This window comes from Canis aureus, chromosome 10, assembly GCF_053574225.1.
Source record: "Canis aureus isolate CA01 chromosome 10, VMU_Caureus_v.1.0, whole genome shotgun sequence".
Lineage (NCBI taxonomy): Eukaryota > Metazoa > Chordata > Mammalia > Carnivora > Canidae > Canis > Canis aureus.
This window is the reverse complement of record NC_135620.1, coordinates 37,371,740-37,809,589: the sequence shown is the minus strand read 5'-3', so window position 1 is coordinate 37,809,589 and position 437,850 is coordinate 37,371,740. Positions and strand designations below refer to the sequence as shown.

The 437,850-nt window shown below is 38.3% G+C and overlaps 2 protein-coding genes, 1 long non-coding RNA gene, 1 other non-coding gene and 1 pseudogene across 22 annotated transcripts; 3 read left to right on the top strand and 2 right to left on the bottom strand.

Annotated features, from left to right (window-relative positions):
• Positions 1-6,185: 6,185 nt before the first annotated feature.
• CCDC171 (coiled-coil domain containing 171) lies at positions 6,186-410,079 on the bottom strand. 15 transcript variants are annotated; one of them, XR_013387817.1, is made up of 28 exons: positions 409,615-409,904; positions 399,290-399,448; positions 387,639-387,774; positions 378,442-378,616; positions 372,903-373,093; positions 370,310-370,441; positions 357,266-357,412; positions 336,809-336,901; positions 332,089-332,249; positions 318,568-318,706; positions 300,681-300,783; positions 284,995-285,101; positions 283,165-283,254; positions 281,933-282,133; positions 279,158-279,325; positions 277,360-277,548; positions 261,477-261,981; positions 259,939-260,055; positions 232,293-232,519; positions 231,623-231,805; positions 227,939-228,124; positions 192,212-192,357; positions 189,871-189,925; positions 173,043-173,174; positions 146,302-146,454; positions 12,842-13,011; positions 10,932-12,352; positions 6,186-7,216 (listed from the first exon to the last, which is right to left on the bottom strand). XR_013387817.1 is itself a non-coding variant. In XM_077912034.1 (28 exons), the coding sequence occupies exons 5-28, from the start codon at positions 387,741-387,743 to the stop codon at positions 106,709-106,711; spliced, it is 3,918 nt and encodes a 1,305-aa protein (XP_077768160.1). In that variant the 5' UTR covers positions 387,744-387,774; positions 395,068-395,117; positions 399,290-399,448; positions 407,740-407,794; positions 409,615-409,902; the 3' UTR covers positions 105,221-106,708. The 15 variants fall into 15 exon arrangements, 12 of the variants coding, with proteins under 12 accessions (XP_077768166.1, XP_077768160.1, XP_077768157.1 ...); XM_077912034.1 differs by lacking the exons at positions 6,186-7,216; positions 10,932-12,352; positions 12,842-13,011 and adding exons at positions 105,221-106,921; positions 395,068-395,117; positions 407,740-407,794 and having other exon boundaries at positions 409,615-409,902; XR_013387815.1 differs by lacking the exon at positions 6,186-7,216 and having other exon boundaries at positions 7,233-12,352.
• On the top strand, positions 18,257-30,503 carry LOC144321653 (uncharacterized). The gene is made up of 3 exons (XR_013387246.1): positions 18,257-18,536; positions 28,168-28,233; positions 29,998-30,503. It is a non-coding gene; the product is annotated as an uncharacterized LOC144321653 (long non-coding RNA).
• Positions 55,519-97,124, top strand: LOC144322234 (uncharacterized). 5 transcript variants are annotated; one of them, XR_013387818.1, is made up of 6 exons: positions 55,519-56,767; positions 64,414-64,633; positions 87,003-87,115; positions 87,737-87,857; positions 91,309-91,397; positions 97,047-97,124. XR_013387818.1 is itself a non-coding variant. In XM_077912042.1 (2 exons), the coding sequence occupies exons 1-2, from the start codon at positions 56,214-56,216 to the stop codon at positions 64,469-64,471; spliced, it is 612 nt and encodes a 203-aa protein (XP_077768168.1). In that variant the 5' UTR covers positions 55,519-56,213; the 3' UTR covers positions 64,472-64,883. The 5 variants fall into 5 exon arrangements, 1 of the variants encoding a protein (XP_077768168.1); XR_013387820.1 differs by lacking the exons at positions 91,309-91,397; positions 97,047-97,124 and adding an exon at positions 88,048-90,671 and having other exon boundaries at positions 55,519-55,830; positions 56,116-56,767; XR_013387819.1 differs by lacking the exons at positions 91,309-91,397; positions 97,047-97,124 and adding an exon at positions 88,048-90,671 and having other exon boundaries at positions 64,414-64,504.
• LOC144322839 (U6 spliceosomal RNA) lies at positions 391,411-391,507 on the top strand (annotated as a pseudogene).
• A 21,378-nt stretch (positions 410,080-431,457) lies between the features above and the next one.
• Positions 431,458-431,560, bottom strand: LOC144322856 (small nucleolar RNA U13). Its single transcript, XR_013388470.1, has one exon. It is a non-coding gene; the product is annotated as a small nucleolar RNA U13 (small nucleolar RNA).
• Between the last annotated feature and the right edge of the window lie 6,290 nt (positions 431,561-437,850).

The window sequence follows — 437,850 nt, the reverse complement described above, 5'->3', positions numbered from 1 at the left end:
CATGAGCAGGGGAAAGGGCAGAAGGAGAAGCGTGCTCCCTGCTGAGCAGGGAGTCTGAGGTGGGGCTTGATCCCTAGACCCTGAGATCATGACCTGAGCCTAAGGCAGACGGTTAACTGACTTGGGCCACAGGCACCCTGGGCAGAATTTCTCAAAGTTCCCCCTACCACCTGCCCATTCTTCCCTCTCAGCCTCCAGATGTCAGCTGGATTCTCCATTCCTAGTTAAGTCACGTTCTGATGAGATAGCATCTTGTTCCCAACTCCTTAGCCCTCACTGAAGTCAAGGCCCATTTCTGGATTTGATCACCATTCTCTATCAAGTGCCGAGCCCTTTGCCTGGCATACGGTCCATGCTCAAGCAGTTTGCTGAATAAATAAATCAATGAATCGTTAGATGAGGGCTTGGATGAATGCACAAGTGGATGGGTGGATAGATGGTTGATGGATGGATGATGAGTGCATAGATGAATGATGATGGGTGGAGGATGGAACTCCAGTACAACTCCATCTGCACCCTGCCCATGTCCCCAGGATCTGCCTTTCCGAGGCCTGTGTTGCTTCCATGCAGGTTACAGAAGCCCAATCAATAGGTGATGGTGCTACTGGATGTTTGTGATGAATGACTGCGTTGGACCTGAGAAAAGCCAAGAGAGCAACCAAAGAGAAGGGCTGGGACGATAAAAGGCAGAGAGGGTGAAATAGGTCGAGAGGCATGCTGCCAAACAGACCACGGGCAGCTGGAAGAGAAAGGCAACAGCTTTGGGGGCCCGAAGGAAAGCCAGAGGGAAGCGGGACATGGACACCAGCAGTGGGGAGGGGGGAGGCCACTGCGAGGGGTAGTAGTGGAAAAAGAATTTACATTATCAGGAAAACCAAAAGTAGGGACTTCTCTAATAAGACTGTAGGGAGGCGAAGGTTGAAAGCAGGAGGCCTTTCAGAGGAGGAGAATCTCAACCAGAAAAATGTAAGGAGCAGAGAAAAGAGAGACAAATGCTGGCCTTTCAAGGTACAGAAGGGGTGCCCGGTGTGAGAAAGCCAAAGCCACAGCTGCTCTGCCAAGGGAGGAAACCTTAGGAGACCCGCCCAGCCAGAATCTTGAAGTCTCAGACTTTTTCCACCTTATGAGCTGTAAATTGATCTATTCAGTTAGAGAAACCTGGTTTTTATTGAGTAATTTCCTCTGAACGACCTCCAGTTTTGAAAATGTCCCCAAAGTTCTCTGACTCCCCCCTCCCCCCGCCAGGTCCCTGCGTCAATGCCCGTAAATCACGGGGAGGGGAGGCAGCCCCCCTCACTGCTCGCCGGGTCCCTTGGCTAATCCTGATATGGCACCGGGTCCTCCTAGTGCCGAGACCTCAGATCTGTTTGTTCTGCGGCCAGTTCCCGGCGTGCACCTCGCCGAGCTCCCATCCGGCAGCTGCTCAGGAGCCCCCAGCCACAGAGGGCCTTGCCGACTGGGCTGGAGCCATGTCCTCTGCCTGGCCTCGGTATCAAGGAAATTTCTCAATTTTTCTTCCTAGCCCTCAAACGGGGCCTCTTGCAGATGCAAACAAGGGGCTCTTTATGGGAAGCATTGTCCGTCACTTGCTTTTGCCCTGCATCTTTTATGCCAACATCCCTCAAAGCGCTTTCACAGACAAGTGTCATTGTCTCCCCCTTACAGATGGCACCGAAAGGAAAGTGCGGGAAGTTAAGCGGTTCAACAAAGGTCGTTCAAAGAGTCAGAGCAGAGGTGGGAACGGGCCCGAGCTCCCTGCTCCCAGGCCCATCACCTGCCCGCTCCCAGGCCCAGTGGGAGACAGCCAGCATCTGTGAGCACCCTTCCCACACCCTGGCAGCATGCACCACCCCCTCATCTCTGCTATTTAAAGCTCAGAACTAAACCCCCGTCTTCATAACCAGGACCGCACAGACCTTCGGGTGGAGGGGGCCATGTTGCAAAGTTAATTGAACGCCAGCAGACTTGCCAAGAGCCAGTAGGGTGGGAGGGAGGCCTGAGACCCCCTCAGGAGGTGAGATGCAGGCGTCAGGCTCGAAAAGCAATTGCATTACCTGTGTGTGGCTGAGATTTTACTGCCCGCTCAATCTAAAAGTTAGCAAAGTAGTAATCAATGAAAAGGAAATATAATTGAGAAGATTAAAAGCTGAGGGTAGGTATGGACTGGGGAGGGAAGTGATTGCTAAAGAGATCCATTTGTATAATTCAAAGGTCGATGCCTCTCATTAAACTCACATCTCCAGACACTCAGGGGATGAAAGAGAATCTCTCCATGCTGACTGGCTGACACCTAAGAGTTTCCTCTGGCCACTTTCAAGGGCAGCATGAGGCCAGAGGGACAGAAGAAACTGTTGGAAAGAGACTTTAGGGGAATCCATAAGCAAAAGAACATTTGGAGAACTGAAACACAAAGCCAGGTCTTCTGACCCTTTTAAAACCATCCAAGTTTCTTTTAGACCATTAAGGCTTATTTACATGATCCAAATGAGAGCTGAATCTAGAACTGCCCAGGGATGTTCTAGACTGGTACAAGCTTACCTTCTCTGTTTATATCCACACCCACCCTCACATGCCCACATTTATCCTTACATGGAATGCATGTGTTTTCTGTAACTTTGGGTCAGTAATGGGCCCCGGCTGTCACGGCATGTTTACCTGCAGAATGACCAACTACATCTGTCTCTGAGACAAGCAACAAGCTTGTTCCCTGAACTCCTCCCTGGAAAGGAAGATACATAGGAGTGTGTGTGTGTGTGTGTGTGTGTGTGTGTGTGTGTGTGTGTGTCTAGAGTTCCAAACTGGGATTTTGGTGCCTTGGGGTCCGGAAGGCCAGGTCACGCCGCCCTTCCAGGACACAGGCACCAGAGCAGACAATACTACAGTCTGCCTTCCTGCCCTTGCTCTTTTTCTGTCGTGTGTGCCAATGTGACGTCCAGTGTATGCTGGTCTCTCTTGTCCCTTCATCTTCTATCTTCGCTGCCTGCACCAGGAGCCCGTTCAAGGATGTTTTGGATGCCACAGGATACAGATAGAGCTGCCAGATTAGCAAACATATTTGTTTACTATTGCTACCTAACACATTAGACCACAAACTTGGCAGGTGAAAACACAGATTTCTCTCTCAGTTTCTAGAGTGGAGCGCGTGGCACCATATGGATGGGCTCTCTGCTCAGGGCCTCACACAGTCTCAATCGGGACGGCCAGGCTGCCACCTCTCCTGAAGCTTGGGGGGCTCCTCCCAGTTCTTCCAGAGTACTGCAAAAGTCAGTTCATTGTGGCAAAGGACCAAGGTCCCTGTTTTCTTTCCAGCCATTAACTTGGGGGAGTTCTGGGCTCCTGGAGGCCAACCCTGATCCCTGCCATGTGGTCTTCTCTGAATATACCAGTTTACTCTTTCAAAGCCAACAGAAGAATTCTTGACTTCTTTGGATCTTGGGCTTCTTTTTCTTTTAATTTTTCTTTTCTTTTTCTCCACTGGGTGTGGAGCCCAATGCAGGGCTTGAACTCATGACCCTGAGATCAAGACCTGAACTGAGGTCAGGAGTCGGACACTCAACCAACTGAGCCACCCAGGCACCCCACGAATCTTGAACTTCTTACATCTCTGGCCTCTAGATCTCAATTTGAAGAGCTCATGTGGTTAGGCCCAGCCCATCCAGATATCCTTCCTTTTGATGAACTCAGAAGTCAATTGATTAGCAACCTTAATTACATTTGCCATGTCATGAAACTTAATCCCAGGAGCAATGTCCCATATGGCCCCTGGTTTTCACCACACTCTAGGGGAGGAGGTGATACAAAAATAGGGGTCATTAGAGCACCTTTAAGAATTTTGCCTAATACAACATATAAAACTCAGGATGCCCAGTTAAATTCGAATTTCACATGAACAACACATTGGTTTAGTATAGTTATATACCAAACAATATTTGGGACATATATACTTAAGTGGCACTGGTTGTTTATCAAAAATTCAAACTTATTTAGGCATCCTCTATTTTTTCTGGCAATCCTAGATGCAGAGCTAAGGGGCCTCTGTGCCACGTAAAGGCCGAGATTGGCTCTCAGTAAAAGAAGGCACTTCCTTTGTGAAGCAAGCCACCATAGAACTTTCTTCAGCTGGGAGGCCTGTGGTGATAAGAGTGGGCCTCCGTGGCCTCGTTTCTGCAACACCACTCTTTCTGCTTCCTCCCCCAGCTCCCTCAGCCCACAGCTGTCAACACCCTGCAGACGCACACACCCTGCAGAGAGCTGTTCCCAGGCCATGTGCACGAGTGGGACCTCAAGGTCACCACAGAGGCTCACTCGTCCAGAATCACAGCCTGCTAGTGGGCGGGGTGAGGGGTCAGGAAGGGAGCTGGGGGCACCAGGGCAGGCAAAACCCATCACAGGCTCTCAGCCCTCTGCCCTGTTTAGAAGATTCCTGCCCCTCAGAAAGCTCTTGCCCTCAAAGTGAGCCCTACAGGCTCCTGGGGCCAGGGAAAGCTTCCCTCACCAGCAAAGGAGTTTTCCTTGTGAGCCATGCTTGGCTCTCCTTGAGGCCGCTCCAAACCCTTGCCAGCAACACTTCAAACTCTGGCCAGCCCAGTGTTACATTTTAACAGGCCAGGCCCTATTAGCCTGATCCTAGGATGGGTTATTCTTTCCAGTTTTCACTAACAAAAATCCCCTTTTATTTGGACACTCAAGTGGCCTCTAGGAACGAGGCTTTCATGTGTTGCCAAAAATGTTCGGATGCGGCAGCATTTGTGTGTGTGGCCAATTACATCGGCACCTCTGGGGTTGATCCCACAGGCCTTTCTCAGGCAAAATTCCTGTGAACTTCCAGCAGACCCCCCACCCTTTCTCCTGAGCTCTATCTGCAGGAGGAGGCCCTGGGCGGCTGGAGATGGGCTTTGCCTGGAGTTCTTAGCCTCCTGAAATCAATCTGAGTGGGGAGAGTGATTTATATGAGCACTAGTCAATGCATTATTAGAATTAATATCATTATTTTGCTGCTTCCCTTTTTAGGTTTTTCCTCTCATAAATCAATTTAGTTCGATAAGATTGGGCTGAGTTTTGGCTGCATACAGACAAGAGTGTTCTGCGTGGTAGAGCAAGGACCATTTGGTGAGGTCAGACAATGCCTCCATTGTTTTCTGATTTATTGAAAGCTCAGGTCTTGCTAGTATTACATGCACTCGTTGATGTTTTGCAAAGCAGGGATTAGTAAGATTTTTTTTTTTTTTGACCTGAAAGCCATCTCCATACAGCGCTGGTTTCTCAGAGTCCTGAGTTTGTCATAAGCTGCCTTTTCCACAGCCAAGTAACGGCCACCAGAAGGGTGGGTGGGTGTTTTTCTAATCATTCTTTCTTTCCATCTTCATGTTTAGCCAACACACACACTAACTTGTCCCATGTCTGTTCTGAGGTTCCTAACTGCCTGCAGAAGAGGATCTATTTCCATCTTTTCCTTTATCATCATACTGATTACACATCCTGGTGGTGCGATCTGTCTGGTCGATGCTACCCTGTTGCCAAACCAGCGCGGGCTGGAGTCTCCCACCGGAAGCCCACCAACATGGGCATTTGGGGGCATATGCGTGGGGGCTCAGATTCCTTTTCAATTGGCTTCATGTGCCTTGTGCTAATGTTTACTGCCTGCTTCTCAGAAACTTGTTGCAGAAGTCACCAGGGAAGACTAAGGTATTTTTCTTACAAAAGGGACAACATCAGAAAGGCTTAGCTATAAGCCTTCGAGAGGAATTCAGAAATACCTGATTTCTCTCCCAGTCCAATCAGGCTCACTTTACCTCTTTTGCCTACTCCAATCTTTACCCTGGCATCTGCCACCCACCTGCTTAACCCACCTTCCCAAAGTTCCATGCAATAGCTTTTGGTGCCAGGACTCCTTGCCTGGGGGCTCCTCTGGCCCCTTTTCTTCTTGGTGCTGGACATGATGCTTAGAAGAATGAACTCAGGAGAATAGGGTGCATTCCTGCCAGCACACACCAATGTTCCTACCAAGAATTTGGATGTTAACCCTTTTGAGGGTGGCCGCAAGGCTGGTGGGGCTTTGCTTTATTAAATTTAGCAGAAATTTATGTTAGAGTAAGTCTCAAAGACATGGGGTTTTCAAAGCCAGGGTCGTATATGTAACAGTCACCCCCTAAATAGTTGTTGAATCAACCAATTTGTTTTTTGTGGGTTTTTAAAAAAGATTTTATTTTATTATTTATTTGAAAGAGAGAGGGAGAGAGAGAGAGAGAAAGAGAGAGAGGGGCAGACTCCCTGCTGAGCATGAAGCCCGATGCAGGTCTCAATCCCAGGACCCAGAGATCACTGACTACCGACTGAGCCACCCAGGCACCCCTGTTTTCTGTTTTAAGAGAAATTATTAAAATAAAATTTAAAACTCCCTCTCCCCCCACCCCTCTCATACCGAAGAAAACTTTCACAAGTAAGGGTTTATCGCTGTCTCATTGGTGACAATCTCATGTCAGAGCTACAGAATGGGCCCTCACTTCCCCAGGCAAGGTTTGGAGCTGGGAATTCTCAGAGTAGCCTTAATTTGACTGGAAACATAACATGCCTACATGTGAGCACAGCATATTGTACCATGATTGCTCCCCCAATCCCAATTCACACAATTTCTCTGGCTAACACGTGCAAGTCTATTTCTTCCAAGGGGGGACATTACAAAGGAAAATGAATCAAGAAATTGCTTTTGGAAATGGAAAGAGATCTTTAAAATGTTGGTTCTGGACTGCACACCATTGAGACAGCAATCAAAGGTGGCAAAAGCTTGATTAGTGGTGTTACAAGTCAGGGCCACTCTTACTACCATGTAATTCCATATTCTAAGGTAACAGGTTTCATTTCATCTATGTCATTAACACAGTATTCTGGGAAGCTGACACATTATTAGCCCCATTTTACTTATGCCAAAATTGAGGCTCAGGGAAATTAAGTGGCTTGCCCCAACACTCAAAGGTATGGACCAAAGCCAGCGTTCTCATTTTCCTTTGAGAAACGCTGTTCAGCATGAACATATTTTTATGTTTAAATAGCAGCACTTATTTGAATATCCTTCCAACCAGGCTTTGAAGTCCTTGGTGGCGATGATGATGATGACACTGATGATGATGATGATGATGACAATGGAATCCATTTATTTTGATCCACTACATTTCAAATATGTACTATGCCTGAATGTAATGTAGTCTCCAAAATGACCCTGTAAGTTAAGGTAATATGATTAACTCCATTTTATTAATTAGGAAAAGAAGGACTCAGAGATGTTGATTAACTAGTCAAAAGTCACACAGCTGAAAAACAGCCAACTTCTGATTTGGATGGTGCTGTGTGTATCCTCAGTAACTATTAGATTTCGCTGAACAAAATATTTGGTTCCAAGGCTTAGGCAAACTGTTTTCATGTCTTTTTCCCTCTACAGCTCAGATTTTCTTTCTCTTCATTTCTCACAGTGGGCATTTCCACCTGCTACCCCATATAATATTTTGCAATGTGAAATTAACTAGTCCCAACACAGAGTTGACCATCTGGAACATAAGGCACGAGCTGCAAAGGAGGGCAAAATGTAAGCTTCTCTCTCTCTTCCTCCCTTTCTTTCTGTCTCTGTCTCTCCCTTTCTCTCTTAATAGCTCCATTTGAGGCTTAGTACTGTCCTACCTTTGGCTTCTCAATGATAGCATAGATCAAGGCCACTAAGAGAGACGCACCTATTTACTTCAGTAAGCCTCCTTGTAAATGATGCACCTTTTATACGATGCAGCCTTAGCAAAGTTGGCTGTGAAAAAATCAGCAGAACAAAGAAATGTAGAGTCATGCCTCAACCGCTGCAATTGTTCATGGATCATTCCAGATAAGGATTCATTCTTTTTTTGAAATTGCGGAGTTGCTCAGGAAAATCAGGAAAGTTGTGTTTAGCTCTCACATCGGAAACACACTAGCTGTGTAGCTCCAGGCTATGTAATTTTACTGAACATACTTCCTCATCTATAAGATGGAGATAATGCTATTCTACTTTCTGCTCCTAGAAGGATTAAAATATACTATTCTGGCAAGTAGAAGGTCCTCAACGAATATTGCTTTCCTTGGGGAATATGTGGAATATAATTTGGCTTTATCTCCAAAATGAAAGGTTATAAAAACTGTGAACATTAACTCTTAGACTTGTGTCTTAACACAGGGAAGCATTCAGAACTTATTGGTTATGGGGGATTCAGTTTACCCTTTCACTAACCACAGCAGCCCAGCTGTGAGGACCAGCCTGGGTGCTTTACCACCTCTAGGCCCAAAAGTGGTGAGGAGAAGGAACCTCGAATTTAAATTCTAAGGTCTGGAAGAAGAGTGTCACAGAGAGAGACCATGTTGGAAAGGGGCAGTAACCTCAGGTGAAAGAACTAGGGGAATAAATATCCCGAACTTTCTCTCTTCCCTCCCTTCCATATCCTGCAAGGGTCTTCCATTGGACGAACTTAACAAGAAGCCCAAAAGCAAGGCTTCCAGGGAGCACAGTAGGGTGAAGAGGGGTGAGCAGTCCAGAGGGGTAGGGAAACCAGGGAGCTCACCTTGCCTAGCCCATGAGCCCAATGGTCATGCATCTTCAACTTCCTGCAGCAGCATTTTATTCTCTTTTGGGTCTGGAGTCACCACCCATTCTAGAATAGCTGCAAGTTCCAGGTATGGGGGATGTAGGATAATTGGGGCGTGGCTGTCGTTTTATGCAGACTTCCAGGCTAAATCGTATTTTCAATCCTCATTCCATTTTCCTTCCTTTCTTTAATTTACTGTGGTCTGCTCTACATTTTATGGAGCTATTTTAAGCATACACAGGAGATCTTCTTGCCATACACAGGGAACAATCAATGTTCTCACTTAATAATTCATTCTTTCATTAAATGCCCCCAAGTAATTAAATAAAACATTAATAAATTCCACACTGATATTTGCTAAAGTTTTGTTTCTAGAGAATTTTACCTGTTGGAGGATATGCTGGGACCATGCTTCACTATTATGAACAATGAAACAAGGAAGCCTTTACAGCATACAGTCACAAAGTCCTAATTTCATCCTAACAGTTATCAAATGCCTTCTGAGATATTTTATGGACGTTGCATCCAATACTGAGATGGCTCTAAGAAGTTTTAAAGGAATCAAGGTTCAGGGAAGCTCAGTGTCTCACACTGGATCACATCAGGCAGAATGAGACTGGGTTTGTCTGGCACCAAAGCCTTGCTCTTTCTGTTATTCTCTGGCCATTTAATCTTTCTCATGCTTCTATGGGGAAGTAGTTGATATGGAAAAAATATCCCAGTAACTCACAGAGTTGTCCGTATTTAACTGTGTGAGTAGATATGTGCGAGTGTATGTGGGTGCACATGCAAGAAAGAGAGAGAGAACCAAGTGTGGATTTCAGAAGCTTGAGAAACCACCTCCAAGGAATGTTCTGAATGGATGAGAATGAGGAAGGGGAGAAAACTGGCAGAAAATAGGATCTTCTGCTCTCACCTCATTCCCTTGAGCACACTTCCTCAAAAGAAGTTCAGCCAGCATTTTTCCACCAGCCCAAATGTTTATCTAAACTCTCCAAAGAAGCCCACCCTCACTGAAGGTGATGGTGTCCTGGCCTTGCTATGAATCATTAGGAGGCACAAATGCTCCTGAAAGGGCTTTCACACTAGTACTGGGATCACATTCCTTTACAATAAATTGTTCTTCCGATGACCTCCCTGTTAGCACGTTTCTGATTGTTTCACATCATCCTGTAATATACTTCTTTGCTTTCACATTAATTTTTTTAAAGGTGTGGATTGATGCTAAATCTCCTGAAGGTCCTCCAAATGCTAGGATAGTCTCTTTGCTTAGAGAGAAATGTGCTCATTTCTGTACACATCCCCACTGCTCCCCAGCCCACACCCTAGAGAACTTCTCTGTGGAGTAATGGTCCTATCGGTCCCTCTGTGGTCTCAGTAACCCCTGACCCCTGCCCCTCCCTCAGACCCACAGCCAATCAGTCATCAGGTCTTGTTGGACATATGTTGTGAATGTCTTCCTCCTTTCTCCAGTGACCACCATAGTTTAAGCCCTCATCCTCTCCCCTTTGACACACACTCCATGAAGTTTTTTGCATGACTGAAAAAATGAACCATTTTGAGAAAGCATCTCTTAACCACCTCTCCACTCCCTATCCATGTTCCACTGAGTCACTAGCATTAACTTTGAAATATTTAGATTTGATCATTACAAATGCTTAAACTACTTCCAAAAGTCTCCCAATTGTCTAAAAGAATATTCCAAATACTCTAACCCAACATGACAAGGGCCCCACCCTCCTTGTCAGGTGCTCCCCGCAGCCTACCACATTCCTTATTCACTTATGCCTCCCTGCCTTTGCCCACAATGTGCTTTCTCCCACAATGCTTATCATCCTACTTCTCATCCCACCTCCTGCATTGGCATGAATACGTGGTGAAGATCACCACTACGCTAGGAAGACTGATTCAGCTATAGCTAGAGGAACAATATCACTTATTATACATGTGGCCAGTAGGGAGCACTCATGTATGGGAGGTGGACCTAAAAACGTGACCCATCCTTCTCCAGGCTCAAGTTATCTGTGATATTTGCTATGTTGCTGTAGGAACAAGGAGAGGACAGGCCTATGTCCATGGGCTCCTACAGTGACCTAATTCTTTGCTAGTTCTTTCTGGCTTTTGATAACACAACCCTAAATTATCATGCCAGTGCCCAAAGGAAGGGGCAGAGGGTGATAAAGGGAACTGGTGGGCAACATCAGACAGAGGGACACAGAAATTGATGCACTTCTTGTAAAATTGCTATCCTGACCTCCTCCACTCTTTACTGGAAGCATCCATTGGAATGTACATGGGATCGGCGCAGACTAGAATAGTTCAAATGTTGTTTACCTGCAGAACATTTCCTTCAAAAGAGATCTTGGGAGCACTATAAGAATAAGTCAGATAGAAATGCAGCTGGTCAGTGCAGGGGAGCGAGAGTACTTTCTGGCCTGCCCAAATCCCTCTCCACGGTGGCCTGGGAAGCCCCCAGGGTTGGAGCCCAGTTGGAAAGCCCCTGGAGAAGACCAGTATCAGATGGGTCTGGCCATGAGAGAGGACTGACTCTCCCCCAGGCCAGAAGGCCCAGTTGGGGAGGGCACAGGAGGTCCCATTACAAGCTCTGGTTGAGTTTTCTGTATTAACTTTTCATCGAAGAGTTCTAACAAAGCTGTGTTTCTTTTACCTTTGCAGGTCCCTTCCTTGAGACGAGACTATGGCTGCATCATTTGTGGCCTGCGTGTGTTGTGTCTGGTTCCCGTGGTTTGTTTTCTGGCTTTGAAAACGAAACCGTTCATGGCTCAGAGATGGAAAGCAGACCACGGTTTGTCAGCAAGGCCATTCGTCATGTCCCCCAGAGGGGGCTGTGAACTCCTGCAGCCTTGTGCTCTGCCAGCACGCAGACCACCCATGTGGTGGAGCTCGGAAGGCCACCAGGCAGTGCTGGGCATGGGGCTCTGCTACCCAGCTGGCCTGAGGCCTCAGCCAGCTCCCAGCTGCCCCCCAGGACACAGGTCTGAAATCATCCAGTGTAATGGTCCTTGGAGACCACATTCCACCTGGCAGTCCAGGTCTCTTGTAGGGTGAATCTGAGATGGGCCCAGGGTAAACTTGAAAAAAGGTCCAGCATGACAAGAACTTCTCAGATCTGCCTCAGAGCAGAGCCCAGTGAGGAAATCACTTTACTGCTCTGTTAAAAGTTGTTTGGCTATGTTTAAGCTGAACTCTTTTGTTTTTTACTGTTCTGCAGAAAGCTAGTTGTAAAATGCTCTGACATACAGCAATACAGCAAAGAACTTCTGTTAGCAAATGTCTGCACCTGCTGGGCGGGGGGATCGAAGGAGACATGTGGAGGCATCCTTGGAAAGAGGAGTTCTTGAGGCAGCTGTCCCGGGCATGCCAGCACTTCTCAGCAACTCTGCCTGGCAACTGACTGAAGATGCAGTGGTCTACGGTGGCCCCCCAGACCTCTGGGGCTGGCAGCTTGCAATCTGCGCTCATCACAAGTTTCACAGGTGACGATTATGCAAATTCCTTTGAGAACCAGGGTACGGAGGCAATGCTGATGACAGGACTCCATGTCTGGGGAATGTCTTCCATGGGAGCCCAGCAAGGTGCTCTTGTCTCCAGGGAAGCAGCCCTGGCTGCCTCCAGAGCTGACAGCAGGGCCACAGAAGAGGAGCCCGTTGGCTTTGCCAGGTTGTATCAAGACTGAGCATAGAGCTCAAGCCTCCTGAATCCATAAAAGACTGGTGCAAACATCCCATGTCGACCTGGAGAAACAGCATAAGACAAAAGGGAAACTAACTGTAATTGGGCTGAGTGACCAACAAGTTGAATCTAAATGTATTTAAAGCCTTGTTCCCTCTGATGCATTTGTTCATTTTTATACCGAGTGATCTCTGACTTACATTGTAATTTTAATAAAGATAAAGCTATAATAGAGAAAGCATGGAAGTATGTGTTTTCTGGCTTTCTCACATCTGAACTACTGAATATCCTATCTCATTTGTCCTAGGCATATGAATCCAAGGTGCTGTACCATTCACCCAGGGCACACTCCCAAGTGCTTCCCTTGCAACTACATGGCTACCAGGCCCACAGTTGATCCAGACCCCAGAATTGATCTGACCTTTCAGGGCTTCCCAGAACATTACATCCCGGAAGTAATAATAATCCTAGCCCTCCAGTCTCTCTCCGACTGATCCCTGCCCAAGAAAGCCCTCAGACCAGGCCTGTGCTCCAGGGACTGGCTGGGTTACCAGTTGTCCCAGACCATTTGGCGCTTTGTCAGCTCCCACACTGGATGGTGACTCCTGAGTCAGATTTCCCAACTTCATGACTTCAGCATGTGTGGCCGAAGGGACTGGGCAGTCATGCTCTCCACAACATCTGGCATGCTCTGTCTCTTGGGCTTCGTCTTGCAAATTTTCTAAGGAAAAAAAAATCCTAATTATCTCATTTTTTTTTCTTCCCATTGGGTACAATGGTGAGTTTTGGTAGGAGGAGGGGATGTTGGAAAAAAAAAAAAAAAAAAAGCTCTTACTTCATCCTGTGTATTATCTGTTTTTGAAATCCAGTGATAAAGATGTATGTGGGAGAGAGGAGGGCTTTTGGGTGGAGGACGCATTCCAAGACCTAGTGGCCTGAGCAGTCAGTCAGCCAGTCATATGTTACCACAGATGATTTATATGAATACGATCAGTATTCCCCAGACTGGGGGATGACCATCACTTACTGTGGCCAAATCTCCTTGGAAAAACAAAGGAGAAGAGCAAATGGCACTATCAGTGTGAGGAGAAAAAGAGAGTTTAGAGAGCAAGTAAATGATGAAATGGGGATTAAAAAAAGTAATAGCCAGAGGGAAGAACCAGGAGACAATTCTCCACCTCACAAGAATTAGTTTTTTCTGTTTTCCTGATAATCTCTCTTACTTTTAAAAGAAAAGATATCTTTCTTCATTATATTAATGCCCTAGAAGTGCTTTGCTGCATCAGACATTTTGAGAACTGTTGATTTAGGAGTCTCTCTTATGTTGGGATATACAACTCCTAGTCGATGTCTGAAATTCATTTAGACTTGGTAAAGGCTCAGTGAGTAACTGGAATAATGAATATGAATTTTTTTTAAATTACCTTCACTAGTGAGGGAAGTTTTTTGCTTTGGGGACAAAATAGGTTAAAGTGAGGCCATCACTGGCTTCTTTTTTTCTTCATTTCTTATTTCCCTCCTTTTTCTTAAGAGAGTAATTTTTAAAGAAGATAAAGACCACCAAGTGGCAAGTAGCTCCCCCACTCATATTTGTGGTCATCATGGAGCCTTGGTCTCAGGCATTCTTGAACAGAGTGTCACATGTAACGAGAATCAAAAAAATGTCTTATGTGGATACAGGCAATATCCTTGGTGGTCAGCTGATAACTCGGCATCAATGCCACTTCCTGCTACATTCTCCTCTGTATCACAGTGGAGAAGCCTGGAAACACATTTCTCAGAAATCTTCCCCTGTATGTTCGGATGCTGGGATCTGCCTCTCAGAGGTGCTTGCACAAAGTTTGGAAGCCTGAGCTCTCCCTGGAGACTTCCAGGAGATGCGTGGTCAGTCAGCAGATGCGAAGGTTTCCAAGAAAGCTCTGGAGAATCACCTGCTCCAGAGTTATAGGCCAGTGCAATTCCTGGAATTGAAATAGTGACTTCAGGGCAAGCTTTTGAGAATTACCCACTCCAATACTGCAAGGAGCTGAGATCAGCAGCAGCAGTTTCCTTTACCTTCCAAAAGTTTTGTGAGCTTCTGGTTCTCTGAATTAACACAATTACTGCTTATAATACCTAGAGTGGCTTCTATTTCCCTGACCAAGCTCTGAAAAATGCAGCATAGGAGTGGGATGAGATCAGTTAGGGAGGAAGTGTAGATAAAGAGGATGAGGAAGCATGGAAACTACCTCCTACCTCCCCCTGCCTGGCACTGCCCTCCAGCTCCATGGGGCCAAGCCAGGTGGCTGGTAGACCACCTCTGTTGCTCCTCAGGGTTAAATAAAAATGGCACCCAGGACTACAATTTACTCTTTCCCTAACTTAAAGCAACAGTCTTTAAGTATCCTGCTTTTCAGATTTCAAACATTAATAGCACAACTTCTGGAATATATTGATTCAGAGTTAAAAGGAACTACCCATGTCCAACACTCACTCAATGGAATATCCCGTAAGAGCAGAGTAAGTCAAGTAGACAAAGAACATTTTGGTCTCTTTAGTCTATCATTAATCTCAGCAAAATCGACTGTTTACTCCTGAATACAATCCCTGCACATGCACACATGTGCGCGTGTACACACACACACACACACACACACACACACACACGCACAACATGGTAAGATCACCAGAGGGAGGGCTGAGCACTGCCAGTATATACAGACACTCAAAATTCTGTTAACTGAATGAGTTCTCAAAATCACAGAGAGAATTCCAGGACATAGGGTTTTCAGGACAAAACAATCTCTTAGATGCAGAAAGAACATTGAAACTTTTTACTTCTTCCATGGGAAAGCTAACAACACCAAAAGATCTTTCCAACACCTGAAGCTAAAGAGGCTTCTTGTTTACAGGTTATGAATTTCTGGATCTCTAAGAAAGAAAGGAACGTGAAGCTATGTCCTAGAACCACTCCCACCCTTGCCCTAAGAAGTATTTAACAACATAGAAACAATTTCACAAGTATGCCAGCCAGAGTACCCCAATAAACAGTTCCTTCTAACAAAGAGTTATTTAATATCTCCACAAAATATTAAAACATCAATGTCAAGAGCAATACATACAGTATTTTGGAATTACCCTAGAGTGCTGTCTCAAACTTTGTTTCTTCCTGTGGTAAAAGAGAGTAGAACGTGGAAGCTCAGAGTTTGCTCCCTTGAACTGGCCACTTGTAATTTGCTTTGTAACTTGGGAAAAATCCCTTTGCTCCCTTCAGTTGCCTTTCTTCAACTGTAAAACACAGATAATGGCATGTACCCTCCCATCCCCTAGGACTGTTGTGAGGATAGAATAATAATAATGTCTTAGAAAATAGGAATACTTTGGGACACCTGGGTGGCTTAGTCTGTTGAGAGACTGACTCTTGATTTCAGCTCAGGTCATGATCTCAGGGTCAGAAGATCAAGCCTGTGGCAGGGTCAGTGATGAGTTGGCTTGAGATTCTCTTTCTCTCTCTCTCAAATAAATAAGTAAATAAATAAATAAATAAATAAATAAATAAAATCTTTTAAAAAAGAAGTAAACGAAATCAAATATTTTCAGCATAGAAACCATTACTAAAATCTTGTGTTCCTGATTATAGTAACCCTATGTAATTGCTCAGATTTTAAGTTATCAACTTTTAATGACAAAATAAAAACCCTTGATAACGTATTATTGTGGCGTGGGAGTGGATAGTGATTTTATTCCACTGATTTACAACTAGTAAATCTGCAACCACGCAACATGGCCATTGCACACCCATACTTACAAATGGGAAAGTCCATAGCAAAATTGGAATGGCAACAGCTGGTCTGTGAGTATGAGATTGGAGTGGACCATGTCCTCACTAATAAATGTCAGCTTGATTTGAATTACTTGCTAAAACACAGCATAGACAAAGCCAAAAAGGAAAACCAAAGCTTTCTCGATAAAATGGAATCCCAGAGCATAAATAAAAGATTCCACCTGAGAAGAATGATTTATTATCTCTCACTCAAGAAAAGGATGCTCAGTCCATTCTATGTGACCACATCTCTTAAGCTGTTTGCTACTGGTTTATAAAAAGCTCATGCATGTGTGTACACAAGCACACAGACACACACATACACCCCCCACAGACTTATTAGTTCAAATAAAAGAAAAACTAGAAGTTATACATTGGTTATTTGAAATGAAACTAAGAAAGTTTATTCTTTTCAAGAATTGATACTTCTTTGCCCCCCCCCCAAAAAAAAACAAATTACCCAACACCCAGGTCAGAAACAGTGAAGAAGTTTACATTGGCCAAAGAGAACTTGGGATTCAGGCCACCAGAGGTTACCAGTCCTTTGGCATTAAAGCAAGGATGTCACATAAGAAAAAAGACTGAATGTCTAAAGCTTGTAAATGCATCATACCAAGCATGAAGATGTGCATGAATTTATTCTGCATCAAACTAGTTTGGACCATATATGATTCATGTTCTTATAAACTATAGCTATCTGATAAATGCTGGAAATAATTATCATTTTTATTAATATCATTATCAATATAATTATCATGATTATTATTATAAAATAATAATCATTTTATAACATTAAACCCTTCATTCTCCAAGTTCTCCAAGCTTCAAGAAATATTACACGCTGTGAGAATGTTTACATTTTTGTGAGAAAGATACCAAATACCTTTTCTATGAGCAGCCATCTAGAAATGAAAGGCCATAATGTATTTTTTCCTTTTTTTAAAGTTATACGTTGAACTATTTTCCAACATAATTTAGGCAGTTTTCCAAATCAACATGAGATTTTTGAGGATTTTTTTTAAAGGTTGTTATAGTTTTGTTCCACTGTTAAGATGTGATCAGCTCACCATGGATCACCACTATCCTATCATTATGATAAGTGGAACTATTGGGATAAAACAGTACATCAGTGGAGAAGTCACTTGAGGGCTCAATGATCAACTCTGTCTTCCATTTAGAAAAGCTGATCGAGAAAAAGCCAATATTTCATTTACATTATACAAACATAGCTGACAACCATTTAAAACTTTGGTTTTCTCTCATGCAAGCTCACCTAAGGAGCTCTACCATAACTGGCAAGAATAGAGATTCATATTTTCTTAAACGTCTGTTTGACTCTCACTTAGAATGAGAATGTTTGACTCTCAGAGGTATAAATAATGAAGAAGTCAGGAAGAGTAGGAACACCTCTGTTGCTCTGAAATTCTCTCATTTGGCCCTTCTGCATGTATTGGCTTTATCTTCAAGCTGGTTTCCTTCATGATCGCAACTTGGTTGTCAACAGCATTTAGGGCTGTATTCTTCCTTGTTCATGTTCATCAAGCAAGAGACAAAAGCTCTCTCCTACTTGTGAAATAAAATTTTTTCCCTTAAGTCTTATTTGGCCACGTTAGTCCCATGGCCAACCTTGGATCAATAGTTGCCAGGAGACCATCAAGTGTGAAATGTCATAAGCCCTGATTCCCTAAGTAATGACCAGCAAAGGAGATTGGGTTGGTATCTCTGGCTGAACCAGGGATTTAATCCCCTGAAACCAGGGACAGAATGAACCTCCCTTGAGTTATTGGGCTGCATTATATGTGGTGATAGAACATCTGAAGAAAATCAGATAATTTGTTAGGAGAAAGAAATGGAAAATGAATGCTAGAAAATGACTGACAATGTCCATCTTAGAACTCAATGGGCTTACCAGGAAAAGTGGTATGAAGAATTTTGCCACTAACGGTGTGTCTCGAATTTATGTGGGGTGGTGGTCCACCTTTAACAGAAAGAGATGTTTCTAATTATAACTGCGTATGCTTCTACCTACCCCCAGGAAAACAGATTCTAATTTCCTTAAGAGAGAGGGCTGCAAATAAGTTCAAATAGCCTGATAAAACTTTATCAGAGCGTTATAAGAACTGTAAAATCAATTGAAACAAAGGCATTCCCCATATCAGCAAAAACAGAGATAGTAGCTACTCATTCAGAACAACAAGAAATTGCAGGAAGAATATAGTGAAATAACAGCCAAAAAGCCCAAATGCTTTCAAGAAGACAAAATCACCCCACCATAGGAAAGAAGGAGACTGAGGTGGCTTTGGGAGTCAGTATTTCTATTAGATAGAACTCCTAGCTGAAGATGTGAAGATAGCTGCTAAGAACACTTGCTGAGCCCTGCTTTCTTTCCCAAGTGGAGAACAATGTTTCCTATTAAAGAATATCTTCCAAGAACATCCCCAAAGGTAAGTGGATTAGATTTCCCTACTCACTGTACCACTATAGGCAAGCTATAGAAGAGGAGACCTAGTAGCACCCCTCTTGGGTAGATCAAACTTGATCTTGGGTAGATCAACAAGGCATGGCCTCTTCACCTGCACATGCTTCAGTATTCCTATTTTGGAGCTAGAGAAAAGGAGAAAGGAAGCAATTAAGGACCTTACAAAAATCAAAGAAAACTATGGGCAAACCAAATTTTTTAAACTGGAGTATAATACACACCAACATAAACACACACACACACACACACACACACACACACACTACTGCCTGAAATTTTCATATCACTAAGACCAAACTGCTGGGCTGAAATCATCTTGAATTAGGTAGAAATGATAGAACCCAGGAGACTACTGCCCACAACATACTCCAGTGAAGAAATCCACTATACAATGATAAAAGGCCATGTATTATAGAACAAGATTCAAGCATTCAAGCAACCCTGATAGTCTAAAATGCTGAGGAGAAGAAAACACAACAAAATGATTAGGGGTGAATGCAAAGTCCATTATTTCCATTGAAAGACTCAACTCCACCAACAGAGGGATACCTGCTTAACAGCTATGAGTTTTGATTGGGTCTGTCGGTCGACCTCAAGTTTAATATGCGATCATTAGTGTAATGTAACTTCTTTAAAAATCAATATAATATTTAGATCACAGAAAGTGAAAACTTCACCATTTTCCAATTGGATCAGACCACATCTGGGTTTCTGGATAACTGTGGTAAGTTAATGGTGATGCTGACAAAGTAAGGCATATTCAGAGGAGGGTGCCTGAGAGAGTAAAGGCTCAGGTAGCCATGTCATAAATGTAAGAGAGAGGCCATGCTATAGTGTTGGAAATAAAGTCCATTTGTGTTATCCAGAGAGCAAAGACCGAGGCAGCAGACTTGACTCATGTGTAAGAACAAGAGGACACCATTAAGTACCCTATATCACATGCATGAGAGGCAAGAAGACAGACCCTAGAGCCAGTGTGCCTCGGTTTATATCCTGACTGTCACATACTGACTCTGCAACCTTGAGTGGGTTGATGAAACCCTCTGCGCCTGTTTCCTCATCTGCAAAACAGGGGTAATATCAGCCCTATGCCATGGGATTCTTAGAAGGAATACATGAGTTATAAGAAAAGTACCTAACACTGTGCCTGACAAATCATAAGCACTGTATAAATCTTTGCTGTTAACACAAAGAGCCAGCTTTTTCATAAACAGAGATGTCATATGTTTTGGTTTTCTAAGGCTATTACAACAAAATAGCTTCTGGGTTGCTGGGAATCTTTGGTGTTCTTTAGTTTATGGAAGCATCAACCTGATCTCTGCCTTCATCTTTGCATAGAATTCTCCCTATGCAAATGTGCCTGTCTCCATATTTTGCCTTTTTATAAGCAGGCCAGTCATTTTGGATTAAAACCCACACCAATGACCTCATTTTAATTTGATTATCTATCTCTGTAAAGACTATCTCCAAATAACGTCATACTGTGAGATGCTGCAGGTTAAGACTTCAACATACGAATTTGGAGGGACACACTTCAAGCCATAATACCATGTCACTGGAGATCTTAAAAAAGAAGCCAGATGATCAGAAATGTTGCTGGTTTCATCCTGCAATGCAGCTAATTGAGGACATGCTTTTACAAAACAACTATAGGGTCAAATCAGGACTCCCAGCATGCAATTTAAGGTACAATAAAAAGCTTGATTTCCTAGCCCACAGGCCTGACTTGGCCTCACAAATTACAGTGGTAAAAGGACAGAGCAATATTGCTGTTACTCCCTTTGCCCATTTTCCTGTAGAGATAATAGGGGAAGTCTCTTCCTATTACTCCCTCAAGGCTGCCTTCTGGCTTCAGCATTCTTTTCATTCCACAAGTACCAAGCTTTCAACAAAGTCGCACCTGGGGGAAATAATATTCTATCACTTCTCCATCTTCATCTCATTTCATCCCCCCAACAATTATAGAGACCACAGACATCATATAGTTTCATTCTTGTGTCCACATGAGAAAACTGAGAAGGTAAGCTTTTAATCTGAGGTCATGTAATTAATTAATGGCAGTGCTATGATTAGGTTTAAGCTTCCTGATAATCTATCAATTGCAAGTCGATTTATTGAGCATCTCCTATTTGTTGGCACTGTGCAAAATATTAAAGATTGAGACCCGCTATCAGTTCAACCAAATCCCTGAAACTTCCAGCATTGAATTAGAAGCGACATCACTCCAGGCCAAGTGGACTCCTGTCCACTCTTAACTAAGCCATGATCATCAAAGCTCTCAGGACAGTTTTTTCTTTATTTTGGCATAATTACATGTGGACCACCCAAAGGCCTTCACTTCAACCTCCTACTGTAAGTAACATTTGGAAATGTTATTTCTCTGCTCCTTGCTAGAACTGATCCCTCAATATTTGCTATTCCTCGGCAAGTGTTGGAGACTGTGTTTTGTCTCTTCTTTCTCCTCCGACAGACTCATACCTTGGAGAGGATGGTACTGTCATTTGAATTGGGCATCTTGCCACAGAAAGCGACGGTTTAATTTTCCCGGACTCTAAAGCCACTTCTACTCCTTAAACTCAGGTTATCAACAGGAAAAAAAAAAAAAAAAAAGCAGGTTGTGCCGTCCCCATTTATCCAAGGGCAGCCTTATTAAGTGAATGTTAGCAATCAGGTTTGTTATATAGCAAACAACCAAAATACAAAATTTCAGGGGAAATCAACAAACAGCTGGGGTGTTTTATTTATGCGTATGAGGTTTTTGTTTGTTCTCACACATCAATGAGTTGAGAGAGGTTCAGCTACTGATGTGGTCTGAACTTGGCTGGGCTTGGTTCCAGCCTGTGGGTTAGTTTAGAGCTCCTCCACATGTCTCTCACTTTCCCTGGACCAGCACTTACCTGAGGTATGTTCTTTCGATAGTAAAAAAGTAAAGTACAAGAGGGCCAACCCAATCTCACAAGTACATTTCAAGCCTATACTCACATAACATCCACAAACCTTCCATTGGCCAAAACAAATCACTTGGCCAACCCTAAAGTCAAAGGGTGGGGAAGTACCCTGCACCCATCATGAGGCCATGTAAAAGGTGTGCAGGTGTTACACTACTCCAAAGAAGTGGAGGTCAGACCTCTAATTTGACCTGCCCCAGTAAGGCAAAAGACTGCTTCTTCAGCTTGTCCATGATGGCTCACCCACTATCACTCACTAGATAACCTCCCTTCCAGCAGCACAGAGCTTTATCTTTGACCATGGAGCTATCTCACCTTTTCCTTTCCTCCCCAGATTCCATGACACCTCTTTTTCAAAAGCAGTTCTTCACTTCTCATGCTGTTTTATTAAAAGCTTTCTGGCAGGCTGGGAAGCTGAGGAATCCCACCTGCATCTAATATATGATAATTTACTAATGCAACCCAGCACCGTAAGCTTTTTTCAGCAGGTTGTTGGTTGCTTGTTGCATTGTTGTTGGCCAATTTCCAAAAATCATAATCAGAAAAGGAAAAAAGAAACTATTGAGAAGATGATTATCCAAACATCTGAGCCATCCTCCATCCTCCTGGTAATGAATCCATATTGAGTGAGACTAGCATTTGGAACAATAACATCAGAGGAAAAGAAAACGAAAGATTCTCGTTAAAGTAAATAGGTCCTACAAGTCTATCTTTGCAGACCCACAATATGGAGTCAGAGATTTAGTTGTTCACACCTCTCTCATATTTTCAGAGCCATTAACCAGGGTGGACTTGTCAAGGTTTCAACATTGTAATTGTTTAGCTCTAAATTTCCCTGCTGGCTTGGGCCTGAGGTTTCCAATAACCACAGGCAAAGGCAGAAGTCAAAATAGATAGTGGATGGAGGAAGGGAAAGAACCCAGCATCAGGATTTACAGAGGTGGGAGGGCCGGGGGTGGTGTGGAAAGAAGGTAAAGGCTGCCAGAGGCAGAGCTGCTGAAGAGCAGGGCACAGGACCATGACTTTTCACTCTCTCAAACTGTAAGTAAGCTTTCTACTTCCCAACACAATGAAAACAAGCCTGAGCTGATGGTTCCTTCTCATATAACCAACCTGGAAGAACCACAGAAATAAGAAGCAAAACTAGATTTCTGAAACTAACATAAAAATGATGGGGAACCCCTTGGTAGACTGAATATGTGTTGGGGACCAAGCTGGGGCAGTGAAGTGAAGTGATGAAGTGATGAAGAACATGTTGAGGGGAAGTTCTCAAGTTCTGCTCCTGACCACATTACCTTTGGAGAACAACTGCCTGCTCCACTGTGGAAAAGAAGCTGGCAGTGTCAGCCAAATGGGAGGTGGGTCAAACCAGGGCAGTGCCAACATCCTGCTGGGTGAGGAACTGATGAAAAAGTGTGGATTGGCCAGCTGGCTTTGAGCACTCATTCCTCTACCTCCTCCGTGCCCCTTCACCTCAGAATTGGTGGATCACAATTAAACGCTGTGTTCTTCAAATTGATTTTGACTTCCACTCACAATAAGAAAACACATTTTACATGGTGACCCAGCATGTATACAGCCCTGTACAAATGAAAGTTTCAAAAACAACATGCCTACTGTTGGGATGCCCTCTATACTTTTCAACCTAGTCTAGTCTAGTCTAGTCTATTCCAATCCAATCCATTCTGTTTCTTCTCCCTCTCCACCCCTCATTATCCTCCTCCTCCTTTCTTTTGTCCATCCCTCCTCCCTCCCCACCCCACCCCCATACTCACTACATTGATTAAATTATCCATAGAGATAATTTCCTTCCACTTTTTCAGAACATCTAAAGGAAGATTCTGACCAAAGTTGTGAATTAATGGAGAGACAAAAATTGGGGTGGTGACCTTGAACACTGCCTTGAAGGTCACGCCTGCCTCTCTTCTAGAAGCGAAGTTTGAACTTCTCCATCAGTGGAGATTACTAGACATAATAAATATTACCCCTAAAGGAAGAAACAATTTTACTATAAAATGCTATCCTCAGACAAATTATGACTTCTATCTGGATACTCAATAGACATATTCTCAAGCAGGTTTTAGCAGGTTTGCCATACAAAGAATTATTTAGAAAATTCAAGTAAGAGGTACTTGGGTGGCTCAGTGGTTGAGTGTCTGCCTTTGGCTCAGGTTGTGATCCCAGAGTCCTGGGACTGAGCCCCATGTCAGGCTCCCTGAAGGGAGCCTGCTTCTCCCTCTGTGTCTCTGCCTCCCTCTGTGCATCTGTCATGAATAAATAAAATCTTAAAAAAAAAAAAAGAAAATTCAAGTAAATGTAAATCCGATAGACTGCCATAAGAAATATGGGAAATAAAGGAATTCAAATAATTTAGTATAATTAATTGTTACCTAAAAAATTAATAAGCAAAGAAAAAAATGTATATCCATAATAACCCAGAACAAAAGTTTTAAACAATATCAGCAAGGGGATGGCAGAAAGGGATGGATAGCAAAAAGATATGAGAACGTGTTAACATGTTCAACTTGTTCAATGTGAGATTATAAATGGATGATAGGTGATAAATAATAGAAAGATGATAGATAGATGGAATGTTGGTAGATCTGAGATAGTTAAGGGGATAAATAAAAGTATAGGATAGACAGAGACTCTTAGATTAGCTAAAAATGGTTTTCTCTTACATATCAACAATATATAGTCTATGAAAGAAATTAAAAGAAAACACAAAGTTAAAGGATGAAAAAAAAATTCAGGGAAAATATAAATCAAAGGTCCGAGTATCAATTTTAATATCTGACAAAGGAAATCAAGGCAAAAAAAATAATATCAAGAACAACAGGGACACCTGAGTGGCTCAGTGGTTGAGTGCCTGCCTTTGGCTCAGGGCATGATCCCGCGGTCCCAGGATCGAATCCCACACTGGGCTCCCTGCATGGAACCTGCTTCTCCTTCTGCCTACATCTCTGCCTCTCTCTTTATGTCTCTTGTGAATAAATAAAATCTTAAAAAAAAAAAAAAAAAAAGAACAAGCACAAACAACATAACCATCATTGGGATATGTGAACCTCACAATATAAATTCAATATATATGAAGTAACAATGATTAAACTAAAAGAAATAGAAACAAGACAGCCTCCCTCCCCCACCAAAACAAGCATAAATGATGTAGTCACATTTGCCCTTACAGCATTTGATGGTTTCCTGCTGTCTCCAGGATAAAGTCCAATATCAGGGCTTGAGAGGCCCTATGTAATCTGGCCTCTTTTACCTCTCCATCAACATTCTTCATACCTCACTCTCTTCAACAAGTTCTGTGATCTTTTTGAATTTATTTTTATTCTTCATATGTGTCTTCTCTCTCTTATTCAAAACCATAATGTTTACTGTTCTAACTGTAACATCTTCCCTGCCTCTTCACCTGCCTATCTCATATTTATCTAAACTATGGTAGATTAGATATTACTTCTTCCACAGAGCCTTGAAGGTACTTGTCATTTCATAGCACTCCACTCACTCATAAATTTCCTGTTTGACTGCCTATCTACCTCACAAAATTGTAAGCACTATGAGGAAAAGACAGTGTCTCGGGTCGTCACTGATGTACTTCTAGTGCCCAGGACACTGAATGACAGAGAAAGGAATTGAAAAAAGTATTTGTATAGTAACCGAATCCAAAGGGCGGAGGGGCATTTGTATAGTAATAATCCATTATTACTGGATTATATATAATCCAATATAATGGATTATTTTTTTATTTTTTGTTTTTTAAAGGATTTTATTTATTCATTTAGAGAGAGAAAGAGAGAGAGCATGCAAGCAGGGGGAAGGGCAGAGAGAGAGTCCCAAGCAGACTCTGCACCAAGTGTGGAGCCCCACGCATGGCTTAATCCCATGACCCTGAGACCATAACCTGGGCCAAAACCAAGAGTTGACCGCTCAACTGACTGAGCCACCTAGATGGCCCATGGATTCTTTTTTTTTTAAAAGGAAATTAGCTCAACTTCTGGCTCAACATGGCAGAATTAACATGTGCATTCATTTCTGTTTCTGCCCTGTTTCTGCCCCCCTCACAGAAAACTTCACTAAAATGCCAGTAAATTAATTTTTTGATGAATATATCCTCTAGAACAACAAGAAAGTTACTGGAGATAGCTTATTAAAGTCTATAAAAGATGAAGCCAGAATGAATGGTGTTAGTTGGACATGGAAACCAGTAAGAAGCAAGATCAAAACACAAAGAACTGGAAAGGCTCAGTAATTGAAGGCACAGGGTGTTTCAGAATACAGGGGTTTGACTATACAGCTAAAAACAAGTAGATTGATTGAAGGTCTTTATGAAAAATGCAGACACCTTGCCACCTCCTCATCTAGCCCAGTGATACCAAGAAGCCACCCTATACCCAAGCAAAAGAAAAGATGTTTACACTGTGGCTAGATTGTTCTAGAAGGACTCAGAACTTAGAGACAGGTAAGGCAGAGAGTAGAAGTGAGTCGCTATATTGAAAACAAGATTAAATGAAATTTTGAAACCCATCCCTAGTTACTTCCCCACTTTGTTTGCCCCATCTCAGACTGGTGACTGGAAGGGACAGTTGCTTGCAGAAACTGACAACTCCAGTAGAAAAGTCTATCCTTGTTGATGATAACAAATCAACTGCCACATCATGATTTGGTGAAGTCCACCAGTCCTACCTTTGCACCTGCAGGTTTTTCCATTAGCTTCTGGTTCCTGATTTTTTTTTTAAGATTTTATTTATTTAGTTCAGGAAGAGAGTGACAGCATGAGCAGGAGGAGCAGACTGGGAGGGAGAGAGAGAATCTCAAGCAGACTCTGCACTGAGCACAGAGCCCAATGTGAGGCTTGATCCCTGGACCCTGAGATCATGACCTAAGCTGAAGCCAAGAGTTAGATGCTTAACTGACTGTGCCACCCAGGTGCCCGTCCTGATTCTTAAATATGCATAAATATAAAATATTTCTACTCTTAGGCACTTGAGGAAAACTGCTAACCTAAAAGAAAGAGACCAGAAAGGAATTCAAAGACAAGGCAGGAAACAGAACAAATATTTATTTTTTAAAAATTATTAATATTCTAAGAGAGATAAGAGGAGATTCTATACCCATGAAACAAGAGCAGAGTGCCTGTAAAAAAGATTTTCAGCAAATAAATAAGAGCTATTGGAATTTAAAAATATAATTGACAGCTTCTCTGTGGGCTGGGACACAATAATATATGTAAAAATAAGCTGTGTTTCACCCAAAATTGTCTGTTTGCTGATCTTTGCTCAGACTTCCTAAACTATACTTGAGTATGCAGATGCCTTTCTGTGCAGGGTGTGCCATCTTGGAGAGGAGGCAGCAACCCTGGTCCTCCTTATCCACCCACTCTTAATTCCTCATTGTGGTCTTAGTCTCAGGCCCAGTTTTTGTTCCAAGCAGTGTCACCACTGCTATTCCCAGAGACCCTCAGGCAAATAGAGATCAAAATAGTTGTGTGCATAAAAGAGACTTGACTAGAAAATGACACAGACTTAGAGAGGTCAAGTGACCTGACCAAGATCACATAGATAAGGGACACAGACAGTAAATCCTAAGTTTCCTGATACCTCCCATTTGTTTCCTCATTCATTCCTGGTGAAATATGTAACAGTGACAAGACTTATGGAGTGTTCTTGCACTTAGGGAGCTCACAATCAGGTGAACAGAAAATGAAGCAATCAAAACTGTTCCAACTGATGCTGAGCTGGAACTGTCCTCAGGAATAATGTCCAAGAAGGGTGTTTTGCCTGAATTGAGTCCTAGTGGATAAAGATGAGAAGGGAAGGAGATAGGGTCAAGATAGAGGTGAGAATGACTACTGTGCTTTAAGGGATGGCACTTCAGTGGTTCTTGAAGTCTGGACAGCCAAGATCAAATGTAGTCACAAGAAGAGTTGAGACTGAAGCATCATCAGGGAAGAACCAGATCTGCCAAGAGCAAGTATGCCATGCTAAGGAGCCTAGACTTCCACCCACAGCCAGACAATATATACACTTTCAGAGTTTTGATCAGGTGAGTGACTCTTTCCCACCATATAATCCATTTATTGATATGGATTCCAAAGGTTACAAAAATATAAGAAGGGAGAGACCATTGTGAGGTTGGTGATTAGGCCTGAAAGAGGCAGATGATTTAGGTGAATGGAAAAAAAAGAGGGAGGACCAGTTGGAAAAGGAGGCAGTAGCACAAAACAAGGTTGAGAATGAGAGTGTTGAGTCCAAGGAACAACCATAAGAACCCTCTCTCTCCAGGAAATAATAAAAGACAAGGAAGAGGGTAGGACGGGTAGGGCCAGTTGAGGAAGACACCAAATTGAGGAGGTTAGACATGGCTCAGCATGTTGGTGCTACTCCAAACTTTCTCCCCAATGATGGAGGAAAAGGAACCCCAGAACTCTTGGGTAGTAGTCAGACGTAGACTTCAATAATCTCAGAACTTCTTTGAAATCTATGGTTCATCATACAAAACATGAGTTTTGTATTCTACTTTACAGAAGACTGATATAAAAGATGTGTTTAATTACTTGCTAGTTAAAACACAACTTCCTATACCCCCAAGAAATCCTGTAGGAAACTAGTAGTCTAGAAAGATGCTCCTGTGTCTTTTCAGGTCTCATGAATGCCAATTCCTGGGGGACATGAAGATGCACACGAGTGAGAAATCCAGTTTCTTCAGGTGAGCTGTGAGGTGAAAGAGGTATTTGAGGAAGCTAAATAAACTGGAGTGTGTGGCAGTTTAAAATGAGTGTTAGGAAACCAGGTAAGAGGTTCTTGATATAACCATGATGAGATTTGAGGCCAGAGGTTGGCAGTGGATGGAGAAAAAAAATGACACACACAGAGAAATTTTTGAAGACTTGATGGATGATTCAATATGAGGGCAGGAAGAGAAGAAGGAATCAAAGACAATTGTGACTTTGAACTAGGGGGACCAGATGCCAGGGCTGAAGAGGAGGATATTGAGAACACACCAGCTGTGCATGTCCCTGTGCTTGAAGCACATGTGGAAATGTGTCATAGATGGCTGGACTCAGTGAATAAGACCCAAGGTAGAAACATGAAGGTGGGCATGGGGCTTATTTGCATTGAAGTCATAGTTGACACCACAGGGTGGTTGGAAGCCTGAGTGAGTAAGGGGAAAGAAGGAAACACAGAAAGTTGGGGGTCTCAGCTTTAGGAGAAATATGTAGATGAGTAGTGGAAAGGGAGAGAGGGGCCTCCAAGCAGGAAAGAGGAAAAGGCATATTGACCATTAGATACTACACTTCCGATTACATGTAGCAGGAAAAAACTGGATAACGAAGAAAAGGGGGAAATTCCTTGGTTGGTGTACCAGAAGAGTCCAGGTGTAGACCCTGACTTCGAGTATGACTAGAGTCCAGTGCTCAGATGACGCCATCAGAACCCTGTCTCTCCACCTTGTCACTCTTCCTTTTCCAGTGGCTTCACTTGGAGGCCGACCTTCTCATCATGACAGCCCCCAGAACCTCCACGCTTTTATCTTCTCATCTCAACAACCTCAGATGAAAGAGAACTTCTCCAGCCTCAAAGTTCCAACAGAAATTTCGAACAGAAGTTTCAGATTTGGTTCTGATGGGACCATCCTAGTGCATGGGCCCATCCTCAAACCCAACACGCTGGCCAGAACTGGGGCAGCCCCCCCAAGGGTCTGAACCCAAGCTTACATGAACTAAGCCCTGGGCAATGGGGCTTCCCCAAATGAAAGATGGTTATGGAACTTCCATAAAAGGAGAGAATGGATGTTGTCAGAGAGGCAGAGAGAGGGTCCACTGGGAGAGGGGAAGGTTTCAAGATGCTGCGGGTGGAGAGTGGCCAAAACACACACCTCCATACAAAGGCCAAAATGGGGGCAATCGAGACCCCACTGCACCGAGATAAACAGGAAATGGGGTGACACCTCTCCCCTCTACATCTTCACCCTGCCTTAGTAGTGAGTCTGAGGACAGTGAAGCCCCATCCCAGCTGTCCTCCCTCATGGTTCCCAGCCTGACACCCAGAGCCCCGGAGTGCACATTGTCCCCATCACTACACCTTTCCAGAACTATGCCATAGCCACTCTGGTTGAGGACCACCAGCCTCTCTGGCAATGAGAAAGTCCCTCTGGCTTTAGAAAGCAGCTCTTGTAATATGAGAGCCAGGTCCTTCCTGGCTGGACTTCCCCACCACACACATCATTCAATTCCTTCTTTCCCAGCAGGTGAAAGAACCACCCCTCCTCTGTCCTTTGCCTCTGACCCACCAATTGTTTGCTGAGGCAGGACCAGTGACTCTCCTTGGATGGACTTCAGATTTCCAGTTCAGCGGGGGCTGCTAGGCTGAGATTTAAGCAAGGATCCTGAAGGGCTCATGTTATATGAATCATCTCCCTAGCGCCCGGAGACATCAAACCACACTTTATCCCTCACTCTTTCTTTGCCAGCCGCTTCAGCTCGTTGGCGTTTAAAGCAACATCCCTGGCAGCAGCTCATCTGGAACATCCTGGCCCGCTCCCTTTTGCGTGATAGTGAGCACCCTTTACTGCAGAGAGCGATGAAGAGAGAGTCGGATGGACAGATGGACAGGGAGAGGGGAGTCCCGCAGACGGTACCGATGAATATGGATTTGCAGCATCTGCGGGGGGAGGCGGGAGCCATGGCAATCAAGTCCAATGCTGCAGGAGCTCGGATGGACCGACAGGAACTCCCCCTAGGAATCCGAGTGGGCTCTTTCTTGTGTGATGTTTTGAAGCATGTCAGCATTCCTGGGCACTGTCAGCCTCCTCCAAATGACCCGAGAGGGGCTGTGAATAGCAAGTTCTCACCGCCTTGGGCTGTGCGGAGGGAAATGCTGGGAATACTGTTTTAAAGGCTTCCTCTCGCTGTGAAAATCACAGCAGAAATACCTCATCCTCAGCTCCCCATGTACCCTTGAAGATCAAGGGGCAGATAAGCTAATCTATTATAAATTCTAATACAGCACAGTTCCCTGACCAGAGCCTCTTCTTCGGTGCCCCGAGCGTTTGCCAATACTTCATCCAAACCAGTTCCCTTCCTGGAGGCCTCTCTCTGTTCCTCCCACTTGTGCCAAGAGGCACCTTCTCTATGCCTGTGCTCTCAAAATGCATCCATGCACGCGGATATACACACATGAGCACACATGCACATGTACACACACACACAAATAAAGCTGGACCCTGGTCTTCCTTCCAGATTTATGACCCTGCCTTACTCAGCCTGCCTTAAAATGACTATTTTTCACTCTCAAAATGTTTGAATCCCACAAAGGGATGCTTAAAAACACCAAAATGGTAACACACATGTGCGTGCACACACACACACACACGCACATATACAAACACATGTCAGGGAGACTCTCAAAGCTTTTCTAGGAGATATTTGTTTCTGAAAACCTGTCTTGAGATTTCAGCCTCATTCCTTGCTCCATGCAGGCCTAAGTCTCCAGTGTCATAAAGGCAAATCCAAGGCCAAGAGCAGCCACTTCTCTGAGCTGCACTGTTCATTTCCTGGCAGCCAAGAAGTCCACCTTATTTGTTTGGAGACCTCATACAGCCCCTTCAATACCTGTTCAGTCTTAATTCTCCCTCCTATAAAATGGGCCTAATAAAGACCACCAAGCGTCAGGCTGTGGGGATTCAGATATTAATATTGTCAGACCCTTTTGAAAATGAACACATGATGATCACCATTCCACCCTGGCATTCTGAGCCAGGAGGGAGGCAGGGCTCAGTCTGACCTCAAGACACTGTCTGGGTGAGCAGTTTAAGAAAGGATTGTAGTCTAGTAACTGGGTATGAGAAAAGAGGAAACAGCCCCCCAAAAACTACACTTCAAGAGGGATATACTGTATGATTCCAGATTTCTACTGTACATAACAGTATTCCTCCAGGAAAACCCCTTTACAAAGTGTGCCGCATGCCAGGTGCCCTGCTTCGTGTGCATTGGTTCCTTTGCTTCTCTTACCCGCCCTCTGAGGAAGCACGATCACGAAGCTCTAGGTTAGAGATGAGGAAGAAGTAGCGGAAAAGCTAAACAAGCGATGAAGCCAGACTGCGCTTTGAACCACAACAGTATACATCATGAGCAAAGGCGTGAACAAGAGAGTGTGCATGCATGCATGCACAAAAAAGGGCTGAAAGAAAGCACGGCACGGTATCTGGTATTTTAAGAGTTACAGGTGGTAGGATTACAGGCAATTTTTTTTTCTTTCACTATAGTATCCAGATTTTATCTACATGTCCTCATTTCTACAGCGAAACATATATTGCTTTTATAAGAATAATTTTTAAATGTTGTTTTGAAAAAAGCACCTGCCATTTCTGTTTCTCCGACCACTGTACTTTTTCCCCCAGAGCAGCAGAAGCAAGCAGGGCCCGTGCTCACACTGTCAGGCTCTAGCCATTCCTCAGACACAGAGAGCAAAACAAGGCAGAATGATGAGAAGACGTGAGTAGGCTGTTCAGAAATGGAATCATCAAGCAGTCTCATGCGCCCCAAATCCACCCAAGCCCCTGATATCAAGGGGACAGTACTAGGGACACAGTGGGAAAGATAGAAAGGGACCTCGATGAGGCCAGGAGACCAGACTTCTCTCTCTTCCTCATCCTGTGCTATCCAAATAACTTCTTCACTATCCCACCCAGCTTTCTTCCTGCCACCTCTGAGGGCCTCTGGCTTCTAAGATAACCATAAGAGAGCCTGATTACGTGTCGTGCTCTTCACATATGTGGCCTCAATCCCTGCACACAGCCATTAGAGGAACATGTTGATATTCCCATTTCACAGATGGGAACACTGAAGCTCCAAGACTCACTACCCAGCCCAAGGTCACAGAGCATGGAAGCCACAGAGCTGGGCTGCAAACCCAAGTACATCTGACCCCAGATTTCAGAGCTCTTTTTGAGCTGACGGTGCCACCAGATGTCTCACTCCATTATTTCAACTTTGCTCTTATGCTCTGGGTCAGTGGTGTCGGCATTATCATCAGAACCTTGGGGGCTGAGCTGGGCGTGAAGTGGCTCTGTGACTCTTACCCTGTTTCACACCTCGCTTTCTTTATCACTGCAGGCTCTCCAAAGTGCCCCGGGGCCTCTCCAGCTTTCCAAGGTGAAGGGGAGCCAGGTCCTCAGGAAGAGTGCTGGGCTCTTGGGCACCCACGCAGAGCCAATCGCCCATTAGCCCCTAGGTGTGGGCCCATAACGTTTTCCCAGAACGGACCGGAGGCGGGAGGGAGGCGCAGGCCGCTAGCTCTTCGGCACAGGCAGCGATAATGGAGAACGTGATAAGCTGTCACTCGAAGCCAGCTCGGTTCTCTGAGACTTAATGGTAGAATAACACAATAGGGTCAGACTAAAAAGGTTCCCTTATGAAAATTTTATCAGCAACTTTGGTAAATGGCTCTGGGAAAGGTGCTTTGCTCCCAGGCAGACCTGGGACCCGATTTTACAAGGTACAGGCGGCCTGCATTGCATCACCCCCACAAGATATTAAGGCCACTCAAATTGAATTAACACCAAATCAAGCCGGTGCACTTAACAATACAAATGCACTTAAGGGATGCCTCAGGATGATTTGTGACGAAAGAAAGCAAAGAAGAAAACGGCCTGCAAGCCACAAGGGTGGTGTTGTGTGTCATATACAGGAAAGGCCATAAGTAGAACTTAGAATACCGGAAAACCATGAACTTCAGGGGCTCTCAAATACCTTAGACCCTGCTGTAAAGTAGGAGGCCACTTTTGTGGTATGCAGAAACAATTGATAAATAAATTACAGCCGATTTTCTTAGTGGCGCAGTCTCCATTACCTCTGACAGCGGCCTCGCTACTCTGCGAAGATGATCAGAGGCGGATAACGGCCTATCAGGTAGCGCCCCGGGAAATCCTTCGCCGGTTGCCAGGTCTCTTCGTGACAGCAATGACACGAAGATCCTCCGCGAGAGCCCAGTGATGAGAAGTGACAGCCTGTCAGGCTGACCGTGACAGGTCCTAAAAAGAATCAGCTGAAAGTATCCCTGGCAGGTGGAACCCCGGAGTCGGGCCTGGCCCTTTGGTGTCTCTCCTGTCCCCATCAGCGTTTGTCGGCACATGTTTTCCCCTCATCTGTCTCACTCCCTGGCTCTCTGTCTCCCTCACTTCCCTCTTCTCAGACCCCTCCTCTTACCTCCTCCCCTCCCCTCTCAAAAATACCCTGTCTACTGAGCTGGAAGACAATTTGGCCATCTTCATAGATGAATGGCTCTTCTGAGATTATCTTGGAAACTTGGATACATTCTGGACTTGAGAGAATTCAGGGGGAAAATATGGCCTCGCTGGGGATTCCTTTCCATCAAGTGAAATACACACAAAAGCATGCTTTTGTTATCCTTCCAGGAAAGAGCTGTCTCCACACAGGGTCTTACTCTGAAAACAGGCTCCATTTAGGTTGGGGTGGCCTCATTTTGTCAGCAGTAAAGCAATTGCTCGCCGAGTCATAAGGTGGCTGAGAAACTGGGGCAGGCAGGTTCAATTTTTCACCACCGAGAAAGAAGTTCTCAAACAAGTAAAAAGGACCATTTCTAGCTGCTGTCATGCCTCAGTTGGGATTGCTCATGCCAGGAGGTAAGCATTCCCATGAGGGAAGCTGGGTAAATACAGAGGGCTCTATGCCTTGAATGAATGATTTGGGCCCTTGCTCTTCAGCCGTGTGACTCTGAGTGAATGCCTTGACTTCTATGAGTTACACTTTCTCCTTTAGTAAGATAGAGACGTTTGCGCCTTCTCTAATGTCCTCATGGGACCCAGCAAAAGTAATTACAGAAAAGATCTTTAGAAATTAGGAACCATCTACAAACATAAGGCATCGTTATGAGGAAAATCATCTACAAAATAACACGTGCAGATGCACTTCTTACAAAGACAATCCAGGGTCCCAAGAAAGAACATGCATACTACCCCTGGTTTTCTGTAACTGCGAACTCCTCTCAGATAATCAGAGAAGAGCAAACAAACATGAATGAAATCCATTGAAATCCCCAAACTTCACTGTACCAATGACTTTTTAGCTTCTCCCAAATTGAACTTTGAAGCCAAAATAGTAATTTGTATAATTCCTGGCAACCAGAGAATTGCCTCATCTTCAGATCATCCTCACAGAGACTGTGCCCCAAGTGGCAGACCATGTGGAGGAATACACACTCCAGAACATACCCTCTTCTGTGTACTTCACCTCCACTCTGAGCATCTGGAGTCTCTGCCCACATTCTATTTGGGCACTGGCTCTATTCCATTACATGATCCCATATATGCTTAGGAATCACAACTTTCACCATTTGCTTCTTACTTATCATTAGTCCTTTTCCTCAAATAACCTTCTCTGAAGCTTACGACTCATTATTCATCAATGATTCATCTAGTCAACAAGTACTTATGGAGTGTTCACTTATTACCAGTATGGTGTGTGGTGTCAAGAATGCAGGGGTCCATCAGACAATGTTCCTAACTGAAGGAGCTTACTTTCTGCATCACTGGCCCTTTCTTTTTTTTTTTTATATAAATTTATTTTTTATTGGTGTTCAATTTGCCAACATATACAATAATACCCAGTGCTCATCCCATCAAGTGCTCCCCTCAGTGCTCATCACCCAGTCACCCCCACCCCCAGCCCACCTCTCCTTCCACCACCCCTAGTTCGTTTCCCAGAGTTAGGAGTCTCTCATGTTCTGTCTCCCTTTCTGATATTTCCCATTCATTTTTTCTCCTTTCCCCTTTATTCCCTTTTACTATTTTTTATATTCCCCAAATGAATGAGACCATATAATGTTTGTCCTTCTCTGACTGACTTATTTCACTCAGCATAATACCCTCCAGTTCCATCCATGTCAAAGCAAATGGTGGGTATTTGTTGTTTCTAATGGCTGAGTAATATTCCATTGTATACATAGACCACATCTTCTTTATCCATTCATCTTTCGATGGACACCGAGGCTCCTTCCACAGTTTGGCTATTGTGGACATTGCTGCTAGAAACATCGGGGTGCAGGTGTCCCGGCATTTTATTGCATCTGCATCTTTGGGGTAAATCCCCAGCAGTGCAATTGCTGGGTCGTAGGGCAGATCTCTTTTTAACTCTTTGAGGAACCTCCACGCAGTTTCCAGAGTGGCTGCACCAGTTCACATTCCCACCAACAGTGCAGGAGGGTTCCCTTTTCTCCGCATCCTCTCCAACATTTGTGGTTTCCTGCTTTGTTAATTTTCCCCATTCTCACTGGTGTGAGGTGGTATCTCACTGTGGTTTTGATTTGTATTTCCCTGATGGCAAGTGATGCAGAGCATTTTCTCATGTGCTTGTTGGCCATGTCTATGTCTTCCTCTGTGAGAGTTCTCTTCATGTCTTTTGCCCATTTCATGATTGTATTGTTTCTTTGCTGCTGAGTTTAGGAAGTTTTTTATAGATCTTGGAAACTAGCCCTTTATCTGATAATGTCATTTGCAAATATCTTCTCCCATTCTGTAGGTTGTCTTTGAGTTTTGTTGACTGTATCTTTTGCTGTGCAAAAGCTTCTTATCTTGATGAAGTCCCAATAGTTCATTTTTCCTTGTTTCTCTTGCCTTCACGGATGTATCTTGCAAGAAGTTACTGTGGCCAAGTTCAAAAAGGGTGTTGCCTGTGTTCTTCTCTAGGATTTTGATGGAATTTTGTCTCACATTAAGATCTTTCATCCATTTTGAGTTTATCTTTGTGTATGGTTCACTGGCCCTTTCTTGACCTCATCTTTGTTTAGTCCTAAAATGCAGCTAAGCTGAGCTCTCCTCTCTAGTGAGAGAAGCTTCTCGATAAATTGGAAATAAAAAAAACAAAATTTGTGTTATGCAGAAGCCTCCACTTATATGTAGCTAACCCCATGCTTCAGGACTATCAAGTAGAATCTCTGCTTCCCTCACCTGGACTTCCACAGACTCATACATGCTTCTATTGCATAATATTTTAAAATATCTGTTTACCTTCGGTCTCTCCCTGGCATACTCGGGTCTCTTTAGGCTTAGGCACCCGGCTCATCTTACTCATGCCTGAGTCCTAAGCACATATCTCAAGGCTTGGTACTTAGCTGGTATTCATTAAGGCTTTGTGGAAGGAAGGAAGGAAGGAAGGAAGGAAGGAAGGAAGGAAGGAAGGAATTTTGCTTTACTTTCTCTGTCCACAGCCTTCCCTCCTTTCTTCCTATTTTCCTGTTGGCTGCAGCCCCAGCCTGTGATCCAGGGAGGCAGTATTTCTCAGTGGTTATCAACACAGTCTCTCCTTGGGGTGTTTTGGGGTTGGCTTCTATTGGCTTGCAAGAACAAATTACTAAATATTCAAGAATTTTTTTTAGTTGATTTTAAGCTGCTGATGACTTGAAATTCGCTATGGTGAGAGTATTCACACAATGGAAATCAATAAATGGTGCACATCAAGATTTAGGGGCTTGTTTTTGCTTTGTTTTTTTTTTTTGAGAGCCTGTTTGTGTGCATGCTACTGCTCTTAGTCGACCTGGATTTGTGGTTCTGCTCTGCCACTCACTAATTGTGTGACCTTGGACAACTTGCTTGATATCTTTAATACTGTTTCCTCATCTATAAAGTGAAGGTGATAATTATGGCTTCACAGGGTTATGATGAGAATGAAGTGACCTAATGTTTATAAAGTGCTTAGCACAGCTCTTCATACACAGTAAGTGTCCAGTAAAAACAATGTGTTAGTATTCGTATTCATATCCGTATTATTTCCTGGCTTTCAGTGAATGCATTATTTCCATCCAATTTGTTACACCTTTTTTTCTTATTGTCCAAAGGATCTGTGACAACTTAAAAAGCAAAAGCCATAAAATGGAAAATATAAATTAAAAATCAGGAGAAGGAAAAATAAAAATTATAATACAGAGTCAAAATTACACCACTACGTCATCCAACTCTATGACTGCATAGACTCTGACAGACCAAGGCTGACAAGAGTGTTAGTTGGAACATTTTAAGGTGTTGCCAACACAGCCACAGAGTGTTAGAGTGAAAGGGGCCTCAGTGATCTTCTGGTTTCATCCCTCACTTAGTAGATGGAGAACAAGGTGGGCAGGCAGAAAGAAATCATTTCTTGAGCACTTACAAGCACAACGGCAGGTACTTTCATTCTCGCCTTCTCCATGGCACCCCATTTTACAGATGAAGCCATGGAGATAATGGAAATAACAGGCTTTTCCTAACACCACCAGGCTGGTAGTGGCAAGACTGAAATTAGGATCCAGATTCCCATTTCCCAGTCCACTCTCGTCATCGATCAGGGTACTATGCTGGTTCCTCAGTGCAGGAAGATCCATTTTGTGGTAACAGCTTCCTGAAGATCAACCAGTCTCTCAAGATCCAACAGAATCATACTCAAATGGACAAACTGCATAGACTGTGTGATGCGGGGGACTTCCCAGGGAATTTCCTGGGTCTGACTGTGACATTTGAAAGAATGATCAGCAGAAGCCCACTGCTAAGAACAGCTGCTCCGGCACAAAACACACCCTCGTCCTGTGTTGGCTTTGGAAAACAGAGCTCTTTTCCTACTTCATATTCATGTGAGATCTATGCAAAAGTTCAGATCTTTTTCTACTGTCCTTATACTCAGATTTTTCCCCCCTAACTTCTACCAATAGCTTCAGCTTCATTCTTCACAGAACCTTCTGTGGTTCATAGGCGCTGAAATCAAATCTTTTTTTCCCTTCGTCTTCCTTCATCCGAAAGCAGCACACAGCCAGAAAACGGTTAAAAAGCAATCAATGTGATTGACCTGGGAGGACAAGGAAGAAGGTGTGTAATCCACAAAGTGAATGAATCCACCACGTATGGAGAGTTGAAAGTGAGGTCTCATTTATTAGGCCACCACCCTTGTTTGGCGGCAAGCAGGCCGGCAGCCCAGCCTGGGGGGTCTCTTTTTATGGGGATCATGTTATTGCCCTCAGAGCTGTAGCTGACCTCACACCAAATAAACACGTCAGTCACTTCTCAAGTCAGTGTTCCCAGGTGTGGGCACAGAGGCACCATGCACAGACCCTTGTGGCCACCACTCCCTTTTCCCCACCTGTGCTCAGAAATGGCTCTCAAAGTCCTAGTGTCCGTGCTAGGACGAACTGGACCTACATTGCCATCCAAGTGGCAGGGCAAGCCACTCACCTTCAGAGAAACTTCTGGATGGTAAAGAAAAGTGGAAAACCAATACACAATTACATACAAATTTTCTATTATAGCCCTCAAAAGTTAGGTTGGGTACTATTTCTTACTCCTTCTTTTTCAGTTTTTCTTAAATGTGTTTTTTATTATTTGTTTTTCATACAGCAGAATTAACCACTCCAGACTTAATCCCAGGTGGGCTTAACCACAAGCATAATTCTGAGCCCCATCACTCTGCCACCTGTTTGGGTGAGCTTGGGTAACACTGACTCACTCTTTAGGTTTTTAAATGAGGCAAGTATGATTTAAACACACACACACACACACACACACACACACACAAAGAAGCTCTGCCACCAAAAATCAAAGAGAACCTCCAAAAGCCACAAGAAAGCCAGTTCTACATGCTATTTGTGTTGCCTACCATGTGGAAACCTTTCCAGACTGTTCCTCTCCAGACACTGATGCACTCATGTGGGGATGTCTATGGTTGGTCTGTAGTTCCTCTAGAAGATTCATATGGATTCCAACTCCCCCAATCACTGCCTCTGTGACCTCAGACCTCAGGCAAGTCATGTTGACCTTAGTCCCTTAAAGGTAAAATGGGAATATTAAAACCTGCCTTACATACTTCCCATTATAAGTACAAATGTGCTTTGGAAACAATATGTGGTAGAGAAATGGCAGCTGTTATTACTGCGATAGGACCAAAAGTGAGATGAGTATGTGTTTCATCAGGTAAAAAAATGGGACACTCGGTTCCGGATGCACTTCTTTTGGCACCAGCAGTGAGCCCCCTCTGGGGATGGGAGCAGACTGACCTGCCTCCACATTTGTGGGAGAAGGTTCCATCCTGGGAGGGAGGGAAGCAATGCATCAGGGGAAAGCCACAGCATACCCATTGTCCAGGGAACCAACCTGAAACCACACCCTTCAGAAAATACTGGGTAAGCACCCTGAACTAAAAGAATTCAAACACTTGGGCTTGCTCTGGGACTGTGCTCCCAGGGCCGATCCTGCCTCAGAACTTCAGTGGGGGTTAACTTCTCTTGTTACTTGAGAGAAATAGGAAGCACAGGTGAGACCATCATAACTTTATTCTGAAGGTGAAACAGCAGCTCTGATTTGGCCTGTGTTTTATTCCCACCTCTCCTTCAGGCTTTACCTGAAGTATCCCAAGGGGAACAGGGCTGAGAGTTGGTGTCTTTGCAGTCTGTTACAAGGTCCTTTTGTGTTCTGCTTCTCAAGCATCTAAATTTATAACTTAAAAATACAATTGGTGAAGCACCTCTTCAAGCAGAAGTACCATTAGGATCCGTTACCTCCTCCTCTAAGAAGGGGGGAGAGGCACAGACACCCACGTGGAGCAGGCCCTCACGCTTCCAAACACGTCTGGGCCCGGTGAGGGTGGTCCATGCAGGCTGGAGGGTAACACGCAAGGGGCTGAGGAACGAGGGAGGTACGAGGCAAGCGAGTGTTCTCACGGTGGACGGTGAGGGGAGAGTGGAAGGATGTGGTCATGGGGAGAGAGGAAAGAAAGATGAATGGGGCCTGAGTCAGTCATAGGCTAAAACAAACAGGAAGGTTTTAAAGTGAGATTTGAGGAGAGGAAGTGGTTCTGAGCAAGGGAGGGAGAGAGTTCCAGAGATCTGTCTTGGAAAAGAGCTACTCTTCATTTTTTTGGATAGTCCTCCTCATGTGAATATTTCTTGGCTGTTCTGACAGACGGGTGAACCAATTTTTTATTATTATTATTTTTTTAAATCACAACTGGCTCCAACCTTTCCCTAGAACTTGAACCAAAAAGGATTGAGACTTGAGGTCTGAAAAAATTCAGTGGATTCATTTATGTTAAATTGTACTCCTGTCTGCTGCTCTTAGCAAACACTTGGGGGGCCACCGATGAAGAGTGTGTGGGGCGGGAGTGGGAAGCACCCCGGTGCCTGCTCAGCTGAGCTCATCTCTCTCATACTACTGTCCACTGTGCCTCAGCCATCCAGGGAACGTGATCCCAGAAAAGCTCAGCACATTTCTAAATCTACATCTCTAAATCCCAGATGCAGAATTATGATTGGCTAACTCCAAGAGGGGCTACGTGTGGGAGGGAGGGAAGACAGATGGAGTTTCGGGGCTGGGGGTCCACAGTAAGCTCACATGAAAAGACAAGGGGTTTTGTGTGGCATTCCATGGAGAGCATGAAGACACAGACACAAATAAAGGGCAACCTTTGATAGATGTGCAGTGCCTTGCTTTCTGCAAACTAATCTTCAGACAGTTCTAGAAGCCAAAAAACAAAAACAAAACCAACTAACCAAACAAATAAAAAAGGCTTCATTGAAAGGACTTTTAAAAAAGCAAATATTTCCAATTCCTTTGGGAAGACCCCTTCCCAAGACAGTTTATTAGAAATTGTTCTGTCCATATTGTGAAAGATGATAAAATCCTCTGGGCTTCAAGAACTAAGAGGCTTTGCCTTTGCTTCTTGTCTCATGTCTTTGGGAACTGAACCATCATGGACCTGATTTTTTACATCTACAAAGTGGGGATAACAAGCTTTGTCCTAACCTCAAAACCTATTACTTACATGTTTTGAACTTGTGTAAAGATCAAGATATGTTTAGAAAAGAATATTTTCATAATTGAAGAAAGTTGTTGCAGAACAACTACTATGACATCCAGGTGATGGTTTCTTTCTAGTCTGAAACTGAACTCAGGTACAAATAAGCTTAATGCTGGATCATTTTTCTATTGAGCTGGAAAAGAAACCATTTAAATAAAAGCCCCAACGTTTTTCTGTGCTGTGTCCATCGTCTCTCTTGTGAAGTCAAACTCACTCCCACACTGTGTAATAAAATTTCAAAACTTGATAATAGTAAACACATTTTAGATACTATTTTAACAGCTTTATTGAGATATAATAGATATTTCTTATTATTTTTGCACTTTAAAACAGCACTGTCAAATAAAGTAGTCCCTAGGCTCATTTGGCTACTAAAATTTACACTTCATATAATTTAGTACAATTAAAAATCCAGTTCCTCAATCACACTAATCATATTTCAAATGCACAGTAGCCAGTGGTTATGGATTAGACAGCACAAATATAGCCTAATCCCATCATTGTAGAAAGTCCTACTGAGCAACACTGTTCTAAAATAATATATACTCATACAAAAATTTGGAAAATATGTAAAATGAAGAAAAAGATAAATATATTTCTTATTTTCCTATCCTCCAGTGAACACTATTATTAATATTTTGGCAGATTCTTTGTAATGCTGGGGTTTTTTTCCACACATCTGTTTTGTTTACATTACATGGTTTTGATCTATTGAAATGCAACGTGTTATAGTCTGCCTTTTACACTTTAAAATATAAGTACTCTTCCAGGTTATTTTCTGTTTCTCAGAAACACTTTCAGTGGCTGCAGAATACTTCATCAACTAGAGGTACCATTACCATAAAAAGAGCACAGGTGTACATTTTTTTTTCAATAAAATAAAGGTAAAATTGAAAACTTGCTAGCATTTGCTGGCTTCAAAAGGAACCAAAGAAATTGCTTTATTTTAAGGTAGTTTCTGGTCATTCATATTTTACTAGAAACATGCACAAAATCCAGGACCAGCTGACTGACGTCTAGGCATACTCCACCTGAAGCAGTGGTGGCTTCCTCTCTCTTCTTAAGCCCCCCAAAATGGTAGAGGCCACTCGAGTGTCATCACACATGAGAGGGCCCATCTCCCACTATGTTAGAGCTGTGCTCAGCAGATGCTAAGTCAGGGCAACATGCTGCAGAATGAGGATAATCATCCTGAAATTACACATTTCATTTGCCAAAAGCTAAAGCCAAAGGATTATGTTCTCGAAGAGCATTCTCTCTGCAATATACCATGAGCATCGCAGGGCTGATATGAGTAGCTGATGAGGTGATTTACCTGAAAGGGCCCCACACAGTGCCTGGCATACTCTCCAGCGAGCTTCCAGAACCTTCACTCTCCTGGTTCTCCTTCTGCACTAGCTGTTCCTTCTCCAATCCCTTTGCTGGATCCTCTCACATCCTGAACTCTGAGTGCCCAGAGCCCCAGATTCTGTCTTTGGACCTCACTCTGTTAACATTGTCTCCTGGGCTGATCTCAGCCAGCTTCGTGGCTTTAACAACCCCGGGGGACCCCCAAACTTCTCTCTGCCTCCTTACCTCCTCTGATCTCCAGGCTCATAGACCCACCTGAACAGCTCCTGTGAGCACGTCAAAATTAAAATGTAATTCTCTCCATCAAACAAATGAACCTGGGGGACAGATGAAAATTTTTCAAGAACCTGGGGTCCTCCTTGCCCTCAGCTGTAACGTCCAGTTCATCATTAAATCCCATAAATTCTGCCTCGGCCCGGCTACCTTCCTCCTAACGGGTCTCAGGGCCTGGCCTCCACATTCCCTCTCCACCAGGGTGGCTCCACCTGCCTCCCCCTAGAAGTGTTTGAAAAATACACGGAAGGATTTAAGGTTGTCACAATAATGCTCGTGGCCGCTAATTCCGGGGGGGTGAGTAACCTAAATGCTTAGGATGGTCCCTCATAGCTAAGTGTTATCTCCCTTCCCTCCCCAAATGCCAATTGCCCCCCCACTGGGATGCCCTGAACCTGTGTGATCCTTTAAAACTAAGTCAGCTACAGTTTTGCTATATTCAAAGTCTCCTGTGACTCCCCATACCACTAGGATAAAATCCCAATTTCTTACTAGGACCTCGGAGGCCTCCGATTGCACCCTCACCTTCCAATCCCCACACTCCTCAGGTGCTCCCTGCCCACCACACAGAGCCTCTTGCTCTCCCTGATCCGGGCCTTCACACTGGCTGCTCCGTCTGCCTGGGGAGTCCCATCTGGCCCTCTCCCTTCTGCAATCAGGCTTCTGTCAAAAGTCACCTCTTCAGAAGAACTGTCCCAACTCCGCCACTTAGTATAATGGACCCTAACCCCAGGAGCCTGGCTGGCTGCACCGGACCCCTTTACTTTCTTCCTCTTTGTTAACATCTATCTACTTCTTTACCTGTCATTTGTCCCCTCCTCCTGAATGTCAGGAACTTGCTGCTGGTGGGTGGTGTCCTTGTTGTTTTCCTTCAACAACTCAGAGGAGGCTGAGTCTAAACTCCAACTTGATGGAGGACAGAATGGACAGAATGACAACAATGAGCAACCTTAGGGAGCGCTCCCCATCTGCCAAGCTCTGTTCCGAGCCCTTTACAGGCATTGCTTGAGCTTCCAGAAGCTCCTATAACAAATCACTACAAACTTAGTGGCTTCAAACAACACAGATTGATTATCTTACAGTTCTGCTGGTCAGAAGTTCAAAATGTGTCTCCCTGGATTAAAATCAAGGTGTCAGTGGGGCTGTGTTCCTGCTGGTGGTTCCAGGCGCGAATCTGCTCTTTGCGCTTTCCAGCCCCTAGAAGCTGCCTGCATCCCCTCACTGTGGCCCTCTCTCCCTCTCCCTCTGTCAGCTCTTCTGCCCCCCACCTGTATAGGACCCTTGTGATGACACTGGGCCCACTTGGATAAGCTCAAGGATCTTCCTATCCCAAGATCCTTAATCACATCTGCAAAATCTCTTTTGCTACCTAAGGTAACATGTCCAGAGATGAGGATGTTGGCACCGTGCAGGGCCATGATTCTGTCTACCACATTAACCCACTCACTCTGGACTGTTTGTACTCACTACACCTCTATGTTTTTTCCACACCAAAACCAAGTCCTCTGATTCCCTGGGTTCCACTTGAGAGTCCTTTGGTTCCATCTATCCAGACCCTATCTATCTACCTGATAGGATCAAATCCCATGGATTAGGGGCTCCATTCTAAAGACTGCCTCCATTTCAAATGCCAGTTGCAAATCCTACAATGTCCCTGATACTTCTGACTGACCAGCTATAAATTCAATTCACAGCCCCCTCCTCGAGTCTGATAATTTGCTGGAACAACCCACAGGACTCAGGAAAGTACTTTACTTATTACCAGTTTATTATAAAGGATACGATTCAGAACCAACCAAAGGGAGGAGCTGCAGGGAGGGCCAGATGTGGGGGAATGGGCACAGAGCTTCTGTGCCCTCTGCCCTTTCTGGGTGCACCACCCTCCCAGCAACCCAGAAGCTCTCCAAACCCCCCAATTTAGGGATTCTTGTGGTGGTTTCATTATGTAGATAGAATGGATTAAATCACTGGCCATTGGTGATTCACCCAATCTCCAGCCCCTCTCCCTTTCCAGGAGTCAGAGAGTGGCAGAAAGTTCCAGGCTTCTAAATAGGGCTTGGTCTTTCTGGTGACCAGATCCCATCCTGAAGCTGTCCAGAGGCCCACCAAGAGTCACTGTAGAACAAAAGATGTTCCTATCACCTAGGAAATCCCACGGGATTTAGGAGCTCCGTGTCAAGAACTGGGACAAGGAGAGGCTGTTGAGGAGAGGATCTTTGGAGAACACAAAAGATGTTTATAGGGATTCACTATGCCTGGACTGTCCCTCCCCACCTAGCTGGTTTGTGAGAATCCAATCTAAATGTCACCTCTCCTGGGAGCCCTCACTGACTTCTGAATGCAGATACAGACTCCCTTCTCCTTCATGCCAGCTCTGGCTTCAGTGAGGATTTGTCCCACATGATAGCATTCATCACAAGGTAGCGATTACTTATTACTGACCTTTCCCCTACCGGCTAGAGAGCTCGTTGAGAGCAGTCTCAAGGTAGCAGGACAATGGTCCTTAGGAGGCAGTCCCAGGAACTCTGAGCAGGTTCACCCTCTCTGGCCACAGACTGGCTGCTGTCTACAAAGTCAGTATCAAAACCAACCTTCAGTATGCAGGCTGGACCCTGGGCTCAGATGTGGATCAGGAGAAAGACCACACCCCTCCATGAGCTCAAAAATAGGAAGGCCTCACCAGCACACTTTGGAAAACAGCACTGAGCCCCAAAGAAAAAGGAGGACTTGTTGCAGGAGGCAGGAAAGGGCAGGGTCAGGCCAGGCTACTGGTGCTGGGAATCAATGCCAAACCCTCTCCCCCTTGACAAAGGCCTGCTCAGCCCTGGAAGTAAGATGCGAATGCTAACAGGGGCAAGTAAATGAACGTGTCGATGATATGAAAGGCAACATACCTGGGGGAAGAGATGTCCAGATTTACACTCATCTGTGGACCCAAAACTATTCTGATGGAATAATTTTGAAACCGTGCCTTAAAACTCATCACTTGAAAAAGCTTGTGAGCTGAAGACTCGCAGCCACGTTGAGGCAGCCAGCATCCTGAAGGCCTCTGCAGGCGCCAGATTCCCATCAGGAGCTTCCTCTTGCCCAACAGCGCAGCACTGGGGGTTCAGCCTTCACAGGTAACAGCAGCGGCTATCACCACGAGGGGTGAGCACTGCACTTGGGGGGCAGGCTGACCAGCAGATTGCTTTTTGGAGAACAAAGGGGTGTGAGGAGGAGAGGCAACATTTCCTGACTTATATCTGCACCAATTACTCCCCTAGATTATTTACATCCTCACATCTTCAAAATAAGCAAGCCTACGGCTGCCCCAGTGGCTTAGTCAGTGGAGCATCCAACTCTTGGTTTCAGCAACATTCGGGAAGAGCGGAAGGTTGTGAGATTGAGCCCCACATCAGGCTGTATGGTCAGCGTGGAGTCTGCTTGAGAGTCTCTCCTTCTGCCCCCCCCACCGCCAAATAAATAAATAGATCTTTAAAAAAAAAAAAAAAAAAAAAAAAGCAAGCCTACAACATAGACAAGAAACTGAGGTTCAGACCAATGCAGGAACTTGCCCAAAGGCATAGAGTAAGTGGCAGAGCTGAGGTGGGAACCTTACTTGCCCTCACTCCCCCAGACCCTTCCCTGCTCAACACACTCTCCCACACTCCAGAGACACTGTCATGAGACAATGAGTCACTGTCATGACAATTCTCACAGTCATGAGAAGATGCGAGATGGTCAAAAGGTGCTAGGCCCTGCCTGAGGCTCGGCAGGCCCAGGCCCTGTTTCAGGCTTAGCTAGTGGTGAACTGTGAGCAGGTCCCCTGAGTTCTACAGATTTAGGTTCCTCATCCACCTGGAGATACCCTGAGGTCTCCAAGAGGCCTCCCAGCCCTACATTACATGATCTTCGGAACTCACACCCTTCAGTGAGGATTTGTCCAGCTACAACTCCGAGAAGAATTATCCTCGAGGATATGAGACTCAGAATGTTAAGACTTTGCAAATGTTACCATTCCAGCAACAATGTGTGCACAGAATATTCTTGGCTGGGGAGGGCAACATTCGGGAAGAGCGGAAGTCTGTCTGTCAGCAGTGGGCTTAAATGTGGCTGAATGGTGAGTGGGGTGATGCAAGGGGGAATCTGGAAAGGTTCACGGTCTGTTTGAAAAGAAAAAGGGTTTTAATGGGATATGCTCACTCACTTTGGACTTTAACGACCTCTGGAAATATAACTCAGGAGGAAGGAGAGTTAAGGAAGAGGATTTGGGGAGGAAACAGAGAGGAAGGAGAAAGTGATAAATACAGGATAGATTCAGTGCCGGGGGTCACTGAGCACCTCAACCGGAGGGAAGAGTCTACCAGCGAGCCAGTCCCTGGGTCGGAAGGCCCATAGCTGGCTCTTAAGATGATTGTAATGCCAGCAACTGGATTTGAAAAGCAAATATTTCATTTTAAAAATTGGAACGCTTGAATATAAATAATGCAGGTCTGTTAGCTAACCCCCGTGAACCTCAGTTTCCTCACTCCTGGTATGAAGACAAGTCCATACCTCATAGGGATTTTTATGGGAATAGAGTGGGACGCAGAGTGGGATGGCACATGTGGAATCCAGCAGCGCCTTTCACCTGGAAGTGCTGTCACTCATTCAGGAAAAGGTAACAGCCTCGAGGAGCAAACAACATCATGGCAGCAGGAGACAAGGGCAGCCAGGCTGTACAAGGTCAGCTTAACACAGTGACAGCCACGGCGACACAATAGAGAAGGTGCAGCCTCCTCACAGAGGCTTCCTCCCTCTGCTGGCCTCTCGAGGAGAGGAGCATGGGGCTCTCCACCACCCTAAGACAGAGGGAGCTCAAGGCGGTTTTAGTTAGAAGAGCAAAGAGATGTGATATCACTCGTGGCCCAAGAGGATGAGTATAGTGGAATGGTCAAGAATTCTGGCTTCCAATTGCTGAGGTTGGATTCCAGATCTGTCATGGCACACTCAAGCCAGGCAAGAGGGGAGTTTAACAAAGAGATGTTTTTTTAACCAGAGGGTTGGGCAGGGTTTAAGAAAACAGCAGAGGATGGGGTGGTGCCTGAGAGTTGGTCACGGCAGATAGCTATCACCGCCACAAGACCCCAAAGGTCAAGGAGTGGCTGGCAAGTAGAACCCCAAGAGATTTTCCGTAGAGACGGGAAAATCAGAGCAATCCCACCCAGGCTGAGGATGAGCAGAGGATGAGCAGGGAGAGAAAAAACAAGCTGGGACCCTCCCGGGATGGGATACAAAGCAAGGCCTGGAGCCTGCTGGCTACCATCAGACCAGAACCCAGCACATCTGCCCTTCAGTGCGAAGCTGTGGCCTAGATCCTTCCTTGAAATCACTGCTAACACTCTGTTACTGAGGTTGCAAGCCTGGAACTATCTTCTCCTTTGCTAAAATGTGGCATTTGTGGCTCACCGCTCACCCAGTGCCTCCAGCTCACTCTCCAAGGTGAGCCTGTCCAAGAGGACCTCCTCACCTCCCTTCCCTGGCCAGCTCTCTCCTAGAGATGTCTGTAGGGGGTCCTGGAGCAGAACATGAAGGACCCACCCTGGCCTGCCAGCCTGTACTTTTTCTGGCCAGCCCCAGCTGCCATACAGAATGCCATCTGTATACAATAAGGGCTCTGCACATTCTCCACCAGTTCAGTCACTCAGAAGTGTGTCCTGGGAACACTCTAGATCCTTTCATTGTGCTCCCGAGGAGGCTCACAGGACAGAGTGGTGAGTTCTTGGACAGGAGGCATTTCAAGCTCCGCAGCCAATGTCAAAACTTGATGAGTCAATTGGTGCTTTGCCCAACTCATAAGAGCTCAGAGCTGGAAGAGCAGAGACCCAAAACTCTGTTCCTCACCCAGGCACGCTCCATGTGTCCATTCCCCCTGGGGGCCTTGCCTCCTGATCCATGCGCCAGTGCTGGCAGTGTGCTGATCCTTCCTGTGTCCCCACTCCCTACCCAGCCCAGAGCCAACAATTCTGCGCCACAGATGAGGAACAGGATGCAGTAGTAAGACCATATGGTGAGCAGAGCTCTTCCACAAGTGTCACCTTACTTCACACTCATGACAACGCTGGAAGTCAGGCAGTAACAATGATGGAGAACCTTCATCGACCTCCTAAGATGGACCAAGACCTATTAAAAGTACTTTTTATAGATGACTCACATGTGTACTGTTGGTCCCTGTTTTTCACTTGGAGAAACTGAGGTTGAGAAAGGCCAGGTAATTTACCTGAGTCACTGAGATTTGAGCCCAAGGCGTACTGCCTCTAAATCACTCGGATAGTCACCCTTCTCAGGTAACAAAGGACTTGGGACGCCTGGATAAAGTACTCACAGTTCATTCAGAAAGTGGTGGAAATGATTTTTTAAATTTTAAAATAGAATATGATGATGGACATATTGCCTTTTGGAAAGAAGAGTCAGAGAGGGCTCGGAGGAGGGAGGTCAGCGTGGAAGCCATGGTGATGTTGGAGGGATGAATGAGCAAGGCTACCTGCCTTAAAGCAGCGGGAGGTCACAAGGAGGAGACAGATCTAATACTGGAGGTGGAATGGGCCCTATTGGGTGGGAGATTCTGCTTTGCAGGTAAGTGTGTTATCAACTGGAAATTGATCACGGGAAGGGGGCAGATCCGAGGGCCTTTGGAGCGAGATCAGTAGTTCTATTTGAGACTTCTTGAATTCAAGGTACCCACAGAATAATCAGGTGGCAATGTCCCCTGTATGGACTGAATACTAGTCTCTCCTCCCAGATTCCTATGTTGAAACCCTACCTCCCAATGCGATGGTATTAGAAAGTGGGGCCTTTGGACAGAGAATAGGATTACATGAGGTCATGAGGGTGAGGCCCTCATGAATAGGATAAGTGCCATAAAAAGTCACCAGAGCCCTGCTTCCTGTCTCTGCTCTCCACCACGGGAAAATACGAGAGGTCAGCAGTCTGCGGTCTGAACTCGACAGTGCCGGGACCCTGATCTTAGATTTCCAGCCTCCAGAACCATGAGAAATAAATTTTTGTATTTATAAACCACTCAGTTTATGCTATTTTTGACATAGCAGTTTGCCAGATTGCTCCCTCCTTGGCTTCTAGAAGAGGGGGCAGCAGACACTCCAGAGCCCAGTGGTGGTATATCCCCTCGGCCTTCTCATCTCAGTGCATGCCAGCCAGACCTGTGATGGTTAGCAGCTGTGTCTTGCCCAGAGGTCCCTGTGGCTCTCATGGTTCCAAACCATGGGCCATTTTGCCCCCACCCAGGGGGGGTAGTTGGCACCATCTGAAAACACTTTCGATCATCACGTGTTGGGTGTGTTGCCACTGGCATTTAGTGAGTAGAGGTCAGGGATGCTAGTGAACCTCCTCCAATCCTCAGGGCGGCCCACACAACTAGGAGTTCTCCAGCTCCAAATGTCAGTAGCACTGAGGTCAAGAAACCTTTCCCGGCAGGATTAAGACCCGGTTGCCCATAGTGGTCACTAGCTTGGTGGCCTCTTTCCTTCCCTTCCTCCCTGCCCCACTTGTCTGCTGGCATCTGCTGGAACCCTCTCTCAATAAGCCATTTGCCCTCAAATCACTGTCTCGGGTGTGCTTCTGGGGGCCGCAAACAAGACAACCCTCAAGCTATTTCTGGTCTGGGTAAGCAGATGGAATCTATCTCCTATATGCCACTAGAAAGAACACTCCCCACCATGAGGGGGAAAATATGTTTTTAACATATTTATGGAGAAAAGGCAGAAATCCAAATGAATGTAACACAAACGGTGACCTCTTAGGACACAATGCACAGAATACCAAGATGAGCAGACTGGATCTGGGGAGAGTCCACCCCAGCTTGTGTCCTTGAGGAGCTGAGTTTGAGGGAGGCTCACAAAGCAACAATGAGGCCGACTGGCAGCAAGGAGAAAGGGCTTTCTGAGAGGAGAACGTGCCCCTATGGGCGCTCCCCAGATTCCAACCCCAGGTCGCAACACCCTGGGGTTCTTTCCCTTCCAAGGCCAGGTTCATAGAGCACCCTGGGAATTGTAAACACAACCATGGAACATTACAGAGAACGTACAGGGCCCAAATGTCCTCCTCCCTGTGCACTTCCTCTTTGTGGGAGGGAACAAAATGGCTGCAAATGTCTCCAACGTGAAGGGAAATCTTCGCTGGTATCACGGCCAGGGGATTACATCTGCCTACAGTTACAGGATGTATCACTTGCAGAGAATTCCTTCCACAACATACTCAAGGACCAAAAAAAAAAAAAAAAAAGTATTAAATCGCCAGCTAAATTTGATCTATATTTTTCATTGTTTTTTTTCTCCTGTGGTTTTTCACCAAAGTCCACTTTGACAAGCCATTAAAAGAAAACCCTATGTATATGAGCAATAGATTTAAAAAGAAAAAAAAAAAAAGAATGTATCAAACAACCCAACGTATACAATTTGGAAGAAGTAACCGGATCCTCTGCTCTGGCAGGCCATAAACTGGGCTAAGGAGGGACATTGTTTTTCTTTTGGTCCTTCTGCCAAGTTAAAAAGGAAGTTGGAGATTAGAACAAAATATTTCAATCAAAAATGAATCCTTCAATGAAAGTTGCTTGATCCCCTTTGCTACCACCCCCTGCCTCCCTTCCCCCTTATTGGAAGCATATTTCTCTTTGAAAAGAAGTAGTGTATTGTTGCTGAATAGAAGGGGGACAGCCCACTGGGGAGACACATCGATCTCATCATTTTAAAAGTGGGAGATAAATGACCTTAGGCCTCTTCCCAATCAAATGCTGTTTCTGCACATTCTCAGAATAAATGGCACGGTTTTCCCTGGTGAGCAGCGAGTGCTCTCCCCATAGCTGGGTCTGCCTCTGCTAGCCATGCATCCCAGCTCCCGAACAAGCCTAAGTGCAATTAAGATGGATACATCTGAGTGCTGCCAGGGCATCACATCGTTCTTGGAAACTCAAACAAGACCTTGACTCTTCCTAATGGCAAACTTATAAAATAGCCCTAGTATTAAGATGCAGGATTTTGACTTCTTGAAAGCTCCCTCAAATTCACTATGAGATGTGGGTAGGTAGCTTAGGTGCCTCAAATACTACCATAGGAAAAGATCCAAAAGAAAGGTAAGGAACAGAGCCGTATGTGCTTTCCAAAGACCCTCTTCCACTGCATCCTGCCAGTCTCTCCTCAACAGGATTCCATTTTTTCTAAGTAAAAAGGAATATATTTTTGAATTTTAATTCCAGTATAGTTAGCATACAGTGTTATATTAGTTACAGATGTACAATATAGTGATTCAACCATTTTTAAGTGTTTTATAATCATTCCAGTATAGTTAACATAGTGTTATATTAGTTTCAGGTGTACAATACGGTGATTCCACAGTTCTATACATTACTCAGGGCTCATCGTGATAAGTATACTCTTTATAGGTGACATAGGTGATGGGCATTAAAGAGGATTCCTATTTTAAGTGGCCCAATAAATGTGGTCCTCTTGGTACTGAGCCCACTTAATAATGTTTAAAAGAACAATGCAAAGCAAATAATGTGGTAGGACTCTGACACCAGGTCCTGCTTAATAGAAACGTAGCTCAAGAATTTACACAGGAAAAAAACAGCAAGAATGTGATTCTGGAAGAATTCAAGCAATTAAGAACTATTTTATTAAATCGGCTAACATGTTTGTAACTGGCCAGGTTCTATACTCTTCAGTATAGTCACCCCCATGATTCTTGCTAAACCATTATATCCATTGCTCTTCAACAATCTCAATAAATGTTAGTAATGTAGCCAACCGATATGAATTAGACAGTCATAATAAATGCTAGAATTATCAAAGATATTAAAATGTAAGGGTATGTTATGGCATTAATAACAGCATGACAATACATAATAATGGTTTTGATCTCCAGAGCCGAGAATGAGTTATATTCCACAATGGATTTTACAATAAACATTTGCAAATAATATATATTTTGATAGTGAACAATTACATAGAGCTAATATATATCCTGATTTTTCTCCCCAACCTCTCCGGCTTCACCATCCTGTGACCTCATGTATTTCGATGCTAATCTTGTATCAGAGATGACTCGAGGTATCACACTTCCCTAACTTAACACCTACGCAAGTAACCTGGAAGCCTGGCATTCCCCCTTGCAAGTGCTAAATATTTTAGGAGGTTTTAAAACTGGAAAAAAGCATCACCATTAAATGATCCTTGTTAAACCCACAAACAGGCATCTGTGAGCAAAAGCCTTTTCCATGATCCACCCTGCTCCCCTATAGCATGTATTCAGCAAAAGGTAGTCACTAGTTTTGCCCAATGTGTGTGTGTGTGTGCATGCACATGCACACACTCGTGTTTCTCCTGCCTGAGTTTCAATGATAAGATTAGAAATGATAACAAAAAAAAAGAGCTCCAGTCCCTTACAGCCTAGCCCCTCTTTTGTTCTTAAATATAAACCCAATGCCACCCTCGTCCTTACACAAACTTCAGGTCTCCATATCCTTTCTAGCTCACCTGCTTGATAGCTCTTGATGGCACTGATTCAAAAAAAATCTGTATTAACATGGCTGTGTCCCAGGGACTGAGCCACATGCTTTGCCCCAACATTCTCAGCTAGTCTCTGTTAACACCATGCCCTTGGGGATTATAATTCACTTCATTTTGCCCAGGAGGAAGCTGAAGCTCAGAAAAATCAAGTGATTTGACCAAGATCTCTAGGGAACCAAGTGCCTTCAACCTCAGCGTAGCATCTGTGCCTGGGAGTCCTTTCCTGAGAGTGCCATCCTGTCTGGCCTATGGAGGTTGTCATTTGGGGGTTGGTGGTATCACTCTTTCCACCGGCCAGCATCCTCAAGCTCTTCCTCACAAGGACTGTCCCCCATCACTTTGTCATCGCCTCTCACTCACCTTGGCTGGGACGGCCTGTCTGTCTAATTTAGCTGCCTCCCTGACTATTCATTGGGCCTCTGATCCACTGGAGGCCACATACTACCAACCGCTATTGCAAGGACACTGCTTGGACCCCCTCCACGTTCCCGAGAGCCTTGCTCCACCACAAACTAGCTGTGTGAGTCTGGGAAAGTCATTGGAACTTTCTGACAATTTCTTCACATTTATAATAGACATAATAATCCCAGCTCTATCTCTGGAAGAAAACTCAAGTGGAGATTAAATGAGACTCAGAAAGTAGGCTTGGGGGAGCATAATTCTCATGGCAGATTTTATTGTCTCCAAAATGCCCCTGAAATGCAAATTTTCATCTAAATTTGCTCAACATGTGGGGTTTCTGGATCTGAATCCAATGCCAGATTTTTCCTCTAGTATTTCCCCTTCTGCCCACAAAGAATAAAAGTTGGTCAATCAACTTCTCCCTGCAAAATCTGAGTTCATAATCTGTGTTCCAGAAGGTGTGGCCAAGAACTATATTCAGTAATAAGCACTGCATTTTTCATTTATGAAATCACCATTAAAGGAACTCTCCATAAAGAGTCTTTCTTACTTTTAATACCTAAAGATCATATTTAACTAATCCAATCTTCATTTTCTAGGTTGTCATATTTGCTGAGATGATCAAAAATAAATACACAAGTAAATAAATAAGTAAGTGAAGTTTTGGAAGCAGAAAGTTGTTGTGAATCCCAGTGCCCAGACTGCTTCAGATCAAAATAAATACCCAGAAACCTTCAATGCCTCCCCTTTATCATGCAGTAAAAATCCTGGCTCCTTGGCCTGACTTCCCAGGCCACTTCCAGCCCTAATCTACCTTTCCCTCCCAAAGTGCCTCTCCTCCATGAACTATGTGCTTTAGCCACTCTGGATTATTAGGTCACCTCCTTTAAAAATCCCCTTCATTCTCCTTCTTTGGCATTTCATTGAGGCCTCTGCCACTAAAATGCCTCCCCCTCTCCTCTTGACCTAACGAAATCCATGTAGTTCAAACCCCCACTTCTTCCACGGAAGCTTCCATGGATCACCTTAGTCTAAATAGGTTTCTCCTTTCCCTGAGCACCTGGGGCAAGTTCATGCTCTTACCCACCAAGCCCTGCCTTCTGACTAGTGTCCTCATGAACCATCATTAAACATCTTTACTTTTTCTAATTATTATTATTCTAACATTTGGTGCCCTGTTCTGCCCATCTACCCAGAGCCAGCAGATACACACTTCACATACAGTAGCCACTCATTAAAAACCTGATACTTAAATTTGACCCACATGCTGGCAAAACTACTCTGATCAAAAGAAATCTTTCTCATGCATAAAGCAACGGAATTATAGAAATCCACCCCATTGAATATTTTTGGCTACAAAGGAAGGAGTATCTTTCCACAGTCTCAACAGAAACGGTGCATGTGAGTGTGTGTTTGGGGTACAGAAGTAGAGAGAGGCTTGTTAATTTTAAAGCCACATAGCATGTTTGGCTAAGACTGAGACTCCATTTGTGTATTTCAACCACGTAAAATACACCCTGGGATTCTGGACTGAGAAAAATAGCCATATAAGGAGAAAACAAGACATTCCCTATAGCTGCCCTTGTAAAACACTCCATGATTTAACCCTCTGCTCGGACAGATCCAGGCTCCTGCACTTTACAACTGCCAACAATCAGATTCCTGGGAGGAGCTCAGCCTGTGACCTGCACCAATGGGCACGGAGGATCACAGACCAAACCGGGCAGGTCACACACGGGGCAGCATGACCAAAGCTTTGGAGCCGCCTGCCTCTCTCCGGGCCGTTTGTCGTCCCGGCCAGGGCAGGCACCGAGATGAGCTGCAGCCCAGAGACAACTCTAAGGGGCTCATTAATCCTTCTTTCTTTAAGAACACAGGGATCTGGGGTCTGCCTCCACCTTCCAGGTGACGGTCCATCAATCTGCAGAATCCCTCCAGTGAGGTGGTGTGGGGGATAGGGAAGGGGAGATCAGGAGAAGAAAAGGGGCTCCAGGCAAAGCAGCCAGCGGCAGGAGCTGCTCAACCCCCACCCCCACCCCCCACCCCGCCCCAACAGCGCCCGTGGCCCCGCAGCGCAGCGTGCGCCCGGCTGGGACCTGGGCTCCGTGCAGACGAGGGGCTACAGAGCCAGGGGCCCACAGAGAACCCTGGGAGCCCTCAATTCACTCTCTTCCTCCTGACTGCGCTTAGTAACAAACCTGAGATGCGGCTTTCTGCATGGAAACACCGAGGTCCTGAGAGGTTCCAACGTCCCTCACGTGCAATGAATGGGGCTGTGACTGGGAATAATGACAGGAGCTCTGGCTGCCACTGCTCATTTTCTTCGGCTACGCGGTCTAATCATTTCCCTTTTGGCAACAGACCGACCCCCCGCCCCCCCAGCCCCCAGGCCCTGCGCCCACGCACCGACCAGCCGGAAACGCGACTGTTCCCGCCTCCGCCGACACTATTTCCCAAGTTCCCCTGCGGCTCCGAGGAGCCACGTGACTAGGGGCCAGTTCCGCCCCGGAAGTGAGCGGAGGTCACGTGCGCGGACGCTGAGTCGCGTCTCTGAGAAGGAGCCCCTCGCCCTTCCGCTGCCGCGGCTGGCGAGTGCGGGGAGGCCGAGGGGGGCGGCCGAGGAGGAGGCCGCTGGGGGGCCGGGAGGAGCAGCGCCGCCTTCCCGCCCGCTGCAGCCCGCCTCCCCGTGGATGTGCGAGGGAGAGAGGTGGGCTCGTCCGAGCCGCTGGTCTTTTCCGTGGCTGTGTGGCCGCCGGCGAGCGTGGGAGGCACGCGGCTTGCTGCCGCGGCCGCTGCGTGTGGAGGATCGTGCCGGAGCGGCCCGCAGCGGCGGCAGAAGCAGGTGGGAGAGTTCACGGCCACGCCGCCAGCCGTGGGCCGCGGAGGCCCGCTCTCGGGGAGCCGGGAGCCGGGAGCCGGGCCCTCCTGGCCCTAGGCGTCCGGGGGCGGGGTCAGGTGGAGGGACCCTTTGAGCTGGAATCGAAGCACTGCCTAGGCCCCGGTCACTGTCATTACAAAAATGACTTCTTCACATCGTCTTCCTGATTTTTAGAATTCGCTTTAACTCTCTGAAGGGTCGTGTAAAAATGTCTGGGACGTACTTTTCACAGCTCCTCCTGTGAATTCAATGTTCGCCTTTTATTTGAGGCCATGAGGAATATATTAGAATTGTTGTATTTCGGAATATCTATCCCTAATCGTGAATCTTGCCCTAAATTCTGGTACAAATGGAATTCTGTTAACCCTGCCCCCTTCTTTTTTTAGCTTGGTAGGTCTTTTCCCATTCCTTCACCTTTGTTCTTTTCTCTACCCTTCTGTTTTACATGAGTGCCATATAAACCACATAGATTATTTTTTTATCAAATTAGTCTCTTTTAACCAACACATTTAGTCCATTTACATTTATTTAGGATTTATTTCTGCCATTTTATTTTGGGCTTTATATTTACCTTGCTTACATGATCTCTGCTTTCTTTTTTCCTGCCTTTTAATGGACTAATCAAGTTTTCTTTTATCCCCTCTACTGATATAGTCATCATACATCTCATTTGTATGTCTGCATATACATACAACCCTTTTGGGTGTTACACTAAGGTTTTTATCATACTTGACTTTAAAAAGTATAAAATAATTAAACATTTCTACCCACCTACCAATATTCAGAACTCCAATCATCTCCCACTATTCTTTTTTTTATTATTATTATTATTTACTCATGAGACAGAGAGAGAAGAGACACAGGCAGAGGGAGAAGCAGGCTCTATGCAGGGAGCCCGACGTGGGACTCGATCCGGGGTCTCCAGGATCACACCCCGGGCCAAAGGCAGCGCCAAACCACTGAGCCACCCAGGCTGCCCATCTCCCACCATTCTTATATATCACTGGTGTTCAACATTGCAGTTCCGCATTGTTTTACACCCTTAAAATCTGTCAACATTATCGTTATTTTCCACAGACAGGGCCTGTTTAAATTTACTGCCCTTTCCTGAATTTCACTTCTTCCTTTTTGGTTCAGTTTTCTTCTACTTGAAATAAATCCTTTAGAGACTCCTTCATGACAGCCTTTGTTAACTAAAGCAAAATAGAATTTTGTCTTTGTTGTTGAATAATAATTTAAATGGATATAGAGGTGACAGTTTCTCTTACTCTTTTGGGTATATTGCCTTATTGACTTTTGGGTTCTGTTGTTGCTTTTTGAAAAGTCTGCCTGGTAATAGTATTTCGTTTGTAGGAAATATGTCTTTTCTCTGTGTTTGCTTTAAGAATGTTTTTGGTTTTGGTGTCCTGCATTTTCATTTTAGTGGACTCATGGTTTGGATTTATTCTCAGTCAGCTCCCGGCTTGCCATAGCTTCCTGAGTCTTACTATCTTTATCTTTCAATCATACGATTTTATATCTTTCCTTTTTGACTGATTCTTCTCCATCATTCTCTATTCTGTATTTGAAAATCATATTATTTCCCATTCTATCTTCCATATCTTTAATTACTCTCTCATACATTCTGAATTAGAATGAGACTTCTCTTCCAGCTCATTAATTTTCTCTTTAGCTATATCTAATCCATTAAAAATAATAACTATAGTTATTACTTCTTTTTAAAAAATCATTTTTTCTTTTTCAGATCTGTAGTCTCTTTTTACATGATATCTTACACATTTATTATGTTTTAAATTTCTTATTTTATGTCTCTAATCATTTTAAACATATTTGTAGTCCCTCTACAATAGATCTACTATCTGAAGTTCTTGGGAATCTAATCCTGATACATATTCTATCTGTTATTCTCCATTATGAGAATTGTTTCTTAATATATTTTGTAATTTGGGTTGGTGAGCTTGTCTTCAGTGTGGCTTTGTTTATGGGAACCCTCTGTGGTCTGGGCTGAGGGTATGACTCAACAGAGAGTTTTGTGTTTGGTTCATGGCTGTATGACATCATGGCCCATAATCACATTTTTTGTTAGTATCTCATCTCAAATATTTCTAGACCACATATATAGCATAAATTCAAGCCTCAAAACCAAATAAGGTCTTAGGTTCTTGGTTCAGAATTCTTGTTTCACTACTGAGAGACTTTTCTTTGTACACAGATTTCTGGATAAGACAGATACATTTATTTGTTCTCTCCCTGTGCTGATGGCTTACTTGGCAATGCCTGCATGTGGCCCATCACAGAGGCCACAGAATGTAGGTCTCAGCTTTCACAATTAGTTCCCTTTCCCATCCAAGCTCCCAAGATAACCAATGTAGTCTCTGCACCTTTAGGCTACATGTGGTTGGCTTATCTTGGGTCAGGAATCCACATCCAATGCAATAAGCTGCAAACAGTAACAGGGTTTCAGAGCACTTAAAGTTGGGCTGTTTTTGGATAGAGAATTTATCTAGCAAAGAGGCCTGGAGAAAGGAAGGAACTGATCATTGGAGGAAATAATTAGCATCTCTGCAACCAGTAAGTTTTCTCCAATACTTCTCTTGTGTAAACTATGCTCTTCAGTGATTGTTTAGCCTCCATTGTGGGCATAAAGTTGTTAAAGGTTAGAGTCTGAGTTGTAACCAGGGAGGGTGCCCAGAAGAGATCAAGGTGAGCGTGTTTCTGCATAACAGTGCAATTTGTTTTCAACTCAGATTACATTTGGAACTTACTCTTTCACATGGCAACCTGGCCCAGTGGCTGATATAATAGATATTCAAAAAATTTTTGTTGGAACAAAATATCAACACTTCCTCCACTCTGCAATAAAGAGATAAAGCAGCACATGGAGGCAGTAGGCAGAAAGTATTCAAAGAGAAACAGAAATCTCCAAGGCCATGCTAAGGAAACAAGAAATCTTTTCCAGAGAAATAAGTAACTTGAAGCAGGCAGTTAGCAAGGAACGCTGGAGGAAAGTAATATCTCTAAAGGCTTAGGATGTGGTATGGATTTTGAGTTAGTATATAAACCAAGATCGAGAGTGTTCTGCAGTTCATTAATAAGAGCCCTGTCACAGGTGGTGACATCCCACACAGACCCTCACAGCAGGGTATCACCTGTGAACATGGGAGTTACACTAAGATAAAGCACACCCTACAAAAACAAAGACAATTCTCTTAGGCATACCTACAAAAGGAATGTAAGGGGAAGGAACTGAAAAAAATGTTTTTAGGGGAACCACTGTGGTACTTTTTTATGTATATAATATCCATGTTAATTATGCATTAAGATATGTGTGGTTCAAGTTGTCCTTGGGATTCCTTCTTACTATTTCTTTTGGTTTCTGTTTTTAAAACCCAAGTTCAAGCATCTCTCCAAATGCTATTATAAATAGATATTTGAGGGGCTCCCTGGGTGGCGCAGCGGTTTGGCGCCTGCCTTTGGCCCAGGGCGCGATCCTGGAGACCCGGGATCGAATCCCACATCGGGCTCCCGGTGCATGGAGCCTGCTTCTCCCTCTGACTATGTCTCTGCCTCTCTCTCTCTCTCTCTGTGACTATCATAAATAAATAAAAATTTAAAAAAAAATAGATATTTGAATTAGCTGAGAGCTGCAGTCAAAATTTGTGAGCTGAGAAAGCATTCCCTTACAGAACGCTGCCATGCCTAGGATTCCTCTATTCTGAATATACTACTCATCAGATTGACCCTCCTAAGGAAATCTCCAGAATTTATTTTGTAAAAGTCTTAGGGGTGGCCATCTGGTTGAAAGATGGAGGCCAACAGACTTGATTTGAAACTGTTTGCATTTTTCTACTCAAATTGTGTCACTAAGGTGGGCTTGTGGGAGAGGAAGGTTAGACCCCATTGCCCAAGCTAGCCTTTGGTCCCACGGTACCTGAACACCGAAGGGAGGACTCTACATGTAAAAACTTTGGAGAACAAAACCCATAGCATGAGAAAGATGATGGTTCGTGCCAACCCAGGGCACAGAGAGGCTTTGTTGGGCAAAGTTTGGGCTGTTTGGGCTTTTCAGAACACTCAAAACACCTGTTGTCCAGGATGGGGGTAATCTCCATCTTGGTGGTGAAATGCTGAAACCCCTGCCAATGCTGATAGAACTCCTAACAGGATGCTTCCTTGATGAATTTACTAGAACTCAACTGTGTCACAGATACGAAACATCTCATACTAATCATGACCTCCACATTGAACCTTGGGTTGCTTTCCCAACAGTAGCTCCTGCAGTTGTTCTCAGATGAAATCAAATTACTGTGGAAAAAATGTGTGAGACCGCCCTTCCCACAACAGGGTGAAAAGGGCAGCTTCCCGGGTTACCACACGTTGAAAAAGCTATCTCACCAACCTACAGGTGGTGTTATTCAAGCACAAGAACGTGTGGAATGTGTCAAATGTGTGTGTCAAATGTGTGTCAAATTAGGTAGCCTCCCTCCTGAAACCGTTAAATCTTTGCATCTCATCATAAGGGGGGGGGGGGGGGGCGGGGTTCACAGAGGGGTTGTCGGTGGGAACCCAGCAATGTATCAACTGGAACCAAACATCTCACTGCAGAAACAAGGAGGTGCTTTGCAGTGGCCAAAAGAGAGGGACCGAGCCTGGCACATTAGACCTTCCTTTAGTAGTTCTTTCCAGAAATGCTCTGAGTGGCAGTTCCCCACCTTTTAGCATTCCCAAAAATATTTAAGATAATGAGACAGGCACTTGGACTTCAAGTTTCTATTAAGGAGCTTTAATGAAAAGACTCTTGTGTGTATATTGAGCCCCCAGAACTCTGGGACAGCTTCCGGCTGGAAAATGCCATTCCACACCCTCCTCCCCCCGGAGCTCTCTGGGCTGGCACCACAGAGACACACCTGCCGTGGGGACCCACCACTGGATGTCAGCCCAAGGTGTGAGTCCCAGGACATTTCCTGAGTCCTCATTTGGCTTTCTCACTCTCTCTGTCTGGGTAATTGGGAGAAATAAATGAGGTAACAACGTCAGGTGCATATTATGCCCTTCCGTTCCATGATCCTATGAAACCCAAGACAAGGTCTTGCAGTGGCTTTGTCATTACCCTGCGCAGTGGGCACTTGCGTTCTTGTTTGCCCGGCTCCAATTCCCTCTTTCCCTGATAACAGCACCTCGGTCTTTTTCCTGGAGAACCTCTCTGCCATTGCTCATGGTTTGGGTGCCCTCCTCTGGCCAACAGCTGAGAACATGACCCAAGCCAGACCAAGTGGAGTTGCCCTTCTGGGAATGTGGATCTCGGGCAGGACCAATGCCAGGATAGAAAACTTTCAGAGCTAATTAAAGCTGGGCTCCAGGCCCCAAAGAGCCTGTCCATCAGTTCCAGCTCTGCTGCATCCCTGCAGTTCACCCTGACCCTCACCCCTTCCTCGGGTTCCTGGAGCTACTGCCTACCCTCACATTAAATTCCTCCTCCACCTCTCCAAGCCTGGTGGACTTCTGTCCTTTGCAACAATGTGTCTCAGCTCCCCTTTCCCTGCACAGAAGAAACCAATTGCCAAGTCACAGTAACTGAGGTGGCAGCAGGATGAGAAGTGAGCCTCCATCTCAGCAGCCTGTGCCCCCTCCACTGACCCCTCCTAGGACTCTCCTCTTGGCCCCTCACCTTCCCTCCCTGCCACATCGTTCTGCATTCCACATCATCCCAGCTCCCCAGCCATGATCTATTTCAACCCTCAAGTCTCCTTTTCCTTTGGTACCAGGTTATTTTCATAAATCTTTCATTTTAAAATAAATCTCAGTGTCTCATTCACCACAACATTTCTAAAATTCATTCCTCTGCCCCATTTCTCTGCCAGCATGCTCATTCCAGAGGAGGGCCCTTCCCACTTGAATGTTGGCAGCATCCTGGCCTCTTGGCTTCCTCTTCTGCCACCTTCCTCTCTCCCAGAGAGAAAATGAGGTTTGGACTTGGGTGGGTTGAAAGCCCATCCATGCATGCCATGCATAACATTCCCTTCCTCAGCACTGATGCATTCTAAGACAAAAAGGCCTTTGATAATGTTTCTCTCGGGGCCTGTTTGGCACCATTTTGCAAATTGAGAGACATTGGCTAAGTTCTTCCTGCTGGAGAGTAAGCAGTGGTCACCAACAAAGGGCAAGCTCAGTCACTACCCGGTCTATAGACTGCCTATACAGCTGAACCCCACAAGTCACCACATCCTCACCCAACTCAGGGGTTGAAGGCATGAGCATGGTACATGGATGGTATCTATTCCACCTAAACATGTTTTACCCAATCAAGCCACTACAAAAATGTCCCTGTTTGGCAGCCAGGGATCATACCTCCCCTCAGGAAGTGGTTACATATTAGAATTCAGGGTACCTCTTACAGCTGGGAAACACATTCTATGGGCTGTCCTCTGGGGGCCCATAAGGAATTCACACCTGTGATTAGGTTAACTGAAGGTCCGATTTCCCTAAAGCCCTGTACAGATCCAGTTGAGAGAGCAGCTCTCTGGCAACAAACTGAGATTTTTAGAGAGAAATAGTGGTACAACAGATTCGGGTAATTTAGCATATCACAATAAACAGTGTGACTAGAACTAAGCTAGCTATTGCCGACACACACAATGAAGAGTGGTCTACCTATGTACAACCTAACCCCTATCATTAGATTTGTACTGAGCATTTTGAAAAGTCTTTCTGGTGTGAAATATTGAATTGGCTATTCACTAGAAATATCCCATGCTATTTAAAATTAGATTAGTATTTTACTTTTGTGTGGTATTCAGAAATAGCATGTTGTACAATAGAATTACCACATATGTGGAACATATGTTCTTGTTCCAGTTGGGAGAAATTATTTTTATAAATGCAGGCTAGAGAACCTATTTTTAAATGAATTCTCTTAAACTTAAAATTCATTTTGAAGCTAAGGCCCACCACCATTAAAGAGGAGAGGGAGGGAGGGTGGAAGGAAGGGAAGGAAAGTAAATAGGACAAAATTCAACATCTACTTTCATGGCCATGTTGATATTCAGTGAGTTCTCTAAAGGATCTCATAAATTCAAGGCTCCAGTCTCAGAGCTAGGTTTGATTCTCCTCCTTGTCTCCAGCATACTCTTGTGCCCCTGAAAGTTGAATCATGGGCCGAAATTTCCAGTATTTTCCTTTTCTCCCTTCTTTGAAGTCCATTAATCTTCATGTTGATTTTCCCTCCACCCTCTTGAAAAAATGTATGCGTCCCCAAGTTGGAGAGCCAGGAGCTGGCACCTTGGGACGAGATCACATGGAACAAGAAAGGCAGGAAAGGCAAGCGCCTCGCCAGTGTGGTGAGCCACCACCACAAACCATGGCTGGCATCTTGAGAAGGGAAGTGAGTCAGTCCTCTGAGTTCTGTGGTGACGAACCCCAGAGCCTCTGTCACCCCCTTCCCTTGCTGTGGGTGCACGCCTGACCAAGCATGGGGCCTCCTGCTGGGATGCAGGGCCAGACAGATGTTCTTTTGTCCTTAACACAACCGTGCAAACTGCTGCTCTTGAATATCAAGTGTGGTTCATATTCTTAATCTAAACCCACTTTAAATCAATACATTCTATTTCCAGTAAAGAGAAGTTGAATAATACATGTCGACGGTGGACTGTGTACTTGGAACTTTTCTGAGGCGACTTCAGAACAGATGGAATTACTATATATGTACGTACATATGAAGAACAAACGTGTATAAGTAAGCATGAATCCGTGCCTTTGAATGATTACAACTGAATGAATGCAACAGAATGAATCTCCTCAGCCAAACACTCCATCCATATAAAAAACCTGCACGTGAGTATAATGGCCATCAAAAGACAGACTGATGATGACACTAGGTGTCTGAAGGTAACTCAAATTGCCAGTCCCTGGATGCCTGGGTGGCTCAGCAGTTGAGCATCTGCCTTAGGCTTGGGGCGTGGTCCCAGGACCCGGGATCGAGTCCCAAATCAGGCTCCCTACATGGAGCCTGCTTCTCCCTCGGCCTATGTCTCTGCCTCTCTCTGTGTGTCTCTCATGAATAAATAAATAAAATCTTTAAAAAAAAATTTCCAGTACCAATTGGCAAACAGAGCATAGTCTGATTAGTTACACAAAACACACACATACCCCAACCACTGAAACCTCAGAATCTTACCTGATTCTCCCCCTCCATTACCTTGTGCACTCATTTGATTCCCCAGTCTTGTTCAGTCTAGTTCTCATATTTACCTCCCTTTTTCCCTCCCAGCTATTTCAGGCCGTCTTGCTTCTTCCCCAGATTATACCAATGGCCTCCTTTTGGGCATGGACACTGCCTTTAAGAGTTCACCAACATGGGCAGGGCTGTCCAAGGATAGCACTCATCCCACCGCCTCTACTCCCTCAACCATAACAGACCACATTAATCAATCCCAGTGCCTTCCACATGGCTGCACAGCCCTTTGGAGCACAGCCCTCCAAGGTCACTACCAATTTATCAGCGTTCTTCTGCAAATGGAGTCTATTTACCATCCCCATCTAAGTCCTTTAAGACAAAGTTCTTCAACTAGGACTGAGCAGCAGCATCCCAGCTGCCTGAAAAACATGTAAGCATGAAAAATGGGCATTTTTAAATGGATCACGTGTGATTTTTTACATATATTCTTCATTGAGGACTAAACAAAATGAAGCCAAACCTGAACATTTTTGTCCCTTCCAAATCCTCTCTCTTGCCACCTGCTGCTTTACAATCTTCCCTGGTTCCTATTCCACAGCTACAAATCTTGTGCTTTCCCTAGCCAGCTCCTAACAACTTCTGTTTGGACACAGGTACATTAGTCCAAGACAAAACCAAGACAGGTATTACATCCTCCAAGAAGTAGATGTCAGGGTGGGATTCGATGTGCAAAGCTTTTCTAGGGCAAAAGCATGTGAGAGAAAATGGGAAAGGAGCCAAGAGAGGCTGGCACAGCTGTCGGGCTGCAGGGCAGATCTGACCCCATGAAAAGGAGAGAAAAAAGGTGGGCTGAAGCCTCCCTGACCTGCAGTGCAGTCCTATGGCAGCTTCTGGAGGTCCTGGAGCTAGTCACCCTGCAGAGGAGTCATGTTCTAGCATCCCTGCCGAGCTGAGTCACTGGTTGGGAGGAGGTCACCACTGAAGCCTCGACCAATGAATGACCCTCCTACACCTGGCGATCTAAGAGGTGCATTCCCAGAGCTGCCTCGCCAGCCACTCACTGCCAAATTTGACAAAATACAGGACACCGAGTTCAATTTGTATTCCAGGTAAACAAATTTTAGTCTAGTGATGTCCCGTGTTTTATCTGGAAGCCTTACCAGTAGCTCTTTCTGCATTAGGTCTCTGTGACGGTGCTCTAACTTTCAAACTGGATCTGTAATTTAGCACAGCCCTACCGAGTTCCTCCCACATCGTTCTCTCTCCTATGCTTTCGGCCTTCCCCCCACTACTCTAGGTCATCCTCTGGAAACACTCTTCTGGCCATGCTACTCTCCACCCGAGAAGCTGCCCACAGTTTCTTCCGATGGCTTTCAGAACGTACCTCTAATTCCACGGGCTGGTGTTGAGCCTTCACAACACTGATCCCCACTAACCTTTACAGCCCCTATGCTCCAATCAGCCCGGACCTTGGAGTTATCAGGACACGCTCTACAGTTCCAGACATCCTGCCTTTGTTCGCTCGAGTCCCCCTCCCTGGAATTCCCTCCCAGAACGCCTCCCCGCCCCCCATCTCCACATTTCCAACTTTGATCTGCACTTCAAGGCTAACTCAAATGCAGCTTTCTCCTTGAAGAGATAAGCTACGGACCCCACTGCCCCGCCCAGAATCCTGATACCTAAGGACACAGGAAGAAGCCGAAATAATATAGAGAGACAGGACCTGACCTGCCCTGAATGCCAAGCTTTCCATACAGAGTGGATTTTAGCAAACAGTGCTTCCCAGTTCCACGAGTGGCATTAACAGCAAGAGCTCTTGTACAACCAACAGGGTTAGTCTCGCTTAGGGTCCTGGTGCAGATGTTTAATTAATCAGGGCCGCCGTCCTTATTCGCCCTTGACTGGGTTTCCCCGATGATTACCCACCGGAAAGCTCAGCCCTTTAATGCAAACAATGTCCTGATTAGTGTTTTGTGCCGCACACCAGGTTAGGGGAGTAGGTCCTTCATTAGTGAGCCAGCCCGAACTGCAACGTGAAGTCCTGAAAACTCAAACCTCATTTCATACGCAACCATCTTCCCATTTTTCTCGCGTGTCAGCCCTTTCCATAACTCCCTTTCTTTCCTCCCAACTTTGATTTGGGGGAAGGAAGTTTGCACCAAGTGAATATAGAATAGTAAATTATTCTGACTTCGGCAGAGGTCTGAGGCTGACTTGGGTGGTGAAAATGCTCCCCTTCCCGCCGCGTCCCTGCCTCTCCACACTCAGGGGCCTGGGTGTGCCCTCCTTCTGCGGAAGGCACAGGTACTCGTTCACGCAGCCCCCTTACTGTCTCCCTCACTAGAAAGGGGGAGGAAATCGGAGGATGAAATGAAAACCTTTAAATAAAATATCATTCACACAAAGGAAAAGAATTTTCCTCTGGGTCATTATCAGTGGAAACCCAGTGAAAAGATAATAAGCACAAGATTCCTGATTAATTAAACATTTGTGCTCTTTGTATGCAATTATTCTGGGTAAAATCAACTCCGGGACATCTGTTTACTCAACCTTGGGCTGAGAAACCACCAAACTACCTCTGCTCTGTATCTCCAGGCACAATGTCAAGGCATAGAACTGATAGCTCATAAGCCTGAGGAATATGCCCACTAATTTTCTAGGTTGGAAACAGATGACCGTGCTACGCGAGCAATAAATTAGGAAGGCTGAGTAAACTCGTAGAGGGTTAATTGGGGAAATCTAAAGTGACGATATATTAATATAATACATATTTATCCACATACATAATCGTTTTATGCTACAGAGCAATTAAATGTAGGTGATAAACATTTTCATGAATGCTTCAATTAAGATTGCCTTTTATCCAGTGAAACAACATTTCTAGCTTTTTCCTTTTCACCCAGTGCCTCAGTCCGTTGGGGCCACCATAAAACATTACTGCAGACTGGGTAGCTTAGAAACAATGGAAAGGTATTTCTCACTGTTCTGGAGGGGAGACATCCAAGACCAGGGTGCCGCAAGGTCCAGTAAGCATCCTCTTCTAGGTTACGGACTGCTGACTTCTTGTGTCCTCACACGGGGGACAGTGGCAAGAGATCTCTCTGGAGCCTCTTTTATAAGGGCACTAGTCCCACTCATGAGGGCTCCACCCTCATGACCTAATCACCGTTCAAAGGTCTCACCTCCTAAGACCACCACATTGGGGATCAGCATTTCAACCATGTGGGGGAGACACAAACATTCAGACCATAACAACCAATAACTCTTATTCCCATAGGGGACAACTGCCCTCATAGAGGGCCCAGGACTTGGCTCCTCCTGGTTTAGAATAATCTCCTTATAGAAGGGGTACTCTAGGTTTAATTATATGGGTCTGGGCCAGTTTGAGATAGGATGGGATTAAGGCATTGTATTACTTTCTTGTAATAAATTACTATAAACTTAGTAGTTTAAAACAATGCAAATTTATTACTTACAGTTCTAGAGATCAGAAGTCCAAAATAATCTCACCAGGCTGAAATCAGCATGCAGATAGGGTTGTGGTCCTCCTGAGGCTCTAGGGGAGGATGCATTTCCTTGCATTTTCATGTTTCTGGGGGGAGCCTGTGTTCCTTGGCTCAAGGCCCCTTCCTCCATCTTCAGAGTGTATCACTCCCACTTCTGGTTCTTGTCTTCCTCTTATAAGGGCCCTTGTGATTAAATTGGGCCCACATAGATAATACAGGACAATCTCCCCACCTCAAGATCCTTAACCACTTTAGCAAAATCCCTTTTGCCATGTAAGAGAACATATTCACAAGTTCCAGGGATTAGAACATGGACATCATCTTTGGGGGACCATTACTCTGTCTGGCACAGACATACGTGAACACTGGAAGGCCTTTTGTGACTGACCAAGTGAGTTCCTTACTGATACTGAGATGATCAGTGACTGGAAGAGGCGGAGCAAAAAACAAAGCAAAATGTTGAAGAAGCAGTTGGTAGTTGCCAGTGAGCCCCAGAAATTCATGATCATCTGGGGACCTCCAGTTGCAAAAGGCTGAGTCTTTGAGGGGCTTCATGCAAACATCTTGGCTGGACTGAACACAGCCCATGATGAATTCCATCTCTAGCCTCACAAATTTATTTCTCTGGACCAGGCCACAGGTTGTGCTGCCCAAGTCATGGGGAATAAATTAGGATAGCAACTTCTAAGTCAGTGTGTCAAGGTTCACTGTTTCTCAGGATGTTAATAATTTGCCATACTAAAAATGCCTCATGGTCAAGTCCAAACAAATTTGAGAAAACACAGTGAAAGTCTAATATAATTAAATCTGAGTCAAAGAGATTTTTTTAAATTTAAGGATCTGTCAGAGTCTCAAGACATTCTTAAGAGTGTTATTAGAAGCAACAAACAATTCAAATACAATGCACCTCCAAATGTTCTGGCCTCAGAACCTCTTAGTAGCAGGGTACCTATTTGATCTTCTAGAACTTGGGTTCTATGGAACAGAGCTTGGGAAATGCTGAATAAGGATATTAACAGTTTAGATGATGATGCTCTGTCCAGGGTTTGATGAGGGCACTGGTAATTCAGTGTACAGAAGGTTGTTTACCGCTCATCAACCTCTTGGATGTGGGTGAAATGCCAGCACCCCAACATCTTACTCTATAAAGGCTTTTGCAGCAGAGTGGACAATTGAGCCAGCCGTGAGATTGAGGAGGACACCACACTCTATTAGAAGCATAACACTCCATTTTTCTTTTGTTCAGAGAACAAAGAGGCCTAGAAAGAGGGAAAGGGGCCCAAAGAAGTTTGACCATAAAAAGATCCTTTTATTTGCAAAAGACCTCAATTTCAGGTTCAGCCATGAAGTGTAGCCACCTAATGGGAATACAGAACAACTACTTTGTGTCTGAAAACACCCCTTGTTAAATGGCATATTTTTCCAGGAATCCAGACACAGGAAAGCAGTCCTTTGGGGGGGATCCCTAGCTGCATCTGGACAACAGGTACGGGGAAGGGGGAAGGCATTTACCCCCAGTCACTTGCCTCTCCATAGACCTGGTAGGCAAGGGCAGGGCACCCTTCAAAGCAGCCACAGTCGCCCAGCTTGTGGTCCTCCTGCTGCAGAAATTAACATGACGTCACCATCCTTTCAGTTTTGACAGGTAAAGGAGATGGCAGCAGTAAGGACATGTGGGAGGTCTCTGGATCCCTATAATCTCCCTTGAGACTTTCCTGGTACTCAGCCAGTAAATTTAACACCTATGGGAAATGAACAATAGTTTCTTTGTTTCGACGTCTATTAGAAGATGAGGATCCCTCCCCTCTGGTGCTTACTGCTGGGATGCCCATCACCTCCCTTCAATCACAACCACCCTGTCCGAAGCCCATGTGCCTCCTTGGTCTTGGTCCAGTGGACTGTCCTAATCCTCTCTCCCCCCTCAGGGTCCTACAAGAGCTAGCAGGGGAAGCCTCTGGGTTCCCTCCCGCATCAGTCAGGAGAGGCTCTTAGGCTCCAGTAACAGACAAGCCCCATGTTCCAGTTGTTCAATAAAGTGGAAGTGAACTTTCTGCTCATTCTGTCCATCTCTCATAAGCAGGGTGCTCTATTCCACATTTGCCTTACTAGGGCTCAGGTTCACAGAAGCAACAAACAATTCAAATACAATGGAATGGAGCCTGATGCAGGGCCTGATCACATAACCCTGAGATCATGACCTGAGCTGAAATCAAGAGTTGGATGCTTTACCAACTGAGACACTCAGGCACCCCTAGCAGCTATCATTTATTGAATATCTGCTCTGGGTCAAGCAATTTTATAATCACTTGATCCTCACACAATATGTTTTTGAGTTGTTTACTTCTCCCAGTTTTCATACAAAGGACCTGAGTCTTCAAGACATTAAGTAACTTACTGTAAATCTGGCATGTGGCAGAGACTGGCTTTGCTTCCTGGTCCATCCAGCACCCAAAGCCCCTCTTTTAACTTATGTGGCTTCCTCACTCAAAGAACTTTCTCTGATTTCTGAGCTCATTTAAAATCTTACAAAAATATAAGAATTAAATCAGTCACCTATTTTAAAAAACTGTCTTATTGAGAAGCAATATTAATGAAAAATATAGCAAAAAGCACATACCAGTTAGTGTGACACTAACATCCATTTTCATTCATCTTCTGGTGAAATTGCTAGCATATTTCCTAACTCACACTTGTGAGAAGAACTTTATTTGTTCAGTAATTCTTTATTTTCCTTTTTTTCCCCCAAACATCTCTTGACGAGTCTCTGCATAATTAATTCACATTTTAGAAGAGGCTTTTCAGTGCCAGAGCCCATTGAAGACTTCTGTGCTGCCCAGAAGCCTCTCATCAGTGACAGAGAGCTTTCCATTTGAGGTCCTTGAATTCATGCTCAGGACCAACGGAATGAATTCACACATTTGTAACGCTTTCAACTGAGTTAACTGCTTGTCAAAATATTTACATTTCCGGAATATTTTGATGTTTTACGGGGATAACGAAAGCAAATATTTAAAATCCAGACTGCTCTGGAAAATCCAAAATATATGGTAGTTATAGATTGTAACTGTTCCAAAACCACCAGTTGTGCTTTAGAAAATAAGGAACTCCCTCCTCCTGGTATTTATATCTTCTTGGTATAAATCAACTATGTTAGCACTGCCCAGTAGAAGGTTATTCCTCTTCCTATAAGTGACATGTTCCTAACTGGATCTCCTATCTCTCTTTCCCAGTGCTAACACCCTTTGTCTAAACCCAGTCTGCCTTTGCAGCTCAGTTCTTACCCCTGACTATGGGAAAACCAGAAACAATGGCTGAAAATACTCAAAGTCTGGGGGGTTGGGGGAAAGGCCTTCTGTCTTCCTCACAGCAAAATTTAAAGTCCCTTCCCTAAGGGATTAGGCTGTATTTAGAATGGCCCCTCCTCTACTCCCCACCCCTAATGGATGTCACCCAATTTACTTTCAGCAGATATTGGATGGGAACCATCAGCTCACTTAGATTTGTTCCTATCACTCATGAACATCTGAACATGTTCAATCCAGGGACTTGCCTCTGGTTCTTAGACAGGAGCAGCAGGAGAGAAGCGCTCAGAGCCCAGAACCCCTCCACCTAGGTATGCAGGCCAATATGGCGCAATTCCATAGAAGGGTTCCAAGTCAGCTCCCAAATGAAAGACTTTGGGTGGAGGGACTTTTGAAGGAGATTGCTAATGTTTTGTCTTTGCAACAGATTTTTATTCCCACTTTCTTAAACCAATCTACTACCTTTTAAGATTTAGTTGTGCTTCCAAAGAGCCCTCAAAGTAAAAGCCAAATAACCATAGCCAAAATCATTCAATCTTCTCTGCTAACTCAGATGACAAAAAGGCATGACTAGAAAGGGATTTCTCTGGAAAGGAATGTTGGTGGCCCTGAGTGATGTCTTCTGAATTCACATCAGCTCTGAAAGAAGGCCGCTCTTGGCTTTCCAAGGCCCCTCCCCATAATCCTCTGTAGCTCCCCAGGGTGCCAGCACCTTTCTGAAAAGCATTTTATGGAGAAGAAGTAGAACCAATCCTCCAACTGAGGGAGCTGGCAGGGAACATGCTTTGGGACATGACTCCACAGGGCGCCACTCCCACTATATTCTGTGTGAACAGGGATCCCTGGGATTATGCAGTTCTGATGGGCAAATTGAGGGTATGAAGGAGACTTCAATTTATTAATGATAATGTTTAAATGATCATAATTTATTTTTAAAGAAGTGAATGAATAAGGTCCAGTATAACAGGAAGAGAAACTATAACTGAATCACCAAACTGCTGTATTCAATAAAACAACTTATCTATTTTTTGTGCTCAAATATTCATTGATATGTGTACAGAGAAACCCACCTTAGACCTTCGGACCCCATGCAGTATGGAGCCAATGAGGTCATCCTCTGCTCTCCCCCTTTCGCCTGACCTCCAGCTGTGCTAAGAGTGAGGCCATAAGCTTCTTAGAAATAATGACATCATATCTTTGTCTCTGGCAGCTTCTTTTACAAGTTAGCCCAGGAATGGTTAGAAAATGACAATTCAAGGGCACTTGGGTGGCTCTGTCAGTTAAGAGTCAGTCTGACTCTTGGTCTCAGCTCAAGTCATGATCTCAAAGTTGTAAGATTGAGCCTCAAGTTGGGCTCCACACTGGGTATGGAGTCCTGCTTAGGATTCTCTCTCTCTCTCCCTCTGCCTCTCCCCCTGCTCTCTCATATGTTCTCTCTAAAAAAAAGAAAAAGAAAAAAAAGATAATTCATTTAAGAGGCCATGCAACAGGTTAACAAACATCACAAATGAGTTAAACATCATTCCATTCTGCTCTCCTTCTTATGGATCTTCCTGAACCCCAGAAGCTGGATTTCCACCCCAAAACTGCATTTATGGGACTACCTGGAAACTGGGGTTCCAGATGAGATTTATATTAGAAGGTGGAAGTGGGACAAGGCTGTGTTTTGTGCTCCTTCTGCAGTCTCCACTGGCAAATACTGCGGTGGACTGTGACCCAGTACTATGCTGAACTCTCAGTCATTGCAAGAGCTCACCCCAGGCCTGTTTCTTCTGTAAAGCAGGTAATAGAACAAATCTCCATAAACTGGATCAGGTGAATTCTATCTCCTGCTACTGAACCTGACTGATCCTAAGTTAATCCAACCCCAGTTATAATAGAAGAAATGAAAATTGGTTCTCAAATAGCAAACTACTTTAATGGCACTATTTTACACTGGTGCTGGTGCAATGAAATGGGTACTCTCAACAACACAGGTTGAAAAATAAGTATATGGTTTTTTAAAAAAATATTTATTTATTTGAGAGAGAGACAACATGAGCAGGAAGAGGGGTAGAGGGAGAATCAGACTCCTCACTGAGCCAGGAACCTGACATGGGCTCAATCCCAGGATTCCAGGATCATGACCTAAGTCAAAGGCAGATGCTTAACGTCTGAGCCACCCAGGCACCCCTAAGTATAAGCTTTTAAGGGAGCAATTAGGCAATAAGAATCCAGAACCTTAAGAAGTCTGTATAACCTTTGAGGTGCCTAAGTGGCTCAGTTAGTTAAGCATCCAACTCTTGATTTCGGCTCAGGTCATGATATCATGGGTTGTGAAGTCCACCCCATGTGGGGCTCCACATGGGGTGCCACATGAGGCTTCAGGCTGGGCATGGAGCCTGCTTAGGGTTCTCTCTCCCTCTCCCTCCGTCTCTCCTCTCACCTCTCTCTCTCTCTCAGAAAATTTAAAAAACATTTTTTAAAGTCTACAAACTTTGACCCTGGAATCCTTCTTGGAATCCTAATTTTAAAATGTAGAAAAAAGCTGTATGTATTATGAGGCCCACTGCTGCATTATTTATAATGGTTTAAAAGGGGAAACCAGCTAAAATTATGATCATATAAAGAATGTAAAATAATCATGTTCTCTCTGTGACTTGGCCATAGTCACATGGCAGTATGTTTACATGATTCTATTAAATTTTAAAATAAAAACATGACATTTTTGTGCAGTGTGGTGAAAACTATGACAAAACACAAAAATGCATAGAAAATGTAAACGCAATATGCCAAAGTGAAAAAATTATGTTCTCTGGGTGAAGAGTGTACACAGCATTTTTAAATCTCTTCCCTTTTCTGGTTTTGTTCCCTTAATTTCTTTAATTAAAATATACATTTATATATGGAAAAATAAACTTAAAAAAAAAGTTACTTCTAATGCACCAGCATAAAACCTTTTGTGGTTAAGTTTCTACTGCTCAAATTCATCATTCCCCTCCCCCATCATCCAATATTTATTAAGCAGACCCTTTAATGTCACAAGACTCTACTGCCATGCATTGATTTTTATGATCTTACTGGAAAACTGCTAGGTGCATAGAAAGGTATCTGTGCATGGTGTCTGCATGCACATCATATATCACTTCAGATTGCCAGTCAGCAAAGGAAAAACACCATAAACACTAATTTTTACTCCTAGATGGCTTAGTAATTTGCTAAATTTCCTTGTAATTGCTTCTAATTATTCATTACATTAGAGTAGAAGGTGGTGGCTATAAATTTTCAATGAAAACAAAATTTAAATACAATGCATCCAAAATGCCTCTGCAGACCCAAGTGGCAACCTTTTTTCCTTATTAGGGAAATCCGCCAGACACTGGCAACACATGCTGCTTCCTAATGTGACAGAGGAGACAGAGCCAAGAAAGGCACGCAAAGAGTTTGATGCTAGCTTTGTGAGGAGACTGCAGAGGCAGCTCACCACCCACGTTCAGGTGCGGTTGCATTTGGGTAGCTGGTCTCTTCTGCGGTGGCAGCCCTCACACATCCCCAGGACTCTCCCCCGTGAGCTGTCAGCATCTGGAGGTGTTTCAGAGAGAGGCTGGCATTTCTCCATTCATTCATTCCCTCTTTTTTTCATTCAGAAAATATGTGAGCACCTGCTCTGAGTAAGGCAGCATCGGAAACAAAAAAGACCCTCAAGGAGGGGCTTGAAGGGATGCGGTCTACAAGTAAAACACCATCACCCCAAGTGACGGATTGCACCTCCAGGGTGACACAGTTGTGGCACAATCGTGATGCCACCCAAGCCCTGTCCAGAAGGGCATCCGGAAAGCTTCACAGCAGAGGTGGAAATGGAACTGGATCTTGGAGGACATTTAACATTTGACAGTAGCTGTAGCCACTGTGAAAAATAGTGTGGCAGTTCAGCAAAAAGTTAAACACAGAGCTCCCCCATGATCCAGCAATTCCAATTCCAGGTGTACGCCCCACAGAAGTGAGAGCTGGGCAACACACGATACTTGTACACCTGTGTTCATAGCAGCACTATTCACAAAAGCCCAAATGGAGAAGGAAACCAGGGGACCAAGATGGGTGAGTGGATGGAGAATGTAGTAGCTCCATCTGATGGAAGATGATTCAGGCTTAAAAAGAAATAAAGCTCTGTCACATGCCACAACCTAAATGAACCTTGAACTTCATATGGACCAAAATAAACCCAATACAAAAGGATGAATAGCATATGACTCCACTTATTTGAGGTACCTGGAATAGTGCAATGCCTAGAGACAGCAAGCAGAATGATGGCCCAGTGGGCAGATGCTAGTGAGTGAGGGAATGGGGAATGAGGGCCACAGTCAGGGAAGATGGAAACCTTCTGGAGAGGGATGGTCGTGATGGTGGCACAATGATGAGAATGCACTTAATGCTGCTGAACTGTAACTTAAAATGGTTATAATGATGAATTTTGTGTTATGTATACGTTAACCATAAATTTTTTTAAATATTAAAATATTTGACAGTGTAGGTGCACCTGGGATCACTCAGTAGGTTGAGCATCTGCCTTTGGCTCAGGTCATGATCCTGGGGTCTTGGAATCCAGCCCTGCGTTGGGCTCCCTGCTTAGCAGGGAACCTGTTTCCCTCTCCCTTTGCCTGCAGCTCCCCCTACTTGTGCTCTCTCTCTCTCTCTCATAAATAAATAAAATCTTTTTTTTTTTTTAATTTGACAGTGAAAAGAGGAGGAAGGGCACTTAATGTGTAAAAAAAAAAAAAAAAAAAAAACAGCATGAGCCAGAGCACAGAAGGGGAAAAGGGTGGGCTCTAATCGGAACAGAGGATACCAATCTGGTTGCACGATAGTGGATGCAAGGTGTGAATTATCACGATAATAGTCATGGTCTATCCATAAGTATCACCTTTAAAGGGTGTTTCTGTGCTCTGTTTTTGCTAGCATTATCTCCTTAAGTCTTCTCAATAACCTGTAAGTAAGTACTTGATTATCCCAAAATTAGAGCCGAGAAATGGCTGTGTGACTCAGTGGGCCCGAGGTGACTGGTGTCTCTCTGTCCCCAGAGCTCACGCCACTGCTTCTGCCTCTCACAGGCAGTGCAAGAGAAGCAGTGGGTTGAACCCTTGCACAACAGGTTAAGAAGTTGGGCCTTAATGAGTAAAAAGAAGGGATCCAGGCAAGAATTTTGAGCAGCAGAATGATGTAAAGAGAACTATGTTTGGAGAATATTAACCTGACAGTGAGAGATAGGAGGCTAGAAGGACACTTGGAGGTTTTCCAGGAAATAAATCATGCTGACCTGACTGTAGAGGGTGTAATGAGAACAAAGAGGATGGACAGAGTCAAGAGGCATCTTGGAGAGCTTGCGAATAGCCTGCATACGGAGAATAAGATCATTCAGACATTGTCCGGGGGTTTTTAACACTGGGAAGAGTGTGTAGCTATCAGAAATTGGAAAGGGAAGGAGGGAAGCAGGTTTATGAAGGAAATCAGTGAATTGGAGGCATTTAGAGATGAAAATGCTGGCATATCTGATTGGTGGAGGTGTTCCTGAGACTGTTGGAAACGTAAGGTGTCAGACTTTAGCTTGAGAAATTCAAGGACTCAGGCAGGAAAACTCTGGCCTGCCAGTGTGAGATTTGGGACCGCAGGACTGAAACCCACTCATTCAAGCATTTGGGAGCTCCCAAGATGTGGGCTGGCTCCCGACCTGCTCACCCAGCCAGTCTACACTGCATCCATGCACACCAACCCCATCGATCAGCCATGAACAGATAACAAAGGAATAGCAGACCCTCGAGGAGATTGCAAACATGAATAAGAAAGAACAAACACAAACAAATGACCCCAGAGGAACTGGAGATAATTCAGTGAACCGGAATTACTTGCATTAGTATTCTGCAAGAGATTTGAGACAAAGTTGGGTCCATGAAATGAGAACATGCTTTTATTATAAAAGAACATCTAGCAGTTCATAAAGAAGGTTTTGAAATAAAAATGATCAGTGTCAGAGTAAAAAAATTTCAATAGAACATTTGTAGATAGGAGCACCTGGGTGGCTTAGTGGGTTAAGCATCTGCTTTTGGCTCAGGTTATGATCTCAGGGTCTTGGGATTGAGCCCTTAGTCGAGCTTCACACTCAGTGGGGAGTCTGCTTCTCTCTCCACCCCTCCCCCTACTCATGCTCTCTCCCCTTCTCTCTCAAATAAAATCTTTAAAAAAGAAAAAAAAATTGGAGATAAAGGCAAGGGAATATACCAGAAAGCAGACCAAATAATAAGACCTAAGACATAATAAGAGAAAAGAGACCCAGATGACTAATCCAGGAGGGCCAACCTCCACCCAAAAAAATAATACAAGAACAAAAGTTCATGAGCCTACATGTCAAAGGAGTCCCCTGAGTTCCCAGAACAAGGAACAGAAGAACAATACATCCTTGGAACACTTCTGCACCTAAGATAAGGAGATCTCCAAATCTTCCAGAGCTAAAAAGACAGCCCACCTGCAAGGATGCTGTGGGCATGGGAGCAAAGTGGACAGCAGGGCCCACACGTGAGACACCCCTCAAGTGAAGGTCCTAGAGGCCTGCCTGGGGCCACGCAGATAAAATTCCTCCTGTGCCAGGTTTGCATTCCCTCTTGCCCTGGTCCTAACTTCCAGGAGAGAACTTCCCATTTGTGGAGCAGTCTCGTGGGTCTGATGCCAACAGAAGGAGGGAGTGACCAGGGAATGGAGACTCTCTTTCCCTCACTTCATGGCCTCAGGCTCCCCAGAGAAGGAACAGTCACTGGAGACAAGGACCTGAGTCACCAGGGTGTCTGATGTCCATGATAGGCCTGTGACTCTTGCAAAGAGAAGGCAAAAAGCAAGGGGAAGGGTTGAGTTTTGGCTGAGCTTTTCACTGTTGTAATATCCTATTTATCTGTCTCCTCAGCTGACTGAAAACTTTGAGACAGCAAGGCCTGTATCTTATTTAGCATCTTGTACCGTGCACTTACCCCAGCCTGGTGCATTGTGCAATAAATGCTGAATGAGCAGACAGACGGATGAGGAAGGGACAAGTTTCTCCCTTTGTTCCAGAGAAAAGGTGACAGTGGCTGCTGGGCCTGCCTCTGGAAAGTATGCCCATTCTGTTCCATTATTAAAAAAAAAAAAAAAAACTGCATAATTGGGCTCTGTTGTCACTCTTAACAACAGAGAAGACCATTTTGCCTGTCATTCTTCAGAAAAATTGTGAATAATAAGTTCATATGGATTATTAAAACTTCACCTCTAAGAGAATTACACTGCAAAAAAACTTAAAACACAGCATTTTTTGTACCACCGCTATTCCTCAGATTGCTTCTTTCCTTCGCTTCCAGAACTGTCTTCCCGTGGCTGTTCAATGTCTTTATTAAAGCGATCTCTGCCTGTGGTTTTCGGAAGGCATTCCGAAATTGACCCTCCCTGTAAGGGCTTGGAAGCCCCAGATAGGGACATCTCTGACTAACTCGCTCCATCACTGTTTCCCAGGGATCCTACCATCCTTGATCTAAAGCCCTAAACTGGCCTATGAAGCTGCCCACCCCCACCCCCCAGGGCAGCATGTACATGGAAGGCCAGTGCTCTGCAGCCCACAGGCAACTATTCCCCTCTCATGATACGAGTTCTCAGCGTCTCACAGGGCCTTCCATCTCTCCGCACCTTTCTGTGCTTGGATCTAGATCCAGGCATTTCAGACCACAATTGCTGTTCCCCATGCACGCTCTGATCCCCCACGTTCCCTGGAGTGCTGCTCAAAGTCAATGACATTATCTGGTATCTAATGTTAAGTACAGAGCGGACCCTTCCTTAGAATTTTCACCTCTTGGCAGTTTCTTTTTTGCCCAAGACCCTGCAGTAGGAAGATGATGCAAGTAAATTGAGCCAGTCCTATTCTTAGAAAATTCTTCCTCTGTCTTGCTCTTCCTCTTGTCACTAGGTTGCTCCACTCTGGCTCCCTAGACTTTTAGAATAAGTTGTGACACCAAAGCCACAGTCAATAGTAACTTTCATTTGTCTTGATTTCTCCTCTTTGCTTATACTCACTCCAGGGACTTCAGAAGGGGCTGATGACTGAGGGTCTAGGCAGAACTTGAATTTGAGCATCCATGTCTTACTCATTTATGCATGTCTATAGATATGTTTGATTGCCTATTTCCTTGTGACATACCAAGCCACTCCAGAAATTTCACCTCCTTGGTCAGAAAAGACTCCTGCTTGGGGAGCCTGGGTGGTATAGTTGATTAAGTGTCCATCTGACTCTTGGTTTCGGCTCAAGTCATGATCTCAGGGTTGTGAGATGGAGCCCGGCATCTGGTCAAGCACAGAGTCTGCCTGAGATTCTCTCTCCCCCTCTCTCTGCCCTTCTTGCTTGTGCTTTCTCTCTCTAAAATCAATAAATAAATCTTTTTTAAAAAAGAGAGAGACTCCCCCTTGCTTTACCTACTCCACGTATAAACCTGCTATAACCACTGTCTCTACTACTTCACTTCAAATGTTATCTTCTCCTATTTCTCTTCCCTGCTAAAATCCACTTATTCTTATGTATGATTTTAGCAATATATGATGAAATAAGGGAGGTTGTCTCAGGCTGGGCCTCGAAGAGTCACAGAATTTGATAAGAGAAGATGATGGGAGAGAATGGGAGAGGGAAAATTGTCATGGTCCAATCTCTGATCTTCAGTTTTGAATAGTCTGAAGATGATGATGGGCTCATTCAGAAATGATTGATTCACAGTAACCAAACTTAAAAAAACTAATGTAAAAACCAGAAAGCTAGCATTTTCTGATTTTAATGGCATCTAGGACTTTCTAGTGACTCAATGGTCATGTGTACTCTTGAGGCATCCACCTTTCCAGGACCCAGTTGCCCTAGAGTATCAAGGTAGAGATCAGATAGTTGATGAAGGAGCATGTAATCAGAATGAAAGGAGTTGAACAATCTTGTGGGATATTTTGTCAAATTTCTGAATGGTCTGATGGACTATCCCTTCCCTTCTGAAAAAGTGTATCTGATCAACGGCCAGATGATGAATCCATTAATTACAGAGTCTCTCTCTCTTGAAGAAAACTAAATAACACCCTCAAACTCAGGCTGCCCAGTTCACTTTTCCAATTTTCCCTACACTGTGTCCCTGTCACCACACCTTGATTAACTTAGTAAATGGACTCCTAGCTGTTTTCCTCAGGGTGGTAGCAGAATATATATATGAGGGTGAGAATAGTCTTCCATTCAATCACTTAGATTCAAAGGTTTGTTGATGTCTTTGTATTTCAGCATTATAATGCTCATACTACATATTCACCATACTGAAAACTCTTGAAAAAATCTCTACATTCCTGTTTTCAGTTGTCAAAACAAGCAAACAAAAACCTCCCAACTTCCCACATCCAGAGTTCTAGTAGTATCTCAGTCATCACCTTGCTGTGTGACCTTGAGCATGTCATACGCCCTTTCTGTGTCTCCTGAATAATATCTGCATTGAAGGAGATGGGACCAGGTGATTCCTAAGGTCTCTTCCAGTTCTATAAATCAAGGATCTTATGCCTGTGGTCAATGTCCCTTTCTTAAAAATCAAATGACCATATAAAGCAATGGCTTTCTCATATTTCCCGGACAAATGAAAATTTGCCACAAAATGGATTGGAGAAGTTAGAAAAAAGGCAATAAGAAGGGGCATAAGTGTCAAGAACCACCTGGGAAGACAGGTTCTGGGCTCAACTGCATGTCTCACTTAGGTTTGGAACTGATAACATTTACCTACCTAAATTTTATGACTATCAAAAAAGGCTTTGAAACACTTGGATGAAATGTACCATATAAGGACTAAATACTCTAATTGGGCCTTTTCTGTCTCATTATTTGCCAGTGAAACTAATCCTGCTGATCTCTAGATAATAAGGGAATTTAGAAATAGAATTCCATCCTCAGATAAAATCCAAGTGTTCACCCTTGACCACTAATAAGTGTTACATGTATGAGAATTGAGGTGTTCCATTTTCCCTGAACTACAAAGCGTTTTGGTGGAGCTCATACTTCACCCCCCAAAATGCACTTTGCTAAAATGTTTACAGTGGAGCAGGGTCCTTGTGAAAGGGAGCTGAAGAGGTGAGGGCTGTGTGCAAACACACGGTGGGGAGTCTGGATGGGTTTACAGTAAGCGCAAGCGCCCCACTGGGACTGCAGCCTTTCACTTCTCACTAGGGGTGGGTGCAGGGGAGGGGGTCTGCCATTGACCGGGTGCTGCAGTCCCAGAAATCAATTTGACGCTAATGAGGGCTGCAGCTGGGAACAGAGGAGCAAGTGGGAGTTTACAGATGATGTATCTAGGCTATCTGAAGCCATGATGGAGGCACAAGAAATGGCAACCACCACATCTGTCCACTTGCCCTGGGAACACGGCAAACTCAAAGTTGGGTAATAGGAGCCAGCATCGAAGGCACAAAGCAGGGGTTGAGATATAGGCAGCTTTCCTGGTTGAAATGGAGGTTTTTAACTAATTTGTTAGCCAAGAGCACAACCAGCATCAGAGATGAGAAGCAAAAGAAAGAAATATGATTTTTTTTAAGATTACATGTCCGAGAACATGGAAAAATTCAGCCAGGAAAAGGCAAAGTAACATACTTAACAGCTACTGCTCATCTCTTGTAGACCAAAGATCACGAACTGATGACCCATAAGAGAAATCCTGCCCGGTGATGTGCTTTCCTTGCCTGATCTGGTGCTGGCTTTGTGTGTTGTGTTTTGTTCTGTTTTAATTTCAAAAATCTTTGGTGAGTTGAGTTATGAGGGCTACACGTTGTGTGACTCCACATGCATGTTCCCAGTGATGTGCTTCCCAGTTCACCAAATGCCCCATTTCTCCCTGATCCTGAACCACACATTCCTGCAGCTTGGATTGTCCCACAGATGTCTAACTTTGACATCCGATGTAGAGCATCGAGATTTCTTAGTAAAGCTAGGCGAGGATCTGTGGGCCAGAGAATGGATATTTTTGGTCCTGAAGGACAGTGCTCTGCCCTTGAGGATTGCTTGAAGCTAGGAGTTGCAGGAGGTGGCAGGCTCCTTCCCCACCCCGGAAGCCCTGAACATTAGGGAAGAGTCTGGCTTTGGGAAAGATGAATTGTCTAACTGCATCTAAAGTGGAAGGCAAACTAGGTGTGTGTGTGTGTGTGTGTTTGTGTATACACTCTATCAGCTTTATACATATCAGCTTTATTGAGATATAATTTACACACCATACAATTTACCCATTTAAAGTGCACAATTCAATGATTTTTAGTATATTCACAGATATGTACAACCATAACCATAGTCAATTTTAAACTTTCTCATCAACTTAAAAAGAAACTCTATATTTTTCAGCAGTCACCCCCTGCTCTGCCCACCCTAGGTAACAATTAAGGTACACTCTGGCTCTGTAGATTTGCCTATTCCGGACAGTTCATATAAATAGAATCACATAATACGTGGTCTTTTGTGGCTGGCTGTTTTCATTTGGCATAATGTTTTCGAGGTTCTTTCATGTTGCAGCATGAATCAGTGTTGCATTCCTTTCTAGGGTCAAATAATATTCCATTTTATGGATTTAGATTTTATTTATCCATTCATCAGTTGATGGACATTTGGGTTGTTTCCATTTTTTTGCTATTATGATTAATAATGCTATAAACATCCATGTGTAAGGTTTTGTGTGGACACATGTTTTCATTTCTTTTGGGTATATACTGAGGAGTGGGACTGCAAGGTCATGTGGTAACTCTGTGTTTGACCCTTTGAGAAACCTCCAGACTGTTTTCAAAAGTAGCTGTACCATTTTGTGTTTTCACTAACAATGTATGAAGGTTCCAATTTCCTCACATTCTCATCAACTGAGCTTGAAGCCTGATGAGGGGCTTGATCCTATGACCCCGAGATCACAACCTAAGCCAAAACCAAGAGTCAGATGCTTAACTGACTGCCACCCAGTCGCCCCATCTTTGTATATCTTCTTTAAAGAAATGTTTATGTGGGTCCATTTTTTAATTTGGTTATTTGCCTCCTTATTATTGAGTTGTTAGAGTTCTTATATATTTTAGATACAAGACTTTCATTGTATATATAATTTGCAAGTACTACTTTCCATTCTTGGTATGTCTTTTCACATTTTTTATAGTGTCCTGTGATGCACAAAAGTTTTTAATTTTGATGACATTCAATTCATCTATTTTTTGTTTTGTTGCTCCATATTTTGGTGTCATATTTACTATCCCATTGCCAAATCTGAGCTCACAAAGATACATCTCTATGTTTTCTAAAATTTTTATGGTTTATAATTATTATATTTAGCTCTTTGGCCCATTTTGAGTTAATTTTTAAATATGGTGTGAGGTAAGGGTCCAACTTTATTCTCTTGCATGTGGCTATCCAGTTGTTCCAACACCACTTGTTGAAAAGAATATCCTTTTCCCATTTAATGGTCTTGACCCCCTTACTAAGTTTCTTCTCAAGGTCATTCCTAAGTCTGTGACACAGATGTCCCCACATTCTTAACCTTCATAAATCATCCCTCTCTTTAACCTCAGGTAGTATAGTCAGAGTTCCAAGCTCTCATGGATGTATAAATACCATTCTTTTATCAATTTCTCCCAAATCTTCCTAAGAGCCACCAGGAAATACTTAGGTATCCCATAGGTGTGTCCTACTGGTCACTTGCCAGAAAATGTGGTCACCTCTCTCTCTGCCTTCCTATTTCTGCCATTTTGTTATGACTCTCTCCTTAGATTTCTGGGCCACAAGCATGGCCACAAACCTCATTCCGAGTTCCCAGAGCATGGCTAAGACTATGCAGTAACAACTAACACAATTTTACTGAAGGCATGGGGTAAGCAGAAAGAAACTACAACATAGGAGACATTGGGTATTGCTGTCCTAGGTTCCAGCCACCATGCCTATCCAGAAAGCATCACCTGGATATCCCCTACTTTTGTCCTCTGTCCATCATCCCAGTGACAATATTGGTACATCTCCCCTGATAAACATGACCTTCCCCAGTCCTCCTACTCACCTTTAGCCTAAAGGAGAAAAAACCCTTTTCGTTCTCTAAGTCACTCTCATTATGATCTCACAAAGATGTATTTCTGCTCATAGCAGGCATTTTTTATATTATTATGAATAACAGTTAGGCCCTCTGTATCTTGAACATTCCATCCCAGTAAAAGATCTGGTTTTAATTTTGCAAAACTACAAAGCTCACAAAAATGTCATTCCCAAATCGTAAGAGCTGTCTACACTCAGAGAGGAAGTCAGTGTCTATTTCTAGCTAAAAAGAGGACACTTCTGGTTGCTTTGAAATGCAGAGAGTCACCCTCCTATCCCTGTTCTACCCATCACAAAGGACATCGGGTATTGGGTACCGTCTCTGGAAACCCTATAACTGAACCTGGTGTGTCACAATTGCTTTTCCTCAGCTCTATTATTAATTCTCCAATTAGAAATATCCTTAAATAATTCTTTTAAAAGAGGGGTTTTGTTGTATTTCCAATTTGGGCTTCAAAAAACTATGTTCTTCTCTTGGATATGCTACCATTAAGCTTCTTGATCATTTCTCTTATGGTTCTTTCTGGTAAGTAAGTGCGAATCACTTTGTGGCTCTAAATATTGTCTTACCAGAGCAGAAAGGCAACCACATATATCAATAGTCAAATTGGTAGAAAATTGAGAGCACCCAAATGCCTTTAACAAGAATGATGGGAATATAAGTGCCACGCATTTGTGGTGTGTGTGTGTTTTTTTTTAACCCAGATAAACTTCTGAGTTATTTAGTCCAATATTATTTGAAAGGGAAATGGAACTGATTTTTAACAAAACATATTTTACTCGAACTGCTATAAAAATAAATTCGAGGAAAAAAATAAATCTTGAAAGTAGACAGTTAATGGTAATAATCTCCTAGATTTAAAAAATGCATTACAGGCAAATTGAATGCTGGCAACTCCGTTAAAAATAAATAATGTTCTTTTTGTTCCAAAACAAGAATTGATCTTCCTCAATTCTTCATTATTAAAATTCAAGAAAAAAATAGAACTATTTCCTATTCTGAGTAATTCATAACCTTGCATCCCAAGTGCTTTAACAGAGAGGCCAGCATAGGATAGAAACTTAAACACGAAATTGCTGAGTTACACAGGGTGGAAATGTTAATGTTCTCAAGTGTGAGTCTGTGCAGCTTTGTAGAGGTGAGATCTTTCTTACCCACAGTATCTAGCCTGGCTCCTCTACTGAGCAGACCCTCACCCACTTCCTGTTGATTTTATGTGAAAACCTGATAATTCTATAATATTCAAGAAGGTAAAAACTTCTTGGACTGAATATTTTTAATACCCAGATTGCTTGCAAGATGCTCCAGGCTAGCTGGGATTTGCAAGGATGCACACATAGGCCATCCCTGGGGAATGGACAGTGGCTATAATGTAGTAGTGAAAATCATGGACATGGATGTGTTTGCCTCAAAGGGCCCAGGATGAGGAAGAGGCTTCAGGATAAGGCCCCCAGGAATACTCAAATCTAATTACTAATTAACTTCCCAGTATCCATCCTCTCCTTCTTCTTTAGTAATAGGACCTTGATTTATTCAGTTAAAAGACACTACATCTGGTGGTGTAGTTGTTTAAACACCGGACACTTGGCTTTGGCTCAGATCATGATCTCAAAGTTGTAATCTCAGAATCCTGATCTCAGAGTCATGAGATTGAGTCCCAAGTCAGGCTCTACACTCAACGCAGAGTCTCCTTGAGACACTCTCTCCCTCTTCCTCTCCCTACCCCATGCACTCTCTCTTGCTCTCTCTCAAATAAATAAATCAATTAAAAAAAAAGAAAGACACTACATCTCATTACCTGTTCCAGTTAGGAAGTCAACAGAATACAAACCCAAGGGTTGTATGGAGCTTACAAGAAGCTTCATTTTTTTTAAAGATTTTATTTATTTATTCATGAGAGACACACAGAGAGAGGCAGAGACATAGGCAAAGGGAGAAGTAGGCTCCCTGTGGGGAGCCCATTGCGGGACTCGATCCCAGGACCCAGGGTCACAACCTGACCCAAAGGCAGATACTTAACCCCTGAGCCATCCAGGTGTCCCTCAAGAAGCTTCTTTAATGACTGGTTTGGGAGGTGCAACATTTTGCCTTTTCTCCCTTCCTTTTCATGCCTCCTGATATAAGGATGTGAAGGCTGTCATCTTGGACAATGAGGTGACCTTAAGGATGACAGGATGCTGAGACAGAAAGATGGACACTGACTCCCTGTATGAACTACCCTTGGGCTTCCTTCACTTGTGAGAGAATTACTCTTCTATCTTATTTTACCTACTATTATTTTTTGTTTTCTGTTAAGTGCGTCCAAACTCAATCCTAAGTGAAGTCAGGCAGAAAAGAAAGAGAGAATGAACAAAATGAAGGAGCAGTTATTGAGGTATGAAGGAAAACAAAGAGAATGCCACAGAAGCCCAGGGACAAAAGTATTCCATGAGTGAGTGAATGGTCTTAAGTGCCAAATCCTCCTGAGATGTTAAGCAAGGTCACACTAAAAAGTGTTCCTAAATATCCACTGGTGACTTTCATGAGACCATATAGGTTCCTGATGGAGGCAGAATCTGGTTTGCGGTGGGTTGAGTGACGAGAGGTGAAGAAATGGAGACCTCAGGTATAGATAAACCTTTCTAGAAATCTGGCTGGGAAGAAGAGGCAAGAGCAGAGCAGAAGCTGGAAGGGGGTGTGGGAATGGGGCCAAGAAAAGATATTTTGAAGATTAGAATGATTATGGCCAGTCTTATGAGGAACCAGATGACTGGGAGATGTTAGATATATAAAAGTGGGGAGGCATATCAGTCCTTGTCCAGAACAGGTGCTATGGCCCCTCGTTATAAACAAATACCCCCAACTCTCCTGTGTCTCAGGGAAAGCTCCACTCCAGAATGCACCTGACTCTCTTCATGCCTTCACCCGAGCAACCACCAGAGGAAGTGCACAGGGGAGCTGCTGGCTCCATGTAGGAAGCAATCTTCCCCAGGCTCTGAGGTGAGTACCTCACTTCCTCTCTCCTCTCCTCCCATCTCCACACTTACTCCCCACCCTCAGTCTGCCGATGGCCTCACCTCAACTTCATTGGAAAATAGAAAGCATTAAAGATGGTTTTTTTTTTAATTTTGCCACCTCACACTTTTTGACATTTTAAACAGTTTGTTTTTCACTCACTGTTTTGTCACAGAGACCCATCTCCTCCTGAGGCAAATCCAGAGACGCACACTGCCAGGAGGACGATCGCTGGAGGCAGACAAGTTCATTCTTCTGTTTTTGAACTTGACTTTAGAGACAATAATCGGGAGAGAAAGGTTTCAGGTTTCTAAATTTACAAACTATTTGAGTTTTATAGAGCCAGCAGACATATGGAAATGTGTGTGCATGTTTTGGGTTTCACAGTGATGGGGGTTGGGGGGGCAGGGCCATGTGCCCTTTGACTCCTACACAATGAGCAGTTATCCTGCCCCACAGCCAAACAGTGGCCCCATCCTGGCATTTCCTCCCTCGGCTTCCATCGTGAATAGACAAGGGCCTGAGAAAGGTATGGTTATCAGGAGTTCAAAAACCCCAGGAATGAGGGTCATCTGGGTGGCTCAATGGTTGAGCCTCTGCCTTCGGCTCAGGTCATGATCCTGGGGTCCTGGGATCGAGTTCCACATTGGGCTCCCCGCAGGGAGCCTGCTTCTCCCTATGCCTGTGTCTCTGACTCTGTGTCTCTCATGAATAAATAAATAAAAACAAAACAAAACAAAACAAAAAAACAAATGAGGATTTGGGTGATGCCATCAGGGGGTCACTGAGACCAGTGGAGGGGATAGCTGAGGGTAAGAAGAATCTTAAATAGACAGCGAAGTGGGGAGAGAATCAGTCTCACTGCCAGCCTGAGACCAAATGTGGCAACAGGGGCTGTTGTTTGCCACTCTAACCTCCCAAATTTCTCCCCTGAAAGTGAGGCCCATCAGCACCTTGGAAGAGCTACTATCTGAACCTACATGGGGAGGTGGACTGGACTCCAGTGGCCAAGGCAGAGGCCCAAGCTGACCTCCCCTCAGGAAAGACCTTACTGTTCTGCTGCCAGAAGTGCCTGAGTGAGAGCCTCCAGCTGCTCGCCTTGGGGATCCACAGCCGTGCAGGAGCTGAGGCCACTCTCCTCTGGGCAGTCTGCTGGGCAGAGTTGGGGTGCTAGTGGTGGTGACCTCTGCCCACAAGATCTCTTCAAACAGGCATCTAGAGCACCATATAAGGCGGCCTTCGTCTGATCCACATTGTGATTTGAGTCTCCTCCTGTCTAATGCTTCTTCCCTTCCCTTCTGTGCCTCTTACAGGTGACAGATCACAGACAAGGCTTTTCCTCCCCCGTCCTGCTCCCTCTCCCTGACACCCCCTTATCATTATTCTTCAATAAATGTCTTGTATCCCTAACTCAAATGCTGAGGGTCAGCATCCTGAAGGATCCAAATGACAGAGATGATTAAAGAATGGGAGATCCAGAACACCAGTGGACAACCCCCTCACCCTGTACCAATTCAGGATTAAGCCTGGTTGGTCATTCTTTCTCAAAGCATTATGCATTGGGTATTAGGTTCCATTTTCATTATCTGGTTTGAGCCGTTACTCCAATTTGCCTTCATATTTATTTAATTATGTAGTGTTTCAACTTATAAAAATAATGCGAGGTAGAATTCAAGCAGTAGAGAATTAAAATTATACTTCTATATTCCAATCCTAATCCCCAGAATTAACCATTAATTTGTGTGTCCTTCCAAACTGACATATGTTCCTATATACTAATGGGATTATAGGAAACATTGTGACCCATCCTGCTGTGTATTTTAAAATTAAAACTATTATTTTGGACTTATGATCATTTTTCAATATCAATATACGTAAATCTATTTCATTCTTTTTTAACAGCTGTTATAATAATTTAGTAACTCATGTCATTGAATAACTTTATTTCCAAGATTTGCCTTTTATAAATATGGCTGCTGTGAATCTCCTTGTATTTATTTTTCTGGAAAGTGATGCTCCCATGTTCTCGCCCATTTTTTATTGGAGTGTTTACTTTTTTCATATTGATTTTTAAGAGTTCTTTAAATGTTAAAGATACTGGCTCATTTTCTGATGCACGTTGTAAACATTTTTCTCTAGCTTTTTATCTTCTGACATTGCTTGACATATGTTTTTCTTTATAAGATTTAAAATTTGTACATGGTCAAATTTATGAGCATTTTCTGTTACGAATTTTAGGTTTGGAGCCTTGCATTGAAAGGCCTTCTCTATAGTAATAGCATGAAAACAAATCATCTATGTATATTTCTAGTATATTTGTAGTTTTCAAGTATTTAAATCTTTTCTTTTCTGGAGTTTATTCTGGCATAAGCGTTCTAGTTTTATTTTTTTCCAAATGACTGTCAGTGATTCTGATGTCATGTACAGAACAAACCATCTATCCTCCACTGATTTGAAATACCACCCTTGCCACATTCTAAATACCCGTAGTACTTCTTTATTAATAAGATTCTTGGTTCCTTTAGGATCCTTACAGAACCTTTGTTAATCGACCATATGGGAAAAAATGAATGAAATAAATAACAGAATTGAAACAATCACCTACATGTACATCAACAGGAAAGTTGTCCAAGGTCCTCATGGGTTTTACAGAGTGCTGGGTCAAAGGTTGAATAAGATGGTCCACACCTTCAGTGGATGCCAGGCAAGCAAGCAAGGGGGCATGGATCGGGGCAATGCAGATTCTTGCTGCCCTCTTACTGTGAAATCCTTCCCATTAAAGTTCCTGGATTTTATGAAAGCGTGGTGGTTTTTAATGAGTGCATAACTCCAGGAAAGCTTTGCACTTCAAAGCCTGTTGCTATTACAGCCGCTGCATTAGTAAAGTAAGTAGGGGGATCAGTTGCACACGAAAACTTTGAGTGTCTTATGGCATTCCTCTGCAGCAAGACAGCCTTTCTGAAGGTGATTGCAGACGGACATGGCCCTGCATCTTTGAAGTATACTCAATGCGGAATCAATTCAGGAACTCACAGATACTAGTTATCAGCTTGTGTTTATTCACATCCCAGAGAAGGGTTTAATTAATGTAATACATATTGGTCAATGCTTTGCTTTTAAACTTTACCTTTGGCCCATCAGCAGATCAATATGTATTTTAATCTTCTTCTGTTTTAGAACTGGTTTTAAGACTCACAGCAGAGGCCCAGATTTCACAATCATTAATTGCTATTATCAGCCCCTTTCATTTCCTAAACATCAGCAGTTTCTTAAAATTCTGCTTTCATTCCTCTACTAAGTTATCCCTCCTTGCTCCTCACTTGGTTCTGTAGTGTCTTTCAACCAAGTACAGAGTTTACAACTAGCCAATACTGGGAAGAAAAGAATGCCCTGAAATTCTCCATTGATTAGCTGATGTATCTGACCTCATCTACAGCTGCACACAAAACTCAAGAACTAGTCCAGCCACTTCTCAATGGATGCTGCCAAGTACTCTTCCAAGACTCCCAATGGGTTTGCCAAAGGGTAAGGGACTCATATTCTTTTTCTCTCTCTTTTTGTAAGCATCATCTTTGGATGGTCAGTTATTCCACATATCACAGTATACCTTCTTATTCCTAAATTGCCAGTATTTTCTAGTATATCAAAGTTGGGGGGTCAGGAGAGTCTGACATTCCCTCATTGCATAATTGGGGCAAATCACTTAATCTCTGTGGGTCTAAATATCCTCATCTGTGAAAGGGAGTCGCAAAAGAGCAGTGTTGGAAATTATGAGATAAATATGAGTAATGTATTTTGCACAGAGCCTGGCTATGAAGATACACCCCAATAGAGGACTGTCCCTATTAACAGTGTTCGTATCACTGATGTCCTGTAGACTAAATAAAGGGTACTGATTGAATGGAAGGAAGCAATCTGACTACACAGTCAGATGGCTTCCCTGCAAATGCATCTCTTGCTCAATTTAGGAAGGAAAGGAATTTGTATGATTCATCAAGACAACAACCACCAGTTTTTTCACTTGGTGTATTGCATTATTTCAAGCAAGACTATGTACATTCGCTATATTATAAAGCCTCCCTTCTTGTGCTGTCTTCAAACAATCTTTTGCATTTTTATAGTTTATTTTCTTCTAATCAAACATAAAAGTATAGATGCGCATGGTAGAAATTTAGAAATGTAGAAAAGTATAATGAAATACAAATTATAAAGAAAATTTAAAAATACTCATAATTCCACTGCTGGTAGTATTTTGGTGTGTTTTCTCTCAAATATGTACCAGTGTAGATATTTACATTATACACACATGGAGAGACAAAACAAGTCATTTCACATAGAGAAAAATAGGCTTGGTTCTGAAATGCAAATTCATTTGTTCAACAGTCCATAGTGGCTTTAAACTTAGCTCGACATTTGTTGTTGTTGGGTAAAATCAACCTCCTCAGTTCACATCTCTAAAAATCTGTGAGTAGAAAGTCAAGAAAAAGAGTAGCTTCCATATATAGTTCATGTCTTATTTTTTTTATAAACACCAAATCATGAGGACTTTGCAATGTCAGGAAGCACTCTATGAAGCCATGATTCTTAATGTGGACCATTATAGACCACTTATGAGTATAAAATTTATTTGGCAATCCTTTATTTTGTTTTTACAAATAACCTTGTGATGCATATCAGAGAAATCTTAGTATGCATATGGTTATTTCCTTAGGACAGATTCCTAGAAGTTGTATCAAAGGTAATGAACTTAAAGATTTTTAAAAAAGATTTTACTAATTTATTCATGAGAGAGAGAGAGAGAGAGAGAGGCAGAGACACAGGCAGAGGGAGAAGCAGGCTCCATGCAGGGAGCCTGACGTGGGACTTGATCCTGGGTCTCCAGGATCACACCCTGGGCTGAAGGCAGCACTAAACCACTGAGCCACCCACCCACCCAATCTTTGGGCTGCCCAAAGATTATTTTATATATAAGGTCAAATGCTTTCCAGAATTATTGTGCTTATTTACATACCACCCACAGTGGCACTATTACTGGCACAGAGTTATCATCATTTTAAAAATCCTCTCAGGCAGCCCTGGTGGACCAGCGGTTTAGCACTGCATTTAGCCCAGGGTGTGATCCTGGAGGCCCAGGATCGAGTCCCACGTCAGGCTCCTTGCATAGAGCCTGTTTCTCCCTCTGCCTGTGTCTCTGCCTCTTTCTCTCTCTCTGTGTCTGTCATGAATAAATAAATAAAATCTTTTTTTAAAAAATCCTCTTAATTAGATAGGCATGAAGCTGTATTTCATTCCATCCATTGTGGCACGCTTCCTGAGCCCTGGATGTCTGCACTTTCTTTGACCATAATAGGTGTTAGGACTTCAAATTACCTGTGGTGACTCACATTTGTTCCGGGGCCTGTGGCACTGGCATTATCTTTCTTGTCTTGTTGCCCACCTGGACTCTACTATTTCAAAGCCACACTGCCAAGTTTTGCTTGATGTAAGACTACACTGCAGTCTCTTCTGACACCAAGGATTACAGACTCCCCTGGCTTCTACCCCACAATGGATTAGAAACTTCAATGCTTCTGGATGGAAAGATGGTTTTGGAGAAGAGTTTCTGATTTCCCTACTTCAAATTTCTTCCTTATCTTGCAGTTGAGATAGAGTTGGCACAGTGGTGCTTAGTTTCCAAAGGCCAACACATACACGCATGCACGCACACACACAGATTTTAGTTCTTATTCACCTTTGGGTTTATAAACATAAGTAAAATGATTATTATAGACAGTTCTCATCTCAGGCAATCACATCCATCTCAATGAGCGGATTATTATGACTCCTTACACAATTATCTGGCTCAAAGAGATTTCCCAAACACTATTTATCCAGGAACAATTGCCTGTGGGACTTTGGGAGAAGTGAGGATCCCCTAAAAAGGTGCTAAGTACCTACTAAGCTGCTTTCCTAGCTATTCTTTACATACTCCAGAGATTCACACACACACACACACACACACACACACACACCCCAAAACTTATCACAAAACCCATGATACAAACTGCATAAAATATAGGAAATATTACATTATTACCTGGTCTCAAAACATTTGGAAAAGAGTCTGGGAAATAAGCTAAAAAATAGTAATAATGTCATATTTTAAAAAGAAAAGCCAGATATTCCTATGAAATTAAGCATAGAAGAAGAAAGAGAAAGGAGGAGGACTCTCGTTGACTTGACAAGCATTGTGTCCTGAGCACAAGAAGGGACAGACAACTAGGGGAAAGAGAGTAGCCATCAACACACAACCTTAAAAAGTGTCGATTATTTCATGGAAAAGAGGAGGAGGGGTCAGAACAGAAAATATCTCTATCAAAGAAGTAGGAGGCTAACCAGGACGGCATACTTATGTGGAAGCTACAATCTGAGCTTCAAGAAGCAGGAACTAGTCCACAGTTCAGTGCTGCACCAGAAATCAAGGATTAAAACTGACATGATTAGGTGGCTTTATGAGTCAGAGGTGACTTCAAGGAAGAACAGAAGTCACTGCTTTTTGAGAGACTTTTCTGGAGATGCCCTCACCCCCACCAGCACTTTCTTAGAGAATCCACCACATCTCCACAGGCTCTCCCTGGCACCTCCGCCGAGCTGGTGGCGGCCCACACAGAGGCCCTGCTCTCTGCGCACACAGATGACCTTAGGGAGGTGGGCCACAAAGACTCAAGGGCTCCAGGCTAAGCTCTTTTGGGGGTCTTAAACTGGAAAATTATGTGAACCAGAGCTATGGTGGCCATACCTGAGCCATTAGGAAATGGAGCTGGGAGAGCCAGTCAGCAGGGAGGGAGAAGCAGCAGTGGTGAGGGAACAGGGAGCTCAGACACAGATGAGAAAGAGGCCACGTCCTAACAAGGACTCTCTGCTTCCTTTGCAGGCCAGGTGGCACTCCTTGCCCTGGGGTTCCATGAATTATTCTGCTTTCCTTCCAATAATTTTCAGGGAGATTCAATGCCTCGTAATCAAATTACCCCTCATTGGAGACAGTGACTACTCTGTGCCATTTAGCTGTGTGCAAATATTCCCTCACAGAATGTTCACAAGAGCTTGGGAACAAAAAAAAAAAAAAAAAAAGGTGTCATTATCTCCCTTCTCCCTGAGAGGAATCTGAAGTACACGAGGTTAAATAACATGCCTAAAGTCACACAGCTGCTGAGTGAATCTGGTTCTAAATTCTTACACCATCACTCCGGGCCATAAACACAATCCAAGCTCAATTACTGCTGATTGATAAGAAGTCCTGAGAAGTGCACAAAGTCTATGTTTGTGCTATGATCTCTTCCTTTACATTAAGTTCTAAACAGACTCCCTTAATTTGCATTCTTCATACTGATGTATGCTCCATAAGAGAGGAAGTGTGCGGAGAAAGCCAGAAGCTTCGCCGAAGTCTGCATTCTCCGAGTTCGTGAAATAAACTACAACTACAATATGAACTTTATCAGAAGTTCTTAGAGACTCCAACAGAAGTACAAACCTTTTCAGTTATTAAAAGAATCGAAAGCTTTTTATTGTGCATGAAAAAGACAAACTCCTCCCTTTCACATTATTCTACTTTATAGTACAATTCCTTTGGCTGGGAGGAGAACTTCAGACACTTTTTCAAATAACCCCAACCATTTAATCTGTACCTTTAGGAAGTCATGCTGAGAGTATATGGAAAAGAGACAGACGGAGCCAGAAAAGAGGGGTGGGGGAGGGGGGAGAGAAGGGAGAAGAAAAGGTATGGCATTGTTTCTGAAGTAGTAAGAATCTCCCAGTTTTTCTGGCCTACTTTAAAATGAGCTGGGTATTTCTATCCACAAAGAGCACCTAACATTGTTTAGGTAACTACTACTTCAAAATCTTTTGCTTATCTACTGTAGGCAAATCTTTCCACCTATTTGTCATCCTCTTACACATAAATCAGGACTGCTTACATTAACTAGACACTCACTTTGGAAGTTAGGATGCTGTCTTAGTCAGCTCAGGCTGCTGTAACAAAATACCGTGGTCGGGATGGCTTCACCAACATTTTTTTTTTCTCCCAGCTCTGGAGGCGGAGGCTGACCAAGATGAACGAGCCAGCCAATTCAGCTCTCATGAGAGGCTGTCTTCCCAGCTTGCAGACAACCACCTTCTTGCAGTGTCCTTACACAGGGGAGAGACTCTCACTCTTTTTATTCTTGTAAAGCCACTAATCTCATTGTGAAGGCCCTACCTTCAAGACTTCATCTAACCTTAATTACCTCCTAATAGCCCACCATCACACTGGGGGCTAGGGCTTTAACACAGGCATTCTGAAGAAACACAATTCAGTCTGTAGCAGATGCTTCGAACTTGTTTAAAAAAAATACAACCCTGTGAGCAACACCCTAAAATATACATCATGCTATTATAACAGGAAACAAATGTCTACACAAGTAGGATGACAAGCCCCAGACAAATGCCAAGGACCTTCTACAATTTGGGAAGGCTGGAGAAAAGATCTTTGAAGATGGTTTTAAGCCATGAGAAACAGCTTTTAAGAAAATAGTTTTAGTAGGTTTACATTGAGAGAGAATCCAGATTGGAATACATGAGCACGGGGGGCACAGAGGCCCTACATGTAGGCTACTGTCTCAGGAATGGAATCCAGATGCTGAGGGTGCTGTGGGGGGAGCACAGCATAAGCTGCCACATCCCTTCTCTGGGCCATGAGCAAGGAAGATCACTAAGACGAGGGGAAGCTCAAGAACTTTGACTTGAGTCCAGGTTAAGAATCAGTTCTGGCTGGGTGACGGGCACTGAGGGGGGCACTTGATGGGATGATCACTGGGTGTTATTCTATATGTTGGCAAATTGAACACCAATAAAAAATAAATTTAAAAAAAAGAATCAGCTCTGGAGCCTTTGAAATCTTGAAAATAGTGTGTATTTTTAGAAATTTAGTTGCTTGAATCTACTTTGAGAGGCTGATTATTCTTGTTGTGGAAAAACTACTTCAATAGACTCCGATTCTATGAAGGTAAAGCCAAGATACTAATTTGAAATTTAGAATTTCCAGAAAACATCAACTGCTTTGTGTAATTATATCTAAAATTTGATTTATTATGTGTCAGTAGACTTTGGCTAAGAAGTAGGTTGGAAGGAAAGCTGACATATTTTCTCTATTCTTTCAAGGACTCACTTCATGTATGGGTAGAATACTTGGAGTCTGAGTAAAGGAAACACCATAGAGCACACCCATTGTGGAGAGGTAAGTTGGCCTCTAAAACATGGCAGCAGACCAAGGAGAGGGACTTTGTGGAAGGGATTTTCCTAAGAACATTGGGAGTCTTTATGTCTATTTTTAGTTTTAAATTTTTTCTTTTCTTTGATAAAACTCCCTTAAGTTATTCTCAAGTCTTCATCAAAGTTTTGCTAAACACACAGCCTGGTCTTAGCAAAAAGAACAAATTAATAATTCAAAAATTAATAGTAATATTTAGAGTAATTAAAATAGTAAATTTTATGTTTTGTATATTTTACCAAAACTTAAAAAGATTTTTTAAAATAGCTTTTTAAACTTCCCATTAAAAAAGTCCCAGGTCCAGATAGCTTCACTGGTAAATTCTATTAAATGTATAAAGAAAAACTAACGTCTATCTTTTCCAAACTCTTCCGAAAAATAGAATAGGATGAAGAGTTTCTCAATTCATTCTATAAGCCCAGTATTACCCTAATATCAGCCAAACACATCATAAGAAAATAAAACCTCAGACCAATATATCTTGTAATTATAAACAGAGATACAGAATTTCAACAAATTCTAGTAAATGGAATCCAGTGACACACAAAAAAAGAATTATACAACACTGTAACCAAGTGAGGGTTATTCTTTGGAATGCAAGGTTGGTTTAATATGTGAGAATTAACCAATGGAATGCATCATATTAAAGAATAAAGGACAAAAGCACATGATCATCTCAATAGACGTATAAAGATCATTTGACAAAAAAGGCGCCTAAGATTCAGATGGAATTGCAAGAGACCCAAAATAGAGCATATATATATATATATATGAGGACTAGCACTTTGCAAGCACAAAATTAATTCCAAAGCTACAGTACACAAGACAGTGCAGTCCTGGCTAAGAAGAGATATACATGATGAATGTAAGAGAACTGAGTCTAGAAATAAGCCCTTTTAGTTACAGTTAAATGATTTTTTTTTAAGTGCCAAGACAACTCAATGAAGAAAGCATAGTCTTTTAAAAAAAAAAATGGGACAACTGAATAACCACATGAAAAAAGAATGAATTTGGACCCCAACCTCACACTATATACAGAAATTAACTCAAAATGGATCATTGACCTAAATATAAGAAGTAAAACTATAAAACTCTTAGAAGAAAATAGAGTAAATCTTTGTGAACTTGGGTTAGGCAATGGCTTCTTAGAGATGACACAAAAAGCATAAATGACAAAAGAAAAAAAATCAGTAAAATTAGACTTAACCAAAACTAAAAATTTTTGTAACTTTAAAGGACACTATTAAGTGAAAAGACAACATATAGAATGGAATAAAATATTTATATATATATATATATATTTATGTGTATATATATACACACACACACATATATTTATATATATATACACACATATTTATATATATTTGCTTATATACATATATATGAATATATGTATATATAAATATATATATCAAGAATTCTTACAACTCAAAATCTTTTTTTTAAAGATTTATTTATTTATTTATTTATTCATGATAGACACAGAGAGAGAGAGAGGCAGAGACATAGGCAGAGGGAGAAGCAGGCTCCATGCCGGGAGCCTGACGTGGGACTTGATCCCGGGACTCCAGGATCACGCCCTGGGCCAAAGGCAGGCGCCAAACCGCTGAGCCACCCAGGGATCCCCACAACTCAAAAATTTTAAAAAATGAATAAATCAAATAAAAACAGGCAAAACACTTGAATAGTCATTTCTCCAAAGAAGATATACAAATGGCCAATGAGGACATGCAAAGATACAACACCATTAGTCATTAGCAAAGGCAAATCTAAACCATGATGAGATATCACATCACACTCTCTAGGATGGCTATTATAAAAAAGATGGACAACACAGGATGCCTGGGTGGCTCAGTCAGTTGGGCATCTGACTCTTGATTTCGGCCCAGGTCATGATCTCAGGATTACAAGATCAAGCCCCATACTGAGCTCCCCACTGAGTGGAGAGTCTGCTTCAGATTCTCTCCATCTCCCTCTGCTCTTCCCTTACCTACCTCCCTTTCTCTCTTGAATAAATAAGTGAATCTGAAAAAAAAGAAAAGGACAACAAGTGCTGACAAGGATGTGGAGAGATTAGAAACCTTATTCATTGTCAGTGGGAAGGTAAAATGGTACAGTTACTTTGGAAGACAGTCTGAAAATTCCTCCAAAACTTAAGGTTGGAGTTACCATATGACCCAACAATTCCACTCATAGAGGTATATGCAACAGAAATAAAAACATGTCCACACAAAAACTTGCACAGAAATGTTCATAGCAGTATTCTTCATAATAACCCAAAAGTAGAAACAAACCAAATGTCACTCAATGGAAGAAAAAGAAAATGTGGTATATCCATACAATGGAATACTATTCCACCTAAAAAGGTATGAAGGGCTAAAATATGCTACAGTATGAATAAAACTTGAAACCATAAATCTAAATAAAAAGAAGCCAGGTTAAAAAAGGCAACACACATGATTATATTTATATGACATGTCCAGAACAGGCAAATTTAGAGAGACAAAAAGTTGATTATGGTTGCCAGAGGCTGGGAGGAATCGCTCAACGGGTGTGGAGTTTTTCTTTGGAGTAACAAGAATTTGTTCTGGAATTAGAAAGTGGTGAGGGTTGCACATCCTCGGAATACACTAAAAACTATGGAATGAACCGCATGATATGTGAATTATATTTCAGTAAAGCTGTAATTTTAAAAATATATGCAGGCAGGCACTCTAATCTAAGTATTTGAATTCTTATTTGAATTGTTATGAAGTAAGTAAATGTATTCAATGGGTGATTACCAATTGAGAAAATTATTTAATGAGAAAGTGACACAAGGTTTCCAGTCTCGTTAATGTGACATTCAGGAAAACTGTGCTGGATTTCCTCAGGAGTCTCTCTTTATGGGGAACAGCGATTCTGTCTCCCTATGGATTAGAAAGAAGCTGTGCAGATTACGAAGTGACTCTGAAGCTTATACTGGCATCCCCGTGTGCCAGGATTTTCATGTACAGCCACACAGGTTGTGCACTGGTCGTGGAGACTGTGGTGTAGATAGTGCCCTCTGGAGCTGTGCTGGCTGCCCTCCCTGCAATGTCTGCGTCTTTCAAGGCATCCTGGGCTCAGGCACACTTCAGTAAGAACATCACTACCATTAATTACTGAAAACACAAGTGTAATGCTGTGAATGTGAACGCTGCTTCATGGGAATCTCTCTCTCTCTCTAGTCTTCACAGCACATATTTAAAATATTTCTTCCCAACCCAGAGGAAAACTTAAGTGTATTCACAGATGGTGTTTCTGCGACCATAAAAGCACTTGCTGTGGGTTCAACGGGCAGCTGTACATCAAGGTCGCTAGAATGAACTGTTGCCTTTAAACCCCGGGTCCTAAATGATTTGCAGGGAGTGTACAAGTTCAAGAGCTTTCCATGCAGTTTTACTGTGGAAGCCTCTTACTTTCAGGCCATAAGTGAGCTTAGAAAAGGCAAATAATAAATATATTTTGCTTATTGTTGAAAGAACAAAGGCAAAAACCAGATGTTCTATTATACCTACTGTATTTATTTCTTACATGGTGCTTTTTACTAGGCATCCAATATGATTCCATCCATTCTGGATTGCATTTAAGATTTTTCCCTTAGAGAGATACCCTAAAACATAGCAGGGATCCAGGAAAGGTGGCTCCCCTTATATTCTTGTCATTAGTGAATATTTATGAATATCTGATAGCTCTTAACCTGTCAGCTGAGTCTTCTTCAGATCTAAATAAGACTTTTTATTTTACATAGTTTCCTATAGCAGCACAACATTTCTGGAGCCGCTTCACTGGGAGGATTCTGTCAACAATCAGCATTCCACTGGCATTAACATGCAATAAAAGACAATGAAGCATGACTCAATTAAACCACACACACACACACACACAAAAGTCTTCAGATAACATTAACCCAGTAGTCTTCAAAATCTATGTGGAGCTTCTGCTGCATGGCTAGCCTTAAGGTCAGTGCTTTGAAAACACATGCCTAAGCCTCTAACAACCCTGCATGCAAGATGATTTAGAATAAAGATCAAAACTCTGTTTTGTCTCCTTCCCATAGTGTATCCAAGTATTTTACAGCTTATAAAATGCAGTATCAATTAGGTCTCCCTGCTGCAAAAAGATTAAGAACAAATTTCCCTTCAAGATGTCAATGCAAATTTAATTTATACAGAAGATACAGTTTGGGAGCCCTTTAGAGTGAGATCTATTTTAAACAAACAAACAAACAAACAGACCAAAAGATTATGTGGGGAGTGGTTCAGAGAAAATATGTAAGCACCTGCTGTATGAACTCACAGGACATCTGATATTGGGGTATGCCAATCAACACATTTCCACAACCACAGAAGAGTCTTAGAATAAAGTTGCCACGGTTTGAGAGAAAATAAGGAGCTCTTCTACCAATATGTTTATACACACATTTCTGTCTCACATAACCAGGAGGGTTAGGTACGTTCCTTACAGAACTAGAGGCATTTTTGTTGGTTTGTTTTGGGTTTTTTTTTTTTTTTTTTTTTTGCTGTACTTGAATATTTAATGCTCTGGGCATTAATCATCAATATTTTAGGTTTCATTATTGAATACTTAAATCATTCTAGTGAAAACTGCTCTCATTGAACTAAATCATTCGAACAAAAACTATATGGTTTCACCAAAGTAAAGATAAAATAGATTCAAATAGTGTACAAAAAAAATTTCAAGGATTTTATTGTTTGGGGAAATTATTAAAATTATTTTGCTTCAGTTGTAGCAAAAAGTCATAGATAAATGACCAGGGACATGTGGTGAGCTCATGGGTAAACAGTAAAGGAAAATACTCTGGCATGTTTAAGATATAATTTATAAATTCCAAGTCATTATTTGAAGCTATGATTAATATAACTTCTTTCAAGCTGAATTTCTTTTGTAAGAAAGCTATAAAAATATGCCAACAACAGTGGGAATCAAATAAAAACAATTATTTAAAGTAAACCTTTAAGATAAATTTATACATTAAAAGATACCTTTCTAATACCACAGAAATTAAAATACCTGTTGAAATCATAGGTTCATTTAAAACTATCAAAAATGGGGGTGCCTGGGTGGCACAGTCTATTGAGCATCCAACTCTTGGTTTTAGCTCAGGTCATGATCTCAGTCATAGGATTGAACCCTGTGTGGAGGTCCTCATCCAGCAAGGGGTCTGCTTGGGATTCTCCTCTCCCTCTGCTCCTCCCACTTGTGCTTGCACACACTCTCTCTCTCTCTCTCAAAAAAAAAGAAATCTTTAAAAAAGTTTTTAAAATTATCATTATCAACAATGATAGCAATTGAGTGATTAAATGCCCAAACATAGAAAAAATTACTGCTTATAATATTCAGAAGCCAGGAATATAAAATGAGAACCTAAAAATTTTTTGGAAATTCAAGTTATGAAGGCAATTGATAAGGATAATTTAAAATAAGGAACAATTTTTTTGTCTGGAAATGTAAAAACATTAATTCTTTAAAAGACACTAAAAGTTTACTAGGTGTATTAGTTTCGTATGGCTGCTGTGACAAATTACTCCAAAGCGTGGTTTAACAAAAGTAAATGTATTCTCTCACTGTTCTGGAGCCTCAGAGGGAAGAATCTGTCTCCTGGCGCTTTGTAGCTTCTAGGTGCCCCTGTAGTCCTGGGCACGTGGCCCCTTCCTCCACCTTCAAAGCTAAACAGAGCCTTCTGCTTTCTGTAGTCAGATCACCTCTTGCCTCCCTCTCTCATTAGGACACCTGTGATTGCATTAGGGCCCACCCAGATTATCCAGGATAATCTCCCCATCTCAAGATTCTTCATCATATCTAAAAAGTCCCTTTTGCCATGTAAGGTAACCGTCACAAGTTCTGGGAATTAGGACATAGATGTCTTTGGGGTCATTGTACCTTAACAAGTCTACCATAACAGTCCAAAAACTATATTTTAGAATTTTCACCTCTATCCTAGAAGTTGTACAAGTTATTACTTTCTTGATCAGCTTTACTTAGCCTGTGTCATTATTTTCCATAGGACCATCAATGGCCAGTTGATCATCAATATCTTCCAACTGAAAGTCTCAGAGGATCTCTGAGGTCTCTCAGCCGAACTAGTGACACTAGGCAATGTAATGAAGGGTATTGCTTTGAAGGATAGATCCAAACTTCACCATTCTTCTCATTATTAGTCATATGGATGGATGTGTTTTGTTTTGTTTTGTCTAATCAATGGATAAGTGATCTAGATTTCAAAACAAAACACATTTTTCAAAATTACTCCTAACTGGGCAGGATAATATTTAGAAATTTTTTCCTCTTTAAAAAGTGCGAATTTTTTTGAGTAGGCCTGGCATAGTGGAAATAACATGGGCTTTGGAATTAGAGCTCTGGGCTTACTACTTATTGGGTTACTTTCCACCTTTTATAGTAGAAAACTTATTTATTAAAAGTGCACAGTAAAATAGGATTGATTTACCATTGTTCAGATGATCTATACAAGAAATTCAGAAGTAACTGGTAAATAAAGTAGCATGAAAATAGTAATTATCTCATTAAGCATATATTATAAATGTGAAATGGTGTTGCTAAGTCTAATAAATGCTAGAAATTGGTAAATGAATGTTACCATTCTACTATTTAAATTATCACTGAACTGGCGATTCCCACAATTTCCCACACCTCAGCCTTTGTGTTATGTCATTCCAAAATGCTTATATTAAAAATTCAGGCAAAGCTTCAGTAAGTTAGTATGACTTAGATATCAGAACAATAACTAAGAATCCCTTTGATAGTGATGGATGATATAGGTATTTTTCTAGATCACAGAAAGTTAGTAAGAAAATCCACATACTAAGGTGTAAAGAAAAATTCCTTTCCTTTAGAAAAATATTTGAAGTCATTCTCCTGAGAAATGCCTACTTTATATATCATTCTTAAGGAGGTAAAGAAGCTGATAGAGCAACTGTCCTTGCCAACAGAACACAGATCTCAAATCTGCAGTGATTGGTCACTAACATGCTCAGAAGCAGTCTAGAGTTCCTCAGATCTCCATAGGATATGTCATTAAATCTTCTCCTCCTGCTGGGTCTGACTTCTGGGAAAAAAGCATATGGTATAAAAATTACTATATTTGGTAGTGAATACTAATGATCACTCAGGAGGCTCATCCTTCAGTTTCTTTGGCCTTTAGCATCTAGTTGGTTATAAATGTGACATGATTTGATTTGATTTAATAATCTTTTTGAATTTGTGGCTCAGGGTTTACAGTATAAAATGTATCTGTAAAATCAGATACCCACCTTTATTTTTGGCACTATCCATCCCATTAACAGATGGTAAAATTAAGGCAAGAAAACCCAGGACTTTCCAAGGCTAAGTTTACATAGGTGCTCATTCCTCTTAAATTAGTAAAATCTGGAAAAAGATTCAACACAAACTTACACACACACACACACACACACACACACACACAGATGTATAAGTGATACAGGGCAACACTGTTTTTCTATAGTGTGGGAAATGGAAGAGATGTTATGTGAACTTTTAAAAAGCTGTATATCAATTTCTATACAATGTCTTAATCGTATGGAATGACTGAAGAAAGTGTTTTGAAACGCACAGAAATTATTATCTGATTGATATAAAAACAATAACATTTTCTGTGTTACAATAAGTTTGTGAGTTGAATTTCATGCATGTTATGTTACACAGGGCATATTCTGTAATGTTCAAAACCCAGCATGGTTAATAAAAATAATTCCAGGGAAAGAACTAAGAGAAATTTGGTTAAAGATGCAATTTTACTTCACATAAACAGTTTTTTAAATATTTACTTAAGCTAATTATGCTGGCTCAGTACTGTAAGAGATAGGATTGTGCTACATGGTAGGACAGTAATAGTTTCACCTCTGATGGGATAAATCACTTGGCTAATTTGGCAAATAATGTAAACAGTATACAAATTTTATTTACCAAGGCCAATAGGAAGAATTCTTAGAAGTTGGTTGTATTTGGATCAAATGTCACTATAAAAATAAGACAAGATAGGTTCCAGAATACATACTGTTATTTTCTAATGTATCCATAATGAAAACCTCCATCGTGCAAAATAATATAAAGTATGGATTTTGTATCAAAACTCTGTCAAAAAGTACAGTTCACATCAGAAGCTAATAGCACTGAGGAGTTAAACCATTAATACAAAAACAAATACATATTACAGATATTTCTTTGTTCTTCACTTACCATGATGCAAACGGCAAGGATTTAACCTTTAAGGGTTAAAGAGTTTAATCAATGTCAATGTCTGATCTTCTGAAGGCGATACAGAACAGTCTGTCTTGCGATACCCAACAGAACATCACTTTGTCAAGCCACAGAGCGCCCAAAAGCTTGTCAAGTAAGTTACCAGAAACCTCTTTGTGGTTAGAACCCAGCTCCTTCCTGCTTGACCTATTATTTGATATTTGACCACTTGGTTGCAAGACACTTGCTCTTTCTAGCTGAAATGTCACTGGGGCATCTTGTCAGCTCCCCGACATCTCGGCCTGACATACAATTTTACTTTTGTGTGCTACAAGGCAGAAAATGCAGGGCAATGGCCTTGTTTTAAATTCTGTCAGCATCAAAGATGGGCGTCACTCTTGGGTCCTACCAACAACCAAAACAAAAAAAGGAGCCTCTTTTGAAGGTCAAAACAGCCATTACCTTGAAGTTTTTCAGCTTATACTATTTAGTATTACCTGCTATCCTGGTGTGGGAACTGTCCTTATGAAGTGCCTAACCACACCACAGAAATCCTGCCAGCACAATTGCTCTACTTTCTCATCAAATGCAGACTTGATAAAAGGATGAGCTTTCGATGCCTGCAGGGACCCGATTCAGCAGTTAACTTAACTTGTTCAAATGGGCAAGTGGTATCATGTAGCTTTACAAGGAGCAACCTGACCTTCTCACATTGACCAGGAGTGACATTATTGTGCAGGAGGGAAAGCAGTCACATCATTTCTGTTTTGCACAACCTGCTTAAAGTTTGCAACTAAATGCTTGTCTTCAGCCGAGCTGACAAGAGAGAAGAGGGGGCTCAGTGAACCATGGCAGGGCTGCCATGAAATGACAGGAATCATTGGCATACATTTCAAATAGCTCTTTCAATCCTATTAAAGTATTGCGGCCCTGCTTTAAAATAGACAAGTATGAAACAACTTTGATAGATAGAGACTAAAATGGCTTATTGATTTTTTTAAGTCTGAAGGAAATTACCCAAAATGTGTCATTCTTTAACATTTAAAAATATGTTACATAAAAATGAGCAACTGTGATAATAAATAAAACTTAGAAGGGAAAAAAGTTGGTTATTTCATTATTCAAGGAGACATAGGTACCTGCACACATCAAGATATCACACAATTTTTTAAAAACCCACTGCCACCTGGGCTGAAACAAAATTCAACTGATAAGAAAATCCCCCTTCAAAACAATTTTAATTGTACTGTTAACTCTTCCTGCATTTTTTTTTTTTTATTTCACAAAGTCATTATCCAATCTGCGTTGGTCGTTTGGCATTAGCAGACATTGTCACTGAAGAGGAGTGAGATGACGTCAGAGGATTTAAAAATGTCTCCTTTAAGAAAGTGTAAGTTGTATCCAGTTCAGCTTTCAATGGCAAAAAATCCCCCACACTAACTGTGTCAGCAGGAAGAGCAGCTCTTGAAGGAATGGAGAGATTTGAATGGTCTCGTGATCCTGTCTATGATATAAAGAAGAAAAAACATAGAATTGAAAACTCTGAAACAGAATCTAAAACCCTAAACAGGGAAGGGGGTTGCTAATAATCATTGTAATACAAAATGGGATGGAAATGCCATTTCTAATTTTGCCATAATCTGAATGATAATATATAAATATTATTTTCCAAGCGTGATTGAATCTCTTATGTGTTCCATGTCATCAACTTTTTGAGAGTTTGCCTACACGTGGAAACATTGTATGAAACTTTTATAAAGTTACTGAATCTAAGAGTCAATGTAATTAAGTACCTTTGCCTCTGCTTCCACCAGCAATCTACAGAAATCAATGCTAAGAGTGTTTATTTCATTATGCTATATAATATGTGCTATATAATATGAAAGATCCAACTTCTTAGAAAATGAACTATGGGTATTTATGTTTTTAAAATCTATCAGCCTACTCATGTAATCGACAAATACAGCACAAAGAAAAATAACTCAATTCTAGTGACCTCTAGGAAATAGCACACTGAGATATAAAATGCCAGGGAAATGAACTTTTTTGCCTTTTCCTTTGATAATAATGCTACCACTCTGTTTTAATAATAACTGTTCTACTAAAAGTATTTGGAAATCATGTATCAAATCATGGGGCTGCAACATGAAAACTATTCGCCACATATTTTAAAATCTTACTGGTTTCCAGAAACTACTAGAAGTAAAATCAAAGAAATCCACACCACCATGAAGTACTTGAAAACAGAATTAATATTCTGATGAAGCCTGCAGTAACACTGATAATGAGTAGTTAACATTTGCCATGAATGAAGTCTCTTCGGAAAAGCAGATAGGTATTATTTTGTGACATTTATTGATACCAAGTAAAAACAGATCAATTGTACATCAGAATTTTCTAGATTCCCAGCAAATAAATGTTCTTTAGATAGTAAGTATAGTCATAAGCATCTCCATTAAAAACTGCACTTTATACCACAAACTCTTAAAAAACATCTTTTTGGTAGATTCTCTTACAGTCTTCACAATAAAATAGCATGAACAGGATATAAGGATGACTAGCATATAAGGATCTGCCTTCTTATGTCACATTCTACAAAACCATTTTTACATGTGAAAACAAGAGGGGAGCCATCACTGGCTTTAGGAAAGTATTAGCAATGCGACTGTTGTATATGTTACCACTTTTGTGGATTTTTTTTAACTATAACTAGAGAAAAATCAATGGCTGCATCTAACACCTAGTTCAGCAATTTTTTTTGATCTCTGTTCTTTTGATTTCTTGATACTCCACTGCAAGCCTACAGCTGACGGAAATCATCCCTTTTTATGCTGGAAGTTAAAGAAAAAAAAAAACTACACCTAAAATGACCACTTGAATGACTTAATGAAGGAGAAGGTTTAGTTTACCTGATGGAAGGAAAAGACCTTCCAAAATCAGGTGTGAACCTTGATTAGCAATGCTGATAAGATTTCACTTGCAAAACTGAAATACTGGACCTACGCATTTCGGTTCAGAACCTGGACAGAGGCATCTCACTTCATCAGAGGCTGGTTTCCTGCACTTGTACAACTCCCAGAAACACCTTTTCTAAATTTTTCTTCCCTGTTTGTCTGAATGGGTAGCATCATTACCTGACTTGATTTTGTTGCTATAAAGACTATAGTGCCATCTACTAACCTCTCCTTCTATCAGACCAGAGGGCGAAGGGAGTGCCAGAAAAGCAAATGATGGTGGGGCCTGATTTTCTTCTTAACAAAAGTTAGTTATAGCTATAGTATTCTTTACTATTGTAAAAGAAAACTGTCAGGCAAGGCTTCAAAAGTTTGTTGTTACATCTTTATATTTCAAGTTCTAGCCTAAGAAAACTATACATGAAAAGAGAGGAATGTGCAAAATTGGACCAAGGAAGGTCATGGAGTCTCTACTTTGTTCTAATGCCTTAGACTAGAGAAACATAACTATGCCACACTGACCAGTCACTCTTGTTGGCAATATTAAAGGTATACAGGATTTACTCAAATCTATATTCTGTTCTTGAAATTTTCTTTCTTATTTTCATGATTCCATCAACCTGGCACATTACAATTAGGAAGATGGTCCTTTAGGGAAGGCCTCTAACTACTCGTTTCTCCTTAATATTCTATGGGTCCTGGCACTCTACAAAGGGGGTCATCTTTTGCCCTTTCTTGTCTTAACTTTTTAATATGTCTATTTTACACAGGTTGACTAAAAGCATCTTTTCATTTAATATCACATTTTTAATTAAATCCTCTTGAAATGGGTTGTTGAGTATTTAAATCAGACTCTCACTTTTTTTGCATGCTACTTTCTGATGTTTTATGTCCTAACCACGGAAAATAACTTCCTAAAAAAGAGATTTTTTTTAAAGATTTGCACCCCCAAAATGTAGGCCCTCTACAAGTAAACAGATTTACTCTTGTGTAAACGAAAAAACATTTTTTTGTTAGTAGGGTAATTTGCTATACTCTATACACTTATGAAATTAATTTTCTTTTATGAAATGGGAAAAAAACTGATTTTAAGACTTAATAGCTTATAAACAAAGGCAGCAAAAATTGTGGTGAAATCTTGATTTGAGATCGTGATGTTAAAAAAAATAAGTAAATATGAACTCTTCTTCTTGTTACAAATAGTATCCAGAAATATATCATAACACTTTTAATATAACACAGAGAGTAAAAGACAGTTAAATAACTTTTTTATCAGTGACCATTAAAAGTTAATATTCACTACCTGATCTTACATTTTAAATTTGTATAGTCCATGGCCATTCGAATTACTTTTTAAACTGCTGAGGTGTTCTGGTACTCTCACATGTAAATCTAAATTTAAGCAATTTTTCAAAAAGAGATTAGTTACCTGAAATAAAAGCTAGGTGTCATGTGAATCTTTATGGAAGCACTTTTATTTACTCAATAAGCTGTAAATGATTCTATTTGAACTGTTACAGTCCATCAGCTAAATATATATTCACAATACAAAATATGTTAACTACATTTTTGCATTTTAAAATTTTTATGAAATACAGTAATTGGTCATGTCTAATAGTTATTTTTCAAGGCTTTATTACCTTAGTTGTCCAAGAGTATTTTCCCAACAAAAAAAGTAAATAAAGCATTAGTCTAATAATATGAAAATCACTCAATAAATTATCTATAAATGAAAGCCATTTTGCAGACCAAGGCTTCTGAAACAAGGACACCAAACTATTTGTCTCCCATATCGCATATATGATCAAGTTAAGTCTTCTGGAATCTAGTATTCTGAGAAGTGAGGGTGATGTGATTTAGTAAGCCATATAGTACTGCATGGAAATTCTGCAAGGCACATAGGATGGGTATGGGACCAGAGATCCAAAGACTACAGTTTCCCTCCCACTTCTGTTCCAGTCCAGCTGGGCCATCTCCAGCATGGGAACTAACCCATCCACGTATCGTATCCCTTGCCTATAAGATAAGGAGCTATACCCTTTACAACTCCAAAGGTCTACGGATCCACATAAATCCATGTGTGATGGCATATGACATAATGTTAACGCCCAGCTTTTGTGGGTGATATCAGATATCAGTTTCCCAAACACAGTACTTCAGATTTTGAAGGGACATACATAAGAGGAATGCACACTGCACATGGTTCTTTAAAAAGTCACATAGATAACAAGATTAGCCACAGTTTGGATGATGTGGCTTCATTCAACTAAATTCTACAGCAATTTTTTATAACTTTGACCTCCATGATGATGTTTTAAGCTCTGTAAATCACTGACCGCTTAAGTAGCGTGTGCAGCGACACATCAACTGATGAGAGAATCGAAGTACCCACCAGAGGGCCTTACAATGAGGCTCTATCGCTGCTGCCACTTTATCTGCTAATGTGCTCTTACCACTAGAGTCTCTGTACTCAGTATCATAGAGTCTTCTTCCTCCCAAACAGTTCGAGTTAGTTAACCAAATTCTACCTGTCTATTTTCCAGTTCTGTCATGCTGGCATCATAGGATACTGAAGTCTCCACGAAGCTGTCAAATAATCATATAGTTTCCTCATCTGGAATGGTCCATTATATACTTTATATATATATATATATATATATATATATATATATATATATATATATATATATAAAGTGAGGGCTCCCGGCACCTTACATATATATATATATAGTAAATATATATAATATACATCCACATGAACCTGATAAATATATGTGTGTATATGCATGTTGCTATATGCATTCACATACATACATTATATATATGCACATGTGTATAATATGCATGTGTATAAACATATACATACACCTGCTATCACATCATTAAATATATTCCTTGTAGTTACCAATCCTAACTTTGAGTTAGCAAGCCTGTAGGAATATTTTATGTCTTCTTTTCCCCATAAGTCATGAAATCTTAGTGCAGACCAGTTTGGCTCTTTAGCTCACTGACATCAAGACATGTGGGGATATGTCCCACACATGTCCCACACATCAAGACATGTGGGGATATGAGTCAGTGGAGCACTGTGGGGATATGTCCCACATGTCCCACACATCAAGACATGTGGGGATATGAGTCAGTGGAGCACTGTAAAGGAGTTCTCTAGGTAGGGGACAACCTGAGAGGCTTTGGACCTAGAGATTAAGAAGGAAGGGCAACTGTAGAGATAGAAACAAATAGAAAAGAGATAGAAGATATTAATAACATACTTGATTCACGTTACAACAATTTTGTCCTCAAGTAGACATTCAATGTTGGTTCAAGAGCCAGAGCTCTAAAGTTGATGTCTGGTTCAAATCCAGCCTTGACTATTTGGTTAATGTGGCAGATTAACTGGCCTAGCAGACTTGATTCCTGGTACCTCTCTCTAAGCACATCCTTGGCCATGTGGCTGTGCAGCTCTCTGCTTCTCTGTCTAGCCTCCTCTACCATTTCCTCACTGGCACTCTGCAATCCAATCACATGGAACTTGTGAGTCCCATGCTGCCATGCCTCATGCCCGCTTCCCATCTGTGTGCTGTCCTACATGCAGTGAGGGCTCCCGGCACCTTTCAGACTCTGCTCAAGGTTTCCCTCTTTGTGAGGCCTTTCCAGATCCTCATCCCGCACTTCCTTAACTGTAGTGAGCTGTGACACCCAATCACACTTTTACATTCGCTCATGGGCATCTATTTTTCTATTTTTATTATTTGTATGTTCTTATATCTCCTTTATAAAACTCTGAGCACCTGGTGCGATGGAATCGGGACTTTGTATCCCTAGTACTTAGCACAGTATCTGAGGCTAAATGAGATTTCTGATGAATAGACTACTTGTGTGGTATTGGTCTCCTATTGCTATTTAGTTATTTCATGTATATACAGATTATGTCACAATTAAAGTAGCACAGGGATATGGGTTTTAAAGTTGGAAAGACCTTGGGTTCCAAATTTGATCCCGCCATGTATTAAATGTGTGACGTTTGACACGTTACTGAGCCTGTGTCAGTCTGCATCCTTACCTGTGAAGTAGGAAGAATATTCCTCCTAGGGTTGTTATGAGGATTAAATGAAATAATTGACACAAAAAGGCACAGCATTCAGTAGCTCCTCTTCTTCACATCTCCTTCGACTCTTCTCAGATGATAATAAGTTCTAAATTTATAATTATACCTAACATGTATTGAGCACATACATCAGGTACTGTGCTAGGTTTAGCTTTATAGGCATTACCTTGATTCTCACAAAAACTCACTGAGAAAGTAGTACTGTTACCCTCATTTTACAGCTGAAGAAGTAAGCCTCAGAGACAATAAACTGCTCCATGTTGCACAGCCTGGAACATGGTAGAAAAAGATGTGACTTTTGATCCATCTGATTCTTTTCCCCTAATGCTTGACCACTACCTTATCGGACTGCCCAAAGAAGACAGCCTCTGGTTTATTTTATAATCAGAACTGTTTCATAAACACAGTAATGGCTCAACAAATCTCTGTGAAGCTGGGAAATAAAAATACATAGACTGTACTTGGGGCTAAAAATAAATGTTTATATTTTGATAACATATTTTATTGTAGTCCCACATTTGAATATCCATAATACTGGAGTAAATAAATAGATTTTATAGCATTTACATAAAAGCTCTAGCCTTTCACCAAAGGAGCATATACATTGTTATATTCAGAGATAAAAATTCAGCACTGAAGTTTTAAATTACACTAGAACATTTAAACTTTAATTTTAAATTACTTTAAAGATGTCTTGTGCCTGACAAGATAACAATTCCCATTTTCTTCTCTCAGGTGTTTAGATTTCCTGACATGGCTGAGGTTGGGAAAAGAGTTGAAGAATTTTCCTGGAGAGCTTTTGTTCTTTCTTTTCCTACTTTCCTCTACAACCCTGTGCTCCCAGTCCTGCCCTGGCAATGTGGATACACTTGATGGTAAGAATGCCAGAAATGGCCAGAAAATGCAAAGGTAGCAATTTTTTCCTCTGTATCTTAGAAAAATGTAGTTGCAAAAAATTCAGAGGGAACTTTAAATATAAATATATTCACACACCCAAGTACATACAAAGGTACAAAAACTTAGGCATACTCTAGAAAAAATGCCACTGAAAAACTGAAACGACAAGCTGATAAAAGCAGTGCAATGCACATATGGCCATAAGAGTGACCTTCTTAATTTACAACAGAGTCGTGCAACTAAAGAGAAAGGAGAACCTAGGCACCTGAGTGGCTTAGTCCTGCATCAGGCTCCCTGCTCAGCTAGGGGTCTGCTTCTCCCTCTATCCTTTCCCCCTGCTCGTGCTCATGTTTTCTCTATCTCTCTTTCTCTCTCTCTCTGTCTCTCTTTCTCGTGTGTGCACTCTCTCTCAAAAAATAAGTAAAATAAGATAAAATAAAATGAAAAAAGAAAAAGGAGAACCTAATTAGAAAGCAGGCTAAGGATAGTCTAGTATTAAGATTGGGTTCAGCTGTAACAAAAACTCAAAATGTCAGTAGCCTGAATAAGACAGTTTATTTCTCTCTGATAGAACTGTTTGCAGCTATCAGGAATCCGAACAAAAACTAAAAAGAATCTAAATGGCTTCTATCTTGGGCTCCATAGCTTCCTGTGTGCCTTCCACCTCAGGGCCCAAAATAATTGCTTAAGTTCCAGCCATCATGTCTGCATTGTAGTCAGAAGAGAGGAGGACAAAAACAAGGAGGAGGCACCAGTTACATTTAAGGACAGTTCCTAAAATCACAACACTTTCACTTACATCCCATTGGTCAGACCTTGGCTTAAATGTCTAATTAAACTTCAGAATGTCAGAAATGTAACTCCCCCCTCCTCTGTGGCCCAGATAATATTCAGAGTTTCTATTACTAAAAAACAAAGAGAAAACAGATATCAGGAAACCACTGGCGGCCTCCGCCTCCTATATAAATTGGCCTTTTGGTGGAAAGGTAAGAATACAATAAACAACATATGAACAAGTGCTAAACCCCACTCATAATATAAAAAACACAACACAAGGGGTGCCTGGGTGGCTCCATCAGTTGAGAGTCCGACTCTTGATTTCGGCCCAGGTCATGATCTCAGGGTCCTGAGATCAAGCCTCAGGTGAGCTCCACACTCAGAGCAGAGTCTGCTAGAGATTCTCTCCTCTCTCTCTGCTCCTTCACCCAGCTGGTGGGGGCCCTGGCGCATGCTCATTCTTTTTCTGTCTCACTCTCTCTCTTGCTCTCAAATAAATAAATAAAATCATTTTTAAGAAGAGAGAGATGCAACACAAAACATGCCAATGAAGACTACCCCTTTAACCTATAAGATAGGCAAAAATTTAGATGGCTTATGATGCCCATTGCTGAGAGACTAGATCAGACCATGCAGGTAGAGATGCAAGCTGGTGCAACCTATGTGGAAGACAGAATTTTAAATGTACCTGACCACTGATCCAGCAATTCCACTGCTAGGTATTTCTTCTCTGGCTACACTCGCAAAAGTTCACCAACGTGGGCAGACAGATGTGTTCATTGAAGTTTTTTTGTTATGTTTTGTTTTTATACAGAAAACCAGTATTTAAATAAAACTAAAGGATCCATCAACAGAGTGCTATTCAAGTGAAGTATGACACAGCCATAGAATACAACCATTAAAAAAAATCAAGGTGTTGAATATGTAAATACTAATATATATAAATATGTCTAAATGAAAAAAGAAGATTCAAAATTATATGTGTGTATATAGAGAAAACCTACTTGTATTTTAAAAATAAACAGAAGGCACAGGCATACAAATACCTACCTTACTTTCTGAAAAAGGAATCACAAGAAAGTGTTCATTATCGTTGGAGTATGGATGAGGGGTAAAAAAGCTTTCAAAGTTCAAAATTTTCTTTCCATGGCTTTTATCTTTAAAACTATTTGAACCATGAACAAAGGCTATGTATGAAACTGGCAGTTTACAAAAGTAAATGGGAAAAAAATGGTAACCCCCAATAGTCATCAAAAATGGAAAGTAAAAAGTATTTATTTGTCACCAATCAAAACTGAATTTCAAAAAATTATGATACTAAATGTAAGGGAAGGCATTATGAAACAGGCATTTATAAGTTGGTAGTGATTGTCTAAATTGATAGAACCACTTGGACTATAATTTGGAAGCCCCCTTAAATGGATAATACCATTTGATCTGACAATTCTATTTTGAGTAGGTTCCTTATATCAATACTAACAGATGAAAGTTGGAAATAATCCCATATTCAACAACAGAAGTATCTTTTAGCAAGCTATAGCCACTTGATGGAATATTATACAACTATAAATTTATAGTTATGAACTTACGGACAAATGCTTAGGTATGAGCCGAAGTCAGAAAACTTTTTCTATAAAGGGTCAAATAATATTTTATGCTTTCCAGGCCATGTATTCTCTGTTGCAACTACTAAATTCTGCCACTGTCACCCAAAAGCAGCCATAGATGATATGCAAATGAATTAGTATCCCATGTTCCAATAAAACTTTATTCATGAGCACTGAAATTTGGATTTCACATAATTTTCACATCGTGAAATGTTGTTCTTTTTTTTCCCGACCATTTAAAAATATAAAAACCATTTCTAGCTTGCAGGCTATACAGAAACAGGTGGTAGGTGGATTTGGCTGACAGGCTTCAAACTTTGCCAACCCCTGAGCTAGACCATATATGTGAAAAGGTAACACACAAAATCACATATGATAGCTTGTTTTGAGTTACTGGAATTGTTGGCATTTTTCCCCAAAACTTCTGTATTTTCCAAATTACCTAAAATAAGCATGCCTTACTTTTATAACCAAAACTATTTATTAAAAAAGACTAATTTTATGTGTACTGAAACCCATATTTAAGTACAATTATAATTCTGAAATGTGCAGTCAAAATGAAAATGTAATTGGTTAAAGGCCTCAGAGGGTAAGTCTTTAACCAAGCGTTTTGCAAATTTTGAAAAGGTCTAAATTTAGCTGAGGACACTTTCCTATTTCACCATCCTCCGTATCTAACCCATAGCCACAATCTGACACTGAACAAACACAAATAATTATATAGAGTAACCTGTCCCTCTACTCTGCACCAAAGCAACTCCTTATGTAGAGTGGCTACTTACAACTTGCATGCCTTCATTTTATTCCAAATAGCACTTCTAGCTGCCAAATTACAACTTCTGTGGTCAAAATATACACATGTCACACTCTATCTGGGAACCATTAGGCAGAAGTGTTCTGACCACTTTTTCATTACTGAAGAATTTCCTCTTAAACTTATACACCTTTTTTATTCAATGTCAAAAATTTAATAATAATCTGAGAGCTATAAATTCAGACCTTTTGCAGTATGTTTTTCACTGGGTGGAATCATGACCATGCGCTCAGGTAAACAGAAGAAGAGAAGAATCATCTAAAATTTAAAGTTGTTTCAAAGAGATAGATGACTTTCCTCAATCTTACTAACGTATCTGTCAATCACATACCTCAACAAAATTAGCAATAAACTCACACTTTAAAATTTGAAACTCATTTTTCCCATTCCCCCCGCCCAACTGCTGTTTTAAAAGTCATGCCCCTCATTATACCACATCACACCTACAATTTCTAGCAAATTCTTCATAAGAATGCAACAAATGGTCTTTATTCCCTCCAACCAGCACCACGGCCTTTCTGGAGTGGAGTGGAGTTAAAAGAACACGGTTTCTCTATTTCCCAGTGAGAGGGAAGCACTTCAAATGTAAGACAAGTCATGTGATCTGGGGTTCACATCTGTGGAGTGCCTGCAAATCACAGCAAGCACTGGGGAGTATGTTCCAAAACAAATCACTTAGCTGGCAATGACATTTCCTTTACATGATAGGCAGGAATGTTATTTCTGATAGAAGCAGGCCATTTCCAGCAGTCTCAGACCAAACCCATATCTCTAGGGAGAACATCCTATAGAACTGTGAGAATAATACAGCAACCACAGAATTCCAAAATAATATACCTACAGATTACATTTCAGGAATCCATTCCCTACATTATCAATTCCATATGAAAGATTTTCCCCATGCTTGCATAATGCATAAAACATATCTAAACCCACTTCCACTATTAGTATTCTAAATCAGCTCTATTAATCAATTCTTTCAATAAATATCTATTGAATACCTACAAGGTGCCAGATACTGTTCTAGGTACTGGGATAGAGCAGTGAATTACACACACAAAAACTGTCCTCAAGGAAGTTCATGCTGTCCTTAACTAATCTGACTCTGGAGCCAGTTCTCCTTAAATAATAATTTGCTGAAATACAATATAACCACACAAGTGCTATTTTTTGTAGTGTTAAGTTTTGATGGACAGGGCCCTGGGAGTTTATCAGCCTATTGTTCTGTGGATATGATTGAGGTTCCAGTAATGAGTTACGTTTCCCTTGTTCTTGCCTGATCTGCTTACCCAAGACCTCAAATGCCCCTGCAGAGACTTTGTCAGGAGTTGTTGGGTGTCTGCAATACCTCCCCCAGCTCCTGCCTCCATCCAGTGCATCAGCCAGCTCACTGTGCCATATGGGTGACGTCTCTACACAGAATTGGCCATATGCCCACCCACCCCCGTCACCCAAAAACTATGGCAATTCTGATGAACCCAGAGTCCCACCATGTCTATCATCAAACATTTCTTTCAGTTTCCACCTATATGGCCTTTTTCTAAGAGTCCCGATACCGATCCCTAGCCCTGCATGGAGGAGAAACTCTAGATGGTGGTTCTTTCTATTTCCCATCTCCTCCTCTGGGCACCTCTCCACAAAACCTCCACTCTTCTTTTACTTATTACCAAAACCCTCCTTCAAATGAACTTCTTCAGAGCCTACACACCAGTTTTTCAAAAAAGCCTAGCCTCATTTGAAATGCAGTTCAAGCTCAAGGTAGGATGTCCACAAGATGATGACTGGGACTTAGGCTTCCAAGCTGTTTACCAAAATTTTTTCTTTAGTTATTTCATAAAGTGTCTCTTCATGTTCTCTAATGTAAATGCATTTTAATATTTGTATACAAGTTATCTCTTCGATCTTCTATTTCCTACTTCATCTCTTCTTTATTGTCTATTTACTTATTCGAGAGTATTCAAATCTGCTATCGGAGACCAGAAAAATTATATAGGTAAAACTCAAAATAAGTGTTAAGCCTAAAGGATGAATCAGCCAGCAATCTGTGAGACACAGGCACAATCCACATGTGGAGAACGTCATAAGTTTGAGCCCTAAAAGACAGGTTACTTGTAGATCAATGGGGGCAGAAAGACCACATCCTGAGGTAGAGATATGCCACCTCCAGGCTCACGTCATTCTTAATTTGACCCAGGAGGTGTAGACAAAACCCAAAGCTGTTCAGCAGCCAAGGTGGCAAGCTGTAGCTAGTAGCTGTACAGATTTGTCCCCCCTGCCTCTCTCCTGGAAGGCAGCTCTCTGTCAAACCTTCACCCTGGTCCTCACAACCTCACAGAGAGTAGAAGAGGCTGATGCAGCCGAGAGACACAGGTCATAAGACGCTGCTGCTTGACCAGAGTCAGCGACTATGGTCCTTCCCCTGCTGGCTCCCTACCACATGGCCTCTGCTTCTCCCAGTGTGTCTTAAATTGATCTGAGAAGCTGTGTATTTGAGTACCTTCACGTGCTCTGTGAAACCTTCTGTTCTGTGACCTTTGGGGTAACTGGCCTCTTTGCGTACTTGGAGGCGACCATGGCTTCAGGGTCAATCAGCACGCTGCCGTGAAGTGCGCCCTGCTTTCTCCTGTCCAAGGACTGCTTGGCATGCTGCTCCTCTTTAAAGGATGCTTCATCAGGTTTTTACTGCTCTTCACGACTTGCCTTGGGGATAGCCTTGCCCCCGACTCCCCCTGCCACCTGTTACCTCATATTTGGGTTGAAAGGCCCTGCTCTGTGTCATCACAACACAGTCTCACAATCTGCTGTCTGCTCAGACCCATGCAGCTCAACACACTGGCTGCTAGCCACATGTAGTTGCTTCAGTTTTAATTCATTACATTTTAGTGCAACACAAAATTCAATTAAAAATGAAAGTTGAGTTCCTCAGTCATGCTAGCCACACTCCAGGGACTCCATGGCCACATTTCCTTCATGAGGAGCTGGAATAGATGGTGCTGGCTTCCGCTGGGTGCTCCTCCAAGGAAGGCACGGGCTACTTTGCTTGTTTTCCTATCACCAGTGGCTTCACTGGTGACTGGCACCTAACAGGTGCCCCAGATGTTCACCTGTTGTCAAACAAATGGACTTCCTCTAATCTGTGCTCCAGGGAAAGCCAACACAAAGGGCATGCTTTGATATTAAACTTTTCTCTTTCCGAAAATATTAATTCACAAAGTTTTGTTTTCTTTAATTCTGACTTCCTTCTGGAGTGTCTAACGTGTCAGGGGGGACCTCACTGTTCCTCTCTAGGCTGATCTTTCTTGACCTTCTCAAGAGTTGTCACTGTGACATTTTATGCTAGGGCACCCTGAAAGAGAGGGAAAGAAGTCCGTCGAAAAAGGCAAGAGAAAAGTTATTTTGCCAACTGTCCATTCTCGAGACCACCAGGCAGGAATCCTGGCTCCCTTATGCTCGATTCTGTATATCAGAGAAAAAGGCATTCTTACCCTACAGCTTTTAATTTTTAATTTTCATACTCTCTTGGGAAAAAGATCCTATGATATGCCAAATTTGGAGGCAGTCTAATTGTTTGATGTGAACTTTCAAAGTTTCCTTTGAGTTGAGTGTCTGTCTGGTTGGGCAGAAAAGGGGAAAAGAGGGAATTTACATTCACTTTGCTAAACATTAGCATCTTTTGTTCAATAATTTGAATGCAGGATGGTGTGGGGGCAAACAGCTTAGTGAACAAGAGTTGACACAGACAGTGTAAAATCTTTTAAGGTGCTTGGATTCAATGAGGGAGAAAGTGAGACGGAGGCGTATCCCAGCTTCCTAACTGTGCTCCAGTCTGCAGGAACTTTGTGACAGGTCCCTGTCTCTCAGCTACACTTGACTGGCTTTTGCTGACATTCAGCTGTCAGACAGCAACCCTTTACCAGGCCCCTAACATGCTCCACAGCTTCACCCAATTAACTCGCTCTCACTTGACACGGCAGCAAAAAGCTTCATAATAGGTGGTCAAGGTGCATGGTGTCTGCCTGCCCTCGAAGTGCTCACACACAGCAAGACGTTGAACTACTTTTCTTCTTGCCTGTGTGCTCACAACTAGTGTGACTACAATTTAGTCATTCCATGTATTGAATTGGACAGGAATATAGGAAATATTAGAGTGATGCATTAAGCTGCTCAAAAGCAGACTTCTGGATGACTAAAGTTCAATTTCAAATCACTTCCTTAGGCCCTTCTGAGAGAAAGATTTGATTTTTAGATTACCAGAAGTTAACATCAACTAGCAATCAATTTATAGCTATTTTTCCCACTATATCATTAATAACAGCATTCTATAAAGATAACGTGCTGTAGGAAAATGGGATTTGACAAGTGAGGGCAGAAAAGTCTAGGCACGATTCAAGAGTCTGGAGTTCAGCCTTTACTCATAAACATGCACTTTTCAGATGAATTCTACAATAATCTTTCTGTAAATTTTGGTCACGCTAGCCTTTCTGATGAAATAGATTGTATTTGAAATTATGTTTGGCAAAGAAATCAAAATTTTTATACTTATTTTGAAAACTTATCTAAATAATTTACACATTTTCTCTCATCTCCCACTCTGTTCCGACCGAAGCATATAATCCATTTTCATTTATTGGCACTCTGAAAATGTGAAAATTACAGGGGAAAAAAGTTACATAAAGAAAAGGAAAAGTGATATAAACTGTACTGCCTTTGTAAACCTTGTAAACCTTTACACTTGTAAGGCTTGGTGATGAAGATGGCACTGAAAACTTACTTTTTGATAGGACTTTTCATTATTGACACCCAAAAGCAGCTCTTCATAGCTATTTTTTTTTGAAAGAGTTATTTGCTTATTTTAGAGAGGGGGATGTAGGGCCAGAGGAAGAGAAGCAGTCTTCCTGCTCCCTGAGTATGGAGCCCAACATAGGGCTTGATCTCATGACCTTGAGATCATGACTTATGCCAAAATCAAGAGTCAGACACTCAATCGATTGACAGGGCCACCCAGGTGTCCCTCTTAGAGCTATTATTAAGATAGAGTTATGATTTCAATTCTATCCTATCAATAATCAAAGGTAATCCTATCAATAATCAAAGGTAAAAATCTAATTACAGGAACAGGGGGTTCTAGCGTCCACCACCATGAACCAATCCTGGTGGTGAGTTACCATTACCCTACACACACCAGGCAAAGCAGAATTTAACCATACCTTGCTATTCCATGTGAGTCTGGGAAGACCCTCTGAGCTCTGGAAGTCAGGTCTCCAAGTAGCAAGTGCCTCTGTGACATGTCTTTAAATTAAACAAAATCTTTCTCTACATATAATGTGTATTTTTGTTTTGAACACTGCTCACTTCTTACCAGAAGCTCAAGGCAAGAATAGATCTTAACTGAATTGCTGAGCAATTAGGAAGCCACCCTGCATCCACTTGATTCATTAAGTCCTGTCAACTTTTCCCTGTTTATCTCCAATGTCATGTTCCTCTACCCCATTACGGCCCTCACTCCTCACTGGCACCTCTTTAATATGACCTACCACAATGCATTGTAAGTATTCATGCAGATGACCTGCCTTCTCACAGAAGTCATCGGATCCCTGGGAGAAAGTCCCTAATCTCATCCTGGTAAGGATGTAATACGGTATCATGCTTAAGACTGAGGACTTGGGTTCACACTACCTAGGTTCAAATCTTGGGACTCTATATTTGATCATTTCTTCATCTGAAAGGAGGAGATAATAGCCTCCCTTAGGTAAGGATAATGAGAATTAAATGAGTTAATATATATAAAGTGCTCAGTATAGTGGGTGGCACATAGTAAGCATTCAATAAATACTGGCTGTTACTATTATTCTTATTATTACATCATTAGCACTTGGCAAAGCATGTAGCATGTAACAGGTTCTCAGTAAATACTTGGTAAAAGAATAATTAGTTACTTCTTTGATTATTGCTTCATTTCAAGATGATGTAAAAAAATAAAATTTTTCATGAAGAATCTTAGTCATGGACTTAAAAGTTTGAGTTTGGGGGGAATCCCTGGGTGACTCAGTGGTTTAGCAACGCCTTCAGCCAGCCTAGGGCATGATCCTGGAGTCCCGGGATTGAGTCCCACATCAGGCTTCCTGCATGGAGCCTGCTTCTCCCTCTGCCTGTGTCTCTGTCTCTGTCTCTCTCTCTCATGAATAAATAAATAAAAATCTTTTTAAAAAAGCTTGAGTTTGGATGGTACCATTTTACAGAAATAAATAAGAACTGAAAATACATGATTATTAAAAGTCAGTATATTGGGGAAGTTTCTGAGATATTTTTTTCTGAGCAGATAACAGAATCAGCAGGAAGAAAAAACATTAGGTTCTTTCTCATTCCACATAGGCATTTTTTAAATGTCCACTCTTATTTTAAGGATTTGATGCCTTGCTTATCTAATTTGAGGGCCATATCATTATTTACAGAATTTTTAGAAAATGTGAATAAGTGGTTTATTTAAAATGAAGATTCTACTTGAATATCATTTAAAAATGTTTTTAATTCCTTTTTCCCCCTGAAAATAGCTTTCCATTTTTCAATCCCAAAGCTATTTTGAACTTCTTAACCAGACCAGGAATTTGGGTTGATAAAATATGAGAAGTACTTCCTAGGCTGAAATGAACCCAAAATGACAGGCCATGTTTTGTCAATATGCTGTATGGCCTTTAAATAAAGACACATCAGAAAACAGAATTATCCTCTGGGAAAAAAAAAATTACTAGTATTTGGAGTATAAACAGAAATTAAAATTTTTGTTTTGGTTTGGTTTTAGAGGGAGGGGAAAGGGCAGGAGAGGGAGAGAGTCTTAAGCAGGTTCCATGCCCAGTGCAGAGCCTGATGCAGGGCTCGATCTCATGACCCCAAGATTATGACCTGAGCAGAAATCAAGATTCAGACTTAACCAACTGAGCCACCCAGGTGCCCTGTTTATTTATGTTTTTTGTTTTTAATTTAAAATTTAGTTTGTTTATACCTACCCTAAATAATGAATGCTTTTTGTAAAATTATACCCCATGTTAAACTTACAAACTGTATTAGTTTCCTATGGCTGCCACAACAAATTACTGCAAGCTGGGTGGCTGAAAACAACAGAAATCTATTCTCTAACAGCTCTTAGAGGCTAGAAGGCCAAAATCAGGGTGTCAGCTAAGCCACACTTCCTCTGAAGACTCAGCAAGAATTCCACCTTGGCTCTTTTAGTTTCTGGTGGTTGCTGGCAATGCTTGGCATTCCTGGTTTTCAGCTGTGTCATCCCAATTGCTACCTCCATCCTCACTGGCTCTCTCCCCTCTCCATCTCTCTGTATATTTGTGTATCTCCTCTTATAAGGATATCGGTCACTGGATTTAGGGCCCACTTTAATCCAGTATGAACCCACCTTAATTTAACTGATTATATCTGCAAACACTCAATTTCTGAATAAGGTCCCATTCTGAGGTTCTCAGTAAACATGAATTTTCTAGAGAACACTATTCAACCTACTATATCAACTATTAACAACATAAAAAGAAATGAGTCAGAGTTATTATTCTTATAATTTTGGACTCAGGGTGCCTATATAATTCTACTTCAGACTGCTTTAAATGACAGCTTAAATATTAGCTCAGCAAAACCTTGTGGACATCCTAAGCCCAATTAACTTTAATTTTCATGAGCAGCATTTCTGGTGAAGCTACATATTCAATCTTCAGATGTTACTTAGCAAATGGAACAAAAAATATTTTTTTACATATAGTAACATCTTAAAGAGAACTAGCTTTCCCCCCCTTCGTTTCTAATTGCTGAATATTTTACTTTTATTATAAAACAAATATCAATGGAGTGTTTTTAAAATGTGTTAAATTATGTTATGCTAAACATAAACTTACAACCAAAAAATACACAAACACCCTCTGAAAGAAATTTTTAATGTCTATGAATGTTATGGCCTCAGAATTTCTATAATACATGTGCAGTGATAATTTTCTAATAAATACATGCAGAAATGGTATAACAATAGCCATACACACTGCTTATTGTTCCATTATCCAAATTCACATTATTTCAATTTGTTATCTCTCTCAAATTCCGAAGTAGCTTAATTTGTTAGGATCGCATTTTTTACTTTTTAAATGGACATAATTTTATTATAAGTGGGTATTATTTATGAAAAAAGTGAGGCAGATTAAAATGTTAACTTTACAACCTAAGAAATGAAACCCTGTATTCAAAAAAAGTGTTAAAATACAAAAGAATTATTTCCCCCTGCTATCAATAGGTCAGGCATTTAACAACAGACCTTGAAACCTAACCGAAGAACATGTTTCCAGGCAAAGCTACCAAAATGCCAATCAGAAGGCGCTTTAAGGCTAACTATGAACTCTGCACCCAGAAGAAGGAGAGTGACTTAGGGGCCTCCACAGTTCCTTTTGACTTTGAGAACAAGTAACACTTATAAACCTATGCTCAAATGATTAGGACATAGTAGAAACAGCATTAATAATAAGCAGGAGCTTTACAGATATCCTTTCTTTAATCTTCATGCAAGCCTAGAGACAGGAGCTATCGTTATCCTCCTTTTTTCAAATGAGGCAACTGAAGCCTTCTGGAAGAGGCCATTCATTGCACCAGGACCACATGGTTAGCAAGAGATGAAGCCAGAATTAAAAGAATCCCACTCTAAGCCACACACCTGGCCGGTATAAATGGGTGGGCTCTGAGTTGGGCTGCCTGTGGTTGACATCATTGCCCCAGCACCCAGTGGGCCTTACAATATGGAAATAATGAGAGTAATAGCAGTGAAAAATACCATATACCCATATAGGTGTTTTAAGTACTCAATAAGTTAACACATCTTCAACTCTGAGAATGTTGTCTCATACATGGAAAGTAGTGAATAAAAGCTCATCTTTCTCCTCCTTCTTTTCCTGCTCTACATCAACACTCTGGTTCAACAAACCACATTCTGTTTCATGTCCATAGCCTGGGCCTTTACCTGAAAGACACTTTCCTTTGCTCACAAGCAAAGGGGGTTTCAATAAGAAAATAGAGATGATGTAGGCCCCAAAGAAAAGTGGCGGTCACAGTAGTTTATTAAGAGCTTGGACTCTTTGGCTTACTAGCTGGATGATGCTCCCCAACTCTTCTGAATCTCATAAATAATACTTATATCACACATAAGGCTATGTACATAGGCGTATTTTGAAAGCTCTAAAGAACTATAGACCCAAACAAAATTATGATCATTACAGAAGAAATACAACATGACTCCTAGCTTGACCTTGACCTTGTATGGGCCAGCAGCATCCTGTTTCTGCCCACATAGTTCTCTCCGTCCAGAATTTCTTATTTAAACCCTATCATTCCTTCAAAATCAAGCTCAAATACAAACTCAGAAATATTCCCTAACTACCCCAGTGCAAATAAATCTATTTTTTCAAGCTCCATGAGCATTTATCATCTTACTGCTTTATGTAAGTCTGTCCTGACTCCCCAACTAGCTTATCACTTTGAACAAATAAGTGACTCTTCACCACAGCTCTTGGTATGCAATTCATGTGCAGAAACAACTATCTTCCTTGTATAAAATATGGGAAGAGAAAAAGCTCTAAAAGAGTTTAGGACTTCACATGGGAACAAAATTTATTGATTGATTCAACAAACTTTTGTTGGGTACTTAGCAGTAGGTCAAGCACAAAGTGGGTACTAATACGCTAAGGATGATTACACATGGTACCTGACTTCCAGACCCTGAGCTCGGCAAAATGAAAAATTCACATAGGACTGCAGGCCTTGATCCTGATCTAGTTCTAGACATAGAGGCTTGGTCTGAATGGGCAGTAACAGTGAGCAGGCATGCTCCCTGCTGACCAAGCTGGAACCTTAGAAGGAGTTGGAGGGGGCAGAGAAGAGTCTGATATCTTGAAAATAAATATATTACCCCAAGTGCATAATAAATCCCATCATAAATACTTGGAGGAATATATCTCAATTCTCCTATATGATACCAAAATAAACATGATTTTTTTTAAACATGATTTTTTAAGCTAAAATTTATTCATTTAATAAATATTAACTCATTGCTATTACATGCTTAACTGTTATATGACTTCATATCAATGAGACTGTATTTTTTTTTAAAGATTGTGCTCTCATCAGAAATAAAAGCAAGCACAATTTCTTATTATCCTTTCCACGATGGACTCTATATGCATCTCTGAAGTTCTGAATTCATAAATAATCATTTGTTTCTGGCACAGATGCAAAAAAAAAAAAAAAAGGTTTTTTACATTCCCTTTTGAAAATTTCTGTTCTTCTTTTCCTTAAACTGATGAAACTGCCCAACTGCCATTGTGCCAATCCTGGGGGTCACAGAATCAAATTCATCAATGACAACAATGACAAAGCTGTTAAAAATGCTGAGAAACACATGTGTAGCATTGAATCATTACTATGTTGCCATGAACTTGAGAGGAAATGAGAAATCTTCAAGGGGAAAAACTAACATCAAATAGAGCTGACAAGACAGCCAGCAGTTTGACTCAGGATCTGTCTCCTTACCCAGTTTGGTTTGGGTTCAGTAGCTAAAGTTCAGAGTTCAGGGCTATTCTCAGGTGGGCTAACATTCCTACCATCAGATTCTTAAATTCCTTTGTTTCTTTTCATAAATTTACTGTTCTACATTGCTATTAATGTTGTAAGAGCTCTTAATCATAGTTTAAACTTTCCAGAACACCTTATATCTTTCTCTATGTTTCTTATGGTAAAGAAAAATAAATTGGTATTTTTTTCTTAGGAATATGGAATGTCAGCACATAAGTATTATTTACTGCAGAAATTAAGATTTTTATGAAACTCAGAAATGTATCATAAAGCTCTCTCTTTACCTGAACTTAAAACTTAAAAGAATAGTATTTTTTATTCTTATTTTTAAGGACTACAGATGGTCTACTAGTGCATTCCTCACGATCACCATTATTACTTATTTGTTGTACTCCATTAGTATGGTACATACTGAAAAAGATATAAACAAAGACACAAAACCCTGATCTCAGGTGAACAATTCAAATCCAACCACATGTCAGAAATTTCTTTCCATTCTTGTTTTCCTTCCCTTAAGAAAGGAGTCAGGGAGACCATAGAAACAATTTGTTAAATAATAACCTGACATAACAGATGATCTTAAGAATAAAGAAATTCTGAACCCACAGAGACAGAGAACCAACCACAGCCATAAGCTTGGCTTTTTGATAACTGAACTTCCAAAGAGGCTGGTGAACTCTAAGTCAGGCCACACAATTTGGAATGTGTGATGAACTTTTAGCAAACTTTGCCTTATGTTCCAGGTAACCATGCTAACATCTAGGAATAGAACAATTTCCTACTCACACAGTACTTCTAAGTACAATTGTGTTAGTCAATCGACAGTCAATTACAATAAGGTATGTAGATGTTATAACAACCAAATAGGTGTTTGGGGGAGACTTAAGGTTTAAAAGTGGGGGGGAAATATCAAGTAGATAAAAGGTGGAAAACAGTATTCAAAGCAAAGGAATCAGTATATATAATTCTCATGAGATTGAGAGCCTGGTACTGATTTTTACTAATTAAATTTAAAAAAATGTAATAGATTGGTAACCCTACAGATGCTATACCTGGGTCTTTGTAGTTTGTGCTTAAAAAAGAATTGGCTTATTTTGTACAATATTTGTATATTTTGTTTCTAAATGACTAAAAGAGTTTCAGGCTGCTATATATTGTCTAAGATGTCCTTCAAACTACACATATAGGTCTTGATTTCAATAAATGAACAACCAATCTCAATGAAATTTCTCAATTTTCTCTTTTAAGTCTGGATTTGAAATACTAAAGATATTAAAGCACTGGCATAAGTATTTTGATTAGATGCATGAAACAGATCTGTTGAAGATTATCTGAAATAAATTTCCATAATTGTTTTTGGAGGGGTTCCCCCTGCATTTGAATTTCAGTGTTGTATTTGCTTCCTATCTATCCAGCAATACACTATGGGTGCCAATAAAGTATGAATAAGAATAAAAACTAGTTTAACTATAAGAATGGTTAAAGTCACAATGGTATCCAGAAGGGCTGAACAACTACTAATTAGCCAAGTATTAAATCGAGAGTACTACCTGTGAACTCTACTAAGCTACTTAACTTTCCATGCCCTGGAGGGCTATCAAATATTCCATTTCAATGGTGAAAATATTTAAATACTTGTTTTATTTATTAATCTAAAAAGCAGAAACTGAAACAGATGCCACTGCTATCATTAATGGCCTGAATCCTCTGAAAGAACCTGAAGGAACACTGAAGTTGACACAAAGCCCTGAGAAGACAGACTTGAATTTGTGCCTACATACTTCTGAAGGTTACCAAGTAGAGCAGAAGGTTGTGACAGAAATAATAAAGCTAATGAAAAAGGCTCAATCTCACGACCCATGATATCACAACCTGAGTGGAAACCAAGAGTCAGATGTTTAACCGACTCAGGTACCAGGCACCCCTCAGTTTGTAACCCTGACTCCCTGTCTAGTTTGCCTTCCACTGCAGAGTTAGAGGCATATCTGTTCTCCTCCTCTGTGCCTCAAAAATGATGGACAGAAGTATCAAAGAGATAATACTATAGTGGCAGAAAGTATATATGAGCTGTGATCAAGAAGACAGAGAAGGAAAGTTAGTGAAATATCTGTTAGATTAGCCAGTTTTCACATGCTTCTTGGTTTCCAATTATATTCTGTAAGGTTGGCTTTATGCAATGGGTCCTATCCTTATTCCCTTCTACCAAGGGGAAGTTGAGGAATCAAGTCAGTTACCAGTATACTCTGTTTTCTTATAACCTCCCTTCAGTCATTGAAAAAACGAAGTGACCACAATTGACCTGAAGCTTAATTTGTTAAGTAAGATTTTGCGATCTTTGGGTAGACCAGACTGTGGATGAGGAAGCCATCTTCAGTGTAGTACTCAGAAAAGTCTTTATTGAATCCGTTAGTGTCAAGTATAAGATCTAGCCTGTAAAACATGTGTTAACATATGATTTTATGTCTTCAAAGGTTAACTATATGCTTTTAACAAAAATACGTGTATTCTCCCCAAAACATAGGATGAAAAGTTATACATTTAATGACAAAAATCAGCATCAACAATTAAGATCTTTTACCAGTAAGTAGTTCCTAGAAAAGTTTATACATACAGTAAAGCAGAAATTTTGTTGGAAGAAACAAAAACAAATCTTAGTTTTAAGTTTAGTTTAGGTCTTTGAGCAGCCATAAAGCAAGTAAAAATGATTTTACTAAGTACAGAAGTTATCGTAACATTAATTCTTTTTCTTTCCTTTTTTTCGGCTTGGGTACATGATCTGTATTTTATGACATGTCTACATAATTATTTCTTAACAGGTTCCTGGGTGTCTTCTTGACATAACAGAGGCTTCCAAACTTTGTAATACCAGAATCCTTTTGTTAAATGAAAAATTATTCAGAAAATTAATTTCTATATGAGATAAAAGTAAAATGACCCTGCTTGGAGTTGTTGTGGGAAGTGAAAATAAATCTGTCCTCTCAGCTTCTCCTATTCCCAGCCTCAGGTATCTATACAACACAGGGATAAAGACAACTATGAGATTTACTTAACTGTTGTTTCTAATAAATGATAAACCCCCCTATTCTTTGTTTTTTAAGATTTTATTTATTTATTCATGAGAAACAGAGAGAGAGGCAGAGACATAGGCAGAGGGAGAGACAGGCTCCCTCCGGGGAGCCTGATACAGGACTTGACCCAGGATCCCGGGATCAACCACTGAGCCACCCAGGTGCCCCAATAAAACCCCTATTCTTTTTCACATTTTCTTAATACCAAAATAGTAACCAAATAAAACTCTTCTGAATATTGCTAAAAAACATTACTATACATCTGATGCCTTTTGTTATCAGTGCCACTGAAAGAAGAAACAATGTGGTCACAAAAGCTGAATAATTCTAACAACCTTACCTCACATTTCTTGGTTTTCTACCTGCTTTAGAAAAAAACACTTTAGAGTATTTTAAGAATTAGAGGACTCTATATTCAAATAAATATGGATAAGGAAATATAAGTATATGAACTAAGATCTTTAAAATAAAATTACTCCATAGGCAAAATATAACAATATTCCAAAATAATGAGTATCTATATCTATAAAGAATAAGATATAGAATATATCTATTTAGATTTACATACATAACTAGATTCAAAACACCTTCTAGGCCTTTTTCTTCAAAAAAATAGTTATATTATCAAAAATAGGCAAAAAACATCTAGGGAATACATAATTATAATATTAAGAATCTATAATATCCAATATGTTATTTAATAGATACTTTTAAAAATTAAGTTGTAAGCTCCCAGGAGGGATTAACAAAATGATGTATCAAAACAATCACTCTAGCATGATAAAATTAGATATAATCTATACTGTATACAATGTATAAAGCACATTTTTTCAATCAAATTCACTTTTTCAGTTAGTACTTATCAGAAATAAGATGGTGGAGACTAGAAACATAAAGCTGTCACCTTAGCTGGCCCCTTACATTCTGGAAGGGTATCTTTCCAATTGGTGTCAGGCAAACATTGAGAACAAAAGGATATCCAAAAGAATAAGCTGAATTCAGATCGTATCAAAGTATGCCCTAAGCCAAAGTTCTGGGAAACTAAGACAGCTATTTCTTCCCAATTTCTCAGCTAACACAGAATCTTAAGAACAAACGCAAATATCTAAACTTCAAACCAGTATAACATGGAAGGATGTATACTTTCAATTCTCTGTACATAAAGCAGAAGGAAAAAGGAAGGTCCTTTTGTTCTAGGTTAAAGCCCGTAACCATAGACCTAGAGAATTTGTCAGTCTTCATACACAGCCGGATTTTTGTTTTGTTTTGTTTTTGTTTTTGTTTTTGTTTTATGAAAGGAAAAAAATGAGTTTTTGCACAGAAAACTGTAAAACTTTTATTCAAGTTTAAATCCTCTTGTCTTTAACCAGCCTAAAGGCACACTCAACATAAGCTTGGTCATTCTTTTTTTTTTTTTTTTTAAGATTTATTTATATATTTATTCATGAGAGACCAGGGAGAAAGAGAGAGAGAGAGGCAGAGACACAGGCAGAGGGAGAAGCAGGCTCCATGCAGGGAGCCTGACGTGGGACTCGATCCCAGGTCTCCAGGATCACACCCTGGGCTGAGGGCACCACTAAACCGCTGAGCCACCCAGGGATCCCCAGCTTGGTCATTCTTAATGCTTCTCTTCTATTTCATAACCTAAAATCCATTTTCCAAAAACCATCTATTTCCACCTTCAGTTGAGAGCCTGGGCTCTGGACACACAGACAGGGGTTTCACTGTAGATCGCAAAGAGCCTGATCTTGGGCAAACTACTTAACCTCTCTGAGACTGCATTTCCTCATCTACAATAAGGGGAAAGAACATTCCTCCCATAAGATTAGAGATTGAATTAAATAATAGATGAAATAGATGTCTCTACATAGTATCTGGCAATTAAGACATTATTATGTTCTTTAGATTATGGGACCACTAATTTAAACTCTATTTTGAGTCAGTGGTCCAGCTTTCTTTTTCAAGACACACATACTGCATTATCAACCCAACTCTTCACCCCCCCATCTGCTCTTCACAATTACTTACTTATGTATTAACTCTTAATTCAACTTGAACAAAAAAAGTTTCCTTATCCATACATGGTCCAGTCAGTCAATTGTTTAATGAATCTGTCTAGTAGAAAAAGATGTGCCTTGACCACCCACTTCGTGGATTTAATGTCTTGGGTGTGGGAGATTTCATTTTAAAGAAATCATTTAGCTCTCTCTTGGGTATTCGGTTTGGCATAAATCATACATTTTTAAACAGAAATTTCTTCCAAAATTATTATGAGAATTATGACTCTATGTTTGTTGTTCAGCTGCCCACCTTACTTTTTTTGGCACTGCTTTCTATCTGATGCTGACTTTTTAAAATATTGACAAATTTAAAAAATCACTCATAGCATATAACAAGAGTTTTAGACATCTAAAATACAGTGAACAGGAACTACTTTAAATATGTAGTTATAATATTTATGTCAATGACAATTGCATTGAAAATTCCAAAGTATTGGAACCATCTAATTATTAAGTCTTTCACTTCCCCTGTAGGTGTAAATACATGAGTCTAATAAGCTTTCTCACTATGAAAAAACATACTTATATTAAAATATTAAAAACTGTTTAACGAGCTTCGTTTCCTTCCAAAAGTAAACTGAGGTTGCGTCTGCATCAGCTTGAGGCAAGGGAAGTTTCAAACATAATGTTTTTAAAACTAGCCATTATTTCCCATGCTGAAAAAAACTGCAATTTTATTTCCTCGCAGCAAATGAAACTGTCAGGAAAATTTAGGTGTAATAAAATTGGGTGGTTAAACCAACATGCTGGATTTGAAATAAAACTGAATTAAAGGAATTAAAATTAATTCTTATGTCAGTCAACCCTTTTAAAAATACTATTCAAAACGTACTGTTTTTACATAGAGAACTTCCCTGTTCTTGATAGGGGGGTGCAAAGCTAACTATCTCCTTAATGACCACTAATGGCGCTGCAGTTGAAATGGTGCATCAAACAACATTTTGCATAAAAATGTGTTGCTTCTGGCAACTTTTCTGCCCTAAATAAAAAGTTGTCAAGCAGGGTGACTTTAGTGGTACAGAGTTTTAAAATGGTGGATGCCGTCCAAGGTTAGCTAGTAACGGCTGACATGCCCTGGAATCTTGAGGCCTGAATCAACATTGTTTTCACAGCTGTAATTAAGCCACCTAATCAGAAGCACATTTTGACGGGACAGTTTCTGCAAGCCAGACATTACAATTTCTTATGCCTGGAGCGCAGTGGCTCATGAGAGGTCCTCGTTTAATTTCAGGTTAAAAGGGGGGGGGGGGCAGTAAAATAAAAAGTTTTTTTTTTGTTTTTTTTTTTTTTAAGCAACATACAACTGTTGAAATGAAGCAGGCCTATGTGTTCATGCCTTGACCAGCCTTGCATCCCTCCCTCCTCTGGCTCTCTGCTGAGTCCCCCAACTCTCAAGTGGCAGCTGCACACAGTGAGATGAAGGGTCTCTGCCAAGATCAACAGATGAGCTGGTCTAAACTGGCTCTCTGTGTGTTCTGATTGTAAATTGTGCTGGTGATGATTAGAGAACTCTAACACAGGATGTCGACTCTTAAAACTGTCCAGAGAAAATAATTTTTTTAAGTTCAGGAAAATTTTTTTTACTTTTTTTGTGGCTTGGTGCATAGTGTTGTGTCTATAAATTTCATATGATTCAAATGAATTCACTCAAATTAAGCAACTCTTATTAAAAAAAAAAAAAAAAAAAAAGAACGACATGGCTTGGCTCAGAGCAGGGACCTTCATCTCAGGCTGTTTATATAACAGGGCGGTGGAGTGTGGTTCTCCACGGGCACACCAGTCATGTGCTTCTACCACCTGCCAATTGAAGATGTTCCTGAAATGATGAAAATCTCAGATGCAATACTCACATCTTATCCAGTAACTATCTATCGATGTCTTTAAAAAGCTAAATTGCCAGCTAAAGCTGTTTTCTACAATGTTGTGGCATTCTGCAACATTTAAACTTTCAACCCCAGAGGCCATTGTAAAACTATCAATATGAAGGCACTAGTCACTGGAGTCTGATTACATTTAGTTCTGCATTTTAATTACATATGGATTCTATTAACCAAACCTTTTGCCTTATAGGCAACATTTTAATCAAATTACTATAATTTTCAAATATGTTACAATAGTTTGACGAGTTAAAAGTTCACATTCCTAACATATTAAATATCAAAAAACTTTGCATGAAAAAAAGGAAATACTCCTTACAAATACGCTAATACATTTTCAGATTACTTTGGGGACTTTTTGACTACCTTGTTACAAGTTATATTGTGAGATTTATATAACTGGTATACATTTATAAATGGGTTATTGGTGCTGAATGCAACCTAACTCAAAACATAATTATGTTATAAATTTAGAAACATGCATTCATTTGATTTTTGTTAATTGAAGCAAGAACTGAAACATAGTTAGAATCTAAATATTCAAAAATCAGTATTTGTAACTTCAACTGAAGAATTTTAGAGCTGAGAGGGAATTGAGATTTTATCTAGCTGAAATCCTCCATTTTAAAGCCAGGAAAAACCAAGACCAAGGAGACTGTATGATTTATTTCCAAAAGCTCTGTGGTGAGTTGATAACAAAGGTTGTTCAAGAACCATATTTCCTCTGATTCTCTGTCAAGCTACTTTCCAGCACAATACATTGCCATTCTGTGTAAGCAACAATCATGCTGCCCATCCATACCACCCAAGACCTAAAAGAAATACTTTTTTAATGTGGTAAAACACATACAACATAAAATTTACTACTGTAACCATTTTAAAGTCTACAATTCAGTGCCATCAAGTATATTTAGCATTGTGTGACCATCACCACCTCTTAGCTCTAGAACTTTTCCATCACCCCAAAGGAAACCCCATTCCCATTAAACAGTCATTCTCCAATTCCTTCCTCCTCCTTCCCCTGTCAACCACTAATCTGCATAGAGAAAGAACATGCCTGTTTATATAAATGGAATTCTACAATATGTAATCTTTTGTGTTTGGCCTTTTCTCATTTAGTATAATGTTTTCAAAGTACATCAGTGTTGTGACATGTATCAGTACTTCATTCCTCTTTACAGCTGAATAATAGTCTATTGTCTGGATAGACCACATTTGTTCATCCATTCATCGATCGATGGACATTTGGGTTATTTCCATCTTTTAGCTATTATGGATAGTGCTGTTAAGAACATTCACTATTTCCCTTTCTTTTTAAATGGTATTCTTTATCAGTGAAAGTGATATCACGTTGTGATCTTAATTTGCATTTCCCCACCGACTAATGACAATGAGTATCTTTGCCTATGTGTTTGTTGGTCATTTGTATACCCTTTTGGATAAGTGTCTATTCAAGTCTTTTGCCCATTCTAAAATTTAGGTTATTTGCCCTTTCTTTGTTGTTGAGTTCCTTACATATTAGATCCAAATTAGATATATGATTATAAACATTTCCTCCCATTCTGTGAGATGTTCCCTTTCATGTTGATTAAATCCTATTTGTCTATTTTTTCTTTTGTCATTTATGCTATTGGTATCATATCTAAGAATCCATTGCCAACCTTAGGCTCATAATTTATCTCTATGTTTTTTACTAAAAATTTTAGCTTTTCTATTTAGCTCTCTGATCCATTTTGAGATAATTTTCATAGATGGTATGAGGTAAAGGTTTAAAGAAATATGTTTTAGGGCAGCCCAGGTGGCTCAGCGGTTTAGCTCTGCCTTTGGTCCAGGGCGTGATCCTGGAGACACAGGATCGAGTCCCGCGTCGGGCTTCCTGCATGGAGCCTGCTTCTCCCTCTGCCTGTGTCTCTGCCTCTCTGTCTGTCTCTCTCTCATGAATAAATAAATGAAATCTTTTTTAAAAAAAAAGAAAAGAAATATGTTTTATAAAATAAGCTTTCTCCTTCTGAAATAAATGTTTCATACTCTTACTTTCGGCTGGACTCAGACACAGTTAATTTTAATTTGGTATACCACCTTTATCAACAAACATTTACTGAGTATACATCATGTGAGAAAAAGGTATTAAACTGGTCAATTTCTGTCTATATGGGTAAACATACAGAAGCAGGGGTCTCAAAAAAATCTGACAAAGTTTAAAATTATTTAAATGGTATGCTGAAAAGAATGTTCTTTGTCACAGATAACTTTGGGTCTTTTTTTGTTTGTTTGTGAATAGAAGAAATGTACAATTTATATTATTTGAAAGTATCTACTTAAAATTTTATCATAGATATAATAATTGTAAATTATTCTATTCATTCTCATTAAGTGTTTGCTAGAGAAGCATACAAAACATAGTTTGATAAGAATTAATTTCAGAAAATTTTGTGTGGGAAAAATGAGGGGGGTAGGAATTATGGTTTGTGCAAAGTATGTAAGTTCCATAACAAATATGTATTGAATAAACATTACTGAAGGAATATTCTTCCAATTAGTTAAATTCAAATCAACCAGCACTTATTAAAGTCAGATCATTATAATGAATTTTAAAAAATAAGTAAGACATGACCTCACAGACACACAATATAGTAATACATACACAACTAATTGATTACATAAGCCAGAGTACTATATAGTGCTCAGACAGGTAAATGCAGTGATAAATGAGCATAACAAAGGGAACTCTTACTTCTGCCAACTGGGAGATGAACTGAAAGCCAGATGGAGTCAGCATTTACCTGAATGTCAATGATAAAGAATTTTTACTTTATCATGAAGAAAGTTTAGAGCCAAAATGTTGTGAGTCAAGCTATGGCCTGCCCATATCTGTGTGTGATAAAGATAACCTCTGGCACTAATGTGGCAGACAAGATGGAAGAGGAAAAGCACATATGGGGAAATTCATTGGAAGACCATTCCAATAACCCAAGGAAAAGTTTCTGTGATCACAATGGTAGAAAGGTGAGGATGGATCTAGGAGATTTGTGGTGGTAGAAAGAGTGAGACTTAGCACACGCTTAAATATTGGTGGTGGATAGAAGTGGGACAAATGTTAAGGCTTCTGCTTTGGGCTGCAAGGTAGATAGTTAGGTCAGAGATAAGGAAAATGGGGAATGGAGAATTTGGGAGGATGGGGAGTGGCAGAGTTGAAGAGCATGTTCAGTTTGGGACCTCCACGAGTCTGAGCTGTTTGCAGAAAACTGAAGTGGAGATTTCTGAAAATCTAAACAGGCAGTAAAGCCCTCAAAGAACCCAATTTAAAAAGAAAGATAAAAGTGTAAGAGAGAGAAAAACCTTAAGCATATTTACTTGCTGCTACTCTTTGAACAACCACTATAAATAGAGTATTAGACTGTCGAACTACCATCTGTATTTTCTACAGCCTAATCACTGATTAAAGACAATGGTCTGAGTCTGAAACTTTCATTCCTGCTGCTCTATGCTCCACTCTCACAGTATTTCATCACTGAGGAATAGAACTATATAAAATATGTTATATTTATTATAGAGAAATGTTTTTATATCTATACTCATATAAAATCTAATATATCTAACAAAAAGGTCTACATATTATTACAGACATATAAATTATATATTCATATAATTAAGTATATTTATATATGAATACACATCTAAAATTTAGGATATCATGCCCTTATAGTCACTATCCAGACATCAGTAGTCATGAAAGTAGCTCCTTTAAAACTGCATCATACAAAAAAAAAACTAAAAGACTAGAAACAGGTATATGGCCAGTGGAATATGCATTATTACCTTCAGTTCCCTATTTACTACACCAACCAAAGCTTGAGTTTCTAGAATATGAGAAACATTTAAAAGTTTGGAAATGTATGTCAAGAATCAAAGGAAAATGTCTGCATGTTGATAGGGCTATCTCATCTTTTGATATTGTCTGTTTCCCTTACTTAGCTCTGTTAGTATCCAGAGGCCAGAGCTGAAGCTTGGATAAAAATATGGGAAGATTTAATGAGCATCTAAGTAAGCAGTATTTAGCAAAAGGGTTAAAATGAGTGTTGTTATGGCATCAAATGTCAGTGACTTCTGAGAATAACTAGAAAAATGAAATTTGGAGTTGGGAAAAGTAATTACATAAAGCAAAGGCAGTAGATGTTTGCAATGTAGTTGTGGCATACATCCCAGTCAGCAAGCCCAGCCAGCTGAGAATCACACTCATGGCCACACGGATCCGGCTCCTCCTCCATCTCCTCTCTCCCAATTCTCCGTTTCATTGGCTCTGCTCCAGTCACACAGACAGCCTTCCATTCCTTAGCATCCCCTGCTTTCTCCTGTCAACTCCTAACTTTTTAATTAAGTTTTTAATTTAAATTCCAGTGTAGTTAACAGAGTGTTATATTAGTTTCAGGTGTACAACAGAGTGATTCAACAGTTCTATACATCATTCAGTGCTCATTATAAGTTCATTCTTAACCCCCCCCCCCCCACCTATTTCACCCATCCCCTCCACCTACCTACCTCTGGTAACCATCAGTTTGTCCTCTATAGTTAAGAGTCTGGTTTGGTTTGTCTCTTTTTTTGTCTTTGTTTTGCTTCTTAAATTTCACATAAATCATATGGTATTCATCTTTCTCTGACTTACCAGGTTTAGCATTATATTCTCTCCAGGTCTATCTATGTTGTCACAAATGAAAAGATTTCATTCTTTTTATGGCTGAGTAATATTCCATCATATATACATACTGCATCTTCTTTATCCATTCATTTATCATTGGAAAAAATGGGCTACTTCCATAGTTTGGCTATACTAAATAATGCTGCAATAAACATAGGGGTATGCTGCATATACCCTTCTAAATTAGTGTTTTCATATTCTTTGGGTGAATGCCCACTAGTGCAAATACTGGATCCTAGGGTGATTCTATTTTTAGAACCTTTTAAGGAAGCTCCAGAGTGGAGCTTGTTGTTTTGTTTTGTTTTGTTTTTTTCCAGAGTAGCTGCACCAGGTTGCATTCCCACCAAGAGTGCATGAGGGTTCCTTTTCCCCTACATCCCCTTACCAACACTTGTTGTTTCTTGTATTTTTTATTTTAGCCATTCTGCGGTGTCCTACTATCTAGTCTTCATGTTATTTATTTATTATTTATTTATTTAATTTATTTTTTAAGGTTTTATTTATTTATTCATGAAAGACACACAGAAATAGAGAGAGGCAGAGACACAGGCAGAGGGAGAAGCAGGCTTCATGCCAGGAGCCTGATGTGGGACTCGATCCCAGGACTCCAGGATCACGCCCTGAGCTGAAGGCAGGCGCTAAACTGCTGAGCCACCCAGGGATCCCCTAGTCTTCGTTTCTAACTAAAATTTCTATTCCTCAGGTAGGTTCTGTGCACTCATAGCCCTCTGCAATTCGACTTCAACATCATTCTAATTATTTGTAACACAGTATATTTTCCATTGCATTTAAAGTGCCATGATGGTAGAGATTTGTCTTAATCCACCCTTCATTCTTATAAGAAAACACTGGACAAGAAGTTGAAGCCTTGGATTCTAATCTGTTGGATTCTGACTAAAAATCTGGCAGCAAGACTCCAGAATCCATACTTTACTGCACTGTACAGTCTCTTTCACTGCACTGTACAGTCTCTTTCACATTAAGTCATGGCTTATAGCTCAATTAAAAATATTTTTCTTAAATAGTTAAAAATCTCAATAATAAACATCTTGAATCATCTGTGATAAAGTGAAAGTTTACAAAAGCAACTTAACTACAGTAAGTTACTTAAATTGTCAGTTTCTTGATCCACACAACACTAATACTGACAAATAATCCTTTCTCTCTCAAGAAAATGTAATGAAAACAAATGTGACAACATATTGCATGAAAACATAAGAGACAGGGGATTCTTATTTTTTATTTTTATCTTAACTGAACCAAAATATCTAAATCTTGGGCTTTTATTAGCAATATAATAGCATTTGACAACTGTCAAATCTGACATAATCTGAACAATATACAAATATATCTTCCCTGCAAAGATATTAAGTGGAATGTTCCCCTGATTTGGAATTTGTTATTTTCTCATAAAGAAAATACTATAGGGGTGGCTGGGTGGTGCAGTCGGTTAAGTGGTCAACTCTTGGTTTCGGCTAAGGTTGTGATCTCAGGGTCATGGGATCAAGCCCTATGTCAGGCTCGGCACAGAGTCTGCTTAGGGGTCTCTCTCCCTCTTCCCCTCCCCCCTCCCACATACTCTATTTTCTCTTTCTCTCTCAAATAAATAAATAAATAAATCTTTTTTAAAAGTGCTGCAGAGGGATCCCTGGGTGGCGCAGCGGTTTGGCGCCTGCCTTTGGCCCAGGGCGCGATCCTGGAGACCCGGGATCGAATCCCACATCAGGCTCCCGGTGCATGGAGCCTGCTTCTCCCTCTGCCTATGTCTCTGCCTCTCTCTCTCTCTCTCTCTGTGACTATCATAAATAAATAAAAATTAAAAAATAAATAAATAAATAAAAGTGCTGCAGAATTAAAAACGTACTGCTTAAACACAGTGGAAATGAGGCAAATCAATACTGTAGCTTGCAGCATCATAACTCACAGCAAAGTATTTGGGTTTTGCATTTTATGTTTCACAGATTGAAATATGCGTTTCTCCCCAGCTGTGGGTGTGCCTGTCTCTAAATACCCACAAGTAATTGGTTCTGACTGCTGCCCTGTTCTCTACTGGGCTGTCTGTGACTCAAAAGCTCTTTACTCGAAGCCCTTTCTGGTTACTATTACTCAAGATAAAAGCTCTAGAGCAGCCTAAGTTAAGAGGTCAAAGGCCAACATACTGAAAATGTTAAAATACTAGCAAGTATACAATTGATAAGAATTCATCACATTAAGTCACATTAATGCTGGAGATGCACTCCAGCATTATTATTATTTGTTGCTGAACAAAAAATGAAAATATAACCTTAAGAAGGATAAAGTTTTTAAAGATGACTATGCATGTCTACAATATGATCAATCTCTTTCTATGCATTACAACACCATGTTATATTAAGTTTTTTATTAAGAATGAATATTTATTTTTCATTCTTATATAGTGAAATGGCTGGAAAAGATGGTTAATGAACATATACTGACTGCCTTCCATTCACTAAATAAGTGATAACAGCAACTATCATTAATAACTATGCTTAATGTACACTAAAAGTACTGTTTTAAAGGTTTAGTTCTTTTGCCTATTCATCAAAAGATTTCCTCATGGTTACATATATTTTTTTAAAGCTATATGTATAAGCTTAGCTGTGAGAAACATACATAACTATCAGAAAATGTTTTTATTTGATTTATTAAATAAAACTTATTGCAAAATTTATTGAGCTTCTACTAGTAAGCCAGACAAATCTTTAATCCTTAAACCCAATCTTACAATGCAGGTACTAGTCTCTACACATTACAAATACAGAAACTGATGCTTAGAGTATTGTATGGATTAAAAAAAAAAAAAAACTGCCACAATGCACATTCAGGCCTGCTTGACTGTAAAATCTTAGATGAGGTCCCGTGAGGAGGAGGTGATGTCAAGTTGGGTGGGTATCAGAAGAGACAGCTAGGTCATCTGGGGGCCCAGAAATAGAGTTTTGAGAATGGCCTAAATAGCAAATACTAGAGGGACCAAACAAGAACATCTATAGCAAAAGGGCCAAAGGTAGAATCAAATCAGATGATAGAGTACAAGGCAAGGATTGGATGGTGCAAAAATAGATTGGGAACACATGAAGATGGGGTTTGGAGTGATTACTGCAAGCAGTCTTGGGCTTCAGTGGATATAGGCTGATTGGGTGGGTTGGCTGTCTTTAATTGAGAGAGGGCTAGGAGCTAAAGCAACAATATATTTTCTATTATACAAAAAAAAAATACCTCTTACATCATTTAATTCATTAAACACATGTATTATCCATAAGGCCTATTCCTCAAATCAAAAGAAAATAATTTTTATTGGTCTTCCACCTTAACATGGTGTCAAATTGCTACACATTCTTCAAAGGCTCCTACAAACATCTCATCTTTTACTGACGTTAGGCAGAATGAATGCCTCCTTCGTCTCTGCTCCCCAGACTTTACACATGCCAATTTTTGTGATTTGCTTATGTGTTTGTTTCCCTTGTTGGAAGAGGAGTTTTGCATGTCTGAGCAAGTCTCCTCTTCTTTAAAGTTTTGCAATGCCTTTCCCCTTGCTCTTAAAATAAGGATGACAAACTCAATGACCCTGAAAAGTCTTTGCTGATACCTTAGTCTAAAGTAAGCTTGTTTAAAAACTCTTATATGCTTCAATTCTTTTCTTTCAGAGCACTTGACCTGGTTAGTAATTACACATTACTGTGATTATATGAAAATAATTTCTTACTATTAGATTGTAAGCTCACAAGAGCAAGGATTGTCTGTTTTGGTTCACACAATATCCCTCAGACTAGAATCGTGCCTGCTCTAGAGTAGATGCCAAATAAATATTGAACTAATGGATAAAGAAAAGAATTGAGAAGCAATAATACAAAGAAAGCAGAGCTCAAGTAAGTAGAGGCCAAAGAAGCCAAAGAAGGAAAAGTCAATAACAAGTGAAACAAAGGAGGTTAGCATTTAAAGAAGAAAGTAGTTAAAAGCTTCATACGTTGCAGAAAGATTAAAAGCCATGAGAAGGAATTAATGGATGAGGAGCAAGCAGAAAATTATTTGTGACCTTTGAGAAAATAGTTTCAGTGGAATGATACTCAGGATCCAGATAGCAGCAAAGCTAAGGACTAAGTGGGAGCTGAGCATACAGAAGAAGCAAGTAGACAACTTTTCAAGAATGTGTCAATGAAAGAAGGGGAAACAGGCTGCAGAAAGTGCAGAGAGCTCAGTCACTGGAATATCCTGATGGCAATATACAAACTCAAGGCTACAGTAGGAGGCAGGACAAAATGACAGTGTTTGCAGCTGAAGATGGTAGGTTAGTAAATAATATTTTCCTGTGGTGCAATCCAATTACTTTCTATCAGGATGATGGTGATAAAAATAATAGCTAACTTTTTGTTGTTGTGGTACTGACTACTCACTAGGTGCAAAGCAAAGTCCAAAGTGCTTTAACACTTCTCCTAGAGCTCCCAGCATCTCTGTTAGGGAATAGGATCATTACCCCATTTTATAGATGAAAACCCTACTTAAGCATACAATTAGTGATTGATAAAACTGGAATTAAATCCAGATTTATTGTCTTGTATGGAACACACTACTGATTCCTAATTCCCTTGCCTCATGACTCATTATAGCTAAGAGTGGCCATATGACCCACTTCCAGCCAACGAGATATAAGTGGAAATATGTTTGAAGCTTCCTTGGAAGGCTTTTCCTTTTTTAAATATATAAATACTTAAATATATTTATATATATTTAATATCTATTACCTATTAAATTTATATTAAAATTTATAAATATTTAAATAAATCTATATGAAATACATTTAAATTGTTTTTAAAGGAAAAGCCTTCCACGGCTTTATTATATACATAAAACAGATATTGCTGGGCCATCCCATTCTTGTGACTTAAATGTGATTATAAATCCTAGAGCTGGCTACTCTCTTATGATAATGAGGGAGTAGCAGAGAAATCACAGAGAAATTGAACCAATAGCCACAGGACAACAGCCACCTACACTTAGACTTGTTGCTATATGAGGAAAAAAAAAAAAAACAAAGAACTTGGATTTTCTTAAGTCACATTAGTCAGTTTTTTTGTTATTTACACTTACTATATTCCTAATGGATATAATTCCAAAGCTCATGCTCCTATCCACCAAACTATATCACCTCACATCTATGAAATACAAAGACTGAGATTCTTCTACCCCCCTCAGAAAGTTCTTAAAGAGTTCAAGTTTGAAAATGCATACACAAATGTCTTGAAAAATAAAATTACTATACCAATTTATTACCTTTACAAAAATAGTAATTCTCAATTAAGGAAAGAGACCAGAGAGTAAACATTCTGGAGACACATGGAATTGGGCAGTGTTCTCCTAGAAGGACACATCATAACCTCCTGGGAGGTTTTTCACATTACACACACCCCTTTTGAGAATTACTGCCAGAGTGAACCACCTTTTGCAAATAAGATGGTGAGCATATCCTTAACAGATGTGTTCAGGAGGGGGAAAGGTCAAGGAGTAGAGTTTTATGATGACAGACAGTGAAGCATACTTTCATTAAGACATCAACAGCACAATAATTGATAAAAAAATTTTTTTGAACTCAGGAGGAAAGAATCCCACCTCATCAAATGTGGACTTTCTTAAAATACAAGTAATTACTTTTATATGAATAACAGTAACAAAAAATAAATAATAGTATGACACAATCTAAACAATATAATGAAATACTAGCCAACAGGACCAGAGAGTTCACAAGGAGAAACACGAGTATGTTTCAGAGAAAGGCTAGAATGAATTCAAAATATTTGATTTTTTTAAATAAGTTTCCTCTCAAAAAAAAAAATAAGTTTCCTCTCATTTTAATTAATCTTGGTGGAGATCAAATTTATTACTCTCATTAAGAAATTACCAAAATCATTTTTTAAAAAATTGAACTCAACAACTCAGGTCCCAAATAATTGGTTTGGTCATTTTTTGGATGATGTGCTAGTATTTTCACTTACAAAACATTAGTTAAACACCTACCCTGGGCAAGACTGTTCTTGCCTCTAGAGCACATTCACAGCAGAGAAGAAATACCCCAAATTGCTTGTCTCTATGGAACTTATAGTCTGTGAGAGTAGGGAACAAACAATAAGTAAATAAATAAAATGCAATTTATGTCAATCAAGAATAAGCACTATGGTGAAATAAAGCAAAGAAGGTGTAAGATAGAAGGCAGTATGGGGTGAGAATGAGAGAGTTTGGGGATGGGGGATAGTTGGTAGCTGCAATTTTATTTTATTTTTTAAAAATATTTTTTAAGATTTTTTAAAATTTATTTATTCATAGAGACACACACAGATAGAGAGAGAGAGAGAGAGGAGAGGGGTGCAGAGACACAGGCAGAGGGAGAAGGAGGCTCCATACAGGGAGCCCAATGCAGGACTTGATCCCAGGTCTCCAGGATCACACCCCAGGCTGCAGATGGCGCTAAACCGCTGCACCACCGGGGCTGCCCCGTAGCTGCAATTTTAAACGCTAGGGTCATGAAGGTTTTACTGGGATGCAGACACTTGGCCTAAGATTTGACAGAGCTGAAGAACTAACCCATAGCCATGCAGCTATTTGTTTTAATGCTAACTCTTTTTCTGTTGAATACATCATTGGAAAAGGGTTAATAGTCAAATGGCAAAACAATACTGTTTTTCCTTACAAGTCATCCTGAGCCATTCTAATCAAACCAAAAAAGGAAAAAAGGCATTCTAGTGACTGGTAACCTTCTGAATCTCACTATTGATATATTTGCCTTTGGAGGAAAAAGTTTTAAATGTTTATTTTATTCCTTTATTCATTTTCTGATACTCCCCAAACACATTATTTCAAATGTAGGAAATTTTGTTTAGTCTTAAATGAGCCCAAATTTCATCACGGGCTAAAATTTTAAGACATAAAATGACTGCTGAAACTGAATTTTAATCATATAGATGAATCACAACATGCATCTTTAGCTAGGCATGTATTATGGATAAGTCAAGTTTTCTACAGAGAATAATCACATGTTCTAATTACCATTTTGGTTATACGCATAATTAATAATATTCTGTCTTAATGGGACACACTGAATCTTCAGACAGTTGCAAGCTCTAACTATGCATACTGCCAAATCCAACTGTCAGCTGCACTGCCAAACACAAAGGAATCTTGATGTAGTGTTTTAGCATTGGTAACAGTATGCATATATTTATACATGATACAATGGAAAAATTAATTGCCTTTCTCTCCTCAAAATTTTCTCCACATTAACAATTTTACATTGCTTGATTGATCATTTACACTAAATTATATATATTGGCGGGTGATCTTATGCACAATAAAACCATGAATGTAACTCTGACCTAAGACACAAAGAAAAACAATGTTGAAAGACTTACTGATTGCAAACTTTCATTTTCACGTAAACAAGCAGTGTGAAGTTCTGATTTCAACGTTGCAATGTGACTTCGATGAGATGTCATTTCCTTCTCTAATGTAGCAATTCTAGCACTTGCAAGCTGGTAGACATCCATGAAACTTTTAATCATAGCCTTAAGAAATAAATAGAATGTCACATACAATTCAAATAAAGATGTCCCCAAAGAAGAATTTCCATAATTTGAAAGCAAAATCATTAAAATTTTAAAATAAACAACTTTTCATCTTTTTTTAAGATAATAAAGCTAAACCTCATGTTTTATATTGAGAACAGTGACTATTTTAAGAAAGTTTGGGAGAAAATAATTGAGACTTCTTTTCCAGAGTATATATTTAAATAAGATGTACTTTGATCTATTGTGTTTAAAATTTAGAATGCAATTTTTAGAGATGGCACACTTATTTTCTTTGTGAAGTTAAATTCAAGTTGTAATTTGACCTAAATTTCAATCTTAAGACACACACAGATGGATATATAAGCAAGATATTTCAAAATGAGCTGAGTTAGTAACATTTTCAATCCACCTAAAAAAAACAAAAAACAAATGGTTTGAAACAAAATGAGCTGAAATAATGTAATTAAAGAGTAAATAATGTGATGATTCTTATATTGTAGAAAAAAGCGTAATTATATTCATTCTGTTTCTATAACAGAGGAATGTATTATACTATGTATACTAAAATAAATAACACAAGGAAGTGTGTGTAAGTTTTTTCCCCCCTTAAGAAATTATATTTGGGCAATTGTTAGACCTCTGTATTACAATTTAATCATACTTTATAGACTTTTTCTTCTAAAGCAATTAGTAGTGAATTTTAAGTCCAAGAACACTATCACACCTTTTTTAAAAAGCCTTTCAAAATACTTCCAATATAGTAAAAATCAAGTATCTCAAAGACATTCAAATATGTTATATTATTTATAAGAAAAAAGTTCTAATCACAGCAACAAATTAGTAAAATGGTAGACAGTCTGAGAATTTCCAAATTATACTCAAGCAGAAGGGTCTGATTTGGAAAAGCTTTAAGAAACTAGATATTTGAGCAATTCTGAAAGCTCATGAAATAATGTGGTGATATACGCAACTGATAAATTATTGAACACTACATCTGAAGCTAATGATATACTATATGCTGGCTAATTGAATTTAAATTAAAAAATAATGTGGCGAACAAAAAGTAAGAAACAATGTACACAATGTCTGAGAAACAGTAGATTAACTATTTGTAAGTAAAAGTAAGAAAATTTGCATCTTTTCACCTAATAAATTCCTATTTGCCCTAAAATATTAAGCTCAGACACCATCTCTTTCAAGAAACCTCTTTTGAACCCAAAGGCACTGTTAACTTTTCTGCTAGCTCTTAATGCTTGCTTCTACTATAATGTGTATTACTTTAGCAGAAATGTATTAGTTTACATGTTTATCTTTACTAGACTGAGATGCTCCTTAGGTCAGACACCATGCCTAATCATCTCTGTAGCATCAGTGGCCCACAGTGAATGCTTCTTTGAATGAATGAATGAATGAATGAATGAATGAATGAATGAATAAAAAACTGAAAAAGATTTTTAAAAACCCCACAAGTTGAAGCCATATGTTGGCATAAAATACCTTATAGGAAAATATGGAGATATTTAGTGAAATATAATCTTAACCCTCTAATGTATAAATTATTAACTATACTTTGTTCAAATAAAAAAAAAGAAGTAAAAGCACAGTTGTAGGCACAAAAGAATAGAACACACAAAAGAGAATTCTATTCCCCAACACTAAATGAGCATGGTACGACTTCGTATTTGGGAACATCTCTACCTTACTTTGAGTCATTTCAAGGTGAGTTTATAGCTAATACTAACACAAAACATTTCTCTGGGTTCCAAAAGTATGTAAAAATCAGGAACTCTAAAATCATATCTGCTTCTTCTATGCCAACTCTCTCTCTACTCTTATAAATTCATTTATCTTCACCATTGAGGTAGTGGACCAAGAATCATAAGTCTTATTTTTGTCCAGTCCTCACTCTGCCACTTACTTGGCTTTAGGCTATTGGGTAATGCCATGTCATCTCTCTGAGCTTCCATTCTCTCCCTTGATGAAATGGGAACAAGGGTCATCTTCTTGCCTACCTTCAAAACTGTTGTTAAGGCTCAGGTAATTAAAAATCTAAGACAAAGCCATTCTCTTAATCCTTCAACTCCATTCCATCTATATAAGAAAGCCCTCCAAAGGTGGGCACTTGACGGGATGAGCACTGGGTGTTATTCTATATGTTGGCAAATTGAACACCAATAAAAAATAAATTTATATAAAAAAAAGAAAGCCCTCCAAAAATGGTAAACTGAATTTCATTATAGTACTACTTTAGTTCTTTTTTTTTTTTAAGATTTTATTTATTTATTCATGAGAGACAGAGAAAGAGAGAGGGAGAGAGGCAGAGACACAGCCAGAGGGAGAAGCAGGCTCCATTGCAGGGAGCCCAATGTGAGACTCAATCCTAGGTCTCCAGGATCAGGCCCTGGCTGAAGGCAGCGCTAAACCGCTGAGCCACCTGCGCTGCCCACTTTAGTTCTATTTTTAAATTCTCCACTAAGATCTTAATGAAACAATCTATGATAGGTGGTTTATATACATATGTTCTTGTTGTAGAAGGACCTAAAATGTGTAAAAGGTACAAAAACACACGAGTCCTTATTGAATAAAAAAAGGAAGTACTCTTCTATCAGCAATAGGCTCCTAGATTATGATTTCACTGTAAGCCACAATAAAATTGGCCTCTAATATTTAAAAATAAAAAGCTCAACATTTATAAAGTTCCTAAATTTAGAGAAATATATTTCATGAATTCTCATGTAGGTACTTTTTTTTTTTTTTAAGATGTATTTATTTGACAGAGAGAGAGAGAGAGAGAGAGAACCAGCAGGGGGAGCAGCAGTGGGAGAGGGCGAAGCCGACTTCCCACTGAGCAGGGAGCCCAAAAGAGGGCTTGATCCCAGGACCCTGAGATCATAACCTGAGCTGAAGGCAGATGCTTAACCGAGTGAGCCACCCAGGTACCCATTTTCATGATACTCTTAAAGGTATAAATAATATAAACTATATTCCTTCAAACCTCCTTAAAAAAATATTTTGAGAAGTTACATCTAAATTTTTATATGGTGGATGGAACAAGAGTCATGATTACTTTGGCTCCTTCCTTGATCTACTTTTAATAACTAAATCCTAATATCCAGTGCAGTATTAAGAGAAACTACATATTACTTCTTTAACACTAAAAACAGTATAATAACAATCTATTTTTTGCATGGGATTTAGAATTAAATTTAAATTTAGCATTTAAAATCTTTTAAAGCAGTATTTCATTTGAGAGACGAAAGCAGATTTTTACAATGCTTATATATCTTTTCAGAGCAACAAGGAATAGTGGTAAATATAGCAAGAATGTCTCATGGTATAAATACTATACCATTGTATGGCGGGGGTGGGGGTTGTCAGTGAAATCGCAGTTATTCAAAGAAGTACCAGACGCTTTGAGGAATAAAAAATGTTAAGTTCCAATATTAAAAAGTGATTCAAACTATGTAACAAAGGATTCCAGTGAAAATCCAACTCTTTAATATAAAAGAAAGGTGTCAAGTTGGTAGAAGAGGAAATGATAGTCTGAATCAACTGAGAAGGGGAGAAGAGAGGGCACATCTAATGACTTTTGTATCAATCTCTCAAGTCTAACCCTTCACAACATACTTCTCTCTCCTATTAAAACATAACATCTTTTTTAAAAAAAATCACATCTTTTTATATGAGCAAACAACTACAGAACAGCATAATATTGTGTACAGCACGCTCAGCATTGGAGAACTTATCCCATGTCATCTTTGGCCATAGGGATTTTGACTGTACCATGCAGTGAGATATGTATCTCTGTGGGGTTTATCTGGTTACATGAGAAACAGAACAAAAGACAGTTTCTGGACAAGAATAGCCTTTTGTTTCAGAGATAATCTATAGTGTTTATAATCTACATAACAAGATGAGAGAATCCAAACAAAATTCCACATCCTATCCATTTTAAGGAAAAGTGTGTTTCACAATTCAAAAAATTCTGAGATATAAGGAGGTGACTGTCACTTCGGCATTAGAATATAACTTGTTAGGTACATATTATTATGTAATTTAGACTGACTTCGAAACCAGATTTCAGGAGAAATGCGATCCTTGGGAACCTGATGTCAGCAGGGGAAATTAGTGGAAAATGTTGTAAGGCCCAGATGACAAAAGAATAGATCTTTTACTTACATTTTTGGGTAAGTAATTCAGAAGCAAAAATCTCAGATATTTCACTTTAAATATACTATAAATATACTTCATGTCTATCGACTACATATCAACTAAAATATACCATCAGGGCAGCCCTGGTGGCTCAGCGGTTTAGCGCTGCCTTCAGCCCAGGTGGGGTCCTGGAGACCTGGGATTGAGTCCCATGTCGGGCTCCCTGCATGGAGCCTGCTTCTCCCTCTGCCTGTGTCTCTGCCTCACTCTCTCTCTCTCTCTCTCTGTGTCTCTCATGAATAAATAAAATCTTTAAAAATAAAAATATACCATGCAATATGGATATACCAAATATGTGAAATATAATAAATCCCCACAAAATGGAGATAATAATTCCTATCTTTACAAAGATTTGCGAGGATTAGATGAGTATTAAAACCTGAAAAGACCTTACCTATCTGAAACATAGTAAACTCTCAAGTAAATGTTGGCTCTAGTAATGATCATGGGATCAAATTAGGAAAATTATTAACTCATAAAACAAAGATTCAATATTTCTTTTTTTAAAGATTTATTCATTTATTTTTAGGGGGTAGGGGGAGAGGGAGAGAGACAGAGCAGACTCCCCCACCCAAAACACACACACACACACACACACACACACACACACACTGAGTACAGAGCCCAACTTGGAGATTTGGACTCAGGGCTCGATCCCATGACCCTGAGATTATGACCTGAGCCACAACCAAATGTCAGACACATACCTACTGTTCCATCCAGATGTCCCAAAGGTTCAATATTTCTGAGGAGGATTATTAGACATAATGTAAATGCTTTAAATATTTGATATTCTATACATATTGAAATATTAAAGCTCTTTCAAACATAAATAATTTTAGAGGCCAATGAATATTTACTTCCTAGCAACTTTCTAAAACCTTCCATTGAAAATAAAATAGTTCCTATTTATGATGCCCCTTTTTCAAAAGTTTTTATTTAAATTACAGTTAGTTAACACCATGTCATACTAGTTTCTGGTGTACAATATAGAGATTCAGCACTTCCATACATCACAAGTGTACTCCTCAATCCTCATCATGGATTTCACTCATTGCCCCACCCATGTCCCCTCTGGTAACCATTAATTTGTTTTCTAGAGTTAAGAGTCTCTTTCTTGGTTTGCCTCCCTCTCTCTTTTTTGTTTCCTCTGCTTGTTTGTGATATTTCTTAAATTCCATATATGAGTGATATATGATGTCTTTCTTAAGGAAGAAAATCTCACAGTAATAACATGCTCATAGTTTTTAGTATCAAATTTTATGAGTACCTGGAATTAAAGGAAAATTATTTTCTTAATTATCAAGAAGTGACTCTTGGTAAGGTTGTTCATTACTTTTAATATTTTAGAAATGTTGGGGCACGCAGAAAATGAGAGCTGAAGGGCTGTCATTAGCAGTCTACAAATAGTAACTATGTTCCAGGCAAGATCCAGTCTAAGATCTGGATTGGGCCCAGTAGTTTGGATGTCTGGTTTCTGGTCCTGTCCACTATTAATTGTTTCACCTTGACATTTAGCAGAAAGTTGTGGAGGAAAGACCGTATCAAGATGGCCGACTGCCACACACCTCCTTGCTTTGCACACTGAATATGCATCTGTGTGTTTCCATGCATAAAAGTTGCTTAGAACACCACCAGCTGACAAAAATTTTGAGGAATTGATAAGGAATAGAAAGCAGAAGGGACCAGAAACAAAATTTTACAGAAATCCTATCCAAATCACAAGCAAAAGAACACTTCCACAAAGGAGAGACCAGGTACAGGAGGGCTTGAGGCAAAGGATAATCAGTCATGAGAAGTGGGCTTAACCTTGTGTTATTAATATCTCTGAGACTTTTTATTCTCAATAAGTTATTATTAATGATTTTCAGTGAAAGAAATATGCTTTGTAATTTTAAAAATCTTGTGTAACTTTCTGTGATAGTTGCAGCCTGGAAGTCTAATTCTGGGTCCCCACCCACACCACTCCCACATCTTTAACATGGTTAAAAGATGAGATGCATGAGGTGCCTGAGTAGCTCAGTCAGTTAAGCATCAGCCTTCAGCTAGGTCATGATCCTAGGGTCCTGGGATTGAGCCCCACACTGGGCTCCCTGCTCAGCAAGAAGTCTGCTTCTCCCTCTCCCTTTGCCCCTCTTCCCCTCTTGTGTATGGGTGTGTGTGTGCATGTGCGCGTGCACACACACACCCTTGCGCTTTCTCTAATAACTAAAGGGTGCACACACACACCCTTGCGCTTTCTCTAATAACTAAATAAAATCTTAAAAAAAAAAAAAAGGTAAGACACAGATGGTGGAAGGGCACAATTGACTGTGTCTAGTGAATCATGACACTCGTGTTTCAATCCTTCAATTAAGCAAAAGTTTTAACTGAAATTTTGGCTAAAAAATGCCCAACTTCCCTAAATTAATTAATCGATCTTTAATATATGTATGCCATGTTTTTGTATTTTAACAAATACATTTTACATTAAATATATCTTATGTTTCTAACAAAGGCTCAAAGCACATACTTTGTTTAGGAAACTATATCTCAGAACATTTTATATGCACCTATATGAATTTTTATAAATTTAGATTTTTTCTAAAAATAAATAAAAATAAAATTTTTATAACAATTCATAAATTTAGATTATTTTTAGAAAGAAAGTTGAGAATTCTAGAGATAATTTCAAACACATTTTCAAAATGCTTTCTCAATAAAACTGTTCCAATAAACAGTTTTGTAGGGATTTTTTTTTTTTACATACGTCACTACACCTTAATGTAAAAGAAATTATTTTGTTGGGAGGATTTTTAAATAATTTTTTAATTTGACAGCCACTTGACATCAAAGAGAGGATCTAGGGGATCACTGGGTGGCGCAGCGGTTTAGCGCCTGCCTTTGGCCCAGGGCGCGATCCTGGAGACCCGGGATCGAATCCCACGTCGGGCTCCTGGTGCATGGAGCCTGCTTCTCCCTCTGCCTATGTCTCTGCCTCTCTCTCTCTCTGTGACTATCATAAATAAATAAAAATTTAAAAAAAAAAAAAAGAGAGGGTCTATAGATGTGAAATCTTCTCTTTTTGTTAAAGAAAATTGAGTAATTTATACTAAGTTCAAGAGTACCTTGAAGCACTTTGTCACAAGAAAGCAGCAACCTGAAAAGATTTTAAAGCCTGGTTTTTAAAAATACATAAATAAATATAAATAAATAAATAACAAATAAAAATACATGAAGCCTCTAATTTTTATCTCACTATAAACTATTGTAATGATTACACTATGTAAAATAATTTAATCCATAAATTCCCTTAACCAAAGAGGGCACATAACAGTTCATGTTGAAATGCAAAAGAAGACGGACACCATGAGTGACGACCCTAGATCCAGAACGGCAGAGTAGAGCCTCAGGAGCCTTCACATGCAGAGACCAACCCAGCAGCCCACAGTGCCTGGCAGTATGTCCATCCTGCTTCTTTCCTTAACGTCCAGATGTAGCACCAATAATCAGAAACCTCATCTACATAAACACAGAAGCAGCAGCATCCCACTCTAGGAGATCAAACCTGTACTGCTACAGCAAATTACCGAAACTAACTGTGTAAGCAATACAATTTTAGTGTCTCACTCTCTCTATCTAGCATGGGTTAGTGAGGTGCTCTGTTCAGGGTCTCAGCAGACTGAAATTAAGGGGTTGGATGTAGCTGCAGTCTCATCTGAGACTCAGGGTCCTCTTCCAAGCTCATTCAAGTTAGTGGTAGAATTCATTTCCTGAAGGTTGGAGAATAGAGGTCTTCATTTTCTTGCTGGCTGTGAACCAGCATTACTCTCCCATCCTTAAGACTGCCCTCATGTTGTTGCTGGATTGACTCTTTCTTTCTCAATATAGCTGTTTGGTTTCTTCTAGGCCAGCAACCGAGCATCTTCCTCACTTCACTGTCTTTTAAAAGGCTCATTTGATAAGGTCAGGCCCATCCAGGATGATCCCATGTTGACTGGTCTTATCCACCCTCAAAAGGAGGTGATTAATTACGTGGTGCGTGTACACCAGGCGGCAGGATCTTGCGGGCCATTTTGGAATTCTGATGATCATAACCCAACCACACCTTACACAAAAATTACCTCAAAATTGACCACAGACTTAAATGTAAAAAACAAAACTATAAAACTTCTAGAAGAAAAATAAGAGAAAATCTTCGGCATCTTAGGACTTGGTGAAGTGTTCTTAGACATGATACTGAAAGCATAATCCATAAAAGAAAAAAATAAATAAACTGAATTTCACCAGAATTAAAAACTTTTGCTTTGCAAAATATCCTGTTACTATAATTAAAAGACAGCTACAATAGGGGAAAATATTCGCAAACCACATCTCTAATAAAGAACTAGTTTATAGAATATATTTTTTATTTTTTTATTTTTTTCCTTTTTTTAAAGATTTTATTTATTTATTAATGAGAGACACAGAGAGAGAGAGAGAGAGAGAGAGAGAGGGGCAGAGACATAGGTAGAGGGAGAAGCAGGCTCCATGCAGGGAGCCTGATGTGGAACTCAATCCCTGGACTCCAGGATCATGCCCTGGGCCAAAGGCAGATGCTTAACCGCTGAGCCGCCCAGGTGTCCTGAGAATGTATTTTTTAAAAACTCTCAAAACTCAGTAGGAGAAGACAAACAGGAACTGGTAAGAATGAAAAATGGTACAACCCCTTTGAAAACTAAAAACAGTTTGGCAATTTCTTTAAAAATTAAGCATATACTTATATTTAGCCCAGAAATCACATTCCAGGGCTTTTTCTCTAGAGAAATTTTTTAAAAATTGTTTAGGCAAAAATCTGTAGATAAATGTTCATAACAGCTTTATATGTTACTGCCCAAAATTGGAAACAACCAAACTGTTCTTCAGTGAACAAATGGCTAAACAAATTGTGGAACATCTACACCATGACTACTAGTATAACAATATAAAGGAAGTATTGATAGCAACTTGGATGGATCTCAAGGGCATTATGCTGGATGGAGGGGGGTAGGTTGTCAATCTCAAAAGATCATATTCTGCAAGATTTCATTTATTAATATTGACAGAATTATAGAGACAAAAAGCATTTAATGGCTACCAGGGTTTAGGGATGATGGGGGGGAGGGTGCTGAAATGTCTATAAAATGGTTAGCTGATGGAGATCTTTGTGGCGATGCAACAGTTCTATATCTTGAGTGTGGTGATGGCTACCCAAACACACATATATGATAAACTGTCACAGAACTATACACACATACTGTACTGATGTCCATTTTCTGATTTTGATATTGTACTAAAGTTATATAGGATGTAACATTAGGAGAAACTGGATGAAGGAAACTATTTTTGCAATTTCTTGTGAATCTATCATTTAAAAAAAAGGTAAAAAAAAGCAAAGGAAAGCAAAGTACATATGCATGTCTATAGTCTGCTAATGTTTCACTAAAAAGGGGTATATATACAAATTTCATTACATATCTACACATGTTTTAGAAACAAACAGAAGAAGAATAAAACTTCTAAAAAATTTTAAGTGATACCTGCTTATCTGGCAAAGGCCTAGGCTAGATTTTCTTAGATCTTAACCAGTCTTCTACCTGTAATTCCCAAAGACTGCTTTATATAGGCACATGAAAAAGACAATCTAGAATTTTGTTTATCCACTCAATCTGAGAGGATGTCAGATACCTGCTCAGACAGGTGTCACAGTTGTGTCATAGTTGTGCCTCAGCTATTCTGGGGCCAGAGTACAGCCTGTGGCCTCAAATGAGTCCATGCAATCTGAGGGGCATATGTACCCAGATCTAGTCTCCAAAGTCAGTCCCATGTCTGCCCTAAAAGGCCAGTGAGGTGACCTACCACCCTCTCTACCACCAGGAATCATCGAATGAGTTGGGATGTAGGGGAATAAATAAAGATTTGATAAAATCTTTGCCCAAAGGTGTTCTTGCTTCCTTCATAGTTTCCATACTGTAAGGCCTGCCGGGACCCCAGTCCTAGCAACAGCAGTTACTATGTGCCAAACATCACAGCATGAGCTTTGCATACTTCTAATTCTGGAAATTACCCCATAAGACACATATTATCTCTACTTTACAGATTAGGAAACCATGGTTCAGTGATGCTGAGTACCTTATCCAAGGTTACCCAGATCATAAAGAATGGCACTGGGATTCAAATTCATGCCATTCAATTCCAAAGCCCATGCTCATTCCATGTGATGCAAATTTCCCAGGTTGCTTTAAATTTGGGGTTTAGTGTTTTATTTGGTTTGTTTGTTTTGGGCTTTCTATCATACAAAGTTTCTCAGTAAAATCAGAAGTAATCTAGGCTTTCCAAGTTTCAAAAAATGCACAGCTGGTCTATCACAACATTCATTTAACTGTCAATTCAACCCATGCTTTCTCCTCTACTGATGGAAAGGGTATAAAAGCAAAGTCCGTCTTGAATTTTGCTATGAAACCAGGATTTTTGAAGTTCTCAAATTCAATAATTATTATATCACACTGACTCTGAACAACCAATTTTTGCTTATATAATGGAAATAAATACTTATTTCAAGTAAAGTGATTTCGGGTGATATTTTCTTGAACATTTAATCCCTACTATAGAATGGGTTCAATAAACACTTGCAACAAATTAATGAATCTCCATTCTGTCCTAATATGTCACATAATTTCCACACCGCCCCCCAAAACCTCTTTGGATTCTAGAAAAATGTAATTTGAAAAAAGGCTATGAGATTGTTTTAAAGAGAAAAAAAATTAAATTAAGCTTACAAATTAAAACAAACCTTCTATTATTCATATGATAAGGTTATTTTGGAAAATGACAAAATGGAAAGACAACTTCTCGTGTGTTTAATTGACTTATATATGTAAAATGATAGTGTATTGTGCATCTTTCAGCTGCCTGATGTGAGGATCTAACATTAAGAGGACTCTAAGGGGACTCTTCTTAGAACAGGACTCTAAGAAGTTATATTTCAAAAAAAAAAAAAAAAAAAGGAAGCTATATTTCATTTCCATCTTACCTACTACAACTAGGGAAGGCATTTATCTTGTCATATCTGAAAAGTTACCTGGCAGAAAAATGACCTTTTCTTTATGTAGAAACTAGGATTTTGGTGAACCAAGCAAGTCTTTCCCTTCTCTCTCATACGAGATGCTTTCCCATTCCTGGACAGACCACTTTTAATCCAAGTTGTCCTAAAGGGTTTTGTGCATGTACTAGAATTACTATGTTGCCTTTAGAGACTGATCTGGGCCCCTGCTATCCACTTAAGATTAGGTACTCTTATTTATTTAGTAAAGGGCTTGCTTAAAAATACTTTTAACTAAATATTTAATGTAATGTACATACAGACACTAAAATGCTTTATAGTAATGATGGTGACAATGATAAGAGTAAATGCGTCAGGTTATTAGAAGAAAAAATTTTGTCATGAATATACAACCTCCTTAGTTGAGCACAACTAAAGGCAAAACAGCATGAATTGATGCAGTATTGTACATAGTTCAGGTATACTTTTGTTGGTGTCATTTTTATAAAGGAAAAAGAGAATATCAAAGTTCATTTTCCCCTTTTTGCCATTTGAAATGGCCCTGGACCTGACTTATGCCATCAGTCAAAATTTTTACTGGCACTGCTTTGAAGGATGTAAATATAGTAGCTTTTCAGGTATGAGAAGGAGTCTCATGGGAAACCATATTCAGCAGAGTTGCAGAATACTTCTGCAGCAGATTTTTTTTTAAATGATGTTTTCTTTATATCATGTTTAGAGTCTAAACTTTTTTCTGGCCTCCACTCAACCATGGCATATACAACTTAAATGTGCCAAAAACAAGACCAATTCTCTTTCAAATATGTTATTTCCAACCAGAACTGAATCAAAGCCAATCCTGAGGCTAAATGTGGCTTCCAGACGGATGGTGATTACTGCTTTTATTATGCTAAAGGTTACGGTAAAGGAAGACCAAAGGGATAAGTAGTGACATTGGTTTCCTATAAGAATATGGAAAAGAGATCACCAAAATAATCAGAGACTGAGAAAAGTTTCTCCTGGAAACTTTTGCATGTGGACATGAGGTCATAAAAAAGAACAGTGATTTGAAAAATTCTAAAAGAAATAAGTTTCTCAGAAGGTAACTGCTAAATTAGTAATAATAATAATAATTACCTTGCTTTAGGACTTAAAATTTTAAGCAACATACCATATGTTCATCATATGGTATATTATACAATTGGCACTGGGTTTATTAATTAACAAAGATTGATAAAATTAGAGTAGTTTAGTTAGTGGCTAACATAGAATTAACTGTGGGTCATAGGAAACCACGAAGAAGCTCAACCTCATTACTTTAGCTCTCCCTCAGGAAAAAATAAATTATTATAGTTTCCACTCTTGAGCATCTACTATGTCTTGACATCATGGTAGTTTAATAATGGGGATTATTAAGCTGCTTTGGATGCTATTGAGAGAGATAAGACTCAGTGTGGAATGAGTGTACAGATAAATTTTTGGATTCAATTGTGAATGGTGTGAGCTGGTATTCAGGCAGTCTAGCTTTGTCCAAATGTCAAAACCATAGCATCTGGCACTGACATGCAGAAATGTTTATATGCACTTTTGATACCTAACAGTACAGTCCTTGGAGATCAGAGTTACTTGACTACTATTCCCTCCTTATTTTAAGTAATAGATACACCTGTGCAGCATGATTTAGACTCAACCAAAAGAAGGACATTTTCTAGCTCTCTAAATAACATACATACAAATCTGAACACGGTCTGCTTTCCATGGCAGAATGCATAATCTCTTTTAGCCTGTACTTGCAAAACAGGAAGTATTTAGCACCATTTACCTATAAAGCTTTTGAGGCTCAGAATCCATAACTGATTTTCTTAAGAGCACATTGCTGGGATCCCTGGGTAGCGCAGCGTTTTAGCGCCTGCCTTTGGCCCAGGGCGCGATCCTGGAGACCCAGGATCGAATCCCACGTCGGGCTCCCGGTGCATGGAGCCTGCTTCTCCCTCTGCCTATGTCTCTGCCTCTCTCTCTCTGTGACTATCATAAATAAATAAAAATTTAAAAAAAAAAAGAGCACATTGCTAATAAGTGGCACAACTGGAAATCAGAGATCCATCTAATTCCAAACTCCTTGCTCTTTTCCCTAAAATGCACACAGTTCTGCCTCTTACAGAGGCCACTACAGAGAAAAATCTGTTCATTCATTAATGTATTCAAAAATATTTCTTAGCACTTATTATGTTCTAAGTGCTGAGGATACAGCAGTGAAAACCAAACCCTGTGCTCATGGGTCTTACATTCTAGTGAAGGACAAGTAATAGACAAATATATTTGGTCCTGTTCATTAAACGGGGTCAAGGTCAAGGCTATGAAGTATGAAGGGAGAAGGCTGGCTACTTTAGTTAGCGATGAGAGAAGGCTTCCATTGCATGACATTTAAGTAAGGCCATGAACGAATGAAGGAGCAAGCCTCATGAAGATTTGGCATAAGGCATGCCAAGTAAAGGGACCAGCAAGCTCAAAGCCTCAGACATGGGACTATGTTCTGGGTGTTCAAGTTACAGCAAAAAGGTCAGTACTGCTACATACTCAGTGAATGAAAGGCAGAATGGTAACAGAGGCAAGGACCAGATCGTGAAGAGCCCAAAGGCAAAATGAGAAGTTTGAATTTTAAGGGTGATGGGCGACCATCTAGTTTTGTTTTTTTTTTCTAGTTATATATTAAGAAAGGAATGGCACATTCTGATTCACATGTTTCTAAGGTGGGAGAATAATACATGTTTAAATTTCATATTGAAACTGAGTAAATAAAAGACTAAAAGAGCAGATTATTTCCCCTAAAAAAGCCAAATGGCTCTTATTTTTTTAAAAAAATTTTTTAGAAGATTATAAAACCAGGTTAGTGATACATTGAGGCTCTCCCCACCTTTCCACTTTCCAAAGACTACTGGCATGCGTGTGCACATTTCATGGTTCCCATATAAGTGCTTGTTTTGTTCCTCTTATGTTAGGAACGGTAACATCTGGGGTTTCTTTTTGTAACTCCTCTTCCCTGACTGCACATCCATCCTCTATCACCCAACCGTCTGTCAAGTGCAGGGCTGGACACTGAGCAGGAGTTCCATACATACTCTTTCACCTTGATTCAATTAAGAACGTATTATGGGCATGGTTCTTCATTTTAGAGTTAGTGAGACTTTCAATTTCAGTAATAATGTGGACTGTACTGAGAGTGCCTATTTATCTTCTTCAAAAGATATTTGGGGCTTAACAAAGGGCACTTTATATTCCAATAATCTCTGATGTACACTTTTGGGAGACGGAACAAAGTGATAACCAGCACTTCCCGTTTGTCTGTTTCATAATCAACCTACAAAGATACAGCTGCTTTAATCAAATATGGTAGTGTAGCAAAGGCACAGCCTCATTTTAATCTTCTGGGGATTCCGTATGCAAATTTCCTTAAAGGAGTAGTGTTAATACAAAGAGAAAAGTTACAGAAATAAGTGATTTACAGGACTGGGAGCTAGTTGTTCACTACCTAGAGACTGTTGCTCAGTCCATTATTTCAAAACAAACAAGTTTTAGAGAGTGCAATTGATCTCAGCTACACTTACACATACAGAGAAAATGCATACACATATACATACAACACTGAATGCTTCACCTTTCCTCTTTTCACATAAAACTGTCAGCTATACTTATGAATCTTAGCAAAAGACATCTATAATTGGTATCTTTACATTAATTTGGACAGATGTGCTAAAAGAAGCCATTTAGCTGGAATTATTAATAATACTGTTACTATATTGAAATTTTTTCATATTCGATTTAACTAAATCGCAAACAAGTGTATCAGATTCTTATCAGAGAATCAGATTGGAGTTGTGGACCTGAATGATGAGAAACAACTCTCATGTTATAAAAAAATTATATCACTTGAGATTGTTACTATATATGCTTATATTTATAGGGTCATGATTTCATTGGAGTACATACATCTAACAAGCCAAAGGATTCTAATGAATTATTAATGATTTATTGTGTAAAATTCTGATACAATAGTCTGCTAGTTTCAGTGGAGCTAAAAATCAACACACACACACACACACAGTTTCTAGCTAGCCTGCTAATTATTACAACCAAACAAAAATTAAGGAAGGATGTCAAAATCAAATCAATTTTTTTTTTAGAGAGAGAGAGAGAGCAGGGAAGGGGGTATGGTCTCTCTCTCTCTAAAATAAATAAATCTTTAAAAAAAATAAAAAAATTTTAAAAATTTTAAAAAATAAATCTTTAAAAAAATATAATACACTATATGTTGATTAATTGAATTTAAATAATTTTTTAAATATTTTATTTATTTATTCATGAGAGACACACACAGAGAGGCATAGGGAGAAGCAGGCTCCATGCAGGGAGCCCAATGTGGGACTTGATCCCAGATCCTGGGATCATGCCCTGAGCCAAAGGCAGACACTCAACCACTGAGCCACCCAGGCATCCTGAATTTAAATAAAATTTTTTTTAATTTAAATAAGGAAATTTTGGTGTGTTCAATATAATGAAATACTTAAAATGAGTATTCTTGTATGTACTATGTTTTTGATAACAAAAGTGATATATATATACAACATACGTATAAGATTTGATGTGTCAATGATTTTTTAGAAGTTTTCTAGCTTGTGTTGTTAGATTTACATGTAAATTTCTTCTTAAACTCTCATTTGGCAAGTCTGAAGATTTAAGGTAATTATTCAGATTGGTATAAATCTATAATCAGAGAAATTTGATGGACATGACTATTTTGTACAGCAAGTGTTTTACATGCAATCTAAGTGGACATTCATGCTAGCATTAGTAAACTGGTAACTTCTGTATTAACAAATTCTTTTTTTTTTTTTTTAATTTTTTTATTTATTTATGATAGTCACAGAGAGAGAGAGAGAGAGAGAGAGAGAGGCAGAGACACAGGCAGAGGGAGAAGCAGGCTCCATGCACCGGGAGCCCGATGTGGGATTCGATCCCGGGTCTCCAGGATCGCGCCCTGGGCCAAAGGCAGGCGCCAAACCGCTGCGCCACCCAGGGATCCCTGTATTAACAAATTCTTTCACGAACGTCTTACCTGTGATCATTTGTTTCTTAGTCATGGATTTTAACACCCAGAATCCACTGCCCATGGTATACTACCATAAAGACATAATAAGAAAAATATCTGTAATTGTCCCTGATTTACTCTTTATCAGTCATGGTTGTATCTATTGCTCAATGCTAACAAGAAATCATCTAACTTCTTAATTTGCAGTAATTATAAACTTGGTAATAACCCAAAACTTTCAAAGAATTCCCTTTCACTTCATGAAGAATGTAACATTCCTCAACTCTCGGTAATAAAAATCATGACTCGGGCACCTGGGTAGCTCAGTCAGGTAAGTGTCTGACTCTTGATTTTAGCTCAGGTTGTGATCTCAGAATCATGAGATTGAGCCTCATGCTGGGCGTCATGCTTTTTTTTTTAATTTTTTAAAAAGATTGTATTTATTTATTTATTCATTCATTCATTCATGAGAGACATGGAGAGAGAGAGAGGCAAAGACAGAGGCAGAGGGAGAAGCAGGCTCCATGCAGGGAGCCTGACGTGGGATTCAATCCTGGGTCTCCAGGATCATGCCCTGGGCTGAAGGTGGTGCTAAACCGCTGAGCCACCCAGGCTGCTGGGAGCCATGCTTAAGATTCTCTCCCTTTCTCCCTCTCTGCTGCACCCCCACCCCGCACTACCTCTTTCTCTCTAAAAATCAACAACAACAATAATAATAATGACTGCTATCTTTTGGTGGCTTTGCATAAGACGCTGTACTAAATGTCTCACAAACATTATATTCTCCTCCTTTGTCTTATGACATAATACATGTACAAGTTTAAACTGCATGTTTTAATTTTATCATTTCCTTCTCAATTTTAGGAAGATTAAAAACATGGAGTTTCTTCCTTTAGCCTTCAAATTTTCTGGGTAAATCATTCCACAAGATAACATTCAACCAAAGATCTAAGGCTTGAGGACCATTTTAATCCTTATTAGCAAATATAGAATATGTGCCTCGTTTAAATATATCACGTATACCACTTAGGCTTCAATGTTGGTTTGCGAAGCCCCCACCACATGAATAGAACCTACTTCAAGGATTTGTTTTCAATATGCTTTTTTTTTAAGTAAGCTCCATGCCCAGCATGAAGCCTAATGTGGGACATGAACTCACAACCCTGAGATCAAGACCTGAGCTGAGATCAAGAGTCAGATGTTCAATTGATGGGGCCACTCTGGTTCTCCTATGTCCTCCTTTCAATTCTCATGAGGTTACACCAAGTCAGGTTCATGTTAGTTAATATGTACTATAAAATATACTCTAAACAAAATACTGCCCTGCAACACCTGAAGTAGGATCAGATATCCCCCAGACAAAAGGAGCAAGTGTGAGTTAAGTAGCCCTCACTCAGAAAAGGGGTGAAAATGTTTAGCATTTCATGTTTTCCTCACGAGTTACTTCTGAAGTTAGTCTGCCTCCCAAAAGTAATGCCTCTTTTTAGTACACATGATGAGACTTGTGGCCGTTAGGGGGCGGTGAGGGGGGAGGCAGTACTACTACTGTTACTAGAAGGTTCTGAAACTGAACAAAAAGCATTTAAAGCTCCAAAATTACTCACCCTACATTTCATTGGTTACTTAAATTACAGCATTTATGCAACCTCAAATAAAACATTTCTTAACACTGTGATTCTGATAACTCCAAGTTTAACTTAGTGCGGAGACAAAGATTACCATAATTTGAAAAGATTTAGGATCACTTTCAGTTCTTTTTCAATTCAACTCGCACCCCCTCTCTTCACACACACACACACACACACACACACACACACACTTCAAAGTAATAACAGTCTGTTTAATAAAACTTAAGGCATCTGTGGAATTATTACCAGAAATTACTTTTGTACCTAGTTTTAGACTGAATGATTCACTGCATTTCCCTTAATCCTTAAGTTGCATATTCATTGCTGTATTTTCCTCTAAGTGCCGTCACTTAAATTGTCATGTAAAATAGGGCAAATCAGGGTCAGTTTATATAAGCGGCATCAATCTGAAGAACTTCATCAGTCTTTATTTCGAGGCATTATGCAAAGAAAACTGACATTAAGAGAGCCTTAACTGACAGCAAATGAAATCAATCAGCAAATCACTAAGCCATAATAAACTCACTCAATTTGTAGATAACCCTTCCCTTTCCAGGTCCTCACCTAGGCAGTCCATCAAACACTGTTTTTTGTCCAAGTAGCTAAAATGAATAGCAATTCTGTGGCAGCACTTGAAAGTTCAAGCGCTCACAGGCTTCGGTCTCTCAATAATAAGTATTAAAAGGTATTATCTGGTAAGGTTATACTTAAATAGGCTTCAAAAATGAGAAAAGAAAGATATTGAAAGGGTCAAGTTTGGGATTCAATTTTTGCCTCTTAACATTAATGACAAAGAAATTATATTCGTATCACTTTGCAGTTTTTTTGCCTTGAGCTACCTAGTGTTGAATACTGTAACCAAAAAAATAATAATTTTTAAAAGCTCTGTACTTTCATGTTTTGTGTTTTTGTTTGTTTTTGACTAAATGTGCCTGAAACATTTCACACGCAGGCAAATACTGTCATTTCAGAGATGGAATTTGAAGTCCCTCTAAAAAAATAAATGGTTGTAAATAAAGGCCACAGAGTTAGAGGAAAATATGAGAACAGCAGTAATTCCTTAATTACTTTGTGTAATAATTTCTCAAATGGAAGTATATTCAAAGTGTTTACCATGGCTTTATACTGAAATGAGGCACCACTAAAATTGTGAACACCCTGTTCTGCTACTAAAGTGAAAACTGCATCAAATAAATCATCAGTCAAAAACCTCAAGAGCAGAAACCCTAAAACATTCCTTGATGTACTGAAGTCACTTGTTCTGCCTCCAGGCCTGTCTACAGTTCCCTCCCCTATGGTTTATACAGCACAGTACCATGCAAAAAGCATCCTTGCATGCATATTTTCCCATCTGATTCCACCACCACCTCCCCAACACCCTGTCCTGTGAAAGAAAGTAGTAAAAGCTGCACCTCCTGCACCTGCAGAGGAAATGAGAACTCAACCCTGAACCTGCAGTCAGGACTTGAATCCAGGCGTTCGGACTGTCACACGGTCTTTCTCCAATAGTATGCTGCTCGTCTTTTCCCCACACAAACAGAATTATCTTACCTCTTCCAAATGCTAGGCTCTTAACAAAGTAATTCCCATTCTGATCGACACCATGTTTCCAGCAAACTCAGATGCACTGAAATCTGCAGATTCATTGTTGTCAGTTTCCCTATAATCCGACTGCATTGCTTGTTTTTAGAAGGACAAAAATCTCCATCTGAAATTGAAACCTAAGCAAGCTCATACCTGATCAATGAACGTTTGTATGCCAAATATTCAAAGGCATACAATTTTAATCTTCAAACCTCTTTCATATCCGTCATGACCTTCACGACTGCCCCAAGATGCAACTGGACAGGTATCATCACCTCTTTGTTCCAGGCGAGAAGCTGATGCACCCGAAGAGCTGAGGGCCCAGAGCCCCCCAGAAAATAGTGATTCTGGCCTAGAATTCCAGTAGCACTTCCAGCCTATTCATCCTTCACAAGATAGGACAACTGTGTAATCCTTGCAAAAAAACACAACTGGATAAAATAATGACAATTCCTGATAACTGTGCAATTTGAATCTACTACGGAGGAAGTATTTCATCTATTCTATGGCTGGCTCTGTTACTTTGGAGTAAAGCTGCATAACCGCTTCAAACTCCTGGGATATGGACTCTATGATTTTATCTTCTCCCTAAATATTCTTCCTTAGAATAAACAAAGGAAGAAATTATTAAAAACAAAACTGGAAAAAATGACTTTATGAATCATGCCTAGTTTGTAAAGAATTCCTATCAGATTTTACTTAACGTCCGTTCAGATTACTGATACCAGATCATTCCCAGAGGGACTAATTCATATTTTTAGCTGAGTTAAGGAGTAAGGATTTAGGAGATTCGCAATATGAGATTCTATGTAACAGAAGCTTTATACAGATGTATTTCCTTGTCCTCACATGTCATCCTGTCATTTTCAAAAGGCAATGATGAAAGTCCCAACACCAACCAAAAAAACTCTGTTGTTTCAACTACCACCAATCTGAAATAAAACCCATGATGGAAGATGTAAAATATCTCAACTGCTAAATATTTTAAAAAGAACTTTTTATAATTCCTAGCTTTTTTTTTTTTTTTTTTTTTTTGAGAGAGAGAGCAGGAGGGGCAAAGGGAGAGAGAGTCTTCAAGTAGACTCCATGTTGAGCGTGGAGCCTGATAACAGTTCAATACCACAACCCTGAGATCATGACCTAAGCTGAAATCAAGAGTTGGATGCTTAACCAACTAAGCCACCCAGGCACCCCCATAATCCTTAGCTTTAAAAGATATTTTTTAGAAACCTTAGCCATTAGTACCCGAGCTATGTTTTAACAATAAATATTTTTAAAATATCTCTTTTTACAATAAGTCTTTTAAAAAATAAAGTATAAGGATGAAGAAAAGAATGGTAGTATGTATCACCTAGTAAAACATCTGGACCAATAAAAGGTATAATTTGACATTGTTACTCTCAATATTCTGCCCTAGAATTCTGATTGATGTGTTCCCCTCCCCCACTCCACTACCACCCTTACAGCACCCAAAACCAAGTGCAAATCAAATAAGCAGAAGAAGAGAAGAAAGGAAGAAGGGAGAGAAGAAAGCTGAGAAGACAAGCAGTGATATCAAACTGCTCTAGTAATGATGGACATGCTAGATATTCTTGGTCATCAAGAATCATAGAAGATACAGATCAAGGACCATGAGGCCTGATTTACAATGACTAACAACCAATAAGTTTAAATGCAAAGCAGAATTCTACTTTTTTTTTTTTTTTTTAGAGAAAATGTGTGTGCGCACAAGCAGGGAGGGGAAGAGAGAGAGAGAGGAGAAAGAGAGAGAGAGTCTTAAGCAGGCTCCACACTGGGATCTCCATCTTAAAACCCTGAGATCATGACCTGAAATCACAGGCTGAAATCATGAGTCAGACACTTAACTGACTGAACCACCCAGGTGCGCCCAGAATTCTAAACTTTTAACTAGCAAATAACAAAAATGTTTTTCTGACAACTCACCTCAGACAATTTTTTGACAACTACCTCAGAAAACGCCATTTACTCTTCCTGGTGTCAACAGAAAAAGTAAACACACTAATTCTTACACTCATCCTCAAGTCAGGCCTCAAATCTACGTCATTCAGAGGCCTCATTGGCACAACCTATATTCTGTGGAACTATATACAACAGCCCTCAAGCATAGGTGATGCAAAGGATGGCATTTTTCATCAAAATGCATTTCTTCTCACAAGAACTATATTATTTTTCCAGTTAATTGTCTTTCCCTAACAAACAGCTCTGCTCTTCCCTGGACAGTACCTTCTAAATTTTGAAGAAGGTAGCATTCCAACACTCTATTTGATCTCACAACCTAAGTCTAAAATCATTTTATGTTTTTTAATTTAAAAGATACTTTGATTTTAGAATTTAAAGAGAGTTGCACAAACTCTTAAAAACTTTATACGACCTCAAAATCTTTTTGATACCTTATTACTAAAATGATCCTGCTTACCAAAAGATCAGATTTCTAATAATATCAAACATTCAAAGCAGTGTTATGCACCCCAGTAATAAATGAAAAACAGTATCTGTGAAACAAACAGCAGTCACACAATGTATTCCCCTTACTGAGTGAACCCTGGCAACTCTGTAAGTTAAGAACCTTCCAAGAATGGTTATCTAAAAATCAGGGAAGATCTAAATTATAAAAAGCAAGTAACACTTCCCTTTAGTCATGGAAAATAAAGACCCATACTTTAAGGAGGAAACCAGAGGGCTAAGAGAAGTCATTTCAGAGTAAACTGGAAGTCTCTTCCAGGGACAACTGCGGAATGTGTATCAAAGCCTTAGAATGTACATAATCTTAAATGAAACCACTCCACTCATTTATCCTAAAGAATAATGCAACAGTGAACAAAATAAGGCAACAGTGAACAAAACAGTGAAGGGTTCCTGTCCCTGGGCAGCTAGAAGACACCAAGTGTTTACAATGTACCTGTCACTGTCTGAGCACTTTAGATGTGTTAATCCATTGAATTATCACCCCAACATGATAAGTTAGAGACTTTTGTGATCTCCATTTCACAGATGAAGAGGCTGAAATATACAGTCTAAGTAACTTTCCCAGTTAGCTTCTTTTGGATTTCTATTCTCTCCACTATTTCCTCACAAGTGAAATTGTATTCTACAGACACACCCTACCTTTATTCTTTGCCCCTCTTGACCATCGTAAAGCACACACACACGCACACACATAGCCATAATTTACAAAAGGCAGAAAGGTATGATTAAAAGCATGAATGGACCCTATTCACTGAATATGTAACATTTAGGAATTTACTGCATCTCTATAAATTTTAGCTCCTTCCTTTATAAAATAGATAAAATCAGGGCACCTATTCAAATGGCTGTTGCAGGCATGGAGTGGAATAGTAAATGTAAAGTGCTTAGCACAGTAACGGGTTCAGAATAAGTACTTAACAAATGTTAAGTACTTTTCCCATGCTGGAAAAGACCGACAGAATATTGGCAATATTCTTTGTTGTTATTGAATTAGGGTAGACATACAAACATTATATGCCTAATAACTGCCAGATATTAAATGTATTGCATATCCTAATTACTGTGGGAAAAACAATTCAAAGTATAAGATCATGAGTAACAGGTACTATCTCTATAAAATATGGGCAGAATATTTCTTATGACAAAGTCCTCAGCGTTCATATTGTACCAGACTTTTCAGCTAAAGCTAACTTGTCTAATCCAGGTATTTTCATTTTTTTCTAGTAGACTGATATGCCAGTTTTGATACACGATTATTTGGGAGATAAAAGCACAGGTAATAATAGATCTGGTCCTGCCATAGGAGCTTAGACAAAGGGTTTCATTGGAGACCTGGCCTCAAAGGAACATCAGGTAACCTGGATAAGTAAATGAGGAGCTAATGATGATCTTAATCAAAAATTATTTAAAGCTTTTGAAGAAACAAGAAACAAGGAAGCATAAAAGAACCAAATGGAAAGATACAGAGAAAAAGACCCTAAATAACCATTCCGCAAAATAAACTACACACACACACACACACACACACACACACCCTTAAAACGAAAACAAGCTTCTGTTGCTAACTTCATCTTTACAAGGGTCCCATAATTGCTGTAATCATGACAGCCACCATAAATTGCCTGCTTTCTTTGTGGTGGGCACTGTGTTCTCTACTTTACATGCCTTCCCTCATTCAAGTTCTACTACAAGCCTGAGAAATTGGTAGGACTTCACTTTTTTTTTTTTTTTTTTCAGCAAATTGAGGCTAAAAGCTAGCAGATCTTAGAGACTAGATTTTTCTGAACTGAATTTTCTCCTGTAGGAGAGCATCAGTCACATGCTCTTCTGGGTCTGGAGAGAAAGGGTAATCCTCTTCGCCATTCATTCATGCTCACTGTTCTTCCTTCCATCCAGGGTTATACCTGTAACAAAGCTTCCCATGCTGGAAAAGACCGACAGCGACAGCTCCCACTGCTCCAAATAATGGCAGCACAGGCTTGCCAAATGGTCATACACCACCACATCCTCCACAGTGATCCTCTCTTCAACATAATCAAAGAGCGTGCACTCTCTAAACAGTTCATTTCATCAGCACAGACTACAAAGCTAAACACATACTGAATTCCTAAATATGCAGTCCCACTTAGCATAAATATACATATTTATATACTGCAAAAGGTGAAAAGTAGCAAACACTCCATAATATTAGCCTGTCCCATGGAAACAAAATTTTTTATCTGTGAATTTGTCCATGAGATAGCATAAACTATGACCCACGTCTTACACAGAGGCATGATGTATATTTCATAAATGGAAGGAAAACCCCACTATATATTTCAAAAGCTGTATGCTTACCATTTAACAGAAGTGTCTAGATTTTCATCTAATATCAGATTTTACCAGTTTAGGCTTTGCAGTTAAACACACCTATGCTTGAATTCAGGCTCTGGGCCCTGCCACTTACTTGCTGTTGATCTGTTATAGGAACTTCTCCCTCTGCCTGTGTCTCTGCCTCTCTCTCTCTCTCTCTCTCTCTCTCTCTCTGACTATCATAAATAAATAAAAATTAAAAAATAAATAAATAAAAAAAATAAAATGGAAATGAAGCCATCATTTGACATAGAACGCCATATTTGACAGATCCATTGTGAAAAGTAAACAATACGATGTATTTAAGAAAGCAAGCATGATACCTAGTCCATAGTAAGTACTCACTGAAATGATAGCTACTCATAGTAAAATGAAGATCATCAATACTACAGAGCCTTTCTTCTCAAAGTACTCCAAAGCATATTACCAATTCTGTGTGTGCCTGTGTGTCTGTCTGTGTCTGTGTAAAAAACACTGTTATGGTCCAAATCACGTGTTCTTCTCTGCATGGAATAATCAACTACAATATCCATAACTAATCCGCAATGTACACCACGACATGTCAGTGCAAAAATGTGCCCAAGTGTTTAGATATTGGCGATGTGCATAAGCATTTTTATTAGAACTTGGAAAAGATAGTAGTTTGAAATAGGGGTCTCTACATTTCCTTCTTGCTATTCACTGATGTCGGAACCATAGAGAGTTTGTGCTTTTCCTCCAAAATATGGCAGTGTGAGGATCAGTCTCTTTCCAAATCACCCAAATCTACAGTTTGAGGGAAGTCATTATTTGCAAATTATGACAAGTACTTAAGCCCTCTGAGATTCTGAATCAAGATAGCCAAGTAAAGGATTACTTTACAGCCACTAGAAAAATTTCAAATCATATTGTATTTGTGGTTACAATGTATTCATAAATAATAAGCAAATTTAAAATGTACATCTTAATCTCGTACTAAATGATAGTATAGTATTTTAGCCTGTAACTGAAAATAAAAATATTTTATGCTTAGTTTTAAATCACATATATATTTAAAATATATTGGTGGACAATCTAATGAGAGAAATGAGTATTCTTCTTTGTAGAGCATTAATTTGGGTACTAACAGCAAATTAAATTAGAGTATGGAGCATGTAAAAAAAATTAACATAGCCCCACTTGGACTGACATTAATTTTTATACAAAATTAAAATTTCACAGCGTTATAAACTAAAGAATGATAAAGTTTATTTTAAACCTCAAAATGTGAAACAGAAACTGAGTTTTAAGAGATATTTATCTTTCAGATACACTGAAACATCTAGATTGCTACTGAACAACAACAAGCTCTGTTGAAATATTGGGCTTCCTACAGTTTACATGTTGATAGGTTTCTCTAATAAAGGCATTGGGCATTAAAAGGTGAATAAAGTGCATATCAAATTTTGTTTTGTCCAATTAAAAAAACATGTCCTAACCTGAAGGAAGAAATGCTCATTGTAACACAGGAGTCGCCTCAATCAGAAAGAGATCTGCAGCATCTAAAATGAGTATGTTTTTGAAAATATTTTCTTTGTTAGGTTTATTTTAAAGTTACTTGGGGTTTCATGATTTGGGGCTTTGAGTTTTATAAAGGAAATAACCTGGTCTGCACATACTATGTTGTTCATTAAAACTAAAAATGAAGGAGTAAATAAATGCTCTTTAATGCAAAGTACAGTACAGTACCACATTTGCTTAAAGTACACTGCCACATAAGAAATGTTGGCTCCACTTTGGAATTAACATTAAAAATTTTCAAATATGTCTCTTGATAGTTTTATCGAAAAGTGATTTATTTTAAAACAAGAAGAGAAAAAAAAAAAAACAAGAAGAGCTACAAATTGAGGCCAGCTTAAGAAGATAACAGCCTAGTGTCTTATTGTCCTCTGCTGACAGGAAAGCATGTTCTTTACATACTGTACTTAGCTATAAAACACATATTTTTCCTCAGTAAAAAATCTTTTTCTGGATTATTTCATAGGCCAGTTTGAGGCTGTAAAGAAAAGAAAAACCATTTATTTGTGAAATAGTGTTCCATGGTAGAAGAGAAATTAAGAAAAATTATTTGTATCTCCTTTAAGTTATTCACAATACTTTGAGGCTTTCATTCTCTACAGTTAGTGCAATTTATTTTTCTACACGTCTCAGTAGCAAACAATGTTATTTAGACTCTAACCTGGCACGCTACCACCTCTGGTCCGCCCTTGAGCCCCTCCATTGCAAAGGTCTCCAGGTGGAGTTTGGGTAGCTGCAGGGTGAAGTCATTCCTACTTGCCGCAGTCCGTGACAGCGAGATCTGATCTCTGACCTAAAGGGAAAAAAACAGCATCAATGGTAATTCCCCTTCAGACACATTAACTGGGATGAACTGGGTCCCCTTGAGCCCACTGAGTGGACTTGCATTGATCGCTGGACCTGAAATCCATGAATAAATTTAGGACTAATTGATTTTTCGTTGCAAATAAATCTCTAATTCAGAGTGCTGGGGGAGAATGTTAAGAAGAAAAAGCATCCTCCTGCTTGGAATGAGGGAGGGAAGAAGAGTCACTGGAGCTCTTCTGATCAAGAGGTTTTGAATTATTTTTTCACTGTTCCAGCCTCAAAAGAAAAAAAGAAAAAAGGAAAAAATATCCACAAAATCGAAAACAAATAGCAATCTCCTAATTATTATCACTTTCTTAATAACACGTTTAATTTAACTGGTATTAACTGATACATATTAGACAAGATAGTTATTAGGTGTTAGTCTTTGAAAAGAAAACTTCAATAATATGCACCCTGGAATAAAAACAAATACACTCAACACACAAGGAGACTTAAAAATATACTAGCCAGAGGTTTATTTGCCCATTTCCTTCTTAACAAACTTGAGTCTTAACGATTAAATACATATAAACCAACTCGGTCATACAACTTCTAAATAAGATAATGAATAAATCAGTGGTATTTGTACAAAATTTTAAGTATTCGTAAAGGTAACAATACAAACATACCGCAGCTATACAAGAGAAATGCCAATTCTCTCGCCGGTATGGGTATCACAGGCAGTTGATATTACACTGCCACCTTCTGGACAAATGAGAAACTACTCCCCATATACTATGTATAGATGGAAGAAAATGCTCTGAAACAGATCTGTTTTCATTTTTAATTTCCAAACTTAGTAAAAGCTTTAAAATTTTCACATCTCAGTTTTCCATAAGATAAGTTAGCTCTAATCTTTAGTTACATAGTTTAACAGTAGTAGATTTCATACATGGGCATATTTTCTAAGTTTACTCAGGCCTGACTTGGTTTAAAAAATGTCTCTCTCTGCTACCATGTATTGGATAAATATTATGCAACTAGCTAAAAGCCACAGAATCAAAATTTTTTGATGAAATAGTAAATGTCAAGAATGGGAGAACTATAAAAATAATACTAATTTCTCAAATATATATGTATCTATCCCCACTTTTCCCTAAGCAACTTCAAATGTAACTTGGCAACACATATGATAGAAAACTACTCCTTTGCTTTTCTATTCTATTTGGGAAGCTTGTAAAACCTGTTTGAATTATTGCTTATTTTATGAATGAACTATCACACTTCATAGGGTTTCCTCAAGTCAGCAAACACACACAAACATCTGATGACATCTTTAATTGTTCATGCTAATCTATGGTTATAAAAATCTTTATACTCCCAAGTTGAGAAGAATTTCTGTCAATAAGTGAATGTCAAAGTGTATGCTATAAAAAAGACACTGTAATGCAATTTTTATAATGGTGTGAGTACTGTATGCACACTGGAGTTCCAATGCAGAATGTATATTTATCTCTAACAAATATTCTCCAGGGTCTTCAGTCAGAATGAGAATGCTTTTAACTTACTTAACAAAATAAATCCTATTTTACAAATATATTTGCTTTAGATTTTATATTTTATATGTATCGTTACCCTCTCTTGCTTTTTCTTGGTCACCAATGCATGCTCAGATAAAAGAAAACATTAATGTGGATTAAGGTACTGAGAATTTATCAACATCAAACCACTAGTGTTTTGCCTTCTACCCTTCTGAACCATAGTCAATAGATCTAAATATTTTACTGCACCCTGGCCAATTCATTGTTTGATGTTTAAAAACTCACCCAGAATCAAAGAAAATTTATTAAATTTGAGCCCCCAAATGAGATACTATTAGCTTTGAAAGTCAAGTTTAACTGCGATATTGATGATTCTCTTTTTTCTGTGACAAAATTCACTAGGGAAATCCTGGAAGTCAAAGTACAAAAGCAGATTGCTAATACGGGCAAAGGGGGAGGGAGGACCATAAGCAATGTAGGTATAATCCACAACACAGTTCCAGCACTGGAGGTCCTTTAACCTGATTATTATCAGGCACTAGACTTCAACTGTGAAGCTTGACATACAGGAATAGTAAGCCACATTTTATAGTCTCTAAATAAACTTGCTAAACAGTACTAACCTAGGGCCTTTGGCAGTTAAAACTGTGACTCCTTATCAAATTAACATTCTCACTACAACATTATTTAATTTGCCAAATTAAATCATTCTTATATTAGTTAGGGGAAAAACATCAAAATGCAGTTATTTTGCAAAACCAAAGCATGGGCATCATAGTTACAACACTATTGGCATATGCATGTGTTAATACCTTTATTTACTTATAAATGAAGTGTTGCATGTTGACAATGCCTTCAAGGGAGAGTGATATGTAACAGATATAATATCACAAATATTTCTACTAAATTTCAAGAGTTGTTTCCACTTTTACATTAAGCCAGAACTTTGAGAATAAGCATCTAAAATGTTCCTCAAGTATTTCTAGAAAAAGTTTTTTTGCACTCTTGAAAAGGGTCCGACTAGGAGTTCTACTTTAAAGAGTACAAGGAGGGCAGCTCGGGTGGCTCAGTGGTTTAGTGCTGCCTTCAGCCCAGGGTGTGATCCTGGAGACCCGGGATTGAGTCCCATGTCAGGCTCCCTGCATGGAGCTTGCTTCTCCCTCTGCCTGTGTCTCTGCCTCTCTCTCTCCCTGTATCTCTCATGAATAAATAAATAAAATCTTTTAAAAATAACAAATAAAGAGTACAAGGAGCAAAAGCATCATGTAGAGAGAAAACAAAACAGTGACACAGGACAAGTAAAATTACAACCAGGCAGCAAAGAAGCAGGAAGGGAAGGTGATGAGGAACAGGAAAACATGTAGGGTGAAAGATGAGACTGTTCACAAGAGTGCAGAAAGCAAGTTTGAATTTCAGAGTGTGAACAAGGTGGAAAGAGATTCAACCCAGAACGGTAAGAAAAAGGACTCTCCTCATATTGCATTAAATTTGTTCATGAAAAACAGAAAACAGTCTGAAAACAAAGTAACCAAAATCAGAAAAGAAATAAGTGAGATTTCTTTGGGAAACACTGCCCATTAGCTGTAAAATTATTCCTTTCAAGCATGAGAATCTAAAATAAATTTCCTTACTGTCAAAAGAATTTTGAAGTAACAATATTAGGAAAGTAAAATCACTTTTTTCCCTATGAGAAGTAGGCTCACCTTTTAAGAAACAGATTTTAGTGTGAACTAAGATTAAAACAACCACTGTCACCTGTCTGTACGTTAAACTATAATTTCAAATTTCAAATTAATTTGAAATTATAATTTCAAAAGTTAGTCTTTAATTGTTTACAATGGCATATCATTATTCACCCTTTAATTAAGATTCTATACCCTTTTCACTGTGGTTTATATATAGCTGTGAGTGATAAAATATATATAATACTAATGTTTTTCTACTTCAAAATGGGTAACAGTTCATATTTAATATATATGATTAATTTTTCATACAATTTCACAATATAAATCTCATTTGTCAACTTATATACATTTTTATAATATTCTATACAACTATTCAATTTCATAATATTTTGACAAAGAATAAAGAAAACATACCTACATTACTACACTCTGAAATTTTGATTTTTAGAAAAGTAGTTTGCTTTTTCCCTTCCTTATTACATACTTTCAGAAAGCACATGTTTCTAACAGATATGCCATAAGACACAAGAGAAACAGGAGGTGGATAGAGAAAAATAAATGAAACTTTCTAAGAAGTCAAAATATTGTTATGAAATATATATTTATTTTATCATCTCTAGTTTCAGATTGAAGTGATTCATAAGATCCATGCTCTTATTCCTCTGATTGGCCTTTACTCACAAGCCAAAAGTCTGTTTTCTAATTTTCTGTACTCCTACCATAACACAGAAAAGCTATTCCTGGTAGACATATCAACTGTGAATTACATTAGTCATTTTTGGAAAAACTGCTCAACTCTCAAAATGTGAACCTGCATGCTGTATCATACACAGCTATAAATCCCTCTGGACCTAATGTTCCAAATTAAGAAAAAAAACATACACTTATTTATAAAATGTGACACTAGCTGTGTTTTTACCAACAGGACACTAAGGAAGTAGGGCTGTAGAGAGAAATTCAGATACATTGATCCCATACAAAGTTATACACAATGCCTGTATCTTAAATGTCTGGGTAAAGTATGTGATAATTAGGATTTCACATCATACCCTTAACCTGGCTAAAATGTTACTTACTCCAATCTAGTTTGATATCTGTTTTTTCAAAATAAACATTCTTAAAAAAAATAAACATTCTTACCACGGATGGTGTCATCAAGTACGGACCTCTACAGTGTTCCTGTAACCTCATCTCCTTTCTTAGCACTGCATGTTTCCGTTCTACTTTGCTTCCACTTCCTGCCTTCTTCTGTCCCATTCCCTCCTCTGCACTTCCTTCCACCTCCACTGATTCCTTCTTGCTGTCCCTTCTCTCTTTACTCTATTTTTCATCCTACACCAGAGGAACTTAAACAGTTTTTCAACCTCCGCACAAAAGAGCAGTATGTACTTGGCACAGTACAGCCTGGGAACCAAACCCAGCCCACTGCCTGTTGTTGTAAATAAAGTTTTATTGGAACACATGACACCCATTCATTTACCTATTGTCTCTGGCTGTTTTCCTGCTACCATGACATTGTTGAAGAATTAAGACAGAAACCATATGGTCCACAAATATTTACATCTGACCGTTTACAGAAAACTTTGGCCATCCTCTGCCTTAAAGGTATAGAAGGAAAGACAAAATTTTTCACCATCTGTGAGGTTTTTTTAAAATAACCACATCTCACCAGAGAATAGATGAACAATTTCTAGCAGGTCAACCTTCTATCAGCAACACAGGGTTGCGTTTCACAGACACTTTCTGGCTTCTTTTTTTCAAGTGTTTCATAAAATAAGTGTACTATCTCCTGATATATTTTCAAGTTTTATGTAGTCTGGTATACAACTTGACTGGGTCTAACTTTCTTGGCATATGTTTCATACCTCATCAACATAAAATTTGGTTAAACAAGTAGAATAGGCAGACCAGAGAGCCTTTTGTAAATAGACAGAGAAGGGCATCAGCCAGAGTTAACTCTGTAATAACACTGGTAGCAAGAAAAATGCTGTGCATACAGAGGCTCGTAGTATGTGATCAAATAAGAATGTCATTCCAAACTCACAAATTCTACAAGGCAGGATAAAGAGAGAATAGAATAAAAAAGATAATTATCAGTTCAGGACTCTGATATGTGCCTACTGAGAGAAGCAGGGATTCAAGCTTGTCAACACAATGGAGATGACATTCACAGATTGAATAGTTACATCTAAATGGATAGTATTTTCTCCTGTCTGTTATCTTTTCCTTAACTATTTAATGAATGAAATGTATAGAGTAATATTTCTATTAGTAGTTATATCATTGGTACTTCCAAAAGTGCTTTATACTTTTCAGAGTACTCTTCACACTACCTCCCTTGATTCGGCCATCCCCTTTGTGAAACAGCTATTACCATCCTTAATATGAAGATGCTGAGTCCAGCGCTCTTAGCACCAAATCATAATGCCTCTTAATATCTATAATGAACAGTTAATTGTTGGAGACACTGCTTAGGATTTTGGTAATTCTTCCATTTCCCTACCTAAACAACACTATTTTTTTATCTTGCCTCTGCTCTTTGTCTGGCAATCTTAGCAAAAATGTGTAAGGTTCATAAAAGCAGTTCTGTGAGAAGTAATGGAAACTATTATTTAATCATCATTATTTTCCTCAGTAGTTTCCCTGGATCTGTGGGTATTCTCATTTATCCATGTTTTCTTTCTCCCAAAGCCTCACACACACACATGCACACACACACACACACACACACACGCACAAATTGTTACACTGAGAGACAAGTTACCTGTGCAGCAATCATCCTTATACAGTATCACCATCTCACATGGAAGATCCCCAAGCTATGATGTCCCAAGATACATGCAACAGTTCCTGCTGTGCTCCACACCTATGGGAAGGAGACCCTTGAGCTCAGCAGAAGCGGGCACTCCATTGACATTGCAGCAAACACTGGCACTCATCATTTGGAAAGAAGGAAGTGAGAAACTACTCTCTTGCTGGCTGGTTATTTAACTTAACCTCCAGCTCTGGAGCACAGCCAGAACTTTCCAATGACTACCAGCTGCTGTCACCAGAAAAAGAGGGCAAATCCACCACCACAACCATCACACACATTAATAGTTATATCCCAATTATGGACCCAGAAAATGGATCTCTTGAATCAAATTATCAAGCTGGCTACATCCCAATTAAGGATCTGAAAAACTGAACTCTCAAATCAAATTATCAAGCTGGAGAAGAGGGTTATTTGATCATAGACGTCTTAAAAAGGCACTAGATAGCATGATAAATCTGTGGTGTAGGTTATATGCCATAGAATGTACCCCACAAATAGATTACTTTGACCTTGAGCTATTTAAACAAACACAAAACCCATACTTGAGAATAGAGAAATATGCTTATGAATTGTTAACAGTCCTCCACACAGATATTTTCTTTCCTAGGGTAAATTATTTCAAAGGATAAAGGCCAAGGCATATTGAAATTAGTTACTTAGATGTGTTTAAGCTAAGACCTGTTAAGTACACGTACATGACATTCTGTAGTGTCTTATCTTTAGTTTGTCAAGGTTTTTAAATCCCTCTTGAGCTGGAGTACCATTTTTAGCTTGGCTAGGTCAGAATGACACTGAACAATATGAATGATGACACACAAGACAGCTATATGGACAGAGTTGTCAGCAACAAGCCAGCTGTGCTAACACCTGTATGCCCTGCATAGCTGATCTTCAGAACCAGGATCCAGAAACTACGAATGCAGTGGAGTTCAAAGATTATAAGTAACATTTAGAGAGTCATTAACAAGTCACTAAAAACTGTGTTTTTAGAGGTATTAAATCATACTTCAGCTTTTAAAATACTGTCAGCTCTATAAATTAAAAGCTATTCTGTGATGTTTCCATTTCTTATAAATTCACTGAAAACTAAAAATCTAAGGATAACTATATATTATAAAATATTTGGGTTAATCATTTTTCAGGTAAGATTATAAAATCACATTTAAAGATTTGGCAGGACAGGGGATCCCTGGGTGGCGCAGCGGTTTGGCGCCTGCCTTTGGCCCAGGGCGCGATCCTGGAGACCCGGGATCGAGTCCCACGTCGGGCTCCCGGTGCATGGAGCCTGCTTCTCCCTCTGCCTATGTCTCTGCCTCTCTCTCTCTCTGTGTGTGACTATCATAAAGAAATAAAAAAAAGTTAAAAAAAAAAAAAGATTTGGCAGGACAGTGTCTTCACCCATCAGTTTCTGTTGACTCCAATCTATTTCACAATCCACTCTAACAATCCACCTATTTCCACTTCATAGGAGTCAAACCAGCTAAAAACGTTGTAACAGGATTCTTACACCTTGTAAATTCATTGTTAGCATACCTTTCTTTACCAGAGACATTCTTATAATCAAATTTAGGCTATCTCCTCCAGTTCTTGATTAAGCAAAATCAAAACACATGCTATTTTTAGCAATCAAATAAACAAAGCAATATCAGCAAGAGTCCCACTGAAATCTAGAGATGGCCTCAGTTTCATTTATGGCCTGGATGATGGTAGAATTTGACTCATTTGACAAACATTCATTAAGTGCCTACTGGGTACTAGGCACTGTGATAGATGCTGAGGATATAAAAATTAAGGAGACAATTCCATCCCTCAAGGACTCCAAACTCTAGTGGCATAATTAATCTTTCAAAATGCATTTGTTAGCTTCCCATTTATCTATAATGTCTTGTTTCTCCTGTCAATTGCTACACTGCCTTCTTTCTTTGCCAGAGAGTATTACGTTAATCAATCTCAAATCTTTATCTTTAGTGTGACTTTTTCCCTGAAGTCCAGACTCAAATATCCTGCTGATCACTCCACATTACCTGAAACCTGGGTATTTCCAAAACAAAACTCATCATTGTCTCCCTTCCTTGCCCTACAAAAAACAAAACAAAACAAAACAAACCACCACCACCACCACAACAAAAAAGCCTGCTCCTCTTTCTGTATTTCCAGTATCAGTCAATCACACTGCCCCATCCTGGGAGTCATCCCCCCCTGTCTTTCTCATCCTGGTTCACCATTTTACTAAATAAGTTTCATATTCTTTCCCCTACCACCACCTATCATCACTACCCTGGTCCAAACCTTCTCCTGCCTACATAAGCCTACAGACCCGTGGCTCTTAAAACTACCTTCATTTCTCATGATATCAGGTCTCCAAACATGCCTTCTAGAACCCAAATTCAGTCAGGAAATCTGACCATATCAGTCACTAGCTTAAACCTTAGGTTGCTCCTGTTGCCTCCGTGATAAAGATCCAAGGGTTTGAGAATGGCCAAAAAAGAAAAACAACTTCTATTAGTTGGCTTCCAAGTGCCCCATTCAGCTGCTTCTCTTGCACTCTCCTTGCACTTACTGATGAACTGAGGATGTCTGACTATTCACATGCTTCCATGCACTTGCACATGCTATCCTCTCTGCTGGAACACCTTTCTCATCTTTCCTCACACTTCAAAGCCTCATCTAGGCATTAATTGTCTTCTAAGAAACCTCCAGCAAACCCATGGGTTTTCTAAGTATGCCTCATAGATGAAGAACTCCATCTAAATGGATGTGGAACTGCATCTTATGGATTCATATTTACCATGGTATACTAGAATTATCTGTGTCTCTGCCTTGGGGAAAGGACTATGCTATATATATATATATATATATATATATATATATATATATATATATATATATATAAAGGATTGTGCTATATATATTTTTTGGTTGAATGGTTACTTCTCCAGAGACTAGTAGAACTCCTGGTATATAATATACACTTTAAAAGCATTTATAGAACTCAACTACTTATATTAAATATTGTGTTTTATGATGAATAAGAGGCTTTAGAGTAACCTTATTGTAGAAACCAATCTCAGGATATTAGCAAAAACTCCTGTAACTTCCTAGCTATTGTCCAGTATCATTCAGCCTGATAAGCTTACAGGGTTTATAGATATAAGGTCCTCTACAGTCTTTTGAGGCTTCTGGATTGTGACTTCCTGTTTTATCTTTTAGATATTTTACTGAAGAGGCAGCTAAGACTTCTTAGTAAATGTTCAGAAGTACCTTTAAAGTTCATAGTGCACTATAATCATACACAGGAAACACTATAGCTAATCCTTTTGAACTTGTAGGATTTCAGCAATTTCTAAAAGCCTCAAGAATCCAGCTACTCTGCTAACTCAACAATAACAAAAAGTGACTACAAAAAAAGTTCATTCTTCTCTACATTCCAATTTTACCTAAATTTACTTACTTTCACCCCCAGCTACAGTAAGCCAAGACATCTCTCTGTTAAGTACTTGGTTAGCACCCAATAAATCTTAATTTTCTCATACTTGACCCTAAATAATTCATACATTATTGTATATATCCAAATAGGATCCCTATTCTGAAAACTATTCTAACAATTCTACTTCTATATCATAATATAAAATCATAGAAGAATATAATAATTATACTTTCCCTCTTTTTCTCACAACAGAAAAAAAGAGGAGTTACAAATCAAAACTATACTATTAATGACTTTTACATATATTCTTGTTCAGTTTTCCTTACTGGTGGTCTTCATTTCCTTAAATGCTGAGATTCAGGTAGGTTCTTTGTTTTGTTTTGTTTTGTTTATTTTTTGATTAAGTTTTTGCTTGGTTGCTGTAAACTTTCAGTTGCTATACTGGAATTATCTGTGTCTCTGCCTTGGGGAAAGGACTATGCTATACATATATAAGGATTGTACTATATATATTTTTTGGTTGAATGGTTACTTCTCCAGAGACTGGTAGAGCTCCTGGTATATAATATACACATTAAAAGCATTTATAGAACTCAGCTATTTATATTTTTTTTAAAAATGGAAGGAGAAATTAAACCATTCTAAAATAAACAAAAGCTGAGGGTATTCATTACCACTAGACTTGTCCTATGAGAAATGCCCTATGGGAGTCCTTCACCCTGAAATGAAACGACAATAGACAGTAACCCAAATTCACATGAAGAATGATAAAGATTGGAAAATGATAATGATAGAGATAACAGAGAATAAGAAAATAACAGAGCATATTAAGAAAACCAAATTTGGTTCCTTGGAGTGATCAACAACATCAACAAACCTTAACTATTAGACTTGCCAAGAAAAAAAAGATTAATTAAATACTACAATCAGAAATAAAAGTGAGAGACTCCTAACTCTGGGAAATGAGTTAGGGGTGGTGGAAGGGGAGGTGGGCAGGGGGTGGGGGTGACTGGGTGATGGGCACTGAGGGGGGCACCTGATGGGATGAGCACTGGGTGTTATTCTATATGTTGGCAAATTGAACACCAATAAAAAATAAATTTATAAAAAAAAAAGGAAAGTGAGGACCCTACTGCTGACCTTACAGAAATAAAAACAACACTAAGAAAATGAACAATGTATGTCAAGAAATTAGGTAACCATAGATGAACTAAACAAATCCTGGAAACGCATAAATCACCAAAATGGCCTTAAAAAGAAGCAGAAAACCTGCATAAATCTATTATAAGTTAAAATACTTAATAAATAAGCAAAAAACTTCCAGCAAAGAAAATCCCAGGACCAGTTAGCTTTACTGGTAAATTTTATCAAATGCTTAGAGAATTAACATTCTTAAACTACCCCCCCCCAAAAAAAGAAAAAAATGGAAGAAATACTTCCTAACTCATTCTATGAGGATGGTATTACTCAGATACCAAAGCCAAAGATATCACAAGAAAACTATAGATCAATATCCCTTATGAACATAGACACAAAATCCTAAAAAAAAAAAAAAAACCTAGCAAACGGAATCTAGCAACATATTCAAACAATTATACATGATAACCAAGTGGTATGTATAACAGGAATGCAAGGATGGCTCAACATACATAAATGAACTATGCAGTACACAACATTATTAGAATGAAGACTGGGGGGGAAAGGATCGTTTCATTTGGTGCACAAAGGGTATTTAACAAAACCCAACTACCTCTCATGATAATAAAAATTCAAAAAACTAGATACAGGAAACAACTAAATCTGATAAAGGACATGCACCAAACATCAAATTTAATGGTGCAAGACCAAAAGCTTTCCTCTAAGATTAGAAAGATTGCAAAGATATCTGTTGTCATCTCATGCTAGGACTGGAAGAACTAGCCAGGCAATTAGACCAAAAAATAAAACAAACAACAACAAAACACAAGGCATCCAAACCATAAAGAAAGAAATAAAACTCTCTATTTGCAGATGACATGACCTTATTCATAGGAAATCCTAAAGAATCCTCAAATTATCAGAGCTAAAAAATTCAGCAAAGTTGCAGTATACAAAAGCAACATATAAAAATCAGTCATGTTTCTAAATGTTGGAAATCAAGAACTAAGAAATGAAACAAGAAAATAATTTCATTTGCAATAGCATCACAAAGAATAAAATACTTAGGAATAAATTTAAGCAAGAAGGTGCAAAACTTGTACACTGAAAACTACAAAAGTTTTGAAAAAAATTAGAGAAGATCTAAATAAATGGATAGGCATCCCATGTCATGGATTATAAGACTTAACATTAAGATGGAAATATCAAAATTCCAATTGCCTTCTTCTTCATATGCTAAAATCATATGTAATTGATCCTAAAATCTATATGTAATTATAAGGAACCCTGAAATGTCAAGACAAATTCTTGAAAAAAAAAAAAAAAAACAAAGTTGGAAGACTTAAAATTCTTAATTTCAAAATTTACTATGAAGTTACAGAGATCAAGACAATGTGGTACTAATATGAAGATAGACAATATATAGATCAATGAAACAGAATTGAGAGTTCAGGAAAAAAACCAAACATCTATGGTCAATAGATTCTCAACATAGGTATCAAATAGGGAAAATAAAAGTCTTTTTAATAAATGGTGCTGGGATAACTGGATAGCCATGTAAAAGAATGAAATTCAGTCTTTCCCTCATACCATATACAAAAACTAACTCAATATGGACCAAAATCTAAATATAAGAGTTAACACTACAAAACTCTTTGGAGAAAATATAGGGGATTTCTTCATGACCTGGGATTTGCCAATGTATTCTTAGATATAAAACCAAAATCATGATCAACAAAAGAAAAAAATTCATCAAAGTTAAAAAATTTTGTTCATCAAAGGACATTATCAAGAAAGTAAAAAGACAATCCAAAAAATGGAATAAGAGGGTATAGGAGTGACTGCTTAATGGGCCCTGGATTTCTCTTTGAGATGATGAAAATATTCTGAAAACATAGGTGTGGTGGTGGCATAATACTGTAAATGCATTGAAAGCCACTAACTTGTACACTTTAAAATGGTTGAAATGGTGACTTTTTAAAAGTTCGATAGTTCTGGTTTTTTCAAAACAGTTGAAAATTCAACTAAATAAAGAAGCATGTGTATAAAAAATGCACCTCATGGAAAACTGTGATTTTGTTCTCTTTTACTTTCCTTAATCCCAATAACCTGCTGTTAGCCCAAAAAATTTCTTAAGGGGGATCCCTGGGTGGCGCAGCGGTTTGGCGCCTGCCTTTGGCCCAGGGCGTGATCCTGGAGACCCGGGATCGAATCTCACATCGGGCTCCCGGTGCATGGAGCCTGCTTCTCCCTCTGCCTGTGTCTCTGCCTCTCTCTCTCTCTGTGACTATCATAAATAAATTTTAAAAATTAAAAAAAAAAAAGTTTCTTAAGAAAAAGTTAACTTCTGGCCTACATTAAAAAATCATAATATATACATGCATATATTTACATGTAATTAAAATAAAACATCTGTTTCTTTGAAATGAGATATATGCTCTTAGATGAAAATGACTGGCCTTCCTTATTAAATACTAGTATCAGTCCCAAAGGGGATTTAAAAACTAATATCCAGTCAACTGCTTTGTATAATATAATTTTAAGACTTTAAAAGTTGAACATAATATATGTACCAAGTTTAAAAATTAACAAATATAGAGATGCCCAGGTAGCTCAGTGGTTGAGCGTCTGCCTTCAGCTCAGGGCGTGATCCCGGGCCAGGATCAAGTCCTACATTGGGATCCCTGTGAGGAGCCTGCTTCTTCCTCTGCCTATGTCTCTGCCTCTCTGTCTCTCTCATGAATAAATAAATAAAAATTTTTAAAAATTAACAAATATATCTTGAAATCTAGAATTGTGATACCTCCAGCTTTGTTTTTCTTTCTCAAGATTGCTTCTAGTATTCAGGGTCTTTTGTGCTTCCATATACATTTCAGTATTATTTGTTCTAGTTTTGTGAAAAAGGTTGTTGGCATTTTGATAGGGATGGCATTGGATCTATAGATTGCTTTAGGTAATATGGACATTTTAACAATATTAATTCTTGGGACGCCTGGGTGGCTCAGCGGTTGAGTGTCTGCCTTTGGCCCAGGACATGATCCCAGAGTCCTGGGATCAAGTCCCACATCGGGCTTCCTGCATGGAGCCTGCTTCTCCCTCTGCCTATGTTTTGCCTCTCTCTGTATCTCTCATGAATAAATAAATAAAAAATCTTAACAAAAAAACAATATTAATTCTTCCAGTCCATAAGAATGAAGTATCTTTCCATTTGTGTGTGTCACCTTCAGTTTCTTTCATCAGTGTTTTATAGTTTTCAGTGTACAGGTCTTTTACCTCTTTGGTTAAGTTTATTTACTCCTAGCTATTTTATTCTTTTTGGTGCAAGTGTAAATGCTGCTGTTTCCTTAATTTCTATTTTTTGCTACTTTGTTATTAGTATAAAGAAATGGAACTGATTTCTGGATATTAATTTTGTATTCTACAACTTTATTGAATTCATTTATTCTAGTAGTTTTTTATGACGTTTTTAGGATTTTCTATGTATAATATCATGCCATTTGCTAATAACAGTGATAGTTTAACTTCTCTTTTAGTTCCAACCAATATGGATGCCTCTATTTTTCATGCCTGATTGCTGCAGCTATGAGTTCTAGTACTATGTTGAATAAAAGTGGTGAGAGATGAAGGGGAGTGGGAAACACAGTCTTCCAGATATGGAATGAATAAGTCACAGGAATAAAAGGCATAGGGAATATAGTCAATAATATCGTAATAGCATTATATGGTGATAGATGGTAGCTACACTTGTGGTGACCACTGAATTACATATAGACTTCTCAAATCACTAGGTTGTACACCTGAAACTAATGTAACACTGTGCGTCAATTCTATTCAAATTTTTAAAAATTAACAACTATCAATGAAATGTAATTGTTTTTCCAAAAAACAAACATTTAAGTTCTTCAATTGTTTAAGTTCTTTAAAATTCAAGAAAAGAAATAATGATTAGGGGCACCTGGGTGACACAATTGGTTAAGTGTCCAACTGCTGGTTTCAACTCAGATCATAATCTCGGGGTTGTGAGACTGAGCCTCTCATTGGGTTCCACACTCAGGGTGGAGTCTGCTTAAGATTCTCTTTCACTCTCCCTCTTCCCCTCACCATCACAATCTCTCTCTTGCTCTCTCTAAAGTAAATAAATAAATCATAAAAAGAAAAAAAAACAGTACCTTCATGAAAACTTCTATTTGATTATTGTGTCAGAAGTTAGTTTTAAAATTCAGTTCAGCAGGTAAAAGTTCATTTTATTCTAGAATAACTGGTACAAAACTTGAAAACATATGTTTAAGATATATAAGTAGCTATACTATTTGGTTATGTATAATAAACTGTACTGAAGAGTTTAGATGTAACCACAACCATTTTTGCCATGAAAGAGCCTACAACCTCCTTCTGTACTATGCCCAGTTTCTTCAAAATGGCAAAATGCCTCCTCTGGACAGTCTAAGGGGCCAGGAAAAACAAACCTGCAAAAGCTGGCATAAGGACCAGCAGACAGCACCTTCCTGAGAACTCAGAGCGACTCTCTGGGCCACTTTCTTTTTAGCACCCACTCTTTCTCATCCAAACTTCATAGAAAAGAGAATTAGCCCAACAATCAACTAGGCTTTCCTAAATTTTCACTTCAAGCTTGAAAAATAATTGATAATTTTGAAACCACTACGTAAATAGAAATTTCCAGAAATAGTAATCAAAATAATTAACCACTTAATCTGATGGGGGAAAAAAGCCATAAACCAAAAGTAAATCCACAGTGGCTCTAGGCCAATTCTAAAGACACCTTTCTTTCCCTATGACTCAAAAATCGAAAGATGAACTGCACCTGAAAAACTATACAATTACAATTGTCCTACTGCAGTGAGTCTTGATTATACTTAAAGTACCTATTTTGCCACTCTCATAATGAAAGGATAAGGTACAACATCTGTATTCCGCTTGTGATAGTTTTTAACTGATGTCAAAGTGCCTCCCTCAAGGTAGCTGCCACTGAACACTTTTTCCTATAGCTGGGAAAATGAACAATTGGATTGCAAGACAACATTAACTGTATAAAAAGATGTACCATATATACAACATAACTGATTTCTCCTACCAAGGGTCTCACCGAGTATTAAGAAAACCTAACTAAAGATGTCTCTTTTTCTACAAACCAAATTTCAGGTTTCTAACATATATGGATTTGATGTGACTATGTTTAAACTACACTAACTTTTTTAAGTGGGGATGGGGAGAAATCAATTTCAAACAATACTACTTTAAAACATAACATTCAGAATATTAGATTTTTTGGGAAGTGTTTTTGGTGATATGAAATGATGATAGTCACTTTCAATATCTAAAATAATACAGATGCCTAGTGTTTCTAAAATGTTAAAGTGTATTAAATATTAGTTTGCTAATGTTTATTTAAAATCTCCTTAAAAGGGTCCATTTTGTGGGTATTTTTAAGTTATTTGCAAAATTATGTTATAAAATAAATGTTGAGTCCCAAAATTATTGTAAATATGATTCTAAGTTTTTAGTACTATAACATCCTTAAATGCTACTCATCACTACAAATTAAATGTTAATTTATCATCAGAAGTAATCAAGTTTGAAAATAATAAAATATTATTAAATATATTCGATTTCTAGTTCAAGAACACATTCTTATAAGAAGGTAAATTACAACTCGAAAAATACTGCCAAATGTAATACATTATGGCTCCTCTATATACAAATATATAGGATAGTAGGTTTGAGAGTGGTGAGAGGTTAGACAGTGTGGTCAAACATTTTATCATTATGAGACATGCAAGAATAATAATGACCTCTGGTTCAGTCAGCAAAGACCACAAATAACTCAAGTGCAATTATACCAGTTTGGAGAAACCACTATTTTTATAGTTTTATCAAGTACATAATGTGAATTCTGAAGAAAGTTATATAATATAGCATTGTATAATACAAATTTTTAGTCATCTGGAAGGAACTTTTTATTAATTTACTTTTAAGAAAGTTACAAAATGAATTAAAGTATCTTGCAGTTAACAAAACTAATGACTAGGAAAATGTGATAACACAAGTTGAATGATATTGAAGAAAAATTATAGTACCTTATGAAGCATATTTTCTACTGTTCTCATATGATTAGCAACACATTCTCTGTCTCTAGAAAAAAAAATTAAATTTAGGTATTAGTAAAACCCAATCCTTACAACAACTGTTACACATTTTAGTATAAGTAATTATTATTAAAAAATAAGGGTTCATTATTATTGTACTCCTTCTAAAAGTGTAAAATCTAACTATATCCACTAGTGTATTTCTGCATTAAACTCTTATCTTTAGTTATATTGCCTGCCATAATTTAGACGGAGAAAAATCTTTTTTTTTTTTTTTTTAGATGGAGAAAAATCTTAAGGGTATCTTCAAAGATTTAAAAAATTAGAGAGATAAAAATAAATAATAGAAATTTTTTTAAAAATGAAAAAGAAAGAAAAAAGAAGCGATGATTACATTATTGGTTTAAAATGTGCTAGAAAACCTGAACTTTTTTCTTTTGGTTTCTAATGAAAGAGATTTTAAAAATCTTAATGGTGGAGATATATTTTGAATGGCCATACTATGCAAAATAGTATTTTTCTTTCTACATAGGCTCTTTGTGTATAATTGCACGAAAATCCTCCATGACCTTGACTAGAAACAGGCAAAGTTACTAGTTTCTTCTGTCTGTCTTGTAGACTGAATTTGGCCTTAATAATGAAATAAGTTTGGATGTACAGCAAAGAGAATATAGTTAACATTGAAACAATTTTGAATGGAGACAGATGGTAGCTAGTTTTATCCTGGTGATCATTTCTTAGTGTATACAAACGTTGAATCACTAAGTTATATACGTGAAGCTAATATAATACTATGTGCCAACTATACTTCGATAAAAATAAAACTAAGTTAAAAGTCTGATGAAAATACTAAAGACAAAAACTTAATGGTGAATTATAGATGGAAAATTGTAAATAATGTATTAGCTCCCCAAATTTCAAATTAACTTAATTTCATGTTATAAGGATATGTGCCCATGGTCACAGATCATAGACATGAAAGATTCCTGAATTAGTAGCAATTGTTTTGAAGATACAATATGAATCTGAAGACTTTATAATCTTGTTTCCATTAATCTCAGAATTTTCAGAGCTGCAAAGATGCACTAGAAATAACCTACACTAAGCTTTCCATTTGCCATAAGGAAAAAGACTGAACAATGACAACAAAAAGCTGATTGAGCCAAATTCATATTTTTCAAAAATGACAATCAGATATATCTAACATGGTGGTACAACATTACGGAGTTCACGATTTTCCAGAAAACTACTAGTAGGTATTCAAACCTGCCAATATTTTTGCCTAGTGTAAACTCATTTCTCCATTATGTGTGAGCAATTTCCCAAGTCCAGTGGCAAAATTGTAGATATCCTAGATGGAAGATCCCCTGTTCTGTGATTTAGTTTATAGACTACATTCATTGTTCACAGTATTTGATGTTTAACAAGAGTTTGTCTCAAAAAATATTTTAATTTATAGTCTATCTATATATGTTTATATACATATATATTTATATAATTGCTATATATATATTTATATATATAAATTTGCAATTATAGGAATCTATAATTCCAAATTCAGAAAACACCAAGAGTTTATTAAAATTAGATGCTTCTTTAATCCATAAATAGATTTTCTTTAAGCCATGCTGTTGTACAAAGGACTGTCTTAAAGTATTCCATGAAATTTGATGTGAGGAACAAATAAAAATACCCATGAGAACTGTTCAATTTGAACTTCACAGTATATGTCAATTTGATTACTTGGTAAAAGGAAAAACACCCTCATCATATTTACATAGCTGCCCACTCTGAAAACTATATTTTTTCTATTGAACATATTAGAATATGAAGCTGAAAAATTAAATGAATTTTCCATGATCAATATGTATTACACTTAAAAAGATGCTGATTATATGCTAGCATTTTTTTGTGGAAAGATTACTTACAATATTAGTGTACTATATGCAGAGCAAAATTTGGGGGGCAATGGGGCAGAAGGGAAGGAGGCACATGTGCTGGAAGGAACTATGAAAAACTTTTAAAGAGTATTCCATTTCATGTTAATGTAATCATGGTTTCAAACATGTAACACTACAACAGAGCCCAAAATACACATAATTCGAGGTTCTAGAGAAACTTAATACTTTTCCGAGGTTTCCCAATAAAATATACATTTAGCATGTTGAGTTAAGAGTTTTCTTTTTTGAAGATATATCAGAGAATTTCAAAGAGAGACAGCTGTACTTTTGTTTTCTAACACTGTATTATCCAGGGCTAAAACCCGGAGCATGAAAGTAAGAATTGATCTTTTGTCTGTTTTAAGTGATCTCCCCAAGGTCCAAGTGCTCACTTGGCTGCCATGCGGAGGGCACTCTCTGCATCATGGATGTTCTCTTCCAGCCGACGCTTGTCCTGCTCCAGCTGGGTGAGATGTCTATTGAGCTGACGCAGAGATTGATCTTTTCTTCTCAGCTCCATCTTTGCCTCGGAGAGACTCTGCAAGCAGACAGAAAACAGAGTTACTTGTCAGCCCTGATAATTAACTTCAATTTATGCCATAGGCTATTAGACAAAGAAGGATACAGACCGACTGGGAAGCACGCTTGGGTCATTACACATCAAGGTTTAACAAATTTTCTGCAAAAATTTTACATACTTAACTAATTAGAAATGATAGCTCTGAGAAGATTTTGAAAAATGTTTAGCTACAAAATACAAGTGTATTTTATTTTTTAAAATACTGGAAGGCAAATATACTTTATTCTTACAAAAAAACCCACATCTGATTACAAAAACCTCAAGCTACCTTATCTTTTAATGATGAAGAAGTAAAGATTTTCAGGGGAGAAAGCACATGAAATTTCAAATCTATCCAAAACAAAAAGCAGCATATGCCCAAAGTGGGTGTGTGAGTGAGGAGAGGGCGCATTAGGACACCTACAAGAGAATGAGGAACCCAAGACTGAAAAGTACCACTACTTTATTTATAAAAAGATCCAAAGCAGACTGCTATAGAATCTCAGTGAACAAACTGGGCTCCCTAGCAAAACTCACCCATTTCCCTTAAATACAAAGACAGCAACATAAATGTAATTAACACCTTTCATCTAACAGGGGAAGTTACAGATAATACTTGCATTCAGAATTATTTATGTTCCATAAATATTTTTCTACTCCCAGAAGTATAAAATCTGTTGATTGATAGTTTGCTGTTTGCTTTCATCTGAGACAGTCCCTTAGCACAAAAATTTTAAGACGCGAGTACAAAACTCTATTTTGGAACTTTAGGGCTTTAGAATCAGACCTCACATTTTAAAGGAGTATTTTCTAGACTTCATTTAAAATAACACAGGGATCACAGGATCCCTTAGCACTAAAAATCTGTTTGTTCTCTCGCCTATGAAATTTCTAGAATATGAGCTTGTTGGTTTCTCAACTAAATTTGTTATACAGTGAGCAATTGGTTCACACACACATATTTTTTCCTTCTTTCTCAGAGTTTAGCCACACATTAATATCTACAACTATGCTTCAAATGTCCAATACATAATGCTGTAATATAATTTCATATTTAAATTTTCATGTTTAAAGATGCTATAATTTCATGTTTAAAATTCTTTCTGCAGTATTCTCTTAATGCATTCACAATAGGTAGTACAGAAAACGCAAGATGCCTGCATGGAGCTAAAACAAGTAACTCACTCTCTAAATGCTAGTACATTGAAAGCAATCATCAGTCAAATCAGGTATTTTAAAATGTTAAAAGTTTTTTTTAAGATTTTATTTATTTATTCATGAGAGACACAGAGAGAGAGAGAGGCAGATACACAGGCAGAGGGAGAAGCAGGCTCCATGCAGGGAGCCCGACGTGGGATTCGATCTCACGCCCTGGGCCAAAGGCAGGTGCTAAACCGCTGAGCCATCCAGGCGTCCCTGTTAAAAGTTTTTAAATGCAGTATTTTCGCTTTTCAGTCAAGCTGCTTCCAGACAACCACAGTTTAAAAGATCAAAAATAAGCAAACTGTGATTACTTATTAGGTATAATATTTTAATCTTTAGTATTAACAAATCATCAAGAATATTCCACCATAGAATAGTCACTGATTCAAACCAACTTTGGAAATACAATGAAGAACAGATTTTTAAAGGCCATGCAAACCTAGGTATTTTGTGCCACTGTTAAGATATTTAAAGGCATTGAAGTATCCTGAGGTTTCTTGATTTAAAAAAGTAAAATCCATTTGAGTCCTTTTAAAGCCAGGATTTCTGACATCTTTCAGTTAATAAAAAATGCTATTTTTCAGATATGAATAGAAAACTAATGATTCACTACCAGGTATGCATAAAGTTCGAATTCTTTTTCCAACAGAAATAATGGATTCGTGTCATCCATTGAAATTCTCTTGCTCACTAACGCTCACGACTAGTGGTGGCTATTTGTGTGAGGTACGCAGTTTTTTCTCCAGCCTTGTCCTGGGTGAAGCTCACTGGTCCAGTCAGAGAAACCCATGACTCTGGCATCATCATAAAACCACACCTGACTTCTCAGCAATCCCATGTACATCCTTTCAAAGACCATATAGCTAATAGAATTCGAATTTTCACTATATATCCACCTCTTGTTTTCTCCTGGCTTTCATTTTCATGTCTCAGGGGCAATGGCAGGGACCCACCAACATCTCCTAAAGCTTGCCTTACTTCAGAATAGCTGGGTGTAGCTCTCTGTAAGACTGAAATTGCAGAAAATGAACAAAAAAATGGTGTAAACAAAGTGGTATAGGTCATACTTCCTTAATGTGAAAATGAAGAGACAGTAATCATGGTTACAGAACTTACAGACACAGGATTTCTGTTTTAAAGAGCTGAGTACATTACAATGGAATCAATCTACATCAGTGGGTCCCAAAGATATACATAAAACACCAAGACATAAAAAATGGGTCAATATTATATCTTTTCCCTAATATTCACCCTTTATGTTTTTGATGACAAAAGTAGAAATCTTTAAAAACCTCAATACCTCACGAGCTTCAAAGAAAGAAAAACATATTTATATGTGTGTATATATAACGTATATACATATGTACCTATCCATATATAATATATAGCATATATTATATATTTATTTAAAACTTTAAGTTCAGCTTTTCTTTTCTCCTGTTCAGGTTTATCTAATTAAAACCCATGATAAACTTTATGGACTCTAATATTTCCAACTGAATGACTGAAACCAAGAGGGTGTGCCTCTAGGCAGCAAGGCAACAATGATAAGCAGCAGGTTAGCCACTAATTTCTCAACCAGGGTAGATTGTGGAAGTGTGATGTTCTGATATCCAAGAAACTGTTCAGGAGAGAATAGGATAAATCAAGTTTAATAACTCTGCTCCTAATTGTTCCCCCAATGCTCAACTCTAATTACTTGGAGAACTCTCCTGACTGTCACCTGATATTAAGTTGTTGGAGGCTGAGCCTGGAACAGCGAGATAATCAATAAACATTTAGTGGGGAGAAGAATGAAGATCCTGTTAAGCAGTGGGAACCTGCAGCACCCAAAGCCCTTCTGCTCATGAGAAAACCTATGGGACAGCCATAGTGATTGCAAAGCAATAATCCAAAGCGCTGTTTTTAGGCCTTGAGGCCTTTAGGCAACAGTACATTTGAGGAAAAAAGGTTAACACGGTCACCCTAATTACAGCCCACTTTCACATACTTCATATATAAGCGAAGACAAGCCAATTAGGTAGAAAGGAAGATAAGGGAAGTTTTATTTGTATACTAATTAAACCCCTGATGAAATTAAAGGAAAAACATACAGCTCTGTAATTGTGTCTGAGAAAGGTCACTTCAGGTTCAGTTATCAGAACAGCACAGCCTTGAGATATTTCACTTAATCCACAGTACAGCCCTCATTTTGTACTCAGGTCTTAATATTTACAAAAAAAAAAATTCAAAGCCTGATACTGCATTTATCTTTAAACTATGTTGTGAACAATTTTAGCTGTTAGAAAGCTAATGCTAAATATGATAACAAGAGTTTCTAAAAAGACAGAATAATATTCTGCCTATATAAGAACTGATGCCACAATTCTGCCAAAGATTGAGTTTTCACCTTAAAACCAAAATGCTTTAAAGCAAATTTTTACAACAAAATCCCAAACTGACTGTATATCCAAAGCTATTCTGCAATATATGTATTGTATTTCTCTGGATAACGGTATTATTGCTCACCTCCATTTACACCTCTTGTAGTCCGGGGGGGTAGAGGTGGGGAGGCAATGGTTTCATTAAACTACTTATAAGAAGATGTTTTTACATCTGGTTGTTTTCCTAAGGTGGTCATGAAAAGCTATTTATTGCTAATGAAAGCTGGCAAGGAAGTAGTAAAATATAGGGAAAGCTTAGGGATAGAATATATAGTAGATGCGAATATTAAAAGACCTACACACTTTTTCAAATGTCTTTTTTCTTCTTTGTAGTTTCTGAAGTTTCCATAATAAACATGCATTACTATTCATTAAGAACACAAGTTATTTTTTAATTCACACATGATTTCATATTTATAAAGCTTTAAATGTTTATTAAAGCTAGCACTTTTTAAATTGTGAATATAAATTAAAATTCTATTAGTTTGCACCTATGAAATATTTTGAGCAGCGGAAATTTTTTTAATAACAGCTTTGTGGAGATATAATTCACCTACCACATATTCACCTTTTTAAAACGTACACTTCAGTGGGTTTTAGTATATCCACAGAGTTGTGCAAACATCATCAGTAGAGATCTTTTTTGAGGAGAAGTTCTTTAAAAAAAAAAAATCTATCAAAACAACATGGCGACCTAAATATGTTATCTCCTGTTTCAGCAAACTCGAATTTTAAACTACAGAACATATACAAAGTTTGTCATTTAGTTCAGTAGCAGTTTCAAAATATAAAATTTATAACATGAATTCCCTGAATCAGAATATTTGATTAATAACTGTGGTCTAGAACAAAAGCTAAAGTTATCTGAAAGTATGTGCATAACTCTCCAGTTAATATTTCTGGATGTTAAGGGAATCATCCCACATAGTTCTTTCTCATAAGGGTACAGTGTAGCAGTGCTTTAGACCATTAGGCCAGCGAGGAAGACTAAGCCCCAGGAGATACCGCTTTTATAGATTTTCTTTTGTCTAATGGGAAATATCTACAGATCCACATTCTTACAGACTAAAAGCTAATGGCTTATTCAATTTGGTATAAAAGTTAGTCATACAAAATGAAAGGCAAGACAACAACACAAGTGTTATAAAGAATGAAGTTACATTTCCTAGGTCAGGGGAAAAAAGCATCTATGACATATTTTTCTAAACTTTACTGCGTCTGACGCTAACTTTTGAATAAACAGTCCTAGATTGTGATAAACTGGGAACATCTCAGGGCACTAAAACTAATGTTGGAAAAGGAAACAACACTGTCTTCAGCCCTACTCTAATAATGTGACAAAGAGAAAATTCTATAAATCAAGAACTGTGTAGCTGCTGGGTGGACCACACCAGGCTGGCTGCCACAGAAAGTATAAAGTTAAAATGATACAACCATCAAGCTTACAACAGTGCACACAAGTTAGGGCTGAAACTAAAGAATACTGTATTTTACAATAAAGCATGAATGTCTGTGAGATAAGCAATTAGACAATTTACAATAAGTACACAATAGTAAAAGATGCTGGTATGTGGCAAAATTAATATACGGATAAATTTCTGTTCTTAGTATTCTCTACTTTAGATGAATAGTTTGAATTAAAAGTTCTGAAATTTTAAGTTATCTTCCTTAGGAACACTTTTATTATTTTCCAATAAAAATGCTACATAGAAAGTAAGTGACATATTTATAAGCTACAGCAAAGATAAACTACCTCACCCACTTTGGGGGTTGAATAAATAACACTCTAGTTACAACTCATATATCTAGAAAGAAAACAGATGTTAAAGTGTCCTATAAACCAAAGACTACATATATTTAAAATGCATAATTAATGCAATACTTACACTTCCCCATGTAGTGTCATTACAGTTTTCTTTAAATCCCCACCTATATGTGGCAACATATGAGTTTCTATATTATCCCTGTATCACCATTTATGGTAAACATATATAATTTTTTAAAATAATTGTTTCTATCACACTTGAAAAAGATAAAAGGAAATTAACAAACCAAATATAAAATAAGTTACTTTTATAAATAGGCCATATGGTAAATGATCATCAAAAAATGGAGCAAATAAGCAATGAAAATTCACCTTTAAAATTTCAAAGTCTGCTGTAAGATTTTGTTGTATAATAGTTTATGGTTACTAGTACCACATTCTCATATATTCCTTGGTAAATGTCCTCTTATATTCCATCAAAATAAAAGCAAAAAGTTAATCCTCCCCAGTAAACTAACTGAAAGTGATCAATAGTAAAATCTAATGGACAGAAAAGAACCTCACACAAGTGCTCGAAGTATATTGAATGCTATTTGTCTTAAACCTTACATATATACTACAAAACTCTGGTAGACTAAAAGTGTTAGGTAATAATAAGGTGAACTGGGAGAGAAATAGTTAAAACACATTTCAAATGACAAAAAAAGGAGGATGATAAAGAGAATCACGAGAGCCCTCTCAACTGGAAAATACACTCAGAAAGTACAGAACAGACAAGTGGTTAGCTAGATTTACTGTGACACATGGCATGTAAGCAGTAATGTGGCAGTAATATTTTCACTGAGTATAAAATAAGCTGCATTTAGCTGCACTACAAGCCTTATGAAACAGAGACAGGCTGCTGGTGACAACCACCATGCTGCTGCTGCTGTAACAGAATCAGCTCTTAGATGGCCTCTAAGTTCCCTGAGTGAATCCGTAAGAACATAAGTTCTTCTGTTGGACCTTATCAGCTACCCCTAGCAAGTCCCAAAAACTTCACACACATGATGTGTGTGAAGGTCTTAGCTATGTGAAGGTCCAGAAAGTTGTTGAATTCCCTGGCAAAATTTAATGAGTCAAGCTGTGAATTAGGTTGTAGAGAAATATCATTTAGGATTAAATGCTCTTTACAAATCACTTGAGAATTATCTAAAACTACTAAGAAGAATTTGAAAAAAATATGAATAATTTATAAAGGGCTTCATATAGTTGGGTTGCTGACATTTAAATAAAAAGAAATTATTGTTGGAAGAATTTTTCAATTTTAAGAATTCTTTTTGTGATATAATTGAATAATAGGTTAAGTAATCCTATGTCATAATTAAAATACCCTCACATTAGTATTTTCATTGTGCTACAGAATTTAAATGACTATTTGTCTTGAATATGCTATATATGAAATAATATTAATAAAAGTATATCAAATATCAGCTGAGTAAAAATCAATTTAAGATAATCTGAAGGTCAAATTTAAATTAGAAAAATAAACTTAGGTTCTTTTAGACATAAATGTAAATAAAACAAAGTCCAAATTTTTTCTTAAAAGTTTATTCATCGGATGAATTGTTGTTCATTAAGTACCACTGATTTCTATCTTAATTTCAGAAGTATAATCATGCAGGAGAGGGAGAGTTCTAAACACAACACCTTCACTAACATGCACTATCTGGAGCGTTCTACCGTTGTATGAAGGCGCTAGGCCTGTTCTTGAACAATGCCTGTCATTCAATAAATGTTTGCAATTATAACTTATTTTCCCCAAATCCTGATGGGAAAAATAGCTTGAATGACAACTGAACCATTTGATTGTCATCATATAAATGTCTCATCGTTACATTAATTCATTTGATTCTTCACAGTCCAGCAAGATGGTTCACATTATCATTCCTACTTTACACGCAGAAAACTAAGAATCAGAGAAGTTAAGTAATGTTCCCAAGGTCATGTAATTGCTGAATGAGTTAATGCCAAAATGTGAGCCCAAATCATAGCACTCTAAATCCTATTCCTTATCTTGCACTACAATGATATTAATAACCATCTCTCCAGTATTTCCATAAAATCCTAACTGGTAAATCCCTATGGAAATGTAAAACCAATATTTCACCTATTTCTCAAGTAAGGTAACGTATTTCAATGTATTTAAATAGCTGCTTTCTATTTACACTGAAATAAGTTTCAATAAGGGCTTTGGTATCATGTAACGGCACACTTTCAACATCAAAAATCAAAGCATGCACAATTCAAGGCCCCTGTGTGAAAACAAGATCACTATCATCACTTATTAAATGTACTAATGAAATTAAGAAATAAATATTTGTAAAGTAAGGATGAATTATATAGCACACCATTAAAGTACAGAATTTTATACATTTCCAGATCTCATTAGGACACTACTTTTCTTCAACCTTGAAAAGCACTGGAGTTCTCTGTCTCTTTCCTTTATGTGTTAGCAACAATAGCACTGAACTTTCCCTGCAGATCTTGAGATTTGGCTGCCCAGGATAACCTCAACTTCTTAAAGATTTATTACAGGATCTCCACACTATCACAACATATATCAAGCTCTATAATATCAACACTTGTAGCCAAACTGACCTGGTAAAAAGATCTTAGCTACTGTGTAGAAAGTCATCTACGTGCCTAATTTAATCTAAAGAACTTAAAGAACTGACACCATACAGATTGTATTATAATATTATAGTAACAGAAGAATTAGTCATTAGTATCGCTATTTGTTAATCAAAGATATGAAAGTAGAAATGCATTTGACTTAAAAGAATCCCTAACACTTACCCTGTAAGGCATAAGGGAGAGGAGATGAGGAAAGGGAAAGGAATTGAAAGAGAGAGCAACAATTCAAATCGAGTACTTCTGATGCCACTCCAAGTCATAAACATTTGTCTACAGCCAGCGTGGAACAGGTGACACAGACAAAGCAAATGGCAACTACAACCAAACCTGCTGTTTCACCTGGCTGCCTTCACATGTCTCTGATACTGCAAATACTCTAATAAGGAGATAAAAGTGAGAGTGAGTTTCCAATACAGAAAATGTACTTTCATTCCACTTGGCTCCTGAATGTACACCAACCTCGTTTGGTGAGCAACTGAAGAAATGGCAACATATCCCAACATAGAGGAAAACCTGGCTATTCTGGATTTATGTATAATATGTCACCTCTAATTTGGCCACTCCTGAAGGGACTTTTTAAAGGAATAAAAATAAATAGGAGCAGTTTATTGAATTGGGTAGACTGGAAGGGATGAAAATAAACAAAATGGCTTAATCCTTTTTCCACTAATAACTTCAAATATTCCATTAGATTTCCCTAAAGAAAAAAGACACATTTAATTGTATAGGATTTTTGCCTTATATGCTGATCCTAAAACCTAATCTCAACATAGGATGTGACTCTACTGTATCTATTTGTAATCATGCCTATTCATACCAAAGTCAATAATAGTAATAATAATAGCTGACACTTCCAGAGTACTAATCTTATTAACCCAATTATTCCCACTTAACATATAAGGATAACTGAGGCACAGAGCTCAAGTAACTTGCCCAAGATTACACAGAGCCAGAGTTCAAAACCAGGCAGGGTGAGATATAACTAAATAAATACATAAAAACAAAGAATATACTTTTCTTGGAAATGATTTCCTATCTAGAAAGATGAAAAGAGACTTAGAAAGCAGTTGTTATTCAAGCTGAGTGTTCAATGTTATGAAGATCATTCTTAGCAGAATAAAACAGCATGTTCTGAGAAATACAAGAGGGAAGGCATGGCTGAAGGATGCCATTGAGAATGGCAGGAGAAGACTAGACAGGTACGTGTAGGCCAGGTGTCGTCAGAAAACTAGACTTTTAATCTTGCAAATGATTTTTATACAGTATTCCACAGGGGTGCATCAAGATAAGTTGGGGCAACAATTGAATTAATGGACTCCCAATTCCCTTCCTTCTTTCAACCAGATTGTGTTTTAATGTTTTCAATGAGCTTTTTGTATAAGACTATGTTCAAAGAATTGTTCTATGACTGAGTACTTGCCAACTATTGTCATAGAAAGCTATGGGAAGCCACTGCGGGATTCCCAACCTAGAGCAGCATTCTCCAATCTTGGTCTCAGAGATCATAGATACAAACCATAACTACCAAATAAAAATAAATGCACAAGATCACTCTGGCTATATTACAACAGTTCATTTGCATCTTCAGCTGGAATGTAACAAAGGTTTAATAAGATTTCATCTTTGAGTATTCAGTGATATACTAGATATACTAGATTTAAAAGAATTTTTATAAAGAACTAGCTTGTAGCACACAGTCTTCCTTAGTATGCTACAATATTATATCAAATTCATGTTTACATTACTCAAGCAGAGTAAATATTAAATATTTACTTTATATAAATAAAACATTCTAGTCACATATTTTCTATTTCTACTAATAACGATACAAAATCCTGTAAGTTATCTGAATCCTATGACAGAGAGCCATAAACCAAGTTACAGCAGAAATATATGATGAAAAGAACACATTATTTTAGGAGCACAAAAAAGTTGCTTAGCAGCTAAACTGAGTGATTGTTTTCTAAGAAGTACACTGTTTGGAAGAAAAAAAAAAGAAGTACACTGTTTTGTGGCCTATAGTTTTAAAATGTCCTTTTCACATTTTACCAATAACAAGGTAGTTATTGTGTTGGGTTATTTTAAAGAAAAACAACTTAGTTGCTATGTTGGGTTGTTTTAAAGAAAAAAAAAGTTTTAAAAAAAAGTTACCACTAGGAATAATCACTAAGTTATTATTTCTAAATAACTAAATGGATTGGTATCAGCTTTCCCATTATGTGATACCCATGACAGTAATTTTTAATCCCTCTTCCTTCTAATAATTACAGAAAAAGAGACTGAAGATGAGCAATAAAGATGGTGTTAAAGATTCAGCAACAAAAAAAAAAAAAAAAAAAAAAAAGATTCAGCAACAGTTGGCAATTTCAAACAAAGTATTAGGGAAAAGCAGAGAGATGGGCCCAAGGCTCAGTGCAATTTCTTGAGAAACTGGACCTAGGAAAACTTGCATATTTGGGTAATGACAGTTGAACACACACACACACACACACGCGCGCGCGCGCACACACACACACGGGAAGTAACAGTATAGCAAAACATTATCTTATGGCTTTGTTTCAAAGGGAATTTTCTTGTGAGGGTGTGTGTATACACACGTATATACACCTACTCAACAAATGGTACCATTTTGGTTATAAAGAGCTTCCCACAAAATTATCAAGAGTTTACATTTTCGATCCCTCTGTAACCAACCCATTCACTTGAAGAAAAACACACAACTATTCTATCCCTCTAAATGAGCGAGATCACCATCTAGTGGTGACTCCTTGAAATGTCAAGCATATGGCTTCGGGAGCCTTGAAAATGCTTCATGGAATGTAGTTAACAGAGTCTATATACTCTAGAACATTCACGTTTTTAAAATAGTAAAATACTCTGAATAATCTTTTTCTTTTTAGACTAATAAAAACTCTAGAGCAAGAGAGAAAAATGCCAACTAAATACATGGTTCCCCACAGGGTGCTTGGCTAGCTCAGTCAGTAGAGCATGTGACTCTTGATCTTGGGATTGTAAGTTCAAATCCCATGATGGGTGTAGAGATTACTTAAAAATAAAAGTCCTTTAAAAAATAAAAATAAAAATAAAAAATATATATATGGTTCCCTCTTTTCAACCCTTTTAGCAAACGGGAAAAGAGCTACAGGTGATAAAATGTAGTTATGCCAAATTCAGTCAAATGGCTAACTAGAAAACAGAGTCTTCACCTTTTCTATATTTATAAAGTTTTTAAAAATCAGTTATTGTGGTAGATTATATTTGTTCTGCCTCTCTGAGGAAAAAATTATACTCTCTCCTGTCTCTTCTGTCCCACTGATATCTGGTTTGACCATGTAGCTGGTGGTGTCTCTTCTGCAAAGAAGATTATATATTCCTTATCTTATCAGGTTCAGGAGTGTGCACATTTCTTTGGTCAATGAAATGTGGACAAAAAAAAAAAAAGAAATGTGGACAGAAGTAAAATGATATCCCTTCCTACTAGATACAAGAACAGCAATGTCTAGGGGATACTCTATCAGTCTCACTCAGAGTGAGAAATCCATGCAATCTAGATAGATAGAAGCACAGCTGTCCATAGTGGGTACATACAAGGCATGAGAAGTCTCTTGTAGGACTACTGAAATTGTGGGGTCACCTGTTACTGCAACATTACAAAGCATATCCTAACTGATACACTTCTATTCCTACATATAGTAATTTATTCTAGGATTTTTTTAAAGATTTTATTTACCTATTTTAGAGAGAGAGCATGCGCCCATGAGAGCAAGGGAGTGGGGAGGACAGAAGGGAGGAAGAGGAAGAGAGAGAGAACCTCAAGCAGACTCTGAACCAAATGCAGAGCCCTACCTGGGGCTCAGTCTCACGATCCCGAGATCATGACAACTCTAGTACTTATACAGCTATAACATCATTAATGGATACTTCAGAAAATCAGTTTCTAGCCTGATTTAATATTAGATCATCAGTAGAGAAATGGATTTTAATTAACTATTAAAAGCACAACAAGTCAGTGATTTTAGTCAGTATGAAAATATGATAAAAGTGTATCATTACCTTACAGAAAAATAGAGTTGCAAACTACAAATTAAAATAAACTAAAAAAATAAAAATAAAAATAAACTAATATGTACCGCTATAATTTATAAGAAATATTTTCTTCCAAAATCTTCTCTGATTTATATTTAGTGTATGCATATTTTATTTTAATATATTAGATACATATAAAAGATATAATGAAGAGAAAATATGTTCAAGCAATTTTGTTCTTTTTCTTTTCCTTCTTAAGAATAAATTGTATTAATTGACATTTTTAAATGGCCATGATATAGTTCTAAATTAATAAAACATGATACCATATTTGTAAATACACCTATGATATACTATATACATTACTAACATGCATGCAAATATATTAATGTTTACACTTAAAATTTTGAAATTTTTTAAAGTTTAAATTTTGCCACCAAAATGACAACAGAAATACTCTTAGTATTTTTCCATTATTTTCAACATATTATATATAAACTCTAGGTAACAATGCAACTGTCACAATTTTTATAAGATCAACTTTCATCACAAAACCTTAATTTAAATTTATATACAGGATATCATAACAATAGTAATTGAAATTGATTTTGTAAATGTGCTCTACTAAACAAGGAAAGGAAATTAATCAGTTATATAACCTTTTATCAAATGCATATCAAATATGCAGTTATATTTAATCACTATCATTTATCCAACTCCTTGGGAAAGAAGAGTATTAGATTTCAATGATTTGTTTCCCTTTCACAGAATAGGCAGGAAGGGGCTTTGTATTTCTCAAGTTGATAGTCACATAATAATACATATCCATCTGATTCCAGGGATTTTGTCAAACCCACACCATACCTAAAATTGTTTCATTTTAAGACTTTTAGCCATAAACGCTCTAAATCTATATCCTTTAGAGATAAATGATTTTCTAAATTCCATAAGGACTCTATGTCTGCTCTATGTCACAGGATTCAGATCAGAAAAAGAGACAAATTCTATTTCCATCACACAAGCACTGTTGATGATTCTGGTCTGCTTTGATACTCTGACTTTACTCCTGAAATAAGGTAAAACCACTTTAAAGGTGTTTCCTGTTTCATCTATCACAGAAATTTTCCTTGTTGGTACTCTTAACAATAATCCTTATTACAATACCTCCCTAAATACATTTTGGAATTTGGCCAGGTTTTTGGCTATCAGAAGACAAAACTGACTAACATACTTTACCTTTTACAGTTTCAGGCATTCTAATTTTATAGAAGTTAATACTACCTTATGTACATTTTTAATTAAAACATAGTAAATAATACTTGGCAGGCATTCCGTAAGACCAAAGCATAACAAAGTCATTCATTAGACAACCCTTAAAGTGAAAATACTAAAATAAAATGTAGTCTTTCAAGATCAGTAAATACTGGTGTTTCCTGAAATCTCATGTTAACAACATAACAGTGAAATGTTAACAAATTTCCAAATAAAACTCAAGCATGTTAATCAAATGTTTCCTATAAATGGAATAGAATAATGATTTAGTATACATAGCCCTACATAGGGGTAAATTTACCTCTAAAATGAATTAAACATTTCCACATAATCATGTCAGAAAGATAAACATATAATTAGATAATTACCTCCAAAGTCTGAGATATTTATATTTATGCTCATTCCATTACAAATGTAATATTCTAAAGTTGGTTATTATAGTTGATCAGAGTTAAATTAAATTATTTCTGAAACAAAACCACCACTGAGTCTCAGATTAATGAAAACTAAAACACATTCAGATAGTAAATAAATTTTGATTAGTCCTTTAAGTTATAATGTACTGTTTACTAATTTTAAAGTGGACCCATTGAAACAACAAATAAATAGTATTTTCATAGTTAACCATGGAATGTTTGTAATTAAACAATACAATTTGGATCATTTTTGTAGTGCATTCAAAGAAAATTTTTCTAACAGAAAAAGACTTACTATCATCATCAATAAATCATCATCTCTGTGTTCTGTTTCTTTTTCCACCAATTACTAGCTCTATGACCTGAGGCAAGTTAAATTCTCTGTGCCTTGGTTTCCTCATCTGCAAATTATGGATGATAATATTTAACTCAGAAATTGTTTTGAAAAATAGATAAGATAGATATTAGCTGCAAATTACTTAGCAGAGTGCTAACAAAATCATATGTAATACAAGGACAAATGCTAACAAAATGTACACAGTCCCTGAAGCCATAGTCCATGATGGAGATTTATAAAATTACCAAGAACCCCTTCTGAGAAATACAAGTCATAAGATTATAAAACTGCATATTTATATTACCTAAAATACTTTAGCATATTGTCAACTCAATTAAACTAAAAACTCTCACTTAACAGTGGCAGAAATCAACTTCAGTTATTATATATTTTATGTTGGCACAATGTAAATGAATATCATTCGCAAAATAACAAATAGTTTACATATACTTGAAAATAGTGGTTTTCCAACTGAAATGTATATTTCAGACGAAAACATGACCTCATTTCAGTATGGAGTGCCCAAAGATCGAATGCCAACCACAGAGAGAGAAGGTCAAATTAGAGGGGAAAGAGATTTGACTAGAATATCACTGAGAAATGGATCTGACGTGTGCGTGCCCACTGTAGATTTATCTGGACTTTCTATTGCATTTAATAACCAAGAATTTAAAAAAGAAAAAATTTTGTGGACTTAAACTTCAGTGAAAAGGAAACAGAGATCATGGGGAAAGTTGATTAAGATGAAAAGTAAAGGCACCCCAAGGAAAATTGCTTAGAAGCTGTACTTCTCTACAAAAAAGCAAGACAAACAAATAGAAGGCCAGAGCAGGGGACAAAAAAAAGAAATCGAAACCAAAATACCCGAACGCCCTCTAACTATAAGGGACTTTAATATTGCAACAAAAACCAAAGGAAGAAAGATACCCAGAAAAGTCATATGCATTGATATTCAGGATACCAGGAAAAAATATTATTTCAAGTATTTTTAAAAGACAGTTTTGTAGGCCTATTGATTCCTTTTGCACATTTCAAGGTAAAGTAGTTACTTTGTAGTAGATTCGATAATGTAACAAAGATCTCTCAGGAATCTGGATTTAACAAGAGCCTTCTCTATTTCTGAAACAAAAAGACAAGCTACAGCTCAAACTAACTGGAATAAATGGTATGCAAGTACATGTGCTTAACATGAAACCTACTTATGCAATAATCCTGTATTTCTTCCAAAGCATAAGTCAATAAATCTTTCCTGCTACACTATAAATTTCAAGGTCATGGACAAAGATGTTTATTAGTATAATTACAATGTAGAAATAATACCATTAAGCTTCCAGTTCCAGGTCTCAGAAATTAATACAAAGAGAAGATTAAGAAAGTGTCAAGTGAAAAAAAAAAAAGAAAGTGTCAAGTGTGGTTTTAATCCCTAGACACTAAAAAAATTCCTAGTGTGGCTCTCTTCTCTTACAGGATCTCACTTCTAGTTTCATTTTCATTTGGTCTTTGAAGTTGCTAACATTTTTTTTAAAGTACATGCAACGTACAATTTTGTGATCATACAAATTAAGATATGGCCTTGAGAAAAGAGGAGGAAAAGAGCCAAATTGAATGGCTGAAGGGAACTCATTTATAATATAATGAATCACTCAACTTTAAAGAAATTCTTCAACAGGATCTCCATGGTCAATTTCTAAATACTTAAAATTCAACACAATTCTTAAACAGAGTTTGAAATCTATCTATACAGAACTGCAAATATGCACAATATTGACAATATCAATAGGTTCTTGACTGCCCTCCAATATCCAAGGGCTTCACTTTCCACTCCCCCACATAATTACTGTTTCAGAGAAAACAGTTTTTCACATTATGGTCAAAGACTTTGAGCGCATGGTTTCACATGAGAAAGAGAATTGCATCAAATGAGAATCTCTAATTCTCAAAGTCTGTACTTCCCACTGTTATGGACATTATTATCATTAGAATCTACTGAAAAGACCAGGTAACTGCCCTGGAGAAATTTGTTTTGTTTGGGAGAAATCTTTCTTTTAATATACTTTCCTTCTAATAAACAGCAAACAGTAGTACAGAGCTTAAAAAATAAATACCCCCACTTTTTCTATCACTAGAAGAATATATGAATTATAATATCATAGAGGTATGCTTATGTACCCTCTGGTTAAAGCGTATCTGGAACATTTAAGGCTAACGTAAATCTCAACACATCATCTACGTCTGGTACTTTTTATGCCTTGTTAGAATGTTTCACCACCTGAGAAACAACAAAAACACTTTCTTGTAAGGACATTTAATTTGACCTAGGTACTCACTTAATGCCTTAGTCACTTGTTAAAATATAAAGACTGTCCCAAACAGCATTCCAAAGAGAAATTTTCTGAGTACTACCAGTAGTATTACTGCTTGAGGACTACAGAGCTATTCAAATCTCAGCAAGTCTATAGGAATGCCAGCAACTCTACCAAAGACCAAAGAGGACAGATTGGTTTATTAAGGTCATTATCCTTAAGGATCTCCACAGACTTGCCCCGTCTCAGTCAGGGAAGTGAGATGCTTTTGACATTTGCTACCATTAGGACACACAGCTCTTACATACTGTTCTAACATAGTTCTTACACGTAATTTGCACACAGTTTTAACATATCCAACACTAATCTCTTGCATAGCAAGTTTTGCAGGGTCTTTTCAATAAGAGAGAAAAGGCACAGTAAGATTTATAGCAACTGAAGTTTTACATGCTTTAGACCTTAAAATTAGTAACTAACTTTCCTGTGCCCTGTTTATCCAACTTCAAATCTTCCCATCTTTCATCTAACCCTTTCTTCTTTTTCATTCTCTCTCATCTTGGTGCATTTTCAGAATCATGGCTTTTGGGGTGCTTGGGTGGCTCAGTGGTTGAGCATTTGCCTTAGGGCTCAGGTCATGATCCCAGGGTCCTGGGATCGAGTCTCACATTAGACTCCCCATAGGGAGCCTGCTTCTCCATCTGCCTGTGTCTCTGTCTCTGCCTCTCTCTGTGCCTCTCATGAATAAATAAATAAAATCTTTAAAAAAAAGAATCATGGCTTCCCATTCAGAAATACCTGGATGGTCCTAATTTCTTTAAAATTTCTTTAGGTTATCAAGTACCATCTTTTTTTTTCCCTTTGTGGCTTACCCAAAGCAAAAATCTTTCTTTATTTACTATGTTCACTCTCCATCCACATGCCAGATATAATAAGAGTAGGAATTTTAGAGCCAACAGATCTGAATACAGTGTCCTACTTTAATATTTCTTAGCTGAGGAAAATTACTGGCATTCTTCAGTCTTATTTTCCTAATCTGGAAAAAAAATTATGCTGCATAGGTCCTAGATTGTTGTGAGGATTCAATGGGGTAATATACTTTTAGTATCCAGCAGAGCCAGACACAGTAATCACTCGATAAACTGAAGGCTTGTTATTCTTTGCTGTGTGAAATCTGACTTCTGGTTCCAGCATCCTCCTAGCACAGGCAGGACACAACACACCAGTGGCTAGTGCCCAGCCTCTTCTGTATGCCAGGCAAGAACTGAAGGTATATACACCTTGGTGATTATTTTTTCAAATCAACGAAAGATAATTTTTTTCAATTTTTTCAATTTTATTGCTTTTTAATTCCAGTGTGGTTAGCACATAGTGTCATATTAGTTTCAGGTGTACAATATAGTGATTCAACACTTCCATACATCACCCAGTGCTCATTGTAATTGTACTTCTTAGTCCCTTATCACCTCTTTTACCCATTTCTCCCACCTACCCCCACTCTGGTAACCATCAATGTGTTCTCTATGGTTAAGAATCTGTTTCTTGGTTTGTCTCTTTTTTTCCCTTTTGCTCACTTGTTTTGTTTCTTAAATCGCACATATGAGTGAAATCATATGGTATTTGTCTTTCTCTGACTGACTTATTAACAGTAGCTAATTTTCTGACCTGTTTTTAGAAAAAAGCAAAATAATGTTACAAAGAAAAATGGGGGGGGGGTTGAGAAAAATAGTTTTAATGTAAAATTTAACTCTCCCATGAACTAAGATGTCCTTGGAAACAGTAAACATTCACTCTTTGTTGAGTAAATATTCCCTTTGAAAACTGTCTTATCTTCAAGAGTTCCTACGTATAATCTAGCCTATGCAGAAATATCTTAAAGTTTTCAGCATAGATTCAAAGTTACTAGGTAATATTTCTGGGTATTTGACATCATTAAATATACTTGCAATGAAATTCTTCACATAGGACTTTTCTAAGTCTGCTTTTCTCTACCTCCTTTTTCTCTGTCTTCCAAATTTAGATCTTTTCACATATTTGTCTGCTCTTTCACATCTTCAAAATACTTCATCTATTCCTTACATCTTTGACAATACTACAACACGTTATTGCAACCATCTATACACTTCCTCAAACTTATGATCCTCTCATATTAAATAAAGCCAAAAATTGAAATTATAATCTTTCTCGCATTCCCCATACTGATCTCCCACCCTAACCTCTTTTTGTTAAGAATACTATTAATCTTACACAGTAAAATATTAATTCATCTTTTATTCCTCTCTATTCCTATACCCTCTACCTCAAGCCTTACTATTGAAGACTTCTAAAAAAAACTTCTAAAAAAAGAAAGGTCCTCACCTCAGATTTCCTTTAAAATGAGTTGTAAGTAATAACAAGATTAATCCCTTTGCCTCACTCTGGCCTACAGGAAAGTAGGTCAGGTATAGAGAATTATAACATTAACTTCTCAGGCACAAAGAAAGGATAGCTTAGAAGCAGAAATGCTTATTCAGCTACAACAAACTAGAGATCCAAGAATCACAAGATTTTGAGCCCAAATGGACTATTCAATCTAAAAGGACAAAACTTAGGGCACCCTCACCCAACAAGCTTAACGAGATTAAAGACACAAATACACAAAATGAGGAATAAGAAGGAGCTGAAGAGACATGTAAACTTTTAATGATCATGAGGAACAATATGGCATAGCCCTTGTATATATGAAGCACATTTTCAAATTTTAATGAAATGAAAGATTTTTATAAAAATATACAGACAACTGATTCAAGGCAGCCCAAAGTCAAATTCAAGATGACCCTCCTTTCCCCTATCAAAACTCCATTTTAAGAAAAAGAATCAACAAACAACAACAAAAATAAAGGGAGAGGGATCCTTAACAGAAGGAAGACTTCAGACAAAACATAGCAGAGGAGTCTCCAGCCTTCAATCTAGAGTATGTGTGGAAGACTGGTACGGAGAAGAGCAGTGGTGCTCTAACACCTGGCAAAGGCTCAAGATGGGAAAACACAAGGCACAATATAGGGCAGCATAACTCAAGGTGTGGAAGACAGAAATTCAGAATGACCAGTCACACCCACTTGTCCCTCCCTAACCATGCAGAACCCATTGTTTTGGGGTTTTTTTAAGATTTTATTTATTTATTCATGAGACACAGAAAGAGAGAGAGAAGCAGAGACACAGGCAGAGGGAGAAGCAGGCTCCCTCTGGGGAGCCTGATGTGGGACTTGATCCTAGGACCCCAGAATCACGCCCTGAGCCAAAGACAGGTACTCAACCACTGAGCCACCGGGCATCCCCATGCAGAATCCATTGTAAACAGACATTTACCTACAAGGGAAAAAAAAAAAAAAAGAATTTATTCCATAAAACAAACTAAAGCCAAACAAGAATTGGGTGAATTCTCTAAGGAGAAATAGGTTATGAGTATGTCACACAACAAAGACCAGCATATTCATCTGGTAGTCACCCAGCCCAACAACTGGCTCACAGCCCTTCATTCTAAAGGAAAGCAAGCCAGTTATCACATCTTTCCTTTTTCTTCATTTTTAAATGTGAATGATCAGACAAATCCTACCAGAACAAACTACTCCAAAATGTAGTGGTGTAAAACTACCACTTATTAGATTCATGAATTCTGTAGATCAGGTAATAAGACAGAGCACAGCAGGGACTGCTAGTCTCTGCTCCTTGATAACTGGAGGCTCAGCTGAAGGCTACAGTGTGAAATCATCTGAAGGCTCATTCACACGCGTCTGACAGTGGATGGATGCTGGCTTGTTGCTTCAGACCTTAGCTGAGGCCGTTAGCTGAGAAGAGCCATACGGAGTTCACCACGTGGCCTGGGCCTCCAGAGAATGATGGCTGGATTCCAACAGAGAACACTGACAGAGAAACTCAAGAGAAGCTGAGAGCAAGAGAAGAGAATGAAGAGGCAGAAACCACGTTACCTTTTATGGTCATGCATACTGTTATCTGAGATTTAGCCATAGATGGAGGAAGAAGAAAAGCTGGGGTGATTCTCTTTATGTTTTGCTTGCATACCACAAGAGGGGAAATGACAGAGTTTGAGCAGTGCTAAAACCCATGCAGTATCATCTCTTCCGTATGCTATTCACAGGTGTAGTCACAAAAGCCCATGCAATTTCAAAGAGATAAAAACAGACTCCACCTCTTAATATTAGACTGGCAAGATTCTGGAAGCATTTGTGGGACTAGAAATATTACTGTGGCTATTTCTATGAAACATAGTCTTTGATAGCTCCCCACATCAAAGAAGGGGAACAATAGAAACAAACAGGAAGGGCGCCTGGATCGCTAAGTCGGTTAAGCATCTGTCTTTGGCTCAGGTCACAATCTCCGGGGGCGGGGGAGAGTCCTGGAATTGAGTCCTGCATCAGGATTCCCATTCAGCAGACTGAGCTGCTACATCTCCCTCTACTCCTTCCCCTTGCTCATGCTCTCTATCACACACTCTCTCTTTCAAACAAATAAATTTTTAAAAATTAAAAAAAAGGAACAGGAAAAATGCATAAAGACCTCAGAAGAGGGACACCTCGGTGGCTCAGAGGTTGACTTTCTGCTTTTGGCTCAGGGTGTGATCCTGGGTCTGGGAATCAAGTCCCTCATCCAGCTCCCTGCAAGGACCCTGCTTCTCCCTCTGTCTCTGCCTGTCCCTCTGTGTCTCTCAAGAATAAATAAATAAAATCTTTAAAAAAGACCTCAGAAGAAAAAGAGAACTTAAATAATTGTATATTGTCTATTAAACACAACAAAAAACTGCAACTTGAGAAGATACAAAAACTGTTTTACAAAGGATGTTATGGGGATCCCTGGGTGGCGCAGCGTTTTGGCGCCTGCCTTTGGCCCAGGGTGCGATCCTGGAGACCCGGGATCGAATCCCACATCGGGCTCCCGGTGCATGGAGCCTGCTTCTCCCTCTGCCTGTGTCTCTGCCTCTCTCTCTCTCTCTCTCTGTGTGACTATCATAAATAAATAAAAATTTTTTAAAAAAGGATGTTATGAAAAGAGAACTAGAGAATAAAAGCAATTCTTAGAAATTAAAAATGAGTAATATAAAATATCTAAACAGAAAAATTAAACCTACAGACTTGACCAGAATCAAAAACAAACAAAAAAAATATAAGAGAACATGTAAGAACCATAGAGGATCAAGTCCATATATTTGACTTCTGACACTGATATGTGTTCCAGAAAGAGAGAAGAGGGGGTAAAAAAACAAAAACAAAAACAAAAACAAAAAAATAACAGGAGAAAACGAGGTTGAATTTTGAAGTATATGCCTAGTATTATTCCACAAAGTAAGAACATTAATCCTCCCAAAGCTTAGCATCTGCTTCACTTTGGCACTCTCCTGCCACCAATGCTGAACTGAACTTGGAACAGGCTGAGTTACAAACCCACACAAGAAGATAAGCTTTTGAAAGTTAACAGTTGCAGATGAAAACATTTCTAGAATTATTCCAATTTCCATTTCTAGATATTTTAACTAATTTGCTTTTCTAAAAAATGCATCAGAGAGAACAAAATGCCCCAATTCTGAAAGAAAATAGTATACTAGAAATAGGATGGGCTGTGAAGTTGAGCAGATCCTGAGTTGAAATGCTGACTCCACACACCCTACAGACATGTGACTTTGGGCAAATTTATTAATAACTCTGATCTTTAATTCATTATATATTTATATTTGTGTAATACACACACTCACACACACACACACACATATTTATCTCCAGGTAATTGTGAGGATTACAGAAAGTGTATATACAGGTTTTGGTCCACAATGGTTATACTGTTAGCATGATGTTCAAGGTCTTCATGAGATTCCAAGGTGTGACAGCCATATTTCCACTCTTCCTACATCATCAAAGGAACATCTCTGAACTAATGCTAAGACAACTGACCTACCCATTGCCTGGTCTCATCTACTCCTTGTCTGTGTTTTCAGTAACTGATTATGTGTGTTTTGTATTATTAAGGCAGGAGTCTGTAACGATCTGAATTCTGCAAACAGAAGCAAATCGATAGGTTCTATTTCTAATACAGTGAACTGGAAAAATACTGTTATCTAAGATTTAGCCATAGATGGAGGAAGAAGAAAAGCTTGAGTGATTCTCTTTATGTTCTGCTTGGATACCACAAGAGGGGAGATAAGAGAGTTTGAGCAGGAGAAAAGTAAACTCCTTCTATCTCTTTAATTATTACTTCTCTAAGCATAGTAAGTGGATTACTGCCATCCAAGTCTGAGTACCTAAGAGGAAAAGAAACATTTTTAACAGCAGACTGGCCTGAAGTCTCAAGCCATATAGATAATGACTATCTCATAATAATACTGTGAGCCATTTTGGAATTCAGGCAATCATTGGACCACTAGAGGCCTTCCAAGAAAACTATAAGGGACCATTCTAAACAAACTACAATAATGAGTCTAGAGATAAGACAACAGTAAAGGATTAATAAGAGGTACCAAATTGTACACAAAATTTGTTTCTTAAGGTTATAGTAATCAGCCAGTCTCCTATATGAACTTGTGCTGTGTTCAACTATTTTAATAAAGATTTTTATTAATTACAAAAAAAGAAAATCCCCTGAAATTCACAATTCCAATCTAGATCTTAGGAAAAGCACAGGCTTTGTCAACCAAGACTAGAAGATCATGTAAATCAAAGCACTTGCTACCACCTGGGGGCAGCATACAACTAACTGTTGGAAGTGACCTAAGGGCAAGGAGCCAATAGAAGACTGAACATGCAAATGACAAAGACTCCACCCAAAACATGTTATAAAATAGGTTTCTAATAGTGTACATATACATCCATACATTCAGATATGCATACATGTATACTGTGTATATTTACATATACAATTAATATATGCAGAAATAAGTGACCTCTCCTTCTCTGGCAAATGTTCTTGGCTTTGATTTGTGTTTCAATGGTAATACCTAATGATATCCAATGCTGATGAGAATGGGGTCAAGCAGGTGCCCTTTTTTTTTTTTTTAAGATTTATTTATTTGTTTGAGGGAGGAAAGTCAGAGGGAGAGTGAGAGAATTTCAAGCAGACTCCCCACTGAGTAGATCCCAATGCAGGGTTCAATCTCATAACCCTGAATCACAGCCTCAACCAAAACCAAGAGTCCCATGCTTAACTGACTGAGCTATCCAGACTCCCCAAGTAGGTGCTTTTATATACCTTTTCAGATATATATATCAGATGTAAATACAGATCTGAAGAAAATATTCATAGCCTTAAACACACATACAACACACATACACACATCAACTTAAAGTATCTACATATCTTTGACCAAATAAATCCTGCTTCTTGAGCTCTATCCTGAGAATATAATCAGCTATGTAGTCAGACTTAATTATAAGGTGTTCATCTTAATTTTAACAGTTAAAAATGAACATGCTATGAATATCCAACGAGAAAATAGTTAAATATATTTTAGCAAAATCATAAGATAGAATAGTAGTATATGGCTTATTTATAAGCTTCTTTAAAAATTTTAACATTGACATTTATTGTCAATCCCATTCACCCAGTTGCTGAAGATCAATCCTTGATTCATCTCTTTCATACTTCACATCTAATCCACCAGAAATTCTACACATTTTACTATCAAAATGCAAATATGCCCAGAATCTCATCATCCTCTACTCCTAGCACCCTCTTCCAAGCCACCACTGTCTCTGGTCTAGATTATACTGTTAGTCTCTAAATGGTGTCTCTGTTTCTACTTTTGCATACCTACAGTCTAAATTCTAATAGATGCCAGAATGGTGTGAGTGTAAATGTAAAAATAATGCCACTCTGCCTAAAAAACAGGATACAAAATTATATATAGCATACTCCCAGTTTTATTTGTCAAAATATTAATAATGGTTACATATGTGTGATAATAGATTTGCATACACATTTTTTGTTTTTTCTGTTTTTATAGTTTTTCTTACTTTCATCATATTTAATCAGAAAAACAAATTAGGTAATGTTTGTAAAAGACTGTATACAAAGTTGAACTGTATGATTCAAAATACTTTCAGTAATACTTGAAATATAATCTAACCAAAGGTTAGTACTCAATTAAGTAACTCTAATCTCAAATTGCTATTTTTTGACCACAAATTTAAACATGCAGAAGGCATTTTTAAATTATATTTGAGATACACTTAGAAAAAAGTAAATTATGTCATAATAGGTTTAAAGAGAAAAGGATTTAATTTTATATCTTTATGTTGTTCAGATTAACAAAAATAGGAATAACAACTTTTTATGAGTATTCTAGGGTCTAGCTTGAATCTTCTCTACTAAATTAATATTTTTAAAAATGTTCTGAGAGCTGTTGTTTTCTTAATTCTTTTTTCTCTGACCTTGAAATATAATTGACTACCCTATAGGTCTCAATGGTATAAGTCATTAGGAAGATAAAAAATATATGGGATTAAAGTAAAAAATGATAAGACTTTTAAATTAAGTAATGACGTTAATAATCCTACTTTATGAAAATGGGTTATGTGATAGATGTTAATTATTATTATAATCAGGGTTTATCAACTAAAAAGTTTAAATTTTTTAAAGTAAATGAATTTGAGGGTTCTTTTGTTTAAAAGTTTACTGGAGAAAATATGGCTATTTATTTAAAATAAGGTAAATAAATGATTCATTGTAATATTCACATTCTACACCCCCAGAGTATGTCAAATAATTTTATTAATAATATAAAAAGAAAAAAAATTTTTAAATAAAAATAATATAAAAGTCAGTATATTTTTAATGAGAAGGTAAATATTCATAAAATGTGACCCTTGGCCACAATTACAATTCTAAAATATCCCTGCAAATTACTCCACTTGAACTTTAAAAAATACACTCTTCTTTCTTCTTGTTTCTTCTTTCCCATCCATAATCTAAGTGTAATTAAGTTTGAGAATGGAAAATAATACAGCATAGAGTTAATTTTCCATTAAAATTGAGACATAAGCAAGAAAATACCAGAGTAGCTGCTAGGTGAGGAATGATCCAAGGAGCTGGGAAGAGGTGTCTTTGAGATCCTGTGAGGCTGTGCACTTGATGGATAGAAGACAAGATAGTAGAAGTAAGCAGGTAACATAAATGATGACAAAAAGCTGAGGCATTTGGGTGGCATAGTCAGCTGAGCAACCAACTCTTGGTTTCAGCTCAGGTCATGATCTCAGGGTCTTGGGATAGGGCCTCCCATCAGGCTCCCAAGCTCACTGAGGAGTTTGCTAAAGTTTTTCTCACTCTCTCCCTCTGCCCCGCCCCAGACTTGCTCACTCTCTCTCGCTCTAATAAATAAATAAATAAATCTTTTTAAAAATGATGACGAAAAAGGGCACACAAATAAGAGCTGGATTCGAGTTTGACAAGGAACTATTTGGGAGCCTTGCTGTGAATAAATCCTTATTTTTTCCCTAAGCCATTTTCTCTCAATCAATATCCACAGAATTCCAAAACTATAACAACTTAGAGAATTTAATATTTTATAATAGTTTCAGAAGCTCTCATCCATTGTCATATAAAAAAACCTCACCAAGCATTAAGATAAAAATATTATTTTTTAAGTTCAATATATTCTCCACAAAGCCAAGTAGTATATTCTCCACACAGCAATGGCTCTAATATGTGTATTAATTAAATGAACAGAATTTATTTTTTTAAGATTTTATTTATTTATTCATGAGAGACACAGAGAGAGAGGCAGAGACATAGGTGGGGAGCCTGATGCAGGACTCGATCCCAGGATCACGCCCTGGACCAAAGGCAGACTCTCAACCACTAAGCCACCCAGGTGCCCCAGAATTTATTTTTTAAGAAAGATAAATTGTAAGGTGATTTTTTGACCTTACAGAAAGATTATTGGTTTTATTAAATGATCCTATAAATATAAAAATGTTTAAATTTTCTGTAAGTAATAAATACATCTAGTATATTCCAGATATGATCGAAACTTATCAGAATTTATTAGATACCTAACTTTTCTCAGGAAAAAAATGAGGAGCAACTATAGCTATACCTTTATTCTAATCCTAATGATTCAGCCGTTTTTAATGTCAAACTTAGGAGAAAGCAAAATTTTTTTTAAAAATTTCTTTTCATATAAGCAACGTCATTTCAGGACAGTTACTCAGTTTCTCCTTCCTCTAATCTAGAATATTTATTTATTTATTTATTTATTTATTTATTTATTTATTTATGATGAAACAGACCTAATGCCCATCAGCATGTGAATAACTAAATAAACCGTGACATTTACAGTTTGGAATTCTGTGCATTGACTAAAATGATAGATGGTTCATTTAAGGTTTGTTGTTTAAAGCTCAAAGAGTATAAGGCTATTTTAGTCCAGATCTGTGGTTTCTTAGGCAACACAATTGCCTCAAAAAGTTGGCAGATTTTTAATGCTTGCTTCCAGTCAGGACTATGTACCAATAAATACTCCAAGATTCTTTCTTGGAGGTACCCCTGCTATTGGGGTACCCTATTTCCATGCACCCAAGTCTGCATGCTGGCACAGAACTTAATGGTGGTCACCCTGCAGCCATCTAGATAACACAGAATTATACCTCTAATCTGTTCTAAGCCAGTGCCTCGTACTTTAGGTGTTGGTTACAACAGCAACCCATTTTCAGGCACAAATTTCTATATTCGCTCCCACAAGTTTTTACCTACAGGTTGACTCCCTCATTAAAGTAACTCTGCTTATTTTAATTATTCTTTCATGTATGTCACTAAAAATAAAAATATGTAAGGCAGAATCCAAGATCAAATGGTTAGTATAAGTGTGACTAAATTTAAATCTCAGCTTACATAAAGTCAAGGAAAAAATTTTAAAAAAAATAAAATACTTTGGATATGTAGCTTTCCTTGCCTAATGAACTATATCATATGAAATTAAAAAATGCTTCCTAACAAAACTGCTTCAGAGGTTGTTCAGTGACACTAGGGATATTGTAGACCAACAGCGTAAAGTTGTTGAGTGGGAAGTAGGGCAAAAAATAATAGATCTTTGACTTGTTCCACTTTTTTCCATATGACATTTTCCATTTGTCTATAGTGCCCAATAGTAGAGAGGTGTGCTAAATCTGTCTAGTTGCTGTCTTCAAGGCTTGCTGCATTTACTGACTTGAGTTCTTCGAGAATTTTTACTTATTAAGCTAGTTCCAATAATTCAAGATCAGCAACTGAAAGATTATCTTTCCTAAGCCCACAGATTTTAAGATTTTCTCTTTGTCTTTGCTATTCTATAGTTTCATTACTATGTTTCTATGTGCTTATTCGTGATTTTTTTTCATCTTGCTCACAGTGGGTTCCTTTAATTTGAGGAGTTACTCTTTTCTTTAAATCTATAAAACTTTTAGTCATTCTTGCTCAAAATACTCTTTGCACTGATTCTTCTTCTAAGAGTTTAAATATTTTTCAAGCAATTTTATTCTACTTTCATTCTTTCATTAAATATATCTCATTCTTTTTTTTCTTTCTTTCTTTCTTTTTTTTTTTTTATTAACTTCCGATTCTCTACCACTTTGTCTCTGCAGAGTATTCTGGGTGATTTCCTCACTGTCTTCCAGTTCGCTAATATCCTTTCAACGTCTACCCAATGTTCAAGCCATTCACTGCAATCTTAATTTCAATGACATCTTCATTGCTTGGCTTACAATATCTATTCATACCTTATTTCTTACAATACTTAAATACACTTAAAGTATGTTTTAAAGTACCCTTTATCCTTAAAAATCTCAGAAAGGGAGAATTTGCTTTCTCTGACTATTTTCAAGCTGGGACATCAGTCCTCTCTTGCCTTTTAACTTAGACTCAGCCTGGGACTTACATCATTGGCTCTCCTGCTTCTCAGGCCTTAACAATCTAACTGGAACTATACCATCAACTCTACTGAGTCTCCAGGTTGCCAACTGCAGATCTTGGGACTTCTTGGCCTCCATAACCATGTGAACCAACTCCTCATAATAAATCTCCCCCTACATCCTTCTCTCTCTCTTTAAAGTGTTCACTGTATTTGGCTGGGTTCTTATAATTACGTGAATGAATAATATATATATATATATTCATTTATATATATGTATATATATATGACATAAATATATAAACAAATATATATGTATACACACACACACACACAGTTCTCTGGAGAATCCAGTCTAATACAAAATTATATATTCTGATACAGGGAAAACAGAACATATTCCCTTTCACACACACAACACAAAATCATGTTCTCTAAACACACATAAATTCCATACTGTCTAAACAAATCCCCTTGTACATTCTGTTTGCTTTCGTCTTCCTCATCTCAGGCTTTATTGGTCTCACCCTTTTTTTTTTTCAAAACTAGGTTTTTTTTTTCCTCTCATTGATACATATGTCTAAGGCTTCCCCATATATTGTCCCCTGGTTGCATAAGTGGAAACAGTTTTAAAAATTTAGCATCATTTTATATGCATAATATTCTAAGCGTGATATGAATAAAAGTGTATGAAAAATTTTTTTAAATAAAGTATCTTTCAACATTTTGAATATTCCTACCACCTAAGATACAGTTTTCTCATTTGATGTGCAATTCATTTCTCCACATGGCTGTAACACTGAGTCTTCCATAAAAGTCTTCTGTGTGCTCTCTGAAGCACCCTACTGAATATTATCAAGTTTTCTTCTACCAGGTCACACTGGTGTTATAAGTCTTGGGCCATATGGAAGATCATCTCTCAGCAGAGCAACCCTTAGACTTGAAGGTAGTGTAAACCAAGACCTTACTTTCCCATGTAGCAGAAGCCTGGGCTTCCATTTTCTTTGTGACTTTTTTCCTACCCAATGTCCAGAGCAGATATCATATTCCCCAACAGCTGGTAGGCAGGAAGGTCTCCATCCCATTTCCCAGGGGGCAACCTTTCCTGACCCCAGCTTCACACAGGTACCTCTTTCCTCATCTAATTGATAGGGAAGACTGGATTTCCCTAACGTTGTGATTACCAACTCTAGCCCCCAGCTAGGTGTGCATGCCACAGTGAGTGAGCTCTTTAGATTTCACCACCTCTCGCCATTTGATTGTGGATCTCCCATTTCTAGTATCTGAGTATTTTGCTCACATTGTTTTAAGCTCAGCTATATACCACATGAATTATTTGTTATATTTTATCTAGTTCCCACTCCATGCATTCAGGGTGAGAAGAGAAGTCCCTTCACATTAGCCAAATTTGATACCAAGAAAATGACAGTATAAGAAAGGTAAATTACAAAACAATCATGATTAAGAACATCGATTTGAAAGTCGTAAGTGAAAAATTAACAAACTGAATGCAGAAATATGTTCTTAAAATCATCACAACTAAATGGGGTTGATTTCACGTATGCAAGGCTGGCTAACATCAGAATACTGAAAAATGTAATGAGGGGGTGAGCAACTTTAGATACCTGTGTGTTCCATGTTCTTCTTTGGTTTATTTATTTGCTTGTTTTTCATGATCTTTTAAGGATGTAAAAAACCATTCTTAGCTCACAGGCCATACAAACCCAGGCTTTAAGCCACAGTTTGCCAATCCCTGATATAATTCAACAGGCCAACAGAATAAGAGAGAAGAATCATATCAGTATCTCAATAGATACATAAAAATGTATTTGATAATATCCAAACATTCATTCATGATTTTTTTTTTGTATCTGCATACTCTAGGAAGAAAATTCCTTTAACCAATAAGGATTTATCAACTAAAAACCTGTAGCAAACTTCCTTCTTAATGGAGAAATGTAAGAAAGATTCTCTTCAAGATTGGCAGCAAGATAAGGATGCTTGCTGCCTCCACTTCTACTCGGCATTGTATCCTAGCCAGTGCAGTAAGGAAGGGGGAAAAAAATTAAAAGATTAAGGGTTTAGAAAGGAAAAACAAAACTCTCACTATAGAACAAATAATGTAATGCTCTATGTAGAAACCCCTCAAGAGTACAGATAAAGTATTACTCAAATTGACAAGAGAATTTAGCGATGTGGCTGAATAGAAGATGAACATATCTGCTATGTGTCAGTTTCTTTGTTGAATTTCACCGGGGGGGGGGGGGGGGGTCCTGAAGGAACTTCCTTTCAGAGAAAACTTTACATTAGCTTCTGCCCAGATACTACTGACCTGAGATTATCCCATTCACATTATCAGGCAGTTCCTTAGTGTGGAGCCTCAAGTCCAGGGCCTGATCCGCTGGTGGAGCCTAAAGTGTTGCCTCCTACTTCTAACACTTTGATATCTGCCTGCAGGTAAGTCCAGCATCTTTTCCCAGTGCTAACTCTGATTCCACTTACTGAGCTTTGTTGATGTTATAATATTCTTGTCCTTGGAGATTCCTTGACTCTTTAATGCACCACTGTATTACAGTCTCTTAGCCAAAATCTAGCTGCATCATGAAGGAAGGCCTTTCTGAATATCCTATCCAAAGTATGATTCATAAAAAACTATTACATACAGAAAAATGACTAAAAACAAAGCAAGACACTTCATTTTTTAAATGAAGTTATGCATAGGACACATAAAACACAAAAGAATATTTATCAAGCATATACTTGCTTTTCAACCAGTATCAATTAATTCTCATAAAAATTCTGTAACATAAATATCATTACCCCTAATTTTGCAGAAGATGAAACTTAGGCTGAAAAAGGTTAAATTATTTGCCCAAGTGGCAGAATTGGGATTTGAATTCAGAAATACTTGTTCCAAGGCCAGTGCTTTTTCTGATGAACTATGCTGCCTCCCACAAGAGAGCATTTTCACATCACCACCTGCTAGTTCTAATTAAGAGATAGTAATTAAACAATTCTCTACTCCTGACAACAATATTTAAGCTACTGGCATTTTAAAGAAATTAATATGAACAGCTTTTTATCTTCTGTAAGATACTATACCTAAACACAAACTCCAAGCTATTACAGAAAGACTCCAATAGGACACAATTATATGCTTTGTCAAAGCCTAGTTAATTGCATTATCTATTAATCAGATATGAAGCATAAAAATGTGAACCAATATATTTCTAAAAATATATGTTCCAACTTGACTAGTAATCAAAGAAATACAAATTACAGTGACAAGGCCATACTGATCAAATTGGCAAAATTTTTGAAGTAGTAATAGCCAGGTGGGCTAAAAAGTGAAACTGCCATACCTTTTAGGAGAAAAGTTGACTGATAAAAATTTGCTGTAGGCCAATTCATAATATTTACACTTTAAAATTTATGCGGCAGTTCACCTAGTAATTCCTCGTCTAGGAATGTATGCTAAGGAAATAATCACAGATATGTATATAAAGATTTAGCCACAGAGTTTCTCATCTTAGAATTACATGGTAGGTAGGTAGGTAGGTAGGTAGGTAGGAAGGAAGGAAAGAAGGAAGGAAGGAAAATGAAACTAAATCTACAGTAAGAAACTAGACTAATAAACTATGCATATTCAAAAGAACTCCATCAACCATTAAAGATGATGACACTGCTATATTTATTAGCATGGAAAAAAATTGTGGACATGATGTTTTTAAAAAGTAAATTAAAAATTATATGTAACAGTATGATTATATTTTATGCACTTATATTTGGTTACATGTCTATTATTTATAAAAGTTAAGGTCTGGGATCCCTGGGTGGCGCAGCTGTTTAGCACCTGCCTTTGGCCCAGGGCGTGATCCTGGAGACCCAGGATCGAATCCCACATCAGGCTCCCTGCATGGAACCTGCTTCTCCCTCTGCCTATGTCTCTGCCTCTCTCTCTCTCTGTGATGACTATCATAAATAAATAAAATTTAAAAAAATAAATAAATAAATAAAACTTAAGGTCTGAAATAGTATACAACAAAATTTTGACTGTAGATATATATGATGATATGATTTGGGATTCTTTTAACTTTTATTTTTCTTCATCTATACTTTGTTATTTTTACACAATGAATATTTATTATTTGTATAAGAATGGAGAAAAAACATTTGTATCAGAATCATATCAGGCAATACGAATGTCTACAACTGTTATTAATATATACTAATAGCATGTTATAAAATAGTAGGTAAGTGTGTTCTCTTTTATATAAGAAAAACTATATATATCAGGTTGAACCATATAAAATTGCTTGCATTTGTTTTTGACTTGTAAAAAACAGCAATTTCAAAAGGTTTGACTTAATACACATATCAGGAAAAATATACTCCAAAATATTAATAGTATCCTAGTAGTCCTAGGAGATTTTTTTCTTTAAGGTCATCTATAATTCCTTCTTTAAATTCACCTGTATCTTCTTTTAAATTTCATTAGTTTCTAATTTTTCCTAAAACAGTTTCTAAATCCCAGTTTCAATATTTATAGGCCAAAGACCCCAAGCAAGTCAACAGAACACTCTGAGTTTCATCAAAAAACAATGGGAATGCACCAAACACAAAAATAAATTCAAAATGGATTCAAGACCTAAATGTGAGACCTGAAACCATAAAAATCCTAGAGAAGAACACAGGCAGTAACCTCTTTAACATCAACCATAGCAACTTCTATCCAGAAATATCTCCTGAGGCAAAGGAAATAAAAGCAAAAGTAAACTATTGGGACTTCACAATACAAAGCTTCTGCACAGCAAAGGAAACAATCAAAAGAGCTGTAAGACACCTACAGAATAGAAGATATTTGCAAATGATATATCCAATAAAGGGTTACTATCCAAAATACATAAAGAATTTATAAAACTCAACACCCCCAAAATGAATAATCCAATTTAAAACATGGACAGAAGACATGAATGCACATTTCTCCAAAGATGAAGTGAGATATATCACCTCACACCTGTCAGAATGGCTAAAATCAACAGTGTTGGTGAAGGTGTGGATAAAGGGGAACCAACCTTCTTGCACATTGGTAGGAATGGAAACTGGTAATAGCCACTCTGGAAAACAGAATGGAGGCACCTCAAATAGTTGAAAATAGAAGTCCTCTATGATCCAGCAACTGCACTACCAGGTAGTTACCCAAAGAATACAAAAATACGGATTTGAAGGGATACATACACCTGATGTGTACAGGAGCATTAACTATAATGGCCAAATTATGAAAACAGCCCAAGTGTCCATCGACTGATGAATGGATAAAGAAGACATGGGATGTGTGTGTGCGCGCGCGTGTGTGTGGAATAATGCAATATTACTCAGCCATAAAAAAGAATGAAATCTTGCCATTTTCAATGACATGGATAGACCTAGAGAGTATTATGCTAAGCGAAATAATTCAGTCAGAAAAAAATACCATATGATTTCACTCATATGTGGAATTTAAGAAACAAAACAATCAAGCAAAGGGAAAAAAAAACAGAAAGGGAGGCAAACCCAGAAATTCTATCTTAATACTAGAGAACAAACTTTTGGTTACCAGAACAGAGGTCAGTGCAGAGGAATTGGTGAAACACGTGATAAGAATTAAGGGGGGCACTTGTCATGATGAGAAATGGGTGTTGAACAGAAGTGCTGAATCACTATATTGTACACCTGAAACTAATATTACACTATATGCTTAACTAACTGAAATTTAAATAAAGACTTTTAAAAGTGGGAATAATAATAGTGCCTATTTCATAGAGGTAGTTTAAGAATGAATACAAGAGGGATGCCTGGGTGGCTCAGTGGTTTAGTGCCTGCCTTCAGCCAAGGGCATGATCCTGGAGTCCCGGGATTGAGTCCCACATCGGGGTCCCTGCATGGAAACTGCTTCCCTCTCTGCTTATATCTCTGCTTCTCTCTCTCTCTCTTTGTCTCTCATGAATAAATAAATAATTTTTTTTTTTTTATGATAGTCACAGAGAGAGAGAAAGAGAGGCAGAGACATAGGCAGAGGGAGAAACAGGCTCCCTGCACCGGGAGCCTGATGTGGGACTCGATCCCGGGTCTCCAGGATCACACCCTGGGTCAAAGGCAGGCGCCAAACCACTGCGCCACCCAGGGATCCCATAAATAAAATTTAAAAAAAAAAAAAGCATGAATACAAGATAATTCATGTAGAGAATGTCGCACAGAGCCTGGCATGTGTATGCTGTCAATCAATAGTATATGTAATGAGGTGGTCAGGGAGGCAGATGTGAAGTCTGACACCCTAGATCTATCACTTACCAGTGGTTATGTGTGTAACCTCTTTATATCTTGGTTCTCTCATCTACAAAATGAAGTGATCCCATAGAGTTTGTGTGAGGATTATATGAGATAATACCTTATAAAGTATTTTGCATAGTGCCTGGAAAATAGGAAACTCAATAAATTTTGACCATTTTATTAGTATTAGTGTTTAGCTATTAGAATAAATATATACCATTTGCATGATAAATTATACATTAACTCTGAGTTGCTTACTGAATTAAATATGATACCCAATATCAAGGCTTATATAATTTTGGCTTTCCTAGAATTAATTATTTCATTTCACTGTGCATAACTTCACTAGTGAAAACTCCACAAATACAGAGACTAGAATTCCATTATACTTTACAGCCAACTTTTACCAAAGATACCATAGTCCTAAATTTGTTAATAAAATTTCCGAAATGGCAACTATTTTTTGTAATTTCTCTTTTCCCTTCTAAGTACCTCTGCCAAAAATATGTAACACAGAGAACAACTCTTCCTAACCAAAGCTTTCCCCCCTCCCCAGATGCGCACTTATGTAAAAATCAGATAGACGCACACCCAAAACTTTTCAAAATCCAAAAGGTATGTAGAGTTTTAATATCAGGAGACATAAAACAAGTAAAAGAAAAGAACTAAAGAAAGAAGAAACAATGAAAAATTGAAGAACAACAATGGAAAAATTAGAAAATTATTACTGGAAAAAATCCCTACTTTGTTTTCAATGTGCAAGTAAAACCTACTTTTACATTTTCAACACATGTGAATGCATGCTTGGAACTGAGATCTCAGAACCAAGTTCATTCCATCCTTATAAACCTTTACAGGATAAAATTTCAGATCCTAGGTTCTATTCCTTATTCAGGAGCTATAAGTGATTCCCTCAAAGATCCATACCTCAAGGAAATAAAACACTATGAAAGAGATATTTTCGTACCTTAACAGCTTCTCCAAGAGTTTGGTTTTTGTCAGCTTCCTCACTGGAATGCAATTCAAGTCTATAATTCAATTCTTGTAGTTGCTGTGCCTGTTCATTCAGTAGCATTTGTGCCTGCTGTTCTCGAAGTAATGCATTATTCAGTTCTTCACATGCACTTTCAAACTTCTCATGAGTGATCAATTTCTGAGAAAAAGGTAAAAAAAAATCAGTGATAAGCTAAATGTACTGTTAAATCATTTAATCTTCCAAACTATATTTGCTAACATAAAGAGTATAACACACACATTTCTATATGTCTGATACATGACAAAAGTACACTTTATTTTTCTTAATCTTGTGCCATCTGAGTTAGCTTAAGCATTAAAGAACAACTCTCAGTAGATGAATAGGGTGCTCAGAAAGAATAAAAATACTGAGTAGCTTTCCCAGGCAGGATGTTTCCCTTTATGTTACAATTTTAGACCAACTATAAAGAAGCTATTTTATTTTCCTCCTATGCGCTTTGCCTGAAATCAGTGAAAAATGATGACTGCTAGTACGTGCTCTATTTTTTAGAGGAAAATAGCATCACTTTTCCGTCGGTTCTGTTTTTAATGAAACAATCCTTTATTAACACAGCTACATATAGACATTAGCCACTGCACTGAAGTAGTTAAAAGCATGAGTTTTAGAGCCAGACTACTCATGTTCAAATCTTGTTGATTCTGCTTACTAACTTTGTGACTCCGGGCCACTTATTTAGCTGCTCTGTGTCCCATGTTCCTCATTTGTAAAATAAAGATAATAATAATTTTGAACAATTCCTGATATGAGAGGACTGAACAAATCAACTCCTTGCAGTGTTTAGGGTCAGTGCCTGATACATGGTCAATATGGTCATTAAATGTTAGAAATCATCGCTTGAGAACACTACACCTCACAACTGTGTGTCAAAATATAAATATATAAATATATATAAAATATATAAATATAAATATATAAAAAGCACTTACCTCATTCCTTCAATTATTACTTCAATTAATCCTATTTTTTTTAAAGATTTATTTATTTATGATAGACACACAGAGAAACAGAGAGAGAGAGAGAGGCAGAGACATAGGCAGAGGGAGAAGCAGGCTCCATGCCGGGAGCCCGAAGTGGGACTCAATCCCAGAACCCCAGGATCGCGCCCTGGGCCAAAGGCAGGCGCCAAACCGCTGAGCCACTCAGGGATCCCCAATTAATCCTATTTTTATTTCACATTAAACATTTCTTGGAATATATGCCTAGCTTTTGCTGTAAGCCAGTTATTCAACCAAAGTTCTTACAAGAGTAAGAGTTACTCAAACTCTAACATTCTCTCTGGATTCTAGAAACTGAGTCCTGATTACTTCCAAACTAATCAAAGATGTTAACTTGTTTTCCTAAGACTTAGCTGTGGACTAGGAAATCACATTGTATAGAATATCTAGAATCCCCCATACATATTCCAGGAAGCAACATAATGATCTTCCAATTTTCAGGGAAGTCACTATTATCTACACCTAAAAAAGTTGACTAGATTCTAAATCTCAAATTGTATCAATAGCTGTTTCTTTCCATTTTGGCAGACCACCTCAACATCCCAGATTTAGTTAGCATACGCAAAATTAAAAGCAAATCAAAAGGAGGCAGAGATACACTCCAAAGGATCTGGCTTTGAAAATTATAAATAGTCTTTATGATTTAAGTGTAATGGCAAAAGAAAATTAGGGGGAAAATGAAACATTTATTAATAGAATAGTCAAATAAATTGACATATCCATATGACAGAATAGTATTCATTTATCTAAAATGGGATTAATAACAAGTGACACAAGAAAATGCTTATAGAACTGTAAGTAAATATTAATATTTGTATATATTTTTTGCAAATTGTACATGCAAAATCATTCTAAACTACAACTGTATGTAAGAGCGTACATCTGCACATGTACACACAAAAAATGTAGGAAACAAAACTCATCCATAATTCAATAATAATTCATTATGAGTAGTAAGATTAGACTGATTTGAACTTTCTTCTTTATACTTTTTTGTATTTTTATTTACAGTTATCACATATTACTTTTTTTTTTAGATTCTTTTTATTTTTCATGAGAGACAGAGAGGGAGGGTGGGAGAGGCGAGGCAGAGACACAGGCAGAGGGAGAAGCAGGCCCCATGCAGGGAGCCCGACGTGGGACCCAATCCCGGGTCTCCAGGATCAAGCCCTGGGCTGAAGGTGACACTAAACTGCTGAGCAACCCGGGCTGCCCCACATATTACTTTTATAATTAAAAAATGTTGAGGTAGCTCTATAATTTTACCTTCTCTGAACAAAAAACTAAGAAAGTAAGGAAAAAATTGGTGTCTTTAGACTTTCACCAATAAGAAAACTATTCCTTATCTCCAATTGGAAAGTCAATTCACGATTACTTGATCTAATTTATAGAACTTTTGGCCCTTTCAAGGTGTAGCTATTTGAAATAATAATTAACATTAGCAATTTACATTATCATAGGATTAGTAACTAAACTGCTCTCTGCCACTCTCTTTCCACAAATGTTAATACTGCAAATTCCAAATTAGCCACTTAAAGTGAAGTTGAATCTACACAAAACTTAGGTTTCCCAAAGAAGGGGGTACTAAAAGTAGCTTATTGCTAGATTTAGGAAACAAATTTTGCATTTTTATTTATATTTGTTGTCATCAGTTGGATACAATTCTAAAGTTTCAGGTTAATCTTTTAACTCTATATTCCTATATCTACATTAAGAATAGCAGTGCTACTAATTAACCCAGGCAGCAAGGTGGCAAATAGAATACGTAGATATCTCCATTTTATTGTGCTTCATATATTTACACATTCTGATCTTGATTTAATGTTATTTGTTATCCAGCCTTTCTTTTCTTAGCTATCTTCTGCTTAAATAATACACAAGTACAATGAAGTTAGATTGAACATTTCTTTGGAAAAGCAATTTAATTTAAATGAAAAAATCTAGTTTACTCAAAATAGTAAATATAAAAGGAAAAGAAAGGACATCCCACCTCCCATTCCAAACATTAGGTTCTTCACCTGGAAGAAGCATTTTATTATTTTTAGTATACACTTGGGGGTTTGTTTGCTAACGCAGTTAATCTCTCCTAACTAGAACTTCCTTTTTCTACACTTTGAGCCACAGTGTACATTTTAACAGGAGTTTAACAGGACAAAAAATCAGTACTCCTTTAAGCATCTGGTATGACTTCTGTTTTTTTGAGCCATAATGAAGATAGAACATCATTTCAGGTGTACAACCTGTTGATGATACACTTACGCGTTACAATATGATTACCATAGTTGCATTAGCTAACACCTCTATCATGTGACATAATTATCATTTCTTCTTGAGGTGAGAACATTTCAGATCTAGTCTCTCAGCAACTTTGATATATATAATACAGTATTGTTGGGGAATTTTAGAAAGGAAGTTTTCTGAAGGAAAAGAAATCGTATTCATGGGACTTTGACACTAAAACTCAAAAACAAACAAACAAAAGGTTAGAACATATATAGATAAGGAGATCATATATGCATGTATATATGCCTATGTATATATATGTATATATATGTTTATGTGTATGGTTATCACAGGAGAGCTCACTAGAGCCACAGTATTTTAAATCGCACATACTTACAGACTGTTTAAATTCATTTAATTGCATCTGGAGACCCTGGGCTTTGTCAATTTCCTTTTTCATTTCATTCACGTTTCGTTTGAATTCTGTGACCTCCAAGCGCAGTGAGCGGCGTTCCACCTCTGCTGCATGCAGTCTTTGTGTAAATCCAAATATTTGCTTCTGTAATGATGCTGTGGTTTTCTGTTGTTAATCAAGAGCAATTTTACAAGCAGTAACTACAGGTTTACTAATAAATCAATAGCAATGGCCATTTTACCAACTTAAATGTGTCTTAGATTGTACAGAGAACAATACTAGCTGTAACTGAAACTGAGAGGTGAAAGCTTTATTTTTTATGTGACCAATAATTTGGTTGATATGGAATGAACAACTGCAGAAAATAAATAATCGAGATAGCTAGAAAAGGGAACTGACATCTGTTTATGTCTCACAGCATTCTGCTGCAGTCTACTTATAGAAAACAGTAAATTCACAACTCATGTCAGAACTTCTGTATTCTGATTTTTAGACACTTGAAAGTGCTATTACACATTGCATTAAGAGATTACATGAAATCTAAAGGAAATCTAAATATATTCACGCACAACTAATTTAAACTACAAATAAGTGTGATTCAGAGTTAAATTTACAATCCTAAAGTCACTATTTAATGAGATTGTATACCTACCAAAATGGGCACATGGCCACGTAGACCATACTTCAGGGCCAGTGTATTTACTTTATGAAGTCCACGAGCCAACCTCTGAACCAGAGAATCTTTTTCTACATATGTAATACTTCTGTTACTATGCAAAGGTATACTCTCCATAGCCAGACTAATTTTATCCATGAGTTTGGCAAAAGAATTCTTGGCTGCCCCTATGAGTATATGTCCACAAATTCTGGAATTTGGATCTTCGGGAGGAAAAAAAGAAAAAGACACAGAAAACATGTGAACTGTCTCTTGTTCATTTCGCAACTCTGCCAATCACAACACAATTAAAATATTTTCTCAATTATATAATTCCCATTCACCTGTAGATAGTCATTCAAAAAGTCCTCTCCTACATTAATTTTCAATATGAAAAAACGAATGCAGAAAATAGCTCACCTACTAAGCAACATGTCTAAAGGAAACGTTGTATTGTTTACACTGAACGCTATGACACTAAAATTTTATCATCATTCTTTTCTTTTTTTTAAAACCTAACGTAAATTCATTTTCTATTTACGACTACTGAAGCTTGTTACCTTAATGTCATACTATTTATATTCTCAGACAAGAAAATATAATTTGCCTTATTCCAAGGCAATTAAAATTTTACAACGACAATTACTTATTTCCCCACAGGATTTTGGTAATCATCCCTCTCACATAATGGACTTAAGGTCCCAGCATATCCAACATGGCCTGCTTGCTGCTGGATTCATCAGGTTTGTAATTAATAATTGTGTTTAATGTTGATAAATAAAATTGTCAGTGCACTTTCTACTAATTGGCATTCCAGATAATAGTTAATAGATTTATTTATGCCTTAATAAAAGTCGTGTAATTTAGTTTTCCCTCTGCTAGGCAGGTCTTAATCTGTCATTATTTGTTTTATGATGCTATCCATGTAAAATGACAAGCATGGAGAGATTGTTTAAATTCAGTAGTATACCATTCTACCTTTCAAGAGCCTCTGATGTTGGAATTAATTTAAACCTTGTCTTTACATCATAAACACAAAAAGCATATTTGGCCAGTTTTATCCAATAGAAATATGTTTTACAATTTTAAGAATACATATGGTTCAACACTAAAGAGCAACATTGGCTGAGAAGGTGGTCAATCAGTGGTTTTCTGAGTCAGAAATAACAATCTCACAGAGGCCCTGTGTTAAAAAATGTGAGGCTTATTTTATTTCTTTATTCTTCAGTGGATAAAAATGAATACTTTTTTAAAATATTTATTTATTTGACACAGACAGAGAGAGTACAAGCAGAGGGAGCAGGAGAGGGAGAAGCAGGTTCCCCGAAGAGCAGGGAGCCTGATGTGGGGCTCAATCCCAGGACCCTGGGATCATGACTTCAGCTGAAGGCAGACACTTAACCAACTGAGCCACTCAGTCTCCCCAAGAGAGATAAATTTCTAAATTTATGCAGCAGTCATGGGGTGCCTGGGTGGCTCAGTTGGTTAAGAATCCAACTCTTGATTTGGGCTCAGGTCATGATGGAGCCCTGTGTTAGGCTCAGCCCTCAGTGGAGAGTTTGTTGAAGATTCTCTTTCTCCCTTTCCCTCTGCCCCTTCCCCTGCTAGTATTTTCTCTCTCTTTCTCTCTCTCAAATAAATAAATAAATCTTTTAAAAATTTATGCAGCAGATTTTGGAAACCACATTGCCTAGAAGTTATACATAAAATAAAACTGTAAATTGGATAAAAGCATAATATCTCCATGTAGCATTTATTTCTGTTACTGATGCATTGACTTCTAAGAATATATGGTGATATAAGTTTAATTCTATATGCCTCTCATGAACATACTCTCTGAGAATCCCATTGATGGAAGGCATAGTAATTATAATGAAAATACACAGTTCTTTTGTTAACAATCAATTCTTTAAGTCATGAATAAAAGAGTTCAGTAGCTTCATATACCAATTAACATATAATAAAGAACACTGATTTAAAAGAATTACTGAGGGGCACCTGAGTGGCTCAGTGGTTGAGTGTCTGCCTGTGGCTCAGGTGGTGATCCCAGGGTCCTGGGATCAAGTCCTGTTATCAGGCTCCCTGTAGGGAGCCTGCTTCTCCATCTGCCTGTGTCTCTGCCTCACTCTGCCTGTCTCTCATGAATAAATAAATAAATAAATAAATAAATAAAATCTTTTTTTAAATAAAGAATTAAAAAAAAAAAGAATTAGTGAAATAGTGTCTAATGGATCACTGTTGAGTGAATAAACAGTAAAATTTATTTTACCTATAACATTCAATATAATACATCATTCCAGTGTCTAATATATGTATTCCCTGTTTCTCAACTGGCTTGCAACTCCTCAGCTATGTCCTTTGTTATCTCAGCAAACCCCATATTTGCACTGTGCTAGCCTAGCATATATGGATATTTTTTGTATGTTTATTGGATTAATTATATTTATTTTTATGTTCATAGCAGCTGCAACAATGCTGAATATAATGATTACTGACATTAAATAATACCAAGAAAAATTAATTAATATTAACTTGAGGAGGAGGTGCAAGATGGCGGAAGAGTAGGGTCCCCAAATCACCTGTCTCCACCAAATTACCTAGAAAACCTTCAAATTATCCTGAAAATCTATGAATTCGGCCTGAGAATTAAAGAGAGAACACCTGGAATGCTACAGTGAGAAGAGTTTGTGCTTCTATCAAGGTAGGAAGACGGGGAAAAAGAAGTAAAGACACAAAAGGCATCCAAGGGGGAGGGGCCCCGCGAGGAGCCGGGCTGAGGCCGGGGCGAGTGTCCCCAGGACAGGAGAGCCCCGTCCCGGAGACGCAGGAGCTGCACCGACCTTCCCGGCGGAAAGGGGCTCCCAGGGAGTTAGAGCAGGATCCAGGAGGGACGGGATGCCCTCGGGCTCCCGGGGGCAGTAACAGACACCTGCGCCCCGGGAGAGTGCGCCGAGCTCCCTAAGGGCTGCAGCGCGCACGGCAGGACCCGGAGCAGCTCGGAGGGGCTCAGGGGCGGCTCCGCGGAGGGGGCTGCGGGGCGGGAGCAGCTCGGGAGGGCTCGGGCGGAGGAAGAGGCTCCGTGCGGAGGGGGCTGCGCGGTTCCAGGAGCAGCTCGGAGAGCTCGGGCGGCGGCTCCGCGGAAGGGCCTGCGCGGCCCGGGAGCGCGAATCCAACAGCGCAGGCCGGGAGCACTGCGCGCCAGGACACAGCCCAGGATCCAGCCTCGCCCCGGGACAGGCAGAGGCCGGGAGGGCCCAGGACAGCAAGGACACTCCTGCCCCGAGCTGAGCGGGGCAGCGGCCCCGCCCCGGAGCCTCCAGGCCCTGCAGACCGAGAGCTCCGGAGTTACTGCGGGAGCTGAAACCAGGGCTGCAGAGCTGGCCTCGCCACTAGGGCTGTTGCTCCTGGGGCCTCACGGGGTAAACACCCCCCACTGAGCCCTGCACCAGGCAGGGGCACAGCAGCTCCCCCAACCGCTAACACCTGAAAATCAGCACAACAGACCCCTCCCCCAGAAGACCAGCTAGACGGACAAGTTCCAGGGGAAGCCAAGGGACTTAAAGTACACAGAATCAGAAGATCCTCCCCCGTGGTTCCTTTTTTTTTTTTTTTTTTTTTTTTTTGCTTTTTGATTTGTTTCCTTCCCCCACCCCTTTTTTCTCCTTTCTTTCTCTTTTTCTTTTTTTTTCGTTTTTTTCTTTTTTTTTTTCTCTTTCTCTTTTCTTTCCTTCTTTCTGTCCTCTCTTTTTCTCCTTTTCCCAATACAACTTGCTTTTGGCCACTCTGCACTGAGCAAAATGACTAGAAGGAAAACCTCACCTCAAAAGAAAGAATCAGAAACAGTCCTCTCTCCCACAGAGTTACAAAATCTGGATTACAATTCAATGTCAGAAAGCCAATTCAGAAGAACTATTATACAGCTACTGGGGGCTCTAGAAAAAAGCATAAAGGACTCAAGAGACTTCATGACTGCAGAATTTAGACCTAATCAGGCAGAAATTAAAAATCAATTGAATGAGATGCAATCCAAACTAGAAGTCCTAACGACGAGGGTTAACGAGGTGGAAGAGCGAGTGAGTGACATAGAAGACAAGTTGATAGCAAAGAGGGAAACTGAGGAAAAAAGAGACAAACAATTAAAAGACCATGAAGATAGATTAAGGGAAATAAACGACAGCCTGAAGAAGAAAAACTTACCTTTAACTGGTGTTCCCGAGGGCGCCGAAAGGGCCAGAGGGCCACAATATGTATTTGAACAAATTCTAGCTGAAAACGTTCCTAATCTGGGAAGGGAAACAGGCATTCAGATCCAGAAAATAGAGAGATCCCCCCCTAAAATCAATAAAAACCGTTCAACACCTCGACATTTAATAGTGAAGCCTGCAAATTCTAAAGATAAAGAGAAGATCCTTAAAGCAGCAAGAGACAAGAAATCCCTGACTTTTATGGGGAGGAGTATTAGGGTAACAGCAGACCTCTCCACAGAGACCTGGCAGGCCAGAAAGGGCTGGCAGGATATATTCAGGGTCCTAAATGAGAAGAACATGCAACCAAGAATACTTTATCCAGCAAGGCTCTCATTCAAAATGGAAGGAGAGATAAAGAGCTTCCAAGACAGGCAGCAACTAAAAGAATATGTGACCTCCAAACCAGCTCTGCAAGAAATTTTAAGGGGGACTCTGAAAATTCCCCTTTAAGAAGAAGTTCAGTGGAACAGTCCACAAAAACAAGGACTGAATAGATATCATGACAACACTAAACTCATATCTCTCAATAGTAACTCTGAACGTGAACGGGCTTAATGACCCCATCAAAAGGCGCAGGGTTTCAGACTGGATAAAAAAGCAGGACCCATCTAGTTGCTGTCTACAAGAGACTCATTTTAGACAGAAGGACACCTACAGCCTGAAAATAAAAGGTTGGAGAACCATTTACCATTCGAATGGTCCTCAAAAGAAAGCAGGGGTAGCCATCCTTATATCAGATAAACTATAATTTACCCCGAAGACTGTAGTGAGAGATGAAGAGGGACACTATATTATACTTAAAGGATCTATTCAACAAGAGGACTTAACAATCCTCAATATATATGCCCCGAATGTGGGAGCTGCCAAATATATAAATCAATTATTAACCAAAGTGAAGAAATACTTAGATAATAATACACTTATACTTGGTGACTTCAATCTAGCTCTTTCTACCCTGGATAGGTCTTCTAAGCACAACATCTCCAAAGAAACGAGAGCTTTAAATGATACACTGGACCAGATGGATTTCACAGATATCTACAAACTTTACATCCAAACTCAACTGAATACACATTCTTCTCAAGTGCACATGGAACTTTCTCCAGAATAGACCACATATTGGGTCACAAATCGGGTCTGAACCGATACCAAAAGATTGGGATCATCCCCTGCATATTCTCAGACCATAATGCCTTGAAATTAGAGCTAAATCACAACAAGAAGTTTGGAAGGAACTCAAACACGTGGAGGTTAAGGACCATCCTGCTAAAAGATGAAAGGGTCAACCAGGAAATTAAGGAAGAATTAAAAAGATTCATGGAAACTAATGAGAATGAAGATACAACCGTTCAAAATCTTTGGGATGCAGCAAAAGCAGTCCTAAGGGGGAAATACATCGCAATACAAGCATCCATTCAAAAACTGGAAAGAACTCAAATACAAAAGCTAACCTTACACATAAAGGAGCTAGAGAAAAAACAGCAAATAGATCCTACACTCAAGAGAAGAAGGGAGTTAATAAAGATTCGAGCAGAACTCAACGAAATCGAGACCAGAAGAACTGTGGAACAGATCAACAGAACCAGGAGTTGGTTCTTTGAAAGAATTAATAAGATAGATAAACCATTAGCCAGCCTTATTAAAAAGAAGAGAGAGAAGACTCAAATTAATAAAATCATGAATGAGAAAGGAGAGATCACTACCAACACCAAGGAAATACAAACGATTTTAAAAACATATTATGAACAGCTATACGCCAATAAATTAGGCAATCTAGAAGAAATGGACGCATTCCTGGAAAGCCACAAACTACCAAAACTGGAACAGGAAGAAATAGAAAACCTGAATAGGCCAATAACCAGGGAGGAAATTGAAGCAGTCATCAAAAACCTCCCAAGACACAAGAGTCCAGGGCCAGATGGCTTCCCAGGGGAATTTTATCAAACATTTAAAGAAGAAACCATACCTATTCTCCTAAAGCTGTTTGGAAAGATAGAAAGAGATGGAGTACTTCCAAATTTGTTCTATGAGGCCAGCATCACCTTAATTCCAAAACCAGACAAAGACCCCACCAAAAAGGAGAATTACAGACCAATATCCCTGATGAACATGGATGCAAAAATTCTCAACAAGATACTGGCCAATAGGATCCAACAATACATTAAGAAAATTATTCACCATGACCAAGTAGGATTTATCCCCGGGACACAAGGCTGGTTCAACACCCGTAAAACAATCAATGTGATTCATCATATCAGCAAGAGAAAAACCAAGAACCATATGATCCTCTCATTAGATGCAGAGAAAGCATTTGACAAAATACGGCATCCATTTCTGATCAAAACTCTTCAGAGTGTAGGGATAGAGGGAACATTCCTCGACATCTTAAAAGCCATCTATGAAAAGCCCACAGCAAATATCATTCTCAATGGGGAAGCACTGGGAGCCTTTCCCCTAAGATCAGGAACAAGACAGGGATGTCCACTCTCACCACTGCTATTCAACATAGTACTGGAAGTCCTAACCTCAGCAATCAGACAACAAAAAGACATTAAAGGCATTCAAATTGGCAAAGAAGAAGTCAAACTCTCCCTCTTCGCCGATGACATGATACTCTACATAGAAAACCCAAAAGTCTCCACCCCAAGACTGCTAGAACTCATACAGCAATTCAGTAGCATGGCAGGATACAAAATCAATGCCCAGAAATCAGTGGCATTTCTATACACTAACAATGAGACTGAAGAAAGAGAAATTAAGGAGTCAATCCCATTTACAATTGCACCCAAAAGCATAAGATACCTAGGAATAAACCTAACCAAAGATGTAAAGGATCTATACCCTCAAAACTATAGAACACTTCTGAAAGAAGTTGAGGAAGACACAAAGAGATGGAAAAATATTCCATGCTCATGGATTGGAAGAATTAATATTGTGAAAATGTCAATGTTACCCAGGGCAATATACACGTTTAATGCAATTCCTATCAAAATACCATGGACTTTCTTCAGAGAGTTAGAACAAGTAATTTTAAGATTTGTGTGGAATCAGAAAAGACCCCGAATAGCCAGGGGAATTTTAAAAAAGAAAACCATATCTGGGGGCATCACAATGCCAGATTTCAGGTTGTACTACAAAGCTGTGGTCATCAAGACAGTGTGGTACTGGCACAAAAACAGACACATAGATCAGTGGAACAGAATAGAGAACCCAGAAGTGGACCCTGAACTTTATGGGCAACTAATATTCGATAAAGGAGGAAAGACTATCCATTGCAAGAAAGACAGTCTCTTCAATAAATGGTGCTGGGAAAATTGGACATCCACATGCAGAAGAATGAAACTAGACCACTCTCTTTCACCATACACAAAGATAAACTCAAAATGGATGAAAGATCTAAATGTGAGACAAGATTCCATCAAAATCCTAGAGAAGAACACAGGCAACACCCTTTTTGAACTCGGCCACAGTAACTTCTTGCAAGATACATCCACAAAGGCAAAAGAAACAAAAGCAAAAATGAACTATTGGGACTTCATCAAGATAAGAAGCTTTTGCACAGCAAAGGATACAGTCAACAAAACTAAAAGAAAACCTACAGAATGGGAGAAGATATTTGCAAATGACATATCAGATAAAGGGCTAGTTTCCAAGATCTATAAAGAACTTATTAAACTCAACACCAAAGAAACAAACAATCCAATCATGAAATGGGCAAAAGACATGGAAGAGAAATCTCACAGAGGAAGACATAGACATGGCCAACATGCATATGAGAAAATGCTCTGCATCACTTGCCATCAGGGAAATACAAATCAAAACCACAATGAGATACCACCTCACACCAGTGAGAATGGGGCAAATTAACAAGGCAGGAAACAACAAATGTTGGAGAGGATGCGGAGAAAAGGGAACCCTCTTACACTGTTGGTGGGAATGTGAACTGGTGCAGCCACTCTGGAAAACTGTGTGGAGGTTCCTCAAAGAGTTAAAAATAGACCTGCCCTACGACCCAGCAATTGCACTGTTGGGGATTTACCCCAAAGATACAAATGCAATGAAACGCCGGGACACCTGCACCACAATGTTTATAGCAGCAATGGCCACGATAGCCAAACCGTGGAAGGAGCCTCGGTGTCCAACGAAAGATGAATGGATAAAGAAGATGTGGTTTATGTATACAATGGAATATTACTCAGCTATTAGAAATGACAAATACCCACCATTTGCTTCAACGTGGATGGAACTGGAGGGTATTATGCTGAGTGAAGTAAGTCAGTCGGAGAAGGACAAACATTATATGTTCTCATTCATTTGGGGAATATAAATAATAGTGAAAGGGAATATAAGGGAAGGGAGAAGAAATGTGTGGGAAATATCAGAAAGGGAGACAGAACGTAAAGACTGCTAACTCTGGGAAACGAACTAGCGGTGGTAGAAGGGGAGGAGGGCGGGGGGTGGGAGTGAATCGGTGACGGGCACTGGGGGTTATTCTGTATGTTAGTAAATTGAACACCAATAAAAAATAAAAAATAATAAAAAATATTAACTTGAATGGTATGTCAAAGTTATTCTTTTTAAACAAAATAAAAGCTCATCATTTGGGATGCCTGGGTGACTCAGTGGTTGAGCATCTGCCTGCAGCTCAGGGTGTGATCCTGGGATCCTGGGATCAAGTTCCGCATAAGGCTCCTTGCAGGGAGCCTGCTTCTCCCTCTGCCTATGTCTCTGTCTCTCTCTCTGTATCTCTCATGAATAAATACATAAATAAATCTTTTTAAAAAATAAAAATAAAAGCTCATCATTTAAAGAAATTTTCAGCTATATCAAAGTAATAAAATTTTCACAAAGAGCCTTTAAAAGCAAAAATCAACTACAATTAAATTTTAATGAATAACAGTATTCTACTATCTCATAGAAACATATTTGTGTAGGCACTGACCACTCTGAAAGGTGAAATTGAGTGACAATATAATCCTACAAGGCATTCTTCTGAATTTTTAAGAAGTAGGAAAGAGGCATATATGCTTTAAGTTCCTGACTGCTGACTCTTAAGGAATTACAGAAAGAGCACTAAATATTTATGCTTTGATGAGTGAGAAATGTTTTTGTGACATACTTCGCATTATACAGTATAGAGTACAATTAATTCAACACTAAATAAATGAAGAAACAAAAAAAAAATCCTCCAGTGACATAGTGGTAGAATTACTTAAATAAGGACACAGAAATAAGAGATAAGATCATTGAAGCGTCTCATATCTACCTTTGTCTAAGCTGCTTAAATGTTTGCTACATTTAATAAATTCTTGCTTATGTAAAATACATTTATTAATCACTTTCCTTCTATTTAATAGCATGTGTCTTTTGAGAAAGTATCGGACTCTACTGGACTTTTTCCAATAGCAAAGGCTATATCATACATTTAAAGTTAAAATCTTTATAATAAACTCATAAAGAATTGTTTTGACCAGTAATTCTAAACCTGTGAGGTACAGATCTTGGGGCAGGATGGGGGAGCCTGAAAAGTTATTTGAAGGGTTTATCACTTTTAAGTAGAGCAACCATTGCCACTTTGATCTTTACTTAGCCCTAAAAAAAATATACAGCATGAATAATATATGTTCATGATGTTGTGGGTAATAAAATTAAAAATCCTTTAAAACATTATCAAAGTCAACTGCTCCTAAAAAAACAACTATCATGTGTGGAGAGAGCAGTCTACAATGTCTTCTTACCAAAATGGAGTCCTCAAACTCAGAAAGATTGAGAAACACTCTTTTAATGAAAATGGAGATTCATGAGTAATTATTTAACTAGTATGTATGTAACACATAATTATTTAATCATAATGTTGGTCATCAGTATAATATTAATAACAATGCATAAAAATATGACAACAACAAACGTTAATCATGAGTAATGCTAATGCCTTAAATTCCAACTCAGCTCCACACACTTGGGAATATTTTGTCACCCTTGACATCTCCATCTCCCTTACCATCATCTCCACATCCCATCGTCAATATTTCTCCAATCTATTCAGTGTTTTCTGTGATCATGACCTTATCTCATCTGTATTCTTGCAAGCATCTCCCTACTCTTCTTCAGTCTTCTCCTTATCCGACCCATCCTCCACCATAGACAAAGTACCTTCTAAAACACAAATACAACGGGCACCTGGGTGGTGCAGTTGGTTGAGCATCTGACTCTTGATTTTGGCTCAGGTCATGATCTCCGGGTCATGAGATCGAGCCCCAAATTGGGCTCCACGCTGGGTGTGGAGTCTGCTTGAGATTCTCTCTCTCCCTCACCTTCTGCCTCTAACCCTCTACCCCCACTCACACACACACACACATGCACTATCTCTCTCAAAAATAAAATAAAACAAAACAAAACAAAATACAAATATATACTGTCACAACTACTGCTTTTAAGCCCAGATGAAGATCTAGGAATAAATTTCAAACTCCTTAAAACATTGCCCATAAGGCCCTACATGATCTGATCCCTGCTTACTTTTTCAGGAACACCTTTCACTATTAACCATTTATATGCGACTCTTTTCAATTAATCCCAACATATCACAATCTTAAACCAAAAATAATGCTTGTGTCTCCAAACTGCTAATAATTTGGAAAATATGAATGTAGACATAATTTTCAAACATGAGAACCAATCATTATAGCAAGATGTTTGCCTCAAAGCAATATTCTAACAGTAAATAAATACATACATACATACATACACATACATACATAAATCAACTATGAAAATAGCTCTAAATGCTATAAGCAAAAGTAATGACAGATTTACCATATTTTAAAACATCAAGATGTACATATGTAAAGAGCAGCACGATACTAGTATTAGAAGAGTTAGAGAAAATCATGGAATAGACCAGAGAGGGGATCCCTGGGTGGCTCAGCGGTTAAGTGCCTGCCTTTGGCCTTGGGCGTGATGCTGGAGTCCCAGGATCGAGTCCCATGTCGGGCTCCCTGCGTGGAGCCTGCTTCTCCCTCTGCCTGTGTCTGTGCCTCTCTCTTTCTCTCTCTCTTTCTTCTCTGTGTCTCTCATGAATAAATAAAATCATAAAAAAAAAAAAGAAAAGGACTAGACCGAGAGACAGGAAATAGATCGAAGAATGTATAATAATAATTTAATACATAGTAAACGGCGTATCTTAATTCAGTAAGGAAAAGGTGGGTGACTGAACTGAAAAGTACTATGACTAACTGCGATCATCTAGACACAAATAAAAATCATTTCCTTACTACTTAAACCAAAAATAACCCCATATAAATCCAAGATCTAACATAAAAATTGAAAATACTAGACTAAAATACGAGCAATTCAACCTTGACATAAGACTAGGATTCCTAAGTAAATTACCAACAGAAAAACCACAAAATAAATATTTAATAATTTAGCTATATAAAAATTAAAACACACAAACAAAACTAAAATACAAACAGTAAAATTATTTACATGATACAGAGCAAAGTGTTAATACATGTGATACACAAGTTCTTATAATTCCATAGGAAACACACACCCCATATATGAACATGAGATAACTGTAAAAGAATATGAATGTTCTATGAATGTAATATGAATGAATGTAGAACAAATGAAAAAATATGCAACCTAATAAAAAATGCAAATAAGCAATAGCATAGTTTCTTTTGCCTTTCAAATTAATAAATATGAAAAAGATCATCAAAATTTAACATGCCAAAGGCATTATGAGGAAACCAGCACTCTCCATACTGTTCATAGGAGCATAAGGTAAAAGAACTTTCATGAAAGGCACACCAGCAATTCTTTCCAAATGTAAAATATACAAACTCATTTCTCAGGAATTTAGCCAAGGAAATAACAGTACAAACATAATTTTTTTACATAAACATGTGAATTATATCACAGTTCATTACAGTATTGCTTATAATCATGGAAAATTTTAAGAACACCAATATTCATCAACAGAGAATTCACAGAGTAAACTATAGTATATATAAACAATGGAGTAGTATGTAACCAAATACAATTAATAAAGTATACCTACTTTATTGACATGGAAAGGCATTTAATTATCCATTGAGTAGAAGAAAATTATAATGAGGCATGACTGTATGAAACTGTGAAACTGTGTGACTGTCTGTATAGATATTTGTACATATGTATGGGTAGTCTGTAGAATCTGTACACGGTAGCTCATATATATAAGGACACTGTGTTAGGTAACAGGAATGAAAAATCTAGAACACTGATTAAGAATCAAAAGCTCTTGTTTCTATCTGTATTATTTATAAATAATACTAAAGATATAAATGCCCAATAATAGGACAATCCAAAAACATATCTTGACTCAGACAAATAATATTTGGGGGAATGATTAGAACAAAGGAAATTTTATTGAGATGCAGTTATCAACCTATTTCAAGTTTGGTTATTAATGTAATAAAAGTAAGGTAATATACTTAAAACATAGACTTAAATTAATTTTTTAAGGGACTCCTGGGTGGCTCAGTGGTTGAGCGTCTGTCTGCCTTTAGCTCAGGGCGTGGATCCCACGTCTGGGTATCGAGTCCCACATCGGGCTCCCTGCAGGGAGCCTACTTCTCCCTCTGCCTATGTCTCTGCCTTTCTCTCTGTGTCTCTCATGAATAAATAAAATCTTTTAAAAACTTAATTTTTTAAGAGATATAGCCCAGTGAATATTGTTGCTTAGCCAAACTAAGAACACTAACTACAGGGTGATCTTCAACAAAGCATTATAGATGCCATATTGAAAATCAAATTGAGGGATCCCTGGATGGCACAGCGGTCTGGCGCCTGCCTTTGGCCCAGGGCGCGATCCTGGAGACCCGGGATCGAATCCCACATCGGGCTCCCTGCATGGAGCCTGCTTCTCCCTCTGCCTATGTCTCTGCCTCTCTCTCTCTCTGTGTGTGTGACTATCATGAATAAATAAATAAAATCTTAAAAAAAAAATCAAATTGACTCTTTTATCTGTAAAAATGATGGAAATCCTGACTCACAAATATATACTGCTACAAATATAATTAAAGCTTCTACAGTTCACTTTACAAGTAGGGGTAGGCCTCTCTCAAGAAACACCAGAATTCTCCAAAGCTTTTAAATGCAAAGCCTATGGGCATCTTGGATGGCTCAGTTGGTTAGGTGTCTGCCTTCAGCTCAGGTCATGATCTTGAGGTCCTTGGATCAAGCCCTATGTCAGGCTCCCTGCTCAGCAGGGAGCCGACTTCTCCCTCTCCCTCTGCGGCTCCCCCTGCTTCCCTGCTTGTGCTTTCTCTCTCTCTCTCTCTCTCTCTCTCAAATAAATAAATAAAATCTTTTAAAAATAAAATAAAATAAATTCAAAACTTACTGGGTAATTTTTTTGTCCTAAAGTCAGCAATTTCACCCTGGTTCAGTCAATATATTGGATACAATGTACATCTTAAAGAAAAAGGATTGTGAATACATAGTTCAAATCTGATGCTATGCATCTGAAAGTTGCTAAGAGAGTACATCTTAAAAGTTCTTTAAAAAAAAGTTCTTATCACAGGAAAAAAAATGTTTTTATTACTAGGTATGGCGGAACAAATGTTAATTCGTCTTGCTATAGTGATTATTTAGAAATATATACCAATGCTGAATCATTATGTATACACCTGAAATCAGTAGTATAATGTTATATGTCAATAATACCTCATTTTTTTAACTGGCTGGCATGTAATAGGTGCTCAATAAGTACTTACTGAATGGATGAAAAAAACTGAAGCCATGAAGATAGAAGGAACTTAAGTAACTGTGTTACAGTTTTTTTCTCCCATTTTATTGAGAAAATATTGACATGGGTCCCTATATAAGCTTAAGGTGTAAAACATGATGGTTTAACTTACATATAGTGTGAAATAACTGCCACAAGAGGTTCAGCTACCATCCATCATCTCATATAGGTACAACAAAAAGACAAAAATAGAGAAAAAAAAGTTCTCCTTGTAAGAATGAGAACTCAGAACTTACTCTCTTAACACCTTTCCTATACACCATACAGTAATGTTAACAGTAGCAACACACTACACATTGCAACCCTAAGACTTATTTATCTTATAATTTACCTTACCTAAAGGTGTACCTTTAACCACCTTCCACCAATTTTCCCTCACCCTACCTTCCACCTCTGGTGACGAACCACAAGTCTGATTTCTTCCTTTATGAGTTTGGTTTTGGTTTTTTTTTGGGGGGGTGGGGGTAGACATAAGAGAGATCATATAGGTTTGCCTTTCTCTGATCTAATTCCTTTAGTGTAACTCCTTCAAGGTCTGTGCAAATTGCTGCAAATGGTAGGATTTCCTGATTTTTTTGGCTGAATAATATTCTTTTGTATATATACTACAAGTTCTGAATCCACTTGGTCAATGAAAACTTCGGTTGTCTACAGGTCTTGGCTGTTGTAAATAAATGGTACTATGAACTTGTGTGTTTTATTTCCTTTGGATACATTCCTGGAAGTAAAACTGCTGGATCATATGATATGAACAGTGGTATTCTTAATTTTTTGAGGATCCACTATATTGTTTACCACAGCGGCTGTATCAATTTATAATCCCACCAATAGTGCATAAAGGGTTCAATTTTCTCCACATCCACACCAGCATTTGTTATCTGTCTTTTTGATGATGGTCATTCTAACAGGCATAAGGTAATATATCTTATTGTGGTTTTGATTTGCATTTCTCTAATGACTATTGATATTGAGCATCTTTTCACGTCCCTGTTAGCATTTTGTGTACTTCTTTGGAAAAATGTCTATTTGCCCATTTTTTAAATTGGGTTATTTGGTTCTTTTGCTATTGAATTGTATTGGTTCTTTATATATTTTGGATATTAACCCCTTATCAGATACATGGTCTGCAAAGATTTTTCCCATTCTATAGGTTGTCTTTTCGCTTTGTTGATTTGTTGGTTTGTTTTTTTTTTTTTTTTTGTCTGTTTTGGGGGGTTTTTATTTTTTGTTTTTTTTTTTTTAAAGATTTATTTTTATTTATTTATGATAGACCTAGAGAGAAAGAGGCAGAGACACAGGCAGAGAGAGAAACAGGCCCCACGCCCGGAGCCCGACGCAGGACCCGATCCCAGGACTCCAGGATTGCACCCTGGGCCAAAGGCAGGCGCGAAACCGCTGAGCCACCCAGGGATCCCCTGTTTTGGGAGGGGTTTAGCTATTTTTTTTCTGTCAGTTTTTTTTGTCAGTTTTGGGGGTTTTTTTAGTTATTTTTTTGCCAGTGATTCATCAGTCTCATATAATACCCAGTGCTCATTACATCATGTGCCCTCCTCAATGTCCATCACCTAGTTACCCCATCCCCCCACCTCTCTCCCCTCCAGCAACCTTCAGTTTGTTTCCTAGGATTAAAGGTCTCTTTTTTTCCCCTTTCCCCCTGCTTTATTGAGATACTGACATATAATATCATGTGAGTTTAAGGCATACAGCGTGTTGCTTTGAAACACTCATATACTGCAAAATGATTATCACCATAGTGTTAGCTAACATTATATACTATATATATATATATATACATTTGATACTAATGTATATATATGTATATAAATGATAAACATTTATCATATGTTGATAGTTTCTTTTGCTGAACAGAGATTTTTAGTTTGATGTAGTCCCGCTTGTTAATTTTTTATTTTGCTGCTTGCACTTTAGGTGTCTCATCCAGAGAATCATTACCTAGACCTGTGTCAAGGAGCCTTGTTTTCCTCTAGGAGTTTCATAGTTTTAGGTCTTATATTTAAGTCTTTAATCCATTTCAAATTAATTTTTGTGAGTGGTGTAAAATACGGGTCTAGTTTCATTCTCTTATATGTGAATATCCAATTACTCCAGCACCAGTTACTGAAGAGACTGTCTTCTATCTGCTGACTGTCCTTGGCTCCCATGTCAGATATTAGTTGACCATACATGCTTGGGTTTTCAGTTTATGCTGTTGGCTCTCGATTCTGTTCCATTGGTCTCTGTGTCTGTTTTTATGCCAATACTATACATCTTGATTACTATAGCTTCATAGTATATCTTGAAATCAGTAAGTCATGATGCCTACTGATTTGTTCCTCTTTCTCAAGATTTCTTTGGCTATCTGGGATCTCTTATGGTTATAAGTTTTCAGTGTTTTTTCTACTATTTTTAAAAAGCCATTGGAATCTTTTTTTAAGATTTTAAAAAATTTATTTGAGAGACAGAATGAGAGAGAGCACGAGCAGGGGAGAGGGGTGGTGGGAGAGGGAGGAGCAGACTCCCCACTGAACAGGGAGCAGAACATAAGACTTGATCCCAGGACCCCAGGATCATGCCCTGAGCTGAAGGCAGATGCTTAACAGACTGAGCTACCCAGGCACCCCCACCACTGGAATCTTGATAGGGATTTTATTGAAATCTATAGATGGCTTTTGGTCATATGGATACTTCAACAATATTAATTCTTCTAACCCACGAGCACAGAATACCTTCTCCTCTATTTGTGTCTTCTTTGATTTCCTTCTTCAATGTCTTGTAGTTCTCAGATTAAAGACCTTCCTCTCCTTGGTTAAATTTATTTCTAAGTATCTTATTATTTTTTATACTAATGTATATGGAATCAATTTCATTATTTCTTTTTCAGAAAATTGACTGGTAATGTCAATAACTCTTTTGAGAGAGTTCTGATGTGTTTCCAGGTGTTTGCAGGTTGCACTTTCAAGGAAATAAAAGAGAATTTTGTATTTGGGGAATACTAGAAAAAAAACATAAGCATGAAGAATATAGAAGCTCAATTGGATGGATGAACAACTACTAGGCACAAAGCTGTTCTGTGTCCATGTATACACTGAAGACTGTGATTACACATCACATATGTAATGGGTCTCATGGTCACTGCTTAGCAAAGATGAGCATAAGCTATATCCAGAGATAGCTGAACAACTGTATTATAAAATGAAAACACTGGTGATTTCTATCAGTAACAGTCACTACACTGCTAATATCATTGTGGTCTGTCATCATTTTTCATAACTGAAGAAAATGTTAAAGTTCAGTTAGTGGTTAGTGAAACAAGATATAATTTTTTCCATTCAAGTCCACAGATAGACCCCCACCCCTGCTCCCAAATTCTATCCATGGACTCTTTTGAGAAGAGTTCTGTGAGCCCAAGGTTAAAAGACCTCTTATCTAAGGAATATGCTACCTAATTATTAAATCTATATCCTTGAGTTTCTGCCTCTGTGTCAACTTAAATAATAAGAAAGCTGCATATCTACAATACTCCATTCAGAGAACTGTAATATAATACCATGCCCCCAGTTTTTACTGAAGATGAATAGAAGTATATTCATATTCATATAAGTAACACTGACCAAAAAAAATTCTGTACCTTCTACAAAGTAGCTTTTAAAGATAAAAACTGTGATGAATACTGAATAATATTTCCAATATGATAACCCATGTAATAATTCCTCTTAAGATTTAGTAGCAAAAATAGTTTTTTCCATATGTTTAGAGACAGAGGGCATCTCACATCTGGGAAACAAGCAATTCAGCTTAGCTAAATTGCAGGTTTATTATTTAGAGTACTGAGAGGGGAGACTATACAATAAATGAGAATCAGATCAAGAGGGTCTTGTACACCTTACCAAAGAGTTAATTCATACAATAAGAAATAGGGAATAATGCTGTTGCTTACACTGAGGCCAAAGATATGCAACAGATCAAGCACTGTTTATATGCATTTACTCATTTAAACCTCAAAATAGCGAATGAGACAGGACTAGTATTACAGCCATTTAAAATAAGTAAGAAAAAAAGAACAATTAAAAATGATTACAAAATGAGCTAATCATATTGAAATACATACAAAACAACTTGAGAGAAGTAGACATCAATATTGAGCATATTCTTAGACTACAATAAATTTAAATTTACTTCATCATACTCTTCAATGCTTTATAAGAAAAAGGTTCCACAGTACACTCATGGTCCTTGCAACTTGTCACTTCTTTTGGTGGGGGGGCGGGGGGGAGTGAGGGAGGTGAGGATCAGGGGCTGGGAGAGAGGAAGAGAGACTCTTAAGCAGGCTCCATGTCCAGCATGAAGTCTGACACAGGGCTCAATTTCACAACCCTGAGACCATGATCCGAGTTGAAATAAGGGTCAGACACTTATCCAACTGAGCTACCTAGGCACCCCTTTTTGTTACATCTACAAGCCTCCTCAAATTATTTCTCTGCTAAATATGAGCTAGCTAGCTAGCTAAATAGATGCTAGAATGGCACGGTATGCCTAAGAATGGACACCCATTAGTAGGTTAAGAACATAACACATGCGAAAAAAATGGAGCTAAAACAAACAATGAGGCTAGGATAAAAAGTAGACTGATAAAATACGTGGAATATAGAAATAAGAGTAAGAATAAGAATAAATTATGGTACCCCAGGTTTCTATTTTAGTTACTTGGTGGATAGTCATGCCAATCACAAAGACAGAAAATTCAGAAGTAAGTTTAGGGACAAAGAAGATGATTAAAATTTTGAACATGTTAAGTCTGAGGTGTTTTTAGGTTGCCCACAGAAAGCTAGCGTTTAAGTTCAGGCACGATAGGTCAGTTAGCCTCTAAAACTTCAGAATTTCTGCAGTGAATACAGTTACTCATGGTGAACCCCCAGGACCACACTTCACAGTTCACATTAATGGGTTGGCTCATGGAGGCATCATTAGTTATGCTAATGAGATGACTTAAGGTAAGAACTGGCCATGTCTAAAAAACCAACCATGTGATCAGAGCTTGGGGCTTTGAGCCAATGTGAATCAACTCAACCTCCAGAGAGGGGAAGGGAGCTGAAGATTGAGCTCAGCAATGTAGTCAACAATCCAATTAATCATGTCCATGTAAAAAAAAAAAAAATCATGTCCATGTAATGAAGCCTCAATAGAAATTCTGGACACTAAAGCTCCAGCTCCAGTGAGCTTCCTGGGTTGGTAATACTCCATATGTATTGTCATAAATTGATGGAAAGAGGTTACCTTATCTTGAGGACAACGGAAGCTTAATGCCTGAAATCCTCCTAGACTTTACCCTACACATCCCTTTCTTTGAGTCTAATTTATTTCCATTTGCTATAATAAAACTATAATCCTAAGTATAGCACTTTCTTGAGTTCTATGGGTCTTTCTAGCAAATTATGCAACCTGAGAGAATTCATAGGAGCCCCTTAACTCATAACCAGCTGGCCTAAAGTGAGAGTGACCCTAGGAATTCCTAAACTTATAGCTGGGGTCTGAAGTGAGGACAATGGGGGAACTGTTCCCTCTGCCTGTGCAATTTAGCTGAACACCTTTGCGTTGTATGACTCCATTTTTATGAAATTCTTGAAAAGAAAAATTTTAAAGAGGGATCCCTGGGTGGCGCAGCGGTTTGGCGCCTGCCTTTGGCCCAGGGCACGATCCTGGAGACCCGGGATCGAATCCCACGTCGGGCTCCTGGTGCATGGAGCCTGCTTCTCCCTCTGCCTGTGTCTCTGCCTCTCTCTCTCTATCTGTGACTATCATAAATAAAATAAAAATTAAAAAAAAAAAAAGAAAAATTTTAAAGAAAAAAGATTAGTGGTTGTCTTGGCAAGGAGTATGTGGGGTGACTGCAAAATGGTGAAGATAATGTTTTATATAATTTCCTGTATACATTCTAGCATATACACTTTTTAAAATCTATTCAGTTTTACAGCTAAATGAATAAATTTTATTGTATGTAAATTATACCCCAATATATTTGACTTAAAAAGAAGAGAGAGGAGCACCCAGGTGGTGTAGTTAGTTAAGCATCAACTCTTGGTTTCAGCTCACGTCATGATCTCAGGGTTGTGAGATCGAGCCCTGCATCCAGCTCTACACTTTTAGTGTGGAGTCTACTTGGAGTTTCTCTCTCCCTCCCCTCTGCCCCTTCTCCCTCAAATAAATCAGTAAATCTTAAAAACAAGAGAGAGAGAGAGACAAAGGGCTCTATATCTATCACTAAGAACATTATTCATTCTATCATGATGTCCTTTTTATTAAAAGCTACAGGACAAATTCCTGTCTAATCATAGTCCAAGGACATTTTTATTTCTCCTAAATTCTTGGTTTTCCTCAATGACATCATTGACAATTGGCAATTGAATCCTGAGAATCCAAATGTCAATACAACTATGTAGACCATCATAATTGGTTTTTTCAACATTGTTTCTGGTTCAAATTTGCTTCCACTTTCTTTTACTCAAGTTTTAATGGATATCATATAGTCATATTTTACAAATACTTGTAAGCTGGCATAATTTTCTTCTAGAACAGGTAGAGATTATACAATATTCCTAAATACATATATATTTTACTATAGATTTGAAAGGAAATTTTTTTCCTTTGTCCTTTTACAAAAATATGAAAAAATAAGAGGTTACTTTGCTAGATAACATCTGGATTTGCAACTTACCCTTCTAAGAAAAGGTTTCAGGCTCTTAGAAGTTTCCCATAAACTATCTATAAATTACAAAATATGCTGAAGCCTCACCTGTATTTCTTAAAATAATTTTGATTTTGTACACTATTTTGACAATATTATTAATAAATATATCCTATGAAAGTTGTGATGCTGGAATTTCACATAGTCATGGACACTTCCAATGATAAATTATCCATTCAAAAATTGTTCTTAAAAATTACAAAAGGCAAATAAATTTTAATTTAAAAAACAAAATATCTGTGCCCTGTAAAATTCTTTCAACTTCTCTATGCACCTGAAATTTTTGATAATAAAATGTTAGAAAAAACATGGGGTCATGAAAAGGTAATAATTTTTTAAAAATCACAAAATCGAAGAAAATTCAGTAAATTAAATATGGGTCCCCAAAATAGACACTTGTAGCTGAAGTACCAAAAATGATACACCCTTGTTTCAATTTCAAATATATGTGAAGCTACATAAATAACAAAATCCCCTAAGTTACTTCTACTCAAACTTTATTGTGTGTATCAGTCATCTGAGGACCTTACAAAAACGCAGATTCTGATTGAGTAGCTCTGGAGTAGGGTCTGAGATTAAGCATTTCTAACATTCCTTGTTAATGTTGATGCTGCTGGTACACAGATCATACTTGAAGTAGGAATGTTCATTTCATTATTCTTTAGGATTCAATAAAATCTTAATTTTAAAATATATACCAATAAGTATTTATTAACAGAAATATTTTTACTCACTGCTTTGAACTTCCTAAGTGTAAAACCTCAGTGCTATGCTGAATCAACCCAGATTTCTGAGTTTAGCCTGAAAGAGTTGCTATGACCTCTACAAAGTTACCTCTAACAATGAAAGAAAGTTCTGAATAGTAATAGCAGGGGCATGTATACTTGGGTCATCTATCTTCTGGATAATTATGATTCAATTATAGAGGAAAAGTATAACAAAATGTATGAACATTCTATTAATATCCAGCCACTGTATTTATTCAGAGATAATTCCAGGCAAATCAGCACATTCATTTCTATCTTGAGAAATTCAGTCTGGACCAGACATACAAAATGTTCAGCTATCTAAAGAGTTCCTTAGTCCATTCTTGTAATGATTGATATCCTAGCCCTTCAGTGGAAGTAACATTCTCCCCTGTTTGAGGTAAATGATCTCTTGCAGGCACACCATTTGGATACCTGGAAGAGGTAATTTATCTCAAGTGAGCAAACACTTTAATGAAAGCAAGAAGGTTGCCACCTGTCCAGTATTTACAGAGGCAACATGGAAAGTGGGGTCTCTGCCCACTGCCTATAAATACATCCTCAAAGTTAAGAAGGTAGCAGGAGCAACACCTTTAGCACTTTCTGAGCAGTAAACTGAAGCTACCATTACTGAACTTCCCACTTCATGAAAGGAATACAGTAATACACCAAAACATTAGAATACAAAAAACACAAACATTTATTGGACAATTACATGTAAAGAGACTTAGCTAAGAAGGTTACATTCTCACCTAACAAAACTTAAACTAGGAACTTTTCTTAACCAAATTCTACAGATGAAGATATTGAGGCTGAAAGGGATTAAGTACCTTTTCTAATGTCACACACGAAGTAAGTAACGGGATCCAGATTCAAATCTAAAACCCAAGTTCTTAATTTATATTCTACTCCATATCCAATATGTTTAATTTTCTCTCCTAGATAATTTAAAATTTTTCTCTCCTAGTTAATTAATAGTATATGTATAATCCAGAACTTATTCTAAAAAGGTAAGTACCTACAAAGAGTATTTTTAAAAAGAATGATTTACTGGGGCGCCTTGGTGGCTCAGTCAGTTAAGTGTCTGCCTTCAGCACTGGGTCATGATCCTAGGGTCCTGGGAGTTGGAGTCGGGCTCCCTGATCAGCGGGGAGTCTGTTTCTCCCTCTACACTCCCCCTTCCCACTCATGCTCTCTCTCACTCTCTCAAAAAGAAAATAAAGTCTTATAAAAAAGAAAAAAGGATTCACTGACTCTTAACCTTAGAAAAAAAATAAAACAAGAAACAATGCAGGTACTATTTAATATATAAAAGCTACTACTTGATATTGATATACATGTACCAGTTTTCTTGGGGCTAAGAAAAAAAAAGCCATTCTGATGCCATCAATATGTAGTCCTGACACATATAATGGTTTAAATTTTCAGCAATTTCGGGATCCCTGGGTGGCGCAGCGGTTTGGCGCCTGCCTTTGGCCCAGGGCGCGATCCTGGAGACCCGGGATCGAATCCCACATCGGGCGCCTGGTGCATGGAGCCTGCTTCTCCCTCTGCCTATGTCTCTGCCTCTCTCTCTCTCTCTCTCTGTGACTATCATAAATTTAAAAAAAAAAAATTAAAAAAAATTAAATTTTCAGCAATTTCTTCAAAAAGAAAATGGAAGAAGGAAAGAATAGAAAAGAAAAAATACAGTTCTAGGGCAGCCTGGGTGGCTCAGCAGTTTAGCATTGCCTTCAGCCTGGGGCCTGATCCTGGAGTCCTGGGTTCGAGTGCCTCGTCGGGCTCCCTGCACGGAGCCTGCTTCTCCCTCTGCCTGTGTCTCTGCCTCTGTGTGTGTGTGTGTGTGTGTGTGTGTGTGTGTGTCTCATGAATAAATAAATAAAATCTTTTTAAAAAAAGAAAAAATACAGTTCTAAAAAATAACTTCTTTCATTTCAAATTATTTCCTTAATAAACCTTCCCAAGATTATGCCATTTCAATATCCCACTTGGTTGAAGACTCAAGATACTACTCATAATATTAGGTGATCAAGAAACAATGAATCAATTACAAGTCAAAGCTGAACTGATATTCCTGATACCTGTTCTATGATGAAAAAAATCTTATTATGAAGTAGATAAACAAATTATGAAATGCCCAATTGATATTGCCCAAACATTAAAAATCATTCCCCAGAAGGATATTAATAGAAATGGAGAAAATCCTTTAAAAGTATGCCTTTTTTAAAAGTTAACAGTATGACAGTATACCATAAGTGAAACACAGCATCATTTCTGTGATTTCTTGACAAAAATGTATAAACTTAATCTAATCATGAGGAAGCATCACAGAAATCAAAATTGAAGGGTATACTACAAAAATCAGTCTGTCATCTTCAAGATCAAGATGGTCAAAGAAAGACTGAGCAACTTCTCTGTATTGAGGGAGATTAAAGAAACATGGCTTAATGCAACACATAATTCTAAACCAGATCCTTTGACTATAAAAGACATGGTTGGTTGGGACAAGTAAGGAAAGTCAAAGGGGGCCTGATTGGTTTCCCTTTTTTTTTTTCCCTGAACGGTTTCCTAATGTTGATCACAGCCCTCTAGTTATGTAGAATAATGTCTTGCTTGAAATATACATTGAAATATGAGAAAATAATAGGCATCATGCCCACTACTTGCTCTCAAATCATTCAGCAAGAGAAAAAGTCTCTGTTGTATATTGCAACTTTTCTGTAAGTTTGAAGTTATTTCAAAATAACTTTTAAATGCAAGGCACCTAGGTGGATCAGCCTAAGCTTCCAACTCTTGATCTCAGCTCAAGTCTTGATCTCAGGTTGGTGAGTTCAAGCTCCACAATCATAATTATTCTTAACTGCAATTATAAAGTAGTATACGGCCGATAGTAACATTTATATCATTTGTTAGTCTGTTAGTAGATGGATGAGTAGTTGGCAGGAAGGAGAGAGGGTAAGAAGAAGAAATGGTGGGTAGATAGAGGCACAAAGGGATAAAACAGATTAGAAGAACACATAGAAATAATGTGTACAGGAAGAAGTATGTATGTCTATTCATTAATATAATACACTACTTGCACAATGAGATGGGTGGTAAGGAAACAGTTTTTTTAGCACTTTATATGCCAAGTACTGTACAAAATGCTCCACAAGTGTTGCCTCATTAAACCCTCATAAAAACCAGGAAAAGAGTACCATCTCCATTTTTAGATAGAGTCTGAGGCCCTGTAAAGTTAAGCAACTTGCCCAATTTCACACAACTACTAATTAGCAGAGCTGGATACAAAATCTGCCTTCTTCAAAGCCAATGCTCTTTCTATTATATGATAATGCTTACAATGTATTTGAGTTATTCTTACACTTAAACTATAAACTCAATATGACTACATAAGCTGTTATAGCTTTACATTCATTACCTTCATTATTATCTGTTAATAACTTCTCATGTACTTTAAGCGTCTGAGAATATTTTCCCATCCTCTCTGCTAAAATATCTGAGATTTCTACTACTAAAATACACATAAAAATGAAAACATATTACCTGGAAAAGGTAATATATTAACCTGTCATCATGTTTTGAATGATTTATTCTATAAGTCCAGCTTGTTAAGTCATCTCTGCAAAAGGTACACACTGATCATTTTTGTACTAGTCCAATAATAACTCAATTATTTACCTGCCCAACTATATTCTTCCCTATTCCCTTCAGGACTTTAATACACCAATTATTCTCCCTCTCTAAGTAACTATCACTCTCTTCCCTAAGTACTTGGTGTTCTCTGGCCAACAACATTTAAAGCCTTCCCTAAAAATAAGTTTCCCTGAATTTGCCTTTTTCTCAAGCTATTAGAGGCACAACCAGATTCTAATATCAAAGGCAGCTTTGTCCCTGGAGGTAGGCAGGCATTTAAAGACACATCACTCTTGATGTACCTTCTGCTTGATGTCTTACCTACACATATTTTTATCAGGGTCTCAAATAACCATTGTGTCAATATTTTAACTTTAAAATACTGCAATAGTCCACTTTTGGAAAATGTGCTCAGGGAGATCACTGTCTAGTTGTATAAAACCTCTGTAATCTGGTGGCTCAGTTGGTTAAGCATCTGCCTTCGGCTCAGGTCAGCATCCTGGGATCCTGTCTCCCTCTGCCCTTCTCCCCTCCCTCTGTTCGTTCTTGCTCATTCTCTCTCTTGTGCTCACTCTCTCTCTCTCAAATAAATAAATAAAATCATTTAAAAAAAAAAAAAACCTCTATCATCTGAGCCCATGACAATGATCCACCTTTCCCCCCAATATTCTCCAATATAGTTATAATAAAAAATACATTTTAGTAATCATCACGTATAAACCAGGTGTGTTAGACATGGATCTCCATTCCATCTCCTTATTATCCTTCTTCTCATTCTGTGCTTATTCCCATCTCTCTATCTCTGCTTAAGCTCTGCCCTCCATCTGGATGCTGTCCCTCCTCTGTAACTTACTATCTATCATCCTAGGCCCAGCGAAAACCTTCAGATAAGGCTCCCTGAAGCCTTTCCAATACTAGTAAGGCCCCTGTGAGCTGTATCTTTTATGGATTCTTACATTTAAAGCCAGTATTTCCTCATGCATCTTTGATTACATTCTGCCTAACATCGTCCATGAGTCAATCTTGTTCTATAATCACTGTGCATATTTTATAGAGGTCCAGATCCAAGTCATATTTTTCTTTTATCTCCTAAAGCATATATGGGAGAGTATTAAGGAAAAATAATGATATAAACAGGATTATAGCTTAAGAAACCAATCTATTTTAACTGTTTGCATACCTACAAGGAATATGATGAACACAAATAATCTGTTTTTTAAACTAAGTCCAAAACATTCCATTAAGTTTTTTCAAGAATGTTAATTTTGCTCTGAACCTATAGTGCCAACATACTTAAAATATGTTTATTTAGACTTTTATTTCAGACTTCAAATCCAGTACATTGAGGTTTTGCCAAAATATTAGAGATGCATATTGCTTACCAACATCAATGGCCATAACATAAAAATTATCTTTGAATCTTCAGTTTCTGACTATAAGAACCTACATTTAGATATCTGAAATCACAATGAATGATCTGCATATATATATAGCAGACTTGTCTAAAAAAATAAACTACATCCCAAATTATTATTTCACTAGTGTTTACATTGTTACCAAATCCATATTATTTTCACTGTTAATGTGTCTGAAATGACCATAATTAGCCCAATGACATAGCTTAACCAGTAGGTAACTAGATGTTATTCATGAGAAATTAGTTTTCATTGAACCTTTCATACTAGCATATCCTGCAATCTGAATCATAAAAAAAAAAAAAAAAAAAATTAGACCTTTGGAAATCCTGATTATATGTGGTTCCACATCTGGTAGAAAGAAACTGATTATTCAAATAAACTCTATTTAAAATTAATTCAGGGGGCAGCCCCGGTGGCGCAGCGGTTTGACGCCGCCCGGGGCGTGGTCCTGGAGGCCGGGGATCTAGTCCCATGTCGGGCTCCCTGCATGGAGCCCACTTCTCCCTCTGCCTGTGTCTCTGCCTGTCTCTCTCTCTCTCTCTCTCTCTCTCTCTCTCTCTGAATGAATAAATAAATAAATCTTTAAAAATAATAATAATAAAATTAAATTAAATTAAATTAATTCAGGAAAATAAAAGCATATCACCAAACGAGAAAAACTTTCTTCTGGTTCTGTTATTACTTGAGCCTCTAAAATGTATAGCTAGAAAGAGAAATGAAGAAAGACTAAAACATTCGCAGAAACGTTATCAGTATTACTTACTAAAAAAGCTAATGACATTTCCATGGAAAATCAGATCACAAAGGGAAAAAATGAAGTGGATACATTCACAAGAAATGTTATTTAATTTCCCCATAAATTAAGATAAAATTACCCACCAAAACTTACATAAATTCTCTACATCATTAGAGATTTAATAATTTCTCTGTACCTGAATAAAAGAAAGATGAAAGCAAATATATTTTCTTCCTAGATGGTTTATTAGGATTTGTACCATAAAGCATTTCTAGACATTTGTTTTTAAGTGTATTTTACAAGGACCTAGAAGAGGGAATCGTACCTGTTTTACTAATGACTTCCTGTAACTCAGCCATAGAGGTGATTATTGCAGCCAGAAGGTCAGAACTGGTAAGCCAACTGAGCGCTTGCAAACAACGTAACTGCTCCTTCTGATGCTCTGCAAAATAAGAAATTCATCTTGCAATACCACAAACATTTAAAATTCATGTTTAAAATTCACAGCAACATGACTATTTAAGAAATAGATCAAAACTTGTAGACAGAACTTTGCCTACTGTGGAAAAGTCTACAAGAAATGTTAGATTTGACTGAGAATTTATTTATATATATATAAATTAAGTGAAGTCAAAAACAGAGAAAGAGAGAAGATGGGGCACCTGGGTGGCTCAGTCAGTTAAGCATATGACCTTTCATTTCAGTTCGGGTCATGATCTCAGGGTTGTGAAACTGAGGCCCATGTGAGGCTTCACACTGGGCACAGAGCCTGCTTAAGATTCTCTTTCCGGGGATCCCTGGGTGGCGCAGCGGTTTGGCGCCTGCCTTTGGCCCAGGGCGCGATCCTGGAGACCCAGGATCAAATCCCACGTCGGGCTCCCGGTGCATGGAGCCTGCTTCTCCCTCTGCCTGTGTCTCTGCCTCTCTCTCTCTCTCTGTGTGACTATCATAAATAAATAAAAATTAAAAAAAAAAAAAGATTCTCTTTCCCTTTCCCTCTCCCCTACCCACGCCTACTTATGTGTGCAAATGCGCACGCTCTCTTTCTCAAAAAAAGAGAAAGAAAATTTTTCTTAGTTCTGCTTACATTAATAGCTTGATTTTTTACAGTTAAAAATTGAGGGGATCCCTGGGTGGCTCAGCAGTTTGGTGCCTGCCTTCGGCCCAGGGTGTGATCCTGGAGTCCCAGGATCAAGTCCCACATCAGGCTTCCTGCATAGAGCCTGCTTCTCCTCTGTCTATGTCTCTGCCTCTCTCTCTCTCTGTGTGTGTATTTCATGAATGAATGAATGAGTGAATAAATAAATAAATAAATAAATCTTTAAAAGTTAAAAATTGAAATCACTGTTTCCTCAGAATAATCAAGCATTTAAAAAAACTTAATTGGAAAATTCGCGTTTGTCTCATTTTCCTTCAATTCCTCAACAGATTTTTAACTCTGATCATTTTATACTGATTCACAGAAAGTGAAAATAAATCATATTGGTAACTAATTTTAAATAGGACAGAGTCTCTGGATTGACTTATTTGAAAAAATCACTACCCACTTTACTATGAAAAGAGCATTCAGATATAATAAAGCTAAAAATATATATAGAATAAAGCTAAACAAAATAGAAATTATATTTGCCACATTATTTACATTTTAATGTTCATAACAAGAAAATCAAAACCTAATTTATGCTTAAATATACGGATATGCTTAAATATCCGTACACAGATACATATCTACCTACACATGGGACTGTGTTACATGATTTGACATATTAAATGATTTTTTAAGTTTTTACATAATGGCTAAACATAGTCACATTGTATATGATTTTATTCAACTTCAATTTTAAAAAGCATAAATCATCTTACTTGGAAATTTATGCTTGTCTTTAGGCTCTCCTGTACACACTAACATGCCTATTCCTTCTTTGAAACTTTCCATCCAGGTAAAAAGAGAAGCACATGACTGGCCCAAAATCTTGAGCCTGTTTGCTGCCAAAATTGCAATAACACCTTTCCGGAATATACGTATCAATCCTTTGAATGGTTTTTTCTTCAACTTGGCTTCCTCTTGCTTCTTTTCCTCTACACTTGACAAAGCCTGGGCTAGAGTTCTAACTTCGAGTTTGAACAACTCAAAGGTGTTGACCTGCTCCTGGAGAAAATCTCTCTGTGTAGATAAGGCACATGATCGGCTGTAGAGAGGATATAAGGCACCAGCCATTAATGCACAAGCTGCCAGCAAGGATCTTTGTTCCCTTTGAGTCTGTGATAACATGTTTTTGAAGCGTGAATTTTCAAGAACCAGCTGTTCATGTGACTTCTCAATACGATTCAATTTTTCCATATTTTTTTCAGCAATTTCTTGAAATTTCTGTAAGTCAAATAAAATATTTGAAATAAGGAAGTGTTTTATTACGTCTTCTTTACAGAAAGAAAACAAACTTTCACTGACAACAACTTCTTCAAGAGATCTCTGTTCCAAATATCAAAAACAAGTATGACAGAGCAATAGTGGGCCTAACAGCTTAGACCTAAATGTGCACATTGATTTTTAAATCCTTTTACATAGAAGCTTCACATAAAATCGAACACATAAATTTAAAAGTACTCCATGAATTTCCTGTACACTTATGCATAAATATACAACTGTAGAAAGGAAAAATTCCCCTCTTCCATTCCTCCCAAACTTTTATTTCCTGCTTTTAAAGAGAAATTACCCACCAACAGAAGTTCTCCTATATGTAAAAAGTCTTTACATTTTACCAGAATAAACAAAGAGCTAAATCAATAACACAAGAAACAGGGATGCCTGGGTGGCTCAGTCAGTTAAGTGTCTGTCTTTGGCTTAGGTGATGATCTCAGGGTCCTGGGATGGAACTCTACATCAGGCTTCCTGTTGAGCAGGGAGTCTGTTTCTCTCCCTCCCTCTTTGCCCCTCCCACCCAGAAGCATGCTCGCGCTCGCTCGCGCGCGCTCTCTCTCTCTCTTTCTCTCAAATAAATAAAGTCTTTTTTTTTTTTTTTGACTAAATAAAGTCTTTTAATAAATACAACAAATAGCACCTGACTGCCACTTACTGGATACGGTCTGATTCTCAGGGCAAACTCTCTCATTTCAGCTTTCTCTTACCTTCCCAAGAGAGAACACTGAGCAAAACGGCAGTTCCAGTGGTGGGAGGAAATACTAACTGTAAGCTGGGCCTCAGCAGTTCTCTGATCCTTTTTCCCTCATCAAGGAACTTGCAATCCAAAACAATTTGAAACACAAAGAAATTTTAACTGCAGACAACATGCTTTAATTGCTAGAAAATAAACTATTTCTCTATGAAATCTTATGCCAAATCATTAAGGAACTGCTGAGATAGAGTAAATTTCAGAAGATAACAGATCCTAGTTTCCTTTACTGATTTATTTATCACTCAATAAATATTTATTGATTACTCACTAAACTCCATGTGCTAGAAAAACAGACAAGCAAATCAATTATTGTGGCATAATCCTATGATAAAACTATGCCAGACTGTCAGAGGTAAACAAAAGGGAGTTAGCACAAAATGATATTGATAGGCTTTTGGAGGGATATGACAAAGGTAGTAAGGTATATAAGAGAAAGAATTTTTTAAAAAACCTACTGATAAGGAAGCTAATCATAGCTACCCTATAAGAATTTATTGATCAGAGTTGGAGAAAGTAATACAAACTCTTGCCTACTCCTCAAGATTTGATGTCAAAGCCTACCATGATAATGTTGATAGGCAGTAGCCAAAAGAATTCAAACTTGTAGAAATATATTCTGAGAAAAGTAACTCTTGGACCAAATCCAACCCCAAAATTAGGGGATGAGATTCCCAAAAGTTGCACAGTGAGTAGAAGAAGGCCCTCAGAGGTTCTGTCCTGATTACAAACAAGTAACGGAAGTATACAAGAAGCCACTCTCTGAAGGATTCAACTTTTTGGATGCTTTCCCCAGAGCAGGGGAAAAACAGTATTTTGGACATGGTTTTAAATGTTTCTATATTATAATTCCCTTTATTTAATCCAACTCTTCTCTAAAGTCTGACCCAGTCACATCTATGGTGGTAGTATGAAAAATAGAAAAATAAAAGAATAGGGAAATAAAGAAACTGTGGCTTGCCCCTAACCACATCTCCCCCGATGGCCAATCTGTGGTAGCAGGATTTCATCACTGGGACTGTGTCCCAGAGCTCCATATAAAAACACTTGTAAAGGAAGTGGTATCCCACTGGGAGCAGCTGAAAGAAGCAAGAAACTCTGAAAACCACTAGCCAAGTGGACCACTTGGAAGCAGATGGCAAATACCCTTTCAAGGAAGACAATCTTTAAGAAAAGAGAAAACTGACATGAATTGTGGCTAAATAAGGCAGGAAGACCAGTGTTGTAGAAAAGGAAGAGCCAAAAAAAAAAAACAAAAAACCACAGGATAATGTATTCTAAAGAAATAGAAACAATTCAGAATGCCTGAAGATGAGAATGATGGAAAATTGACAAGTAGATAGATAATAGATGATTAAGGTAAGGAACTTAAACTATCTGGAAAGCTAGGAGAAGCCATAAAATCCTGGAATTCACTCTGCTTTAGTTAATGGATGGGAGAATCAGAAATATTAATAAAGACTGCCAAGAGTTGCAGGGAGTGGGGGTAGAATGAGAGAAGCAAATAGAAGTTATAAAGGGTAATTCCATATTTTCCACTAGTTCAATTCCACTAGTTCAGTTGGAGGGGAAAACAGGAAAATTATAGGAAATCCAAGATAAAAGAAGCATACTGGCCATAGCTAGGTAGCAGACATAAAAATTAACCCAATCAGGTGCTGCCTATTTTACACATTCACAGTTCTCCAAGTCGCAGGCAGAAGTGTGTTTTCAACAAAAAACACTCTCATTGAACAACAACAACCAAAAAAAGTGAAGAGATATATTTGCTAAAGATATTTTAAATATTTTGAAATAATATTCGAAGTCATTGGTCAAAATCGAATGGGTTGTTGAAAGAACATATGTTGAAAGAAAATATGTTAACTATACTGGAATTAAAATGTTTTAAATAAATAAAATAAAATTTTTTTAATTATAAAGGAAGAGAGTTGAAAATAAAGCAAGCCCATTCTGGGAAAGATTTAGTTAATTTTAGCACATGATAGATCTTAAACTCTTCTACTATATACAGCTGGCCCACTTCAGAGCATCGGGCTGAAGGTAAAAAACATTTTAGAAAGGCAGCCAGAAACAAGGAGTCCTGAGATGGGGATGAGAGAATAATCAAAACGTCGATCTATTACTTTATGTCGGCTAATTGAATTTAAATTTTTAAAAAAGTGGACAGAAATGGATAAAAATCTGAAATACAATACCCAAAACACTCCACTTCTCTATATAGAGAGAAAACCAGGAACAAGCTGGAATGTTTTATTTTATTTTTTTTTTTTAATTTTTATTTATTTATGATAGTCACAGAGAGAGAGAGGCAGAGACACAGGCAGAGGGAGAAGCAGGCTCCATGCACCGGGAGCCCAATGTGGGATTCGATCCCGGGTCTCCAGGATCGCGCCCTGGGCCAAAGGCAGGCGCTAAACCACTGCGCCACCCAGGGATCCCCTGGAATGTTTTAAAACAGAATTGAGATTCTGGGCTTGCATGGCCCGTTTTCATTTAAGCTACCTGGCAGAAGCAGTAGCAATGTAAAAAAAGCAATTTTTTAATATCCTTATGTCATTCTATGGCCCCCAAATTTTCATCATTTGTAATGATTATACTTTTAAAAGTGCTGATTAAAATTAATTACTACCACTATGGATGATTTCATGAGACTCCTATGATTTGTTTTGTAAGAAACAGATCCCATTCACAGACAACTTAAACAGTAAAAATAAGACTAAGAATACATATGAAGTTTATTTATAAGTAAAAACTGAAAATCTCTAAATTCTATCTCTGAAACTAATTTAAAAAATAAACATAGGGGTGTATATATCCTTTAAAAAACTAAATTTAAAAAATAAAAATAAATAATTTCTAAACACTATTTAATGGGACACCTGGGTGGCTCAGTCAATTAAGTATCTGCATTTGGCTCAGGTCATGATCTCAGGGTTCTGGGATCAGCCCTACATCAGGCTCCCTGCTCAGAGGGGAGTCTGCTTTGCCCTCTCTCTCTCTGCAACCCCCATCCTTGCTCGTTCTCTCTCTTTTTCTCTCAAATAAATATTTTTTAAAAATAAATAAATACTATTTAGTTGTCTAATAACTCTGTTGTCCTCAGCCAATCTTGGTTTAAGTAATTATAATCAAGATCCCAGGTACTGATTTTTTTTTTTTTTTTAATCAACCAGACCAAGAGGCACCTGGGTAGCACAATTGGTTATGCATCAGCCTCTTAGTTTCGGCTCAGGTCATAATCTCAGGGTCTTGAGATCAAGCCCCACCATTTGGCTCTGTGCTTAGTAGGTAGTCTGCCTGAATTTTCTCTCCCCCTCCCTCTGTCCCTCTCGCCCCTGCAATCTCTCTCTCTCTCTCACTTAAATAAATAAATAAATCTTTTTTAAAAAATCAACCAGACAAATATTCAACTAGATAACTAGAATTAATTGGCAGAGTGAATTAAAGACTTAAAAATAATGAAGCTAAATATTTAATAAAACTCTTATTGACAAATATTAACCCAAAAACCTCAATAACATTAATAATGAGAGTTTTGTTCATTTCTTAACAATCACATTTCTGCATCCCTACTGTCTCCACTGAGATGCAGAGCCACAGATCTGAATGCCCCGCAGGCATCTCCACTTAGCTACTTCATAGTCCTCTCAAGCTAAAGTATCAGTACTATTGATTTGCCTCCTAAACATGTCCATAATAGTCCTCTTTATATCAATAAATGGTACCAACATCCACCCAACTGTTCAAATCAAAAACTTTGTAGTCAGTCTTAATTCCTCCTTTCACCCTATTCTCTACATTTCCAAACCAAAGCCATCAGCAAGTAAGGTTGAGTTTACCAATAAAATACATCCTGATCCATCTCCATTGCTACTCGTGTCAGTTCCAGCTATTCACCATCAACCATTCATGCCCACTTCAATGCTACTGTCAGATTAGATCAGTCCAATCCTCTTGTTTAACCTCCTTGTCTTTACTGAACCAAGGTTCTCCTTGAGTCACAACTCCCCCACATGCCTTCTGCTGCAAAGTCTTCAACTTCTCCCACGATCCTCAACCTGATGAAAAAGGAGAGAAAGGTCTGCTCCTTTACTATTCAGACATGAAACTCACCACTTCCTCTCATAATTTAACCATGTTCTCTAGTACCCCCAGGTCCTTTCCTTTCTAACTCCCCTAACACTATTTAAATCCTAATAATCTTCAGAGTCCATTTCAGGGTCTATCTATTCCATGACACTTTCCACTATAATCTTGACTCACACTGATCTTGACCTTCTCTGAACTTAATTATACCACTCAGATGTTTAATTCCTACACTGCTACTTACTTATTTCATGTGTGTATATCTACTCTCCCTCAAGTACAACAGACTGCTAATTCCTAGAAGCCGGAAGTATTTACTATAGTGCCTGTCACAGTGCTCTACACCGTATAGGTATTTAGTAAATATTGAAAAAATTAAATAATCCTTTAGAAGATGTTCCTTGGTGCTTAGCAAGTTTTTTGCTCATTGAAAAATGAGCATTGAATAGGCAGTGAATATATAACCAATGAATAAAAAGCTTTACAAACATAAGAAGAAGAAAAATATAATAAAAAAAAGATATAATTTCCAAATATAATTTGGAACTTATCAACATGTCAGGATTCTGTTTTAAAGTTAATTCTAATATTCCACAGGGACATTCAGAGGTACTGCATTATTTATTGTGAATTATTCTTGAAGAACAAAGCTTGTTTGATGGTAAGACTGGAAGCAGCAATAAAAGCAATTTTCCCCTTAAAAAAAAAATCCTGTTCTTTACCCAAGGAGATTGAAGGCCAATATTTTTAAAGCAAACATAAGGAACATCGCCTTCATATGGGACAAAAGCATTCCTAGTACTGAAAGAACCTGCTCCTTGGTGTGTTTAATTTCAAAAATAACATTTGCAAATTCCTCCAAAACAACACTCTTATCTTGAAGAATTTTAAGAAACCATAAAAATATTGTATTGATATCTTTTATACATATTTCTTTGGCATATCAAAAAAAGTATATAATTTCACTAGTTTTTCCTCTACTATCTGATAAATTCAAAGTGCATCCAAAATGGGGGGAAAAGATACCTTCTTTGCTTAATGAATCACGCACTAACTTCCTGAAATTCGCAGGCTCCGTGGGAAGCCTTACAGTGCTATGTGAACTCTGACACTTTAGGCCAGAAATTAGACACTTCCCTAGGGAGTAATATTCTTTTTTTATCATTTTTGCTTCCTGAGTTCTTATTCTTTATGCTGGCAAAAGATAAAATGCAAACTGGATACTCAATGATACACAGACATCAAAGGACTTCATTTTAAAATGTCTTATTTTTACAAGCTGCATTACCTTGTCTTTTTATGGAATGGTAATATTGTAAAATACAATAAATTCACCTGCTTATCTTATGATGTAAATGCTTCTCTGTTAAAAATAAAACATATTTTGTGAAGAAAATGGAAACCTCATAACTTGCTGGGGGAGATATTAAAATGATGTAACAACTTTTGAAAACAGTTTGGCAGCTCCTCAAAAAGTTAAATATGGAGTTACTATATATGACCTAGAAATTCCACTACCTGACCTTCACATATATATATTCAAATCTCATAATAATTATTTACTTAAAAACACTAACTTCATTTTACAAGTCTAGCATGGCAAAAATATTATGTGCCAAAATGGTCTGTGTCTGCATTTACTCGTTTCTAAAGCAGTAAAAATTTAAAAATGCCCTTTGGATGAGCCAAACCTTCAAAATAACAGAAAAGAACAGAATTCTCCTTATCATTAGACTGAGAATAAAGGTGTCAATATGGCAAGATGCTTTATTTACCAACCATTAAAAGATACTACAACAGATTGATGATAAGTCACCACTATCTCTCAATTCTGACCTGCCTCATGTCTCCTTTCCTTGTGGGTTTTCAGTCCCTGGCAAGAGCACCCCGGGTGCTCCAGTCTCCTCTATAAAAACTTCAAATTTTGACCGCCTCCTCTTCAACATTTATAACACTCTCTTGGGAATTAATTACAGAGTTGTTGTGATAAACCTTACATTAGTTAATTTCTTGTATGTTTATATAATGACCTCCCAACTAAAATTGACAGTTTTTGAGGAAAGAACTAAGTATTACAGTTCTTTGTTAATACCACAGCATGGAACACAGTGCCCTATATATCTGGTATATCATGTATATGTTTGTTACTATTAAATACATTATGTAAAAGTTGTCTTGATACTCTTACCTATTACAACAATTTTGTAATAGAATATACAAAAATTCAGTCTCAGAAAAAAAAGAAGCCTGAGAGAAATAAGAGATAAGGAAACTAGCATCTCTGGATGGCTGACAGTAAATCACTAGTTAGGTATTTCATGCATTATTATGTTTAATTATTAATCAATCAAGAATCATTTGGAAATGCGGGTTCAAGAAATAAGAAACTGAGTTGTCACTAGATCCATTTTCAGGTATTATTTGATATACAAAAGCAGCATATATTTCTAAAAGAAACGCGTTGTAGTGTAATACAAAATGGACTAGAAGATCAGGATGATGATAATGTATTAAAAACAGTACATAATGTTCACTCTGCAATTGCTTTTTTTTAAAGATTTTATTTATTTATTCATAAGAAATACAGAGAGAGGGGCAGAAACATAAGCAGAGGAAGAAGCAGGTTCCCTGGGGGTAGCCTGATATGGGACTTAATCCCAGGACCCCGGGATCACCCTGACCCAAAGGCAGACACTCAACCACTGAGCCACCCAGGCATCCCTCTCACTTTGCAATTTCTTTTTTTTTTTTTTTTTCACTTTGCAATTTCTAACTGCCAAGTAAAGGGCTGAACATTTTACATCTGTTACCTCTATTCTAACCCCAACTCTAGAACTTTCTCACTACACAAGTGGTACCAGTTCTCTGAACCTTGGTTTCCTCATTTGTGAAACAGAAATGATGCTTAAATGACCTATCTCACATGGTTGTCGTTGGGCTTAAGTAAAAGGAGGCCCGCAAAGTAATAAAAAAAGCATTGAAAAATGTATCAAGCATTGAACATTGTGTAGATTCAATTGATGGCCTTAAAAGAAAAAAAAATAATTTCTAGAGCAATTACTTCAGAAGCAGAAGACTTTCTGCTATTTCATTAGAGGTACCCTTTCATACCAACTCAGAGTCCATCAATGTGTGGTGTGCACAGGATTTGTCAAACTAACTCCCGGTGAATCATTCCAGGCAGGCATATACACCTATCACCTTCAACAATATAAACAAAGCTGAGCTTGGAATATTTTTGGAATTCAATTAAAAAGAAAAGAAAGTTTTAACATCCAATAACATTAACTCAGATTTCTTGCCAAATGTATTCTTAATACTGTCATACAAGAAAAAAAAATACTGTCATACAAGAGAAATAAAATGCAATATATTATGATGAACCTGAATTTGATTTTTGTTCTCCATTCTGAACTCACTTGATTTTATTAAGATGCCAAATAAACCTAAAGTATTTACAATAAATATTACATCAAGGCTAACCATCCTTCACTGATAGGCAAAAATCTTTATTCTATGGGATGCCTGAGTGGCTCAGCAGTTGAGCGTCTGTCTTCGGCTCAGGGCATGATCCTGGAGTCCTGGGATTGAGTCCCTCATTGGGCTCCCTCCATGGAGCCTGCTTCTCTCTCTGCCTATGTCTATGCCTCTCTCTTTCTGTGACTCTCATGAATAAATAAATAAAATCTTTTAAAAAAAAATCTTTATTCTACTAAGGAAGTTCTGACAGTAGTTCAGTTCTTACGAGCCATTTCTTTACAATAATCAAACATTAAACACAGAGTCCTATAGATAAGTCATTTGTTTTCTGGCAGAAGGCTTCTTGTAATAGATATGTTCATCTAACACCAAATGTCCTCTACAACCTAAAATCCTACGCAACAACTGTGGATTTTGTTCTTCATGGTTTTATCAACATAATTTTTGAAAATATATTAAGTAATATAAAATGAAAATAATACTATTTGCATTGTAGCTTTGGAAGAAAAAAGCCAAAATACAGAATTAATCATAACAAAATTTCCTAAAATAAAATATATACATCCCATAATATGCATAATAGCTATTTACCAACTATAAAACCCAAATGAATTGCTGTGTATTCAATTATACTTTATGAAAATTCAAATATGTATATAAATAATATAGACAATATAACAATATATAAGAATATAATATTTAAAAAATAACATAATATTATTAATGTACTTTTAAGAATATTGAGTTACTTTCAATTTGCATACCCATGGATCAAAGCCTAGCATGTCACATGGTCTTGAGAAAGAAGTCTTCAGTGAGAGCCTCTCTTAAAACATTAGCATTTGTGGTAACTGACTCTCTTAGTTAGGAAAATGAATTACTATGCCATAACACAGATAAGATAGTTTGAAATTAGGAAGTTTGATATACCTCATTTTGTTCTTTTCCCTCAAGACTGCTTTGGCTATTGGGGTCCTTTGTGTTTCCATACAAATTTTAGAATTATTTTTCTTTGGTATTTTGATGGGGAATGCACTGAATCTGTAGATGGCTTCTGGATGGTACAGCCATCTTAACAATATGAAACCTTCCAATCCATGAACACAGAATGTCTTTCCATTAGTTTATGTCTTCACTTTCTTTGAGTAAAGTCTTACAGTTTTCATTGTACAGATCTTTCACTTCCTTGGTAAAATTTATTCCTAACTTTTACTATTTTTGATGCTATTGTGAATGGGATAGTTTTCTTTATTTCTTTTTCCAATGTTTCATGATTTCTGTAAGTTGATTTTGTCCCGCCACTTTACAGAAATTACGGATTAATCCCAACAGTTTTTTGATTGGCTCTTTAAGGTTTTCTATATAGGGGCACCTGGGTGGCTCAGTGGTTGAGCTTGTGCCTTTGGCTCAGGTTGTAATTCCAGAGTTCTGGGATCAAGTCCCACATCAGGCTCCCTGTAGGGAGCCTGCTTCTCTCTCTGCCTATGTCTCGCCTCTCTCTCTGTCTCTCACAAATAAGTAAAATCTTGAAAAAAATAGTTTTCTATATATATAAGATACTATCAGCAAGCCATAGTAATAAAAACAATATTATACTGGCACAAAAATAGACACATAGACCAATGGAACAGAACAGAGAGCCCAGAACTAAATCCTGGTATCTACAATCAACTAATTTCGACAAGAGAGCCAAGAACATGGAATGGGTAAAAGATATTATCTTCAAATGGTGCTGGGAAAACTGGAGGAACACATGCACAACAATTAAATTGGACCCCTAACTCAAACAACTCACAAAAATTAACTCAAGACTTAAACATAGGGGCAGCCCAGGTGGCACAGCGGTTTAGCACTGCCTTCAGCCCAGGGCCTGATCCTGGAGACCCGGGATCGAGTCCCACATCGGGCTCCCTGCAAGGAGCCTGCTTCTCCCTCTGTCTGTGTCTCTGCTTCTCTCTCTGTCTCTCATTAGTAAATATATAAAATCTTAAAAAAAAAAATCTTTAAAAAAAGACTTAAATATAACACCTGATACCAAGAAACTCCTAGAAAATAGTAAAGGAGCTCACTGATACTTAGCAATGATTTTTTGCATATGACACCAAAAGCACAAACAATATAAGCAAAAATTGACAAACAGGACTACATCAAACTCAAAAGCTTCTGCACAGCAAAAGAAACTAACGAAATGAAAAGGCAGCCTACTAAATGGGGAACAATTTTTGCAGATCAATACATTAAATGAAGGGTTAATATCCAAAATATATAAAGAAGTAACACAACTTAATAATGAAAAAGTAATCCCATTTTTTCAAATGGGCAGAAGGACTAAATAGATATTTTTCCAAGGGGACATCAAAATAGCTAACAAGCACATAAGCAGATAGATGCCCAACATCACTAATCATCAGAGAAATGCAAATTAAAACCACACTGAGATATCACCTCACACATGCTGGAGTGGCTATCGAGCAAACAAGAGACAACAGGTGCTGGAGAGAATGTGGGAATGTAAAGTAGTCCAACCACAATGGAAAACAATATGGAGGTCATTCAAAAACTTGAAAAAACACCTACCATACATTCCAGCAGCTCTACGTCTGGGAATATACTCAAAGGAATATTTTCATTTCAAAGAAATGAAAACAGGTATTTGATGAGATATATGCACCCTCATATACAGTACTGCAGCACTATTCACAAGAGCCATGATAGGAAAACAACCAAATGCTTATCAACAGATGAATGGATAAAAAAGATGTGATATATAACACACAATGAAATATTATTCAGCCATGAGAAAGGAGGATATCCTATCATTGCAAAAATACAGACGGACTGTGAGCACATTATGCTAAATGAGATAGGCCAGATAAGGAGAAGTACTTATACATGGAATCTCAAAAGATCAAATATGCTAAAAAACAAAAACAAAACAAACAAATAAACAACAATAGAAAGTGAAACAGTGGTTACTAGGGGATGCGGGATTGAAGTACAGGGATTAAATTGATTAAATTGATGCTGCGTAAAGGTACAAACTTGCTATGAGTACTAAAATAGTGATAGAGATTAAATGCACAGTTTACTGAACATAGACAATAATAATATTGCACTGTAAGTATAAAATGTGATAAATATCCTTACAATGGCAACCATATTACAATATATAAATGTATCAAATTAACATGATGTACATCTTAAATTTACAGAATGTTCCAGGTTAAATTTATCCAATAAAAAAAAAGCCTGATAGAAAGTGAAGAAAGTTGGAAAAGTCACACTCCCTAATTTCAAGACTTCCTAAAAACCTACAAAAATCAAATCAGTAGAGTATTAAAAATGACTAGATACATAAATATATAGAACATTATTGAATTGAGAAAGTCAGAAATAGACTTGCACAAATATAGCAAATTGATTTTGACAAAGTACAAAGGCAATTCAATAGAGAAGGACAATCTTTCAATAAATAGTGCTGGATTATTAAACATCCATATGAAAAAAATGGACATCAGCCCATACTTATCTTTACAAAAATTTACTGAAAATGAATCAAAGACCTATTGTAAAACCTAAAACTACAAAACATAGAGAAGAAAATAATAGGAAGAAATCTTGGTGACCTTGCACTAAGCAAAATTCTTCGATACAACACTAAAAGCATAGTACATAAAAGAAAAAAATTGATAAGATGTACTTTATAAAAATGTAAAACATTTGCTCTGCAAAAGTAATTTTAAGTGAATGGGAGAAAATATTTACAAATCACATATCTGACAAATGGCTTCTTTTCAAAATTATATAAACAACTCTCAAAATTCAGTGACAAGGAAACAAGCAGTCCAATTAAAAAGTGGGTAAAAGATATGAACAGATAATTTACCCAAGAATATATACAGATGGCAAATAAGCATATGAAAAAAAACACTCAACATTATTATTCATTAGGGAAAATGGAAATTAAAACCACAATCACTCCTCACCTACTAGAATATCTAAACAGGAAAGAAAAGATTATGAAACCACATGCTGGCACAAATGCAAAGCCATTAGAACTCCCTTACACTGCTAGTGGGAACTCAAAATGGTACAGCCACTTGGGAAAACAATTTCATAGTTTTTTACCATATAACCATTCATATAATATATAAATATGTACTTACCATATAACCCAGAAATCATACTCCCCTAAGTATTTACCCAAAAGAAGCAAAAACTTATATCACACAACAACCTATTCATGATAGGTTCTTTAGTCATCATCACTAGAAAATAAAAACAACCCAAAAGCCCATGAGCAAGTATAAACAAACAGTGGTACATCATACAAGGGAATATAACTCAGCAATAAAAAGGAATGATATTTGCAACAACATGAATAATTTCCAAGCATATTTTGCTAAGTGGAAAAAAGACCCAAAAAGCTACATACTGTATGATTCCATTTATATGACATCCTAGAAAAGGTAAAACAGTAGGGATACCCAACAAACCTATGGTTCTTGTATATGGTCAGTTGTTTGTTTTTTTGTTTTTCGTTTTTTGTTTTTCACAAAGGGACCAAAGCTATTCAATGAGAAAAGTAGAGTCATGAACAATGGTGTGGGAACAAGAAATACAGGGGAAAAATGAACCTCAGCTTCCATCTAACATTACATATAAAAATTAATTTGAGATGGATTGCTGACCTAATCATAAAAGCTAAAACTTTAAAACTTCTAAAAGAAACAAGAGGAGATTATCTGCACAACCTTCAAGTATAGAAACATTGCTTACCACATAAAAATAAATACTCAAAAAACTTATAGGTTAGACCTCATCAAAATCTTAGTTTGTGATCATCAAAAGAACCATTAAATCATGAAAAGGCAAGTGAAATATTGGAACTTGTAATATACATGTGTAACAAAGGATTTATCACCAGAATATCTAAAGAACTCTTAGAAATCAATAATAAAAACACAAATAACCCCAAATTTTTAATGGGCAAACCTCTGAAGAGACACTTCACAAAAGAAGACATATGAATGGCCAATAAGAACCTGAGAAGTACTGAACATCATTAAACGCCAAGAAAATATGAATTAAAACCACAATGAAATACCTTTTTAAAACACTAGTATGGCTAAAATTTGAAAGACTGACAATACCAAATATTGCAGAGGATGAAGAACAATAGAAGCTCTCATATATTGGTGGTAGAAATATAAAAGAACCATTATGGAAAAAACTTTGATACTTTTTTTTTACAAACATACACCTACCCTATGACCTAGCAATTGCATTTTTAACCAAGAGAAATGAAAGCCATATGTCAACAAAATACGTCTACAATAATATTTGTTGCAAATAACCATCAACTCACATTCTATCAAATTATGGTGTAATTACAAAATAGAATACTACTTGAATATAAAAAAAGAATGAATTTCGAACACATACAACAACATGGATGAGTATCAAAAAAATATTTTGATTCGTGCCTCACCTGGAGCACCAAAAAATATATATATATATATTTTGAGTGAACTAAGCCAACTAACAAACATTATGTACTGAATAATTCCATTGAGAGGAAACTGATAGCAAGTGAAAGTAATATGTGAGGAGAGGATCAGAACACTGGTTGCCTATGGAGTGGAAACTGGAAAAGGGCACAGAAGAACTTTCTCAGGTAATGAAATATTTTAAGTTTTAAGTGAGATATGGTTACATGGGTCTTCGCATTTATCAAAACATCAAACTGTACACTTAAGAACTGTTTACTTCACTGTCTGTCAATGCTACCCTTTAAAGAAAATATAATAAATTGTTAGGTCTTTATTTCAGTAGTAGAAAATGCAGACCATATCACATGGTACCCTGCAATACTGAACACATGACTACTTTTAGAGAGTGTATTCAGTCATTCAAATTCATAGAGAAAGGCATAAGCTTTGGGAAAGCATAATGCTATTATGTTAAGCAATCTGAAACTGTTTATTGACAAACAAAAATAATATGGTTTCTTTCTTTTAATTAAACTTGTCAATATGAGTATGAACCAAAATAAGTATGGACCAAATAAAGAGGTTACATACTAAGGTTCCTAAGTATCTTATCTTGGAAATACATGAACTATTACTAAAGTCAACACCAAAAACAGTATACACTATCATTCATTATGCTATTCCTGATCAGTAAGGGATGACAGTTAACAATATAAATTATGATGATAATAATTTGTATAGGAAAAAATATGGTTATGTTACCTACCCATAATTTCTGTTCTCAACTGAATCCAACACAGAAGACATGATATGTCCTACACTCAGTTATTTTGCTACAGGGTCTACAACTATAACTATAGTTCTTAATTTTTATTTATTTATGGTAGTCACAGAGAGAGAGAGAGAGAGAGAGAGAGGCAGAGACATAGGCAGAGGGAGAAGCAGGTTCCATGCACCGGGAGCCTGATGTGGGATTCGATCCTGGGTCTCCAGGATCGCGCCCTGGGCCAAAGGCAGGCGCCAAACCGCTGCGCCACCCAGGGATCCCTATAACTATAGTTCTTATATAATGTTAGGAGGTATAACAAATTTCAACCCAAGATGAATTAAAATGATGGTTCACATTCGAACCCCTACAAATGGGATAAACTGGATAAAAGATTATCACATTTTACCAAATCTCTTAACCTTTTATTTTAAAAATAAATAAGGGAAATACAATTTTAGCATCTAATTGATCAGTACAGTCTAGGATGTTTTAACCAAAAATCTATCTGCTTCCCAACTTAAGTATAAGATAATTCTTAATACATACGCAGGCACATGCATGCACACACACACATCCATTTGTGAGTACGTGTATGTGTTCGATGATCACATGTATGTATGCCTAACAAATTCTATGTGGTCCTCAAAAAGTTCTAAACAGATTGGCATTGGTACTAACAGAAAATACTCGAAAGAGGGAAAGACTGAGCTCGCTATTTTTTAAAGCTCTTTGCAGAAGAAGTGTACCTGTGCCCTCTTCTGTACCTCCAAGAGGAGCTCAGAGTACTGCAGTTCCAATTCCTTCTTCTGTTTGTGCCAACAGCTCTCTTGGGCTTTGATCTGCTCGGCCACTTTGTTAAAGGTGTCTTCCTGGGTCTGCTGAAGTTCTTTCATTGTATCAGACTTGTTTTTGCAGATATACTCCAGGTGACTTATCTAAGTGAGGATATGCAACAGAGAATGAGATTTGCTCACAAAACATTTCTTTGTATCACCACCCCAAACACCATCCAAAATCTTCTGCTATGCTTGATTCCTAAAGTTCACATACAAATCTTAAGTTAAAATGAAAACAAAAATTAAGAAACAAATCAGTAAAACAAAAAAAAAAAGAAACACATCAGTAGGACAAATTATCATATTTTAGGTGAAAATGTATCATATTTATGTATGTGTGTTTAGAGGACAAATCAATTTTTCTCTCTCTAATAAAGTTACTCATTCTATAATCAACTTCACTGAGAAAATTAAGAAGAATATTCTTACTTCTAGAACCGAAGCTCTAGCTGTTCACATATCTCAATGGGAAACAAAATATTTCAATGAGATTTGCAAATCTACCAACATCTTACATATAATAAAACAGCATGTTAAAATCATTTTTTATTTCACATTTAAAACACTAGAAAGAAAATCATCATCTAATGTATACTATGTATACTACAATCAATAACTGTTCTGAAACTATGAAAAACTATTAAAACATAATACCATTTCAGAGGGCTCAAACATGTACTCATTTTCATTATCAGTCATTTTCAAGCCCATTATGCACACATTCGCAATCATGAACGGCATCTGTGCTTCTCACAATTTATTACCTCATTTCCTTGATCTTACTTCTCAGGGCTTAAGGTTGTGCTTGCCAATCGAACCAAGGTAACATGTTCTCACTCTAAAATTGGGCCAAGATGCTGTTTCATTAGTTCAACAGATTGGAGGAAAAAAAAACTTAGGTAACAGGTTTTTTCCTCATGTCTCATAAGAGCAAATGCCATGGCAACCAAGATCTGGAAACTGGACCACATATTACAGTTCTGACCAGTTCGATAGACCTAGGATGAGAATCAGTATCTTTAACGGTGGAATACAATGGTCTGCTCAGTTGTTTTAATTTTCCGTAACCAAAAGAAGGGTTTTTGGTTTTGTTTTTTTTATTTTGAAAGACTGAATTCCTGGGCTGGTGAATGGTAAAGTGTTCCTATAAGTCATTTCTGTTTTCACCATGTATACTTCATACACGCTACAGCACTGAATGTGTTTTGTAATGCATGGTTTGCTACAATTCAAGAAATAGCATAAACATAATTTTAAATTTTTAAGTTCTTTTAAAGTAACACCTCGTTATTTCCTGGGCAAAAATTCTGAGATCGTGTTTTTGAATAACTGTATCTTGTTTCTGTTTTATGCTAACATAAAGAGTTGGTTTATTCATGTAAATGACTAAGTTCTTTGAATTGCTTCATCAGTAAGATTAATTTATTTTCTTTTAATTAGGTCCCTGTGGCTAATACTGGCTAGCGGTATTAGCATGTCCTGCACAGAGTGTGGAGCTCAGAGACTTCACACACACTTCAGTCACATTTATGTGCCTACAGCAATGGCATCAAACTGAGCTGTAGACAAGCCATAATTAATGGTATTGAATTATTAACATACAAATTCTTTTTGAAATAAGATGAGTGTCAGCCCCTCTTAATGATACTGTGATGTGGACAAATGTCACTGAATCTAATAGAGGTATCTGGTGCCTGAGGACAGTTACCTTCTCATTAGCCCTGGTGAGGTCTGCGATCAGGGCATCAACATTCTCCTGCAGGACGGTACAAAGCTCAGTCCAAGAGAATTTATCCAGCATGCCTTCTGGTTGTTTCATGAGCACACAGCCTGCTATCAAGTGCTGATACAAGGTATGAAGAAAGGTTAGCTTCTCCTGTTAGGAAAAAAAGAAATTAATTTCAGTATATCAACACTGTAAGAAGTAAAACACATGCTACGCGTGAGGAAGAATTTGTTTCAAAAACTTGGAAAGGAATTAAAATACCCAAGTCTTGAAATACTGTCATTTTGGGTGACTTTTTTTTACATTCAAAACTAAGCATCAAGCAAAAACTTGGAATTGCTTAAACTTGGTATTCAAAACCAAAATTTGTAGTCTAGAAGCTAGAAGACCAGGGTTCTGACCCCAGCTCTGCTACTGCTGAGGATGTGACCTAAGTGCCTGCTCAGGCATCACCCTTCTCATCAGCTCTGACATGATGTATCTGGACTAATTGTTTCTAAGCCCTTTTGACTAGGTGCCAGTACAGTAGTAATTCTATAATTTCACATTTATATTCACCAAAACAGATGTTATTTAAGTCAGAAAACCAATACAGAGAGAAGAGTGTTATTCAACCCCATTAAAGACAAAGTTACACCAATATCTGTGCTTTACATGTACACAATTACTCAGCTTTCTTCCTCCTCCAGAGATTCCAGTTTGCTTACCACTTATAGGAAATCTATCCCTAGCCCCTTAGGCAAAGCAGACAGTGATATGAAAGATATGGAAGAGGGGCTCATTTGTTTTCCCTGAAAGTTCATATAGTATTTGGCACATTGGGCATTTATAGGTGTTTAAATATTACAAAATAACAGCCAAAAGAAATGGACACAGCCACCTAAGACATATTTTAGAAACTGTCCAATTAGAAATATGCAATAAAAAGTTCTTTAAAAGTATATTGTCATTGTGGTAACTAAACCATCCACTGTTTAACAATCCAGAAACATTCTGTCATAGAATTCAGTAAAGAGCTGATCCCATCTTGAGCACACAGTTTATTTACTAAAGTGCCAAATGGCTCTCTTTATAAGGTGTTTCATCTATAAAATGCCAAAGAGTGGAACTCAAGATGAGGTCAGTGTAAAGCTGCGAAAGGATATTTTATCTAGATAAAATAAGTTCCTTTAAGTTTTTTTTAATAGATCAGCAAGAAAACTCTTAAAAGGAGAAAATTTGAGAGGGGAAAAAATAGAAATGCTAATCTTCTACATAAGACAAACTGTATACAGCATTTGTAAAGGTTGTGTAATTATAAATTGTGGGGAAATTTTTCATAAATATTATTTTTCATCTATATATACATCAAAATGTGTATCTCTAGTTCTCTCTGTATGCCACCTGTTTTCCAAATATAACATGTTAAAACCAAAAAATTGTAATATGCAGTTATAACCACAAACTTGAATGAGGGTATCAGAAGAATCTTCATAAATATGTTATGCCTTTTTCTTTTTTAAGCAATTAAGGATGTCTTTTGCATTTTCAATGGGTTGAGATGTTCAAAAATCTTATTAAATATAACTAACTAAATGTAATATTCAGGCACTAAAAGTCTTCACCCTCTACATTTTGCCAAATGATCAAGTTCATCCTAAGGATAATTCATTGTGTCGCCATTATGTCCTTTTTGCTTGGGCTGTGATAAACCATGCATGATAATCATCCATTTGGCATGAAAAGAGAATCTCAAGATCCAAAATCAATTCACACATGTTGAACCCAACCACAATGCTGTAGACATGCTGACTTTACAATACAGGCAGGCTTCTAGTTTCCTTCACTTTAATCATTATCTGATGTGTAGAACAATTCCAGCCCCTTCATGTGGACACAATTTAAATCCCAGACTGTAAGAAGAGTGGAAAGAATGTTTCCTTTTTACTCTCTTGGCATTCATGTTCATATTTGTTGGAGTAATGAACTCAATATGCAGGACAACTCAGATAAACCAGTTCCACACTAGCTAAACTAGCTCTATATCCCACAGGCAAGAGAATATATACTATAACAATTCCATTCATATAGGCTCATACGGAATATAAAAGTTTCATCATAATATTTTAAGAAAATAATAATAATATTTTAAGAACTCACTAATAAATAAAAATGAATAGGCAACTCTCAAGAGCATCTAAATCAAGTTTCAATATTGTGGGGCTTGTCTCTTCCTAAATGTTGGTTAATACCCTACAGTTATAAGAGTAAGGAGACTGTCCATTAAAGCTGATATTATTCCTGTTTTGCAAATAAGGAAACTGAGATGTGGGGAGACTAAGCTATGTGGCTTGTCCATAATTACAGTCTGTAAACAGAAGTACCGTGAGCCAAGTCTAGTTCCTCCTGATTATAAAAACCGTAAAAACCAAATACTAAACTACTAAATACTAAGCTACTCAACTACTGAAATAAAAAAAAATAATTTTGTCACTGGCAAATAGGCAAAATTTGAAAGGACTGTTAGGAACCTAAGTGCTTGGGACATGATGTTCGAGAGAGGGGTTAAACTTCATTACTTCTCTCCAGAATAGGATAACATGAATGTAACGGAGTGACCAATTCTGTGCCTGGTGTGAATATTTCAAAAGAGTCAGTTCAGGACAATTTTTTGAATTAAACCAAACCAGAGTAAAAACAGCCACTTGATGTATGTATATTTAGAAAACTGAGATTAGTGAAGTCCCTTCCTGCTGGGCATTGCATCTCCAGTAATACCTCGGTATCCTTATGGAAAGCCTGGGCAAGCTTCTGCAGTTCACTCTCCGACTGGGCTGCTCGAGTCTTTTCCTTCTCCCAGCAGTGCAGCACATTTTGTAGTTCCACTTTCAAAGTGCTTACAAGAGCCTCTCTGTCTGCACATTTAGTGCGTAAATGACTTAACTCTTTACTGACATCAGCCAGTTTATCCTGAAGGTCCTGCCAGAGATACAAAACAAGATTTGCATGAAGGCCAGCCAGTAAAGGGGTCAAGGATGCAAACACAAAATATAGAGTGAAGACCTCCCAAAGCTTTACTATAGAAGAATCAAAGGGCAAGCATTTGACTATAGTGTTCAACATTACGGTATTTTATTGAATGTGTTTTCTAAGTGTACTATTTTCACTCAAAAGTTAGAAAAAACCATTAGGTTTTAACACTGAATCATAAAATGTTCATAAGATAGCTAAATTCCAAAAAGCTCTTTGAAAAGGAGTTTTCCTTTTAATTCATTATTTTAAAAAGATAGCTTGGTAACTCAAAAAATTTTCATAACATGTAAATGACATTTTTAAATGAAATCTTTTACATTTAATATAAGAACATTTACTCCCCAATGACATCCAAATACTGATAGAAATCTCAAGTGTGTGACATAAAATTCCAAACTCTTTATTCTCCAACCTTATTAACAAATTCTACTGAAGTCTGTCCATGACAAGCTCAACACGAACCAACACAAAAATTTCCAACTCTGAGACTCGCCTCAGTATAATCTTGCAAAGATGTAGTACACAAAACCAGGGCAAAATATAAAATAAACTCTTGTCTTGGACCTTAGCCAGGTGCAGTCTCAGCCCATTACTAGGCATGATGCTCTAAAAACAATTGCTCCACCCTAAAATGAAGAAAACCGACTCCAAATACTGATGTGCTTATGTAAATTATGTCAAATATGTATCTGAGGCTGGGCATTAAATCTTAAATCATTTTTTGAATCTACAGTATTATAACTAAATCTGGGAAATACATCTTTCCTTTAACCAAAATAATTTCCAACCAAGATTTTTTTAATGAAAAATACATTCTTGTTACTTCAATCAATAAAAAATAATAATCAAAATTGTATCCAAATGTACTTAAAAAAATACGAAGACACATTTTCATATATCTCTACTTTAAAGTATTCCCTAGATAATCATATTTGTTTCTTAATACAATAGGAAAAAGTTATTCCAAGTCATAATACCTTTATATTTTTAGTGTGAGATTCTATCTTCTGTTTGGTAGAATCAAGTTCGTTTGATGCCTTGTCCTTAGCATCATTCACGCTGTTTAGCTGATGAAAGAAAACGTAAATTAATTTTTTTTATGTTTTGAGGGTAACTCAAAAGCTAATCTTTAAATGTTTTTTATGCAATTACTTAAAAGCCAATTATCCAATAGTGATTAAGAGTCCTAAAAAATTATCTCTTTTGGTTAACTAAGTCATTTCTGTCACGAATTCACATAGCTAAAAAGAAAAAGCATTTGAGCTTAAAATGTCAGCAATGTTACTGTGTTTCTACTAGATGGCTGGATAAAGGATTTCATTCTTACTGTAAACAAATACAACTTTATTCTTAAAATCCTACTGGACCAAAATGCCAAAAGCCGGGGCATCTATAAGGAAAGAGAAAAAGCACAGAGCAGAAGACTGTTCTTTCTCTACATCATGAGGGTATTCACTGGTCTCTCACTCCATATGACAACTTCAGGGTCGGTCACATGCAGTCCTACTGGGAAGGCTTGTGGCAGGTCATCAGTTGGTCCTGCTCCGCTTGTGATTTATTTTCTTTGACAGTTCATTCTTCTTTCTGTCAGACTGCTCTTTTTGCTTTCTTTGCAGCCACCCCCTTGGTCTCCCCACTGCTGTCTCTGGCACTGATTCACAACAAAGCACATTACTAAGCCAAAGCCTGCTGAGTCGACTTTTCAACTGTGCTAAGGATCATGTGACATTCATCCTCCCAAATAACAATTCGCTGTGGGTAATATGTTCCTAGTTACCCTGCAGCTTCCAGACCTAGGCCTCAGAAGAGTTTCATAAACTACTCACAATACAGGTTGCCTCGTCTCACTAGGAAAGACTTAGCAATATTCGTTCTTTATAGAAATTTAATTATTTCAGTGGTCACGTTCTTTTTGCCTTTAGAACAATTTACAGAGAGCCTTCAGAAGACTCACTTTTCCTTCTTTGTTGACCTTGGTAAAGTATAATAAACCTCTCCTGAAATGTGAAATATAATGATTTCATGGCCTTGTATTATTTGAAAGAAACAAACAAGAGGATAAACACTAAATTCCATGCTATGTGGCTTGTCTTTGGTTTAAACAATCTATTTGTTGCTTTGCTAACTAATTGTATTTAATGTAATTATTTCATACTCTGGTTTGACAAGATGCAACTAATCAAACTCTTCAATTTTTAAAGCATAAATTCATAAAACATTTTAATACCCAAGGAAATAATCAACCCACACATTAAATAATACAAAGGAGATGAAAAATAGAAGCATGAGTCTTTTTAATCAGCAAACTCAAAACTACCAGGCTACATCAAAGAGATATTTGTTTTTGAAAACTTCTAACAACAGTCCTTTAGAGAATGAAAACTAACCTCTTTGTTTTGGGAAGACTTCCATAATTTGTAGAAATTTTAACCTAAAGTAGTAACAAAACCTAAATTTGCACTACCTCTTCCTAATTTCATAAAAATACATTAGCATTTAAATATAATACATATTAACTTAGATGTCTTATACAGTTTTTATTAAATTAAAATAGATAAATTTTGAAGACCAAGAGAGTCTTTGTAACTTTGAAAATAATAGTATGACTTTAGCGTTACAAAAACCTAAGTGAGACAGGACTTTAGGCCACACTTAAAGAAAGAACAGTGACAGACAATTTATTCATTTTGTATCTGTGAAGCTGTCAATTCAACATTCCCAATCTTTCTGACCTTTGTAACAAGCAAGGAAACGTACTGCTGCAGGCCGAAGGCTATAAGTGTGGAGCCAAACAGTGCAAGTGTTACCTCATTAGATGCATCTTCCAGCTTGTTCTGGTAATCTGTCAAGGTACGCCTCAAAGTCTCAAGGACAACAGAGAAGCTAGGAGGTTTATCTTTGTCCTTGTGGATGCCTAGAGAAAAATGTAAGATGAAAATATATCCCAAAGTCACAAAGAGACAAAAGCTAAGCAAACAGTAACAGAGATATTACAATTAGATAGAGCTGAAAAGATATTATGAAACATTGAGTAGAGTCTTATTCTCCAAAGTATACTGCTGTATAGCCAAGTATGAACAGCCTCTCTAAACAAGTGATCAAATTAAGTTCATAATGTATCAAGTTCAAATTTATGGCTACTCCATAACTTACCAAGACCCATACTATATAGTTAGCAGTGAGCTCTTTTTTTTCCCTATCTCCTAAATAACTGAAGTATTTGTACACACCTGTTATCCAACAATTAAATGAACAGACTATCTACTAACACTGTTTTGGGAAATTACATACACTTAACTTTGGTCCTTGTGTTTCTGATCAGTCAGGCCTATTTTGCTTAAAAAATAATTTCTGAACCCAAAAGCACATAATTTTCTGTTATGCTTGGAAATACTTTCACTCCTTAAAATTCTCAAGTTACAATTTGAAATAAATAATAAAAATGCTATTATCTACATAGGCCGACATCATGTTTCAATTAAAATCCTTAAAACTGATACTTACTATAAAAATATGAGTATTTCCATATTATGCCCTCAAACTATTTTAATTTAGTTGGGCCATAAGTTAGTTGAGCTAATCAAGGTCACATGGTCAAATATAGTTCAAAAGATCAATCCAAAATAATCAAAAGTCTAGTTTTAAAAACCACTTTAAATTGATGGTTCACTGTACTTCTCTTTTACTGTTAAAAAACAAGTAGCAAATGTTAAAATATTCTATTAAAAATATTTCTCTTTTCCTATTATAATTTCACCCCAGCATAGTTTACAATCTATTTCAATAGACAAGAAACATATTTTTAACAAGGATGATTTCAATAAGCATTCATAATATGGTTTTTTTCATTATATATGTTTTGTTATTCATTGACTCACTCATTCATATACTTTACTGAACTCCTACTATGTACTAATCCAAGCCATTAGGTACACAAAGGTGAATAAGATGGTGTACTCTCTGTCCTCAGGGAACTAACAGGCTAAAAGAAAAAGTAAAGGGGGGAACCTGGGTAGCTCAGTCAGTTGGGTGTCCAACTCTTGATTTTGGCTCAGGTCATGATCTTTGGGTCCTGGGAACGAGCCTCACATCAGGCTCTGCACTCAGCATGAAGTCTGCTTGTCCCTCTCCCTCTGCTCCTACCCCCTTACCATGTGCACATGCTCTCCTTCTCTCTTTCTCTAAAATAATAAAATCTTAAAAAAAAAAAAAAAAAAACAGGAGAAAAGATAGTAAACAAATAATTACTTGAGATTATTTATCCATTCTTCATGTATTCAACTGCTAGAACTTTCAGAGGATGGAAAAGAAGGCAATAATAAAAGAAAGCAGAATAAAGAAAGGAAGTCAGAGGGGAGGAAGGAAAAATTTGGGTTAATGGTAGACTAACTTTATCTCAGAGTACTGGTGATATTTAGACAAATGTTACTAATAAATTTATTACATTCATCCGGATTTAATTTAAACACTATCTGAAGTATAAGTACACCTTAGATTTTTCTTAAACAGAAAAAAGAATATTTAACTTAAAAACCAGAAGTAGGGGCAGCCTGGGTGGCTCAACGGTTTAGCGCTGCCTTCAGCCCAGGGCGTGATCCTGGAGACCCAGGATCGAGTCCCGCATCGGGCTCCCTGCATGGAGCCTGCTTCTCCCTCTGCCTGTGTCTCTGCCTCTCTCTCTCTCTCTGTGTCTCTCATGAATAAATAAATAAAATCTTTAAAACACACACACACACACACACACACTAGATGGGATGAGCACTGGGTGTTATTCTATATGTTGGCAAATTGAACACCAATAAAAAATAAATGTATAAAAAAAAAAAAACATTGCTCTGAGCCATGATAACGGAGGAGATAGTACTCTTTGTAATTATTATGAGTTAGAAAGACAAGTCATTAAAAATTTTATTAAAGGTATTACCAAATACATTTTTTAGAAATTGCTCTTGCACAATATAAAAAAATGTAATGTATAATTCTTTTCTTTTGCTACTACACAAGTAGGCCATGAATAAATCAGCCAAGGACACTCGGGAAATCTGCTAGCTTTTACAATAAGGGAGAAAACTTCCTCTTAGAAATTCAGAATAGGGGCAGCCCCGGTGGCGCAGTTTAGCGCCGCCTGCAGCCCAGGGTGTGATCCTGGAGACCGGGGATTGAGTCCCACATCAGGCTCCCTGCGTGGTGCCTGCTTCTCCCTCTGCCTGTGTCTCTGCCTCTCTCTCTAGCTGCGTCTCTATGAATAAATAAATAAAATCTTTAAAAAAAAAAAAGAAATTCAGAAGAATAAAACCATTTTAATATGAGTGTTGAGAGGTAGGGGGACAAAATGCCCTGTCCTTACTGACCCATATATATTCTTATATTCTACATAAAATAAAGTCTCTTTGCTTGAAAATGTTTATAAAATAAAATTCAGTTGAAATACAAAGTATGCTTTAAGTCTTATCCACAGCCATTATAAAAAGAAATTGCTTCTAGTCCTGTATTTACATGGCAAAATGCTTAAAAAGAGAAGGTCACTAGGACTCAAGACCTTATTGATAATTTGAGTTAGCCTAATAATATTCTAACCACTAAATATTACAAGAAACAATAAACTACTAAAGATATCAAAGAAAGCTCTAAAAATTGATAGATGAAGAGTAATAAAATAACTTGAAAAGTGGTCGTATGTGGCTTTTCAAAGGTCAAAGTCCAAATGAAGAATAGAATGTGTTAGAACACTTTACACTTCAAATATCAATTCAAGGGCAGCCCGGGTGGCTCGGCGGTTTAGCGCCACCTTCAGCACAGGGCCAGATCCTGGAGACCTGGGATTGAGTCCCGCGTCGGGCTCCCTGCATGGAGCCTGCTTCTCCCTCTGTCTGTGTCTCTGCCTCTCTCTCTCTCTGGTCTTTCATGAATAAATAAATAAAATCTTTAAAAAAAAAAACAAAAACAAACAAATACCAACTCAAAACCTTCCAACTTTCTCTATACATATATGTCTCAGTACTTGGATGCCAGCCTATACTTTCATATCACCACTAGCTGTTTCAATCTCTCTCACTCACCTTTAACAATAGTACATTTCAAGGTCTACCTTGACAAATCTTTTTTCGTTTTTGTTTTTGAGAATTTTCACATTTTTAAAAAGATTTTATTTATTTATTTGAGAGAAAAAGCAAGCAAGAGTGGGGAGTGGGGAGAGGGAGAAGCAGGCTCCCCACTGAGCAGGGAGCCCGATGTGGGGCTTCATCCCAGGACCCTCAAGATCATGACCTGAGGCGAAGGCAGACGCTCAACTGACTGAGCCACCCAGGTGCCCGGAGAATTTTCACATTTTATTTCGTATTACTACCAGACATCGTAACACTTATATTAAATATAAAAATATAGGTGTGTATATTCATATCATAATCAGGAAATATTTTATTATTCATAGTGATATTCTTCTTTTCTGGTATGTATTACATGATTTTATTTTTCAGACAATTTAAGCATGATTATCTTTCGTGATTTAAAGCAAATTACCTGAATCTGATTCTGATTAACAATTCTACTAAGGTTGTGGTATAATTATCTGACTAAAAAGGCCAACCTCAGCTGGCAGTGCTTCTGACCACAGAAGGTTTTTAGGGAAGAATGCATATTACATCCTGTTTGGGACTAATCAATCTCTTGTTAAGGGCATATCTTTCATGGTCTCATGGTAGATTAGAAACTACTAGCCTAATATAAAGCACCCAATTTCTATGTTTCTTAGATATACACTTAACTAAAATGATTTCTTAAAGGCAAGTCTTTTTTTTTTTTTTTTTGAATGAGTAGCCCACAGCAGAAAGGGGGACAAAAGACATGGTCCAAGCCCTTTATTTAAATATTTTCTTTTAAACAAGCTCAAAAACTAAATATTTTTATATGGCCCAAATAAAATATTTTTATATGGTTTACCAAATAAACCACTGTTTCTCAAGCTGGTGTTACTACCTCAGTAACCTATAGTTCCACAGCAGAAACAGTAAATTGTAATGAATAAAGTCTATCTCTTCAAGTTTCTCAAATATTCTTACCCACTTCAGTCTCCTGCAAGACACCAAAAGGGGATAATTATTAAGAGATAATGATGACAACAGAAAATAAAAGACTGAGTTTTTTAAGAACCCATATGCATATATATGTGTGGGCGTATATATGTATGTATACGTACATATAGAACATGAGTCATGTTCAACCTCAGAACAGGAAAAAAAAAAAACCTGTTGTTTAATGTGAATTTTTAATTGCATAGTAAAACAAAGAAGATAACATTCAAAGGGGTTTTATCTTCACCTAAGAAAATCTAAACATTTAATGCACTGGTGACCAAGAAAACTCCTTTTTCACCCAAAAGCATTAAATATAAACATTTTGTTGGCAATTATGCTTTTCAAACTGAGACTACATTCTGTACATTAATTTGTTTTACTTACTGAGATCATAAACAAACATCTCCTTATCTTGTAAATACAGATACCCATTCAGGAGTTTTTAAGGAAAATGCCTTCTAACTTTTCTAACACATGGAGAGTATTTATTACGTGAACCTTGCTCACCCTAACTATGTCTCCAATTTTGGAAAAGCCAAAAAAACACTTTCTTTACCAATGTTGAGAAATGTATTGGTGAGGGGAGCCCCAGCAACCTTGATGAGCTAGCTCTGTGTAGCTTGATACATTCTGTGTGGTAGAAAGGCCGTGGATAACAGCTATCAAGCTAGGTTCCCTGAAGTCAATGAAGACAATGGAAACTGGGTGACTTAACTTCCAGAAACAAAATGGCCATGGTTTTCATAATGGAATCAAAGCAGTAAACAAAATGGTTTTACCCACAGAGATTGCTGGTGTTGACTAACTGATCATGGTGTTCATAGGACTAAAATAGATAGATATTCTACCTAAAAATTATCTGATTTGTATAAGTAGAAAAGCTCTAGGTTTAATTACCAGAGGTAGGACTTAAATCAACACAGCAAAGAGTCTTAGCTCTCAATCAATTATCAGACTTGGGCTAGTTCACAGGTCTAGTATCTCTTGATAAAGAGGAGGAGTCCCTACTATACTGCCAGAAGACCATCTTGTAAACCTTCCTCTTCACCTTCCTCAAAGAAACATACAACCACTTACCAAGGTGACTATGCACTAGGGGTTAATCACTGGGCTAACTGGACACTGGATCTGAACTAACACTAACTCCTAGAAAACTCACATGCTATTGTGGTTCACTAGCTTGCAGAGGTCAGGAGATTGACTGAGTTTGGGCCCAGTAGGTACATGAACCCATCTTATTTCCCTGGTCTGGAGTGTAGAGCTAAGAAAAGACAAATGCAGAAACTGGCACCATTTCCATATTGGTTACCTGACCAATATGGAATGGAGGATTTACAGAGGAAAACCAAATAGAAAAAAGTGGAAGTCAGTAGAACTTTTACCTACCAAAATAGCAAGTCAAAAGTAATGTCATCTTCCTGGAGAGATTGCAGAGATCAGTACCACTGTTAAAAACTTAAAAGATACAGGGATGGTGATTCCAAACCTATCAATATTCAGCTTATCTATCTGGCTTGTACAGGATACAGGTGAATCTCAGGGAATGACAGTGAATTACTGTAAGCACAAGTACATGTGATTCCAACTGCAGCTGCAGTTAAAGATGTAGTTTCATTGTTGAAGCAGGTCAATACATTTCCCAGCAATTGGAATAAAGCTATTTCCTCCATCCTTTTAGTAAAAACTACCAAAACAGTTGCTTTCAGCTGTAAGGGCCAGCAATATACCTTCACAGCTTTACCTCAGAGCTGTAACAACTCCAGCATAATCTAGTCTACAGAAATCTTGACCAAGTTTTCATTCCAAAAGACATCACATGTTCTACTTAGCTCTCTTCCAAGTTGATGACAGCATTCTGACTGCTCAAGTTCAGGCAGGTCAAATTTGGCAGGTCTTTATAGAATCATAAATGTTTCGGATACTGGAACAAAGCAAGTCATCCTCTACAAATAACTATTCTCCTCTTGAGAGCCAAGCTTTACACTTGCTACTAGTCTTCAGCAGATAATACATTCATGGCCACCAACTTACCATGCAACTTGAATTGCCCGTCATAAAATCATTATTGTCTGATCCACCAACCCATAAATTTGGGCATGCCCAAGAGCACTCTATCACCAAATAAAAATGGTCTATACAAAACTGGATCCAAGCAAATCCTGAAGGCACAATTAAGTTGCATGAACGAATAGTCCAGATTCTAATAGGCCCTCTGCCTGTTACACTGTTTTCCCTCTTAATCTACAACCTGAATCCATAGAAGGTTTCTTAAGACCTGTTGACTAATGGGGGGAAAAATGGGTTAGTATAGATGGTTCTGTATATGCTGACACTAATTAGAAGTAGATAGTTCCAGCACTACAACCCCACTCAAGGGTGGCCCTGAAGGACAGTGATGAAGTGAAATCCTCCTAGTAGTCAGAACAAGTAATAGATCTGCCTGTCATTTCACCTGGAATGAGGAATGACCAAAAGTACAAATTTATATCAATGTGTGGGTAGGAGGTAACAATTTAACTAAAATGGTCAGGGTCTCAAAAAGAACACAATTGGAAAATTGGTAACAAGGTGATATGGACAAGAATATCTGCACAGACCTTTCCAAATGGGCACTATGCCCAGACCAATAGTCAAAAAGGATCTTAATAATCAGGAGGACAAGATGAGACATTCTGTGGCTATTAGCTAGCATCTCTTCCCAACCACCTTTATCTTTATCACCTTTGTTTTCTTTACAACAAAGGGGTCATGGTAGCAAGGATGGAGGCAATACATGGGCTCAGCAAGGTAATACATGGACTTCCATTCTCCAAGACTGATAGGATCATAACCCCTGTCATATGCAAAACCTATCAACAGCAAAAACATTGAACCCATAATATGACACCATCTCTAGGTATTAGCCAGCTACCTGGTGGCAAATTGATTATACTAAGTCACTTCCATCATGGAAGGAGCAATGCTTCATTCTTAACTAAGGTAGACCAACTCTGGGTAAGGTTTTCCTTCCCTAACCATAATATTTCTGCTGAAATCACCATCACTTACAAGACACCTTATTCACAATTATATATTCCACATAGCATTGCTTCTAACCAGGGAACTTAATCTATGGCAAATAAAATATGGAAATTGACTCATTTTCATAGAATTCACTGGTCTTACTATGTTTCCCACCACTCTGAAGTAGCTGGAATACAGAATAATTGAATGACCTTCTGAAGATTCATTGCACTGGCTAGATGGCAACATTTTGTGGGACAAAGATAATACCATCCAGGATATACACTGTGAGTCAGCAATCAATATGTGGTATGTTTCTCCCATAGGCAGGATTCACAGTCCTAGAATCAAATGGTGGAAATGGAAGTGGCTCATCTCATTATTATACCTAATGATCCACTAGTGATGTTTCCCATCCCAGAAACTATAGTTTCTATTGGCCTAAGTCTTGATTCTCAAGGGAGAAATGCTTCCATCGTAAGATACAGCAAAGTTCTATTAAAATGGAATCAGAGAATATCACCTAGTCGATTCTGGGCTGCTCAAACCAGGAAATCAAAGAGCAAAGAAGGCTCTTGCTGTACAGGACAACTGGCCTTGATTATCAAGTGAAAATTGCAGTATGTCTAGAGCATGTCTAGAATACAGGACATCCCACAAGACATGTATTAGTACAATAATTCCTGTGATAAAAGTTCATAGACCAGGGGTACTTCAGTCAGAGCACATGACTCTTGATATTGGGGTTATGAGTTTAAGCCCCCATCTCTATGTTGGGTATAGAGATTATTTAAAAATAAAATCTTAAAAAAGATTAAGGTTTAAAAATAAGATCTTAAAGAAGATTAAGTTGGGTATACCCATCTCTATGCTGGGTATAGAGATTATTTAAATATAAAATCTTTAAAAAAAAAAAAGTTAATAGACCAGTAACTTCACTTCTGGGCATATGTCTAAAAGAATTGAAAGAAAAGTCTTGAAGAGATATTTCCATGTTTATAGGAGGACTGTTCATAATAGCCAAAAGGCAAAAAATAATAAAAATAATAATAAAAAATAGCCAAAAGGCAGAAATGATCCAAAGGTCCATCAACAGACAAGCAAAACGTAAATATTGTTCAGCCTCAAAAACGAAGGATTACTGTGACATGCTATATATCACATGGATGAAACTTGAGGCAATCACAAAAAGACTAATACTATATGATTCCACTATATGAGGTATCTAAAGCAGTCAAATTCATACACAGAAGGTAGAATGGTGGTTATCACAGGCTAAGAGTAAGGGGGATAAGGGATACGATGGTTAGTTTTATGCATAAATTTGACTGGCACACAGATATTCAGTTACACATTTTTTTCTGGTTGTGTCTGAGAGGATGTTTCCAGATGAGACTGACATTTGAATCAGTAGACTGGGAAAGCAGATTACCCTCCCCAGAGTAGATGGGCCTCATCCAATCCACTGAAGATCTGAATAGAATAAAAGGCCAAATAAGAAGGAATTCTTTCTCTCTACTGACTGTCTTCCAAGTTGAGACACTGGTCTTCTCCTGCCTTTTTACTCAGACAGGAACTTACACCAGCCTCTCCTGGTCCTCAGCACTTCCAACTCAAATGTAAGTATCTATCAATCCTCCTGGGTCTCCAGCTCGCTAACTGCAGATGTTGGAATTCTTAGCCTTCATAATTGTGTAATTAATTAATGATCCATTAGAGGATGTTGAGCACTCTTACTGAAGTCACTCCCTTGGATTTTACAATGAGCATGACGAAGTAGGCCAATTTTGGTTTGTAAACCTCAGTGGTTTGAGAGGTAAGAGAAGTAAGTGAGAAGAATTTGGCAAATGACACCAAAGGATACCTGTGTGCCACTCTTAGAAGCATCCTCAGCTTCTCAGTGACACATGAATCGCCAGTTCACAAGAACAATTAAAATTCTCAAGAAGATACTAGACAACAGACTTTTATTAAAGAAATAAAGGAGGAGAGAGGAGAGAGAAAGTCCAATTTGTTGTCCTGATTATCCTAGTCCCTGAGACTGCCCAATTCCTCAGAGATAAATGTACACCTAAAGGCATCAAATGCTTTGCTCTTATTTCCCAGGATCCTCTCCAGTAGAAAGAAAAAGAATATCTCTAGAGTATTACAAATGATTTCCTCAAGGAAGGAAAGGTTGAAGAAGGTCAGAGGGCTCTCAGTCAACACGAAAATCAACCACCCCAAGGAGGATCCAAGACTGAGCCACAAGAAAAACTTTCTTTCATGAAACCTAACGAAGGAAGAGTTACATTCTGTATGTGTGCTAACATCCTTGGGCAGAGGTGAAATTGTATTAGAAGAAAACTTGAGGCAGAAAGACTACATGGGTTCAAAGTAGGAAAGGATTTCTCCCCATATACATCCTACTGTAGGAATTTCCACCAGAAAAAAAAAAAAATGAGATATGAACAGCTGTAGTGCTTCAGTTTCAGTAGAAAGTAGAAACAAGGGGCAGCCCAGGTGGCTTAGTGGTTTAAAGATTTTATTTATTTATTTATTTATTTATTTATTTATTTATTTATTTATTTATTTATTTATTTATTTATGAGAGAGAGAGGCAGAGACACAGGCAGAGGGAGAAGCAGGTTCCATGCAGGGAGCCTGAAGTAGGACTCAATCCCGGGACTCCAGGATCACACCCTGGGCCGAAGGCAGGCATTAAACTACTGAGCCACCCAGGGATCCCCTGACTCAGCGGTTTAGCACCACCTTCGGCCCAGGGTGTGATCCTGGAGACCCAAAATCAAGTCCTATGTCAGGCTCCCTGCATGGAGACTGCTTCTCCCTCTGCCTGTGTCTCTGCCTCTCTCTCTCTCTCTCTCTCTTTCTCATGAATAAATAAATAAAATCTTAAAAAAAAAAAAAGTAGAACACAGGAAATAAATGTCCCTGTTCAAGCAAGTTGAGACTATCTTACCTAATAATAGTAGGCAATCAAGGTGGCATTTCTATGGCCCATGTAAAATTATACATCTTTTGCACTTAAGATCAATCTTCCTGGTGACTCTGTATAGATTGTTACCCAAAAGGCTGCTATAATTTGGAAAGAGACTCCATGACTACTTTTAAAACTTCAAAAATTAAAATGCAAAATAGACTTTGGACCTGATATTAATTCATTCATGCTTTTATTTACTAATACTGAACAAACATTTGCTGAAAGACTGCTTTATGCCAAGGAATGTTCTAGCTGTTTAAAGTACATTAGTAAATAAAAGTGACAAAGATCCTTGCCCTCAGGATGCCTGAGTGGCTCAGTGGTTGAGAGGCTGTCTTCAGCTCAGGGCATGATCCCAAAATTCCAGGATCCAGCCCCACATTGGTCTCCTTCCTAAGGGAGTCAACTGCTTCTCCCTCTCCCATTGCCCTTCCCACTGCCCTTCCCTCTTCTTGTACACTCGTGCACTCTCTCGCTCTTTCACTCTCTTTCTCTCTCTCTCTCTCTGTCAAAAAAAAAAAAGAAAAAGAAAAGAAAAGAAATGTTGGACAGTAATAGGTGCTATGGAGAAGAAAAATGCAGAGCAGAGAAAGGAGAGAGATAGTGAGACAAGCAGCAGGGAATAAGTAGTAGGTAAACTTCATTGAGTGTGAGACCTGAGCATAGATTTTAAAAGAAAAGAAAGGTGCCCCTGACTGGCTCAGTCGGTACAGCAGGTGATTCTTCATCACAGGTTTGTGAGTTTGAGTCCCACAATAGGGGTAGAGATTACCTTAAAACATAAAAACCTTTTTAAAAATTATAAATAAATAAAAAGACTAGAGAAAGAGAAAGAGAGAGAGAGAGAGAGAGAGAGAGAGCTATGCAGTGAAGAACTTTCCAGATAGAAAGAATGGCCAGCACAAAGGCCCCCAAGACAAGGGTGCACTTGGTGTGCTCAAGAAATGACAGGAGGCCTGAGTGGCCAAAACCGAGAGGTACTAGGGAAGTCAAAGGGGTGATAAAAGACAGTGGCAAAGTGTGCAAGGTCTTGCAAGCCATGGCTGGCACTTTGGCTTCTATGGTTAGTGAAATGCAGAGCCCAACAAGATTTACAGCAAAGGAATGACTTGTTCTGAAAGAGGTTTTCAAAGGACATTCTGGCGGCTGCAGAGAAAGCAGACTGAAGGGGGGAACAAGGGAGAGGCAGAGAACAGTTAGCCAGAGGGATCAGTGTTGGTGGCATTAGGAAACAAGGTGTGAACTGATCACCAGTAAGAAAATCACGTTAAATCCTCTTAATAAATTCCTGAAGATCTTGGACTAACTGAAACTTTGCCTCACTTGCTATGTGAAGATAAGCTGATGAATTACTGTTGCTTCAGAAATATTTCTTAATGTAGAGGACCTGTAAAAGCTGAGGAGGAAGGGTAACAGAACAGCTGGCAGCTACTGTCAACTCTGGACTAAAATTCATCCAAGAAAATGGTTTTCATTCATTCCATTTTTAAAAGCAAGTAAAAACAAAAAACAGTTTTGTAACCATCTAAATTTCTTTTTTTTTTTTTAAGATTTTATTTATTTACTCATGAGAGACACAGAGATAGAGAGAGAAGAGAGAGGCAGAGACACATGCAGAGGGAGAAGCAGGCTCCATGCAGGGAACCTGAAGTGGGACTCCATCCCAGGTCTTCAGGATCAGGTCCTGGGCTGAAGGCGGCGTTAAACCGCTGAGCCACCCGGGCTGCCCCTAAATTTCTAACATAGATTGCTTTTCCTGAATTGAAGGATAGGTACAGAGTATATACCAAACTGAAAGGTACAAAGAGGTAATAAAAGGAAGCAAAGCACTATTGCTTACTGGCCATACTGCAAAAGAGAAGATGTCTCTGGAAAACCCTTCTGGAGGTAACTGAATTAATTTTGTAACAAAATTCTAAGGCTGACCTATCATCACATATCAACACTGTTTCTATTAGAAATAGATTTTTTCTCAAAAACACATATACTGTGAGATATATACATGTTTATACCACACACACAGGGTAAGTTAGCCTAGGACAAGTTCTTACATTACTTTGCGAGGAACAAAATACATGTTCATCTTTGTGTAGGTGAAGCCAGGCCTGACATTGCAGACAATCTTAATTGCTCAGGTTCTTCCATAAAATACTAAGTAATAAGGCTTACTATTTATATCCCTCAGTGAAGTAATAAAACCCTGACCTAAACCAGCGTAAGCAGAAAGGGAGTCCATCACAGTTTTACAGGGCTGTTTTGTGGAAGCTCTGTGCCAGAGGGAAATCAGGTCCTAAGCAGTAAGTGTATCAGCCAGGGTGCCAGCAGGAAAAGAGATGGCACATTCTGAAGAGTTCATCAGAAGAGAATTTAATCAAGATATCTCCAGAAGTGACAGGTTTTGTTAAATTATTTTAACAAATAATGTTCTGCCTTGTAAAGGCTGACCTCTATAGACTGCATGATCTGGGCTCCTCTGCCCTCTGGCTTCTGGTTGGATTTGGACAGTGAGTATACCTAGAGGAGATTAAGAGGGTTGAGGGAAAAATTTTTTTAAAAGGGAAAGAAAAGAATGTCAGGGTATTTATTTCCTCTGTTCTCTCTGCTCCAGTGCATTCCTGGCAGTGACTTTATTTTTTAGCAGCTACAGCTCTTGTCAGGTAGGTCCTCTTCCACAGTTTCCACAATGTTCCACATTGTGACTATAGTGACAATGTGCCCTCCCCTGGACCCTTTAGGCTTAGGCATGGTATTGGTTTTCCACTCTGGCTTGTTCTAGCCATCTTACCCTATCTTTTTTTTTTTTTTTTTTTAAGATTTATTTATTTGAGAAAGAGAGAGGCGACATGCACACAAGTTGGGGGAGTAACAGAGGGAGAGAATCTCAAGCAGACTCCCCACTTAGCACAGAGCCCCATGCCCCCTGACCTCAGCCACACAAGTGCCCCTGTCTTATCCTATCTTATTGGTTCTCTTATTTTGTCTATATTTTCATATCTTGATTAAATTCTCTTCTAATGAACTCTTCAGAGTATGCCATCTCTTCTTGCTGGCATACTGGCTAACACGCTTACCTGCTTATTAGGACCTGATTTCACTCTGGCCCCTGGCTTCCGTTAAATAGATCACTGAAGAGTGGCTCTTGGTGGGTAAAAGAGTAAATAACCAGCACCATGTGGAAACAAAAACCACTCTATAGCAATAAAAAAAATCACTAATTCACCATATAGTCTCTTTTCCAGAAAAACTTTCTCCATAATATATAGGCTGTGCCAATATATGGAAAACTAGGAGTTTAAAAACGATGGTTACTACAAGATGAAAAGAAAAAGAAAAATCTTAAGTTTTCTAGAGGCTTAGCAATAGCTTTGAGTTACTTTGTTATCAACTATTTCATTTTAAAACTCAAAAGAGATATGGCACTATTTTTAGTTTTTCAAATTCAACTCTGAAGAAATATTTAAAATTACATTGAAGATATATTATAATAATTTAACCATTTTTAAAGCTTCTAATACCATTAAGCAATGACACATCTCAATAATAAAATAGAACCATTATGAAAGAAAATTCATCCTCCAAATCTGTAGAAAATATAATTGAACACCAATATCTATATATATATATATATATATATATATATATATATATATATATATATATATTTTTTTTATGATAGTCACAGAGAGAGAGAGAGGCAGAGACATAGGCAGAGGGAGAAGCAGACTCCATGCACCGGGAGCCCGACGTGGGATTCGATCCCGGGTCTCCAGGATCGCGCCCTGGGCCAAAGGCCCGCGCCAAACCACTGCACCACCCAGGGATCCCAATATCTATATTTTTTACGCAACTTTATACACCTTGATTTTTCCACAGTAACAAAACATGAAACACTAACCCTTGGGGAAAAGTTTAAATTTTTTAAAAAGTAACAAGTCAATTTCATGAAATGACTGCAAAAATAGTATGACAGATTAAAAGAGACCCCAAAAAAACAGATAACAGCAAAACACACTAAATTTCTAACAGTTCACCAGCACAAATCTGCGTATCTTTAAAGTAATAATGGGCCTTGATCATATATCCTTCTGCTGTTTCAAGCACAACAAACTTTCCTAAACTTGCAAGTTCCTAAAGAACCCGTTTGCCGAATATCTGTTTGATTCCTTTAAAATAACAGAATCCAGGAGCTCAATTTTAAAGTGTAATGAATTTGGGATGCCTGGGTGGCTTAGCAGTTGAGCGCCTGCCTTCGGCTCAGGGCCTGATCCTGGGATCTGGGATTGAGTCTCACATCGGGCTCGCTGTGAAGAGCCTGCTTCTCCCTCAGCCTGTATCTCTGGCGCTCGCGCTCTCTCTCTCTCTCTCTCTCTCTCTCTCTCTCTCTGTGTCTCTCATGAATAAATAAATCTTTAAAAAAATAAATAAATAAAAATAAAGTGTAATGAATTTAATTTTACATGCCGTTTACAACTGAGTCAGAAAACAGCTAAAGAATTCAAGGCTGATGGTATGGCAAAAGAAAACTAAGGTGGGGGCAGCCCCGGTGGCTCAGCGGTTTAGCGCCACCTTCAGCCCGGAGTGTGATCCTGGAGACTTGGGATGGAGACCCATGTCGGGCTCCCTGCATGAAGCCTGCTTCTCCCTCTGCCGGTGTCTCTGCCTCTCTCCCTCTCCCTCTCTCTCTCTCTCTCTCTCTCTCTCTCTCTCTCTCTGTCTCTCATGAATAAATAAATAAAATCTTTAAGAAAACTGAGGTAGGAAAGTAAAAGTATTCAAGTCAAAACTACCATTATACATATAATGGCATATGCACAAAAAAATTAAGGAAGTAGAAATCATAGACAGCCTTCATTAAGCAGTTAATGCTTCTGCTAGTTCCCAAAATATGCCTACCTAATACACAATTTTTATAGTCCTTTATCTTATTAACCGTGCTAATACTAAAACCAAAACATTTTAACTAAGCATTCTTCTCTGGAGAGTGTATGTATGGTAGCAGGAAGTGAAGGAGAAAACCAGCTTAGCATATGCACTGTGTTACAGGCTGTGTCCTACATAACCTTTTGAATGCATGACCTTTAAGTTGTTGAAGGTTGCCTCAGAATTTGGCTCAGTTTGATGGAAACATCTGTTCCCCTTGCAGGTATACTGTAAGGACTTTTTTCTCAGTTGGATTCAGAACACAGCAAGTGAGCCCTTGTCTGTCCAATCACACAGACCCCAACACTTGTAAATCAAGTTCTGGGAGGACAACCACATTCCGTCACCCTTTCTCAGGCAGCTAGGCCAACTGACTGCTGTGAGAACTGCTCTTATCATGTCATCAAATCGAAACATGTTGAGATGAGGGACTGTAAGAGGCATCTGCAGAATTCCCAAAATGTAGTGACTTTGGAACACTGACAGATGCATCTGTCATTTTATACCTTCAACTAACCTGATGTCCACTGGCCCGACACAGTAAAGCTGTCCAAGATCGATTCCAATTCTTTCACGTTATTTTCACATGTCTCTACTAGAAAGGCCTGGTGCTTCTTAGCCTTTTAATTAAGAAAACAATTACACATAATAAGGTCACATATTATAAGAGCTGCAGATTTGTGTGAATATACAGCACTGTTAAGTATAAACAAGCTAATAATTACTCCATTCAAATCCATTATTAATAAACCTATTCTGTCTTAATCATACCTTGTGCTTGGTTTAATGTAACTCTGTATAAGATCTTGATAACAATTTCCTGAGGCCTTAGTGCCTGGCACTATTTTATACATAATAATTCTTTTTATCTTCACAGCAATCCAAGAGGGAAGGGTTAACTATTAAGTCAATTTTACAGATAAGAAAACTGAGACAAAGAGAAATTAGGAAACACTTTAAAAGATTAAGGTTGCAGTCATGTGGCAAATTGCCAGATGGTGTTCAAAAGTGAATACAGTATGACCATGTAGAAGGAACTACTCAAGAGTTAATGGTAGTATAGGCTAGGGTCTTGGCTGTGAAAAGGAAAAAGAGGGTGAGGGGCAAATACTTAGAAGATAGAATGGCCAGGCCCTGGCGATGCTGCATTCAGTTAGACTACATTGACCAGATTAAATTGGATTAGAACAAATAAAATGGAAAAATATGGGAGGCAGCTGGACATGATGATACAAAGCTCAGAAGAGAAGTCAGGAATAGGTTTGGGAATCACCTACAGATACTACCTGAAGCTTGCCTGGAGAGCCTTCGACAAAAAGAAAACAGGGCCTACGATGAGTCCTTAAGGAATGCCAGAGCTTAATATTTAGAAAAGAAAAAAAAAAAACAGCAAAGCAGATTGAAAAAAAGAGGAAGAAAAAACAGAAAAGGATAGCATCAATGAAAACTGAGAGCATTTGAAGGACAGAGTTGTCAGTTACGTCCAATGTCACAGAATATTCAAGCAAAATAGAGACTAAGAAGCATTCAAGGGGCCTAGAGATCATGATCCTGATGAAATCTGTTATATCTCAGACTGAATAGGCTGAAGAAGTAGTAAGCTTGAATTTCTTTTGTCCTAATTGAGTGAGATATAAGTCAGCAGAAACAGGAAGTTTAGACACCCTTTTCCTGGTAAGAAGGGAAGAAGAAATAAAGGGAAGTAGTCGGAAAGAAGAGTGAGGCTGAAGAAGAGTTTTGTTTTCTTTTTTTTCAGTTCATGAGAAATTAAAGTGTATTTAAAAGCTGATGAAGTGGAAGCACTAGTGAAAGAGTGCTTATAGATCCAGAAGAAGCGGGAGAATAGATAATACAAAACAAAATTTTATTTTTTTTCCAAAATTTTATTTTTTTTCCAAAATTTTATTCTTAAAATATATAAAACATATAATGTTTTCTTTAGATGTCCGTTCTATTATCACATTTTTCAGAAAAGCTATCCACTTCACCTCCCCAACAATATCTATTATCTCTATTACATTCTTTGCAGCAATTATCACAATTATGATTCTACATTTATTAGTGTCCATCTCATATAATTTAAGTTCTGGGAGTGGAGATATGGTGGGGTTTTTGTCCTTATCAGTGTATTCCTAGCACCTAGACAATATTGATTATCAAAAGCAGTAATTTAAAAAGTTTTTATATAAAATACATAGTACATATGTATGATTTTGAATTCAAATAGGATCATAGTAAATAAAATCCTTTAAAAATAAATAAATAAATAACTGGGATGCCTGGGTGGCTCAGCATTTGAGCACCTGCCTTCAGCCCAGGTTGTGATCCAGATCCCAGAATCAAGACCCACATCAAGCTCCCTGTGAGGAGCCTGCCTCTCCCTCTGCTTATGACTCTGCATCTCTCTGTCTCTCATGAATCAATAAATAAAATCTTAAAAATATATATATACGATCATAGTATACATGTGCTATATAACTTACTTTTCCATTCTTATTATGTCTTTGGCATCTTTCCACATCACTTTTTTTAGATTCATAGTACTCTATTGTGAAGATGTACCACTAATTCATTTAATCAGCCTGCTGCTGTTGAAATTTACAGTATTTTTTTGCCATCAGTAATAATGGTACAATAAACATCCTTGTATGTGTACTTGTATATCTTTCCATAAACATGCAAGTATACCTACTCAATAAAATGCTAGAAACAGATTTGATAGGTAAAAGGGTATGTAAACCTATTTTTAGACAATCATTACCAAACTGGTTTCCAGAGTCCTACCACTTTATACTACAACATACAGTATAAGTGCCTATTTCTCAATATCTTCCCAATGGTAACCATTATCAACATATTCTAATGTGTATTTCTTTAATTTTAACTAAGATTGGGATCCCTGGGTGGCTCAGCAGTTTGGCGCCTGCTTTTGGCCCAGGGTGTGGTCCTGGAGTCCCAGGATTGAGTCCCACATCGGGCTGCCTGCATGGAGCCTGCTTCTCCCTCTGCCTGTGTCTCTGCCTCTCTGTCTCTCAAATAAATAAATAAATAAATAAATAAATAAATAAATAAATAAATAAATTTAAAAAATTTTAACTAAGATTAAGGATATTTTCATAGGTTGACTAGCCACCTATACCTCTTTTCCTGTGAACACCTTTTCACATCACATGCCCATTTTTACACTACGTTGTCTGTATTGACCTTAGTGATTTACAACAGTCTTTTCTAAATTATGGAAACAATCCCTTTGTCATCCATGTTGCAAATCATTATTGCCAATTTGTCACTCACCTTCTAACTATATTTATAAAAACAAAATTGTATTTTCTAAGTGATCAAATTTATCAATCATTTGCTTTGGAGGACACCTAGGTGGCTCAGTCAGCTAAGGGTCTGCCTTTGGCTCAAGTCACAATCCCAGGGTCCTGGGATTGAGCCCCGCATTGGGCTCCCTCCTTAGTGGGGAGCCTACCTTTCCCTCTCCCTCTGCTGCTCCCCCTGCTTGTGCTTGCCCTCTTTCTCTCTGTCAAATAAGTAAAATCTTTAAAAAATAAAATAATTTGCTTTGGGACTTCTAGATTTTGTTTTGTTTTTGTTTTTTTAAAGATTTATTTATTTATTCATGAGAGACACAGACTAAGAGAGAGAGGCAGAGCCACAGGCAGAGGGAGAAGCAGGCTCCCCACAGGGAGCCTGATGTGGGACTCGATCCCCGATCCCAGGATCATAACCTGAGCCGAAGGCAGGTGCCCAACCGCTGAGCCACCCAGGTGTCCCGGGACTTCGAGATTTTGTGTCAGACGTTCTTTACTCCCAGATTATAAAACACTTAATTCTCTTTTTCTTCCAGTATTTTTTTACCTTTTTTTATGGTTCTTTGATCAATCTAGAATCTAATATAAGCAATATGGCAAGGATTTGGTTATATTATCTCCTCTTATGTATATCCAGTTATGTGAAAACTTATTTAGCATACTATTATACTGGGATTTGTTGTAAGAAATACAGATCTGGTCTTCATCCATGATTCCTGGCACATAGCTCTTAAAACCCTTGTAATTTCCTTTCTAAGGGCCATAAGTCCATCTTTTATGATAATATTTAGTTTTGTTCCCAGCTCTTGAAATAACTTCAGAGTCCTAAAGGTGAAATGGATGTCCTTTGTTAATCACAGCAATCTCCTTTCAACCACACCTCACTTCATGTTAATAGGCAAGAGGGCACATGTCTGTGGGCATGCACACAGTGTAACAGACTGTCAGGGATGATGGTGATATTACATTTAAGCTGGCTTCCTAGGAATCACCTCTCATCAGAGCACCTTAAGGTTCAGTCAGTAAGGTTGTGTTTAAGTCCCTTGTGCCAGTGAGGCTTCCACTCTGTTGATGTGTTTGCATGTGGCTTAGGGCCTGCTTTCAGGTTGGCCTCATATCCTGCTTTCACTGCTCCTGAATGGATGGATGCACATGGCCTTCCCAACCCCTAACTCCACTGTGACCACATAATGGCTCCTCTTAGCTGTCTCTCTCATTCTCTTTTTTAAACTTCAGGCTGCTGGGTTATTTTATTGTATCATAGAGGCACAGGTTCCTCTTAATTGCTCTTTACCAAGATCTATCTTCTTTTCCACCATGCCCTGGAATGTGAAGTTCTCCACTCTCTAGTCCAAGTAAGGGCAATCTCCTCAAGCAGAGCTGCAGTGCCTTAAAGCCAGCATGCCTTTCCTCCTGGGCAGAACCCTTCTGCCACTGCATTGGATCTGGGGGACACAGAACCACTTTTTCCATGGCCTGACAAGAAAAAGTGTCACTATTTTACAGTCGACAATTTTTCTTCCCAATAAATCGTTTTGGTTTTATAAATGAAGGTTTCATTCTTTATTCATACAGCAAAAGTGTTTGGGCTTTTCTGAAATGTGGATTGCACTTACATTTAAATTTTATTCCTAAAGCTGTTAGTTCTCTTAAAGCTTTTTTTTTAAGATTTTATTTATTTATTCATGAGAGAGACAGACAGAGAAAGAGGCAGAGACACAGGAAGAGGGAGAAGCAGGCTCCATGCTGGGAGCCTGATTAGGATTCGATCCCAGGTCTCCAAGATCAGGCCCTGGGCTGAAGGCAACGCTAAATGCTGAGCCACCTGGACTGCCAACTTAATAGCTTTTTGATGTGTAAAAAAAATTCTAGAATGAAAGCAGAATTTATCTGCTTAGAAAACAAACTGTTGGGTTGGAAAGAAAGTGCCAAGCAAAAATAAAATACTAAATTTCTCATTTTTGATTAACATGTTTTATTTTCTGAAATATAGAGTAGGTTTAGATTAAATGTTACATTGTTGATTTAAGAAATTCTATAATTCTAGGGACACCTGGGTGGCTCAGTGGTTGAGCATCTGCCTTTGGTTCATGGTGATTCCAGAGTCCCAGAATCGAGTCCCACATTAGTTCCCCACAGGGAGCCTGTTTCTCCCTCTGCCTGAGTTTCTGCCTCTCTATATCTCTCATGAATAAATAAATAAGATCTTTAAAAAATGATATTCTATAATTCTAAACATCCATAGACATTTAAAAGGCAAAACTATAGGATAAGGGGCCCCTGGGTGACTCGGTTAAGCAATCAACTTTTGATTTTGGCTGAGGTCATGATCTCAAGGTCTTAGTGTCAAGCCCCACATTGGGCTACCAGCTCAGTGGGGAATCTGCTAGAGATTCTCCCTCTCTCCCTCTTCCACTGCCCTTTCCCTGATCATGCTTGCTTTCTCATTCACTCGCCCTCTCTCTGTAGAATAAAAATAAATAAATAAATCTTTCCCAAAAAACTGCAGAATAAAACGACTCACTTCTTTTTACCCTGGACATAATCCACATAAAGAGTTTGTTACTCTAGCAATAAAAGTCTCTTAATGCTGTGTTGAGTAACCAGAAGTTTAGGTGAACATTTACTGATTATTCATCACAAACCAAGGACTATTTTAGATGTTGTAATGAATCTATAACCAGCGTAGACAGGGGACTAAAAGTACAAAAATATTCAAAGAAAGTTCAGAAAAATGTGTGACAGATCTTAATGTATTATTAAGGAGAAGTCAAGGTTGTTTATAAAATGCCTTTAACTGGAAGGCACAATGAGATGACAAAGACCTATATTATATTTCCACCCTGGTATACTATATCACAAACTGCTAAAATGAATGAATTTCTGGCTTAGTCTAACACGTCATTCTTTTTGTTTCTTTCATATCTTATCTTTCTTTGAGCCCACAAAGACACATCCCTCAGTTTTTTACTGTGTATAAATATCACAAATGGTTATGCATTTAAATAAAAATTTCTAATGCCAGCTCTTGAAGAGACATATAAAAAGTATATGCAAATACTCCTATCTAGAAATTGTCAAATGGGCACTGCTGATCTGTAATGGAAAAAGTTGACTCAAACCATAAATAACAGTAAAAGTAGTTAAGGGACACTGTTAATAAAGTTTAAAATAGTAGAAAAAATAAGTAAAAAAGAAAAGATCATTTATTTAATCATTAAGTTTTTTTTTATCATTAAGTTTTTTAAATGAAATTTGCACTTTAAACATAGGTTGAATTTTTGTAGCAGTGATACATAATCCTTATAATTTCTGAACATTTTTTAACTCAAGTAAGCTTTAAACTTTTTGATTCAAATATGTTTTAAGCCATTATGAAGGAATTCTGAGTAAAAACAGGAGAGCATCAGAGCATATAATCAACATCACATACTTTGTCTCACCTTTTCATCCTATCCTCCACCTAAAAACCCATTACATACCCGGTGCATTTGTAGAATACAAGGAGTTTGCTCCACTGAACTGAATTTGATCTGATCAGCATACATGGTCATCACTATCTGCAACTTTCCATCTGTCATATTAATGATAATTAGTATCTCTTACTTCCTCATAAAAGTTTACTATTTCTTTCCCTCCTTGCTTTGCTTGCTTATGCTCCTTCCATGGATGTGAGTATTCTGTTGAGTATTCAATTGCTTATATCATAACATGAAATGCCATTCTCCCTTATGTGGTTTTATAATTAGTTTATTTTTCTACAGATTCTACTCTCCACTCTGAATATATGCCTTGACAGACAAACATCTCTCTCTTTACTCTCTCTTTCTCACACACACCATTTTATTTTTTCCCAGGTCAAAGGTGAGATTTGAATATTCAAAACTTAATAATTTATATAAGAATAAATTTCCAAAAAATGGAAAAAAATAAATTTCAAAAAGCTTTATAACCACATTATAAATTTAGAAAGCCAGCCACATAATGAACATTTAAACACACAGATACACACATACACATTCAGTGAGTACTATCTAATAGTATTAATATTTAAGGGCCACTAGGAAAGAAAGAAAGTGATTTTCATATTAGCAAAAACAATGTTCATATACAAACACTACTATTCTGAAGGAATCAACTATTTTTTAGTAAAAAATCAATATAGAATATTTATTAGCCAATTAGTTTCGGGTACCTTCTGCAAAATCAGAGACACGTCACCCTAAAGCAAGCCTAACAGATCATTTGAAGCAAAAATATTATCAAGAAACATTAACTTTACCACAAAGCATAGTAATCAGAGCACTTTCCAAAATCCTATCTAATGCTGGCAATCATTGTATTATATAATCAGTTAAACCCCCAAAGTACAGGGAAAAAACGTACACTTGACCATTTTCAATCACAAGTTCTTTAGAGAATAAAATATTCTTTGAACAAAACCTCATGAGAACTAGAATTCCCTTTTCAATATATGGTCTCTCCTAGAGCTGTAACTAAATATTACTGAGTGGCAGAGAAACAAATCTCAAGAAATGATGGACTTAAAAAATTTCATTGTAGAAAGCACAAAGCAAATCCTAATAATACCAATTTTAAAATGATAGCTCCCCTGCTTCGGGAGAAGCAAATATAAAAATTCACAGTAATGACTAAAAGACCCAACTGGATATGTTGAGCCTCTGATGGACTTTAATAAGCATAATCACTGAGCAACTTAAATTAGAAAGTCAGTTTTATTTAGTAGTTGATTAAATCATTATTAAAGTCATAGATTGTGAAATTAATAGTTCAATTTTAATCAAAACTTTTTAAAGTCAAATTCGATAGTGTATAACACAGAACACAAAACTAATTTTGTTAAATCTTTAGATGTCCTATATTTAAATTCTATTAATTCTATGGCATTAAATATAATAACAATATGCCATTCATTTACTAATCATATTTCTCAAACCCATACAATGAATAGGAGAAATTTCATTAATATAAAAGTAAAGTTAAAGTTGTCTGAGTTTATATTTCTTAAATACCAACAAAGGATTCAACATACTCCAAAATTATGTTGTATATTTGTATTATATCTCCTGAAACAAGAGAGCTATCACTTTCCAAGTGGTTTATTAATGCTTCATGTATTCTTACCTAGACAATCTCTGAGACCCCCTCCAACTCTAAAAGCTTAGTTACACACTTAGTTATACTAAGTTATACAACTATTAATATTAATATTATTAATATTTGATATTAATCAAAACTTCCTGAAGTCTTTGCATTATTAATAACACCTTGATCTCACTAGTAAACCTAGAGAGGAAAGTGGCTTTAATTTTTTCTTGCAATGCAACAGAGAAAATAAAGACTAAGACTTGAATAATGACCATGAACATGACCTAGTCTGGAAAACAAGCTGTTACCTCAAAGGGAGAGAAAAATTACCTGTAAGTAATTTATACTTCCCATTTATATTCTAAAAAATACTGAAACTATTATGCTTAAAAAAAATATAAGTGTGAGAAAGACACACAGGTACATGGGATCCTGAGATGTCATTAAAACAAAGCTTGATTTCCAAAAGCAAAGGTAAAAGCCTCCTCTTAAGGTCATTTTTTCTTTAGTCAAACCCATTATGAATTCAAAGCAAAGATAATAATAGCTAGCTTTGAGGATACAAAACTAGAAAAAATGCTATTTTTTATGTTTTAAAACTTTTAATTTGACAGATATCTCTTTTGAGAAAAATTTTCTAAAACTTTGCCCTCTCCCCATTCCAAGAGCCACTAATCTACTGGGGAAAAAAAAAACAATCAAAGAATATGTACAAGAAAAATATATTTAGAAAAAGTGCTAGATGAATTTTTTATAAAAAAGAAAAACACTGTACTTAATACATAAAGTAACAGTATTTTCATTAAAAATTTTTCATTAAATAATTCTTAAATTTTATATTGTGGTCAGGTAAAGTGCTAGAGAACAACAGCTCCAATCAGAAAACAGAACAAGTTAGAAATCTCATTATAGGGAAGGGGGGGAAGCAAAAGAAACAGGAAGATGGAAGAAAATAAGACAAAGCTATAGGTTTAAGAAAGATGAAAAATAGAAAGGAAAAGTATAGTTAGATTGAAGCATATACAGTACAGATCACTTAGGTGCAACCTGAATCATTAGCTCTTCAGCAAGGAACTATTATTCACTGATCTGTGACAATGTCTAATAATCCATCAAGCTTTGCAGAAATAATTAGTCTGCACTCTTCCTCACTATGATCACAACAGTGCTTCATAGGATGAGGCCCAAACAAGTGAACAAAGATTGCCCATAAGCTGCAACTTGCCTTATTTCAGACCATGTGCCAAGTTGTAAAAGTTGAAAAAGAAAAACCTGTTAGCACCAAGTGAAATTTTTTCATCACCAAGTACCAGTACCCTCCACGGTGAATTAAGCCTGTCTTCTTTCATTTGTATTTAGTCACTGGAATGTAGAAAGCTAAATTAGGATAATTCATACAACTGACACTGATGACTGTCCCTCCTGACGCATTCTTAGTTGTAACTCTGGCTAACTTTTCAAACTACTGAATACAGAGTCTATAAGCAAGAAGACCAAATCCGTGACTCAGCTCAATGGCTTTGACATGTGTTTCCCCACCACTGATTCATCTCCTGAGCCAGGAGTCAAGAAGTAGGATAGCCTAGGAAATTGAGGGTTAGCACACAAGAGTGAACAGGCAATAGAGGTATGCTACACAGAGAGCCCTAAACTTCCTAAAAATTTCACATTCAAAGAACTCAAACTACAAATTTAACCCAACAGCGAAGAATAGTATCAGTCCCTGAATCAGAACACAATGAATATCTTGGGTTAAATGAAGATCACATATAACATTAGATCATTTGGGGGGCAGGGCAAGCTGGCGGAGGAGTGGGGTCCTCAACCCACCAGGCCCCAACTTACCTAGATAACTTTCAAATCATCTTGAAAACCTACAAATTCGACCGAGATTTAAAGAGAGGACAGCTGGAATGCTACAGAGAGAAGACTCTGTGCTTCTAACAAGGTAGGAAGGTAGAAAAAATAAAATAAAGAATCAAGTAGGGGAGGGGCCCCGCAGGAGCCGGGCTAAGGCCGGGCAGTGAGAGCCTCTGGGACAGAAGAGCCCAGCCCCGGAGAAGCAGGAACTTTAAAAATCCACATCAGATTGTTCCCGGACTGAAAGGCACTCAGCAGGGAACCCAGGCAGAACCGCAGGAGGGGCAGTGGAGGGTCCAGCCTCCCGGGGTCACTGACAGAGGACGTGCACCCGGGGGAGAGCGCCCCACACCCCGCGGGCCGAGTGCGGGAAAGGGCTGGAGCACCCGGCGGGGCCTCAGAGAGCAGCCGGTCGGTCAGGAGGGGGCTCCAGGCGGAGGGGGCTGCACCCTGCTGCCTTCGGGAGCCGCAGCCCAGGAGCGACCCCAGCAGCGCAGGCCCCGGAGCCCAGGGACGGGGGACACAGCCCAGGATCCTGCGCTCCCCCGGGACAGAGAGGCGGGGTGGGCCCAGGACAGTGAGGATGCTCCTGCTACCGCTGGGCGCCCCCAATCTGTGCAGGTCAGCGCCCCCCACCCCGGGAGTATCCAGGCCAGTGCAGACTGGGAAACTGTGGTAGTTACTGCAGGGAGCTGACTCCAGAGCTGGAGAGCTGGCCGCTGCCAGTGGGGTTGTTCCTCCTAGTGTCACCCTGTGCCTGGGAGGGGGCGGAGCCGCCAGGGAACAGGGGCCTCACAGGAAAAACAGCTCCCACTGAGCCTTGCACCTGGCAGGGGGCGGGGCAGCTCCCCCACGTGCACACACCTGAGAATCAGCACAGCAGGCCCCGCCCCCAGAAGACCAGCTGGAAGGACAGGGGAAGAGTAAGTTCTTGACCAGCAGTGCTGGAAAGCTCCAGGGGAAGTCGAGGGATTTACAGTACATAAAACCAGAGGATACCCCTCCTTTTTATTTTCTTTTTCTTTTTTTTCCTTTCTTTTTCTAGTACAACTTGTTTTTAGCCACTCTGCACTGAGCAAAATGACTAGAAAGAACTCACCACAAAAGAATCAGAAACAGTACTCTCTGCCACAGAGTTACAGAATTTGGGTTACAATTTGATGTCAGAAAGCCAATTCAGAAGCACAATTATAAAGCTACTGGTGGCTCTGGAAAAAAGCATAAAGGATTCAAGAGACTTCATGACTGCAGAATTTAGATCTAATCAGGCTGAAATCAAAAATCAATTAAATGAGATGCAATCCAAACTGGAGGTCCTAACAACGAGAGTTAATGAGGTAGAAGAAAGAGTGAGTGACACAGAAGACAAGTTGATGGCAAGGAAGGAAGCTGAGGAAAAAAAGAGAAAAGCAATTAAAATACCATGAGGAAAGGTTAAGGGAAATAAATGACAGCCTCAGAAGGAAAAATCTACGTTTATTGGGGTTCCAAAGTGTGCCGAGAGGGACAGAGGACCAGAAAGCATATTTGAACAAATCATAGCTGAGAACTTCCCTAATTTGGGGAGGGAAACAGGCATTCAGATCCAGGAGATAGAGAGGTCCCCCCTCACAAAATAAAAAATAAAAAATAAAACATTTAACACCTCAACATTTAATAGTGAAACTTACAAATCCCAAAGATAAAGAGAAAATCCTTAAAGCAGCAAGAGACAATAGATCCCTAACTTATATGGAGAGAAATATTAGATTAATAGCAGACCTCTCCACAGACACCTGGCAGGCCAGAAAGGGCTGGCAGGATATATTCAGGGTCCTAAATGAGAAGAACATGCAGCCAAGAATACTTTATCCAGCAAGGCTCTCATTCAGAATAGAAGGAGAGATAAAGAGCTTCCAAGATAGGCAGAAACTGAAAGAATATGTGACCACCAAACCAGCTCTACAAGAAATATTAAGAGGGACTCTGTAAAAGAAAGAAGAAGTCCAAAGAAACAAACCACAAAAACAGGGACTGAATAGGTATTATGATGACACTAAATTCATATCTTTCAATAGTAACTCTGAACATGAATGGGTTTAATGAGCCCATCAAAAGACGCAGGGTTTTAGACTGGATAAAAAAAGCAAGACCCATCTATTTGCTGTCTACCAGAGACTCATTTTAGACCTAAGGATACCTACACCCTAAAAATGAAAGGTTGGAGAACCATTTACAATTCAAATGGTCCTCAAAGGAAAGCAGGGGTAGCAATCCTTATATCAGATAAATTAAAGTTTATCCCAAAGACTGTAGTAAGACATGAAGAGGGACACTATATCACACTTAAAGGATCTATCCAACAAGAGGACCTAACAATCATGAATATTTATGCCCCTAATGTGGGAGCTGCCAAGCATATCAATCAATTAATAAACAAACTGGGGGATCCCTGGGTGGCTCAGCGGTTTAGCGCCTGCCTTTGGCCCTGGGCGTGATCCTGGAGTCCCGGAATCGAGTCCCGCGTCGGGATCCTGGCATGGAGCCTGCTTCTCCCTCTGCCTGTTTCTCTGCCTCTCTCTCTCTCTCTCTCTATGTCTATCATGAATAAATAAATAAATAAATCCTTTAAAAAAATTAATGAACAAAGTAAAGACATACTTAGACAATAATACACTAATACTGGGAGATTTCAACATGGCACTTTCTGCACCTGACAGATTCTCTAAGCACAACATCTCCAAAGAAACAAGAGCTTTAAATGATACAGGGGACCAGATGGATTTCACAGATATTTACAGAACTTTACATCTGAATGCAACTGAATACACATTCTTCTCAAGTGTACATGGAACTTTCTCCAGAATAGACCACATACTGGGTCACAAATCAGGTCTCAACCAATACCAAAAGACTGGGATTGTACCCCGCTATTTTCAGACCATAATGCTTTGAAACCTGAACTCAATCACAAGAAGAAATTTGGAAGAAACTCAAACACATGAAGGTTAAAGGCATCCTGCTAAAAGATGAAAGGGTCAACCAGGAAGTTAGAGAAGAATTAAAAAGATTCATGGAAACTAATGAGAATGAAGATACAACCATTCAAAATCTTTGGGATACAGCAAAAGCAGTCTTGAGATGGAAATACATGGCAATACAAGTATCCCTCAAAGAATTGGAAAAACTCAAATACACAAGCTAACCTTGCACCTAAAGGAACTGGAGAAAGAACAGCAAATAAAATCTACACCAAGCAGAAGAGAGTTAATAAAGATTCGAGCAGAACTCAATGAAATAGAAACCAGAAGAACTGTAGAACAGATCAACAAAACCAGGAGTTGGTTCTTTGAAAGAATTAATAAGATAGATAAACCATTAGCCAGCCTTATTAAAAAGAAAAAAGACTCAAATTAATAAAAAAGGAGATACCACAAGCAATACCAAGGAAATACAAATAATTTAAAAAACATATTATGAGCAGCTACATGCCAATAAATTGGGCAATCTAGAAGAAATGGACGCATTTCTGGAAAACCACAAACTACCAAAACTGGAACAGGAAGAAATAGAAAACCTGAACAGGCCAATAACCAGGGAGGAAATTGAAGCAGTCATCAAAAACCTCCCAAGAAACAAAAGTCCAGGACCAGATGGCCTCCTAGGGGAATTCTATCAAACGTTTAAAGAAGAAACAATACCTATTCTACTAAAGTTGTTCCAAAAGACAGAAAGGGATGGAATACTTCCAAACTCATTCTACGAGGCCAGCATCACCTTAATTCCAAAACCAGACAAAGACCCCACCAAAAAGAATTACAGACCAATATTCCTGATGAACACAGATACAAAAATTCTCAACAAGATACTTGCCAATAGGATCCAACAGTACATTAAGAAGAAAGATTATTCACCATGAACAAGTGGGATTTATCCCCGTGATGCAAGGCTGGTTCAACATTCATAAAGGAATCAGCGTAATAGACCATAACAAGAGAAAAAACAAGAACCATATGATCCTCTCAATAGATGCAGAGAAAGCATTTGACAAAATACAGCATCCATTCCTGATCAAAACTCTTCAGAGTATAGGGATAAAGGGAACATTCCTCAGGATCTTAAAAGCCATCTATGAAAAACCCACAGCAAATATCATTCTCAATGGGGAAACACTGGGAGCCTTTCCCCTAGGATCAGGAACATGACAGGGATGTCCACTCTCACCACTGCTATTCAACACAGTACTGGAAGTCCTAGCCTCAGCAATCAGGCAACAAAAAGAAATAAAAGACATTCAAATTGGCAAAGAAGAAGTCAAACTCTCCCTCTTTGCAGATGACATGATACTGTACATAGAAAACCCAAAAGACTCCAGCCCAAGATTGCTAGAACTCATACAGCAATTCGGCAGTGTGGCAGGATACAAAATCAATGCCCAGAAATCAGTGGCATTTCAATAACTAACAATGAAACTGAAGAAAGAAAAATTACAGAGGTAATCCCATTTATAATTGCATCCAAAAGCATAAGATACCTAGGAATAAACCTAACCAAAGAGGTAAAGTTCTATACCCTAAAAACTACAGAACACTTCGAAAGAAATTGAGGAAGACTCAAAGAGATGGAAAAATATTCCATGCTTGTGGATTGGAAGAATTAATATTGTGAAAATGTCAATGCTACCCAGGGCAATTTACGCATTGAATGCAATCCCTATCAAAATACCATGGACTTTATTCAGAGAGTTGAAACAAATCATTTTAAGATTTGTGTGGAATCAGAAAAGACCCCGAATAGCCAGGGGAATATTGAAAAAGACAACCAGAGCTGGGGGCATCACAATGCCAGATTTCAGGTTGTACTACAAAGCTGTGATCATCAAGGCAGTGTGGTACTGGCACAAAAACAGACACATAGCTCAATGAAACAGAATAGAGAGGGATCCCTGGGTGGCGCAGCGGGTTGGCGCCTGCCTTTGGCCCAGGGCACGATCCTGGAGACCCGGGATCAAATCCCACATCAGGCTCCCGGTGCATGGAGCCTGCTTCTCCCTCTGCCTGTGTCTCTGCCTCTCTCTCTCTCTCTGTGACTATCATAAATAAATAAATAAATAAATAAATAAATAAATAAATAAATAAATAAATAAATTTAAAAAAAAAAAAAAGAAACAGAATAGAGAATCGAGAAATGGGCCCTCAACTCTATGGTCAACTAATATTCGACAAAGCAGCAAAGACTATCCACTGGAAAAAGGACAGCCTCTTCAATAAATGGTGCTGGGAAAACTGGACAGCCACGTGCAGAAGAATGAAACTAGACCATTCTCTTACACCAGACACAAAGATAAACTCAAAATGGATGAAAGATCTAAATGTGAGACTGGAATCCATCAAAATCCTAGAGGAGAACACAGGCAACACCCTTTTTGAACTTGGCCACAGCAACTCTTGCAGATACATCTATGAAGGCAAGGGAAACAAAAGCAAAAATGAACTACTGGGACTTAATCAAGATAAAAAGCTTCTGCACAGCAAAAGAAACAGTAAACAAAATTAAAAGACAACCTACAAAGTGGGAGAAGACATTTGCAAATGACCTATCAGATAAAGGGCTAGTATCCAAGATCTATAAAGAACTTATTAAAGTCAACAGCAAAGAAACAAACAATCCAATCATGAAATGGGCAAAAGACATGAACAGAAATTTCACCAAGGAAGACATAGACGTGGCCAACAAGCACATGAGAAAATGCTCCACATTACTTGCCATCAGAGAAATACAAATCAAAACCACAATGAGATACCACCTCACACCAGTGAAAATGGGGAAAATTAACAAGACAGGAAACAACAAATGTTGGAGAGGATGTGGAGAAAGTGGAACCCTCTTGCACTGTTGGTGGGAATGTGAGCTGGTCCAGCCAATCTGGAAAACTGTGTGGAGGTTCCTCAAAGAGTTAAAAATAGACCTGCCCTACGACCCAGCAATTGCCCTGCTGGGGATTTACCCCAAAGATACAGATGCAGTGAAACAGCAGGACACCTGCCCCCCAATGTTTATAGCAGCAATGTCTACAATAGCCAAACTGTGGAAGGAGCCTCGGTGTCCATCGAAAGATGAGTGGATAAAGAAGATGTGGTCTATGTATACAACGGAATATTACTCAGCCATTAGAAACGAAAAATACCCACCATTTGCTTCAACGTGGATGGAACTGGAGGGTATTATGGTGAGTGAAGTGAGTCAATCGGAGAAGGACAAACATTATATGGTCTCATTCATTTGGGGAATATAAAAAATAGTGAAAGGGAATAAAGGGGAAAGGAGACAAAATGAGTGGGAAATATCAGTGAGGGTGACGGAACATGAGAGACACCTAAGTCTGGGAAATGAACAAGGGGTGGTGGAAAGGGAGGTGGGTGGGGGGTTGGGGTGACTGGGTGATGGGCACTGAGGGGGGCACTTGACAGGGTCTTATGCTATATGTTGACAAATTGAACTCCAATAAAAAAATAAATAAAGTATGCATATACATAAAAAAAATATTGATCATTTGAAAGTGATAGAGTTTAAATTTTATCCCATCACTACCTTTCTATCTGGGCAGCGCTAATTTGGCCACCACTTCTTAATATAACCCAGAGTCTCCATATCTTTTGACAAGGAGAAAAATATTTATTTTCTTCAATAACTGATATCACTAAGAATTGAAAGTGAAGTAGCTAAGTCTGCAGAAGGTATTCATGTGGAGAACAAGAAAAAAACACAGGGTGTTACTCTCGATTTTATGCCCTCCCTTTTGGGGTTCCCAGCAAACTACTGAACAGCAGTGTGCTGCATCAACCAAATACATGCATCCAACAAATGTTTAAGGAGGCAAGCACTATAGTGGAATCTTCATATGTAAAATGAATTATGTTAACTCCAATGCATTCACAATCTCTTAGCAGAGATAATACATATCAGATTTGGTGAGTATTATGCTAAACTGTGGTGAAGATGGTAAACTAAGTACGAAAGAAACACAAAGCTGGGGGGTGCCTGGATGGCTCAGGCAGTTAAGCATCTGCCTTTGGCTCAGGTCATGATCTCAAGATCCTGGGATTGAGCCCCACATCAGGCTCCCTGTTCAGCGGGGAGTCTCCTTCTCCCTCTCCCTCTGCCCCTTCTCCCAACTTGTGTGGTCTCTCTCCTCTCAAACAAATATTTTTTAAAATTTAAAAAAAGGAAACACAAAGTTGGGAAAAGGCAAAATTCTGACTAGAAGGATGGGACAGTGGGGAAAGAGGGAATCATGGAAGGCTGCACAGATTGCAAGATGCCAGAGCAGGGCATTACAGGATACACAGGGGTTTACTAATGGAACAAAAGAAAAGACGCAGTTCAGTTAATGTGAGTCAAAAAAATGAACAGCTTGAACAAAAGCAAGAAGATATGAAAATATACAATGTGTTTAGGAAGGCAAGAATAATACACTAAGGGCTGAAGCAAGATAGAGGGCAGTGGACACAGAAGAAGCTCAAAGAGTTAACACGGAGCCATAAAGAAAGGGGCTTTAGATTATATGGCAAGAAGCTGAATTTCATTCTGAAAACAACAAGGAGACATTGATGGTTTTTTAATAAAGTGAGGATGACAAGATCAGATCAATAACTCAGGAAGACAAATGTGGTGATGGTGTGAAAGATGGATTATTGGGGAATGGAAACAAAATGATCAGGTACAAAATGACTACAAAAGGGAATCTTTGAAATCATTAGATCTATTGATTATAAACCCTGATCCCCCTCTCACCTAAGTAACAATGCACCAGGGGGATAGGGGAAGGAGGGGGCAGGGGGGAAGGGGGAAAGGGAGGAAGGGCAGAAGGAAGGAAGGAAGGCCCCTGAATAAGTTCTAAAATAATCTATAATTCTGTTTTCCCAATTTTTCCCAATTAGTTTTCCCAATTTTTCTAGAGAAGTTTTATCACATACATCTTTGTTGTAATCAGCATCCCTGATTTTGAAATTTTATATCAATGGCACTAAAATTACTTTCATGCTATTATCTCATGGCATGTAGTGAGGGGGGGGGGAACCTGTTAAACATCGAATTTGACCCAATAAAGTAATTGCCATAGGGTTTTTTTATCCTTACCATTACAAGTTCTTCCTGTAATTCACTGCAACTTTTTTCATTATACTGGAGTCTCTTTGAAAGGTCTATAATTACTTTCTTCTGTTCCTCGATCTCTTCATTTAGTTTCTTGTTTTTGGAGAAATACTCTCTTTCTAATCTGAAAAGTTAAAGCATCAGAGTAGATTTTTCAAATATGGTTTTATCAAGTCCTATTACACAGCTTTAACATAACTGGCAGGTGTATTATCTACCATGTTTTTGTGGCTTTTAAATGCCACCTCTCATTTTTTCAAACAAAAAGAATTACATATTCTTTAATGAAAGACTCTGCTCCTTTCATTAGCAGATATTTTACTATGCCCAAGGTTATAAACAAAATCGATTTGGTAGTGTTGATTTGGTCTCACCATTATTTCTGATGAGCTGTGGTGGGTGGACTCACCCACCACAGTTCAATTAACTCAGAAATTGCCTCAAGACAGAAAACAGTTCTATCAAACAATTTTCAAATTAAAGTATAATATTAAAAATGGAACAAATGTTTTATTCCTCAATGTCCACGCAAGTGGAACTAATGTGATAGAAAATGGAAAATCCAAAAGAATCATCAAAAATCATTCATGTTCACTGTGAAAACACATAAAATTCTTTTTTTTTCAAGTTTTTATTTAATTTCCAATTAATTAACATACAGTGTAATATTAGTTTCAGGTATAGAATTTAGCAATTCATCACTTAAATACAACCCCCAGTGCTCATCACAAGGGCTCTACTTAATTCCCATCACCCATTTAGCCTATGCCCCCCCCCTCCAGTAACCCTCAGTTTGCTCTCTAAATGTTAAGAGTCTTTTATGATTTGCCTCCCTTTTTCCCCCATATTCATCTTTTTGTTTCTTAAATTCCACATATGAGTGAAATCATATGGTTTTTGTCTTTCTCTGACTTATTTGGTTTAGCATAATAATCTCTAGTTCCATCCACATCATCGCAAATGTCAAGATTTCATTCTTTTTGATAGCTGAGTAATATTCCAGTGTGTGTGTGTGTGTGTGTGTGTGTGTGTACCCCACCTCTTCTTCATCTATTTATCAGTCAATGGTCATTTGGACTCTTTCTGTAATTTGGCTATTGTTGGTAATGCTGCTATAAACATCAGGTTGCACTGTACACTTTGGAATTTGTATTTTTGTATCCTTGGGTAAATACCAATAGTGCAATTACTGGATGGTAAGACAGTCTATTTTTTACTTTCTAAAGAACTCCATACTGTTCTCCAGAGTGGCTCCAGAGTTTGCATTACCACCAACAGTCTAAGAGAGTTCCCCTTTCTCTGAATCCTCGCCAACATCTGTTGTTTCCTGTGCTATTCATTTTAGCGACTCTGATAGGTGTGAGATGATATCCCATTGGAATTTTGATTTGTATTTCCCTGGTGATGAGTGATGTTGAGCATCTTTTCATGTGCCTATTGGCCATCTGAATACATGTTGTATTCATGTCTACTGCCCATTTTTTAATTGGATTGTTTTTTGGGTGATGAATTTTATGTTCTTTATAGATTTTGGATACTAACCCTTTATCAGATATGTCATTTCAAGTATCTTCTCCCATTCCAAAAGTTGCCTTTTAGCTTTGTTGATTGTTTCCTTCACTATACAGAAGCTTTTTATCTCAACAAAATCCCAATAGTTTACTTTTGCTTTTGTTTCCCTTGCTTTAGGAGACATATCTAGTAAGAAGTTGCTATAGATTGGGGCACCTGTGTGGCGCAGTTGTTTGAGCATCTGACTCTTGGTTCCAGCTCAGGTCATGATCTCAGGGCATGGGAAAGCAAGCACCTCATTGGGCTCCGTGCTCAGTGCAGAGTCTGCTTGAGATTCTCTCTCCCTCCCCCTTTGCCTCTCCCATTCATGCTCTCCTTCTCTCTCAAGTAAATAAATCTTTTTAAAAAACAGAAGTTGTTACATATTGCATATGTCTTCCTCTAGGATTTTGACGGTTTCCTGTCTCACATTTAAGTCTTTCATCCATTTTGAATTTATTTTTTTTGCATGGTGTAAGAAAGTGGTCCAGTTTCATTCTTTTGCATGTAGCTGTCTAGTTTTCCCAACACCATTTGTTGAAGAGACTTTCTTCCATTGGATATTCTTTCCTGCTTTGGTCAAGATTAGTTGACCATAGAGTTGTGGGTCCAGGAAAGATTAGTTGACCATAGAGTTGTGGGTCCATTCCTGGGTTTTCTATTCTTTTCCACTGATCTATGTGTCTGTTTTTGTGCCAGTACCATACTGACTTGATCCCTACAGCTTTGTCATATAACTTTCAAGTTCAGAATTGGGAAGCTTCCAGTTCTGCTTTTATTTTTCAAGGTCTTTTTCTTTTGTGATTCCATACAAATTTTAGGATTGTTTGTTCTACCTCTGTGAAAGATGCTGGGGGTATTTTGATAGGGATTGCATTAAATGTATAGATTGATTTGGGTAGGATAGACATTTTAACAATATTTGTTCTTTCAATCCATTCCCCAGAATGTTTTTCCATTTCTCTGTGTCATCTTTGATTTCCGTCATAAGTGTTTTATAGTTTTCAGAGTTTGTTAGGTTTATTCCTAAGTATCTTATGACTTTTGGTGTAATTGTATACAGGATCCATTTTTCAATTTTTCTTTCTGCTGCTTCATTATTGGTGTATAGAAATGCAAAGGATTTCTGTACATTGATTTTGTATCCTAAGACTTCACTGAATTCATGTATCAGTTCTAGCAATTTTTTGGTGGAATTTTCTACATAGAGCATCACGTCATCTGCAGTGAATGTTTGCCTTTCTTCCTTGCCAATTTGGATGCCTTTTATTTCTTTTTGTTGTCTGGTTGAAGCTAGGACTTCCAGTACTACATTAAATAACAGTGATGAGAATGTAAAACCCTATCTTGTTCCTGACCATACAGGAAAAGCTCTCAGTTATTCACCACTGAGGATAATATTAACTGTGGGTTTTTCATATACGGTCTTTATTATGTTGAGGTATATTCCCTCTAACCCTACTTTGTTGAGGGCTTCTATCAAGAATGATGTTGTCCTTTGTTAAATACTTTTTCTGCATATATTGAGAGGATCATATAATTCTTATGCTTTCTTTTATTAATGTGGTGTATCGTGTTGATTGATTTGCAAATATTGAACCACCCTTACAACCCAGGAATAAATCCCACTTGATCGTGGTAAGTGATTCGTTCATGTACTGTTAGATTCAATTTGCTAGTATTTTGTTGAGAATTTTTACATCCATGTTCATCAGGGATATTGGCCTGTAGTTCTCTTTTTTAGTGGTGTCTCTAGTTTTGGAATCAAGGTAATGCTGACTTCATAGAATGAGTTTGGAAGTTTTTCTTTGGAGTTTTTGGAATAGTTTGAGAAGAATAGGTATTAAGCCTTCTTTGATATTTGGTAGAATTCCCCTGTGAAGCCATCTGGCCCTGGACTTTTGTTTGTTGAAAGATTTTTTATTACTGGTTCAATTTCTCTGCTGGTTATCATTCTGTTCAATTTTTCTATTTCCTCCAGTTTCAATCTTGGTAGTTTATATGTTTCTAGGAATTTAACCATTTCTTCCAAACTGTCCAATCTGTTGACATAATTTTTTATAATATTCTCTTATAACTGTATTTCTGTGGTGTTAGTTGTTCTTTCTCCTCTCATTTGTGATTTTATTTATTTGGGTCCTTTCTCTTTTCTTTTGGATAAGTCTGGCTAGGGGTTTATCAATTTTATTAATTTTTTCAAAGAACAAGATCCTGGTTTCATTGATATGTTCTACTGGGGTTTGTTTATTTCTATATCATTTATTTCTGCCTTCATCCTTATTATTTCCCTTATTCTGCTGGCCTTAGGCTTCGTTTGTTGTTCTTTTTCAAGCTCCTTTAAGTGTAAGGTTAGGTTGCTTACTTGAGATTCTTCCTACTTCCTGAGGTAGGCCTGTATTGCTATATTCTTCCCTCTTAAGACCACTTTTGCTGCATCCCACAGGCTTTGGACCATTGTGTTTTCGTTTTCACTTGCTTCCATGTATTTTTATTTCTTCTTTAGTTTCCTGGTTGATTCATTCATTATTTAGTAGGATATTCTTTAACCTCTATATATTTGTGGTCTTTCCAGATTTTTTTCTTGTGGATCACCTAAAGTTCCATAGCGCTGTGGTAGGTAAATATACATGGTATGACCTCAATCCCTTTGTACCTATTGAGGCATGATTTGTGGCCCAATATGTGATCTATTCTGGAGAATGTTACATGTGCACTTGAAAAGAATGTATACTCTGCTGCTTTAGGTTGATATATTCTGAATATATCTGTTAAGTCCATCTGGTCCAGTATGTCATTCAAAGCCATTGTAACCTTGTTGATTTTCTATTTAGATGATCTGTCCATTGATGTGAATACGGTGTTTAGTATCCTACTATTACTGTATTATTATCAATGGGTTCCTTTATGTTTGTTATTGTTTTATATATTTGGGTGCTCCAAATATATATATATAACATAAATATTTACAATTGTTAGATCTTCTTGTTGGATGGACCCCTTAATTATGATGTAATGCCCTTCTTCATCTTTTGTTACAGCCTTTGGTTTAAAGTCTAGTTTGTCCAGGGACACTTGGATGGCATAAGTGGTTGAATGTATGACTCATGGTTTCAGCTCAGGTCTTGGTTTCAGCTCAGGTCATGATCTCAGGGTCTTGGGATCAAGCACCACATCAGACTTTGAGGTCAGCATGGAGTCCGCTTGAGATTTTCTCTCCCTCTCCCTCTGCCCCTCCCACTCATACTCTCATTCTAAAATAAATAAATTCTTTAAATGTTTAATTAAAGTAAATAAATAAAATCTAGTTTGTCTGACAGAAGTATGGCTACTCTGGCCTTTTGATGAGCTTTTGCATGGTAAATATTTCTTGATCCTTTCACTTCCAATCTGCAGGTGTCTTTAGGTCTAAAATGAGTCTCTTGGGGCACCTGGCCGACTCAATTGGTAGAGCCTGCAACTCTTGATCTCAGAGCTATAAGCCTAAGTCCTATGTTAGTGTAAAAATTACCTAAAAAATATTTTTAAAATTAAAAAAATAAAATATAAAATGAGTCTCTTGTAAGCAACATATAGATGGGTCATAGGTTTTGTTCTGTTTTGTTTTGTTTTTTTCATTTTTTTCATTCTATGTCTTTTGATTAGAGCACTTAGTCCACTTACATTCAGAGTAATTATTGATAGATATGAATTTAGTGCCATTTTATTACTTGTTTTGTCATAATTTCTGGAAATTTTCTCTGTTTCTTTCTAGTCTTTGTTGATTTTGGTCTTTCTTTCCCACTCAGAATCCCCTTTAATATTTCTTTCAGGGCTGGTTCAGTAGTCATGAATTCTTTAGTTTTTGTTTGTCTGGGAAACTCTTTATCTTTCCTTCTATTCTGAATGACAGCCTTGCTGGAAAGAGTATTCTTGACTGCAGATTTTTCCCATTCAGCATGTTGAATATATCATGCCACCTTCTTCTGCCCTGCCAAGTTTCTTTGGAAAGATCTGCTGCTAACTTTATTGGTCTTCCCTTGTATGTTAGGGGCTTTTGTTTTGATGCTCTTAGGATTTTTTCTTTATCTCTATATTTTGCATATTTAACTACACTATGTCTTGGTGTTGGCCTACTTTTGTTGATTTTGATGGGAGTTCTTGGTGCTTCCTGGATTTGGATATCAGTTTGTTTCCCCATATTAGGGTAGTTTTCAGCCACAATTCCCTTAAACAAACCTTCTGCTCCCTTTTCTCTCTTTTTGTAGGACTTCTATGATATGAATATCATTACACTTCATGGAGTCACTGAATTCCCTAAGTCTACTTTCATGATCCAAGATTTTTCTTTCCCTCTTTTGTTCAGTTTCATTATTTTCCATAATTCTATCTTCTGTATCACTTATTCCTTCCTCTGTTTCTTCCATCCTTGAGGTCATTACATCCAGTTGGCTTTGAATCTTGGTTTTGCATTTGTTATTTCAGCCTGATTTGTCTTTAACTCCTCTTTTATCTCTGCAATAAGGGTCTCCATGAAGCCTTCTATGATTTTCTCAAGCCCAGCTACTATCCTTAGGATTGTTTCTTCAAATTCAGGATCAGGCATATTACTTATATCTGTTTCAATTAGATCCCTGGCCATGACCTTATCTTGTTTCTTCTTTTGGGATGAATTCTTCTGCCTTGGCATTTTGTTTAGGTCACTGTCTTCTATGTGCTAGGAAAGCCTGTTATATTTCCTACTCCTGACAATAATGGCTTTATTAAGAAATAATAGTGGGGAGTGTTTGAACCCTGGCCAGAGTATGGCTGAGTTTTAACTAGCCATATCTGGTCTGCTTGTTAAAAGACCTGATGCTACTTCCACTAGAACTGAAGCTCTGCAGAACTCTATGGTCAGTAGACATGGTGCATGCAAGAGTTTGTGCCGGTCTTCTGGGGGAGAAGCCCACTGAACTGTTTCTTTGGCACACTTGCTGAGAAACGCAGTACCAGTGGAGTGCAGGGGGGCAGGGCTTAGTGTAAACAGATGAGGCAACCAGTGTTGGTGCTGTGCTGTTTACTGAGTTTATGCTGAGGGGTCAAGGAGGGAAATGGTGCCACCAGCATCTTTGTCCCTGGAGGGGAGAATTCCTGCTTGCTGCTGTCTGGGAAGCCCTTCCAGAAAACTGAACAATTTCCCCTCATGAGTTCCAGGTGTTCTTTAGATCACTGCCTTCACAATGTCTGCGTCTAGGTTGCTTGCCCACCCAGAGCATTGCAGTATATTATGGACTCTATCACTGCCAGGCTAGTTGAATTTTAAAATTCCAAACTTTAAGGACCTGGTGTAGAAGAAACTTGCACTGGTCTTCTGGGGGAGGGTCTTGCTGTAATGAGACTAATGCAGGTTTGATCCAGAAGAGCAGTCACACCAGAGCAGAGAACACACACTAAAGAGCCAATGTCCAGGTTAGCTGCTCTCAGCAAGTGTGTCTCTGCACCTGTGCTGAGGGGCAGAGAGAGAAATGGCACCGCCAGCTCTTTCATCTCTGGAGAGGCAATGCCACCTCTTTCAGATGTGCTCCAAGAAGGCGGAACCATTTCTCCCCATGCGTATCAGAAGATCCTCAGATCACACCACCTGCCCCCAAGTTACCTGCCTGCTTTCTCCAAAGGAGCACTGCAGTGCCTTCGGGGCTCCACCCCAGCCACACTATGGACTGCTAAAACTCCAGTCGTTGAGCCCCACTGGTTGCCAAAACTCACAAAAATCAGCCCCTCTCATTTTCCCAATCAGGCAATGGCTTTGAGGAAATATTTTCCTTGTGCATTTCCCTTTGTGCTCTTCTCTATCTCACTTTTCTCCATGACCAGAGCTCCCTCCCCTCCACAGCATCTGCAATCCATTTCTCCCCCAAACCACATCTCTACACTTCCTACCTTCCACGAAATGGCCTCTTCTCTCTCTCTAGTTGTGCAGTTTCTTCTGTCAGTCCTCAGATCGATTTCTTGGGTATTCGGAATGATTTGACATTTACCTAGCTGTGTTCAAGGGACCAGGAAACCCTAAAGTCCTCCTCCACCATCTTAGCTCCCCACTTCACAGGAAATTCTTTTCAAAGGATTTGCCTTCCTATTTAAATTTTGCTCGGGCTGGGATTAAACTGTATTTACATTCTTGTATGGACATCTGATGAAAGGCAGCTTAGAAGCATTTCAGTTTAAAATTTGTTATAGATAATTCACCAAATAGATAATTTAATTCAAATTAAAGGGCTGCCACTATTTTTAGTCTGAGATCTTCCTGATAAACATAGTAGATCTGTTTCCTATGATTTTGAAGCTGTAATGCAGAAGACAGAGTGACTCAGTATAACCAAATCCACCACCACATTAAGGCTATAACCAAATAAAGAACTAATTCTTGAATGGTACATGATATTACTCTCAACAGTCAACATTCCTTTCTTTAGGATAGAACATAGACAATCTAATGCCAACTCTTTTGTATATTCTCCTTTGGATCAAGAATATTCCAAAGTAGAGTAACTAAAATTTTAAATAAAAATATATAGAAGGATTAAACACTACATTTATAAATATATATATGTACTATATATTATATACATATACATATACATGTGTTATATATATTATTTATATTTATATATATGTGTGTGTATCTCCCAGAAAGTAGAATTAAATAATAAAAATGGATTGAAGTAGAGAAAAGATAACAAATACATTCAGGAATCCCAATATATATAAATAATAGAAGTTCTAAGAGAGAAGGTAAAGAAAACAGAAGAGAAGAAATAAGCAAAGTAATAAATATAAGAGAATTTCCTAGAAATGAATTACTTGAGTCTTTAAAATTGAAGGAGCTAAATGAGTGCCCAACATGAATGAAAAAAACATCCATACAAGGCCCATCATTATGAAATTTCAGAACACTGGGAACATGGAAAAAATTCTATAGTGTCCATAGAGTATGAAAATATATATACATTATTACTTTATCATGTTATAATATCAGTAAACCACTTCTAGATATTCCCCCATGTTTCCAGACTTGATGACCACTATGTACAAGTTTCCAGTGGAAAACATGGACCACATAAAAAAGATCAGGAATTAAAGGACTTTGGATTTCTTGACACTAGAACTTAATGAATATCCAACTGAATTAGGAAAAAGGGTAAAGATCAAATAAAGATATTTTCAGAATGCAAATTTCAAGATTTTGTCTCTGATGCAGAATTTCTCAAGAAGCTACCCTACAAAGGGAGTAAATCACACAGGGAGGAATGCACAAGACCAGCAAATAAGAGATCCAGTATAGAAGAGAAGCAGAGGGTATCCCAAGGAAGATGGTAACAGGAAGTCCTAGGGATGACAGTGGCAGGGAGCCTAAAAAACAATTTATCCAGAATGGAGAAAGAGGAGAGAAGAGTCCAGGATGGATGTCTTCTACAAGAAACTTAAAACGATAGAATTGCTGAGGTGTAGGAACATAATGAGAGAGTTTCAGTTCTGTTTAAGAGTTTAAAAATAATTCAGTGATTGTGCATATAAACTAATCCAATTTAAAATGAGGCAATTACTGGGGTGCCTAGGTGGCTCAGTCACTTAAGTGTCTCTCTGGATTTTGGCTCAGACCATGACCTCAGGGTTGTGAGATTGAGGTCTGCTTAAGATTTTCTCTCTCTCCCTCTCCCTCTGCCCCTCTTTCCCTCCGTTTCTCTCCCTCTCTAAAAATAAATAAATAAATAAATAAATAAATAAATAAATAAATAAATAATAAAATGAGACAGTTATTAACTATTCACTCATTTAATAATTCAGCAAATCTTTATTTACCAGCTCTTATGTGCCAGACACTATTCCAGGCATTGGGAGATAGCAATGAACAAAACAAAGTTCCTGTCCACATAAGAGGAAACATAATAAACAACAAAGAATATAGTAAAATATGCTATGAAGAAAAATAAAGATGAGATACCAAGAAAAAAAGCTATAGAAAAAAATACCCCCCAAAATAGAACCCCAAAGAAAGGATGGGGGAGGGGAGGAATAAGTGTGTGCTATGTGGGAGAAGGTTACAATAGAGGTAATAAATAAGTGGGGACCAACAGATAATATCTAATGGTGGAAACTGAAAACATGGCAGGATATGCATGTTATTCAGAAACAGGAAGTTAAACATCAGAAGAAACAGCAATAAGAATTAAAAGCAGTTGCCTTGAGGGAGTAGAAACAGGTAGTAGAGAGCAAGGGCCATGCAACTATTGACCTTGCAGTACTATTTTACTTTTTAGACTATGTACAAGCTAATCTGATAAAAGTCAAAATAGTAATTAAAAATTATCACTCAGCAAATATAAAATTAAATGCTTCTGTTATGTGGTGCTGGGTTCAAGTTCAAACTGGGTCCCCTGAAATGGAGGGACATTCCTCACTGTCATCAAGGACAACCCAGGAAGTCATCCTAAGCTCCTAGGCTCCTGGCAAAGCCCCACCAACAGTTATGAGTCGGGCAAGAGTGTAAGAAAGGTTAAAGGGAGCCTCGACTCTTTGAACTCCAATGGGGATGTGCCAGGACTTGCCAGGTGGAGGATTTAGGCAAGAAAGGAAAGGGAGAGGAAGGAACTCTGTAGTTAAGATGCCTTCTTTCCTACTGGATTTCCATTCTATTATTTTTCTAAAAGAGCTCAGCTAAGAACTTCACCATAGGCTGCTTTAAAATAATCGTCTTTGGTCTTTTATCCAGAATGTACACAATAATAATGCCAATAAATTATAATACTTTTGTTATTTTTACACTTTGGGTTGATTTTTTTTAAGATTTTATTTATTTATTTGAGAGAGAGAGAGAGACAGAGACAGAGAGCGACAGAGATAGCAAAAGAGAGCACTGGGCTGGGAGAAGAGTGATGAGCAGGCTCCCTGCTGAGTAGGGAGGCCAATATGCAGCTTGATTCCAGGACCTTGGGATCATGACCTGAGCCAAAGGCAAGACACCTAATAGACCAAGACACCCAGGCGCCTCTTGGATGATATATTTAGAAAAATAAGGAAGTTCCCAAATACTGAGTGTAATGAAATAGAGATTCAGTCCATTCAGGATCCTATCTTTGACTAGTATTTTTTATTTAATTTTAAACTAGATTTAAAGATACTATGATCTTCTTCCCCTATCACTGTCCAGCAATCAGTTACTACAGCTAATGAAGACCTGACTAAAGCTTGAAAACCTTTAGTTTCATACTGCAACTCTTAGATGCAAAAAAATTAACAACTAAGAAATTTTAACTACAGAAATACAGAACAGATATGTATTCTATCTAAAATTGTATATAATATATATTTGTTAAAATAGCCTGTTATCAAATTCTTAGCTGAGATCTTTAAAATATATATAGTATATACCTTATATATATTTTTATAAAATATAAATATATATATTCTACCTAAAATATATGTATACATATATATTCCATCTAAAATAATTTCATGCAGGAATGTTCACTGTTATGAAACTGTTGACCAAAATTATAAATCCAAACTAGACAGACACATAGCTTTTTTCTCCTGATCTAGATCCACCTGGAAAAAACAAGCTAAAGAACCTTAACCACTGGGCAGCCCGGGTGCTCAGCGGTTTAGCACCACCTTCAGCCCAGGGTGTGATCCTGAAGACCCTGGATAGAGTCCTGCGTCAGGCTCCCTACATGGAAGCCTGCTTCTCCCTCTGTCTGTGTCTCTCCCTCTCTCTCTCTGTGTGTCTCTCATGAATAAATAAATAAAATCTTTAAAAATGAAAAAAAAAAGAATCTTAACCACTGGCCAAGTTCAGGCAGCATTTTCTCTATAACATTGTTATCACCAGTTGCTGAGTTGGTTTTATCCAACCGGTAAAACACTGTCCTACCCCAAAACTCTCTGCTCTCAGAGTGCAAATTAAAGGTACCATTTAAAGACCTTAAATCTACCAAGTTTCTTTTGGAACACATTATCCAAAACTTAAGAGCTACTTTGAAAAATTAATGTTTGAGAATTTGTGACTCTAACATGTTCTAAAATATTTTTTAAAGAGTATTTTGGCTGAGTGAAGTAAGTCAGTCGGAGAAGGACAAACATTATATGTTCTCATTCATTTGGGGAATATAAATAATAGTGAAAGGGAATATAAGGGAAGGGAGAAGAAATGTGTGGGAAATATCAGAAAGGGAGACAGAACGTAAAGACTGCTAACTCTGGGAAACGAACTAGGGGTGGTAGAAGGGGAGGAGGGCGGGGGGTGGGAGTGAATGGGTGACGGGCACTGGGGGTTATTCTGTATGTTAGTAAATTGAACACCAATAAAAAATAAATTTAAAAAAATAAATAAATAAATAAAGAGTATTCTGAAAGAAAGTCAGAAGCACAAATAGGAAATTAAATAACCAAACCAATCACCCTTCATGTCATATCATTCCTTCTAATACCACACATCATCGATACAGAAGTGGCTATTACATTACGTATAGAGAAAAGGAAGATGTGATGGGGAAGAGAAGTCACAGGAACTGAGTCACAGTAATGAGTAGTGGGCTTTAATTATTATTTAATTTTTATTGTTTATTATTACTAACTTTATTATAGCATAGTTATATAGGGATAAAGAAGAGATAAGGGATGTTATGTTGAAGTGTTTAGGATTTTTTAGCTGGTGCTTAGTTGGAACATGTAACTAATATTTAGAATTGTTAGTTGATACTTACTTATTGGAATACAAAATTTGCATAAAATTTTTCAAGCACCAAAACACAAATAATAGCAAAACAAATTTAAGGGAAAAATTTGCGTTAGGGTCCAATCAGAAAAGTTAATAGGTTGGATCGGATAGATGGACAATGGGCATTAAGGAGGGCACTTGTTATGATGAGCACTGAGTGTTATATGTAAATGATGAATCACTGAACTCTACTCCTGAACCAATATTGAACTGTATGTCAACCAACTAGAATTTAAGTTTTAAAAAAAGAAAAGTACAATACGTATCTGTAACGCACCAACCTATTATCATGTCACATACCAATGGTGATATACATTTCAGCCTATGGGAAGAAATGGTTTGAAATATCTACTATCTAATTTTTTGGAAACCTATTAAAGAATTAAAAACTTCTTAAAGCATCCCACAGAACATTCCAGATGAAAGGCTTCTGAATTTTTTTTAAAAAGGTTAAAATCAGTAGGAATCAAAAAGACCCCAACTTCCACTTACTAGTTGCGTATCCCCATTAAGCCTCCATTTTCACATCTGTAAAATAGGGATAAAAGGAGCAGCTACCTCATGAGGTGTTCTACAAATTGAATGAAATCATGCAGTGCTAGAAACCAAGTGAGCCACAATGTGTGCTAGCCACTAAGAATGGTATTAGCCCCTAGCACTATTATGTCTGTAGTTTGAGAAAGTATCAAACATCTCCACATAGACCTTTTTAGGTGGCTTAGAAATCAAGATATTTAAAGATACTGTATTACATCAGTAAATGCAAAATACATTAACATATTTACTTTCTAGTGTAAAAACTACATTTCTGAGAGCACTTGGAATAGCCATGATACTCCAAAACCCAAAAAAAAAAAAAAAGCATTTCCACATTTACCTATACAGAGAAGCATAATTATGCTTTATGCAATCCTTTATCCCCAATCTAGCACTGGCATTAATGAGAGCTATATCTAAAATAGGACACACTCATGTAGGTTTCATAAACTCTTTATATTCATATAAAGAATTTTACAGTAGGGAAACCTGGGTGGCTCAGCAGTTCAGTGCTTGCTTTCGACCCAGGGTGTGATCCTGGAGTGCCAGGATCAAGTCCCACATTGGGCTTCCTGCATGAAGCCTGCTTCTCCCTCTGCCTCTGTCTCTACCTCTCTCTGTCTCTGTGTCTCTCATGAATAAATAAAATCTTCAAAAAAAAAATTTTTACAGTAAACACTTACAAATTTAGTTTTGCAAAGCTCTCTTGTGCATTATGCTTTTCTCGCTCATATGCACTTTCAACTTCTTTGAATTCATTCTTGATCATTTCCAAATCAGCAACAGCTTCTGCTTGGCTGGCCTTTTCTACCTGCAAAGCTCCTTCAAGATCTCGGATCCGTAACTACCAGATGACAGAGAAGTAGTTAAAGCAAACCAGGAGACGCTAGTCAAATTGAATAGAGTACTTTATCAGCAGCAGATTATCATTCATCCAAACACTTCTTCCTTTCTGCTTTGGTTTAAAAAGGAAAATAAACTAAAGACAGTATATATTCCTTTTCCCAACGTGTTTAATGGAAAGGAGGAAGTGGAAGAACAGTTAACTGTGCTATGGAAATGCCTAATCAAAGTGCCTAATTTTGACACACTAATCCATTTGGATAATTCTTTTTAAAAACATACTGAAATTAGTGGTTTTGGAAAACAAAAGGGAGGTATTCTTCCTCTATTATGAGAAATGTCGTTATATTAACACCTTTAGAAACCCATGAAAGTTAACAGTTCTTTTTTATTCTTAGAGATTTTTTACTGTAGAAAAGTAAAACTTTTATTACCAAATAATACTATCTGACCAAAATATTTATGAGTTAGTCAAATGATATCTAGGATTTGCTTCAAAATGATTATGGGGATGGGGAGTAAATGGGGGCAACAGATAAAAAACACAACTGACCTGAGGTAAATCTGGAAGTGATGGCTACATGCAGAGCTCATCTTACCTTTTCCTCTACTTTTGCATAACTTGAAATTTTACATAATAAAACACTTTAAAAACTAGATTCTATATAAACTTCGACAGAATAAAAGTACATTCCCATAAAAGAATAATATGCAGGGATCCCTGGGTGGCACAGCGGTTTGGCACCTGCCTTTGGCCCAGGGCGCGATTCTGGAGACCCGGGATCGAATCCCACATCAGGCTCCCGGTGCATGGAGCCTGCTTCTCCCTCTGCCTGTGTCTCTGCCTCTCTCTCTCTCTCTGTGACTATCATAAATACATTAAAAAAATTGAAAAAAAAAGATTTAAAAAAAAAAGAATAATATGCAGCTATAAAAAAGCTGCAAAACAACTTTTGAAAAGGAAATTCTTTATGTGGTTATCCATGTGTTGTTAACATAGATTGAAAAAGCCAAGTCCAGATCAATGTATGCTGTATGCTATATTTTAGGTAAACGGGTCAAAAAAATTAAGTAGCAGGCAAGAGGGTGGAGTGAAGGGAGAGACAGGAGTGAAAGCAAGACTTCTCGATCATTTAATATTGTTTTGATTTTTGAACTATGTGGATGTTTTACCTTTTCCAAAAAATTAAATTAAAAATAAAACATAGGCTGCCAAGGCTCAAAAAAAGTGGAGGGTGGTAGAAAACACTTTACACTAAATAGAACCATAAAGAACCATAAAGCTCACATTTAAATACAGCTCTACAATTTAACGTACGTGACTTTTGGCATATTACTAAAACCCCAAAAACCTGATGTTCTTCATCTGTAAACAATAAGTAATAATAATAATGGTAGTAGTAATAAGAAAAAGAAGAAGAAACAAATTATCAGGCACCTGAGTGGCTCAGTCAGTTAAGTGTCTGCATTTGGCTCGGGTCATGATCCCAGGGTCCTGGGATCGAGTCCTACATCAGGTTCCCTGCTCAGTGGGGAGTCTGCTTCTCCACCTCCCTCTGCCCCTCTCCCGGGCTCCTGCTTGCTCTCTCTCTCTCCAATAAATAAGTAAATTTTTTTAATTTTTTAAATTAAATTTTTAATTTAATTTTTTAAATTAAAAAAATAGGCTATCTATACAGAGTTGTTAAAAAAAATCTAATGAGGTAATATTCATCTAATATACACCTAATATTACATTTAATATATGATATTAATTTAATAAATATTTGGATATTTATTAAGCACTTAATATGTGCCAGGCAGTGAGCTAGTATTCAAGATATTATATAATAATCATGAGAATAGACAGTCTTAGTTTTTCAGGACATCCTAGTCTTTAGGAGAGGTGAGACTACAACAGAATGTAAGTGCTTCCTGTCACAGAAGCAGGCACAAAGGACCATGAAATCAGAGAAAAACTATGCACAAGCCTCCTGGGGATGGCAAAAGACAATCTGAGGTAAGAAGAATGAAGTCACCAAGAAAAAAAGCCTAGAACCACATGAAAATGTTTTGTAAATTAATCTATACAAATAATAAGCACCAGAATTATTATTCATAATTATACAAAAATATTTTGGAATAATTAAAACATTCTTACACTTAAAGTAAGGAAATAGAATAGATCTGGAGAAACAAGTTGGTAAATTTTCAAATTTGGTTCTTTTAAACTTTATCTTTCTTTGCTAGTTTGTCTAAATCCAATGTTGACAACTAAATTATAAATCTAGAAAACATTTTCTTCTGTCTGCATTGCTCTCTTCTTTCAGAAAATAAGCACAATCACAAATGATAAACCAATCCAATTGAAAGAGAAGTAGGCTTCAAACTAGTAATTCTGAGTCAACTCTTTGATTCCACTTTCTCATTTTTAGAGAACAAATTTAACAACAGAATACTGCAAACACACATTTAACTAGTTTATGATAAGATGATGGTTAATTACAACTATTTAGTAGTCTCATTTGCTTTTAAACTAATTTGAGGGATGCCTAAGGAGGCTTAGTCAGTTAAGCATCTGCTTCTGGCTCAGGTCATGATCCTGAGGTCCTGGGATTGAGCCCCACATTAGACTCCCTGCTCAGCAGAGAGTCTGCTTCTCCCTCTCCTCCTAGCCCATGCTCTCTCTCACTATCTCTCTCTCTCTCAAATAAATAAATAAAATCTTTAAACTAATCTGAAACTGAATTTTACTAGATGTACCTCATTGAAAATATTGGTCAATATCTATAGCTATATGGTTCAAATATAAACTTTGCCTTTTTTTCTGAGTTATAACACTAAGTTAAATATCAAATATTAATTTTAAACTATAAGTAAAAAATACACATGTAACAACTTTTATTTTTGTGGCTATTAACTATGTATTTCCAGGTATAAATTGTAATTATAATGAAAAACTTAATTTTGAATTATATTTCTTTCATAAATGTAAAACTTTAGCCTTTTTGCTTATTGCTGCCATTTGGGTGATCCAACTGTTAAAAAAAAAAATCTTAGGGCATCTGGGTGGCTCAATCAGTTAAGTGTCCAACTCTTGATACCAGTTCAAGTCTTGATCTCAGGGTTGTAACTTAAAAAAAAAAATTACCTTGCACAAGTTTGCTTAAAACACAAACACACTCAAATATATGGGTCTGGGATGCCTGGGTGACTCAATGGTTGAGCATCTGCCTTTGGTTCAGGGTGTGATCCTGGAGTCCCACATCGGGTTTCCCCTAGAAATCGCTTCTCATTCTCTAAGACCTGTGCAGTTTGAGGAGAGGGAACTTAGGATGCCTTCAATTAATTCCCCTCTCAGGGGATCCCTGGGTGGCGCAGCGGTTTGGCGCCTGCCTTTGGCTCAGGGCGTGATCCTGGAGACCCGGGATCGAATCCCACATCGGGCTCCCGGTGCATGGAGCCTGCTTCTCCCTCTGCCTGTGTCTCTGCCTCTCTCTCTCTGTGACTATCATAAATAAATAAAAATTAAAAATATATATATAAAAAAAATTAATTCCCCTCTCAGATTTAATCTCCTATATTATGCTCCCACAGTATTTTAGTATTTTATACTCCTATCTGTACATTTACCTGTATATCTATATAGATGCAGGTAAATATACAGTATTCCTGGTAATGGAAATAAGTTCCAAGAGGAGTTTCAGCTCTTAATGCAAGTGATAAGCCATGTGCACAGGATGTACAGTCAATAAATAAACAAGCATAATTTTTAAATGTTTTCTTTTTTTTGTTTTGTTTTGTTTTTATTTATTTATGATAGTCACACAGAGAGAGGGAGAGAGAGGCAAAGACACAGGCAAAGGGAGAAGCAGGCTCCATGCAGGGAGCCTGACGTGGGATTCGATCCCGGGTCTCCAGGATCGCGCCCCGGGCCAAAGGCAGGCGCTAAACCGCTGCGCCACCCAGGGATCCCTAATTTTTAAATGTTTTCAAAAAGAAATTTATCTCATCATTGTTGATGAAAAGAACACTCTGATCAGCAAATCTTGCTATAAGAGGCCAGATGGTAAGTCCTTTGGACTTTGCAGGCCATAACATCTCTGTCAGAACCCCTCTGCCACTACAACACAAAAGTCCCACAGTTAAGACAAAACCTCCCTCAAACAGTCTGTGGGTGAGATCTGGCCTGTGGGCTGAAGTATGCCAATCCCTCCTTTAATAAAACCATCATCAACCATATCCTGCTAGCAAATAGCATGAGTGTCTTAATAATATGCTGCCTATTATTTTTTTAATTTTATTTATTTATTTGAGAGAGAGAGAGCGCGCGCAGGGGGAGGGCCAGAGGCAGAATATCTCAAGCAGACTCGCACTGAGCAAGAGCCCAACCTGGGGCTCGATCCCACAACCCTGAGATCATGACCTGAGCTGAAACCAAGAGTCAGAGACTTAACTGATTGAGCCACCGAGGCACTCCTATGCTACACATTCTAAACGTAAACCTTAATTCTCTGAACAGAATTCTGCTTTTCTCAACCTCATAAAATCCTTTCAAAAAAATGTTTGTTTACATTTTACCTGAATAATTTCAGAATTAAATTTTGATTCCAAATGTGCTGCTCTTTCTGCTTCAATATTTTCTTCTAATTTCCTCACTCTTAGAGTAGTTGCCTGAAAACAAATTAAAAGTTTAAACTCACAAATGTTGGTATTTAAAGTGAATGTGGATCTTTGCAACAACGTGAACGGAGCTAAACAGTATAATGCAAAGCAAGATGAGTCACTTAGAAAAAGACAAATATCACATGATTGCACTCATCGGAATTTAAGAAATAAAATAAGCGAACAAAGGAAAAAAAAGAGAGAGAGAGACAAACCAAAAAGCAGGCTTAACTATAGAGACCAAACTGATGGTAACCAGAGGGGCGGTGGGGGGTGATGTGTTAAAGACGGTGATGGGGATTAAGAGCACACTTATCACGATGAGCACTGAGTAATGCACAGAATTGTTGAATCACAACATTGTACACCTGAAACTAAAATAGCACTGTGTGTAAACTATACTGGAATTAAAACTAAAAACAAAAAAAGGGCAGCCCGGGTGGCTCAGCAGTTTAGCGCCGCCTTCAGCCCAGGGCCTGATCCTGGAGACCCGGGATTGAGTCCCGCATCGGGCTCCCTACATGGAGCCTGCTTCTCTCTCTGCCTGTGTCTCTGCCTCTCTCTCTCTCTCTCTGTGTCTCTCATGAATAAATAAAATCTTTAAAAAAAAAAAAAAAAAAACTTTAAAAAAGTGGATATGGATAACATTTTAGATTGCTGTAGCCTCATTTTTTTCTGCTTTTCCAAGAATATAAAAGTCATGCTAAAAAAAATCATGCTTGGGAAGAATGCTTCCAGACCTTTTTTTTTTCTCTTTTTTTATTGACATATAATCTGTATGTAATAAACCACACATATTTAAAACAATTTGATAAGTATATATATACACCCATGAAATCACTGCCATAATGAAGATAAAAAATATTTGCATGACCCCTAAAAGATTCCTTATATCTCTTGGTAACTTCATCCAGCCCCCTACCACCCCACCCCCATCCCCAAGTCACCACTGATCTGCTTTTTGTCACAATTGATCACTTTGTATTTTCCAGAATTTCATATAAATTGATTGATACAGCATGTACTCTTTATTGCCTGGCTTCTTTCTCCCAAATAACTATTTTGAGAGTCACCATGTGGTTACATTTATCAATAGTTTATTCCTTTTTATTGCTGAAGTGTTCCACTATGTTGATACACCACACTGATTTATCTGTTCACCAGTTGATGTACATTTGAGTTGTTTCCAGTTTGGGCTATTACAAATGAAACTGCTATGAGCCTTCATGTGCAAGTGTTGTATGGGGCAAACACTGATTTCTCAGAGGTAAATAGTGAAGGGAAGAATGACAGGGTCACATGGTGGGTATATGTTTAATGTTTTATGAAACTTCCAAACTTTTGCAAAGTGTTTATAATTATATACATCCTCACCAACACTTGGCATGGTCAATATTTGTTTTTTCGTTTTTTGGGAGGAGGGGGTTTAAGACATTTAAATAGGTATGTAATGGTATTACATTTCAGTTTCAATTTGCATTTCTCTAATGACTAAATGACATTGAGCATCTTCTCATATATTTATTTACCACCTGTATATCTTCTTTGATGAAGGAGTTGTTCAGATCTTTCCATTTTTTAATTGGGTTGTTTTATTATTGAGTTTTGAGAGTTTACATAAGCTGCATATAAGTCATTTACTGGATATGTGATTTGCAAATATTTACTCCAGTCTACAGTTTGTCTCTTCATACCATCAACAGTATCTTTCACAAAGCACAAGTTTCCATTATGATGAAGTCCAATTTATCAATTTTCAGGCAAGAGTCAACCTCTGGCCAGAATCAGAAGTCAGGAGCTTTATTTTTGAACGCCATTTTTTGTTGAGAAAATGCAACCCTGGGAAGCACTGGATTCCTAGTCCCAAAGAGGGAACTGGGCTGTTGGGGCCTGGGCAAGTAGGGCTACAAGGACACCTCATTGCAGATGTCTCAGGATAACAGTAGCAAAGAAAAGCCATGCCTAGAGTTCTGTAAAATAAAGATGGTTCAACTGTGATGAAGTAAGGCATTACTAATTGATTTCCTTTTTAAATAAAATTTGGACAAGAAATAAGTTTTTTTTAATTATATTTACTTTATCCTTTAGCCTAAGTTGAAGTTTTTTTAAATACACAGCTTGGTTAATTGATTTTTCCTCTTTCCTTCCACAATTTTAACAGAATCACAGCAAGAGGGAGAGTAAATAAAAATTGGATAATTCATCAATTAAGCAAGCCATCTGTGAATAAGTAGGAAATGACTACATTTCTCTTTGAGCAAAGCAGATTCTCGTAATATCTTGTTATAGAGTAGAGCATAAACACAAGTGTCCTTCTTCTTTAGAGGCCTTTGTAGATACCTCTTGCTACTAATAGCCTTCATAGTCAGGAAGTAATTCCGCTTTGTGATTCAATAACTCTGTGTTTCACAAATATGAAACTCATAAAATATTTTTTTACACTGACTTATTTGCTTTACTTAGATTTTGCAACCCTGCCAATAATATTTCTTAATGAGTTAATAGAAAATACTATTTTTTTTAGAAGGCAGACAAAGTAGTAAGTCCAAAGGAGATCTTTTGGATCTAAAGATAATTTAAACCCAAAACAATAAAATGATTTTTTAAGTTAGTAGAGTATATCTTTAAAGGTAAAATCTGACATTTATATGCTTACTACTAGAGTACTTTGAAATAACAGGCATTCCACTGAAAGATGAAAACTGGTAAATATTCGTAATTTAGTCTGATAACTCAAGAATTGAGATTCAGGGCAGCCCCGGTGGCCCAGCGGTTTAGCCCCCCCTTCAGCCTGGGGTGTGATCCTGGGGACCCAGGATCAAGTCCCATGTCAGACTCCCTGAATGGAGCCTGCTTCTCCCTCTGCCTGTGTCTCTGCCTCTCTCTCTGTGTCTGTCATGAATAAATAAATAAAATCTTTAAAAAAAAAGTATTGAGATTCAAAAAAACTAGGAATGAAAAAATATAAAACTAAAGAATTATTATTACTTTTTTAGGTATAATAATAGTAATTGGTATTGGGGTGTCTGGCTGGCTCAGCTGGTAGATTATACAACTCTTCCATCTCAGGGTCATGAGTTCAATCTCCACACTGGGCACAGAGCTTACTTTAAATTTTTTTAAAAATAATTGATATTTTTAAACTATCTTTTTGAAATATATACTAAAGTGTTCATGAATGAAATTATATGTCCAGATTTGCTTTAAAATGATCAAGCTGGGGGTTACAAGAGGAAGTTGATATTCATGAAATAATATTGGCCATTAGTTGAGCATTGTTAAAGCTGAGTGATATGCACTGGGCTTTATTTTAGTATTCTCTCTACTTTCACACATGACTGAAATTTTCCATACTGAAAAAATAGCAAAGGAAGTATGATGAGAAGGCATGGTACTGATATCGTTATTTACCCAATAAGATTATATTTTGATAAAAAAAATCATTAGAATGAATTAGGCGATTCATGCTTAGGCAGAAAAGTCAGTAAGAAGGTGCGAGTTTAAATCAATCAATGTTGAAATATTAAGATAATCAGAGAAAATATTCCATTCATACTCACTACACCCTTTCTCAAAACATGTTTGGTTTTTTTTGTTTTTTTTTTGTTTTTTTTTATTTATTTATGATAGTCACACAGAGAGAGAGAGGCAGAGACACAGGCAGAGGGAGAGGAAGAGACACAGGCAGAGGGAGAAGCAGGCTCCATGCACCGGGAGCCTGACGTGGGATTCGATCCCGGGTCTCCAGGATCGCGCCCTGGGCCAAAGGCAGGCGCTAAACCGCTGCGCCACCCAGGGATCCCTCAAAACATGTTTTACACCAAATATTAGTCCCATGGGATGTTATTAGCTATTAGAAAAAGCAATTTCATCATCATAAGTATGTGAAAAACACAGGATTAAAGCCAAACAATTTTATTAAAGCACTTCTCAAAAAGTGACAGTCTTGAAAAGGAAGAACAAAGTTGGAAGACTCATGTTTACTGACTTCAAAACTACTACAAAGCTACAGTGATCAAAACAATGTGTAAATGGAATAAGGACAGACATATATAGATCCACAGAAAAAAACTGAGAGTCCAGAAACAAATCCACGTATCAATGGTCAATTAATTTTTGACAAGAGAATTAAGACCATTCAGTGAGAAAGAATCATTTTTTCATCAAGCAATGCTGAGACAATGGGACATACACATACAAAAGAATAAATTTAGATTCCTATCTCCCATTATATATAAAAATGAATCCAAATGATCAACCACCTAAACATAAAAGCAAAAACCATAAAACTCTTAGAAGAAAACAAAGAATTCATGACCTCAGATTTGGCAACATATTCTGAAATAGACACCGAAACCATGGGCAACAAAAGAAAAAGAAAAAAATATATATAAGTTAGACTTCATCAAAATTTTAAATTTTGACCGTCAAAGGACTCTATCAAAAAGCAAAAGGCAACCTAGAGGACACGAGAAGATAATCATGTATCTGATAAAAGTTTAGTATGCAGAATATACAAAGAACTCTTACAATAAAAGATAAACAATTCAATTTTTTTTTAATGAGTAGGGGTGCCTGGGTAGCTCAGTCAGTTAAGTGTCTGCTTTTGACTCAAGTTATAATCTTAGGGTCCTGGGATTGAGCCCCAAGCTGGGCTCCCTGCTCAGCGGTGAGTCTGCCTCTCCCTCTGTCCTCCTCCACCCTCTTTCACATAAACAAATAAAATATTTTTAAAAAATACATTTAAAAAATATAAGAAATTAATTTTTAAAAATGAGTAAAGGTCTAAAAAAAAAATAAAAAATAAAAAAAAAATAAAAATGAGTAAAGGGCTTGAATAGACATTTCTCCAAAGAATATATAAAAACAGCAAGTATATGAAATGATGGCCAACTTTATTAGTTATCAGGGAAATGCACATGCAAACCCTGAAGAGATTATCTTCATGCACCCTAGGTTGGCTGTAATGTAAAAAATGGAAAATAACAAGTATTGGCAAGGATGTAGAGAGACTGGAAGCCTCATACACTACTGGTGGGAATGTAAACTTGTGCCACCACTAGGAAAAATGGAAAACAGTTTGTCAATTTCTTAAAGAGTTAAACAGAGTTACCATATGATCCAGCACTTCTACTCCTGGGTATATACCTCAGAGAAACAAAAACATGTTCAAAGATTTATACATAAATGCACAAATGTTTGCATTGGCATTTTTCATAATAACCATAAGGTAGAAACAACCTAAATGTCCACAACTTACCAATGTATAAACAAAATATGGTATCTCTCTACAATGGAATGTTATTCAGCCAAAAAAAAAAAAAAATTAAGTACCAGTACATACTACAACATAGATGAACCCTGAAAATATATGTTAAATGAAAGAAACTAGACACAAAAGACCAAGTAGTGTATGACTTTATTTACATGAAATTTCCAGAATAGGCAAATCCATAAGAATATAAAGTGTGTTAGTGGTTGCCAACAGCAAGGGTGGGAGAGAGGAATGAGCAGTGACTGCTAATGGACATGAAGTTTCTTATGACAGTGATGAGAATGTTCTAGAATTAGATACTTGTAATGGTTGTACAACTTTGTGAGTATACTAAAAGCCACAGAATTATATAGTTCAAAAGGATGAATGTTTTGATATATGAAATATATTTCAAAAAAAAAGATAAAAGAATCATGAGTGCAAGAACCAAAGACAATGTGAAAGAAGTGACAGCCACCTAAATCAAGCTTCTTGATTTCTGGAAAAAGTTCCCTTTAAATTCTGACTGAGTCCTTAGAACAAAGGATCTCCATTGGTTTTAGGTCTAAAGCAAGGTACCTATTATAGCAGAAAAATTATTATGTCTAGCAAGATTAAAATGAGCATTATTCTTGGTAAGCCAAATACTAGTTTTAAAAAAAAAATTTTAATGCAAACCCTTCAAAATGAAGTTCCTGACCTCAAAAAATTAAAATTGGCTGCTTGGTATGCTCTTCTTAGATTCTGTAAGTCAGAAGAAGTCTAACCAGTGATAAGAAAATAGCTCACAGGCATTGAGAACAAAAAATTAGAACAAGCAAAGAATTAATAAAGACAGAGGGAATAAACCAGTCTAACAATGTTAATTTTCTTTAAAAATTCAAAAAATCATATGTCTAAAGCTTCTCTTATCTAAATAAGTCTTATATTTTATTAAAATACAGAATATTCAATGATTCCATGATAAAAGAATCAACAACACAAGTCTTTTCATTTCTTATGTGTATGTTATGTCATATTAATTATCTGATTTTCACTCCAAAAGTCAAGAAGAGGCTCTGTTATTCCTTCCTAGACAAAAACTAAATGGGTTGAAATAATAAACCAGAGATCACATCTTTATTTTCATACCTTCCTGCTTTGAATGAAATGTCCAGAAGAAAACAACTTTTTAAACTGGTATTACTAAAACTATCAATTAATCAGTAAGAGCAACAACAACAACAACAAAAATCTTCAAATCTTTAAACAAATTCCTTCCAAGAATGGGCTTTGTTGATAGACATAATTAAATTCAAGCCCTCCTATTATTTTCTTAATCTTCTAGTCTGGTGAATTAATTCTTATATCCAGCAGAGGGTGCTAGAGGAACGTCAACCTGCTATTCACAAAAAAAAAAAATTTCCAATAATACTTCCTAAGATAACAAGTACAATCATAAACTGGCTCATTAGTATCTAATGCTAATGCAATCAACAAATCAGGGGCAGAAACCAAATGCTATTCATGTTAAAATACAAAATCCAACACAAATTCATACATACCACAAGTCAATTTAAGTATATACAGCTTTGCCTATAAGTATCACACTATTCTATGTCTGTTCCCTAATATTATGAACAATGAAGTTCTTTATGTAACACAAAATGAGCACATATTTTATCATTTGTTAGCTGATTTTCATGCCCTTCCTACTGCAAAATACTGCCAAGAGATTTTTATTTCAGTACTATATGCCTATCGTAACTATGTTTTTATTTTACAATTTATATCTCATTAAATCAGTTTAAGCCCAATTAGATAATCTAATCCACTTAAGAAAATGGGGCATTTGTTCTTTGAAGAAGGTAATATAGAGAAAGATGTCTCCTGTTCCACCCTTTGGTACATGTTATTTTATCATAACACAGGGTATAAGCTGCCAACTCCAATTCAGCAGCAGAACTAACCAAACATATCCAGACCACATTTGTTCTCTACACCACATCTGCTCCCGTGGCTTCCATGGGCCTATTCCAGAAGTTTCACAAAAGTTATGAAAACAGATGTGTACGCTGCTAAAAGACTGGGCCAAAAAAACACCTCCAACTACACTATTTCCTCCTCAAAATACAATAGATCTAGCTCAGAGGATATAAGTCAGCTTAAAGGAATTAGTCAAGCAGCAAAACGTGGGAACACAAAATTTAGTCCACTAAAATGCATCAGAAAAATAGAGGAGGAAATATCACTAGAGTACATACTAGACACTTCTCAGTAGTGCAATATATAGCACTGTTTCCAAAACAGTTGGGCAAAGTTTACCCCAGAATGTCAACAGCTGCATAAATAGAAAGTGGATGTTTACTTAAATATTTTTTCAGACTTTACCACCAGATATTTCCCATTAATGGACACTTTTGTAGTAACCAACATAGTAATAATCCATTTTCAAAAAGATAATTCTAAGGAACTGAATCATCACAAACTATTTTAGTACTAAGTATATTATATTTTAGTGACTGTAAATAATTTATTATATGTTTGTTAACAATTAACTACAATATTTATTCCCACCTGTGTGGGGGATAAAAAGAGTAGCTGTTGTATTTCAAGACTTTAAAATGAAGATCTCAAAGTCTGTGGCTCCATCTGTAGAGCATGCGCAACTCGTAATCCTGGGATTGGGAGATCGAGCCCCATGTTGGATGTAGAGATTACTTAAATTAATTAATTTAATATAAAAATAAATAAAATTACACAGCAGCTTTAAGAAATAGCCAAATGTGCAAATATTTAGAGCTGGCCATGCCCATCATTTCCACTATGGTAAATTATGCAGTTTGAGGAGAAGGAGCTCAAAGCCAGTCACTGAGGGCAGCAATGATCAGGGCTTTAACAGTTTCAGAACAGACATATGAAGTGACTCGATGACTACAGGAATAAACTGGAGAATAGAGCAAATTTTTATTCACCAGGAATGAATAATGAAGGCCACCACTGAGATTGTAAAACAGTTTAATGGAAAAAAGAGCTTTCATTACTGTTAAGTATAATAAAAGAAACCACAGGAAATGAAAATAGGAAATCTCAGGAATAGAATTTATAAGATGCAACTTCTTATAAGTTAACTTAGCATCTCTAAAAATCATCTTTACCTCTCCTGGCAACCAAAGCTTCAGTATTTAACAAATTTTTTTAACAAACGCCCTATTTTAAAGTCCATTGTGAACATAAATACAAAAATGTGTAATACTTCTAAGAACAATTATATAACCCAGCTGATTTCATCATTTGCCCACTTTATAATTAGTAATCAACACAAACAGGTGTTTAAAAATAATACCAAAAAAAATAAAAATAAAAATAAAAATAATTCCTACAAACACCTGGTGGCTTTAACAAGTGAAGTCAGATGAGGTTGGCTTCGGGGACAACAGGAAAGGTGAGAATCATTTTTCTTTTTCTTTTTCACTTGAGTATAGAAAAAAAAAGCTACACTCTACCTTGCTTTCCGTTACTATAATACAGAACATGACTGACAGAAGCAATTCAGAATTTATTTGCAGGTGATTCTCTCTCCACGGTAATCTTCACAAGATTCCTCAGTTCTCTTAGTATTAGGTTTGCATCTTCTCTTTTCTCTTTTCTTATTGAGTTAAGCTTATTTCCCATGATAAAAAAAAAAAACTCCCCTAGTTGTAAAGAGGTTTATAAAAGCCACAGATATTTCTTTTTCCAGTTCACTTTTCCCTTGATTCTGTGGTATCCAGCACCACATTTATAAAATTGGATTGGGAGTTTGCTTTCTTTTTTTAAATCTAAGAAACCATTGATCCATGTTAAGATGATTAAGCCACACAATGGTATATAGTTTATCAGATTTTTTAAAAATACAAATTTTATTTATATACATGTGTGTGTGTCTGTGTGTGTGTATGTACATACATACATGTATATACATACATAGATAAACGGCTTTGGTCCTGGCACAGTAAAAAAATCATCATTTCATGAAATGCAACTGTTAAAAAGCCTCACTAAAATTTAAATCATTGATTGGGCTACATGACTATTATATTAGTTGGCTTTATTCTGATATTACTGACATAAAATAATGTGTTCCATTAAATAAAAACATTAACAATTTTCCTCTATTATCTTTATTAACATTATCTCATTTATTTTATGTTTCATGTATCTTACAGTAATTCTTTTTTAAAAACTACCGGGCGGCCCAGGTGGCTCAGCAGTTTAGCGCCGCCTTCGGCCCGGGGTGTGACCCTGGAGGACCTGGTATCGAGTCCCCATGTCAGGCTCCCCACATGGAGCCTGCTTCTCCCTCTGCCTGTGTCTCTGCCTCTCTCTCTATCTCTCCCTGTCTCTCATGAATAAATAAATAAAATCTTTTAAAATATATATATATAAAAACTACCAGTTATTTCAGTCCCTCTCCACAACTGAATGCAAAACTAGCATAAAATGCTCTCTAGAAATTTAACTTCTCCTTCATTATGTCATCATCTAGCCAAGAGTCAAGACAAGATACATTCACTTAAATATAAAGCAAAATTAGTAAAGGTGTCTAAATATGAAGAATTATAGATGAGTCAGAGGACTATACTTGTCCACTTACAAAATTCTTATAAAATAGAATAAAAACAGGGGATCCCTGGGTGGCGCAGCGGTTTGGCGCCTGCCTTTGGCCCAGGGCACGATCCTGGAGACCCGGGATCGAATCCCACATCGGGCTCCCAGTGCATGGAGCCTGCTTCTCCCTCTGCCTATGTCTCTGCCTCTCTCTCTGTGTGTGGGTGTGTGACTATCATAAATAAATAAAAATTTTTAAAAAATAGAATAAAAACTAAGATTATCTAGACTATCCTCCAAAACCTCAAGTTCTCCAAAAGCAGAGACCCACTATTACCAAAAGTAATTACAGAGTAGCTAAGAAAAACTACAAGGTAAAACTAATCTAAAAGTAGTTTACATTTATAATACCAATCAATAAAAAAAGAAATTGGGGCAAATAAGTATTTTACCAGGAAAAAAATCAATACTGAGTTATCCAAAAATAAATCCTAAAGTATAGACAGTAAACATTTCCTCAATTCAGTCAAAACTGGCTTAATAATTTTATCAACAAAAAAGAAATCACTGTTATCTAGTACTTCCTTTTTTTTTTTTTAAGATTTTATTTATCCATCCATGAGAGACACAGAGAGAGAAGCAGAGACGCAGAGGGAGAAACAGGCTCCATGCAGGGAGCCCGACGTGGGACTCAATCCTGGGTCTCCAGGATCAGGCCCTGGGCCAAGGCGGCACTAAACCGCTGAGCTACCCGGGCTGCCAACTAAAAACATTTTAATTGCCTTATAGGTGTGAAGAAGTACTAGATAACAGGGCAGCCTTGGTGGCTCAGCGGTTTAGTGCCACCTTCAAGGCGTGACCCTGGGGACCTAGGATCAAGTCCCATGTCAGGCTTCCTGCATGGAGCCTGCTTCTCCCTCTGCCTGTGTCTCTGCCTCCCCGCCCCCCTCTCTCTGTCTCTCATCAATAAATAAATAAAATCTTTTAAAAAAAAATGTTTTTAGTGATGATCATAGGATTTTATAGAATCCTAAAGTGACTTCTAAATGACTTTTTTTAATTCTAAATATATTCAGGCTTTAACTATCCTAATCTTTTAATGGTCATCCATATACCATATATATATATATATATATATATATATATATATATATATTTTTTTTAGAGAGTGCACATGCTTGCACACATGCATGAGCGGGGGGGTGGGTAGAGAGAAAGAAAGAGAATCTCAAAAAAAAAAAGAGAGAGAGAGAGAGAGAGAGAACCTCAACCAGGCTCTACGTCTAGAGTGGAGCCAGACTCGGGTTCACTCTCAGGACGCTAAGATCATGACCTGAGCCAAAAACAAGAGTTGGATGCTTAACCAACTGAGCCATCCAGGTACCCCACCACATAACATTTTTAAATGATGATACATTCCTGAATTTATTGGCCTGAATAAACATTCATCACAAGTGATAAATAAGCAAAAAATATTCTTTAGAATATAATCTCATTTTTTTATTTTTCTCTAACTTTACATAAAATTTGGCCATGGGTGTTAAAAAATTTTTTTTTAGTTTTTATTTATTTATGATAGTCACAGAGAGAGAGAGAGAGGCAGAGACACAGGCAGAGGGAGAAGCAGGCTCCACGCACCAGAAGCCCGACGTGGGATTCGATCCCGGGTCTCCAGGATCGAGTGCCCTGGGCCAAAGGCAGGCGCTAAACCGCTGCACCACCCAGGGATCCCAGGCCATGGGTGTTAAGAGTGTAATTTTATCTTCGCCAAGTTCACATTTGATATTATTATTGATAATTTCTATACACCCCACACCAAGTTTCCCCTATTATTAACATCTCACATTCATATGTTACAAATAACCCATTAAAATGGACAATGAGGGATCCCTGGGTGGCTCAGCGGTTGAGCGCCTGCCTTTGGCCCAGGGCATGATCCTGGAGTCCTGGGATTGAGTCGCACATCAGGTTCCCTGCAGGGAACCTGCTTCTCTACCTATGTCTCTGCCTCTCTCTCTCTCTGTCTCTCATTAATAAATAAAATATTTTTAAAAAATAAAATGGACAATGAATCTTAATAGATATTTCTCCAATAACATACAAATCACTAAGCCACCTGCATCCTTTGCCAGCTGAATAAATGGCAATGCCATTCACCCATTTGCTCATGCCAAAATCTTTGGCATTTTCCTCTACTCCCTCCTTTTTTCTCACAAGCCAGGTCCAATTGATCTATAAATTCCACTGGTTCTATCTTCCAAAATACATACAAATCCAACCACCTCCTCTACACTATAAATCTCATTGAGGTGGGATGCCTGGATGGCTCAGCAGTTGAGTGTCTGCCTTCGGCTCAGGTCCTGATCCCAGGATCCAGGATCGAGTGCCACATCAGGCTCCTTGCGGGGAGCCTGCTTCTCCTACTGCCTATGTCTCTGCCTCTCTCTATCTCTCTCTCTCTCTCTCTCATGATTAAATAAATAAAATCTTTAAAAATAATCTCATTGAGGCAACTTTAATAGTCTTCTAAATGGTCTCTTACAATCTATTCTCCAAAGTGTATACAACATGCTGCTTTTAAAACAAAAAAGAGGAAGTATGTCAGGCCTCCGCTCAAAACCTTCCAATGGCTTTCATCTCAGTCAAAAATCCAAAGTTCTTACCATTAATTACAGAAGATCATCAAAACCGTAAAATCTGCCTACCATTCTGTATTTCCTACCAGCCTTTCCATTTCAGCCACAATGCCCTACTTGCTATTCCTCAAAAACTCCAAGTACACTCACATCTCATGGCCTTTGTACTTTCTATTCCTTCTTCCTAGAATGCTCTTCCTCCAGATAGCCACATGACTGTCCCTTTCTTTCTTCAGGTCTCTACTCAAATGCCATCTCATCAGGTCAGCCTTCTATGACTACTAACATAAAAGGGTAAACCACCCTGTCCCATCACTCATTACCTCTCCTAGTCTGCTTTTTTTTTTTTAAGATATATCCATTTATTTGAGGGGAGAGGAGCAAAGGGAGAAGGAGAATCTCAAACAGACTCCCCACTGAGCACAGAGCCTGATGCAAGGCTCAGTCTCACAACCCTGAGATCATGACCAGCCAGAGCTGAAACCAAGAGTCAGGGACTCAACCAACTGAAACACCCAGGGGTACCCCAACCACAGAGTTTATCATGTTTTGTTCCATTTGATGTGTAATTCTCCCTGACCAGAGTACCAGCTTCAAGAGGGAAGAGACTGCTTTGTTCACTGCCATGCCTCAAGACCCAAAAGTGTGCCTAATACTCTCTATAAATACTTACTGAATAAACAAGTGAATACAGTAGTCATAGGAACAGGGTGCTATAAAAAATGGCACTAAGAACAAGAGCTCTCAGAATTTAAAAAAAAAAAAAAAAAAAAGGAAAATATTCAATGAGAAGATTAGAAAGTAAAGTCAAGTAAATCTCCCAAGAAGCCACAGTAACAAAAAGACCAAGAGAAAGACAAGAGAAAGGTAAAAGAAGTAAACCATCAATCCAGTTGGTCTGACGCCTGAATAATAAAAGCATGAGAAAGAACAGCAAAAGCCTTGAGAAAAAATTATGAAGAAAGAACACAAGAGAATTCCTCAAAATGAAGGAGATGAGTTTCCTAGTAACTAAAATGGTCACCATGCCCTGCACATTGAATAAAAAATATATATGCTAAGAAACATTGTTTATATTTCATGTTCTGCAATTGTAGATTCAGTGGGAACTCTATAGCACAAATAACTTGGTATCTTTACAAATAAAAGGAAAAAAGAAAGCTATAGGTGGTGAATCTGTAGATTAAAATATATTTATGAGACATATCAGTGGGAGTGCCTGGGTGGTTCAGTTGGCTGAGTGACCAACTCTTGGTTTCAGCTTAGGTCATGATCTCATCAGGGTCTTGAGATCAACTCCTGCATAGGGCTCTTTGCTCAGTGTGGAGTTTGCTTGAGAATTCTTTCTCCCTCCCCCTCTAATCCTCCCCTACTTATGCAAACATTCTCTCTCAAATAAATTAATTAAATCATTAAGGGGATCCCTGGGTGGCATAGCGGTTTGGCGCCTGCCTTTGGCCCAGGGCGCGATCCTGGAGACCCGGGATCGAATCCCACGTCGGGCTCCCAGTGCATGGAGCCTGCTTCTCCCTCTGCCTGTGTCTCTGCCTCTCTCTCTCTCTCTCTGACTATCATGAATAAATAAATAAAATCTTTAAAAAAAATAAATAAATAAAATAAATCGTTAAGAAAAAAAAAGAGACATATCAACGAATTGTAATGTGTAGCACCTAACTGGAATTCTGATTCAAACTGTATTCTTACACACATTCATTGCCATTAGTGGAGCAATTTAAAATTTGAATAATGCCAAATATTTGATCATATTAAGTAATTACTGTTAATTTAGTTTTGATATTGATAATGTGACTCTAAATAAAGATCTCTCATTTTTTAGAAATTGTAACAAAATATTTATAGTTAAAATAATATGTGCCTGACAAAGAGATGGAAAAACATTCCATGCTCATGGATTGGAAGAATTAATATTGTGAAAATGTCAATGTTACCCAGGGCAATTTACACGTTTAATGCAATCCCTATCAAAATACCATGGATTTTCTTCAGAGAGTTAGAACAAATTATTTTAAGATTTGTGTGGAATCAGAAAAGACCCCGAATAGCCAGGGGAATTTTAAAAAAGAAAACATATCTGGGGGCATCACAATGCCAGATTTCAGGTTGTACTACAAAGCTGTGGTCATCAAGACAGTGTGGTACTGGCACAAACACAGACACCTAGATCAATGGAACAGAATAGAGAACCCAGAAGTGGACCCTGAACTTTATGGTCAACTAATATTCGATAAAGGAGGAAAGACTATCCATTGGAAGAAAGACAGTCTCTTCAATAAATGGTACTGGGAAAATTGGACATCCACATGCAGAAGAATGAAACTAGACCACTCTCTTTCACCATACACAAAGATAAACTCCAAATGGATGAAAGATCTAAATGTGAGACAAGATTCCATCAAAATCCTAGAGAAGAACACAGGCAACACCCTTTTTGAACTCAGCCACAGTAACTTCTTGCAAGATACATCCACGAAGGCAAAAGAAACAAAAGCAAAAATGAACTATTGGGACTTCATCAAGATAAGAAGCTTTTGCACAGCAAAGGGTACAGTCAACAAAACTAAATAAGACAACCTACAGAATGGGAGAAGATATTTGCAAATGACGTATCAGATAAAGGGCTAGTTTCCAAGACCTATAAAGAACTTCTTAAACTCAACACCAAAGAAACAAACAATCCAACCATGAAACGGGCAAAAGACATGAAGAGAAATCTCACAGAGGAAGACATAGACATGGCCAACATGCACATGAGAAAATGCTCTGCATCACTTGCCATCAGGGAAATAGAAATCAAAACCACAATGAGATACCACCTCACACCAGTGAGAATGGGGCAAATTTACAAGGCAGGAAACCACAAATGTTGGAGAGGATGTGGAGAAAAGGGAACCCTCTTACACTGTTGGTGGGAATGTGAACTGGTGCAGCCACTCTGGAAAACTGTGTGGAGGTTCCTCAAAGAGTTAAAAATAGACCTGCCCTACGACCCAGCAATTGCACTGTTGGGGATTTACCCCAAAGATACAGATGCAATGAAACGCTGGGACACCTGCACCCCGATATTTCTAGCAGCAATGTCCACAATAGCCAAACTGTGGAAGGAGCTTCGGTGTCCATCGAAAGATGAATGGATAAAGAAGATGTGGTTTATGTATACCATGGACTATAACTCAGCCATTAGAAATGACAAATACCCGCCATTTGCTTCAACGTGGATGGAACTGGAGGGTATTATGCGGAGTGAAATAAGTCAATCGGAGAAGGACAAACATATGTTCTCATTCGTTTGGGGAATATAAATAATAGTGAAAGGGAATATAAGGGAAGGGAGAAGAAATGTGTGGGAAATATCAGAAAGGGAGACAGAACATAAAGACTCCTAACTCTGGGAAACGAACTAGGGGTGGTGGAAGGAGAGGAGGGCGGGGGGTGGGGGTGAATGGGTGACGGGCACTGAGTGGGGCACTTGACGGGATGAGCACTGGGTGTTATTCTGTATGTTGGCAAATTGAGCACCAATAAAAAATAAATTTATTATTAAAAAATTGAACACCAATAAAAAAATAAATTTATTATTAAAAAATAATAACAATAATATGTGCCTGGGATTCATTTCACTATAATATGGGAGGGGGGATAGTGAGTGGGAGTATAAACGATAAAATATTGGCCAGATAGCGGTCACTGTTGAAATTGGTGATGGGTACATTAGGTTCATTATACTATTCTGTTTAGTTTTTAAAATATGTTTACAGCTTCCCATTAAAAAAAAATGCTTGAAAGAAAACAGAGGACCAAAAAAACTTACAGAGCTGACAAGAATGAGGAAAGGATCACCAACAAAGGAACACAAACCAGAATAACATCGGGCCTCTCAAAACAGAAGAGACTGGGAACTTTCTCTTTCTGAGAGAAAATGACTTTAAACCTAAAATTCTATATTCAGTCAAATTTTATCTACTCTAATACTTTATTCATAAAAATCATACTCAGAAATACAAGATCAGCTAAAACTTAGGTCTCATATACCCTTTCTTTAGCAACTATTAGACTATATATGCCACTGGAGTAAAAAACACTTGCGGATCTAGGAAACAGAAGATCCAACACAGGACAATAAAGTCCCAGGTGACAGCTGAGCCATGAGCCATAGGCCTTGAAAGCAATGAAGAGATTGGGCAGGAGAAAGAGTTCCCAAGTAGTATGATAATTTTCTGAGTAAGACCACATAAATTTGCCAAACAGAGCTCTTTGAAGGCTTGATCCATTTGTACTCCCATCAGCAAGGCACAGAAACTCTTAAACCACCCACAGAAACTCTTAAATCACCCTCACCAACACTGGGTGCCATCTTTTTCTTTAAACTTAGTATTATGAGTGTTAGAGCCTTTCTTACATCATAGTAAGGTCAAGCATTTTTCATGTGTTTGTTGTGCATCTGAACATCTTTCACTTCTTTGATGTCCTTGGCAGATTTTTTTTCATAGAGGTTTTCTCCTCTTTCTTACCAAATAATAGGGGATTCATATAGACAGATATAGAGACACAGATATATTTACCTTGTGCTGTAAATCTTTTTCTCATTTGTCTTTTATATTATTTGATGTGGGGAATTTACTTATATAAGACTTTAATTTTTCATAGTCAAAGCTACAAATCTTTATGGTTTTGTTCCTCTATTTTTATGATTAATAGTAAGTCATACTATACTCAGAGAGAAAAAAACTTATATTTTTTTCTTTATCAGGTTTTAATATTTTTACTCTTTTTAATCCAACTGGATTTTAGAATATAATGTAAGACGGGAATCTAATTTTATTTTGTCCCAAATAGTTAAACCATTGTTTCAACATGATTGACTGAATAATCTTTCCTATTCCCACTGATTTAAAATGGTATCTTCAGGATGCCTGGGTGGCTCAGCGGTTAAGCTGAGCCTTTGGCTCAGGTCCTGATCCTGGATTCCTGGGATCAGGTCCCGCATCGGGCTCCACAGGGAGCCTGCTTCTCCCTCTGTCTCTCTGCCTCTCTCTGTGTGTCTCTCATGAATAAAAAAAATAAAAAACAAAAAATAAAATTATATCTTCATATACTAGATTTTAGAAATATTCTACAAGTCTACTATTGGCCTTTCAACTCTATACAACTGAAAGTCTGGTCTTAGAGATACCATACTTTTTGGCCACTCAACAATCTCTTTTCCCCTACATAAAAATTTATTTTCTGGGCTTTAATTTAGTAGAACTGAGAGAGATTCATTTGGTAGCAAAATAAAGCAAACGATTTCTTTCAATCAAATATTTTCTCTTTGGGATTTGAATCCTAAATAAAATTATAAAAAGAATGATACCAATTATTATTGATAAATTTTAAAAATGAAAATTATTGATACCAATTCATCTTCATTTCATCCATCATTTCTCTTCCCAAGACCTCTGGAGTAGCTCTGGGATTCATTTCTGAGCCTGATTCCCCAGGTTTCATTCTGATTCTGCAAATATGATTCCCATATTCTTCCACTTAATTCCTTATTTAAGTTAATCAAAGTTGGTTTCTGTTGCAAACAACCAAAATACCACAACTAATACATTACTAATGCTTTATAATAGGTATTAACTTCTGATATAGTAAATCTCCACTCATTACTCTTACCAAAATGCTTTAGGGGCACCTGGGTGGCTCAGTCGGTTAAATGTCGACCTCTTGGTTTTGGCTCAGGTTATGATCTCAGGGCCGTGGGATCGATCCCCAGGTGGGCTCCACACTGAGCCCAGAATCTGCTTGAGATTCTCTGCCTCTCTCTCTGTCCCTCCCCTTGCTAGGGTGCACATGTGTGTGCACATGTGCACATAATCTCTCTGCCTCCCTCTTCCAAATAAATAAATAAAATCTTTTTAAAAAGATGTTTTAGGGATGCCTGGGTGGCTCAGCAGTTGAGCGGCTGCCTTTGGCTCAGGTCATGATCTGGGGATCCAGGATCAAATCCCACAATGGGCTCCTACAAGGAGCCTGCTTCTCCCTCTGCCTGTGTCTCTGCCTTTCTCTCTCTCTGTGTGTGTCTCTCATGAATAAATAAATAAACCTTTAAAAAATAATAAAAATTACAAAATAAAAATTTGTTTTAGAGTCTCTAGTGTAATACCTATTTTAGTCTTGCACATGAATTTCTGAATCTGTATTCCCAAAATAATTCCAGTGAGTTTTTTATTAGAACTGTTTTAATCCATAATATAATCTGGGGAGGATTCATATCTTTATAGTGTTGAGTATCCTCAAAATGTCTCACCATTTTTTGAAGACTCTCAGTTAAATTTTCATAACTTTTTTAATATGTCTGTAGTTAATTGTATTCCTATTCTTGTCACTGTGGTGAAGAAAATTTTTACATGTTTTATTCCCTGATTATTAATCGTATGTAAGAATGTAAATAAAATTGTTACATGTTATTTTCTTCTTGGCCTCCTTACTGAATGTCCTTACTAGTGTCAATAATTTTAAAGTTGATTTTTCTTGACTATTCAATTTATAAATGTATCATCTGAAAATAATAAGAGTCATACCTCCTTCTTTCCAAAAACTATACTTCTTATTGCTGTTCTGCCATTATATACTTCTCTGGCTAAAATTTCCAGAACAATGTCAAATGACAGCAGTGAGTTTAACTGGAGTACCTCTAACATTTTTATCATTGAATTCTCTTTTTTTTAAAAGACTTTATTTATTTATTCATAGAGACACACACACACAGAGAGAGAGAGAGAGAGAGAGAGGCAGAGACACAGGCAGAGGGAGAAGCAGATTCCATGTAGGGAGCCTGACATGGGACTCGATCCTGGGTTTCCAAGATCATGCCCTGGACCGAAGGCAGTGCTAAACTGCTGAGCCACCCGGGCTGCCCGAATTCTCTTTAAAAATGTTTATTTACCTAATAACAATTACAGATTATGTTTAAAATAAAACTTATTTACCTATTGAAATACTTAATTTCCCATAAACAAAAGAAAGTTTAAAAAGAAGAATTAAATAAATTTCTCTAAAAATTAAAGTGACCATCAGTATCATTCTCTCATAAAAAATCATATATTTCGGGGATCCCTGGGTGGCGCAGCGGTTTGGCGCCTGCCTTTGGCCCAGGGCGCGATCCTGGAGACCCGGGATTGAGTCCCACATCGGGCTCCCGGTGCATGGAGCCTGCTTCTCCCTCTGCCTGTGTCTCTGCTTCTTTCTCTCTCTCTCTGTGACTATCATAAATAAATAAAAATTTTTTTTAAAATATTTTTTTAAAAATCATATATTTCATTTGTAAGTTGATGCTTCCTTCCCATCTAAAGTCTTACCTGAAAAGCATTCCACAAAATCATTCAGCTAGTACATGATTCAAACTACCAAATTAGTGGGGTGCCTGGGTGGCTCAGCAGTTGAGCATCTGCCTTTGGCTCAGGTCATGATCCTGGGGTCCTGGGATCATGTCCCACATGGGGCTCCCCACAGGGAGTCTGCTTCTCCCTCTGCCTATGTCTCTGCCTCTCTCTGTGTGTGTCTCATGAGTAAATAAATAAAATCTTAAAAAAAAAAACTACAAAAAAAAAAAAAAAAAACTACAAAATTAGAATTTAATATTATGTGTACAAAATCCTTTCCTGTGTTGCTTCCTCAACCTTATAATGTAAACAATTACCCTCAAGCTTTCCAAATATTCCATGAGAATTAACTGTTAAAAATGGATAGATTTTAAAAATTAGGGGCAAAATATAATTTACTCAAATATAAAGTTATCAAAGAAACCAGATATTCAATATAAATAAGTACTGAAAAAATTAGTTTTATGTTTTATGATAGAGTAAAACTTTCTCTGACCTTAAATGACTGTTTTAAAAGAATAAGAAAATATACCTCAAATTCTTTTCTAAGACGTTCTTCTCGTTGAGTGCTAAATTCAAGTTCACTTGTTTGTCGCCGTAAAAGATCAGAGCAGTCCATATGTTCAGCTTCTAATTTTTCTACCTTCTTGTGCATATTTTGTACAGCATTATCTTGCTCCTGGAAAATAATTCGTTTTTGCATCAATATAGTTTATAAGCCAACAATGACAAAAATGTATCTTATAGAAGACAGTGAGTAACTAAATCTGTGCTTCAACTTAACAAGAGGTTATACAGTTGACCCTTGAACAACATGAGGGTTAGGGACACCCACCCATGAGCAGTCAAAAAACCTGTGTATAACTTTGACTCCCCCCAAATTTAGCTTCCAATAGCCTACTGTTGACCAGAATGATAACACAAACAACTGATTAATCCATATTTTATCTGTTTATATGTATTATGTATTGTATTCTTACAATATCAAATTTTTCTTAATTTTCTTCAGTATTTCTTGGCTCCACATCTCCAGGTCATCTCCAAGTTTTTTCACATTGTCCAAAATCTCCAAAAAAATTTCCAACATATTTATTGAAAAAAAAACCACGTGTAAGTGGACCCATGCAGTTCAAACCTCTCTTGTTCAAGGATCTCAAAGACATTTGCCCTTTAATGTTTCCAGTAATGTTTCAAAATGTTCAAAAAGCACTGCTGGAGTTTTACAATTTTGGGGTGACTGGCTGGCTCATTGGTAGAACATGAAACTCTTGATCTCGGGGTTGTGAGTTTGAATCCCACACTGGGTGTAGAGATTACTTAAAAATAAAATTGAAAAAAAAAGAATTACAGGAGTTTTACAATTTTAAAACTCTGATTAATACATGTTATGTTTGAAAATGTGTCTAGCTTACTATACTTTATGCTAGTTCAATTGACCTCTGAGGGTATTTACATAACGCTGCAGTCCTACTGCTATATATAATGTTCTCCCCTTCACTAAAATTTTAAAATATTTTGTAATACAGGGATCCCTGGGTGGCGCAGCAGTTTGGCACCTGCCTTTGGCCCAGGGCGTGATCCTGAAGACCCGGGACCGAATCCCACATCGGGCTCCCGGTGCATGGAGCCTGCTTCTCCCTCTGCCTGTCTCTGCCTCTCTCTCCTTCTCTCTCTGTGACTATCATAAATAAATAAAAATTTAAAAAAATATTTTGTAATACAAATATACCTGCTCACTTGTGTGATAAGAAGTGATTAGCTTGAATGCCTAATAATGACCCTTGAGAGGTTTTTATGTGAGCTCATGGTACTTTAGCTATGGTTATAGCTCTATAGCTCTTAAAGTTTTATCCACTAGATGGCTGTGTTTCATTTCCTTCAGTTTCCAAGTTTTCCAATCTTTGCTGTATTATTGAAAGAAAAATAACATCAGGTCATCTTCTGCTGAAATCTCTCAATCTTATCTCCCCACAAAACTCAGAAATCAGAGTTGAATGTCATGAAAGTTCAAGTATAAAGTCAACACCCACATCAAAGGTATTTTCTGCAGTAACGTGTCCTGATTTATCATTCCCACTCAGGTCTCTGGCTCAGGCTCCTTTCCCAAGTTCCTTCACCAGCACAGTCTTATCTAGGGATATACACACAGATAGGGACCCAAAATGGTTCCAGGTATTACTAGTCACTCAAACAGTGTCACCAGAACCTGATTGAGAATGTCACAAGCACCAAATACAACTCTCTATAGAAGACTCTAACATGGAAGGCACCTGGCAGTGCAGCCCACAGTCAGAGAATGGAGAATAAAACCTAACGTTAATTCCCTCTCTCCACATCCCCCTCACTCATGAGATTACCACTCGGTAGCCGACTACACATGAACTCAGGAATGATCTTCAGGTAACAGAAACATCTCAATATACAGAAGTTCATCTGCTCACACATTTTCAATCCTTAAACTAATACCACAAAGAGCAAATCTGGGTACCAGAGCAAAACTGTGCCAGCATTGCCTATAGTAAGCAGACACCACTCACATTGTTTTAATGACACTCTGGGTTCGGGAATAAATGGTTTTACAAATAGCCATATGTCCTCTAATTTCATCATAATAGGACCTTCATATACAAAAGTACTTTTAAGACCATTAAGCACCATCCATGTATAAGATACTACTTTTATTCTGCATGACAGAATAGCAGTCAATAGTGTCAAGCAGTCAATAGTGCCAGCATCAACTCAAATTCACTGTCAAATTATGTGCCTCCTGACGGACACATCATCTCCAGCTTTCTATCATCCACGCAAAGTACTATGTATATTTTTAGATAAATAAACAGCAATTGGGATCCCTGGGTGGCGCAGCGGTTTGGCGCCTGCCTTTGGCCCAGGGCGCGATCCTGGAGACCCAGGATCGAATCCCACGTCGGGCTCCCGGTGCATGGAGCCTGCTTCTCCCTCTGCCTGTGTCTCTGCCTCTCTCTCTCTCTCTCTGTGACTATCATAAATAAATAAAAATTTAAATAAATAAATAAATAAATAAATAAATAAATAAACAGCAATTTACAAGGTTAATCTCAATGTAAACCAAATAATCTGAAATAAAAACAAAATAAAAACCATAACCAAAAATGCTTGTATCATAGTTGATGGCAATTATTTCAAACAATACTTATTAAATAAAGCAAAAGAAACTGAGTATTCGAGAAGGCTCACGAAATTTATTTATAAGAAGATATGAAAATAAATAAATAAAAATACATCAAAAAAGGGATCCCTGGGTGGCACAGCGGTTTGGCGCCTGCCTTTGGCCCAGGGCACGATCCTGGAGACCTGGGATCGAATCCCACGTTGGACTCCCGGTGCATGGAGCCTGCTTCTTCCTCTACCTGTGTCTCTGCCTCTCTCTCTCTCTCTCTCTCTCTCTCTCTCTCTGTGTGACTATCATAAATAAATAAAAATTTAAAAAAATACATCAAAAAATAAGAAGATATGACTATGATTCCCATTCTATTGAGAAACAGTACAAAAAATGCAATCATTCCATTACACTAAACAAAAAGCATATGCATCATTCCATGACACTTTTGATTTAATCATATAAAAAACTGGAAAATCAGTAATGGATCAGTTAGGGCTTATTATATTTATTGGTGAGATTTTAACTTTATGATACTTGGTCCTTACAGTAATGCAGTTTTTAAATAAAAGTCTTTCAAGATATAGATGAAATGCTGACCTAACAATCCCAGTTTTAATGCAGAGGTCAAGTAGTCACTAATATTACATGACAATTACTATATACCCTTGGATATGCATATAAAACACACACAGTTTTTATGTTTAAAAACTGCCTTCTTGGGATCCCTGGGTGGCTCAGCGGTTTAGCGCCTGCCTTTGGCCCAGGGCGCGATCCTGGAGATCCGGGATCGAATCCCACGTCGGGCTCCCGGTGCATGGAGCCTGCTTCTCCCTCTGCCTGTGTCTCTGCCTCTCTCTCTCTCTCACTGTGTGCCTATCATAAATAAATAAAAAATTAAAAAAAATAAAAATAAAAAAATAAAAATAAAAATAAAAACTGCCTTCTTCATATAGTGTAGACTTCTTAGGAATTCTATTTACATATTCAAGAAACTTATATTACATAGTTAAGGGATTACATTAACTTAAAATTACATTAATTTTTTTAAATACTTTATTTATTCATGAGAGACACAGAAAGAGAGGCAGAGACATAGGCAGAGGGAGAAGTAGGCTCCCTGCAGGGAGCCTGGTGTGGGACTCGATCCCGAGGACCCCAGGATCACAACCTGAGCCAAAGTAAGATGCTCAACCACAGAGCCACCCAGGTGCCCACACTGATTAATTTTCCAATGTTAAACTCACCTGGTATTTATTGTATAAAGGCTTTTTATATTATACCTTTTTTATATTTTGCTGCATTGAGTTGGCTAATATTTTATATAATACTTCTGTATGTTTATTCATTAGTGAGATTAGCTATAATTATCTTTTCTTCTAGTCTTGTCAATTTAGCATCAAGATTTATCAGTTTAGCATGTCATCAAGATTCTTCCATTATAAGTGGCACCTGGATGGCAGAGTTGGTGAGGAGTCTGAATCTTGGTTTTGGCTGGGGTGGTGGTCTCAGGTTCCTGGGACTGGCCCCACATCAGGCTCTGGGCTGAGCGTGGAGTCTGCTTGGGATTCTCCCTCTCCCTCTGCCCCTCCCACTTGTGCTTGCTTGCTCTCTCCCTCTCTCTCAAACAGATAAATCTTTAAAAAAAAAAAAAAAAAGATTTTTCCATTCTCTGGCAGTTTAAGAAAATTACCTGCTCTTTGCATGTTTTTTTGTTCATTGCTGAAGCAATAAGGGCCTGGAATTTTGATACCAACTCTTTTAGGTTTTCTATTTTCTACCTCTTCTTAGGTTAGTTGGGGCAGATAGGAGGTTTATATACATACCTGTTTCAAATATCCAGGCAAGTAACCCTACACTGAAGATCACAGTTGAAAGAGCAAACTCAAACACTCAAGCTCCTAATAAGCCTTTTAGTCCTCAACTCTCAAACATAAGAAAAAGAGGTATTTTGAGGGGAAAAAAACAACATAAAAGATGAAATCTAAATCAAGGGGGAAGAGGAAAAACAACCTCAAAGAAACACATAATAAAGAGAATAAACCTTCAAAATATCTTTTGAGAACAGAAGCAATTTCAGAATTGCAAAGTAAGAACAACCAAAAATTCTTTTTTCCATAAAAGCATGAAGAACACTGGCAAAAAAAGTCAAAATCAAATTTTTTATAAGTGGAAATTCACCATAGACTTGTAATAATCTTATCAATAAGCACTTATTCAAGTAAATCAGCTGAAATCTCTGTAACAATGGTGAGCTTTTTGGCATTTTAACTTGCCCTAAATCCATGGCCCTTCCCATCAGTTACTGATAGCCTTGAAAATCAATACTGTTAATAGAGCCAAGACATGACAACAACCTAAGTGTCCATCAGCAGATGAATGAATAAACAAAATGTGATACACACACACACATATATACACACTCATACACATATACATAGTAGAGTATTATTCAACCATAAAAAAAGAAGGAAATCCTGCCATTTGGGACAACATAGATGCACCCTGAGGGCATTATGCTAAGTGAAATAAATCAGATAAATAAATACTGTATAATCTCACTTATATGTGAGAAACTGAGTATTCGAGAAGGCTCACGAAATTTATTTATAAGAAGATATGAAAATAAATAAATAAAAATACATCAAAAAAGGGATCCCTGGGTGGCACAGCGGTTTAGCACCGCCTTCAGCCCAGGGCCTGATCCTGGAGACCCAGGATGGAGTCCCATGTCGGGCTCCCTGCATGGAGCCTGCTTCTCCCTCAGCCTGTGTCTCTGTCTCCATCTCTCTGTCGCTCATGAATGAATAAATACTTTTTTATTTTTTTTTATTTTTTTTTAAAGATTTTATTTATTTATTTATTCATGACAGACACAGAGAGAGAGGCAGAGACACAGGCAGAGGGAGAAGCAGGCACCATGCAGGGAGCCTGACGTGGGACTCGATCCAGGGTCTCCAGGATCACACCCTGGGCCAAAGGAAGCGCTAACTGCCGAGCCACTGGCGCTGCCCAAATAAATACTTTTTTTAAAAAATTATAAATAACCCAAAAGAAAAAATGAAAATTCAGTAGAAAAGTTACAATATAATGCTGCAGAAATCTCTCAGGAAATAGAACAAAAATATAAAGAGATAGAAAACAGAAAAAATTAAGCATATCCACTTTATGCCAAATAGACCTTAAAATCAATTCAATTCTGATCAAAGTTTCACCAAGTTTTCTTGGTGGAATATTACAAGCTAAACTTCAAACTCACATGGGAGATTAAAGGCTAAGAAAAAAATATTCCCTCATAAAAAATATTAAGAATATGGAGAGGGGAACTTGCCCTACCAGTTATCAAGACTTATTCTAAAGCCATGGTAAATAAAACAATTCAATATTGACTCATTAATAGATAAGTATATAAGCGAAACAGAACACAGCGCTCAGGAACTAAACCTTAGATAGAAAGGAACTTGGACGGAGACAACACTATAAATCAGTAAGTGGTGACAGAACAGACAGTTGAATAGCTGGTAGAGGGGCATTTGGTTATCCATTTGAAAAAAAATAAAATTCGGGATCCCTGGGTGGCGCAGCGGTTTGGCGCCTGCCTTTGGCCCGGGGCACGATCCTGGAGACCCGGGATCGAATCTCACGTCGGGCTCCCGGTGCACGGAGCCTGCTTCTCCCTCTGCCTGTGTCTCTGCCTCTCTGTCTCCCTCTGTGTGACTATCATGAATAAATAAATAAAATCTTTAAAAAGAAAAAAAAAAAGAAAAAAAAGAAAATTAGATCTCCTCATGCTATGTATAGAAAAAAATACACATTCTCTTTACGACTTTAGGTTAAGACATAAAAGACACTATTAATAAAAAAAAGAGTGATAAATTCAACTACACTAAAATTTAAAATGGCGCATCAAATCCAATATAATTGTCTCCATGTTTACAATGAGGATATAACTAGCCAAGGATTAGCAACCAAATATATTAAAAGCTCCTATAAATCAATAAAAATATACAAACAATCCAAAAGGAGAAAGTAAAAGTATAAACTGGCAGTTCACAGAAGAAGAAACATGAATGGCCAATAAATACAACATGCTCAATGTCAGAGAAATAGAAATTTAAGCAAAAATGAGATATAATTTCACAAACATCCTATTGCAAAAGAAATTAAGTCCAAAAAATACCAAGTATTCAAGAAATTGTTAAGAGAAGAGGAACTCTTCTTTTGAATTGGCATACCATGTGGGAGAACAATTTGGCATATATTTTACCTCTAAATAATTGCATATACACAAACTACATACCTACATAAACAAAAATATTCAATATTCATGAAAGCACTGTATGTGATAATTAAAAGTTGGGAAGAATTTAAATCTCAATCAATCCAGTAATGGAAAATAATTATGAGATACACATAGAATAAAATACCATACGTCAGTTAAATTGAATAAACCAGAGCCAGTTTATTAACTTGGGAAAAAATCTCAAAAACACTAGTGAGAAAGACAAGTTGGACAAAGATTCATACATTATGATACTCTATGTATATTTTTAAAACACAAAAAAATACCAAAATAATATGATACATGGTCAATGTATACAGACAGAAAATTAAACACTGACTTCAGAATAATGGTTATCTTTTGGGAATGGGGTAATGGTGGGATGATAAAGTGATTCAGAATAGTCACTCTTAAATAATATAACAATTTATTGCTTGTCTGTTTTTAATGCTGAGACAAATATGACAAACACATGACCTAGATGGTAAATATTAGATATATTAACAATATTGGGACACCTGGGTGGCTCAGCAGTTGAGCTTCTGCCTTCAGCTAAGGGCGTGATCCTGGGTCTGGGGAATCAAGTCCCGCATCTGACTCCCTGCAAGGAGCCGGTGTCCCCCTCTGCCTATGTCTCTGCTTCTTTCTGTGCGTCTCTCATGAACAAATAAATAAAATATTTAGGTATATTAATGGTATTGGTACGTTATACTAGGTACTGGTATTAGTCCCTGTCATTTTCTGTATGTTCAAATATTCATCTTATATTTGTGGTTTTATCAACACAGTCTAAGTCTGGGGTATATTATAACATACAAGAAAATTCCAAAAGAGCTATAAAATAATACATGCAGTTACATGTCAAGATTAATTTGCCTCTTTGCAAATAAAATTTTTAAATTTTTATCACAGAATTTATCTTCTTTTTTTTTTAAGATTTTTTTTTTTTTTTTTAACTCATGAGAGACAGAGAGAGGCAGAGACACAGGCAGAGGGAGAAGCAGTTCCTTGAGGGGAGCCTAATGCAGGACTTGATCCCAGGACTCCAGGATCACGACCTGAGCTAAAGGCAGACGCTCAACTCCTGAGCCACTCAGGTGCCCCAGAATTTATCTTCTTATAAAATAAAAAGCTACCAGGATCCTTATAGTGAAAATGTAAGTGTCATGTGTGTATGAGTGTGTGTGTAAATAAAATCATATTAAGGACGATGGAAATTGAGGGCGTTCTTCTTTTGTCCACTAGAGGGAGGTGTTGAACTTTTTAATATTTTATTTATTTATTCACTAAAGACACAGAGAGAGAGAGGTAGAGGCAGAGGCAGAGAGAGAAGCAGGCTCCTTGCAGGGAGCCTGATATGGGACTTGATCCCAGGACCGCAGGATCATGACCTGAGCCAAAGGCAGACGCTCAACCACTAAGCCACCCAGGTGTCCCGAACTTAAAATATTTTAAAATGAGGCATTTTTTTTTTTAATTTTATTTATTTATTTATTTATGAAAGTCACACATAGAGAGAGAGGCAGAGACACAGGCAGAGGGAGAGGGAGAAGCAGGCTCCATGCACCGGGAGCCCGACGTGGGATTCGACCCCCGGTCTCCAGGGTCGCGCCCTGGGCCAAAGGCAGGCGCCAAACCGCTGCGCCACCCAGGGATCCCATAAATGAGGCATTTTTTTGAACTGATATTTACCATTATAGGAAACCACATTGTGCTACTAGAAAACTTGCTTTCTGTCCACATACTTGAGAAACATAGCCCCAAAACTAAATTTTTTTAAATATCCTCATATAAACATTTCTCAGACTCCAAAATATGGTTTCAAGTCTAAAGAATTATAAAAATATAATTAGAAACATACCAGAGCTAAGGTACTCCTCCTTCTTACCTGATGAAATATATCAATGTAGCTAGTTACCACAACTCAACCTAGTACCTGCTTATCTCCTGAAATCCCCAAAGCCAGCACAGTTCTACAATCAGAAATAATGTTTTCAGTCATAGAGTATAAACTGGTATTAACTTTATGTAATACTGATCATAATTATAAATACATAAGCTTGCAGACCAAGCAGTGATACTTTTAGGCATTTACATAATTCAGTTACTCGTACAACAGCTCAAAGATATGGCCAGGAATGTCAATGAATCATTTTTTCCTTTTTTTTTTTTTAATTTCTCTCTCCCTCTCTCCCTCTCTTTTTTTTTTAATTTTTATTTATTTATGATAGTCACACAGAGAGAGAGAGAGAGAGAGAGAGGCAGAGACATAGGCAGAGGGAGAAGCAGGCTCCATGCACCGGGAGCCCGACGTGGGACTCGATCCCGGGTCTCCAGGATCACGCCCTGGGCCAAAGGCAGGCGCCAAACCGCTGCGCCACCCAGGTATCCCTCCCTCTCTTTTTTTAAGTAAGCTCTGTGCACAATGTAAGGCTTGAACTCACAACCCCAAACTCAAGAGTCACAAGCTCTATGGACTGAGCCAACCAGGCTCTCCAAATCTTAGTTACAGCAAAAAATTTTTGAAGGAAATAAAATGTCTTTCAATAAGGGATTCCTTAATATATGTTGGGAACATCCACATGGCAGAAAACCATATAAATGCTACAAGAATAATACAAGGATATTAAAAGATGGACACCAAGCATACTGAGGGATATAATTCCATTTACATAATACAATGATAAAATGTTCATATACCTTTAGATAAGGAGTGGGATTTGGTGGGGGAGGGAGTCATAAGACCTTCACTTTTGTTTTTGAATTTCCCTAAATTAGGGCATTTTTTACAATGAGCACAATAGATAGCAATTTTATAAATTGAATATAAAGCTATTTCCTGTTTAGAAAAAAACAGGCAGGACCAGTGCCAGAGTCACTGTCTATGCTGCTTGCTTACACAGGGCACCACTGGGCAGTTGCCTAGGAAACTGCAAAGAAATGCTCCTTGCTGCTCTAGATCATTTCAACCAAACTTCTGAAACACTTCCTTTCCATGCAGCTTCTTCCAGGATGTCCCGAGATCACAACCATGCCTACCAGATCAATCTTTCACATGTTGCCCTCCAATCCAAAATACACTGCCTACTGATACCTAAGCCTGCTCTGATACCTTCCTTTACTGCCTCCCTGTTCTTCTTTGCTTTAGTGTATGTTATTATTTTCAATCTACATTTCCCAGGCATCTTGCCATTACAAATTCTCTCATTCCTTATCACTAGATGTTTAAATTAAATTTAGTCAATGAAGGAAGAAAGGATTTTATTCCCTGGTTGAGTTACAGAATTTGAGAAACAAGATAAATACGAAAAAATACACATCTTCTAAATGCTTTCAATCCTATTGATAAATTATACATTGAAATGAACTGGAAAAGTGACAAAGAAAAGGGCATGGCCATTTAAAACAACCCTTTACTGCTGCATGTCCCACACTATCTACAATAGAAAAGCTTGTGACAAATAAGCATCTTCAAAGTTCCTATTGCTAGAGGAGGAATGAAGAAATAATAGATAAAAACATAACAAATGGCCATTTTAAATTAAAAATTTTAATGGAGATTAAAAAATTTTTAAATAAGAATATATATTTCAAAATCAGTACAAATACTTCGTTTTTAAATTAAATTGGCTTTGGCTTGTTTGGGAGTTTCTTGGGGGAGGCTTTGATTTGTTTTGAAATTTCAAATAATGCTAAAGAGAGACGTGGAGTTTTTATGTTTATCAAAAGAGGACATGCATTAAAAAAAATGAGAAATGCCTTTTTAAAATGAGGTAACTGCACTAGAGTTCCCATTAATATTCCAGAGAAGTACACCTCTATTTAGCGTTTCAATTACTAGGAAAGAAAAGAGACATGGCATAAAATTAAGATTTTTTTTTTATAGTGGGACTGAATTCTAAAGCCCAGATGAAAGAAATACTACACCTGCTTTGTCTGTTAAAGATGGGGTTTCACTTAGAAGGTGGTTTTTTTTTTAACTTATTTTAAAAACTGAATTCCCTTAGAGAGTCGCACAAAGAGAATGCTATCCCATACTAACACCTAATTATAGGATGGAAACCTACACCCATCAACAGCAAATAGGGAGGTGAATTTCAATCTATCCCTCGAGTTATTTACAAAAAGACTTTTAAAAATATGAACAGTTGCTTAAACTTGCTTTAAAAAGAAAAAAAGTTTTCTTTTGTTAATGTTAAAAGGATGAGAAACTAAGAGTCTGAGCTCTGACCATTTAAGCTACAAAATACAATAAAATGTATCTTATGCTAATACTATACTGCATGTTAACTAATTGGAATTTAAATAAAAACTTTAAAAATTTTTATCTTACAAAAAAATGTTGTAATTAAGGAGTATGTTCTCTATTCTTTCCCATACATAATAATTAAAGACCGATACTGGGGCACCTGGCTGGCCTAGACAGTGGAGAATGGGACTCCATCTCAGGGTTGAATTTGAGCTCCATGTTGAGTATAGAGATCCCTTAAAAAAAATTTTTTAAATCTTAAAAAAAAGAAGGCTGATACATTATACTCTTGGTACTTTATAATATAGAGTCTGTTATAACCACACACATTTCATCTGAGGTTTATAGGATTGACCAAGAAACTGCATCTAAAAATCACATCATCCACACATTTAAATATAAAGTTCTCTGAATCATATTCTGCAAGTTTCAGGCTTCTGGTTGGTGGCACTGAAGATTTATGAGTGTTTCGAAATGAAGAGATTATTTTCATTTACTTATTTTATTTGTTTCAGGTAGCCTTTAAGACAATTATAAAAAACAGGTCAAATGTCATGTGCTCTGTGATGGTTTCCCCAATCTCCTAGGCAGTTAATTTCTCTTTCATGATCCCACACCACAGTATTTTGTCAAAAATTTTATTATATTTCAACATATTTTTTCTCTTTCATGTCTCTCTGTTTTAAGATCCTCTAGGACAGAAATTATATCTTAATCAATTCTGTAACCTCAGTACCCATAGTAGAAACTCAGGGAGGGAGAGGGAAGGGAAGGAAGGACACAAATTACAAACAGACTCTAAGAATACCAAGAGGTCTAAAGAATGATTGTAATGTCTTTCCAGATTCTATAGATTGAGTGACTGGTAAGAAAAGCATTGTCCAAGACCAAAGGTTTGGGAAAGCTGTGGATATGTTGGTATTTTGAATACTTACATATACAACAAATTCAGTATTTCCACGGTTTATTGCCAGTTTTCACTCTTAAAGAAATAAGGTGGCTCTTCTCTGCATGTTTTTGGCTGCCTTTGTCTTGCAGAATTGTTTCTAACACAAAACTACTCCAAAATTTATTTTAGATAGATATTATTCATTCTGTGAAGAATATGTATCTTGGCTATCTACAAAGACTATGTATTTCAACTTGTCATTTTGTACAGAGAAAATGTCTTATCACAAAATAAGTAATAGAAGAAATTATGGAGATTTCTTTTAAATTTTAAGTTAGTTGGTCAGTGAATTAACAGTTCAAATTTCTCTTATCTCTCTTTCAAAATACATACAATCTCCTGAAAAACAATGCACAGTACATCAAAGTGAGAATCTGGTGACCTGTAGTCTTCTCCCACATTAATTACTCAGTCTATGATCTGAGTACATCATAAACCTCCATCTGCTCATCTACAATGGGGGTTGGATATAGTCAGTTATTTTCCAACCTATTTGAAGCCTTGGAGATTCTGTGTGTTGGGGGAAAGGAGGAAATAGAACACAATTAAGAATTTCCTCTCTTAAAAAAAGAGTTGAAAAATCACTATGCTGTATTAATTTATAAGCATTATTTAATATCTAAAGTCCAATTATTCTATTTGTTTAGGCTATTAAAGACTGTGAACGGTCTCATACTTTAAATCGGAAAAATAAAATACCAAATGCATGCATGTACTTCCCAAAATCAAATAATTTATGCAATGGAAGTCACCCAATTCTAATTCTAATAGTATCTACTCACAACAGTTGCCCATATTGTCACGTAACCACAAATGAAACATGGCCTTTCAGAGATCAAAGACTAGGAGTCATTTTTGCATTGAGTAAGCTAGCCAATTATTACACTAATGTAATTTTTAGTATCATAAGCATTAAAAAGACATATTTAAGGAACTGAATTATTATTTTTAAAATACCTGCACTATAAATTGTAACTCTCTTCTTTCTGCATCCCATTGTTCTGCTTGTAATCTAAACTCCTCCAGTGCTGTCTCCCTGCTATGAGACTCCATCTCATTCTTCTCCTGCTGATGTTTTTCCAATGCTTCCTTTATATGAATAAAATCTTGCTTTACTATTAGATCAATGAACATCATCTTTCTTCCTTCATCCCCAATTCAAGTGTACAAAGGACTCTCCTTACCTATAGATGGCTAAAACTCATAATTTATGTTAAAATCATTAATAGAACTCTATTATATTTTGATCATCAGCATGCAGATTACATGTAGTCTACATGTAAAGTAGGTAACATAGAAAGTTCTAATTACCTATGAACAAACTGGATTATCCCTGATAATTTACATATAAAACTCAGAGAGTACATTGTATTTACCAAAGGTGATAAGGAAGGAATCTTTTTTTTTTTAATTTTTATTTGTTTATGATAGTCACACAGAGAGAGAGAGAGGCAGAGACATAGGCAGAGGGAGAAGCAGGCTCCATGCACCGGGAGCCCGACGTGGGATTCAATCCCGGGTCTCCAGGATCGCGCCCTGGGCCAAAGGCAGGTGCTAAACCACTGCGCCACCCAGGGATCCCCTGCGCCACCCATGTATCCCGATAAGGAAGGAATCTTGTGCAACAAATCAGTATAAAAAAATGCTAGAATGTCAATAATTTAAAAAGTTAAAATTTTTTTGAAGGTTTGGATTTTAGTAACTAATTTCTAATTCTACAGATAATACTTCCAAAAAGCTTTTTTGAGGTGAGTTTTCCTAGTTGTACTGCATTTACAAGATCTAACACTTGGTTCAAACTCTTAAAAATATAAAATGCAGGGGCGCCTGGGTGGCTCAGTCAGTTAAGCATCTGCCTTTGGTTCAGGTCATGATCCTAGGGTCCTGGGATCAAGTCCCAGGTCCCCACATAGGACTTCCTGCTCAGCCAAGAGCCAGCTTCTCCTTTTCTCTTTGCCCCCCCCCCCACTTGTGCTCTCTCACTCTCTCCCTGTCAAATAAATAAATAAAATCTTAAAAATATGTATATAAAATACAGGTTCCCCAAGAAGCCCAATTTAAAACTAAGTTTCCATTAACACAAGATTGTGTGGTTGATAGAGAAGGGAGAGCCTTCTGTATTCATATAAACAGTAGCAGTGATCTGCATAGTAAAGATTACCCTTAGAACTTTCACTAATGGAAAGTCATCACAAAAGTCCCCTCCAGCTAGTGTGACTCCTATTCAACCCCAAATTCCCCCAAAGTCTATGCAGATCAGCTCAAAGTCAGTAGCATAAAATCAAGTAGCTGAGTAAGATCACAGAAAGATCTTACAACCTGAAATGCAGCCTGACTGACTGATTATAAGGAGCTGCTGCCATTATGCTTCTTTCCCCATAGTTCTAGACATTTTACATGAGGAAGGTTATACAAGGCCCCTCAGGGACCTGGGAACCTAAACTCCCCCCCATTCAGATACTAAGGGAGCCCTTGTACACACCAGGCATTGTTAGAGGATCTGGGAACATAACGCTAAAGAGACAAATTGTCTGACGTGAAGGAAATCAGATCTGCTGACAATGCCATGGAACCTTGTACTGTAACTTTTACATTTAGTAAATGCTTGTGTAAAATTACTTTCAATAAAGAGTTATTTCTCCAGAATTCTGGAAAGTCATTAGTGGTAAATGTAAAGCATTTCTATCACTTTGTTTTTTATTTAAATTGGTGCTTCAAAAAAAATGACAAATATAGGCAATTCAAAATGTATCTTTTAAGGGGCTGGCAACTTCAACCTTAAATCATACTTTTACTTTAGAGAGTTAAAAAAACAAAAACAAAAAATTGGAAGATAAATAGTTCAAATAATTTCAGTAAAAGGTCATCAAATATTTGGTCATATCTGTATAAAATATACTCTACATAGAAAATGAAGTTTATATCAGATATATAAATTTTTTTGTATTTATTGCATATTCAGACCAAAGTCAAGAGCCCATATTTCAAAACTTCCAAATTTTCCTACTGCTGCACCTAAAGGACAGGAGGTTCTCGTCTTCTTATACTCCCACACAAGTAAGTTCCTTTAGTTTGATCAGAAATCTCAAACTGTTTCTCACAAAAGAAAACAACATACAAATTAATATATTGCTAAAACATATTACAAAAAACACACTTAAAAATGCCCCTGAAAGGAAAGAAAAGAGGAAGAAAGGGAGGTAGATAGGAGGAAATCAGATTTTCTTGATTTTTGGTAGATATTTCCCTTCCTAAGGATAATTTCAAATAAATGTGTAACATATCTCAATGATTCTAGAAAAATTCCTTTATAAAAATAATTTACCTGGAGGTGCCTGGATGGCTTAGCCAGTTGACTGTCAGACTCCTGGTTTCAGCTCAGGTTGTGATCTTGGGGTTCTGGGTTAGAGCTCAGTAGAAAGTCGGCTTGAGGTTCTCTCTCTCCCTTGCCCTCTGCCCCTCCCCCACCCCAGCTTGTGCACATGTGCCCGCTCTCTTTCTCTTTCTCTAAAGTGAATAAATAAATCTTTAAAAAATAAAAATAATTTACCTGTAGGGTTTTCTCTAGCCTGCTTTTTTCTTTCATAAGTAAATCATATTCTCGATTGCAATTTTGAATTATATTGTCTCTTTCCTCCAAATCATGTTCAAATTTTCTGCATTCTTCTTTCCACTTCAGCTGGGAAGTCTGGAATGCCTTCTCGATCTCATTTGACTTTCCTTGAAGTTCTGCATTCTGAGCTATTAAAATATGAAAGAATAATAGGTATATTTACAACCACAAATAAAGTCCCTAGAAGTTCACACACCTAAGAATCGGAGTTGATTTTATAACCATATACAGTGTGAACTTAGAACAAAACATTTAACCACTTTGCCTCAATTAGCTCTTGAAAAACTCACTGTTCTATCTAGAACAGCCTACTCTCTAATTTCTCCATCTTTTCTTTGCTTTCAGACAAAGGTGATTTTGACATGAAATCGAACAACATATTCCTAGAGGCATGCCCAAGTTTAAGTGCACCTCTAGCACCAGCTGCAATTCTACTATTTTTTCTCCTATTCAAGAAAATAAACCAAATGTGCATTTTTTAAACTGTGACATATAGGGCTTTTTTTATTTTTTAATAAAGACTTTATTTATTTGAGAGAGAGAAAGCATGAAAGAACACAGAGGGAAGGGCAGAGGGAGAGGGAGAAGCAGGCTCCCTGCTGAGCAGGGAGTGCGATGTGGGGCTCAATCCCAGGAACCCAGGATCATGACCTGAGCCGAAGGCAAATGCTTAGCCGACTGAGCCCCCCAGAAGCCACTACAGGGGTACTTTTTAAAAAGACCTAATAGATTACAGATTTTGATATTCCACTACTGGCAACAACTTAGTTGTGACACATTTACACATGAAGCTGTCACAAAAATTGAAATTGGGAACTACTGTTTCACAACCCTTAGAACTATAGCTACTGACTCCACCAAGGTTCGGCTCAACTCACCTCTTATTCGAGTATTACCTCAACAATAACTAACACATCTCAACTCACTATGGCTGCTGCTCTATTTCAGAATCTAGAAAAGATGCAATGAAACACTCACAGGTCTGGCTCCATCACCTACCACCTGATTAAACTTCTCAGATTCTTAACCCTTAATGGGAGTAAAATGCCTCCTTGCTAAGCTGTTGTGAAGATAAAATGAGGAAATACATACAAACACACTTGTTAAACAAACCAAAATAGAAAAAAAAAGTCATAGTTAACAGTATTATTTTTAAATTATATCTGTGTTAATCAAAACCACAATGAGATTCCATCCCACAACAGTCAGAATGGCTAAAATTAACAAGTCAGGAAACAACAGATGTTGGCCAGGATACAGGGAAAGGGGAACCCTCATACACTGCTGGTGAGAATGCAAACTGGAGCAGCCACTGTGGAAAACAGTATGGAGGTTCCTCAAAAAGTTAAAAATAGAGCTATTCTACAACCCAGTAATTGCACTACTAGGTATTTATTCAAAGGATACAAATATAGTGATTCAAAGGGGCACATGAACCCCAAAGTTTATAGCAGCAATGTCCACAATAGTCAAACCATGGAAAGAGTCCAGATGTCCATCGACAGATAAAGAAGATGTGTTATATATATTCAATGGAATATTACTCAGCCATCAAAATAATGAAATCTTGCCATTTGCAAAGACATGCATGGAACTAGAGGATATTAAACTAGGTGAAATAAGTCAGTCAGAGAAAGACATATATCATATGATTTCACTCATATGTGGATTCGAGAAACAAAACAGATGAACATAGAGAAAGGGTGGGAAAAATAAAGTAAGATGAAATCAGAGAGAGAGATAAACCATAAGGAGACTCTTCGCTATAGGAAACAAACTGAGGGTTACTGGAGGGGAGGTAAGTGAGGGGATTGGTAACTGGGTGATGAGAATTAAGTAGAGCACTTGTGATGAGCACTGGGTGTTATATGCAACTGATGAATCACTAAACTCTTCCTCTGAAACTTAAATAAATAAACAAATAAACCATGTTTGTGTTTCAAATGGATCATATATTCAAAAGATTCAAAATTCGAAGGTATAAAAGGCACAAAAAGTCTCCTCTCCAATCCAGTTACTCCAATCCAGTTACTATCTCTACATGAGATTATTCCATGGTCTAGTATCCAGACTGTAGGCAAGAAATTTAAGGTCATTTTGGTTCCCATTCCTTTGCATATGGCCTATTTTTCTTTTTGTGCCTTTTGTGTCTTTCTTTTCTCTTTGAAAAAATTTAGGATCTTCACTTTGTCTCCATTCTTCTGAAATTGCATAATAAGCTTTGCCTTCAGGTGGGTCTATTTCTTGTCATAGTGGTGAATGTTCAATGGGCCCTTTCAATCTGGCAACTCATAACCTTTAGTTCTGAGATGATTTCTTAAATAATTTCATTGATGATTTATCCCTCCCTGTTTCCTCCCTTATCTCTTCTTTCAATATTACCCTATTATTCAGGTTGACCCTCAAATTTTCTTGCCTATTCTCTCCTATTTTTCCACCTCTGTCTTTTTTTACTCTGATTTCTGGGGGATTTCTTTCATCTTCATCTATCAATGCTTCTGTTGACATTTGTCATTCCTGATTTCACATTTTTTATTTCTAAGAGCTTTCCCTTCTTTTTAATAACATCTGGTTCTTACATTATAGATGGAATATATTTTCTTTCAGCTCTTAAGATATTAATGTTACTTATTAAGTCTTCTCAGAGTTTCTGATTCTTCCTAATTATTTTGTTTCTCTACATTTTAGAGGCTCTCCCCAAGCATCTGCTAATTCTTGGTTGTCTTCTCTGAACTAGGGTAACTGTAATGGTGACACAGTTACATACCTACCCATATACCCACCACCTAGATTCTGAACTTCAGGATAGGGCTTGATAACCATAGTCCTTTACTGGAGGAGGATCTGGTTGGGTCATTTATTAGGAAACTCCCAATATCAATATCATTAGGTTTTTCCTCTTGGTTTGGTCAGATGAATAGAAGAGTCTTCCAAGCTCCCACATGGATATAGAAATCTGGGTGCTAGCTTTTGGAGAAATCAACAGAAAAAGGAGGCCGGAAGAAATAGTTTCTCAATATTCAGCATTGAGTATGCTATATTCCTGTTCTTGCTAGTCTGGAGACCCTGTATTTTATTGTTTCCAGAGATTAAGCCACCCAACTCCCAGCTCCCTCTAGAAAGTGAGAGCAATCCCAGAGCAGCATGCTCTTGGGAAGGAGATCTAAGAACCTATTTGCCTCTAGAACAAAGAGCTTTCATTTAACCCTCTTTATTTTACCTACTACTGTTATTCCAATTCTTAATTCCAGAGGTATCTGGTGCTTCCAGTTCATAAACCTTTTGACTATCTAACAAGTTGTCCACCAACTGTTTATTTTAAAAGAAATTACCAGGTTTTTCCCCAAAGTAATTGTACCATTTACTTTCCCACTTACAAAGTATAAAAGTTCCAGTTGCTCTACATCCTTACTAACATTTGGTATTGACAGTCTTTTCAATTAGCACCATCTAATGGGTACGTAGTAACAGTCACTGTGGTTTTCATTTGCATTTCTCTGAAGACAAGTGAGGTTAAGCATTTTTCATCTCATTAATGGCTATTCTTCTATTTTCCTCTATAGAATGTCTGTGAAAATCATCTGACTTCGAGAAAGTAACTTCCCATCTTTCCTAGACTTCAACCTCCTCATAATTAAATCAAAGTCATTAACTGATATATTTAGTGCCTCTCGATTCTTGCATTGATAAGTTCCAGGTAGTGTTGTGGTTATTAAATACCAGGAGTAATCAAAAATACTTCTAACCCAAGACAGCTGGCCACAACTTGGACCAGATAACCTTTACAATAACTGCAATTTAACATTTGTTTAGTCTAATGTGGTTATTAACAAAGCACTTTTCATTGTCACTTCATCCTTAAAACAACCTACATTCAAATATCACTAAGTATGTGGTAAAACCAGGATCTAAATCTAAATCTACTGAATTCAAGTTCAATGTTCTCTTAATTAAAACCTGTTGCCTACAAGAAGGTTCATAGCAACACTGGGGCACCTGGCTCGCTCAGTCGGTGAAGCATGCAACTCTACCTCAGGGTTGTGAATTTGCGCTCCATGTTAAATACAGATTACTTAAAAATAAAAGCTTAAAAAGGAAAAGGAATGTTCATAGCAACATTACTCTTAATAACAAAAAACTGGACATTACCCAAGTGCTCATTAACAGAAATGGATAAATATATGTGGTATGTCATAAAACATAATACTAAGCATCAATACAGAGTTCATACAACAATATGGATGAACTCACACACCCAATGTTGAAGGAAAACCAGACATAAAAGAGCCCATAAATGATTCTATTTAATATGAAGCACAAGAAAAGAGGCACAATTTATCCTTGCTATTAAAAACCAGGATAGTAGTTATTCATGTGGATGGACTTCTGGTAATTTTCCATTCCATGATCTGGGTGCTTCCTATGAGTTATATGCTTATATCAGACACATTTCTTTTTTTTTTCTTTAGATTTTATTTATTTATTCGATAGAGAGACAGTGAGCACATGTGGGGGGGAGGCAGGCAGAGGCAGAGGGAGACTCCCCATGTAGCAGGAAGTCCCTGTGGGGCTTGATCCCAGGACTCTGGGATCACAACCTGAGTCGAAGGCAGACACTTAACCAACTGAGCCAACCAGGAGCTCTGGCACATTTCTTTACATATATTATACTTAAATAAAAAGATTTTTAAGTGCTCATATGCTATTTAACAGAGAGCTTCTGAGGATTAAATCTACTACATTTTTCTTTTCTAGGTACCACCCTCTAACCCTATGGATCCCAAACCCAGGCCATCAACAAAATCACCTGCAGTACTTCTTGAACATACAGACTCTCTCAAGCTGGAAATTCCTTTTTTTTTTTTTTATTTAAATTCAATTTGCCAACATACAGTGTAACAACACCCAGTGCTCATCACATCACATACCTTCCTTAATTCAAGCTGGAAATTCTAACTGATAGAATTAGATAGGGGTCCTATGATTTTTTTTTTTCAAATCTCTATGTGATTCTGTTGATTGGATGGAACAACTGCTCTACAAAGTGATTAACAGGATTTTGACCCCCTTTTTCCATACATGCACAACATTAAAAAAATTAATGTAAAGAAAATGAATGTTCACATGAATGCTAGAAGACCTTATACACATCCAGTAAAGTCTGTCCATCATAGGCCAAAGATTAAAAACCCTACCTCTGACCCTATATGGCGAACATACACAACAGTGAGTAATGATATACAATAAGGTTAAACCCTAGGACGCCCAGGTGGCTCAGCAGTTTAGCACCTGCCTTCAGCCCAGAGTGTAATCCTAGAGTCCCGGGATCGAATCCTGCATCGGGCTCCCTGCATGGGGCCTGCTTCTCCCTCTGCTGTGTCTCTGTCTCTCTCTCTGTATCTCTCATGAATAAATAAATAGAATGTTTAAAAAAAAAATGTTAAACCCTAAGCATGGGAAAAAATAAAAGTCTTACCACAGAGTTTTTCTTGGATTCTATGTGCCTCAGCTAACCTTTCTTCAGCAGCCCGTCTTCCAAGACCAACTTCCTTTCTAGCAACGGCCAGGTCATATTCCAGACTTTGTCGCAATGCCTCTCCTTTTTCAACCTCGGATCGCAGCTTGGCAATCTGGCTCTCATAGCTAGTCAGCTGAAAACAAATTTTGAGATCATGAACCAGTATTAAAATATGTCTCCAAGATTATGAGATCATGCACCCAAACATTTAAATGTCTTAGAGAAATTTGTTTCTATAATATTTATAAGACAAGAATGTATAAATTTATACTTTTCTAAAAGACTGGAAAAGAAGCACTAGCCCTAACAAATGACACTCATTAGTTTTCTAATTTTAGAGAATCCACTAGAGAAAAAAAGAAAAACAAAAATTCTTACATGATCTTATAAAAATAAAGAGAAACCGCAAGGTTTTTTTAAAGTAGGCCCCATGCTGGGATGCCTGGGTGGCTCAGTGGTTGGGCGTCTGCCTTCAGCCCAGGGCATGGTCCTGGGGTCCCGGGATTGAGTCCCACATCAGGTTCTCTGCATGGAAACCTGCTTCTCCCTCTGCCTGTGTCTCTGCCTCTGTGTGTGTGTGTGTGTCTCTGTCATGAATAAATAAATAAAATCTTTAAAAAATAAAAAAATAAAGTAGGCCCTATGCCCAATGTGGAGCTTGAGCTCATGACCCCAAGATCAAGAGTCGCATACTCTACTGACTGAGCCAGCCAGGTACCCCTTAAACATTGCAAGTTTTAAACAGAAATAGTCATGACTAAGAAGTGAAAAAAATGACACATAGTAAGTACTTTAAGATTCATCCTCCCGGGATCCCTGGGTGGCGCAGCGGTTTGGCGCCTGCCTTTGGCCCGGGGCGCGATCCTGGAGACCCCGGGATCGAATCCCACATCGGGCTCCCGGTGCATGGAGCCTGCTTCTCCCTCTGCCTATGTGTCTGCCTCTCTTTCTCTGTGTGTGACTATCATAAATAAATAAATAAAAATTTAAAAAAAATAAAAAATATATTTATAAAAAAAAAAAAAGATTCATCCTCCCCTCTCCTCTTCCTATTCCTGAAATGAAATCAAGAAGCAAATTGCAACAAAGCATAGTTTGGTAGATATTGTCTATAATATTTCTCTTATGACATGACTGATGGAGCATGAAGTCATAAAAGTGCTAATTTTGTAGGGATTTTAATGAACCAATATTTATCTAATATCTGCACAACTACATAATTAATAACTAGATTTATCTAAAATCCTTCCATGAGTTGTGTGACAGAAGATACGTCAGAGTCAGAATAAATGATTTATAAACTCCATTCCCACTCCAAAATTCTATGATCTAATCAATGATTCATTAAATAATATTAAACAATTCCTATGTGTCAAGTACCATGAAAGATATAAAACAAACATTATAGAGTCCCTGATCTCAAGTAATGAAATTTTATAGAAAGACATACAGAATAAGTTTTATAAAAGAGGTAAAAATATTATGATAGTTCAAAAAAAAAAGCAAAATTATTTGCTACCAGTGGTCAAGAAAGAAATGATGGATGAGAGAGAATACTGGAAAGGCATCACGTAGGACAGCACTGAGCTACTATACTAGGCTAGAAAAAGATGATGCCATTATCAGAAAGAAAAAAACAAAAGAATTTCAGAAAAGCAACATCAGAAATTACCCTAAGTAGTGGTTAATATGTACAGTGCAGCAGAATGACATTCTTTTCCACATATAAAGAATAGAAAATGATAATTTTAATTTTAAAAAATTTTAGCAAAGTAAATGTCTTCAAAATACTTTTACAAGTAAGAATTTACAAATCTTTTAATAATAAAGAAAAAATCATAGAATCTTAATTATGTATTCAAGATAACTCATTTTGTTTCAGAATCACTCTATCCCTCTCTGCCCACCATATCTCATCCGTCCCCATAAGACTAAAGTTGTTAACACTTAGGCATTCCCAGTTGTGCCAGTCATTCACCTGTTTGCCCTCAGATCCCCTCCCTATTCTTCTGCAGCTCTGCTCTGTATTATAGGACTACATTTCCCAGGATCCCTTGACAAGTGGCCTCTCAGGTTTGGCCAATAGGAGGCATTTGTGATATACTTTTAAGGGCAAAAGTAGTGAACCCAGGGTAGTACTCCCGCTCCAGATCTAACTTCAGCAGCGTCCCTGTCTTACCTGTTGCTTCAAATTCTCCTGGACAGTCCCTCCCAGCAATCAATGAAGACCTCTTTACAGGCAGAAATAGGGCACTTTTGCAGTGACCCATGGCTTATAGTGGGATCACAATTACTTAAATTATCATGTGCAGTTTAGAATAAAATGCCAGTTGAGGACAAAGCCCTGAAGAAATGAAGTAGGAACTGCACTTAACCATTAAGGCAGCATTGCTTATTTCAAGATCTGCAGAGTGGGAAGGCTAAATGTGACCATTAGCTTATAAACACAAAGTGATAATCTCAAAGCTTTAGAATATCAGTTCAAAATAGTCCGAAAGTCAGAGTTTCTATGTTAACTTTAAAACAATCTTTTATATCTTATAGCCCCATGCTGATAAGGCTAAGGTCCAGACAGAAAATCTAATTAGGAGGAATGCAGAATCACATTACAAGTTGAATGAAGTGTCTCACCAAGTTTCTAATGTTAAGGTAGTAGGTATCAGTTGGGAATGAAGTAGGAGCATAGGAGATGGGATGAGGACTTTTAGAATTAGACAAACCTGAAAATTATAAACTTCCAAATCTCCTCTAAACATCCCTTACCAACAAAAGCAGCTTCTCCTCCCTGAGACAATTTGTCATCCCTTGCTTAAAGACTTAATAATGAGCACACCTCAAACAGTTGCCTTGCCAGAGGATCTGCAAGCATACGTCCACCACTCTTTGTCACCATAGATAAATTCTTTTTTTTTTTAGTTACCCAATATTCATTTTTTAATAAATTAATTTTTTATTGGTGTTCAATTTACCAACATACAGAATAACACCCAGTGCTCATCCCGTCAAGTGTCCCCCTCCATGCCCATCACCCACTCACCCCCACCCCCCGCCCTCCTCCCCTTCCACCACCCCTAGTTCATTTCCCAGAGTCAGGAGTCTTTATGTTCTGTCTCCCTTTCTGATATTTCCCACACATTTCTTCTCCCTTCCCTTCTATTCCCTTTCACTATTATTTATATTCCCCAAATGAATGAGAACATACACTGTTTGTCCTTCTCCAATTGACTCACTTCACTCAGCATAATACCCTCCAGTTCCATCCATGTTGAAGCAAATGGTGGGTATATGTCGTTTCTAATGGCTGAGTAATATTCCATTGTATACATAAACCACATCTTCTTTATCCATTCATCTTTCGATGGACACCGAAGCTCCTTCCACAGTTTGGCTATTGTGGACATTGCTGCTAGAAACATCGGGGTGCAAGTGTCCCAGCGTTTTATTGCATCTGAATCTTTGGAGTAAATCCCCAACAGTGCAATTGCTGGGTCGTAGGGCAGGTCTATTTTTAACTCTTTGAGGAACCTCCACACAGTTTTCCAGAGTGGCTGCACCAGTTCACATTCCCACCAACAGTGTAAGAGGGTTCCCTTTTCTCCGCATCCTCTCCAACATTTGTTGTTTCCTGTCTTGTTAATTTTCCCCATTCTCACTGGTGTGAAGTGGTATCTCATTGTGGTTTTGATTTGTATTTCCCTGATGGCAAGTGATGCAGAGCATTTTCTCATGTGCGTGTTGGCCATGTCTATGTCTTCCTCTGTGAGATTTCTCTTCATGTCTTTTGCCCGTTTCATGATTGGATTGTTTGTTTCTTTGGTGTTGAGTTTAATAAGTTCTTTATAGATCTTGGAAACTAGCCCTTTATCTGATACGTCATTTGCAAATATCTTCTCCCATTCTGTAGGTTGTCTTTTAGTTTTGTTGACTGTATCTTTGTCACCATAGATAAATTCTGATCTCAGTATGTCACAGGTGGAGAAATGCATAGTCTGCTCCAGGAAAAAAATGGCTTATGTAGCAAATGAAATGCAAGATCTTGCTAATCTTGTATTAGCAGGAACCTGCAGAACATACACAGGATTGCTTTGGACTTAATAAGCTAGTTCTAACAGTTTGCTAGGGTGGGTGACTGTAGATTGAATTCAACACCAGCCGACAATCACTCATAAGGTCAAAATGCCAGTACTTTTCTGACATAATATGGAGACTTAAGGAGAAGTGTGTGATTTAATGTGAGCAAACCAAAACTTCTCCTTTCTCTAAGTACATCCTCTTCAAGAGTGCAAAGGATATTCTTTTCCTACTTAAAATGCTATAAAATACACTGGCACAGGCAGCACAAGCACCCTTATAAAGCTCCGGAAACTAATCTCCATATACCAGAGATTATAGCAGATGATGCAGATAATGGTGGAAGACATCACAATTGAGACGGACTCCCCAATTTCAATCAAAATAATTGAATTCCAGAGTGGCAAAGTCCAAGTGGTAGGAATTAACCATTAGAAACAAGATGAGGACAGTTACTACAATGGAAAACAGGACTATAGAAGTAATCTTAGCTTCCTGATCCTAAGTATTTGTGGTGGCATCTAATTCATTATGGTGCACACAGGAATTCAAGAGATGGGCAGCCTTCTTTTTTTTTTTAAGATTTTATTTATTTATTCATGAAAGACACAGAGAGAGAGGCAGAGACACAGACAGAGGGAAAAGCAGGCGTCATGCAGGGAGCCTGATGCAGCACTCGATCCCGGGACTCCAGGATCATACCCTGAGCCAAAGGCAGGCGCTAAACTGCTGAGCCACCCAGGGATCCCCCCATATTTGTTTTCTTGAGCCACCCATACAACTGACAGAAACCTACCCTCTGCTCATGAGTTGTTGTTTTCTCACTGAAGGTGCAGCACGTGCAACAGCAGCAAAATGGGATCTACCTCCTTCTTAAAACATTTCTGCGTTAACATCTTTATGCTCAACTACCTGTCTTAGAACCTCCTCCCTGTGTCATTCTCCGTATCTTCCTTTATGCCCCCTACAGCATGCCTCAGCCTCTAACAGAAAGGATTTTCATAATTATTATGCTATGACCCTCCTTGCAATCTGGCAAAGCCTTCTCAAATAATGTAATTAAATGCATAAAATAAAACATACAGGATAACAAAAAGAATCAAAGATAAAAACAAATATATAAAAGCAAATTTGTGATGCCATAATGTACTTCTTTAATAACCCACTAAATAACAAGCTCTACTTACAGGTCCAACAATCACTGTCATTTCAAAGTAGCAACAGGTATAAATAGTATCTCAAAACTTGCAAATCCTGAATTGTGTCTTTGTGATTTCCAGTGATGATAAAGTCAAAAGTACTGCTAATACTACTATGGCTTGTTAAATGAGGGCCAACTGGGTTAAGCCTTTCATAAGTGAGAGAAATGCTTAACAAGTTAGAGGTTAATAAAACATAAAATGTAATTTTTCCTCCATCTAAGTATATGGATTCCTTGGTGTCTGTTTCTAAGGACCCCAGCTTAAGAACACCTACTCTTAAAAGGACTAGCTGGATCAAACAATATCTTCAGGTCCTGAAGCCTAAAAAGTCTACTGCTTGGTCCTAAGTTTCCAGTACCTTTTGGCTAAAGAAAGTTATACTGTCCTTTTTTATCCTCTTCCATCCTCATTTAAAGACATTTTCCTACTCTAGCATCACTGTCTGGACCAAGGAGTTATTGGAATAGCTTCACACTCTCGTGTCCTCTTTCACACATTTCTATTACCATGTTCAAATGATTCTAACAATCACTGCAACACTGAAAATCCTGTGGCATTGTCCCATCCCAAAAATCCACATCAGGGCAACCTAGTTTCATCTAGAAGTACTGAGTCGTATTAGTGACCCCTCTCTCCATACCCTCTGCCTACTAATAAATCTCAACAATAACTGAAGTTCAGGAAAATTAAATAACTTATCCAAGAACCCACAACAATAAAATTCCTAGAGATTTTAAGGGTATTAATTTCATTTTTTATTGAGATCTAATTGACATAGCATATTAGTTTCGGGTGCATAAGATTTCATATTTTATATATATTGCAAAATCATCACCACAATAAGCCTAGTTAACATGTGTCACCATATATAATTACAAATTTTTTTCTTGTGATGAGAAATTTTAAGATCTACTCTCTTAGCAACTTTCAGGTACATGATATAGTATTATTAACTATAATCACCATGCTGTATATTACAACCCCATGACTTGTTTATTTTATAATTGGAAGTTTGTACCTTTTGACTCCCTTTACCCATTTTGCCCACCCCCTACCTCCAACATCTTACAACCACCAATTTGTTCTCTATCTATGAGCTTGGTTTTTGGTTTTTTGTTTTTACATTCCACATATGAGAGCATACTGTGTTTATCTTATTTATCTTTCTGACTTATCTTACTTAGCATAATGCCCTCAAAGCCCATCTATGTTGTCACATATGGCAAGATTTCATTTTATTTTATGGCTGAATAATATAATAGTCCAGTGTGTGTGTGTGTGAACATACACACTACAATTTCTGTATCCATCCACCAATGGATATAGTTTTGTTTTGTTTTGTTTAAGATTTTAAGTACTCGCTACGCCCAAGATGCGGTTCTAACTCATAACCCCAAAATCAAGAATCACATGCTGTACTGACAGCCAGGCACCCCAGATTTTAAAGATATATTATGCTAATCACCAGTATGATGCCTGTTAACATTAGAAGTATCTAATAAAGGGCAGCCCTGGTGGTGCAGCGGTTTAGCGGTTTAGCGCCGCCTGCAGCCTGGGGTGTGATCCTGGAGACTGGGGGTCGAGTCCCACGTTGGGCTTCCTGTATGGAGCCTGCTTCTCCCTCTGCTTCTCCCTCTGCTTGTGTCTCTGCCTCTCTCTCTCTCTCTCTCTCTCTCTCTCTGTGGCTCTATGAATAAATAAACAAAATCTTTAAAAAAAAAAGTATCTAATAAAGTAAATTATGGCCTTAGTTTTTTATATAGTTTCATTCCTCTCAGCCTTGCTTTATTACAGGCATTTTAAAGAGTATAGGACTAAAAAAAATGACTACATAATATAAGTAAAATCATCTAAACAAAGAACTGAAGGAGTAAGAATGGATAGTAATATGAAACTGGAGTTGAACCATTATAACTGCCTATTGCAAGAAAATTATCTTTCTTCCCTGAAATAATGTCCTATCTCTTTCATGTGAACACATATTTTAAAACATTTTCAACAAAGGGAGAAGACAAATGATGACAAATGAAAATAGTGTGAAAGGATATAGATGAATGATTATCATGATATAATTATTAAGTAAAATGTACACTTGGTTTTAAAAATAAGTTTTGGAGATTATAAACAATATATACTTTACAAATATTTTATATTCAGTATGTAATATTACAATGTCAATAAAAGCAATTATTGCAATTACCCTTTAAAATTACCTCAACTGCCACTAAAAGTACATATAAAACTGTCACATATTCGTTGCTTGTTACTTAAGCCACTGTTCCTTAGACAATACAAAAAAAGTCATTTTTTTATTCAACACACAGCCACTGAGGACCTACTCTGTGCCAGGAAGAAACGTGAGAGATATGGGGACAAAGCATGGTCATTGCTTTCAGCTCTTAGGAAACTTACAGACTAATGAAGAACAGGTAAGCATGAAATAAATGTTTTACCCCCAAAACACCTGTAACAGCAACATGTTATAGGAGAGCAAAGAAAGGAGTAATTAGTTTCACCTAGGGAGGCTTTAAAAGGTTTCCTGACAGGACAGCATCGGAATTCAGCAAAAAAGGAAGGAAAACAGACTATTTATCCTTAAATGTCAATAAATTACAGCTACTCTTACAGAGCACAGACACTCTATGAATTTTATTTCCCTTAGTTATCACAACAACCCTTTGGGTCTGGCATTTCACAGTAAGAAAACAATGATATACAGGATAAATTGTTCCCCCAAGGTCACATATCTTATAAATGGAAGGGCCAAGGATGACTCCAGATTTGTGTAACTCAATATTCTTCCACCAAACCAGGCTGTCAAAGCTGAGTTTAAAGAGTAAGATTAAACAGAAAAAAAGAGAAAACAGAAAAAACACAACAGACAGAAGTGACATAAACAGAAAATTCATGAATTATCTTAGAGAAAAAGAGAGCTACTATCTTGGGAATAAACACACATAACATCAAATATATATATTTATGCATATGCATACACAGTAATAAAAGCTATAATAATATCATAAAATAAAAACTAGGATAATTTATTAATTACACTATGATTAAAAGTTCCATACTCAGTGGTGCCTGGGTGGCTCAGTTGGTTGAGCGGCTAACTCTTGATTTCAGATCAAGTCATGATCCCAGGCACCCAGGATTCAGCCCCCCATCAGCCTCCTTGCTCAGCAGGAAGTCCACTTGGGGATTCTCTCTCTCTCCTGCCCCGCCCCTTAGACATGTGTACATGCACAAGTTCTCTCTCTCTAAAATAGGTAAATAAATCTTTTACAAATTCCACACTTTAATCTACTTAAGATTGTTCCATGATTGAGCCATAAAGAATCTAAATTAAAATTTCAAAAATGTCTAATTGACATTTAGTCACTAAAGGCATTCATCAATTATTTTATCAAGTTTAACCCATTAATTAAAATAAACTTAAGAGGGCGGCCCCAGTGGCCCAGCAGTTTAGCGCCGCCTTCAGCCCGAGGTGTGATCCTGAAGACCAGGATCCAGTCCCACGTCAGGCTCCCTGCATGGAGCCTGCTTCTCCCTCTGCCTGTGTCTCTGCCTCTCTCTCTCTCTATCATGAATAAATAAATAAAATCTAAAGAAATTAATTAAATAAACTTAAGACAACATACAAATCTAATAATTCATTAAACTTCTAAACACTCCTATACAATTCTACTATATTTAAAAACACTGTTTTCTTTATTATAAATTCCTTTTTAAGCTCAAAAATGTCAAGGTGATGTTAAACATGGAGTCTGTAATATGAATGAATCTAAAATAACCAAATTCTACTTTTGACATTATTTGAAAGAAAAACAATTCTAAAAAAAATAAAAAAAAGAAAAAAAAAAAAAAGAAAAACAATTCTACCTCTGCATTGTGCTTAGTTGTTATTTCCAATTTTTCTTTCTTAGCCCGATGAAGTTTCTTTCTGAGATCAGCAGTAATATCCAAGTCTGTTTCACTTTTAAACATTTGTTTTACATCAGATGAGGCATTCTTCAACCTATAAAATGAGAAAATAAAATATAATTCTCACTAAGTGTATTTCCACCATTTCTGGTATTTCTAATAACTTATTTTTCAGAGATCACAAGGAACATGACATCTTTGCTCTAAAGAAACTTACAATCTAGTGCAAGATGTCAATTACAGAAGCTTGCGAGAAATACAAAAAAGTGTATGGCTAGAAACAAACCACCATTTCAAGATGGTATTTAAAGAATGGTCCTATCAAACCCTGTGTAGTTTTGGAAAATATTGAGTTCTTTTTACCTTTTGAAATACTATATTTATTGCAAATGTAATAAATACATATTACAAAAAGAAAAAAGTATGAGTGACAATATAGATTCAGCTTAAAGATAGCAGACTAGGTTGCCTGGGTGGCACAGTCGCTTCAACTTCCAACTCTTGATTTTGGCTCAGGTGTCATCTCAGGGTCATGAGATCGAGCCTGCAATAGGCTCCGCACTGGGCACAGGTCGGCTTAGGATTCTCTCCCCCTCTGCCCCAACCCCTGCTCTCATTCTCTTTCTCAAATAAGTAAATCTTAAAAAAAAAAAAAAAAAAAACAGGGACACCTGGGTGGCTCAGCGGTTGAGCATCTGCTTTAGGCTCAGGTTGTGATCCTGGGTCCCAGGATCGAGTCCCACATCAGGCTCCCTCGGAGGAGCCCGCTTCTCCCTCTGCCTGTGTCTCTGCCTCTCTCTCTGTCTCTCATGAATAAATAAATAAAAACTTAAAAAAAAAAAAAAAAAAAAAAAAACAGGGACAGCCCGGGTGGCTCAGCAGTTTAGTGCCGCCTTTGGCTCAGGGTATGATCCTGGAGACCCAGGATCGAGTCCTACGTCGGGCTCCCTGCATGGAGGCTGCTTCTCCCTCTGCCTGTGTCTCTGCCTCTCTGCCTGTCTCTCATAAATAAATAAATAAATAAATAAATAAATAAATAAATAAATAAATAAATAAATAAATAAAATATTTTTTTAAAAAACAGCAGACTATAAAGCACTGTCCCCCCAAAATTAAAATTAAAAATGTAATGAAAGTATCAGCAAAGAGAATTTAGAGATAAAAATGCACAAGGAGAAAGAGCACAGAGGATGAGACAATAGCAATAAAATATTAGAAGTTGGAAAGCAGGTGGTAAGTGGTAACTGATTTACATAAGAGAATTGAATTTAAAGCCAAAAGTGAGAAAAAAAAACTGATTTACACCTGAGCCCCCAAAGCTCAATTAATTGACAGTATCTTTGAAAAATGGGATAAAAGAGCAGAAAACAACATAATTGGTTGAAAGTCGGCCAAAGAAATGAGATCCTCAGGTCCTCTACACCATAAACCACACAACTGGGTACCGATCTCTTCTCCATTCTGGAAGAACACTAGGTAAGGGCTTATTCCCTGGAGAGGATAAAACAGAAGGTCTGTGGATTAGAGACATCAGATACAAACTGTATCAGATCCCATACCAAAAATAGGAGACTCAAGCCAAAAATTATGTAATAAGTCAGAGCCCTGGTCTTCTAAAACAGCTTGTCTGCCAAAACAATGGCAGCCAAGTAGAGAAGGGAAGGTGAAAACCAGCAAGGTGAAAAAGACCTAAAGATGCAGATGCTAGGGGTTCTCCAGCAAACACCTTAACCACATCTCCCTATGGAGAATGCCACAAACACAAGGCCTTACACAATGAGCTTCCAAGCTTGTTAGGCCCCTATTTTTATTTCTTTTTAATTTATTTATTCATGAGAGACACAGAGAGAGAGAGGCAGACACAGGCAGAGGGAGAAGCAGGCTCCATGCACGGAGCCTGACATGAGGCCCCTACTTTTAAATCTGAACAGTCACCTAAGGATCACAAGAAGTTAGGAAGCAAGAGTTAGAGACCAAATTGGGGACTGGGGGGAAGAACCCGCAAAAATTATGCAAGGAAAAGAGAACTTTTAAAAGGGGGAAAAAAAACACATCTTCAGAAAAATAAGAGGAGATATAATATCCATAAAACAAAAACTTAAGGGCAGCCCTGGTGGCGCAGCGGTTTAGCGCCGCCTGCGGCCCAGGGCGTGATCCTAGAGACCCTGGATTGAGTCCCACGTCGGGCTCTCTGCATGGAGCCTGCTTCTCCCTCTGCCTGTGTCTCTGCCTCTCTCTCTCTCTCTCTCTCTCTCTCTCTGCATCTCTATGAATAAATAAATAAAATCTTTAAAAAAAACTGAAGGTGATAAAAATATTCAGAGAACAACAACAACAAAAAAACGGAACTCTTGGAAATCAAAACACAAACTAAAAAATGAAAAGCTAAATAAGTAAATGTAGGGGCGGCTGGGTAGCTCAGTCAGTAGAGCATCTACCTTCAGCTCAGGTCATGATCCCAAGGCCCTGGGATCAAGTCCCAAATCAGGCTCCCTGAGGAGCAGGATTCTCCCTCTCCCTCTCCCTCTCCCTCCATGTGCTTGTGCTCTGTCTCTTTCTTTCTCTCTCTCTATCAAATAATAAGTAAATAAATCTTTTAAAAAATAAGTAAATGTGGGATGCCTGGGTGGCTCAGCAGTTTAGTGCCTGCCTTTGGCCCAGGGAGTGATCCTGGAGTCCCAGGATTGAGTTCCACATTGGGTTCCCTGCATGGAGCCTGCTTCTCTCTCTGCCTATGTCTCTGCCTCTCTCTACCGGTCTTGCTCATGAATAAATAAATAAAATCTTAAAAAAAAAAAAAAAAAAAAGTAAATGTAAAAGTCTCCTAGATGCCTGAGAAAATTCCAAGGGAAAATAATTTCCACTTAGAATTTTATGCCCAACAAGTTATCTTTCAAAGACATGGAAATAAGAAAAGACTATTTCAGATCTACAAGGCACCAAAACATTTACCTCCCATGAACTTTCTCAAAAGGCTGATGGAAGATTCCACTAAAATAAGGACCCAAACTGAGAAAGACATGGGATTTCAAAAGTAGAATATTCAAGACAGAAAAACAGCAAAGCGGTTTCCAGGATAATGAAGGAACACCTGGTAACAACTGTGTACCTGTGACAAAAGCACAGCTCCTAAAGGCCCATCTGTCCCAGCTGATTTCCTGAAGAAGATGCAAACAGAAACAACAGAATACTTCAGGGGGATGGGTGAAATTGGTGAAGGAGATTAAGAATACACTTATCTTGATGAGCACTAAATAATGTATAGAATTGCTGAATAACTTTCTTGTACATCTGAAACTAATATAATACTTTACGTTAACTCTACTGGAATTAAAAATAAACCAGATTACTTCAATTATCTGAACATATTGAGAAATGTGTACCACTTGATTGGACACTGAATTCATGATAAATTCATAGAAATTTAACAATCAATGGAACAATTATCAAATCCAAGAAAAATAATGTACAAAAGACAAAAAATTGTTACTAAATACTACTACATGGCTCAACTAGAAAGTGTTCAAAATTATAATAATGTAAACATCGAAAACTAACCAAGATTATAATCACTAAATATACAGAAAAAGGAAACAAGCCTGAATAAAATTATGAGCTTCTGTAGTGGGAGCAGTCAGTCGATAACGGCTAAACCCAAAAAATCAAATAGCAATACAAAAAAATTTTTAAGAGACACAGATTTTGAAAATCATCTCAGAGCATGGGGACAGTGCTGGCTTCAGCAGCACATATACTAAAATTGGAATAATACAGAGATTAGTTTGGCCCCTGCACAGAGTATAGTGACAGATGGCAGCTACACTTTTAATGAGCACAGCATAACATAACATAGACTTGTTGAATCACTATCTTGTACTGAAATTAATGTATCATTATGTGTCAACTATACTTCAATATAAAAGATACAAAATTTTAAATAAATTAAATCAAATTTAAAAATTGTTTAAAATAAAAATCATCTCAGAGAATTGAAAACCATGGTTTCTAGAGATCAAGACAGTGATTTGCTGGGTTTTTTAAAAATATTTTATTTATTTACTGAGAGAGAGAGAGAGCAAGCCTGCACATGTGCACACAAGAGAGCGAAAGAGAGTATGAGCAGGGAGAGGGGCAGAGGGAGAGGAAGAAGCCGACTCCCCACTGAGCAGGGAACCTGAGGTTGGGCTCCATCCCAGGACCCTAAGATCATGACCCTACGACAGACACTTAAGCAACCCAGGTACCCCTCAAGACTGATTTGTCACACCTACAGAATGGGAGAAGATATTTGCAAATGACCTATCAGATAGATAGATATATATATACATATATATCTATATATATATCTATCTATATCTATATCTATATATCTATATGTATCCAAGATCTATAAAGAACTTATTAAACTCAACAGCAAAGAAACAAACAATCCAATCATGAAATGGGCAAAAGACATGAACAGAAATTTCACTGAGGAAGACATAGACATGGCCAACAAGCACATGAGAAAATGCTCCACATCACTTGCCATCAGGGAAATACAAATCAAAACCACAGTGAGATACCACCTCACACCAGTGAGAATGGGGAAAATTAACAAGACAGGAAACAACAAATGTTGGGGAGGATGTGGAGAAAGGGGAACCCTCTTGCACTATTGGTGGGAATGTGAACTGGTACAGCCACTCTGGAAAACTGTGTGAAGGTTCCTCAAAGAGAGTTAAAAATAGAGCTACCCTACGACCCAGCAATTGCACTACTGGGGATTTACCCAAAAGATACAGATGCAGTGAAAAACCAAGACATCTGCACCCCAATGTTTATAGCAGCAATGTCCACAATAGCCAAACTGTGGAAGAAGGAGCCTCGATATCCATCAAAAGATCGCTTCTCGGCCTTTTGGCTAAGATCAAGTGTGGTATCCATCAAAAGATGAATGGATAAAGAAGATGTGGTCTAGGTATATAATGGAATATTACTCAGCCATTAGAAACAACGAATACCCACCATTTGCATCAACGTGGATGGAAGTGGAGGGTATTATGCTGAGTCAGGTAAGTCAATCAGAGAAAGGACAAACATTATATGGTCTCATTCATTTGGGGAATATAAAAAATAGTGAAAAGGAATAAAGGAGAAAGAGAGAAAATGAGTGAGAAATATCAGTGAGGGTGACAGAACATGAGAGACACCTAACCCTGGGAAATGAACAAGGGGTAGTGGAAAGGGAGGTGGACGTGGTGGGGAATGGGGTGACCAGGTGATGGTCACTGAGGGGGGCACTTGACAGGATAAGCACTGGGTGTTATACTATATGTTGGCAAGTCAAACTCCAATATAAAAATATACAAAAAAAAAAGACTGATTTCTCACAAGCAAATTAGTTTTGCTATCTTTCCTAATAGCAGTAAGCCCCGTAGAACATGAGATTCTTTAAATAATGTACATATGTGACTTTAATTTTTTTTTAAAATAAGACTAAAATAAAACACAGAGAATCAATGAAACCAAAATTTGGTTCTTTAAAAAGATCAACAGGGATCCCTGGGTGGCGCAGTGGTTTGGCGCCTGCCTTTGGCCCAGGGCGCAATCCTGGAAACCCGGGATCGAATCCCACGTCGGGCTCCCGGTGCATGGAGCCTGCTCCTCCCTCTGCCTGTGTCTCTGCCTCTCTCTCTCTCTGTGTGACTATCATAAATAAATAAAATAATTTAAAAAAAAAAGATCAACAAACTTGCTAAACCTTTAGCTAGATTGACAAAAAAAAAGATTCAAATTATAAAAATAAAGAATGAAAGAAGGAACAACACTACCAACCTAGAAGTACTATAATAAACACTATGAACAACTTTATGCCAACAAGTTGCAATGTAGACCAAATGGACAAATTCCTAGAAATACTGAAATTATAAAAACTAACCCCAAAAGAAACAAAATCTGAATAGACCCATAACAGTTAAAGATAGTGAATTAATCATTTTAAAAATCTAAACAGGGATCCCTGGGTGGCGCAGCGGTTTGGCGCCTGCCTTTGGCCCAGGGCGCGATCCTGGAGACCCGGGATCGAATCCCACGTCGGGCTCCCGGTGCATGGAGCCTGCTTCTCCCTCTGCCTATGTCTCTGTCTCTCTCTCTCTCTCTCTGTGTGTGACTGTCATAGATAAATAAAAAAAAAAAATTAAAAAAAAAAAATCTAAACACAAAGAAAACTCAAGTCCAGATGGCTTCCTTAATAAAGTATAACAAACAATTGAAAAAGAAAGAATATCAATCCTCACTTTAGAGAAGGTGGAAACACTTCCCAGCTCATTCTCTTAACTCAGATTACCTAAAATCAAATCAGATATCACAAGAAAGGAAAACTACAGACCAATATACCTCATGAATAGAAATGCAAAAAGTAATCAACAAAACATTAGCAAACCAAATCCTGCAATATCTTAAAAGGATTACACAACATTACCAAGTGGGATTTATCCCAAAAATAGAAAATTGACTTAATGTCTAAAAATCAATTAATGTAATATACAAGTTTACTAAAATAAAAGACAATTACATAATCTCCATAGATACAGAAAAAGCATTTGACAAAATTCAAAACCTATCCGTGATTTAAAAAAAAAAAAAAAAACCTCAACAAACTAGGAATACAAGGAAATTTACTCTAATAGAGGGCATTATGAAAAACCTACAACTGGCATACTTATTGGTGAAAAACTGACAGTTTCCCCTAAGGGAACAAAACAAAGATGTCCATTTCTTTTTTTTTTTTTTTTTTAAGATGTCCATTTCTATTTGAGACTGTATTGGAGGTTCTAGACAGCACAAGAAAAAAAAGGAAAGAGAGAGAGAAAAGAAAAATGAAAGAAGGAAAGCAGGCAGGTAGGAAGGAAGGACAGGAGGAGGAAGGAAGGGCATATATATTAAAAGGAAAGAAGTAAAACTATCTTTTTTTTTAAGTTAAGTTCTATGCCCAATGTGGTGCTTGAACTCATGACCCCATGTTTCTACCCAGGCACCCCAGAAGTAAAACTATGATACTATAAGAATATCCTAATAAATTAATTAAGAAACAAAAATATTGGAACTAAAAAAACAATTTTAGCAAGGTCACAGAATGTAAGATCAATATACTTAAATCAATTACATTTCTATATGGTAACAGTGAATAATCCAAAAATGAAATTTAGAAAAATAATTCCATGTACAACGGTATCCAAAAAAAAAAAAAACAGATTTAGGAAAAATACACATTTTTCTTGAAAGAAATTAAAGATCTAAATAAATGAAAAGACATTCCACATTCACATCCATGTATTGGAAGAGTCAATATTATTAAGGTGGCAATTATCTCCAAATTGATTTATAGATTCAACATAATACCTACCTTAATCTCAGCAGGATTTGTGCAGAGGACTCAGAATAACCAAAACAATACTGAAAAAGAAGAAATGCAAGGGGCACCCGGGTGGCTCAGTGAGTTAAAGTATCTGACTTCAGCTCAAATCATGATCCCAGGGTCTTAGGATGGAGCCCTACCTTGAGCTCCCTACTGAGCAGGGAGCCTGTTTCTTCTGCCTCTCCCCATCCCTCCTCTCTACTTGTACTCCCTCTCACTATCTCTCTCTCTCAAATAAATACATAAATAAAATCCTTAAAAAAAAAAAAAAGAAATGGGAGAACTTTCACTTCCTAATTTCAAAACTTACTCTAAAGCTACAGTAATCAGGGCAGCTGGGTGACTCAGTTAAGCATCTGACTCTTGGTTTCTACTCAGGTCATGATCTCAGGATCATGGGATCAAGCCCCACATGGGGTTCCATGCTCAGCACAATCTGCTTGGGAATCTCTCCCTCTCCCTTCTCCTGTCCCCCTGCTCAAGCTCTTGAGAGCTCGCTCTCAAATAAATAAAATCTTTTTTTAAAAAGCTAAGTAATCAAAATTGTGTGGAATTTAAATTAAGAAGACAGATCAATGTACCATAATTGAGACTCTAGAAATAAACATGTATTTTTGGTCCATTAATTTTCAACAAATGTGTCAAGGCAATTCAATGAGGAAAAAATAGTCTCATTAACAAATGATGCTGAAACAACTAGATATCCAAACATGCAAAAACATTCATTTAGATCCTTACCTCACACCATACATAGAAAGCACTTTAAGGGGCACTGGGTGGCTCAGTCAGTTAAGTGTCTGACTCTTGATTTCGGTTCAGGTTATGATTTCAGGGTCACGAGATCAAGCCTGGCATGGAGCTCAGCACTCAGCAAGGAGCCTGCTTGAGATTCTCTCCCTCTGGCCCTTTCCTCCCACCTCCCCTGTGCTCACTTTTGCATGCACTCTCTCTCTCTAAAATAAATATTTTTTTAAAGATTTTATTTATTTATTTCAGAGAGAGAGAGAGCGCAAGCAGGGAGGAGGGTCAGAGGGAAAGGGACAAGCAGATGCCCTACTGAGCAGTGAACCAGACACAGGGCTCAATCCCAGGTCCCAGGATCATGACCTGAGCCAAAGCAGACACTTAACCAAATGAGCCATCCAGGTCCCTCTAAAATAAATAAATCTTTTAAAGAAAAAGATTCCCCCTTCTTCTCCTTCTGCCCCTCCCCTCCACCTCTACCCCCTACACACAAGCTCTCTCTGCTCCCCAAAAAAATTTTTTTAAAGTAAGTTTAGGGATCCCTGGATGGCGCAGCGGTTTGGCGCCTGCCTTTGGCCCAGGGCGCAATCCTGGAGACCCGGAATCAAATCCCACGTCGGGCTCCCGGTGCATAGCCTGCTTCTCCCTCTGCCTGTGTCTCTGCCTCTCTCTCTCTGTGTGTGTGACTATCATAAATAAATAAAAATTAAAAAAAAATAAATAAATAAAGTTTAAATGGAGCACAGACGTAAACGTAAAAACTGAAATTATAAAGCTTGCAGAAGAAAACACAGGAGAAAAATCTTCATGACTTTACGTTAGGCAAAGATTTCATAGATATGAAACCAAAGGCACAATCTATAAAGGAAAAGAACTGGAGGGGTGCCTGGCTGGCTCAATCAACTTAGCATGTAACTCTTGATCTCAGGGCCATGAGTTGAAGCCCCATGTTGGGCATGGAGCCTACTCAAAAAAATTAAAATAAAAATAAAAAAAGGAAAAGATTTGGCCTTTATAAAAATTTAAAACATTTGCACTTCAAAAAACATTAAGAAAATGAAGTCAAGCCAACAAATGGGAGAAAATATGTCCAAATTATATATCTGATGAAAGTCTTGTATCAAAAATATACAAAAAACTTTTTTTTTTAGAATATACAAAAAACTCTTAAAGCTCAATAGCAATAAGACAACCAATTTAAAATGAGCAAAAGATCTTAATAGGCTTTTTACCAATGAAGACATACAAATGGCAAAAAAAAAAGTACAAAGATGTTCAATATCATTACTCGTTAGGAAAACACAAATTAGGGACACCTGGGTGGCTCAGTGGTTGAGCGTCTGCCTTTGGCTCAGGTTGTGATCCCTGGGTCCTGGGATGAAGTCCTGCATCAAGCTCCCCGCAGGGAACCTGCTTCTCCCTCTGCCTCAGTCTCTGTGTTTCTCATGAATAAATAAATAAAATCTTCAAAAGAAAATACAAATTAAAACTACAACATACTGCTTCACACTCACTAGAATGACTATAATCAAAAAGCCAATGAAAAAAAAAATTCAACTAGATTGTACACCTGAAACTAATATAACACATTATGTTCATTAACTACACTGGAATTAAAATAAATTTTTCTAAAAGATCAGAAAATAACAAGTGTTAGCAAGGATGTAGAGAAACTAAAACCCTCATGTACTGCTGGCAGAAACGTAAAATGGTTCAGCCACAGGGTGCCTAGGTGGCTCAGTGTTTGGGCATCTGTCTTCGGCTCAAGGCTTAATCCTGGAGTTCCAGGATCAAGTCCCATATCAGGCTCCTGTAGGGAGCCTGCTTCTCCTTCTGCCTCTCTCTATGTCTCTCATGAATAAATTAATAAATAAATATTTTTTAAAAAATAAAAGAAATATAACTTAGAAGACCTAGCAGTTTCTTTAAAAATTAACATAAATTTATCGTACAATGCAGTAATGCAGCTCCTAACAATCTACCCAAGAGAAATGAAATCATCTCCACACAAAGGCCCCTACACAAACGTTAAGAGTGCCATGATTTATAACAGCCAAAAAGTAGAAACAACCTAAATGTCCCTGAGCTGGCAGTGTACAACCATAATGTGCTGTAACCATACAATAGAATACTATTCAGCAATAAAAAAGAAACAGTACTGATACCTGTTAACAACATGATAAACCTGAAGAATATGCCTATTGAAAGAAGCCAGACAAAAGAACACATGCTGTATGATTCCATATATATGAATTATTCAGAAAAGGCAAATCTATAGAAACAGAAAGTAAATTAGTGGTAAATAGCAAAGTTCAACTTCCTTTAGACAGATTCTAGAATTCTAAAGAGTAATTTAGTCATGAAAAATCACAACAGGTAAATATTTGTGTGGTAAGATGTTCCCTCCAAAAGTGAAAAGGCTTTTAGTGAAGTAAAAAGTTTATATTTTATTCACTTATTTCATACCTTTCTCCAGAAAGGATGTAAGGTAACTTCTAAAGATAGGTGGAAAATGTTTCTACAGCAAATCCTACTTATAGGTGAAGTACACATTAGTCATGGCCCTTGCCCCACCCACATATCCTTGCTGAAAAGGCTATGTATATCAGTTCTTCTAAAACTAAATATAAGCAAGGACCATCCCACACACACATAAACAATACTTCTGTAAAATATATTTTAAATGACTAAAATAATTATATTTAAAGTAACTAAACAAGAAATTTTAAAAAGAGATAAAACATAACCCAAGTGTTTTATTACTAGACTTAAACAGAAAAACTATTCTGTTACAGGATTATAAAAGTTTCTCAACACTTTGAATTTCTGCCCTGAGTTCTTTGTAAACCACGCTTTAGTTAGCAAATGGCTCAATGTTGTATCACAGACTCAGAGTTTTTCTATTTCTCACATCAGAGGTGAATCAACCAAAAGCAGGTGCCTCACCCAAAGGCAGATATCAAGGGTACAAAAAAAAGATGAGCAATAATGGCAATTCTTGCAATATAAATTCCAAACAAACGTGCAGCTGGAACAGGAGCTAAAACCAAAAGAATGGCTGGAGAGAAGTCACAAACTACCAGTGGGGCAAGAAGTCTCTGCTCAAGCCACAGAGACTAGAGCAGGCCAAAGTAGGGGGGAACACACAGAAATGTGAATAAGCAAAAATATAAAAAGGAGAGAAGATCTGAGGAAGAGAAAGGAATAAGTGGATATCTAAGGACAGGAAAAAGTACACACCCTTTGACTTTGGTGGACAAGGTAACAAAGGAGCAGAGACCGGGGCACAAAGTCCTGAAGCATCCTGCTGGCTCCTCCAGGCACAGGAAGCTTCCACCTCCCTCAGCATGCCTGGAGAATCTTTATAATCAGCGCCACTCTACCCCTGACCACCACGACTTACTGCTCCCTGCTGCCTGCAACCCAGAAGCACCTCCCCAACTAAAGGAAGACACTGGCAACTTACCTTTGGGTGTCACCAGGGGCATTACTTGAACTGTTTAAACTCATGGTAAGTCTCTTCCAACTCTTCCAAAGCAGCCCACTATTTCTGGATGATAGACTTCGTTATTGAGGATTACAACTGTCCGCACGGCTGTGGCTTACAAGTTAGATAAGCTGGAGTCTGTTAAAATAATAAACAATATAACAATGGTTATATATATATGAGTCCTGGGACTTTGAGTGATTTTTGTCTTTTTCTTCAACTTACTTGTATTTTAAAAATTGTTTTATAACAAACGTAAATACTTGCATTTTTAAAAGCTATTATGTTTGATCTCTTTTAAAAAAGATTAGAAGCAATAATGACAACATTTTTAAAAGATACTCCTTATAAGAACAAAATTTTATTAGGTTATTTTAATTTCTCAAGAGAAAAATTTATCTTTTTTAAATATTTTATTTATTCAAGAGAGAGTACTAGCTGGCGTGGGGGAGATAGGCAGAGGCATAGGGAGAAGGAGGCTCTTCCCTGACAGGAAGCCCTGTGATGTGGGGCTCCATCCCAGGACCCTGAGATCAAGACCTGAGCTGAAGGCAGACACTTAACCGACTAAAAGCCACCAGGCACCCCCCCCAAAAAAATGATCTTAATAAAATAGTGACAAATTACTCTTGAACTAGAAAAGGAATGTAAAGACTATTTCTGGGGGATAGAATTCTTTTTTTTTGTTTGTTTGTTTTTTTGTTTTTGTTTTTTTTTTTTTTTAGAATTCATTTTGAAAGAAAGTGAAGTCCAGGGACATTTTTAAGTCCCTAAAGCCCTTCTCATAAATGATGTATTTCTAATGCAATGCTAAAACCAAAGAGAACCTTAGGTCTCTCCCAACAAATGATCTCACGGTAATTTTCAAAGTCCTTCTCTTAAGGATCAAGGAGGAGTAAGGAAAGAGGAGAGTAGTTGTCACTTACCCTGGTCTCTCTGGAACTCTCTTCTATGGGAGATATTCTAAATTATACAAAGCTAATCATTTAAAGTTGCTTTACTATATATATAGTATATGGTATGGTACATATATAAGGTATGGCTTTACTATATATAGGCATATATATACGTGTGTGTATATGGTATGAAGTAATCTCTGGGTAAGTATTTTAAACAGAGATAAGAATGATTAACTAAGTTCAGAAAGACACAAATATCAAGATCTCACAAGCATCTCTTGGTATCCCTAGTAGAATAGTAGAAGTCCAATATCCTAAGAAAGATCATGAGCTTTGGACTCAGAGAGATCTGAGTCAGGATGCCTTTAAGTATCTTCCAAGTATGTGGCCGTGGGCAAGTCACTTATACCCTCTGAGCCTGTTTCCACAACCATAAGAAAGGGATAATTACATCAATCTTATATATTTGAGATTTAAATAATACATACAGCATTATACAGTGCTCAGTCACTAAATTTCTATTACTGAATATATACCCTCTGGGAAAATATCATAGTCCCTCATAAAGGAAGGGAGAAAGTGATACTTAAGGTGATTCGGTCTAGGGGAAAGATGTATTAAAAGAATTACTTGGTGAAATTATCAATGTACAGAAATATCTATAAGGCCAAAAAAAAGAAAAATAACTAACTCTCCCTCTCTCTCTCTGCTCCTAATAAACCCTCAGAGATTTCACTGAAAGAAAAGGGACTCAAGCCAACCAAGATAGAGACAAAACCAAGGTGCTAAGAACTGAGTAATGATTCCTACAGACGGACACCAACAGATCTTTAAAACAATGATTTATCTGATACTAGAATACTCTGACCCAGAACAAAGAAGATAGAATTTTTACCAAGATAGAGGGAAAAATCCTAGTTCTCCAGGGACCTGAAAGACTAAGTTTAGAAATGGTGGTAGACAAACAAATACCACTGTCAATTTATTGAGCACCTAATACAGCGCCAAGCAATCTGTAGAACCCTGATCCTTACAACACTAAAGTAAAGATTGTCTTTCCTGAGGTTGTCCTCACTTCAATTAAGGAAGCTCATCTGACTCAGAGAAGCTAAATGACATGTCTACAGCCAGTCAGCTACTAAATGGAGGATACTAAGGACTCAGTCAACCTCTTACAATACTGAGTCCCAGAATCTTTTCACCTTACCACCATACCCCCAAAGGTCAGACTCCAGTTCAAGGCTCAAAAGTATGTATGTCAAATTTTTCTATTTTATGAAAAAGATGAAACACACACACACATCTATGTGTGTGTGTCACAACATGCACAAACCGAACCTCTAACCCACAGGAAAAGAATTTCCATAGATTGGGCCTTAATGTCTATTGTTTTGTTTTGGTTTTATCTTGGGCAGAGAGGTGTGGGAAGAGGTAGTTTACTAAATTTTAATAAAGTTGTTTCAACAAAGCTAAATTGAAGAAAACATTTTTTTTTGGTACATCATTTTGGTATCTAACATTTTCAAATGTGAATAGTCTTCTAGAGAGACAAGTGTCTTCTATAGCTCAGGAGCAAGTGTCATCAATTTCCAGATCACTGATAGAGATACTGTAGTAGGCAGATGTCCCCACAATCTTGGCCCCCACTGATGTTTCTCTCTTGTATAATATCCTTCCCTTTTCTATGGGCAGAACCTGTGACTTGCTTCTAACCAAAAGAATATGGCAAAGGTGATGAGATGCCACCCCCATGATTACATCATGTCATATAAGATTCTGTCTTAGTAGACTGAAATGACAATCTCTGCTGACCTTGAATAAGCAAAAGGTCATGCTGTGAACTACCCACCAAGAGGGCTACATAACCGGGAACAGCAGGCAGCTTCCACTTCACAGCCAGTAAAAAGCTAGTTGCCTCAGTCATACAGATGCCAACATAAATTCTGCCAACAACCTAAATGAGCTGGGAAGCAGTCAAACCTCCAGATGAGCCCAGATAGCACCTTGACTGCAGTCCAGTGAAACTCTGAACAGAGGTCCCACCTAAGCTGTGCCCAGACCCCTGACCTAATAGATAATAAAGGGTGCTGTTTTAAGAAACTAAGTTTGTGGTAACTGTTAGACAACAAGAGAAAACCAATGGGGGGTGGGGAGGAGCCTGGCTGGCTCAGTCTGAAGAGCATACAACCCTTGATCTCAGGGTTGTGAGTTTGAGCCCCACACTGGGTATAGAGATTACTAAAAAAATAATAATAATAAACTTAAAAAAAAAAACTAACATGGACAAGAAACTTGAAAATACTCTCACAGGGGATCCCTGGGTGGCTCAGCAGTTTGGCGCCGGCCTTTGGCCCAGGATGCGATCCTGGAGTCGCGGGATCGAGTCCCACGTCGGGCTCCTGGCATGGAGCCTGTTTCTCCCTCCTCCTGTGTCTCTGCCTCTCTCTCTCTCTCTATCATAAATAAATAAATCTTAAAAAAAAAAAGAAAAAGAAAAGAAAATACTCTCACAGGGTGAAACAGAAAAAGAAGTTGAGTGACAAGAAAGATACAAAATGAGTTCTCACATCAGCCCTGCCTGCAGCATGTCTTTCATAAAGTTGTTTTTCTACAACTTATTAATTTAAATGAGGGACTTTATAAAAATCCTCTCTACGGTAATAGAGATAGAGAAACTAGAAAATCTACAGGCAATACGTACAAGAAAAAGCTATAAAATACAAATGAATAAGGGCAAACCACCAAAAGCCACAAAACCTACACAGGAGCAGAAGTATCTGAGGAGGAGAAAGCAGAGGGAAATAACAAGGCTACATTAAAAAAAAAAAAAAAAAGAGCCAGCAGATTATTCAATGGGGACCACTACAAACCAATCTGAGAACAGCAGATGAACCCCAGGAGAAGTCTGCCCATTCCAAGAGTCTGCATGTGATACAGGCATATACAATAAGAAAGTCTTTTTTTTTTTTATTTCTTTATTTATTTTTTTAATTTATGATAGTCACACAGAGAGAGAGAGAGGCAGAGACACAGGCAGAGGGAGAAGCAGGCTCCATGCACCAGGAGCCCGACGTGGGATTCGATCCCGGGTTTCCAGGATCGCGCCCTGGGCCAAAGGCAGGCGCCAAACCGCTGCGCCACCCAGGGATCCCTACAATAAGAAAGTCTTAAAAGCTTATGAACTCTGAGAACTGACCTGTCCAGGTCCGCTTCCTGGACAGAGGCCAGGCCCACACTAAAGAGAAACTGCAAGGAATGGAATCAAAGCTGAGTAGGAGTAGAGAAATAAAGACAAAGCAAAGCAATGCCCCAGACCAAACTGCAGGAGGACACATTGCCAGGAAATCTCAGAAATAAGGCACCATAGTTTTTAACACAAAACACAAGACAGGGCAGCCTGGGTGGCACAGCGGTTAGCGCTGCCTGCAGCCCGGGGTGTGATCCTGGAGACCCGAGATCAAGTCCCACATCAGGCTCCTTGCATGGAGCCTGCTTCTCCCTCTGCCTGTGTCTCTGCCTCTGTGTGTGTCTCTCATGAATAAATAAATAAAATCTTAAAAAAAAACCCACAACACAGAGTTCCATGAAGTCAGAAAAGCTTTCCCAAAGCTTGCCCCAATCTCAAAGCTCAGATAAACTAACCTTCCAAAAAATAAGCAACAGAGAAGTAGTGTGATCAAACCCCATACAAAGTTAACACAAGTGAAAGAGAGTAAGGAGCAGAATCGAATACTACAAATGAAAGCATAACAGAAAGACATGATCTCAGAACAGATGAGACCTGTAATTTACTTTCTCAAAATAAGCTAAAAGACACAAAAAATGGTACAAGACAGGAAAGAATAAGAATCAGAATTAGAGGGATCCCTGGGTGGCGCAGCGGTTTGGCGCCTGCCTTTGGCCCAGGGCGCGATCCTGGAGACCCGGGATCGAATCCCCACATCGGGCTCCCAGTGCATGGAGCCTGCTTCTCCCTCTGCCTGTGTCTCTGCCTCTCTCTCTCTCTCTGTGACTATCATAAAATAAAAATAAATTAAAAAAAAAAAGAATTAAAAAAAAAAAAAAGAATCAGAATTAGAAAAACTCAGAAAAAAAGGTGACAAAGATCAGAAAGAGAAATGGAAGAAAAAAGTCATTTCAATAATGAAGGCTACAAGGGAACAAAAGTAAAGACACATGACAGAAAATGCCTGAAAGGACAAAGGAAATGAAAAACAAAACTTTCTGAGTTAAAAAAAAAAAAAAAAGGAGGAGATCAAAGGATTCAAGAAGACAGGAATAAGAAGACAAAAGTGAGGGAACAGAACACTAAAAACTGTAGTTCAGGAAAACTTTCCTGAAGTAACAAAATTTTAATCTACATTTTGAAAGGCAAACTGTGTATGTGAGAATATGGACCACCAAGACACATCCTAAGGTCACTACTGGACTTGAACAAAAACACAAAAACTTGCACACAAATGTTCAGAGCAGCATAGCCAAAGAGTAAATAAAAAACCACCCAAATGTCCATTAACTGATCCATTGATAAATAAAATACGAAATATTATTCATCCATTAAAAGAAATGAAATAATGATACATGCCACATGGGTAAACTTTGAAAACAGTACGCTAAGTAAAAAGAAGCCAAACACAAAAGGCCACATACTGTATATGACTCCATGTATATGAACTCCATGTATATGGGACTCCATGTATATGAAATGTATAGAATGAGCAAATCCATAGAAATAGAAAGCAGATCTGTGGTTGCCAGAGGGTAGGGAGAGGAGGAATTGGGTCTGACTGCTATTAGGTATGAGGTTTCTTTTGGGGAGTGGGAAATAAATGTTCTGGAATTAGATGGTAGTGATTTCTGTAGAACAGTAAATATACTAAAAACCAATGAACTGTATACCTTAAAACTGAATTTAATAGGTGAGTTATAGCTCAATTTTTTAAATTCATCATCAAAAGAAAAACCTGGGATCCCTGGGTGGCGCAGCGGTTTGGCGCCTGCCTTTGGCCCAGGGCGCGATCCTGGAGACCCGGGATCGAATCCCACGTCGGGCTCCCTGCATGGAGCCTGCTTCTCCCTCTGCCTGTGTCGCTGCCTCTCTCTCTTTCTCTCTCTCTCTCTCTCTGTGATTATCATGAATAAATAAATAAAATCTTTAAAAAAAAAAAAAAAAAGAAAAGCCTATCTAAAGTCTCCTTTAGGGCAGCCTGGGTGGCTCAGCAGTTTAGCACCACCTTCGACCCAGGGCCTGCCTAATCCTGGGGTCCTGGGATCGAGTTCCACGTCGGGCTCCTTGCATGGAGCCTGCTTCTCCCTCTGCCTGTGTCTCGGCCTCTCTCTCTCTGTTTCATGAATAAATAAATAAAACGTTTCAAAAATAAATAAATAAAATAAAGTCTCCTTTAGCAAAATCTTTTTTTTTTAAGATTTTATTTATTTATTCATGAGAGACACAGAGAGAGAAGCAGAGACATAGGCAGAGGGAGAAGAAGGTTCCCTGCAGGGAGCCTAATGTAGGACTAGATGCCAGGATCCTGGGATCATGACCTGAGCCAAAAGCAGACACTCACCCACTGAGCCACAGATGCCCCTCCTGTAGCAAACTCTTTATTTTCTTCCCCTCTGTCTCTGATATCAGCTCCTGAGGACAGTAGGGTTCAAGAGCCTACCTCTGTGTGTTTTAGGAAGACTATATCAATGTAAAGCCCAAGTCACATCTGTGGCTGAATTTAAACTATGATTGGGGGATCCCTGGGTGGCGCCGCGGTTTGGCGCCTGCCTTTGGCCCAGGGCGCGATCCTGGAGACCCCGGATCGAGTCCCATGTCGGGCTCTCGGTGCATGGAGCCTGCTTCTCCCTCTGCCTGTGTCTCTGCCTCTCTCTCTCTCTCTCTCTCTCTCTGTTACTATCATAAATAAATAAAAATTTAAAAAAAAATAAATGAATAAACTATGATTGGAATTCTGTTCTAGGGATCCCTGGGTGGCACAGCAGTTTGGCGCCTGCCTTTGGCCCAGGGCGCGATCCTGGAGACCCCGGATTGAATCCCACGTCGGGCTCCCAGTGCATGGAGCCTGCTTCTCCCTCTGCCTGTGTCTCTGCCTCTCTCTCTCTCTGTGTGACTATCATAAATAAATAAAAATTAAAAAAAATATATTTTAAAAAAAAAGGAATTCTGTTCTATTGAACAATGGCAGAGAAGATGTAGCAAAAGCTTGTTGTTCATGCCCCAGAGTGAAAAGGTAATGAATGATGAGGAAAGCAGCCAGGTACAGTAATAGAAATGTCAGTGAAATAGGGAGCTATGTCAAAGAATTGTAGGTTCTTCACATTACATGTGCTTTAAGCTTTACTTGAAACTTCTCTATGAAACTCCACAAGATACTTTAGCTAATCTGTAGAATTACAAATTCCTTGTAATACGTAACCAACATCAGCCTTTCTCCAATATGTACCCAACACTTTAAGTAACACTTTCTATTTGAAAACATTCAGTACATCATTATCTATCTATCTGATACCTCAAAGCCACTCCTCCTGTCATCATGCCAACTGTGACAAGCATCCCTTCTCCAGACAGTGTGCAAAGAACTTTCTGAATCTCTACACTATCACTCTTCCCCAATGGGAAGATACTGTTAACACCCCCACATTATACCTAAGGAAACTGGGGCTTAAAGATATTCATTCAAACACTTGTCCAAAGTCACATCTCTATCTAGTGACAGTCTGGATTCAAGCCCAAATTGGCTGACTCCATAGCTCTGCTATGTGGCTTGCTATTGGCCTTTAAGACATGGTTCACTTCCAGCCAGAGACCAGGTGAGATCTTGCTTGTCAAGAGAAGCATTTCTGCTCCCTACTGCTAATAGGGAGTAATAGCAGTAATACTGCTCACACAGCTCATTCTTTCACGCACCCCCACCCCATCCAAACTCACTACAAGTCAGAGTCCTCTTAACGAAATCTGGAGAACGGATTCTCAACCCAAATGACACCTCCACAGGCTTGGGCCCAAACTAGGCTATCCTGTAGCAGTGATGGATAAAGGCAAAGTTTAAATCAGCTTTTTGGGATCCCTGGGTGGCGCAGCGGTTTGGCACCTGCCTTTGGCCCAGGGCGCGATCCTGGAGACCCGTGATCGAATCCCACGTCGGGCTCCCAGTGCATGGAGCCTGCTTCTCCCTCTGCCTATGACTCTGCCTCTCTCTCTCTCTCTCTCTGTGACTATCATAATTAAGTAAATAAATAAATAAAAAATATAAAAATAAATAAGTCAGCTTTTTATGATACTCTATTAATAGATGAATCTTCTCTTGGTAGTGCAGTTGAACTATTCTCACCAGTCCTACTAAACCAGATGAGGGGATGTTAGTCTATCATTCTTCAATAAGAAGTTTTCTAGAAATAGGTTAATACGGCAACTGAGGCCAAGGGAACAATGATTGAGACATCCTAAGAGTAAGTTCCAGTCAAAAAGACAATTCTACTCTAGATTTCAGAGCTACTGCTGATACAAAGCTTTCCTACCTCACAGCTGAGTCCTTCAGTGGGTCATGCAGAATGTATTCATTTCTCAGTGTGTCTGTACAGATCAGGAGAAAAGGGAGGGGTGGAGGAGGTGGTGATGAAAAGATTAAAAAAAAAAAAAGATAAAAACCACTATTACTGAGCACCAACTATGTGCCAGATCTACACTAACCATACCTAATCTCATTGAATCCTCCCAATACCCCTATGAGATGATCACACATATTTCATGGACCAGAATACTGATGCTTGGAGAGAATGAGTAACTTGTATAAAGCTGTTCAGTGGGAGGGGTGCCTGGGGGCTCAGCTGGTTAAGCCACTGACTCTTGGTTTTGATTCAGGTCATCTGGGTCAATCTCAGGTCTTGAGCAAGACCCAATAGGGGGCTCAGTACTCAGCCCCAGGTTTTGTGAGATTCTTTCCCCTTCCCCCCGTGCTCCCCCTCAAAATAAATATTAAAAAATATATATATTTGGTGGGAAGGTTAGAATTCAAAACCACATCTGGCTGACTCCTAAATCCATCCTCTTTCATAACACAGTATTGTCTTCAATAATAATCACATCTGTGTTGGGGTATTCTATCTGCAGACTTAGATATTTCACCTTTAAAGACGACGTCCGGTTCTTTCATCAGAACAAGACCATGACAAGGGGGCTGAGACAATCAAAGAATTTTAGAATTAAATAGGACTTTAAAGACCAAGCCCATCCTCTTTATCTGACATTAGGAATCTAAAGTCTAGCCCATTTAGGTGATTTGCCTGAAGTCATGAAGCTAATAAAACTGTGCTCAGAAAACTCAAGCTCCAGACTAAAACTACTCCCTCCTGGGACACCTGGGTGGCTCAGTGATGGAGTGTCTGCCTTCAGCTCAGGTTGTGATCCCGGGATCAAGCTCAGCAATGGGCTCTCCACAGGGAGCCTATTTCTCCCTCGGCCTATGTCTCTGACTCTCTCTGTCTCTCTCATGATTAAATAAATAAAATCTTTAAGAAATAAAAATAAAACTACTCCCTTCTTTCCTCTTAGCAGGTTGCACTGCCTTTGTTTCTTCACTTCATGGAAAGCCTCTGTCAGCTTCTGCTGTACCATTGTTTTGTTGTTACCAGGCAATAACTGTTCAGTAAAGCTGATGGATAAAACGGTAGGGTCTTCTCTGCAACATTTTATGACCTATACAAAACATCCATGTGTTTTGTATTTGAAAAAGTTGGACGCTAACTGAAATTGCTTCTCAGGTAAACTTAACACAGAATCATCAGAGATCTGCTTAAAATGAAAAATATATATATATAAAATTATATATATATATATATTTGGCTAGGATAAATATCACGATGGAATAAAGAACTGTCAAAAGGAGGCTCTACTCCTGCAGAAAATTTACAGCCTCGGAAAAAAACAGCCGGGTTTTCCCTGTCTGGAGGGTAAGCTACAGATGACAGCCTACTACAACTCATCCTTTCATTTATCAAACATGGGTAGAATGTCAAGTGTGTGGCTGGCATCTTTTTTTTTTTTAAAGGATGAAAAAGACGTGGTCCTTATCCTGGAAGAGTTTACGGATTCTTGGGAGGGGAAAAGCCTGGCAGCCTGGAGCAGTAAACCTTAGGAGCCCTCTGGGTCCTGCCCTCGGGTCCAGCCCTCGGGTCCCTCCTCAGTCCTCGGGGTACTGCTGCAGCGGACTCGGTCGGGACGCTCCACGGAGATCTTCCCCCAGGGGGCGGAGAGGCCCAGCCCAGGGAGGGAGGCGCATCCCCACGCACGACACCAACAGCCCCAGGACAACTACGAACTAACTCGGGGCTCCCCATTAGCACCCATACCTTCCTCAACACCTCCCTGCCCGACTCGTTCGCCCCCGTGGTTACCTCAGGGGGCTCCCGTGGTCCAGACCGCACACCCAGGACCCCCCCAGGGGCAGCTCCAAATCTCAACTGGTAGAAAGAGGCCTAGGCAGATGGCCGGGGTCGGAGCAAACACTGTTGGAACCCGACGGGCTCTAGGACCCGGGGAGGGGGAAAGCGCATTTAAAAAAAAAAAAAAGTGGGACCGGAGGGGGAAAGCCCTGGAGAGACTGTGTTTACAACGGCCACTTCCGGAGCCTCGGCGGCGCTCGCAGACCTCCGCAGACTTTGGCAGGCCTCCCGGCCCCGCCCCAGCCGGCCCCTTGCCGCCCGCCGCCCGCCGCCCGCCGCCGGGGGATACGCACTGGGAGAATGCGGCGCTCCGATTGGAAGAGGAGGGCCCGCGAAGCTGCGCGGCCGTGCGGGAAGGCGAGGCAGGCGCATGCGCCGTTGCTGAGGAGCGGCGCGCGCGAGACCACGCGCGATCCCGCGGCGCGCGCGCCCTTTCGCGCGAGAGCGGCCCGGCCCGAGCTCCGAGGTGCTGTCCTCAGCGCGAGGTCGCCGGGTCAGGGACTCAGAAGCCGCAGAGCCGACAGACAAGGCATATGTTTAAACCCCAACAACCCCTCTTTGGCGTCTAGTGAATAAACCTCTTTAAGAGGATGGATCGCCGACTGTGCGTTAAACTACCGATCGCCAGGCCAGTGCAGCCCCTCGGGGTGTGTGCCCTGGAGCAAGGGCCGGGGTGGGGGGCTCGGCTTCTCTGGTTTCCCGCTGCTTAGCCCGCTCTCCGCCCGCAAGACGCTTCTTGTCCCCTCCTCCCATCCCCATTGTGTCCCAGCTGGGGTTGTAAACAACGCCGCGAAAATGCGGGTCAGCGCGCTGAAACTGTTGCAGCGCCTTTTTTTCTTTTTTTTTTTTTTTTTTATTTTTTATTTTACAAATAACACATAAGGAGGTACCAAGCGAAAAAGTCCTTAAAGGCTCGGCCCGGGCTCCCGCGCTGCCCCCGCCCCCCAGCCCCCCGGCTCGCGCGCATGCGCCCTCCCCTGGTGAATTTCTACTTCACAATCTGCTACCGCCCGGGGGACACTGGAAAACCTGACGCTCTTTTGTTCCTTGGCCTTTCAAAACCTATTCCCCAAAGAAAAATGCAAATTGGCGAGATTTTGATTGAGGATTTTTTTTTCTCCTTAAGATTTTATTTATTAATGAGAGACACAGAGAGAGAGGCAGGGCTGCCGGGCTTGATCCCGGGACCCCAGGATCACTCCCGGAGCTGAAGGCAGAGGCCCAACCACTGAGCCACCCAGGTGTCCCTAGATTGGGGATTTTGTCTTCACCATCTCCACCTCCACCCCTTCAAAAAGGTGTTTGATACGAAACAAACCGTTTATGCCAAGACTGTCCCGTGGTGATTGCGATCAACCTGAAACCAGGTGTAGTGGCCGTCTTTTCCCTGTCTTGCTGGGGACAGCCAACCTCATAAATGCAAATACAAATTGAGATTAAATCCTCCTTGATTCATGTAACACTGAAACTTGAATTGGTTTGATTTTGTTACTTATGTTTAAAAATGAAGACCACCCTGCTTCCTAATAATTTTGCCAGGAAGAGGATAATTGGTTCAAAGGAAAGTGTTTATGGAAAGGATAAAAAGAGCCCACCCTAACATTTACAAATGCAGTGTAAAACTACTACAGCAGACTACTGAGATCTGAGATTAAGGCTTTTAAAGGCTTTTTTTTCTTAATTTTTCTTTTTCTTTTTTTTTCTTTTTTTCTTTTTTTTTTTTTTTTTTTGCTTTACAAGTTTTAACTACTTATAAAATCTTTTATGTTTAGAAGAATAACAAAATTGAATATTATATGGCAAGAATAAATGGCAAATGTACTATACTGCACACTTTTTTTTTTTTTAAGATTTTGTTTGTTTATTCATAAGACACAGAAGCAGAGACACAGGCAGAAGGAGAAGCAGACTCCATGCAGGGAGCCCGATGTGGGACTCAATCCCGGGACCCCAGGACCACGCCCTGGGCTGAAGGCAGGCGCCAAACCGCTGAGCTACCCAGGGATCCCCTACGCCCTTTTGTTAAATGAAGAATAAGTGCTATATGAAGGCTTGCAATCTTCATTTATTTGTTCATTCATTATTTATTGAATACAGATTATATACCCATCCTGGAGCTTGGTGATAAAAATACAAGACATTTAATATAGGTGCAATGGGAATCAGAAGAGGCAAATGTTAATAACAACCATGAGCCCCCCCAAAGGCTTTATAGACAACTATGAACTTACTCTAGGAAGCTGGTTTAGAGTCACCACCCTGAGAAGGAACTGGAAGACACGGAAGCTACACACACCAACACAAGAAACATCATGAGGCATTGGGAAACTGGAAGCTCTGTGTGCTGGATTCAGTGGGAAAGAGTAGGGAGTTAAGATAACACACTGGAGAAGTAGGCAGACCCAGATCACAGGGACCTTCTAGGTCATAGCGTACTCCCACTTGATGCATGGTTTCTCTTTCCATAACTTCCATTACCTGCAATCAACCAAAGTCAGAAAGCAGATCATCCTCCCTCTGACATATTCAGAAGATCAAAAGTAGCCTAACTCTGTGTCACGATGTCACATCAATCATCTCACTTCACCTAACCACATTCACACTTTATTATCTAAGGAGTACAATACAATAAATATTTTTGAGGGACCATATTCATGTAACTTTTATCACAATGTACTGTTATAACTTTCTTTTTTTATTGTTATTGTTAATCTCTTACTATGCCTTATTTATAAATTTAACTTTATCATAGGTGTGTACACATAGGAATAAACACAGTGTTATAGTATAGTGTTTGGTACTACCCCAGCCTCGGGCATCACTGGAGATCTTGGAATATATCCCCCACAGACAAGGGAGGACTACTGTACTTAATCAAGCAACAAAGCTAATGAAGGGTGTCGAGCAAAGAAGTTATAGTAATTACTCAATAAATCAGACTTTTAGAATATTTGGAGGTTTTCTGTTTTTTTGGATATTTACAAGGTTAATTCTCTTCTGCTTCTGTTCGCCTAACACGCTGCTGCTACTTACAAAAAGCTGTACGTAAAAGAGGTTTTCTAATTCACTTACCTTTTCACTTTAAAAGTCATAATACTCACCTCATTCTTTTTCCTGCCAAGATCTTATTCAATTCATCCCCAGCACTCCACCAAAACAGCTTCCAAAATCAATAAGGATTTCATTGCTAAATCCCACTCCCCTTGAATTCACTGACACTTTGATCCTCCTCAGATTTCTCTGCAGCATAGGTAAGACTTTTGGTTCTCCAGCTCTTTGATGTTTTTATTGCTTGCTGCCCAGGGAACTCATGGCCCTTCTGGCCCCTCAATGTGATATTTTCTCAGTCAACTTTCACATATTACTGTATAAACTTCTCGGTGATTTCATCCATCCCTGCATCCACATGACATCATAATATCATAAACTCAGCCGGGGTTGTGAATTTTTAACTCTCATTTGAACAGTATCACTTTAATATCTGGCAATATTGTCCTCAACATATATCTAAACATGATCTTTCTTAACTTCTTAATGGAACCCCCCAAACTGCTGCTCTACCAACTTATAAAACTAATCTCTCAAACATCGAAATGAAAAAAAAACTCAGAGAATCATTTTTATCTCTCAAGCTCCTAATTCCTACATGTGAGAATCACTAAACCCTACTTACTTTTTTCTACCTCTCCTGTCCTGTTTGTATGCCTACCACTAAACATCTTGATACTTTGTTTCTTTACTGCTTCATATACAGACACTTGTGATCAGAACCTGCTTTGTGGCCTGGTGCAAGTCACTCACCTCCCCTTTCTGTACAAATTCTCAACATTTTTATAAGTTGACAACCAAACATCTAGGGCATTTTTAAGCTGGCAAATATAAGTGGAAGAGATCAAAAAATAGAAAAAAATCAAAAGCAGGCCTAAGGGCACATGTGTACCTTTCTGACACTAGGGGAGTGTTATGAGCTGATTTTATGCATGTGAGCCTCAGGGTTTTTTAAGCGCCAGATGAGCCACATCCTTTTGACCCTTCAGTAACCTCCCTTAGAAGGTTCAAACACCAGGTGCTTGATTATTATGCTGCTTTGGTATCAATTCTCAGAACTGCAAGTCCTTGCCATAATTGCTGCTCTCAATGGCTCTGGTCCTTTGCTCCTTCAACCTCCATTCAGTGTTACAATGGAAATGATCCTTCTAAAGTATTCCTTCTAAAGTCATCCTTAAAAATTAAACAACAACTGTGATCAAGCTGCAAATGAGTTTATTCAGAAATAGCAGAGGAATTGCAATTTGGGCCAACTATGGTGAACTACAGGCAAGTCCAGAGAACAAAAGGAGAGAGCATCCTTTTATAGAGGAAAGAAGAAAATTGGGAGGAGCTGTGTTAGAAAAGTTCATTGGGGGGATTCCTGGGTGGCGCAGCGGTTTAGCGCCTGCCTTTGGCCCAGGGCGTGATCCTGGAGACCCGGGATCGAGTCCCACCTCGGGCTCCCTGCATGGAGCCTGCTTCTCCCTCTGCCTGTGTCTCTGCCTCTCTCTCTCTGTGTCTCTCATGAATAAATAAATCTTTAAAAAAAAAAAAAAAAAGGTCATTGGGGGAAAATGAGAGTTTTATATACCTATGTATGTAATTTTCACATCATAACTCAGAGAAACTCAGATTATGTTACCTTATCAATCAATTCTTATAATGGATCCTCAGTCCTTACTGCATTAAAACCCAGACTTAACCCCCTCTCCCCTCCCCCACCAGTCAAGTGCCCCTAATCTTGTCTGTACCTGCCTTTTCAGTCTTGTCTTCTCCTTTCTTTCTTTCTTTTTTTGAGAGAGACAGAGAACATGCAGGGAGGAGAGCATGAATAGGGGTGTGAGAGTGAAGGGGGGGGGGCACAGAGAGAGAGAGAGAATCTTTAAAAGGCTCCACGCCCAGCACAGAGCCCAACACTAGGCTTGATCCCACAGCCCTGAGATCATGACCTGAGCCAAAATTGAGTCAGATGTTTAACTGATGGAACCACCTAGGTGCCACAAAGATACATTTTTTATAGTTGCATTGTAATCTATTTTGTGGATACCTGTAATTTACTTATCCATTCATCAAAGTTGTTTCTGACCTGTTCCTTTTCTTGAAAAAAAGGCGGGAGGCACCAGGGTGGCTCAGTTGTTTAAGTGTCTGCTTTCAGCTCAGGTCATGATTCCAGAGTCCCAGGATCAAGCCCCCTGTTGGGCTCCCTGCTCAATCAGGAGCCTTCTCCCTCTCCCTCTCCTGTGCTCCTTCTTATGCTCTCTCTCTCTCAAATAAATAAATAAACTCTTAAAAAAAAAAAAACTGTCTCTGTAGATATACTTTGCATATTTGTCTTATAAAGTCATATTATAAATTTCTAGTATAGAAATTGCTAGATGAAAGAAAAAGCTTTTTTTTTAAGTTTATTATTTTTTTTGGTAATATCATCACCCAACATGGAGCTCACACTCATGACCCTAAGATCATTAGTCGTATGCTCTTCCTACTGAGCCAGCCAGGCACCCAGAAAAGAACAAGCTTTGAAAACTGAAAGCAATATAATTACCTGTCCCTATCTTGAATAATAGTAGAACTAGACACTAGACATACTCTCCCGTACTTATGTTAAACAATTCTGAAACCAAGCAAAAATAACCTGGTTGGGCAGCCCGGGTGGCCCAGCGGTTTAGCACCGGCTTCAGCCCAGGGCTTGGTCCTGGAGACCCAGGATGGTCCCACGTCAGGCTCCCAGCATGGAGCCTGCTTCTCCCCCTGCCTGTGTCTCTGCCTCTCTCTCTCTGTCTCTCATGAATAAATAAATAAAATCTTTAAAAAAAAATAATAACCTGGTTGCTTCAATTAATACTTGTTTTTGGAAGATAAACTGTGAATTTGTTAAATATATTGCTCATGAAAATTAACAGTTAATTTAAAAAATGCTTCAAGACCATTGTCCTACTATGCCCATGAAACTAAGGCTATTGTATCATAAACTCTGCTCAATTTCAATAATTTCCCTAACTTGCTTTCTTCCCTATAGTTATTCAGCTCCAGCCCTAAAATCCTAAAAATAACTGGCCCTAATTTTCCATTTTGAGATACCACTAAGGCTCAGTCAAGTGGTATTCTTCCTTCTGGCAGTGAATCTAATGATTTTAACTTTGTTTCAGCAACAGTTTTTATGATGAGCTTTTGAGGAGTCGACATTTGACAGCATATTTAAATTTTTTATACATAGTACCAGGTTACCTTCTAGGAGGAGTGTATCAATTTAAAGAAATAACAATAGAATGAGAGAATGGCTGCTTCCCTTTGCCCTTGCCAGCACTAGATATTTTTGCAGTATTGGAGCTTTCCCAATCTGATAGGCAAAGTGACACATCATTGTTCTAATGTTCTTTTAATTTGCATTTATCTGATCATTAATGAAGTTCAGTAACAACTAGCAATGCCATTTCTATCTCATGTCCCAGGAAGCATGAAACCACTATTACAGCACCACTGCCATAAGAAATTAGAGCAGAGGGACGCCTGGGTGGCTCAGCAGTTTAGCGCCGCCTTCAGCCCAGGGTGTGTTCCTGGAGACCCAGGATCGAGTCCCACATCGGGCTCCCCACATGGAGCCTGCTTCTCCCTCTGCCTATGTCTCTGCCGCTCTCTATGTGTCTCTCATGAATAAATAAATAAAATCTTTATAAAAAAAAAGAAAAAAATTAGAGCAGAGAACTGGCCAAGTCTAAGAATTTCATTCACTACCTTAAGGTGAAGGCTTTGGAGTAGATGGCAGAGTAGGAGAAACTAAGCTCACCTCTTCCCAAAATGTAACTACGTAACATTCATATGAGTGTAAATAACCCATAAAACGCCCCAAAGATGGCTGGAACAAACCGCAGAACTAAATGTAGAGGCTACATCAGATAGGGTAGGGAGGGCAGGCATGTGATGGTAAGCTAAGGGACCTATGGGCCATCCATGGGAGGGAATCACAGGCATGGAGAGGGGAGAGAAACAGATCCACACCCAGGAAAGCCTGCAAGGGGAAGATGAATCCCCATAGCACTTGGCATAACCTTAAAATGAATTATTACAAAGCTATAGCCAAGCCTGTGTACTTCAGGTAGCATCCTATAAAGAAATATATTGTTAACAATTGAGTCTATTTATTATTATTCCTAGCCAATCTGAAGAGCACAACTGGAAAGCAGAAATGTGGTGGGAGTGGTGGGGAGTGGTGCGGGGGTAAGGGTAATCAATGATGGGAGAAAGTAACTAAAATTGGCATGTATAACAATGTAAAATAATTACTTCAACATGAATAGCGGTGTTCCTGCAAATTATATGTAATAGGAAAGTGTTCCTCTGACTGGGAAAAAATAGAGAGGGAGACAAACCATGAGAGACTCCTAACTCTGGGAAATGAACAAAGGGTTGTGGAAGGGGAGGTGTGTGTGTGGGGGGGGGGGGGATAGGGTAACTGGGTGACAGGCTCTGAGTGGGGGGCACTTGATGGGATGAGCACTGGGTGTTATACTATATGTTGGCAAATCGAACTTAAATAAAAACAAATGTAAAAAAATAAATAAAAATTAAATGTTAAAAAATAAAATCTAATTAAAAAAATAGGGTTTGGCGCCTGCCTTTGGCCCAGGGCGCGATCCTGGAGACCCGGGATCGAATCCCACGTCGGGCTCCCGGTGCATGGAGCCTGCTTCTCCCTCTGCCTGTGTCTCTGCCTCTCTCTCTCTCTGTGACTATCATAAATAAATAAAAATTTAAAAAAAAAAAAATAGGAAAGTGTTCCTCCTCTACTTGTAAATATAGACAAGCATTCTCTGCTATTTATCCTTAAGTGATCTGAATGTATACATTTTTATTTTTTTTTTTTTTTTTTTTTTTTTTTTTTTTTTTTTTTTTTTATTTTATTTATGATAGTCACACAGAGAGAAAGAGAGAGAGGCAGAGACACAGGCAGAGGGAGAAGCAGGCTCCATGCACCGGGAGCCCGATGTGGGATTCGATCCCGGGTCTCCAGGATCACGCCCTGGGCCAAAGGCAGGCGCCAAACCGCTGCGCCACCCAGGGATCCCTGAATGTATACATTTTTAATCTAATAGTTACCCAATAGTCTTCTTTTTTAAAGATTTTATTTATTTATTTGAGAGAGAGCAAGCACAAGCAGGGGGAGGGGCAGACGGAGAGGAAGAAGCAGACTCCTTGCTGAGCAGAGAGCTGGATGTGGGGCTCCCTCCTTGGACCCTGGGATCATGACCTGAACCGATCAGACACTTAACCTATTGAACCACCCAGGCACCTGCCCAATAGACTTCTTTTTTTTTTTTAATTTTTAAAAACTTTTAGGTGGTATTTATTTATTCACAAGAGACACAGAGAGACAGAGGGAGGAGGAGACACAGGCAGAGGGAGAAGAAGCAGGCTCCATGCAAAGAGCCCAATGAGGGACCCAATCCCAGGACTCTAGGATCACACCCTCAGCCAAAGGCAGGTGCTCAACCACTGAGCCACTCAGGTGTCCCCCCAATAGACTTCTTTACAAAAGGAAAGGGATTATGTGTATTTATCTCTGGAGGGAAGATCTGAAAGAGGCCCAGATTTGTTAACAACCTGCATGAGACTGCTAGACAGAATTCATCTCCCACAGCTCACCTTATATTTCTCTGTTGAGGCTCTAAGCTACTGTCCTAGATAAGAAATAACTCAAATCTAGAGAACTGTACGTCTCTAGAGAAGGAAGGAGAATGCCGCCCACAGTGATACTAGCCACTGTGGTTAGAAGTCAGGATTTCCCAAAAGGAAAAAGGAGCACTATTGCAGAAGGGAGGGTGGACCTGAGGACCGCAGAGAGAAGTTGGGAACCAGCCATTCTATATTAGACCCTAAGAAATTATAATTTATTAAGCATCTTTGTCTATGACCTTATGAGACCTCACATTTAATGTATAAGCTTTTTTTTTTTTCAAGGTAAGCTCTGTACTCAATGAAGGGCTTGAGTTCATGACCCCAAGATGAAGAGTTGCATGCTCTACCAACTGAGCCAGCCAAGCACTCTTAATGTATCATTTTAAATATTCTGACAATAAATAAATAAATAAATGTTCTGACTCTATTGGAGAATTTAACGACTCTGTAGTTGGAGTTGTTGATGGAAGTAAGAACCAGTTTATGAAGGGAAATTAGGCCCGCCCTTTATTACCCTTAGCTCTCTATAGAAGTCCTTGTGGAGAAGTCAATGTTGATGCGGGAGGAACGTACAGTTAATGAGTTCCAGGTTGTAAGCAGTCCAAACAAATACAGAAGTATGGAGGGGGCCCACCGACAGAGAAGCAGTGATCAGCTCAGAAGCACAGTGAGAAAAATCCCTTTCCTTTTAAAAAATACACTTGAGAAGATGTCTCTTAAAGGAGAGTAAAGTTTGGAAGATATCTATCTATACGTATATATATATATATATATATATATACATACAGATAGATAAATACACATAAATCTATTTCTGGATTTTTCTTTTTTTAATTTTAAATATTTTTATTTATTTATTTATTTATAAGAGACACACACAGAGAGAGAGAGAGAGGCAGAGACACGGGCAGAGGGAGAAGCAGGCTCCATGCAGGGAGCCCGATATGAGACTCGATCCCGGGTCTCCAGGATCATGCCCTGGACCAAAGGCAGGCACTAAACCACTGAGCCACCCAGGGATCCCCCTATTTCTGGATTTTTCTATTCTGTTCAATGAATCTATGTTCTCATATCATACCGTTTTAATTATTATACCTTTATAGTACATTTTTTTTAACTGCTAGATCATCTCACCTTTCAAATTTTTCTTGGCTATCCTCTGCATTTATTAATTAAGATTTTTTAACAAATATTTACCAAACCCTTGCTAGATATTGTAGGTCCTGGGGACATAAAAGCAGGCAATATACCAAAAAATCTCTGCTTTCATGGAACTTATGTTTTAGTGAGAGGATACAGGTGAGGAGCAAAACCAACATAATCCCAGTCCACATGTGACACCCTCAAAGGACCAAGCATGCTTTCTTTTCCCTATATTAAATAAGACTGACACCAAGCAAAAATTAATTCACCTATTTGCTCCAGAGAATACCTATTCCTGGAAGATAATGCTATGACCTAAACAGTTTATTTATCAAGATGAAGAGCTTTCTTTTTTTTTTTTTTTAAGATTTTTTAAATTTATATATTCATGATAGACAGAGAGAGAGAGAGAGAGAGAGAGAGAGGGTCAGAGACACAGGCAGAGAGAGAAGCAGGCTCCATGCCAGGAGCCTGACACAGGACTCAATCCTGGGACTCCAGGACCATGCCCTGGCCCAAAGGCAGGCGCTAAACCGCTGAACCACCCAGGGATCCCCAAGATGAAGAGCTTCCTTTTTTTTTTTTTTTTTTTTTTTTTTTGAAGAGCTTTCTTATTAAGAATTGCCTCCAGATGTTCCTCCACACTCTGCCCAAATCCAGTCCTCCAAACAAGTTCCTTGCTAGCAAAACCCACCTTTAAAAATATTTCTATAAAAGATTCTTCCTAATTTCTTCATTGTAAGAAACTCATGACATAGGTGAATTTAGGCAATAGCTTTGATCCCTAAAGAAGACAGAGAGAGAGAGAGAAAGAGAGAACAAACAGGGGGAGTGGCAAAGGGAGAGGGAGGAGCAGATTCCTCTGAGCAGAGAGCTGGAAGTCGGGCTTGATCCCAGGGCTCTGGGACCATGACCTGAGCTAAAGGCAGATGCTTAAATAACTGAGCCACCCAGGCATCCCACAAAAATCCTTTTAAAAAATGTTTTGGGTCATCCAGTTGGCTCAGTTGTTAAGCATCCAATTCCTGATATCAGCTCAGGTCTTCATCTCAAGGTTGTGAGTTCAAGCCCTATATTGAGGGGCTTGTGTGCATATATTAAGCTTGCTGGCTGTGGAGCCTACTTAATAAATAGTAAGTAAGTAAGTAAGTAAGTAAATAAGTAAATAAAGTTTTATATATACGGAAATTTATTCATAATTTTTAAAAGTCTGTAATATTACTGAAAAATAGATAAATCTTTAGACATAGTGATAAAACTTTAGCTTAAAACACCTTTATCTGGAAAAAAAAAAAAAACACCTTTATCTGTTTTTCCCAACTTTCTCACAAAATAAAAGCCCTATATAGTTTTTTAAATACATGACTTGGGGTTAGTTTCTTATGATTTAAACTTTTTAAATTTCTAGGTTAATTCTGTGAGTCCAAAAACTTATTATTTCCGCAAATGGCTTAAGATTACAAATATAAAATCATCTTTACCAAATGAAATTGCAATAACGGATATTTTTAAAAGATTTTATCTCATGGATTCTTTTATTTATTTATTTATTTATTTATTTTTTATTTATTTATGATAGTTACAGAGAGAGAGAGAGAGAGAGAGAGAGAGGCAGAGACACAGGCAGAGGGAGAAGCAGGCTCCATGCACCGGGAGCCCGACGTGGGATTCGGTCCTGGGTCTCCAGGATCGCGCCCTGGGCCAAAGGCAGGCGCCAAACCGCTGCGCCACCCAGGGATCATGGATTCTTTTAATACTACACATGTTAAGGATGCAATGGGTTAACCGTAAGTGGTATTTACAGATTTTTTTGGTCAACTTTAAGACCTTAAATTCAGGGATCCCTGGGTGGCGCAGCGGTTTGGCGCCTGCCTTTGGCCCAGGGCGCGATCCTGGAGACCCGGGATCGAATCCCATGTCGGGCTCCCGGTGCATGGAGCCTGCTTCTCCCTCTGCCTGTGTCTCTGCCTCTCTCTCTCACTGTGATATGAAAATAAGATAATTAACAAATATACTGTGGTATCCCAAATAATTTTCATGTAGACAAACATGAGCACTAAACATAATTTTAAATTACTCTCGCTCCTTGTTTTTATATACATAATGACTATAGATTAAAAAGATGTCAAATGCTTTTGAATTATTATGTTTGGAGCCTGCTTCTCTCTCTGCCTGTGTCTCTGCCTCTCTCTCTCTCTCTCTCTCTCTCTCTGTCTCTCATGAATAAATAAATAAAATATCTAAATAAATAAATATGTTTGTATGTACCCACATATGTATGTATGTATTATTCTCCTATCTCAAAATATATTAAAGTAATAATAAATACTCCATGGAAAAAATAAGCAAGATTGTTCTTGGTTTCCTCCCTTCTAATTCTCTTGTTGGAAAAGTTCAAAATTGATTAGTCTGGTTAAGTTTGTAATAATGAGGGACATTGGTGGCTCAGCAGTTGAATATTTGCCTCGGGCTCAGGACATGATCCTGGGATCTGAGATCAAGTCCCACATCAGGCTCCTTTCACAGAGCCTGCTTCTCCCTCTGCCTGTGTCCCTGCCTCTCTCTCTCTCTCTCTCTCTCTCTTTCTGTGTATCTTATGAATAAATACATAAAATCTTTTTTTTAAGTTTATAATAATGAAGATTATTAAATAGAAATAGGAATATACAATCAAAACCATAAATATGGTATGCCTGTTTGCTGTTTAAGGATATTGTTGTGGCATGTAACTATGTTAAATTTGAAGCACTTGCCTGGCTCCCTCAGCAGACCATGGACTCTTATCTGTGGGTTGTGAGTACAAGTCTCATTTTGGGGGTACGGCTTACTTAATAAAACAATTTTTAAAGAAAAAAAAGGTGTTAAGCTCAACAACATAATACATACATTGTTTTATTTAATAGCAAGTGTTAAATATATGTTAAAGCTACTTAAATGCCTTAATTTAGTCATCTATTGGCATATTCATATATTATACATGTTATTTTTTTTATTTAATAAATTTTTATTTATTTATGATAGTCACACACACACACACACATAGAGAGAATGAGAGAGAGAGAGAGAGAGAGGCAGAGACACAGGCAGAGGCAGAAGCAGGCTCCATGCACCGGGAGCCCAACGTGGGATTCGATCCCGGGTCTCCAGGATCGCGCCCTGGGCCAAAGGCAGGCGCCAAACCGCTGCGCCACCCAGGGATCCCCATATATTATACATGTTATATATATGTTTGTATGTGTGTATGTCTAATGCATATGTAGAAAAGTATATAAATCTTTTTTTTTAATTTTTTAAAATTTATTTATGATAGTCATACAGAGAGAGAGAGAGAGAGAGGCAGAGACACAGGCAGAGGGAGAAGCAGGCTCCATGCACTGGGAGCCCAACGTGGGATTCGATCCCGGGTCTCCAGGATCTCGCCCTGGGCCAAAGGCAGGCGCCAAACCGCTGCGCTACCCAGGGATCCCAGAAAAGTATATAAAGATAACTTGAAAAGGTTTATTTAAGATAAAAAAGATAATAAAAGTCAAATTTGAGGGCTTATGCATACTTTACTATAGTTATATGAATGGAGAGGTGCCTGGTGGCTCAGTCGGTTAAGCATCTGACTCTTGGTTGTGGCTCAGGGTGGGGAGATCTAGCCCTGTGTCCAGCCCCGTATTGAGCTCCATGCTTAGCACAGTCTGCTCCACATTTTCTCCTTCTCCCTCCCTCTTTGTTCTCCCCCCTGCTTGGGGGCATGTTCTCTCTCTCTTGTTCTCTTTCCCTCTGTCTCTCTCTTTCTCTCTCTCGTGTGTGTGTGTGTGTGTGTGTGTGTGTGTGTGTGTGAATTAAAATAAACAAATAATATTTTTAAAAAATTATTATATGGATAGAAGACAAAAAGTAAAATTAGAACCTGCATTTTTTTCTTTAAAACAACCTTGTCATTCTGGCTTGGATGAACAAGAGTTATTTTTCATTTATAAAATATTCAGTTAGTTCTCTAGACTTTTGGCATACTTCTGAAACATTTTGACAAGAAGTTAAAAAAAAAAGTTAAATTCCTTCTAACATTATTACCTATTGCTGTGTTTCCTATTTATTAACTACAACTATTTCTCGCCTTTGAATAAAATGACTTATGTTTGTATCTTATCTCCTCTGACAACTTTTTCTGATTTTGTCCTAGATTCACCGATTCCTGGTCCCAAATCCAGAATAATCAGACTCTAAGCTTTCTTTTTTTTTTTTAATTTTTTTTTATTTATTTATGATAGTCACAGAGAGAGAGAGAGAGGCAGAGACATAGGCAGAGGGAGAAGCAGGCTCCGTGCACCGGGAGCCTGATGTGGGATTCGATCCTGGGTCTCCAGGATCGCGCCCTGGGCCAAAGGCAGGCGCCAAACCGCTGCGCCACCCAGGGATCCCGACTCTAAGCTTTCTTATGAATCAAAACCATCTTTGAGTTTACTGTAGTAGCAACCAGTTCAGCCAAAGACTCAGTCCCTCAGCTTATACAAGAACAATAGTAGAAACATTAAGGCTTCTTCAACACTCTCCAAATTTTAATTAACTTAAAACATTTTTATCAGAACTCTTTATTGAAATTAGGATAAAAATTAAATTATTGGTATTTTTCAATGACTGTGAACTTCTTCTGTACCAGTTATTAGTTTAATATTATTGCTGTGTTCCAAATCTACACTTTTTTTGCCCTGATTTTGTGATACTCATACTGGACCCTACAATCACTTCTCCTTTGTCAACTGATGAGATGTTATGATTGATCAGCAGAGGGCAATGGAGTGACACTGCATGGCCACAGAGGCAGGAAGACATTTTTCTTGAAGGCTCTAGACTTCTATTATTATTCTTTCTTTTTTTAAGATTTTATTTATTTATTCATGAGAGAGACAGAGAGGGAGGTAGAGACATTTGCAGAGGGAGAAGCAGGCTCCTCACAGGGAGCCCGATGCAGGACTTAATCCCTGGACCCCCGGGATCATGCCCTGAGCTGAAGGCAGAAGCTCAACCACTTAGCCACCCAGGCGTCCCCCTTTAACACAAGAAACCAAGAGAGGAGCTCCAATTGTACTTTCAGCTTGTGCTCTCTCTTCTTGGGGCTCCTTTGATAGCCCACCAACATCCTCTGGCAAAAGCTAAATACTTCTACAGATTGACTCAGCCTGCCCATACTCTCCAGCAATGGTGAACCACTTCTATAGACCTCTCTGGCAAGTTTCTTCACCGCTGGCAGGCTGTGTGGTGTGTAGGCAGTAGTCATGTCCTCTTTGAAGAGGTCTAAATCTCAGCCTTTGGGGAGTGGTAGATAGGTGGGAAGAGGATCCTTTCCTAGTCATTAATTCCTGTATTGCTCCTTTTTTCTTCAGCCTAGAGGTAGTAGCTGCATTTTTGTACTTGCTATTCTGGATCTCTCAGAGTTTTCTTCTTCTTCTTTTGTTTTTATTTTAAAGATTTTATTTATTTATTCATGAGAGACACAGAGAGAGAGAGAGAGAGAGAGAGAGACAGAGACACAGGCAGAGGGAGAAGCAGGCTCCATGCAGGGAGCCCGATGTGTGGGACTCGATCCAGGGACTCCAGGATCACACCCTGAGCCAAAGGCAGGCACTCAACCGCTGAACCACCCAGGCGTTCCTCAGAGTCTTCTTTTATCTCTACCTCCTACTAGTTAATAATTCTTGATATTAATTTTCCTTATTCAAAAAAGCTTATGTGTTTTGGTCTCCTGACTGGTCCCTGATTAACATATCATAGGAATATACTTTTGTTCATGTCCAAAGACTGGTACAATAACTGTCTCCAAACAGATTTTATTTCTAGGCTATTAACTTCCAATGCCTTTGTCAATCAGGGACCATCATAACACACTTTGTGGTACAAATTTAAAAAAACCTTGTAGTCTCCTTCCTGTTCATAATATGTTTCCATTCAATGGATTATCATTAATTACATCCTTCTATATTAATTTTGTTACACCTCAAGAAAGAATTCTACTCCCTTCTATTCCCACATTACTTTATCAATAAAGAGACTTCATTGCCTTTGAGCCTTGATGAAAAGGACCTTATCAGTTACTGTAAACATCACTATAGCAAAAATCTCCAGTGTTGATTCTTAGAACCATCTCTCTCAAGCAAAGAAATTTAAGTCATTGTTAAATTACTGGGAAACTGTACTAACCAGAACCTATAACATCAGGAGGATATAGCTGCAACCCAAGACTTTCAGATCAATAAGATGACTGCATGAAGTAGATAGCTTCCAGCCAAGGCTCATGAAATTAAATCTGGATGACTGGAGGTACGGACTGCCATGCTTTAATCAGCATTCTTTTGTTCTTCATTTGCCAAGCCACTTTATTTCCTCTTGGTTGCTTTTTTTTTTAATTTAATTTTTTTTTTTAAGATTCTATCTATTTATTCATGAGAGACACACAGAAAGAGAGGCAGAGACACAGGCAGAGGGAGAAGCAGGCTCCATGCAGGGAGCCCGATGTGGGACTCGATCCCGGGTCTCCAGGATCAGGCCCTGGGCTGAAGGCAGCACTAAACTGCTGAGCCACCTGGGCTGCCCCCTCTTGGTTGCTTTAAGGTTTTTGGATTGTTAACTATGATATTTATGAGATCCCTATGCTCAATAATGCTGCTTGCATTACTAGTCACTCCTTGGTAAAAGTCCAATGCTTGACTCTATTTTCCTTGTGATTTGGCTAAAACACAAAATCAAACCAATTCCTGAATTTATATTTGCTTTCCTTTGGGTGCCACTCATTTTCCTTTTATATTAGTTGCCACTCATTTTCCTTTTATATTAGTTCCTTGAAATAATTCAGTTAATTTCCGGGTAATTGAATTCATCACTAAGTGATTTTTTGGGGGGTAGCACAACAGGTCAAACAGCCAGAAATCCCTTATCACATTCCCTCCAAAGAAACAATACTTGGGAACTCTGTAATACATAATTTGGCTAACCTTTGGCCTTGATTCCTAGGAGATAATCTCTAAACCTTCTTAATTTCCTGTGTATCTTTCTTATTCAGGGTGGACCCCTCAGACTACACCTGATAGTTTATGCTAGTGAGGTGACTCAAATGGAGGATGGCCATGCCAGAGAGACCAACCATGTGATTATAGGATTGGGGGTTTGAGTCATGTGATATCATCTTGACCTCTGGGAAAGAAAGGAAGCCTGGAGATTGAGCTCAACCACAACCACACAGGCAATGATTCAATCAGCCATGCCTATCTAATAAAACTTCAATAGAAACTCTGGACACTGAAGCTCAGATGAAGTTCCTGTTTAGCAATATTCTGAGTATTTTCACACTTTTTTTAAAAAATATTTTATTTATTTATTCATGATAGTCACACAGAGAGAGACAGAGAGGCAGAGACACAGGCAGAGGGAGAAGCAGGTTCCATGCAGGGAGCCCGACGCGGGATTCGATCCCGGGTCTCCAGGATCGCGCCCCGGGCCAAAGGCAGGCGCCAAACCGCTGCGCCACCCAGGGATCCCTATTTTCACACTTTAATGCTAGGAGAGTAACATATCCCTGAGAATGATGGAAGCTTCATATTTGAAACCCTCCTAGATTTCACCCAATGCACCTCTTCTTTTGGGTGGTTCTAATTTATAGCCTTTTGCTATAACTGCAATCACAAATATTAATGAGCACTATTCATGAGTTCTGTGAATCTGTCACAGATAATTAGTAGATTATCAAACCTGGAGTTGGTTGTGGGACTTCCTCAATTTGTGGTCAACTGGTCAGAAATGAGAGTCAACCCTGGAGAATGCCAATCCTGTGGCTGGTATCTGAAGTGAAGGCCGCCTGTGAAGAACTTGTGTTCTCAAAATTTGCATTTTTCAAAAAAGATTTTATTTATCTGATACAGAGAGAGAGAGAGCGTGCACAAGCATAAATAGAGGGAGAGGAAGGCAGAGGGAGAGGAAGAAGCAGATTCCCCACTGAGCAGGGAGCCTGATGATGTGGGACTCTATCCCAGGATTCTGGGATCATAACCTGAGCCAAAGGCAGATGCTAAACTGACTGAGCCACCCAGGTGACCCTCAAACTGCATTTTGACAAACTCACTGTAGGAAACTTTTGTAGGAGCTAGCCTTTGCAACCAATAGAAGTATAGCTTGAAGAGGATCCCAAAAGAGATGGAAGTACATTCAAAGACTGTTCTGCTTTTATAGATCTTACATTAAAGGCACAGTGGTGGACTGTACCACAAGCTCATTTACTTCAGAGCTACCCAGTAATCTCTCTATTACAAATAACATCTCTTGGGACGCCTGGGTGGCTCAGCGGTTGAATGTCTGTCTTTGGTTCAGGGCGTGATCCTGGTCCGGGGATTGAGCCCCACATCAGGTTCCCGGCAAGGAGCCTGCTTCTCCTGTCTATGTCTCTGTCTCTCTGTGTGTTTCTCATGAATAAATAAATAAAATCTTAACCATTGCTTGGCACCTTGCAATTGGTATTAAATGTGCAGTACAAAAACTGACTGCCATCAGCAGATTGTAGAGAAGTGTTACCTTGGTTAATTGATGCCTGCTTTCAGGATAGGCCCAGGTATCACCTAGGATTTATTTTAGTCTACGTATTACCCTGCCCAGAACAAAAATGTTACTTAAATCATTTAATTCAACAAGGAGGGAAACTGCTCTCTGATTTGAGTTCAAAAACTAAAAACTGAAGGGAGTTTTTTGGGAACTGCCTTCTTCTATATCTAAAACTTTTCATTTTATGCTTTCCAAAACATCTAAAAAATTACAAATAATCTTACATGCCATGGTTCAGAAAGTAGTAAAACTAAATAATGTGTCTAAGGCCATGGAACTTCTCCCCTAAAAATTCCATGAGATTAGGTAAACGATAACTCAAAACATAGAGTCATTGGACATAATATTCTTTTCTTAAAGGAGACTACATGCTGCATAAGGGAAATAATATTGTACTTACATATTTGCAGATTTCTCTGGGTCCTTTATATCACTAAAAAGATCTGAAAAACAAATAAAGATACCATTAAATGAAATAACTTGTCTAACACTCAAATATCCGGTTCTGTGGGCTCTTCATAGTTGAAATGGAATCTATTTTCTTAATTTAGTTTGAACATGTTTACCCAAATTAGATTACCATTTGTTTGTGTTGCAATGTATGAATGTAGAACTCCAGACTCTTACCTGCTGCTGTGCAATCATTATGCATCCTAATGATCTTCTACCAAGAACAAGAAAAGTTGACACTCTAAAGGTTGAAATGACTACCATCAGAAAACACAGTCAACCACAACATCCAACATAGGGTAGATCCAGATTAATGATGTCCCCAAGTGATAAGTGATCTTCCCAATTGCCTGCAAATGATAAAAAGCGAAACAGAGAATTTAAGCTAATGCAATTCTCAAGTCTCTGTGTTAAATAATCACGAAGAAAAATATTAGCTGCTGGTTGGGGAAATATAATGTGAATTGACTAAAAGGCTTATTTATCAAAACTGCTAGCCCATCAAGACTCACTAAGGGGGGCCTGGATGGCTCAGTTGGTTAAGTGTCTGCCTTCAGCTCAGGTCATGATCTCTTGATCCAGGGATCAAGCCCTTTTGAGCTCTCTGCTCAGTGGGGAGTATGCTTCTCCCTCTCCCTCTGCCCCACCCATCAACCTCTACACCCGCTTCCCCATGCTCATGTGCTCTCTCTCTCTTCTCTTAAAGTATTTAAAAAAACCTCACTTTAAGATTCTTATTTCACTGAGCCCACTAATTCAAAACTATTATATCATAAACTCTGTTTTTTCCCTTGCAAGATCTGCCTTAAAGTTATCTAACCCAAGCCCCATGTCTCATTTTACATTTCCCTCATTTCCTCATTTTGAGACACTCCTTAGACTCTGTCATGATGTTTTCCCTTAAGCAAAAGTAAGTTTAGTTTTTTTAAATCAACAGGTGTGTGTGTGCATGTATCTGTGTGTGTTAGAGGAGATCAACACTTGACACAGGCAATAAACAAGTAAGTAAAAAAATATATTGTATGCCAGATACACATAGGTGCTATGAAAAAAAAAAAAAAAAAAAAAGCCAGGGAAGTACATGTGGGTGGTGGGTAGGTGTGGTTGTTCCAATTTTAGATTAGGTAATCAAGGAAAGCGTCCCTGAATGGATGACATTTGATCAAAGACCTATAGGTGATGAGAGGAGAGCAAGCATGCAGCTGTTTAGGGAAAGAACATTCCAGAAAGAAGGAATAGCAATTGCAAAGAGTGTGAAGCAGGAACTTGCCTGACATATTGAAGAAGTAACAAGGAAGTCAGTATGGCTAGAGAAGAGAGTAAACAGGGGTACCTGGGTGGCTCAGTCAGTTCTTGGGCTCAGGTCATGATCTCGGTGGGATTGCAGGGGGAGGGGGTGGGGGTTGGGGGGAGTCTTGGGATGGAACCCAGCATTGGGCTCACTGCTCAGCAGGGAGTTTGCTTTTCCCTCTCCCTTTACACCTCCTCCTCCACTCATGTTCTCTCTATCTTTCTCTCAAATAAATAAATAAAATCTTAAAAAAGAAAAAAAGAAGAGAGTAAACAACAGAGAGGTAGGATATGAGGAATAAAAGGTAATAGGAGGGAGACAGGTTGTATAGGACCTTTTCTCTAAATGAGATGGGAAACCATTCAGGGGAACTTTAGAATTCATTTATCAAAGAGTTACATGAAATGTTTGGATTACTTAGGGGTTAATTGACATTTTTATGATATTGAGTCTTCCTGTCCAGGAAGATGTCATATCTCTCCATTTATCCTAGACTCTCTTTTATGTACTTCAATAAACCTTAATAGTTCTTGTCCCTAAGAATGTTTTAAATTCTATTAAGTTTATTACTTGGATTTTAAAGGTTTAATTTTTATTTTGCTTCGTTTTTCATTGTTGTAAATGGGATTCCCCTCCTATTACATTCTCTAACTGTACCACCTCTCACTCAAGACTGTTAATCTAAATTCAACCACTATCCTGACCTCTATCAAGCAGGTTAATTTTGCCTATTTTATAAATATATTCTATTTATATATTCAAATGATTAATATATTCATATAATTATATTTATATATAATGTAAATCATATATCATATAAATATAATCATATGAATATGTAAATATATAGAGAAAAACTATTAACTTTTAACATATTCCTCTTATAGTTCAGAATTAATGCTAACATCCATTTAGTTCTTTCTCTTGGAATATTTTGGTAATAATTATATTACCTCTATATAATGGTAATTTTTTGACTCAGCTCTGTGCCCAATGTGGGGCTTGAATTTACAACCCCAAAATCAAGAGTCACATACTCTGCCAACTAAGCCAGTCAGGCACCCCAGACAGTTTTTCTCTTTAGTCATGGTAGTTACAACTCATTTGTATTATCTAGTTTATTACATTGGATAGAATTCTCAGGAAATTTCTGAAAAAAATGGGCAACAACATTTGTCTTATTTTTGTGACTTATCTTTGTGACATTAATGTGAAATAATTCTTACATTTATTCCCTTTTAATTAATATAATTTTGACTGATTATTTTTACATTAAGAAATTACCTTTCTTGGGACGCCTGGGTGGCTCAGTGGTTGAGTGTCTGCCTTTGGCTCAGGGTGTGATCCCAGGGTCCTGGGATTGAGTCCCACATTGGGCTCCCCCCATGGAGCCTGCTTCTCCCTCTGCCTATGTCTCTCTCTGCCTCTCTCTCTTTCTCTGTCTCTTGTGAATAAATAAATAAAATCTTTTAAAAATAATAAAAAAATAAAACTTTTAAAAAAGAAATTACCTTTCTCTTACTAATTTCCTATTTCTTTTTAAAAAAGCCTATCTTTGCATTGGTAGTGAGCCAAAAGCCTATCTTTGCATTGGTAGTGAGCACCTTACTCTAAGTGGTATTTTTTTTTCATGTCGGACAGTAACATGCTGATGTCACAACAATGTTTGAGGGAGGCACATGTCACACAACAGCGTGAACATCCAATCATCACACTTATGAACTACAAAACGATCTGTAGTAGCATATTAAACAAGCAAACCAGTGGGATATAATCAAAATGCACCTATATGTTGTTTCTCATGGTCCCTTTCTTCTTTATTTATTCATTTTTTAAAAACTTATTTATTTATTTATTCATGAGAGACACAGAGAGAGGCAAAGGCACAGGCAGAGGGAGAAGCAGTCTTCATGCAGGGAGCCTGATATGGGACTCAATCCCAGGACTCCAAGATCATGCCCTAGGCTGAAAGCAGGCACTAAACCACTAAGCCACCCAGGGATCCCCTCTCATGGTCCCTTTCAAATGTATTCAGTAGGCAAGGTTTATTCCACCATCCTGAATTAAACTCAAGTTTAATTTTTCTGATCACTCTTAGAGAATTGAAAGTCCAGACATCATCATAAGAGGCAAATCTCTTTTCAGTTCAGTAATTAGAGTGTTTTGTCCAATATATGAATTAATATATATTAACGCTTTAATCTTCATGTAAAGGTTAAGATTTCCCACCCACATATCTTTAGGTAGGGCCTGGTTTAAGATGGGGTGCTTGCTTTTATGGAGGAAAACATAATGAATTTCTCCTCTTCTCATTTACTACTTGGAGGAAAGAGATGAAATGGGAGCAGACGATTTATACTTAATTTCTACTATTATAAGATGATCTCATACTCTCTGGGTCTAGGAAATTTGTGTCTAATTTTTTATTTTATTTATTTATTTATTTTAAAGATTTTATTTATTTATTCATGAGAGGCACAAAAAGAGGCAGAAGGCAGAGACAAATGCAGGGGGAGAAGCAGGCTCCCTGTGGGGAGCCTGACGTGGGACTCCATCCCAGGACCCAGGGATCACTCCCTGAACTTCTGAAGATAGATACTCAACTGCTGAGCCACCTAGGTCCCCCGGAATGTACTATTTTATATCTGGTTCCTTTCACTCAATGTGTGAGATTTATCCGTATTATTAAATGATTCAACAAGCCATTCTTTAATTTATTGCTGGATAATACTCCATTGTATAAATATATCACATTTATTTATCCATTTCACTGTTGATAGACATTTAAAAAGCTTTCAATTTGGGCTAATATGAAAAATTCTGCTATGAACATCTCATACATGTCTTTGATATATATATGCATACATTTCTGTCAAACTAGCTATGGGAAATAGGATTGGAATTACTGGGTCCAAACATCCAGTAAATATTTAAAGTTGTCTTCTTCTATGTTGAAGACTTTTGTGGACTTTTCTGAGGCTCTTTGATGGCATCCCCTACCTACTACTCCTATGACATGGGCGAAAGAATTTCTGTCTGCTGCTCTCCATCAACTTCTGGTTTTCCAATGGTACCCCACATGGTCACTTTCTTGGAAACATATTGCCCTTTGCATGAGTCATCTTGGTCAGATAGCAACAAGACTCCAGTCTGCCCTACTGTCCATGTTTCCCCACAACAGGAGATGTATATCAAGTTCTCCAAGAGGTCTTCTTAAAGCCCTTGACTAGAGAGTTGGGAGGAACTTTCTACCTCTGTTGTTTGGTGATCTGGGTCACAAAATATATCATAAATATTCTCTAAAGAAATCCCTTCAAAATTGTCCTTGAATCCCCACACATCTGAGTCTTTTTAATGTTCTTAGAGTTGGTATAGGGTCCAAGGTGTTACTATTCTTTTAAAACATGCATATTATTCTGTCTCATGACTCACTTTTTTGTTTTGTTTTTTTCTCTTGTATATACTAATCTTTTATTGGCCATCGGTCCACAGCACAGTCATTATATGCATTGGAAAACAACCTTGGTGGGAAGGACTTTTAACAATGTTGCTTATTATTTCTGTAAATGTTTAAAATTAATTTTATCAGTGACACCTGGCTGGCTCAGTTGGTAGGACAAGGAATTCTTGATCTCAGAATTGTAGGTTCAAGCCCTGCATTGGGTGTAGAGATTACCTAAAAATAAAATCCTTAAAAGTATATAAAATAAATTAAATAAATTAGTAAAATTAATTTTTTCAACGGGTGCCAGTCTGACTCAGTAGGTAGAGCATGCAACTCTTGATCTCAGGGTTGTAAGTTCAAGCCCTGTGTTTGGTGTAGAGACTACTTAAAAATAAAAAAATCTTTTGTGGCACCTCTGTGGCTCAGTCCGTTAAGTGTCTACCTTTGGTTCAGGTTATTGGGTCCTGGGATGGAGCCCCGAGGCAGCAGGAAGCCTAATTCTCCCTTTCCCTCTGCCGCTCCCCCTGCTTGTGTCTGTTCTCTCTCAAATAAACAAGTAAAATCTTAAAAAAAAAAAAAAAATTTAAAAATCTTTAAAAATTTTTAAAAATAAATAAAATTAATTTTATCAAGTAATAAACAATAAGAAAGCTTCCCTCTCATGTGAAAGTTATATTTATTTTGTTTAATTTCTTGTATTTTTTATTTTTTATTATTTTTATTTTTTTAAAGATTTATTTATTTATTCATGAGAGAGAGAGAGACAGAGAGACAGAGAGACAGAGAGAGTGGCAGAGACATAGGAGGAGGGAGAAGCAGGCTCCATGCCGGGAGCCTGATGTGGGACTCGATCCCGGGACTCCAGGATCGCGCCCTGGACCAAAGGCAGGCGCTAAACCGCTGAGCCACCCAGGGATCCCCCATTTCTTGTATTTTTTTATTTTTTTTTTAATTTTATTTATTTATTTATTTATTTTTATTTTTTTATTTATTCATGATAGTCACAGAGAGAGAAAGAGAGGCAGAGACACAGGCAGAGAGAAAAGCAGGCTCCATGCACCGGGAGCCTGATGTGGGAATCGATCCCGGGTCTCCAGGATCGCGCCCTGGGCCAAAGGCAGGCGCCAAACCGCTGCGCCACCCAGGGATCCCTCTTGTATTTTTTTAAATTGACACACAATATTACATCAGTTTCAGGAATACGGCATAACAATTCAACAAGTTTCTATACTATGCTATGCTCACCACAAGTATAGCTACCATCTGTCACCATACAATGCTATTATAATATCAATGACCATCTTCCTCATGCTGTTCCTTTTATTTTTAAAAAAGATGGGGATCCCTGGGTGGCGCAGCGGTTTGGCGCCTGCCTTTGGCCCAGGGCGTGATCCTGGAGACCCGGGATCAAATCCCACGTCGGGCTCCCAGTGCATGGAGCTTGCTTCTCCCTCTGCCTGTGTCTCTGCCTCTCTCTCTCTGTATGACTATCATAAATAAATAAAATATTCAAAAAAATGAAAAAAAAAAAAGGTTGTATTTATTTATTTGAGACAAAAAGAGAGAAAGAGAATGTGCGTGTGAGTAGGGAGGAGAGGCAGAGGGAGACAATCTGCAAGAGGACTTCCCTCCCAGCACAGAACTTGACCTGGGACTCCTCCCACAACTTATGAGATCCTGACCTGAACCAAAATCAAGAGTCCGATGCTTAACCAGTTGAGCCACTTAGGCACCCTTCTACCATTGCTTTTATTCATTCCAGAACCGGAAGCCTGCATCTCCCACTGCCTTCATCCATTTTGCCCAAGCCCCCACTCCCTTTCTTCTGGAAACTGTGAATTGTTTTCTGCATTTACATGTATCTCATGTCTCACTTTGAAACTGACCAATCATCATTCAGTATTTGAGTTGAAATGTCAATTCTAATGTCCTAGCACATAATCATCTTTCTACTTTACCTTATTAGTATGATAAGTTACATTAATATTTTCTAATAATGAGTCAGAGTCATCTTTGTAATTCTGAGACTATTTGATCATCACATTCAAATTTATGTTTGCATTTATGATATTTGTAATAACTATGGATTTGAGTTGCCATTTTTTTTAAGAGTTTAAATGTATTCATAAATGAGATTGGGCCATACTTTTCTTTTTCATGCTATTTTTTTATATGTTTTAGGATTGGCATTATACTAGAGTTGTAAAGATAAATTAGGGAACTTTTGTATTCATATTTAAATACTAAAAGAATAATCATTTCTTTGAAAGATTGATAAAACTTACCTTAAAACTTCTGTGCTTAATATCTTTTGGGGAGGGAAAGTTTTGACTTGAAATAGCTCCAGGGCCTCCAAGAAATGACTGTGGGAAGTTTTAGGGGAACATGTGGGAATTTGATAATCAAAGAGGGGTAAGAAGAAGAGAAATAATGTTGCTACAATTTTTAGGACCTTAGTTTGTTTTTTTTTTAATCATAGAGAAAATATTTGCATTGAGAACTGCAGTCAATAGAGTCTTAAGCTAAATATTTCAAGCAGTTCAAGCAGAAAGGTATTTATTATATTTAATGCAAGAGTTTACTGAGTAATCAGAAGGGCTGAAGGAAAAGGCTTTATGCTGCATATAAGAGACAGTCCTCTGGTGGCCTGTAATGAACTGTGCCTCTTGGTTATCAAATCCTTATGGATGCCTTATCTAAAACTGCAGTGGCTCTGGTACTTGTTTTAACTAATAAATCAGTGAAGTGATTCTGATCCTAAGCTTTAGGAAGACCTGGCACCATTAGCTCTTGCACTCTGAAGAAACTCTCCACCTATAAGAAGTCCAGTTACCACAGGGGAGAAACCAGTCACAGAAACGATGTGGTAGAGAAGAGGCTCAGGACTGACTAGGGAAGCCCTGGGAAGGAACCCAGCCAATTATGAGAACCAAGAGCACAGACATATGACCGATATTGAGCTCTTCCAGCCAGTCTCCAGCTATTTGAGTTACTCTAACCAAGGCACAAGATGTGTAAGTGAAGAAGCCATCTTGGATGGCTCAGACCCTGCAGGCACCACCTAGAGGGATTATGAAGTATTCCTTCTGTGCCATGTACACATTTTCCACCCACAGAATTATGAGAAATAGTAACATAGTTGTTCTTTGAAGCCCCTAAGTTTTGAAGTTGTTTGTTACACAGCAATAAATAAGCAGAAAAGCTCCCAAGCTTTGAAGGGAAAAAATCCTTCTGAAATCATAACACAGAATTGACCTTGTAAGAAAGTTGCCACCACCACCAATCTCAGAACCACACTGCCTCTCTGCAGGCACTTCCACCAGCAATATGGCTGCTTCCCATCCTACCTGTTTCCTCTGAATCAAAGGTTAATACAAATGCTTATGATCAGTGGAATGAAGATCACAAGTGGAGGAACAAGAGAGGCTGTGAAACATAAAGTAGGGGGATTCTAATTTGAGATTAGATTCCTACTGTGGAGAGTTATCAACATTTGAAGAAGCTGTTCAAAATATTGTAGGCAGCCCAAAATATTTTAACCCTAAAGAACTGTCCTAGAAAGTCAAAAGATTGCCACAACTGAAGCCTTTACTTCTATTTCTGTTATGATTAATTTTGTCTTATAATTAATGGTGTGTTATTCGTATACTCTGCCCATACCCCACCCCACTTCTTATCATAACTCCTATTCAGTGAAGAGCAAGTGTCAGAAGCCAGCTGCCAGAGCACTTTGAAGGAGCAGATTCAGGTCGTCCTGCAAAAGGGTGCAGATTTGGGCAAAGTTTTAATGTCCTATACAGGCTCCAGAACAGCCAAACCTTTCTTCACCTTCTACAAGTAGTTTATTATGTCTCTGGTTTGAGAAATCATACCAGGTTTGCACTTACCTCCGTTTTTCAAAGCAAACTTATTGAGATATATTTTACATGCCATAAAATTTACCCATTGTAGGTGTACAATTAAGTTGGTTTCTCTGTTTGTAAATGTAGAGAGTTGGGCAACCGTCATCACAAGTGATCTGATCCTTATTTCTGTAAATTTGCTATTTATTGACATTTCACATACATGGAATCATATAATATTACATCTACTTTTAAGAGAAAAAGGATCTGTATTTGCTTTTACATAAGTAATATATGCTTGCTCCTAAAACTTCAAAAATACAGGTTAAAAAAGAAAGAAAAATATAAAAAACAACTCTAACCCCACTACCAAGAGCTAATGACAGTTAATATGTGGGTATACATAAAAAAGAGAGAGTAAAGTTGGAACCTTTTACTGTGACCTACAGGCCCTGGGTGATCTAGATTTCAACATACACTAATGCCTGTTCCCCACCCATCCCTGTACACTCCAGCCAAACAGGTTTTATTTCAGTTTCAAGAATACACCTAGGAATACATTCAGGATGCCTAGGTGGCTCAGTTGATTAAGTGGCTGCTGTTGGCTCAGGTTATGATCCCAGGGTCCTGGGATCCAGCCCCCCACATGGGGCTTCCTACTCAGCGAGGAGTCTGATTCCCCCCTTCTTTGCCCCCCCTCCCAGCTTGTATTCTCTCTTGTTCTCTCTCAAATAAAT

Bases quoted from the DNA above. Each gene is read 5' to 3' on its own strand.
- LOC144322234 (XM_077912042.1), top strand. From the start codon at position 56,214: ATGACAGGAGCTCTGGCTGCCACTGCTCATTTTCTTCGGCTACGCGGT. The intron at 56,768-64,413 runs GTGGGAGAGTTC...TTCTATTTCCAG, and splicing joins CGCAGCGGCGGCAGAAGCAG to TAAAGAGAAGTTGAATAATA.
- CCDC171 (XM_077912032.1), bottom strand. From the start codon at position 399,333: ATGAGTTTAAACAGTTCAAGTAATGCCCCTGGTGACACCCAAAG. The intron at 318,707-332,088 runs GTAAGTGTTTAC...TTAACTTTTCAG, and splicing joins AGCTTTGCAAAACTAAATTT to ATTAGAAAGAGAGTATTTCT. The intron at 260,056-261,476 runs GTAAGATGATTT...CTTATTTTGCAG, and splicing joins AGACAAGCATAAATTTCCAA to AGCATCAGAAGGAGCAGTTA.